Source organism: Remersonia thermophila, chromosome 3, assembly GCF_042764415.1.
Source record: "Remersonia thermophila strain ATCC 22073 chromosome 3, whole genome shotgun sequence".
Taxonomy (NCBI): Eukaryota; Fungi; Ascomycota; class Sordariomycetes; order Sordariales; family Chaetomiaceae; genus Remersonia; species Remersonia thermophila.
The window spans coordinates 1-488,059 of NC_092219.1; the positions used below are offsets into that span (position 1 = coordinate 1).

The 488,059-nt window shown below is 58.6% G+C and overlaps 134 protein-coding genes and 6 non-coding genes across 140 annotated transcripts; 76 read left to right on the forward strand and 64 right to left on the reverse strand.

Annotated features, from left to right (window-relative positions):
* Nucleotides 1–879: 879 nt before the first annotated feature.
* VTJ83DRAFT_2814 (uncharacterized protein) lies at nucleotides 880–2,778 on the reverse strand (the record flags this gene model as incomplete). The annotated part of the gene is made up of 1 exon (XM_071009126.1): nucleotides 880–2,778. The coding sequence occupies one exon, from the start codon at nucleotides 2,776–2,778 to the stop codon at nucleotides 880–882; it is 1,899 nt and encodes a 632-aa protein (XP_070866695.1).
* Nucleotides 2,779–3,892: 1,114 nt separating this feature from the next.
* On the forward strand, nucleotides 3,893–5,827 carry VTJ83DRAFT_2815 (uncharacterized protein; the record flags this gene model as incomplete). Its single annotated transcript, XM_071009127.1, has 1 exon — nucleotides 3,893–5,827. The coding sequence occupies one exon, from the start codon at nucleotides 3,893–3,895 to the stop codon at nucleotides 5,825–5,827; it is 1,935 nt and encodes a 644-aa protein (XP_070866696.1).
* A 469-nt stretch (nucleotides 5,828–6,296) lies between these two features.
* Nucleotides 6,297–7,810, reverse strand: VTJ83DRAFT_2816 (uncharacterized protein; the record flags this gene model as incomplete). Its single annotated transcript, XM_071009128.1, has 2 exons — nucleotides 6,297–6,668; nucleotides 6,731–7,810. The coding sequence occupies 2 exons, from the start codon at nucleotides 7,808–7,810 to the stop codon at nucleotides 6,297–6,299; spliced, it is 1,452 nt and encodes a 483-aa protein (XP_070866697.1).
* A 739-nt stretch (nucleotides 7,811–8,549) lies between these two features.
* On the forward strand, nucleotides 8,550–10,430 carry VTJ83DRAFT_2817 (uncharacterized protein; the record flags this gene model as incomplete). Its single annotated transcript, XM_071009129.1, has 2 exons — nucleotides 8,550–9,041; nucleotides 9,111–10,430. 2 exons carry the CDS (start codon nucleotides 8,550–8,552, stop codon nucleotides 10,428–10,430), a joined length of 1,812 nt encoding a protein of 603 aa, XP_070866698.1.
* A 1,411-nt stretch (nucleotides 10,431–11,841) lies between these two features.
* VTJ83DRAFT_2818 (uncharacterized protein) lies at nucleotides 11,842–14,004 on the forward strand (the record flags this gene model as incomplete). The annotated part of the gene is made up of 3 exons (XM_071009130.1): nucleotides 11,842–11,965; nucleotides 12,140–12,258; nucleotides 12,355–14,004. The coding sequence occupies 3 exons, from the start codon at nucleotides 11,842–11,844 to the stop codon at nucleotides 14,002–14,004; spliced, it is 1,893 nt and encodes a 630-aa protein (XP_070866699.1).
* A 1,044-nt stretch (nucleotides 14,005–15,048) lies between these two features.
* On the reverse strand, nucleotides 15,049–15,934 carry VTJ83DRAFT_2819 (uncharacterized protein; the record flags this gene model as incomplete). Its single annotated transcript, XM_071009131.1, has 5 exons — nucleotides 15,049–15,095; nucleotides 15,172–15,220; nucleotides 15,322–15,402; nucleotides 15,491–15,508; nucleotides 15,704–15,934. The coding sequence occupies 5 exons, from the start codon at nucleotides 15,932–15,934 to the stop codon at nucleotides 15,049–15,051; spliced, it is 426 nt and encodes a 141-aa protein (XP_070866700.1).
* A 487-nt stretch (nucleotides 15,935–16,421) lies between these two features.
* Nucleotides 16,422–17,362, reverse strand: VTJ83DRAFT_2820 (uncharacterized protein; the record flags this gene model as incomplete). The annotated part of the gene is made up of 4 exons (XM_071009133.1): nucleotides 16,422–16,498; nucleotides 16,567–16,858; nucleotides 16,987–17,014; nucleotides 17,085–17,362. 4 exons carry the CDS (start codon nucleotides 17,360–17,362, stop codon nucleotides 16,422–16,424), a joined length of 675 nt encoding a protein of 224 aa, XP_070866701.1.
* Nucleotides 17,363–18,021: 659 nt separating this feature from the next.
* VTJ83DRAFT_2821 (uncharacterized protein) lies at nucleotides 18,022–20,086 on the reverse strand (the record flags this gene model as incomplete). Its single annotated transcript, XM_071009134.1, has 2 exons — nucleotides 18,022–19,877; nucleotides 19,948–20,086. 2 exons carry the CDS (start codon nucleotides 20,084–20,086, stop codon nucleotides 18,022–18,024), a joined length of 1,995 nt encoding a protein of 664 aa, XP_070866702.1.
* Nucleotides 20,087–23,747: 3,661 nt separating this feature from the next.
* VTJ83DRAFT_2822 (uncharacterized protein) lies at nucleotides 23,748–26,887 on the forward strand (the record flags this gene model as incomplete). Its single annotated transcript, XM_071009135.1, has 5 exons — nucleotides 23,748–23,914; nucleotides 23,973–24,027; nucleotides 24,108–24,626; nucleotides 24,687–24,872; nucleotides 24,941–26,887. 5 exons carry the CDS (start codon nucleotides 23,748–23,750, stop codon nucleotides 26,885–26,887), a joined length of 2,874 nt encoding a protein of 957 aa, XP_070866703.1.
* Nucleotides 26,888–28,422: 1,535 nt separating this feature from the next.
* Nucleotides 28,423–29,855, forward strand: VTJ83DRAFT_2823 (uncharacterized protein; the record flags this gene model as incomplete). Its single annotated transcript, XM_071009136.1, has 6 exons — nucleotides 28,423–28,536; nucleotides 28,593–28,688; nucleotides 28,750–28,786; nucleotides 28,838–28,905; nucleotides 28,967–29,382; nucleotides 29,459–29,855. 6 exons carry the CDS (start codon nucleotides 28,423–28,425, stop codon nucleotides 29,853–29,855), a joined length of 1,128 nt encoding a protein of 375 aa, XP_070866704.1.
* A 920-nt stretch (nucleotides 29,856–30,775) lies between these two features.
* VTJ83DRAFT_2824 (uncharacterized protein) lies at nucleotides 30,776–32,229 on the forward strand (the record flags this gene model as incomplete). The annotated part of the gene is made up of 2 exons (XM_071009137.1): nucleotides 30,776–30,884; nucleotides 30,956–32,229. The coding sequence occupies 2 exons, from the start codon at nucleotides 30,776–30,778 to the stop codon at nucleotides 32,227–32,229; spliced, it is 1,383 nt and encodes a 460-aa protein (XP_070866705.1).
* A 4,154-nt stretch (nucleotides 32,230–36,383) lies between these two features.
* On the reverse strand, nucleotides 36,384–36,932 carry VTJ83DRAFT_2825 (uncharacterized protein; the record flags this gene model as incomplete). Its single annotated transcript, XM_071009138.1, has 2 exons — nucleotides 36,384–36,614; nucleotides 36,720–36,932. 2 exons carry the CDS (start codon nucleotides 36,930–36,932, stop codon nucleotides 36,384–36,386), a joined length of 444 nt encoding a protein of 147 aa, XP_070866706.1.
* Nucleotides 36,933–47,051: 10,119 nt separating this feature from the next.
* On the forward strand, nucleotides 47,052–47,972 carry VTJ83DRAFT_2826 (uncharacterized protein; the record flags this gene model as incomplete). The annotated part of the gene is made up of 3 exons (XM_071009139.1): nucleotides 47,052–47,626; nucleotides 47,661–47,745; nucleotides 47,823–47,972. The coding sequence occupies 3 exons, from the start codon at nucleotides 47,052–47,054 to the stop codon at nucleotides 47,970–47,972; spliced, it is 810 nt and encodes a 269-aa protein (XP_070866707.1).
* VTJ83DRAFT_2827 (uncharacterized protein) lies at nucleotides 47,860–49,068 on the reverse strand (the record flags this gene model as incomplete). Its single annotated transcript, XM_071009140.1, has 2 exons — nucleotides 47,860–48,439; nucleotides 48,548–49,068. 2 exons carry the CDS (start codon nucleotides 49,066–49,068, stop codon nucleotides 47,860–47,862), a joined length of 1,101 nt encoding a protein of 366 aa, XP_070866708.1.
* A 1,456-nt stretch (nucleotides 49,069–50,524) lies between these two features.
* VTJ83DRAFT_2828 (uncharacterized protein) lies at nucleotides 50,525–51,998 on the reverse strand (the record flags this gene model as incomplete). Its single annotated transcript, XM_071009141.1, has 5 exons — nucleotides 50,525–50,918; nucleotides 51,014–51,390; nucleotides 51,475–51,544; nucleotides 51,624–51,658; nucleotides 51,813–51,998. 5 exons carry the CDS (start codon nucleotides 51,996–51,998, stop codon nucleotides 50,525–50,527), a joined length of 1,062 nt encoding a protein of 353 aa, XP_070866709.1.
* Nucleotides 51,999–53,860: 1,862 nt separating this feature from the next.
* Nucleotides 53,861–55,559, forward strand: VTJ83DRAFT_2829 (uncharacterized protein; the record flags this gene model as incomplete). Its single annotated transcript, XM_071009142.1, has 4 exons — nucleotides 53,861–53,976; nucleotides 54,040–54,470; nucleotides 54,555–55,143; nucleotides 55,214–55,559. 4 exons carry the CDS (start codon nucleotides 53,861–53,863, stop codon nucleotides 55,557–55,559), a joined length of 1,482 nt encoding a protein of 493 aa, XP_070866710.1.
* Nucleotides 55,560–56,725: 1,166 nt separating this feature from the next.
* Nucleotides 56,726–58,162, forward strand: VTJ83DRAFT_2830 (uncharacterized protein; the record flags this gene model as incomplete). The annotated part of the gene is made up of 3 exons (XM_071009144.1): nucleotides 56,726–57,061; nucleotides 57,137–57,363; nucleotides 57,454–58,162. 3 exons carry the CDS (start codon nucleotides 56,726–56,728, stop codon nucleotides 58,160–58,162), a joined length of 1,272 nt encoding a protein of 423 aa, XP_070866711.1.
* Nucleotides 58,163–59,210: 1,048 nt separating this feature from the next.
* Nucleotides 59,211–60,696, reverse strand: VTJ83DRAFT_2831 (uncharacterized protein; the record flags this gene model as incomplete). The annotated part of the gene is made up of 3 exons (XM_071009145.1): nucleotides 59,211–60,372; nucleotides 60,434–60,458; nucleotides 60,666–60,696. 3 exons carry the CDS (start codon nucleotides 60,694–60,696, stop codon nucleotides 59,211–59,213), a joined length of 1,218 nt encoding a protein of 405 aa, XP_070866712.1.
* A 1,837-nt stretch (nucleotides 60,697–62,533) lies between these two features.
* VTJ83DRAFT_2832 (uncharacterized protein) lies at nucleotides 62,534–64,366 on the forward strand (the record flags this gene model as incomplete). Its single annotated transcript, XM_071009146.1, has 5 exons — nucleotides 62,534–62,755; nucleotides 62,815–62,851; nucleotides 62,906–63,581; nucleotides 63,671–64,076; nucleotides 64,172–64,366. 5 exons carry the CDS (start codon nucleotides 62,534–62,536, stop codon nucleotides 64,364–64,366), a joined length of 1,536 nt encoding a protein of 511 aa, XP_070866713.1.
* Nucleotides 64,367–67,381: 3,015 nt separating this feature from the next.
* VTJ83DRAFT_2833 (uncharacterized protein) lies at nucleotides 67,382–68,504 on the reverse strand (the record flags this gene model as incomplete). Its single annotated transcript, XM_071009147.1, has 3 exons — nucleotides 67,382–67,792; nucleotides 67,863–68,042; nucleotides 68,121–68,504. The coding sequence occupies 3 exons, from the start codon at nucleotides 68,502–68,504 to the stop codon at nucleotides 67,382–67,384; spliced, it is 975 nt and encodes a 324-aa protein (XP_070866714.1).
* Nucleotides 68,505–71,562: 3,058 nt separating this feature from the next.
* VTJ83DRAFT_2834 (uncharacterized protein) lies at nucleotides 71,563–77,079 on the forward strand (the record flags this gene model as incomplete). The annotated part of the gene is made up of 1 exon (XM_071009148.1): nucleotides 71,563–77,079. One exon carries the CDS (start codon nucleotides 71,563–71,565, stop codon nucleotides 77,077–77,079), a length of 5,517 nt encoding a protein of 1,838 aa, XP_070866715.1.
* A 70-nt stretch (nucleotides 77,080–77,149) lies between these two features.
* VTJ83DRAFT_2835 (uncharacterized protein) lies at nucleotides 77,150–78,044 on the reverse strand (the record flags this gene model as incomplete). Its single annotated transcript, XM_071009149.1, has 5 exons — nucleotides 77,150–77,454; nucleotides 77,548–77,602; nucleotides 77,654–77,720; nucleotides 77,813–77,818; nucleotides 77,920–78,044. 5 exons carry the CDS (start codon nucleotides 78,042–78,044, stop codon nucleotides 77,150–77,152), a joined length of 558 nt encoding a protein of 185 aa, XP_070866716.1.
* A 1,863-nt stretch (nucleotides 78,045–79,907) lies between these two features.
* VTJ83DRAFT_2836 (uncharacterized protein) lies at nucleotides 79,908–81,269 on the forward strand (the record flags this gene model as incomplete). The annotated part of the gene is made up of 1 exon (XM_071009150.1): nucleotides 79,908–81,269. One exon carries the CDS (start codon nucleotides 79,908–79,910, stop codon nucleotides 81,267–81,269), a length of 1,362 nt encoding a protein of 453 aa, XP_070866717.1.
* A 191-nt stretch (nucleotides 81,270–81,460) lies between these two features.
* Nucleotides 81,461–83,968, reverse strand: VTJ83DRAFT_2837 (uncharacterized protein; the record flags this gene model as incomplete). The annotated part of the gene is made up of 1 exon (XM_071009151.1): nucleotides 81,461–83,968. The coding sequence occupies one exon, from the start codon at nucleotides 83,966–83,968 to the stop codon at nucleotides 81,461–81,463; it is 2,508 nt and encodes an 835-aa protein (XP_070866718.1).
* Nucleotides 83,969–84,446: 478 nt separating this feature from the next.
* VTJ83DRAFT_2838 (uncharacterized protein) lies at nucleotides 84,447–85,722 on the reverse strand (the record flags this gene model as incomplete). Its single annotated transcript, XM_071009152.1, has 3 exons — nucleotides 84,447–85,316; nucleotides 85,379–85,497; nucleotides 85,560–85,722. The coding sequence occupies 3 exons, from the start codon at nucleotides 85,720–85,722 to the stop codon at nucleotides 84,447–84,449; spliced, it is 1,152 nt and encodes a 383-aa protein (XP_070866719.1).
* Nucleotides 85,723–86,244: 522 nt separating this feature from the next.
* VTJ83DRAFT_2839 (uncharacterized protein) lies at nucleotides 86,245–88,579 on the forward strand (the record flags this gene model as incomplete). The annotated part of the gene is made up of 2 exons (XM_071009153.1): nucleotides 86,245–86,455; nucleotides 86,517–88,579. 2 exons carry the CDS (start codon nucleotides 86,245–86,247, stop codon nucleotides 88,577–88,579), a joined length of 2,274 nt encoding a protein of 757 aa, XP_070866720.1.
* An 872-nt stretch (nucleotides 88,580–89,451) lies between these two features.
* Nucleotides 89,452–91,554, forward strand: VTJ83DRAFT_2840 (uncharacterized protein; the record flags this gene model as incomplete). Its single annotated transcript, XM_071009155.1, has 1 exon — nucleotides 89,452–91,554. The coding sequence occupies one exon, from the start codon at nucleotides 89,452–89,454 to the stop codon at nucleotides 91,552–91,554; it is 2,103 nt and encodes a 700-aa protein (XP_070866721.1).
* Nucleotides 91,555–91,919: 365 nt separating this feature from the next.
* Nucleotides 91,920–92,011, reverse strand: VTJ83DRAFT_t83. Its single transcript has one exon. It is a non-coding gene; the product is annotated as a tRNA-Glu (tRNA).
* Nucleotides 92,012–92,709: 698 nt separating this feature from the next.
* VTJ83DRAFT_2841 (uncharacterized protein) lies at nucleotides 92,710–93,953 on the forward strand (the record flags this gene model as incomplete). Its single annotated transcript, XM_071009156.1, has 2 exons — nucleotides 92,710–92,835; nucleotides 92,925–93,953. The coding sequence occupies 2 exons, from the start codon at nucleotides 92,710–92,712 to the stop codon at nucleotides 93,951–93,953; spliced, it is 1,155 nt and encodes a 384-aa protein (XP_070866722.1).
* Nucleotides 93,954–99,103: 5,150 nt separating this feature from the next.
* VTJ83DRAFT_2842 (uncharacterized protein) lies at nucleotides 99,104–100,360 on the forward strand (the record flags this gene model as incomplete). The annotated part of the gene is made up of 4 exons (XM_071009157.1): nucleotides 99,104–99,502; nucleotides 99,590–99,762; nucleotides 99,860–100,254; nucleotides 100,320–100,360. The coding sequence occupies 4 exons, from the start codon at nucleotides 99,104–99,106 to the stop codon at nucleotides 100,358–100,360; spliced, it is 1,008 nt and encodes a 335-aa protein (XP_070866723.1).
* Nucleotides 100,361–101,402: 1,042 nt separating this feature from the next.
* On the reverse strand, nucleotides 101,403–102,440 carry VTJ83DRAFT_2843 (uncharacterized protein; the record flags this gene model as incomplete). The annotated part of the gene is made up of 2 exons (XM_071009158.1): nucleotides 101,403–102,173; nucleotides 102,387–102,440. The coding sequence occupies 2 exons, from the start codon at nucleotides 102,438–102,440 to the stop codon at nucleotides 101,403–101,405; spliced, it is 825 nt and encodes a 274-aa protein (XP_070866724.1).
* Nucleotides 102,441–103,176: 736 nt separating this feature from the next.
* Nucleotides 103,177–104,745, forward strand: VTJ83DRAFT_2844 (uncharacterized protein; the record flags this gene model as incomplete). Its single annotated transcript, XM_071009159.1, has 1 exon — nucleotides 103,177–104,745. The coding sequence occupies one exon, from the start codon at nucleotides 103,177–103,179 to the stop codon at nucleotides 104,743–104,745; it is 1,569 nt and encodes a 522-aa protein (XP_070866725.1).
* A 2,793-nt stretch (nucleotides 104,746–107,538) lies between these two features.
* VTJ83DRAFT_2845 (uncharacterized protein) lies at nucleotides 107,539–108,456 on the forward strand (the record flags this gene model as incomplete). The annotated part of the gene is made up of 1 exon (XM_071009160.1): nucleotides 107,539–108,456. One exon carries the CDS (start codon nucleotides 107,539–107,541, stop codon nucleotides 108,454–108,456), a length of 918 nt encoding a protein of 305 aa, XP_070866726.1.
* Nucleotides 108,457–108,846: 390 nt separating this feature from the next.
* VTJ83DRAFT_2846 (uncharacterized protein) lies at nucleotides 108,847–109,287 on the reverse strand (the record flags this gene model as incomplete). Its single annotated transcript, XM_071009161.1, has 3 exons — nucleotides 108,847–108,935; nucleotides 108,993–109,105; nucleotides 109,211–109,287. 3 exons carry the CDS (start codon nucleotides 109,285–109,287, stop codon nucleotides 108,847–108,849), a joined length of 279 nt encoding a protein of 92 aa, XP_070866727.1.
* Nucleotides 109,288–111,706: 2,419 nt separating this feature from the next.
* On the forward strand, nucleotides 111,707–113,291 carry VTJ83DRAFT_2847 (uncharacterized protein; the record flags this gene model as incomplete). The annotated part of the gene is made up of 2 exons (XM_071009162.1): nucleotides 111,707–112,173; nucleotides 112,256–113,291. The coding sequence occupies 2 exons, from the start codon at nucleotides 111,707–111,709 to the stop codon at nucleotides 113,289–113,291; spliced, it is 1,503 nt and encodes a 500-aa protein (XP_070866728.1).
* A 391-nt stretch (nucleotides 113,292–113,682) lies between these two features.
* On the reverse strand, nucleotides 113,683–115,305 carry VTJ83DRAFT_2848 (uncharacterized protein; the record flags this gene model as incomplete). The annotated part of the gene is made up of 1 exon (XM_071009163.1): nucleotides 113,683–115,305. The coding sequence occupies one exon, from the start codon at nucleotides 115,303–115,305 to the stop codon at nucleotides 113,683–113,685; it is 1,623 nt and encodes a 540-aa protein (XP_070866729.1).
* Nucleotides 115,306–116,770: 1,465 nt separating this feature from the next.
* Nucleotides 116,771–117,048, reverse strand: VTJ83DRAFT_2849 (uncharacterized protein; the record flags this gene model as incomplete). The annotated part of the gene is made up of 2 exons (XM_071009164.1): nucleotides 116,771–116,869; nucleotides 116,938–117,048. 2 exons carry the CDS (start codon nucleotides 117,046–117,048, stop codon nucleotides 116,771–116,773), a joined length of 210 nt encoding a protein of 69 aa, XP_070866730.1.
* Nucleotides 117,049–120,769: 3,721 nt separating this feature from the next.
* Nucleotides 120,770–124,697, forward strand: VTJ83DRAFT_2850 (uncharacterized protein; the record flags this gene model as incomplete). Its single annotated transcript, XM_071009166.1, has 3 exons — nucleotides 120,770–120,799; nucleotides 120,978–123,653; nucleotides 123,717–124,697. The coding sequence occupies 3 exons, from the start codon at nucleotides 120,770–120,772 to the stop codon at nucleotides 124,695–124,697; spliced, it is 3,687 nt and encodes a 1,228-aa protein (XP_070866731.1).
* Nucleotides 124,698–125,499: 802 nt separating this feature from the next.
* Nucleotides 125,500–128,716, forward strand: VTJ83DRAFT_2851 (uncharacterized protein; the record flags this gene model as incomplete). The annotated part of the gene is made up of 8 exons (XM_071009167.1): nucleotides 125,500–125,677; nucleotides 125,867–125,941; nucleotides 126,014–126,251; nucleotides 126,354–126,506; nucleotides 126,573–126,882; nucleotides 126,961–127,734; nucleotides 127,838–128,609; nucleotides 128,679–128,716. 8 exons carry the CDS (start codon nucleotides 125,500–125,502, stop codon nucleotides 128,714–128,716), a joined length of 2,538 nt encoding a protein of 845 aa, XP_070866732.1.
* Nucleotides 128,717–132,906: 4,190 nt separating this feature from the next.
* VTJ83DRAFT_2852 (uncharacterized protein) lies at nucleotides 132,907–135,002 on the forward strand (the record flags this gene model as incomplete). Its single annotated transcript, XM_071009168.1, has 4 exons — nucleotides 132,907–133,092; nucleotides 133,143–133,611; nucleotides 133,712–133,808; nucleotides 133,901–135,002. The coding sequence occupies 4 exons, from the start codon at nucleotides 132,907–132,909 to the stop codon at nucleotides 135,000–135,002; spliced, it is 1,854 nt and encodes a 617-aa protein (XP_070866733.1).
* An 839-nt stretch (nucleotides 135,003–135,841) lies between these two features.
* On the reverse strand, nucleotides 135,842–137,093 carry VTJ83DRAFT_2853 (uncharacterized protein; the record flags this gene model as incomplete). Its single annotated transcript, XM_071009169.1, has 2 exons — nucleotides 135,842–136,641; nucleotides 136,769–137,093. The coding sequence occupies 2 exons, from the start codon at nucleotides 137,091–137,093 to the stop codon at nucleotides 135,842–135,844; spliced, it is 1,125 nt and encodes a 374-aa protein (XP_070866734.1).
* Nucleotides 137,094–138,957: 1,864 nt separating this feature from the next.
* VTJ83DRAFT_2854 (uncharacterized protein) lies at nucleotides 138,958–140,215 on the forward strand (the record flags this gene model as incomplete). Its single annotated transcript, XM_071009170.1, has 5 exons — nucleotides 138,958–139,040; nucleotides 139,104–139,220; nucleotides 139,277–139,317; nucleotides 139,391–139,688; nucleotides 139,780–140,215. 5 exons carry the CDS (start codon nucleotides 138,958–138,960, stop codon nucleotides 140,213–140,215), a joined length of 975 nt encoding a protein of 324 aa, XP_070866735.1.
* Nucleotides 140,216–140,361: 146 nt separating this feature from the next.
* VTJ83DRAFT_2855 (uncharacterized protein) lies at nucleotides 140,362–140,961 on the reverse strand (the record flags this gene model as incomplete). The annotated part of the gene is made up of 1 exon (XM_071009171.1): nucleotides 140,362–140,961. One exon carries the CDS (start codon nucleotides 140,959–140,961, stop codon nucleotides 140,362–140,364), a length of 600 nt encoding a protein of 199 aa, XP_070866736.1.
* A 1,331-nt stretch (nucleotides 140,962–142,292) lies between these two features.
* VTJ83DRAFT_2856 (uncharacterized protein) lies at nucleotides 142,293–143,951 on the reverse strand (the record flags this gene model as incomplete). The annotated part of the gene is made up of 1 exon (XM_071009172.1): nucleotides 142,293–143,951. The coding sequence occupies one exon, from the start codon at nucleotides 143,949–143,951 to the stop codon at nucleotides 142,293–142,295; it is 1,659 nt and encodes a 552-aa protein (XP_070866737.1).
* Nucleotides 143,952–144,984: 1,033 nt separating this feature from the next.
* Nucleotides 144,985–146,382, forward strand: VTJ83DRAFT_2857 (uncharacterized protein; the record flags this gene model as incomplete). The annotated part of the gene is made up of 1 exon (XM_071009173.1): nucleotides 144,985–146,382. The coding sequence occupies one exon, from the start codon at nucleotides 144,985–144,987 to the stop codon at nucleotides 146,380–146,382; it is 1,398 nt and encodes a 465-aa protein (XP_070866738.1).
* Nucleotides 146,383–147,974: 1,592 nt separating this feature from the next.
* Nucleotides 147,975–148,505, forward strand: VTJ83DRAFT_2858 (uncharacterized protein; the record flags this gene model as incomplete). The annotated part of the gene is made up of 1 exon (XM_071009174.1): nucleotides 147,975–148,505. One exon carries the CDS (start codon nucleotides 147,975–147,977, stop codon nucleotides 148,503–148,505), a length of 531 nt encoding a protein of 176 aa, XP_070866739.1.
* Nucleotides 148,506–149,705: 1,200 nt separating this feature from the next.
* Nucleotides 149,706–151,959, reverse strand: VTJ83DRAFT_2859 (uncharacterized protein; the record flags this gene model as incomplete). Its single annotated transcript, XM_071009175.1, has 2 exons — nucleotides 149,706–151,353; nucleotides 151,436–151,959. The coding sequence occupies 2 exons, from the start codon at nucleotides 151,957–151,959 to the stop codon at nucleotides 149,706–149,708; spliced, it is 2,172 nt and encodes a 723-aa protein (XP_070866740.1).
* A 2,065-nt stretch (nucleotides 151,960–154,024) lies between these two features.
* VTJ83DRAFT_2860 (uncharacterized protein) lies at nucleotides 154,025–154,567 on the forward strand (the record flags this gene model as incomplete). Its single annotated transcript, XM_071009177.1, has 1 exon — nucleotides 154,025–154,567. The coding sequence occupies one exon, from the start codon at nucleotides 154,025–154,027 to the stop codon at nucleotides 154,565–154,567; it is 543 nt and encodes a 180-aa protein (XP_070866741.1).
* Nucleotides 154,568–155,031: 464 nt separating this feature from the next.
* Nucleotides 155,032–155,574, forward strand: VTJ83DRAFT_2861 (uncharacterized protein; the record flags this gene model as incomplete). Its single annotated transcript, XM_071009178.1, has 1 exon — nucleotides 155,032–155,574. The coding sequence occupies one exon, from the start codon at nucleotides 155,032–155,034 to the stop codon at nucleotides 155,572–155,574; it is 543 nt and encodes a 180-aa protein (XP_070866742.1).
* Nucleotides 155,575–157,832: 2,258 nt separating this feature from the next.
* VTJ83DRAFT_2862 (uncharacterized protein) lies at nucleotides 157,833–158,408 on the reverse strand (the record flags this gene model as incomplete). Its single annotated transcript, XM_071009179.1, has 1 exon — nucleotides 157,833–158,408. The coding sequence occupies one exon, from the start codon at nucleotides 158,406–158,408 to the stop codon at nucleotides 157,833–157,835; it is 576 nt and encodes a 191-aa protein (XP_070866743.1).
* Nucleotides 158,409–159,381: 973 nt separating this feature from the next.
* Nucleotides 159,382–159,984, forward strand: VTJ83DRAFT_2863 (uncharacterized protein; the record flags this gene model as incomplete). The annotated part of the gene is made up of 2 exons (XM_071009180.1): nucleotides 159,382–159,819; nucleotides 159,910–159,984. The coding sequence occupies 2 exons, from the start codon at nucleotides 159,382–159,384 to the stop codon at nucleotides 159,982–159,984; spliced, it is 513 nt and encodes a 170-aa protein (XP_070866744.1).
* Nucleotides 159,985–160,793: 809 nt separating this feature from the next.
* On the reverse strand, nucleotides 160,794–161,277 carry VTJ83DRAFT_2864 (uncharacterized protein; the record flags this gene model as incomplete). The annotated part of the gene is made up of 2 exons (XM_071009181.1): nucleotides 160,794–160,861; nucleotides 160,920–161,277. 2 exons carry the CDS (start codon nucleotides 161,275–161,277, stop codon nucleotides 160,794–160,796), a joined length of 426 nt encoding a protein of 141 aa, XP_070866745.1.
* A 3,043-nt stretch (nucleotides 161,278–164,320) lies between these two features.
* VTJ83DRAFT_2865 (uncharacterized protein) lies at nucleotides 164,321–165,247 on the forward strand (the record flags this gene model as incomplete). The annotated part of the gene is made up of 1 exon (XM_071009182.1): nucleotides 164,321–165,247. The coding sequence occupies one exon, from the start codon at nucleotides 164,321–164,323 to the stop codon at nucleotides 165,245–165,247; it is 927 nt and encodes a 308-aa protein (XP_070866746.1).
* An 876-nt stretch (nucleotides 165,248–166,123) lies between these two features.
* On the reverse strand, nucleotides 166,124–169,737 carry VTJ83DRAFT_2866 (uncharacterized protein; the record flags this gene model as incomplete). Its single annotated transcript, XM_071009183.1, has 4 exons — nucleotides 166,124–167,308; nucleotides 167,376–169,092; nucleotides 169,152–169,417; nucleotides 169,480–169,737. 4 exons carry the CDS (start codon nucleotides 169,735–169,737, stop codon nucleotides 166,124–166,126), a joined length of 3,426 nt encoding a protein of 1,141 aa, XP_070866747.1.
* Nucleotides 169,738–172,397: 2,660 nt separating this feature from the next.
* Nucleotides 172,398–174,257, reverse strand: VTJ83DRAFT_2867 (uncharacterized protein; the record flags this gene model as incomplete). Its single annotated transcript, XM_071009184.1, has 3 exons — nucleotides 172,398–172,970; nucleotides 173,039–173,655; nucleotides 173,765–174,257. 3 exons carry the CDS (start codon nucleotides 174,255–174,257, stop codon nucleotides 172,398–172,400), a joined length of 1,683 nt encoding a protein of 560 aa, XP_070866748.1.
* Nucleotides 174,258–175,697: 1,440 nt separating this feature from the next.
* VTJ83DRAFT_2868 (uncharacterized protein) lies at nucleotides 175,698–176,662 on the forward strand (the record flags this gene model as incomplete). The annotated part of the gene is made up of 2 exons (XM_071009185.1): nucleotides 175,698–176,084; nucleotides 176,147–176,662. The coding sequence occupies 2 exons, from the start codon at nucleotides 175,698–175,700 to the stop codon at nucleotides 176,660–176,662; spliced, it is 903 nt and encodes a 300-aa protein (XP_070866749.1).
* Nucleotides 176,663–180,351: 3,689 nt separating this feature from the next.
* On the forward strand, nucleotides 180,352–180,642 carry VTJ83DRAFT_2869 (uncharacterized protein; the record flags this gene model as incomplete). The annotated part of the gene is made up of 2 exons (XM_071009186.1): nucleotides 180,352–180,495; nucleotides 180,547–180,642. 2 exons carry the CDS (start codon nucleotides 180,352–180,354, stop codon nucleotides 180,640–180,642), a joined length of 240 nt encoding a protein of 79 aa, XP_070866750.1.
* A 1,809-nt stretch (nucleotides 180,643–182,451) lies between these two features.
* VTJ83DRAFT_t53 lies at nucleotides 182,452–182,543 on the forward strand. The gene has a single exon. It is a non-coding gene; the product is annotated as a tRNA-Glu (tRNA).
* Nucleotides 182,544–183,927: 1,384 nt separating this feature from the next.
* On the forward strand, nucleotides 183,928–184,676 carry VTJ83DRAFT_2870 (uncharacterized protein; the record flags this gene model as incomplete). The annotated part of the gene is made up of 2 exons (XM_071009188.1): nucleotides 183,928–184,181; nucleotides 184,256–184,676. The coding sequence occupies 2 exons, from the start codon at nucleotides 183,928–183,930 to the stop codon at nucleotides 184,674–184,676; spliced, it is 675 nt and encodes a 224-aa protein (XP_070866751.1).
* Nucleotides 184,677–185,600: 924 nt separating this feature from the next.
* On the forward strand, nucleotides 185,601–187,007 carry VTJ83DRAFT_2871 (uncharacterized protein; the record flags this gene model as incomplete). Its single annotated transcript, XM_071009189.1, has 1 exon — nucleotides 185,601–187,007. The coding sequence occupies one exon, from the start codon at nucleotides 185,601–185,603 to the stop codon at nucleotides 187,005–187,007; it is 1,407 nt and encodes a 468-aa protein (XP_070866752.1).
* A 725-nt stretch (nucleotides 187,008–187,732) lies between these two features.
* VTJ83DRAFT_2872 (uncharacterized protein) lies at nucleotides 187,733–188,261 on the reverse strand (the record flags this gene model as incomplete). Its single annotated transcript, XM_071009190.1, has 2 exons — nucleotides 187,733–187,896; nucleotides 187,985–188,261. The coding sequence occupies 2 exons, from the start codon at nucleotides 188,259–188,261 to the stop codon at nucleotides 187,733–187,735; spliced, it is 441 nt and encodes a 146-aa protein (XP_070866753.1).
* A 1,161-nt stretch (nucleotides 188,262–189,422) lies between these two features.
* Nucleotides 189,423–191,346, reverse strand: VTJ83DRAFT_2873 (uncharacterized protein; the record flags this gene model as incomplete). The annotated part of the gene is made up of 8 exons (XM_071009191.1): nucleotides 189,423–189,599; nucleotides 189,656–189,785; nucleotides 189,844–190,567; nucleotides 190,625–190,664; nucleotides 190,752–190,834; nucleotides 190,898–191,026; nucleotides 191,088–191,197; nucleotides 191,261–191,346. 8 exons carry the CDS (start codon nucleotides 191,344–191,346, stop codon nucleotides 189,423–189,425), a joined length of 1,479 nt encoding a protein of 492 aa, XP_070866754.1.
* A 1,635-nt stretch (nucleotides 191,347–192,981) lies between these two features.
* Nucleotides 192,982–194,234, forward strand: VTJ83DRAFT_2874 (uncharacterized protein; the record flags this gene model as incomplete). Its single annotated transcript, XM_071009192.1, has 4 exons — nucleotides 192,982–193,273; nucleotides 193,344–193,649; nucleotides 193,766–194,066; nucleotides 194,168–194,234. The coding sequence occupies 4 exons, from the start codon at nucleotides 192,982–192,984 to the stop codon at nucleotides 194,232–194,234; spliced, it is 966 nt and encodes a 321-aa protein (XP_070866755.1).
* Nucleotides 194,235–197,774: 3,540 nt separating this feature from the next.
* On the forward strand, nucleotides 197,775–198,095 carry VTJ83DRAFT_2875 (uncharacterized protein; the record flags this gene model as incomplete). Its single annotated transcript, XM_071009193.1, has 2 exons — nucleotides 197,775–197,827; nucleotides 197,900–198,095. The coding sequence occupies 2 exons, from the start codon at nucleotides 197,775–197,777 to the stop codon at nucleotides 198,093–198,095; spliced, it is 249 nt and encodes an 82-aa protein (XP_070866756.1).
* Nucleotides 198,096–198,167: 72 nt separating this feature from the next.
* On the forward strand, nucleotides 198,168–198,944 carry VTJ83DRAFT_2876 (uncharacterized protein; the record flags this gene model as incomplete). Its single annotated transcript, XM_071009194.1, has 1 exon — nucleotides 198,168–198,944. One exon carries the CDS (start codon nucleotides 198,168–198,170, stop codon nucleotides 198,942–198,944), a length of 777 nt encoding a protein of 258 aa, XP_070866757.1.
* A 2,211-nt stretch (nucleotides 198,945–201,155) lies between these two features.
* VTJ83DRAFT_2877 (uncharacterized protein) lies at nucleotides 201,156–204,303 on the forward strand (the record flags this gene model as incomplete). Its single annotated transcript, XM_071009195.1, has 3 exons — nucleotides 201,156–201,614; nucleotides 201,686–203,630; nucleotides 203,789–204,303. The coding sequence occupies 3 exons, from the start codon at nucleotides 201,156–201,158 to the stop codon at nucleotides 204,301–204,303; spliced, it is 2,919 nt and encodes a 972-aa protein (XP_070866758.1).
* A 4,505-nt stretch (nucleotides 204,304–208,808) lies between these two features.
* VTJ83DRAFT_2878 (uncharacterized protein) lies at nucleotides 208,809–209,531 on the reverse strand (the record flags this gene model as incomplete). The annotated part of the gene is made up of 2 exons (XM_071009196.1): nucleotides 208,809–209,183; nucleotides 209,298–209,531. The coding sequence occupies 2 exons, from the start codon at nucleotides 209,529–209,531 to the stop codon at nucleotides 208,809–208,811; spliced, it is 609 nt and encodes a 202-aa protein (XP_070866759.1).
* A 981-nt stretch (nucleotides 209,532–210,512) lies between these two features.
* On the reverse strand, nucleotides 210,513–211,730 carry VTJ83DRAFT_2879 (uncharacterized protein; the record flags this gene model as incomplete). The annotated part of the gene is made up of 3 exons (XM_071009197.1): nucleotides 210,513–211,094; nucleotides 211,180–211,641; nucleotides 211,710–211,730. The coding sequence occupies 3 exons, from the start codon at nucleotides 211,728–211,730 to the stop codon at nucleotides 210,513–210,515; spliced, it is 1,065 nt and encodes a 354-aa protein (XP_070866760.1).
* A 595-nt stretch (nucleotides 211,731–212,325) lies between these two features.
* VTJ83DRAFT_2880 (uncharacterized protein) lies at nucleotides 212,326–212,836 on the forward strand (the record flags this gene model as incomplete). Its single annotated transcript, XM_071009199.1, has 3 exons — nucleotides 212,326–212,343; nucleotides 212,396–212,569; nucleotides 212,693–212,836. The coding sequence occupies 3 exons, from the start codon at nucleotides 212,326–212,328 to the stop codon at nucleotides 212,834–212,836; spliced, it is 336 nt and encodes a 111-aa protein (XP_070866761.1).
* Nucleotides 212,837–212,992: 156 nt separating this feature from the next.
* On the reverse strand, nucleotides 212,993–214,178 carry VTJ83DRAFT_2881 (uncharacterized protein; the record flags this gene model as incomplete). Its single annotated transcript, XM_071009200.1, has 5 exons — nucleotides 212,993–213,494; nucleotides 213,566–213,713; nucleotides 213,771–213,902; nucleotides 213,976–213,996; nucleotides 214,079–214,178. 5 exons carry the CDS (start codon nucleotides 214,176–214,178, stop codon nucleotides 212,993–212,995), a joined length of 903 nt encoding a protein of 300 aa, XP_070866762.1.
* A 778-nt stretch (nucleotides 214,179–214,956) lies between these two features.
* VTJ83DRAFT_2882 (uncharacterized protein) lies at nucleotides 214,957–216,032 on the forward strand (the record flags this gene model as incomplete). Its single annotated transcript, XM_071009201.1, has 2 exons — nucleotides 214,957–215,256; nucleotides 215,421–216,032. 2 exons carry the CDS (start codon nucleotides 214,957–214,959, stop codon nucleotides 216,030–216,032), a joined length of 912 nt encoding a protein of 303 aa, XP_070866763.1.
* A 2,123-nt stretch (nucleotides 216,033–218,155) lies between these two features.
* Nucleotides 218,156–219,023, reverse strand: VTJ83DRAFT_2883 (uncharacterized protein; the record flags this gene model as incomplete). Its single annotated transcript, XM_071009202.1, has 2 exons — nucleotides 218,156–218,201; nucleotides 218,371–219,023. 2 exons carry the CDS (start codon nucleotides 219,021–219,023, stop codon nucleotides 218,156–218,158), a joined length of 699 nt encoding a protein of 232 aa, XP_070866764.1.
* A 4,006-nt stretch (nucleotides 219,024–223,029) lies between these two features.
* On the forward strand, nucleotides 223,030–224,815 carry VTJ83DRAFT_2884 (uncharacterized protein; the record flags this gene model as incomplete). The annotated part of the gene is made up of 3 exons (XM_071009203.1): nucleotides 223,030–223,572; nucleotides 223,626–224,513; nucleotides 224,567–224,815. 3 exons carry the CDS (start codon nucleotides 223,030–223,032, stop codon nucleotides 224,813–224,815), a joined length of 1,680 nt encoding a protein of 559 aa, XP_070866765.1.
* A 120-nt stretch (nucleotides 224,816–224,935) lies between these two features.
* VTJ83DRAFT_2885 (uncharacterized protein) lies at nucleotides 224,936–226,004 on the reverse strand (the record flags this gene model as incomplete). The annotated part of the gene is made up of 3 exons (XM_071009204.1): nucleotides 224,936–225,153; nucleotides 225,269–225,880; nucleotides 225,929–226,004. The coding sequence occupies 3 exons, from the start codon at nucleotides 226,002–226,004 to the stop codon at nucleotides 224,936–224,938; spliced, it is 906 nt and encodes a 301-aa protein (XP_070866766.1).
* An 821-nt stretch (nucleotides 226,005–226,825) lies between these two features.
* On the reverse strand, nucleotides 226,826–228,339 carry VTJ83DRAFT_2886 (uncharacterized protein; the record flags this gene model as incomplete). The annotated part of the gene is made up of 3 exons (XM_071009205.1): nucleotides 226,826–227,623; nucleotides 227,685–227,858; nucleotides 227,911–228,339. The coding sequence occupies 3 exons, from the start codon at nucleotides 228,337–228,339 to the stop codon at nucleotides 226,826–226,828; spliced, it is 1,401 nt and encodes a 466-aa protein (XP_070866767.1).
* A 1,371-nt stretch (nucleotides 228,340–229,710) lies between these two features.
* On the reverse strand, nucleotides 229,711–231,366 carry VTJ83DRAFT_2887 (uncharacterized protein; the record flags this gene model as incomplete). The annotated part of the gene is made up of 2 exons (XM_071009206.1): nucleotides 229,711–230,640; nucleotides 230,692–231,366. The coding sequence occupies 2 exons, from the start codon at nucleotides 231,364–231,366 to the stop codon at nucleotides 229,711–229,713; spliced, it is 1,605 nt and encodes a 534-aa protein (XP_070866768.1).
* A 1,494-nt stretch (nucleotides 231,367–232,860) lies between these two features.
* Nucleotides 232,861–234,371, forward strand: VTJ83DRAFT_2888 (uncharacterized protein; the record flags this gene model as incomplete). The annotated part of the gene is made up of 6 exons (XM_071009207.1): nucleotides 232,861–233,086; nucleotides 233,156–233,274; nucleotides 233,354–233,939; nucleotides 234,019–234,145; nucleotides 234,207–234,263; nucleotides 234,314–234,371. The coding sequence occupies 6 exons, from the start codon at nucleotides 232,861–232,863 to the stop codon at nucleotides 234,369–234,371; spliced, it is 1,173 nt and encodes a 390-aa protein (XP_070866769.1).
* Nucleotides 234,372–234,498: 127 nt separating this feature from the next.
* On the reverse strand, nucleotides 234,499–236,907 carry VTJ83DRAFT_2889 (uncharacterized protein; the record flags this gene model as incomplete). The annotated part of the gene is made up of 3 exons (XM_071009208.1): nucleotides 234,499–236,409; nucleotides 236,457–236,543; nucleotides 236,608–236,907. 3 exons carry the CDS (start codon nucleotides 236,905–236,907, stop codon nucleotides 234,499–234,501), a joined length of 2,298 nt encoding a protein of 765 aa, XP_070866770.1.
* Nucleotides 236,908–239,235: 2,328 nt separating this feature from the next.
* On the reverse strand, nucleotides 239,236–240,234 carry VTJ83DRAFT_2890 (uncharacterized protein; the record flags this gene model as incomplete). The annotated part of the gene is made up of 3 exons (XM_071009210.1): nucleotides 239,236–239,973; nucleotides 240,035–240,102; nucleotides 240,156–240,234. 3 exons carry the CDS (start codon nucleotides 240,232–240,234, stop codon nucleotides 239,236–239,238), a joined length of 885 nt encoding a protein of 294 aa, XP_070866771.1.
* A 5,388-nt stretch (nucleotides 240,235–245,622) lies between these two features.
* On the forward strand, nucleotides 245,623–247,567 carry VTJ83DRAFT_2891 (uncharacterized protein; the record flags this gene model as incomplete). The annotated part of the gene is made up of 6 exons (XM_071009211.1): nucleotides 245,623–246,132; nucleotides 246,198–246,598; nucleotides 246,661–246,935; nucleotides 247,058–247,160; nucleotides 247,231–247,466; nucleotides 247,530–247,567. 6 exons carry the CDS (start codon nucleotides 245,623–245,625, stop codon nucleotides 247,565–247,567), a joined length of 1,563 nt encoding a protein of 520 aa, XP_070866772.1.
* Nucleotides 247,568–250,714: 3,147 nt separating this feature from the next.
* Nucleotides 250,715–251,276, reverse strand: VTJ83DRAFT_2892 (uncharacterized protein; the record flags this gene model as incomplete). Its single annotated transcript, XM_071009212.1, has 2 exons — nucleotides 250,715–250,983; nucleotides 251,069–251,276. 2 exons carry the CDS (start codon nucleotides 251,274–251,276, stop codon nucleotides 250,715–250,717), a joined length of 477 nt encoding a protein of 158 aa, XP_070866773.1.
* A 1,335-nt stretch (nucleotides 251,277–252,611) lies between these two features.
* Nucleotides 252,612–255,215, forward strand: VTJ83DRAFT_2893 (uncharacterized protein; the record flags this gene model as incomplete). Its single annotated transcript, XM_071009213.1, has 2 exons — nucleotides 252,612–253,073; nucleotides 253,131–255,215. 2 exons carry the CDS (start codon nucleotides 252,612–252,614, stop codon nucleotides 255,213–255,215), a joined length of 2,547 nt encoding a protein of 848 aa, XP_070866774.1.
* Nucleotides 255,216–257,416: 2,201 nt separating this feature from the next.
* VTJ83DRAFT_2894 (uncharacterized protein) lies at nucleotides 257,417–258,580 on the forward strand (the record flags this gene model as incomplete). The annotated part of the gene is made up of 2 exons (XM_071009214.1): nucleotides 257,417–258,187; nucleotides 258,296–258,580. 2 exons carry the CDS (start codon nucleotides 257,417–257,419, stop codon nucleotides 258,578–258,580), a joined length of 1,056 nt encoding a protein of 351 aa, XP_070866775.1.
* A 159-nt stretch (nucleotides 258,581–258,739) lies between these two features.
* VTJ83DRAFT_2895 (uncharacterized protein) lies at nucleotides 258,740–262,222 on the reverse strand (the record flags this gene model as incomplete). Its single annotated transcript, XM_071009215.1, has 1 exon — nucleotides 258,740–262,222. The coding sequence occupies one exon, from the start codon at nucleotides 262,220–262,222 to the stop codon at nucleotides 258,740–258,742; it is 3,483 nt and encodes a 1,160-aa protein (XP_070866776.1).
* A 677-nt stretch (nucleotides 262,223–262,899) lies between these two features.
* Nucleotides 262,900–264,264, reverse strand: VTJ83DRAFT_2896 (uncharacterized protein; the record flags this gene model as incomplete). Its single annotated transcript, XM_071009216.1, has 1 exon — nucleotides 262,900–264,264. One exon carries the CDS (start codon nucleotides 264,262–264,264, stop codon nucleotides 262,900–262,902), a length of 1,365 nt encoding a protein of 454 aa, XP_070866777.1.
* Nucleotides 264,265–264,861: 597 nt separating this feature from the next.
* On the forward strand, nucleotides 264,862–266,264 carry VTJ83DRAFT_2897 (uncharacterized protein; the record flags this gene model as incomplete). The annotated part of the gene is made up of 2 exons (XM_071009217.1): nucleotides 264,862–265,759; nucleotides 265,852–266,264. 2 exons carry the CDS (start codon nucleotides 264,862–264,864, stop codon nucleotides 266,262–266,264), a joined length of 1,311 nt encoding a protein of 436 aa, XP_070866778.1.
* A 1,946-nt stretch (nucleotides 266,265–268,210) lies between these two features.
* Nucleotides 268,211–270,140, reverse strand: VTJ83DRAFT_2898 (uncharacterized protein; the record flags this gene model as incomplete). The annotated part of the gene is made up of 5 exons (XM_071009218.1): nucleotides 268,211–268,972; nucleotides 269,054–269,102; nucleotides 269,178–269,853; nucleotides 269,937–270,005; nucleotides 270,092–270,140. The coding sequence occupies 5 exons, from the start codon at nucleotides 270,138–270,140 to the stop codon at nucleotides 268,211–268,213; spliced, it is 1,605 nt and encodes a 534-aa protein (XP_070866779.1).
* Nucleotides 270,141–280,009: 9,869 nt separating this feature from the next.
* VTJ83DRAFT_2899 (uncharacterized protein) lies at nucleotides 280,010–282,701 on the reverse strand (the record flags this gene model as incomplete). Its single annotated transcript, XM_071009219.1, has 2 exons — nucleotides 280,010–282,306; nucleotides 282,419–282,701. The coding sequence occupies 2 exons, from the start codon at nucleotides 282,699–282,701 to the stop codon at nucleotides 280,010–280,012; spliced, it is 2,580 nt and encodes an 859-aa protein (XP_070866780.1).
* Nucleotides 282,702–284,002: 1,301 nt separating this feature from the next.
* Nucleotides 284,003–285,121, reverse strand: VTJ83DRAFT_2900 (uncharacterized protein; the record flags this gene model as incomplete). Its single annotated transcript, XM_071009222.1, has 1 exon — nucleotides 284,003–285,121. The coding sequence occupies one exon, from the start codon at nucleotides 285,119–285,121 to the stop codon at nucleotides 284,003–284,005; it is 1,119 nt and encodes a 372-aa protein (XP_070866781.1).
* Nucleotides 285,122–288,394: 3,273 nt separating this feature from the next.
* VTJ83DRAFT_2901 (uncharacterized protein) lies at nucleotides 288,395–289,499 on the forward strand (the record flags this gene model as incomplete). Its single annotated transcript, XM_071009223.1, has 3 exons — nucleotides 288,395–288,663; nucleotides 288,740–289,205; nucleotides 289,299–289,499. The coding sequence occupies 3 exons, from the start codon at nucleotides 288,395–288,397 to the stop codon at nucleotides 289,497–289,499; spliced, it is 936 nt and encodes a 311-aa protein (XP_070866782.1).
* Nucleotides 289,500–290,110: 611 nt separating this feature from the next.
* Nucleotides 290,111–291,649, forward strand: VTJ83DRAFT_2902 (uncharacterized protein; the record flags this gene model as incomplete). The annotated part of the gene is made up of 1 exon (XM_071009224.1): nucleotides 290,111–291,649. The coding sequence occupies one exon, from the start codon at nucleotides 290,111–290,113 to the stop codon at nucleotides 291,647–291,649; it is 1,539 nt and encodes a 512-aa protein (XP_070866783.1).
* A 98-nt stretch (nucleotides 291,650–291,747) lies between these two features.
* VTJ83DRAFT_2903 (uncharacterized protein) lies at nucleotides 291,748–292,664 on the reverse strand (the record flags this gene model as incomplete). The annotated part of the gene is made up of 3 exons (XM_071009225.1): nucleotides 291,748–292,150; nucleotides 292,293–292,409; nucleotides 292,489–292,664. 3 exons carry the CDS (start codon nucleotides 292,662–292,664, stop codon nucleotides 291,748–291,750), a joined length of 696 nt encoding a protein of 231 aa, XP_070866784.1.
* A 999-nt stretch (nucleotides 292,665–293,663) lies between these two features.
* VTJ83DRAFT_t82 lies at nucleotides 293,664–293,753 on the reverse strand. Its single transcript has one exon. It is a non-coding gene; the product is annotated as a tRNA-Thr (tRNA).
* Nucleotides 293,754–295,103: 1,350 nt separating this feature from the next.
* VTJ83DRAFT_t54 lies at nucleotides 295,104–295,175 on the forward strand. The gene has a single exon. It is a non-coding gene; the product is annotated as a tRNA-Cys (tRNA).
* Nucleotides 295,176–297,066: 1,891 nt separating this feature from the next.
* On the reverse strand, nucleotides 297,067–299,210 carry VTJ83DRAFT_2904 (uncharacterized protein; the record flags this gene model as incomplete). The annotated part of the gene is made up of 3 exons (XM_071009226.1): nucleotides 297,067–298,252; nucleotides 298,337–299,018; nucleotides 299,081–299,210. 3 exons carry the CDS (start codon nucleotides 299,208–299,210, stop codon nucleotides 297,067–297,069), a joined length of 1,998 nt encoding a protein of 665 aa, XP_070866785.1.
* A 1,167-nt stretch (nucleotides 299,211–300,377) lies between these two features.
* On the reverse strand, nucleotides 300,378–300,743 carry VTJ83DRAFT_2905 (uncharacterized protein; the record flags this gene model as incomplete). Its single annotated transcript, XM_071009227.1, has 1 exon — nucleotides 300,378–300,743. One exon carries the CDS (start codon nucleotides 300,741–300,743, stop codon nucleotides 300,378–300,380), a length of 366 nt encoding a protein of 121 aa, XP_070866786.1.
* Nucleotides 300,744–302,496: 1,753 nt separating this feature from the next.
* Nucleotides 302,497–303,888, reverse strand: VTJ83DRAFT_2906 (uncharacterized protein; the record flags this gene model as incomplete). Its single annotated transcript, XM_071009228.1, has 1 exon — nucleotides 302,497–303,888. The coding sequence occupies one exon, from the start codon at nucleotides 303,886–303,888 to the stop codon at nucleotides 302,497–302,499; it is 1,392 nt and encodes a 463-aa protein (XP_070866787.1).
* A 632-nt stretch (nucleotides 303,889–304,520) lies between these two features.
* Nucleotides 304,521–306,190, forward strand: VTJ83DRAFT_2907 (uncharacterized protein; the record flags this gene model as incomplete). The annotated part of the gene is made up of 2 exons (XM_071009229.1): nucleotides 304,521–305,055; nucleotides 305,151–306,190. 2 exons carry the CDS (start codon nucleotides 304,521–304,523, stop codon nucleotides 306,188–306,190), a joined length of 1,575 nt encoding a protein of 524 aa, XP_070866788.1.
* Nucleotides 306,191–307,744: 1,554 nt separating this feature from the next.
* On the forward strand, nucleotides 307,745–312,733 carry VTJ83DRAFT_2908 (uncharacterized protein; the record flags this gene model as incomplete). The annotated part of the gene is made up of 4 exons (XM_071009230.1): nucleotides 307,745–308,758; nucleotides 308,885–309,322; nucleotides 309,385–312,117; nucleotides 312,266–312,733. 4 exons carry the CDS (start codon nucleotides 307,745–307,747, stop codon nucleotides 312,731–312,733), a joined length of 4,653 nt encoding a protein of 1,550 aa, XP_070866789.1.
* A 3,309-nt stretch (nucleotides 312,734–316,042) lies between these two features.
* On the forward strand, nucleotides 316,043–318,829 carry VTJ83DRAFT_2909 (uncharacterized protein; the record flags this gene model as incomplete). Its single annotated transcript, XM_071009231.1, has 1 exon — nucleotides 316,043–318,829. The coding sequence occupies one exon, from the start codon at nucleotides 316,043–316,045 to the stop codon at nucleotides 318,827–318,829; it is 2,787 nt and encodes a 928-aa protein (XP_070866790.1).
* Nucleotides 318,830–319,742: 913 nt separating this feature from the next.
* VTJ83DRAFT_2910 (uncharacterized protein) lies at nucleotides 319,743–320,862 on the forward strand (the record flags this gene model as incomplete). Its single annotated transcript, XM_071009233.1, has 3 exons — nucleotides 319,743–319,793; nucleotides 320,465–320,574; nucleotides 320,658–320,862. The coding sequence occupies 3 exons, from the start codon at nucleotides 319,743–319,745 to the stop codon at nucleotides 320,860–320,862; spliced, it is 366 nt and encodes a 121-aa protein (XP_070866791.1).
* Nucleotides 320,863–321,647: 785 nt separating this feature from the next.
* VTJ83DRAFT_2911 (uncharacterized protein) lies at nucleotides 321,648–325,857 on the reverse strand (the record flags this gene model as incomplete). The annotated part of the gene is made up of 4 exons (XM_071009234.1): nucleotides 321,648–321,818; nucleotides 322,016–324,876; nucleotides 324,957–325,459; nucleotides 325,622–325,857. The coding sequence occupies 4 exons, from the start codon at nucleotides 325,855–325,857 to the stop codon at nucleotides 321,648–321,650; spliced, it is 3,771 nt and encodes a 1,256-aa protein (XP_070866792.1).
* Nucleotides 325,858–327,182: 1,325 nt separating this feature from the next.
* On the forward strand, nucleotides 327,183–328,679 carry VTJ83DRAFT_2912 (uncharacterized protein; the record flags this gene model as incomplete). The annotated part of the gene is made up of 1 exon (XM_071009235.1): nucleotides 327,183–328,679. The coding sequence occupies one exon, from the start codon at nucleotides 327,183–327,185 to the stop codon at nucleotides 328,677–328,679; it is 1,497 nt and encodes a 498-aa protein (XP_070866793.1).
* A 471-nt stretch (nucleotides 328,680–329,150) lies between these two features.
* Nucleotides 329,151–332,339, forward strand: VTJ83DRAFT_2913 (uncharacterized protein; the record flags this gene model as incomplete). Its single annotated transcript, XM_071009236.1, has 4 exons — nucleotides 329,151–329,285; nucleotides 329,415–329,939; nucleotides 330,092–330,802; nucleotides 330,897–332,339. 4 exons carry the CDS (start codon nucleotides 329,151–329,153, stop codon nucleotides 332,337–332,339), a joined length of 2,814 nt encoding a protein of 937 aa, XP_070866794.1.
* Nucleotides 332,340–333,793: 1,454 nt separating this feature from the next.
* On the reverse strand, nucleotides 333,794–334,953 carry VTJ83DRAFT_2914 (uncharacterized protein; the record flags this gene model as incomplete). Its single annotated transcript, XM_071009237.1, has 3 exons — nucleotides 333,794–333,838; nucleotides 333,902–334,732; nucleotides 334,786–334,953. The coding sequence occupies 3 exons, from the start codon at nucleotides 334,951–334,953 to the stop codon at nucleotides 333,794–333,796; spliced, it is 1,044 nt and encodes a 347-aa protein (XP_070866795.1).
* A 543-nt stretch (nucleotides 334,954–335,496) lies between these two features.
* VTJ83DRAFT_t81 lies at nucleotides 335,497–335,581 on the reverse strand. The gene has a single exon. It is a non-coding gene; the product is annotated as a tRNA-Lys (tRNA).
* Nucleotides 335,582–335,942: 361 nt separating this feature from the next.
* On the reverse strand, nucleotides 335,943–337,314 carry VTJ83DRAFT_2915 (uncharacterized protein; the record flags this gene model as incomplete). Its single annotated transcript, XM_071009238.1, has 4 exons — nucleotides 335,943–336,053; nucleotides 336,166–336,420; nucleotides 336,531–336,755; nucleotides 337,003–337,314. 4 exons carry the CDS (start codon nucleotides 337,312–337,314, stop codon nucleotides 335,943–335,945), a joined length of 903 nt encoding a protein of 300 aa, XP_070866796.1.
* A 608-nt stretch (nucleotides 337,315–337,922) lies between these two features.
* Nucleotides 337,923–338,014, reverse strand: VTJ83DRAFT_t80. The gene has a single exon. It is a non-coding gene; the product is annotated as a tRNA-Glu (tRNA).
* A 1,513-nt stretch (nucleotides 338,015–339,527) lies between these two features.
* VTJ83DRAFT_2916 (uncharacterized protein) lies at nucleotides 339,528–340,685 on the forward strand (the record flags this gene model as incomplete). The annotated part of the gene is made up of 2 exons (XM_071009239.1): nucleotides 339,528–339,882; nucleotides 339,943–340,685. The coding sequence occupies 2 exons, from the start codon at nucleotides 339,528–339,530 to the stop codon at nucleotides 340,683–340,685; spliced, it is 1,098 nt and encodes a 365-aa protein (XP_070866797.1).
* A 1,017-nt stretch (nucleotides 340,686–341,702) lies between these two features.
* Nucleotides 341,703–343,795, forward strand: VTJ83DRAFT_2917 (uncharacterized protein; the record flags this gene model as incomplete). The annotated part of the gene is made up of 3 exons (XM_071009240.1): nucleotides 341,703–342,902; nucleotides 343,067–343,305; nucleotides 343,657–343,795. The coding sequence occupies 3 exons, from the start codon at nucleotides 341,703–341,705 to the stop codon at nucleotides 343,793–343,795; spliced, it is 1,578 nt and encodes a 525-aa protein (XP_070866798.1).
* Nucleotides 343,796–346,525: 2,730 nt separating this feature from the next.
* VTJ83DRAFT_2918 (uncharacterized protein) lies at nucleotides 346,526–348,189 on the forward strand (the record flags this gene model as incomplete). Its single annotated transcript, XM_071009241.1, has 8 exons — nucleotides 346,526–346,669; nucleotides 346,749–346,842; nucleotides 346,924–346,946; nucleotides 347,030–347,048; nucleotides 347,120–347,312; nucleotides 347,408–347,545; nucleotides 347,621–348,040; nucleotides 348,123–348,189. The coding sequence occupies 8 exons, from the start codon at nucleotides 346,526–346,528 to the stop codon at nucleotides 348,187–348,189; spliced, it is 1,098 nt and encodes a 365-aa protein (XP_070866799.1).
* A 433-nt stretch (nucleotides 348,190–348,622) lies between these two features.
* On the reverse strand, nucleotides 348,623–350,277 carry VTJ83DRAFT_2919 (uncharacterized protein; the record flags this gene model as incomplete). The annotated part of the gene is made up of 4 exons (XM_071009242.1): nucleotides 348,623–348,935; nucleotides 349,004–349,483; nucleotides 349,531–349,675; nucleotides 349,845–350,277. The coding sequence occupies 4 exons, from the start codon at nucleotides 350,275–350,277 to the stop codon at nucleotides 348,623–348,625; spliced, it is 1,371 nt and encodes a 456-aa protein (XP_070866800.1).
* A 1,600-nt stretch (nucleotides 350,278–351,877) lies between these two features.
* On the forward strand, nucleotides 351,878–352,702 carry VTJ83DRAFT_2920 (uncharacterized protein; the record flags this gene model as incomplete). The annotated part of the gene is made up of 1 exon (XM_071009244.1): nucleotides 351,878–352,702. One exon carries the CDS (start codon nucleotides 351,878–351,880, stop codon nucleotides 352,700–352,702), a length of 825 nt encoding a protein of 274 aa, XP_070866801.1.
* A 683-nt stretch (nucleotides 352,703–353,385) lies between these two features.
* VTJ83DRAFT_2921 (uncharacterized protein) lies at nucleotides 353,386–354,780 on the forward strand (the record flags this gene model as incomplete). The annotated part of the gene is made up of 1 exon (XM_071009245.1): nucleotides 353,386–354,780. The coding sequence occupies one exon, from the start codon at nucleotides 353,386–353,388 to the stop codon at nucleotides 354,778–354,780; it is 1,395 nt and encodes a 464-aa protein (XP_070866802.1).
* A 1,127-nt stretch (nucleotides 354,781–355,907) lies between these two features.
* On the forward strand, nucleotides 355,908–356,776 carry VTJ83DRAFT_2922 (uncharacterized protein; the record flags this gene model as incomplete). The annotated part of the gene is made up of 3 exons (XM_071009246.1): nucleotides 355,908–355,962; nucleotides 356,033–356,392; nucleotides 356,490–356,776. The coding sequence occupies 3 exons, from the start codon at nucleotides 355,908–355,910 to the stop codon at nucleotides 356,774–356,776; spliced, it is 702 nt and encodes a 233-aa protein (XP_070866803.1).
* A 930-nt stretch (nucleotides 356,777–357,706) lies between these two features.
* Nucleotides 357,707–357,990, reverse strand: VTJ83DRAFT_2923 (uncharacterized protein; the record flags this gene model as incomplete). The annotated part of the gene is made up of 2 exons (XM_071009247.1): nucleotides 357,707–357,834; nucleotides 357,900–357,990. 2 exons carry the CDS (start codon nucleotides 357,988–357,990, stop codon nucleotides 357,707–357,709), a joined length of 219 nt encoding a protein of 72 aa, XP_070866804.1.
* Nucleotides 357,991–359,402: 1,412 nt separating this feature from the next.
* VTJ83DRAFT_2924 (uncharacterized protein) lies at nucleotides 359,403–359,903 on the reverse strand (the record flags this gene model as incomplete). The annotated part of the gene is made up of 4 exons (XM_071009248.1): nucleotides 359,403–359,503; nucleotides 359,570–359,681; nucleotides 359,761–359,778; nucleotides 359,859–359,903. 4 exons carry the CDS (start codon nucleotides 359,901–359,903, stop codon nucleotides 359,403–359,405), a joined length of 276 nt encoding a protein of 91 aa, XP_070866805.1.
* Nucleotides 359,904–361,306: 1,403 nt separating this feature from the next.
* Nucleotides 361,307–365,564, forward strand: VTJ83DRAFT_2925 (uncharacterized protein; the record flags this gene model as incomplete). Its single annotated transcript, XM_071009249.1, has 6 exons — nucleotides 361,307–361,389; nucleotides 361,453–362,314; nucleotides 362,421–362,735; nucleotides 362,789–362,950; nucleotides 363,020–363,047; nucleotides 363,115–365,564. The coding sequence occupies 6 exons, from the start codon at nucleotides 361,307–361,309 to the stop codon at nucleotides 365,562–365,564; spliced, it is 3,900 nt and encodes a 1,299-aa protein (XP_070866806.1).
* A 560-nt stretch (nucleotides 365,565–366,124) lies between these two features.
* VTJ83DRAFT_2926 (uncharacterized protein) lies at nucleotides 366,125–367,996 on the forward strand (the record flags this gene model as incomplete). Its single annotated transcript, XM_071009250.1, has 1 exon — nucleotides 366,125–367,996. One exon carries the CDS (start codon nucleotides 366,125–366,127, stop codon nucleotides 367,994–367,996), a length of 1,872 nt encoding a protein of 623 aa, XP_070866807.1.
* A 1,262-nt stretch (nucleotides 367,997–369,258) lies between these two features.
* On the forward strand, nucleotides 369,259–371,261 carry VTJ83DRAFT_2927 (uncharacterized protein; the record flags this gene model as incomplete). Its single annotated transcript, XM_071009251.1, has 2 exons — nucleotides 369,259–369,976; nucleotides 370,144–371,261. 2 exons carry the CDS (start codon nucleotides 369,259–369,261, stop codon nucleotides 371,259–371,261), a joined length of 1,836 nt encoding a protein of 611 aa, XP_070866808.1.
* A 3,120-nt stretch (nucleotides 371,262–374,381) lies between these two features.
* VTJ83DRAFT_2928 (uncharacterized protein) lies at nucleotides 374,382–375,753 on the forward strand (the record flags this gene model as incomplete). The annotated part of the gene is made up of 2 exons (XM_071009252.1): nucleotides 374,382–375,250; nucleotides 375,444–375,753. The coding sequence occupies 2 exons, from the start codon at nucleotides 374,382–374,384 to the stop codon at nucleotides 375,751–375,753; spliced, it is 1,179 nt and encodes a 392-aa protein (XP_070866809.1).
* Nucleotides 375,754–377,941: 2,188 nt separating this feature from the next.
* Nucleotides 377,942–378,606, forward strand: VTJ83DRAFT_2929 (uncharacterized protein; the record flags this gene model as incomplete). The annotated part of the gene is made up of 2 exons (XM_071009253.1): nucleotides 377,942–378,132; nucleotides 378,225–378,606. 2 exons carry the CDS (start codon nucleotides 377,942–377,944, stop codon nucleotides 378,604–378,606), a joined length of 573 nt encoding a protein of 190 aa, XP_070866810.1.
* Nucleotides 378,607–382,457: 3,851 nt separating this feature from the next.
* Nucleotides 382,458–391,065, forward strand: VTJ83DRAFT_2930 (uncharacterized protein; the record flags this gene model as incomplete). The annotated part of the gene is made up of 5 exons (XM_071009255.1): nucleotides 382,458–383,751; nucleotides 383,839–383,951; nucleotides 384,021–384,501; nucleotides 384,575–385,027; nucleotides 385,115–391,065. The coding sequence occupies 5 exons, from the start codon at nucleotides 382,458–382,460 to the stop codon at nucleotides 391,063–391,065; spliced, it is 8,292 nt and encodes a 2,763-aa protein (XP_070866811.1).
* Nucleotides 391,066–394,022: 2,957 nt separating this feature from the next.
* VTJ83DRAFT_2931 (uncharacterized protein) lies at nucleotides 394,023–399,422 on the forward strand (the record flags this gene model as incomplete). Its single annotated transcript, XM_071009256.1, has 3 exons — nucleotides 394,023–395,005; nucleotides 395,098–397,537; nucleotides 397,602–399,422. The coding sequence occupies 3 exons, from the start codon at nucleotides 394,023–394,025 to the stop codon at nucleotides 399,420–399,422; spliced, it is 5,244 nt and encodes a 1,747-aa protein (XP_070866812.1).
* Nucleotides 399,423–408,651: 9,229 nt separating this feature from the next.
* Nucleotides 408,652–414,100, forward strand: VTJ83DRAFT_2932 (uncharacterized protein; the record flags this gene model as incomplete). The annotated part of the gene is made up of 4 exons (XM_071009257.1): nucleotides 408,652–411,700; nucleotides 411,806–412,973; nucleotides 413,027–413,248; nucleotides 413,395–414,100. The coding sequence occupies 4 exons, from the start codon at nucleotides 408,652–408,654 to the stop codon at nucleotides 414,098–414,100; spliced, it is 5,145 nt and encodes a 1,714-aa protein (XP_070866813.1).
* A 3,965-nt stretch (nucleotides 414,101–418,065) lies between these two features.
* VTJ83DRAFT_2933 (uncharacterized protein) lies at nucleotides 418,066–421,078 on the reverse strand (the record flags this gene model as incomplete). Its single annotated transcript, XM_071009258.1, has 5 exons — nucleotides 418,066–418,077; nucleotides 418,149–419,224; nucleotides 419,295–420,613; nucleotides 420,744–420,854; nucleotides 420,999–421,078. The coding sequence occupies 5 exons, from the start codon at nucleotides 421,076–421,078 to the stop codon at nucleotides 418,066–418,068; spliced, it is 2,598 nt and encodes an 865-aa protein (XP_070866814.1).
* A 3,526-nt stretch (nucleotides 421,079–424,604) lies between these two features.
* On the forward strand, nucleotides 424,605–425,601 carry VTJ83DRAFT_2934 (uncharacterized protein; the record flags this gene model as incomplete). The annotated part of the gene is made up of 2 exons (XM_071009259.1): nucleotides 424,605–425,150; nucleotides 425,317–425,601. The coding sequence occupies 2 exons, from the start codon at nucleotides 424,605–424,607 to the stop codon at nucleotides 425,599–425,601; spliced, it is 831 nt and encodes a 276-aa protein (XP_070866815.1).
* A 1,282-nt stretch (nucleotides 425,602–426,883) lies between these two features.
* Nucleotides 426,884–431,198, reverse strand: VTJ83DRAFT_2935 (uncharacterized protein; the record flags this gene model as incomplete). The annotated part of the gene is made up of 8 exons (XM_071009260.1): nucleotides 426,884–427,126; nucleotides 427,187–429,647; nucleotides 429,732–429,949; nucleotides 430,086–430,324; nucleotides 430,389–430,689; nucleotides 430,757–430,883; nucleotides 431,008–431,057; nucleotides 431,169–431,198. 8 exons carry the CDS (start codon nucleotides 431,196–431,198, stop codon nucleotides 426,884–426,886), a joined length of 3,669 nt encoding a protein of 1,222 aa, XP_070866816.1.
* Nucleotides 431,199–432,645: 1,447 nt separating this feature from the next.
* Nucleotides 432,646–437,227, forward strand: VTJ83DRAFT_2936 (uncharacterized protein; the record flags this gene model as incomplete). Its single annotated transcript, XM_071009261.1, has 2 exons — nucleotides 432,646–432,776; nucleotides 432,868–437,227. The coding sequence occupies 2 exons, from the start codon at nucleotides 432,646–432,648 to the stop codon at nucleotides 437,225–437,227; spliced, it is 4,491 nt and encodes a 1,496-aa protein (XP_070866817.1).
* A 950-nt stretch (nucleotides 437,228–438,177) lies between these two features.
* VTJ83DRAFT_2937 (uncharacterized protein) lies at nucleotides 438,178–440,689 on the reverse strand (the record flags this gene model as incomplete). The annotated part of the gene is made up of 2 exons (XM_071009262.1): nucleotides 438,178–440,550; nucleotides 440,621–440,689. 2 exons carry the CDS (start codon nucleotides 440,687–440,689, stop codon nucleotides 438,178–438,180), a joined length of 2,442 nt encoding a protein of 813 aa, XP_070866818.1.
* Nucleotides 440,690–442,095: 1,406 nt separating this feature from the next.
* VTJ83DRAFT_2938 (uncharacterized protein) lies at nucleotides 442,096–443,409 on the forward strand (the record flags this gene model as incomplete). The annotated part of the gene is made up of 1 exon (XM_071009263.1): nucleotides 442,096–443,409. One exon carries the CDS (start codon nucleotides 442,096–442,098, stop codon nucleotides 443,407–443,409), a length of 1,314 nt encoding a protein of 437 aa, XP_070866819.1.
* Nucleotides 443,410–446,216: 2,807 nt separating this feature from the next.
* On the reverse strand, nucleotides 446,217–448,385 carry VTJ83DRAFT_2939 (uncharacterized protein; the record flags this gene model as incomplete). Its single annotated transcript, XM_071009264.1, has 1 exon — nucleotides 446,217–448,385. One exon carries the CDS (start codon nucleotides 448,383–448,385, stop codon nucleotides 446,217–446,219), a length of 2,169 nt encoding a protein of 722 aa, XP_070866820.1.
* A 2,876-nt stretch (nucleotides 448,386–451,261) lies between these two features.
* Nucleotides 451,262–455,118, reverse strand: VTJ83DRAFT_2940 (uncharacterized protein; the record flags this gene model as incomplete). The annotated part of the gene is made up of 4 exons (XM_071009266.1): nucleotides 451,262–452,524; nucleotides 452,984–454,384; nucleotides 454,481–454,583; nucleotides 454,643–455,118. 4 exons carry the CDS (start codon nucleotides 455,116–455,118, stop codon nucleotides 451,262–451,264), a joined length of 3,243 nt encoding a protein of 1,080 aa, XP_070866821.1.
* Nucleotides 455,119–456,265: 1,147 nt separating this feature from the next.
* VTJ83DRAFT_2941 (uncharacterized protein) lies at nucleotides 456,266–457,465 on the forward strand (the record flags this gene model as incomplete). The annotated part of the gene is made up of 4 exons (XM_071009267.1): nucleotides 456,266–456,614; nucleotides 456,674–456,709; nucleotides 456,763–456,992; nucleotides 457,130–457,465. 4 exons carry the CDS (start codon nucleotides 456,266–456,268, stop codon nucleotides 457,463–457,465), a joined length of 951 nt encoding a protein of 316 aa, XP_070866822.1.
* Nucleotides 457,466–457,932: 467 nt separating this feature from the next.
* On the reverse strand, nucleotides 457,933–460,257 carry VTJ83DRAFT_2942 (uncharacterized protein; the record flags this gene model as incomplete). The annotated part of the gene is made up of 9 exons (XM_071009268.1): nucleotides 457,933–458,285; nucleotides 458,498–458,768; nucleotides 458,943–459,075; nucleotides 459,190–459,378; nucleotides 459,454–459,485; nucleotides 459,652–459,850; nucleotides 459,933–459,990; nucleotides 460,082–460,100; nucleotides 460,183–460,257. The coding sequence occupies 9 exons, from the start codon at nucleotides 460,255–460,257 to the stop codon at nucleotides 457,933–457,935; spliced, it is 1,329 nt and encodes a 442-aa protein (XP_070866823.1).
* Nucleotides 460,258–461,470: 1,213 nt separating this feature from the next.
* On the reverse strand, nucleotides 461,471–462,840 carry VTJ83DRAFT_2943 (uncharacterized protein; the record flags this gene model as incomplete). The annotated part of the gene is made up of 3 exons (XM_071009269.1): nucleotides 461,471–461,668; nucleotides 461,795–462,636; nucleotides 462,708–462,840. The coding sequence occupies 3 exons, from the start codon at nucleotides 462,838–462,840 to the stop codon at nucleotides 461,471–461,473; spliced, it is 1,173 nt and encodes a 390-aa protein (XP_070866824.1).
* A 1,310-nt stretch (nucleotides 462,841–464,150) lies between these two features.
* VTJ83DRAFT_2944 (uncharacterized protein) lies at nucleotides 464,151–466,280 on the forward strand (the record flags this gene model as incomplete). Its single annotated transcript, XM_071009270.1, has 2 exons — nucleotides 464,151–464,412; nucleotides 464,515–466,280. The coding sequence occupies 2 exons, from the start codon at nucleotides 464,151–464,153 to the stop codon at nucleotides 466,278–466,280; spliced, it is 2,028 nt and encodes a 675-aa protein (XP_070866825.1).
* A 1,460-nt stretch (nucleotides 466,281–467,740) lies between these two features.
* VTJ83DRAFT_2945 (uncharacterized protein) lies at nucleotides 467,741–469,587 on the reverse strand (the record flags this gene model as incomplete). Its single annotated transcript, XM_071009271.1, has 3 exons — nucleotides 467,741–468,608; nucleotides 468,684–469,153; nucleotides 469,222–469,587. The coding sequence occupies 3 exons, from the start codon at nucleotides 469,585–469,587 to the stop codon at nucleotides 467,741–467,743; spliced, it is 1,704 nt and encodes a 567-aa protein (XP_070866826.1).
* A 2,625-nt stretch (nucleotides 469,588–472,212) lies between these two features.
* VTJ83DRAFT_2946 (uncharacterized protein) lies at nucleotides 472,213–475,877 on the forward strand (the record flags this gene model as incomplete). The annotated part of the gene is made up of 5 exons (XM_071009272.1): nucleotides 472,213–472,395; nucleotides 472,504–472,723; nucleotides 472,791–472,966; nucleotides 473,026–475,529; nucleotides 475,667–475,877. 5 exons carry the CDS (start codon nucleotides 472,213–472,215, stop codon nucleotides 475,875–475,877), a joined length of 3,294 nt encoding a protein of 1,097 aa, XP_070866827.1.
* A 3,396-nt stretch (nucleotides 475,878–479,273) lies between these two features.
* On the forward strand, nucleotides 479,274–483,177 carry VTJ83DRAFT_2947 (uncharacterized protein; the record flags this gene model as incomplete). Its single annotated transcript, XM_071009273.1, has 2 exons — nucleotides 479,274–482,744; nucleotides 482,872–483,177. The coding sequence occupies 2 exons, from the start codon at nucleotides 479,274–479,276 to the stop codon at nucleotides 483,175–483,177; spliced, it is 3,777 nt and encodes a 1,258-aa protein (XP_070866828.1).
* Between the last annotated feature and the right edge of the window lie 4,882 nt (nucleotides 483,178–488,059).

The following is a 488,059-nucleotide window of genomic DNA, read 5'->3' on the forward strand; positions in this document are numbered from 1 at the left end:
CCTAACCCTAACCCTAACCCTAACCCTAACCCTAACCCTAACCCTAACCCTAACCCTAACCCTAACCCTAACCCTAACCCTAACCCTAACCCTAACCCTGCCCAATAATCTAGAAAACAAATGGCTGAATGTATCATGGTTATAGCTATCAAACCGTTCAGCAGCGGTTATCTATACAGTGTACTGCGTAGTAGAAGTATCGAATATACCCTGAACCCATCTGGGTTTTAATCACAGAGCTGTGGTAGGGGAAGCGGCTGATTTAAGCGGCAACGTGACAGATGGCAGGGGCGAGCAGTAGCGACATGAGAGCACGCGCTGATGCTTGATTTTGCCTCCCGTCCCTCTGAGATTTTGATGCTTATAACTTCTCCCCAGGCTTAGATGGCTTTGGTACCACTTCTGCAGAATTCGGTTCACCATCCAGTCGCCTTTCGCGACTCCTTCTCAACGCTCAATCTGACGTGCCCGGAAGAGATACTATGTCATTCATAATTGCGAGGGTGACAGGGAAGGTATTTACGTGTTAGGAGTTTATGTGCACGGATTACGAGGAAGGAAAAGTATGCCAGGAGGGAGGATGAATGTTCCTGGATGGATCAAGCAATATACATGGCAATAAGGTTGAAGACATCAACGGCTTGCCAGGGCATCTAGGCTCTGGTTTTTGGCCTGGTCCACGACACTAACAAATTACTGCGGTGATTGCAACCCAATATCATCCTATCAACCCCTTCTATAGAAACAGAATGAGCACAATGCCAATGCTAAGGAACAGCACCCGTGGCTTTGGCTTCCTGGACACGCAATGAGAACCGTGCACATTATACTTGAAGATGTGTACCTAATAAACCGCCAATGGGTCGAACCTCTCGTGTCTTAGATCAATGCCCACTTCTTCAAGATCTTCTCGCCAAGCTTGATCTCACCAAACTTCAGAGCCCTCAACCGTCCAATGTATGGAGACTGCTTCATCCGGTTGATCAAGTCAACGCGGTTGACGCCCCATGGAAAATACCGCTGAGTTTGCTCGTCGTGCAAGAAGGCATCCCAAATCGCAAGGATGAGATAGCCATGAATCTCAGGGTCGGCTGCAACAATGCCCCACGTGTCGCGGAGTTTGGTGCCTCGAAACAGCAAAGGGCGTCCAAGGAGATCCGTCACCATTCCTCCGCACTGCTCATAAATCCCGGTTGTCCCAATGTGATCCCATGTGTCCCAATGCTGGCTTTTCCGATCCTCTTTTGGCATCCGAATCTGGAAGCAGTTCCGCGGACGGATGGCTGCTTCCAGGTATCGCATCAAAGATGCGTAAATGATGTCCCGTTGCCCATATCCCCCGCGAGCCAACCTGTCAACCCACCCCGAGTCGGTCCTTTTGCTCTGCGGAGAATCGAGGAACACCAGATAGGAAAGGATTGCCGGCAAAATGTTGCTTTGTTGGTGAATCGGCAACCCATCAAACTCACTGCTGAGAGATAGGCGGTAATTGTAGAAGATGCCCTCGTCTATCGGCGGTGGTGAACGCACCGACTTAATATGTATCCCATTCGTCACGCCCTCCTCGGTAACCTGCCACAGCCTTGCTCCATACACGCCGTGGACGGCCGAAACAATGATGCCCAAGTGCTCGGTTCCTCGGGCTGCTCCCCGACTTCGACATCCAGGGCTCGCCTCCTGCACTGCCTGCTCGAAGCTTAAGTTGGGGGCAGCCGTGACAGCCACTACAACCCGCCCCTTGCAAAGGAGTGACAAGGAAATGGCATATTGTCCATTTTCCTCCTTTCGTTTCTTAAATTCCGATGTCCCGTCGATAGGGTCCATGACCCAGTAGCGTTTATTCGGGTCAAACTCAAACTCCTTGTTGGTCTTGTTATCGGATGCCGGAGAGTTCTTGGAGCCGAGATTGATCGTATAATACAATGTCTCGATATCTCGCTTCGTATTTTCCGGGTTTGAATTCCTGCCCATAGCCTTGTTGAAAAAGTGCAGCACAAGCTTTGTAAGTCCGAGACCGCCTTGCTCCTTCAGATCATGCGCACTCTCTTCACCAACGAAATCGTCTGTCGTGAACACTGAGTGGAGGATAGCAATCATGACAGCTTGGACAGTGTAATCTGCGACCGTAACGGGTGACTGATCCGATTTCGTGGCGGAGCCTTGTTGGTCACGAATCCCGTCTCGCCATTTAAGAATTTCCGACGCCGCCAAAACGGCTGTATAAACTGCCAGTTCAGCTATTTCAAGCTCCCTGAGGTAAGGGCTCTTGCTATAAGCTGCGAGAGAGGTTGGGTTCATGGGTGAGCGTTCGATAACCAAGCGATGCTGGCCAGGTTGTTGCTGTGGCCGTGCTTGCTGTGCTGGCGCCTGGGCCGGACCCTGCTCACGAAGTTGGGCTGCGGAGCTCACGCTGATACTGCCTGGTTGGATGGTGCTGGAAGGCACCCGCGTCTTGGGTGGCTCCGGGTGCGCAGGTGTTGGGGTTGCTAGATGGGTGCTGTTACCATGTTGACCTATGGAGAGGCGTTGGGCAATCTCCACGATACACCCTAGGGCAGATTGAGGTGGCAGGGGATGCTGTACGGGCAAAGTAGATTGTGAAGGTAACGCCTGTCGTAGGGGTTGTTGTACAGCCTGCTGAGTACGCTGTTGTCCAGATAGGCGACCTTGATGGGGTTGTCTAGGTTGGACAGCCGGTTGCGTAGGGCCTGGAGCCGCCCGCGAGCGGTTCGGTGGGCCATTGGAATGCTCGATGGGTTTGTTGCTTCCAATTGCCATTATGAGAGTAACAAGCTCGAAGAATGAGAGCCAATCAAGAATAACTTTTCTAGGGTCGGACCGCGGATGTGGAAGATCAATTTGTAATAATACATGGATAGGTAGACAGCCAGGTGTTGGTCCTTCACCAGCCAAGGGCATCTTACTTTATAATACCCAATGACAGGCTGCTCACCCAGTTGCTCCAGATCTCCCTCTTCCCGTGTCTCAACCTCGCCGTAAGACGGACCAACCAAGGCCCCCTTGTCTTCATGGATTAATCGCAGATTTTTACCCCTTAGGCCGAAGCATTCGGTCGGGTTGGCTTGGTGGAAGCCAGCACAGAATTCCGAGCTCTCCGGCTCACAGGTTGGTCCCCATGGTCCGAACGAGCCAGGTGGTCCGGTGCTTAGGGAATCTATGTACATTTTGTAAGTTTCGGCTGGGCTTATTGCCCGTGCCACCCGTCAATCGAATCCCAAGACCGCACACAAGACCTGGTCGGCCAGCGGATACTAATGCATCCTTGGTAGGTCCGGAGGCCATCCTTGGGCCGCCTGAGCGGTGCCGGATAGTCGGGCTGGAGGACAGACTCTAACACAGTAGGTTGGGCCGACCAACAACTTCTTCCGAATCATTGGCAACGTGCCAACGACGCGCATCGGAAGCGGGGTTCAAACGGAATGGAACCCATTTCCGTTGTTCGTGGACCCGACCCATTCTCCCCGCCCTGCGGAGTGGGTTCGAACGGAGGATGTTTCCACACCGGAACCGTGCCACCGGAAGGCTGAGGCGGCCAAGGGTCAGGGCCAGCGACCAACGAACGGAGGGACCGATTTTCCCCACGCCGGGCATGATGGGGACGGACGCCGGAGGGTGATTGGCTGCCCTGAAATCAGCCCCCACGGCTGTGACCGACAAACTCAGGGGTGCGAAGGCCTCCAGGATCCTGTCGCCGACTTGCGAGCAGCTGGCATTTTTTTTCCCGTGTTCTGTAACTATTTCTTGAAGGACAGCGGACACGAGGTTTCGAAACGCCCACCGCTTCTACCCCTTTCCGGCACGATTCTCTTCAGGTCGGTCAACGCAGGCGACCTGGGCTTCGCAGGATGAACACGCGGCGGCGCTGTGGACCATGGGCCGATTCTTGAACCTCTCCCCGGCCCGCGGGGCGCTGGGCACCTTTTCCCTCCCGTTGCGCATTCAGCATCTTCTCGCAACCTTCCTCGGGGCTGTCGCCGTGTTTGGCTTTCTTTACCTTATCGTCGGCGGTCACGACTCCGTCTTTCTGCTACCCGCCCGCCCCGATCGGGTCAGCATACACGATGGGCCCGGGCAGCACTTGGGCTCGGTCCCCAGGCCACCCCGCCGCAGGCCGACCTCGAACCACCCCATAGATCATCTCATCGGCGAAGCGCGCGTCGAATTCAACCAGCTCTTGGGCAAGCGCTCCTTCACGCTGGAACAGGCCGCATCGCGCTACCGCGAACGCCGCGGTCGTCATCCACCCCCGGGTTTCGATCGTTGGTTCGCCGCCGCCACCGAGATGAACGCCGTCATCGTCGAAGACTTTTTCGACCGCATCCACCACGACATCAACCCGTTCTGGGGCCTCGAGCCCCGCGAGGTCCGCGTCCGTGCCCACGACCAGCCATACATCATCCGCGTCCGCAATGGAACTGCCGAGGCCTCGGATCCAGAGCCCGAGCTGCATTTCCGGGTTGCGCAGTGGCTGCGCCTTATCCGCAGGTTTGCCGACAACCTGCCCGATATGGATCTCTACATGAACCACATGGATGAGTCTCGGGTCATGGTCCCCTGGGAGGAGATGGCAAAGCTCGTGGCCGGCGAGCAGAAGACGCGCGCTTTTGTCAGCCCCTACGACGCCATCTCGACCTACGGCGGCGTTGCCGATGTCGAAGGCCGCAACCGCTACGATCCGCACTGGCTAGATCACGACGTACCCAAGTTCTGGGATTTCACGCGCGACGCCTGTCCCCCCGATAGCCCCGGCCGGAACATCTCATCGTTGCCATCCTTCGACAAGGACGCCGAGTACCCCGATGCTCCCATGCCCCAATACACGTACAAGGGTTACATCAAGAACTTCACCGCCGCCATGGATCCGTGCCTGCAGCCGCACCTGCGCGGCATGCATGGGACCTATATCGAGGCCATCAGCATGTCGACCACCCGCGAGCTGGTTCCCATCTTTGGCGAGTGCAAGCTGCCGCCTAACAACGAAATCCTGATCCCGAGCGCCATGTACATCGCCGAGGATATTCGCAAGGAGTACAGCGGTGGCGGCGAGCGCGGCGGGCCGTGGAAGGACAAGAAAGATGCCGTTGTGTGGCGTGGTTCGGCTTCGGGCCTCCGCAACAGGGCCGATAACTGGTGGCACAACCACCGCCATCGCTTCATCCAGATGTTGAACGCCACCACTCTGGCGGCCATCGAGGCGGGCGACAAGGGCGCGGCACGGACATTCCGCCTTTTCTCTCCCGACAAGGACCCCTACAACATCCGGGCCCGGCGGGAAGGCCGCTTGGCCGAATGGGTATCGACATGGTCGGACGTTGCCTTCACCGATTTGCTGTGCTGGCCGCCCGAGGACGGCGAGGATGGGAAGCCCAAGAAGACGTGCAAGCACAACGACGACATCATGTCGGTGGCACCGGGCATCCCCTTCAAGCAGCTGTACGACTACAAGTACCTGCCGGACATTGATGGCAATTCCTTCAGCGGACGCTACCGCGCGTTTCTCATGTCGACAAGCATGCCCCTCAAGTCGACCATTTACGCCGAGTGGCATGACGACCGCCTTAAGCCGTGGGTTCATTTCGTTCCCTTCGACAACTCGTACATGGACATTTATGGCATCATGGACTACTTCCTCAACGGCCACGACGAAGAGGCCAAGACGATCGCCTTGGACGGACAAGCCTGGGCCACCGCTGTTTTGCGAGTTGAGGACATGGCCTTGTATACATGGAGATTGCTGCTGGAGTATGCACGCGTAATGGACGACAACCGCGATAGACTAGCGTTTGTCGACGATTTGTTGAAATGATTGGCGAACTTTCTCTTGGTTGATTTGTTCATAGATATTCCGTGTTTTTTTTTTTCTTGTTTATTACGTGGATGATGTCTCAGATATTAGACCTAATGATGACCAAATATATCTCGTACCTAGGTACTATACCTCGGCCGCCTCTCCAGGTTGGGAGTCCCTGCCTTCTGTCTCTGTTTACTGGGAACTCCTCCTTTAGGATACTGTTTTGCCTTGTCCGGAGCTTCGGTCTGAAGAGCCTCTTGTATTTCTTTCTTTTTTTTTTTTTTTGTTTCATTTCCCGGGACATCTACGGATTGTGAGGTAGCTCGTTGATATGAATTTTTGGACGGGAGCCACATGTTGACAAACAAATCACTTCTGCGACAACACTCATGAGGCTGCCACTTTCCAGACTCCAAACAGATGAAAAGGGTTTATCCAGAGGCAATGCTGTGAAACCAGAAAGATTATATGCATAATTAGAGATCTACTCGCACTTCCAGTTGTCCAGTCTATCGCTGAGCCAACCGCTTGTCCTCATCAGCGCTGTCTTCCGCTCTGGCATCCCCGGCGCATAGCCCTGACCCATCATGAATTTGTCGTCCATGCTGCAAAGGTCCTCGACGTAATTCCACTGAACACATGATTTCCATCCCTTACACGCAACCTCGCAGGCATCCGCAGATATCCACGCTTGCTTCCAGAGCTCAGCATCATATTCCGACTCTGGGGCTGGTGGGGAGTCCTTGTTGCCAGAAGAGATGCTGTAGAGGCTGGAGAGATTGTCCCACCACTCCGCGCGTCTCCGAAGACGAGGGGCGATCATGCCGAGGAAGAAATCTTTGTACAACATAGGTTTCTGGGGGCAGTCAGCATCATGTCCTGTCCTGCATTGAAGAGGAAGTGTGGGTTCCCACTTACCGTGAAGTCCCAAGATCTCTCAAAGGCATGGTACCGCGCAATATCAAGGCTATGAACCTTGTGCCACGACATGAGGGGCCTGCACCAGTTCCACCTGCTGAAGGCAAACCGCCAGTGAATGATGGCGTTGAAGCCCCATGTAAACTTTTCATCACCGCCGTTTTCGCCAAACCGCACGCCATGCTTGTTGAGGGCATGGCCAAGCACCTGGTCGCCGCAGCAGTGCTGCGCTGTGTACTCCTCGTAGTCGTCCGACATGTTCTCGTTCACCCCGAATGACTTTTCCCAGGCGCCACGGGAGAGAGCAAACCCGGCACCGCCGTGGGCAAAGATCACATCTGACTTGCCCGCAAAGTGCCCTAAGTAATGGGGCTCTTGCCAATCGAAGCCGGAAAGGTAGCGAAGAACGCTGGGCAAGAACAGATATGTATCATCCTCCATGTAGATGTACCACTTCGCCTTGGGCCAGTTTCTCCCGGCGTGCTGCATCAAGGGCACGAACTTGTACTTGTCGATGATCCAACCACCCGGCGGGCCATAGTTGTCGCCCTCGACGCCGGCCGCCTCGACGTACACGTTATGCCGAGCGTACTCAGGCTGCTGCTGGTACACCTGGAAGTCCGGGCGCGCCTTGGTGATTTCGGTGATGTTGGCCAAAACGTCAATGATTTGAAAGCTGCCAATTTGGTCGTTGCTGTCCGAGTAGATGACAACGTTCTCAGGTGGGATGCGATCCGGGGAGAGCGAGGTGGTAAGGTAGATGGGCAAGCGCTTCCACATGGACGTGGTGCCCGTTTTCATGATCAATAGGACATCGTTTGTCGTAAGGTTGAGACCGTCTAACCCGGTGTCGACAGCGGGCCGCCGGTCATTGGTTGATGTGCTTGGAGGTGGCCTTGAAGGAGCAGGGTCAGCCGGTGGTGATGGCGGGCTCCTTTCAAGGTTGTCATCTGTCTTGCTGATGTCCCACACTGTAACCCAGTTGTTTACATGTAGGTCAAAGAGGTTGTAGACTAGCCAGAGGCAGAGGGTGATGATGACTATCGGAACAACCCGGTTGTTCCTGTAAGTGACAATCATCTTTGTTGGGCGTGTGGCAACCTCGCACCGGAGCAAACACGGAACACATGTACGAGAGACTGGCGACATTGGGCTGGGTTGCTAGGCTATATGAAGGCCAGGCTAAGAGTCAGACCGTCTGTACTCATGCCGTAATGCTCAGACCGTTTGTAAGGGGCCCAAAATTGCAAACGGCGGCTACGTCCCATGCTCTCTGCAAGGCCGAGTCACTGCCTGGTTGGCTTTTGGCTCTAATGTTGCTGCCTGCATGATTTCTTTTCTTCATCTCGGCTGATGGGGCGTTGTTGTCCATCAGCCTTGGAATACGGGTTGACACAAGTTCCTGAGGGCAGGCTTGGGTCCAATTATTGGCCTGGTCGAATGCAAGATCGTTGCATTGGGGGCCCGTTGTCTCACAAACAGGACGGAGGCGGTGCTTAGGGCGCCCTACACAAATACTCGCCGCCAGGGTTCGCCAAGCAGGGGTCATGACAATGTCGTATTGAAGTCCTCAAAAGACCATCGGCGAACCTAAATGCAGAAAGAAATACGGAGTCTGCCTGAAGCTAATTTGCCGACCGATCCTACGTGGATGGCTGGCGGTACACTAGGATGTGGCGTGTAAGTCACTAGAAGAAAAAGAAAACCAACTTCATGGCGGAAACACATATAACTCCCAGCGCAGGGCGCCTATCCATTCCCTAAGGATCGATGGAGACGCCCGTGGAAGCGCTCATAACGTTCCTCTTTCCCACCCGCCATGTTCGTTAACAGCCGGCCAAGACGGGATGCCCATCCCTCGGCGTTCATGGCCTTTGGCCGCCGGAGCGTTCCTATCCTTCGCCAGTTCCTCAACTTCCTGGGCTGCCTCCTGGCGCTTCCAGTGTGGTTTGCCACTACGGCCCATACCCGTTTCCCGGTAACGCTCGACTTTCTCATCACCATAGCGCTCACGGAACTTAACCGCTTCGTGATCGAGGGATACCGGGCAACCTTCTCTTCCCAAAGTCCCCAGGGCGGCTGGCAGGAGGAGTTGGATGAAAAGGTTGGCCTAGATGCTGGCTATCTGGAAATGCATCCAGAGCCGCCGCAGGTCCAATGCATGGCAGCGATTGTGGGTTGGCGAGAGGATCCTTCTCTGTACGCCCGAGCCCTCGAGAGCTACAAGTCGGCCCGATCATGCGTCTTTGTCCTTTGCGGGATCGACGGTGATGAGCAAGAAGATCAAGATATGGTCGACGTGTTCAACAAGGTGTGTGGGCCTCCTCCACCCCATTGACGAGCTTCCGCGTGAACAAGGGGACTAATAACCCGAGGGCAGATCTACCCGAAATGCTCTGCCGTTATTCACATTCCGGAGCCGCTTGGCGATGTTGCCGAGAGAGTTCGCGCTAGGGCGGCTGCTCAGAACCACCGACTAGACCGTCCCTTAAGCGACGCTGAGCTCGATGCCGTTGCGATGCGGTACTGCCTCGAACTGGCCAGAGGCCTCCTCACCCAACACGCTTTGCGGATCGACGCGCCCGACGGCGTCCGACACTTGTGCCTTCGTCAACGCCACATGCACAAAAAGGGCATCATGTTCACGAGCTACATATTCTCTCTGGTCATTGCCGACATGCTCGGGATCGAGTTCCTATGGTCCTCCGACTCGGATACCATCGTCTTCCCGGATTCTCTCGAGCGTACCATCAATACGTTTGCATCCGACCCGGAAGCTGGAGGGGCCAGCTCTGGCCTCATCGTGCACAACGACCAGGAGACAACCGTGACCAAGCTTGCATCGGCAGTGTACTGGGGCGAGCTTTACCTCACACGTTCAACCCCCGCCGCCGCAGGGACCAGCGACTGCCAGAGCGGCCCGAGCACCGCGTTCCGTCTGGCGGCGTTGCCCGAGATCCTGATTCCCTGGTATCTCCAGCGCGCTCTGGGCAAGCGGATGATCGTCAACGAAGACCGCCACCTCACAACCAACCTGCTCCTCCGCGGGTGGAAGGTCATGTTCGCATCGGACGTGCTCACAGCGACGGACACCCCGACAACCATGTCGCGTTGGCTGAAGCAGCAAGTGCGGTGGGCGAGAGCGACGCACATCGAGTCGCTCTTGCATCCGCGTGTCTACGTGACCAGCCATCCCCTGCTGTTTTACGGCATGATGAAGCGAGAGTTTGGTCCCGTTATCGGCGCCGTCGCCATCATTTGGTTCTTCTTCACCTCGCGTTCGCTGGTCGTCTTTTCGGGTCGGGATATCTTGATTCGCATCGTGATCGGGTTATGCTACAACGTGCTGCGAAATCCCGACCGGTTGACTCGCCGAGGGATGGCTTGGGTAATCCCCAGCGTTTTCTTTTACTACATACCTTTGCCCGGCCTTCATCTCTGGAGCATCTTGACCATGGGGGCGGATGGCTGGGGAACGACCATGCGGGCGAGCAGCGAAAAGGCCCGCAAGGAGACATTGCGCAAGGCATGGTTTGATACGGGATTCTTTGTCGTTTGGATGGGACTGTTGGGCGGTGCTGCTGCAAAACTTGTGGGGATGCAGTTGGATTGGGCATGGCATCAGCGGATAGCGGCCATCGCGCTCAGCTCGGCAGTTGCATCGTATGGAGCATGGCGGATCACGATCGGGGCATCTTAGAGACGTATAAAAGGCCTAGACATTGCTAGACGGCGACTAACGTTATTGGTAATTGACTGATGACGTGCGTTGTAATGATCGCAGGCCTTCAGGGGTCCCTGACACAGTACGGCGTGGAGTAACGTATGTCCCCAATCCTCTGGCTCCCGGGAGCACAGAGAAATGGCCATGTGGCTAGCATGTGCTCATGCCAGGAATCCATCTTCGGCACCTTGCATGGCAACCAGGCCTTGTGGCGGCGCTGCCGGGCATCACGAGGACATATCCGACGGATATCCATCTCACCTGCGTGTGGCCAGTTTCTCGGTGACCCAAGGAAGTAACGTCATTGGGCGTGGGGGTTTCCTTTGGCTCTACACAACGGTCGAGCCTCTCATGCATTGGCGACTACCTAGGTCGTCAGAGTCGCCCTAAAGCATGCAATACGACTGGTAGCCTGGGCGGCGATAAACGTCGCTTTTGCGGGAGGTTGCCAGCTCAAGCAACTCCAGGCCTTCGGGACGGAGAGCCCGGTGGGTATCTAGGTACCTACCTAAGCCGACATTGGATGGAATTCAGGGTCGGCTTTACCCACCAGGAGCGTTCCCTGTTCGGATCATTTTAGAACCGAGCGGTCTGCTGCCAAGACTGAGACACCTGGCTACGGCAGCATACGGTGTATGTACGAGTCCTGGCGGTGATCCATTTCTCGCTCCCGGGCCATCAAGGGGAGGTGGTGCACAGTACGTACTGTATGGTACCATTGTTTCGCGGCCGTAAAGTTACGTGACGTACCGTATCGATACCGGGTTCCGTCGGGGGCATCGCAGTATGCCTCGCTGGCCCCATCGTCGGGCTCGCCGCGATCGTTGTCCTCCCTTGGGAGTAATTCGGTCCAGGCCTTGATTATGTTGTAGCTCACATGAGAGCTTCTGTTTGATTTGTGATGAACCATCGTATCCAGCCGCATGATATATGTATCTTTAGCTACTTTCTGCTTCCTCCGGATTCTCAAGTCGTGCGCAACTTCGACCGGTTGAGGGGGGGAAGGGGGGTCGGAATGCAGTGTATTTTACGCTTTCGTGGAATGGGCCTCGTATCGGAGGGTAACGTTGGTTACATTACCAACGTCACCCCAGTCTAGTGGATCAGTCCCCGCACAGGCTGGGCTTTCTCGTCGCTGCGGCGGGACCCGCTCGTGCTGCCCCGCATCACTCCAGCCTTGCGCTTGCGTGAGTCGGCCCGCCTTGGTCCAGAGGTAGAAACCTCGCACCGGAAGACCCGAACTGGACTTCGGCAAGAAAAGGCCCAAACGTCCATTCCGCCCTCCCTTACTACTGGTGCCTGAGGTTCATTCCCGGTCCTCCACTTATCTTCCTCCCTTAAGAGACATATCACCAAAACCACCCCCCTTCCCCCGCCAGCGACAGCGATGGCTGCCTCTCGTCTGAGCGACCATCGCCACATGCGGAGCGGCAGCCTCAACATCCCGCCGCACCCGGGTCGTGCCGGTGCCATGCCCGGTCCTCGCTTTGATGGTCCCCGAAGCCCTCCGAGTACGTTCTGCCGCCTACCTCCTCGCCCACTCTTCTCATCTCCGTCGCCCACGGGGTTGCCTCCGCGGGGGCGGGGGGGGGGGAAGCTCTCGCTTCTTGTCCCTCTGCCAGGGGAGTGTCCGGCGTCTTCCCCATGCCGGCTGTGCTAATCGCTTCTCGCCTGGTTCGGTACAGACACCTCGCACGTTCCATGCAAGTTCTACCGGCAAGGTGCCTGCCAAGCAGGGAACGCTTGCCCCTTCAGCCATGACCTCACCGCTGCCTCTGAGACAATTTGCAAATACTTTGCCAAGGTGCGTCTCTCTCCGGACATGGCTTACGCCGGGACCCGACGTATCACACGGTCCTTGTCGCAGTCTCGCTGACCGTTGTCGTGTTACCGGCGTCAGGGGAACTGCAAATTTGGGCCGAAGTGTGCAAACATCCATGTGCTACCCGACGGTCGTCGCATCAACTATGGGAAAAACGGCGTTACAATAGGCGCTCCACCGGGCGTACCCCTTGGAGCCCGCGTGAACCCGACGACATACCACCAACCCTCCAACAGCGCTCTCACGAACTCGTTCATGCGGGCTGACCAGCTCTCCGCTTATGCCCCTCCGCCTGCGCCATACGCCCCCCCCGAGGAAAGCTACAGCCAGCCGATAGGACGGCAGACGAGCGTCGAGAACGGCGTGCCCGTTATCGACACCACCTACACTTCAAATCCTACCTCGACGTACGGCTCCCCGCGCGAGGAGGATCCCGGCCGTCTGAGTCTCGGCCTCTCCCCGGCGAACCCCAAGGGTCTGTCCGTGATGGACGCCCCGCTCCCTGCGTCGTTTGACAGCAACGGGATATCGCTAGCTGCCCGGTACGGGCCTTGGCCAGCATCAGTTCCGTCCAAGTTCGGCCTCGAGTCCCCGTCCCCGTCGCTGCCCTCGGCTCGCGATGTCCGCACCTCCGAGACCCTCAAGCTCTTGCACACCTCGGCTTTCGGGAGCAGCGAGCACCTCTCGCCATCTGGGATCGGCGGCGGCGACGGCAGCGGCTTCGGTAGCAGCCCGCCCGTGGGTTCGGCAAACTTGGGTTCGGTGCTGGGGAACGACGAGTATCTCGGCCGACGCTTCATGCACAGCAGCTCACTGCGGTATTCCAAGCCTCGTATGATCAGCAGCAGCATGCCCAAGATTGACAGGGACTGGGAGGCCGAGTTCATGTTCGAAGAGGACTACGTTCCGGGATCCCTAGCAAATGAGGTATTGACGCCCGCGGAGAAGGCACGCCGCGGATCCACGCACAACGCCGCGCGCATGACAGACGCTTTGGACACGGGTGCCGAGTCGCTACCCATCGGTGTTGGCAAGTTCGGCAGCCCGGTGATGGGCGCAAGCCCTAGCCGCTGGGGGCCGTTGTTCCAGCGGCAGAAAGAAGAAGAGGCGGAATTTGGCGCGTCCAGCCGCGCCCTGAAGCACGTCTCCGCGTTCGGTCATGTCGGGAGCCCGTTGCGCAATTCGAGTCTCGCTTCGGCCATCACTGCCGAAGCGAACGGCGACTCGCCGACCTCCGCCCCCGGCAAGGAGAAGGGGAGCGAGTCCGTATCGGCCCTGACACGGCAGCTCCGAGAAACGAGGCTTAGCGAGACGGCGACATCCGACAACTTGGGCTCGAGCCCGCACCTGGGCCCTATTGCGGCGCCGCAAAGTCAAAAGCCAACCGCGGGCATCATCGGGCGAGACCGAGAGAGAGACCGGCCATTTGAACGGCACGTCAGCAGTGGGTCCATGGGGTCGGGCGTTCCCGCGCGGTTCGCAACGCCTATTGACGAGGAGGACTCGTCCTTTGTGTTCCGCATGGAGGAGGAAGATGATGCCCAGACGCGAGCCCGGAAGCGCGCCTCGGGTGGCCCTGCCTCTGGGCCGCTGGGCGTCACCAGTGCGCTCAGCACAGGGTGGAGCTACGCCAACGTTGTCGCTGGCAATAAGGCGTCTTCAGGCCCTGCAGGCAACGCCGCCAAGGAAACGGCCGAGGGAAAGGCCGGCGCGGTCGGCGGGAGATAGATAAAGAATATGCTCTTCGGTCACCTACGGTGACCCCTGTGGAAGATGGGGCTCCGGTACTGGGCAAAGGAGCAAGGCGTTGGCACTTTGAAAGATAACTGGTTCGCATTTTGGATACGGTCGGGACCCCCGCGTCGCGCAATGTGCCTGACGGACTTGGAGACGGGTCGGTTACACTTTCTGCATGTCCTCTGGAGAGACAAGGACGGGCGTTGAGTTAAAATTGGGTTTTGCTTCATCACCTCTCTTGGTGAACCACGGGCTGGATGATATCATATCTCCTTGCTTTCTTACATGTTCATCACTCTCTTATCGTGGCTAGCTAAATACTGTTCTTCAGTTAGTTGTTCATAAAGATTCCGAGAGTGCTGGGAAAATGGTTGGTTCCAAGAGCGGGAGCGCCTGTGGTTGCTGGCTCGACTGTCTTTTATGGGTTGCTTCGTTGTATTCCACTGGTCGACAGCAGCGTGGGGTGCATGGATCATGGAGCGACAACGGGAACGAGAACGCATTTTAGCTCTCACAGCGCTGCCTTGGGCTTGACAGCACTCTGCAACCGACAAGGTGAGGACGTGCAATAATGCCGCTAGCCCAATGGTCATTGCGGGGCTCTCTGACGGGACCCTTGTGGGTTGACTGAAGATTTTCTCACGATAAAAACGGAGCGGTCCGGAGCGGTAGGCTGCAAAACGGTGGGCATGGCAGGCAGCGGGCCCGATGCTGGAGAACTGGACTTGCGGGAGAAAGCATCATGGACCCGAACAAACGGGCCCGGACACGCCGTATTGAACAAAAGAGATCCAGTCCAACGAACAGCGCTGAAGCTTCATCCCGTCCCTTCCAACCCTTTGAATTGGGATGCGTTGCTACTTGGTACAGCACCACGGTTTACCGATGATAACCGGCCTGACTGTGGCTGATTATTGGCCACCCCGCCACGAACAACAACAGAAACCACATCTAGCAAGCAGCGGAGTGGCGGGTGGGATATACCATTGAGATTGGTACGGTCATGATATGGTACAGGCGGGGGGGTGGGCATGTTTAGTTCGCATCGGGTTGCTTGAGGATGTACTCGACAGCCGCCTCGACTGTAGGTTGGGGAGGTGGCATGATTAGCAAGGCGAACAAGGGCGAGGGGGGTGGGGATGAGGAAGCAGGACATACCGCTGTGGATCGCATCGGCGTCCTTGTCGGGGATCTCAATGCTGAACTCCTGTGGTAGGGGGCGTCGGTGTCAGAAGGAACGTAAATGGTCGGCGCGTTGGCCAAGTCAAAACGGCAGGCCGGGCCTCAGAGAATCGGGTGCATGCATACCTCCTCGATTGCCATCACAACCTCGACGGTGTCCAAGCTGTCCAGGCCAAGGTCGTTGGCAAAGTGCGCCGTCGGTGTGATCTGTCAAAATGGAAAAACATGATGTTAGGCCGTGACGAGCAGCGGGGACCTCTGGTGCTTCAACACATTAATAATGGCTGACACTCACGTTGGCCGGATCGTTGACCTGAAAGCATCCATGTTAGCGTCGCCGTTGAACCCGAGGAAGACAAAGGAGAAAATGGGAAACGCTCGGCTCGAGAACAGAGGGGAGGGGGGGGGTTCTAGGCTCTACGCGAGAGAGCTGTCGGCTGCAGCGCTTTCCGCCCAGAGCTTCCCAGAACTCCAAGCATTCACAGACTACAGAAAACTCCAAACCCACCTTGTCAAAGTTGGCCAGAAGCTGCTGGATCCGTTGATAGACCTCGTCCTTATCGAGCCCACCGGCCGAGGCATAACACCGGACAGCCTGGAAGGCAACGGTCTTGGGGGCGAAGGAGGTGAGCCTCGGGGCGGGGGCGACGGCAAATCTCCTGGCGACGGCCGAAGGCGCGGGGCGGATGGCGGCGCGCGAGACGGCGGCGGCGGACCGGAGGACGGCGGAGCGGAACATTTTGGACGTCTGGTTTCGGGGCGTGATTTGGGTTCCGGAATGTGACAGATGGCAATTGAGTCGACCCGGGAGGTTTGGGCGAGAGCAATCGGAAGGGTTCGGGCTGGCAGATGCGGTTGTTGGTGGGTTGCCAGAAGCAGCAGGTTTGATGGTTAAATTTCTCGCCCGAGTCGCAAAGCTCCAGCGGAAGCTTGCGGATGGCCAAGCCGGCCAAGCAGAGGCGGACTGTGCAGTGTCACGTGATTGTACGACTGCCCCACCATAACGGGTCCGGCAAGGGCAACAGTCTACAGCCTGCAGCGTGGTGTGAGGAACATCATGTATCATGATGATCCACGGTAGAGAGCTTCGCTGACACAAAGGAAACCGTCTTAGGCACTGATTTTCCACAGAGTATCTTCTGCACTATATACAGCACTGACATGACCATGCTCACTCCCCAGCCCAGCTTGAATCCACCGTTTTTTCCTCGCCGCACGGGTCTCTGTTACCGGTAAGGGGCATCAGCCCGGATAGCCGCAGCGAGCTCGGGCTCCCACTTGTCGCCATTGGCCAACAATTTCTCTGCAAGAAGAGTTAGCATTGCCGAGCAAATACTCTAGAACGAATGTGCAGGGAGACCTTGGGCATACCCTTGTTGTACAGCAGCTCCTCGCGCGTCTCGGTGGCATACTCGGCGTTGGGGGACTCGACGATGGCGTCAACGGGGCATGACTCCTGGCAGAAACCGCAGTAGATGCACTTGGTCATGTCGATGTCGTAGCGAGTCGTTCTCCTGGAACCATCGGCACGCTCCTCGGCCTCAATGGTGATGGCCTGCGCCGGGCACACGGCCTCGCACAGCTTGCAGGCAATGCACCGCTCTTCGCCAGAGGGATACCGGCGCAGGGCATGCTCGCCGCGGAAGCGGGGGGAGATGGGGCCCTGGAGCCAATGTTAGCGGCACGCCACCGTGACCAGATACGTGAACGGCAAGCAGGTCTCCGGAACCATGTCAACGCTTTGGCCCCTGCGAGGAAGCAGGAGAGAAACCACAAGGGATCTCGACAGACCTTCTCAAAGGGGTAGTAAATCGTATAGCTGTTCCCTCATACGTCAGTTTGCGTCCTAATGCCCGATGACGGGAGAAATACAAGTCCGGGGTACTCACGGAGGTCGGAAGAACTGCTCCAGGAGCACGTACATGCCCCGCAGCATCTCGGTCATCAGGAAGTACTTCCCGACCTTGTCGATGGTGCTCTCCTTCTCCTGATCCCACTCGGTGGGAGGCCTGAGACGGAAGTTCTTCGGCGGCGGGCCGGCGGGCGTCGCATAGCCTCGCCTCGCCACCAACAACTGTGCAGCTGGAGTGGTGCGGATCAGGGCCGAGGGCGCCCGGGTCAGAGCGGTCTGGCGGGCCGCCAGCGCCACAGCCGAACGTGTCATCATCGTTTCGTGGGTTTACAGAGTGTCTCTGCAGCGAGTTATCGGGGTGGTATCGATGGCAATGGGTCGAGGTCGAACGCGACACTTTTCGCGCAGTCCGTTGGGAGGGTCCAAAGTCGACGGGAGCTGTTGCAGAGACAAGGCCGAAGAATGGACCTGGGTTATGATGGGATCAAAAACCGGCCTAAATTCGTCGACTGGAGGTGCAGCAAAGGAGCGGAGAGGCTGGAGGCGATGGCGGCCGGTCCTCAGTGGCGCTGGGCCGTCGTGATCCGGGTGTTGGCGATCGGCAACGGGCAACGAAATGGAGCTGCGAGCTTGCGATGACATTTCCCGGGCATTCATTGGCGGCACTATCGATCAAGTGGGGCAACTTTCGTCGATGTTGTCACGTGACTTGATCAAACCCCGCGACGTCACAAATGAGACCCACTCGTAACACACACACACACACACACACGGGAGGGCCTCATCAGGGTCGGAGGGACTACCTACAGGTGGCCCGTTGACATTGACTCCAGACTCCCACCTTGGATGAAAAGATTGATCGGCTTGGGATCGACCCTCAAACATAACACGTGTGACTACGATGCTGTCTTCTCCGAATGCCTCTACAAATGACAGAGCCGATTGCCCCTGGACACCGACCCCGTCAAACCCCATCAGGCCAACCGTCCCCATGTGGTCCACCAAACACCAATGTTCGCAGCCACGACCAAGTCCAACATCTTGAGCCCCTCGTCATGGATGATCAACTTCCCGAGCTTAGCCCTCCTCCCACGCGACCCGCCGCCTGCAAGTTCCCGTCCAAGGCTGTTGGGGTCCACAGACGCATCCGCGTCTTGATCGTCAAAGTCATCATCGCTCTCATATTCGTCGTCGCTGCTTCTTGAACCATGATGCAGAAGCTTGTTCAATGGTCCTGGCAAAGTCTTGTGATGATGATGACCGGCCTTGGATTTGGAGTCAATCTGCGATCCTTGACGGCGATGACCGCCATGGGGCAGGTTATACCGTAGCTCGCTGACCGGTTTCGCTCCCACCATAGCCGACGCGAGCTCATCGCCCCTAGACCGGCCAACTGCCTGCGCATCGCGGATGCTCTGCGCAACCTCGCGCGGGTCGAACTTAACATTCGCTGGATCTAGGATGTGGCGACACTTGATAGCGCGACCGTTGGCGCTCGTCCGGAACTCGCACCGACCGTTCCACGGACTCAGGAAAGCGTAGCCCTTGGGTTTGAGCCCGGGCCTCGGATAGGTAATAAGAGTCGGCGAGTGCGGGCCCTCCGACGAGTCGACCGAGCCAACTGTTGATGTGCTGCCGTGTCGTGCATGCGAGACCTTACCCGATGCGACGTTGCCCTCGGACGCATTGCTGCTGTCGTATGGAGGACTGCCGGGTCCTCGTCGCCGGTGGAATGTCTTTTTCAGATTTTCTGTCCAGCTAGCGCTGTACGACATGGTCACCTCTCGCTTGAACCCCTCCTTGACCGGCTTCCAGGCGGGCTTCAGCCCCGACGCCTGGACATCCCCAGATGACCCACTCACACCCATCTGGCTGAGCTGTTGTACCAGGGATGCACCAGATGATAATCGTAAACGCCCAACATCCGCTCGGCTGGGTAGGTCGCGGTACTTCGCATACCCAGACGCGTCTAAGTGGATGGTGATGTGCTGAGTGAATGGCAAGAGCTCGCCCATGTTGTCGGGGTCGAGGTTCGGGGTCGCCGCTTCAGGAGGCGGCACGTTGGTTTGGAACGAAAGGACTTTCCCAACGTTGCACTGTGTTGCCGTGGTGGGATCGCGCCGTATGAGGGTGAGTGAGAACGTCACGGAGGATGGGCGAGCCCCGGGTTTCCCTGGCGATGTCGCCCGAGTCGCAAACGGCGGGGAGGTGTGGGAGATGACGGGCATGGGTCGTCCATGATTCGTTGCTAACTTCGGTGGTGTCATTGGGAGTGCAACGATCCTGGAGTCGGACGCTGCAGATGTGCTAAGCTCCGAGCTTGGGTCCGATAACGTTGGCGGCGTCGAGAACAAAGCCTGTCGTTGGATCGGTACAGCCATGGCAACTGGCGACTGCGAAGTGTCTGAGACATCTCCTGGTCCTGCAGATCGTCGCTTTTGAAATACCGGGTTCTGTCGGTATCCTTCGATTGTTTCGCCGTCGGGTACCTTGGGCTCTGCTGTGGGAGACAGAGGACGTAGCGCCGGCTCTGCTAATGCTGGCGAAACACCCAATGAAGCTGTGACTGGCGGGGGGCCTGACAGCGAGTTATTGCTCACGATCCTCTTGTCGAGCCCGGCCGCCACGGCAGAGGCCGGGAGGGGCTTCCTGGGGATGACGCTCCTGGCACTTTCGAGGCTTGACCGGGGAGAGACCGCGTGGGTTGGACCCGGCGGGGCCGCCAACAGTTCGTCCTCGGGAGTATCGAGGTGGACGTAGTAAAGCGAGTTTGCAACGTCCTCTGCCGTGACGTTCTTTTTGAGAGGCCTAAATGTGGATAAAATGACATCTGCACCACCAAGTCAACATCTTCCACGCGGCCATAAATAAGGGTGGGCATCAGACTGGGTTTCGCTTACCATGTGTCCCAGGCACCCTGGAAATATACAAAGTCAACGACTCGCGGAGCTCGGGGTGGTACGGGTATTGTGGAGGGTTCGACGCCAGATAGTTGATCTCAGAGAGCGATCTTGCTTCCTTCTGTGGCCGCGCCGCCATGCTGATCACTGAGCCTGCCCACCCCGGCCGATATACCGTCAATTTGCAAACAGAACGTGAACAGATGGTACGTAATAGCTGTTTTTACCAGCCGTTTCCAGAGGAGAATTGGCTCTGTATGTGTGAGACGAATGCGATAGTTTGGTTGTTGCCAATAAAGTGGGAACGGTTTCCAATCATTATCGCTATTCACCAGTGCTTTTCGGCCTGAGGTAAGATTGATGAGGCGGCATTTGGGGCACTTGTGAATGGCCCTGGCTATTCTCAGCTGGGTGGGTCTCTCAGCTCGGCGCCTGGTGGGGGAGGCCTCACCTCTCGTTGGTGCCCAACACCACGGCTGCCATTCTCAGACCGCATGCTCGAACGCGTACACGCTGCCAGCCTGACTCCCATCGACTCACCAGACCCTCACAACGATATACACAACATCCCTCCCGCTTCATTTCTCTGGCCATCTACGCTTCCATTCATGTTCCTGTTCTCACGACGCTGATTGAACTCTGAATGCACCTCACCGAGTCCCGCCGCTTCATGTTCGTGAACTTATGTCCGGGGTCATTCACATCATTGTGCGAAAGGACCTCAAATCCACAGAGGCTAGCTGTGTACTGTGTACAGCAAGTATCGGCCTGTAGAGCCCACACCAGCTGTGAGTGAGACTTATCGCTTGTGCTTGCGTAAGTCAATTCAAGAACAAAATGAAGGCACTCTGGCAGTGCACATTTTGGTGTCCCGGGAATGCACATAGTCGGCTTCAAAAAAAAAAAAAAAAAACCTAAGAGAAATGAAAAAGAAAATATAAAAAGAAAAAGAAAGAGAAAGAAAAGAAAAACACTGGCTGAGCTCTAGCTATGTATAATCTGTACAAACGATACACCAACTCAGTCTTCCTGCTTTTCTTCCTCGTTGCCTTTTCATGTACTGGATTCCCGCCCATTTGTGTAGGTTGGGATATACATGCATGTGTATGCTCTAGTCGAAATATGTACTGTGCGATGCGATGACCATACCATCAGCCCCACGAATGATTACTGTGAACACTATCTTGGCCCATTACCCCAGCGATTGACAACACAGTGCATCGTCCTTGTCATTGCCCGTTGTATTTTGGGTTCTCGGGTACCTATTTTTAACCCGAACGCGTGTCAAGGAACCACTTGAGATCTTCGTATACTGCGTAATATTTGAGCACCTCCCTACAGCGGTAGTTACCAAGGCAAACAGTAGACACAACAGACATCAACACATGGCGGAAAGCCCGGGTTTGGGTGTTTGCTGCCAACTTCAGGAGACCATTATCCATATAACCGCTACTACCTGTTGCATATGTTGCGCGATTCATACTGAACAAGACGACAGCGCATGGCACTACGTATCAACTCCACCGCATCTCGGTAAATCCATCTGAGGGCCTTCTAGAACAGTTCGTATCTCAAGGCACTCTGAGACGCGTCGTCTTGCACTTCATCCTGATACTTGGCACGCATACCTCAAAGCCCACGTAATCAGGGAGGACGAAACCTGAGCTTCCCAATGGACTGGTAGGGGTCAAAGCGGATTGGCAGCATGCCCATTCGGTTTGATTCCGACGGCCGGGATACCACGGTTTTGTGAGCTGGTACGACCCGAGCGGCGCGGGGGTCCAAGCTGGAAACTTCCCCACATGATGGCTCTTGTGTATTCATGCAACCCATGCTTTCGAGGAACGGATGGATGGTCGTGGTCAACTACTATACTTAGCGCCTATGGATATGCCATGGGGACGAGCAGAGCTGGGGTTGGAAAAAGGAGACAAATACTAGCGGGCGCCGTGCTCGATCCGCACCCGGCAAGTATTCCGTTGCGAGCTTAAGGGCTGAAATTCAGTGGGGGACAGCAGAGGAGAGCCGAGTCTATCATTTTCTCAAGGGCTAGCTGAGAACCGGATGTGGATTGGCCGTCAAGGGCGGCGACCATGGGGCGCCAGGGAACATTGAGCCGCTTGACACTTCACGGCATTGAGTAACAACGGTTTCCAGGCGCATGCCCACCATTACGAGGCTCATTATTGTCATGACAGGTTTCACTTGTCTACGGTGTACCTCCACTGCGAGTGATGTCAACCGACCGCAGCACGGAATGGCGTATCTCGTCGTGACGGATGACTGGGTATGAAGCGTACGTACTGCGTAGTAAGTATAGTACGTAATGGGGACCCTGGATCTTACTCGACCCTTCGCCCCACCGCCCCCGGATGTTCGTCAAGACGCGTCTCGGGGGGAGGTTCTGGCTCCGAAAGTCCTATGATGAAAGATAGCGTCTTTTTAAGCGTTGTCTACACAGCAGCTCACCTTCACGCGGCATTTCTCCGCCGACTTGGTCTCCTCCTAAAAACACCGCCGATGAGTTTCAGATGCGAACACACGGACCACGGGACCACAGACCGCCCCACCGCATCGACTCCAGCCGATGTTGCGCGGAGATGCCTGTGGTCGGCATTTAAGCGTCTTGGCAGATCGGGATCTGCATTTGTCGATCGCCAATACAAAGATGCGGATCATTACTTGATCGATCCACAATCGCCACGTCCTGCCATCGGAGCGCCTGTGCGTTTCGGTGGAACATGGTTCAACCCAGATGGCTTCGGAGAATGGAAGAATTCACCGAAGAAACACGATAGCAACCTAGTCAAACTCTGGGCTGCATGCTGCCAGGACGGAACGCCCTTGCCAACCATTCGCTCGAGATGACACTGAGCCGTGTCAAATGCATGCAGTTCTGGCCAGGGTGCCGTGACTGGTGGAGATTATGCTCGGATTCTTGCAGCCGCAGCAAAAGACACGCTTGGTGGCCGACGCCGCCGAGCCCTTGCTTTCTGTCTCTCTCGTCTTTGTTTCAACCAGCGCCACACCAAATGTCTCTGCGTGCTAGTTGGGCGAGAGCCTCGGCGGGTGTTTTGCCCGAGTGGCCGTGGGATGCAGTGTAACATGCTAGGGTTCAGATGTGCAGCTGAAGAATTAATGGGTGGTTAGCTTCATGGCGCAGACCAGCAGTCCCCCGATTCCCTCGGGCAAGCTTGTGACGCTAAGGTTGGCTCTCCCTTGACGGTCCTGTGTAGTTCTAATGAGGCCCCTGGCCGTCCAGTTCTTCAGAGGAGCCGTTAAGTTTAACGCTATTTGTGTGGGTGCTGGTTTTGTGGATATCGCCCAGAGGCTAACATGGAATCGAGCTGCTGTGCAGTATCTGTGCGCCATGGCGCAGGTTGGAAGGGCGGATACCCAGGACAGATGCGGCTCGGGATGCCCGCCACCTGCATCTTGATTGCCGGGAACCGTGGTGCTTGCGCGCCTCCCTGACATTAAGCCGACCGTGTGACCGAGACGGTTATGTAAGCCAGGTGTTGAATGAACGAGTCTGGCCTCGACGTAGTGATGTTTCGCCCCCTTACTTGGTCGCGGGGATGTGTTATCTTCCCCGGCCGGGCCATCTCCAAGTGTCTCTGTCGACCGCACCTCTTCGTGATCTACCCGTTGCGGAAACATCTTCACCCATCGATCCCCCGATCCCGAAGACGACCCAACGTCGCATCTTCGCCATCCCTCGTGGGATAACAAGCGAAGAGGACCGAATGGCTGTGTAGATTATCGACACATTCCCACCCCGACGCAAGCGGACAAGGGCGATGGCGACGACTGATCAGAGGGACCTGGCCCAGCACCTGGGCCAGGTCATTCCTGTGTCCTTCGAGCCGTGGTTGCTGGTACTGAGTTACGTGGTCAGTCTGGTTGGTGCGGCGTCGACGCTGGAATTGATTCATCGTCGCACGTCAAGAAGAGGTTACTACAACAAGTGAGCGAAGTCTCTTGAGACGGGTGTCTGGTGTTCGACTCGGCTGACCGTTGGACAGTCTTTTACTTGTGGGCGCATCCATCACCATGGGAGGGGTTGCGATCTGGAGCATGGTAGGGAAAGGCCATTCGAACCCACGAAGAATGGTGAGATTCCAGGGTGGTATGCTGACGGCCGGCCTGCGTTTCGACAGCATTACATTGGCAACCGCGCGACGACGCTGCTCAACGGAGAGCCCGAAGTTCAGATCGCCTACAGTCCAGGTGTCACCATCGCCTCCTTCTTCGTCCCTATCTTCGTGTTAATCGTCGCCTTCTTCGTCGTCACGGGAGCCTCCAGCCTTAACAGCCAGGTCAGCTGGTGGCGGGTGAGCGCGTCCGGCGTCCTGTCCGGCGGTGCCATCTGCGGCATGCACTACCTCGGCAACGCATCCATCCGCAACTACCAGTGCATCTATCTCCCTACTTTCGTTGTTGGGTCCGTCATTATTGCCGCGGCGGCCAGCACCGTAGCCCTTTCCCTCTTCTTTGTCTTCAGGAACTCCTGGACAAACTCGTGGTGGAAGCGCCTTGGCTGTTCCTTCGTGCTCGCCGGAGCTGTCTCTGGCATGCATTGGTGCGCCGTAATGGGGACTCGGTATCGTTTGCTGCATATCAACTCGGGTGTTGGCGCTGCCGCCCGCAACACGACCGTCATCGTCACGGCCTGCCTGGTGAGACCCTTTTATTGGCCACCTGACCGAAAGAGGAATTACTGACGAACGTTTGGCTAGTCGTTCTCTGCGTGTGTCATCATGGCCGGCCTGGCGATGTACTCAGCTCAGGTCCGCAAGGGCTACGCCCGGCGGGCCCAGAGGATCACTCTCGCAGCGGCTGTCTTCGACGAGAATGGCAGGATCCTGGTCACTCCGGATGGATTCTTGCCCAGCGAGGTGGTTACAAGCACCTTCTTGCAGAAGGTCAGCACTTTATCCGTTTTTTTTCTGAGTGCCCCCGATGAAGGCCCCTCACTGACGACCGGGATTAGACAAACAACGAGATCTTCTCAACGGCGCATCCTCTGTTCCACTGGATCTTCCAGGCGTCCAGGAGCTGGCCTAGCATCACAACTCTGCTGGACAAGATGAACTGCCATCTCTCGCTTCTTCCGCACAGTGAGCGGAGCATCAGAACCGGAATCGAGCTGGTCGACAAAGACGGCAACGTCGTCGATGACTACGAGACCATCTTCTGCGAGCTGTTCTGCGTGGCCGCCGCGGGCCTGGCTTCTCAGATGAATGTGGACCTCGTCGAAGTCGGCGTCCTTTGGGATGAAATCCTCGCGACAGGCGGGACACACAGGTCCGGTTCCCTTGAAGGGTCTGAATCCGCGGGCTCGCGCGGTTCATTCCTGGGGAAACAGCACACCCTCAGTGACCTCGCAGAAAAGGGCGCCATTCCGAACCGGCGAAATGGCCATGGCCATCTCATGTTTCTGGTCCGCAAGGTGGACAGTGCCCATGTGGACCACCTGGCCGCTGCTGGTTACTGCTTTGCTGAACCGCGTCACGTCTCCAACATTATCCGCTCCAACATGCAGATTCGGGTGGGCAACCTCGATGAAAAGCTGAAGGGAATGGAGCTCTATTCCAGGTGTGTTCTGATGGAACCCGGCGTCCACGTGGGTCTCTTCGCCGTGAGGACCCACGTCCACCAGACGAACTTCAGAGTCCTGGTGAGGAAGCGGGCTCGGAATCTCCTGCCTACCGCAGAGCTGCCCATGGACCGTCTGGAGAATGGTCATCTGGAGTTTCTGCGTCGGCTCGAGGGCATGACGCTTGGCGCTCTTCATAGACAGCTCGCACACGCCGGCGATCTTCCGCCCCGTGACGCCCACTTCGCCGCGCTCCTCCTGGATGGAATCCGCAGCCTGCGTGCTTCGGTGCAAGACCCGGTCTTTGACAACGCAAGGCTTGTGTCCAAGGTCACCCAGGTACCATGCAGGTCGATCAATAACGACGCCCGACCGACCATGTGCACGCTCGTCGCCTTCACTATGATGGTGCCGATCCACATTCGCGTGGACGCTCCCGCGTACGAGTTCATCCCGCTGGAGTTCTTCAAGACACAGCAGCTCGTTTACAAGAACTCGCCTCACAATGCCGCTTTTGGCCGTGCCGTCCACCGCACCATCGCGCCGGTGCTTGATGCGGCATGCTACAAGGCCCATACAACGCCCCCTCCGGCCCGGTACCGCGACTATGTCGCCCGGTTCCTGTTCCCCTGGTGGCAGTCCTCGGGCCGGGTGTCCCATAGCCATCACCTTCATAACCAATCGAGCACCACCGGCCTTCGTCCGAAGCACAGCTCACCGCAGGATGCCGTCAAACTCGTCTCGCCGAGCCGTGAAAACATCACAGATACCGCCTGCAACGACAGCGTCGCGTCATTGCCGCTATACAGCAGTAACGGAAGTGGTCGGAGCGGAAGCCACGGGGCCGACGATTGCGTCGGAGACCCAGGGTTGGCGTCACCCAGCGCGTCACAGGCCAAGTCATCGGGTGAGGTGGTAACCACAGAATTCGCCAGGCCGGCGGGACAGTTGGAGCCATCGCAGCCGTCATTGGTGACAACCCCACTTTCGCCGCCACCGGCGGCCAATTCATTTGGCGGCATCATGATATCTCAAGAGGTGACGGTTGATGTTGAGGAGACCGATGCCGTAGCGCTGGCAGAACCAGACATGCCATCAGCGGCTCATCATCACAGCCACGAGTCATCCGAAGACGCAACACAAGCGGTGGCTCGGCACAAGAGCCTACGGCCCTCACGGGGCCTGCCGGGGTATGATCAAGGGATCGAACTCAAGGAGGTGCCGAACGCGCTCGGCATGGGGACGTCTCGGGTCGAGGTGAAGAAGGAAGGTGATGACGTGGTAACAACGTTTGTGGATGATTTGTTTGCGACCTGCATTGATACCCAAAAACGTGTCTGAGACCACAGAGTCACGCACGATAGCAGGAAACATGTCTTGAATGTATATAATACACGTAATAAATCAACTGAGATCTCGAAATGAGCCGAAGTAGTTGAACTATGGATGCGGCTGTACCTAGCGAGTGCTTCTCAGAATAATGTTGTCTTCAAACACCACCGCCCGGTAATGGCAAAGATCGGTTCTTCTGAAGCCGAAAAACCATCCAGCCTTTTCGTTGTTTGAAAATCTTGAGTCGATGCGCCATCTTAACTGGGACGCTATGGTGGTAGTGGTAATGAACACTACATACGGTGCTACGTAATACCCCTGGCTGCCCCCCACCTTGGGCAAATCTCCTATTGGCATGCAGGCTGTCATTGTGGGCCGCTATCTGTGAGGGCAACTACACAGTAGGTAGAGTGATGCTAAAATAGGCAATCCGCGCTTCCGGGTGATGTTTGTCTAGTGTGTTAGGGAGGCCTGTGCACACATCTCGCTTAGACACAGGTGAAGACCAGACCAGGCCGGGAATGGAAAATCGAAGGCCGGCCATCTCGCACTCCCAGCTCTTGTTCATCAGGTACTGCGTAGTTATGTAGTTACTGGCTCGTTAAACCCCGCGACAACCTGGACCCTCAGTTCGCCAAATCTGGTGGGGCATAGTGGTCTCTTCTGATTCCCAGGGAAGGATCCCATCCTTCATCTGACGAGGAGCACGCCGGCAGAATAACCAAGCATCATTGTTCTTGGGCAGCTCTGAGACGTCATGATTAAACTAATAACTAGTATGCAAGGTGGGGCATCGGAGGAACTGCCCAGGACGGTGCCGCACAGATACATGGGTTTCTTTTCGGATGCACACGTGCAGGAGTTCTCCCGCATGGCACAGACCCGATGAAACATCAGAGCGAACCATGTCACATCTCGTTCTGCGGGAGGTCTGCGGGTTGTACTGCGTAGATGGGAAGTGTTAAGGGCGATAAGACATGAGGGCAAAAGAAAGGCGAAAAGCAAAGAAAGATCCCAATTCGCCGTAGTGCGTATGCACACTTGTCGCATCTCCTTCCGGCAATGACGCGACGTGGTCAGGGGTTCACCGTTGGGGCACTTACGCAGTATGGTGCTCGGCACTAACACTAGTTATATCGTCACCACATTGTTACGCCGCAAGCGCCCGCCGCTAAGCCGGCGGGGGCCAGGATAACGTTATTGTGCTTGAGGCGGGGGATCACCATTGGCGTCTTTGGCCGCTGGCAGCGTGCCAGAAGAGTGGGATATTTTGGACGGATCCCCACGTTGCGCTTCTCTTCGGTTCACCACCACCATCACAAGCCCTCCAGACATCAGCATCCTGCAAACCGACAACCGAATCGAACTTCAGCCTCAGTGGAACCTCTCCCAGCAAGCACGCCATCGCCAAAACCAGCGGAACGCATGTCTGGCCCTCCTTGACCGAGACACATGCGGCCGAGCCTCGACATTCCTGACTGGACATCAGGAAGAGACACTCAAGGCAGTCCCATTCCGACAGCATCGGCCATCTTCAAGACACAATGGCGGGAGACGGAACCCTGATAGGGCTCATAGGGGCCGCAGACAACTTTGCCGAGCCTACTCCATTCATCAACCGACGCGAAACCATTCTGGGATTGTGTATAACGTTCATGGTACGATAGTTGACGCAATCCTCTGTCTCCGTGGGATCTTTGTTGACCCGAGGCAGGTATTGTCATGGATTTTTGTGGGCCTCAGGTTATCAGTGAGGCTCTTCTGGGTCAAGGCTCCGGGTTGGGATGACCTCTTCGTCGTTTTGTCCTTGGTATGTCATCTCCCAGAATCCCGAGATGGTATGGAGATTCTTTGCTGAGCCATACGAACAGTTGACCATGTCGGTCGGGCTGGGAAGCATTTGCGTCGGTATGTTCCAATGAAGGATGGTTGGGCAGGTCGGTCACTGACTGTTGACAGCGACGAAGTACGGCCTGGGACATCACCTGCTGCATCTCGACTTCGACTTGGCCTCGGCGTTCTTACACGTTCGTGTTCCTGATTCAGGTTTTGCGATTGTTCCAGAGGATAACTGACAACGCCATTCAGAGCTTCTACGTCTTCAACGGCTCGTACGCCATGTCCACGGCGCTGATCAAGATCTCTCTCTTGCTGCAATACATGCGCGTCTATGAGCGAGGAACGCGGCTCTACAACTTATGCCGGCGGTTCATCGTCATCATCGCGCTCTGGGGTGCCGCGTACTCCGTGATCGCGTGGGTCCCGTGCGTCCCCGTCTCAGATTATTGGACAGTGCTCTACGGACAGGACATATCTGGGTTGCGATGCTACGGATACGGCTCACAATCGGTGCGTGAGTTCAAGGCCGTCTACGAGAGCCACGCCGCCGTCAACATGGTGCTGGACCTCGTGGTCATGGCGTTGGCGGTCCCGATGTATTTCGAGCCGGGCGCCACGGGTCGCACTCGGCTGGGATTGGTGGGCATCCTCACCATGGGTAGCATGTGAGTGACAATCCGCCGTCCTTGACTCAACGTGAATGAAGCAGTCAAATGGCAACGCAACTGACGCCCACCCCAGCGTAAACATCTTCTCCATTTGGCGGTTCGCGGCAACCGTCAAAACCGGGGCGGCAACCTACCCGACCTTCGACCCAACCTGGTACGGACCCTCCCCGATCGTTATGGCGGGCCTCGAGACAGCGTCGGCATGCATATGTGCCAGCATCCCCGTGTTCTGGGCCCCCCTCCTGGCGTCAGCATCGCACCTGCTGGGTCAGATCTTCGTGACCAAGGAGGTGCACGTTACGACACAGCATTTTGACAGCAGCGAAGCCGTCAATGTTGTGGAGATGCGTGGAGCGCCACGGGGGTATAACGAGGACAACGAAAAGTGCGTGGTGAGGAGCGCTTCGCGGCTCGACTGGGTGAGTACGGAGGACGGGTTGCAGCAGAGTTGCGATCCTTGGTCTAAATGACAAGCCGCAATGATGCTGGCTGCATGAGTGAAATGCCAAGCTGGATCTTGGGCGTTTGATATTATATGTTTTTGGGATCTGGGATTGATACCCCTTACATGTTTGCATCACTAGCAATGATTTGATGACGGTGTTCTTTCTGTTACAAGATGGATCCATTCGCGAGGACGGCATCTCAAGGGTGAAGCACCCAGCGGGGGCTTGAAGGAAACCTGGATTTTCACCTCGAGCCACAGCGGCTTGCCCTTCAGTTGAAATCCCAAAGATGTCGAGAAAAGGCGGCCCCTGTGAGATCTTTGAAGTGCAGCATGTTACGTGATGTGTGCCTCACATTTAAGGTACTCACTTGTACTATGTTATATGGACTCTAGCCGGGACCGGATTGATGCAAGTGCAATGCAGTGCTATGACGCTAAAAGATGAGCAGAGAATGTCAACAAACCAAACAACTTGGCTATGCAAACGTGGTCATCAGCATTGCTTCCGCGGACAGAATGAGGAGAAAGTGTCACGTCACAATCTAAGTTGGTCCTTCATTGGCGATCGCTGGCGGCTCCAGCGGCGTCTTGCTGATCATCTGCCTTTTACGAGAGCGATCGTTGGCTGCGGCTGGCTGCATGACTGCATGTCTCAGGGTTTGAAACCTCAAACACCACTCATGACTCGCGATCGTCCTGGGGGCTGGGGGTCGGTCACGTCCTGGGGTCGGCTGCACGTCCTCCTATTGGAGAGAGCCAGCGCCAAAGGGCGGGAACAGCTCAAATGGTCGTGACCTGTCACACAGGTGTCGGACTGGGCCAGCCACCGGTTTCTTCAGATGAAAAGGCATGGTTGAGGCCTCTGAAGAGACCAAGTTTTTATCAGATCTCAACTTGAGCTCCTTCATTGTCTTCGAATTGTTGCCCCTCAGTTTGGTCATCATGTCAACCCCGATTCCTCGACCCCCTGGCATCCCGCTGCTGGGCAACATTTTTGATATCGACCCCAACAACACATGGTGGTCTCTTAAGACCCTCGCCGAGAAATATGGTGAGTTCTAGACAAGACTCCTCTGAACCAGCAAACTGGTCATGAGACGCCGGCTCACAAAGTGTCTCCAGGCGAGATCTTCCAGATCAGCGTGCTGGGACATCGAATCGTCTTCGTCGCGAGCGCAGCTCTCGCTGAGGAGATCTGCGATGAGAAGCGGTTCCGCAAGTATGTGGGCGGGCCCGTGATCGAGATCCGTGCCGCCGTGCACGACGCGCTCTTCACGGCCTTCCACCACGAGGAGAGCTGGGGCGTGGCTCATCGCATCATCGCTCCTCAGCTCAGCCCGGAGGCGGTCGCCTGTCACTTCGACGCGGTGTCTCAGTGCACCGACGAGCTGATTTCCAAATGGAAGGGTATTGGCTCGCAGAATCAGATCCGCCCGCTTAATGACCTCCAGCGGCTGGCCCTCGAGGTCACGGTGCTGACCTTGTTCGGAAAGAAGCTCAACTGCTTGCACGGACCTGACCATCCCATGCTCTTGGCCATGGAGGAAAGCACCTCGGAGGCCATAAAGCGGCCCACGCGGCCCAAGCTGCTCAATTGGCTGGTCTATGGCGGCAAGCTCAAGCGGGCGACGAAAACGATGCGCAACTTCGCGGCTGAGCTGCTCCAAGAACGAAAGGCCTGCGGGCCGGATGACACCCGGCGCGACCTACTCTGGAGGCTCATGAACGTGAAGGATCCAGAGACTGGGAAGGCGCTGAGCGAGTCTCAGATCATTGACGAAATTGTCACCATGCCCATTGGAAGCAGCACGGCACCGTGCGCAATCTCGGCGGGTATCTTGTTCCTGCTGCAAAACCCGGACGCGTTGGTGCGGGCAAGAGACGAAATCGACGCCGTCGTTGGTGATGGACCCCTGCGCCAGGATCATGTTGCGCAGCTTCCGTACGTCGCCGGCGTTGTGCGCGAGACACTGCGGCTGTCATGTGCGGCGCCGGGCTTCAACATTGAACCTGTACCTCGGCCGGGGGATGAGTCACCCGTGCTTTTGGCAGGTGGCAAGTACCAGGTGGCTCACAATCAAGCCATGATCATCGTGCTGGCCGGCGTCAATCGTGACCCGGCCGTCTTCGAGAAGCCCCTGGAGTTCCGGCCTGAGCGCATGATGGGCGACGCCTTTGAAAAGCTACCGGACGGCGTCAAGAAGTGGTTTGGCAACGGCAAGCGGGAATGCATCGGCAAACACTGGGCCTGGGAGTTCTTGGTGGTGGTTATGGCGAAGTTGATCCGTGAGGTTGATTTCGAGATGGTGAACCCCAATTATGAGTTGAAGCAGGACGGATGGTTCAATATCCGGCCCGTGGATTTTGAAGTGAGAGTCAAGCCAAGGCGTCAGTGAAATGGCTGTCCACGCACCTCATGGGGTAGAGCAGTGGGAGTTCACGTAATCATATAACCTACCTGCAATCCGAATCGCCTGATCCGGTTTCCATGGCTTACTTACGTAGCCATTGAATACTTTGTGGCATGAGGCGGTCTACATTCCCGGTTGGGTCGCAGCCATAGTTGTGATGACAGACAATGTTACAAACCTGTGTCCTAAGGGTTTCATCACAGCGAAGACGCCAGCAAATGAGATAGTCGTCTCTCCTGCTCCGGGTATAACCACGCTCCTGAGCTTACTGAAGCCTGATGAGGCCGTGGAATAATAGATGACTCATGGCGGAATTTTCACCCAGGTTGAGGCAGCCCATGCATCCCCCCAACCAGCCGTCATTATGGTATCACCATCTCATTTTCCCTTTCCTCATCCATCATCAATGATCGGTCGAAATAACATTGGCAAGGCACGAAACCGTTCTATTAGGGAGTAACCTTTCCAGACTTCTTGGATATTTGATTCCACCAGGAGAACGTATGCCTGCTGTAGCACTGGCTAATAATGGCAGCATCGACAGTTCCATTTTGCTGTCAGACCTTGCCTTTCTGGTCGTCAACTCCCCGTCCACTCCAGCAGCCGGACACAGCCTTGTCCAAAAGCTGAATGCGGAAGCAGAACCCCTCAGAATGGAGAAACCTTGGACTTAGTGTCGGAAACCTAATCGTCATGGATTCCAGAGTGCCCAAGGAAGATACCCGATTGATGAAGACACGACGGCTGGAAGAAGGAGCCGGGAGCCTACCTTTCTGCAACGGAAACCTTCCATGCCCAAACAGGTCATCTCCCTCGACCAAGCACGGGTCATTACGACGTAGTGCTTCGTCAACGGGAACTCGCCCTATATCCCGGTGACTTGTAAGGAAGCCGTAGAGGCTCCCTCCCCGCCGACTCTGTGTCTACTTAAGGACACGGAATCTGCCCGCCCTTTCGTCTTCTGCTTTTCTTTGCCATTCCATCACCTCGAGTCCACTCCATCATTCTCACATCTCATCCTGCATACTTTGTCTTCAGCATCATCAAATCATCATACCAGCGATTGCAAGCGAAAACAACTTCCCAGCGAACATCGTCGTATCATTCCAGTCAAGATGATGTGGCACATCCTCATTGCAGCCCTGACTGCTACAGCCGCGGCGCAGACGATCACGCTCTCGTCGGGGCAGTCGTTGCCGTCTGGCGTCACCCTTCCCTCTGGCGTGACTGTCGTCACCGCAAGCGCCACCACAACAGAGGCCGCCGCCCGCCTCGCCCGCATGCGTCGTCAAGCCGGCATCACCAGCGCGTCAAGCGCCTCTATCAACCGTCGCCAGGGTGCAGGGATCTCGATCAACCTCAACCGCCGACAGGGCGCAGGAGCCTCGAGCGCCTCCGTTAACCGACGTCAAGGAGCAGCGATCTCAATCAACCTGCGTCGCCGACAAGGCACTGGCGTCTCAAGCGCGAGTGCCTCCCGGAACAACGGCCGCCGCCAAGCTGCCTCGCGCACGTCATCCTCTCAGCAGACGGCGACGAACACCTAAAGTCACACAGGAAATCCCGCAGGCCCCGGCTGATGGGAGTGATATGACCACCCCAGTACCGTCATTCAGATTGGCATATGTACACTGTGCTAGGAGTGGCTACGTCCAGTGGAAGGGTTGCGGGTGAGTGACTGTGGCGGGCGAGATAGGGCCCCGCTTGGCACATAGTTTGGGTTCATGAGGCTGCCCAAGAGAGAGTAAGGCTAGGTAGTGCACTGGGTTCTGGCTGTTCCTAGATGCTGTAGACTGGAAATCAATCAGCTCAAGACTTGTGCCCAGATGTCGTTCCTTTTTGGTCAAGTGATCAATCCTGGTGCGTCTTTGTACGTGACCTGTCGAAGTGTCGAGCGTTCCCGCGAGCTATGGTTCACTCGGTGTTGATGTTGTCAGGTCAGGCGTTCTGACCTTAGCAGAGGCTCCTCCGGGTTCTTTGATGGCAAGGATAACCTCATGCCGTGTGTTTGTCGTGATGATATATATTATCACGGGACAGGAGACCGCGAGTCCTTGAAGCATTTCGTTCTGCGTTCTATTTTAACCTAATCTGCTAGAACCATGTCCTGCTGATCTGTGGCTGTTATCTCCTTTGCCCGCCCGTCATCGACCTACCAGCGCACTTATGGGTATGACAACCGATCGTCGATGCCATTTTCACTAGCCCCGACATGACGCCCTGTACATTGCGCAGTGTGTTGCTGTGCTTCATTGTGCGCGTTCCTTCGCCGCCTTTACCTACGCCTTCTAGGTGTCCAGAAGCTTTGGTGGCCGAATTCCATCGATGTCATCTTGTGTTAGAATGGCTCTTGTCCAGAGTCTCAGCCCTCCCGTTAAAGTTCACCAGCCGCAAAACTCGTCTGATATAAATTCTGATGACGGCCTGTGTCAGCGGCTTCGACCCGGTCTTGCGCAGGTTGATGCCATGGATGTAGGAGAGTTCTGATCAGCCTAGATAGCCGTTGGCTAAACGCTTTCAATACACGCTTCAGCCACTTTGTTATCATCGGGGTGGTCTTGATGGGCTCAAGCCCTTGGCTTGTATATGATCCATCAGGATGGTCGTGATAATCCCAATTTGTGCTTGCTGTTGTGAAAGATGATGATGTTATCTGAGCGGCCACAGTATATTGGTCCAGTGATCCGGTGCGTTCGTAAATGCGAAGAAAAACACTTCGATTCCAGAGCCTTTGTCCTTCGCTTGTCGTCACCACAGGCACACAGCCATCACCATCCGTCCTCGTTAAGAGGACTGCTACAAACAGGGTCTGTTTGCCCGAGCTCTGGCATCGGCTACCCATCAACACACTTTCTGGCGGCCACTGCAGCCTCAAAACCCAGGTCCTAGAGGGGGCAACGGTGTGCTACAGACACCATACAGGCGGATAATGCTGGCCAGGCAAAGCCCTTCGCGATGGGGAACAAGCTGTGCTATCATCTGAGGCCCGGGATGGGGGGCGGGGGGTGGACTTACCGCTTGGCGGGTGTCGTGCTCAGGATAGCCATTGTGGGCTGCCGGCTGCAGATAGACGTTTCATTAGCAAGGTGGGCCTTGGAATCTGAAAGCAAAAAACTCGCGGCCTAGGCTTTCTAGGTCTCTTGAGCCGCCGCAAGGGTAGTGGGGAGCGGCGGGGTGGAACGGCAGGGACCGACCCATACTGCGCACCTCCACGGGACGCACTCTTTCTGCCCCAATGGCATCGCTGTAATGACCTTCTGGGTATACAGAAAACTTCCGATAACTTTGCGTCTGGAGCTAGCAGGTAGCAGGCGAAGGTATAGGGGGACGCGTCACACATGAAGAGGAAATGAAATTGGGGAAATCAACTTGTGAAGTCGTAATGGAATGAGGAATGAAGAGATGCATGCCAAGGGAGAGGGCTTGAGATGAGTGGAAAGGAACAAGGGCTCAGTAAGTGTTGAAGTCCCGTGAAGGATGTAAGAGAAGAGAAGAACGCAAGACGAACCGGGAGGGGAAGGAGAATTAAATACCATACTCTGAGGTCAATGTACACCGGCAGTCTGTGGGTGGGCTACAGCTTTCTAATGGATTCTATGCAAGTGCGTATACAATACGTATGGATAATCGCAAAACCCAACATCAGGTTTGGGTTTAGAATTTACTTTTACCCAGGCGCGCGGGTGTGACTCAATCTACAGTAATGATCTCAGTTCCTATGATCCGGTTCCAAAACCTCCCATGTCAGAGTGGTTTATCTACGCTGGACAGAACTTTTGCATTGTTGCCCCCAGAAAATTCCGGTTTTCATCCCCGTCAGGGATGGAGAACAAGTTTTGCTCAGGATGTCCCCATGGCGACCGGAACAACAGCTAGGCTTAATAAAGACCGAAGACAACAAGCGGGCTATTTTTGATTGGGAAGCTGGGAGTGGAAGTAGACTGAGTGCGTTATGGAGTGGGTAACCAACATAACCAATTGCCTTGGTAACAAAATAAGGGACATCAAGCATTAAGTCACTCGAAGATACAACTGTATGAAGGAGCTAAATATATATCTTGCGTGTGATGCTATGATGTGTCGATCTTGCAACCAGGAGAATATAGCAGCCCTCTGAAGCTACTCGGAACACACACCGGTCAAGGCCGTGGCCAGCGCATAGCGGCACCGCGCTTTCCGAATGCCAGCGCCAACCAACCACCGATCAAGCATAGACCACCGATCGGCGTGACCGGACCAAGAACACGAAACCGTTCTGTGTCGAGGGTCAAGGCATACAGACTGCCGCTGAACATGGTCATACCCGCGGTGAAGAGTGCGCCGGCGACGGGATTGTTGCTTGCCACAAGCAGGGCAACAGAATGGACAAGCTGGAATTAGGAACAAGCAGCAATGAGTCAGCGGGGATCAAGGGCGTCGTGCACTTTGCGTGGGGGTATTGGAGGCGGGGGGAGGGACATGACCAAACACGGTACCTGATATTGAGCTGCCGTGGACCAGTTGGCAAGTTTCTGAGGATCGGAGATGTGTTTCTTGAGACCATGAGCGCCAAACGCTCCGAGGCCTACGGCAGCAGCACCAAACACGGCGCCGGTTTTCCAAAAAATGGTGCTCATTGTGTTGTCTTCGGGATCGGAGTTGCGGTGCACAGGAGTTGGAAGAAGTGGCAATGTCTCGTCTGACGCCATGCAAATCAAAAGATATTAGAGGGAGGATGTAAGTTCTGCGAGGGTACGGTGGCTAGAAAGTCGACACGGGATTCGATTGTGCTACCATCCGTGACTGGTCAATCGCCAGCGACAGCACGATGTCGACTTGAGCTTTCGGACCATGTCGGACGCTTCCGTGAGGTGGGGCTTGATGTCCAATCAGATTCTGTCATGCCTATGGATCAGAATGGACTCGGCTGGTTTCGGCAAAGGCCCATGACGCATGTCTTGGCATTCCTTCAACCATCAGAAATAAAACAGCAGAAGAAAGCTTCGAAGCGCTTCAACGAGTAGCCAAGACAGCTGGAAACGCTCAGAGACATGATCATCGACACCATGAACAAGTATCTTGAGAGATATCTGCAGTAGCTAGTAGGGTAATGGTAGGAGCATCCTTTTCCCTAGCCAAGATCCTACATTCCGTTCTGAAACCATACAGCTAATTCAACAATGCTGACTTCTTCTACTACCTCTGCTTGACTTGATCAAGATCAATTTGTACTGTTTCTGGGATCTGCATTTTGCCTTGAACTTGGAGGTGGATCCATCACTTCGGACGATTGTATCTTGTGTACGTGCTGGCGTGTAATGAACTGAACCAGACGTTAAGTGACGAGGAGCGGTTTTTAGGTTGTAATTAAAGCTAACACAAAGTCCTCTCATCAAGAAGGGGTTGCCCTCATAGTCGAATATATTCCAAAGCACAGCCCTATGGGATCACACAAGACCGAAATGTTATCGAGGTTTTTGAGGGATAGCTTTTGTCCTATTGTCTAAGAAATTGTAATGGCCCGGACCTGTGAGAGTGTATACGGCGGAAAGGAGTGGTTGGAAGCTGTTGTTCAAAAGAAGAAAACAACTATCTAATATGCCTCTCCTGGAGGCTCCTTATATACACAATGGATGCCCAGAATAGCGGTCTGAGCAGGCAGAATGCCTGCTGGGGTTTAGGACCAGGGTATAAGTCCCTATAAATCCTGTTATACACCTCCCAGTTGTTCGTAATCAGCGAACAACTGCTATAACAGGATCCTGAAAGTTAAAGAAAAGAGAGAAATGCCGTCGTAGCTTTCGCGTCTTTTTTAACAGGGTAGTTAGGAGTTAAATCCTTTTATAGTATACTATAAGCTGTTTTAAACTTTAGGACGGACCGTATCCAGTAATCTAAAGCTTTTGTAATCGGTTGATTTTCTAGGCTTTTAAAAGGTTGACTTAAAGGTTAATAAAGGAAATTATTCTTCTTCCGGAAATATTAATAATAATCCGGTTGACTATAATATTCTAAAACTATAATAATAAAAATAATCTTTCCGATTATTATAACTATAGAAATAGCTTTCCTAGGTACTATATCGATTTCCAGCTCTATTAGTTTTTTTAGTATTAAAAGTATATTGTTAAACAGCTTAATAAACTAGGTCGCTAATTCTCATCGTTTAAAATATATTTTCGATCGTTTAAAACTACTCTTTTTACCCTTTAATTATAAAGGAGTAACCAACTAATTCTCGTTACAATTATTTATAGTTTTCTAATATATTATAATAGTTGTTTAGCTTTTTATATTGCTAAGGACAGTAAAAAACCTATTAATACAAGTAATAATATTAATTTACTTATAAAGTTACTTTCTAATAGTATTATAGTATCCTTTAATAATAATTAGGATATTACAGTTATACTGTATAAAAATAAGGTTAACCCTGCTAAGCTTCCGCTCTTTAAACTTCTATAAAGGTTTAAGGATAGCTGTAGGGTTCTTAGTTAACGGATTAAACCCTATATAGGTTATCTTAAGTCGACTTTAAAGTATAGTAACGGCTTATACTTATTAGTTATAGGTTAAACCTATTACTATCGTTATAAAACGGTAACGTTTTATAGACTCGGGTAAAACTTCCTTTTTATTATTTTAAAGTCTTAGACAGTTATTATAGTAACCAGTATTATATTTTTAGCTAATCCTTTTAATTATATATTAATCCCTTATTACTAGCGTTTACTATTATTTAGTATATATAATATAAATAAACCGGCGCCCTTAAAAATATAAGTTTATTATTTTAGAGACCCGATCTATAGATTCTAATAAATATACAGATTATCGATTGTACCCGTTATATATATAAAGACCTAAAGGCTAGTATCGCTAAGGGTTAATAGCTAGAGTCTCTTCTATCTTTAAAGGAGAGTTTAAAAACTCTACTCCTTTATATTACTAATAGCGTTTTAGCGCTGCCTACTTTAATTTAGTCCGGTCCCTCTACGCTATCCGGTACTCGTAAGCGTTCTTTAACGGTAATTTCCGCTCCTTCCGGCCCGGCTAGTAAAAAGAAGAAGGAAGATAAGTCTCCCCTTGCTAAAAAGACTAAGGATAAGAGTAAAGGCAAGGCAGTAAAGGAGGATAATAATAAAGATAAAGAAGAGGAGCTTTTAAAACGTCCTCTAGCTAATATAAAAGCTAAGGAGGATACTAAGGTGAAGGAAAAGGAGGCGGAGGCTTAGAAGATACGTTTATACGCCGAGTTAAAGAAGCGTAGGTTAGATATTTAGGTTATCGGTTTATTATATTAGTTTCTAACGCTTCGCGCCCTTATTATAAAGTCTCTAGGAATAAATCCTATTAATTAACCCTTTGTTTTAAGTTACCTTTTAAATCCTACGCTATTTTAATAGTATTTTAAAGGTTAAAAAACTTCCGAAAATACTTAAAACACTATTGTAATAAATTCTTCGTTAATCCGTTAGCTAGTATTTATACCGTTTAAAGGTATTCGATACTAAAAGTACCTTTTTTAACCTACTCTTTTACCTATATATTATAGATATCGACGTACTTTAAAAAGGTATTTATCCGTATTTTATCTTTAACTACTAGTCTAATTACATTAGTATTATTACAGTAGATTACTTACGGTTCTCCGAGGTCTAGAGTAATATTTTTAAAAAAGCGTTATAATATTATAATTTCCTTAGTAGTACTTATAAACGCTATTAGTTTAGCTTCTATAGATAAAGTAGTAACTGTTAACTGCTTTATAGCCTTTTATATAATTATACCCTTAAAGAATATTATTACGTAGCTCTAGATAGACCTTTAAGTATTAAAGCAATCGGTAAATAATATATCTTCTACAATAAAGAGTACTTGCGACTTGGTTTCCTTACTAATATATATAATCCCTAAATACTTTATTCTATACAGGTAATAAACTACCTAATACATTATAAAAATATATTAGTATAACGGATTTGTTAAAAAATAAGATAGCTTTAACGTAGTAAAAGCTACGTCTAAGTAAATTATAATAGTTATATAAAGTATCGAACCAATAAACTTTTAGAAAAGTTTAATTTTATTATTTAAAGCGGTCCCTTTATATTTGATAAGATTGCTAAAGGGAAGTGGAATATAAGGCGTATAAACCGTAAGGTTAATGTCGAACTTTTTAGCTACTTTTTCGATGTATTAGTCGTAGACTAAGAATACTTAGCGTTTCGGATAGTTCTTAATAATTCTTACGCTTAGGAACTACTTTACCTCTCCTTTCTTATAAAGCTTATACTTAGCTTTAAAAGCATTTATAATACGGTTTACTTTATCTATATAGTTTTAATAGAAGAAGATAAGATAGTTATCGACGTAGAATACAATAGTAACCTACGTTAGTCGTTATAGAAAAGGCAAGGCTTTTCTTTAAAGGCTTTAAAGCCTAGTTTACGTAAGGTAGAGGAGAACTTTCGGTATTAAAGGAAAGGTAACTCTTAAAGTCTATAAAAGGCCTACAAAAGTTAAATATACTTCTCTAGCTACTTATATCCTTCTAGAAGCTTATAATATACCGGCGTTTCTAGAAGGGTATTTAAAAATACTTATTTAATATCGAACTAGTAGACTTTAAAGTTAAAGTACGTAGCAATCGCTATTATAAAGCGAAATATATAAGCGGCGAGGGTAGCGGTATAAGTTGTTTTAAGGGTATTTTAGCGTTATAGATTACTTTTAATATAAATATATACCTTTACTTTCTTAATATAACTATACTCGTCGAACTTATATATAAACACCTATTTAAAAAGTAAAGGACGTCTTTTAGCCTTTACGCAGCAGATAATACGTTAAGTTTTCCGGTTAACGAGATTCCTAATCTCCTCGTTATAAGCTTCTAAGAATAAGTATTTAAACTTATAATTTTTAATATTTCGAAAGTATTAAAGTGTTTTAGTATTAGCTAGTTCTAAGAAATATATTTTTAGTATTTTAGGAGTAATACCTAAGAGTTTTACAGACCTCTGGTTTACGGCCGCCGTTACTTCGCAATAAATAATATAAGTTTAAAGGCTATTACCTTTATAAATAGGATTATTTAGAAAAAAGGTTATATAGAAGCTCTCCTAGTATCTTTAATTCGGTAAATATATACTATCGTTTCGATATATCCCGAATACCAATCCGATAAATCTATACTTATCGTTATCGTCTTTACTTTTAAGCCCCTAACCTCTTTACTATCTACTCTAACGTACAGTAGGCTTATATACCTTCCTAACGTATTTACGTTTAATATAGGCTAGATTAAAGTCTTATCTTTCTATAGTCTACTATTTTATTATAGTATTTATAATATAATAAGCGTTCTACGATAGTTTATAAATACCGTTTGCCGGCTATAGAAGCTCCTTCTTAACTGTAAAGAGTCCTATAGTATTATTATCGTAGGGGCCTAACAGGAGTATACTAAGCTCTACGGTTTTATTAACAGGATACTAGTCTTTAACTGTTATACTTTTACGATAAGTATCGCTAATATAAGGTTTAATATCTGTAACCCTGCTAAATCCTATATAAAGCAATAAAGGATTAATAAACGGCTTTAGGGTTAGGAGTCTAGTTGTAAACGATCCTACTTTTAATAGTTTAGTAAAGATATTCGTAAAAAGTATACTCTTTACCTATACTTTTACCCTTAAGTCCTAACCCTTTAGTTAGTTAAAACTTATCTTTAGCTTCTTAAAAGATACTAAGTATTCTAGACTTTTAAGGTTAATATCGTCGGGCTTTTTTACTATACTAGCGTCCCAATACCCTGTATTAAACTTAAATAGCTCTATAATATCCTTTATAATTTAGAGCGGTTGTAGAGATCTATATTCCTTACTAGGTTTATAGAAAAGCTTTTTATTAAAGATTACGTTCCGTATAATAATAACCCTTTTAAGCTAAGGAACCTAAATCCGGTAAATATTAGTTGCCTAGTACTTAACTAAATAACCAATATAAGTTCTCTTAGTTATTTTAAATAACTTCCGGTAAGTATTCGCCTCTCGTTGCTTATCGAATAAGTATATTTAGCATCCGTATATATATAGGTTACTAAGGTAAAGCTTTAGATTTCGTATACGATTATCTATAAACTTAGGTTAGTATTAACGGAAGTATTGCCGAAACTATAAATATAGTTTCTCGTTTAATAATTTTTAGTTATTATATTATAAAGGTATAATATTAATTAGCTAGGCAGCCGCTTTCGTAGCTTCTAGCTATAGGTTGTAAAGTAGGCGGGCTCCGAGAAGTATAGTAAGCCTTCTTTTAATAATCTTATATCCTTATAATCCGTATACCCTTTAATACCGATAGTACTAGTATCGTTATCCTGCCGGATCTTATAGACTTTAAAGCTAAACTATATATTAACCTATAATATATTAACCTATAATATAGTATCTTTAATCTATTTAGCTACAGTATATAGCGACTTAGTTATTAGAGTTTTTATAATTACTTTCCTACTCTACTCGTCTTTAATTATAAGTAGCTATTTTAAACCGTTAAACCTAGGATTAAACTCGAAAAGGTCCTAAATAATTCTTTAAAAGAGTCTTATAGTACGGTTCTTAAAGGGTTAGCGTAAAATAACTCAAGTAATATATACCTATATACAACTTTTATACTTCTTTTTTAGGATACTATCTACTTTGTACCGAACTCCTTTAGCTCCAGAGACGAGTTTTTATATTACTTCGGGCCCTGCGTATCCTATACGTAAGTACTATAAACGCTTTATATCCTTTCTTTTAGGAAGTAGCTTTTTTAATCGGGCAGCTAAACGAATCTTAATAGTAATAAAAGATATAGTTACGGTATACTTAGGCGGAGGAACCCTTAAATAAATAAAACGAACGTTATATTCGAGGAATATTAAATTATATTTACGAACTAACTATTTTATTACTAGACTACGCTTTATAGGGCTATAATAAAGGGTTCCGTCCTACTTATAATATTAAAGGCCTGCCCGCTTAAAAGCTACCTCTAATATAATATTAACGTAGAACCTATTAATAAAAACCGTATCTTTTAGAATTAGGTCCTTAGTATTAAAACCTTTATTACCGTTTAATATATTCCTAAACCTTTATCGCCTACAGGCTTATACTTAGAAAAAGGTTATACCTGCCTTTATATAGTCGTCTAGGTTATCGACTTTATATTAGGATCTAGGTTTAAATTATAACTTATCGTTAACGATATAAACTACTTTGCAATTATTTAGAAAGGTAGAATTATAAAGCGGGTAATAGTCGGTAATAAATATAGTATAGATACTAAAAGGAAGCTGAATTCTTACCTATAGGTCGTAAGGGATTACTACTTTAATAAAAAGCCTTAAAAAGTCTTTATTATTATCGAGTTTTAACTTAACTCCGATCGAACTAGGAAAAGATTCTTTATTACCCGGTCCTAATAATAAGTATAATACTTCAGGACCAGAGAATTTTATCCCTTAAACTTATAACTTGTCTTTAAGGTCTATTTATTAAAGTTTTATAAGGTCGTCGAGGATATATTAATATAAGCCCTAGGATATTATACTGCCTTTCTCGCTTTTACTAGTTATAATAGCTTTAAAATTAAAATACTTAATCGGTATCTAATAATATTGTTCGAGGATTCCGTATAGGCAGTTATAATAAACCTTCGATGTTCGGTTTACTTTCCTATTTTAATTATTTGTGACAGCGAAAACGGATCCGCTGATGCTGCCATCAGCTAGTGTACTATATATACCTGCTACTGCAACACACCCCCTAGACCGAGGCAATTAGTCGAGGTCTAAGTTCCCTGGTACACTTATTTATCCTGACTTGGAGTTAAAGGAAATTTCATCTCTATCCTCCATCGTACCCCCGAGGGGTGCCTGGGTGTTTATTTATCAGACGCTACCCTAAAAACGTCCTTTGTGTCAGGTATGCAAATACAGGTTTCGAACTTAGAGCCTTCTCATTGTATATGACTTTTTATAGTGCAGGTAGCACTAGTTATCAACATACCGCTGCGTAAACAGAAGAGGACCGGGCTCATAACTGTGACAGCAAAAACGGATCCGCTGATACTGCCATCAGCTAGTGCACTATATATACCTGCTACTGCAACATTATTAGACTAGTTATAGCCTTAATTACCGTTTTTTCTATTACTATTCTTACCTTTTCTTTATCTATAGCTACCCTTTAACTTAGAAGACTTACCTTTACTATTACCGTTATTTTTCTTATTAAACCCTTATTTTAATAAGTTTTATTAGTCAGATAACTATCTATATCCTTTAAAAATAGCGTAAATATATAGTAAAATATATACCCCGGCTCTATTCTAAAAGAGAAATCGGTATAACTAGTCTATATATACCTCTATAGTTTCCTTAGGGTCGTCTCGGATAACTTTGTCGGCTAGGAATATATACTTAATATAAGCCTATTCTAGGGTAATACGCTTCTAAACAATATTTAAAAAGGCTATAATAGTTAGGAGACCGATTATATTAGTAACTCCGTTTACAAGTATATTATAATACTCGCAGCGGAAGTCTATAAACTATTTAAAAGGGTTTATAGCTATTTTAGCTCTATTAAAGACGTTAAAGAAAGCTTTATAAAATACCTTTATTTTTACCGTTTAAATAGGAATAATTTAGGCTTCTAAAATATATAGGAGGTTACAGCAGATCTATAGCTGTTTTATTAACGTAAAAAGATTAAAGGCGTTTTTAAACAGATTCTTCCGAATAATATTAAAGATAAAATAATATACCGTATTATAAGCCTTCCTTTAATTATTCGAATCGTTTTATAGGATCTTTAGGAAGTACCGGAGAAGGTTCTACTCGTATATATAATCTACGTCGGACTTAAAAGGTTCTCCTAGTTTTTCCGGTTTAGGACCCCTTTCCTCCGGATTAACGTTCTACTAATCTTAAAGCTCTCGCTAGTATTAAATCCTAAGCTGCTGCTAGACCTCTAAGTAGACGTCTATATAAAACAGCTTTTAATTATTATTAAGGATCTTCAAAACCATTTTAACGTTTACTTCTAGTTTACAGATCTGTTATACGCTATAGGTATAAGCTTCGTTTCGGATATAATCGAACTATTGTCCCTAGTCGCGGAAGGTCTTTAGCTATACAACGCTAAGAGTATAATCCTTAAGGATTAAGTCTATCTTACCGAGGAAGGTGCTTTAACAGTTAGCGACAGGTTTTAAGAGAGAGAGGAGAAAATAAACGAGCTAAACGCTTTAAAAATTGATTTAAAGGCTTATAATAAGAAGGGGAGGTTCTCTTTCTACGTAGTAGGAAGGTACCGGGCTTATAACTATAATGGCCCGGACCTGTAAAAGTGTATACGGCGGAAAGGAGTAGTTGGAAGCTGTTATTTAAAAGAAGAAAACAACTATTTAATGTGCCTCTCCTGGAGGCTCCTTATATATACGATGGATGCCCAGAATGGCGGTCTGAGCAGGCAGAATGCCTGCTGGGGTTCAGGACCAGGGTATAAGTCCCCATAGATCCTGTCACAGAAATCAATAACCGTATGTTCTCAATGCATACTCGCAAGCTACAAAAGTGTGCTGGCTGCATCGCTCTCATCTTCTTTTCTCTTACTGGCATTTCCTATATCTCTTAAGATCATTCTTTATTTCTTTTCCCTCTCTCATTTCAGAACGGAACTCAGCCCCTCTGGCTGCGTCTCTGAGAGCTGTTTTGGGCTCGTGGGTCCATGCCAGTCGTTGGCTTGTACGCCGTATAGTCGTCGAGACCAGGGTAGACCCGACGCACTCTGGGTGTATCCCTGCGAGGTTGGTACACTTTAATAGCGGGGTCTAGATGGCTGGGCCTGTAAGTGTTTGCCAGTATGTCTCATGAACGACTTGGTCTAACTATGTTTCACTGGCTTGTGTCCTTGTGCAGATGACGAATGATCATTTTGTCGTCACGTTCAATGACGAGCAATAGTTACCTGGTAAGCTCAGCCCTTCGAACCGGACCTCCGAGTGCACGATCCAGTTCCTAATAGCGAAGTACATTTGCTTAGCTAGCATTTACACCCGCAGATGGATGCAGAACTCCACCGCGCCTCAATAACATTGTTCCCAGATGAACTTCAATGGCGGAATCGCAAATAGGTTAACTTGTAGGACAGGAAATACCAGACTCTTTGTTTTGACGACTAGGTTGTGAGGCAGATTGCAAGCCATCCGACTCCTCATATCATTTACAACCCTAAACCATACTTAACCGTCTAATCAGCAACCACCTGGCATGGTGCGAGGCGGATTCCCAGCGATACAACAGAGTGTGGTTTTCAGACTGATGCTGTATGCAGCAGTCTGCAGGACTATATTCAAAGGGGTAAGGTTGCCGGCTTCACAAAGAACAAGCTCTCAGCGGCCTGCGAGTGCATCCTTACGGGTCTGGGATGATTATTTATTTGTGTGGGACTAGGGATGTGGCTCTGTATTTCTGCATTTCAGTCTCCTCTCCAGAATTCAGTAGGTATTCTATCGAGTGATTGACTTTTGAGCCAAGCTCAGAACTCGACGGCGACTTACCGCGCGATGTCAGAAACCAGGTCTGCCTCCCGCATTATCGGCGCCGCTGCTTGGACTCGCACGTGACATTGCCCCCACTGACATTTCGGTCTCAATTCTACCTTCGGGAGCAAACTCATCACTCACAAGCTCAACACGACAATCATCGTCCACCACTTGCCCCACCAACAAGCGCAACAGCCAGACAAATAGCCAAGGTCGAAAGAAAAATGCCAGTCCCAACAACCCGCCAAGTCATCCCTGGTGCCCTTGTCAACATCGTCCTCAAGGCCGACCAGCCCACGGGTCGCACCGTGCAGGGCGTCGTGGGCCAGCTCCTGACACGGGGCAACCACCCGCGCGGTATCAAGGTGCGTTTGACCGACGGCAGAGTTGGGAGGGTGCAGAGCATGGCCACCGGCCCGACAGGGGCGGGTGCCTGCATGGAGGCTGCCGAGGATGCAGGGCTGTTAGGAGACGATGGTTCGGCGAGGAATGGAGAAGGAAGGGGCAGGAGAGAACCTGGTCGACGGAACGGAGGAGGGTCAATGATGGTAGAGGATACTCGTGGAGAGGAACAGCCTCTGTCGAGCCGGGGGATCGGGCTGGATGCCTACATCAAGCCGACCAAGGCCAAAGGTAAAGGGAAGGGCTCAGGGAATCGATCCCAGGATGCAGGGCCAGTGGCAGAGAGGCCAACCTCAGCAGGATTGGTGGACTCATCACGCCATGGGTCCGCAGACGATATGTGTCCTGTTTGCGGTGATTTTAGAGGAGACGCTGCAGCCTTGATGCATCACGTGCAGTCGCACTTTGACGATTGAGACGACGCAGGCCAGATGCCGAGGATCATTTCCTACCAGAATGAACAAGATCAACAACAGAGCAGGCATTCTGCGACGGTTGGAGTTGAAGATTATACTGGTAGGTATGCGGGGCCATGTATCCAATTCCTCTTCAACTGGTTGTCCAATCACCGCTGACGCTCGCCCTTATCCCAGGACCCATCACAACCAGTGGCTGCCATTCCCATATCACCTACGCTAGCATTAGGAGCATTCCATTACGCAGCATCTCCAGATCCTTCTTCGAAAGAGGATCGCGCCCATTGTGGGAAGCTGCTTTCCTCTCGGCGGAGCTCCACGTCGTGATGTCGCACTTATCACCACCGATCGCCGGCGGCCTACGGCCGTCTGTCTTGCCGTACATCTTCTCATACTCGAGGAAGGCTGAGGCTGTGTTCCACGGGTCCTCTTTCGACGGAACGGGGAGCATCTCAGCAGCCTCCTGGGTGGGTTGCTCTATGTCTGGAAGCCTGATGGAGTGGCGTGCGGCGTAGCCAAGGATATAGTCTTCATAGTCGTCCATGTTGAAGGTGTATTGGACGGAGGAGCCGTCCACGGCAGCCAGCTCGACCGTCTCTTCCTTGCCATTCTCGAAAAGGCCAACTTCTTGCCACGTACGGGCAATCGTGACGTACAGCGACATAATGAGCCCGAGATTCTTGACCTCGGAGTCCAGACCCAGGCGGCTATCGCGTTCGAGACGGGCCAGTATGGCAAGAAAAGTCCGGCCAACGAGGCGCATGAGTTCGTTGAGACCCTCACTATCGTCAACCCTTTGAGAGGGGGAAGAACGCCTGTGTTAGTCTCACATCTCGGCTCGCATGCAAAGAGGGACGCGATGGCCGGGGAGAGGAGGCAAACGGCAAGTGAAGTTTACTCACATGCCCATCTCCAAGGCCAGTTCAGTATGCAAGAAGAACGCCATGGTCTCGCATACGACCCATTGCTCGCGCCAGTTCTTGTCTGCCTCAACGAAGTCGAGCAGCAAATTTTCTACAACCTCCATGATGCCGTACAACGGGGTGTCGTTGTAACAATCCAGGTCAAAATTGTTCGGATCGCGGAATTGTGCCATATCGATCTGGCCGATGAACTTTCGGCGCGAGGCATACGTTGCGATCCACTTGTGGTCGGGGTGGTCGGCAGCCGGCTTGCCGCAGAGGCACGTCTTGCCGCCATCACAGGCTGGCTCGTCGTCCTCTTCCTGCTCGTCATCATCCTCGTCATCCCCAGGCTCTGAAAACGGCGGCCTGCACCAACAAATGAATTGGTATGCCTTCTCAGGCGTATTCCAGAGCTGCCGGTACGCGGTATCAATGTTGCCTGAGACCGAGACGGCGGACCAGCGCTGTCCGCGGGGGACAGGTGGGAGCTGAGACGAGGGTGGTTCTGATGTGGACATGGCGCGTTAGAAATTCTGTCGAGACGCGTCAAAACAGGATTCGTGGCGGTTTCGGGATGTTTTGCTGGTGTTTCAATCGTGATAATCTTCTAGGAACCGCGAAACGATCTACTATAGAGCAGCGTCGCGAAGTCATGGGGATTTGGTCGTAGCGCCGGGAAGCTTTGTAAGGATTGAGTGGATCTAACTAGTGAGTCGGTCGTCGTCGTCAAGCCACCGAAGAAATGGCCCGGGGAGGAATGGACCCGACTGGCACCTGAAATGGCGGGGCCCAGGGGATCAGATTGAGCCCCGGGTCCACCCGACCTCAGCAAGTGGGATGGATCCGTTGACCATGCCACCCCTGATCGTTGGGACTGAGCATCGAACACATCGAACTGGTTCTCTCACGTATTATACCTCCTATGCTACAATACACCCATGGTCAGGGCCACAGTTAGGCACCCCGGTACTTTTCTTTTTATACATCCATTGGTGAAATAGTGTTTTAGGGACAATGGAGAAATGGCGTCAATGAGACCACACTCTACTGGTTTAAGTCTCACGGTTAAGTCTTTGTCTGCAGCTCGCTCCTTACTCGACAATGTTTAATACTGCAGGAGCAAATTTTTGTGCTACCTCATCGTCAACTTCACGGGGATACAGAATAGGATCAAGTGAATAGACTGCACACGCTGGAGATGAGCGTGTGAGTGAGCGATACTAGGCTACACCACACACTGCACAGGTGCATCAGAAGGGATTTCGCAGCAACGACACATTAAACACGCCGCCTTGCTCTAGAACTTAACAATGCTTTCGACAACAAGCATATCTGTATCAGCAGGCCGAAGTGTTGGATCCTTGATTACCTTCTTGTCGTAGTCAACGCTGAGGTGGGCGATGAGGGCCGCGCTGGCGATCCGCTAATAAAGTATGCGAGAAGAATCCAGCCCGCCCACCAGAACCCGTTGTTTTGGCGGTTTTCAAGGTAGACGCTGAGGCAAGGAGCTACTGCGTAGTTCACCGCATTGAGGTGTGATCGATAGCCGGCACCCTGCCTATGTACCTGAAAACCAATGTTCAAGGGCTGCGACGGACTTGCGACCCGCCACTCCTCGTCGTTTTTGTGGAGCGTTTTCGGGCTTCGGCAGAACTGGATCGAGTTGTCTACTATAATAATTACGGGTTGCGCCTTGTTACGCAACCGCAACCCATGGGTATGTGGCGACATGCATGGGGTGATGCACCCAGTCCGGGTAACAGCGCAAACGGCCCCAATTCAGACGCAATTTTGGAGTCGGGGGGCGCGAGCCAGCATAGAGGCGGTGAGACTGTTACAGGGCCCCGTGGCCTCCAAGTAGCGGAACGGTGAGGATCTACACAACGAGGCTTTGGCATGAAATTGGTTTCATTGCCATGGAAGCAGCACCCTGACATTAAGCATTATGACGGTAGAACCTGGGAAGCAAAGTAGTCATATACTTTGGCCTGCATTATCTCGTGGCTTACGCGATCCTAATGATTCCACATCCTGTGACAGAGGTGTTGTACTTGGGATAATCACAATGGGGTCCACAGCACTGACGCCGTCAACACGGCAGGTCACCGTTGATTCTGAAAGCTCCACTCCCTGCAGCCTACCGCGGCTCGGCGACATGAAACCAGCGTGTTCGCTACCTCCATCTCGCCGGCGGTCACAGCCGCATCGTCCCAGGAGCGGACGCAGCGTTGGGATGCAGAGACAGAAAATGGAGCATGATATCTCTGAAACGGACCAAAATACAGTCTTGCAGGATGCGACGGTCATGTCTGGGTTCTTGAGGGAGTCTCGGAGAGTCGATAGACGGATGCCAGAGATGACACAGGTGCTGACGAACCAGGAGAAGCCTCGGTTAGTGGTGACATTGGGTAACCAACGTAAGGTTTCGCGTAGGGGCCGTTGAGGAAGAAATGTCGGACTCACAAAAATCCCAGCGAAAACAGCCCTATCAAGATAATCTTATGCGCCCTCGGCAGCGGCAAGGTCTTGAGAAGCGGCATCGGCATGATGAGAATAAGCACATCCGAGACAACATGGGCGATTCCTTGAGCGGTCCAAAAGGTAAGGCGGCGGTCGCAAGTCCAGTTCAGATTACGAGGATCCCAGTTCCCGGACAACGGGAGGCACACCAACAGGCCACCGACAAGGCCGGCCACGGTCCATACTACCAACAGCGCGAGTCCAATGTCGCAGAGTAGTTGGAATCTGGGAAGGGGGAGCACTCGACGATACTGGAGCAGAAAAGCGGCTCTGAGGAGCATGATAGTGGAGTGGTACCCGAGGGCGGAGAAGAAGACCAGCTGTTGAAACAGGAGATCAGCACCCGCGTGGCGTCAGTGTGGAGTAGGAGATGGTGTTATTGGGGGAGAGCGGGGGCCAACTACCTTTAAGAACAAACATGGACTTCTCTTCGACAGAAAGAGTGTCATAATGAAATCCAAGGCCGTACTTAGTCGCTAATTTTTCTCGCGAGTTAATAAACAGGCCAAGCAAATTGTACGGGACCATAAAAGCAGTCACCAAGCGTACGTACCCACTGCAGCCCCAATGGCACTTCCATACAAAGCCAGCTTCAACGATGATGGATGTCAGTATCTTTTCTTGGGCTCCGCCCTTTAGCTCTGGGCGTTGACAAAACATGACCCCATAGATACACCAATCGGAGAAAAAACAAACTAGGGCGAAAAAAAGAGGGGAGAGGGGGGCTCAGAGGGTTGCTGACCACTGTGAGACCGAGCGCAATGTCGTCAAGGCCAACTTTCCGAATGATTTGGAACCGTATATAGAAACGCAGACACACCAGAACCGTGACGAGGACCAAGGTCGCAGCGCTGCATGCGACAAGCTTGGTTGCTAGGTTGCCTTGAAAGGTGGATAGGGGTTCCCCATTCTCCACGTTGCTAGACATATCGTCGCCCAACTTCGGCTGGCCGTCCCCGGTACCGACCGAGGAAAGCGAACCAGCTGTGGCATGAGCTGGTATGGAAGAGTCAGACTTGAAGGAAGCAACAATGTCTCATCTCAGAGTCCATGGAACTCCGCCGGAGAGTCTTTCCGTTTAAAAGGGAAGCATGGCTTGATGGTTTCTAGGCAGGCCACAACGGAGGCGAACCTGTCTCTCCCCTGGCGTGTTGGTGTTTCTTTTTCCCCGCCGATCGATGCTCTCCCTGGCTTGACCAAGTCTTAGCACGCCAATAAAGTCAGCCTCGTGCTGCCGCCACATGGACTGATGAGCCAGCATCGACGCCGTCGGGGAAGCATCCGGCAACATCTGGCACCGGGAGTCTGGGCAGGACGTTGGTGTGCCCGCAAGCTGACTCGCTAAAGTCCCCTCCCAGATTCTCGGGTCTGCATTGCGGCTGATGTTCCCGGCCGGCTGCTGGGAATGCCGCTTTACCGATGCGGCTTGTGCTTTTTCTTTGTTTCGGGTCGCCATCTGCGCTGGGGCTACACCGATGAGGTGAGGGGCGACCAAGCATCAATACATAACTAGTACATAAGGTAGGCAGTTAATCTATCTTTTGCCCTCTGCGGATTTCAAGGCTATGTGTTCTCGTATGCGTATGTATTTCAAACCCCTTCTAGTCGAACGTTTCCTGAGTGTCAGGGTTACCTACATGGGGCTACCTATACACCATGATGATTCGCGGTGAGCCAAGACGGTCGCCCATCATTCCTGACCCAGCAACAATCATCATGGACGTTTCGTCGCCTTCCCGGCGGTAACATGCACTACTCCAAGCAGGGCATGCGCTATTGCTCTGAAGTGACGGCTGCAGTCAAAGTTTCGATCACCGATGATCATCGCCTTTTTGGGGCTTGATTGATCAACTGCTACAACCTTTACGCAGTAAACATCGCCGAGACCCACCAGTCTGGTCCCTGAAATCATGTAACAGTACACAGTAAGCTGGACTGCGGTACTGCGCCGACCATTTCCACAAAGGCAACATCTCCCCAAGTTTGACGACTTGTCACGTAGGATAATTACGCAGTCTGGGGTTGCTACCGTATACGGGTGCGCGCCAGGCTTGCTCAGTTTTGTGTGGGAATTGCGTCATGGCTGAGACAGTGGGATTGACACGATCGGCATGCCCACGGTGGATGAAATTAGAATCGGCAATTTAACCAACGTTCTTCAGCGGGGAAACGGCTGGCTTTGTCAACGGTCAAATCGGCCCATCAACAAATCCGATTGCTGTCACTGGCGATGCTCGGTGACTGAGTTGAGTCAACATCAGATGAACCTGCCCAAGACCTCGAGATATGCACGGCATGAAGCGACGAAATTCATTAGTGAGGGATTCCCTACCTGACCTACCACATCAGGTTTACCTTGGCCTCCACATGTGCCAGGAACGACGCAGCACGGGATGCGTCTAGTGGCGGGAGCGCATTGTAACTTGCCTGTTTTGACACGACCTTCCATTCGCGGAACCTGCACCGCAGCGACTTGGCACTATGCCATGTTTCTGACTATGAAGGGAAGCTCGGTGTCGGCATGTGCTCGTATGGTGCTCAGCGGGTCGATGATAAGAAGATGGCGGGAATTCAACGAGTTATTGACAGGAGCTTCTTCCTCGCCGGCTTGATCTCGTCGAGTTTTGTCCATCTGAGCGCTTGGTCAAACGGTCTTGCGTTGGAGAACTCCTGTCAAGAGGAGGTCAAAAGAGCCCGAGTTGCACGTTCCAACTCTTGCATTACGAGGATCGACGCCAGTTGATCCTTTACCGCTTCTGTCGGAACGAGAACGCCCAGCTCAGCTTAGCAATGAAGGCCCCCCGCACCAGCGCGGCAGTCGCAGCCTTGTTGCTGTCGTCAACCGCCAGCGCTCACGACAACGTCCTCACCCCTGAGAAGCTCGAGGCCGACATCACGACCCGGGAGTAAGTCAATGCCTGCAAGCAGGGGCGGCGGCATTTTTGCTAACAAAGCTCTTCAATCTCAAGGCTCCAGAATGTCCTCTGGAACCTAAACCACATTGCCAACACGCACGGCGGCAACCGTGCCTTCGGCGAGCCCGGCTACAAGGCGTCGCTCGACTTTGTCCTCGAGCGCGCCAAGACGCGCTTCGGGGACTACTACGACACCTTTGTGCAGCCTTTCAACCACACATACGACAAGACGCTGGCCATTAAGGTGACGGGCCCCGATGGGAAGAACGTCGAGGTTGTCAGCCCCCAATACAACCCGGCCACGCCGCTGCCGGGTGGCGTCACAGCCGAGCTGATCGATGTCCCTGTCGACGACGAGCGCGGCTCCGGCTGCTACGCCGACCAGTGGGAGGGCATTGACGCGACCGGGAAGCTGGCGCTCGTCAAGCGTGGCGCGTGCGCTGTTGCTGACAAGCTGAGGCTTGCGAAGGAGCACGGCGCTCTGGGTAAGTAAAATACCGGTCCACAAAACGGAAAGCGAGCAACAGGCGGATTGGCTTGGGTGTGTGTGCTGACAAGAGGTTATCAAGGCGTCATCCTGTGGAACCAGGAGCCTGGACCCATCGTCGTCCCGACCCTCGGCGCCGACAGCATCGGCCAGACGGTGCCCGTTGGCATCATCCCCTACGAGGTCGGCGCGGAGTGGCAGGCCAAGCTGGACGAGTGCGAGGACGTCACCGTGACCCTGCTGGTCGACTCTATCGCCGAGACGCGCGAGACCTGGAACATCATCTCCGAGACCAAGCAGGGCGACCCGAACAAGGTCATTATGATCGGTGCTCACCTCGACAGCGTGCAAGCCGGCCCCGGCATCAACGACGACGGCAGCGGTACCGCGGCCGTTCTCGAAATCATGACCGCCCTCCGCATGTATGACGGTTACCCGCACAAGATCCGCTTCGCCTGGTGGGGTGCTGAGGAGAGCGGCCTGGTTGGGTCCCTCCACTACACCTCCCAGTTGTCTGAGGAGGAGATCAACAAGATCAAGTTCTACTTCAACTACGATATGATCGGCTCGCCGTTCCCCGAGTTCAGCATCGGCCAGGACGAGCTCAGCGGCACCGGCGCCAAGGTCCTTCAGGAGTACCTGGAGAGCCAGGGGAAGAAGGTGAAGCTCGGGTAGGTTTCCCCTTTCCGCTTTATTTTTTTTGTCCCGAACGTTGGCGGCTGACAAACCCCTCCTTTTCAGCGCCTTCGGCGGCGGCTCTGACCACGTCGGCTTCGTCGAGCTCGGCATCCCGACCGCCACGCTCTTTACGGGCGCCGGCGCGCCTTGGGATCCGTGCTACCACCAGGCGTGCGACACGCTCGACAACATCGACTGGGACGCGCTGACTGTTAACGCCAAGGCGGCGGCGCGCGCCCTCGCCACGCTGGCCAACTCGCTCGAGGGTGTTGGCGAGCGCCGCAAGATCTCGTTCAACCCGCGCAGCCGCCGTGGTGCTCTGCGCGCTTTCCAGCATTGGAAGGCCGTTGCTGAAGAGGCGGAGCATGGGCATAAGTGCTCGCACAGCAGGCAGAAGGTGGTTGTGTAAGTTGCAGAGGGTGTGGAGGGCTGTATAAATCATTCGGGTGTGTACATACCAAGTATTATAATGAAGACTACCTGATTTTGCCCATCCCGTGTCCAGCTGCCAGCCGGTAGAGGCACGTGCGTCGCTCTGTTGATGGGCTGGTTGAATCTTTTGTTCGGTACCCTAGCATGTGTCGCTCTTGACTGTCGGCTCTAGTTACTAAAGCTGGGTGGTGCTGAAGTGCAGGGTTGAAGATGCATTCCGACCGAGAGAATCCAGCTCTCCCTCGCCCCACGACGCGCTCGATCGCACCGCGCTGCCACATACGAGAAGAAAGCCGAGCGAGCGACCCTTTCCAGCAATCCCAGCAACCCCAGCGTGAGCATCGACGGTCCGCGAGCCGCGGTTTCTTGATCACATTCTCCCACTCGCCCTTGGGTGGTGGCTTGCCGCCGTGGCATGCCGAGCGGCACCCGGTCGCCAACTCCGAGGAGCGAAGCGCAAGACGAGACTTCTTCCCTGCAGCAATGTTGTATCCCCGCGTTTTCAGGCTAAAATGCCACGTGGGAAATCCCCGGCGAGGCCGGTATTAAGGGTGAACACTGCCAAGTTGAGGCATGCATCCCCTGAACGACGCTAGGTCCCAAGCCCTGCCACAAGAAACGGCGGCGTCTTGGCTTTCCCGATTTGAGCCATCACGGAAGATGCTCCGAACACAGCCGGGTTGCGCCGCCGTTGAAGCTGCCACCAGTGCATGAATCCCCCCACTCGCCAACGGTCTTGGGTGCATCTTAGGCGATTCTAGCCTGTCAGACTCCACCGGATTTCCGGGTTCGAGAGCCCTCCCATCGGTGGGACGTTGCTTCGAAGGGTCGCCACGACCGGAATAGAAGCATGTCAACCGATGGGAACATCCAGATGCAGGAAGCTGTCGTCATCCATGGCGTGAGAGCCCTGGAGACCCCATGGGTGACGTCGAGCCGGCGAGCCCGTTGCCGAGAAGTCGGATGGAAGGATTCGAAAGCCTGATGGCATGAGGGTGTCTGGGACCCCCTCTCTATAAAGGACTTGTCTCCTGCCATCCCTCTCCTCCAGCTCGCCGCTCCTCACGCTCCTCCTCAGCAGACGGGCCAATCTGAAGTCGAGTCAGGACCCAACCAAGACAGAACAACAGGCTTACGTTTGCCATGCACTCCAAGTCCTTCCTGGCGGCCGCGCTGCTTGCGCCGGCCACGGTGTCTGCCCAGCTCAATGAGCTTGCGGTGCGCGCCGGTCTCAAGTACTTCGGCACGGCGCTCCGCGAGGGCGCCATCAACAACGACCAGCAGTACGCCCGGATCCTGGGTGACACGCGCGAGTTCGGCCAGCTGGTGCCCGAGAACGGTCAGAAGTGGGACGCCACGCAGCCGAACCGCGGCCAGTTCAACTTCCAGTCCGGCGACATCACGGCCAACACGGCCAAGCGCAACGGCCAGGGCCTGCGCTGCCACACGCTCGTGTGGTACAGCCAGCTGCCCGGATGGGTGAGTGGCTGTTCCCTCTCCCGTCGGTTCTGCATTGTTCTGAAGAGATGGGTGTGCTGACTCTCCTGTTTGTAGGTTTCGTCCGGCTCTTGGAACCGTCAGACGCTCGAGAGCGTCATGAAGACGCACATCGACAACGTCATGGGCCACTACAAGGGCCAGTGCTACGCCTGGGACGTGGTCAACGAGGCTGTCGACGACAACGGCAACTGGCGTGACAACGTCTTCCTGCGCGTCTTTAACACCGACTACCTGCCGCTGTCCTTCCGCCTCGCCAAGGCGGCCGACCCCGACACCAAGCTGTAAGCAATCCCTCCCAAGGCCCTTCTCTCCTCTGCCGGGGCTTCCAGGACATTCTTGAGCGCCGTGCTAACTCTGCCCCCCCACCCCAGGTACTACAACGACTACAACCTCGAGTACAACCAGGGCAAGACGGACCGTGCCGTCGAGCTCGTCAAGATTGTCCAGGAGGCCGGCGCGCCCATCGATGGCGTTGGTTTCCAGGGCCATCTCATCGTCGGCAGCACGCCCACGCGCCAGCAGCTCGCCACCGTCCTCCGGCGCTTCACCTCCCTCGGCGTCGAGGTCGCCTACACGGAGCTCGACATCCGCCACTCGCGCCTCCCGGCCTCTTCCCAGGCCTCCATCCAGCAGGGCAACGACTACGCCAACGTCGTCGGCTCCTGCCTCGACGTCCCCGGGTGCGTCGGTGTGACCGTCTGGTCCTTCACCGACAAGTACTCCTGGATTCCCGAGACCTTCCAGGGCGAGGGTGACGCGCTTATCTACGACAGGAACTTCAACAAGAAGCCTGCGTGGTCGTCCATCTCGTCGGTCCTCGCCGCCGCCGCCACCCAGACTGCCTCGTCGGTCCCGACCTCGACCTCTGTGCCGCCCGTCACCACGACCTTCTCCACCGTCGTGACCACCGCTCCGCCCACCTCGGCCTCGACCACCTCGACCACCAGCAGCAGCGCCGTCCCCGTCCCCGAGCAGACCCGCTGGGGCCAGTGCGGTGGCATTGGCTGGAGCGGCCCCACTCGCTGCCAGAGCCCCTGGACCTGCACGAAGCTGAACGACTGGTACCACCAGTGCCTGTAAGCGTGTACCGGGGAAAAGGATGGGTTGGCCGGTGAATGCGCGGATTTGAGCAGGACAAGCTAGAGCAACGTCCACCTTCGATGAGCTGACCAAGGTTGTGAGAGTGGTTGGGAATCCGGGGATCTCTTCCCCCTCAATTCTTCTGTATTTATTCGGGACGCATTTGGCGTCGGTTGTAGATACCATCAATGCATGCATAACAACCTTTTTTTGTCCCAAAAAAGCAAGTGCCTCCGATGTTTTTGCCGTTTGACGCGAGCGGTCCGTCAGCATTATGAATCGCCAGGACCAAACCCCAAGAAAATGTGTCTAAGTTATGCCTCCGTGTTCAATCGCAGATCATCGTCGGCCTTGCTGACACGGAATGCTGGATCCCGGCCACAAGAGCATGACCTGACAAGGTATCCAAAAAGAATTATTCCGATCCAGTTGGCTACAGAACTTCCCCATCCAAGACCGTCGTAGACCGATCAGATATGGCTGACTGGTGATGGATGGGGCGTGGAGTCGCCCCAGCCTTTGGGAGCCACATGATCGAGCAACCCAGCTCCTTTTTCGACAAGGGTTTGTCACCCTTATTAGCGAGGCAGTGCCTGCGGCCTGGGTGAGCCGCCTTTGTACAACCATGAACGCCGCAACCTCGGCAGAAATCAAGGATAGAATCCCGATTTTATCGCTGCGAATCCGCCGTTGCACCGCAGATAGATGTGCCATGAGGGCCCATCGTCTCTGGCTGAGGGAGCCCCCACGCGCTAGCAGACACCGACAACCACATGCCCTATCAAATAGGATGAGCTTCGATCGCCGCATTGTGCGTCAGCTGAATGAGTTAGGTGCGCCGTTCATGGCACGTCGCGTTGGGTGGGTATCCCAACAAAGTCATGCTGCGGGGCAGTGCCGAAGGTGTCGGGATGAATCCTCGTGCGAGCCCTGACGCACTGTTCCAGGCGACATCGGCAGGTTCACGTCGCGGCGGCTCTGCAGCTCTTCGATGGGTGGCGTGGGTTGTAGTTTTTCATCCCGAGTCGACTTCTCGTCAGAACCCCCATCACCCCATGACGGAATGCCCCGTAATCCACCCCTGAGCCCAGGCTGAATGCCGCTTCCACGGCCCCGCGACAGTCTGCGTAATATCCTGGATGACGCCCTCAGACCAACCCTGCATAAACCAGTAGCCCTGCATCTCGGCAGCGTGAAAGACGACACAATAGTAAGACAGCAGAGCTAGAGCAGCGTGATTGCGTTGGCGCAGCAGGGGGATCAGTTCATCCGACATCTGGATGGGCCACGACGCCACAACGCGGTACTCGGGCGTCGCAGCATTAAGGAGGGCATCGCGGATGGCTGACACAAGGCAATAGGCGTCTCCATGGACGATGCTGCGCACACGATCGTCCGGTTCAGTCTCGGCGATCTCTACCAGAAAGTCGGCAATAGCCAGCAGGACGCGGTCCAAGGCCGGGTTGGGGTGATCGGGCCCTTGGTGAGCGGCGAACATCTCGGAAAGCGGGCCAGACCGCAGCACGTCTTGAGACGAGAAGAGGACGCTGCCGATTCCCTTCACCAGGATCATGACATCGACCAAGTCATCAACAATGGGGCCGCCGGGGGGCCGGTGGACGAACGAGGCGGCCAGGGAGCCAATCCAGAGCAGCGAGGATGAGGCGAAAAGGGCGTGGCAGTTGGTCGGGGTGATTTCGGACAGGGCATGGCGCATCTTCCGGATGCCAGCGTTTTGATGGTGCGAAGCGCGCAACGAGTAGGTGGCACGGCTCTCGGGTTTCAGGTAGGCGAGATGGTAAGCAGCGACGGCGAGGATTTGGTGGAGGAGAAAGACATGGACGAAGGCCAGCTTGGGGATCTCGACCCTCCACAGGCGGGCAATGGGTTCGGAATTGGGATCCCTGACGAAGGTATTGTAGGTGAACAAGGTGAAGTGGTGGAGCAGCTCGAGGTCGACGACCCAGTCGGTGGTATCCTCATCAACGGTCCCCGTGACGAACTTGGCCAAGTAGGGAAAAGGGTCAGGTGAGGTGGCCGACGGCGTGAGGGCGGGCGTCAAGGCCGAGGCATCCGGAGAAGGGCCGCGCTCCGAGCGGGCCGAGCCGGCATGGTCGCCGGAGGGTGCCGGAGTGGGGGGCTGTATGGTGGCGGGGGCAGGAGCGGGGGCATTTATCGGACGGCTCCTCCTCACAGGTGACGGCCGTTTGCTAGCCGATGGGGGTGGTGCAGTCGACAAACTACACTCTATTCCATGGCGGACGCACGCACCACAGGCGGGACGGGCCTCGTCGCACTATGGAAGAGGGGGTGGCACAAGTGTCAGCGGAGAGTTGGTCCTGTCTCCTTGTCGCATGGCGGGGATGCTTGGAATGAAAGCGAGATAGCCATCGCGGATGGGTGGATGCAACAATGCCGATGCCCGATGGGTGGATGGAGTCGGGCCAGGGCCGGATAGATACCCTGGGTGGATGGGGAAGAGAAAGAACAGAGACGGACGCACCTTGACGCGGCGTTGTTTGCAGCGCAAACATCCGGTTCGCGATTTGGTGTAGCCCAGACGCAGTCGCGCCATCGCCGCGAAACGTTGGATCGAATCAACCAGTAAGTAGTTACCAGGTATCGTGCTCCTTGACTTGTGCCTTCGGGTTCGCAATCCGGCGCCAACTGCTTCCGTCGAGAGAACGCTTGCTACACTAACGTTAGTGGCAGCGTTGGAAAGCGAAAGCGAGGTGGGCAATTGTCACCAAACGGCCAGCGTCCACTCAGCCCGAGAGCGGCTGGGGTCTTGGAAAGTCTTGGGAGGTGAGTGGGAACCTGCAGCAAGGGGAAGTGGCTCCGGATGCCCAGCTGTGGGGCGTCTAGGGTCAGCCTACTGCCCGAATGGGAAGCCGACACAGTGCTGTGTACGTATGCCCAGGCCGTGGAACTTGGAAGAAAAAAAAAAAAAAAAGTACGGAGTACCTAAACTACCTAACTACCTTAGGTACTGGGCGTCATGAGGTGCAAGGTGCTGGGCACGGCGAAATAAATCATCCCGGTTGCCTGCCGGTTGCCGGGCTGCTTCAGTGCATCTAGGCAGGAACCTTGGCTTGATACCTAGGTACTTTACCTCGCTGTGCCTGCACGATCGAGGACCTCCTACGTAGGTATTTCCACAATAGGTACCTACGTACTGCTCTGCGCTGCAGTACATACACCTCGGTGGCATCTCAAACGTCCAATCTCTCATCTGCACACTTTCTTTTTGTCTCGCCAAGATTGCGTGGGAACAAGATCATTAGGCGGGTTCGTCAACCAATGGTGACGCGAAACGAAAGCGACTGGAACGCAGCAGAGTTGGAACATGTGCCTAGGATCAACCGTCCACTAAACCGCCTTCCGCCTTTCCGCCTTCCTACCTTGCTATACCGTATACCATGCGCTTTCCGTTTCTTTACTTTTCGTTTCCTGTTTCCACTCGACTCTTTCGATGCGACTTGGCAACCTGGGACCTCCAGGCACCCGCTTCCAGGGCAGGTTGGCAAACTGATTGCTTCTTTGAAGAGCCACATCTCCCGGCAGGACGTGATCAGCATCCACAAGTCCCTCTCCCGTCATATCCCACCGCCTGGATAGGTCCTTTTGGGATTTGACATGCAGTCAAATGGAACGTTTTCGCTCCAGCTTCTTTCGAGAGGTTGCCTCGAGACCAACACATAGATTGTACCTGCTTTGCAACGGCCGTTGGCCTTCCAACGTCACCAGCATAGGTGCTTGCTGATGAGTTACATTGCAGTCTCTCCTCATCCTTCCCAGCGTTTCATCCTCGTCGTATCCTGGTCTTCATCTGCTCTCTCACATCTCTCACCCCGCTTGGCAAACTCTCTGCCGCGCCATGAACCATTTGCTCCTTGGCTCTTCAAGGTTGGCAGATCGTGCCGTCTCTTCCTTGCAGCCAGCACGAGCCTCATCGCCTCCCCGGCTTTGCTCGGCCCAAGTCATCAGGAAGCGAACAAGCAGCAACCTAGCGCTCTGGCGGCTCGCGTAGGTTGACTAATGTAACGAGCGGCAAAGTTTCGGCGGCGAAGGAGATGTGCATCCGGATCTCTTGCGCCCGCAGTCGTTTCATCCCCGGTCGAAGACCGACCCACCCGGTTCCCCATGTCTCATTGAACACGGTACGGAATTAGTTATACCGGAACAATGCTTGCATGATGGCACACTGCGAAAGAATCCCGGAGCTTCGGGTTTATATAGAACTCCGGGAACCGTGCCCGTCCAGAGGTTCTGTTCTGATCGTCTGGTTGTTTCCAATCGTTGCCTTCCCTCTCCCACCTTGGACGCTGGCATTGGGAGCACGTACTGTACCACACTCCCAGCGGTTGTACAATGCCTGCTATACTCGATGCCCTCGACGCCCTCCAGGGCCGGCTGCCTCTTGTTGTTTCAACATTGGCCGCCGTCCTGGTGGTTTTTCTAGCCCAGCATGTCTTGAACCGGACATCTCTGGCCGGCATTCCTCTTGTGGGCCAGGAGCTTGGGAGCGATGAGAAGCGCAGGCAAACCTATTTCGTCAACGCCAGCGCCCTCTACCTCGAGGGCTACAAGAAGGTGGGTGCATCATTGTGGTTGCCGGGCTGGGTAGTTCCACAAGATTAACGGTTTCGCAGTTCAAGGACAGCGTCTGGAGAATTGTCACCTCCAACAGTTAGTGGTTCAAAATCCCATGGAAGTTAAGACGATGCGCTGACGTTGCGAAAGAGTTCACCGTCATTGTCGTCCCTGCTAAGTATCTCGAAGAGCTCCGCAAACTGCCCGACGACGTGGTCAGCTTCGACGATGCCATCGCCCAGACCATGCACGCCAAGTACACGGAGCTGCCCACGGGCAACACCCTGATCCCGCACGTTGTCAAGACCAGCCTGACGCCTGCGCTCGTGCGCCTCAATCCCGCCATCTCGGAGGAGGTTGACGATTCCGTCCGCAAGGAGATGCCCCCTTGTGACGACTGGACCTCGATCAACATCAACCAGAAGCTGCTGCGCATCGTCGCCCTCGTGTCCGGTCGTGTCTTCATTGGCACCGAGCTGAGCCGCTCCGAAGAGTACCTGGATGCCGCCATCAACTACACGGTCGAGCTGATGGAGGCCCGCAACGCCGTCGACAAGGTCCGGAGTTGGATGCGCCCATTCGTGGCTCACCGGTTGCCTGAGGTGAAAGCCCTTCAGGAGCGCCTGGTCAAGGCCGATCGCTTCATGCGCCCCGTTGTGGCTGCCCGGCAAAAGATGGGCGACCACGAGAAGCCGAACGACATGCTTCAGTGGCTCATGGATAACCAATCCAAGTTCAAGCAGTACTCGACCGAAGAGCTGGCGAGGCTACAGCTGGCCCTATCGTTTGCGGCCATCCACACCACGACAACAACCGCGACCAATGTGTACGTGTCACGCCGACCCTCGGCCTTGCTTCCGCTCCCTTTTCAACGAACCGCTAGATTCTAACGATTCATCTCAACCCTTTCTATAGCTTCTACTCGCTCGCCGCTTACCCTCAATACACCGCCGAGATCCGCGCCGAAATCAGGACCATCCTTGCGGAACACAATGGCGTCTTCACCACTGCCGCCCTCCAATCCATGAAGAAGCTTGACAGCTTCATCAAGGAAACCATGCGTGCATACCCTCTCGGCGCCGTCAGCTTCCAGCGCAAGGTCAATAAGCCCTTCCAGCTGTCCAACGGCCAGGTCATCCCTGCGGGTGTGCTCATCGAGGTCCCGGCCGCCGCCATCAGCAACGACCCCGAGGTATTTGAGAACCCCGAGGTGTTTGACCCATGGCGGTTTTCGCGCCTGAGGGAGCAGGCGAGGGCCAAGGGGGAGGTGGAGGTGGCGGCGCAGAACCAGTTCGTTTCGGTGAACCCGGGAGTCATGACGGTATGTTTATTTTATCCCTCTTTAGAGGTTCCTGGGACGATCCCCCGGGATACGTCCATGATCGCTGACGATACTGACTCCTCCGCGTTCCACAGTTCGGATGGGGCCGCCATGCTTGTCCCGGCCGCTTCTTTGCCGCCAACGAGATCAAGATGATCGTCGCCAACTTTATCCTGAATTACGATATGCGCCTGTCCGAGGGAGTGACTGAGAGATACCCGAACCTGGTCTTTGGCATTCAAAGCGTTCCCGACCCGACAAAGGAGCTGCTTTTCAAGCGTGCGGAGTAGACTAGGATCGGGCGAGAGTTGGGGCTAGGGAAAGCTGGCTTGTTCGGTCTAGAAGATGAAAGGCGCGATTTGGTTGGTGGTGGAAAGGAAGGGGAGGAGGGATCCCTCCGAATTCTTTCAGTGAGTTTTGGATAAAGTGGACGCATCAGTTTCGGCCGGGACTTTTTGACGTAGGCGTTGTGATCAGCGTTCAAGCTCCATTTAAGCACTGTTGGCCACCAGCGACTCTTTCAACCACAACTGTATTGATATGTAGAGTTGACAATTCAAGAACAAACGTCCTAGAAAACGGTATTATATGGTGATTCAGATTCTCATTATAATGCGACACCGTTCAGCCACGTTTTGCTTTGACACCTTTGTTCTTGTTTCTTTATGGGTTGTAAAACCCCCAACCAACACCAGCAGGATAGTAGTGTGGGTTATTAAGATATTTTGGTCAAGGTCTTCTATGTATCCTCGGCTATAGATCTTCAGGAAGAGCATGCATTCCGGGCTGGGAGTCGGCCAGCATGGCGGTTTGATCACGCTGTTGCTTCTGCTTGCTTACATCGTTCTGGCATATGCTTGATGAATGTAGGAATATACTGAACCCTAGATATGAGATTAAGATTCTCGAACCGTCTTAATCTATAAAGAGGCCAAGTATTGAAGGCACTTTCTTATAGTACTTTCCGCTGGTGTGTGTACCATGTCAAGACCAAACGCCTTTAAGCCTAATATTGTTTCTACAACATTTACGGGTTCCATTATGTTGCCAAAACCCGACAGACCGTCGTGGTTAATAAGATCAGCATTCAGTCAGAGCAATGTGGTGCTTCTTCCTGGTCTAATTAGTTGTATGATGTAGGATGGATTACCGAGGAAACTATGTATACTGGCGCACACGCCCTTTCAGTTGATTGATTCCTCTCTGTAGGGTTGACCATGTGATCCATGGACATATCTGCGACAAGAGTTCGCAGCACAGGTGTCCGAATGGGCGAGTTCAGGATGGCGAGAAAATTCGAGGTGGATTTGAGTTTTCTTTTTGCGATCCAGAATTTCTGTCAGCCAAGTTCCACGAGATCTCAAGGGCAGCGATAAAATCCGACACAGCAACCTCTCTCCCCTTCACCCTCAATCCCACAGATTTTCCCTATCAGCTTTATTGTTGCCATCGAAGCCTCTGCCAGTGTGAGTGCAAGATCCTCTGCCCTTGTCCCTCTATCCTCCTCTTCTTTCTTCCCACCGTCTGCTTCTGTTTCCTCCTTTCACCTACCACTTATTCCTCTCCAATCATTTCTCTCCCTCCTCCTGACCCTCCATGTCCTTTCCTCTACGACGATTGCAAAATTTCCTTCACATCACTCACCAGAGGGGTTGTACTCCAAAGCACTCGGAATCTTCCGGATCTACTCCTTGCGTTGCCTTCAGGTAAGGGGGTTTTTGGCTTCACACAAGCTTGGAGAATCCGACGAGATTCCTCCTCAGCCAGCCTTGAAGCTTGCGTTCTGAACCTCAAGCTCGCAGAAGCGATCGTCTTCACACTCTGCTTTTCTCAATTTCCATTCTTCTTCTTCTTCGCCACACTATCGAAGTCGCGTGGTTTCCAGAATTTAATCCCGCTTACTACCTTTTATCTCTTCCACAATCCTCTCCAGCTTTGATTCCGCTGACACCAGATTCGACGCATCCTTCACTAGACCAACAATCAGCCAACATGCCCCCTCGCAAGAACGCCCAACCGGGCACTCCCGATAAGGTCTCGGACGCCAAGGCCTATGTGGACGCCATCTTCACCCCACGTGAGCAAGTCGTCCTGATCCATTGCCTTCTTACTATCAAGGGCTTTGGCCAGGTGCGTATTCTTCTCGTCCCATTTCATTCCGCTGCCTCGGTTGTCTATTCTGTTGGTCAACAAGACAATATATTCTCATCTGTTCCTACTTTCCTCCGACGGAGCCCCTGCCGATCGCTGACCAGCTCCCTCATGTTCCCAGGACCTTGGTGCTTCCATTGATCTGCAAAAGGTTGCCGAGCGCCTGGAGCTCCAGAACCATCGCTCGGTGAGCAACGCGTGGGGCGCCATCAAGAAGAAGTTTGCCGAGCATGAGGCCAAGATGCGCGCTGAGTCCGGGGAGACCGGCGAGACCGGCGAGCCGGCCACTGCCGCCCATAACAGCCATGGCGGTGAGAATACGGAGCAGCAGGAGGTGGATGACAATCCGTCGCCGACCAAGCGCCCCCGTACCACCAAGAAGGCGGCGGCAACGACCAACAGCAACCCCGCGACTCCCAAGAAGCCCCGGACCCCGCGCGGAAAGAAGGCTGCTGCAGCTCAGGTTTCGGCTCCGGCTACCCCGGCTACGCCGAATGGCGGCGACCAGGTCAAGCATGAGGCCATGGAGAAGTCTGAGGATGACGCCGATGACGTTGAGAAGGAGAAACAGGAGCGGGCTGCCCAGAATCAGGGCGACGCCAACGAGGCTTCCAATGGGGCGGATGCTGGTGATGTTTGAAGGCTGCACCGTCGCTTGAAAGCTCGGCTGCTGGAGAACTCTGGTTTGTGGCTGGGTGAAATGGGCATGACAGCACCTCGAAGCACACTTCCGTCTTCGCCTGCCTGCTGATGCGGGCCTAAACATTGTGCGGGACGTTGAGCAACGGGAAAGGTGATATTCGTTGCAGCACCTAACGGAGACATGGAAATGAGGCTCTCTTGAGATGAATTACCTCTACGCATCGGAATGCGCTTACTACCTTGTGTTCACCGTGATGATATTGCTCTGTGATGTGACTGTATCATCGACAGCGAAGCCGAAGCCTTCTCACATGGCCTCGTATCCAATCCCCCAACACACGCCAAACGCCAAAACACTGATCTAGGCATGACATGACGCATCATTGTTGGGAAATTGTATTCACAGCGATCAAAGCAATGTATGTACATGAAAACCGCGGCTCGTCCCATGCCACGAGACGCGAAACCTCACACTTCTCTTCTTTTCGCTCTCCCATCCTACCCGCCTCTTCTTAGTTCAAGCACTGCGAGTACCACTGGTTCTGCGCCCTGCAGGTGCCCTGGCTGCAGCACGTCGGCCCGTTCCAGCCCTGGCCGCCGCACTGGCCCCAGAGGGGCGAGCAGTTGCCGCCTCCGTTGCCGCCGCCGTTGCCGGGGGGGGTGGTGGGCTGAGTGGGTTGGGTGGGCGGCGGAGTCGGCTGGGTCGGGGGGTTGGTAGGCTGGGTCGGGGTCGTGCCGCCGCCGCTCTCGGTAAGGCGGGCGCGCACGAAGTTGAGCGCCTGCTGGCCGTAGATGGTGCCATACTGCTGGTGATGGTTGCCGTCGTTGCCCGTGCAGCAGTAGGGGTCCTGCCTGTCGCAGTAGTTCTGGATCTTGGAGGCCGAATTGGTGGCGCAGACGTAGCCACGGTTGCGAGCGGCGAACTGGAACAACGAATCAGCATCATTATCGGCGACGGAAGGGACTTGGAATGGCGGTAACGTGGTGACTTACGCCCTGGGCCGTGCAGGTGCCGACATTGTAGGACAGACCCGCGACGTAGCGAGGGGAACCCATCAGGATGACGGCCTTGATCTGATTGTGAGCCGAGGCGTTGATGGGGGAAGCGGTGGTGGTGATGCCCGAGCCGGAGTCGGGACCACCGCACACAGCGTTGTCCATAATTTGACCACCCTAGTAAGACACCCCCCGTTAGCGTCCGATGCCATCGAACATTCCAAAGCAATCCACTCAGGGGCCGGCATAACCCACCTGCGAGTAGCCCACGAGGACGAGCTTGGTGTTGGGACACCTCTGGTGGAAGCTGTTGACGGCCTGGGCCACAGCGCTGGTACCCTGACGGGCCGAGTCGCCATACTGAATGCCGCCGCAGTTGCCTTGGCCGCCGCAGGCCGGGTAGGTGATGGCCTCGGAGGTGGCGCCGGGGAAGGCGGCCTTAATCATGTCAACAACCCTGCCGGCGCTGCCATAGCCGGGGGGCGTGGTCGTCTCGCGGGCGCCGAAGATGTGGATCTCGGGGCAGGACTGGCGGGCGGCCAGGGCGGCGTCGAGGGCCTCAGCGTCAACGGGCGAGCCGCTGACGAGCAGCGAGTGCGCCGCGAGGAGGAGGAAGGCGACCTTGGGAGTGGGCCACATCTTGTTTTGAAGGGGGTATTGTGTCAGGGGGGTGGTGGGATCCTCGGGTATCTGCTGAGCTGATGTTTGACGGCGTGGGCTCACGGCGAGGAAGAGGCAGCAGTAACCGTAGATGGGGGCAGAGAGAGGGCCGTCCTCAAATCTTTATCCTGCTCGGCGCCCATGTCACCGGCCCAACGTCGTATCACCTGATGGTAGCAAAACCGCCATCCCCAGACGCTTCATAATGTGGAGCGCATGAGAGGTGCTACCCCCCGTAGCGCCTGACTGGGGCTCCCGCACCGTTGCATTCCTCTCCTCCGCTGGTTAACCACCACAACAGGCTGGAGTCATCAACCGGCGGGGAGTATGGACGCTAGTGTACTTACGTGTAGGGACTCAGGTACGTACCCTCGTGTACAGGACACAAGTGGACCGCCGCAGGCCTCGGGCCAAGCGGCGTCACTCCCCGGTGAGTTTTCCGAGGCTTCCAGAAGCCCGGAGGAGCCGCCATCCAAGGTGGAGCGGCTCAAGCATCGCAGCGATCCCACTATTTTAGTCCCGAATGAGCGCTGTGGCGCATAGCGATGGGTTGCTGGAATTGGTGGAAATTATCCAGAGTCCAAGGGCGTGGCAGTCCGTCGTCATGCGTTTCTCCCGGACCCGGGCATGGTGCATGGTCGTTGTCCTCCGGCACCTCCGTGCCCCTGGAAGATCTGGGACGTAGGTGGCTCCGGGATGACCGGGGTCCCCTGAATCTAGGGCCACAATGAGATGATGTTATAGTACGTGCATCACAACCAGATGACCCGTACCTTTCAACTTCGCTGGGATTTTGAGCTTGTTGGCGATTGTGCTCATCGATTGCTGAAAGGCAAGTCTTGTCCTTTTTTCTGCGGGTTTGAAGAAGTCAGCTGCAGGTGACATGCCCGAACCGAAACTCTGTTGCCCCCTGGTCCCGGTACCCGGCTCGGCACCAGAATGCGGGGGATGGAGTGTCGCCTGGGGTAGGGAGGCTCAACGGCCGCCGGATATCCGAGACTTGCAATTTAGCCTTTAGCCTGAACTCGGCACCCAACGCCCAATGCTATGGAGCGTGCCATCGGCTGTGCTGTCACGGGCTTCGGCTGAGCCTCCGAGAATTAAAACGGTTTGGTGGAGCGCTAGAAACGCCACCATCACCCGGCGCTTGACCGGGGATTTGCGGCCTGACGCGTACTCTTCATATCCAGCTGGGAGGTTGAACAGTTTGCCAATGAAGAATCACCGGATTGCTGGCGGCCATCGCGCTCAGGCTTCTAGATGGTTGTGGATTTGGGTGGGAAGAGTCCATTGTTGTTCGCGAAGCAAAGGACCCTCATCCTGCTCTCGTCGCTCGGGCAAAAGGAGACAAGGGGAACCAAGGGAGAAGTTGATAAAGGAACCACCATTCAAGACAGACGCGCGAATTGTTCATTGTGAAACTCAACTCTAGGACTCATTCAGACCCATGGAACCATGAGTTATTTGGAGACAATGGCGGCCTGTGTCTTCCCTAGGTTCTCTTCCTGATGTATCAGGTAATACCCTCGCTCCAGGGAAGTGATTAGCAAGCGAGCCACTTAGGAACCCAACTACCTGGTATATTCTAACGGCTACTGTCTAGCAACACCATGTCACCAGTATGCATGCTCTACCGTGATGCTTCAGCCTTTCCAATCCCCTTAAGAAAATGATCTTGCCCCCTCCTATGCGCCCTCGGGCAGCTTCCCCTTCAGGGGTAGTCGTCCACCCTCGAGATTGCTGTATCCAGCTACCTGGAAACAAGCCTCCTTGATTCTCAGCACGCCGTACCGTATGACGAATTCCTCACCCTGGCGAACTGCAAACTGCAGCCGGCGGGTTTCTGTTCTTTCCTCGGGCGTCGGCTCGCCGTTGAGCATCACGTTCATGAGTCGCACTACCGTTCTGGGGTAAAAGTCCGCCATGCCATCAATAACACCTGCCGCGCCGAAGGCAACAACGGGTCCAAGATGGTTGGCGATCCCCCTGTACACGCGGAGCCTGTCGTGATCAATCTCTGGGTCAAGCGAGAGCTGCACATGGAGCGAGACAGTTCTCATGGGACCTAACACCGATCCTGTGTTGGCAGATGATTAGCCCGTTCTCAGACACCCAATACCACCCACATCTTGCGCCTCACAATCCTGGGATGCTTGGCTAGCCTCCGATATGTCTCCGGCAGGATCTCCACGCCGTTGGTGATCCCGAGATAGTTAAACACCAGGCTCGGAATCGGACTGCGGTCCGCAACAGCAGTGAGCCAGGCAGCGAGGCCCTCCGGCTGCGCGGCCGAACCAAAGTATCCCGGGACGAGCACCAACCCCCGCCGGGCTCCAGCACGTGCATAGTGGTCAAGCGAGGTCAGCACCTCAGTTAGGTCGCCGTTGGTCAAGACGCCCGCCATGAGTGAGTAGCCCTTGAAGCCCGCGCCGTCCAGGGCCCCGCGGACACCGGCCACGATGGCTGCGCGACCCGCCCATGACAGGTGCACCGCCTCGCCTGTTGAGCCGAGAAGGGCGATCCCGGCGATGCCTGCGCGAGCGAGGAAAATGCTGTGCTTGATTTGGGTGTTGATGATGTAGCAACGGGGTTGGTGGAGATATACTCTAGGTATCTAGGTAGACAGGCGAAGCAGGGTACAGCTCTTTGCCAGCGCCTTTGTCAACCTGGATTTGCCTTTCTGTGACAGGATCTATGGGGACTTATACCCTGGTCCTGAACCCCAGCAGGCATTCTGCCTGCTCAGACCGCCATTCTGGGCATCCATCGTGTATATAAGGAGCCTCCAGGAGAGGCACATTAGATAGTTGTTTTCTTCTTTTGAATAACAGCTTCCAACCACTCCTTTCCGCCGTATGCACTCTCACAGGTCCGGGCCATCACAGTTATGAGCCCGGTGCCTTCCTGCTACGCAGAAAGAGAACCTCCCCTTCTTGTTATGAGCCCTTAAATCAATCTTCAAGGCGCTCAGCTCGTTCATTTTCTCCTCTCTCTCTCAAAACCCGTCGCCAACTGTCAAAGCACCTTCCTCGGCAAGATGGACTTAGTCCTCAAGGATCACACTCTCGGCGTCGTACGGCTGGAGACCTTCCGCGACTGGGGACGATGGTTCGATTACGTCCGAAACGAAGCTCGCACCCACGGCGTATGGCAGATCTGCAGACCAGAAGCAAACGCTAAGACGGTTCTGAAGATCCTCAACAACAACCAAGAGCCGTCTTACGCAGACGCCTACTCAGAGGTCCAGCAGCAGCTCAGGATTCAATACCAGCGAGAGCTTCGGGACTGGCAGAACGCCAATCCGGAGGAAAGGGGCCCTGAACCGGAAAAACCAGGAGAACCCCTCAAGTCCGACGTGGACTACGTGCACGAGCAGAACCTCCTCCGGCACTTCCTGAAGACCCCGCAAGACGACTCGAACGACTGGAGGAAGGCTCACAACGCGGTGTACCATCTCATCCTTAACACCGTTCGGAAGGATCTGCTCGAAAACGCCCTCAACCTCCTCACGTCGATGAGACAGCCACAGATCTGCTGCAACGTCCTGCGTGTTCTGGAAGCCCAAATTGTTCCCACTCAGGCGGTGAGGATGGAGGCGTCTCGCAAGGCCTTCCTTAACGTCCTCGACAGAGCCGAAACAGCTATGGACCCTCTCGAGTGGATCATGGACTTCCGCCGCGAGTATCACGACGCACTCGCAAACGGAGTCACCGATGCAGTCGGTCTCCCAGCTATTACGGCCTTCCTGAATGCTGTTCAGAAGCGCATCGCCCCAGGATGGGCCTACACCAAGCACATGTTCCTAGCCGACAGAGTCATCCGAGGCGACCCTGAGGAAACTGTGGAGGTGTATGCGGACCAGCTACACCGATTTCTCCTCCAGAACGGAGCCGGGGCACGCATCTCACCGCATGTTCACGCCACTTTCGGAGGACGTGGGCAGTCATCTGACCAGCAAGACCTGTCAAAACAAGGGTCTGACAAGAAAAATGGCGGTGACGGCAAAGGCAAGCCTTCTGGGTCAGGGGGTGGCCATGGACGAGGAAAAGGCGGGAATGGTGGCAGAAAAGGCGGTGACCGAGGCCACAACCAGTCCAACAATCAAAATGGGAAAGCAAACCGAACGCCGAAGGTTCACTATGACTGCCCATGCGGAATCCTCGAACGACACTATTGGACACCGATCAAGTGCCTTAATCTCAAAGCTGCCATAACTGGCAAAAGCGAGAGAGGCGGTGTGATATCCCAGGGCCCACGCCAACGCATCCTCGACGACCTTATGAAGCCTCAATGGGCGGACCTCAGAGACGAGTTGCAAGCTCGAGGGATGAGACTCCCTGGTCCCGGAGCACCGCGCCTACTACTAGGACCGGGCAGCGAAGAACCCTTTCCTGGTTCGGTCGGAGTCAAGTTGAAACTCGATGATGACAAAGACTTTACGGGGCCTCTCGTCAAAGCGGTGATCCCCTACGACCTGTGGGCAAGAATTCAGCTTCCCCCCGGCATCCACACCACATTTGTCACCGACCATCACCCGCTTCACAATTCCATCCTTCTGGATAACTGCGGAGCAGTCCACATCGTCAACGACAAGTCACGATTTGAGCCTGGATCCTGGCACGAAGTCGATGACCCAGACGACTGTGTGGGGGCGGGCACGACCTTTTTCCAAGTACAAGCCCGTGGGCGATGGAGGCTCAGGAATGTGCTGAACGGTAACAGAGGTCCCAACACTGAGGACCTGATTCTGGAAGATGCGGTCTTCATTGACGGGTTCCACGTCAACATTGTGTCAGAGGTGGCTCTTGAGCGGGCAGGCCTCTGGTATTGCGGGTGGGACGGAACCCTTCGTTACGGCCCTATGGAGCGCAGTCTGGTGATGAGACAGTTGGTCCGCAAGCATAATTTGGTATTCCTCGAATACAACGTTCGTTCTGCTTACTCGAGGGTTCCTCCGCCTGAGCACACCGTGACCATGTCTCTCGCCGCTATCAAGACCCGTTTGGCCGCCCGATCGAAAGAGCCACTTCCTGAGAGAGAGGATACGGAGCGCCTGTGGCACCTGCGCGTGGGACACGCAGGGCCCGAAGCAATGCGAAGACTCGTCTCTGCAGCCAGAGGAGTTCGGTACAAAGTGGATGGCATCCCAAGAAAGGAGTGTGAGAGTTGTGCACGGGCACACGCCACTCGAGTCATCTCACGCCGACCCTCTGAGAACCGCGCCATAAGACCCTTCTGGAGGATCACTTGGGACCTCTTCGAGTTTGATCCTGGGTTTGATGGTTCAAAATGGCTGCTTGTGATCAGAGACGAGTGGAGTGGGAGAGTGATCGCAAAAACTCTGACAACCAAGTCGCTGCATGCCGTGGCCAGACAGATCAAAGACACTGTGTCGTGGGTCAACACACAGTTTGGCCTCAAAGTCTGCAAGATCCGGCAGGACAACGACACTGGCACCATCGGCATCAAGGGGTACACGGATTATGAGGTCTGGATTCAGAACCTGGGGATCGATCTTGAACTCACCCCAACCCATACCTCGGAGGCCAACGGAGGATCTGAGCGCGTGGGACGTGAGATCATCGAAAGAGGGCTTGCCATGCTTCTCGGAGCCCGCCTGCCTCGCGACCTGTGGCCAGAAGCTACGAAAGCGGCCGCCTGGCTGATCAACATCACGCCCTCACAGCGCAACGACTGGAAATCACCAAACGAGAAACTGTACTCGTGGTTTCGGCAATACTTCCGTTGGTACCAACCCGAGTTTGTGGATGATCGCACGCGAGATCTGAGGCCTCACCTTGGCAACCTGTACGCATACGGATGCCGGGCATACCCACTCGATAAGCGACGAGAGGCGAACACTCACCGGAAGCTGTTCAAGACAACCGAGAGAGCCCATATCGGTTACCTGGTTGGGTACCAGGCAACCAACATCTACCGGATTTGGGTTCCTCAGCTCAAAAGGGTCATTGTCACGCGGAACGTGATCTTCGATGAGAAGCTCTTCTACGAACCTGGTGAGGAACATGCATCCCCACAACCGCTCCAAATCACAAGGGATGTTGTGGAGCTGCTTGAGTCCGACACGGGGCACCGGGACGCTGGTGTAGTAAGAGAGCCCGACGATGTTGACCCTGAGAGTCCAGAACACTCAGTGTCCTCTGAGAGGCCAGAGACGAGTTCTGACCGGCCAGAGGGTCAGGACTCGGGGGTGGGAGTGCAGGCAGAGAGTGCACCTCCCGCGGATGCCCCTACTGAGCTGTCAAAAGCAGGATCGCCTGCAACTGGACTCCCGACCCCAAGGCCGTCTGTCAGTCCTCCATCGCCTCATGCAGGACTTGGCGGGGTCACAGACATTGAACCTCATACCAGCGATGCCTATCGCGAGGGCATGACAGCTGAAGACCAGCATCCCGCTGACAGGACCGTGGAGCTTGGTACGCCCCTGTTGGGCCCCCACGATGATGATACCGTGGGACTCCTCACAGTTGAGGAGGAGCCTCTGCAGCCGGCAGACGGCATTTATAGACCGTCGCAGAGCGCTCATCACACCGTGGATGCTGCAACAAGACAGCAGACCACAGAAAGACAAGACCCTGATCCAGCCCGTATCAAGCGCAAGTACGTCAGGAAGGTATATGGGCCTGCCGTGCGTCAGAGCAGACGGCAGAGAGGTCAGGGGCCTGAGGGTGAAGACGATGACGATGAGCACAGACTTGTCGGATTCGCACTCGGGATGTATCGAGACGATGGCATATATCTGCCGAATCAGAGACACTGGGAGAGCTTCTACACAACCTTTTTCCCAGACAATCCCATTCATGAGGGTGACAGCCCTCAAACTCGCACCATCCACTGCGTGGTGGCAGCGGCCGTGAACCAGAGGTCCGCAAAACGCTTGGGTGCTGCTCCTGAGATGCCGAGAATACATTTCTCAGAACTGGCCAATGCCAAGGCACCTCAGCGCTTTCGAGATATCGAGAACCACAAGTTCAAATACCTGTTCCTGGAAGCTTGCGACGAGGAGATCAGGAATCTCGTCAACCGGAAGACTTGGCGTATCATCTGCCGCGCAGAGGCCAAAGGACGTCCCTTGCCTCTCAAGTGGGTGTTCACGTACAAGTTCGACGAGCATGGTTATGTCGAGAAAGCAAAGGCACGCATTTGCGTCAGAGGCGATCTACAACGCCAGAGCACCCTTGAGACGACCTACGCCGCCACCCTCGCCGCTCGCACATTTCGCCTCATGATGGCGATCGCTGCGCACTTTGACCTTGAGGTCCACCAGTTCGATGTTAAACAGGCATTCTTGAATGCCCTCCTGGAAGCGCCGGTGTACTGTGAGCTCCCGGAAGGATACAAGCAGCCAGGGAAGTGTGTTCAACTTCTGCGGGCCCTTTATGGACTCCGAGAGTCACCTCTCCTCTGGTACCGAGAGTTCTCCTCCACCTTGCGTAAACTGGGCCTCAAAGCCTCCAAAGAAGAGCCTTGCCTTTTCTACGACGACCAACGCAAGGTTACCATCGTGTTCTACGTCGACGACTATCTTGTCTTCTTCCATCGAGACCATGCGGATGAGGCAAACCGTATCATGAATGCTCTCAAGGCCAAGTACGAGCTTCATGAGAAGGGAGAGGCGAAGTGGTTCCTGGGCGTGAGAATCATCAGGGACCGTCCGAGGCGCCGGGTGTTCTTGGTCCACGACCAATACATCGAGAAGGTAGCCAAGAGGTTCGACATCAACCTCACGGTTCGCGCGCCTTATGTTCCACTTCCCCCCGGCGATCTTGTTAAACATGAGGGGACCGCCTCAAGCGACGAAATCAAGCTTTTCCAAGAGCTTGTTGGTTCGATACTTTACACAGCCATCATGATTCGCCCAGACGTAGCTTTTGCTGCGTCAAAGCTGTCTCATTTCTTGACAAATCCGTCACGCCAGCACATCCTTGCGGCGTATCAGGTGGTCCATTACCTGTACGGAACAAGGCATCTGGGGATCATGTATACTGGCGAGGAAACCGAGTCGCGAGCACTCCTCATCGCAGGGGACGCATCATTTGCCGATTGCCTCGACACTCGAAGGTCCACCCAGGGCTACGTGATGATGCTCTTCGGGGGTGTAATCGTATGGAAGGCCGCAAGGCAGTCGACAGTCACTACTTCATCCACAGAAGCCGAACTGACAGCGCTCACAAGCACTGCCAAGGAAACCATAGCGCTGCAACGCCTCTTTGAGGACATTGCTCTGGACCTCGGAGAGCCGTGGATGATCTACTGTGACAACACCAATGCAATCAGACTGGTGGTTGAAGATGGAACACGGATAAGCACCTCTTTGAGGCACGTCGATATCCACAACATGTGGGCAAGAGAGCAGGTTGAAAAAGGCACTTTTGGTGTCGAGTACCTTCAAACGGCACAGATGCCAGCTGACGGATTGACGAAGAATCTGTCACGACAGCGTTTTGAGCATTTTCGGAAGCTCCTCAACCTTCAAGACACTACCAAGCTGGTGCAGGATCTGGGGGGTGACTCAGAACAAAGGGTCAATTGATGGGACTTGCTCCCAGAGACTCTACAACAAGGGCGCGGAGCGCCAGAAACCAACACAACAAACCGATGACCTAAACATCCAACCCACGCTTCTTCAGCTCGGCGCGCAGACGCGCCTTCCGAGCCTCCGCCTCCTTCTCCTTCGCCTTGGCATCCTCCTTGGCCTTCACGTCAGCCAGAAGACGCTCCAAGAGCTCCTCCTCCTCATCCTTATCATTATCCTCCTCCACCGCCTTGCCCTTACCCTTGTCCTTAGTCTTCTTGGCAAGGGGAGACTCATCCTCCTTCTTCTTCTTGCCAGCCGGGCCGGGAGGAGCGGAAGTCACCGTCAGAGAACGCTTGCGGGTACCGGATGGCGTGGAGGGACCGGACTGAGCTGGGGTAGGCGGCGCCAGAACGCCGTCAGCAACATAGAGGGGTAGAGTCCTCAGACTCTCCCTCAGAGCCGGGAGAGACTCCGGCCACCGACCCTCAGCGATGCCGGCCTCCAGGTCCTTGTACGCGTGACGGGCACGATCGATGATCTGCACACTTGTCAGAACCTGCAGATCGGGTCCCCGAGATGACAAACTCACGTTCTTGGAGGCGCCGGCTTGCTTGCATCGCACGTACCAAGCAGCAGCAAGCGCCAGTGAAGAGGGTCTGATACGCGATCAAGAGGATCAGCTGAGAACGCAACACTGGTTGCCACAACAGCCGTCTGAGACTTCAAAACAACAAGAAGGAAGTCTTACCCGAGTCTACAAGACGTCGCCGTCTTGCAACGATGGCAGTGGGTTTGACCCACGACCGACAAGCACAAGCCGTCGCCATGCTTCAGAGCCGACTTGAGACAACCCACACAGGGCTCGATCCGCCGACCGAGAACCCTGCGGCCGTCCTCAAGCCTCCGCGGGAGCTTGGGGAGCGGAAGCTCAGCGGGGTTGACCTTGCTTTTGCGCGGCGTGACTGCAGCGTCCTGATCATCGCCAGAGGATGCTGCAGCGCCGCCAGAAGGCGACTTCGCGGGCGAACTGGTATTACTGCCCACGTTGGCAGGTTTTCCACCGCCCCCGGCGGCACGGGAAGCTAGACGACTGTTGTGATGCGTCAGAAAACTGCAGACAATCGCGACGAGAACCAGTCGGTCACTCCCTCGCAATTGGGGGGTGAGAAGAGCAGTTTTGAGCGATCGAAAACATACTCTGAACGACGAAAACCAGCGACCTGGTTCGTTGGGCTGCTTGGCGACATGCTCTCAGTGCTGAAAAAACTGACAGAGCTGGAAATCGATATGGCACCTGGGGAGGCCATTTCTGCGGTCATGATGATCGGAAAGATCGCTTTTATTATTGTGGTTTTGGAATGTTGTGGTCGACCGGATTGTTGTTGACATTTCCGGAAGAAGAATGATTTCCTTTGTTGACCTTCAAGTCGACCTTTCGAGGGCCCAGAAAGTCGACCAATCACAGAGACTTTGGATTGCCGGATGCGGCCCGTCCCGAAGTCCAAAACAGCCTATGGCACACCACAAAGGGATTCAACTCCCAACTACCCCGCCAAAAAGGGCGCGAGAGCTACGACGGCATTTCTCTCTTTTCTTTGATTTTCAGGATCCTGTTATGGCAGTTGCTCGCTGATCACGAACAACTGGGGGGTGTGTGACAGGATCTATGGGGACTTATACCCTGGTCCTGAACCCCAGCAGGCATTCTGCCTGCTCAGACCGCCATTCTGGGCATCCATCGTGTATATAAGGAGCCTCCAGGAGAGGCACATTAGATAGTTGTTTTCTTCTTTTGAATAACAGCTTCCAACCACTCCTTTCCGCCGTATGCACTCTCACAGGTCCGGGCCATCACACTTTCATCCTCAAGTAGCTTCCTTGCCTGTTACTTTTCGTTTCACGACTAGATTGAAGCTTGCTCATCTGAGTGTCCCCGAGGCTGTAGTAAGGGTTGCTGAACAAGCTGGGTTTAGATGTACCTATGATTCTTATGGCGAAAGGCAATGAAGGAGGAGGCACTCCCGGTTCCTGAGGAGCTCATTGTTTTGACGCTTCTATCCTCTCGCGTACTCTATCCAACTAGTTCCTAACCACCACACCACGGACCAACTTTTTTACATAGAGGGCTGTTTTTAAATCGGGTTTGCATGCCCCATTTCCGTTCAGTTTGAGCTGTCGATGGTCAAAGAGTTGTAATTACCGGGTCAGTACGCTGGTTGACCTTACTGATGTGTTGTTTTCCGAGCTTAGGGTAAATTTCTAGTTTCTGGATAACACTACCCTGGGTAATCTTCTCAATAGCCCTTGGCGGTAGGCGTCACTCTCCTATGCTTATCTCAGGCGGTTTTTGTCGTCTCTGAAGTTGGGTCGACTGGTGCCCGGCCCGGCTGCGGGTACTGGATTTCGGAGCGCTAAGACGTCGGGCATGGCGGATAAGACCCACACTTTTCGGTCGGAAAAGCGGGTCCTATTCAGCGGACGGCACCCGTGGACGCGATCCGACGCGGATGCGATCAAGATCCAGAGCGGGCAAGCCCCCGAACGACACGCTGCACTTCTTTGGGAGATCCTAGGCCACACTGTGTGTCACGTCATCAAAGATGACCTCAGAAAAGCGCAGATCCAGCACCAGGCCGACAAAACGCCTCAAAACCAGCTCCGGCCCGGCCCTCTCCCGCTCCTCTCCTCCTCCAGGGCCATCAACATCAGCTCCCACGATCTCCACCGTTTCCTTTCCCTCCCGCATCCACCCATCTTCTTACCACGATCCTCTCCTCCTCACCTCCCCACCCTCCCGCGCCGCCCTCCTTCAATGGTTCGCCACCCACTATCACCGCCGGGCCATGCCCTGGCGCAAGCCCTTCGTCCCTCCCGCCTCCTTGCCGCGCAGCGACCTTGCCCGCCGCGCCTACGAGGTCTGGATCTCCGAGGTGATGCTCCAGCAAACCCGCGCTTCACCCGCGCTTGCCGAGCGTTGGACCCGCTGGATGGAGCGCTGGCCTTCGCTAGGCCATCTCGCAAGGGCCAGCGAGAACGAGGTGTTGGCCGAGTGGGCCGGGCTGGGATACTACCAGCGCGCCAAGAGGGTTTGGCTGGCGGCGCGCGAGGTTTGGGAGAAGACGGAGAGGGAGGAGGGGAAAGGCACCGAGCCAGTGTTGCCTGGGAGCGTGGAGGAGCTGATGAAGCTACCGGGCGTGGGGAGGTACACGGCGGGGGCTGTGGCGGCCATCGTGTTCGGCCAGCCGGCACCGATGGTAGACGGGAATGTGTTGAGGGTGATGAGCCGGCAAATGGGGCTGTATGCGGATGTGAATAAGGACGCAAAGAATGGGGCGGTTGTTTGGGCGGCCGCAGAGGAGTTGGTAAAAGCCGTGGCGGCGGATGGGGAAGAGGAGGAGGAGGAGGTTAATGAGCGTCCGGGACTATGGGGGCAGGCGTTGATGGAGTTGGGGAGTACAGTCTGCACGCCAAATCCGAACTGCGGGGAATGTCCCGTCACGGCAACTTGCCGCGTATATCAGGAGGGTTTGGTGCTCGCTGGTAAGGCGGATGGATCTGGGGTTGGCGATATTGAAGATGCGTGCACCATGTGTGTGCCGTTTGAGGCCGAGGACTCGGCAGGCAATGAGGGCCTGCGGTCCCGCTTCTTTACCGCGCCCACAACCGACAGACGCAAATCGTCAGAACCCGGCATCCCTGATCCCCAGGTTTTAGACACCATCATCAAGCACGCCAAACGATTTCCCCGGCGACAACCTGCAAAGACGGTCAGAGAGGAAGAGATGGTGGTTTGCGCCATCCGCTCTTCCGACGGGCGGTTTTTGATCCACCGCAGGCCCGACGAGGGGTTGCTGGCTGGGATGTGGGAGCTTCCTACCCGTATATTGCCCGGGTCTAACAATAGTGCCATGAAGACTAGGAAATCAGCAGCTTCCTCCTTCGTGAAGAGCCTGATCGCGGACGGGACCGGCAAACGCGCTGGGCTGAAGTCTCTCAAGCACCTTGGCGAAATTGCCCAGGTGGTATGGCCCTTTTCCCACCTCAAGCACACAATGCATGTTCAGTTGTTCGAATGGAACGCTCCCGCCTCTTCGCTGAGCCCGGGTCCTTCGTATCGATGGGCGTCTATGGAGGAGGTTGAGAGGGAGACGATGGGATCGGGGATGAAGAAGTGCTGGGAACATGTCAGACGTGTCGAGACTTGAGAGGACTGGTCAGGGTCGTCGGGGCCACAGGCAAACGAATCGAATATTGACACCATTCGTGATGTTTTGGCAATTCTCTGAAGCAAACTTATGAACTGAGCTTAGGAAGGGGGTGAGATCAAACAGAGCCAGGAAATGGGCTACCAATCCGGCCCGCGGCTTTCTTTTCATGAGTCTTAATACGGATGGTCTCATACTATCCGGTACACTCCTGGTAAACTCAGATATCCCCTGGGCGGCGATCCGTCGTGCTCAAGCCGCCCCGGATCTTCTCTGTGAACCACCACCCGGCTCCAACCGCCCACGACCTTCTCAACACCCTCTCTCGATAGGGCATGGGGACAAACCCGGAGGAACTTGAACATCTCTCCATCCCCCTTCTCCCTCCTCAACAGCAACGTCAGTCCCGGATACATCTCGACCAACACCTCATCCCGGCCGAGTTGGCGGACGTTCTCAATGATCACCTTCTCTGCGCCGTCCATGTGGCCTGTCCGAGTGAAGAACCCCCTCACGACCCTGCGCCGCGAAATCACCATGACGGCCGGGCTTCCCTCCTCATCCAGCTCAAAGTCCATCACCTCATCCCGCGCATCTGCCGTTCTGAATCGACAAGCATCTGCTGGCATCCCCGCCAGCGCTCGCTTGTTGGGCCACTGAGCTGTCCAGTCTGCCGCCCACGACGGCAGGCCCTTGATATCGGGTGGTGACTTGACCAAGGAGAGAAAAAGCCCTGGCCCGTGACTCTTGATCAAGTGAGCAGAGAGCGCGGCGTACACCTTGGCCAAGGGAGCTCGGCAGTCGATCTTGCAAGCAGTCCGAGCTGATGCTAACGCGCCGCGGTCCAGGCTCTCGGACAGTCTCAGCGATAAAAACACCGCGTCCCTAGGATCCTCGGTCTGCCAGGTCCGGGTAGCCAGCAAGATATCCAGCAGGCAAGATCCGCTTGGATTCCCTGGTGGGGTCGACCGTCGCAACAGGCGGAATGCCTCGCCAAGCCGGTGCTCTTCGTGGGTCGCTTGCCTGCCGAGTAACGAGGCCAGGTACAGCACCCTCTCCCCAGCAATGTCCTGTCCACGGCAGATGAAGTGCACCCGCGCGAGGTCCGGAAGACCTGCATCCAGCAAGGAGGTGAGTTGTCGGAACCACGGCTGGGAGAAGAACTCCCGGGCTGCAGCGGGGATGTCTTCTGGAGGGGGCGGCGGGGGCGGCGAGACGGCGTTCGGATGTCGGAGACCGAGTAGACAGGAGAGGTAGATCTCCTCGAGGTTGAGCGTCGTGCATGCTTTCCTGGCTTCGCGGAGCCATCTTTGCCAGGATTTGTTCAGAGCGGGTGCCCTCACCAACAGCCCCGGGGTACACCTCTCGGCAAGCTTCCTAGCCACCGCCCGGATTCCTTCGGGAACCATCGAGACCGCCGCTGCATATATTCTCGCGCTGCGATGGACGCCCGCCATCTGCGTGAGCTGCCCGCGCAGCAAACTCCCCGGCTCGAACCCCGTCTCGTCCTCCACATCCTCGCCGTTTACGCCCTTCACCCCCATCTCCTTGCACCACCAGGCCCTCAGCCGGCGACGAACGTCCTCTTCCGGGATCCCCTTCACCCACTCCAACAGCACAGCCAACGCCGCTGCACCGCCCCTCCCATCTCCACACTCGGCCAACCTCTCCTCGGCGTCCGCATCGACCACTGCCACGACGTTTCCCGCGGCGGAGATGATCCGCTCCCTCAAGGCCAAAGAATGGGCGGTTCTCTCTGCGGCATCCGCGCGATTGACGCACGCGTCGGCGACCCACACCGTGAGAAGCGGTGCGGAGGCGGGACTGGAGTGGCCTGCTGCGGGTTTCGGGAAATGCATATGCTGACCGCGCGGTTCGTACTGGCTGTAGTGAAGGTGTCGGAGCCTTCTTAGGGACGAAGCGCAAGAACTTGGGATGGGGAGAGTGCGCCATTGTTGCGAACGTTGGCCCGTGGCTGCGCTGGAGGCGGTGGTGGTCGGGTCGTGTAGGAGGAGAAGCTCTTCGTTGCCCCTCGGGAAGTAAGAGGATGGCGTGGATGGCGATCGAGGAGAAGCAAGAGCGGTGCCAGATGGAAGGCTGGAGGTTGAGTAGGAGAGGTAGATATACGATGAGATGCGCGATGACTTTGGATTCCCCTCGCTGGGGAGTGCGACGGTTGTGAGGGTACCTCGCAAAGGTGAGTCCAACGGACCCGGGTAGAGCGCCAGGAGGCGGATGGTAGCCGGAGATGTGCGCGGCAGAGGCGAGAAGTGGTAAGGTGGCGGAGGGGTGATGTCTTCCCAAGCCGACTGCATGTCATCCTCGTCACTAGGTGCTGATTCATGTTCGGCCTGAGCCGATGATTGAGTCGAAACCCCCAACCATCCCGCCGCCCAGATCACATCATCCACAAGAATTCGTATGTGATGCAAGAGCACAACCGGTGCCAGGAGGATCTGCGCCCCGACCATCACAAGCAGCACGCCTACTGCGGCCCATGGCCAGACGATGCTGAGGCCGATCCAGCGGCCAATGGCAGTCAGGGTGTGAGACAGTTGCTGTTGTTGGCGCACGCCGCGGGCTATTTGCGTGACGGTGATGGCGACCCAGGATATCGGCGTGAGAGGCACAACGGCGATGAGGATCGCGATGATAAGCGGAATGGCGATGGTGATGGGTATGAGCTTAGGCACGGCCATGGTGATACCATTGTGCGTTGGGATGAGCAGAGCTCAGGGAGACGACGGCGGCATCGGGAAGCCAGATGGCCATAGAACTGCGGATTTTCACGTTGAGTCTGATGGCATTGTGTCATGTGCAGCGAACCTCGGCTGGAGGAGCAAGTGTTGAGATTCAGATACCGTTGCAGGAGTGCAACGTCATAATAGCTTAGCCGGCGATGGGGTCTGAGGCTGTGGCTCGACGCCGCGCTAACGAGCCCCTGACGCCCCGGTTCATCGCATTTGTGTTCACACGCCACAGGTTTCAACGCCACGGGGTTCAAGATCGCTAATCGCTTCGACACCCAAGATTGGCGTGCAACCAAGCTAATTGGGCCGAGACGGCGACGGAAGCTTTATCTCGCAGGATCTAGGGACGAGCTGGATGCTGGGCTCCAAGGCCGCCATCTCAGTCTAAAAACGAGCACAGTCCATCGATTGCTAGCGTTGAGGATCCTCACCTCACAAAATCATTCAGAGCCTTGGCATCCTCAAAGGTAACCCTTCCATCCCCCTTCACATCCGCCACATGAATCGTGACCTTTTCCTCAACCTTCTTGACCTCCTTTTCTTTAGGTTCCGTGGCCAGCTTCACCGCAGCGGGCACCACTCCCGCCTCCGTATCCGCAATCTCATTTACGTCTTCTCTGCTCAGCACATCTCTCACCCTCACACCCCTCGTAGACATGAGCACGGTCATTGGCCCTTCGAAGTGCAGGAACAACCTATCGCCCCATATTGTCCTCCTTGCCGCCGTGCGTAGCCCGTAGAGCAAACGTGCGAGCGTCTTGAACGTGCTCGTGTCGCGCATGGCGTTCCAGAAGCGGGCCACCCTCTCAGGCATCAGGCGACCGGCAGCAGCTGTGATGGAGGCGGGCACCCGCGGGACCTGCGGGGTCAGCTTTGTGCTCCGGAAGCGGAACGGCCGCGGCGGGTTGCGCGTGACAGGGTAGGCGACGACGTGAGACGGATGGAGCACGATCTCTTCGCCTTCGGCGAGGTTGAGCTCGTAGACCTGGCCTGGGGCGGCCAGGGCAGCGAGTCCACGGCCGGTGAGGTGGGTGTTACCCCAATAGGCGAGGGGCATTCCGGGTTGGAAACGTGGGGTCGGGGAAAGGGTGTGGCCAGTCCAGGCAAGGAGGGCGTTTCGCTGGGCGACGATCCAGTCGGTGGTGCCGTCAAGGTGGAGGATGGAGAAGGTGGTGTTGGGGGATTTGGTGCCGATCAAAGCAGTTATCGGGGTGGTGGAGGAGATGCGCTGGTAGAGGAAGGGTATGCCGACGGGACCTCGCCGGAGGGGAGACAGGAGGGAAAGGGTGGATTGCGCCTGGGACGGTTCGTTAGCCGGGCGGGGGAGAGGACGGGAGGTTGGGGGTGTAGCGCACGCACATTTTCGACCTGGCCGGCGACCGAAACCAGGGTGCCGCGGCGGGTGTAGAGGCGTTGTGAGGCCGACAGGGTGACGGAGAGGAGGGAGTAGGGCGAGCCGAGGATCTCAAACTGGGCATCTAGACAGCACTCAGGATCAGCTATAAGCCCGGAGCAGGACCGTCTCTTGTGGGTAACATACCTGCGGGATCCCTCTGAGCGCCTGGATATGCCCGGAACGCGTCGACAGCGGGCCTCTCTGTGGTGGTGGGGGATGCCCGGAGCTGGATGAACCGGCATTGACGGCACACGAACCCAGACCGCGCCGGGCGAATTGCCCAGAGCGAGGGGGCTCGTAGTGTCATGGCAAATTGGGGACCACCGGAAACAAAAGGTCACAAGTGACAGGAGGATGGTGGAATGTGGAGGGGTCAGCGGCGCATTCCCGTCTTTGGGTTGGGTAATGCGGGCTTTGATCCGGATGGATCTTGGATCTTGGAGTCGCAAGTTTCCGGAATGGACGCAGATGAGACCCACAAAATTGCAGAAGGACCCGCCCGGAACTTGCCCTGGAGCCGTTGGGAGCCGCACCCCAGCGCCGACCCACTGGAGCTTCAGCGGGTTCAGGGCCCGGACCCACTTTCACTTCGTTAGGCTCAGGGTTGTTGCTGGGGTGATGTTGGATTCGACAGTTCCTGAATTGGCCTTAGCGCGGTGAAGCATGTTCAACCTCACCGCGTCGGGTGAAGCGGTGCAGTTTTGACGCGACCATTGCTTTCCAGAACTGTCCTTTGCACCCAATTGACCCTCCGCCCCCTCCTCCCGTCACCCCTCTCATCTTCGGCTCCTCCTCCTCCTCCTCCTCGTGTCTCATTCCTTGATGCGCCATGTCGGTGCGTGTTGTTGCCCGTATCCGGCCGCTCCTGGAAAAGGAACTCGACCGCGATGTCATTGTACGCGCCGACCGCGTGGCCGAGGGCGCCCCTCTGACCCTCGTCAAGATCCCGAGCCCAAAGAATGAGACCGAGGAGTTCTCCTTCGCCTTCAACCGCGTCTACGACCAGTCTGCCTCTCAGGAGGACATTTTCACGGCAGAAGGCACGTGCTGCTTGTGTCTGTTGTTTTCCTCACCACTCTCGTGATTGCTGACACGCCGCAGTGGCCCCGCACATCAAATCACTGTTCCAAGGCTTGGATGTGACAATCTTTGCCTATGGAGTTACAGGGACCGGCAAGACGCACACCATGCGCGGTGGCCTGAAATTGGCCGACCGCGGCGTCATCCCCCGCCTGCTCAGCAACGTGTTCCGGCGCGCGAAGAAGATCATGAAGGATACAGAAGGTGCCACCTCGGTGACAGTCGCCCTCTCCTACTACGAGATCTACAATGACAAGGTCTACGACCTGCTCGAGCCGCCGGAGAAGCGCACTCCCACGGGGCTGCCGCTGCGCGAGAAAGACGGCAAGACGATCGTCGTGGGCCTGTCGGAGCGGCTGTGCCAGGATCTCAAGGACTTTGAGCGGCTATATATCGAAGCCAACAACAACAGGGTCACGGCGGCGACGAAGCTCAATGCTCACAGCAGTCGCAGCCACGCCATCCTCCGGGTGAAGGTGACGCAGACGACTGGGGATGCGGTCCGGGAGAGCATGGCGTCAGCCATCGACCTGGCGGGATCCGAGGACAACCGGCGGACGGACAACGGCAAGGAGCGGTTGATCGAATCTGCAGCCATCAACAAAAGCCTCTTCGTGCTCAGCCAGTGTATCGACGCCATCTCGCGCGGGGACAAGCGCATCCCTTACCGGGAATCCAAGATGACGCGCATCTTATCGCTTGGCCAGAACAACGGCATCACCATCATGATCCTCAACCTCGCCCCCATGCGCAGCTATCATCTCGACACGCTGAGCAGCCTGAATGTTAGTTCCAGGGCCAAGCGCATCGAGGTGCGCGAGATTGAGAACGAGATCGTGTACAAGCAGCCGCCACGGACGAATTCGGGCTTGGGCGGTGCCGAAATGCAGCGCCAGCCCCTTCGGCCGATCAACAGCGTCCACAACTCGCACGTTGGCACTGCCCTGGCGCTCAAGGCGGCAGAGAAGGCCGCCGCCAAGGACAAGCCTGTCAAGGCGTTTGCCGTGTACGCCGACAAGAAGCCCGCCAGCGTCCCGGCGCCCAACACATCGCAACCGCGGCAGCCGCTGCAACCGAAACGGCCCTCGGAGCCGGTAGAGACGCAGCCGCGCCCATCGAAGCTCGCTCGTCCAACGCAACGATCCCTGCCTCGCCCTGCGCAGCAAGCCCAGCAGCAGCCTCTGAAGCCTCAGCCGCAGCAACCGACCATCACTCTCACCCCCGACCAAATCGAAGCCATGGTCGAGAAGAAGGTTGCCGAGATCCTCGCGTCTCGCGTTGCCGCCACCACAACCGCTCCTGACACCGAGACCACCACCACGAACGCTACGCAGGCAGCCGCCATCAGCGAAGAAGTTCAACGGCGCCTCGAGGCCCTGGAACAGCGCATCGAGCGTGAGGTCCAGGCGCGTGGCGGCAATGATGGCCGGTCGGAGGGCTTGCGGTTGCTGCTGCAGGCGCGACATGCCAAGGAGCGCGGAGATGAGGAAGCTGCGCTGCGGTTTTACGAAAGCGCCCTACCTTTCTTTCCGGGTCAGCCAAAGTTGCTGGGGAAGATTGAGCGGCTGAGGGCAAAGCTGGGGATCAGCGACTCGTGTGCCTTGGCTCCGAGAAGCCCGGCGAAGGAGGCCAAGGCTGCAGCTGCGCGGAGGGCAGCCAAGCGTGGTGAGGAGGAAGGGGATGACAATAACGACCCGGATTACGACGGAACCGAGGCCGACGTCGAAGATGATGCAGACGACGCGATGCTCTCCCCGTCCAAGCGGAAAAAGAAGCTCAATCGAGCTCGCAGCAAGGCTCGTCTCTCGCAAGCCGAGGACGAGGACGAACCCGCCGGCCCTCCATCGCCACGCACCCAAACGCTCCTCGATATCGTCAACTCCCGCGACTTGGCTCGCATCCGCTCCCTGCACGGCTTCGGCGCGAAACGGGCTCAGGATCTGGTGGATATCCTGGCGCTGAGGGCCGAGGGCGGCGATGAGGGAGCAGGGCGGGTCGGGTCGCTCAAGGAATTGAAGGCGCTGCCGGGAATTGGGGGGAGGACTGTGGAGAGGGCGAGGGAGGGGTTGGTTGTGACTTGCTAAAAGTGCAATGAGGGGGGCAAGGGAAGCCTGGAGGGATCCGATATTGGTGTCTGGTTACCCTCCGTTGCTGTGATTGTTGTTTGGTTTGTCTCGTTTCCAGGTTCGCATCGGTTGCGGGCATCGCCTGGACCGCCGACCTTCTCATTTGTGGTCTGCTTCCGGAGCGCGTTTCGCACATTGAATTTGCGCATTTGGCTGGCGTGGCATTACATGGCATTGCATGGAGTCATGGAGATTGGGAGCATGTTGGTTTGGGTTCTCGGACTTCGTACGGTCCCTGCGTTTTCATTTTGGCTTTTCATGGTGTTATCTTCAGGCGGTTCGGTGGGAGTTGGGTGTCCCTGGAAATCCTACTTTGCACACTTTTTTCTTCTCTTAGCCTTCGTGATGTCCTCATCCTTCTCATGGGTGGTGTCGTCGTGGTGTCCACGTGGTGGCCTATCAATCTGAGAGGCTCTGCGTTTTTAGGGGCACATGGCGCTCCGGCGGTTCCGCATTGCATCATTAGGGCCCCACTTCAGCGCAATGGCGGGACAGCGACTCCCGAACAATGTTTGGTCTGAACTCCCGATCATCATTTTGGGCCGGAGCCAACGCAGACCGAACGCCAAACGACATAAAGGCCGGCAAGCCTTCACACCCGCTGCCCGGCCACCCGACGACGACGGCAGCGCAGCGGAAAGGCTATCTGTTCCCCCCACGTCCATTGAGCTTTCGAGCTCCGCGCTTGGCCCCTAACCGGCCCTCGAAACAACGCACAATTCGCGCGGACCTTGAACGGGCTCATATCAAACCTCTCCGGAGCTGTCCTCAATAGCCGGCCCCGCCTTCTTCCCCGGAGAGCCGAAGATGTTGCCTCCCTCCCCGGCGTCATGGCTTCGCATTCACGACTCTTGATGGCGGCACGCGTGCACCGCGCCGCTACGTCTTACCGCCTCTCCGCCGCTCCCTTCCGCCCGCCATGGACGACGCTCCGGCTGGGCCATGATGGGACGTCGCGTCCCTCCACCTCCTTGCATCCGCGCGCCGTGTTCCACACCACTACCCGCCGCCATTATGGACCGGCGACAAAGACGACAGAGCCCCCTGCCCCCCCGGCTAAGAAGGTCGCCCTGCCCGCTGCCGACCCCCTTGCGGCAATAGACAAGACGGCGCAGGAGCAGCGCAAGGCCGACTGGGCCATCATGAAGGAGATGTCGCGCTACCTGTGGCCCAAGGACAGCTGGGGGGACAAGCTCCGCGTAATGCTGGCCGTCGGGCTCCTCGTTGGCGGGAAAGTGCTCAACGTCCATGTGCCCTTCTACTTCCGCGAGATCATCGACTCGCTCAACATCGACGTCGCCGCCGCCGGGGGGACCGTGGCCACCGTGGCCGGCACCATGATCTTTGCCTATGGCGCCTCCCGCATCGGCGCCGTCGTGTCACAGGAGCTGCGCAATGCTGTCTTCTCGTCCGTCGCCCAGAAGGCCATCCGCCGTGTGGCGACAAAGACCTTTGGTCACCTGCTGGACCTTGACCTTAGCTTCCATCTGTCCAAGCAGACGGGCGGCCTTACTCGCGCCATCGACCGCGGCACCAAGGGCATCAGCTTCCTGCTGACGAGCATGGTCTTTCACATCGTGCCCACTGCCCTCGAAATCTCCATGGTCTGCGGCATCCTGACCTACCAGTTCGGCTGGGAGTTCGCCGCCATCACCGCAGCCACCATGACGGCCTACACGGCCTTCACCATCACGACCACCGCCTGGCGGACAAAGTTCCGCCGCCAAGCCAACGCCGCCGACAACAAGGCGTCCACCGTCGCCGTCGACTCGCTCATCAACTACGAGGCCGTCAAGTACTTCAACAACGAAAAGTACGAGATCGGTCGCTACGACAAGGCCTTGCAGCAGTATGAGAAGAGCTCCATCAAGGTGGCCACCTCGCTGGCTTTCCTCAACAGTGGCCAGAACATCATCTTCTCGTCCGCTCTGACTCTGATGATGTGGCTCGGCGCCAAGGGCATCGTCACCGGCTCCCTGACCGTCGGTGACCTGGTGCTGATCAACCAGCTCGTCTTCCAGCTCTCCGTCCCGCTCAACTTCTTGGGCTCTGTCTACCGCGAGCTGCGCCAGTCCCTCCTCGACATGGAGACCCTCTTCAACCTGCAAAAGGTCAACGTCTCCATCACGGAGAAGCCCTCGGCTCCTCCGCTCACCCTCCCCAAGGGCGGCGAAATCCGCTTCGAGAACGTCTCCTTCGGCTACCACCCCGAGCGGCCCATTCTCAACAACCTGACCGTCACCATCCCCGCGGGCAAGAAGGTCGCCGTCGTCGGCCCCTCGGGCTGCGGAAAATCCACCCTCCTCCGTCTCCTCTTCCGCTACTACGACCCGCAGTGCGGCCGCATCCTGATTGATGGCCAAGACATCCGCGAGGTCTCGCTCGAATCTCTCCGCCGCTCCATCGGCGTCGTGCCCCAGGACACGCCCCTCTTCAACGACACGGTGGAGCTCAACATCCGCTACGGCAACCTCGATGCACCGCTCGAGAAGGTGCATGATGCCGCGCGTCGCGCTCACATTCATGACAAGATCGAGTCGTGGCCGGACGGCTACCAGACCAAGGTTGGCGAGCGGGGACTGATGATCTCTGGTGGCGAGAAGCAGCGTCTGGCTGTCTCGCGGCTGGTGCTCAAGGACCCGCCGCTGCTGTTCTTTGACGAGGCGACGAGCGCGCTGGATACGCACACCGAGCAGGCGCTGATGGCCAATATTAACGAGGTACTGCGGGAGAGGAAGCGGACGAGCGTATTTGTGGCGCATCGGTTGCGCACCATTTACGATGCGGATTTGATCATTGTGCTCAAGGAAGGGAGGGTGGTGGAGACGGGCAGCCATCGGGAGTTGATGGAGCTGAATGGGTTGTATGCCGAGCTGTGGGCGGCGCAAGAGATGCTGATGGATAGGGCCGGGGAGAGGGTGAAGGAGGCTTGAAGCCTCATTTTGGGGCATCATGGAAGAGTCGTGAGGATGATCACCCCGAGGTTCATCGTCGGGCATTCGGGGGCATCTTTGACGGGCTTGGTAGCGACATTGGACAAAATCCATGGTTCGCCACCCACTGACCCGCCCACCTAGTTACACGAATTCGAATTTCGATCACAAGTTCTTTACGTTGCCGAGTTGAGGGCGTGGAATTTCCGGTGGTGTGGATCACGAAGCTGCTGGTCAAAGTATCTTGGTCATGGCACACGCAGACAAAAAAGGTTTTTTCCCTCTGCCTGACGGGTTCAAGAACCGCCGAGCACGCGGCAGACCAAGCGGGGGAAAAAATGAGAGAAGAAAAAAGAACATCAGAACTCGGATACCGGGAGTCGAACCCGGGGCTGTTGAGAGAGCAGTCACTCCTGAGAAGTGAGAGTCAACGATGTTACCGCTACACCATACCCGATGAAATCGTGTGTGGTTCCGAATTGTGGAGATTGGAGGGTTTTGGTGGATACTTGAAGGACGGACTGGTGGGGTATTAGGGCTCCGCTCTTCTCTGCAACTTACTGAACTTCCGGTTGCTCTTGGGTAGACCCGGCATTCGTGAGCTGCGGGGGCAAGCAACATTGACTGCCGGAAACTGGAGGTGAATTGGTCTACGATGTAGCGACTCTCGGCAGTTGAATGATGGTCCAGCCAGATCAGTATGACGTCACCATGATCGTGGGCTCAGGGTTCAATGGCAGCATCTCCAACAGCATCGCCAGAAGCTGGGCGATGCAGGCGCAGGTGATGTCATAGGATAGTATTGCATCCATCCTGGCATTCAATCCTTACGATCGTGGGCGAGTCGAAGTAGCAGGCTTTCGGGTGGTTGAGTGACGGCAGGGTCGTCGTGTTCGATGGCGTTGGAGGGCGACCCGGCGATGATGTCCTGGCAACCCTTGAGTAGGTACCTAGCTTGTTGAGTTGTCTTTAAACCTCAGGTAATACGCTTCAACTCACTTCAACAGGTTGCTCGTTTAGAGCTTCGAGAGTGCAGAGCAACCCAAACACACAAGGTTCTATGCAAACCAAAAGTTCAAGTTACGCATATACACTACATAGTAGACAATGTTGCCCTTCCACCGCCAAAACGTGCGTCGAAAACCAGTTCCCGGAATGGCTGAGACCCCAATGCCGATGGGTTCTACCTGGAGACGCTCGGTTCGTTTCGTGATCACCTGGGTCAAACTGTCATGGAAGGACATTCTCACGATTGCCATCATCGGCGCCACTTCGCTTGGTGTAAGTCGATTCAATCAACACCCACCGCCCCCCGGAAATTATCATCACTTCATTCCACCATGACTGGACTGGATCACTGAGCTCTTCAGGTCTACAACGCCCCCGTTCCCTTCACCCGCAACTTCCCCATTACCTTCACCACCTCCGGCGACATCGTCTACCCCGACCTAGCCTACCCAAGCAACCGCGGCTGGGTCATCTCGCCAACCCTATCCGGCGTCCTCTCCAGCGTTATCCCCATCGCCGTCATCGCCCTGGCGCAATTGCGTATCCGCTCCTTCTGGGACTTCAACAACGCCATCCTCGGCGTGCTCTACAGCCTCGCTCTCGGCGCGCTTTTTCAAGCCGTGGTCAAGGTCCTCGTCGGCAGCTACCGTCCCTATTGGCTCGACGTGTGCCAGCCTGACGTCTCAAGGGCCGCGGCGAACAACGACACGGGCCTGAACGGCGTTGGGTTTCGCCAGATCATGTTCACGCCCACGGTGTGCACCAACACAGACACGCGCGCTCTCAGAAACGCCATGACGGGGTTTCCCTCTGGCCATGCGACGGCAGGGTTTGCTGGGTACACTTTTCTGTTTCTGTGGATGAACGCCAAGCTCAAGGTTTGGGCTGATTTTCAGGCCGGCTTTTACTGGTTGGCGCTTCTTCTTGCGCCCGCTCTCGGGGCGGTGTTGATAGCGGGGTCTTTGACGATCGACATGGCGCATCACTGGTATGACATTGTTGGAGGCAGCCTGTTGGGCTTTGCGGTGGCGGTGATGGTGTACCGGTTGTTGTATGCGGCGGTATGGGATTGGAGGTTCAACCATATCCCGCTGAGGAGAGACCGGGTGTTTGACTACGCTGCCGCTGCTGGGCTAATGCCGGAGATAAAGCAAAGGTATGTGTTTACGACTAAGTTGGGTTGGGGGAGGAAACGCAAGTCTGGTTTGCGGAGAGCAAGAGGCAAGGGAGCAGATAACGTGAGGAATGGAGTAAATAGCCGGAAGGACACGGAGCTGCCGGAGCAACCTGAAGAAGTTGAACGGATACCACAAGAGCGGGTGAGTTATCCCAGTCCGGCGGCGGTGAGGGGAGACACAAGCCAATGCGGAGGGAGGGAAGAGATGGTCTAGGGAGGAACTGCTGGATGCTCTTGAGATTTGAACTGAGTTTGCCTACCTAATTAATGCGGGTACATCTTGCGGAAAGTATACGACATGCGCCGGAGGAATGGACAGCGTATACCGGATAGCCTTTTTAGCACGACTGAATGCAATAGTATTTCTCCTGATCTTAAGCTTGTCAACTCAGAGTCGTGAACCGTCGACATAACGACTTGACGGGATAGCTATGGAAGGTTTTGTCCTCTCTGACACAGCGGTCTTGTCTGTCAAGAGCTTCCTCCTGGCTCTCGACCCTAATCTCGCCATCACCATCCCCGCTCCCGACGTTGAAGGCTCCAATACGATCATGCTCAACCAGTTCCACAATGTCACCATCGACCTCATCCGCACCGCCCGCGCTGCCAACCGCACCGGACTCATCATCGACCTCCAAGGCAACGGTGGCGGTCTCATTTCCACACTTGCTAGTCTCTACTTCACGCTGTTCCCCCCGGCATCCGAGGACGGCCCTCTCCAGTTGCCTTTCCTCACCCAACTCCGCGCACACCCCCAATTCGCCTTCCTTGGGGCGTGGGAGTCCTCCCAGCTGTCCAAGACCACCTCCCTCACCACCACCCCCTAGCCCATCCGGGACTTAATCACCCTCAACGGCGCCCCCTGGTCTTCCTTCATCTCCCTTTACGGCCCTATTAGGTCTCACAATAACCCCGGTTGGGGAGCGTACACTTGGCCCAGCCTCACCGGCCCCGCCTCTACCATCCCGCTCATCAACAACGCGCCGTTCCATCCTGCCTTTTCGTCTCCGCCTTTCTCCCCCAAAACACCATCCTCCTCACCAACGGCCAATGCGGCTCCGCCCGCGCGCTCTTTGCCTCCACGCTCCGCCACTACCACTCCGTCCGCAGTGTCGCATTCGGCGGACGGCCGAGCGCCGCATGGTTGCCCATGCAAGCCGTGGGCCCGGCCAAGGACGGACCGGTGCTGAGCTTCATGGGCTTTCCACGTGCGGTACATGATACGATTTCCCAAGGCGAGCTGGATGTTCCTGAGGTGGTGACACTTCCGGCAGATACGCGCAAGGAGGCTTACAAGCCGCCATTGACGGTGTCGAGGTCGATGGAACCGCTTATGATGAGGTGGGTGGAGTTTCGGGTTGGTAGTGGATGCAGGCAATCCTGTGCTGTTGACCGGGAAGGAGGAGAAAGATGCGGAGGCGAGAGAAAAGGGGGTGTTACCAAGACAGTTTGTGTATGAGGAGGCGAACTATAAGTTTTTTTTCCTTTTTTTTTTTTTGTACGTGGAAAACGGCGAGGGATATCAGAGAAGTTTGGAGGGCGGCAGCTGGTGTGGCGTGGCATGGGGGAAGTGCGTGAACGGATCGACGACGGAGAGCGACGGGACTATAGGTGGGTGGTCGGAGTATAGCGAGGGAGTGGAGAATAGGAACCGACTGGGAGATAGACCTGGAGCGCTCATGGGTAGGTAAAAGAGTGAGGAGGGTATGGAATCTGACTTCTGTTACGGTTTTGCTGCTGTAACAACTACCAGACTTCAAACTTGTATTCCCAGGACATTTGACTCACAATGAAAAGCACAACGCAGTTGAATCCTCAACATCTTTGACTGGCTGTCTACTGCGTAGAATGATGAACCAGTTAGTTACTCTCGCTGACCGGGGTCAGCATGAACTCCTGATCCGAGACATTATAATACGGATACCTGCAGCGGGATATCCGGCTGCTAAACCTGTCGCCCAAATGGTTGTTGAACAGACTTTGTTCAACTCTCACAACCACTGTTTCTTTGTGCTTTGTCCCACATGATCATACCAGTACGCCGGATCCAATACTTCGACATCTCTTACGGTGTGGCTTGTACCAGACGTGGGGATTGCGAGACCGGACAAAAGGGCCCATCGTTCTGGGGCCACCCATTATTTGTTGCCTGTTTCCTACATGAGCCATGCTCCTGGGATATGCTGGCTCTCTGCCAGTTCTCAGAAGCTAGACATTGTTCCGAGCTCATTGGAAGCCACTCCGCATACAGCCACCTGCATGGCATCCACTCCCGGTTCGTTCCAGATTTTCCGGTCTTTGTTGATAAGGGTCGACTAGGGACATCTTCACAGGAGGAAGATCATCTTTGGCCAAACATGAAGGTGAAGGGGCCCGGGGAATGTCTCCGTCCGGGGCCATTCAGACCAGCGATCTTGGACTGCGAGGTCTTGAGCGAACCATCTGACTGGCATAAGAACACTACTTCTCCATCATCTCGTTTCTTCGGTTAATCGCTCCACTAGCAGAGCTTCCATGGGGTTGACTTCATCCTGTCTAACTCAGAATCGTAACTTTTTCTTCTGGCTCGTTCCACGCCAGTATCAAAATACGTCCAATCATCGCTGCTATCCCAATCCCCATCGTCGTCAACGTCATCACGGGAAAGCCATGGGCCGGTCACGATCCTCAAGGAGCCCCTCCTCCAGGTCCGACTCCAACAAGAGTTTCAACAGCGACACAACTGCCGTCATTTCCAACAGCGTCATGGAATCTCGGAAGGACATCCCACTAGAGCGTGTACAGGCCCCTTCGACCACAGCGCATCCGCCTTCAATGTGAGATTATCCCTCTGGTTCTGCCTGGTTCCCACTTCTCTGTGCCTCAGCTCATCATTTCTCCTAATACGCCCAGGATTCCCACTCCTCACGGCGCTTGGGTTCTCGAAGACGTCGAATTACGCTGCAAGAAGTGGCACATCGATCCAAACCACAGACTGGCCGAAGCTCTTGTCGTGCACCCATGCCAAGAGGCATCGAAAAGCTCTGCGCCCGTGCCGAGAGAGCCCGCACCTCCCCAAGAAACCTCTGTCAAAGACGCTACATCAGAACTTGAAGAGTATTACTTAGCCGACGTTGCGGAACAGGAGGCCATCCGCATTGCTGTGCACCAATCCCGCCGCGAGTATGAGGACATGAGGCGCCGCCGGCAGCAAGCTCAAGAGGAAGCTCGGCAGGCAGCGCATCTGGCCACTTTAGCAAGCGAGAAACAACGGCTCCATGAAGAGAAACAGAGAAAAGGCTTTCTTCGCAGGCTCGAAAGGCACAAAGGGGAGCCGACTTGTGAGGCTACGGCACCGATGGCTGACTTGCCAACAGTGAAGGTTGCCAAAAGAGAACCAAAGACCTTTCCAGAAAATAAAAATAAGTTGGATACGGCACACGTCCTACGCCAGCAGGCGGAGAGGGAACACGAGCTCAAGCAAGCTGTCCGGTGGGCACAGGAAATGGAAGAGGCGGCCATTGCCCAGGCCGTCAAAGATTCCATCATATCAGAAGAGGCCAGGAAGGCAGCTGCGCGGGAAAAGAGAGAGAAGAGGGTTGTCGAGCTGGAGACAAGGAGACTGGAACTCGAGCAGAAAGTGCAGGCCATGGAAGAGAAAATTCAAAGAAAGGAGGCGGCGAGATTTGGGCATTTTGACCCGCCTCCTTTCTACCCGGCAGTGGTCAATGCGTCCTTTGTTGACAACGGAGGCCATTGGACGTATCATGCCCCTCAATCATGGTCTGCTTGGGCGACCTACGGCAGCGAGAGGAATTTTGACAGGAGGGGGCCCCGGCGTTTCCTCTCTCCAGCACCGAACACACCAAGATTCCCGCGGGCTGTCGGCAGTGAAAACGAAACGTACGCAATGTACCCATCCGATTCAGGGTCGGGAAGAAGCGGCCGGCAGTGGAGCAAGAAGACGATGAAGCATCGGGAGACGGTTGTCCGCTGGGAGGACGAATATGACAGATACGAGGAGCGAACGGCGACCAAGACAACCTCAAAGCACATTGCTTAATGTGCTTTATCGAAGGGAGATGATTCTTTGGATAGACACACTAGAGAGGCTCGTTGATGTTGACTTTGGCGCTATTCTCGGATACGGAGTTTCTTTTTATCGGGAATCTGGATAGACCGGTGTAGAGCAAGAGCTCAGAGGATGTCCTTAGAAAGACCAGACCACTCTGTTTAGGTGGTTATGACAGTTCAGGTGGTTATGACAGTTCAGGTAGTTATGACACTGCGTCGAACCGAGGAGCTTGATCTGTTGAGGATTTCAAGTCATGTTTATGTCAAAGACATTTCCCCGTCAGGGTCCTGTGATGATATCTTGATTTGCTGCCACCACAGGCACAATCACATTCTACCACGACCACCTTGCTCCAAGCGATAAGCTGCTTAAATCCAGTGATTCGACCGTAGCACAATTGAACAGTCAAGAGTAGGTGAATGTGCTTTGGATGTGTCTTGACCTAGACAAGTAGTAACAAAACCACGGTTTCCTCGTCCCAACAAACACTGTCCAGGACAGCATCTGCCCCATCAAAGTGTCGAAAAGCCAAACTTGTGCTTTTTACCAGTGTAGCTACTAATTCATACTCACGTTCCTTATACAAGTCGGCTACATGGCTGGCCGCTAGCCACATCTATCGTCCGTAGAGACTGCCGGTTAAAGGCACCAGCAACCGGAAGGCTGCGGCGTGAGGTGCGATGGCAATCTCGGCAGATCGGTGACCCGGCACATGCGTGCTACTCCAGCAAATCGTAGGGCCTTTCTAGCTGTAAGGTTCTTTGTGTTGGATGACTCCGGTCCGGTCCTCGTCCCCGATTCATGCCGTGCCGCTCCTTGGGGGCGATAAACCATTGACAGGTTCATGGCAAGATGAAAAAGACAAGGACGAGTGACCTTCCCATTCCGCATCGACCTTGACGCGTGGTGCTTCACTGTGCCCGGTTTAGAAACTACGGTAGATTGACGGGAGGTCTTCTGGCCAATACGGGTTCCCAGGACATCACCCTCGGCGGCATCGAGCTAGTTGACATAGAATCCCGTCCCCCCTGGAAAGCGCCGTCCCCCAATCAAACAATGCATCTTCCCCGCATCCAAAGAAGAAGATAGATAAGAGCGTGGATCCTGAGTTGGTTGGCGGCATGCCGTGACGGAGAGGGCTCTGAGAGGGCCTGGGAATAACGGGATTGAAGACGTATATATCGCCGTCGTCAATCCCCAGACGCGCATAAGTTGGCGCATCTCCTCCTTGGCCCCTTTGCCGTCGCCGAACCACTTTCGGGACCCACCCCCTTACCTTTCATTCAGCAACTCGCCCCTTACCAACCACCATGAAGTGGCTTTCTCTCTCCCTTCTCGCTGGTTCGGCCGATGCGGCCCTTCGCTTCGGTTGCTCAACGGTGAGCATCCAACGCCTCGACCCCCTCGTCGAGCCCGGCAAGATCCCGAGCGCGCACGTCCACCAGATCGTGGGCGGCAACGCCTTCAACGCAACTATGGGAACCAACATTGCGGACGAGGCGACGTGTACCACCTGCACGTTCAGCGAAAACCTTTCCAACTACTGGACGGCCGTCATGTTCTTCCGCCACCCCAACGGCACTTACAAGCGTGTGCCCCTCATGCAAAACTCGGCTCTGCCGAACGGCATCAACGGCGGCATGACCATTTACTATACCCAGCAGGATTTTTCCAGCAACGGGAACCAGAAGATCACCGCCTTTAAGCCGGTACGTGTTGTCTTTAGCCAATATGGTGCAGCCCAGGTTACACTGACCTGAACTCCTCGTCGCCCCCGTGGTCCTCCTGCTTTGCAGGGCTTCCGTATGACAGTAGGTAGCCCGATGTACAGCGTCCAACCTGGGGCCCGCGGCAATCCGGGGCTGCGCTTCGTGTGTCTGGAGGACAAGTCGACGCGGTTCCCCGAGTTGCCGACCTTCCCTGATCGGCCGTGTCGGGGCGGCATCATGACGGTGCACCACTTCCCTGCGTAAGTCCTCTCCTCCCCGGGCTTTCTCTGTTCATCCCCTCCTGATCTCCGTCTTTACGACAACGAGCTAACGATCCCAACCCTCCCGCTGTTCCAGCTGCTGGGACGGCAAAAACCTCGACTCGCCTGACCACCAATCTCACATGTACAACACGGTGCGCGAGGCCTTCGCCCCCGCCGGGCCCTGTCCAGCCAGCCACCCGGTCCGCATGCCGCAGCTCGCCTTCGAGACCCTCTGGGACACGACGCAGTTCAACAGCATGTGGCCCGCCGACGGCAAGAATCCGTTCGTGCTGTCTTACGGCGACGAGCTCGGCTACGGCACGCACGCCGACTACGTCTTTGGCTGGAAGGGCGACGCGCTGCAGCGAGCGATGGACTCGCCGTGCATGTTCCAGGCCTGTGAAGATGGACGGCCGCTGAAGACTCAGAGCGTCCAGGCGATGAATGCTTGTCAGGTGAAGAGCCAGGTGGATGAAGATCTGGACGGGTGTAGGTCTCGCTTCTTGTCTTTGTTGATATCGGATGCGAGATGAATGCTGGCTAACATGACAGAGGGCTCAAGCATCTTCCCGGTCAAGGCGAGGTGGATATTTAGGCAGGTAGGTAGGGTGGAAGGGGATCCGGGTCGAGGCTCTGCCGTCCGTGGGTTCGTCGAGCGGATATCCGAGTTCGTGTTTCTTTTTGTGTGCGCCTGCGTCGTGTCTTTGGTGGCGTGTTTCTAGCTCGTACATGTTGTCTGTGAACATGAGAGCCAATTCGCCCTGCTGTGGCATGTGATGTCTTCAGAACTACATGAAAGGTTGGATCATCAGCAAAAGTTTAAGACAGAAGTGCATGGTTTATGGTTTGAACCATGGAGAACGTCGCGATGCGTAGGTGGAACGGTCTCTCATTGCCATACCATGGTGGTGCCCCGATGTATGTACACGCGTGGCAGCAATGGTGTCGTGATCACCCTAGCCATAGCCTCAAGTACATACAAGAATTGGTCGCTCCAAAGACGATTCCCCTCCAATCGTTATTGGCAGATGACCATATTTCGCCGATAGTACTCTTCCAGAATTACAGCCCCAACCCACAAACCCCTCTCCCCCAACCCGGTGCCAAGTGTGCAACAGGATAGAGGCAACGATTCCCCGCCAAGATATTAACAAAAGGAGTGACAAGGTATAATACCGTATGCAAGCCGTCATAAACAGTCGTGAACGCTCCGTAGCCCAAAAATCCTGCTTCACCAGCCGGAGCCGAGCTTTTGGTCGTCATAAAAGAAAAACCAAAAAAATACGTAAGATCGAAAAGAAAATCGGACTCGCCCGAGTCAGCTTCGATGGCGTCGTGGCGGGAAGACCGATCAAGTTCGGACATTCGCCATCCCGCGCCGTCCCGTGGCAAGGCGGAGACATCACCAGATGGCAAATGATGGATATGCATCCGAAACGCCAAAATCCCTGAATCATCGCACGTCCGGGATCGGGGCCTGATCGAGTCCCGGGAGGCACCTCACCGCTGTTTTGCACGAAGCCATGCCAGAGTCGAAAGAAAAAAAAGCAGTAGCTGTCGACAACAACGTACCGCGCCGCCATCGATGAGATCCCAAGAACCTTTCCAAAGTTGGACCACCTAGGACTTCGGAGCCGCTAGTACCGGTCGTGCCTATCGTCCGAAAAGCTCACGCGGTTCCTCCAATCCTGCTCACGGATGGGGGGCATGCCCATGCCATCGGGCTTGGATCCGGAGCCGAAGCCGGGCATGGACGACCAGCGGTTCATCTTCTTCTGCTGCCTGGTGGCAGCGGCGGAGGACACGTCAAAGCCGAGGGAGCTGCCGGAGCGAGAGGTCGACGCAGACGAGCCGGTGGTGTTGGGCGACTGGTAAATGTACTCGCCGTCGACGTAGATGGCGTTGGAGACGAAGGTGGAGCGGCGGTGACGGCTGCGGGTGTAGCGCTTCTCAAGCCGGAGAAGCTCGATCTTGGCCTGGATGCGTTCAATGAAGCCCATGGTGGATGTGTTGCGTGCGTGCGACTGTGCTGGACCGAACTGTATGGAGGTGCTCCGGCCTTGAGGTGCGAGGTTGCGTGTGTGCTCGTGTGTAAAGGAGTGGAGGTGGTGAAGGTGGTGAAAGATGCGAAAGCAATTATGGACTTGGGCCTTGGTGACCAAGTCGAAATATCCCGGGTACCTTGGGTAGGTATAGGTAGGTAGTTGAGGAAGACGTCTCGGAAAGATTTCCCACAACGGGTTTTGCAACGTGCGGGAGGAGTTTCGGCAAAACGTTTCGGAAGCGCGAGCAGTTCGGATGCAAACGTCGTCTGGCTCGGCTGCAACGGGATTTTCGGCGGAAGATTGTGGCTGGGATTTGCTCAAGAGCAATATATCTGGCGTCGGGCCACGAGGGGGATTGCACGTCTTCAACCACCGCGAGATGAAGGTAAGGAGTGGCAACGGACGGTGTCCGAGTTAACGATTGTGGGGGGAACCTGGGAGGAGGTTGAAGGAGGGGAAGGGAGCGACTGAAGGAGGAAGGGAAGAGGAGAAAGATGGGATGAAGGTGACGGTGGGATCAGATGTGGAGAAGAAAAGAGAGCAGAAATGCACCACCCAAGACGCCGACGCAGGCACCTTACACGAGACCTGGGCCCTGTTCTTGTCTTTCGCTGCATCGCTTCGAAGCATCGCAACCCTTCCCTTTCCCCTCCTGCTGCCATGCTTGCTCCAGGTTTGCATCTGGTCCCGAACAAGCATGGTCAAGTGGGGCCGATGCCGGGTTCCTGACTGGTCCCTGCGCTCCCAAGCGTCCCGAGAAACCTCGGCTCCACCAAGCTTTGACCCTGCGTCATTCAAGCTGCATGTTGGCTGCAATGGTGCTGCTGCACCTGGTGACTGCGGCAGTGTGGCAGTCGAGTCGTGTCGCCGCCCTTTTGTTTCATTATCTTCTTTGCATATACATGCCTGGGACACGGCAGATGTACCGGCGAAGGTTTTGCCCAGGCAGATGGCCACTGCGTGCTGAATTGGGGGAAATGAAACGTCTCGTCCTCTCTCATCTCCACGCCAAGGTACCAGGTACCTTGGCCAGCCTAGGTGGAGCACAGACCAATCAATGATGCGTGCCCCGGTGCTTCAAACTGTGGGGGGCACCCACGACGGACCGGCTAGCGTTCCATTGGTGCAAGAGACTACGGCCAAAAAGGGGCAAGACCAGGCACACGGTCAAGTTAACCAGCTCGCCACGCGAGGCTTGATCGGGCTTAGCGCCTAGGGCACATGATTTGCCCCTGTCCGTGGAGCAACTCTCGTCATCATCATGACCTCCACCAAACTTTGTGTTGTCAACACCATCAAGGTGCCTGGTCCGAGTCTTTCAGTCTGCCGGGGTTTCCAGCCCCCGTCCGGGACGTGAACTCGCATCATGGCGTCTCCCAAGATGCGCTCCAGTGGCGACTATGTTCGTCGTGATCATGGCCGTCCCGGCGACGACCACCTTGGCCATGGCCATGACCATGATGAGCCCAAGGATCTTGAGCTGGGGCTGCTCTCATCAGCAGCTCACCAGGACGCCGATGCCACCCGGCCCGGGGCCGTCCTCCGCTCCCGGCTCGGGCGCTCCACTTGCGGGATCCTAACCCTCCTCCTTGCCTTCATCTCGTACCCCAAGCCCGGCTCGCTCCGCCTCCGCAGCACCTCGTGGCTTGATGGCGTTCGTGGCGTCGCCGCCCTTGCCGTCTACGTTTTCCATGCCATGGGCTGCTGGGCCTCCATCGTCCCCGCCTGGCACGCCGACAAGCTTCAGAACAGCCCCCTCCAGCTCCCCTTCATCCGGACCATCTTTGTCGGCGGCGGCGGCGCCGTCGCCGTCTTCTTCGTGCTGTCCGGCTACGTCCTCACCCACCGCTGCCTGCACCACATCCGCTCCCGGGCCCCGGGGGAAGTCTACCATGCCGTCGGATCCTCCCTCTTCCGCCGCGGCTTCCGCCTCTACCTCCCGCCGATCCTGTTAACCTTCTGCGAGATGGTCGCCACCCGCTTCGGCTTCGGCCCGCCGCTCAACTTTCATTTTAAGCCCGAGCCGACCTTCCTCGGCCAGCTGTGGGACTGGCTCGTTGAGACCAACCGCCTAGTCAACCCGCGCCACAACTTCTATCGCGCCATCCGCGGGCTCGTCACCCACCCCAAGTACGACGCCGTCATCTGGACCATCCCTGTCGAGTACTACGGTTCCATCTTTTGCTACCTCCTGTTGCTCGCCCTGGCGCGCGTCGCTTCTCCGCGGCCGCGCATGGCTGTCGTCGGCATTGTCTCCGTCGCCGCCATGGCCGTGGGGTGCTGGAACTTGTCGTGCTTCGCCACGGGCATGCTCATCGCAGATATCAACCTCGGCCAGGACGAGGGGGCGCGGCAACAGCACCAACAGCTGCAAGCGGAGACCCCCCGACCCCGCCGCCGCTGGCTCTGGTGGACCGTCTTCGTCTTTGCCTTCTACGCAGCCGGCTTCCCCACCATGATCTACGCCTCCGCCATCGCCGCCCCGATGCCCGGCTTCGAAACCCTCCGCGGCCTGATTCCCGGCGCCGTGTACGCTTCCATGGAGGACCCGGCGCGCTTGTGGTGGTCCATTGCCGGCGCGGCGCTGCTGCTCTCCATCTCCCAGCTGCCGCGCCTGCGCGCCGTGTTCGAATCCTATCTCTGCCAGTACCTGGCCAAAATCTCGTTTGCCATGTATCTGGTGCACGAATTTTGCTTGGTGCTGTTTGGGTTACAACTGCGTGCAGCATTGATGGCGCTGGCTGGCGTGCCGGACGGGACTACAGGCGGGTTGTTATACTGGACGGCGTGCGTTGCGTGGTTTGCCGTGTTTACCGTGCCGGTGCTGGCGCTGGCAGCGGTCGTGGAGAGATGGGTGGACGTGCCGAGCGTGAGGTTTGCAAAGTGGTTGGAGGAGAGGTGTTCGGGGATTTGGAAGCGGTTAAGGCAGAGGTAATCGGAGCGAATATGGTATTTCTGGTTTGGGAGGTATGTACGGGGAACCGGAGTTGGTCGAGTCAAACACCATGTGTGTGTCTGGGTACACGACGGTCTGGGTCGTACTCCATATATACAGTACTCTATACTTAATCAAGCGTGCAAATAGAATCCACAAAGAACACTTTCTCGGCTACACAATGCCGAGTACCCAGCACACCCCTCCTTATCCTCATTCCTTCGGAGGGAGAGATAGCCGATTGTGGGCGGTTTGCTGGCACGGTCAGGTGGAGCCATTCGGAGTCGACCGTCCGGGCCGGGCGTTCCGCTTCGTACCTGCCAAGACTCCGTGAGCGCCGTCTTGGCGAACGATGCTCCGGGCCCCCGGTACACACTCCGGAGACCGCCATGAAGCATGCGAAAACAAGGTTAGGAGACTCAATTCCGGTACACAATGTCCCTTATAGATCCAGAACGGCCCAATCATGTCTTACATGGAACCCTTCCATGAATATTCGGAGGTGTATCATCAGGGAGCTGACGGAACACTAACTTGGCCTCGCTTCCACGGTTTCAAGGTAAGGGTCCAGTGGCTATACTGCAAGGTACCTAATCCGCCTCTCCCAAAGCTGGTTGCTTCCCATCTATACCTCCCAACGTTGCTAAATGGCCAAGCATCATTGAGGCCCATGGAGATTCGGTGCAGTCACGGCATTGGAAGTCTCGGAAGTCGACTGAGATCCAGTTTTGACACCAAGACTTGTCAACGTCCTCTCGCAAAGTGTTTTCGCGTAGATTCTTTGCGCGGCCTCATGTTTGGAAAGACGGTTCCGCCTGCAATGGTTTGAGATGGCTGAGGCGATCAATCAATCTTGAATATGTCAAAGCTGCAACATCAGCGACGGACCATCTTCTTCGGATTGACGGAAGCTCATGGGAAGCAATTACAATCATACATTTCAGGATACCTAGCTATGGGGTAGGCATGTGGAAGTCTGCACACCCTCGACTTGTCTCAACAACCAAACTCCCGTCTCCCAGGGCCCTTCCCAAACAGCAACCGAAAAAGTAAGGAAGAGCAAAGGAGAAGAAAAGCAAAGAAGAATGAGGTACGAAAAATATGAAAGGCCAATAATGGTGCCCCACAGTCCGTGACCCTCCGTGCCGAGGAGTGTCAGGAATGGATGCTTGGCTTTGTTTCTTCTCTGCTCCGAACTGATCCAACCCCACGGCGAGCCGCCGTCAAGGTCACACCGAGGGCCGGCTGTCGAGATGTTGCCAGCAACTTCTTCTTTAGGACACTGGAAGCCAGGATCTGCTCAGATTGTCCCCCTTCAGAGCTTCACGGACGGCGACGCCTGCGTGGACGGCATGATATGGAATGTCAGCGCGCCTGGTGAAACTTCACTGGGCGCGTCCGCACTAAGCGGGAAGTGAAGATACCAGTACTGAAGGAGAGCCAAGCCGGCGTCGCTTGGACGTTATGTACACGCACTGCGTACTTTGTATATGCTAGATAAAGCACCCAAGAGTGCAGGGGTCCTGGTTGTTTCAAGATTGACCAGTCGATCAGAGCATATCAGGAGAGGTCAGTCGCTTGTGTCGGCGGAACCACCTGAGTGTGCCAGAAAGGGGCAACATTACCGGCGGGTAGATTGTGCGCCGCCTTAGTATCCGAGAGACAGCACAGAATCCGATAATGCCATCTCGTTCATCGTCTTTGACATTTCGCTTCGTTCATCAGGCTCCTCCTGGCCTAACAGGTGCCCAAGGGTTTGGCATTTGGTCTGTGACCGGACCCTGGACAGACGGTCACCTCATGTCTCAGATGCCTTGTGGTCTGCACAGAAGAACTCGCCTCCAGGTAGCATACGGCAATTCTTCCCGAATTTTCCGTGGATGTGCGGTTTTTACGTACGCGAGCCGAGGCTCTGGCGGGGTTCACTGAGATGGTGAAACCGTTGAGCCTCTGATCTTGGCGGATGCGTTGACGAATTGAACTAATTACGGCAGGGCTGGACTACATGCGTCGCAACACCAAGACGGTGGCATTCCTCAACGTCACCCATCCATCCCGATCGCGTGCTTGCGCCACAGTGATCTGCGATCGACAACATCGCCTCGCGCTGTCAAGCAAAAACGTCGTGGTGCGCATCGTGCCATGCCGCACAGCTTCCCATGCGCATTTCAGATGAAGGATGATCTCCGTGGATACTGCCCGTCCCACCATGCATGCGATTGCATCTTAGCGGTTTCAGAACCACCACGCAAACGCCAACTCGTCAAGTCCCCTTTGCAATCACAGCCTTGGTCTCCGGCCCGCATGACAGCCCAAGCGGTGCTCCCGCTGCTGCCCTGGTATCACATCAACCGCCTGGGTGGGACCGTGGGTGGTGCCCGGCGAGCCACCCGCGACAGCGGCCCATGTTGATGCACCACAAGTCCCTGGCCTGCGGGGACCGGGACTCACCAATCTTTGGAGAGAGGGGTGGCTAGCAGGACGCGATGGCGGCGGCCGTTGAGATATAAAAAGCCCTTGCGTCCTCGCGCTTCAAGTTACGCTCCTTTACTCACCAACCCAGCAGGGCGGTTCAGCACTCTTTCATACACTCCTTCACTTCATCTTTAACCCAACACTTCCTTTCTCTTCCGGCCCAGGTAGCCGTTTTAACAGTCTGTGGCATTCTTTTTGATTTGTTCATTCCTTGATTCACTCCCTCCATCTATCCCTCGAGGCACATCCAAATTCCCCGAGCTGGTCTACCCACTTTTGACTTGACAAACATTTCGACCTTTTGCAAAACACACGACCATGTTCTTCAAAGCTGTCACCCTTGCTTTGGCCTATGCCACCGGCGCTACGGCCCACTCTCTTATGCACGGCGTTGCGGTCAACGGCGTTGACCAGGGTGACGGCCGCGGCGTCTACATTCGCACGCCTCCCAACAACAGCCCGGTCAAGGATCTGGCCAGCCCGGACCTTGTCTGCAATGTCAACGGCGGCAGGGCAGTCAGCGGCTTCGTCCAGGCCGCCGCCGGCGATACCCTCACGTTCGAGTGGTTCCATAACACTCGCGGCGACGACATCATCGACCGCTCCCACTCGGGCCCCATCATCACCTACATCGCGCCCTTCACCGAGGGCAACGGCGCCCAGAGCATCTGGACCAAGATCCACGAGGACGGCTTCGACTCCTCCACGCGCAAGTGGGCTGTTGACAAGCTCATCGACAATGGCGGCAAAATTGACTTCGTCCTTCCGGCTGCCCTGGCTCCGGGCAAGTACCTGATCCGCCAGGAGATCATTGCCCACCACGAGTCGAACGCGGCCTTCAACGTTGACCCGGCTCGTGGCGCCCAGTTTTATCCGTCTTGCGTCCAGGTTGAGGTCTCGGGTACCGGCACGGCTGTTCCGGACCAGAACTTCAACTTCAACACCGGCTACACCTACTCTGATCCCGGGATTGTTTTCAACCTGTACACCAGGTTCGACAGCTACCAGATTCCTGGCCCGGAGGTCTGGACTGCTGCCAACTCGGGCAACGGCAACGGCAACGGTAACGGCAACGGTAACGGCAACGGTAACGGCACTCCGGCGCCCCCGACTACCACTGTCACTCCCACGCCCACTGCCACTGCTGCTCCGGTTACGACAACCACCCCGCCCCGCCCACCTCGCCCGACGCGCTGCCCTGGCCGTCGTCTCAAGCGGGAGGAGCCTCGCGCTTAAGTACCGGGGTTTGTTACCTCGGTGAAGCTTGGTGAATGGGGTCTGGAGACAGCCGGCTTGAGCCGCTATCTCATGAGTCGAATATGATGTGAAAAGAGTTCGCTTCTGTATGTAGATAGTTGGTTCACTAGGACGTACATATCAGGATTTCGCCGTGTCGCCGTTGACACATCTCTTTCTGCTCATGCCCTCGATTTCACCATGCTTCTATGAAATGATCAACCCAGGATTCTCCATGAAACCACCGCCCTGAAGTTGAAACTTAACCCTGGCACAAGTTTCCCCTTCAAGAGCCATCGAAAGAATTCTTCTGCCAGGCCACAACCTCGCGACAAGAACACCCTCCAGTTTAGCTCGTTCCCGATGCTAGACATAGCCCAGGACCGACCATCAATCCCACCTAAGAGGCCCCTCCTTCCATGTTTCGGCCTTGCCACCGTTACACTTGAGCATGCCATGCTCATTGCTGATGCCCTCGTCTGCCTCACACGTTAGCCACCAGCAGCGCTGCCTACCATGGACCGACCATGACGTACTCAAATTCAGTCCCACGATGGAGCTTTGGCCTTCGTCCGGGCGGAAGCACTCGCAGTGGAGTATACCGTCGAAAGTTACGGAGCACCGCTTGCAATCCTCTTCAAAGTAGCCACTGCGTGATTGGCAGCGAGAAGTGTGTCAGTGGTCAGCCACGTCCCGATCACAGCGACGATTTTCGGGAGCTTGTAACAGAAACCTGTGCCAATTGGCTACCCACTTTTTCATGAAAATGAGGTCCCCATTCTTGTCCACACCCAGGCACTTGTTCAGATCCAGCTTGTTGTGCATCAACATGCCTGCCTTACAGGGTGGATAGCAACACGACGCCTCGAGCGCGTTCCTTCCGGTAAAGGTGATCCCGAGACAAGAGCGCGAGAATTCCGAATAGTGTTGTTTGGCGGAGGCACTGTACAGCAGGATTGCTGCAGCGGTGGAGATGATAGTTTGAGGACGCATGTTGGAAGGGTTCGTACTGGGACTACCTGGGAGCGCAGCAGCAAGGTTGATACGGAAGCTGAGGTGATCCTGATGGACTGGTGGGTGGTCGCTGAAGACCTTTGACGGGGGGTGACCTCTATATACCACCTTACCTCCCTAAGAGCACGATGACAAAGATCTGTTGTGTTGCCTGTCCGCCTTCCCCAATACCTCTTGAAGGGCCTGTCGATTCTGTGGCCAGAACCAACGGATTAATTCGGTATCCCCGAATACCTATTGTTGAGGAATGCCAGCATTCAAGGAGGACCTATTTCCAAAGGAATCTGGAAGCTCAGAGCTACTTTGAGAACTGTGGTGAAATAAAAGCTGAACTATTTGGATGATGGGGGTGTGTACCCCAGAGGCCTTGTCACGGGCCCGCAGATCAAGAGATGACAACTAGCTCGGAAAGTTCGTACAAGGACGCATGTTAGGAAGGCTACGTTATAACTAGGGGCGGTGTCGACGGAATAAAACACCAGGCTGATGAGCTGGACGGGGACGGAAGATTGTGAAGCATCAGTTGAAAGTCATCAGGAAACTCTCCCTACTATCGGCCAGGCAACCCGCAGATGAAGACATACTCATGTTCCCTATACTTCCTACCCAGAAAGCTGCCAAAGGGTTTGTCGGTGGCTGAGGTATCAGACTAGTGTATATTGCAGCTAGCGTTGTGTCGACGGTTTCCAGAGCATAAAGAACACAACGTGGCGTCAATGAATGTACCTTGATCAAAGAGGCATACCTCGTGGATGAACAACCAAGGCACCTGGGCTTGGAGTGAACTATTAGTCTATGTAAGAATCTAGACAAAAATGACTTAAGCTCCGATATTAGCTGGTCTAAGATATCTAGGACGTTTTTTGTTAGAATGTCGCCTTTGGCAAATGTCTTCTTTCGTCTCTAGCACATCTGTTTGCTGCCTCCCTATTGAACTAGGATGCCTATAACGCATGTAATTCATATAGGTACCTCACATAAAGCAAGCTGCTATCAGCCTATATCCAAGTGTGTTTCACTTGACTCTGTTTTCCATCTCGGGTACGGTTAAACTACGCAGCAGAACAAACAAACAAAGATAGATAAAAAGAAGAAAAAACTGCCCGGCGTAGTATACCTTCGACCCTCTGATAATCGGAACTAATCGGCGGTCAGGCTCACTGGGATAGAAACTCCTGCTCATGGCCATGTCGCACACGCCAAGTCCGTGGTCAACGAGAGTCATGAAGCCTGTTGCCCAAGCGCAGGACATTCCTCCTAAGATATTGCTGTAGCATATCAAGTTTACTGGTGAGACCATCTTCTAGAACGATTGACCCGCCAGGTCATGGCCAAAGGGCTCTACGATCTCGACATATTTCGAGGAGATCTGCTGCCGTCAAATTGCATACCTTACCCCATAGCCCTGATATTGTGGTTTTTTTATCATGCTAGACTCCACTCTCGAAAGCCCCATGGGGTTGAGATATTCTTCCGCATCGCCCCAATCCGGAAGCTCCCGCACCGATCAAACGCCATGGCACGGCATGGAGAGAAAGGACGCATTGCGTAATGCCTGTTACATAGGTGCCAAATCAGGCCATGCAATCACACTTCTCGGCCCGCGGATGCCATCTTGGGTCATCAATCGGATCTTGTCGAATCTCTGCTGTCCAGGATTCAAACCTCACATCATGTCACCATAATATGGAAAACACTCCGCCGTAGGCCTGATCGTTCCAGCGCCGCGGTTTATTAGTAGCCAAGCTTCTGCCCTCATGCGGACATGGTGATACAGGTGACGCATCAAGACCACCACGTACGCGGACAGGTCCCCTGACGTGCCTTTCGTATATTAGCCTGAAGTCAAAATCTATGGGAATCCTACCTTGGCAACCCGGGGGACTGCCGGCGATCCGGGGCCCCAAACGGTTTTGTGGGTCCTTCTGCCGGACCTTGGACCAATCAAGGAGGTAGTTTAGCACGGTGATGCGGTCCAAGCCGCGGCCTCGCCGGGGTTGCACAAATACCGCTATCGCAAGCCGAGCCCGTAGAACGGCCTGGTGACGGAGCAACATCATGCGAACCGATCCACCTACCCTACCAAGACAAGCAACGATGTGGTTGAAAAACCCAAGCCACCGCTGCGATGAGGTCGCTTGGCGTTGCCGAAGAGAGCCCCCATTCTTCACACATTGCCCGGCAAGCACCCCTCCCCGAGGTGAGGTGAGGTGACAGGACAAGACAAACCGCCACGATGCGGCTCATGATTGCTCTCTCGACGGCGGCCACTCTTGCGGCGGCCGCCGTCGTCAACAACAAGCGCGCTGCCATTGACGACTGTCTCCGCGACGCCGGCGTGCCCACGTCCACCCCGGGCACCTCCGACTGGACCATCGATACCCACGCCTTTAACCAACGCCTTAAGTACACCCCCGCGGCGATCGCGGCGCCCACCACCATTGAGCATGTTCGCCGGGCGGTCGAGTGCGCAGCCAGGGTCAGCGACGTGAAAGTGTCTGCCAAGTGCGGCGGCCACAGCTACGCGTCGTTCGGCCTGGGCGGCGAAGATGGGCATCTCGTGGTGCAGCTCGACCGCATGGATGCCGTAGAGCTGGACAAAGCAACGGGCATCGCCACCGTGGAGGCCGGCGCGAGGCTTGGGCACGTTGCCACGGTGTTGGTGAAGGAAGGCAGGGATTTCTCGCACGGCACCTGTCCAGGGTAAGTAAACCCACCGCCCCATCTGTTTTGTTATCCATCTGTCTGTGTCTAGCTTCAAATGCTAACTCGCCCCCGTTCACAGCGTCGGCGTCTCCGGCCACACCCTTCACGGCGGCTTCGGCTTCTCCTCCCACACGCACGGCCTCGCGCTGGACTGGGCGGTGGGAGCCACTGTGGTCCTCGCCAACGGCACCATCGTCGAGGCGTCCGCCACCCAGAACCCCTCCCTCTTCTGGGCCCTGCGCGGCGCCGGCTCCAACTTTGGCATCGTCGTCACCTGGCGCTTCCGCACCTTCCCCGTCCCCGAGACTGTCACCTCCTTCGAGGTCAACCTGCCCGCCTGGCGGACCAACGCGACGGCCCTTGTTAAGGGCTTTTCGGAGTTGCAGGATTGGCTGCTCTCCGGCGGCATGCCGAAGGAGATGAACATGCGTTTGCTGGGCAATGGGTTCCAGATGCAGCTGCAAGGGTTGTATCACGGGAATGCAGCGGGGATGAGGGCGGCGCTAGCACCGCTGTTGCCGCGGCTTGGTACCGGCATCAACGCGACGGGCGTGAGGGAGTACGACTGGATGGGCGGGTTCAAGCACTACTCCTACAGCAACGAGATCGATGTTAGGCGGCCGCACAGGCAAGCTGAGACGTTCTACGCCAAGAGCCTGGTGACGGGAGCCCTGCCGGAGAAGGTGCTCGAGCGCGTGGCCGAGTACTGGGTGACCAAGCCTCGCTCGCTGGGGATGGGCAGGAGCTGGTACATCCTGATCGACATGTACGGCGGGCCGAACTCGGCCATTACGCAGGTTCCCAAGGACGAAACGTCGTACGCGTACAGGGACCCCAAGAAGCACCTGTTCTTGTACCAGTTCAACGATGGCATCTTCTTTGGGCAGTACCCGGCGAACGGGTTTGAGTTTTTGGACGGGTGGGTGAGGACGTTTACGGAGGGTCTGGGCCAGGATTGGGGAATGTACATCAACTACGCGGACCCGAGGCTGGGGCGGTCAGAGGCCCAGGAGGTGTACTATCGGGAGAGCTTGCCCAGGCTGAGGCAGCTCAAGAAGCAGTTCGATCCGAACGAGCTGTTCTACTACCCGCAGGCCATCCAGCCGGCGGCTTGAGTGGTCGGGAGTCAGGTCCAGGCTTTGTATATACCTTCTTTTAAAAAAAGAAAATTGATCCATAGACCCCCCACTTCATCCTGAGCATGTTATTACTTCATATGATGCATGGGTGAATCTCTTGGAGGATGTCACGTAGTCAACCTCTCCGCAATATTAGTCTGGGAGAAGCCTCATGAATGACACCAAAATCCCGCCTCGGGCAGACAAGGACACAAAGTACCTACTCCTGAGTCTGAAATTTTGTGACGAGGACTTGATTCAATGTCTATGTTCTCTCTGTTCTAGAGTCCAAAATCTATTTTGCTGTTCGAATATTTATCATCGAAGGTCCATCCGAAGTCTACCAGAAGTCTAAGCTGACTCATCCAGCGCCGATCTATTCTCCATCTTAAGAGCTTTCGTTTTCCTTGACCAACACCAGGTTGTTCTTGCTCGCAGCATTGTGTTTGCAAACATTCTTTCCCCTGAACGCCAGTTCAAAGAACGAATACAGCTCAACCAGGCTGTAAGCAAGAATGGTTGGCAACATCAACACCCAGTGCATCAGGCCCCTCATGACCCCTCTCAGGCCCTTGTTGTAGCTGTTTCCGCCGTCCCCGGGCACCGGCAGGTTCCAGCGCACCAGGATGGTGGCGATGAGGAAGAAGACGTACTGCGTGCCCAGGAATATGAAGCACATGGCTTGAAAGACGGCATCGCTGACCAACAACCGATCGTGCGCCGGCGCGACAAGGCTGCTGGCGAGCTGAACGAAAATCGGGGAGATGATGGAGAAGAGGGGGCTGGCGCAGAGCACAAGCCCATAATAGGCAAAGAAGCGGGTTGCCCAGGTAATAGACAAGCACGCCGACGGCATGCGGTACGTCTTGACGATGAAGTAATGAAACACTTCGCCGGCGCCAATGGTCCAGCGGCGGACCTGCAAGGCCCACTCGCGGATCTCGTCGGCAAAGTTAGCCCCTGAGGTCGGACCGTTGATGGAGGTGAGGTTGAGCGGTCGGATGCGGATCTCGCGCCGCGTGACAATGGTGTAGCGTATCAGCGCGATGATGTCCTCCATCTGGTAGGCCGGGTGGGTGAAGGCGCCCTCTTCGAGCAGCTTGACGCTCAGGGAGTAGTGCGACATGGGGTTGATGTTCCAGGGGATCAGGACGCCCATGAAGAAGAAGGTGCGTAGTACGCCGGTGATGTCAACGAAAAAGGGCATGGAGGGGCGCTTATAGATGATGATGGACTGCCAGATGGAGGAGTGGCGGTCGTCGTCATCCAGTTTGCAGTACTCTGTCTCGAGCTCTAGCATGTATTCCGGGTCGAAGACGGCGTCACAGTCGCAGTTGGTAAAGATGTGCTCGTACTTTTCGTACCCGTAGTCGGAATCCTGACGCAGAATCTCCAGGCCTCGGCGACAGGCGTAGTTCATGTTGGAACACTTTCCAGGGATCTCTCCAGGGACGCCCGAGGGGTGGAAAGTGACAATGAGACGGAGGAATTTGCCCTTGTACCGTGCGTAGACCTCATCATGCTTGGCTTCCTTTTCGGGCGTGCCGCTTTCCATGCCGATGATGACGGAGATACGAGATGCGGCATCTTTTTGCTGCACTAGGGAGTCCAGGGTGGCCTGCAAGACACTCATGGGTTCCTTGTAAATGGTCATGGCGACGACGTGACGAACCGTGGACGAAGCGCTAGCCTCGGCGTCGGATGATTCCACATCTTGGGCCTTGACGGCCCGGAGCTTGGTTCGGCGGTTGATGACCACCGTTCGACGGATGGCGCAGATCGTGGCTATGAGCCAGATAAGCTGGAAGAGGCCGATGATGATGATGATGACAAGGTTGGTCACCTGGTTGACACCGGGAACAAACGGCATCCATATTGGAAACACAAGAAAGACAAAGATTGCCAGCAGAAAGAGCAAGTTCCAGCGAATGTAGCGGTTGGCGGCTTCGAGCTTCGCAGGATCGGCACCACCGTCCAGGTTGTCAGAAGAAGGAGAGATTGACGAAGTCATTGTGGAGAGGAGTTGGAGATTCGCTGCCACGCGATGTAGTCCATGAACACATAGAGTGTTCTTGATGGTTGATATATAGTTACCTCACGTTGCCAGCCTTTCAAGTCGAAAACGTCATCCTCTCGATCCCCACCACACCTCGGCTCCCATCAGTCAACCAGCTGAGTACACTATCATCGCAGAAACGAGACAGTTAACCTATTCTGGTCACAAAACTCAATATTCTCCTTGCTGTGGGATGCCTAGCCCCACAGGACGGCTGATCGGCCCCCCACCGACGAATCCACCCGGGCCGTTCCCGCAGCCGGTGTTTCTGGATAGAACACCGCCAAGAGCTGTGATTTGTTTCTGACTGCGTCTGATATTCATCCCTTGGAGTTGGGGGAGTTTGTTTTGGCCGGAGCTCCACCCCCTAACGTGAAGGCCGCGCCGCATCCAGGGGCGCGGTCCGACCAGTCAATGAACCACTGCCAGTGGCGTGTGGACAACCCAAAGCTGGACGCTAAATCATTATCAGGCCTCTCAACCGGGCTCGGTACCCGGGGGTGAAGGAGATGTTACCAAAGTGTACCGAGCATTGCCCGCACCCCTCCCCCCCCCATTTTCGCCCTGATGCTTCTGGCTCTTGGCGTCTGATCTAGGCCCCCCATTCGCTATAAATACGCTCGATTGCTCACTCCTGACGGCGAATCAGCGTGGTGATGTTAGGTGGGGTTTGCCGTGCTTTTCTTGATATCTCTGAGCTCCCTGCCACTCTGTCAAACCTCAGGACAAATCGCGGTTTCACTCGACAGGCAGACAAGTGGCGGTATTAATTGGGCTTTTCCCGATCTGAAACGCAGGACCCTATGTACTGTGTAAGCCCGAGCGTGCGGCCACCTCTTAGTGTACCTAACTAGTGCGCAAGCCACGGCCGCATCGAGTTACGGCACATGGCAGGGGATCAGATCCCCTTGAAACCTCGCAGGTCGTTCACCTCCTGGGTCATCACCTCCTGAGAGCCGTGTTTCGTGTTCACCATGCCTCGATATCTGAGGCGAGACGTTGGGTGTTGTAACTGCTGTCAGCTCCGGGCTATTCCAGGCCCGTGTCGCACTTGCAAAGTCCTTGATGGTATGATATGAACACAAGCCTGTCCGGCTGACACGACGTGTCTGGGCCTGATCGAGTTTATACAGCCGGAAAGGGTCATGTGGCGGCACTTGTACACAGTGTGGTACGATCCGGGTCTTGTCACTGTTGATGTCGCCAATCATGAAGGAGTTCAATCCATCTCTGACTCGTCATCGTCTTGGGTTAGGATTGTGACCTGTCCCAGCAGACCCTCCCCCTCTAGGTTGTGTCACATCCCCAACCCCACAACCAGTTCTTGGTAAGTAACGGCCAAAAAACTCGCATCACCCAGCGCCATCGCATATGCTATACCTTTCTCGATATCTCTCAAGCAAAATGTCCCTCGAGGTGGCTAAGGAATGTGCCTGCATATTTGTTGGCACTGGGGGAAGCACTTGGGAAGGTCGACGCCGGGACAGTTTCGCCTCACGCAGTCGTTGACGCAGTTAAGCTGGTTTGTTTATTACATTACATTGTCAGCATAATGACCTCGTCGTGGTCGCCTCGCTTTTGACTCACCCATTTTGGATCAGTCTGCCGCACCTCAAGAATGTTTGCCTTGACCTTAGCAGTGGGCAGGGCGGTGGCGATGGAACTGAAGATGGCGAGGAGGAACACTCGTGGATGCATGTTGTATTGACTTTTGTGCGGTAGAACAATCAACACTTAGTGAGGGACGCTGTTTTGAGGAATCTTGGATAAGGCCTGTGCTGAGGCGTGCGAGGTGTGAAGGTGACTACGGAACGAGGTGTCTTGATCGCCCTATTTTATATTCATCCTCCGTCTCAAGGGACCCACCCCACCTCATATCCTCAGGGTTCGTCTTTTCATTTCTCTGGTGTCGGATTGTGACCGCTACAGTCTTCTGGGAGGAGGAACATCCGCAAGGCTTGTTGATGAGACATCCGTCTTATCTCATCAGATGATCTGATAATCACTGAAGCAAAGATCTCTCGGGGGAGACGTCCCAGTGAAGGTAGTAAGTGAATACGCCGAGGCTTCCATATTGAGTAGGAACTGGAAAGGCCATGACCCCCCTCTTCATAAAGAGTCGGCCGCATATCGGGAAAATGTTCCGATGCCATAGCCCCTCCTTGTAGTGCCTTGAATTTTTGGTTCAAATGTGTTTGCAAGCCGTCAGCCATCTTGCGGTAAATCGTTCTCGTTCTTTTCATCACCCCACGATGAGTCTTTTTCCGACATTTGATAGATCCTTGTCTGTCCGGATGGCACCAGCATGTCGCGAAGGTTACTCGGCTTAAAGGTGAAGAAAGTCATGGTCGCCTTTTCTTAGTATCTATTAATAACCTAATTATTATGGAGGCTAATAAGCCCGGAGTGAACTTTATCCGGGATTCACTACTATTGAGATTTCCACCCTACCTAGATTGTTCTGATTCTCTTGCAGTATAATCCTCCTCAACTTCGTTTTTCGTTCTCGGACTTCGTAGAGAATAACTCCCCACAATCAAGGCACCCCCCGAGTGACAAACTCTTGCCGGTAGGTAGGTAAGGTGCTCACTGCGTTCTACCAGTTGGCTTGGGAGTTGGTCGCCACAGCACCTACGTTTAAGAGCCAGCGGGACATTGAAGGCATTTTCGTATAGACGCCTGGCCATGCAGCTTACAGGTACTTGAAGAGTCTAGATAACTGGCAATGTGGTGGTGTGAGATGGATTCTGTCGTCTGAAGATGGCAATCAACATGACATGAGAACGGCAATGAGGGTGGCTTTCCGGGAACCAGAGAAAGTGGTTATCATGGACCCCGTCCACGTCAGATCCGAGGGTTAATCTGAGACACTTGCAGATACTGCGTACACAAGCAATGCCACCAGATTTCGTCACTCATAAAGGAGCATCCTGCCCAGCACCAACCACTTTCATGGGTGCTGCAACATTGGGCATTAATTTGTGCGAATTTGGCCAAGCTGGGGTGCCAGCACACAATCGTGGGAAACCCCATCGGAGAAGCGCGCCTCAGAACGCCGCCTCACTTGTGTGTTGTGGTGCTCGCCTTTCCCTCCATCCCATGACCTACAGAACCCTCTGGCGTCATCCAGGTGGCTCATTTGCCTGATGATGAATCTGAGAGACCGTCTCATCCGGTTTGCCTTTGGTTGGGCTTTTTCGATGTCTGTGCCACAATGGCCGACGTCACGAATTAAGGGCTTGGAATGTCATATCCGGGCTGTGTGTGTCCTCGGTCCGTCTTTGCCTCCCGAACACCTCCTCCCCGGCTTTCTTGGAGGGGTTTTTGCGTAAGCCTACGGAGCAAATCTGGCAGGAATCAACGCAGTCCAGTGCAAGACATGGATGAGGTAATGGCTTGGTGAGGGTTGCAGGGGTGTGGCTTGTTACGGGTACGGACTCACGGGAGAGTGTTTCTGGGGAAGACCTGGCATGGGACTGTAACGGTGGAATGGTCCAATCCAAGATCTCCACTGGGTCGGCCGGTTCCGAAACCTACAGGCCCCATATGGAACCGTGGCGCTGGGGCGTGGAACCGACGTACCTGATTATACTACTAATCGGGAGGCCTCAATGCCCCAGAGGTCCAAGTATGGACAGCATCTCGACACTATCCCTTCTGCAACCACCCAAAGACCCGCAAAAAAAGAGCTACGGGTACCCTGGGCTGTTGTAGGTACCGAGGTAGGTAGCTGGGTACCAATGGCCTTGGTCATGCTGCAGTACGCCTATTCTCAATTGCGTCTCGAGGCCGCCGGATTAGGCCAGTTGTTTCTGCCTTGCACTTTCATAGACACCGTTCTGTCTGCGCCGCAACGGTACATGGGTCATTCCCGTTTGTTTCATGCCGTGTGTTGGTCCATTTCCGGCATGTCCATGCAGTCCACCGTGCCTCTCGAGCTCTCAGGGGGGTGAGATTCCTTACCGCGTCCTCGCCCTGTAAGTGGTTTGTTGGGCATCACCGGCTCCCTGAGCCGCCAGGCACTGTTATCCGATCGTCCGACTCCCAGGCCAAGCGCCCCTGCACGTGGTTTTTGTCGTTGCATCTCACTGTCCAATCTGGCTCGTGGCTCCGTTAGGTACTTTACCGCCATTCTACGGTGGTAGGGCAATGGTACCAGCGCAACGGCGCTAGACCTCATTGGACTTTGGAACCGGAAGAGCCATGCTGGATGGATTCGTGGCACGATACGAGCAAGCTGGGAGCAGCCATGCCGCACAGTTGGGAAGCTATCAGGGCGCAGGAGACGTGTCACGGCATCGGACATGGCTACAACAGACGTCAACATACGCGTTGGTGGAGAGTGGCACAGAGCGAGAGGTTCTGGTCCTCTCCGGGTGGCTGATCAAGGTACAAAATCCTTGCCATGGCATCCTGTGCCACATACTTGGCGACTGGCCGAGCAAAGGCCCACTTTTGCAAGCGGCCGCCTTATTTTTGCGCTCGGCTCTCCAGCGAAAAAATGAGGGACAATCTGATTTGTATGGGAACTTACATGCAAAACTGTGTGTGCAAACTACTACTTATCTAGATATTTTTGAAAAGATGTAATAACACTCTATTAAGTGCTAGACCTTTGTATCCTTTTGTGACAGGCGTAGTAGCTGTTGCAAGTTTGTCCAAGGCATTCTGTTCGGCGATCATATACTGTAGTACAAAATCGAACTGTCCCTCTGAAGTGGCCTGCCCCTCTTTTTTGCGCCCGCGTCTCCTAACGGAGACACGGCCGCTTGCAAAAGTGGGCCGTTGCCAAGTACCTAGGTACCTACCTGTTAGTTCTAAGACGCACGGCGCTGCATTCTGACGTACGCAGTACACGGCGTGGAATCTTATGTCCCTGCCAAGCGTCGGATTTCAAACGACGGGAGGCGGATGTTCATATCCCGCTTCCTTGATCTTGCCGGAGTCTGACCTCCTTCACTTAACCGTCCATTGCCTGTATTCCATTTCTTCGGTTCAGGGATGCATTCCAAGCTTTTTTCTTGTTCATTGTCTTGCTTCGCCCAAGGTTGCCTCCCATCCACATAATTACATCATCTGTAAGTGCAGAGCTGAACTGCGGAGCAAACACCTACCTCAGGCAGTCCCTGGCCAAAAGCCAGTACACAGGCGCATTACGGTTCTCCACATCGCTGGGCTGAGAGACCCGTAGGCGCCCATGGCACCGCCCTGGCCTGACCCACTCAGTTCTTAGCGGCAGCCCAACCGGTAGGTCTCGACCTCTGGGTAATTTACTGGCCAAGGCAAGGCGCCTTCCAGTTACCTGACTAAACTTAAGTGCCACGAATCTCGACGACCTCCCAACCATCTTCTCTTCGACAAGTATCTTCTCCATTGATCGATCAATTAGGAGTGCTTTTGCATCCCCATTACATTTCCAATGGCGGATCATGCCCTTGGGGCCTCAGAGGTACGTTGCGGCCCAGTGTTTGATTCCACTATGCTCGCGTCGCATCGCATCGCATCGCATCGCATCTCTGGACGCGCGTGGAGCCCTGTATCTCAATCGCGCGGAGAGCACCCTTCGCTTTTGTTGGGACCTGGAACCCAATTCGCACTGACACTAACTTGCTTCACTTCGTCGCCAGCATGAGAGCACAACGCCATCAACAATAAAAACACATTCCGACGATGACGCCTCAACAATACCGCCGGCGGTCGGCTCAGACAAGGCCAATGGATTCCGGTTGAACCTCCGCGATGCCCTCTCTCCCGACCAGACCAACGAAGACATGTACCATGTCGACAATAACAAATTCGCCTTCTCCCCCGGCCAATTATCAAAGCTGCTCAACCCTAAAAGCCTCGATGCTTTTTATGCTCTCGGCGGTCTGGCCGGTCTGGAAAAGGGACTGCGGACGGACCGCCATGCCGGCCTCAGTGTTGATGAGCAGACCCTGGACGGCTCAGTGAGCTTTGAAGATGTCGCGCCGAAAGGCGTGCCGAAACATGGCACCCTCGGCGACGCTCTCCCGACGCCCAAGACCGACGACGGCAAGGGCGCTCCAGGACCTGCCCACCACGTTGATACGAGCGGCCAGTTCGCCGATCGCAAACGCGTTTTCAAGGATAACCGTCTGCCCGAGAAGAAATCAAAATCCCTCTTGGAGCTGGCTTGGATTACTTACAACGACAAGGTCCTCATCCTTCTAACAGCTGCCGCTGTCGTATCCCTCGCCCTCGGCCTGTACCAAACATTTGGTGTCAAGCATGAGGGCGGAGAGGCCAAGATCGAATGGGTCGAGGGCGTCGCCATCATGGTCGCCATCTTCATCGTCGTCGCTGTTGGCACCCTCAACGACTGGCAGATGCAGCGCCAGTTTGATACACTCAACAAGAAGGCTGGCGATCGCACCGTCAAGGTCATCCGCTCCGGAAAGTCGGCCGAAGTTTCCGTCTTCGACATCATGGTGGGCGACGTCATGCACTTGTTCACGGGCGACATGGTCCCGGTCGACGGCATCTTCATCGATGGTCACGGCGTCAAGTGCGACGAGTCGTCGGCCACCGGCGAGTCTGATCTTCTCAAGAAGGTCCCTGCCGACCAGGTGTTCGCCGTTCTCGAGTCCATTGCCCGTGGCGCTCCCGCTCCGCCCGACGTGGACAAGCTCGACCCGTTCATCATCTCTGGCAGCAAGGTCAACGAGGGCACCGGTACTTTCTTGGTCACCGCCGTCGGCGTCAACTCCAGCTACGGCCGCATCATGATGTCGATGCACACGGATCAAGAGGACACGCCCCTGCAGAAGAAGCTCAACGTCCTCGCCGACCACATCGCCAAGTTCGGTGCCGGTGCCGCCCTCCTTCTCTTCATTGTGCTCTTCATCAAGTTCTTGGCCCAGCTGCCCAACAGCACTGCCACTCCGGACCAGAAGGGTCAGAACTTCCTGCGTCTGTTCATCACGTCCGTCACCGTTGTCGTCGTGGCCGTGCCTGAGGGCCTGCCGCTTGCCGTAACTCTGGCCCTCGCATTTGCCACCACCCGCATGATGAAGGACAACAACCTGGTGCGCGTGCTCAAGGCCTGTGAGACCATGGGCAATGCGACTACCGTGTGCTCCGACAAGACCGGCACCTTGACGCAGAACAAGATGACCGTCGTGGCCACCACCCTAGGGAAGAGCCTCAGCTTTGGCGGTACCGATGCCCCGCTCGAGGAGCCCGACGAGAAGGCCGAAAAGCCCGTCGAAATCACAATCCCCAACGTTCCGGTGACCGAGTTCGTCAAGAACCTGGGCGCCGCCATCCGCCATCTTCTCGTGCAGTCGAATGCCGTCAACTCGACCGCTTTTGAGGGCGAGGCTGACGGCGATAAAACCTTCATTGGCTCCAAGACCGAGGCCGCCTTGCTGACCTTCTGCCGCGATCACCTCGCGGCCGGGCCTGTCGACGAGGAGCGTGCCAACGCCAACATCGTCCAGGTTGTGCCCTTTGACTCGGCGGTCAAGTACATGGCCACCGTGGTCAGGTTGCCCGACGGTCGTTTCCGCGCCTACGTCAAGGGTGCTTCCGAGATTCTGCTCGCCCGGTGCTCCCGCGTTGTGTCTGACCCCGAGGGCCAGGATGAGATTGCCACTGCCGACATGACCGACAACGACCGCGCCATCTTCGCTCAAACCATTACGTCCTACGCCGGTCAGACCCTGCGTACCATCGGCTCGTCGTACCGCGACTTTGAGTCGTGGCCGCCCCCGGAGCTGGAGGGCATCCAGGAGCTCACGGCCGCCCAGTTCGACAAGGTGCACAAGGACATGACCCTGGTCGCCATTTTCGGCATCAAAGATCCTCTCCGCCCCAGCGTCATCGACGCCATCAAGGACTGCCGCCGCGCCGGCGTGACGGTGCGCATGGTGACGGGTGACAACATCCTGACCGGCCGCGCCATCGCCAAGGAGTGCGGCATCTACAAGCCCAGCGAGGGCGGTATCGCTATGGAAGGACCTGTTTTCCGCCGAAAGAGTGAGGAGGAGCTCAAGAAGATCGTGCCCCACCTGCAGGTCCTGGCTCGTTCGAGCCCGGAGGACAAGCGTATCCTGGTGCGGACCCTCAAGGAGCTTGGCGAGACGGTCGCTGTTACTGGTGATGGTACCAACGATGCTCCTGCGCTCAAGATGGCTGATATCGGCTTCGCCATGGGCATTGCGGGCACCGAGGTGGCCAAGGAGGCTGCGTCGATCATCCTGCTCGACGACAATTTTGCTTCCATTGTCAAGGGCATCAGCTGGGGCCGTGCCGTCAACGACTCGGTCAAGAAGTTCCTTCAGGTTTGTCCATCCAATGCGCTCTTCTCGTAAGGCGATTTCCGATGTTAACCTTTCGCTTCCCAGTTTCAACTCACCGTCAACGTCACGGCTGTCGTCCTCACGTTCGTTTCTTCAGTCGCCTCGAGCACCGAGGAATCCGTCCTCAACGCCGTGCAGCTCCTCTGGGTCAACCTCATCATGGACACCTTCGCCGCGCTCGCCCTGGCCACCGATCCGCCTGCTCCCTCCATCCTCGACCGCCAGCCCGACAAGAAATCCGCCGGCCTCATCAGCACGCGCATGGGCAAGATGATCATCGGCCAGGCCATCTGCCAGCTCGCCATCACCCTTGTTCTCAACTTCGGCGGCTCCTCGTTACTCAACTACGACATTCACAGCCCGGACCGCCTTATCGCTGAGCATGAGCAAAGACGCCTCAGCACGTTCATCTTCAATACCTTCGTCTGGCTACAGATTTTCAACGAGCTCAACAACCGCCGTCTCGACAACAAACTCAACATCTTTGAGGGCATCACGCGCAACTACTTCTTTATGGTCATCAATCTGATCATGATCGGTGGTCAGGTCTTGATCATCTTCGTCGGTGGCCAGGCCTTCAAGATCACCCCGCTCAACGGCAAAGAGTGGGGCCTGTCCATCGGGTTGGGTGCTATCTCGCTGCCGTGGGGTGCGCTAATCCGTCTCTTCCCCGACGCCTGGGCCGCGGCGCTGGTTCCGCACATCCGCATCCCGAGGCCCAACGTTTGGCCTTTCAACCGCAAGAAGCAGCAGGACGAGGAGAAGCAGCGGCCCGTGTCATCCTCGGAGGGAGAGAAGCAGGAAGAGTTTGCCGCTCCGCCGCTCAGGACGCTGACGAGCATCCGCGGCGCCCGCGCAGCGAAGCACGTCAGAAGGGGACTACACGAGTACGTGCACGATAGCAAGGCGAGGATGATGGGCAGGAGCAAGGTGAGCGTGGCTGCAGCCATGGCGAGGATGGGGGATGCGGCGAGCGGGCCGGGCGGTGGAGGCATCTTCGTTGAAGGGAAAGGGAAGGGGAAGTGACTTTTGGGGTTGGGTTGGAGCGGTTGATTTGCTTCTGCCCCTTCTCCCGGTCAGGGTCTGGTTCGGCCTTGCTTCGCAATGGCTTGGGAGGTCTTGTTTATGTGGCTTAATTAACTAATACCAACGCGCATAGAGAGGGGTCGGGCATACGGGTTGGTGGGAGTGGATGAGAAGAGCCAGGATTTGGGGAGGTGGCAGCGTTTCTTTTGTTTTCCCTTCGCATCTTGTTTGCTAGATACTATGGTGTACGTTGAGCACACTAATACCCGGCGTTGGCTTCGGTTTCCTTTGTAACCGTTTCATCAGTCAGATGTTGGTTTATGTGACCTGTGTGGCCGTGATTGTTGTTCCCCAACATGCATCCTGCCCCCCCTGAATTCAAGAGTACGTAGTGGTTTCGAAAACAGAGTCGGTCGAAACAGGATCGCGCGGATCCGATGGTCGTACCCCATTACATTCAGCATAGCACAGGCTGTGTTCCCGATCGGCAGTTGGAGTGGGTGGGGGGGTAACATGGGAGACTCCCGCTACGTCATTCTGCCGATCAAGATCGGAAATCGGGTAGCGATATCGATCTTGGAACGTCTAGATGCAAGAACACGGATGAGGTGAGAGGTGAGGTCATGAGCAGTAACCAACGACATCATGCAGTCTGAAATCATACATAATGGGTCGATCCCCGTTGAGGGTTAGGACTTATTAGCTAACCTCCATAACGCACACTCTTGGATACGCCCGAGACTCTGCAATCTGATACAGCACACACCGTTCATCGAACAGCATCCTGTTAGTCGATATCAGCATGTCTGACGCACAACAAGACATCCCCGAGGCCAACCCGCCGCCACTCCCATCTCAGCTTCCCGATAGCGTGCTCCAGCTCGGCATAAGAGCGTCGTCCACGCAGGACAAGCCGCTGGATGACCGCGACCGTGAAGCTGTGAAGGAGTTTCAGAGGGCTGCCAACTACATCGCTGCTGGTGAGTGAATTTGGTATTTCATCCACACAATCTAGGTCGCTTCGGCTCCTGCTCCCTTCTGCCTGGTTGTGTCCCCCTGCCTGTCCATTTTTCCAACGCGTCATTATTCACGACAGGAACGGGGGTTATTTGCTGGACTTGGTATCGCATCACACGGACGGGAGGGATGCTGATGGCTGGACCGGACAGCGATGATCTTCCTCCGCGACAATGTGCTGCTCGAACAAGAGTTGACGCACGACCATGTGAAGCCGCGGCTACTGGGTACGTCCGCTTTCCATCCCTTCCACCTCTCACCCCCTCAAGCTAGTAACACAAACAAACCAAAACAAAAAGGCCACTGGGGTACCTGTCCCGGCCTTACTCTCATCTGGTCCCATCTCAACCTGCTTATCCGTGACCATGACTTGGACATGCTCTGCGTCATCGGTCCAGGCCACGGCGCCCCCGCCGCGCTGGCCTCGCTGTGGATAGAGGGGTCGCTGCAGAAGTACTATCCAGGCGAGTATGATTGCAGCAGGGAAGGGTTGAGGAATTTGATTACGAGGTTTTCGGTGCCGGGAGGGTTCCCGAGGTATGGTTTTCTCCCTTTTGTTCAGTGAAGTTGTTCCTCAGGGCGGGGAAAACACCAAAAGGTGTTGTGTGCGTGCGCTGATCAGTTGGCGGTTACTTACAGTCACATCAACGCCGAGACACCCGGAGCAATTCACGAGGGTGGCGAGCTGGGGTATGCGCTTGCAGTGTCGTTTGGGGCGGTAATGGATGACCCGGATTTGATTGTGGCATGTATCGTGGGGGACGGAGAAGCCGAGACTGGCCCGACGGCGACGTGAGTGCAACACCTTTCGAACTTTTTCCATGTGGTGGCCCTATCTGACTGCCCTCCCTCGCCCAGCGCCTGGCACGCGATCAAGTACATTGACCCTGCCGAATCTGGCGCCGTGCTGCCCATCTTGCACGCCAACGGCTTCAAGATCAGCGAGCGTACCATCTTTGGATGCATGGATGACAAGGAGGTGACGTGCTTGTTCAGCGGCTATGGCTACCGGGTGCGCATCGTGGAGGACATGGCGCAGATCCAGGACGACTTGTACGCGGCCCTTGACTGGGCGGTAACGGAGATCCGCGCCATCCAGCAGGCTGCCAGGTCTGGGAAGCCCATAGTGAAGCCGCGCTGGCCTATGATTGTGTTGCGGACACCAAAGGTACCGAGGACCTACCTGCAGCTTGACCTGCCATCACAAAGCCGCCACCTATGCGAGTGCTAACGGTCGTCGCAACAGGGTTGGACTGGACCCAAAGAGGTCGAGGGCAAGATCATCGAAGGCTCGTTCCATTCCCACCAAGTGCCACTCCCGCAGGCAAAGACGGACGAGGAGCAGCTCGCTGCCCTGCGTGACTGGCTCTCGAGCTACCGCATCGACGACCTCCTCCAACCATCCGGCGCGCCAACCGACCAAGTTCTGTCGATCATCCCGCAGCGCAATGACAAAAAGCTGGGTCAGGCGCGCAGGGCACACGCCTCGTGCACCAAGCTCACGCCGATCGATTGGACATCCCTGGCCATCGACCCCCATGCTGATCCCCAGAGCAGCTGCATGCGTGCGGCCGGTGAGCTGCTCGACCATGCATTCCAGGCCAACCCGCGCACCCTCCGCCTCTTCTCGCCCGACGAGCTCGAGAGCAACAAACTGGACGCCGTCTTCCGGCACACGCACCGCAACTTCCAATGGGATCAATTCTCGCGGGCGCGCGGGGGAAGGGTAATCGAGGTGCTGAGTGAGCATACCTGCCAGGGGTTTATGCAAGGGTACACGATGACGGGCCGACACGCCGTGTTTCCGAGCTACGAAAGCTTCCTGGGGATCGTGCACACCATGATGGTGCAGTACGCAAAGTTTGTCAAGATCGCGAGGGGGGTGAGCTGGCGGGGGGATACCCCGAGCCTCAACTACATCGAAACGAGCACGTGGACGAGGCAGGAGCATAATGGGTTTAGCCACCAGAATCCGTCCTTTATTGGGGCCGTGTTGAATCTCAAGCCGGCGGCGGCGAGGGTATGTTGTTGTGTTTAACCTGTGCCCCTTCCTTTTCTTTTCTTTTTCTGTTTTTCTTTCCTCTCTACCTGAGCGGACTGCTCACTACTCTACTGCGACTTAGATCTACCTCCCCCCCGACGCCAACTCCTTGCTCTCCACCCTCCATCACTGCCTCAAATCGGTTAATAAAGTCAACCTCATCATCGGCTCCAAGCACCCCACCCCGGTGTACCTCTCCGCTTCCGAAGCCGCTGCCCACTGCCAGCGGGGCGCCTCGGTCTGGCACTTTGCGTCTTCCCCCGTCCTCCGCCCGAGCGGCTTTGGCCGCATCAGCGCCGGCACCAGCACCGAGGCCACCGAAGGGAGGCCTCTCCCCGACGTCATCCTCGTCGGCATCGGTGTCGAGGTCACCATCGAAGCGGTCCACGCCGCGGCCCTCCTCCGCGATGTCTGCCCGTCTCTGCGCGTGCGCGTGGTCAACGTCACGGACCTGATGATACTCGCTTCTGAGGGCAATCATCCGCACGCGCTCAGCCGGGAGGCGTTTGCGGCGCTGTTTTGCACCGCCTCCACGGCCGTCAGCGGGGGGGATCGGGTCCCGGTGCTGTTCAACTACCACGGGTATCCGGTCGAGTTGAGGGGGTTGCTGTTTGGAAGACCCGGGGCGGGGGATACGAGGTTGTTTCGAGTCATGGGGTACAGGGAGGAAGGGAGCACCACCACGCCGTTTGATATGATGCTGGTGAATAAGGTGAGCAGGTTTGATTTGGCCGAGGAGGCCATCAGGGCGGTCAATGAGGTGGGGAGGGAGGTGGAGCGGGGGAAGGAGGCGTTGGAAGAAGTGAGACAGAGGAGGGAGGAGGTGAAGGAGTACATCGGGAAATACGGGAAAGGTAAGCATCCAATGCCAACTTCGGTTCTATGGCTCTGGTTCATGAGTTGGCTGCTAACATGATGAACAGATCCGGATTGTATCTACGACATGCCAGCGTTTGGCTAGGTCGGCAGGGAAATCAAGTGGAAGGTTATCGTTCATGACATAGGATGATGAAAAGTTATATTCGCTTGCTCAATGGAGAACCTAGCAGAGAGAGTTAGGAGAGGCGAGGAGGGAGGGAGCTGATCAGATAGTCACCCACACACACACACACACACACCTATAGTCAATCCCGAGACGTACCTCCGTGCTTGGGTCATTACCATCGGGCAACTCAACCTAGCTTTACGACAGTAACTGCACCATGGTTCAAAACAATTGTGACAGCAAAAACGGATCCGCTGATGCTGCCATCAGCTAGTGCACCATATATACCTGCTACTGCAACAACAATCCTGCCGGCAAGAGAATAGCGGGACTCGGCTGTGAGTTGCATAGGATGTCGACAACCCAACCGTGAACATTCATATACAGAGCCCCATCTTCACCAGGACACTGCTACCTCACTACGGCATGAACGGCAATGCAGCATGTTTTGACAGCTGAAAGCACAGCCGGTGTGAATGTCAACGTCACTTCGCCTCGTTTCTTCTGCATGTGCTTGGCTCCTGTCATGCCCAGAGCCTACCAAATTGGGCCTCCTGCCTAACGCCATCTGCGGGAGTCAGGCCATAAAGCTCGACAAAGTTTGCCGCCCCGTCTTCTGCACGCGAACCATGCAGGCGAGTGCTGATGCCGGTGCTCTGGGCCCGGGCGCGGATCCAACGTTGATCAGCTGCTGGATGCACGCCTCACAGAAGGGAGAGCATGTAGGTTGGGTTCGGTGCGGCTTCGGGGCAATGACCGTTCCCAGGGGTGGCGTGGGGGCAGGGGGGGGGGGGAGGGGGGTCGAGGAATGCAAGCATGACGCACGGCAGAAGGCCTTGGAAGGATTATGATGCCTCCTCTCGGAACCTTCTGCGGAAACACGAATGCTTGGGGAAGTCTTTTGCGACGGGTGGAACGTTCCACCCTGGGTCGATCCGACATGGCCATGGTCGACGCATGTATATACATACGAGAGGGTCAGCCTCACCATCCATTGCACCCTCCCTCTTCCGCTCGCTGCTGGCCGGAAAGACTGTCGGCAGTGCCATCGGTGCAACGGAACCCGGATACTATGTTCCACCCGGGTGGTGACAGACGTCGGCGGGGGGAAATCCGAGAGGGCAAAGGAATCGTCCGGCAACCGCCAACGTCACACCAACCGGGTGCACCTGTACACATCTGTTGCTGCTGTGACACATTTTCTGCACGCCGCGGCGTCTTAGGCTGCACTTCCAAATCGCCACTGGGCTGCGTGGAGGGGCCTGTTTCTCCGCAGCATCGCGCTTGTGCCTACGCGCAGGGAATGCGGAGGTACAGTATCCAAGACGGCTGCGGATACACGGCGCCGCCTGCAGACTTTAGAAGTCCGTGCCATTCGTAGTGCGTTTGTTGGGTTCGGATGCTGCCGCTTGGCTACCCACGTTTCTCGTTTCCGATACGACAAACACGGCGGCGTATCGTGACGATTTCCCGATGGTCACAGCCCCAAGAGAAGGCGGTCAGAGGGGTGAGCGATGAGACACACAAGATTTAAGCAAAACGGGAAGAAAGCCGGTGGAAACAACACTTCAACCTCCAACACCTACCGCTCCCTGCCCTGCGTGCCTCGTCATGCAAACAAGCCCGGCCCAAGACCAAGGGGTAAATTCACGCAAACAGGAGGGCCGGGCATTGGGCAAATCTGAAGAAGCTGACGGCTCCCAGTCTCACCGGTCGGCGGCAGAGGGTCAAATACTTATCCTGAAAAACCAAGACGAAATGCGCTCCTGAATGCCCGAATGCCGATCGGCCTTGCCTTGCTCAAACAGCTTCAGACAGCAACAAAGTGAAACACAGCGAAGCCTGACAGGACTACATACATACGAGTATGCTTAGCGTTGCGTGGGGGTGAAACTTGGCCGGGTTAATTACCTCATCACCCATTTCCAGGCCGTTTACTATAGCTTCTACTCCATAGAGGAGCACGCAATCAGCTGCGTACTGTATTGGGTTCGCTCCCCTCGCATTTTCTCCGTCCCCTTGCCTGCGTGCTGCAGCCTTGTGTTGTTGGTTTGTTTCGTTGGTTCTTTATAGCGATGGTAGAAGAAGGAAAAAAAAATCCCACCCAGCAACTCAGTCCAACGTTGGTACTTAGTACCAGTATCAGGTACATGAGGTGGCGTGGGCTGCTGGGACCCCCGGGCTGTGCGACTCACTAATCGGAACCGAAGCTCTTCTTCAACCAGAACCCCCTGGCACTGGCTCCCGCACGGCCAGGGCCTGTTTTTCAATTTGGCTCCCCGGCAGCGGTGCTAGCGCTGGAAATGTGTAGGGTGGCTCCTCCGCGGAAGCCACCCGGGCCGTCTCTGCCCCATCCGCGGAATCACACCCCGAACCCGCTGGACAGATGAAGAAAATATGAAAACGAACCGCCGTGCTTGGCGTGGGTGTGCACCTGGACCTGAAAGTCCGGGGAACTCAGCCGGCTCCCTCCTTTGCGCCAGTACACGAATGAAGTCGAGAGCCTTGCCGTTCGAGGTGGACCCGGGAGCTGGCATGGCGAGTAGTGGTATATAGTAGTGGTGGTGGTGGTGATGGTGGTGGTGGTGATGGCGGTTGAGAAGGGTGCCTCATCATTGCAGGCCGTCCGTCGACTACAAACTCCCAACGTCAAAACTTCATGATGCCGACGCTGGTGTTTGTTGGCGTCATGTTTCTCTGCTGGGTTCGTCATCCCCCCGTCGCATGCACCAGGGGCCGAGTGGTGGGTGGGGGGGGGGGGGGGGCGGCGCAAAGGGGAGACCGGGGACCAGGGGACGAGGGGACCGGGGGACCGGGGGGGAACCTCCCGCGTCGCCGCAACCCCGTCGTTCGTCGTCGACAAGTCACAACTCGGCCATGGTTCATCAGTTCCAGCCGCAGGGTTCCCACACCCCAGCAGGGGACCCCTCAGCCTGCAGGCAGCTAATTCCGGAAGAGGACAAAGAGCCAAGCGGGCGCTGGCCCGGGGGATTGTCACACACACCCACACCCACAGCGACGACACGGGCCGATGATTTGCGTGCAGCTTGCAGCGTTTTCACGTTGTTTTCTTCGTCGAGGACAAGGGAAAATGCCATGCGACGGGGAGTATGGCCGGGGACACACGTCACATGCCTGACCCAACCACCCCCCTGGCGCGCCGCCGCCCCCATGGGCATTTGCGATGGGAATGGAAAAAACCAGGGGTCGATCTCGCAGCCGCTTATGCCGAGATCCTTCTCTCCTCCCCGGGGCAAACCTGCTGCCGCACCCATCGAAAGGGCCCGACACAATGCTGGTCTGGTGGTGGTGGTGTCATCTTGAGGCGTGTACTTGCACGCGCGTGTCATCGGCCGTCCCAGCGTAGCAGCACTGCAGCAGCACCTCACCGCAGGCCCATCGGGGAGGGGGGTTGCGGGAGTGGCGGAGAGCCCCGAGCGTGTTTGTTACCGCGGCGGTAACCAGGCGTAAGACCGTCCATCACCCGGGCAAAAGCAGGGAGGCCAAGGAGACAAGGTGGCAGCTGAGCTCACAGAGTACGTACGGGAGAAGGGCTGCTGGGTGCATACATGATCTTCCATGCGTTTGTGGCACCTCAACTGACGGACATATACCCCCAGCTCATCCGGCAACCTTTTTAAGCTCGGCCCCTGTCGCCTGGCTGTTGAGGTCATCGTCAGGACGGATATGAAGAGCGCTCTGGCCCACACAAACTCTCGTCGCGACCGATAAAGGCAGTTTCCGCGAACGAGGAACCCCCCGGTGTCGTCGCCGCTCCGGTGACCTTGGTTATTCTTCCCTTCGATTTGCTGCGCGCAACCATTCTCCTCCCACCTTGGCAGCCCGCCGGGTGAGGCTGCTCATCATCAGCTAGTCAGCCACCCGGGCGACTCCGAGCGCCTTTTTGTCCATCCTCCAAACGCCTCGAAGCCACGGCCGGGCAGATCTGACGTGCCAACAGACATCTTGGCTGCCAGAGAAACCAACGCCTTGTGCAGGGTTGCGGATGAACACAGGAGCCGCCATTGCCCTTCGGCCAAACCAGCTACGTTCTATATCTACATAGACCCCTTGCCAACCCGCCCATCTCTTCAGCCTTCGACCCTGTCCATCTCCTCCCTACACGACCTTGATCCTCCACCATTGTCACTGCCGCCGCCGCCGTCATGAGTAGTAGCGAGTCGACAATCATCACCAACATGTCGCCCGAGCCCGAGCTCGAGCCTGAGCATCCTCGGCACTACCGTGAGGTCATCTTCCCCGCCGGGAACCCAGACTTCCGTGCCGTGCGGAACCGCTGCGCCCAGGCCTGTCGCGAGTTCAACAAGACCCCAGACGACGCCGACCCGGAGGTGCGGAGCCAGAGGTGGTTGGAGTAAGTCTAAGCCGAACAAGTACCAAGCACGGCCTGGTGGGGCCGGTTCCGTCCCGTCCCGTCCGTCCCGTCACATTCTCCGAAGCGAATCTCTCTCCCTTCCTAAGGATCCCGGACCACCGCTACCATTACCACCACCACCACCACCACCACTACCATCACCACCACTGCCGCCTTCCACCTTCTCCTGCCCGTCACGACGCACCCAGGCCCCAGCTAACATTGAATCCGCTTAGCATCGTCCGCCCTGACCGAGACCGCACCGAAGACAGCGCCCTCGCCATCACCCACGACCAAACCTTTACCAACCCGACCCTCAAGGCAAGGACCCCCTTTGTCAAGCCGCCCGTCTACGTCGACTATGGCGTCCGTCTTCACGTCGGCGGGTCGACCTTCATCAACCGCAACTGCACCATTATGGACACGCCGGTCGCCGACGTTGTCATTGGGGAGAGGTGCAATATCGGACCGAACTGTGTCATTGTCGGGGTAACGCGTGAGTCTACCTGTTTTCTGTCTTGATAAAAGAAAGGAGAAAGAGAGAGTATGGGTATGAGAACAAAGAGCTTACAGTGGATTTGAACCTTTTGTTACAGATCCGGTCAGGTTGGATGAAAGGTTACAACGGAATAGCGTCGGCCAGCCGGTGACGATTGGAGATGACGTTTGGATCGGGGCAAACGTGACCATCTTGTGAGTTGTTCCATCCCTTTTTCTTCTGGTTGGCTTTCTGTCTTGCCTCGCTTCCCTCGTCAAACTATCTAATTAACCATCCACCGCTCCAGAGGCAACGTCACCATAGGGTCCGGCTCGGTTATTGGTGCCGGCTCCCTCGTCAAGCGCAATATCCCGCCCATGTCGGTGGCCTTCGGCGTCCCTGCGCGAGTTGTAGCCTACCTCCGGGATGTCAAACCCACCCCGCCCGGCTCTGCTCCCATCGTTCCAACCCTGGAGGAGGCACTTGCGCTCCAAAATCGGCTGGATATCGTTCACGCGGACGAACAAGATATGGATGGGGCGCGGGTCGATAACATAACCGTCGTTGAGGGCCAGGTCGGGCCAGCAAAGCGACGAGGAATGATCAAAGGGCTAATCGAAGACGTGGCGGACGTCCCATCGGCAGCACTGGAGCTGCTCGACTCGGGGTTGCTTGCAGACGACGTCCCCGTCGCGGCCGAGGCGCAAGCTAGCAGGTTGCTCCCCCGGAGGGCGTTTGGGCTTGTCTCGCCCGCGCCGGCGGTACAGCCGCTCTCACCATCGCCGTCACCATCCCTTCCCCCGGCGGGGGCGCAGTCTCGGTTCGCCGCGCGGTGTGTTCCGGGTGGGGATGCCGCGAGGGACAGGAGCGGCGATGATCTTGTCGGGGTGGCAGCGCAGCAGCGACAAGCTGAGTGGGAAGAGGAAAGGCCGATATCGTGCCGATGCGCGCATAGCGGCGTGAATCATAGCAACAACATCAACAACAACCACAGAAGCAGCGTCGTCAACGGCGACGACAAGTTCCGAAACCTCCTCCGCTTGCGCTCCCCGCGCTGCCGACGTCTGGGGGCCTCCCCCCTCGGATCCGACGACCCTTCGCCGCACGAGAGCGACGACGACGACGACGACGACGACAGCAGTGACGAGGTCAGCCCAGGCGACTCCCTATTACACCGTCGCCGCAGGTCCCACCGCCAGCGCCAGCGCCGCCGCCGCCATTGCTTCGGCCGCTTCGACGTCCAAGCAATAGCCGTCGTGACAGTCATCGTGATAATGAGTGCGGCGGTGGGTTTTGCGGTAGCGTACCTCTGGGCATCGGCGTCCGCGGCGGGGGGCGGGAATCATCATAATCGGATCTCCAATGTGTCTCGGCCGGGACTTCGGGTGGGTGCCGATGCAGATATGTGATCCAATCTGAGGGGTTATTGTCGGAACGCTCACGGCGCTACCTCTGGCTCCTGCTGGGCGCCTGTCCCCGACATTATCTACGCCGCATGCGAAGTTGGAGATGTTGACCAGGCTCAGAGAGAGATGAGGAAGAGGATGGGGAGAGTGGATCGTGGTCAGCGACATTGACTTGTTAATCTGGGCCTTTCTTTTTCTTTTTTTTTCTGTTTTCTTTTTTATCTTTTCCATGGGTTTCCTTCTGCATCCTGTTACCACCTTTTATGTCTTTCTTGCCCCTGGAACCTGGAGGATGAGGCGAACTGGAAAACAATAGAGTGTATCGGCTTGGGACTGGAAAATACCTGGCATGGGTTGTGTTGGGCATTGGTAGTGGATCGCGGCGTTCAAAGGGGGAGCACCAAGTTCCTCCGAAATGACTGAGGCTGGTTTTGCATTGCCTTATAATAACTCCAGCGGAAGTTTCGGTTTATTCCAAGCACCCTCCTCTCTTCGTTACCGTGATGCATATGGAACCTGGGACAGTGTTCATGGCTGTCTTGTCGTCGCCAGATGGCGACATATTGCCCGCTCAGGGGTTCAGGTAATTAACGACACAGTTATTTTGTAGACAACATCAACCAGCTTCAGACAAAGGCATTCTCTATAATATCTATATACGGCCTTCAGCTTGAGATCTGTTCAAGTATTGTTCATGCTTCTGTGGACCTGAAAATAACAGATCTTCAGCTGGCCACCTAAAGGGGTATACAGTGCTACATTTTAAGGTATTGATACACAACGCGGATTGCGAGAGAGAAAGAGATAAGCACCCATCTCTCTCCATTTGACTCTCTTTAGGCTTAATTTAACATGCCTTCCACCCTACAACCAACCATCCCCCTGTCTGCCGCCCTCTCCATCACCTCCATTGTCCTCACAGGCCACTCAATCCACTCCTTATACTCCCCCACCAGCACCTCGCTCGCCCGCCTCAGCATCGCCTCCCCCCATCCTCTCAACCACCAGGCGCTCCGTTCATGACGTCGCAGCAGCACGCTGAAATGCGCCAATATCGCCACCGCCTCCTGCGCGGGACCCGCCTCGGTGCGGAGGAGGGGGATCAACGTGTCCGAGACCCGCCAGAGCCAGACCATGGCATCGAGGACGTCGCGCGGCGCGTTGTCGTCGCTGTGGCGATCGTTGTCGGAGGCGGCGGGCGAAGGAGGGGAGGTGTTCCCGTCGGGAAAGGCGAGCGCCAAAGCCATCTCGAGCTCATCGACAGCGAAGGAGTAGGTGGCCAGGAGGGACGGATCCGTGACCGTGTTGACGATGCGGGTGTGGAGCGGGGCGAGGATCGGTTGTGCCCGTAGTGGCGGCGATGGCAATGGCGGTTGGCTGTGCGTCTCATCGGCACGAGGGCTGGAGCAGTGCGTTTGCGACGGGAGCGGAACGCCTTTCTTCTGGAGCAGGGCGCGCTGTGCCCGCCAGCGCTCTTTCCCGTAGCGAAGAAAGGGCGCGACGACGGTGTGCAGGCCGCGCTCATCGCCGAGGACCTGTTGGATGGACTTTGTGCCGGGGAGGAGAAAGGCCCAGTCGGGGAAGCCTGAGTCGCCGATGAAGAAGGTTCCATCGGGGTTGGAGCGGCGCGGAGAGCCGAGGGCTGCGGGGGGGGTATGTGTGAGTTGGGTTCGGGGGTTGGGCCTCTCTGGTTTCGGGGAGGGAGGATATGATAGATATACCATGGGCGAGGGCGGTAACAAAAAAACCGAAAACAGAGAGAAACATACCAAAGAACATGGTCAACATGCTAAACGCAAACACGCTCGCCGCTTGGTCCGCATCGACGAGTCCATCGCCCGCCGCCATAACCTTCATGGCCGACCTGGACGCGCGTTGGTGCAGCATGATCCCCTCGGTGATGTACTCGTCCCTCCGGTCGGGTCGAAGGAACGCCAAGTGGAGGGCGCTAACGGCCAACACGGTTTGCATGACGTACTCGCAGCGCAGGCCGAGACGCACCACGTCGTCGCGCCAAAAGTCCCAGATGGGGTCCGCCGTCAAGGTCCGGTAGGTCTGCGTCGTGTAGTTGTGGAGAAGCTCGAGCTCAAGCATGGGCAGACCGCCGCTCGGGCTAGGAGCGGACGGTTCCCCCGGCCTCAGGGAGCATGGCGATGCTCTGAGAGGAGCAGGGGACGGGGCCGGGGGGCTGTCATGAGGGACCGGCGATGGGGAGGTGGAGGTACCCGGCGGGAGGGACGCAGGTGTCGGGACGGTGTCAAGGGAGACCGGCGAGGGCTGAGAGTTGGGCGATGCTGTAGACGGAGGGGAAATATGTTGTTTCGTCGACGGCGGTGGCGGTCCGCGGAGAAAGGGACACTCGACACCGTGGGAGATGCAGTTGATGCACGCAGGGTGGCGCTCATCGCATTTTATCTTTCGGGCCTTGCAAGTGGCACATCCGGTACGGCTCTTTTTGTGGGTGCGGCGCTTGAGGGGGGTGAATGCTGGGGGTTTGCGTAGGAGCGGTCTCGGGTGGACGCCGGGAGGTGCCGAACCAGGCAGCAGCGGGAGACCCGTGGTGGCCGACGAGAGGCCGGCCATGGCACCGAGCGAACCCGATTGGTGATCAGGGGGATGGAGCAAATGGGTTGGTGGCGGGATACGATGGATAGACTCGGGCGGAGATGGGGTCATCTGCTACACAAGGCAGGAGAGGCAGGGCACAAGGCGGCTGTAACGTGGAGGTGTCAGCTCAGCGCGTTCCAAGCCTTTGGGATGACGCCAGTTAATATCGAGTCAACACGGCATCAGCGGGCAGAGCGACGTGCCTTCACCCCATGCACCGGCAGATGTGGCTACACGTTGGTCTTATAGATATTGTCCCTTACCTTCGACTGACGAAGCTTAAACACTTCTCGAACCGATAACCCGCTGCTATGGCGTTGACGTTAGTTTTCATATCTCGGTCTTTTCCGGTGCGTTGAGTTCGAGGACATGGACAATCGAGAGCGCAGGATGGTTCCCCCTATCCTCGATTCCATGTCGCCGTTGATGCCCGCTGCCTGGTGCACCATCTATCGGCGGTCCAAGCGGATCTGCCGTGGAACCGGGGATTTGGACCCAATCTTTAATCCTGGTTACCCCTGGCGTGGAGATAGTCGGACAAGGCGGCTCTTGTCATGCGGTGACCAATGGTCAACCGGACTAGTGCGGATAACCAAACCCCCTGGGGTTAGTCTACTCGTATCTGACTAAAGAAATCCGAGAGACCTTGGGAGATTTCGTGACCAAGCTTCTTGGCAACGAAAGGCCTGAGAAGATGAGAGATTGTTTGTTATGGTTGTTGTCGTCGTCTTCTTTTCTTTCTGCCCTGTTGCTCTGCTTACCGGGAACATATAGTATGGAGAGGTGGACAGCATGACGCCTTGTTTCAACAAGGAACTCCGTCAACGGTGAAGGTATGCATCCTTGCGTTGACTTGCCTCAGCGCCATACATACTGCGTACTGCGTAAGAGCAAACGGCGTCAAGCCATCAGACGCAGCACAATCGCGTCGCGCTATGGTCGATGAAGAAACTACCGCAGCGGAACGGACGCTAGCGCACGTATGTAAGCTGTTCCAAGGAATAAAGTTCCCGATCCAACGGATCTCGGGTCTCGTTCATGGCGCTCCCGAAGGACATGGGTCTCGGCTTGATTGGTGGTGTCCAGATGCAAATCCCCTTTTGGAGGCCGAGCCTTGGTGTTCCTGGCCACTTACACATCCGCGTTCTTCACAGGACGCTTCCGTGCCCCACCGGTATACACTCTGCCATGCTGCCGACGTTTCCTCGAGGCCCTTTCTCGAGATCGAGACCCGCCGAGAGTGCGTCCTTAAACACCTGCCTCTGCCGCCTACAAATCGGTGGCTTCTCCCTATCATCCTGAGCCTCCTCCGCTTCCCGAGCTAGAGTTCGTCTGTGTATCGTTCTCGGCCATGACGTCCCCGACTACGTTCCCATCGAACTGGATTCCAACCTATGATACCTGCGACGAGGTATCGGTGTATTGTCCAGTCAAGTACGTGAATGATTGAACGCTTGCAACCTGCGAATCAAAGACAACGGCTGACACGCCTGTCAGGTACACGACGCTGGGGTACTACCCCAATTTGGGCGTCAATATCTTTCTTGCCATCGGCTTCGGGCTCGCCGCCCTCTTGACCGTGGCCATCGGCATCTGGAAACGAACATGGGGATTGTAGGTGCCCGCCTTCACCCTGTTGAGCATGAACGTAGATCTAACAGCCTCGGTAGCTCTATTGCTGTCGCCTCTGGTTGCTTTCTTGAATGTGCCGGTAATTAAGCATTCCCAATGCACCATCCTCGCCTTCATGAGCCGCTGTCCATCCCGCTAACCTCGCTATACAGGTTACATCGGCCGGTGCTTCGTCTCCCACAACCCCTGGAACGGCGATGCCTTCAAGCTTCAGATCGTCTCCATCGTCCTCGCTCCAACCCTCGTGTGTGCGGGCATTTATCTGACCCTCAAGCACATCGTCGAAGCCATCGACCGGACCCTGAGCCGCGTTTCCCCGCGCTTGTACCCCATCGTCTTTATCCCTGCCGACGTCTCGTGCCTTGCCATCCAGGCGATCGGAGGCGGCATCGCGGCGGCGGCCGGGGTGTTTAACTACGAGCTGCTAAAGCATGGGAACAGGGTCATCATGTAAGTAGAAATCGAGGGATCGAGGGTGCGACGACTTGGAACATGGAAAGGGGCTCGAGAGAGTATCACGACTAACGGTCTCGGCGGCCAGGGCTGGTGTCTCGCTGCAGGTTGTCGTCCTCGTCGCCTTCGGCCTGCTCGGCGGAGATTACCTCTGGCGTGCGCGCCGTCACTTCAAAAACGGCGGCCACGACAGCTCCCCCGACGGCGCGAGCCTGTTCACGGACAAAAAGTTCCGCCTTTTCCTCATCGCCGTGGCCGGTGCGTACGCCGCCATTCTTATCCGCTGCATCTACCGCATCGCCGAGATGGCCGGCGGCTGGGCAAACCCCATCATGCAGCACGAGTCGTCGTTTGTGGTGCTCGAATCGTTCATGCTGTTGATTGCGTGCTGGCTGCTTTCGGGGTTCGCTCCGGGGTTGTTCTTCCCGCAGATGACAAGCTCGTCGTCGAAGAGGGCAGAGGGAGCGGAGACGGAGAAGCGAGGAGGAGTGGAGAGTGATTCGCCAGGGATGGAAACGGCATGAAGAAGAGCTCTCTCTCTCTCTCTGTGAGAGTGTGCGTTAAAGAGATTGGATTTGTACCCCATAGCTTCGTTGGAGACTATCCTCCCCGGTTGCCCTTTTTGTTCATCATATAGACGGCGCGTTTCTCCATAGACACAACGCAACCCTCAGTCATAGACCACCCGATACCTCGTCATGAGAATTCCCGTCTCCTTCTTCTCGACCCCTTCCAGCACCAGCCTCCAAAATTGACCGTCGCCTTCCTCGCCGTTCACCTGCTCCTCACCCGCCTTCCAGGCCGCCTCCTCCCCAAACATCCCCACCCCTCGCCCGACGATCACCGGCATGATCGCCGCCTCGACAACATCCACCAGCCCCGCCCGCAGCAGCTCCCTCGCCAACCCACCCCCGCCCATCAACCAGATGTCCTTCTTCCCTTCCTCCTGCTTCAGCCGGCGCACGTACTCGGCCGCATCCCCGCCCACGACCGTGACCTGCCCCCACCCCCCCGTTCCTTCTTTGGCCTCGGCAGATTTCGAGAACACTGCAACGTTCTCCCGCGGACGCCCGGCCAGGGGGTTGTCGGCGCCCATGGCGAGGAACCCCTCGTATGTCCTCCGGCCCATGATGAACGTGTCGAACTGGGAGTAGAGGGCCGGGAAGTCGACGGTGGGGTCGTCGACGATCCACGGGACGTCGTAGCGGGGCAGAGAGGCTATGAGGCCGTTGAGGGAGGGGGCGAAGTTGTAGCGGAGAAGACGGGGCATTTTGGTTTGGGAGTTAGAGAGGGAGAGGACCGGAGATACGGGTATTTTCTTATAAGTTAGGCTGCGAGGGACTGGAGGACAGGATACTTGCCGGCGTCCTGGCTGGTGGTTTCTGGCTCTTGGAATAATATCCCAAGGGAGGCTTATGTTTAATTATCAAGGAATTGGAGGCTCGCACGGACTTGCGACCCCTGAAGCACCTTCATAGTTATGGGATACCTGTGCGAGCCCATGTTCGGCCATACGATGCAAGCCAAGATCCCGTTTGCGCCGATCCAACAAGGTCAACAACAACAACAGAGAAAAGGACAAGTTAGAAGCTGTTCACCCCCGCCCTGACCCAACTCTACATCATATGCAGGCACTTGGGAAAAGAAAGTTGGGAATTCAGACATCCTTGCCATTGGTGAGAACCAACAGCGGACCCAGGGGTTGCGTTCTTTAGTCATTCGGGTATTGGGAACTCCAAAGTAACGTCAATAATTACAGTCGATACGGTAATTCATTACCTACATGTTGCGAATACAAGGTTCGTTCCTTTGACTGCATGCTCTCTCGTCCGTTGCCGGCTGGGCCCTGGTAGCCTTACCGGAAAGGAACCTTGAGCTTCATGGATCATTTGCTCCTGATACAAACGCTCCTGTGATCTCCCGATCCATGAAGAGGATTACCAAGAGCAGACAGACACTCGAGCGCATGAGCAAGCTCTCGGCGGAGCCGTTGAGATTGCAACCCCAGCTCCGTTCTGATCTGGAACTTGTGTCCGCCACGACTGGCTGGGTTCATGCGAAGCCCGCTGCCCCCCTCCGTTTAGGTGAAGACCAAACACCTCAGCTTCCACGTCGACGTCGGCTTCGACCTTTTCCCGCCACAACTCTGTGGTGAAGAGGGAGGAAATCATCCCCCAGACGAAGGGGTCTCTCGAGAGGCCGCACTTTGGAAAGGCTAGTGTCTCTCTCGTTTGATGGAGCATGTGCTAGCTGGGTGCTTCTGTGCACCCGCCTTTGTGTGTGTGTCCGGCTGTGGCAGCGTCTCGTGGCGTTTCGTGGGTAATAATGGTCAGCATTGCGTAACGGAAAGAGAGCGCCGCGTTCGTCGTTCAGCGGATGGAGTTCTCTCGGCGACATGCAACTCGATAGCTGCCAGCCAAGAAGAAAGGATCAGGAGGGATGCCGACTGAGTGCGGGGAAACCCCACCACCACCGCCAGCACTGAGCCGGCGGATGGCTGTTCAGAAACGCATCCTCTAACGGCAAAGCTCCGGCTCAGTACCTCAGTAGCTTCTCCTGTCCGTTGTTCTATCTCACTCGTCGAGATGGAAAGCCACCCGATCACACATCCAACATACTCCTCACTTGTGTCTGAGGCTGGTCTGTGGACCTCCCACCCTCCGACTGCTCGCTCCTTGTCCTGGTCGCATCACCCTGCCTTGTGCCCACCGCCTCCGAGTAGGCCGGTGGGGGCAGATCAAGACCATCCTGCATCAACTCGTGGTGGCGCCTTGCTCTCTCCGCAGCCGCCTCGCGGGCCGCCACCGCCTCAGAGGAAGCCAGGCTGGCGGCCATGGCGACCGCACGATCCTCATGCAGCGTCTCCGAGCGGCCTGTGTAAGGGCGCGACACGGCCGGTGGGGGCGGAGGGGGGACGGGAGTCATCTCGACCGGCCCTGCGGCATCGCTGGGCACCTCGGGGCCGTAACCGCCGTCGGCGGGTGTGGGTTTAGCGCCGGAAAGTTCACGAGCGTTGGCTGCCAGACGCTCGCGCATGCTCGCGTTGGGGTCCAACACCTCGCCGTTGACGCGACGCCACCAGGAGGGCTTGTGCACGATGCCCATCTGGCGGTCGAACTCCTGGTTGCGGACGCGGCGCTGGCGTTTGAGCTCGAGATCCTCGTTGGGGTTGAGGAAACCGAAGGCGATCTGAACGTAGAGGATGAGCAGCGACGGGAGGTAACCGCCGGCAAAGATGGCGGCGAGGTTGCCGTCGACGCAGAGCGGGCTGTAGTCAAAGCGGAAGGCGACGAGGGCCTGGAACGCGACGACCGCAGCGGCGAGAGGAATGAGAAGCTTGAAGCGGAGTGGGGTGAAGCGGACAAGGCCGGTGGCGCGGTTGATAAAGCCGCGGTTGCGTGGGCAGTAGTGCTTGATGGAGTGACGGAGGGACACGAGAATGACGACCCAGGAGACAAGGAGGAGAAAGGCTCCGGCCTTGAAACGTGCGTCGGTGGCCGTGGGGGCGGCCTCAAGAAGCGTCTGCTCCGGGTAGCGCTGGTGTTGGATGGGGGTCCAGTTGCGGGGGATGATCATGAAAAAGTTGAGCCAAAGGAAGAGGTAAAAGAAGAGCGGTATGACGAGCTCGAAGAGGGCACGGCGGTCGTCCTGTCGCAGGGCAAAGGGATCCGGATCGACGAGCTGGCGCTCCATCCAGCTACCCCAGTGGCGGACGGCCTCCCAGACGACAGCCATGGCACCCCATTGCATCAAGTACCAAAAGAAGCTGGTCAAGATGACGGGCAGCTCAGGCAGGTAGTAACGGTCGACGTCGATGCTCGTGAGCAAGCTGACGATGGCGGTGGCGCAGACCCAGAAGCCCCAGTACCACTGCCAGCGGCGGCCGATGGGATAGAAGCGCTTTGTGGCGGGGAGGTGCAGACTGCCGTGCTTGTTGAGGGTGACGAGGCTCAGGACGATGGCGAGGCCGAAGAGTACGGCGAAGGCGATGGCGACGATGCCGCGGGTGCCTATGGGATCGACGGGGGACCAGCACCAGGTGGTGTTGAGAAAGGTGCCGTTGGGGAAGAGATACGTTGGCGCCCAGGGCTCAAACGTCAAGAGACACCATGAGCCGTTGGAGAGGGTGCCATTGGAGTAGAGCGTGTAGTTCCATTCGCCGAGGGCCGTCAGGTTGAGGTGGTAGCCGCTGATGATGGTGTCGGTGCCATTGCTGCCGGGGGGGAAGGGGAGGACGTTGCGGGGGTGTAGGAGCGTCATGTTGGCGAGACTGAATACCGATGAGCCTGTGCTAGTCAATGTCCAGTGGTATCATGCCGTCGTTCGCGAAGAGACGCGAGACGGATGTACGAAGGACGGCGGCCGGAGGGATTCAATTGGATTGGATGAATTGCGGGTGGCCGGGCCGTCTAGCCAGTTTTACCAACGGTTCATTAAGACGTTTGGCATGAGCATTTTGAGGGCCCAATGGCCAAGCGATGGGAAAGAGTAGAAAAGATGTAGTAAGAAGATAAAAGTAGTTCGGATCCAGTGGAGAGCGTAGCTGTTGATGAAGAAAGTGGGAAAAGAGAAGTCAGTTCCGCTATTCCGGGGCTGGCATAATCGCTCAGAAGGGGACACTGTGTGGGGACATGAGGAATCAAGCGTGGTGAACCTTGACGGCTCCAAAGCCAACAAAGGTCCTTGGGCAGGGCAGCATCGGCAAGAAGAAAAGGAAAACGAAAGAAAACAAAGCCCCACACCACGGAGGGTTCTCGATGTGCAACCGTATGTCGACGTACTGTACCATCCAGGCAAGATGTTGAGGGTGTAGTGGAGAGGTTGTCTGCTTACAGATGCCAGCCGCTGCGAAGAATGCAACCCAGATAACGTTCGTTATCGAGTTCCTCACCTTGGAAGTACAGTGAGAGGCTTGCGGTGGAAAACTGTGTGATCTCACTGGGTGGGTCCTGCCGCACCCCACGTGGGGCCCACGGCCCCGCCACGCAATTCCACGGGACCCACTTTGAGAGAGCTCCCCCAGTGAATGTCTTGGCATGGCCAAACCTCCGAACATCCAACATCAAGACATTGGCAAAAGTCAACAAATAAGTGAGGTGCCCCCGTCAACGCTTGACCACCGCCAACCTCCCCCCCTCCCCCCCCCCCCCCCTCCACCACCACCACCACCACCACCCCTTCCTCCTTCTCCTACACCACCACTACATCACCACGACGAGAGAAATCCAAGGAGCAGCAGAACACCCATACAACCCATCCAACCAAGGACAGAAGAACAAAGACAACAGGCATCATGGCCTACCCCTCCCTTCACAACGGGGACAGGGACAACACCCAGCCCGACGGCGACGACCCTTCCTACATCGACTACGAATCCTTCCTCTCCCCCTCCTTCCACGCCCCCTCGTTCGCCAACACCCTCGTCCTCGCCACCAACAACCCCTCCGACACCCCCCTCGACCTCTCCACCCCGCTCTCGCGCGTGCTCTTCGACGCCCAGGAAGTTGACGCTCACATCGACCGCCTTGCCACGCGCCACGCCCTGCCCCTGCTGCAGCACACCCAAGACCAGGTCGCCGCCGGCGAACGCATCGTCCAGGCCCTCGAGGCCCAGCTCAAGGCCGTCAACGACAGCTACGCCCAGCTCGAGCGCGAGGTCTCGGGGCGGTACGACGAGGCGGCCGAGGTCCGTCGCGTTGCCGCGCGCGTGTGGGAGGCGGCGAGGCTCGGCCGGGCCGTGAGCAGGACGCTGCAGCTGGGGAGGACGCTCGAGGTGCAGTTCGCCGAGGTCGGCGGGGTCAAGAACAAGGAAGACCACCGCGCCCTGGGCCGGTGCGTGTACACGTTGCTGTCGCTCAGGGAGCTGTTCGACGGGCACTCGGCCGAGGGAGAGGGGCTGGAGCGGGTGGTGGTAGTTCGGCAGCTGCGCGACGGTGTGGTGAAGCCGATCGAGACGGCCGTGCGGGAGGCGGCGGAGAGGATGGTGAGGGAGTTCACCGTGGGCGGGACGGGGGCTGCGGCGAGCACCTACGCCCAGTCCGAGGAGGCACGGGCAAGAACGACGTCGGCGGTCACGGCGCTGTACCTTTTGTCGCCGGTCGACGCGTCCGCGTCGGGGTCGGCGCGCTGGACACCAACGCTCATGCTCCAGGCCCTGGAAACCTACCTCCGCTCGGCGCTGCAGAGCAGCATCGCCGGGCTTTCGCGGGCGCTATCCTCCCTCCCGAGCCTGGACAAGACGCTGGCCGAGGTGAGCGCGCGATGCCAGAACGTGGTGGCGCTCGAAGCGGTCCTCGATGGCATCCGCGCGCCTCAACACCCGCTCCTCTCTGCCGCCCGCCAACCCGCCCTGGGGACCACCATGCTCCAACCCCTGCTGGCGCACCTCGAGACGGGCTCGTTGGCAAGTTACTTTTGGCGGACCATGGCGAGCAGCATGGCGGCCCGCGTGCAGGATATCGTGGCGAGGGGGGGAACTGCTGCGAGAACGTTGAAAGCCAACCGGCAGGGCGTGGGCGAGGCGATACGGGAGTGCGTTGCCAGGGGCAGTCAGCTACCAAGCGCTATGGCGGCGGCTGCTGGTAAGGGGAAAGGCAAGGGCGGTTTCGCTGAGACGGAGCAGGGGAGGAAGAGCTGGGAAAGGGAGGTCGCGGTGATGGTCGGGAGCGTGGTCAACAACCTTGGGAGGTGATGTGTGTGATGCCAGGCGCCTCGATGCGCCGCACGTTGCCTTGGCCGTTGTCCCTGCTTAAAACAACAAGAGAACAAGAGCAAACAACGACGCCTCTACAGGCCCTCTTTGACCCTGGAGCAAAAGGTACCTAGAATACGGGTCATGGGGCCGTCTGCAGCCATGTGCAAGCCTTCAAGTCCATGCCATGCCCTCGGTACCTGCTGTCGTCGTCTGATGATGTTTGTTTGACAGCGCCAGGAACATCAGGAAGGATAAAGTAGAGACAGATTTGCAAATCCGGTGTCCGACCAGGGAAGCCGACAAACGAGGTGCGGCATCTCGAGTCGCGAGCAGTTTGCACCAAGGATTGATCGACCACGGCAGCAGGCAAAGGTAGCCCCAACCTCTCGCCGACCGCCGTCCATATAGAAGGTCGACAGAAGGCCCCCGTCGATGGTGTTCTTGTATATCGTTCTTCACGATCCGTCCATCCCTCGCCCCCTTCAGTTCTGTTACACGACCTGGCGTCGTTGCTGTAGATCAGCCTTTCGCAACAAAGAAGCCGTGCTTCTATCACGCTAATACCGTCTCCGCTATCTGAAGTCCAGAGGTCTCTCAACATGGTGCGCCTCACCATCGCCGCGCTCCTCGCGTGTATGCAAGGCACACACGGACTCCTCCTGCCCTCACATTCCGCCCGCCTAGCATCCTGACCCAGCGCCAGTCCACCCTCGCCATCACAGCGCGGGTCATTTCCAACAACGCCGGCGCGCGCAACGTTGGCAAAGGCAACGTCCAGCAGTTCATCACGGGCGGCTGCGTGAACAACGCCGACTGTGCCTCAGGCTGCTGCGCGGGGAACGGCCAGGGGCTCGGTGTGTGTGCTCTGCACCGCCCGCGCAGTTCCAGAACGGAAAGGCAGGGGGCGGGTGTGTCGACCCGAACGCTGCGAGGACGATTGAGGCGGCCGAGGCCCAGGTTGCCAGACAGGGCTTTTCGAGGAGAACGCCTTTTTAGCTGACGAGCGGATGGGTCGGAGATGGTTACGTAAGGGATCCAACAAGACAGGAGGCAAACCTATTGGGGAGCATCTTGGAATCTTCGACTCCGGTCATGACCACGCTACCTGGCTGCCGATGATCCCGTCAACACAAACTGCCACGACTGCTACCACCCCCCGCAGCACCGGGCTGACTCTCTGCGGGGTTGACAGCGACAAGCTCAGCCCTCGCGACGATCATGGCCGTTCTGGCGTCCCTGCAGAGTTCCCAGCGCGCGGGCGCTGAAACAAAACCCACCACCCAGCTCCACCAGGCGCGCTATCCACAATTCGTCATGACGGAGGAAAATGGCGAGCGCGGCACTCGGGAAGCATGTGGGATGCCGTCATCCAAGCCACGTGAAGTGTACTAGCTTATATAGCATCAACCTGAGCACGTCGTCGAATCTGGTATCCAACGTTGTGAACCCGAGCATATCCCCTTTCACGCCTCTACTCGCTCTTCCTCGCCGGCCGTCGGTAGTCTCCTGGAGAGCCCTCACCCACCTACACAGACTCTCGTCATCTCCCATTATTGCTATCGTACCAACCAACCAAGCTACGAACCAAGATGTCTGCGCCGCGCTTCCTCCTGCGCTCCCTTGCCCGGCGGCAGCCCTCCGCTCGCCTCTTCACCACCACCCACCGCCGCCTCTCGGCCCTCCCCGTCAGCATCACCGGCACCGGCACCGGCACCCTCCAGCGCGTCGCCGTGCCGGGCAAGCCCTACGCCTTCACCGCGGACACGTACCCCGTGCTGGGCGGCGCCGACTCGGCCCCGTCCCCCGTCGTCTACTCGCTCGCGGCGCTGTCGGCGTGCAACCAGGTGACGGGCCACGTGGTGGCGCGGGACCTCGGGATCCGGCTCGGCGAGTGGGAGGTGCAGGTGGAGGGCCTGCTGCCCACCAAGACGCTCGTCAAGGGCGAGGAAGGGGACCCCAACTGGGAAAAGGTGACCATCAAGCTCAAGGTGCAGACCGACGTCGGGGAGGAAGAGTTTGCGAGGTTCGTCGGGGAGGTGGAGAGGAGGTGTCCCATCACGGCGCTGTTCAGGAAGAGCGGGGTTGTGTACGACAGCGTGTGGGTGAATGAGAAGCTTTGAGCTCCAGGGGGAAGTGTTGGGATGGAGGGTGGCAGGGTGGGAGTGTGCGAAGAAGGCTGGCGCTTCATGGCCTAGAGGAGGCCATTTTGCCAGCGTTACGTCGGGACGTGTTCATGTTTGCTACCGCGGCGCAGCGGCTTTATTAGACGATAGGAATCTTCTTGTTGGAGGTCAATATAATACCCAGAATTCGCTCACGCAATCGCGTTTGTTGAACCTAGTTTTCGCCACTGTTCCCTCGGCCGTACCGCTACGTCGGCTCTTGCCCCGTGTGCCCGTGCTGTCCTGATCAGAGCATACCCAAGACGGTTCAGAAACCAAACAAACCAGAGGAGCCATGTTTCCAAACGCAACATGTTGCTGCAGACTATCTGATGAACTAAGCAAGGTAGCTAATGGGGAAACAACAAAACCAAAGAACAAAACAGCAGAAATCATCATAGCCGCCCCGAGTCGCCCCCGAGCCAAACTGAGAGTGGGTATCCCAAGGCCTGCCTTGCCTCCTTATCTGACCAAACCAACATATCCAGAGCCCAGAGCCAAAACCCATGCCAAGCAAACAAGATCAAAACAGAAACACCAACCAGACCATTCCCCCGCCAAGCCGATTCCATCAGCCCATAGTCGTCGTCATCATTGTCGTCATCGTGTCGTGTCATGATTGTAACGAAAGAAGAGAGAGACGAAGCGAAGGTAGGTGTGCGTGACAGAGCCGGATGGGCCTGTATCCTTCTGACGAACGTGCCCAGATGCGTCTCTCGATATCAACATCCCCCGAGCAGAAGGAAAGTCAGGCCTGGGTGTGGAGACACATCAATACGAAACAACAGATAGCCACCCAAAGAAAAAAAAAAAAAAAAACTCCGTCTAACATAACTCCAAACCAGAAAACGCGGTTATGTAATGAAACCATGATTATCCAAAACGATGGTATGGGCATGGTATGATGGCATGAAGGGTATCTATCGCGGAGAACCATGACCCCAAAAAGAAAGAAACGAGTGATCGTGTCGGTGTATGTGAATAGCGGATGTGTTCCTCCCCGCCCAGAATGTATCAAAGCCGTGACGTGATCCGGCCCAGTCTGATTCGATGCAATGAACGGTGGTGGTGGTTGTAAGAGATCAGTGTGAAATGGTGATAAGCGCGAGCCCAAAATCAAGGCGCAAAGCCCAGAGGCTGTAAGGACCAACGGATGGATTAAGACGCCGTAGCCACCGGTCCTTGTCCCGTCGCCACGGCCACGAGCGCCTCAAGCCGACGCAAAGACTCGGGGCTTCCAGGGTGTTGGCTGGTGGGACGCTCAGGAATACGTTCCATGGGCGGGGGACCCTGGGACACGTAGACGGGTTGCTGATGCTGATGCGGCTGGGGCGGCTGCTGCAGTTGCTGTTCTTGACGCGCCGGGAAGCCTCGCCACGAGCTCACGTTCGGGTGCACGATGCGGTCAACGTGCGGGGCGCGGGGCTGCTCAGGGATGGTCTCGCTCGTCCGTGGTGGGTGGACCGTGACGGGACCGTTATACCATCCGTGGCGTCGCGACTCGCGGGGTGTGCTGAACGCCGGCGCCGACAGCGTGTGATGATGACGCGAACCCATCATACCTGTCGGGGCGGCGCCGGGCTGCATCGGAGCCGGGGCCGGGGCCGGGGCCGGCGGCATGGTACGAACCTCAGGTTCGAACCTCACGCGGGCCTGCTCTGCACGTGCGAGAAGGGCCTGGTTCGCCTCGTTCGCCCAAGAACCCGCGGTCTCCCGCGGCGGCGTGTTGATGTCCAGCCTGTTCAGACCGTGATGGAGACCGGCATCCCAGTGGGGGCCGGAGCTCGGCCTCTCATCTCGACCGAACTCCGGGCGCGGCACGTACGACGGCGGGGTCTCTGAATCGATCAACATGGGGGAAGGCTTGCGTGGGGGCGGCGGGATACGATCGAAGCTCTCGATCGGCGGGAGGACAATGTCTTGCTTGGGCGGCAAGTTGGTAGGGTTCAGAGGCGGCAGGGTGATCTTGTCCGAGGGCATCTCGGGTGGTGGGGCGACCTGACTCAGCCTGTTGGGGCCGGCGTAGTCGCGAGTGTCGGGATGCCAGGTCCGCCTGCGCCAACCCTCATCGACGGCCGAGGACGTAGAATCCCTCCTTGACCAGGCGGAGGCGGTAGGCGACGAGAGCAAGCTGCTCTGGGCCGGCGAGAAGGCACCCGAGTTGGACGAGTTGACGCCAGGCGGACCAAAGACCGGACCTCTAGCGCCGACGTTGTGCGGCGCATGGAACGGGTTGCCGGCAGACGGGACGCTCAGGCGGCGTCCCGGGGTCCTCGAACCCGGGGCGGCGTACATGCTGTGAGAGCGCGAGTGGCTCGAGCCGGGAGACATGACGGGACCCCAGCGAGGGCTGCCCTGGCCCGTGGAAAAGGTGGCCGAGGTGGGCGTGCTGAAGTCACCAGGCGAGGGTGGTCGGTAGAACTGGCCGTCGGGCCCGCGGAATGACTCGAGCGATGAGGTTTGGGGACGGTTGTCTGCCATGACGAGAGGGGCCGGTCTGCGGCGGGCATCGAGGCTGTAGGCCGAGGCGAGGGGGCTCAAGCTAGGAATGTTGGAGGTCGAGAGGGACTTGGAATGCCCGCGGCCGCCGGGTCCGACGCTGCCTGCGGTCGAGGCGCGGGCCCGGCCGGTCTGGCGAACTCTATCGGTCCTGATCTGCCGCTGGAACCGCGTCCCGCTGGCGGCCAGCGAGTCGATGGGGATATCTTCGTTGACGTGTACCGTCTGGGCGTGCTGTCGCAGGTTGTCCAGGCGCGAGAATCGACGGGAACAGTGACACTGGAACGGGCGCTCGCCCGTATGTTTTCTGCAAGGGAAGCATCATCGTCAGCGCACGCCGCGGTAGCGGTGGCGGTAGCGGTAGCTCGATGGCGGAACCGGGGACCTACCTGATGTGGCGAGCCAAGTGCTCGCTGCGGGTGAAGCTGAGGTTGCATGGCGGATAGTCGGTACAGTAAAACCGCTGCGACTTTTTCTTCTTGGACTTGGCGTCGTCAGCGTTGGCGCTGTCGTCGTCCGAAGCAGCAACGTGATCGTCGTTGGCATGAGGCTCGGCGTCCGAGTCATCCATGTCGACGTCGGGCGATTCCTTGGACCGTCGAGAATGCTGCGAGTGCTCCCTCTTGCGACCGGCAGATGCGGCGGCAGCGGCGGCGGTAGGCACCTGGACCGACTCGGGAAACGGCGTGTTCGGGAGAGGTTTCTGGGAGGCGAGGGTGCCGGCGGCAGCAGCGAAGGTGGCTCGGGTCGGGGTGGGACCGTCATCGAGGGGCTGGGTGGATGGCGCGGGCGCTGTGGTCGGGCGAAGGGCCACGGTTGTCGTCATGGCTGCCATGGCGGTGGCATGCGAGTCCTCTCTTGGGGGGTCTGCCGCTGAGAGTGGGCTGTTGACGGGACGAAATGTCGCCGCCATTCTCTTGTCTTTTTGCTCAACGGGGTGTGCGAGAGGGTCTTGCAGGTGAGGAGGGAGAGCAGATCAGGGATGCGAGGCCCGGTGGTAGATATGGGGAGAGCCAGGTGAGGCTGAGCGACCGGAGCGGCGGCTGCAGGGGTAAATGCGGGGGAGGGCGTCAGGGAAGGATTGCGACGGTGTTGCGACACACGAGCAGGGACGTCGTCCGAAAAAAGGCATCAACTACGGCTGGCGTAATCCGAGGAAGCCGAGCGGGGAGTTCGTAAGATCCAGGCTCATCCGCGACAACGGTAAAGACAAGGGTAGGCAGCGATGCCTTTTTTTATGGCCGATATTGAGAGGGACGGGATAGAGATCCCTGTTTCGTCATAAGAAAAAAGTTGGGCTCCTGACGGAAGAAAAACAGAAGGCGAGGAACGGACTGGAAGAAAAGGGGAGGGGGGGGGGGGGGGGGTGCCTCGAAAAAAAGGGTTTCCTCCAGGGTCCGTGTGTGAGAGAGAGTGAGAGAGACAGAGCCGGCGTGGATCCCCCCTTGGCGCGGCACCAGGCACAGGAGGAATGCCGAAAACAGCTTGAGCGGTACAGAATAATTTGGGAGCACCGGAAGCGATACGGCGATATGGCGATATGGCGATATGGCGATATGGCCACCGTCAAAAGGCTGTCTGTCTCTCCAAAATACCTAAGTAGGGTTCGTTGCCGTTTAAAAAAAGAAAAAAAAAACGAGCCAGGCAGAATAGAGAAGTAGACCCCGGGCTTACAGGAGCAGGTGTACGTGGTGGTCGTAGGTTGACAGGTTTCGGTGATGCTCCTGTCGCTCACCTGTGAGGGAGGCCCTGGGTTAAGGTCAGGTAGGTCTGCGGGTTCCCATGAATGGAGGGAAACGCCGGAAGAGGGGGGCGTAGTGGCGAGGATTCAAAAGCAAGGGGGATCGATGTCGGCTGCGGCGGGCTGCAGTGGGCTCCCGTCCGCTTGGGGCGGCCTAAGATCTTGGCCAACCAGACGTTGTTCGTTGCGATCAGTGCGGCTTTTGCTGTAACGCATCGTAGCGCTTGGTGGTCGGTGATGCCTCGTTGGTTCTGGGTTGGCTCGTGGCCGGCCTGCTTTTCAGGCTGAGGGGACAGACGCACGCATGCACACAGACACATACACACACGCATACACACAGACACGCGCGCTCCTCACCCGCACACTCGCAGAGAGCGAGGCAAGACCTAGAGAGCAAGCTTCCGGATGGGATCGAATGCAGGCTCGGCGTCATAGGCACACAGTTCCAGGTTGATAAAAGAAGCCGAAGCCGAAAGTCCCCGGTCCATACCTGGGCTGCTCAGTATGCGCCCAAGACGGCGCATGATCAGAAGGGGTACAAAAAAAGATGAGACACCGGGCGGAACGAACTTTGGGAGTTGAAGACCCATTCATACCAACCAACAACCCAAGCAGCCTTGGAAAGCTCCAGCTCGGGCCGGGGCCGAGCCCGTGGGACAACGTTATGTGGATCTTTTTGTCTGCTAGGTGCAAGTCGAATCCAGGTGGACCTGGTTTTTTTGAGTTGCGGTCAGCAAAAACGAAGGCCGGGCTGGAGCTCGAGGAAGCAAACGGAACAAAAAATGCAGCTCAGCTGACGAACCCCCGAGGAGCGGTCACCGCCTTCCGAGGACGACGATGACGCTGCACCGGCAAGCGCACCAGCAGCGGGCTGCCTATCTCTCTGCCTTGTGCCTTCTCTTGGTGCACGATGAAGGTGGCAGGTCGGGTCGGGTGCTAGGCCGTGGAGATTGTGGATCATGGAAGGAGGGGCACCTCAGCATGGAAGACCGAAAGCTGGACTCGAAAACAGGTTAGCGTCAGATTTCCGTTTTCCTCTATTTTTGGAATTTTTTGGAGGGGCTCCAGGCCGCCTACATAGGTTGGACCTCCCCCCACCCCTGGGCATCCTCAATGAAGTCTCTCGGGTCCCCTTGCCCCTCCTCTTCTCTCCTGACTCCCCTCTTCTCCCCTTCCAGGTTCCGTTGTGCGAGCCCTGACATGTGCGGGGTGTTTCCCAAAGCCAACGTTGGGTGACATGGCGAGGCGCTGGCCTTTCCTCCCCCGCCGTCCCAATGTCTGCACCCTTTGGCCGAGTCAGCCGGAGCGAGCTTCGGATGAATTATGGCAACTTTCTCGGCGCCACGTACAACTTGTGACGCGATGCATTGCACGCCAACAACAAAAAGGATCTTTTGACAGCAGACCAGCTCGACTTGGCTGGGTGTCTCGATGCCGATCTCCCCGTGGCATGGTTTCTGGTTTGCCTCCTCCAACCCTCGAACCTCGCTGGGACAGAGCGCTTGTGCGACTCGCCTCCGCTGCAAATGTGGGTCTGAGTCATCACAAAGAACCAGCGAAATGGCGCATCTGGATCTCTTTGTGGCTTCGCTCCCTTTTTGTTCCTTGGGCACGGCACCTTCGTAAGGTACTCGGACCGGACCAACAGCGGCTGCTTGGGTCCTCGGGTCCTCGGGTACCTTGCTGCAGGTGCATCAGTCGGGTACCTGACCGTCGCCCCTCTCGAAAGCGGGGAAACAAGGTTACGGAGCAACGGGCTTCGGTTCCAGCCCCAACCTGACGCAAAGGGGCAAAAAAAAAAAAAAAAAAAAAAAAGGCAAGAAAAGGTGCGCCCGGCTTCCCGTCGGTGACGTCCGGTCTCCTCTATGGACCGTGTCAAATGCAACGCATGAAAGACGACTCTGTCCTGACCGGGTTTGAGCCCCGTGCGACTGACCTTGTCGTCCGTTCCACTGAACCGTCGTGGCGGTTAAAAACGTCTACTAGTACTGCGTACAAGCATTGCAAAAACGCCCAAGCGTTCACGACTCATGCGACACAAGTGGAACGCAAGGATGACTGGCGGCAAGCAACCCAACATCGCCGGACGGGGACCATGTCAGCAAAAGGTAGGGGTGGGGGGGCGGCGAACGCCACCAGACGCGGGCAGGCCAGGCTTTCAGGAACCGGGAACGGCATTTCCGTCAGTGTCATCGGCCAGTGGTGGTGATCAGAAAGCGATCATGGGAAACCCAGGTCGCCGGCATGTCGGGACGTTGCGCAACGGACACCCAAGCCGGAGGCATTGCGTCATTGCACCAAGGCTTCCAGGGGATCCACGAGAACGGACTGCCTGGGTGCCCTGGCCACGACCTAGTTACCGCCCAGAAGACAGCAGGCAAGGACCACATCAACCTTCGAAGGCTTTGGAGCCACCTCATGAATGCCCAAACAGGAAAAACAACAGGCACGACTTTTACTACTACACCGTATATTTTTAGGTCCCAGTCTGCCTCATGTCCTTCCCGGCGCTCGCTGCAAGGGATGAAGCAGGTGACACCTTTCGTGACACCCAGCCCTCCGACAGGGGCTGCCGAGCTGCACCCTGCATGGCCTGCCCTATGGCTCCAAAGACACACCGAAACACAACAACATACCACGTTTCAACGTGGCCAAACCAAGCCAGGCCAGCTGTCCCGCGAAGCGTCCATTCGGCACTCAGTCTGTCTGGCATCACATGTGTATGCATTGCTCACTAGCCAGCCCTATCCGGCCAGGATAGCGCCATTGTTTTTACAAAAGATATGAGCACCGACCGCCCCTGGTTCTTTGAAACCTGTACACAGTACGTACAATGCAAAGTATGCCCGCATTGGGTGACGCTTGTTGGGTGGGGCTCGATCCCAGCAGCGTCCGTCCACGTCCATTCACTGCTGGTAGGATCGAGGCGGGCGGACGGCCAAGACAGGGGCCAGGGTGGGAAACACAAACGCATCTGACTGAGAGCGACGCCACTACCACGTACACTTTGCCATCCATTGTCTAGATTGGACCAGGCCAGGCCAGGAACAAGCACTCAATCCGCTGACTTCCAACAAGACCGTCCTTTCATCTCGCCACATATGCCTACCCGCTTGTCTTACGACAGCATTTATCATCATCATCGTCGTCGTCATGCACGATCGGACAAACGACATGGAAAAAAAGGGTCGAAATCTCATCGACGCTCGCCTTCCGTTGCAAGTTGGGCAGGTTGTCGTCAACCTAGAGGTGGTGTGTGGGATAAATGAAGTGCCTTGCTCTATGTCCCTGAATCGTTAGGCTCTCCATATCAAACCGTCTGTCTGACGGTTGCGTTTGCCTTTGCGTGATACTGAAAGTGGAAAGTCGTTGGGCTTGCTTCCCGTCGCTGTGACGTAGGCAGGTACCTGTCTGCATATAGGTGGGTTAATTTATCTCGCTCTCTTGTGCGCGGCGAGCCTGGTTCTCCTCTTCAAGCCCCCGCTCCTAGTTTCTCTCCAGTTCGAGAACATCGGCTCTCTCCGCATGGCAGGATCCATCGACAGCAACCTCAACCCCAACCCGCCATCCATACCTCCGCTCGCGTGCAAGTGATGATTAAACGAATGAAGAAAGTGTGTGGTTGCATTTCAAACCGCACGTGCCCCTCCCTCGCGAAACGGGATGCAGAGAGGCGAGCGTCACCGGGCTGGGAGGGTACTGAGGGGCACTGATGCATCTGCATGTCGTCGGGCGTTGGCCGTTGGTTTGCTATCCACAAGCGTGCCCAACCAGAATGGCTTGTGTCTATCTGCGCGGCAACTGTCCAGCCGCTGGAAGGTCCAGGGTTTCGGACGTCGGGAGAATAAGTCTTGCCTGGACAGGCCGATCTTACGAGGACTCATAGAGGCCCGCTCCGTGATTTGCCTGACCTAGATGTTGAAAACACTGCAGTACTCGGCTGGTGATTGGTTGCCCGGACGTGGGTCGAGGCTGTCGAAAGAGCCTTGTTGGAAGGAACCTGAGTCTCGTAGCTAACAAAGGCCAACACAACTATGACAGGCTTGATTAGGCTTGATAGGAGACTCAGAGGACGGGACACAGGCAAGAAACAAAACGAGCAAAAAGGAGTTGAGTACCTAGCTGTGAAACAGCGTTGAGGAAAAACGTACCGCCATGGATACCGCATACGTTGATTCAACCCACAACACAAACCAGCAGTCATTATCAGACAAGAAGAAAGGATAGGTACCATGGTTATTGTCCGAAAGCCCCGCAAGAATAGCCTCAAAGTGTCACAGATTCCCTGTAACCTTCGGGTGGTGTATAAACGTGACAGAAACAGCGGGACTTACGCAGTGCCCTCGAGCTCAATCTCAACGCAGCGAGCCAGCCGTATCCAGTCACTAATCCACGGAGACTTGGCAAGCCATCGTGGAATGCCGCATTCGCAAGGAGACCTTTTTCGATACAGGTTCTAAAACGGCTGCTTCAACGTGTTACGGTTTCTCTTACAATAAGGCCCGATTCAGAGCAACCTGCTCCTGTGGGCTTCTTTTGCGTTTTCGTTCACGATGCATGGAATAAACACCATAATTAATGCTTTGTCGGACACCGTAAGGTTGCCTTTTTGCCTTTGGCTTCAGGGCAATGTGGATGAATCTGGTAAAGGTAAACCCGGAAACCATATGAAGCCACACGGGAATATATGCACGGATGTATTTACCTCAGAAACTCAGAGGACCAAGTATTGGTTCCAGCCTAATCGTGCCAGGAAGTTGGTGTCTCCTGGTGTACCACCTCTCTGCTCCCTATGATCCCGTTCCGTTCAATACCATGATGGTAACGAATAAGTATCATGAAATCAATCCCTAGCCTCCCAGCTCCCTGTCCCGCTCCCTACTTCTCCACCGCATTCCCCAGAGCTCCCTTCACTCCCAGTTGGCTCCGTTTGTTCATCTCCGCTTGATATCTATCAGACAAGCAGAAGTCCCTCACCTTCTATCCAGCCTGCACAACCCTGTCAGGCACAGGTGATGTGCGCTCTTGGTCCTTCCTCTGCGCCATCAATCCTTACGTGCAGCGCGGTCTACATACGGGCTACCAGGCGCAGGATGCGGGCTAGTCATGACACAGCCTGTGTTGGTGATTGACCTCGTGCTCTGAGGTGTCGGCAGGCCCGTGGTCGAGGTCGTGGCCGAGGCGGCCATGCTTCCCTCGCCGGTGCCGGTTCCGGTGCCGGTGCTGCTGCGCGCCATGGTCTGCCTGCCCGGTGTGGTCGGGGGCTCAGACGCCGGGCCGGAAGTTGTAGCGCCGGTGGAGCTGGGGATGGTGTCGGTGGCCTCGGCAGCAACAGGTCTCCCAACGGCTACCTCAGCCGTCTTGTCTTTCTTCTTCTTCTTCTTGGGCAGATGCCGCGTCACCCTGCCGTCGGGATGGACCTTGTAAAACCAGCGCACCCACTTCTTGCGCTTTGGGTAGCCGCCGGGGGGGATGTGCATGGGGCAAGCCACGTTGGTGCGGATCTTCTCAAGGAGGTGGCGGCGCTTGCACGCTGGCGTGCCCTTGTGCTCGCAGGGACCAGCCGGTGCGACGCCAAGTGGGCAGCCGCAGTCCCAGAAGGCACGTTTGAAGTAGCACATTGAGTGCTGCGACAAAGAGTTTGGGGTCAGCTGGACATTGACCGGATATGGAGCTCCTTGAGGGAGTCCAGGGCCGGACAAGGGGGAGAAGGGGGGGAAGGTGTATACCGGTCGGCTGGCTGGTGCTTGACGGTGCTTTCAGTCTGGTGGTAGTGTTCCTGGATCCTCGGGTGTCAGTCTTTGCGTCATCTACACAGACCGGCTGTGTAGATGAAGTGAAGCTGACAATGAGAGTGAGACAGAGGAGACAGAAACGGAGCTGAGAGGCAGGCTTTTATAAATGGCCGATCCATGATGTGCAAATTGGGGCGATTTTCGCCGGTATTGTACCCCTATTCGCACATCCATCGCCGGCATGCTGGGGTAGCTAAGCTCTCCTCTCCGGTGGACGTAAATAGGAGGGGGATTGGGAGCAGCAGGGTGTCATAATTGTCTCTATTGTCGTCCTTAAGAATACAATGGGCCCGCTTTTTGGCCTCGACCTTGTCCAGGCTACTTCATCGCTCCGCGCAGCAAAACCCCATTTGCACCACGTCACGTCAAGAAAAAACATCGTTAAATAAAAAGAAAAAAAAAAGCTGAATAATAACCTTGAAGGGAGCTGGCTCTGTTTCTATGGATCAAGTCGTGGCGCCGGAACAAGCGCCAGGAGTAATTACGAGGTTTCATCAAAACATAGCTCTTTCTGTGGGCACGGTTCATCTGCAGTCCCTTCGACACCAAACTTGCCTTGGTGCTAGCTGTTGCTCCTTCATAGGGAGATCTCTGTGTGCATAACGTCGTGTAACATGGAAGTCACAGGTCCCATGACCCATTTACCTGAGTCAGGTAGCAATTGAACATGCTCTATGGGCTGTGCTTTCATCACTCATCAACCTAGCATTGTAGCTCGTGCCCCCCACAAAGGTCCAACATCAACAAAGAGACTCCAACCAGCCAACCCGGCCCACCCCAGAGAGCTTCGTCTTTCGACATGGTGACCATCAACCTCGCCTACACCGCTCCCATCAACCCTCCTTCCGCCTCCCCGGCCCTCACCCTCGCCCAGGTCTGGGAGGGCCTGGTCCACAAAGTCCGACGCGCAGATCTCTTCGTCCCCGTCATCACCTCCTGCCAAGTCCTCAAGGAAGAGACCAACAACTCCAACCGGCAAGAGGTAGACGTCATTACCCGCCGCGTCACGTTCCGAGCATCCACCGCCCTTACCGCAAGCGAGACTGTCGTCGAGGTCTGCCACCTCTACCCCCCCTGCCGGGTGGACTTTAAGCAGGAAGATGGAACGCTCATCGGGAACTATGTGAGCGAGGGCCCCGATGGGGAGTTGTACATGACGTATATGTTTGAGTGGCGTATACCGGGGGTGATGGCAGGGAGCGAGGAGGCGAAGGCCTTGGAGGACAAATATCGCAAGGTTTGTACCACTGATTTCCTCCCGAACGTTGACATCAGGATGGCGGACGTGTTTCTGGTGGAGGACTATGGCTGACAGGGGAGGATACAGGTTGCGAGAATGGCAGTGGAGGGGAGCATTAATACCATCAGGGCCATTGCAAGAGGGGAGATCACGATTCACTGAGGGCGCATGACCTGGTACGGGGGGTGGGAATTAGCGTATAAGGGGGTGTTCTCTTAGCTGCACAACATTGAGCCTTAGACCCGGATATAAGGGCTCAGTCCACAGCACACAAGCTTGTTCTTCATTCTCTGTGGTTATCATGTCAAAAGCAACGCAAAGTAGAAATCATTATCTTGCCATCACGATGATTCCAGTTCTGCTCATCCGCTGACCCCTGCCACCAAACCCCTGACCCATTACGCAGGCGCATCGAAGAGCATCCAGTCTTTGGGTGTGTGCATGATCATCATTCCGCTGTCCACGAATCCGCTCGTTGTGCACACTGGCTTGTCGTTTCCCATTTTGGTGCGCCGCATCAAACTCCAGTACCGAGCAAAGGGGCTGAACATCAAGTCTCCAGGCAACGTCTTGTTACCCTCTGTTTCCAAGCGGTGGTCCGCCACCAGCACGGGCGAGAACGGCGACCTTAACTCGGGTCCGCCTGACATTAGCGGGACATCCTTGTCAGCGATGTACCACCAGGCAGAGTCCCCGCAGAACTTTGGTTCATTCACCCCCATGTACTCCCGAGCTTCGACCCTGCTGTGATGGTCTTGTAAGTTGTTGGTGCGGAATACAAGGTGGAGGATGGGGCTGTGGCCCGCGCGGCGCTCGAGGCTGAGGCGCACGGTTAGTGTTCGAGGTGCGATGTGTCGATCGAACTTTGTGAACCGTCTGTAGGAACAAGAATGCGATGTCAGAATTCCATCGCCAGGTAGTCCGGGAGCGTTCATGTGGAATATTGAGATATCTGCTCAGCTCGAGAAAACCTACAGTTCGGCTGTATCTTTCGACTGGACCGCGACGCGGAACTTGACGATATCGCCCGGCGAGATATCTTGATCAAGAGTAAGCAAGCGGACCCGGGTTTACGAGGCTAAATGCAAAAGACCTACCGATGTCGTGCTTTCTGGGGACGATAATTGGGAGAAAGTTGGGGGTGACCTCGATCTCGAGACCGGTCTTCTTATGCACCCCTCCCGCCACCGTCACGATCGCTGTCAAACGCATCAAGCAATCGTCGCCGCAGCAGAGCGCAACCCCCGTCTTGAAAAAGTTCCTCCATGAGGGGTCAAAGAACGCGGGGACCGCCCATGTGCCCTCGGCAGCGGAGAAGCTGTCAACGCCGTGAATGTCAGCCGCACGGATGTTCATGCCGCACATCTTATTGTTCTCCGTAATGCCAGAGATATGATGAGGGCTGAGAGTAAGAAGCAGGATAAAGGAGAAGAGGTAGTGGGCGGCTCGAAGCATGGTAATCATAGTGATATGACAAATCTGTGACCTGCTAGCAGCAATAGGTGTGATATCGGGAGATCAGCAGGACAACCAGCGACACAACGCCTGCACTCCGGGTTTATAACTACCATCGCGGCCATCATCGCCACGACCATGGGACCTCAGATGACGTGGTGTCCATTTGTGACTTCAACTGTTACAAAAGGAATATATGGTAATTATCAAAATTCATGATGAGCTGGCAGCGTGTGTGGCAGCCCCAAGTGCTCGGAACGATTTGCGTCCTTGTTGATGTCCTGGACAAGCCCTAGCCGGTTCAGAGAAAGTTGTCGAGCGACAAAGCCTGAATCCATTGAAAGAGCCATGGTATCGGTCCTCCTAGCAACAAGCACACGTTCCTGGCCCCGCCAAGCTTAACACAGTACCTAGCCAACTCAGTTGCCTTCCGAGTTCCCGTATAATTATGCCTAGGGGTGTCATCCCTAGCTGGTCTCCGGATCTTGATGACCAAGCTCGAGCAGGCGGTTATGTCTACATTTCCAAGGAGGACAAAGACGTAACGTGCCAACAGGTCAACGGCTTGAGGATTTGAATGAGCTTCCACCGTGGCAAACAGGGAAATGGGCAGGATCAGATTGGGTTGGCCTTGGGAGAGCTGGCTCGATGATGTGCGTGCTGTCTTGAATCGAAGCCCAGTTTGCAACGTGTTGCAGGGACTGCTTGTTGGTAAATTCACTTGCTGTTTGCCTTTGTGGATGCAGACAGCAGAGTCATGGTAATTATTAGTTGGACTCAGATGCTCCCCTCTTCTGAGGAGGTTATTGCGTGGTTCTTTGTGAGAAATCCGGGAGGTTCTGTCACCTCGAGGTTGTTCTTGAATGGGGACGCCAAACAGCAACGCAGATATCTCGTTCGCAGAACCGAGCCCCTGAACTTGCATAGAATCCGGCCATGGGCGCGCCGCGGGGAGGGGGGGGGGGGGGGGGTTGCTGGGCTATGGTCTAAAAACAATGGCATTGTTTTGCATTGTGTGTCTCGACGAGCCCCTTTTCTGGGACAAAATACAAGCAACTTGGAGCCATCGAGTCTGTTTTCCAGGCCCCTGTCTGGATATACAAAGACGACTCTAGAGGGTAATTCACGGATCACACACCTCATCCTACAGACATCCATACTGGTATTCTAACAACCTCATTATCCATATCCTAATCTCAAACCGATTCCTGTTCATTGTCCCGACCATATGAGGAAGCCATCCATCTCGAAGTTACGTCCATCCTCCCCCAGCCTTAACCCTCACAACAGCACACAAGGAGAACCATGAAAGCACACTCAGCAGGTGGGCTATCATGGCTCTCCGCTTCTATCCTAACCTTAATGGTTCGCAGCCCTTTAGGCGCATGCCAAATGAGGTCGTCATGCTGATTGGCAAGTACTGTTCTGACAATCGTACATTGTCATGTATATCGCGGGCCAACAGAAGGTTACACACCCTCCTCTTCTCTGAGCTGTGGCTTACAGGTGCTAACGACCGCCCAGGAAAGCCGGCGCTCTACTGGGCCATCGAGATGAACGATCTCTTCCTTGCCCACCGTGCCCTCAAATACTACGAGCAGCTAGGCGAGCGAGCCAAAGGCATCCTCGACGGAACCACGGTGCTCTTCGACACCTTCAACTGGCTGCCCGGTGGTCTCGATACTTATGCCTACATGCTGCCCGCCTCTGTCATGCCCCTTTCCCCGCTCATGCGTGCGGTCCGGGCTGGCTGGGGCGTGGAAGAGCTCCGGGTTTTGTACTACGGTGGCTGCTCCGTCGACGTGCGACGTCGGGTGAACTTCCCCAACTACCGGGAGAAAGGCGGCGGGCTTCATACGACGTGCACCAAGACCATCTGTCAAGACTGGGACAAGCCTGCCGGGACGGAGGATCTTTTGCAGGGCGACGACCAGTGGACTGGTCCGACGTGCGAGGATGTGCTGCATGATGCCATCTCGACGGGGCGTCCAGAGATCTTGCAGTTCTTGCTGGGTGAGCTCAATGCTCAGCCAGGCAGGCTGGGGAGGCCGGATGAGCCGTTGGAGACTCCTGGAGACTCCAGGGTACCCCTAGGCCAGTACCTCTTTGACACATATCTTGCGGTATCTGGCCCTCTGATTCTCGGAATGCCGCCGCCCCCAATTCTTGAGGTTCATGACACGATGATTACCATCCTACAGCAGCGTGGCTTCAACATGACGCTGTACTTCCCCAACCGCTGAGTATTAGTCCATGCTCTTAGAGAATCATGTGCTGTTCGTGGACGAATAAAATTGCGTTATCCTAGCTGTCTGATCTCGATGATCACTGTCAACGTACTTATTATGAACGGAGCTTGAAAGGAATGGCTCCATTGAACTGACGTTAACTGCGTAAGCTTATCATCAGACACGTCTGTAGTACACCTTTGATCCATGGCATACGGCGAGAGAGAGCCATTGGGTGTGACCAGCTGGATGTGTTTGGAACTTCCATGCATACCTTCAAGACAAATGATCTTGGCTATAGTACCAAAACCCTTAGCCTTGATACCATGGCTTAACGTTTAAGCGATATAATAGTTCAAATACCCCAGAATGTGAGAAAAACTCTCTATGTACATATGAAGTCACCCCTGAGCCCTGGACGTCACCTCCGAGGCCAAGCCTCGCGAACTGTTCACATACATGAAAAAAAGGAAAAATCCATGGTATTTTTGTGACAGCAAAAACGGATCCGCTGATGCTGCCATCAGCTAGTGCACCATATATACCTGCTACTGCAACAATTTTTTCAATCATGATCATGAAGTCCAGACGCTTATAAACGAGGACCATGCCGACGAACAGCCTCCAGACATTAACATTGAGCGGGAAACAACCTCCCTGTTCACGCTCAGGTCTCAACCGTGTCCTGTTTTGCATTCTAGAATATAAGTCAGGAAACCTACCTGATTCAAAGGTCTCTTCATCTAAACGGCCACAAAGAAGAGAATTACAGCAGCGGGAATACCACATGCCTCGCACCGGCAAGGTAAGCAAACATGGTTCACCAACACCCTCGCTTCCGCACGCCCAACATGCATGTCCCCTTTCGGGACCTCCCTACCGAGATCATCCTCATCATCGGGCGTCACTGTGACACGCGCTCCCTGTCTCGCCTCTCCAGGTGCAACACCAGGCTCCACGCCGTTCTCTTCTCCGAGCTATGGCTGACAGGCACCATCGCTGACAACCCATCAGGCCACTTCCGCCCGGGCAAGCCCCCGCTGTACTACGCCATCGAGAAGCGCAACGTCTGGCTTGCCCACCGCTGCCTCAAGAACTACGAGAACCTCGGCGCCGAAAACGTCCAGGGCATCCTCGACGGCACCGCGGTCCTCTTCGAGACCTTCCGCTGGCTGCCCCCGGGCATCCCCGCCAGCGTCCTCCACCAGCCCGCCTCAGCCATGCCCCTCTCGCCCATCATGAGGGCCGTCCGGGCCGGCTGGGACGCGGAGAGCCTGCGGATCCTCCACTACGGCGGCTGCAGCGTGGACGTGCGCCGACGAATCAACCTCCCGCGCTATGGCGCCCTGGGCGGCGAGCTCCACTCGTACTGCGTGCCCGAGATCTGCCAGGAGGTGCCTACCCCGGCTCCCGGGCTCGCCGTGCCGGCAAACGCTCCGCCGGGCGGGCCCACGTGCCGGTCGGCGCTCCACGACGCCATCGAGATGCAGCTGCTGGAGGTTCTGGACTTTTTGCTCGGCGAGTGCTGGGCGGAGTCCGGGTTCAAGGGGGGGCACCATGAAGAATGGAATCCGTGGAACTCTATGCTTCCTCTGGGTGAGTGGTTGTGTCGCCGCGCTGTTACCGGGCCCGTCGCTAGGTTTCCGGTAGATCTCGAGCTCGACCCAAACCAGGAGATGATTGTTAACATCCTGGAGCACCATGGTCACAACGTGAGTAGGTGGATCAGACGTAGTTGGTAATGAGCCAAGTCCTTCTCCCTGGATCTTCTACTTACTGACGGAGTAAACAAACAAAGGTATCTACCTACGTGTTTTCCCAACTACACGGGATCCTGGAGTCCTTCCCAACTGACCTTGAACGTACACTGCAAACGGCGTTTTCCTGCACCAGATAAAGCATACATTACAGTCATATCAAGTCATGACAACTTCGATCAGCGGCCCTGGCAGGATATGGCAAGCCGACTTCACATGTAATTATGAACTCTGCTGTGAGGTCTTCCAGCCACAGGAACAGACAGGTCCGTTGAGCGCCATGGCCTCATAAAGAAGCAACACATATGTATTGCCAAACATTCTACGACAGACACAACACACGCAATCACAATGGATCATGTCATGTGTGACAGCAAAAACGGATCCGCTGATGCTGCCATCAGCTAGTGCACCATATATACCTGCTACTGCAACATCATGCCATATGAACCAATTTCTTTTCCGAAACTGTCCTAATGCTATGCTATGTTCCCACCGCAGCAGCAAGTGGATTGCGGCCGCTCTTCCATCCCGCTTCAGTTCCCTTGTTGAAAAGGGATAACCTAAGTCAAACTTCAGACCAAACGGACAAACCTTAATGCCAGTACTATCCTTTTCTTCTCCAACCTGGGTCACCTCCTCCATCCGCTTCCCACCATCATTCGCCGCTTCCACCACCTCAAATTCGCCAGCACAAAGCTGGTGGCCCCTAATACCTCCTCCATCCCTCCTTACATCCACTACATCTCCCCCTTTCCCAGACCAAGACCAAAAAGGATGATCCAAAAAGCTAGCGCCGTAAGAGACCAACACATCAAATATCGAGGTCATCGTCACCCGGGGCTTCCCGCCCCTTCTTAGTCAATCACGCGGGCTAGCACCGGCCTGGTTGCTCGCTTCCTTTTCCGTCTCCGTGAGGGTACGGGTCTGGGTGGCCATGACACTCTGCGTCACCGCCTGCGAGATGGTTCTCGTCGACGCCGGGGTCAGGGGTCGGGTTTGGCCCTCGTTATCGCTGGCCGTGTTGCTACCGCTGCTGTTGTCGTTGCTGCTGCTGCTGCTGCTGCTGCCTGCAAAGTAGTCGCCAAACACGCGCTCTTCGAGGTCCATATCCTTCCAGTTCCGGAGGCCCGACTTCTTGCGAGCCTGGCGACGGAAGTAGATACGCTTGGCCCACTTCCAGGCCTCGACGCCCGCGAAGAAAAGGCCGGCAGCGATAAAGACGATGCCCCACTCCCAGGTGATGCCCGTGTGCTTGAACACGGCATGGTTGATGACGGGGATGTAGAGGGTCGGGAACAGCGTGAAGAACCCGCCAATAATGGCCCAGAAGAGGAACTGGTTGCGCCAGACATCGTAGAACCACTGCGTAAAGTACTTCTTGCTGCCGGGCTGCATGCGGAAGAAGGAGCGGCGCATGTCGACGAGCTCCCAAGCCAAGAAAAGGGCGAACCACGTCAGGCAAGCAAAGGTGGTAGCTCGGGCGCGGAAGACGGTCTCGCAGGACTCGCTGAAGGTCTCGTTGCAGCGCTCGCCGAGCTCGCCTCCACCCCAGGCGTAGACACGCAGGACGAAGGCAGCGAGGCAGAGGACAGAGATCCAGATGCCGTAGACGACCATATCAACGAGGAACTCGGCGGTGAAGACACCCGTCTTGAGCGACTGTGGGGGGCGACGCATGATGTCGGGCACGGCGCGTTCGAAACCCAGACCCATGTCAGGCATGCCGGAGGTGACCATGATGATCCAGACGATTTCGACAGGGGCGAGCGGGAAGACGGACAGCGACGACGAATCCTTGAAGGCGAGACCTACGAGGAGGACGCAGGCCTGAGCGATGTTCTCGGCAAGGACGTGCAGGATGAACTTTTGGATGTTGTCAAAAATGCGGCGGCCCTCCTCGATGGCGGCGACGATGGAGGCGAAGTTGTCGTCCGCGAGCACGATGTCGGAAGCATCCTTGGCGACGTCGGAACCGGCCTGGCCCATGGCAATACCAACGTCGGCGCGACGGAGCGAGGGAGAGTCGTTGACGCCGTCGCCAGTCTGCAAAGGAGAGACGCCTAGTTAGCCGGGATGATCAACAAAAGAACGCGACGAGGATAACTCTTACCATCGCACAGAACTTGCCACGGCGGTGCAGCGCGTCAATCATGCGCACCTTGGTGCTTGGCGCGCAGCGGGCAATCACGAGGGGCAGGACGGGAAGCTGGTCGATCTGCTCGTCGCTCAAGGCATCGAATTCGGTGGCGGTCATGACGATCGAGGAAGCCACGTCGGCGCTGACGCGGTCCATTTGCTTCGGCAGGATGCCGACCTCGATGGCGATGGCCTTGGCCGTCTCGGGGTGGTCGCCCGTAAGCATATGCACGGCGATACCGGCCTCGTGGCATTCACGCACGGCCGGGGCCGACTCGGGGCGGGGCGGGTCGTAGAGACCGATGAGGCCCAGGAAGGTCAGGTCCCGCTCCACCTCATTGCGATCCGTGTCTTCGCTGATGTCGACGGTGTCGACCATCTTGCGGCTGGCGAGGGCCAGCACGCGCAAGCCCAACCCGGCGAAGGTCTCCATGTTGGTAATGATTTGCATCCGGCGGTCCTCAGTCATGGGGATGACTGACGGGCTAGCTGATGAGGACGAGGAAGTGCCATCCGCGGCGCAGAAGTGGGTGCAGACCTTGAGGACGCGCTCGACGGCGCCCTTGGTGAAGGCGAAATGGTCGCCGGAAGCGTTGTGCTTTACGATGACGCTCATGCGCTTGATGTCGCTGTCGAACGGGAACTCGGCCACCTCTTCCCACTGGACGTTGCCCTCCTTCATCAGATCCAGCCTGTTGTTCCCAAAGCGGCTGGCAAAGACCTGGATGGCGATTTCGGTGGGGTCTCCGCGGGCGTGCCACTGGCCCTCCTTTTGGAAGACGGTGGAAACGTTGGCGAGTGCAGCGACGTTGAGGAAGTTCTGCAGGGACGACTGGCTGGCCTTGAGCAGGTCGGCGGCCGGAGTGATGAGGCCCGCGGCATCCTTCTCGCTGACGGCGCGGCGGAAATCGATCTCGCAAGGCTGGCGAGTGTCGTAGCGAATCTCGCCCTTGGTGGGGTTGAAGGGCTCGTTGGAGGTCAGGTCGACGGTGTAGGTACCAAGGCCCGGGATCCAAGCGCCACGGGCGACCATCTTGCCCTGGGTCAGGGTGCCCGTCTTGTCGGAGCAGATGTCGGTGACGGCGCCGAGAGCCTCGAGGCTCTTGAGGTTGCGGACGATGACGTGACGTTCCACCATGCGCTTGGTGCCGGCGGCCATGGTGATGGTCAGGACAACAACGAGCGAGGCTGGGATCATGGAAAGACCGGTGGCAACGGCGTAGATGATGACTTCCTGGCGGGTGTTCCAGCGGTTGGCGCTGAGGACGATGATGGCGCAGACGACGGCAACGCCAAAGAGCAGCATAGCCAGCTTGCTAAGCTTGCGTTGTAGCGGAGTGCCGACGTTGACGCCGAGGAAGCGGCCGATAGCATCGCCGAGGGTAAGGGTGTAGGCCTCAAGGTAACGGTGGGGACCTGCCTTGCCGCGCTGGTTGCGCTTGACGGGGCGGACGCGGCTCTCCTTTTGGCGAAGGGCCGCGGCGATGGCGCCGATCTCGGTGAAGGTGCCGGTGGCGAAGGCGATACCGCGGGCGCGGCCCTTGGTGACGGTCGAGCTGCTGTAGGCGACGTTGAGGCGATCGCCGGGGCCCGTGTTGTCGTCGAAGAGGGAGTGCTCGCGCTTGCGGACGGGGAGAGACTCGCCGGTGAGGAGGGCCTCGTCGGTCTCGAAGTTCTTGGCCTCGATGATCCTGAGAAGTCAGCGGGTGCATTGGTTCATTTGGCCCGGGGGAAGTGTGGGCTGCCTCACCTGATATCGGCGGGGATCGTATCGCCCATCTTGACCTCAATCAGGTCGCCGGGAACGACCTCGCCTGAGGGCACAACGATAGCCTCGCCATCGCGGACGACGCAGGCGGTGGGCGAGCTGAGGGAGCGGAGCGAGTCCATGGTCTTCTCGGCCGAATACTCCTGGAAGAAACCGACGATGACGTTGAGCAGGATCACGGCAGCGACGACGCCGCCCTCGATCCAAGACTTGATACCGAAGCTGACCGCCATGGCCAGGATAAGCACCTGCGTGCGCGGGTCAGCATCGGGGAGCACGAACAAGGGCCGAAGATAGTGGGCCATCCTACCATGGTCATGGCATTGGCGACCTGGGCGAGGAGGACGCGGAGGGGCTTGACGCCCTCATCCTCGCCGAGGGTGTTGGGGCCGAACTTTTCGAGGCGGGCCTTGACTTCGGCGGCGGACAGGCCCGAGAGGACGTCGGTTTGGAGCTCTGCAGCAACTTGCTCGTACGTGAGAGCGTGGGCGGGGCGGCTCATGGGCTGGTTGGACTGCCCAGAGACATGGGCAGCCTGAGCGGCGTCCTTGGCCTTGGATTTGGCCATGACGGCGGTGAAGTTCGGACGAGAACTCGCGAGGAGGCGGATGCAGGAGTCGTCTTGGGATATCTGAGCAAGATACTTGTGAGGAGCAGGGGCGTGCGACGTGTGACGACGACACCCGACCTTGACGCTTGACCACGACGCAGATGTCACGCAAACCTTGTGCTGCACACGCAGAGAGCGGTGCTGGCCGAAGAGGTGAGGTGAAGGGAGGCAAGATCAAGGTCAGAGATGAGGATGATGGGGTGTCTTCCGCAAGTATATGGATAAGGTACGCCAGGCAAGTCCGCACGGGTACCGATACCTTCCGTATTGGCCACACCATCACCCCTGGAAGAAGGAACATCCACGCCAGTGGGATCCGCTGAAAGTCTCTCTCTGTCCACCATCGCGACTGCTTGGCTTGCATGTGCCAGCATTGCCGTTGCCCAATGGAGGAGGTCCAGCGGCCAAAGGTGGGTCAGCCTAGGAATTGGCATGCGGCATACATACTCACATCGGATTCCCTGCGGCCCGCCATCTCCACCCGACCCCAAACCCCCCGGCCTTGTGAACCTTTTTTTTTTTCATTGCCTTGCAACCTCAGCCTCGTGGGAGAAACCTGTCGTTTGCGTGGTTTTTTCCCGCAGGCCAAGCGCCTATGCCGATGTGCTCCTGGCTGCCGTTGTCCCAGTTTCGCTCGGTAGGTCGACGGTTTCACGGCGTGCTGCACTCGGTCTCTGGTTCCATGGAGAGAAACCACCTCAAGATGTCGTCACGGATTTGCTTTCTGTGTACCTATGTACGTGTACACGACACCAAGGCTGCACTTTTTCGTGTTCTTGCTGGGGCCCCCGAGGGAGGTCGTGGGGTTCCATTGCCCCGCATCCCAACCGCCCCAGTGCGATTTTGGCTGCGTCTGGGGTTTCATCCATGGATTCCTCAGCTCGCCCCTCGGGGTCGCTCGGCGCAGCGTTGTTCCCGGTCAAAAAAAAAGGGCGTCGGTGAAGCCAGGAGGAGCACATATGTCGCACGTGAGAAAGACAACGACCCTGATTTGCGGCAAGTGTTCCTGATTGTCTGGTTGCTGGGGTGTACGGCAGTGGGCCGTCATCATCTGTCTGATATCAATTGATCATTAGTGATCGCCGTGGGGCTCGTCATAGATGGCCACCGAGGCAAATATTTTCCATCCGCTTCCCTCTCTGAACGCTTGCATGCCGAAAACCAAAGTTCCTGGTTGGCGCTTTGATGCCATGATGTGTCCTGCTACGCTCCTTAGCGTCCTGCACAAAACCAGCCCGCCGTCAAGGCCATTGGATCTCCCAACCACTCGCATCGGTTCGCACGGTTGAGATGAAACATCACCGCCTGTTCAGAGCCCAGCAGCGGCGGTTCCCCACGTGTCCGGCCCGACGCATTCATTGGCTCGTGCAGCCTCCGGTTCCCGCCATGCCAAGCCCCGCCCTCTCAGGGAGTCGTGTTGCCGGCGCCTCCCGATCAAGTGGACCTCCGAGTGGGGACGATGGGGCCTTCTCTCTTGGGTGATCGGTTCCGCCACATAGACCCGGCTCGATAAGCACAGTAGCAGCAGCAGCCGCCGGCATGGTTGTGTTCCGGCGGTCCACCTACACGGGGTCCCTAGCGGTATCGGGACCCAGTGTCGTTAGGTGCTGACAATCATGAACTGGCTCTCGGTAGCGTTGCATCCGCCTTGCATCCCATCATTAGCCGCTCAAGCGCAACTCGTGACGTGTTGCCGTTCTGAGTCTTGCCCGCGAGGAATGAAACGGACATCGTTTGGCATGTAGGACGCGGCATGCGAAACGATGATGTTACTGTACCATCTACGCTCTCGTTCTTCTGTCCGGCCGCCTGGACAAGCTTTGCCTATGTAACCCATCTGATTAGTCTGCGTCTTCCTTATCGCTTTTGTTGAGAGACTTGGCTGAGACTTGTATAAGGATGATGGCCTTACAAGCAGTTCAGGATCGGGGCAAGAACCCTACTATGAAGAATCGGTTTCACTGTTTTCGTGCCAGATCAGTCAGGGGTGGGGGTGTTGGTTTACACCTCTTGCTTCTCTGCCTGGGCAGCCCATGCACCCCGGCTGGCATCCAATGGGACAACACTGGAAGTCCTTGACACATTGCGCCTACAAACAGTTAAAGATACAACACTAGCCTCCAACGCCAACTCTCTCACTCCCACCCTAGTTACCAGTACGGTACGAGGCTAGGGAGGTATGCAGCCGAGCTTGCCCAGGCAATTGGCCCACTCCCGTCGCCGGTAATTACACTCCCGGGTCCTCGTCTCCAGTATCAGATCACAACAGGCCGGCAACAGGGCGAGATATCTTGTGAGCTGTGGCATGCTAGATACATACCTAGGTACCTAGGTAGGTGCCTAGTAGGAGCTAAATACGTAGTCCGCTGCAAGCAATGCTACGCATCAGGTGACGTTTCCGCACAAGAGACGTCTCGCACAGGGCGTAGCATGTCCCGGCTACGCAGTAGAGCGAGTAGCAGACATGAAAATACACAGTAGAGCCTGTACTCCGTACAACCAGGTAGACATATGCAAAACACAAAGCAGGTTGCTGTTATATTCAGGTAACTGTGGCGTTTTGATGCCCACCCCCTGACCCACGTGGTTCTTTGGTTGGACCACAGCACTAGGTCAGTTTACACTTTCACCTTCCACCCCCTCCCACCTATACCCGTTTCTCGGACAATCCTCCTCGCCTTGGCCATCCTTGCCGCAGCCATCAAACCTGTGCTCAAGAGCAGACACGCTCCCGCGAACCCTTCTGCGCCGTGATAGTTTCCTCCCTGTGCCGAAATTATCGCACCCGCGATGGGCGGTCCCGCGAGTGTCGCGAAGCTAACAATCGTAAACGCCATACCCATCCTGACACCCGCCTTCCTCGGGTCTGCCGTTAAGCTGCTCAGTCCGGCAGGGAACAAGCTCTGGACACCGCCTGCAAAGAGCCCATAAAAGACACACCACACGTACATCCCCGCGGTTGATGTGACTGCCATCCAGACGAAAAGGCACACGCCAGCCATCCCTAAAACGGGCACGAGCATGGTCAGCGGCCCCGCCTTGTCTGCGAGGTGATTTGGCACCAGCCGGCCGGGGTAGCCAACACCATTGAGCACAAGCAGCAAATTCAGGCTCTCCGTGTAGCTGATCCCAATTACGTCGCGACTAAAGGACGCAATGTAATAGAAGGCAAAGTACAGCCCCGTGAACAGCTGACAAACAAGGTTAGCCGCCAATCATCCCATGCTGATACATTCACGACACCCAACGGCAAACGTACCGAAAACCCTGCCGCCACGAACAGCGCATATTCAGCCTCCGTAAACGCCGTCCACTCCACCCACGGCCCGCTCCTCCTCGGCGGCACCCTCCTCTTCAACCCGAGCAGCGCCACCACAAACGCCGCCAGCTGTACGTATCCCAGCGCCCTCATCGCCGCAGGCATTCCCTGCCTCGGCAGCAACTGCCGCACGATGCTGGGAAACACCAACCCGCCCGTCGCGCCGCCACACGCCGCCATTCCTATCGCCAGCGAGCGGCGGCGGTCGAAGTAGGTCGTCAGCGTGGCCATGCAGGGGCAAAAGAGCAGACCGTTGGCCAGTCCAAGCGCGATGCCCTGCGAGAGAAGCACGTGCCAGTACCGGGTGGCGGCGGAAGCGGCGAAGGTGGCACCGATCTGGAGCGCCGCGCCGAGGAGGAAGACCGGGCGGAAATAGCCTGCGTCGGTGAGGCGGCCGGCGAGGGCGCCGACAAAGAAGAGGAGGAAGATTTGGACCGAGCCGATCCAGGAGATGTCGGACGGGGGGCGGGAAAGGGAGACGGTGTAGTGAGCCTGAAAAACGCCGAAGGAGCTGACCATGCCCCATGTATTCATGACGATGAGGTGAGTGGACGCGACTGGTGGTTTTTTGTTAACACTGGGCAGGCTTGGCATGGCCCAACAACAAAGTTGAGTGCGGCCAAAAACGGCAAAAACAAATCAAGTCATAAAAGGAGAGGGGCCTACCAGCAACCCAAGCCCTCCATCCCCCATCAGGCGGCGGTTCGATCTCGACGGCACTCTCCTCTGTCCCGATCCCCTTGGAACACCGCCCAGTGTGATTCTCTCCCATGATCACGCGCCTCAACGTTTGGGCAAAGCCTCGTCTTTTCTGGCCACGAGCCTCCCCCTGCCCTGAACCTTCCTGCGGCCGCCGGCAATCGTCATCATCGCCGCTGGTATCCATGCCGTCCTTTTCAGCGTCCGCCTCCTCCACCTCTGTCTCGTTCCCCTTCTCAGTGTCCGATTTTGTCTCTCTCTCCCCGTCACTCCCTTCAACCCTCTTTGTCCCTTCGCCCTGCTCACCTGCTCCCATTCTTGCCATCACCGCCCCAATCTCTGGGTCGTGATCATGACCAGTGTCTGATAACCGAGTAAAGGACATCGGGAGGTCTGTGTGGTGGTCGCTCGCGGCTCTGTGTTGTTGAGGTTGGCTCATGTGCCTGTGCCCTTTCCCCATGGGCAAGGTATCTGGTCCAAATTAGGTCCCGTTGCCGATTCGGTCGGGTTGTGGACGGCAAGGTGATTGGTCTGCTTCTGCTCCCCAAGAACAAGTCGTTGTGATAGTTGGATGGCTAGCCGCTGCTCTGTTCCAGAGAGCTGGTCGGCGTGGTGGATGAGCTGGATGAGATATCAGCCTACCGTGTACTGCACCTTGAGTGGGGGATTCTGGGGCGGCCGCGTCAAACACTACAGACAGCCCAGCCTCCCCAAAAGCGGGAAATATACCAATTTAGAAAAAATCCTCAAAGTTGAGTCATTATGTATTTTCCAGGGCCAGAACACAAACTAACAAACTATATGTGGGAATCCGCGGAGTTAACGGATTCTTCTCCTTCTCCGGATCCACACCCCACCGGTGACATTGCCGTGGTTCTGGCGGTGGACCTCGGGATCCTTAACAGCTATTACTAATGCAGCCATGGCCATGTCACTCTGCGCCCTTCCGCTGGCCCTAGGCAGCGAAACCTATTGGCAAAGGGTGCCCGGCGGTGACCTTCCGGCCCCGAGCCCGACAAATGCACGGGGCCACACCCGCCCCGAGCCGGGCCAGGGAATCGGTTGCAACGGAGAATCCCGATGTCGTATCGATCTCAGCCGCCTACATCCGCATCATGCTGTCGATAGGATCTCATCATTGCTTTGCTCGCCTTCTCCATCGGTCTGTGACGACAAGGGCTCTTTTGACTGGCGCACGACAACACCGCTTCGAGTGGACAACGAGGCACGGCGAACGGCCAGTAGGATATTATGCGACAGGCAGATGGCCTGCATTGCCCGATGACCGTCGGGTACGGTGCACAGGGTCGATTTCCGCGACTGGAACCGCTCGAAGGAGGGTGTGTCTATTGTGAGAACAGCCCGGAAAGCGAAAGCCGGTCCGGTCCGACTTTGAAGCGATTACAGGATTCAGCGATAACTAGTAATTGCCCTACCACACATCGTCTTTGGGGATCCCCCTGGGCCTTCCGATTCTAGCGTTTTACAACCTCGACGACGGCCAGCTATGAGCCCCAATGCCAAATAGTCTTTGGTTCGCAACGCTGAGGAACGGTGTTTGCTACAACAGCGATTCAAAGTGACTGCCTGGCTACAGATAATTACTCCAAAAAATTCAGATAAACCCGGCAGATGAAGCGGCGACTCTGCAAGAGAGCCAGCATGCTCGTCGTGTCTCATGCCGGCCTTCCCTTGCTTTCAAGGCAGAACACCCTAACCCTAGTAGCTTACCCCACCACCCCACCAACCACCTCGGGCCTGCGCTGTTCGGGATGTGGAGCCACCGGGGAACCTATTGCGCGTCCCAGACGGAACGGTTCAACGTCAACACAACCAAGAAGTTCATATCACCATCACCGGCGCCGGAGCCTGTCCACAGCTTGGTAAGGTGAAGTCCACCATGCCACAGCAACATCTTCCCCCAGATGGCCGGCCATCTCGTCTGGCCTCTCTCCTCGTCCCCTTCCGAACTGCTGAGTGGTACGCCAGACGCGCCGTGAGAGCGGCTGCATATCCGATCCGCGGCATCTGGTACTTCTTGCGACATCCTGAGTTCTACCCGCTCTTCGTAGGACGGCTGCTGCCTTTGTCCATCATTTCGTTCCTGGTCTACTTCCTTTTGTTTGCCTTCACGTTTGTTCCCCAGCTCCTCTTCCTCCTCATCTTCCAGGGCCGCGCCGGTGCGTTGATCAATACGACCGTGCTGGTCCTCGGCGAAGGCCTGGTCATCATCCAGGGGTTGTTTGAAGGGTTCTTTGTCGACGAGTGCCGCGTGGATATCTTTGATGTGAGCTTGCTTCAAAATCCGGTATGCCCCGTGGCTCTGCCGCTCACCTTCTCGCTCTCCAGGCCACCCTGATCAATCATGACTACACCGACCTCGTCGCTCCCCAGCGCATCCTCTTTGTCGATGCCCCCAACTCGGTGCGCATGCTCGGCAAGCCCACGCAGCGCGCCGAGTACCAGCCGTGGAGCTTCAAGCAGATCGTCGAGCTCATCGTCTTTCTGCCCCTCAATCTCGTGCCCTACGTGGGCACTCCCATCTTCATCATGATCACGGGCTCGCGGCTTGGCAAGCTATCTCACCATCGCTGGTTCAAGCTCCGCGGGTTGAACAAAAAGGAGATCAAGAACGAACTGAGGCTGCGGAGGTGGGAGTATCTGTGGTTTGGGACCGTGGCGATGATCTTGGAGCTGATCCCCGTCTTGAGCTTATTTTTCTTACTGACCACTACCGCGGGAGCGGCGATGTGGGTGGCAAAGATGGAAGAGAGGGCGAGGACAAGGGCTGGGCAGCCGATAGCGAACCCGCATGATGCACATGCCGAGGATGAGGGGCCGGTGTACCACGACGATCCAGTTTGAGCGGGCGAGATGTTGTTACGGATAATGAAAGGTCCGGGAGGTTGGCCTGTCCCATCCCTGTCTTGTTGGGAGTTTCATTCGCGTGCTAGATGACCTCTCATTGTCTTACCAAGATTCCCGCGTGTCCTCGGGCTGGTGTCGTCAGCGAACCGTTTCATGTTGTTGCAAGTTAAAGGGCTTTCCGACCGAGTCTTTCCTCACAATGCTGTGTACCTAGTTGTGCCAAAGTCTTGCGACTTCCGTCAGGTAGCCCGTTTGGTCGGGTTCAGGTCCTCTCGGTGACCTGCCTCCCATTGTTTCTGCCAGTCCGGCCAAATGAACCTGGAAGCCATCAAGGCAAAGAGACGTTAGATAGATACAAGCTCGTTGTCATACCCACGAGGTGGAAGGAGAGTCCTCGGTCTATGCTCTCACTGGGACATCCTAAAGCTTCCAGAAACTCCGTCCTTTCGGTGTTTCAGCAGAGAGTATCCTTACACATCTTGATGTCTCGTGGTGTGATGGGAGCTGCTATGGTCTTTCCTGGCATAGCAGTTTCGAAGTCTTTCAATCCCTCCTCCCCCACGATGACCAAGGATGGATGGAACACTTAACACTTCTCTGGTTCATTTACTGACAGTCTTGCTTTCCCATCTACTCTCTCCATGTTCCGGTCTGCTTCACTGTCTTCATAGATGTCACTCAGTGTTTGTCTCCGCCTCTCAACCTGGAATAGGTCCGGTTTTCACGGCACTTGTCCTTCGCTTCCCATCGATTCTGGTTTGTCCTTTGTTTCGGCCTTGTTCTCGTCAAGAACCTCTGTTCTTCGACGATGCAACTGGGGGCACCCCTCGCTGCCTTGGCCAGCATTCTGTGGCTGGCCGCTACAGCCGTCGTCCCTCGTTTGTGAGTGTTCCTCGCCACACTTTCCATGCTCGTCTCTGACACTGTGATCAGCGAAGATGCTCTTGAGGCAGCCGGTAGCGACCTGCACTCTCCCTACCTCTCGACGTACACTGCGGCTCCCGCCGCAGAGTCCGCAATGTCAGTTGTGGGAGCCATCACAGTCACTACCAAGTCGCCGGCAAAGGTGATCTTGGTCACATACACGAATCTGGGACCGGATGGAACGGGCGAGGCTACATATACTGTCCCGTACGCTCTTCAAACGTTGAGCTCTGCGGATCCCGTTCATATCTTGGCCTCAGACTTGCAGTCAATAGCGGTCAGCATCAACCCTGGTTCCGGCGCCACCTCTATCGAGACAATCACAGTGACGTTGACGTCAACCAATACTGTCACCGTCGTCTATGCGGATTGGACTTCGGGATGCTCCAATTCCAATGACGCAGCAAGCACCACGTTGACCACGAAAGCCCACGATTCCGCCTCTGAAACTCGACAGGACCCAAAATCCGGCACAACATCCAGCTCATCAGCAGCCAGCCTTGTTACCTCCCCAATCGCCGAGACCGCGAGCTCAACTGACACCTGTTCCAAAGAAGAAACTCCAGCGGTTCTAGTCACGACTGCAGCAATCACTCAAACCATCCCTTTCGGCGATAAGGCTTCTACCATTGTGGAATTCACGACAGAACTCACTCTTGGGCTTGCTAGCTCATCCAGCATCAACACCTCGACATCTCCGTTCAGCGGCGCGGACTTAGGGTATGACTGGGGAACCTTCCAGTCGTCATCGAACCAGCTTCATAGCGCATACACACCTGATCAGCTCGAGCTGAGCATCACTGTCTCGACTGCCTCGACCACCCTGTCGAACTAGGAGTCGTTGACTGTATCAGACACGCTCCGCCCATACAACTCTACCGTCTCAACATCTCCTTTAATCACCAAGAGCACGTCGAACAATACCTATGGCCAATCGACTGCAACCACATCCACCAAGATCAACTCGTCATGCACCAAACTCTCGACGAACCTGCCATACAGACCGCCGACTTCAACAGCCACCTCGACGGGTTCCACATTGGACTCATCCGGCATCTCCATGTCAACTCCCAACACCCCGTATGGAGCGCCCACTCCAACTACCGAAACGACCGCAGATACGCCATCAGCTCGTCCGTCAAGTTCTGTATCTAACATCACGCCTAATGCCGAGCCTGGCGCGTCGCCTTCGACCTCTATCTCAGCGCCGGCGGTTGCGAGCCTTGAACCCCCGCACAGCGAGACAACCTCAAATCAAGAGTACTTGATTACTTCGAGTGAGGCGGCCGGGCTCTCCACAGTGACAACGACTGTTTGTGACTCGCAAACTAGCCCGTCTGTGCCTCGAAAGTCCACGCCTCTGACTTCCACTAACACGACGGCAATTCCCTCCTTGAGTTCGGCGGACCATTCGCTGAGCGAGTCGCTGACAAGGTTGTCATCGACACAAGTGGATTCGACCATCATGACGACAATCGTCGTCCCAACAACGACTATAGTTGTGATCCCAAGCCGCTCGTTGGTGAGTGAGGCACTAACATCATCGAAGTCAACATTTGTGTCTCTGGGGAGTCTAGCCTCACCCATTCCCACGATCTCTGTGTCGCCCAGCGCGAGCATGAAGTCAACCGCGGAAAGTGCCCAGGCAAGCAATTCAACATCAATACTCACGTTGACTCTCACTGTGACGACCGTTGTGTCACACAGTTCGGGCATTGTTCCCCCAGTGACATATATTTCAAGCTTCGGTAACAGCACTTCGGTTTCGTCAAGCAGCTCGGCTCCAAATTCTGGCCCCGGTCCCTCAAGGCCAACAGAGTCTACCACCACGGTCTCCTCCGCCCTGAGTTCCCACATTGCGGATAGCATCATCATCTTAACCTCTACGCCTCAGACAACATTCTGGCTCGGATTTCCCAACACAACGTCCCTACCGTCCAACACGAGCGGTGACGTGTCTTTGACACCTGGGGTCTTAAACTCAACTGTCCCGGCCAACAACTCCAGCTTGTCTGCGCCGTCGTCGACACCTTTCATCACAAATGCCACATCGTTATGGCAAAATTCTACGTGGTTCTCGTCTGTGACCCCAGCGCCTAGGTATTCCAACTTGACCACATCACTCAGCGTGACCCTCTCGACAATCTCATTGATAACGTTCCCAAGTACAACGTCGATATTGGCTTATCCGACGTCGTCTGCCAGCCCTTCCGGCCTCGTCCCCACCGCCATCCCAACGCCATCTTTCCCCACCACCACAGCGCTGGGCAACACAACTCTGGTTTCTGCTACAACCTTGACGGTGAGCTGGGTCACCGCTACGTCCGCGGAACATTCGACTGTCGTTCCCGTGACCACGTTGGTGCCCCCCATGGCCAACACCACATCAGCAACAGACTCAAGTGGTGCGCCCACCACAACTGCATCACCCCAGTCCGGCAATACCACAGGCGTCGCCAACACAGCATCCGTTGTATGCGCCGCGCAGTATCCTTTTTTTTACCAACGCTACCACAACATACCTCGCTACGCAAGTTCCTAGTTTGGTAAACTCTACGTCATTCGTAGCCAGTACCGGTTTGATCTCTCCCACCACTGTGCCGGAACCTGCAGGCACGTCTTCTACGCTTTCATTTACCCCACAGCCGACGAACGGTGAGTCGGAAACGCTGCCTGCATCCTCCAGCTTGACGGACAATGACGAACACACCATCACTGAGCATTCGGTCATCATTACAATCACGCAAACCACGATTATCACGATGGGCCCTCGGACATACACGATTCCAGAATCATGGAGTACCAGCAGCTTCAATACATCTGAGACTACACAGGCATCGTTGAGATCCCCGACTCTCCCTACATCGCTCGGATCTCTGGAAAGTCGTGGGCCGGTTATTCTTGAGGTACGTTCATTTGTCACATCAATTGTGCCAAGTATTCTGACCAGGCTGTAGTTCGAAGATGCCCTTCCGTCGCTTGGCCGATCCAGCGACCCGCCGTATCATCGCCTGCGGTTTCCGAGAAGTTTCAGGTGGTACCGCACCATTTGAAGCCACAAAAGGCTTGTTCTGGCTCGCAGATGCTGGAGCACAGCGCTTCTTCACCGGCACAAATTGGCGTCGGTCATCTCCATGAGGATCCGTGCTTCCGCTTTGACTTTCATAGCATCAGCCTTGGTTGCGATTCAACCGGAGAGTGATCTGCATTTGAAGTCACCGGGTTGGAACGGGATGGTGCCAAGAATGTGGTTCGCAGCCAGATCATTCTCGAGGTCGTGGCTTGTCCCGGGTTTTCGCGGTGGCCCCTGGCCATCACACGATGAATGCGTGCGTCTTGCATCAGTTCACCAATTTGACGGCCCTCATTATCACACTTATGGCACCTGATACTTCGATCTGGTGGGCCGACGACCTACGGATTTCCTGGACGAACGATGGCTGCGCCGCTGCAGCAGGTTGTGCAACGGTGCCCAGACCGCAGAATTCTTGGTCGTTTGCATCTCTTGTCGGAGAGGCCATGGAGTTCCTTCGTTGGGCGTTGCGAGGATAGTTGTCGATTTTATTCTATGCTGTGCAAGGGAATTTTTCTTTGAACGCATGAAGGGAAAGGGTTTGTTCAGAAAATGGGGGTTTCATGTTTTTCCATCGGGCGAGGGCGACAAGGCATGAGTGAGGAGTTACTATTTTCCAGGCGATTAGTCTCTAGATCACTTCCCATGTTTTACATGTCATGATAACCACGTTCGGAAGTGATAGATTAACTGTGCCAGTGTTTGCCGCAAGAAGAGCAATGGATGGATAATAATACTGTATTCAGAGGTCTGAAGAATCTGCGGCGGGGGGCTCTGTGTTACGATGTTGATATTATGTCGTGAAGTAGACGGGTCAAACCAAGACCTCGGCTCACCAACAGCCACGTACCACAGGCTTTCTCTGAATTAACCTTCATCGTCTGTCTCTGTAAGCCAGGCGCTTTGTTTCCTACAGCAGACAGCAGCAAGAGAGAGGTGAGTGGTTGGGTGTCAGGCTGCTCGGTTGATGCGGCAATTTAGACAAAGTAGGCCGAGTATAGTTTCATGCGTATCACATCTAATAATGGCACGGGAAACCAAATACCGCACCAATAAATATAGCAAGATGGCGCATGGTGGATTTGCCAGGTTGCATACTACCGAGGCGTGCCAAGTCATGGTTGCGGCCATGGCGGAAAGCTTGTCATGACTATTTCTGAATATCCCTGAACGAACCCCAAGTATTTCGAGAGAAAGAGAGCTTAGGAGTACAGAGAGCAAAATACTCTAAAGTCGTCTGGATGGCACCTGGTGAAGTTGCGAGCAAGGATCACAGAGCCGATAGTAGATGGGAATGTGTAAGTTGTAATAAGAGACGAATGAGGGCGTTGCCTCATGAAACGAAAAACGCTGACTTCAAGGCACAGTATTTCGATGCGATAAGCCTTTCTGAGAACTAATGTCTCACAGGACTTTGATATCGTGATGGTTTAAGGGAACTAGATCGAGAGGGCCAAATATGATGATGATGCCAAACAGCCAACACAGTGAGGGACGTTCGTTTTGCCTCTTCTAGAAAAGTAGCTTGATGCTGCACAACATTCTTGACAACAGGCAACTCGCGACCGGCATCAAATTGATATCCTGGCAACATTGTGCAAGAGAAAAGGAACATCAACTAATGATGGCTGTCCCCATTCCTCCGTGTCTGACGATGGCAAGTCGGAGGAGCAAGGCGACGTGATCCCTGAAGCGAGACCCACAACGCCGACCCATCCCGACTCCATTGTCAGAAAAACTCTGCTACCGGCATCGTTCAGCAAGCAATCGGGAACCACACACGATTCCATCGGGTATGGTGTAGCGGTAACATCGTTGACTCTCACTCCACAGGAGTGACTGCTCTCTCAACAGCCCCGGGTTCGACTCCCGGTATCCGAGTCTCCTTCTTTTTTGGCAATTTTTTATAAACCCGGATTGGAAGGCTTCTTGATTTGTTCGGTATGAGCCGGCTTTTTCGTCCTCCGTAAGCAAGGAAGGAATCGGTGGTGTGAAACAACGAAGTGCTGGTGATGGGGTTGGCTATAATGGTCAGTCATGCATCTTGTCTCGGGCATCCATCTCAGTGCGTGACTAACTGCGTTCACCGTGGAGAATTGCGACCCCCATTGACCAGAATCTCTTGTCTCAATGCAAGATTATGGATCGCATGCCTCCTTGTAGCGGATTCAAATGGACGGCGAGGGAAGGTCCATCAAGCCAACCGGGCTCCTGGCGCCTCATCAGAACGCCCACCCCCTTTCACAGCAGCCGCTCGCGGCGTGCAATGCCCCCGGAGGTAGAAACAATAAGGATCTATTCGCGATCAATCTGGTTGGCGCGCATGGAAGACTTCTGGATGGTGCAACAGACAGAAATATATCATGTCATGTGGGCGTATAATAACATCAGCAACTCTGGAGCGTCACTGCAATCACCGGCTAATGTTCAAGTCCGAACGCATCCTCATATCATCTAGATGTCGATCTTCTGCAAGACCACCAACTGCCGGTGTTGAATGTACTCTACCTAGCTTTTTAGTAGAGATGTGGAATGATGATGCGATTGTCCAAAGCATGCTGTTGGGAGCCGTGGTCGACTGCTAATTTATCACTGCATATCTCCTGCGTTTGTCGCCTAGCTCTTATGATCCCGAGCCCTCCGGACAACCTGCTGGCATTAGTTATGTCAAGATCAAAACAGACTGCTGGGCACAGCCTGTGACGACAGTGGCGGCCACAGTCGAGCTTATGCATGCAGTTCCCTAGAATCCTACGCTTCTCCAGCCGAGACATGCCGGCAGTGGGTGAAGCTAATTTATCCCCGCAAAATCGGAGATGCATTAATATGGACATCACCAGGATCTATCGCAATCCTCATAGAAGAACGCCTCGGGCGATGGGAAGGTCTGTCTAAACACCATAGGGTCGGTTCAAGGGGTCAACTCGGAGGTAGAGTAACACGTTCAGGCTAAATGTCAAAGGTTCGAACGTTGGTGGTGACGCCTCATCGGGGGTTACCATCTTGAACTAATAATACGCAAGCATCACAGCCATGCAACTCTGGAAATGATGAACCTGAGCAACAGCGTAATGCTAACACAGGTTGCCCGAATACAACCAAGGGATACGGGGTGAACGGGTGGAAGAAAGGACGCATACCAGAACAAGATATAAGAATGTCTCCGACACTCTCGCCTTCCCCCCATCCGCACCTATATCTGTCGCAAGCCACTTGACCAAAGCCACTCCACTCCAGCAAGTCCCCCACATTGCCATTAACAGTCATGGTCAAGCCCGCTGCTCTCCTCACCGGCCTCATCGCCGCCGCCCCGGGGGCACTCGCTGCCCCCATGCCCGGCCCCCAGACCCTGACCGAGCACACTCTCGCTCCGCGCCAGGGCGGCTACTACTTCCAAAACTGGTCCGAAGGCGGCAGCAACATTCGCTGCATCAACGGTCCCGGCGGCTCCTACACTGCCAACTGGAACAGCCGCGGCGGGTTCGTGTGCGGCAAGGGCTGGAGCTACGGCGGCAACCGGTCTGTCTCTCCTTGTTGTCCTCTTGTCCACACACACAACATCCGAACAAACTAACCGTCGTTGTCCTATGCAGCGTCATCCGCTACTCGGGCAGCTACAACGCCACCGGCCCCGGCTATCTCGCCGTCTACGGCTGGACGCGCAACCCGCTGATCGAGTACTATGTGATCGAAGCGCACGCCGACCTGGCCCCCAACGAGCCGTGGACCCGCAAGGGCGAGTTCACCATCGACGGCGAGGGCACCTACGAGGTCTTCACCAGCACGCGCGTCAACAAGCCCTCGATCGAAGGCACCCGCACCTTCCAGCAGTATTGGTCCGTCCGCAAGGAGCAGCGCGTGGGCGGCGCCGTCACGACGCAGAGGCATTTTGAGGCGTGGCAGAGGTTCGGCATGAACCTGGGCTGGCACGACTATGTGATTATGGCCACCGAAGGGTATACGGCTACGGGCGGACCAGGAAGCGCCGGGTCCGCGAGTATCACGGTTCAGTAAAGGAGGCTTTTACTGGAGACGAGGAGACGAAGACGCGCAGCTTGTTCGTAGATACTACGTCTCCGTTCCTACCAGGAGGCGGTACCCATCGTGGGCACGCTGGAAAACACTGGCTTAAGTCGGCAGATTCATTTTTTCCCGGACTGGTCCTGTTCACGGGCGAGATCTAAGTCCAGCGTCCTGGTTGGACAATGTCACGCTCCAAGTGTACCATGGCCAGAATAGATTGTGCGACCCTCCAGGCAGCAAGGCTCTGAGCCTTGCGTTGCACATAATCCTGCGTTGATCTACGTCAGCATGCGCCAGAGACATGGCCCGGCGCGTAATCAACCTATTTGAGTGGAAGTGCTTGGAAGGCTGGCGGCTTTCAGCGGCGGTGGACCTGATGCGACCCGTAGCCTTGGGCACGGCTGCATAAATGCCCAGCCCTGAACGTTGTAACTGCCTCTCCTCTCCCCGATCAGAGACAAGAATATCACATCTGAGAGGCTGAAGATGGAAACTTGCATATGCGCTGAGGCTGAGCACCTACAGGAGGAATCCTCCTCCAATCCCACCCCCTGGCGTGCTTCGCGCCTGGAGCTGGCGTGGCCAAAAAAAGCAACAGCTGCAAACGTAGAAAGTGCAAAAAGTGAAGCGGAACCGCAGTTCAGACACCGTCTTACTGGCACAATGCTGTCAATCTCGTCAGCCCAAAACATAGGCCTATGAACAGGCGCAGACTTTGGGAGATCATTATAAGTAGACATCCCTCCCTCCGTCACGAACCAAGGCTCTCGTATCTGGCGCGTTCTCTCTACTCTCTAGTCTTCCGTTGTCTATCTTGGCATTCCGTTGTCTATCTTGACCTTCAGTTGTCTGTCTTGGCGAAATCCTCTCTCACCGCCGCAGTCAAGGATCTCCCCCTCATTGCAAATCCAAAACATGGCGACCAAAGGTCCTGTTCCAACCAAAGAAATCAAGGCCTACGTCTACATCGACAACTCCAACATATGGATCGAAGGCCAGAGGGTATACGCCCAGAAGGAACGCTACAAGCGGAGCCGGCATGGCGATGTCACAATCTATGATATTGAGATGGACCCCCGATGGAGAGTCCAGATTGGCCGATTCAGGGAGCTCATCGAAAGAACAACGGTCAAGTGGCATAAATATGGTTATGGCCCTTCGGTAGAGGTGGAGCACGAGTTCTACCTGTACGGATCCGAACCCCCGCCAGTCGACTCGATCTGGAGGGCCATCGAGGAGCGCAAGATAAGGGTCCATACGCTGAAGCGGAGCACCTACACCGGAAAGGAGAAGGGTGTCGACCACCTATTGAGCTGCGACATATCCATGAAAGCGGCTCAAGACAAGGCTCGTGGCCTCGACTCCAATCTGTACATTCTGGCTTCGGGAGACGGTGATCTTGCACATGTGATGAAGAGGATCGTCGAGTTGGGGTTCAGCAAAGATCAACTCCATGTCTGGTCATGGAGGGACTCTATCTCGAAAATGTACGAGAAGGACGAAACTCTCAAGGCAAACGTCACGATCCACTATCTCGATGAGCACATCGATAATATTGGATTCTGCGAGAAGGAATATGACATCAAACATGCCCGGGTCAAAGCGGACAGCCTGGTCATACTTTACCCCTTGCGCCAATCGAATGCTGTAATGAACTTCCACCAGAAACTTACCATTCCCTACTGGACACACGAGCATCTCCCGAAGAGACCCGAAGCCGAGAGCGCCGACATCGTTACGATCCCGGCGGTAGACTTGACACACGACCAGTTCGTGGAGTTGTTCGAGCAAGCAAAGAAGGACCTCCGACCGTATGAACTCGAGGTGTTAACCTGGCTCGAGTACAGCCAGAGGTACAGAACCAACAGGAAGGTCAAGCTCACCGCGTCAACTCGATACGACTTGCTCCCGCGGGATTACTCAGGACCCGAGGAAGACAGCCCATCAGGCCGATCCGGAAACGACAAAGACGACAGAGAAAGCAACGAGGGCGACTTCACCAAAGTGACATCCGAACAGGACGCGTACAAAAAGTGGGCAGCCAAGAAGGAACAGAAAAGCAATATCGCCTGTTTCTTTGGCTATTACTGCCGTGAGATGCTGAAGTGCAGTTATGGGCACACCCAGGCAGAGAGACAGTACTTCGAGGTGCACTCAGCGCCCAAGAAGCCGATCAAAACCAAGCTTTGCAGCAAGGGCAGCATGTGCCTGCTGGACCCCAAGAAATGCCCGTATGCCCACGGCGAAGACGACTTGCGTTGTACCAAATGTGACGGGAAAGGTCATGACTGGAAGAAATGTCCTCCAAACGCTCGTCAATAATTATAAAATTGAACTTCCAGAAAATCGAAGCGAAGCGTATGCTTCGCTTCGATTATGGAGATGAACACATGTGTCACGTTTGAGGGCAGCTTTTCAGAACCATGACTACCAATGAACAGTCCCTCGTGACGATTTCTGTCATGACAGCTGCGGACTACGCCTCCCAGCAATCATGGATGGCCGGCCAGCAGCTGAGCGACAATGCAGAAGATCGTGTGATCAAGCCAAATGTTAGCGGAGGAACGGGCGCGGACCGGGAGGGTGGCGGCGGCTGAGCCGGTATGGGAGTTCAGTTGTGGTGAGGTTCCAGATATGTAACGTTACCTGGCCTGCATCAACCTTTCTGTGGCCGAAGGGGGGAGAGACTTGGAACATCTTGATCGAGGTTTGAGGCGATGAGGAGTGGGAATCAAAGGGTTTCGACCTTCACTTGCAAATGCTAGGTATATATACCGAGCAGATATGGCCCCGTCTAGGACTGGAGGATGCACTGGTTTTTATGCAAGATCGAAACTTCAGCGCTCATGCCACAACCAGTCAGACGTTGCGTGACGGCTCTGTGCTGGAGAAGGAAGGGAAGAAAGCACAAAAAAACAAAATATGACGCGCTATGTTGGTGGGATAAGAAAACAGAGTTTGAGAACCCGAAGGTACATACGTCTCCGTACCACCACCTTCTGGCAATCCACGGGTCGGCTCCCCAGCCCGAGAACCTAATATCCCTTTTATTCCTTGGCAAAGCAAACCGCCTCGATGTTGTTTCCCGCCGGATCCAGGACAAACGCCGCGTAATACGACGGGCCGTACTTCTCCCGGAGTCCTGGAGGGCCGTTGCACTTCCCGCCAGCCTGGATGGCCGCCTTGTGGAACGCGGCGACAGCAGCACGATCTGATGTTTAATTACAACTGATTAGCTACATATACTTCTCTCATATCCTTCCGCCCTCGACGCACTCAGTGGGGGTAATCAGACAGACCTTTCGCAACAAACGCCGTGTGCGTCTTCAAAATCCGTGCAACCGTCGTTTCCTCCTCCCCCTCGGATGAAGGTTGTGATCCGGGTGCGGAGGCGTCCGCACTGCTTACCCACCAATCAGCTTCGCCAGACTCACTGTCGGCGAAGCCCACCACCAAGCCGTCCAGGAAGGACGCAGCACGCTTGTAGCCCAGGGGTGCCAGTGCAGCTTCGTACCACTGCACCACGACGTTGTGCAAGGCGGGAGGGGTGCGGAGGCAGGTGTGGGAGATGGTCATGGTTGTGGGTGTGTAGGGTGATTGGTGCTTGATAGAAGTCGAGGTGGGAGTTACGCGGGCTGAGGGGAAGACTTTCGTGAACAGTTTGGTGAGCGAGGAGGAGATGATGCTGGGTTCGTGACAGACTAGGACAGATTCATGAGAAGCCCGTAGCCTCTTTATTATGTTCGGCCTACCTTGTCCGATGCTTCTGGAGTCCCCTTGGCGTTTGTTGCCTGACCATCCGAAACGCTGCTGTCGTTGGTGCTGCACGACAGGGAACCGCATCACCATCCCTACCATGCATGTCTGTGGCATGGGTCCAAATATGGCACTTTTCTCTATCTTCAGGCCGTTACACCGGCCGAGAACCGGCCATTATGCTACAGGGCGCGTCGCGTTTCATGGATGCATGATTGGATGTTGTGAGAAGTGTGAGGGGTAGGGCTGACGCGTGAAAGACGCCTGCCCTCGTGCCGTGCTGACACGATTGACGTTAATTATCGCTCGACGGCAACGGTCAAGCCAACTCACCGGTTGTTCAAGTCAACCGCCGAGCGGAGCCGAGCGGACTTGGAGTTCCAAGCCCGATCCGGCTCCGTTGCGGCGCACCGACGAAGACCGAGCACCTCCGATACGGGGACGGGGTGCCGGAAGCAAGAGACAGAATGCTGACAAAAAGCATCGTTAGGTGCGTTGAAAACGGTTCAATACTGGTATGTATAGCAAGGATGGCTCCGTGGAGTGTATCTCGAGGACGACTGCGGGTGCATTTTGTCGTTGATCGGTTGGGAAAAGACGACCGAGCTGTGCTATTGCTCTCCGATGTATGATCTTAGCACGACAACACCACATACACTATAATACCAAGTCTAAACCTGGACTATTTTTATCCAGTGCCAACCAAAGAGTTGTATCCTCTATAATTGGCTTCATAAATGTCATTTCTCATAGGACCATCCAAGCAGAAAAACGAGTGTTCCATACGCCGACAACTACCTAGGTACCAGGTATCTTGCTTCAGTCGAAACCAACTGATGAACCGCACAACCCCATCATCACTCATTATCCGCAGGTAGCGCGGGCATTGTTATTTCGTAATCTTTGTATCTTCCTCATCGTCTCGAGATCAAAGCATTACTTCTCAGGTATCACGCAGAGTGTGAGATAGCCGTTCGGCCTTCAGCCAGCCCTCTCGAGAGCAGGCTTCTCGCCCGAGCCCGAGCTACGATTTTCAACGTCGCGGCGGTCGATATCACCAAATATCTCGTCAATCTCCTCAAGGGACTTGCCCTTGGTCTCGGGATAGGCGACGGCAAATACGAGCGCGCAGAGGGCGTTGGTAAGGATGAAGAGGATCTACGGGAAGGTCAGCATGAGACGGGTTGTCCAGGGGACGGGCGAGAGTTGCTCACATAGTACTTCCACCCAACACGCTCCAGCGCGATGGGCGAGCACTGCGTGATGATCAAGCTGATCGAGTAGTGGACGACCTGGACAACGGCGTTGGCCTTGGCGCGGAGCTCGGTAGTGAAGACCTCGGGTCTTTCATCTCGTTAACCTTGTGCAGTTATTAGACTCTGGACAAGGGATGGCAACTCACGGGATAATCCAGGTCATCGGCCCCAGCAGCGCCGAGTAATTGGCCGAAACCATAAAGATGCACGCAATAATGGCGCGCTGCGCATCCTCGTTGGTCGGCAGGCCCGGGCGTGCCGGATACTTGGCCGCGAGGATGGTGATGATCATGTACAGCACGGACAGCAACGCCGAGCTGGAGATGACAATCGGCCTGCGCCCGATCTTGTCGACGAAGAGCAGCGAGATGATGCAGGCGATGGGAGCCACGCATCCATACAGACCGCTCACGAGCAGCTGCTGATCCTCATTGTACCTCAGCGTCGCGTAGATGGCCGTTTGGAAGTATTGCACGAAGCTGATGCCCGACAGCATCGCCGCCGCCCACACAAAAACGCCGACAAACAACCTCTTCCTGAAAGGAGGCGTCCGCAGCAGGTCTCCCCAGCCCAGGCTCCCCTGGGCGTTCATCTCCTCGCGGATGCTTCGCCGGATCGTAGCGAACTCGTCGCGGCAGTGCTCGTCGTTGGTCCCGTCAAAGTGCCAGCTGCGGAACGCCTGCTCAGCCTCGTCATCGCGGCCCTTGATGATCAGCCACCGAGGGGACTCGCTCATGAAGAGCACGCCCACGCCGAGAATGAGGGCGGGGATGGCTTGGATGGCGAACCCGAGACGCCACTGGTTGGCGTTGCGCCACTTGCCTTCGCCGACGCCGGTCCAGAGGGCGACGAAGAAGCCCCAAGCGACCACTGCAAGACAGGGGTCAGTAGGATGTTGTGGCGGTTAATAGTGGTAAGAGGACGAACTCATTTGCGTCGTAGCTGTGGTACGGGCGCGTTCGCGGGTCTGGGTGACGTGTGATTTTGAGTCAGTGATTGTCAGGCTTGGGCGGGGGGAAGATCAGCAGATGGAGGCTGCTGGCTGGGGACTGACCTTGGAAATCTCAGCGCTGTAGACGGGGGCGACGCCGGTGATGGTGCCAACGGCGTAGCCGATGAGGAGGCGACCTAGAATTACTGCGAGATGGTGATATGGTGAGCAGGGAGTTGGTTTGGCCAGGCACAGAGGGGAGACCTTACGCATCGAGACATGAGCAGCTCCAGCCATCAACGCGCCGCCGAGCACACCCCACACGCATCCAAACGCTATGGCCTTGCGCCGACCGAGGCGGTCACTGGTGATACCAACGGAGGCGCTACCCAGCCATGCTGTCCGCTGTCAGCTATCATAGAGCAACAAACCGCTGAGGGATCCAAGATGCATACTCACCGCCGGCCTGGTAAATAGAGACAATGGCGCCCCTCATCGGGGCATCAGGATTGTCGAAGTACGTCCTGAACGAGCTCAGGGCAAGGCTGGGTGTGATGATGCCGGAGTCACTGGGGAGAGCAAAGCGTCAGTTGTCAACGTTGCCGACAACGCCGTGTCCTATCCAGACGTACTATCCGTAGAGGAAACCTCCGATGCCGAGAAAGATGGACGCGGCGAACGTCTTGGTCAGCCATTTTTCCTTCGGAGCGGCAGCCATGGCTGCGGTTTGGACCGAGACAACAGTTCAGCGGTGTGCGGGAACGCGGGACGCAAACGGTGACGAGGAATGGCACAACCTGGGATGTGCGTGCGCCTATTGACAAAGCACCTTCAACGCTGTCGCTTCACACCGCGAACTGTGCCCACCACGGCCGACTTATACGCGCCGCATTCTTCAACCCCATGTTGCCGTGCACCGAACGCCGCCGAACTGCCGATGCCGCGTGGTCGGGGGGGTTTTCCAGCCGGCGCTAACTAGTGTGCGGAGAAGGAGCGTTATGGACTGATCGAAAGGCCGTTGAGAAATGGCTGAGGACGGTGAAGGATGGCCCCGGGATCGGGAGTTGGGGTAGTGCTACTCCCCACCTACTGCTCGGGCCAAGGAGGCGCGGGAACCGTTACCCAAGAGCCGGACTCTGGGCTGGGGAAACCTAGATGCATATAAGACGGCCGAGGCATCGTGACTGGGTGTTGGTTTGCGGGGCAGTCATGAAGGGAGGTCATACGCTAAGGCTGGTCGTAGCGCGGGCGTGGAAGGTTGGTTCTGGGAGTTATGACGCTTTCACCTTGATTCTTCAGTTCCTTTGGCCACGGTCGTGGGCCTTGATTTGATGTGCCCATGATGCCAAGAAGCATTGCCGACCCGACCGCATGGCACCGAAGACGGCGGACGCTCCCAGATCTGGGGTCAGAAAGCTGGCTGGCACCCATCAGCATCATTCGTCAACGAGCAGCGATGGGGGGTTGTCAGCTTTTGGCGGCTTGATCGTCCTCCTCCCTCCACTTCCCTTCCCGCCTTGACATGATCGTCAACAAGAATCCTGGCTCGGGCAACCCATCTCCCGGGTCCGGACCCACGCCTCTCTGAAACGACATGTCAAACCGGGCGCATGCCATTTGTCATTTGACAATGTGTTGACGCCGCGGTTGGGTCTCTCGGTCCACCCTCTTTTCCCTCTTTTCTTTCTCTCCTTTCGTTTTGATTGTATTTCGTATTTCAATTTCATTCTTTGAGGAGAGTTGGACGTCGTTGTCATATAATATTGTAAGGGGCACGTCCAGCCCCACGGGACTCCCAGTGTCTGCTGATGTTGCAGTAGCAGGTATATATGGTGCACTAGCTGATGGCAGCATCAGCGGATCCGTTTTTGCTGTCACAGCTGACCACACCAAAGCACCGCCGGGCCCGAGCGCCTGCAGCGTGCTCAAGCCAAGCAAGCCCTGTCACGTCTAACCGTGTAATGTGGCTTCGGCTCCTCGGTAACCTTGACGATGAGACAGCGTCTCAGGCCTTCCATTCCCAAAGAGGCAACGCTGGGCTAACAGTGCCGTGGTTTCGCTTTGCGGAGACGGCTTGGCGCGCACCACCCCAAGCTTTCTTTCACGTCGCTTCTGCAGGTTCATGATCCGTGCTCCCACTAGCCGGAACGGCAGGGTTTCTCGGGCGGCATGCTCGTCATCATCATGGAGGACGGCCACGTCCCATGGGGCCATTGCCGGCGTCCTGGGACATCACACCAAATCCCCCTCAAGGCAGCGACAATCACCTTCAACGCCAACGCACATATCACCAGACGTCTGAACGCGTTCTCCTCCACCTGCGGGCAGCGAACCACGCCGTTCTGAGATTGACATGAGAATCAGACCACCTTCCGCGCTGCCGTTGCTGTTGGCGGTGGCGGCGGCACCCAGCGCCCGTGGCGCGATACGGTGCTTCTTCCCCAACGGCGATGTCAACCCGGAAGATGTCCCATGCGACCCCGGCGCCCCCGTCAGCATGTGCTGTGGTAGCCGCGATGCCTGCCTTTCGTCCGGGTTGTGTCTTAACCCGGGGACAGGCCCGACGCGCGGCATCAGCTTCGCCCGCGGCACCTGCACCGACCAGACGTGGAAGAGTCCCATCTGCCCGCAGAAATGCCGGATAAGTACGCGCGGGACCTTTGTGATTCTTGGAGGAAGAAACTGGATGCAGAGCTTGCTGATACGGAATCGCAGACCAAGATTCGGCCACCAACTCATCCGCATACAACTTCGGCGCAGGCGGCGTGCAGGTATGGGAATGCATCGGGCAGGGGTACGAAGACCCGGGGGCCTACTGCTGCGAGTCGGCGCGCGAAAAGACGCGGTGTTGCGAAACACACACGGCCGTGTTCACCCTGCCCGGCGCGAGCATCGGAAACGCTCTGCCTGTTCAAACCTTCCCGGCACCGGGCGGCATGTCCAGCAGCAGGCAGACATCCAACGCGCACATACCAGCGCCAACTTCCAGGACGACCTCCCTGCACGCCGCTCCGGGTGCGAGTCCGTCGGAGGGTGGGGAGACAACACAAACAGGTACGCTTGCTGTGCGAAAGCTGACAATCTCTCCGTCCTGCTTCGCCCGGCGGGCCGGTCCTCGCTAACATTCATCCGCTTAGATGCCGACGGCAACCAACCAACCGACATCGGAGACGGCGACGGCGATGACGACGACGATGAAGACTTGCTCCCCACGACCAGCCTTGGAACTGCAACCGCCGTGCTAGGGGCCTCCCCCAGCAGCAGCAGCAGCAGCGGCGGCGGCGGGATGAACGACGCTGCCAAGATCGGCCTCGGCGTCGGTGCCGGCGTGGGGGTGACCCTCCTCATCGCCGTGGCAGTCGTGGTTGGCTACCAGCGAGCCAAGAAAGCCGTCGCTGCCCAGGCAACGGCACAGGGAGGAGGGTTTTACACTGGCGGGTACGGCGGCGGGACCCCTTCGAATGGGGAGAAAGCCGAGCTGCCGGGAAGCGAGGCTCACGGTGTCAGCGTCAGGGAGCTGCACGGGGATAGGGGCCCAGTGGGACAGCAGCAGCAGCAGCGACAGAGTCCGGGAGGGTATGCGTCCAGCAATACGACCGGGAATAGTTTGAGTCCAGGGCCGTGGGGCAAGAGTGAGTTGGCCGGGCTGGGGGAGAATATGCCAGTTGAGCTGGTAGGGGAGGGGCGGGGCAGGTGGTGATGGGCTGGATGAGAAAATGTGTGTTTTGGAGTTGGGTTTGGTTGGACGGTCTCGGGGAGTTATGGTGTTGCGTGTATCCCTCTGATTGGAACGAGGCGGACATATTTTGCATATTGGGATATATTCCCCCTCGCCTGCATCTCGTGAAGCCAGGGTAAAACCTGAAGATACCAAGTGTCGTGCTTCGTTCACTTCCTCATCGATCTGGCAGATGGCTTTGGAGTCGTTGCCAGTGTTGCCAGAACGCCACGAGACGTTTGCAACGCCCGCAATGGGAACTTGTAACTTGTCCGGTTTGTTTATTACTCCTTGAGCATGGCGTAACCCTTGGGCACCTGAGGAGAATGGGCTCGCGAACTTTTGGTCTGAAGCTCTGAACCGCAGCTGCAAGCCGTAATTAGATCCTGCACGCTTCTTAATGGCTGCCTCTGGGGAGCTTCCTTCTCTTCTCCGGTCTGCGTCTTAATATCTGCAAACCTCTGCAGGCTTGCAAAACGTGGACCTCTGAGCGCAAAGCACCTCTTGAAGCCCCTCCAGAACCGCGAAACATCAGGTGACATAGAGCGGGATGTCAGTAACAGTTGACGTCAACTCCAGTGAATATAGCCAATCTCCTCGTTCTCCCACACTGAGATCCAGGCTTCCCTTTTTTCCTCCACCAAAAGGCAAACCTTCCAGCAATATCATTGAGATCTCGACATCCTCAGGCCTTCGCAAAGACCATGGACAAGGAAGCCTCCCTAGACAATCGCTTCATGGAGGCGGATGAGAAGTACAACTGAGAAATCTAGCCTATATGATCTTTTAACCTGCCAGCTGACTCATAATAACCACTCATACCAGTTTGCTCTTGACCGGCGAGTTCTCCGATGCTACCATAAAATGCGGAAACCGGACCTGGAAACTTCACAAGAATATCCTCTGCTCCAGGAGCCTGTGGTTCAAGAAAGCCTTGGCGGGCAAGTTCGTCGAGGCGTCGACTGGCGTCGTGGAGATTCACGAGCTTGAGCCGCATGTGATTGACTTTGTCATACGCTTCCTTTACACGGGCGGTATGTGAAGCTTCCAACATTCCCGCCATTCTTGCCGCAAGGCACCAGTATCCCACAGCTACCGAGCCTACAATGCACCAGATGGTTGACACAATAGCCGGTCTGGTGTTGCCGCTCTAATCATCTCTTCCCACTCATAACTCTCTTATTGACCAGTTTCATTAGTCTGCGACCCTGTGACACTGCGGCCTTCCTGGGCACTGGGAACAGACTTCGCCAGCTCCTGCGAGATGTACGCCATCGCCGACTACTTCTCCATGGCCTCGCTAGCGAAAGTCGCGCTCGACATTCTCCAGGATGAGTTTAACACCAAACTCCCTTCGATTCAGCTGGAGTTCCACGCGACCACCGACTGGATGCCCGAGTTCATCGAGGCAGCCTTCCGCATCTGGGATGACAACTCCGGATGGAAATTCCAGGAAATCCGCTCTGCATTCCTGACATTCATTCACACCGCACGCTTTTTCTTTCTTCGGAATCAAGACTTCAACAAATTCCTCGACACACGCGCCCCGCCAACCCTCGTGCTCGACATGTTTCGCGCTATGCGTGCCGCCCGGGACTTTGTTGCCCAAAACCCTGACCGGGATTTCGATATGCGCTACTCCTATCCACGCGAATCCTGGAGCACCTGCTCGTCTTGTTCACAAATCCCAAAGTGCCCGGACCAATCGGTTGTCCGTAGAATGAACAACAGAGACGTTGCCACCAAGGCCAAGTGGTACTTTCCGGTATTACAGGTCGAGGCGTTCAACGTCAAAAGGTATTGCCCAGAATGTGTGAAGAGGATGAAAGACGAAGATTGGCTTTCGGAAGACATGTAGCTAGGGGAGGATTATGACATCCTCACAATTCCGCAAAGACAAGGTAGAAACTGAGATCGTGCTGATAATTACCTTGTTGAGTGATGCTCGGCGAGGCAACCCTGACGCCTCCCATCCTCCTAGGTAGGGTGACGCGGGCAGAGTAGGGTTGGGAGCGACGGAGGTGGCTTGAACAGCGACTCAACCATGACACAGCAAGCTTCAGAGAAGTTCAACGATTAGACAGTGATTTTTGCGTGTGGAGCAAGCAAAAACAAAGGACCATCAACCCTTCGAGTTGGCCCGGCCAGCATCCTCCAAGCCTCATCAGCTTCCTCGTGGGCGATTTGACTTGTACAAGTACGGCGTAGAATGCTTGCACAGATGGCCTGGCAACCTTCATAATGCCATGTCGACGAGCCCTGTGTTGTCGTTGGGACATCAGGCCAGGAATTTTGGGTTTGTAGCTGAGCCTTCTAGACGTTCAACATTGGCCCAACCGCCAGGCATGGTATATTTTTACATGCAGCCTGCTAATCTTCATCGTTCTGACATCTCTTCCATCGATTTCTGCCACTTGTGGCTCCGGTTTAGGAGGTTATGATCATAATCTTAGGGTCATACAATACAATTGTCGACCGCCTGAGGACAAGTCGTATCGACTGTAAACCCACTCCGGAATGTGACGCAACGTGAAGGGAACCCTCGGAGTGGCTTTGGCATCTCAATTACCAAACCGAGTTCCCAATGGAAGTTTGGTTTCGGACGAGGCAGGACACGGATTTCTCTTTTCCTCGCCTGGCGCTAACTAGTAGTTTGATTCCTCGCATCAACTGAAGCCTGATCCATCCTATTCTGTTGCCCAACTCCTCTCTCAACCTTTCCAATTGCTCAACCCGAAGTGCAGGTGGCCCCTTATTGCTGGGATTGCGCAGAGCAACTGGGGAAGAAACCTCCGGCAGGATGGGTTCTGAGCCCAAGTACGGAACCAGCCGAGGGTATACATGGATCCCGTCTTAGATCTTCCTCAGGCCAAGGTGGCTCCAGCTCTAGAAAAGGCCGTTCTCGGGGGGCGCTCCGACAGCGTTCAGATACCCTGGAGGATGGTCCGATACTTCGAGCTATGCTGTCAGGCTTTTGTGGCGGACTTGGCCAGAAACCGCCACGTTCCTTTTGGGACACCGAATTCCACCGTGAACCTTTACTCTTTTCCGGTTCTCATGGCGAGGTCGTGCCCGCATGTGTCCATAATACTGTTCTCAAGGAGTGTTTTTTTGCGGAGCGTGATTGTTGATCAAGCTCATGACTGATGGGTGTGTTGGGGTTGCCAAGAAGGAGCAAAATACCCTCAGGAAGCTAGGTAGCTAGCTATCTGTGGGTGGTTGCTAAGAAGCCGAGATGCTAATGGGTATTATGCAGCACAAAGGGCAAATCCAAGACTCCATCGGTTCGGGATGAGAGACCTGATCCAATGGATCGGGCCGGGCGAGAGCTTTCACACGCAGCCTTGCGGGAGCGGGGTAGATGCCATCTCCTCCCTTGCCCCTCGCTTTTTGAAAGACCAGACAGACCAGCGCCGTCAAGAACCATCATGGCACATAACACCTATTTTAGCCGCAGCTTCGCGATAGACGCCGATAGCAAGTAAGTTTGTGTTGGCAGCGTACGTTAGCGCATCAGGCCCCTATGCGACGTGGCTGACGACCCGACTTTCAGGCTCCTTCGACGCGGGGCCTTCTCTGATGTTACCGTTAAATGCGGTGCAAAGACCTGGAAGTTGCACAGAAACATCTTGTGCACACGTAGCGTATGGTTTGAAAAGGCTCTGACGGGCCCGTTCAAAGAGGCATCGACCGGCGTCGTCGAAATACAAGATACGGATCGGATCCCGACAGCGTCGACGCTCTGTTGAACTTTGTGTATACGGGTGGTGCGTTCATACATGAGGGCTTTGGCTTGATCCCGTTCACGGCATGCCGCCAACATGTCCTCATGTCGTGTAGCCTTCAACATTACTGATTTCCGTCGCCCTGGGGACCGCGATAACTTTGTCGCCTGCTACAATGCCTATACGGTGGCCGACTATTTTGGTTTATCTCCATTGACCGAGCTGGCCCTCGACGCTCTGGGGTCCGAGTTCGATGAGATACTTCGCCACAGCCAACTCCGGTTCAAGAACGCATCCGACTGGATGCCTGGGTTTCTCAGCGCTGTCTGTCTTGTGTGGGAGGACGTGCCCATCCAGCGCTGCCATGCCGACGCTGGCCGGAACAATGGCGCCAGCTCTGACACATCCACAACCACCGACAACGGCAGCATGAAGCAGGCCGGGGAAACGCAGGAGAACAGCAATGCGAAGGAAGCGCCCTCCAATCCACTAGAGGAATTGGGCCTCGGCCGTGTCCGCGCTCTCTTCATCACCTTCGTCTACGCCGCCCGAGTCCCCCTCCTCAAAAACCCCACCTTCACCGACTTCCTGGACGCCAACACTTGCCCAGCCTTTGCGCTCGACATGTTCCAAGTGATGCGCTGGACCAAAAATTTTGAGGTGCTCGAGACCACGAGCATTTTGGACGATTCAAAGAGCATGAGAAGCGCTGTTCGCTCGCGCCATGAGAACACTCAAGTCACAACCCCGAGCTTCAATTGGCAATTGATTATGAAGGTCGTGGGACTATTCTTCTTCGTTGTTGCCTGTTATTATTGCCTTTTTTGGCCGGGTATCTTGATTTTAATTTGTCTGATTGTTTGGTGTTGGTAATTCCCACTTGATATCATGTACGGCATGACAAGACATGATTCTGCCCAAACCTCGTGTCAGAGAGCCAGTATGGGGACAAGAGCGCTAGATGGCTGCACCAACTCGCCAAGCAAATGACGAACCGGGAAGAAGGGGTCCAACGGGCGACCTCGCGGCGCGGCGTGACGACATTAGCGGTAGTTAGCAGGGCAACAGAGCAAAGCGACGGCCACAGCGTGCGGCACAGGGTCGCATAGCGTCAACAGCCAGTTGGGAAGCGTGGCGTTGCCATGTGAAAGATTTCGTGCATGCCAGGAGCCGGGCACACACGCCATTTCGCGGCCACGGTGTGATGCAAGCGGCCGCGGCGGGCTCTGGGCCGGGTGTCGCTCGCTGCAGCGTGGCCGAGACGAGACGAGACGCCCGTATCGACGGGGAAATGCGGCCAAATTCACCGGCTCAACTGCGGCAACACGGAATCATGGAGCGAAACGAGCGGCAAGCGAAGAGGGAAAATGGCCGACGAAAATGGCGCAGTTTACAGAGCTTGCTGGGAAGAAAAACCGAGACACCAGAGACGCTCGAGATGGCGTCGACGACCCCTGGTTGAACACTTGACAAGTTGTGACAAGAGTCGGGTAGGCTGGACCATCGAACTAATAGTCCAATGGCCTGAACGGACGGCGCTCCGCGTTGGAAGATGTTAGTCACAAGAGATCCATCTGTGAGAAGGACCTACAACGACGGGTTTTTTTTTTTTTTTTTTTTTTTTTTTGGGCGGCCACCCCAGGCTAACGTTAACTGTTTGGCGGGGCGTCGTCGCCGGACCTGGCCAACGTCTTGCAGGCCCGTCATCCCGGATCCACTTTTGTGCCAGGCACGGATTCGACCGAGATCCCTGTTCTTCCGCCTCAGGCCTGATCGACCCGATAAAGTTTGATGCAGACCACACGCAACAAACAAAAAGGCGCGGTCGGGTGTGGTCAAAGCTTTGCAGACGAAAACAACAACAAATCCAGGCATCCAGGGCTGCGATGGACGGGGAGCATTGGCGTTGGCATGTTTTGATTTACACAAGGGACTCTAGTCTCCTGTTGGCCAGGAGCACCGTTCCGCCTCAGCAGCAGCAGCAGCAGCAGCAGTAGCAGCAGCAGCGGCGCAGCGGTGTGAATGCGCCCGACATGTGAAGTGGGCCGTTGCCATCGGAGCCCCACCATGGCCAACCCCACCTTGGTCGGAGCAGCGACGTAATACCCCGCCATTGCGTGGTGTTTCTTGCCCGGGCGATTCGAGGAGCAAACCAATTCGCCGAATTGGGGGGGCGTTGGCGCTTTTAGCTCGACAGCGGGAGCAAAATGTTGATCCAGCACCGGGAAGAAAGATCAGCGTGCCTGCCGGGGGGGGGGGGGGGTGCTTTGCAGAAAACCCGCAAAGATGCCGCCTCCATGACTCGAATGTCTCATCTTGAGTAACCGTCTCCTTGACGAGGGAGCCAGCGAAAGAGCGAAAGGGATCCACCGAGCCGAACAACACACCCGCGGACTGGAACTGCAGGTCGGAGCAAGGGCCCACCTCAGGCTTCCGGACCGAGTTCGCAGACCACCTAGAGCAGATCCGGGACGGGACCTGTCTCTTTCGGCCGGGTTGGATTCGAGTCTGTCGTGTTTGTTGCTCGTCAAAAGCCCGCTTTCTCTGTTCCAGGTTCCAGTTGTTCACCACTTCCATCCCAAGCCGTCCATCTTACCGTGCCGACCGCCCTGCCTAGGTACCTAGGTGCCTGCCTGCCTGCCTGCACGGAACCTCGAATCGCCTTCCAGGTTGTCAGGTTCCAGGTTGGCCCGCAAGCCCAAGTGTCACCAGGGTGCCACTGAGCGTGTGGCCCCGCTGACGCCGTGTTGTGTGTGTGCCGCTGCCTTGTCCTCCGCTCCCCGACCATTTTCCGCTTTCCTGGCAATCTATCTATAATCCAAACCAACAAACGAACGAAGGGCGCTTGCCGTTGCCGGACCCGTTATCTACCTGCCTCCTACCTACCGTGCCGTGCCTCGACCTTCTCTTTTCCCAGCACCACCTCGCACACCCCGTTTTCTTTCCATTCCGTTCCAGGCGCATCCCTGTCCTTCCCTCGGCGCGGCCCTCCCCCATCGCCGGATCTTGGACACGCCTGACCTCGTGTCCAGCACCAAAGGTTGGCTCGAAGTCGACCTCTACAACACCGCTGCTGACTCGGCCATGGATCCCACTGCTGCTGGGTCCGACAACGCCCGCGGCGAGCTTCCCAATGGCCTCGCCAGCTTGGACCTCACCCAGCCCGCAAGCGCGATTCCCGCCGACGAAGTCCCCGTAACCCCAGGCATCACCAAAGAGGCGTACGAGTCGGAAGCCGCCGAACAAAACGGCGACGCGCTGCGCACCGATTATTTCTCGCGCCACCAAGCCGACCACGCCATGGCCCCCTCGCCCGCCCTGAACCCTTCGGCGTTCGAGGGCCAGCCCTTCGAGAAGCAGCTCGAGACGGGTGTCCGCGAGGGCGTCGACTACCTGCGCCGCGTCAGCGAGGCCGCTCTGCATCCCTCCGAATCCCTCTCGGACATCCGCGCCATTTGCCCGGACCTGTCTCTGACGGGCAACATCATTTCGGCCACGTTCAACATTCCTCACACCGTCAAGTACCGGAAGGGTGCGGATTGGGTGAGTTATGCTCTCGCCGGCGCTGGCTACGCAGGGCGCCATCTGCTGACGTCGCCGATTTCCCTCTCCAGGAACTGTCTCCCCGACGCGGCCAATCCGCCCTCTTTGACGCCTTCTCGTACCTCTCGTCGGACGAATCGCCATGGAACCACACCGTGGTGGCTTGGACCGGCGAGATCGAAGAGCCCGAGGAGCTCTCGCCGCCCACCACCCCGCCGGCCACCACCGTCCACCTCGCCGCCCTCAATGCCCTCTCCAAGCCCATCCCGCTCAGCAGCCAAGACCGGCCGATCACCCCGCCGACGTCGGACGGTCTGTGGATTCCCAAGGAGGACATGCTCCGCCTCGAGAACCAGCTCCTGCACAACAACAGGATCAAGACGGTGCCCGTATGGCTGGCCGACGACGCCGACTTGAGCGACGAAGGCATCCGTCTCAAGGACCAGGCGAGATGGCGCCGCTACGCCGAGCACGAGCTCTACACCCTCTTCCACTACAAGCAGCACGAGCCCACCAACGGCCGGGCTGAGCGCGCCCAATGGGCCGACTACTTCCGCATGAACCAAAAGTTTGCCAACAAGATCCTCGAGGTCTACAAGCCCGGCGACATTGTCGTCATCCACGACTACAACCTGATCTTGCTCCCGGGCATGCTGCGCCAGCGTGCCCCGCACATGTACATCTCCTTCTTCCTGCACTCCCCCTTCCCGAGCAGCGAGTTCCTGCGCTGCCTGCCGCGTCGCAAGGAGGTCCTCGAGGGCGTGCTCGGCGCCAACCTGGTCGGCTTCCAAAGCTTCAGCTTCTCGCGCCACTTTACAAGCTGCTGCGGCCGGGTCCTCAAGTTCCCCTCCGACAGCTCGGGCGTCGACGCCTACGGCTCGCGCGTCGAGGTTGGCGTCTTCCCCATCGGCATCGACGCCGCCAAGGTGGCCAAGCTCGCCTACACGGACTCCGTCACCGAAAAGTACAAGACCCTCAAGGCGATGTACGCCGGCAAGAAGATCATTGTCGGCCGCGATCGTCTCGACACTGTTCGTGGCGTCGCCCAGAAGCTGATGGCGTTTGAGCGCTTCCTCGAGCTGTACCCGGAGTGGCGCGACAAGGTGGTTCTCATCCAGGTCACGTCGCCGACCAACATCGAGGAGGAGAAGGACGAACCCGAGGATAAGATCTCGAGTCGCGTCAATGAGCTGGTCATGAAGATCAACGGCACCTACGGTTCCATTGGCTTCTCTCCCGTCCTCCACTATCCGCAGTACGTCAGCCAGGATGAGTACTTTGCGCTCCTCCGGGCCGCAGACATCGGCCTCATCACCTCGGTCCGCGACGGCATGAACACCACCGCCCTCGAATACGTCATCTGCCAGCGCCAGACCGCCGGCCCTCTGATCCTGTCCGAGTTCAGCGGCACCGCCGGTACCCTCAGGGATGCCATCCACATCAACCCGTGGGACCTTACCGGGGTCGCCATGCAGATCAACAACGCCCTGGTCATGCCCCAGGACAAGCGTCAGGCCATGGAGCAGAGCCTTCTGGCGCACGTGACGGCCAAGAACGTCCAGTACTGGATCGCGGGTTTCCTGCGCCGTCTGGTGACCGTCCTGGGCAGCCGCAAGAGCCTGACCGCGACCCCGCTGCTCGATAGGTCCGCCTTGCTGCGCCAGTACCGCGCCGCGGCGGCCGGCGGGAAGCGCCTGTTCATGTTTGACTACGACGGCACGCTGACGCCCATCGTGCGCGAGCCGAGCGCGGCGGTGCCCTCGGAGCGCGTCATCGCAAGCCTGAAGGCTCTGGCGGCGGATCCGAGCAATGCCGTGTGGATCATCTCGGGTCGCGACCAAGACTTCTTGACCCACCATCTGGGCCACATCACGCAGTTGGGATTTAGCGCGGAGCACGGCAGCTTCATGCGGAATCCCGGAGAGACCGAGTGGGTCAACCTGGCCGAGAAGTTCGATATGGGCTGGCAAAAGGAGGTGCTGGAGGTGTTCCAGAAGTATACCGACCGGGTGCCGGGTGAGTCCTGCTTCCCCCCCTCCCCTCAAGCCTTTGCTCCGTTTGCCATTCTTTTCTTTTCTGGGTGTCATTGCCTTCTCTCTCTCTCTCTCCCTCTCTTGCTGTCTCATGACTCTTCTTTTCTGAAGCAAACTGCTGACCGTCGACTTGCTGCGCAGGATCCTTCATCGAACAAAAGCGCTGCGCCCTGACCTGGCACTACCGCCTCGCCGACCCCGAACAAGGCGTCCACATGGCCCACGAATGCCATAAGGAACTTGAGACCACCGTCGGCCGCAGGTGGGAAGTCGAGGTTATGGCTGGTAAGGCCAACCTCGAAGTCCGCCCGACGTTCATCAACAAGGGCGAGATTGCCAAGCGCCTTGTTACCACCTACAACAGCAACGGAGCTGAGAAGGTGGAATTCGTCCTCTGCTTGGGCGACGACTTCACGGATGAGGACATGTTCCGCGCTCTGAACTCCCTTTCGAGCCCGCCTCCCACCGCTGCTGCAGCTTCGGATAGCAGCAAGGAGGCCACCCTGGCAGCGAGTGCAGGTGAGCTGACCACAGACCAGTGTTTCACCGTGACTGTGGGTCCTTCCACGAAGGCCACCCTTGCCCGCTGGCACCTGCTCGAGCCCGAGGACGTCATTGAGTGCGTGGCGCTCCTGGCTGGGATCGGGGACAGCTGAACGGGGACTTCGGGCGGTGGGGCGTCGAGCATCGGAGAGGTCAGCTCGGCCGCCGTGGCGGCCGTGGAGGGGGGGAGGGGGGGACCCCTTCCTAGCTTTGAGCCTCGAACGCTTTGCGCTGGAGATGGTGATTGGGGGGTGATGGGACAAGTGGTATACCTATGCTGAGCTGTTCCCTCGCGCCCGTGCCCAGCTAGAGCCAACCAAGCATGGATCGGCTAGCAGGAGTGGGCTATTGTTCTGTTTTTCTTTCTTGCATCCCTTTGTTTTGCTGGCGGCTTCACGAATACACTCCACATAAACTGAGACATTCTGCATCACGTGGCATGGCGGGGTGCGGCGGCGGCGGGGGAGTCTGGGACATGCAGACAAGATGTGGCAGCGCGAGGATGGACAGAGGTGCATGGACCTTGCATGTATAAGGTGGTTAGCGGAGAGAGCCTGCAGACCCCCTGACCCAGGAAGCATAGATTTTACGGGAGGTACATTTGTTTGGTTTTCGTTTGTCGTGTATTGCGTAGATATGATTGTACGTGATGCCATGTTTGGGTACATTGTTTGGTGTTCTTGCGGGCAGGACACGCCATGAGCCCCGAGGCCACAACGACCCCAGCAACGTACTCAGCAGTCCAGCCCACAGAGGATACAGCGGCATGGTCTTTTAGCGACCATCCCTTGGCCTTTGGAGAGCGGCGACCATGGCTGCGGCGGGTATGGCCGTCACCCTTTTTAGATGCTTTTTTTCTCTGGCTTTGTCGCTGATGTCTGTCTCATCTTACTGGTAAGGCGTTGCGCAACGTCTGTGGGTCAACGTTGAATTGAGCTGATGGCGGGTGTGAAGGGACATGGAACGTGGAGCTTCCTGAGTCAAGACCTGAGACCTGGGGAACAGAGTGGAGCGGAAGTGTAACTATTTGGGTGTAGTATGCAGATGACAAAACAACGACTTTGCTTCTTGCTGGATCAACCGCTTTTTCCGTTTCTGTCTTCCTTGGCTTCACAGTCCCCTCCGCCTTGCCTTTTGAAACTTGGGGGTTTGGAGATGCTTTGTTCTCTTGCTTCATCTGCGTAACCTTCCTTATTTTGTCCTTTTCTTGGTCATCCTTTTGTTGCTCTCTGGTTTGTTTTCTTGGCGGTTTTGTTTGTCTTGAGAACTTGGAGGGTTATGTGAAGAGCTTTGTTTTCGCTCGGTGCTTCTTGAATTTGAACCTCCTTCCCAAGTTTTTTCTTTTTTTTTCTTTTTTTAGTCGGAGTTTCACAATATGCAAACAATACCAATTGGACCAGAAAAATAACCGGTCAAACTGGGCGATGCCATATCTCTTCCATTCCATTGTGCATTCCATGGGCAGTCTCCTTGCATTGACCTCCAAGCTCGACGAGTACCTTTCAGAATGCAAGACCCTGGGACCATGGAGAGTTACCGTCAATGGTGTTTTTGGTGGACAGAAGTTCCAAGCATACGTTTCTCGGAGAGGCATCGTCCTGTGTCGCACGCTGCCCCTGTCTGCCGTGGAACAAGGGGTAACTATGGAAGGTCGGGCCGGCCAAGTGTACGCCGTAGTTCGCGCCAAGAAGCCCGGAACTTGCCGCGTTTCGCGAACGTCATCCAAGGCGTTGCTTTGACAACCACCTTTGTTGACTTGCTCAGGGGCAAGACGTTCCACCATTCATAGCTTGTCTCATTCACCCTGCATCGATGCTGTCCAAGGCTTTTTGGATGCCACCGGTCTAAATATGTCTTCGTCACGAGCGGATCGGTCCCCCTGGGCGGGTCATGTAAACCAAGCCATGTCGGGTTGAAAGACTAGTAAAGGCATCATAGCAATGATGTTTTGTCTTGATGTTATCAAGGAACACTGTCTCATTTGGAGTACGAAAAAGGACGCCAGCCTGCAAGGCCTGCGTGAAAAATAGCCCAAGTAACGCATGTAAGATTTTGTCATGCGGTTCGAGAGTAGTTTGGCTTTCCCCATGCTTTCCAAAAAAGACCACCGCGTAAAGCGAGCGGAAGTTGTCAAACGGACGCAAACAAAGAGAGGCGTTTCCGTGTCATGGCAAACAAAGCAGAGAGACAATACCTCCATCGCCGACAGTGAAACCCTTTTCATTACAAATAGATCCTATGCTGGTGGTCTAGAAAGTGCCAGGCCTTCCTCTGTACCTTTCCCCTTCAATCCCGGCGGCTTCAAGCACTCAAATCTGGAATGGCTCATTGGTTTTGCGTTCTGCATGGACTTGCTGGGCTGGGAGCCAAAGGATTGCGCCCCAGAGGTCAAAGCTCAGAATCTCACCCCTCTTTCCTCTCTGACAAGACGCCTTCTTTGGCGTCTCACCACGCTTTCGTGCTGAGGCTACCATCTTCTGCCACGACAACGACGCTCAAGAGTTCAAAGATTGTATTCTCTATATATCTTCCGTTGTCCCACTTCTATCTCCCATTCCCGCTTTACCCCGTCAGGGCATTCAACTTGGGAACCCCCCACGCCTCGACTTTCTGAAGCGACGCCGGACATAGTACATCATTGTGGCGAAAATCAGTATTTAAAATTATCATGACCATTTCCCACGGGGATCCCTCCTTTCCTTCCCGCAGCTTGACACGGAGAAGCCTGTCGCCGGCAGTCCAACCCCTCTGATGACCGGCCCCAGCTGTTCTCTCAACTATGCGGCTTCTATCCACCACGCCAACTGGTAGCTCCTTCGCTACTCGTTTCATTATTTCCCCAGGGCATCGCGGAAGGCAATTTTCTCCAGCGAGGGCGCACAACCAACCAAGTGTGGCACCGGCGACCGCGACACAATCCGCGAGTCCGTTTCTCTGGCTGTTATTCCATAGCTTTATTTTCCCGCATGGTCGACTGACCATGACGACAACCACCGACAACCTGAGTGATGCGGTGAGAGCCCCCCGGAGCTGTTCTGGGCGATACGGCCCGGACGGCTTCGTCAGCAACCATCTTATGTCAGCATAAGGTCCAGATCTTTAAGGTCCAGGACTTAAAGTCCGGGACTAATAGGCTGATAAGGACTGGACCTCTCTTATAAATAGTCTGCCCCGCGGATCTGGAAGGACTTCTTCCTTCTTGATCCGCAACACATAGCACAACTTACTGAATTGACTTCCTACTGCCATTTGCAGCCTTCGCTACTATTGCGAGCCATGTAGCCACTTGTGCGCCATCCGATACGCCTACCGTATCAGGTTCGCATAGGGGGTGATACGGTAGGCGTATCGGGTGGCGTACGAATGGCAATATGGATCGCGATGGAGGTAAAGGCTGTAAAGGGCAGTAGGAAGTCAATTCAGTCAGTAAGTTGTTGTGTGTGTTGCGGATCAAGAAGGAAGAAGTCCTTCCAGATCTGCGGGGCGGACTACTTACAAAAGAGGTTCCGTCCTTTATCAGTCTATCAGTCCCGGACCTTAGGTCCTGGACCTTAAAGCCCTGAACCTTATGCTGACATCACATTGTTGCTGACAAAGCCTTCCGGACCTTATCGCCCAGAACAGCTCGGCGCATCAGAACCGCACGGAGTTTGGCAGACTCGTACGCGCTTGAGCGTGGTGGTGGTGGTTAGGGTGGCGTTGATGGCGCTCAGAGTGGTCGGGGCCGTGGTGACCACAGGAGGGGGGGCATCGACAGCAGCGGTCTGCTGTTCATGGCCCCTCCCCTGTGGCTGAGCAGGAAGGTAATGAGAAGAATGTAGTGGTGGGGAATCAACAAGCGAGGAGGTCCAAGCCGGGCCGGTAATTATTGGATGTTTGTTCATGTGTGGGCTGTCACAGGAGGGATTGACAGCCCCGGATGTGTTTTTCTTTTCTTTTCCTTTCTTTTTTTGTGCTGACGACAAACCCAAGAGATTGGTAATATCGCTGTTCCTCTCCAGGGTTCACATGTCAACAGTTATCAACTTCTCGTGCAAATATCCGCTGTGGTTATGGTTATTAACGTGACGTTTGTTTTGAAGGTGTTTGGCCTGTGTAATTAAACCTTTCACCGCACGAAGGCCGGACATCGTTTTGCCTCGACGACATCGCCAAGCGTTTCAAATCACCACGTCTAATTTCCTGCCCAAAGCCGTAGCTGTCTCAGTCCAAAAAGGAATAGAGTTGGAGCGCCCTCGATTGCGCTCTCTCTCAGCTAGGCGGCGGTCATGACTCCCGCGTCAAGGGGGCTTGCCCTGCGTCACCCGGTCGAGAGAAAGCTTGGTTTGCGTGCGATGATTCATCAAAAGGGGCTCTCCCTTCGATCAGCTACCCTACTGTAATACTATTGGACCAACCGTTGCATTGGTTTTACCTTTTTTACTCTTCAAAAATCAAAAAGAATTCCAATTCCAGATGGTACCATCCCTTATTGCCTGGCTAGAGGATGGAAAGGATAGGCTACGGTTCACAATCTTCCAAGCTCCGCTCCAGATGACGTTCGTCTACCAAAAAGAAAAAGCAGTTTCCCACGTTCTCTCCTTTTTCCTCTCCTCTCGCCATCGCCCCCCCTTGTCAATCATTTCGGCCCTGCAGAAGCCGAAGCCGGCTGCTCCGGGAACTTTCGAAAGATATCCATCAGCCGATCCACCGGCGCCGCCAGCAATCCCATGGCGCTCTCAAAGTACGGGTTCTCCCCCGCGCTCGGGTGGCTGCGCGTCGGCACGAACATCTTGGTCCTCTCAAAGGTCCTGGCCACGGCCGCCGAGTCCTCCGCCCCCGCGCCGCTGCCGATGCCCTGGCCCTGGCTCAGCGCCGCCTCGAGCGCGGGCAGGTCCGAGCGCTCCTCCTCCTCGATGTGCGCCGATAGCGCCCCCCACAGCTCGCGCAGCTTGGGCATGTACTCGGGCGAGCTGGCGCGGAGGGGCTGGAACTCCTTGAGGAGCTCCTTGACCTGCTCGCATCGTCAGCCGGGCCGCTCAAGACACGCCAAAAGGGAAACGACGCCAGCGAGGGTGGAGGGGGGGGGGCGTAGGTAAGGATCAAGAGATGATGTGCATGTGCGTACCCTGTGATGCTCCTTGCGATCGTCCTCCGCCATCTTGTGGCCCCGGTCGCCCAGGAGCTTCTCCATGGCAGGGTACACGATCAGCTCCTCGGCGACGCTGTGGCGGGCCAGCTCCCAGGTAAACTGGTTGCCGAACCGCTCCTGGTGGTCCGGGTCGTTGGAGTTGATGATTTCGTTGTAGTAGGACTCGAGCTCGCGGTGGTCCTTGGTGACAACGTCGGAAATGGTAGACATGGCGGCGGCGAGGGGGCGGATGTGACGGGCGTGGACTGGACGGTGGAGGGCGGTACGAAGCGGTGTGGTGAGGATGCGTGTCCGGATCATGGGGTGTGAGTGAAACGCTGGGGGGTTGGGGTGGGTTGGGTGAGGTGAGTTGAGACGTTCCGAGAGCGATAAATCGGATCGGGTGTTTCTTGCAATCCATCCTATCGCCCACGTACGCCCGCATAAACCTGCCTTTTTATGTGATGGCCGGCCGTGCTAGACACGCATCGATGATGTCGCTCACAGGGTGCCGGTAGGTACTGTCATGATCATGACATCACCACTTCGACATCCGGGGACAAGATCTTCGATCGACCAAGAGCAACCGCCCTCGGTCTTGACCAACCATGTTGTGAGCAATGTCATCTTGAAGACGCTCTTGCAGATCTCCGCAACTGGCTGCACGCCATAAAGGATAGATTGCTGACGTCGTTGGTTGTCATTCTCCATTTGCCTGGGATAGTTTGCAAGAGTTGGTCTCCAATGACATCCCGGTCCTGCAATCATTACATCACTTGGACTGTCACTCAATCCCATACGACTTCTCAACGATCCGGAATGAGACCACCACACGGTAGAAGAACAAATCAAAGAGGGTTCGGGAGCAGGGACAATGGCAACGCAGAGTCGTGCAGCAAAGAAGCCAAGCTTTCAGACAACGCGGGTCGTCTCAGAGAACCCTTGTGACAAGTAATCAGGGCTGGCTATCAGGTCTCTCTCCATCGCCACCACGAAACCGATGCAGAGAAGAACCACCAAAAGAGGACCAAAATAAATTCCATGGTTTCCATGAGATGCATTGTCCTACAGCCATCCAGGTAGAGAGGTAGTACACAACGGAAGAGAACCAAAACACCAGCCCGCCACCCGCCCAAAAAACGATCCACTCGGCAACAAAGAAAAATGCGCACTCCTATGATCTCCGCAGTTCTGTTTTCCCTCTCACGGAGTTTACACCACCCTCCCGGGCTCCTCCCCCACCGCAATCACCGGCACGCCCAACCCCCGATCCGGACTCTGCAGCACCAGATCCCGATGCTGCCTCGCCTTCAAGTAATCGCTCACCGCCCTGATCAGAACAAACCAGCCAACAATCATCAACGCCCACGCGGCCCAGTCGCTCCCGTCCACCCCGCTCCCGCCTTCCTGCGCGTTGACGTCATCCGGGTTGAAGTCGTGCGCGTTCGGATCCGCCGGCCTCGCGTACCCATCGCTATCCACCTGACCATGCATCCCGCCTCCGCCAGACGACGGCGGGGGCGCGCTCTTCATGTAGAAGCCGTACTGGATGAGGGTGATGCCCAGGCCGGCGCGCGAGCCCTGCTTGGCCGCGTGGGTGGAGTGCAGGAGGTAGGTGAGGAGGAAGCCGACGAACTGGAACGCCATTGACACCATGCCGTTCCAGACGAAGCTGAAGAGGTTGCCGACGGGGAGGCCGTCGATGTAGACGTCGTCGGGGCCGGCGAGGCCCGGGGCGAGGATGGTGGTTTCCCAGTAGGGAGGGGCTTGGTCGGCCGCGGCTTGTTCGTAGGACTGCAGGGAGAGCGGGTCAGCAAACGGGTGGGCAAGACGTTGGACGAGACGCCGCTGGTGCGGCAGGAAAGGTGGGGAAACGTACTGGAGGCGCCTCCTCTTTCTCGTTGTCTCCCGTGTCCGGCTTGGCCGACAGGTTCGAGAACACGCCGTCGGACTGGATGCCGCTGCCGTAGACTCTCCTCGTCGTGGGCGCGCTGCCTACGGGCCTTGGTGGTTGCGCGGATTGGCTCGCGCTCCGGGTAGATGATGAGGATGAAGACGCCGAGGCGGTCGTGGTACCGCTGGCCTGCGCCGCGGATCCCGTTGGCGTCGGGGTGGTGTTGCTCCGGACTAACCGCTGCCTGTCGTCGGCCTCGTCGTCGCTGTCCGAGTCGTCATCGTCGAACGCATCGGCAAGGTCGGGATTGACGGCGTTGTTGGCGCGGTCCCGCGACGAGGCGCGCGAGCGGTAGGAGGGGGGAGGGGAGCTGGGGGCGGCAAGGTTCGATCGTGCGTTGGCGCGCGCCGGGGACGACTCGGGCTCGTCTTGGTCGTGGGTGTTGACCTGGAGGGGTGTCTTGTCAGTCCAACCTGCGGTGGTGCGAACGCGCGGCTGGCGGGACAAGTACGTACCCGCTCGTACCGACCGGACATGACGACGGTGGAGATGCAGGCGTCCCGTGGAGACCGTGGGAAGGTTGCGTCGTTTGGCCGCCTGGGCCGCTGTGCGATAGGGGTCCTGAGAATAGGGGCGTGGGCTGCAGGTAGCGAGCTGCGCACAAAGAAAACAAACAATAACGAGAGAACCGAAGGGAATGACGTTGTCTGCGTGACGACCGTAAGGGAGATAAGAAGGATGAGGCGACTTGTCAAGCAGAGGGGAGGGAGATGGAAAATGGATGCCGAGGGAAGCGAATCGCCAGAAGACTCTGGCATGACGAAGCAGTCAAGCCGGCCAACAGGGGCTTCTTGGCGGGTCCTGGCAGGTGACAAAGCGGCCAAGACCAGAAGGGCGGCCTCAGATCGGGGGGAGGCACCAATGGCAGCCCGCCGCTCGGACGGACGAGACCCACCCGCCGGCGAGTGGGTCCCAGAGATGTGGAACCTCCGCTCCGGCCAAGAGAGGTGGAATTGCATGCGATTCTGCCATGCCATGCGGATTGCGACCGGACCTACCGACGGATTTTGAGGCTCACCCAGTCGGCGATTCCACCCCGAACCACAGGATACAATCACCCACCAGCCCACAATGTCGGCAACACGAAGTGTAAGTCACCCAGTCATGGCATCGGCTCTCATCATGCATTAACACGGCTCAGGCGGCCGCCGCTTCCCATCTAAAAACCGCCCTGGCGCGCTGGCCGCAGGCCATCCTCCGCCCGGACTGCCAGTTGCGGGACGTCCTGTTCAAGCGTCTTGAGCAGCAAGGCAAGGCTGAGCTCAAGGAGGTCAACGCTCTGTATTCTCTGCTTGAGGATCGGTACAAGAACAAGGTAGGGTTGGGCCTCCTGTTTTTGCCCCATGGCGAGGCAGCATGGACTCAAAGACTTGGTCCGGAGAGACGGCGGGTGAGACAGCATGCCTGGTTCATCGCGGCGCTGACGCCATGTTTTCAGTACAAACCACCTGCCAAATTTTTGGAACCCAAGAGCAACCCGACGTACTACAAGGACCTGCTGCGCGAGTTGGAGGAAGCACCGAAGCGGTCCTGGTTGGGGAGGATAGCCAAGCGGTTGAGCGGTATGATCAGGCTGACGTGACGCGGGAGGCAAGGATATTCCATTTTATTTATTTATTCGCAGATCCCTAGTTCATTTTGTTGTTTTGTTCTTTTGCGTCTTCATCATCGGGGGTATAGATTCGTCGTCCCCAACCGGAAAAAAAAAAGCCTACCCCTAACCCCTTGTCCCGCGTCTTTAAATGTACTTTCTCTCCGGATCCACCCTATCAAACAACTCCATGCTCTTCTCATACATGGTGAACACGATACCGCCGCTCATGATCAACCGCGCCAACCTCGGCAACGCTCCGCTCCAGAACGTCAACAGGCCCTCCTGCTTGAAGATGATGGTCGCGCACCGGAACGAGTTCCCGTACTGCTGCTTGGCCTCGATGCTCTGCATCCTCGTCTTGATGGTGTCGAGCGGCTGCGTGACGTAGACAGTCACCAGGCCCGCGATGCCGCCCATGGCGAAGGTCGCGGCGCCGCCCAGCTTCTCGCCGGGGGCCGTGTAGCCCTCGGCCAGCTGCTTGAGGGCCGTGTAGGTGCCGAAGCGGGTGGCGCTGTTGGCGGCTTGGCGGGCCGTGGTGGGCACGAAGCCCTGGAAGAAGCCGCGGATGCCGCGCTCGCGGTAGATGATGGGCACGGCGTGGAGGAAGCCGCGCAGGCGGGGGTTGGCGGATTTGCGGTCGTCGATGCTAGCAAACAAGACAAAATCGGTCAGGAGGCGGATGGGAACGCCGCGGAAAGCGGGGAGAAAAGAGCGTACAGCGTCGTCTTGATGCTCTCTGTGGGCGTCACGGCGAGCAGCGACTCGGTGACGCCGGCGCCGAAACCAGCCAGCACGTTGCGCGGGCCCGACATCTTGCCGTTCTCGTCGGCGAGCAGCCTCTTGTACTGGTCAAAGGCGACGAATCCTGGCTATTTCGTCAGCCCACGCGTGTCCAATTCTCTTGCCGGCCCGGGCCGCGTACGAATTCCCGCCTTGGCCGAGTTGCCAATGATCAGGGTGGTGCACCCGGCGTACCACTGCCGGCCGAATGGCGGCCACGGCAGCTTCTGGCCATCGGGGAGCCGGCGGTTGAGCTGCGTCCTTGTTTTGGCGACTGTCGGAAGTCAGCGGAAGAGCGCGCAACCATCGCACCAGGCAAACTTCGGAGGGGGGGGTGGGTGGCATACACTCGGCCGGGTACGTGATGGCTGCAACAGGATCTCGTTAGCGATGGTCGGAGGAACTGGGGCGGCGGCAGATGGGCGGCGGCGGCGGCGCAACGAAACTCACCAATCTCGACGGCACCGGCCAAAGAGCCGGCCAGGATGGACCGCAGGGCGCTGGGCCCCTTGACGGCAGGATGTTCTTGCTTGGCTGACGCCGACGACATGGCGACGGGGAATACGGGCTTCGAGGGTGGCTGTCGCACAAACACAAAAGTTGAATCGGACTCAAGTCGGCGCCGTCCTGAGACTTTTGCGGTTCCCGACCGGAGCGCCAAGACCGCCAAGACCGACGCCGATGGCGGGGCCGCGGGCCGGGGGGAGACAGGGGTGCCCGATGATGCAATCGCCTTCCACAGTCACTAACTAACTAGCTAGTTAACCAACTACACAGTAGCTACCAACAGTTCCAACTCGAACGCTAACGAACTCCGTAGGGGGACCAACCATTCCATTGACGGACACAGCAGCTGGGACTCGATCGGGTTGTACTCGGGCTACCTACCGGGTATATTGGTTGTATTTTTGGTTTGTTTTTTTCCCTTGATCTTTTTTTTCTTCTATTTATCTTTGTTTCTGTTGGTTTTATTTTCCCTATTGCAAAATTCTTGTCTGGTAATTATACCTCTCCTCTTCCAGGTAGCTTCGCCATGTTCATGTTTTGTCTGTCTCATTTGCATGCAGTCCATCCATATCACCGTTCCGTCGGACTTGTAAGAGGGGTGCGTGGTGCGGGGCAATGCCGGTCAGCTGCCCATGCGTGGCATGTTATTACATCGCCTCCAACGTCAGTCGGCTTTTGTCTGAAGATTCTCCACCCCTTCACCAACGGATTGTCCTTGTGATAGCAACCTGACTTGATCGTTATCTCTTGCTGGTTCGTTGAGTGAACTGTCCGCGTAACAAAGCCGTGATTTGATCCGTTGAAATCGCCGATTGCACTGCATGCCGCCACACCCTCGGGCCTCCTGCACAGGCCTCAACTCCGTCCTGGGCTCAAACACCCACTCAGCCCAGGGTGTTTGCCCTGCCTTTTCAGGTCAGGTGCCGCTGCATCGCGTAAATCACCAACATCCCCGCTGTTACGGCAGGTTGTCAAGGTCCAGGGCCACTTCCAGCCCGTCCTACCTCGAAATCGTCAAGATGGCTTGGCGCAGCTCGGGCACCTCGAATGCAGAGCTGGTTGAGAATATGTGGAGGAATGGGTTGCTGAAGAATGCCGAAGTGAAGGAAGCTTTCCTCAAGGTATGTGGGATCCTAGGATCGATCTTGTCCGGCAATTATGGCTTGGCTTGTTTCCACCATCCTTATCCCCCCTATTTTCTCTATAATACCTAGGAAAATCTCATGCTGCTCTCACTTCCTCTCAACAGCTCCTCCGTCACACCCGCCGCTTACGCATCTCTCAGGTTGACCGCGCCCACTACGCCCCCTCCTTCCCTTACGACGACTCCCCGCAGCCCATCGGCCACGCCGCCACCATCTCGGCCCCGCACATGCACGCCAGCGCCGTCGAGCACCTGCTCCCCTACGTCCGGCCCACCGACGAGTCCGGCCCGCGCCCGGCCCCGCGCGTGCTCGACATCGGCTCCGGCTCCGGCTACCTGACGCACGTCCTGGCCGAGCTCGTCGGCCCGCGGGGGCTCGTCGTCGGCGTCGAGCACATCGTCGAGCTGCGGGACCTCGGCGAGAAGAACGTGGGCAAGAGCGAGCGCGGCAGGGAGCTGCTGCGCGGGGGCAGGGTGAGGTTCCGCGTCGGCGACGGTCGCAAAGGGTGGGTCGAGCCGGGCGAGGAGGGCAGCAAGTGGGATGCGATCCACGTCGGCGCCGCGGCGGCCGAGGTGCATCCGCCGCTGCTCGAGCAGCTGAATAGCCCCGGGAGGATGTTCATTCCGGTGGATGACGAGGGCGGGTGGAGCCAGCATGTGTGGTGCATCGACAAGGATGCCGAGGGAAAGGTGACCCAGAAGAAGCTGTTTGGGGTTCGGTATGTGCCGTTGACGGACGCGCCGCGGCATTGAAAGACTGCGGGAGAAGGGAGAGCTGTTGGGGCCAATTGGATCGATGAGATGCGTTCCAAGCTGGTTTACTTTAGTCCTCTATGTCGCTGCGTCCTATTCCGTCTCAATGTTGGCCAAACTGGTATCCGGTAATTTGTTTCACGGGATATCAACGACTAGGTTGACTGTGTGATACACGTTATGATAGCAGACGCTCTGGACTTATCGCATCGTGAATTGGGTCTTTTGGCACCATGTGGCTGAGGAAAATGGTTCTCACCTTTTACGAATGAGGAAGAGGAGGAAAATGATGAAATTTGCACCGATGGTATGTGAGCTGGAGCCTAGAGTAACCGCATATCTACGGATCCGATGATGATGAGGAGGAAGCCTCAGAAATGTTGTCACAAGCCAATCCTCTTCCAATGACGCCAGCCAGCATTTCCGATCCTTTGACGTTCAGTTCCTCCTTTCTTCGATATGTCCATCTTTTTGTGCTTGTGAACCTTGTCCGGTACCGATTGCATCCTCGCCCTGCTTGGCATCTTCCTTGACGCCGTCCATATCCACCCCAGCCTGAACCTCCGGCAGCTGTCTTGCTTGATGTCCGACTCGAGCGCCATTCGGTTCATCCTCACTGCCCTCCCCGCTACGCATGCTTTGGCTTATCCCAGGACCAAGACAAAGCCCTTCGCTGCTCTCAGCCACCCACTCTGGCACCGGAGGGAACGGACGGACGGGCGTGGGCGCCTGCAGCACCTCGGCCATACCATGCGTCAAATGAAGCGGGATGAGCAAGCTGGAAGGCGTACGACCGTCCACGCTCTCACCCTCTTCTTTATTTGCGGCATCCACATCGGCAGGCCGGGCGTTCGTGCTTGCGTTGGTGCTCTTGGTGTTGGCGGGCTCCGGCAGTTTGGGTGAAGGTGTAGGGGACAGGACGATCACCACACGCTCTGTCTCTGGGGTACGCCGCGCCGCATGGCTGTGTGATTGCCAAGATTGGGTGGAGGGCTCGCGCTTGATGACCCCAACAGCGGGAGCTGGAGTCTGCTGCAACGGGAGTTGGGCACAGGCTTGCGTCATTGTTGCGGCCGCAGGGGACGTGGCGGTTGTCATCTCGGGATGAACGTTCGCCGTCGGGGCAGGGCCTGGTAACTTCTGCAATTCCCCATCGTCAACAGTTCCGCTTCTCTCCGCTGCTCTGTGTCGTTTCGCCTCGAACGGGCTCCCCTGACTCCCACGTCCATCGCCCTTCCCATGCCTGCCGTTCTTTCGCCCCTTGCCTCTCCCGCTGTTGCCGCCATCCCCAGGCCTTTCCGCTGCGACAGCAGCCATCAGATCCTCCACGTCTTGGAGTGCATGCGAAAGCGTGTCCGAGTGGCGCTTGATAGCCTCAATTTGCGATTGGCGCTGGCCGCGTTGGTTCGCTGCCGTATGGGCGAGCGCGGCCTGGCGAGAGGTCAAGCCTGGGACGGTGGTGGCGAGGAGAATGGCTGCGTTTCCTCTGGGGGCCCTACCATGTCCGGGGGTGTAGCTAGGGTCTAAGTAACGGCCGGTGGCGTGGTTGCTGTTCGCGTCGTGGAAGACCGGCGCGGCCGGGGCGGGATGCAAGTTGGTGAGCTGCTTGGTGCTCTGGCCTGGAAGACCCCGAAAGGGGACAGACGGGATGAACGGTGCGGTGAGCTGAGATTGCGTAGGAGTGTGAGGGTGCCTGGTCAATGACACGCCTGACGATGATGAAGGCACCCTCGGGTTGCTGGTGGGAGCCATACCGGCGTCATCCACAACAGCCGTCCACCCCTCGCGGCGAGCGACTCGTGTCAACTCCTCCGCCAGCGCCCGAATCTTCTCCTCCCGCCCTCGCGCCTCTTCTTCCCATCGCTCCTCCCCGCTCTTCAAGTGGTCCAATTGTTCGGCAAGCTGAAGCAACTCCTCACGCTGTGTAGCAAGGTCCTCCGCGATTTTCGCCCTGTCTGCCTTGGCCCGGGTACCAACGCGCGATCCAAGCTTCGGCACCTCTTCTTGTAATTGGTGAATCTGTGCCTGTTTTGCTGATGTGTACTGTTTGTTCTCTGACAGGCTCAGAGCCCGACGTTGAAGCTTCGTATCCTGCGTCCGTAGGTCCGACTCAACGGATGCGATCAAATCCTCGATCGCCCGAAGTACGTCTTCAAGGCGATGAGGTTCCTGCGAGATCGTGTCGCCATTTTCTGTCGTGTGTTGTGGAATGCAAGACATTGACTTGGTTGACAAAGGTGGCTCAGGCTTGACGTCAAACGCGCGAAGGGATTCGTAACGTTGCTGCCGTCTCGTCGACCGTGGAGTTTCGTCGAGCTTGATGCGTCTGGGGACGTACTTCTCCATGAAGAGCTCCTTCGCCATCTTGGCTACCTTGCGCTTCAACCTGCTAATCTCAATAGCCTTTTCCGACCCGCGGTCTATGGCCGCCTGCAGGCGTCGAAGGATGCGTTCTTTTTCGACCTCGAGCGTGGCTCTAGCTGCCTTGTGCTTGACCAGTTGCTCCTCCAAACCCTCCCTCTGACGTGCCGTGGTGGAGAGGCGTTTGTTTGCCATCTCGAGAGCCGTTACGGCCATCCGGAGCTCCCTGACCTCGGCGTTCAGCTGCTCGATGTCCTTTTCAAGTCCTTGTTTCTCACCAAGCAACGTGGTGTGCTGAGACCGGAGGTCGGCGATGGTAGCTTGGGCAGACGGCAGGATTGAATTTTCGGTTTCAGCTAGCCGAGCCTTCGTGGTTGATAGGATTTTCTTGAGATCGATGAGCGTTTCTTCGGTCCGTTCGAGCTGGCGTTCCTTCTCTTTGAGCTTCTCGGAGACGGATGTGAATTGGGCTTCGGTGTTGAGCAGGCGCTTTTCAGCCACAGCGCGAGCGTCCTTCGCCTCGATAACTTGGTCTTTCTCACAGCCGAGCTTTAGCTTGACCATGTCATACTCGCGGGTGACTTTACTGAGGCGTTGCTTAGTCTCTGTGAGCTCCTGCTCAAGCTCCATCTTGATCTTGTCGTACTCAAGCGTGAGTTGCCGAAGGCGCTCTTGGGTCTCTCGAAGCTCCCTGTGTAGCTCACAAGTGGCATCCTATGTCTCTGTAGGAGCTAGGCGGCTGTCGGTATTAGCTTGTGCGATCCTATCGGCGCCAGCTTCGCTCTTCCGCCGGCTAAGTTCATCCTTAAGACGGTCGTTTTCGCTGGCAAGCTTGGTAAGGCGCTCCTTGGTGTTCTCCAGCTCCTTTGTTGCCTCATCCCTGCAAGCAACAGTACCGTGGACAGTGGGCTGTACGTTCGCCAGGTCTCGATTTGTGACCTCAGGAGCTGCTTCGTTCACTGGGTTGTCTACCGGAACATCTTCGCCTGTTGCGAATTGCCTGAGCATCCGGGTGAGATGTGTGATCCTTTGCTTCGCCTCTGCGAGCTCTTTGCTGATTGCGGTTTCGGATCCTTTGGGTTCCTTGATAGTTGTCGCCTGACGAGCAGCCTGCATATCCGCGGCATGACTGCTCGCAAGATGCGTCTCTGAACCCTGACTGCTAGGCTTGTCGTGGTTGTTCCCAGAGTCCGGGTCGCCGTCTCGGCTTCCTTCATTGTGCCTTGCCTCCTCAAGGGGCCTTGGACTGTGACGAGCCTGAATCTTTCCCTCTAGGTTCGCACATGTGGCCTTCAAGTTGGCGTTCTCTTGGGTGAGTCTCTGGATCTCCGAATAGAGTGGAGTCGTTCGAGCGACGAGCTCGGCATTCCACACCGCTTCCTTTTCCTCAAGAAGGTTTCCAAGTTCCGAGGCACGAGCTTCGGCTGCATCACGGTAGTCCCGCTCTGCGTTAAGCTGCTGTTGCAGGCGTTCTAACTCGGCTTGGAGGCGCTCCAGCTCGGCGTGGATGGGTAGGCCCTCAATGGGCGGAAACGTAGGCTCAATGCCTGGGGGTGGAGGCCGAGGCGGAGGAAATCCAAAAGAAGGAGAAGGGTGATACCCAGCCACTGGCGGGTACTGGAGAACAGAAGAGTAATGAGAATCCGGATGGTAACCAGGGCCGGGAGGGTGAGCGAGAGGAGAATGAAAGCCCATGGCAGGTGAGAATGAAGGAAGCGGAGAACGATCGTAGATGGGTGCGTGAGGAGCTGGAGTGAGACGAGGCATGGGAGGAGGAACAGGAGTGCTAGGAAACCCGGATGGAGCCCGGCGCTTGGGAGCTGGAGCCGGTACCAGGTTCTCCATTCTGCTTAGAGAACGCTTTCGAGCAGTAGCTGCTGGAACCGGGGCTGGTTGATTCTCGTCGTCGTCTTCGTCGGTGTCTAGTACGATGGCCGTTTCGGCTGTGTTGTTTTTAAGCTTTCGAGGGCGTCCTCGAGGTCGCTTAACAACAGGCTTCTTCCCCTCGCTGGTCTTCTGTTCGGCCTGGATCGATGCCAACGTGGGAAGTCAGTGAGTTGCCTAGAAAAGAATTATTCATGAGTCCGTTTGACAACCTTACCTGCCGAGGTGAAGCCTTGCGACCGCCGACGACTACGCAGTCCTTACTCTCATCGCCTTGTTCAGTTGCCATGGCAAATGAAATGAATTGTTGCAAGCAGTAAAAGGTTGCTTGAAGAAGTTAATGTTTGAAAGGTGGGAGAAGTTCTCAGGTGCCAGAAAGGTTTATGAGTGGGACAAAGTCTGAAAACCGGGTAACTAGGAAGAGTAGTGATAGATAAGATAGAAGGACAATAGGTAATTGAATAAAGGTGGTTGGAGAGGACCAGGAGAGGATGAAGACAATAAGACGAGGAAACGAAGAAATGTGAGAATACCAGGTCTAAGACAAAAGAAAAAAAAGTGCATGAACACATTTTGGAGCCAGCTGCCTTTGGGTATTATGGATACTCGAGGCATTCTGGGAGAAGCCAAAATGGTTGTTATGTTTAGGTTTGTTGCTCGGAGGCTTGACCTCAGCTTTGGTGATCAAAGAGGATGACGTTGCTGAAGTTGGAAAGAAATAGTGAGCATAGGCTTAGGCTCAGATACATCAGGGCCGAGGCACCTGAAGCTCGGTCCTCTCCTCCAACGATAAGCGAAAAGAGAATTGAGAAGAAAAGACAAGGGTAATGATGGAAAAAAGGAAGAGAGAAAAATGACGGAAAAGACGACAGTCATGTCGTTGAATCAAAAAAGCCAAACCCTTGTATGGTTGATAATGGACGACCATGATCTAGATGGCAACTATCCACGACGGGTATGGTGTCAAAACCATAATTAACGTCAATATTGTACTATCTCTACAAGAGACAGTACAAAGGACCAGAGAATGGCGACTGATTTAGGGCCAACAGACCTTGTGTTTCAGATGCTTTGGACAGGATAAGACCAGACTGTTTACTATCAGATAGCTAAGGAGAGTCTATAAGACATAGTAAATGTCTTGGAATTATACGGGTAAAGTTTCCATCTCTACTTCTCGGACCGGCTGCACAAGGTATTGGCACAAACTGCCGCCCTCACAATGCGTTCCTGCTAATAAACTGTGCAGTTCATGAAGAGCAATGATGCAGCAGGAGCCCCAGAAAGCTGTTTTGGGCGATAAGGCCCGGAAGGCTTTATCAGCAACAACGTTAGGTCAACATAAGGTCCAGGGCTTTAAGGTCCAGGACATAAGGTCCGGGACTGATAAGCTGATAAGGACTGGACCTTTTTTGTAAATGGTGTGGTAGGAGCGCTGGGAAGATGGTATGGCAGGAGCATCAGGGAGATGGCAGGAACACCAGGAAGCATTCGCATAGTCATACAGCGGGACCCCTGTATTTATACGTCCTTAGCCACACGTTCTTTTCGAGGACCCTTTCTCGTAGAGAATTAATTTGTCAAAGATTTGTTGTTGCGTCGTTACGCCAAGAATCAGTTGATGCCCGGGGACCACAATCTGTAAATAGTCTGCCCCGCGGATCTGGAAGGACTTCTTCCTTCTTCATCCGCAACACAACACTATAAATTTGTTACTGAATTGACTTCATACTGCCATTTGCAGCCTTCGGCCCCATTGGGAGCCATATAGCCACTTGCGCGCCATCCGATACGCCTACCGTATCAGGCAACGACCTGTGTACTTCACAAATCCTGCGTTGCGTTGAAACTCGCCTGGCTTTGTTGGTATTCTGGGCCCTCAAGCCTAGGTGTGCTTGTTTCAGCACGAGAACATCTATTCCGATCATAGTAGGGAACCTCCCCATGATTCTCGAAAATACACAGCTCGAGACAGAGGCGATATGCGGTCTGTGATATACCTTTACAATCCCATCTTTTGTTGTATACCTATGGACTGCTGGAGCCTCACCTCGGTTATATATCAGTCCCTCCAACTGGAGGTCATCTCGCCATCAGTATTGGACTGGTCTCATATCATCATCCAAGTCGGTCACCTGACATAGCTGACGTGACCAGGTAGAGGACAGCCCAGGGGGTATACACCGCTCCGACGCAGCCTGCTGACGTATATGCCCGCAGGTTCAATGATGTAAAGGGTATGTCGTCATCAGCTTGGCTTCGCCAGCTTCCCTCTGAGAACACTGCCCGACCGTACGTTACCATATCGGATCACAGACCAAGGCTGTTTCCAGGTGACAGCAACGACTAGTTGAGTCTAAGACGATTGTTTTCCAGCATCCAATCCAGGCCATGAGGAACACCCCTCTGACGTTTTAACCATCCTCATATTTCCATCCTAATTCATGGTGATGTTTTCTCTGACTGTTGTGAAGCACGCCGCACGGGATCGGTGGTGCGAGATCATCGTCTCTGACGTCACCCGCACACGGCCACATCTTCCAAGATATTGCTTGATTAATGGAGCACAAACCATCAGATGCGCTTCAGTGTTCAGCCAGACATGCAACCGTCGGCTACGACAATATCCTTTCTCTCACACCCAAGTGAACTTGTTCCATCACAAGTTATCCCTGCGGTATGACCTCCGAGTCAACTCAACCTCTGAGACACTCTAGTAACCAGCCTCAGTGTCTTCTCCTCAACCAGCACCATGGCCACTACCAAAGCCCCCTCCCAACCAGACCCCCAGAAGTTCATGCACACGTCCGGCACCACGGATCCCGTCTGGGTCCACAAAGTTCCCTTCTCCTCTCTCCCAACCTTTCCCTCCCTGGACTGTGACCTTCACACCGACATCGCCATCATCGGTAGCGGTATTGCCGGCACGCACATAGCCTATGAACTGGTCAAGCGCGGCCACAACGTGGTCCTCCTTGAGGCGCGCGACGTTCTCTCCGGCGAGACGGGTAGAACCAGTGGGCACTTGACGAGCGACCTGGATGATGGATACATCGAGATTGCAAAGAAGCATGGAAAGGAGGGAGCTACGAAGGCAGCGGAGGCGCATAGCTGGGCGGTGAGCAGGGTGGGTGAGATCGCAAAGGACTTGGGGGTGGAGTGTGAGTATAGGAGGGTGAAGGCCTACACGGTTAGTCAGTATCCAGCGGGTACCGAGGAGCACGATCAAGAGGTGAAGGAGCTGAAGGAGGAGGCAGAGATGCAGAAGACGCTGGGACTGCAGAGTCGGTTTGATGTCAGTGAACGTCTTCATCCTCCCATTCTTATCAGAGGCTCATCTCCACACAGGACAACCTCACCGTTCGCGGCTGGACCGGCAAACCCGATCAACGCGGCGGTCTAGTGGTCGCCAACCAGGCCACCTTTCATCCCACGCAGTACATGGCCGGCCTCCTGTCCTGGCTTAAACAGCAGCCCAACTTTCAAGCCTTCTCCCGGACGCGCGTGAGCGGCATTCGCGAGCAAGGCGTCGAGCTGCTCGGAAAGGGCCACAAACGCGTCAAGATCGACACCGAGGAGGGCCACACCGTCCACGCCGAGCACGCCGTCGAAGCAACCTGCGTGCCGCTCCAAAAGCTCTCCATCATCGCTGAGCTGGAGTTCTACCGGAGCTACTGCATCGCGGTGCGCGTGCCAAAGGGCAGCATCGAGGATTGCCTTCTCTACGACGCCGCAGACCAGTACAAGTACGCCCGCCTGACCGCCTGCGATGGGAACCACGAATATCTTGTCGTCGGTGGGTGTGATCACAAGGTAGGCCAGGAGCAGCCCTCTGAGGCGCGCTTTGCAGAGCTGGAGAAGTGGACACGCGAGCGATTTCCCCAGGCAGGGGAGGTGGACTACCGCTGGAGCGGGCAGATTGTTGAGCCGGTGGATCACGTGGCGTTTATTGGCAAGAACCAGGGATGTGAGCGCGTTTATGTGGTTACCGGTGATTCGGGGGATGGGTTGACGCACGGAGTCATCGCTGGGACGCTTGTTGCCGATGAGATTGAAGGTCGGGAGAACGAATGGGCCGGCCTATACAACCCGAAGAGGCTGGGGAGTACTCTCAAGTCGCTGCCGCACCTGGTGATGCATGACGTGCAGATCAACCTGCAGTACAAGCGGTTTTTGCAGTCGGATATCAAGGACATAGAGGATCTGGAACTGGGATGCGGAGGGGTGCTGAACCCGGTAAGTGTGCCCATCAGGACGTCCTTGAATGCAAAGCTGATCAACATCAACAGGCGACAAGCAAGCCGCTCGCCGTGTACAAGGACCCTGAGGGCAAGGTTCACAAGTACAGCGCCATCTGCCCGCACATGCAAGGTGTCGTATGCTGGAACCACGTCGAGAAGAGTTTTGATTGTCCCGTGCATGGCAGCCGCTTCTCCAAGGACGGCGTGTGCGTCAACGGTCCGGCCAAAAGGAACCTTTCGCCGGCGGACAAGCAGGGCGAGGGAGACCAGCAGTATGCTGAAGGATCGGCCATGTAAGCGAACTGTAACTAAGCCCCTTGCGTCATGGACGGTTGGTCCGAAACAAATCTAAGAGCTTGTGTTTGTCCCTACCAACGTTTCGGTAATAATGAATCATCACTCAACAGCAGACTATTATTAATACGATGAGGGCATGACGCCCAAGCGCCCGCCATCCACGACCATCACCGAACCGTTGCAGTAGGCACCAGACCGGCTGGCAAGGTACAAGATTGTGCCTGCCATCTCCTCACCGCCGCCAAAGCGGCGGGATGGCTGGAACCGCGGGTCATCGTACTCCTCTTTGCTGGGGTCGCGGTCTCCGATCATGCGATTGGCAAGGTCAGAAGGAAACACTGTCTGCAGTTAGCATCTTGCTCTCGTGACATACCATCCGGAGGGAACCAAAACATGACGTACATCCCGGAGCCATCACATTCACGCGAATCCCGTACTTCGCCATGGACGAACATGCCTGCTTCGCGATGTGCAGGACCCCAGCCTTGCTCGCAGCGTACGCTGGATCTGACACCGAGCTGCGACTGAACGCGGCGATGCTGCTCATGACGATGATCTGGCTTTGGACCGCTGGGACAGCGCTACCCGGCTCCACCGGCGCACCAAACACCTTCTCCCCATCCACTTCCGGCGCACCCATCTCGACGGCCCTCTTGTTGCCCTTCTCCAACAACTCGAGGAACGCCACCATCGTGAAGAAGGCGCCCGTCGTGTTCACCTTCAACGTCTCGTTCATCATCTCCATTGCCCGCTGGCCTTGTTCTGCATCATCCTTCGGGAAAAACCACTGCCGCACCGTCTCCACGGGATAGTCTGGGTTCCATCCAAAGTGGAAGCCGCCGATACCACTGTTGGCCACGAGGAGGTTGATAAAGCCGGACTCGGCGGTAACAATTTCGACTGCGTCGCGCAAGGAGGTGTGGGAGGTCACGTCGCATTGGATGGCGCGAAAGATGGTCGGGTGGAGGGCGACAGCCTCGTCGAGGACGTTGAGACGCCGGCTTAGTAGGTAGACGCGGGTGGCACCATTGGCGGCAAGAGTGCGGGCCATGGTCAGGCCGATGCCTGATTATGTTAGGACATTGTGGTGAGAGGGGTGATGGCGAGACTTACCCGAGCTGCCACCGGTGATCACAGCGACCATTCCGTCCACGCGGAATAGGGTCGAGGCATCAAGGTTGGAAGACATGTTGGGTTGGTTGTTTAGTGAGGCTCGATATAAAGAATGTTTACCTGATTTCGTTCTCGTCTTTTGTCACTTTGAAGATGCCCCAAGGAACAAGAGAACAAACTCGAATTCGAAAAGAAGAAAAGATAGAAGAGGGTGGTGGAATGACGTGGGAGTTCCTCCTCTTGCTTCTCAGCTTTCTGCCAAGCATCCCGGCTGAAGGAGGACCTCGACTCTCTTGTCTCACAGACTCGACCACCACTTGCCACAATATTAGAGATACCATCCTTCCTAGAAGAGGGATTCGGATGCAGCACGGCAACTTCAAGGTTCGGATTACCTATCCCAGGTGGAATTGTTGCACACAGCGTACCTTACCCAGGTATCGATGCCAGGAGCCCTTGCGCCCGGATGACTCTAAGGCCTAAGGTCGGGTGAAGTCGCGCAGTCGCCTTCAAAGGCCTCCCAGTGTCCTTGACAGTCCAGTCCGTCTGGCATGAGCCCGGCCGTCCAACCGGTGGCCCGGGAGAAAGGCGAGTCAAAATACCTTACCGGCAGAAACAAGAACGTCTGGCAGACCGTGGGAAAGGCTCGCTCTAGGTGGTGCACCGTACAGCCGCATGATTCTTCGGTACCTGCCTGCCCGAGTAACCATAAATAACAATAGAACATGACGGCTGACTGATGATCCCATACATGATAGCAGCAAACGATGGCGGCGATATTATCACAAGCAGTCACATGAAGGCTCTCTGCAGAATGCGAGTAACGAAATGCAAGATCCAAACTTCTATCATCGCCTCTAACCCCATGATGCAACCCACAAACTCCTTCAGACGTACTTACCACACACACAGAATCCCAAACAACAAAGCAGCCAGTAGGCACCACGTAGGTCTAGATCCCCCAGCCCCATTGGTGTCCGGCGGCGTCTGGCCTTGCCCATCCTCAGTCTTCCCTTTACCCCCTTGAACTGCCTCCAACGTCTCCCTGATCATCTTCTTCAATCCGTTCTCCACAAACTCCGGCGACCGCCAGTTTTCCCACGTGGAATCCAACAAGCCCCAGGACTCATCAAACTCCTGTGTCCCATCACGAATGTAATAGCTACCGGCAATCACCCAAATAAACCACCCCACGCGCTGCTTGGGTAGGAACGAGGTGATGCAGGTCGCGTACACGTCGGTCCGCCACGTCTCATCATCCTGCGCGAAGCCAAACTCAGTCATGAGCAGCGGGTACTGCGCCTCAGCCGGCTGAGTGAGCGTTGAGAATCCCTGATTCTGCAGCTTCTCTTCAAACTTGGAACAGTCCGTCACTTTTTCGATGATGCTGTAGGCGTGCATTTCAAGGGCGAGGCGGTCCGAGAATCCCGGAGCAAAGGCCGAGCGGTTGAAGGGCTCGGTTCCCGGGGACAGGGGTTTTCCGTCTACGAGAACGTCGAACTGGGTCGACGAGTCCATGCCCGAGAGGAGGATGAGGGGGGTTGGGTTGGCCGAGTGGATGGCGGAGGCGCCAAGCTTGCTATGGTTGTACCAGTTCTGCCAGTTGTAGGCTTCTTGGGCAAAGGTGAAGTTGGTGTAGGGTTGGCGCAGTTCGTTACGGAGGGACATGGCCGTCAGGGCGGGCCAAGACTTTGCCTGGTGGGCGTTAGCGACAGAGGGTTTAATTACATCGTCTTCGAGAGAAGAGGCAACTTACATGCTCAGCCATGAACGTCAATCCGCGCATCCAGTTGGCAACGGAGAAGTGTACATCTCCCCACCACGCGTTGCCGTCGAACGGAGTGCAGCACCACCCGGCTTTGCTGACGTGGTTATCCAACAAGATGTAGATCTCCTGCTTTGCGCATTCGGCGGCGACGGCGTCAAAGACCTGCGGTTATCAGCCAGAGCTCATTTCTCATAAATCAGGGCTGGCAACCCACCTGCAGCCTCGTCGTCGAAGCCTGAAACTCGGGGTTGTTCTTCAGAATCTGCCCCAGCACCTTTGTGCCATTCTCCTTTCCGAGCGCCGTCACCAGCGCGGTCTCGATCGAGACATCCTTCTCCCCATTATCAAAGTACTCATCCACCATCTGGGTCGCGTACGTCAGGCGTACGGCGTTCATCCCGAGACCCTTGAGCTTGGACACGATGGCCTCCACGGAAGTGTGTTGCAGCCCCTCAGGGATCATCACGTCACCGTGGCCGGGCCAGTTGACGCCCACGTAGGTGACATTGGCGCCGGACGCGTCCACAATCCATCTCCCATCGGCCCGGAAGGGTATGTTGGGCCATGCAGAGGTAAGGTGCGCGGCGGCGATGAGAAAGGTGTAGAGCGCTGATAACAGCCCCGTCCAGGTTGGGGCGCGCATGTCGAAGTTGCCCAGCTAGATGCTGAGGGACTAACCGTGTAGAGGACGGTTTGCGCAGGCAGCGTACATATGCCCCGGTCTTCTTCCTGGGGCGCACGGTGACGAAATAACAAAGAACCCAATGGGTGGGATATCCCCGTGATGGTCTGTCTCACAACGCCACAAAACGGGCCTCGCCGAGAAAATTAACAATTAAAGTAAGTTGAGCTGGGAGACACCAACTGGGGCAGGCCAAGTCATGCTCGGTATTTGACTTAAACCGCCACCAGATCCAGCCTGCGGCGTCGTCATGCTCAGCGCCCCCTGCATGCTCAGCGCCCCCTGGGCCGCCAACAGGGGCTCACTCTGCCTCACTCGCCCCATGTTTGAGGGATTCGCCGCACTTCGCTGGGCATGTAGTATGGATACTCAATTCCTGCGGTGGGCACCTCGCAAGTTTCGGTGAATTGTCCAGGTCACCTATCCCCAGAAACGGTTGGTGCTTACTGAGCGCCGCTGAGCGATTGTGATGCCCATTGGCGATGACATCGCGCAGCTGGCCGCACATCAATCCTTAATTAGCGCCAAGCGCGGAAATCGAAGCAGGGATTGTCGGGTCGCGGGCTGAACGAGTATTGACTATTAACAGTCGTACAGCTGCTATTCCCCGGGAACAAGGCGCCAGGGAGACCCCAGCTGGAGACAGCATGTCCTGAGTGTACCTGACCAACCATGGCTATCCTTCATGACTAATTACAGGTTTGACTGTGCTGCTAGCACCCTACAGCGGTGTAGTAGCTGATAGTAAAAAACTTGAGCACAACCACTGTTACGTCGAAGTAGCAGCCGCTGTGCCGATTTATCTACAGACATTGAAAGTCGCACTACTACTATGGCCTGGTCATCCGGATGGGGATACACGGCTCATGTAACTTTGACGGTGCTACTTGCCTGGCGCGCATCAGATCAGTCCAACGGGGGACCTAAGGTGAATGCCCCTCTCCAATCCCATCATGCCTGCGGGGCCAAATCGATGGTCCAGTTGTCAAGGGCCAACATCAGTGACGTTGGTTCATAACTCGTCAAAACCCCAAGGAATCAAGGTATGAACGCCTCCACAGACGTCTTCCCCGGTGCTCGACATCACCATGTCAGATATGCCATGTCGCTCATGCGGCATCGGCCGAATTCTAGATATTTACCTCAGAAGCTAGGATGGAGAGAACAGAGAAACCTGTTCCAAGCATGGGACTTAAGAATGGGGTAAGATAATTAGTACGACAGGGAGGCATTGGATACCCATCTACCATGAGCCTCGTACCAGGCCAATCCTGACACCGAATCCCACTCCCCTCCTCATACATATCCATGGGAATTCAAGGCCGGCTATTCTCAGATCAAGGATTGTGATGCTTCGGTAGTAGGTACCGGGGGGTATGGCGTGAGGTTTGAAGCTGCGGTGGGCAAGCTTGCTGACGTAGTTGTCAAAGTTGACGAAGTTTGATGAGCGTCCGGGAACAGGGCATTGAGGATGAGCTGAAGGTCAGGCTGCGTGCCGATGCGGTCATATACAAAGTTGGCGCTGGAGGTGCCGTAGGCTGGGTTCGACAGGATGCTACGCATCTCAAGCGGGCCATAGCGAGTTCCACGCAGGGCGATGGAGATGCCCTGGATGATGCCCGCGGCACCGACGATAACGGGGGAGGCGGCGGAAGTGCCAGGGAACGAGGAGGTGTACAGGGTGTTGTCGGTGCCACTGCTATTGGTCGCGGTCGTCACGACGCCCTCGGCCCAGGAGTACACGTCGATGCGTGAGCCGTGATTGCTTGAGGGCCAGCGCCCGTGGGGGGCCTGGTAGCTGGCACCGCCAACCATTATGGCACCAGAGTCCCGGAAGTCGGGAGTGTTGCGGTTAAAGATCTTCTTGCCGGCGAGGTTTGTGTACCTGTCGAGGTCGTAGGCGCCGTTGCATGCGGGTTGAACGACGATGATGCCTTGGGAGGTGGCAGACAGGATGGCGTCGAAGTTGGCGTCGGTGATCTCGACCGGCCAGTAGTACCCACCATCCTTGGGGTCGAACTCCTGGGCCTCTATGAGAATGATGTCACCCGCGCTCAGGTGTGCGGCAGCTTCCAGGATGGCATCGGCTGTGTTGTACGTCAGGTCAGGCCGATGCTGGGAGACAGCATAGCCCTTGGCCCCTGGAATGATGCCGATCCCGCCGAGCTGGTTGTCGACCATGAACATCTCTCCAAGCACGGCGGTTCCGTGGTCAAAGTAAGCCTTGTTGCGACCCGAAATCAAGGTTATGTTGGCCGCAGCCTGTTCCGTCAGCGGGTGCTCTTCTCGCCGGAGGTGAGTTCACAGTCTTACCAGATCTTCGTGGTCAAAGTTCCAACCCCGCTCGATATCAACGACCTTAACGCCAGAGCCATCACCGCCCGGAAACTGCCAACCGTATGGGGCGTTGATTCCCTCGGGTGCGGCATAGAGGTAGCTTTGGTTCGCACTAAGCGGGTCGTCCTGATAGTGGACAGCAGGCGGCGGACCGGGGCGCAGCGCATGGGCACTCTGGATACCCTCCACCCTGTGCAGCGCATGGATGAGGTTGAGAGTCTCAGTCGGGAGGATGAGCAGAGGGCTCTCAGCGTCTGTGGAGTTTTGTTCTGCACTGTTCCGCGCAGAAACACCATGTGTGTCGACTTGGATCTGGTACCAGAGATCAAAGTTCGGTCCAGCGGCGGCTCGCCGGCGCACCGGCACCGACCTGGCAGCGCGACGGGCGAACCGGACCGAGGTCGGGGACTGGATGAGTGGGCGTACAGAGACACCCGGCACGTCGCGCCTGTCCTTGATGCCTAAGGCCTCAACGGAGTATGTAGCTCGAGCTTTCTGGACCAAACTGGCGATGTAGTTGGGATCGTTTTGCTGCCTCTCATGTGCCTCCGGGGTCAGCTTCAAGGCAATCCGGGGCAGGTCCCGGGCGCCAACTGACGCCCAGAGTGAGATGGCACCGCACACGACAGCGTGCAGCAAGGAGATCCTCATGGTAGCTTGCTGAGTTGAACAACGGGCTTCGAGTGACGGGAGGCGCGACACCTTGAAGAGGGCCAGAGGGCCATCCTTATCGGTGAACAACTTCAGCAACCCACTGACGGGCACTCCTCTCCTGAACCGTCATCATCATGTCGCTAGCCATCCGGAATATGAAGGCATGCGGTACAAACCGTCGGATAAATCCTCAGACCCGAGACACACAGCATCGCCACCCACGCCTCAGACCCATGGGGGCGTCAAAATGATCCACGTGTGACTGGGGCTGTGGTTCCTGACCCGTTTGCGACGGGTGACGGACATCACGGGAGAGGCTTGCAGGCGGAACACTGGGACCTGAGCTAACGCCAATGCCAGCTGCAGGCCTGCGGTATGTATGTAGCCTCTCCCCGGGGATTAGGTTGCACGCCTGTTCAGGATGACAGGACCAGGTGCCAGGTATTGGTTGCACCTTTGATTGCGGGACCGGCCACTACCAGGTTGCGGGAGGCCATGTCGCAACGCAGGACCCGGAACCCGGGGTTCGAAGCTGGCCGCGAGAGTGTTGCAAGGGTCTGGATCGGGTACGTCAAATAAGATCGATCTCGTGGTGGTGACTTTGATCTGCACAAAGCGGGAGAAGCGGGAGGGGGTGACAGTGACATTGTCAACACAGTCTTGGGTGTGATAACCGATGCTGTCGGATAGATTACCTTGCCCACCTATGTTGGCTAATTATAGGAACACTGGGATTTCGGGGCAAACGCCAACGTTGTCACCTACACTGGGTTGTTGAGACTAGTCTTTGTCGCGTTCAGTCTTGCTCACCCGCATGTCTCACTGTGTATGCATGCGATCACACCGCCGATCCCTTACGGGACTGTTTCTTGCTTGGTGGCCAACTCCGCGTGGTCGATGCTAATTCCGTGTGGCTCGAAATCGTCGAGCGCCCTGCAGGGGTCCGGTGACTCTGTGGAAGGCATAGGATCGTTCATTGGCTGGTTTCGCACAGCAGGCCCGAGCTCGAGTAGCATGCCATGCTGAAATGACGCCTTGCGTATCATGGAGGTCATGTTCCTGCAGGAGTTGTGCTCTTCATCGGGTTGATGGCCAACAACGAACGAATCCCCGCGGAAGAGGAGGAAGAAGAGGAGCAAGGGTCAACAAAAAGCGGAACAAATAGGCCCTCGCTTGGGTCGTTGAGGATAATGCCGGGTTCACTTTGGGGAGGGTCACACGTTTACAGCAAGGGCAGACGCCATGGGAGCCTGCGAGTTGTTTCAAGAGGAACACTGAAGCTGAGGACAGGATATGGTCACTTGAGCAGTCTCATGATTGACAACAAAAACATCCCCACGTTGGTAGCGTTTCCAACGAGATGTGTCGCAGCTTACCTGTGCCGTTGCGGCGTCTCTATTCCGCAGAGGCACAGCACAGGAACGTCTTCTCGAGCCAACGGTCGCCAAACTAGAGGGGTGCTGGTTGGATCTGCTATAATGCGACAGTTAGATGCAAACCGGACGGAACAGTTTCGCTCCGTGGGTTCATCGTGAGAAAAAGAGCTTGGTTGCCGTCTTGCACCCTCTAATGATATCATCACTTGCGCTGGATTCAGGGTTCGCTAGCTACGTCGAAACCGTCAAGGGCCAGAGCCCGCGGTTTAGCTCAAACATGGTGACCTCCCCGAGTCCGCCACCGACCGGTTTACTGAAGATCGACCCTGCTATCCTCTTTGGTAAGCAGACCACACACGTGTTCCAGATCTCCTGACGTCAGCCATCAATTAACACTTCACCTATCTCAGATCTACCTCCCATCCAAGACATCCTCAACGTGACAGAGCTCCCTGGATCCCGTTGGGCGCGCCTCACCCGCATTCACGTCCTCCACGCCGACGGCACCGAACAGCGCTACTTTCTCAAGGCATGAATCCCGTGGCCCCTTCTCATGAGAACCCCAGGCTCGTCGATAGTGAGTCCACATTAATGCTATTTTCTACCAGATCTCACACGGTTCTCACGGCCTAGCGGCCCTGCAAGGCGAACACGCCGCCACCCTTGCGATCCATCACCTCGCGCCATCTTTCTGCCCCCGTCCCATAGCAGTGGGCACCCTCCGCTTTTCCCCAACCTCACACTTCTACCTGTGCCAATGGCACGACTTCCTTCCCCCTGGCGGGCCTCTGCCACCGCCTGCCATCTTCTGCGCCCAACTCGCGCGCATGCACCATGGGGCGACCTCGCCAAACGGCAAGTTTGGCTTCCACTGCACGACATACAACGGCGATCTCCCGCAGGACAATCGGTGGTGTGACACGTGGGAAGAATTGTTTGTGCAGCAGCTACGGGGCGTGCTAGCAATAAGAGAGGAGAGGGCGGGTGGGAAGGATGAAGAGCTGGAAGCGTTGATGCCGGGCTTGTTTGGGACTGTGATTCCGCGGTTGTTGAGGCCGTTGGAGACACGGGGCAGAAGACTGAGGCCAGCGCTGGTGCATGGCGATTTGTGGTGCGGAAATGTCGGCGTGGTGGACGGGGGCGATGCGGCAGGAATGGTCTTTGATCCGGCGGCGTTTTGGGGTCATCATGAGTGTAAGTCGGGTCTTGTGTGTCCTTTGGCGTGTTGGGCTCTTGGAGAAGGGTGATGCGAGTGCTAACGACAGTTGGCTAGATGAGTTCGGGAACTGGCGACCCCATCGGAACCGGTTCGATGGCCGATACTTTGAGGCTTACCATGCGCTGGTCGAAAGGTCGGAGCCAAAGGAGGATTATGACGATAGAAATATGCTCTACGGAGTGTAAGCCAGCCGTTGTCATCTGCTGCCGCCGGGATCCTCCAAGCCTAACGTAGCATCACAGGAGGTTCAACCTAAACGCATCCGCGTTGTTCCCAGACAACGCAGAGTTCCTCGAGATGTAAGCCCAGTAACACTTCGAAGCATGCGTTGGTCTGCTGACCGATTTAGGGCCATCAAAGACATCCGGTATCTGGTGAACAAGTTCCCCTACGCTTACGCTGAGTAAGGGTCAAGTCTTGACACTTCCTTGGTTCATCGCACGCCGCAAGCCGTTGGGTCAATACGTGCAATATGAGGTGATTTATTACGTTGAGCTAGAGGTGGGAGCTGTCCGTGAGGCAAAGCCAGCGATGTTACGTCGTATACCGCCCGATATCTCCGCCGCCACCTGGCCACGACCCAGTGAAACCCTCCGCCGTCACAATCTCCGTCCCGTCCGCCAGTCTTAATATCGCATGCGCATCCTTGCTACACAGCCCGAACGCCTCCAAGCCTTTCGGCGCCTCCTTGACAAAATGCATATGCGTCTGACACTGATACTCCCCAGCACATGATTGATACCCGGGCCCGGAAAAGAACGCCCAGCTCGCCGAGGCATACGACCTTATCCCCTTGCCTCCATTGAAGTAGTTCGCATACCCCATCCTGCACCTCCTATCTTCCTCGCTGCAATGTTCAAACGTCGGATCCCCCCACCTGATCTCATCGGCTTCCCACGGCGCAGGCACGAGCATGGGGTTGTTATCCCCCTGGTCGTAGTTTGTCTCGCTCTGAAGCATCGTGATGACAACATTCTCCGCCCGTCGAAAGTTCAGCTGGTACAGCCACCAGTGCTCCGACCCGAGCCCGTGAAGCCACGTGCCGCGCGTGGCTTCCACCAGCGCTCCCCGGCCCGCGGCGATGCTGCTCCCGCCGTCGAAATCCTCCGTGATGTGATCCGCCACCCAGTTCCAGACGTTCTCGAGGTATACGCTCGACGTCTCTGCGAAGTGTAAGCCCAGGAATGCCGCGCGGCACTGGTTGGCGGGATCGCGACAAGCGTTCGTAAGCGATGGGGCCCCGCGCGTTCCGCCGACGGTGGTCAGGGTGTTCCACATCGCCACGTCTCCGGGCCGCTCTCCGGCCATGTGGAACTGCACGAGAATTGCACCCGGCAGGACCTCACCGACGGTAACGCGCATGTCGCTGATGTGCGCGACGCCGACGTCACCTGGGTTGCCGACTTGGACGACGGGCTTCGGGTCGGACACGTTCTTGAAGAAGTCGCCCTGCGCGACGATGGTTGACCAGGCTTCGCCGATGATGCGGCTACCGGGAGGAACGTGGACGGTTGAGCTCACGCGGTACTTTCCGAACGGGAAATAAGCGGTTTTGTTTTGCTGAGCGGCGAGTTGGAGGATGGCGTTGAGGGCAGGGCCATCATCGCCCGTGCCGTCACCTCGCACGACCCGTCCGCCGTTTTGGGCCGGGTCTTTGACGTTGAGAAAGGTGGATATCGGATCAGCCGCATAGTTGGGCGCCGGCAGGGTGAGGTAGCTGCCGGTTGGTACTAGGGCGCTTGGGCGGGATAGTGAGGATAGGACGGGCCCATAGATGGGGTTGGCCCCAACTGTGTTACCGTAGGTTAGAGACGGCACGTAAGTCTGTGCAGGGAACAGGAAGTCGCCTGGTCCTTGGGCAATATCCCCGGTGCTGTTGTCGCGGCGAAGATTCTCGATGTGATAATTAGGCCAAGTCGTGGTGCGGAGGAAGACGCCTGAGCCCTTGGACGTGGCATCGATGACGCCGATGAAGGGGTACCCGGCCGTGTTGAGGACGCAGGTTTCCACCCTCTCGAACGTTGGGTTTACTAGGCTGATGGTGCTACCGCCGTCGATAAGAATGCCAACTTTGTTCTCAAAGAAGTACATGCTTTTCAACACAGCCTGCTGATGGCCGTTGAACCAGATTCCATTCTGGCCGCCTTCTAGGCGCACGTCCGAGACTGCCAACGTTGATCCGCGCCTCATCCGAATGCCGGAATGGCCTGTGCCATGGTTACCAGGCGGCGGCATGCGGATGCGGACGTTTTGGAGGTGGGATCCCTGGGCAACGCTCCAGTCGAGTGCCACAAACGGTGTATCACTGCGGATATTGGTCGTGTCAAGGATGACATTTTTGATGGCAACGGTGAATGAGAGTTCACCGCGGTTGTCCGTCGTTGGATCGCCCCCGGAGACGAGGACACCGCTCTGCATGCTGGCCGCAGCTTTGAGAACAGGAGGCTACCGCTGTGAGCCCAAGACCCCAATTCCTGATAGGAGAAACCTACATTTGTAGCATCGCCCATGATAACCGTGTCCGTGTTCATGTGGATGGTTTCGGAAATTGTGTATTCGCCAGGGGGGAGATAAACCACCTGTAGGCGTCAATACTGCTTTGCATAATCATCCGCTTGTAATTAAGCCCTCCTTTGGTCTTACTCTTGGCTGAGAGGCGAACCACATGCCGTGACGCCGTTCACCATTGGTTCCATTCAAGATCGCAGCTTGAATGGCAGCTCCATCTCCCGATGGTACGGCAGTAAACACGTTGTACGCCTGATCGCCGTCGAGGTCAGGTGCGTACCCCCTGATCCCAGTCGTCGTGTGATCGATGTTGGCATACCAAAAGCTGGAGGGTGATTGTGTTAGGGTGAAGGGAGAAGCGGCTAAGGAGGCGACTGTATGTGCTAGGCATGTGAATACCCAGAATGCAAAGCTCGCTGGAGCTATTGGCGCCATCTTGGTCGATTTCTTTGACTTGATCCTGAACGACAAACGAGATTTTGACCGGTGTGCAGCGGACCGCAACTTATATACTACCCCATACCACAACCCACGTCGCTACTTCGGGCTCGGACTGAGGTGGTTCGTATCCGCCTCCGTTTCAATGCGCCAGTCAAACTCTGGACGTCAGGTTCTCGTATCATCGAAGCAGCCTGATTCTCCCACCTTGGGCTTACATGGTGGTGAACCAGCCGCCTTGATGGGCTTAAACCCCTGAGTTATCCGATGTAACACCAGGAACGACATACGAGCGGTCCAATAGTAAACAAAGCCCCACACCAGGCACCAGCATTTACATTCCTTCGTACATCCGAGACATGGAGAAGGGTGGTTTCTTCCGTGGCAATCGGAGACGCAAAGGGAAAAGACCGGAAGAGAGGAAACAGAAATCAACAGGGAAAAAAAAAAGGAAAGGCAAGAGAGGAACAAGAACCGTTTTACTTGAAGCGGTAATCGTACAACCAACAAGCACGTCGAAACAGACTGTGTGTTGGATAACATAGGTCTTCCTTGCCTCAAACACTCCAGCAACTGAATACCCAGAAGTCTAGTTGGATGCGGGTCTGTAAGTGAGCGATTTAGAAGTGTAGTTTGGCTTTCCTGGTTTGTATCTTCTGTGCCAGGCGACCTGGAGCGAGGGATCGACTCTCTGAAGAGAGTGAACAGAGGGGTCGTGTCCCAATCTCCAACCCCGGAGCATGTCGCCAGCCCCCCTACACCTCCACTTCGCTCTCCTCCCCTCATCATATACGCCTGATTCAGATCTGTAGCTAGGACCTGATGCGTGACCCGACGGATCTGCGGTTCTGCAAAGATGTGCTCGGCTCGATGAGCAACCCCCTACGAAGGACCGGGATTGGAGAGCGCCATGGGTTGATTACTGTGCCTTCTACCGTACCAGACGATACTTTCAGCGCGCGTGGATTGTTCGCTACGAACTAGTGGCGTATAAGAGCCTGTTCAGAGAGTTGCAGGTCTGGGGTTGAGATGTGGTTGCTTGAAAGCGGGACGGTGCCTGTGTCGTCAGACGAGAAGGATGAGAAGACGGCGGCGCTAAAGCTAGAGGCGACGAGGAGGATGAACTGGCAAAGATATCGGTTTTGGGGGGAGTGCTATGCTCATGGGGTGGTGGAAGAGGGCGGCCCATCCTCCTTCATTGCCAACAACACCCCCCTCCAGATCACGATATTCGTGTTGCTTGCCGTGCGGATCACCCCGCGCATGTTCTCATCATCCGTCCAGGGGTTGCGGTACCGCCCAGACAAGCTCCGCCGGGCCCGCGTTTTGACTTTGAAGCGGTCCGTGTGCACGTACCGCTGCCGGAGGTCTGCGTTGCCGTTGGCGATGCGGATGGCGGTAACGGAACCATCGCCATTGAAGTGGATGTCGTCTTCGAAGAGCGGCGGGGAACGGCGGTCGGGTTGGACGCGGAAGAAGCTGCCATTGATATCAGGGGGAATGGTACCTGTCACTTCAAGGGAAAGGATGTCTCCTTCAAACCGGGAGGGCTTGTTCATGGAGGCAAAGACGGGGGTGCGTAGGAATTGGACGGGAGCGGGAGATGTGAGGCGGCTGTTGGTGTAGGGGTAGCCTGAAGGGGCCAGCTCATGGATGTGAGCCATGTTGCTGTTCGATAGGGACCCTGCTCGGTGAAGAACGTATTGGATCTTGGGTCACTGACCACTTGGGCAGGGATAGTACAGCGATGTGGTCGATCGTGCGTTGGAGTCCATCTGTTTTGCAGGGATGTCAGAGTAGTTAACTCCAGCAACCCCCTCCCATCATACGTGCTTCTGATCCCGGATTAATCTTGTCCCAAAGACATGGCCTATTGTGGAGAGACATCCGCTGATGAACCCCAACTCGCCGCACATCTTCCGCTTCCAGGGGGTGCAGATCATAACCCCTGACGATCGGTATACCGGTACTCGCCATAGCGGGACCGAGTGGGTGGAGGTCTAATTCGGGACGAAATGAGGGACCGGATAAGTGAGTGCGGGGCCGGCACTTTGACGTCGTTTCCACAGCATTTGCCACTACACTCCAACCCGGGCGGGGGGTGATTCCGTGGAGGTCTTGGGTCTCTGAATAAACTCAAACCCGGTGAAACATGGGAGGATGTGGAGGCGTTATTTGCACGGAGGATTAGATGAGTTTCCTAGTCATGCCCAGCGACCCAATGTGAACATCTAACAAAGGGGTTTAGGCGAACTAATATCCCCCTGTTGCCTTTGTAACAGTGTCTCCGGAGTAATTAAGGCGTAGGCAATCTGTCCATGAGTCCTAACCATTCCCATTCTGCTTCGATGCCACATCGTTCTGAACCAGCTCCGGCAATACCTTGTCATCCTGCCTGGGCTCTCGCGCTGAGGCACCTGGCCTGGTCTGCCCCTCTGGCAGGGCTAACGAGAGGGGAGGATCCGAGCTGTTGATATCCCCCCCATAGACCGGCGCGCGCAGGTCGTCCGGAGCGGTGGCCTTGCCCGTCACCGGATGCGGATAGTGGAATGGCACCACTCGCGTGTCAGGCCAAAGCATTCTCTGGTCAACAAGTTCGTCTGGTCCGAGTGGATCCTCCGGATACGGGACCGTAGCGAAAGGGACGTAGTTCTTCTTCGTATGACTCCATCCCCGCTCAAACTCGGCGTGCCAACAGGGAAGGTACCGGTACCGGAACAGCTTCCAAACGCCATCCTCCTTGATGTACTCGTTCTCGTACAACCCGCCTTCCCACCACTGCCGGTGGCCGCGCGGATAGTATTGCTCGATGGAGTGGTGCGTGCCGGCCTGCATGAGCGTGCGCGTCCGGCACCACGCGTGCGTGCCTGTTTGATCGACATCAACAATATCTTGCATCATGATATGGTCGAGGAGCCAGCCGTGGACGGGGCCGTTGCGGTCTTTGACAAACATCTGTTGGAAGTGGCCTTGATAGAGGCGCTTGATGCCGGCCTTGCCACGGTAACGAGAGCCGAGAAACTCTACATAGGCGTCGGGATGGTCGGCGAACATATCCACCACCTGCACAAGCAATGAGACTCGGTGCCCCAGGGTCGGAGGCGCGGGAGGCATTGGTGCGTACCTCTTTGTACAGGCATTTATCTAGGTAATAGCCATACTTGTGATGCAGCTTGCGGATTTCGGCCTCATCTGCAACGCCTGTCGTTAACCACGTTGTTTCATCGCAAGGGCAGAACACGTACCTGATACCCGAGACAACTCCTTTTGCAGGGCCTGGATCTGTTTCCTTAGGTCCGCAACTTCTTGCTCAATATGCACCATTGTGTCGTCGAGATGCCTTGAAAATCTTGAGCAAAGTTTCAAAACTTCTCGTTTCAGGAAGCATTCACTTCACGCTAGGATCTGCGAGGGGGGTAATCACCACAAATAAGTCGAAATATAACTTATCCGATATAGTCGCACAGCGTGATCCTTCATGCAAGGTTCCAGCCGGTAGATTCTGAACCCTGTTCCTCCGGGTGAGTTTGCCCGATCCTCGGGAGATTTGTGCGGTCTCATGTGATGTAATCGATCAGAAGAGTAACCACGGAAAAGTCCATTGAGCGACTTGGATATTGTTCCAACTACATCATGTTTCCGGATTTTTCTCTTCATCTAGAGTCTTAGGAACGCTGATGCCCCAGCTACTGTACATCTCCCAGTGGACAATTATGGTTCATCTTCATTGGACAATCACCAGGCTTCTGCGATCATGTCTTTGGAAATCTATGGCTGGAATCTCATCAACCACTGGTAAACGTTGGCACTCGGATTATTACACTCCATCTTCGTGACGCCCATGTCTTCCAACCTCGTTCTCTGCCGTGACTCGAGCCTTCGAGCTCGTACGGCCAGGCTTGGCACAACGTCCCAGGAATCCAACGCTAATACATAATACACGACGACCGCTTACTGTGTACACGTATTTACGATCTGGATCGTCTGTCTGTTTTAACCCCACCGACATGCAACGGACCGCGGATCCTGGGGAATTGGATTGTCGGGCTCCAGGTCATGAATACTTCACAGTTCAGACCCACGGCCCACTTTTCGAGGTGACCAAAGTCACTGGCGTTGAGATACCTGGCAGTACCTGGTAATTACTCAGACAGTGGCGGAGCATATTGTGCACACACAAGTTGACAGTCAACAAAAATATTGTTCTGATGGATTCGCGATCAATCGGCTCGTCCTCACTACAATGAAGTACGACTAATGTCACAGACATCTCATACACAGAGCCGGTAATGATGAGGTTTCCATACTATCTGAGCGGAGAAGTCAACTACGTGCGTGCCACCAGTTCGTATCTTGATGAAATCACAATGTATTACAACGATGGGAGTGGCTGCTTCACGAGTGCCTCTCCAGGGTGTAGAGCTTGTATCGTGTGAATGAATTCTGGAAACGTCCGAGCATCTCTACGGCCCTCTCCAATGCCATTCACCGGTAGCTGACATACTGACATACAATACTATTACATCTTGTCACCAACAAAGCTTGGAGAGCGGTATGATGGTGAGGGACCAGGTCGATACGATATGACAGAGGTTTGGGAATGTCACGCCGAGCGCTGAACGACCTACTTGCCTTGTCTCGGAAAAGGAAAAAAAAAAAAAAAAAAAAAAAAAAAAAACGAACGGTATGAGGTATCGGGGGAAAGGAGAGTCCCGGTAGTCATTTTGGTCCATGCTTCCCCTGAATCCTGTCAAGAAGGACCATGGACGGTAGAATTTACATTAATAATTCTTTCACCTCGCTATTTGGCGTAGGCGTCTTTCGTGTTGTCAAGACCCTTTCATCGATATCAGCCCTCGTCTCCCGATCTTCATCCCTCAGCGCGAGGTCCTTGGTGCCGAATGATTTTAACGCAGCGGGTCTAAGAAGACATTTAATAGCTGCGACATCATGGGCCGTAAAGAGCTGTTAGGCATTTATCGAAGTACTTCTCGTACCACAAGCCTCCTCTGGCCTTGTCCCGCCGGTCATACTTCTAGCTCCCGGCCCCTCCCATGCCCTCCCGTTGGGCAGGTGAAGATGAAGCAAACCGGCTTGGTTGAACAGACATACTGCATCGCCCTGCTGGCGATATTGATGCTCTGGAAACCCAAGCAATCGAGACATTTGGGTGAAACAGGGTGCCGAGTCAGACTCTCACGTTGTCCATCTCGTTCACTAATTACTCGGTACTCTTGCGGTCCGGCGGAAGGTTTGAATAAGCGGACATGACAAAATGCCTTTCAGGTTCATGCTTTAGCCAAAGACAGTCGCCGATCGCGTTCTCTGCGGCCCATGTCAAGGGTGAGAGCAGTGCATTCCTACATCTTTTACCTTCTCCATCCAGGACAGTGAGATATCAAAGCAATCTTGACCTGCATCCCGCATTCTCTCGAACTGAGGGGGCCTCATAATATTCATGCCGAGCGTCGTGGGTTCCTACCTCGCGATCAAACACCAACGATAGGTTCGCAGGAAAACTGTGTATTTAACCCGACTTGGCCCGAATGAAGGTCCATCGTCTGCGCCACAAGGGGTTTAATACAGCCCTTGTATTATTGATCGTATATGATTCGCGGCAACTGGGCAAGTGCTTCATCCCTCACGCGGTGACCTTGCGCTTTGGGAACACTGAATCCTTTGACGTTTCTACCCCGTTTTGGAAGACCTTCTCGATAGGCTGAACCCTCTCTTCACCATACTGCTGGCACAACAACACTCATTGTAGGAGCTCATGAGATCTTTCCTTTAGAAGTCCCCTCATGGTCTGCATGTGCTCAAACGTGCTTCTGCACGTGGGCGAGAGTAAGATGTACTATAAGCGTTCACCCAAAGATCCTAGGCAAACTCGAATCTTCCATGCATTTGACAACGTCAGAACGACCATCCCAAGGCTGACACAACTTCTCGCCGTCTTAGGACGCCAACGCGGCTGGCATCCAGAGTGGATCGCCGAGGGTTGCAACGGCCAGGCGAACGAAGAGCCGGTTCGCCGGGCCGAAGTGTCCCAAAGCAGGCTAGTCCCGTGGACAGGACAAGATTTCGCCACGCTCGGCGTTGGTTTCCTTCCATGATCCCTTCCCGTCCCTGTCTGCGGTCTTCTTCCCCGCGTCGTCTCGTCCCCGGACCAAGCCCTCCACGCCCTGCTGCTGCTGCTGCTGCGGCGGCGGCGGCGGCATTTCACCGCCAACACCATCTGGGGTGCATGCTAAGCGAACGAAGCGCGCGACCGTTGCGTGAGCGGTTGCGAGCGCAACAACCGCGCCGCACACCCGGCCAGGATTGTCAGCCTGAGTCGTAGGTGGGCGAGCACGTCACCTCCGTCGCCGATCGCTATGGAGCCAGACCGCGGAGGACCCGGCCCTCCTTTCCCAACTCTCCGTGAACGGTCAGTCGGAGCCGGCTTCACCGTCCTGTCGAAAAGTGTGGCATGATGGTCGTGCCATGTCGGAGCCTTCGCGGAGCATCCCGAGATTATATCCCTCCGAGATCTGAGATCGCTAGGGACCACCAACGTGCGGGCTGGGTGCACGCGACGCAATGAGGGTAATTTTGTTGATGAAGCGGTGGCCTTTTTTGCCGGCGGACTAGGTCGCGCTAGCAGAGAGTCAGGAACAGGTTCTCAGTCTCTCATGCCCAACCAGGCAGCGTGGGGTCGCAACGGGGGGCCCATGCTAAAACCCCCTGTTTTGGGCAGCTTTCTAGACGTGCAAGCGAAGAATCAGTGAGCCCGGGACGTCGGAAAGAATGCCTGTCAAACGACGCCGTCGCCTGCGCTAGGCGGGACCGAAAGAAGGGAACAAAAGCTTGGCCTCAACGGCTCTGACGCCCCGCCTCAACGCTCCCCCGCCGGGTTCCCCCCGGCTTCTTTCGTCATGCTGTCGCATTTCTGCCCGTCCAGACCTCTCTCGGCTTGAGCCGACCGGCCTCGCTGAGCCCAAAGAGGCTTGCCAACTGCCGTTCTGAGCACTGCGGACTTGGATCTGGGGAAAGGAGGAAGCTATTCGCCGTCAACCTGCCGGGGGGAGCGATGGGCAAAACACCCGTGGGATGCATGTCGCCCGAGCTTCAAAGGGATGGGGATGGATGCAAGATGCGAAGCCCGAACAGGCTGCGTGCTTTTTCCCGCATCACCCAGGGATCGGCAGCGTTGGTTGGGCGGGATGTCCCGACTGGGCAATCTTGTGCTTCATGGTTGTCTTTGGTGTGGTTGATTGGTGGTCATGTCATCGGGGCGATCGTCTCAACTTCTTCGATTTCTTCGTCGGTCGGCCCGGCTCGAGGCGTCGCGTTTCCGACTGGCGCGGGCTCGACAACCATAGGGTGGGAGCATGGTTCCCGACAACCCGTCCGCATCCAACGCTAGCTCCGCTCCCAGGTTTACCTGGCCCGATAAGCTTTTTGGTGAGGGTGGGATGGCGGAATGCCTGGTGACAGCGACACCACTTCACCCCAACGGGATGCCACCGGAGCTTGCTCCAAGCCTTGGAAGACGCTAAAATTAGGAGCAGCTGTGATGCTGAAGCATTGAGGTCAATGTTGGTGTGTGTGGTGTGTGTGTGTGTGTGTGGATGGTGTCGCAGATCACAACCGCCAGAAGCTCATGACGTCTCCCATCTCTCCCGATGACATCGTCACCCATGATGCTCTTCTCCAGCACCGACGGCTAGATGTTCCTCTCGACCGACCGTCGTTAATTATCGTGAGCAAACCTGGCTTGTCAGCCAGCCGCAGCGTCCGCTAAAAAATCTGTCTCCGACCTCTTGCACGTGTTGGCGTGCGGATGTGCACAGTCCGGCCACGAAGGCCAGGGTTAATCTGGGTAATCGGGGCTTAATGCGGCATTAACCCGAGGACGTTTGGCCGTTGACCACCCCCCCTTGTTTGTCTGCTTTCCTTTTGCTCTCTAGCACGTGTGATATCAGCGAGGCCTGATTCCCCTAGCGCGGCATGAGAGAGAAACAATTTCGGCTGAAATATCTTCCTGGTGTCCTAATTGGGACAGCTGCCATGTCGTACACTGGCCCGCAGAGGCGGCAATTGCCTTGCAGTCTTGACTAGCAGCTTGTCTGGGGGGGGTTTCCCCACGAACGGGGCGCGGCACATCTCGACCGGGGCAAGACTCGGAATGCTGGGGAAGAGTCTGGGGTGGAATCGTACGTTTGGCCCGGTCCGCCTGGGGCATCCGGAGGGGCGTGTTCGCTCACCCCCTTGGCGATCATTGGTACATGACATCGTCAACCGCTATTCCGTCGGGCCCGCCGTTGGATCCCCACAACGGGGACGGCCAACCTTGGTGTTGTGTTTTAAACCTTGGGGAATCCTCTCCTTGGACCGCGTTCCTGGATTACTACTTAGGTAGCATCAGATCCCAGATCCGGGCCTTCAACGCTCTTGCTCTATACCTCTTGGCCACTCGTTGTTGTCGGGACGCTAGGACGACGTTGCGGCTCCGGGCAAGGGAACGCTGTGCGAGCTCCAGGTGAAAGCACGTCAGGACTAATATCTTCCTCTTCCTCCTCCTCCTCCTCCTCCTCCGTGACCTCATCGTCACCTGTTCCCCTTACCTCCGACTTCATCTTCCACCCATCACCCGGCCCGTCACGCCGTCCCATCAACCGCCCCGTCACCTCCAACCTCTCCTAGTCGTCCTCTCAGACCACAGCCTCGAAAATGTCAGCCCCCCAGTGGTCACATCACGAGGTGGCTCCCCCGCAGGGGGCTACCTTTTCGTCATCCGCCATGGATGACGCCGAGAAGGGCATCTACGACAACTCTGCCAGCCTGCCGGTCGTGTCGACGCCAGCAGCTGCTCACCTCGCCGACGAGAAGGGAATCGTCGAGACGTACTCAACAGCCGCGGGTGAGGTGAGCCCGCCTAGCTCACCGATCGAGAAGAAGCCTCAGGAGCAGCAGCCCCCGGCAAAGAAGCCTGCGCCGCCGCGCCGGAAAGTCAGCAAGTGGATTCGCTTCCAGCTGTGGTTCAACACATACCGCAAGTTCTTCACGTTTGTCACGCTGTTCAACCTGGTTGGCATCATCATGGCCGCCATCGGCCGCTTCCCTTATGCGGAGAACCACCTTGGTGCCATCGTTCTCGGCAACCTCCTTATGGCCGTCCTCATGCGCAATGAGCTCTTCCTCCGGTTCTTGTACCTGATTTCCATCTATGGGCTGCGGAGCGTACGTTCTCCCCTTTGTTTACTACCCCTTACCTGGGGGCCGGAGCTGACCTGTGTGGCAAACAGTGGGCACCCTTGTGGCTCAAGTATGCGGTTACCTCCATCCTGCAGCATGTGGGCGGCATCCACTCGGGCTGTGCGCTCTCTGGCGCTGCTTGGCTTGTGTACAAGATTGTCGACATCATCAAGTACCGCGCCATCCAGCACCCGTCCGTCATTGCCACAGGCATCATCACCAACGTGGCCGTCATCATCTCGGTCCTGAGCGCCTTCCCGTGGATTCGGAACAACTACCACAACACGTTCGAGCGGCATCATCGCTTCATTGGCTGGCTCGGCATTGCGGCCACCTGGGTCTTCGTCATCACCGGCAACACGTACGACATTAAGACGGGCGAATGGAGGAGCGATGCCAACTCCCTGATCAGCACCCAAGAGCTGTGGTTTGCTGTTTTCCTGACCATCCTGTATGTGGCTCCACCTATCCTCCTCCCATCCCTCGGAATCACATGCTAATCGTATCCCTCAGCGTTCTCATCCCCTGGGTCACCCTCCGCGAAGTCCCTGTCGAGGTCGAGATCCCCTCTCCCAAGGTCGCCATCCTCAAGTTCCAGCGCGGCATGCAGCAGGGTCTCCTCGGCCGCATCAGCCGCACCTCCATCATGGAGTATCACGCCTTCGGCCTCATCAGCGAAGGCCGCAAGTCGGGCGTCCACTACATGATCTGCGGCGTGCAGGGCGACTTCACGCGGGACCTGGTTCAGAACCCACCCAAGACGCTGTGGACCCGCGAGCTCAAGTTTGGTGAGTCTCCCCCCCCCCCCTGGTCTGTGGAGCGGAGGAAGCCGTCCGTTCGGCTTGTTTCCCGAACCGGATATTCAACAACCCTGAAAGCGAAATGGTGGCTGACGGTTCGGAATCATCAGCCGGTGTTGGACACGCCTCGGCCATGTTTAAGCGAGGCATTCGCATTTGCACGGGCACAGGCATCGGCGCTGCGCTGTCGACTTGCATCCAGAGCCCGAACTGGTAAGCCGACGACAAAAGTCACCCTCGAGCGGGGGAAAAACGCATCGCTAACGGGGGAAACCCGATGAAGGTTCCTCATTTGGATCGGTTCCGACCAAGAAAAGACCTTCGGCCCAACCATCACAAATCTCATTTACAAGAACATCCCTCCGGAGCGCATGATCCTTTGGGACTCCAAGAAGCGCGGTGGCCGCCCGGACTCGGTCAAGCTTCTCAAGGAGGTGTGGCATAGCTTCGGCGCCGAGGTCATTTTCATCACCTCGAATAAGCAGGGCAACGATGAGATGATGCAGGGTTGCCTTGAGGGTAGGTCTCAATCCGTCATCTTTTCATGCAAGAATGCACCACTGACATGTTTTTGTTGTTTAGCTGGCCTGCATGCATTCGGTACCCTCTGGGACTTCTAAGCGTCCGAGCCACATTTGAGTCTTCGACTGTGACGGGAGCACGAAAGCTCTTCAGTTGGATCGGACTCTTTTTTTTCTTCTTTTTTTCTTCTTTTTTGTTTTTGATGTTATTTACAGCCATTTACGTTACACAACGACACATTTTACTACTTTGCATGAAGGAGTTGGCATAGCATTGGGTGGGGTAGACGATTGACTTTTGCTGGGACGATTCCTCATGGAATGAACAAAGACGAAGTGCATGAAGCATCTGGAGCATGTGGTGTATGGTGGTTGAGCGTTTGGAATTCTGAAACGCACTACGATACGGCTAGGACACGTCCAGAGCGGCGCAGAAGGAGTTATTTTTCCCTGACGGGATTGCATCTGACTATTCAAATCAAACCACATTTAATCGCGCCCAAAATATCCATGCGTCAGGCTCCTCCTCGCCCTTCAGGTGCTATTCGTCCCGGACAACTCGTGTCTGTAACACCCGATGTCGAGCACAACAACCACACGTCAACCTGGAAAGAAACAACCATTTCTGTCAACAGCTTGCAACCAAGGGAGGCACAACCACACCGCCACCGCGCGAACTGCAGGATCTCGTCATACCTTTACGCGAGATCTTGCGTGGGGGGGATACCCCCGGGCAGACGTTGAATCAAGGCCGGGAGCCAAGCGCGGCGATTCCGTGCCAAGACCCTTCAGCACCGTCGTCTGACGGGAGCCTCCGTCGCGCGACAGACGCCGCGCGACCGTTTAGCAGCCCCAGGGGCACGGGATCCGGAGGCGGATTCCGAGCAAGACGCAAGATCCAGAGATCTTTGTTCTGCTGTGGAGGGGAGGGTGAGACCCTTCCCGTCTGGGCGGCCCTGCGAGGCTTGGCCCGCCAAACGGGGAAGACACCTCCGCCTGCCGCATCGTCGGGATCCTGGCCCGACGTTCCAGGCCGCGGGGATGGGCTCAGCCTCCCCTCCATTTTGGTCTTCTCCGCAAAAGTGAAAAAAGTTTGTTTCAACGGACGTGTGTGGATGATACACCGCCTTCGGGGAGCCCAACCGGGTTCTGACGAGCTTGGCGCGGTTAGGGGGTGTATCGGTAATGGTGAAAACGCATGTCTCGTTTTGGTTTGCACCGCGGGGGAGGTGAGCGGTGTTGTGGCGATTCGGCAAGGCTACGAGCTTCGCCGCCATGTGATGGTTATCCCCAGCTGGGCAGAGGGAGCGGTGACTGGGGTTTCTGCATATGAGCGTCTTGTGGACTGCTTCCATTGTAGCACGGGGACTCTCTAAAACCGCCACAAGATGGAGGACCTTGGATCATCATCGTGGTCGTCACGAGGACGGCTCTGCAGGTAAGCGACTACGCCACGCTTCTCGCAGTTCACACCCCCGGGAGTTTGCATGTAATAGATGGTGTGCTTTGCAATGAGGACATCGGAGCACATGCCCCTCTCCATCACGGCTTACAAGCGAAGAGGCTACCGCCTAACGTCATAACATGAACAACGATCGCGACTACTCATTTCTGGCAGAGGCCATTCTCGCCATTAATCCCTCACCGGAGCTGCGATCGAGCCAAGGCCATAGCTTCCTGCTCAACACCGGCCGAGAGTCCGAGGGGGGTGAAGATACCACCGGGAGAACGCCCGCTCAGTTCCGTGGAAGGGCCGGGCATCTCGCCGAAACAGGGTCGTGGCATCGCCAAGGAAAGGCCATTTCCAGATGTTGCAGTAGCAGGTATATATGGTGCACTAGCTGATGGCAGCATCAGCGGATCCGTTTTTGCTGTCACACCAGAAGAAAGGCAAAGGTCATCCGGAACGGTCGGTCTCGAACTCGGAGACGGGGGATGTCGCCTTGCATTGACATAGATGCCGGTTCATGTTATCAAGAAGCATCGCTAGGTAGTACTTTGCGGAGTCTAAGGCCAGGACGCCACAGAAGCGACTTGAACCACATGTTGCTGTTTGACCTGGATCCTTGATTAAGGACTCTGGTGGGCTGCCGAGATGATTCGGGATAGAAGGAGGGGAATCCTGTTCAGGAACCTGTTTCATCACAATGGGGAACCTGATTAGGAGCTACCTTAGGTACCTTACATACAAGGCACTTGAGCTTTCTACGTTAAGGTATCGATTTTCTTCAGCTTCTTGAAAGGCAAATCATGTGAGAGCCAAGAAATTGAGTAACTACTACGCTCCATGATAATACAACCGGCTCCATGGTTTGGCTCAGATAGGTTGCTCGTCCAATCTTAGATCCTGTCCCATTCTTTGACAATGACGACAAGCGTTTGGACCACGTCTTCAGCTGTGACAGTCAACAGGACGTTAAGAAATGAGTATTTAATGGCTGGGCTGGAAACAGACGGACCTATGCTGTGCCGAGCATCTTTGCTGATTCGATGCATGTCATACTCAGGTCCACCTCCTGGTATGATTAGCTTACATCATCTGGCCTACCTTGTACGTCAGCACGGCGCGAAAAGGCATATACTGTAAAAAGAAAACAAGAAAACAGAAAGTAACAGATTTGTGGCATTCCACCAGAGCTGGTCTGTGTATGTGTATTAGCGCAGGCTGGGAAACAAAGAATACAGGCAAAGTTCAAGTTCTCCGTCGGGATTCATCCCGTTGTTCACTGGGGATAAGGTCATGGTAGCTGCGTTGTTCTCAAAGGTAAAGAGGGCGTCGAGAAGAATGCATGGGAGCCCGAAGCAATGGCCGCCATAGAGGTACGTTGGCCTTTGAAAGATATCTCAGAGGACGAAAGCTACATGGCGAGTAGGTAGGGAGCTTTGCCATAGGAACGCAACTAGGTGGCAATATAGGCGCGGCTCAATCTGGTGAATTGGGGACTGGGGTCAGAAGAGCCTTGCAAACATACAAGGGAGTCTACCCCAAAGGAGCTGTATGAAGTGCTGATATATCGCTGCAACGCCATGGCTTGAACACAAAAATGCTTCCTAAACAAGTGCCGATTGGTCTGTTGCTTTGATGGCTACTCTTCTCTCTGCGTCATATGCCATGGGAGGCGTTTCCTCCGCAGCGAAGAGATCGAGATATCCTTTTCCAGACCATATTCGTCATCCCATTCTCGATGAGCCGACGAACATATCTGGTCGTTTCCACACATCAGCCCCGTGCGGCACGCCCTCGAACTACGACAGCTGCCACGCGTCAATCGAGACTCCGCCAAAGCCCGTCTTCAGCACGCCAACGGCCACAATGTTGTTGAGCCAGTAGTACTTCTGGCTACCCGTCTCGAAGAGGATCCGCAGGTGGATGCGTCCGTCCGGCTGCGTGGGGCCGCTCGTGCGGATGAAAATGTGCGCGCCGTCGTCGGTCTGCAGGTGATAGCGCGTGTCGGCCGAGAAGAGGCCGTCCTTGTCAATCAGGCCCCAGTCGGCGCCGAGGTTGAGGATTTTGCCTGGAAAAGAAGGCCAAAGGTCAGCTTAGGTTCTTTCACACCTCGCCGTGGTGCCGACGGAAGCGCAATGGAAGAAAGTCCTTACCAGACAGCCTCGGCCCCTTGAACGTGCCGCCCGTGATGGGAATAACAACGCGGTTGCCGTGCGGACCACTGCCGACCGAGTAGGCCGCGCCCAACGTGCAGTTGAGCGAGTAGAGGAAGGTGAGGCCGGGGGGCGTCGGCGTGTTTTGCGCGAGGGCCGTGACGGCCAGCAGCACGAGGTGCAGAAGGGAGGCGAAGATGGACTTCATGGTGTTGGCTGTGCTACCGATCTTGGGCTTCTACAAAGGGGCTCGTTGCTCGGTGTACGCACGGAAGGCGACTCTCAGGAATGAAAGTACGCGGCCGGAGCCTAGGCTTGCAAACCATGCCTTTATAGACAACTCATGGGGCCTTGTTTACCCGTGGGCATCATCAGCTTAAATGCCGCGGTTGATTCCCGACACGCAGGAACTGCCGTGCAAATGCAACGTCAGTTGCGATTCCTGTTCCCGAAAAGGAGGGTGAGTGGCTGGTCCCCCGGATTTCTCCCCAGATTTACGCGGCATTCCGATCGCTTGGGCCAGTCAGTGGTTAGTGGCACCGGCTGGGTAAATATGTAGTGTAGCCTCTAGCCGCCACGATTCCCTTCCACGCTGCTGTTCGGGATTCACCTCGGCTCTGTTTACGCTCTCCCATCCAGGTGAAGGGCGCACGCTGGTGCGGAGGGGTTCGTCCAACGCTTGATGACAGGACGGAAAAACTATGCCCGCCGTTGATCACGTCGTCGTGTCTTTTATGAGCTACCAGGTTTTCTATCAGGTCTCAAGTTTTCGGAGCAGCTATCGGGAATCTGGGCAACGTGATGTCCGTCCCTCCTTGGTAGAGCCGACTCCGCCGAGTTCATTCAAAGCTACAAGATCTCGATAGGATGCTGCACGACCTATTAGATCGCGATATGTGTATGCATCCAACTGTGGAGTTCAATGGCACGCTTGAAGTCCACCACGATCCGATGACCGGCTGTCAAATCGCGGTCTGTGGGTTGATCTGTAATTCTTTACGTCATGACATCTATACTACAGGGGCTAAAGTCCAGGTGAGGTGAAGAAATGAAGATCGGTTTATTGTATTGAAGCACAATGCAACTTTGTGTGGATGAGGATGGATCGGTCTTTGACGTGGACTGTTCTGTTGTCAGTTCGACAGGCGCTAAACCGTCTAGCCCAATAATAATCATGCATTGTAGGGCGAACGGTCTTGCCAATGACCACACGATTCCTAGGTTTTGTTGTCGAGACCGGGTGGAGACCGGATAGGGTGTGCAAAAAAAGTAACAAGAAGAAATGCAAGAAAGGAGGGAAAATAGAGAAACAAAGAAGATAGTTACCGACAACATGAGGAGAAAAAACAAAAGTTACACAGCAAACCAAATACAACGGAGCCTAGTTACACTACTGTGCCACTAATGTTTCGGAACGCCTCGATTCCCGAGTCACGTGACACAAGGCTCGTGACCCTTGAACCGCCTCTCAATGGTCCCAATGGTCCGCGATTCTGCCGGATCTTCTCCGAGAAATCGCCAGCGCCACACAAAAGCAATCACCATGTCGATGTCGAGCTACCCACCGCCACCGGCGAGTGATAGCAACACAGCTCCCACTGGACCGACATCTACAGGGAACACAGGTCCCGGCAGCCACAACAATGCTACACAGCACGTCACCGACGCGGCCAATGCCAATGTCAATGTGATCGAAGCTGCTGTCCAGGCCCAGAGCCAATTTGCAATTGATGCTGCTGCGGCAGCTGCTGCTGCTGTCGCCGCCGCTCACCATGGCCTCCAGGCGCTCCAGGCTGCTACGACGGGTACTGCATCCGGCACATCGGTCGCCCCCGCGAATGCTGGCCCGCCGCCGCCGCAGCAGCATGCCGCCCTCGCCGATGCCTCGTACTTGACCACGCCTCAAGGCGTGCAGTCGCCTGTCGCCGGCCGTGACCCGACTGTCAACCCCAAGCTCACGCGCCTGCGCCGGGCCTGCGACATGTGCAGTCAGCGGAAAGTCAAGGTAAATCGGTTATGAACCCTCAGGAGCCGGCGCATTTTTCCGCTAACCCTCTTGCAGTGCGACGAGCAGCAGCCCTGTCGCCCCTGTCGCGAGCTTGACGTGGACTGCACCTTCAACCGCCAGATGAAGCGTCGCGGTCCGCCTAACAAGCACGCCGAAGCCGCGAGGGCTGCCAAACAGGCGCGGCTGGAACCCAACATCAGCCCTGGCCCGCACAACGCTGCCGAGACTCTGGTCTCGATTTCCGGCGCCGCCCAGGACGCTCAGCGCCCTTTGGACGCGGAGGCCATCGCCCCGTGGCCGGTGCTGACCCTCCTCATCGACGACTTTTTCACCTACATTCACCCGCTCTGCCCGTTTCCCCATGAGCCAACCTTTCGCATGTCCTTCACGGCCCGCCAGGACCGCACCAACCGCGGGTTTCTGGCCCTCCTCGCCAGCATGATCGGCTGCTTGGTGGCCTCCTTCCCGCGCACCGCCCGCCTGCACCTCAAGACGCAGCCGCACGGTATGCAGACCTATCCCAAGGCCATCACCCTGATTGAGCGCTGCCGCTCCATCGCCCTCGAGGCCCGCGGGCCGGCCTTCTACAGCCGTGATGACATCTCGGTCTACGATGCTGCCACAAGCTACTTCCTTGGCCTCGCTGCCGCCTACACCATGCAGTGGAAGGTGTGCCGTCGTTTCATGGCCGAAGCCATGGCCTTCATCCGCGAGCTGGGCTACCACAAGCCTCGCGACCTGGGCTCCTCCATGTTCGGCGTCACCTACCGCGGGCCTTCCTTCAATCACGTCGAAGACCAGCTGGGCAAGCGCATCTTCTGGTCCATATTTGTCGGTCTTCGATCCATGTACCAGCTAGGTACTCACCACAGCGACATTGTGTTGCCCCCCCCTACCGCAGCGGAGCCGTACCCGGAGTTCCCAGTCGAGGTGGACGACCAATACATCTTGCCGCACCAGATCCTGGGTCAGCCCGAAGGTGTTGTTTCCCTGCTCACTGGCTTCAACCAGGCCATCAAAATCTACACGACCATGAACGGCCTGGTCAGCGTGGAACTATCGTACGGAATGTCGACGCTTGCCTTCCAGGACCAGAAGGTTCTCCTGGATGGGTCTCTTCAGGCGGTGAAGCAGACCCTAGAGGGCTTACCGCGGGAGCTGACGATCGACCTGAACTCTGGGAGCAACACCTCCAACCATCCGCTGTCCAGCCTTCTGCCCACTGCAAAGCCGGTCTTCGATGAGCGCAGCGGGAGCCTGCATTTCTGCCCCATGCCGTTCACGGGGCTGGCGCAGAATCCCAACCCAGACTTTCGACCTCCCCCCACCACTCAGCCCGATCGCCGCCGCCTGCTGCAGTATGAGATCCAAAAGGCCAACATTTACACCTCCCAACTCTCCACCCGCTCCTACTACGTCGAGCGCTACCTCAACCTGCGCGACGCCCACCGCGCGCATGCCCAAGCCAGCCATCACGCCCACCCTCACCTTTCGTTGCATCCGCTGTTCCAACAACAACAACAGCAGCAGCAGCAGCAGCAGCAAGCCACCCAGACTGCTGGCGGCGGCGCATCCAACCCTACCACAAACCCCCCGGATCCTACCGGCTCAGCCAACCGTGCTGCTGCTGCGACGGACGACCAAGTCGATCTCGTCATGGCCACCGAGCGGGATGTCATCGTCCAAAACCTCCTTACGGTCCTGGCCTCCATCTCCCAGCGAAGCATGGAGCCCAACGGCGCAAGCCTCATCAACAAGATCCGGCAGGTCGCCAGCACGCTCGTCAGCTCCGACGGCTCGTCGCCGCACGAGAGGAAGGGCCCCGCCGCGGCCAAGGCACGGCAGGAGAGCCTGGGCAGGTTCGTCGAGGTGCTGATGCGTCTCGAGAGGATTCCTCCCGGCGGCACGTCCTCTTCGGGCGCGATGGGTGGCCACGGGGTGGCGGTGGGTGGCGTTGGAGGGGTGGGGGCGATGGATGCCGCGACGGCCGCTGCGGCGGCGAGCGTGTCGGCGACGGGAGTGGTGGGGATGGGCGGCGGGGCGGGGGACGATGAAGAGCACGAGCTGAGGCGGTGGGCGGATTTGCGGGAGCATCAGGCCAGGTTTTTTCAGGGGGGTGGGTTCATGGGGTTGCCTTGACCTGAGATGGTCACGGGGCGTTCGCGGATCATTGGAGCAGGGCATGGTGTTGAGCAGAGGGAAGTGCGACTTGGCTGTAAATGAATGTACATAGCAGGAGTTGGGTTGTGCATGGCGGTGCTGGAATCTGGGCTGGTGGGGCGGCTTGTATGCTTTCTGTGAGTTTGGCGTTGGCGGCGCTGGTTAGGACTTGAACGATAGTTAATCAGGCGTGGTTAGCGCGGAGGATTGTTGCTTGTCAGGTATCTTGTAATGATTATTCTAGTCAATCTTCCTCCGCAAAAGGCACCGAGAAGGAGATGCGGAGCCACATCTCTGCTGATCTTCCTTCCTCTCCGTTGTGCATGTGTGGAATTAATCATCGTGTCATTTCCTCGTGTGCCGGAGACGCCATTGTTTGTTCCCCAACACGCCCTTCAGGTCTGCGAGCGCCTGGCTGGGAAGCATGGCACCAGCTATTGTGAGCATCTTTCTAAAATTGAAGGCAGGAATTAGAGGCGAAAGAATCCACTACTACACGGGTTGGGTGCAAACAGAGCATAGGTACAATTGCCAGCCAAGGCGATGGATGTAGAGGTATGTGCTCTGAAGTCTGTCGAAGATACAGCCCAAAGCTATGGTAATTAATGATCTGGATGATTTGCAACCCAGCACGTGGAAAGGCATGGTGTAACAGCAAAAACGGATCCGCTGATGCTGCCATCAGCTAGTGCACCATATATACCTGCTACTGCAACACACCCCCCAGACCGAGGCGATTAGTCGAGGTCTGAGTTCCCTGGTGCACTTATTTATCCTGACTTGGAGTTAGAGGAAATTTCATCTCTATCCTCCATCGCACCCCCGAGGGGTGCCCGGGTGTTTATTTATCAGACGCCACCCTAAAAACGTCCTTTGTGTCAGGTGTGCAAACACAGGTTTCGAACTCAGAGCCTTCTCATTGTATGTGACTTTTACAGTGCAGGTAGCACTATCAACATACCGCTGCGTAAACAGAAGAGGACCGGGCTCATAACTAGAAGGGGAGGTTCTCTTTCTGCGTAGCAGGAAGGCACCGGGCTCATAACTGTGACAGCAAAAACGGATCCGCTGATGCTGCCATCAGCTAGTGCACCATATATACCTGCTACTGCAACAACACCGTAAACGATCCGGGAATCATGAACATGGACCAGAAGCGGGATATTATACGAGCATGTGCAATCTGCCATGGTACACGGGTTGGAGGACGAGAAAATCGACAACAGATGCGCATATTCTGAGGAGTTCCCTCCCTTACCTAGGGATAACCCGGCGGGTCCTGCGATCCACAAGTGTTGAAAGGAGGAGCTTGAAACGGCCGACCAGGTTGTCCATGAGTTGATAAGGCAGTCTTGAAACGTAAGACGCCTTCATGAGTGAGACGAGGTAAAGCTGTGAGCTGGGGATTCCGAAGATGTCGGCCTAAGCATGAGCTATAACAATCTGGAAACAGCTCGCTTGCTGCGTGTAGGGTACGTTCTTGTTCTTTCGTGTAAGTGGCAGCGCCGGAGCACCCTTGGAAGCGAGGGACCACCATCCTCAACGCTTGGCGGCCATAACGTTAACTACCCCTGTTGCGACGCGGTTGCAACGTCATTTTTCTCCCGACTCGACGGATCAATTGTAGGTACTCTTCATGTCTGTCGCGGCTGCTGCTCCTCAACCATCGCTTTTTTACCCCAAAGAGACGAGACGTTCCAGGCGGGGGAACCAGCCAGCGAAAGCCTTGCCTCGGTTGTTGCGGCTTAATAATGCAGACGTCGGAAAGTCTCCGAATTAAGTGGGGATGTTCGGCAATGGGGGAGTTCCAGGCTGTGAACTCAGGGGGGCTACCCACTCAAAGCAGAGCTCCCTACCTAGTCGTTGAATGGAGACGATAACGTCATTCTTCTTTGCGATTCCCTTGGAATGTCTGTATCTCCCCGCAATTGAGCCGTCCATCTGGCCCGCGGGGTCGATCTCCGCACGTAGTCATGGCTCCAGGGTCGATTACCAAGCGGGTGGGCTGCTCTGGCATCGATGATTGTTTCCTTGGCGGCAGCATAAATACGACACCTCCTCACCTAACGTCCTGAAGAACCGCCGAGTTCTTAGAAGCGTGCCTTCAAACCGCCTTTTCCCTTCCCCCCTTACAGATTTCCCCTCCTGTCGCATCCTTTTTTCCCAAGCCGTCAGTCACCATGGTCGTCAACAAGACCCTCATCTTCAAGAAAGTCCCGACCGCCCTGCCGGTCCCGGGCGAGCACCTCGTCATCGAGGACCGCGGCTTCGACCCCGAGGCCCCTCCCCCGCCGGGTGGCATCACCGTCTCCATCCTGTGGGCCTCTTTTGACCCCTACCAGCGCGGCCGCATGCGCGCCGCCGACGTCAAGTCGTACAGCCCTCCCTTTGAGCTCAACGGGCCCATCACCAACGACACGGTCTCGCGCGTCCTCAAGTCGGATTCCCCCGACTACAAGCCCGGCGACCTCGTCCTCGGCCGCCTGCCGACCGCCGAGTACGCGGCCGTCACCAAGGAGCAGCTGGCCACGCTGCGCGGGAAGCTGCAGAACCCGCACAACCTCGAGCCCCTGGGGCTGTTCATCGGCCCGCTCGGCATGCCGGGGTTGACGGCGTGGAGCTCGCTGTACGAGATCGGCCAGCCCAAGAAGGGGGAGACCATTTTTATCAGCAGCGCGGCCGGCGCGGTGGGGCAGGTGGTGGGACAGGTGGCGAAGCGGGAGGGGTTGAAGGTGATTGGGAGCGTGGGCAGCGATGACAAGCTGGACTTCATCATCAACGAGCTCGGGTTCGACGGCGGGTTCAACTACAAGAAGGAGAGCGCGGCCGATGCGCTGAAGAGGCTGGCCCCGGAGGGCATCGATATCTACTACGAGAACGTCGGCGGCGAGCAGCTGGAGGCGGCGCTGGACGCGATGAACGACTTTGGGCGCGTTGTGTGCTGCGGCATGGTAAGCCTTTTTCTTTTCTTTTCTTTTTTTTCTTTTCTTTTCCGGCAATGACGAGGGCATGATGCACATATTCTGCCTGGGACTCGATGGGCTGACCGACGGCGCCAGATCTCGCAATACAACCTTCCCCCTGCGCAGCGCTACGGCGTCAAGAACATCTTCCTGGTGGTGAGCAAGCGCCTGACCATGCGCGGCTTCATCGTCAGCGATCCTGGCTTCTGGGACAAGTACGCCAAGGACCACCAGCAGAAGTTCGGCCAGTGGCTGGCCGAGGGGAGCGTCAAGGCCAAGCTGCACATTGTCGACGGCATCGACAACGCGGCGGAGGGGCTGGTGGGCATCTTTGAGGGCAAGAATTTTGGAAAGGCCGTGCTGAAGATCAAGGATGAGTAAACGGGTTTTGGGTCGGTCAACGGCGCATTGCGGGTATCGAAGCATTGCGACGATGGTTAATGTTCAACAATAGTTTTTGTTTGGTAAAAGGCGCGGCCCGTGGAATGGAACGGCATTTCAAGACATAATATAACCAACACTCTACTGATTGCTGCAAACCTACGCATCCCATTCGCTCTCCTCCGTCGTCGTCCCGGAATAGCTCTCTTCCCAATTCTCCTCCTCCTCTCCCTTGCGTACCACAAACCCATCCAAATCGCTTCCTGCTTCCTCCTCACTTGACCTCTTCTCCAGCGTCGAGCCGGTGCTCTTCAGCCAATCATCCGACCCGCTGCTGTCGTCCTCTTTTGACAAGTCAAGCTCGAGGGTAGGCTTGGGCGGCAGACCTCTCCTTGCGCGCAGCGTTCGCGGCCCTGCTACCTGCGATGACAGATGTGCAAATGGGTCGGGAGGGTTGGATCGCAGCGGGAGCGGTCTAGCAGAGACCGCGGGTCCAGCCACGGGGGTCTCGTCGTTGTCGGCCTCAAGGACGCGTTTGGTACGCCGTCGGGTGACGGCGTTTGTCGGCCTGGGAGGTTTCGGACTTGGGGCGCGGGCCTGTTTGGCCCGTTTCCGTAGACGGGCGAGGTAGGCTTGCGTGACCCTCGGCGGGTTGGTGCGGGCTCGGGACAATCGAGGCGCGGCGCGGCGGGGGATGCTCTCATTGCTGCTGCTGCTACTGCTGGTGGTGGTGGTTGCGGCGACGCTGGCGCTGGATAAGGAGTCAGAAGACGAGGACTCGGTGTACTCCTGGCCGGACCAGTCTTCGGAGTTGTCATCAGAGATCCAGTTGGAACTAGGGCTGCTGTACGAGCGTCGGCGTCGCTTGGTGCTGGGGATATCGGGCTTGGAAGACGCCCTCTTGGGAACGCGCGCGGGCGGTATGGCGTGCCCCTTGCCCGATTCATCTCGTGCCCGTTTCGCCTTGGAACCTTCAGAGATGAGCCTGTTGCGTTTTCCGGACGCGTTGGCTTCTATAACAGGAGGCTCGGGCGAGAGGACAGCTCGAGTGTGTTTGGTGCGACTTTGCGCCGGCTCCCTTAAGGAGGTTTCCATGACTGGCCTCGTGCGTTTTCCCAAAGTCTGGCTTCGTAAGACGGCCATTTTTGCCGTCGTCTCGCTGTCCTGCTTCGTCTGTTGGTTGCCGCGGTTGAGTCTCTGGGACCTCCTTGTTCCTTGCTGCGGTACCTGAGTCTTCGGATCCTTCTTTGGTGGTTTCTTCTTCGGTTTTGGCTGCACAGCCTTGTCGGTTCCCTTGGTCTCTTCCGCGCCGTCTCCCCCATCACCCTTCTTCTTCGCGTCTTGCTTCTTTGTCGGCTTGCGCTTCTTGGGAGAGGCATAAGCGTAACGCCTCCTCTTTCTACGTTTTTTCTGCTGCTGCTCTTCACCTGCATTTTGGTTCTCCTCATCTCCCACATCTTCTTTCTGCTTGTCATCGTCGTTCTGCTTGTCGCCATCGTTCTGCTTGTCGCCATCGTTCTGCTTATCGTCGTCATCCTTCTCCTTGTCGTCGTCCTTCTCCTTGTCGTCGTCCTTCTCCTTGTCGTCGTCCTTCTCCTTGTCGTCGTCCTTCTCCTTGTCGTCGTCCTTCTCCTTGTCGTCGTCCTTCTCCTTGTCGTCGTCCTTCTCCTTGTCGTCGTCCTTCTCCTTGTCGTCGTCCTTCTCCTTGTCGTCGTCCTTCTCCTTGTCGTCGTCCTTCTCCTTGTCGTCGTCCCGCTGTTGGTTGTCGTCCTGCTTCTGATCGTCTTGTTGCTGACGGTTGCCTTGCGGCTGCTCCTTCGCCTTCGTCTTCTTTCCAATCTTCTTCTGCTCCTCTTGGACCCTCTTCCGCTCCTCATCGATCTTCTCCCGTTCCTCTTCAAGCCTCTTCCTCTCCTCCTCGAGCCTCTTCTTCTCCTCTGCAAGTCGTCTCTTCTCCTCGGTCTCCTGACTTTTGTCCTGGCCCACACCCCAACCTCCGCCGTCACCATCATGATCATCACCATCCTGCCCCCCTCGCCCACCCCATGGCCCATTCCCATCCACCTCCATCCGCTCCAGAAAGTCACCCTTTTCATAAAACATCTGCGTATCCACATCCGTCACCACAAACCCTTCCACGTCTCCATACTCGTACCACACCGCCCGCCAAGGTCCCATCAAAAACTCCAGCGTGTCCCTCTTCCGCACCACCTCTTCCTCGTCCTCCGTTGTGGGCCTCAGCGTCCCGGCAAGCTCTTGCATCGCCCTCTCCAGCCGCGTCTCGACGGGCGCGTAGGGCATGCGCTCGAACTGCGGGTCGGGGCGAACCCAGGAGACGTCGCCGTGGCAGGCGTCCTGTTTGAGTGCGTTAGCCCCCTTTTGGCGGTATTCTCTGACTTTGGACCAGGCGAGCGGGAGGACATGGTGTAGGAGGAAGTTGTGAGGCGGGATGGAGATGTGGGCTTGCGGTGTGGCGGGGTGGGACAGCGGGGACGTGCCGACGGCTTCCCACTGCCGGAGGAGGTTGATGAGAGCGGATGAGTAGGCTGGTCTGGCGCCCGGCGGGAGGTTGACTTTGTCCGGGCGGTATCTTTCTACGGAGCCCTCCAGAACGGGGAGTTGACCGTCCGGTCCGGGATTGCCGAATTTAGGGTAGTCGTAGTTGATCGCGAGCTGACGCAGGATTTGGCCTATGGCTTGTCCGTCCGTCCACGCAATGGGCGGCACGTCTTGGTCGGCAGTGATGGTGAGCCAGGAGGTCCTGGAATCCAGCAGATCGGGAATCCAGTCGGCGTTCTCCAGACCCTCAAGTCCGATCTGCGGGAAGAAGTCGCTCATAGGGTCCTGAGCACGTCCGTGGAAGTGTAAGAGGATGTTTTTGGGTTCTATGGCTTTGTGAAGAATGGGATCCCACGACTCTGGAGCCGCCGGCACAGACACACGCTGCTCTAGCCAATCGTCGAGATCTCTCGGGGTGTATCCTCGCTGCAGGAACAGGACCGCACGAGTAAGTTGCTCGGCGACGTGCCAGATGAAGGACTCGGGAACGGGCCCTCCGATCTCAGGGTCTCCGTACATCTCGAGCAGGTTGTCCAACGTCCCGCCGTTGTACCATTTGAAGTACAAAGACCACACATCGGTCAACCTAGGGTCAGCAGGGTCCGGTATGGTGCCCAACCGCCTGCTTGGATCCAGGGGATGCGGCTGGTCGATCAGAGGCAAGCCATAGGCATAGAGCTTTACAAAGTGTTCCTCGGGTAGCTCGACGCCGCCAAGCATGTGGGAGAGCCTGTCGAGGGTCGAGAAAGTGAGCTCTCGGGGTCGGCTCCCCAGGACCTCCGTCCTGCCTTGGCGGATCCGGGTGTAGCGCTTCTCCACAAGCAGCTCGCCTGTGTCGAGGGACTTGACAAGCATTGTCCTTCCCATCTTGGCCCAGTGGTGGAGGTTGCGCATCAACAGGAAACCGTTGGGGTGCTCGGAATTGAGCCAGGTCCAGCTCTTCGAAGTCACCTCTGAATTCGGAGTGTCGGTTTGTGGGGTGGGCAGCTCGACATGGAGCTGACCGAACTTGGCTGGCGTGCCTGTGAGCCGGAAGTCCGGCCACGGCCAAGCGTTGTTGGTGGATTGAGATGTCGCCGCCATCTTTGGGCTTGTGTGTCAAGATACGGCGTGGAGAGTGATGAGGGTTGACTCGAGGACGAAGCTGGCGAGACAATAGATGCTGTGTCCCTACTTGAAGTTTCTCAATCTCAAACAATTTCAGGAGCTCGAAGTATCTTTGTTACGCCATTGTTTGTCCGGTTCCGGATGCGAGGACAGGATTGACCGTTCATTGTCTTTGATCGCAGCCCTGATGTGCCTGTGGAGACAAAGCCATCATAAGCTCCATCTTGTCCTGCAAGAAGGCAAGGCATTTTTGACTTTTTCGACTTGGTAAAAAGATGAAGATCCACGTTTATCAAAGCGAAATAACTATATGGCGGATGAACTAGGCGGTTTGGACGATCAAAGCGAGAAGATACGTGAAATCATGACCTGTGGCACCCGAGGAGGTTAGGTATATCGATCGCAAACAGACCTCTCTCACAACCCAGCCTCCCGTTGGGCGGATATACCCGAAAAGATGCGGCATTATGAACAGTTTGGGTGCCATTTTCAACTTGTGTTTGCAGTCATCGACACAAGAACGATATGAACGCAGCAACTGTTCTGATGGTATAATATCCCAAAATCCACCTGCGCCAAAGGATGCAAACTCCCAACCCCTGACCGGCAGACACGCTCTTTTTAATTCCGTTGTAGCCCGACCCCGTTGCCCTCTAGTTGGCCTTGATCCATCCCTTCGGTCCACCCCACGTTCCCTTGACCATCGACTTGTAGTACACCCAGGGGAAGAAGTCCTTCTTGAGGTGATAAAAGGCCCTGCGCGGCGTCGCCTGATCCAGCCCGAGCATGGCGAACGTCTCCTTGGGCACGCCACCGTACTTGAACTCGGCCAGCATCACCTTTCCGTACTCCGTCACCAGCGGGCACGACGTGTAGCCGTCATAGAGCGGCTCGGGGGTGCTCTTGCCACCGCTCTCGAGCGCCTTGACCAGGTTGCTCACGAGCACGGGCGCCTGCGCCGTGATGGCGGCGGCCGTCTTGGAGGTCGGCAGGCTGGAGGCGTCGCCAGCGGACCAGACGTTGGCGAACTTCTTGTGCTGCAGGGTGGCGTTGTCCACCTCGACGAACCCGGCGGCGTCGGCGAGCGGGCTGTTTTTGACAAAGTCGTGCGGCCCCATCTTGGGAACGACGTGCATCAGATCGAACCGGCGGCGCACGGGCTCCTTGCCGTCGGGCAGAGCGAAGACGGCCGTGTTGCCATCCACGATCTCCACCAGGTCGTGCTGGAACAGCCCCTCGACGCCGCGCTCCTGGCGAAGCACCTCGAGCGCGGCGCTGTACTTGGGCACGCCGAACATGCCGGGCAGGGCGGTGGCGAAGGCGATCTTGATCGGGCTGTTGGCATCGTTGGCCTTGTACAGGCCGGCGCGCTTCCAGTGGTTCAGGGCCAGCCACATGACCTTCTGGGGAGCGCCGGCGCACTTGACAACGCCGGCGGGCTGGGTGAAGATGGCCTGCCCGGACTTGAGGCGTTCGAACGTGCCGAAGACCTTGTCGACCGTCTCAAAGGTGTAGATGCTGGAGACGTTGGACTTGGGGTCGGCGACGGCCTCGGGCAGGCCCTTGATCTTGCCCATGTCGATCTTGATGCCGGGGGCGACGACCAGCTGGTCGTAGGTGAGCTTGTCTCCGCGGCCGAGGGTGACGGTGTTGCTTTCCGGGGAGAAGGTGGCGAGAGAGTCCTGATAGAGCCGGAGCTTGGGGTCAACCAGGGACGCCAGCGGACGGCGCAGGTCGTTCTTGTTCTTGAGCCCGCCGCCAACCAGGGTCCAGCCGGGCTGGTAGTGGTGCCATTCGGCGGGGTCGACAATGGCAATGTCGTCCTGGGCGAACTTGCCGGTCCGCAAAAGCTGATGGCTGATGGTGAGACCGGCCGAGCCGCCGCCAACCACCACGACCTTGTGGTTCCGCGCCGCATTGGCGGGCGAGGTGACCGAAGCGAAGCTCCGGTGCGACGCCGGAGCTTGCCTTGCCAGCAGCGCGGCCGTGTGCCTGGGAAGAAGTCGGCTGGGGACCATGGCGGCAGCGTGTGTGAAGAGGAGGGCGGGAGGGGTGGTGTGAGATGTGACACCGTCGTCAGATGAGGGCCTGATGGAGGTATGTATGTTGATGAGAAGATCCCGCGGCGTGTGGGGAATGAGACTTCACAGGGGCCCCCAAAGAACCGGCCGCGTTCAGCGTCCAGCACGACATGCGCGAATTAGTGGGGCCGAGGGCAGATCGCCGAAGGCCTTGAAGGGAGCGCCGAGACCCGGAACCGGAACAACCCCCAAGGAATCCAGTGGCGCCACCATGATATGACGTCGGCTATCGGAGATTGCTCCGAGGGTTGGAGGAATCTGCCATTTCCCTTTGCATCGGGGGCCATCCGGGCTTCGGTCCGGGATACAACGGTTCTACCGGCGACTGCTCGCCGGCTCGCCCTACCCCATCCTCGCCTCCCTAGACCCGGATCTCGGAGCGGTTGTCGGGCGGATCTCGGCTAGCGCCCGAAAGAGCCCGACCGCTCGTGCTCCAGGAGTCCGGACGGCCGGTCTCTCGCCCCAGGGGTGGGTCTCCGTGATGCCGCCGCGGTGGCGGATGACGATAAAAACACGGCACCAGGCTGGCCGCGTATGTGTGAAGAAAAGGGGCCGACAATCATCGCCGCGGATCTCATTCTTTGTCTCGTTTCGCTCCCAGACAAGGACAAGAATTTCATCATGCCCAAGCTGCCTATTCCTGCTGGCATCGGGGCGACCCTGCGGGCCGGTACCCGCCTTCGGGGATCACTCACAGGCGCCGGGTCAGCTCCCCGGGTCCTGCTTGGCGGAGGTCATCACCAAGCTCGGGATATTCATCATGCATGCAGGCCCTCCGCTCCTGGGGGTCCCGGATCTCAGCAATGTATAAAAGCTCTGCGTCGGCAGCCCATTCTTGTTCAAACCCACCACCCATCACCATCGACGCTTTCTGCCAGACAACCCGCCACCATGCATCAACCATATAGCACCAACTCCTCCTCTTCCTCCCCCTTGCCACCAGGCCCGGAAGGCCCCGAGCCCACCATCCACGCCATTTTTGAACCCGAGACCTTCACCTACCAATACGTCGTCGTGGACCCAACGACGCGTACGGCCGCCATCATCGACCCAGTCCTCGACTACGATAACAAGACCCGCACCGTCTCCACCGTAGCCGCCGATGGTCTCCTCTCCTTGGTGCGCGAGAAGGGGTATACCGTCTCGCACATCCTCGAAACGCACGCCCATGCGGACCATTTGACCTCCTCCTTCTACCTGCAGAGGAAATTGGCCGAGAGCCAAGGGACAAAGCCGCCTGTGTGCATCGGGAAGAGGATCGGCCAGGTGCAAGTGTTGTTTGGGAAGCGGTATGGGATCGACAGCGACGAGTACGATGGCGTGTTTGATACCCTGTGGGAGGATGACGCCGAGATTCAGGTGGGGACGATGAAGGGCCGGGTGGTGCATCTGCCGGGGCACACGCCGGACCATGTCGGGTACTGGATCGGAGGTGAGCTTTTTCCTGTCGAGGCCTTCTCTCCTCTTTGCCCCCCCCCCCCCCCCCCCCCTGTGAGCCAGAAGCGAGCTAACCCATCCCACCAGACAACGTCTTCTGCGGCGACTCTCTCTTCCACCCGGCCATCGGCACCGCCCGCTGCGATTTCCCCGGCGGCAGCGCCCAGGCCATGTACGCCTCGGCGCAGAAGCTGCTGACGCTGCCGGACCATGTGCGCATCTGGGTCGGGCACGACTATCCGGGGCAGCATCCGGAGAGCCCCGAGCCCGAGGCGATGGCCACGATTGGCGAGCACCGCGCACGGAACAAGCACGTACGCGAGGGCGTTAGCGAGCAGGAGTTCGTGGCCATGCGGAGCGAGCGGGACAACAAGCTGGCAGCGCCCAGGCTGCTGCATGAGAGCCTGCAGGTCAACATTCGCGCCGGCAAGCTTCCTAAGCCGAGCGAAGGCGGACTGAGGTTGTTTAACCTGCCTGTCAAGATTCCCGAGGGGCTGTAGGGGTTACACGATGGATGTTATTCCCGGTTTTGTTTCGGTCGCATGTGTATCATCTAAGTGGCGTTTCGAAGGGTAATTGGGTACCTATGTGAGGATCTTCGCATGTTATAACGCATAATAATTGAAGGATCATGACTCCATCTTATTGCCCTTGTCTGCGTGTGTTGGCAGCCTAGGCCGTGTTGGCAAGATGTCATCGGCCCCCGCTGGGTATCAAAGCATACTATGCAGTAGCTTCGGGCGATCTCATGACGTCTGGTTATGCGTCCCTGAGTCGAGATCGACTGCCTCGCTGTACCCGGTATCCTCTCCTGTGCGAGGGAGGCGGAGAACTCCCTCTGCTATTAGAGATGTGTCCAACATATCCTTTTGAGGTGGTGCTGTCACGGCTTGATTCAGGGAACTCGCCCTCACACTTGGTAGTCTGGGGGATCTCATTTCCCTTGGTGAGCTGACGCTTGATCTGTTGCGAGCGCCTGGGCTCTGCGACCGGGCCGTGGGTGGCGAGAACTCGCAAGAGCACCAGGAATTTGGAAACGAACTCGATCAATTTAGTCGGATCCTGCTCCGGATGGGTTCAAACGGTCCTTCTGGCCTGTTCCGTGGCAATAGGTAGGGCAATACCACACCTCTCACTAGCTAAACCCCAGGCAGATCCAACGAGGTACCTTTCACTGTCTTGCCCTTTCACCGCATCACTCCCGTCCGGTAGCCCTGTAGCTCTTCACACCCCCAACCCCATCCCACTCCCGTTCATCATCCCCTCCACCGCCTCTGTCCACGCCTGCGCCCGTGAACACTCAACACCATCGTCGCAAGCTCCTCCTCGGCGCCGTGGAGGAGGTCTTCTTCTCTAACCATCATCGGACGGGTGCCCACGCACCATCACCCACCGCGTCGGAATCCGGCCGATGAGCTCCACAGCAGTTGACCTTACGCGGTATATCCGCATGGATGGCCATTACGGAGTCTGCGACGTACATGATTTGAAGCGCTTGTTGCAGCACCCGCATTTCAGCTCGTCCATTGTTGCCACTGGGATGACAATGAACCATAAACATTGTTACGAGGTAACAATACGGGTAAGTCCGAGACAAACAGACCAAAAGAGTTTACTCGGATTAGGTGTGCGGAACGGGTGTGGGTGGGTTTGCGACCACGATGGACGGACCTGCGCGGGTGAAGCTGTCGAGAAGACAACATCTCAGTGTCAGATTTCCGACACTATTATGGGTCACATTTGCTTGGCTTCCTGTTGTGGAAGAGGTGTGGAAGGACACAGAGTGGTGTTGGCGCTTGATTGCTGACGTGCATGATTTCAGCCTCAAGAGGGTGAGATAGGAGACAAAAGGACGCCACAGAAAAGCTGCCTTGGGTCTAGTGAGGTACCGCCGTGGCTGACCGCGTACAGAACCGCGAAGTCAACGACTGTATTCTTGAGCCAGTGAAGTATCGATGGATCTGTACATACCCCCCTCCCCCGCCCGCGTTATGCATCTCGTTCATCCCTTTCAAGTCATTAACATCGGCAAGCTCCTGTTCTTTCTCATGCCTTTGCTTTACCTCCCTTAGTTCCACCAAGAGCATCGTGAAACTAACGGATTTCCCCCGCCCCGTAGTCTCATACGGTTCGCAATCAAGCAGGCGGGACGTCCATTCTACGGACATGTCACAGTTGAGGTGCATGATGCAAAGAGAATACAGAAGCTAGTATCTGAGGAACGTGACCATAAAATGACGAGGGCAAACTACCAGAGTCTGTCATGTGGATACAAATGGAACTACGAACCCAAATGCAAAGGCCAACGGGTATACAAATAGTAGACAAATCCCAAGACCAGCAACGTTGGACTACCATAAACATGTGCTCCAGGAGAACTTACAAGCGGGCCTGCCATGGTCCCACCGCCAAGCCATCCTATCACCCTCACGCCACCAGGATATGGTCATATGCTCATGTGCGAATACCGCCTTTCCTTGGGTGGCATCACGCCGGTTACGACCGGCAGCTGGGCCTCGTCGAACTGCGGCCTTGAGAAGCGGTTGTAGGCGATAAAGGTATCCGAGTCCCCGACGGCCGCGTTGACAGGTGTGGGCACGCGTTCCGAGAGACGACGGACCTCGACGCCGTCGTCGCGGACGGGCTGGACGCCGAGGGCGCGGTAGATGAGGTGGAGGGCGGGTATGGACAGGCCGTGCACCACGATCGAGAACAGCACCAGCCAGTACACGGCCGGTATAAGCGTGCGTCCAAGGAGGTCCAGCTCTGCGTCGGAGTCGGGTGAACCGGGTGCCGGGATTAGCTTGCGCGCATGTTCGAGGTAGAAGACAGCGCCGATCCCGATGGGGCCGAAGTAACCCATAAAAAATGCCTCCTTGTAGTTGCGGCAGGACCGGGGCATAAGTTTGTAAGTGATAAGAATAGCGGGAATGCGGCGGAAGAGGAGGATAAGAAATCCAAGGGCGAAGAGGCGGCCGTACGTCAGTCCTGTTACCTCGGGCTGATGAAACTCGCTCCAGGGGACAACAGTACCAAGGTATATAAAGCCGCCAAGGTTGAGAAGCATATCAACCGACGAATTGACCTCGTCGTGCCGCTCCAATGCCTCGCGGAGGTATTCGCCATCCCAGTTCATAGCAGTGCCAGCTACGAAGCATGCTAGCAGATCGTCGGTACCAAGCATGCCACAGATGCCTGTGAGAAATAGCTAGTCGGCAGCCCTAGTCAGCACAGCACATGTGAAAAGACAAGAAGCGTTGTTGGTTTAAGAGGTGGTGGAACTGCTTACGCCAATAGCTGTTGGGAACAGCAGGTAGCTTTCGCAGTCGACCCATTTCCTATAATAGGACCTTGGTTAGCTAACGTCCAAAGGCGAAGAGGAACATCAACACGCTGCAGGGGGTCAACGTTACCTCCGAACGGCAAACTTCAGGGCCTTGCCGCTAGTGAACCCCACAAATGCCCCGATAGGGATCGACATGATGACAAAGTACAGCCACGTCTCGAGGAACCAGTTCTTGATCGCTATGCCGACGCCGCCGCCAAGCCGGCCCACCGCACCTCCTGCGCGAGCCAGCAGCAATCCTCTCTCACGAAGCTCCCCGTCGGCGCCATGAGCATGCCGAAGCAGGTACGTCGCGAGCATCAAGAATGGGAAGCCAAACCCATCATTCGCCCCCGCCTCAGATGAGATGATTTCTCTTAGCGGTCTCGCCACGAAGGTGTCCGCAAATGGCCCTTTGGCGACGGCTTGCGAGAGGACCGGGTCGGTGGAAGTAACGCACGCCGCGATAAACATGGCCGAGAGCAAAGACAAACCGGGCGCGACGGCAAGCAAACACAGGCTCGTACTCAGCCACATGATAGTCATGACGGGGATCATGCACACGGCCATTTCGCGCCAGTGATGGCGTTGGTATTTGGCCGGCAGCTGGTAGCCGGCGAGGACAAGCTGCACGCAGATGACAATACGGGTCACGCCCAGTGTGATGGCCGGCGTTTGTCCCTCGATTGCCGAGCCCCAACGCGTGCTGTCAAGACACTTGGCCGCGATGGGGCCTAGGGCGATGCCGAAGACAACGGCGGGGACTAATAACGGAAGGTTTCGTGTTAGTCAGCCCCGACACTCGGCATGTCTGCTGTGCGATCTCTTGGAGGTCATGGCGTCGTACGAGCTTCCCCGAGAAACCATCGATTCTTGATCAAAACCGAGATCGTGCCATAGAGAATCATGAAGCCGCCTTGGGTGGTACACCAATGTCAGCATCCTAGGGTTCAGGTCCCCATCAGGTGACCAGTCCTGACCAATGAACAGCGGTTCGCATACCAAAAACGGCCACCACGACGTTTAGTTCGCTGACATCGAGCAACGGCATGGCGAGAAAGGCCAAGAGGCCAAGAAGCTGAGCACAGGCGGGTGGTATGAAGGTTCAGTCTGTGCTATTGCGGGCAAACCATAGGACTACCTTGTGATAGAGAACGAGGAGGAATCCAGAGACCGCGACTTCGCGAGGGATGGGGTATAAAACCACGAGCAGAGAACAGAGAATCAGAAACCAAAAAAGCCCGCACGGCACACCGCCGACCTCAGAACCGGGTGCTCAATGGGGGGCGGGGGCTGCCAGCGCCTCCACGACCTGGAAAGAAAGTAAGATCGTCACTAGGCCTTTCGAAGTGGGGGATGGGCATTGTGTCGGGAGATCAGCATAGCCAGATGGTCAGCATCGTCGTTCAAATTATCCCTCACTGCCAATTTCAGATTGCCTATTCCCGCCCGAACGTCAGAATGGCGGCGGAACATGGGCATCTCGCACCCAGCTCAGGAAGTCAAGACATTCCCAGGATCGAAGAAGGTGGTTCAGATGTCAGGAGATCCCCATTTACGAGGCCTTGGCTGTTTTCTTGGTATGCTTGGCCTCACCAGAGTTGTACCCGAGATAGGAAACTAAGAACTCCGCCAAGGCGTCCCTGCACTTGGCAGGAAGCTCGGCGCAACGACATCAGCGAGACGCCAGCGATCACCGGACGCCAAGGACTTGGCGTAGCATAATAGAGGAGAGTCTCTCCTTGCAAAGCATGTTCCGTCGTTGGGCGACCAAACCGCCCGACAGGAACATGCCCGAATCACGGCGGCTGGCATACCAAGCTATACAGATCTACCCGATTCGATATCCTCTGCTTGGGCACAACGTGATCCAGAAAGGAGTGGTTCGACGCCGTCTATCCATCGGCTCGATGGCCTCCAATATCGCACCATTTGCAATACTAACTCGGGACCGACGTTGGGTGTCCCTTTTGTCATTAGGTGCTTCGTCATGCGCCATGTCTTCCCCTCTCCTCCTCGTCAGACCCCCCGTCTTCTCTTTCTTCCTCCTCTCCAGCCCTCGTGGATCTCCTTCTTTTCCTCGGCCACCCCTCATATTACCCATTCACGTCATAAACCCCACAGACCGAGGGCCAGCTCCGGGGGATCTGTCTGAGATGAGTCGTTTCCCTCATTAGGGACAATGTCTTTGATCGTCAAGCCCAATATCGGCCTTCCTCTCCTGAGACAATATCTGACAAGGGGTCCCGATCCTACTCTCGGGACGCGCATTCAATAGCATGCCGGTAGGAAGAGCGGCAGAGAATAGGTTGCGACAAGGCGGCTCAATCCCCGGCATTGCCCACGTGGCTGCGTGGATTGGTCCTTGCGGACGAGAGGTTTCTGCCTCCCTTCTGCTGACGGAGCGGAGGGGCTGATCCGTCTGTGTATTCCTGCACGGGGTTGTGACTTATTAATAGCGTTGAATAGTTATGGCGGTTCCAGCACAATCGACCCACTCCCTACGGATATTGTTACATCCAGAATATTCCGGTCCCCCCTCATTTCGGGCTCCTTCGTGGCATTCTCCATGATCTGGAGCAGGGCACTGCGATGTTGAAGATGATCAAGGTAGACGGCGTGCTCGTCATTCATGCTCTTGAACTATTGAGCTTTTCACCACCAGCAGCAACTACAAAGACCTCCACAATCTCGATGTCATACCGAACTCCAGCTGGGGAGATGGTAGCCAGCAGTCAATACAGAATGAAGCAGGTAGCCTTGAACAAGCAGACGTCTCTAGCAAGCTCCGGCTTGGCTAGGCGTATTGACGAGACTTCAGTCTTGTGTAACTACCTAGGTACCTAGGTAGGCGTAAGTACGGAAATGGTGTCTCCAGCAAGGCTTCGCAAAATACGTGTTCCCATCCCCAGGACATGTCACGTTCCCCTGGGACAGCGTGCCGTGAGGAACATACTACCTCGCATGCCGCGCAATACATGTCGATGGCATCAGCAGCGAGCAATGACACAAAATCAAGCGCAAAGACGGCATCAAGGGCAGCATCGAGAATGATCAAAGACTCTTCGAAGAAGGCATGGATTAAGCATTACGCTGCAATCGCAGGCGTTTGCTAGACCTTGGTTGATATTTTGCTGTCTCTCAACATGTGTGAATGCATCATACTTGTTCAAGTCACACCTCAGCATAGTTGGGTCATGCCTCTGATGTGTAGATCGAGCAACAAATTGCAGCTGGCTACTCCCAACAAAACCTCTTGGGCGGTTGGTGTGGACCTCAGTGAACAAACCCCCCAAGCCCTGTCATCCATTTCACCCACTTTCAAGCATCCCTCTCAAACCTCATGCGCCATCCCCTTCTTTTCACTCCTACGCTCTCCGGCAGCCCTTCCTCACATCCAAAACGCCCTAAGCCAAGTGAACCACCCCCGTTTCTCCTTCTTCTTCCCGCCTCTACCCGCACCACGACCGCCACCCTGCGCGCCCTCCATCATTGCCCCCAACCCCCGATTCGATGTCGCGATCCCCCCAAAATGCAACTTATCAGCTGGCTTGGGTCCCTTCCCCTTCCCCTTGCCCTTGCTACGATCACTACTGCCTTTATTCTTGTCCTTGCTCTTGTTTGTGCCCTTTCCATGTTTGGTCATGAACGGAAAATGATCTTTCCACTCCGTTTCGAGGCGGGCGTGGGCGTAAATGCCGCGGGAGTGATGTTTGGCGCCGTGGTGGCCGTGGGGGTGGCTAGCTCCTCTGTTGCCGGCGACAGAGGCAGCGTGGCCACCGCCGTGCCCGCCGTGCCCGCCGTGCCCGTCATGGCGCGTGCTTCTGCCGTGTTGGTTGGACATGTTGCCCATCTCGATGTCATGGTGGGGCTGGGACTTGGCGCCGTTCTTCTTGCCAACCCCGAATAGGCGAGCGAGGAAGCCTGGTTTCTTGTGGCCTGCAGTGTCGTTGTTGCCGTTGCGGCGGAGATGCGCCGCGGTATGCGTCTCCTGGACTTGGGAGAAGGTTTGGGCCCGGGCGAAGATACCGGTGCCGTGTCGTGGGAGGTGGCTAGCGCTGTTATGAACGGGGAGGTGATCCTGTCTGCTCCTCCTACCGCTGAACAAAAAAGAGAACAAGCTTTTCTTGACAGGCTTTTTCTTGTTGTTTGGGTCAACATCGTGGCTATCCCCTTGGGGATACATGGCATGCTGACCGTGAAGATGACTTGGGTCGTGGCTAGAGAGGTTGTGCACCGGCGTCCCTTTGGTGTCGGCGTTCTTTGACTTCGACTTGCCGCCAAACCACCAAGTTACGATGCCAAGAAGCCCCTTTTTCTTTGGAGAATTGTTGAAGGAGTCATTGGGGTTCCCTATCGGCTCGTGAGATCTAGGACCGGTGTCTTGTCGAAGGGGAGAGGCCGACGCGTGGGCGAACAAACCGCCTTTCCCCTTCTCGTGGTGGCCATCTGCGTCCTTGGGCTTTTCCGACCCTTCCATCTGACCTGGCTCCCCACGAGTATTCATGCCTTTCATATGCGGATCTGACTGATGATGGCCAGGCTCGTCGTGGTGGTGTCGAGAATGAGCAAATATTCCGCCTTTGCTTTGTTTTCCAGGTTCTTCGAGGGGATCAACTGAAGTCTGGCTGTTGATCTTCCCATGCTTGGAATCATGGGGCTCCGGCTGGTCGTGGGGAAAACGCATTTTCCCTTTGCCTTTCTTGTCATGTTCTTGACGCGGATCGCGTGAATTCATACCATCGAGGTCGTTGTTGGACTGATGACGAGCCGGGCCATCCTCGTGATGACGAGCATGCGCGAACAATCCACCCATGCCGTTCTTGTCGGGATGTTTTCCATGATGCAGAGGATCTGCATCAATCCCATCAGGGGGCACGCCAAAATCTACATGATGACCATTATCGTCGTGCCTTATCCTCGGCTGTAAAGGACCTTCCAGCTCGGTTGGATCATGCTTATTGAGACCAAACATCTTGTCAAAGCGCCCTCCCTTGCCATCATGTTCTTCGTGTCGACCAGGAGGTAGATATCCATGTTCCCCCGGAGCATTCATCTCGTTGGCCCGCATTGGATCCATTGGACTGCCTGGTGCCATGTGCCCTTCGTCTGGACCGAACGGCGGATGTTGCTGTCCCTGTGCATCGAGGCCGTTGTCCTGGTGTTTCCCGGACATCGCAAAGAGGCCAGCTTTTCCATGGGACCCGTCAGGGTGCTCCGGGCGGGATTTGTCGTGGCTGTGGTTGGGGCCATGGGATTCACCATGCTTGTCGTCAGACCGATGATGATCATTATGACGGCCATGAGAGTCAGGCCCATGACGCTCATGCGAACCATGATGGGGCCCATTGATTCCTTGTGCATGACCGTCATGTCCTGGTGTGTGGCCGTTCGGATCACTAGCAGCCTTGTGTTCACCACGGCCAAGGACTGCCATGGAAGGAGCCTCATTCTGGGGCTCTTCTCTGACTTTGGCGTGGAAGTATTGCTTTTCAATTTCATCGAACGAGTAGCCAAGCGTCGATACAGCAAGGATGGGGAGGAGCCATTTGTATTTCTGGTTTGAAGGAACCCGGCGCCCTTTTCGTTTGTGATGGGCTGTAGCGTTGGCAGCTGTGGCAGAGGCTACCGTGGTTGTCTCGCCATGATTTGGAGCGTGCATCTGACCTTGCAGTCGATGGGGCATGCCCGTGGGTCGAATGCCTGCTCGCGGCGCCGCTGGCCTGGGCTCATCCGGGTCGTAGTACACCCCCTGCGCCGGCTGAACACCAGGGGGAAAGCTGTCAAATCTGCGGTCGTCTGGGCCGTAGTGGTCGGGAGGTCCCGGAAACTGCGGAAGCCTATCGTCGTTACCGGGTTCCATGGGGCCCATTGTGTCACCCATTCGCATGCCTTGGTGGTAGTTATCCGTAGGCATGCCACCCATCCATGTATCATTTTCTGCCGCCATATTGGTCGCTCCAATGCGGTTGTCCAGCGGACCACCCATACCGAGGTTCCCTGGAGGCATGCCGGCGCCTCCCATTCCCGTTCCAGAGTCCATACCTCCGCCCATGCCTATGCCAGCATCCATCGGACCTGCACCCTGTGAAGATGGCGGGAAACCCATGTTGGGTACACTTGGATCCATTGGAATCCCAGGAGCAGGTGCTGCTGCATAACCCATATCCCATGGCCCTTCCATCGGCGGCCCTGGTGGAGGAGGTGGTGGTGGTGGTGGTGGCGGTGCAAAGCCCATATCCATGTCTGGCGGTGGAGGAGCAGGTGGTTCAAAGCCCATAGCCCCTTGGGCTTCCATCAACGGCCCCGGTGGAGGAGGAGGAGGTTGTCCGCCGAGGTCCATTGGCATTTGGGGAGGGGCAGGCTCAAAGCCCATGTCCCCTGTTGGTTGCATTGGCGGCATATCTGGTGGTGGCGGAAAGGGGAGCGGTTCAAGGCCCATGGCCCCTGGAGCTTCCATCGACGGTCCTGGTGGCGGAGGAGGGAGGGGTTGGCCGAAGTCCATTGGCATAGGAGGAGGGGCAGGTTCGAAGCCCATAGCCCCCGGCGCATCAGGTGGTGGTGCAAAACCCATATCCCCTGGAGTTTCCATTGGCATCGCTGGAGGAGGAGGCGGTGGTGGCTGAAAGCCCATGTCTCCTGGTGGTCCCATTAACGGTGGTGGCGGCTCCATTGGCGGTGGTGCAGGTGGTGGTGGAGGTGGTGGCTCAAAACCCATATCCCCTGGGGCTCCCATTGGCATCTCCGGAGGAGGAGGTGGTGGAGCGAAACCCATATCCCCTGGGGCTCCCATTGGCATCTCCGGAGGAGGAGGTGGCGGAGCGAAACCCATATCCCCTGGAACTCCCATTGGCATCTCCGGAGGAGGAGGTGGTGGAGCGAAACCCATATCCCCTGGGGCTCCCATTGGCATCTCCGGAGGAGGAGGTGGTGGAGCGAAGCCCATATCCCCTGGGGCTTCCATTAACGGCCCTGGAGGAAAAGGGGCTGGTTCGAGTCCCATATCCCCTGGCATTCCAGGTGGTGCGCAGCCCATGCCCCCTGGCGGTTCCATTAAGGGTGGTGGCGGCTCCATTGGTGGTGGTGCAGGTGGTGGTGGAGGTGGTGGCTCGAAACCCATATCCCCTGGGACTCCCATTGGCATCTCCGGAGGAGGAGGTGGTGGAGCGAAGCCCATATCTCCTGGAACTCCCATTGGCATCTCTGGAGGAGGTGGTGGTGGAGCGAAGCCCATATCCCCGGGCGGTCCCATTGATGGTGGTGGGGGTTCCATGGGTGGCGGTTCTGATGACAGTGGTGCAGGTGGTGGTGGGAAGCCCATGTCTCCTATGTTTCGTGGTGATGGGCCACTGTCCATTGGTGGTTGTGGTGGTATTCCATCCGCCGGGCCCATGCTTCGGTCACCGTCCGCGGGGGCTATACCAGCAGCCTCAACGGGGGGCAAGCTCTCCGGAGGTGGCATCCCATCGGGTGGCATCCCCTCGAGTGGCATCCCCTCGGGTGGCATCCCCTCGGGTGGTATTCCCTCGGGTGGCATCCCATCGGGTGGTGGTAACTGTTCTTCCAGTCCGCGCTCACCATCCGGTGGACAAACGTTCCCGGCCACCAAAGCGTCCTCAGACTCTGGAAGAAATTCTTCATCAGGCGGTGGCATGTCGCCCTCTTGGAAAGCCCGTTCTTCTTGGATTGCGGGCTGACCGTCCAGGAACGGCTGCTCGTCGTCAAGGAGCGCGCGATCCCCGTCAGGGACATCCAGCAGACAATCTCCATCATCACCCTCTGGTAAAGGCCCTTCTCCCGGCGGTACCTCACCCTCCGGCAGGAACTCGTCTTCGCCCTCCGGGAAACCTCTCTCTCCGTCGACAGGGTCAAGCGGCTCATCTTGCACCAGGAAGAACTCCCCGATCTCCATCCCAGGGTACTCGCTTTCCCCGGCGGGCAAAAACCAGCCCTCCAGGTCCTCCACCTCAAAGAATTCAATATCGCAGGGTGAGATGAACCATCCGTCCATGACCGGAGAGAACATGGGATCCACCTCGGTTTCTAGTTCCTCTTGGGTGTCCAACAAGGGCGGTTCTTCGCTCTCCAAGAGAAACTCGCCCTCTTCCTCGGGAACGTCGAGGGGTTCATCAGGATACCGCTCAGCGCCGCCTAGCGGTGGCGCAAATCCAGGAGCATCTCCAAAGGTGGCAAGGCCATCTTCGCCTGAAGGGAAGAACCAGCCGGAGCCATCAGCAATGTTGGGCTGTTCGTTTTGGTCAGGTTGGACTTCGCCATCCGGGAGGAGCTCGTCTTCCACTCCGCGCTGGCTGCCCTCGGGTTGCTCGTCTTGTCCCAATTCATCGCTGCCCTCAGGTAAGAACTCGTCCCCGGGGTTAGGCTGGCTGTTGGCAGGCTGAGGGCTGGACTCGCCGTTTTCGTCGTCGTCTTCAAGGTTGCGATCCCCTCGCTCATTCGCAAGGCTTTTCTCAAGCAACGGTACAATGCCAGCGTTTTCACCGTCCAGATTGTGCTCACCGACGGGTGAGGTACTGCTGGGCGGAGGGATCGCCGACAAACGTTGCGTGCACAAGGACAACTTATGCGGCATGCCATCGGGGTTCAATGCTTCCGGCTTGGCTAGGACAGCAAATCGATTATAAGGGACGGCGTAATTACTGTCCCCTGGGATGGCAGTGAAGCCTCGGGCACCAGGGCCGTCCATTTCGCTCCGACTATCAGGGTCGACACCTTGCAAGGAACCTACCCGACGTCAGTGAATGTTTCAAACTAGTACTCCATCTTTGAAAATCTGAGCTCACCATTCTGGCTGGTAGCTGGAGGATTATAGTAAGATGCGAGGTCATCCGACGGAGGCGCCATCTGGGAGACGTAATCCCCAATAGTAAACACCCCGGTCCCGACCGTCTGGTTATCCGGGTGCAGACGAGTGTAGTCAGGACCCTCTTGAACAGGTGTGAGCCCGGCAGACGACGGCGGCATGGACCGGCCGGCGTCTTCCACAACCAGGAGAGGCGGCACCTCAAGATGCCGTTTCGTAGAGGTTGTAGGCTCGCTGCATGTTGGACTTGCTTCGATACAGGGGTTCTGACGCCTTCTCCGGCCGTTCTTCCTCGTGGCGTAGCAGTCGTTTTTGGAATGGCCTTCGCCAGCAAAGGCCCGATGCCACTGGATATTCCAATGCCAGGGCCCTCCTTCGGCCACCACCTTTCCGTTCCAGGTGCCGAGGTACACCCAATGGGGGTTGGCGACCCAGCTCTCAGGCGAGAAGGGGGCAGCGCACTGCCTGCACTCGATGCCGTCGGATTGACCGGCAAGCCTGGGAGCAAGAAACCCTGTGAGGGGGCTCTCCGCGTCGAACGGATTGACGTGCTCACACTGATCGCACCTCCAGTACCGTGGCGTTTGATCAAACTCCCCCAGAGGGCGCAGGTCAGCGGTAGCGATTTCGCGCGATCCAGCCGAGTCAAGAATCACGCAACTTGGGCAGCCAGCGAAGGGGTGGTCGCATCCATCGCAGGCATCAAGCTGTCTGGAGAGGCTGTGAGGCGTCCAACAGTTGCAGCATCGGCATTGGGCTGGCACGCCGGAGCGGTCCTCCTCCGTGAAGTCGTCGGGAGATTTCGCGACGTGCAGAGAAAAGGGCCCGCGGACCACAGGGAATCCCGGAGCCGGGCGGACTTCGACGTCATCGTAATGGCCGCATGGCCAGACGTACTCGATAAGGTTCATAGGGAGTTGGTTGATTGCTGGACCCATGGTTGTAGGTGCTACATCCGCAATCGTGTCTGCCGGGAGCGACGGCGACGACTGCAAGGATGGCTCCTCCGCGACTGCGTGGTTGAGAGGTTTGATATGACAGCAATTTGGCCTTTTTATTGAGAGAAAGGCGACTGAATGGTCTCGGCGAGGAAGAATTGGGTATTAAAAACGAGCGGACACATGTTGGTGTGGCCGCGAGGCGGTTTTGATGGGCTGGAATGCCGGGCGGCCGGGCGTGAACCATGGTCGAAACGTTGTCATACCTCAATAGCGGTCTGTGTTTCGAAACCAAAAGACCAAATACAGCTCAAAAAACCCTGTCAAGACCCAGGCAAGGCCATGCCTGGCAAGTTGAAGAAAGGCTCATGTTGGCCCGAAGACACGGCCAGATACATAGTATCACGGACCCTAACCCTGGAGTGACGGTATGTGAGGTACGCCGGTTGGCCAGGAAGTGCGCTCCCCATCATCAGGCCTTGAACGAATAATTATTGAGTGGTATCCATCTAGGCACAAATTCCCGGTTGGTTGCATGTACGAAGTGGGTTTCCATTCCGTGGACAGTCAAGCCACGGTTGACGTGGTCTTGTTGGCGATGCACGTTTCTGTGTCAGGAACCGTGCTACCAAGAGACGAAGCCCACGATGTGGGAAGCCGGGCAAGAAGCAAATAACATGGATATGACCTGGATGGAAACAGCAGTGACGCTTGTCTTGTGACTTGGAGAAACAGAAGCGGTATTGTGCCATGGCAGGCATGTCCAGGAACGCAAAAACATGCATGGTCGAAGCATAGGGTGAAGGAGGGCCGCAGAAGGCCAAGGGCCAAGTCGAGAGAGGTCGACAGCGACCAAACAGGGACCTCAGGTCAATAGAAACACGGTGATTGGACAATTAGGTCTCTCCAACACACCGGGCCCCAACCACCACGCAGCATCCATTCAGTCCTGGCCTGGCATTTAGTCCTGGCCTGGCCTGGCCCGAGCGACCTAGTTGGTGGTTGATATCGACATCCACACAACCTGGCTGTAATTGTGGTCAGAAAAGCGGATGTTCACAGGGACTATAGTACCATTTTTTTATTTTTTTTTTGTTTTGTTTTTCAAATGAGAAATCATCGTATCTTGCGGTGATCTGACGCTACGTCCCGTCCTTTTCATCACTGCAGTTCCACCCTCCGCGCAGCCACATTCTTCCCCTGAACCACCAAGCCTGCCGGCTTCCAGTGCTCTTCGTCCACGCGCTTCGCCGTGAGCACGTACTTTTCTTGGGGCCAAAGACTTACGTAGTTGTCATCCCATGTTACCGGCAACAGCTCGTTCCCATCCGCATCCACCAGCGTCACCCTGACAAAGAAAGCCGGGATCGCGGCCGTGTTTTCCACCGTCACCTGGACAGCGTCCCCGGATCCCTTCACCCCGCTGACCTTGATCGATGCCGGCGCGAGCTGGTTGAGAGAGGTGTAGTCGGCATACCGGCTGACCGGCGTGACGAACCACTCTGACCGCTTCCAATCCGGCACGTCTCTCGTCTTGGAGACCCAATACACGTTTCTGCTAAGTATCACGTCGCCGCCCGAGAGCACCAGACGAAGAAAGACGGCGTCCTGGTGCTTGGTCGCACTCTCCAACACGGCCGTGAGCGAGCCAATCTTCTTGGTTGCGTCGGGCGCCGTGTCAACCGTGAGCACGCTCCGGTGGTGCGTCCTCCCGTGCACGTCCATGACGTCCACCTCCACGCGGCGCTGGCCTGCCCGGTCCGGCGTCCGGTTGATCAGCCAGACATCGCTTCTCACGTAGTCAAACACGACATGCTCCATCCTTGCGGCGGTCTGCACCCCGAAAAACGCCCCCGCCGGGCGCATGTAGTAATCCCACAGCTGCCAGTGCAACGAGGGCCACGCGGCGTTGAGCATCCAGTACACCAGCCCCGTGGCCGGCCTGTCCTCGTTGCTCCACATCGCCACGTACGCTTCAAACTGCGCTCTGGTCGCCTCGTAGTCCATCAGCTGCGCCTTGACGAGGTAGTCCTCCCTGCTCGTCGGCGCGCCCCACCGCTTCCAGAGCGCCGCGTTGTAGATCTGCCTCGTCGTGAACTCGCTTCCCTCGCGCGACATGTGGAATAGCGTCTTGTTTGGCCTTTTCCACAGGTCCTCAATCTCGCTGTCGCTCAGGAACCGCCGCAGCGAGGCCAGCTCCGGCGTGCCCACGCCCGCGCCGAGCTCCGAGCCGAACCCAAACGCCGCCCCCAGTTTTCCTTTCCCGTCGTTATCCCACCAGTACGTAGGCGGAACCCACTCGTACGGCCCCTCCATCTTCATCCCCGCCGGCCCCGTCAGCGAGTCGCTCACGAACCCCCTCCCCGCCGCCGAGGGGATCAGCGGCACCTGCCACCCCGCCTCCCGCGCCGCCTCGACGTACCCCCTCGTCGCCCTCTCGTCCGGCGCGAAGTCGCTCCCGATCAGGAACCCGAGCACGCTCGGGTGGTTGCGCATCATCTCGGCCTCGTGCCGCAGGCTCTCCCGGGCGATCCGGTAATCGGCGTCGGCCCACCGGCCCATCCGCAGCACGTCGGCCGGCAGGTGGTTGTTGTAGGGAAAGGCCTCCCATTTGTCGCAGCACTCCCACCCGGGCAGGAGCATGATCCCGGCCCTGTCGGCGAGGTCGTAGAGGCCCGGGTGCTCGAGCTTGCCTTCGAGGCGGAGCGTGTTGAGGCCCATGGCGGCCGCGTACGCCAGCGTCTGGGCCCAGTGCCGTCGAGCCGAGCGGAGGAACATGTTGGGGGTGTAACCCGCGGCGAGCACTTGGAAGGGCCGGTGGTTGACGTGGAAGATGGTGGAGTTGTCGCGCGTGAAGGAGCGGCTGACGCTGCGGAGGGCGAAGGTGGTGTGGGCGACGTCCGAAGGGGAGGTGGAAGAAGCGGGGATGGCGGAGACGGTCGCGTTGTAAAGGTGCTGCGCGCCCCAGCGGCGTGGCCACCAGATTTGCGGGTTTTTGATGGTCGTGGTGAGGATGAGGTCGGCGGAGGAACGCGGGGCCAGAGCGAGCGTTTGTGTCCACTGGATGGGCTGGCCGCCTGCTTCAGGGACGATGGATGCCATCGCTGTGACGGTGAGGGGCACGTCCTCGAGGTTGTGAGCGCGTGCCTTGAGCGTGGCAACCACGGGTTGGGCGTCAAGGTGGCGGCTGAGCTGGGTCTCGACGCGAAGGGGCTCCAGGCGGACGGCCCCTGTCTGTCGGACCTCGATGTCGCGCCAGATGCCCGTGCCATTGTCGGCAGGCCACGGGTTCCAGTCGATCCAGCCGATGGCCAGATCGCGGTAATAGTTGGTAGGATGGACCTGGATGACGAGCGCGTTGCGATCGCGGACGAGGCGGGTGATGTCGTAGGCTTTCCCGACGTACGACCCGGCCTGGTCGGCGGAGGAGGCGACACGCTCGCCGTTGAAAAAGATATCTGCCCGCGAAGAGATGCCGTGGGTCTGCAGAAAGAAGTGGCTCCCCCCGCGAGGCTGAAGCTCAAACTCGCGACGGTAGATCCAGGGGACGGAGAATTGCGCTGCGTCGACCTTTCGAAGGGCATCCATCCGAGTAGAAGAGCTCGTCCTCCTTGTAGACGCCGGCCTCGATGAGGCAGCCGATCAGGGTGCAGCGGGACGTTCCAACGTGGTGCCACGATGATGTGTCGAGCCCGGGCTTCGAGAGCGCGCTGAGGTCGCTGCCGACTTTTGCCGACGACGCAAGGTCCCATGAGGGTATCACAGCCGTGTCTCCTGGCAATGACACCAAAGGAGCCGCTTGGCTGGCGACCGTTGCCAGTCCAAGAGCAACGGCCAGGCCCTTGACACCCATGTTGACAGCACGATGCAGAGTGGGCGTGGTGTTTACCTATGCCGCAATTATTAGCATCGAGGATCATCCAAAGAGTGGGCGCCGTTTCGACAAGAACCCACGGATGTGCCTGTTCAAACCGGCGCACGAAGCTCACGGAAGCTCCTCATGACCTTTCCTTTCGCGGGTGCATGGTATCATTGACTTACGTATGCCCTAATCTGGCAGGTTACTACTGTTTCACTGCATCGGGGACGATGGCACACAGCAGGCAGCACGTTGTCAGGGACGATACCTCATCATGTATTAGGCACTCCATAATTTAATCAAAATTGGACGTTGCAGCAGCAATGTCACCCTGTAGTTGTTTTCGCCCTTTGTAAACCGCCTCCCCAAGCCCTACCTGCGGCACACCTTTATTATACCTCCGATACAACCGCGGCCGAGACTACGTTACTACATCGTCCTGGGCGTCAGGGGCTGCGCCACCCTCAAGGACATCAACGGCACCTCATTGTCCCAGCTAAGACCATGATTGGCTTCAAAACTCTGTCGCAGCCTCTCAGCACCAGAGAGCATTGGGGAAACGTGGCAGGATGCCTCATTCAAGGCTTTGCCTTTCTGATCCTATGTGGGTGTATGGGTACCCAGCAACGACTCCGGCTGGCACCGTCGAAAACCCCTCGTTATTTTCACATTCTATTCTTCTCTTGATAGCCACCCTCCATCAGGCATAGAGTTTGGCGGCCAGGTAGTGTTGTAGGGATGGGTGAAGAATCGAGGGGTTACTCTCATGGACAGGACTCACAGGTGAGATGATTGTTTGTGTTGAGCGGTAAGGTATGATTTAGAGGACTCGTAGCAAAGGGGCGCTTTCATGCAAAATGTCGTGGCCGTGCTGTGCTGTACGTAGTCATATCGACGAGCTATGAGATAGATACGCTATCTGCCGCTTGGAAGCATGGCACGGCCATGGGACAATCTCGCCTTGCATCATGATTCCTGTTTTCCGGATGAAATACCACGGCGTCGACCCAAAGAACACCCGCCAACGCAGGACCCTTGACAAAAAGACACAAGAAAGGAAAACGCTCGTAACGGCATTGTACAGAAAACTCAGTCATACACGCAAGAAGAAGCCAGAAACAAAAAGGATGAACCCAACCGTAACCAACAGGTCCAACCGGAGAGACAGACGACTCCTTTCGCGGTGGTATCAAACTCCCGAACGTCCCTCCACCCCAGGCCCGATACGACAAACCAGAAACTTAAGGAAACCCAAGGGAGACAAGGAAACGCAAGCCCTACCGATCAGGGGATGCTCAGCTCTGATCCATCGCCATGGGTGGCGACTCTCCCGACTCTTCTCCCTGGCTATCCACGCCGGCCATGCTTGCAACCGCCGCAGGACCGCCGGCAGCACCGCCGGCAGCTCCCGTTCCCGCTCCCGTTCCCGCTGCGGCGCCAGCGCCAGCGCCAGCGCCGGCCCCGCCGAGCCCCGCCGGCCCCCTCTTCCCGCCGCCGCCCAGCCCCAGTCCCAACCCGCCTACCCTGGCCCCCTTGGATCCCAGCCCCGCCGCGGCGGCGGCCGCCGCCTGCGCCGCCGCCAGCCTCGCCTCGTTCCGCTCCCGCCGCAGCCGCTGCTCCGTCACCTTGAGCTTGGCCCGCTCTTGGCCCAGGAACTCGGCCTGCGAGCGCGCCTCGTCGCGCTCCACGCGCAGGCGCTTCTCGATCTGCCGCGCCGCGTACAGCTCGTTGCGCACGGTGGAGAGCTGGAGGCGGGTCTCGGAGAGCTCGTTGCGCAGGGTGGTGACGAGCTTGGCGAGGTCGTCGGGGTTGTCGGGGATCGGGCCGGACGTGCCGGGGTTGGTCGTCGTGGTCGTGGCGGCGGCGGCGGCGGCGGCGGCGGCGGCGGACAGGAGAGGGTTGGCAGGGGCGGCGGCGGTGGTGGCTGCTGTGGCGGTGAGGCTGCTTGTTGTGGCGGGGATGCTGAAGGCGGCGGTGGGGTAGAGAGGGTGGGAGGAGGGACGCGTGGTGGGGATGATGGCGGTCGGGGAGGTGATGATCGGGGAGGCCACGTTGGTGGTGGAGATGGCCGCGGCGTTCCAGCCGAGGTTGGCCGTGTCGATGGTCAGGCCCCGCGGTCCTGGTCCATGCTGGAAGCCGGAAGGGACGGAGCGCGGCAGGTGAGCGGCCGCGCGAAGCGAGGCATCGTCGAAGGGGGCGCTTGGGCCGAGGGGGTCGGTGGGAGAGAGATAGCCCGGATGATGAAGGGGGTTCTTCAGGGCGTGGTGGATGGCGGCGGGAAAGCTGGATTCGGTGGCGGAGGTGACGGCGTGGAAGTCCTCCGGGGACGGCGGAGAGGCGAACTGCTCGTGGCCCAGGAACGGGTTGAAGTCGGAGCCGTCGTAGGCGAAGGGGTCCTCGAAGATGTTGACCATGGCGGGCAACTGCCGATATCAGGGACCGCACGGCAGCAGTCCGCAGGCCGCGGCCGAGATGGTCCAGGCACGATGCCGCGTAGTCGTACTACGGGTACCGTTCTCACGGATGTGGAGCGGGTTGAATTTAGGCTGTGGTCGCCGAAGGGCAAACCACGCTGCTGGGCCTCACTCCGAGGGGCTGGAAGAGCCAAGTGAATGCCGTCGAGCTCCACTCTTGACGTCGGTTAATAATAGATGCCGTTGACGAGAAGGGGAGGGAGTGGGATGCGCCAGGTCGACGGAGCGCACGGCGTGCACGAGTTCAAGTACGGCCGCAACGTGGTGGGCAGAGTCGGATTTGGCCGGCTAAAGGCTAAATTTCATGATGAAAGGGAGCTGCAGCACAGACAAATCTTGCTTTGGGTCTGCTCCGCTCTCCTGGTCAGGGGGGCTGGCCGGTCGAGCCCTCGCCGTCGACGAGGAATGGCGACGTCCAAGACTGGAGAAAGCGTCCGGTTACCACCAGCACGCGCGGCAGACGGCAGACGGGCCTCGATGCGGCTCCTATCAGAAAGAGAAGAGGCCCGTCGTCGATGAGGGGCTCGGCCCTGGGGGGGAGGGCTCCAGAGAGAGGGAGGGCAAGCAAATTTGCTCATGTGATCTCGGAGGTCGTCTCCGCAGAGCTAGACTGGTCCTGTCTCGTCGACTCCGTCGCCAAGCGGTCTTCCCCGGGATTCCTGCGCTGCGACATCTTGGCGTCGGTTGTTTGGCGGTACCGCCCCGGCCGGGCGTGTGGAGGCGAGAGATGGTCGGCGAGGGCCCCGAGGGGCCAGATCCATGCGGAGAGGGCCGGTGAAACACGGTGTCAACGGGGTTCGTTAGGGTGGCATTGGCATCGGGCACCACTGAAACCCGCACAAAGCCGACGGCGAAACGCACCGAGGGGGAGCAAATGATAGTTAAACGATGAGCGCGCGGGAGAGACAACCGAGACAAGCCCCGACGTCCGCCCTCGCCGCGCAGGCCCTTGGCCTGGATCTTGACGGCTTCTCGGAAGTTTCCGTGCAGCTTCTGGAACTTGCTTCCATGCTGGCTTATGCAGCCACTAAGGTAATGTGCGTTAGATGGCCCCCAAGGGCGTCCGGCTTCCGTGATCCTAAAGCGGGATGGCTCGGCGAGTCAGGCCAGGGTGAGCCGTCAGGGGTTCCCCTTGGGGTCCATGAAATCCGCTAGTTAACCATAACTACCTACGGTAATACCTCGTGCAGGACGACGTTGGAAGACCGTTACAGCAGCCCTCCCTTCTTCACATCATGTCTGAGCCATTCAACGCCTTCCACATCTGGTGGTGACATCGCCGGCGCATTCGAGCTTCGGGGTCGCGGGTGGTACAGCATCGTCTATCTGCCACCTTGGGCGCCTTGCTAAGACGTAAATGTCCGAGATCTGGCCGGCCCACCACAACGCCAATATCCCCCGTGGCCAACAAAGCCATCCGAGAAGGAAACCGTTAAGTAACGATGTCCGGTACTTCTGCATGTGGGACATGGGCGTGCTATGCAAACAAGGCCGCCCTCGCCGCCGCGGCACCGTTGCCACCATGGCGAAATCAATCTGCCTTCCTCTTCATCCTCCATGTACCTCCCTTGTCACTCCCGGTCTAGGTACCTAGCCAGCACCATCCGGCTCTGCAGCAACCCAGCGACTACCCCTCACGCTATCCAGCTCCCCCTCAACCTTGCCATCGTGCTCCGGAAGCCTCCGCAGCTCCGCGACAAGGGGCATCAAGTCGCTCCCCTCCCGCAGGCCCCTGCCATGCCCAGCAACCCCTCTGGCGCCTTCGTCAAGATGGATGGCGTCTGCCATCAACGTATCTCGCCACCCACCCCGTCAGCACCAACGCGATCGATACCAGCGCCAGCACCCCGTACGCCGCCCACTCCACGACAAACAAGCGCGTCTCGGGGATTCGCACCACGACATCGGCGATGCTCTCGGGCCGAGCTAGCGGAACAAACGAAACCGTGGCGGTCGCGACCGGATACGCCGTGATGCCAACAAACACAGTCGAATCGCTCGGGTCAGCACTTCCGGGCTCAGCTCTGTCTCGCTCCCGTCCTGCCCTGTATGAGCCAGCACAATCTCCCCAAACTCCGATGCCTCCCGCGGCATCACCCCCCTCCCCAGGGGCCGGGGCGGGGGCGCTCAGACCGACACGTCCAGCCGGCCGGCGACGGCGTGATAGCAGGTGGCACACGAGATGATGTTGACTTCTTGGAGCAGGGCCGGGCCGTCGCCGCCGTGGTAGCGTCCCGCCGTGAAAGATCAGGCGGCTGTAGAGGGCCGCGTCCGAACAGTCCGGCTTGGACGAGATGTGGAGATGCGGGGCCGAGTCGTAGAGCGCGCCACCACCGCCAGAGCGGAGGTGTGCAGCGATGGTCGAGGAGCATGGAGCGTTTGGCTGAAGAGCCGCCGCTAGGGCGGCCGTGATCGTTGCTGGGCATTCGTAGATCGACGAACGGTTGACGCTCGGCAAGGGCGCCGGCGAATGGCTGCCCACCATGCAGCGAGCCCCTGTAGGACGGCGGCCGGGAGGGAGGTCCACAGGATGCCGAAACGGAGAAGGACGGCCTGGAAGAAAAAGGACGTATTCCCCCTGCTGTCGGTGGGAAGGGTAGCAAAGCCGTTGTTTCGGAAGGAGAGAGGACGGTGAAGGCGATGATGACGTCCATGACGGACATGAGAAAGGATGCAAAGCGCATCAGAAACGGGTAGTGGAGGGGCCCAGGGGCGCCATTCCTTGGCCATGCTGAGGCGAACCTGGTTGGGACGCGAGTGCCAGCTGATGTTGATACCTAGCTATCTACGGTAGCGACCCAAGCATCGCTAAGGGGGCGGTGGCCTGCTCTTTGGTCTTGTAGTCTGATTATTGCCTTGGAAAACGATGGGAGAGCGGACGGCTCTCATTACAGCTCTCAAGTTGAGAAAGGACACTGAAACAAAGTCCCCTGCCCGAGTTCAACCTGTCATGTATTCCACCGAGTCGCACCACCTTGACGCTAGACATCTTCAGCGGGCCATTCCCACCAGGTAACCATCGGTATTCCGTGGATGCTCATGTGCGCCGAGTGAAAGCTGATCCGACCTCCCGGTTTATTTCCGCCACGTAGCATCCGCGCTTCAGCCTCAACTTCAGCCGGCGCAGACTCCGAGCGCACATCTTGCAGTCCGTCCTTTCGGCGTACCCCGCCGGACAACGACAACACACACATCGCCAGTGTGACTTTGACAATGACGCGCCTTGGTGTCGGACATTGGGCTACGAAGGTCACGGTCAAGATGGGACCGGCGTGGCTCCTGCTCGGGTGTCTTGCGACGGTCGGTGCTCAGTCCACGGCCACCCTCACCTTCTCCTCAACGTCAGGACAATGCAACGGCGTCGGCTTCTCAAGCTGCCACCGCCTCACCCAGCTGCTCGCGGAATGCGCCAAAAAGCACGCCAAGGCCGAGGATAACGTCGCCTGCTTTTGCACACAGGACATGCTGGATGCCATGGTCTAGTACGCTCCCGGTGCCTTAGCCGGCCCCCCGCCGGGACCGGCCAACGAGCGCTCCCATCTAACGCCCCTTTTCCAGCTGCAAAGGCGAGGTCCGCTCGTGCCTCAGCACCTACCATGCCGATGCCCCCTACGACGGCATGATGTCGGTCTGGGAGGAAAGGTGCCAGCCACACCTGACCACGCTCTACCCCTCGAGCACCCTCACCACGCCGACCCTCGCGTCGCCCACCGCCACGGCCGACCCGGACGGATGCAAAGCGGCGTGGAAGGCGTGCCAGTCGCGCGATGATCACCTGCGCTCGTGCATGAGGTCCTTGACGACGGACGTCACGCACACGATCACGGGACCCCCGGCGTGGACGAAGACGGTGACGCTCGTCACGGCGGCCCCGAACCACGAGGAGATCCTCTCGGGCTGCCTGTGCCAGGAGCATCACCTCGCGCTGGCCTCGGCGTGCTACGTCGACCGGTCGCACTGCCATCCCGGGTTCACGCATGCTCTCTCGGGGGCCATCGAGTCAAGGTTTTGCGGAACAGGCTGGGTGAGTTTCGTCTCGGCATCTTCAAGACCCCGGTCTCTGGTGATGCCTATGCGAGTCAAAGAATCCCTAATTCACAAACTCACCACTCTGCAGGCGACGAGAGCGAGCATCACGGCAACAAGCACGGCCCCGTCGCCGACCCAGACGCAGACGGCCACGAACGGGGAATCGGACGGCGCCACCGAGCCAATCCCTGTGAGTACCGCAACCCAGTCGGCGGCCGGGAACGGCGGTCCTCGTCCGTGGCAGGGCGGTGCGGTGTTTCTCTTTCCTGCGGCGGCGCTGGGATTCTAGGATCCGTGAGAAAGGGGAGCCAGCGGGACGTGATGAGCGTTGCCATGCCCAAGCAGAACGAAGTCAGAAGGATGGGGTCTGAAACGACAACAAAGCTCTGCGAGAAGAAGAACTTCTCCTTCTCCCCTCCTCCTCCTCCTCACGTTCTAGTATATTATCACGATACCATGAGATTCCCGGCTTGATTGCAGGGCAATAGCCCATCTTTTGTGCATACCTTCCTCGGAAAGATATTTCTCACCACGTCCGCGTCATAAAACTATTGAAGAATTCAAATTAGCATTGGTGTTCATTATTCTGTGATGGATCGTGGCACTCGCGGCTGTTGTTCTCATCCATGTGGCGGAGCGACAGCAATAATATGGTGGCGCGAAAAGGGGGGGCTTTCAGCTGAGACCTTGGACCTCAGCTCCCTCGCTCAGCTTCTTATTTCACGCCCTGTCATCTTCTCCCTTGCATCATCATCATCATCATCATCACCATCTGCACTCGCATGCATGCATACTGTGTACAGCATTAGCAGCCGTTGAATATTACCTAGTGCCTGAAACTTCATCACCAAGAAGGGACAGCAGGTAATTATATTTTGTAGTTTCCATCAGCTCGTCACGATGGACGCACCCGCCCGCCATCTCCTCCACCGCGCCCTCCAAGACCGCATCGCCGGCTCCCTCGTCGGCTCCGCCCTAGGCGACGCCATCGGGCTCTACACCGAGTTCCTGTCCGCCGCCCAGGCCGCCGAGGCCTATCCCTCGCGCCGCTTCACCCTTGCCGGGCCCGACGGCCGCCCGACGCCGTTCCACCCGGATTACCACCGCCTGCCCAAGGAGCCGGGACACTGGACCGACGACACGGACCACGCGCTGCTCATCTTGCTGGCCTTTTTGCACGGGGCGGATGGCACCGCGGCCGCTGCCTCCACGAACCCCTCCTCCCCCGGTCTCCAAGGAGACCATCCGCCCCCGCTCCCGACGCAGCGCGACCTCGCGGAGCGCCTGCGCGTCTGGACGCGCCAGGGCTTCCCGCCCCTGCAGACCATGCCGCTCGGCCTGGGGAGGCTGGTCGGGAGCGTCGTCTCGAGCAGCCGCTTCGCGACCGACCCGGAAGCGATGGCGCGGGAGGCGTGGGAGCGGGCCGGGCGGCAGGCGGCGCCGAACGGGAGCTTGATGAGGACGCATGCCGTGGGGCTGATTTGCGCGGTGCGCGGTGGAGGAGGTGCCGGCGTGGATGGAGCGGGCGGCGGCGGGGATGCAGACGGGATCCTCCGGCCTCGGACGGCAGCAGCAGAAGCAGCAGCAACAGCAGCAGTAGAGCCTCAAGACGAGACGGAGCGCGAGGTCTTCGCGGCCGCCGCCCGCCTCTCGCGGGTCACGCACGTCGACCCGCGCTGCGTTGTCTCGTGCGTGGTCGGCACGGCGCTCGTGCGCGGGGTGGTGCGCGGCGAGGTGCGGAGCGGGAGCGACATCGACGCCGTCGTCGCGCGCTGCCTGGCGTGGTTTCGGGCCGAAGGCCGGGTGGCGTCGGACGGGGACGTGGACGAGGCCGAGCTCTGGCGGCACGTCAAGCCCGACGAGACGGACGGGCTCGAGGCGTTGAGGCTGGACGACGAGAAGGCGATCGGGTACGTGTACAAGGCGCTCGGGGCCGGGGTCGTGGTTTTGAGGACGGCGATGCGGAGGGAGGAGGAGGCCGAGGGGAGGGGGTTCTTGGTGCGGACGAGGGTATTTGAGGAGCTGATTACGGACCTGGTCCTGCGAGGCGGCGATGCGGACACGAACGCGTGCTTTGCCGGCGCGCTGCTGGGCGGGTATCTCGGGTATGGCGCGCTGCCGGACCATTGGAAGCACGGGCTTAAGCACGAGGGATGGCTGCTCGGCAAGGCCGAGGCGCTGTGCCGGGTGCTTGGGGTCGTGGAGGGCGGGGGGGATTACGTGGGGAAGGACGACAAGGATGCGGAGGTGTATGGAGGACGAGAGCCGGTGACCGAGGCCGAGATGGAGCGCCGGTGGATGGTGCTTCAGGGGGAGGTGGCCTCCAAGATGCAAGAAGCTGCCAAGGGAGAGGCGCCTAAGGGGAGGGAGCCCAAGGCGGGACCCTCATGGTCTTTGCCGTGGACGTCCCGGGGGACCTCGAAACGGGATGCCAAATGAACAATGCAGCTTCGCTTGCTTTTGCGAGGATACCAAGACGGCAGCCAACCTAGCCACGACGTGCGTCTAGAAGCTCACATTTCAACCTCTGAAAACTCCTACTCCTCTGCCAACTCCTTTCCCTCTTGCGCCTCGACCTGCCGCTTCTCCGGGGGATCCAGCGTGTTTTCCAGCCGCTTGATCACCCTCGCCGGGTTCCCCGCGACAACCACAAAATCCTCGACATCCTTGGTCACCACGCTCCCCGCGCCCACCGTGACGCCGCGGCCGATGGTGATGCCGGGGAGGACGACCACGTTCCCGCCAAACCAGCAGTCCTCGCCGACCGTGATGGGCTTGCCGTACTCGGGCCCGAGCACGCCGTTTCGGACGGCCGGGTCCACCGGGTGCGTGGCGGCGTAGAAGCTGCAGTTGGGCCCGATGAGCGTGCGGGCGCCGATGGTGATGACGCAGGTGTCGAGGAAGGTGCAGTTGGAGTTGATGTAGACGCCGGCGCCAAACCTGGGGAGGGGGAAAGTTGTCAGAGCGTCCTCCTTCGTGCCGAGGCCGACGGTGAGGGGGGTGAAGAGTAGGGGATGGGTTGGGGAGCGGAGCGTGACCTAAGCAGTCTACTATAAGCGGTCACGCACGAGGGGATACCCACTTGCAGTTGTAGCCGTAGTCAAACTTGACAGGACCGTCGTTCCACGGGTACGCTCTCAACGCCTCGATCTCTTGGGCGCTACCTTCCGGCGGGAGCGGCGTCTTGTCTCCAACAATCCTGGGGGTCGGTCAGTCAAGTCAGCGCCGAATCGGGGTATCTGACATGGCGTGGCCAAGGGCTCCCGTTGGTTCCGTACTCCTTCCACAGCTCGACCAGTTTCCTACGCGGGGCGCCGTTCGCGTTGGCCGTGTTGTAGGCATGGCAGGCCACCTTGCAGCGCCGCCGATCTTCGGTGAGGTCGGGAGCAAAGGCGTAGTACAGCTCGCCGGCGAGCATGCGGCGCCGGCTCTCGCCCGGAGTCAGCAGGTCCATGATGCTTCCTTGTCACGGGGTTCTGTTGTGTTGGTTGGTCGACGAGGACCGTTTGCGTTCTTGGTGTTGATAAAGGTGGTCCGGAGCGGGGCATTCCTCGCGCATACGCTACCGTCCCCTCCGTCGCAATTCGGCGTGTCTGGAAAGGTTGCGGATTGCCGAGGTGTCCCCGCGACCTGAGCCCCTAATTAAGTGTAGTGTGGGTCGGGGCGAGTCGCGCGGGTTGCGTCTCATCCGCGACAAGACTTGTTGGAGATCGATCCTCATGCACCCGCTGGCTCTTGAATTCCCGAGAAGGATACAGTTGTGTGCTTGAAATAGTACATGGTGAAGAGCCTCAGCGTTTGCGCTTCATCGCTTCATGGAAGCATGTACATACACATACCGTCGCTACCTGACTCGGGGGAGGGGAGGGGGTTCCGCTCACTACCATAATAATACCTAGCCGACCATTCAGAGCCCCCCCCCCCCTCCCGCCGGCCTGTTGTGTACCTTACTTACAGAGTAACGTACCTAGGTAGGTAGTTAGTTAGCAGCCAGGTCATAATAAAGCCCAGCATCCGAGTCCCAAAGGTGTCACCGTCAAAACCATGATGCATTGCGACAATGGTGCATGCTTATCTTTGTCACTCACTGTAAGCAGCGGCCTCAGCTGGAACAGCGACATTCAGGGGGTGGACGCAACCGAAGGCATCAAGCCGTCTCCATGCCCCCCGAAAGCAGGCAGGAAGCTCGCAATCCAGTCAACATTGGGTCTAGAGCCCGACAACAAGGAGGCGTTGACGAACTATTGAACATGATGCACCTCCATGCACCAAATTCCCCGAGGCCAACCCAACCCGTGCCCCTGAGCATGACCGATCACGTTGCGATTGGAAATCTCTCAATGTAGGTATGTAATCTAAACATGAAAAAGAAAAGAAAAGAAAGAAAGAAAGCCAGTCCAACCAAACACAACCAAGATCGGTGATCGAAAGAAAAAAAAAGGCAAAAACGATGTGCCCCCACGCGGGATTGAACCGCGGACCTCATCATGTCGCAAAGCTTGACCTATACGAGTGATGCGCTCTACCACTGAGCTATACGGGCTCGTTCGTTGATGGCTGCATGTTTTGCTGTCCTCATTAGGGGACGACCGCGGGGGCTGCGTTGCAGATGGGGCAGAGGTTGTGGAGCATGTGGTGGAGCGAAGGGCCAGGGCTGGGGAAGGCTCCAGGGTATGGAGAATCTGGGTGGACCCGACCAGGGTTGCTGCTAGGGTTAGGGTCCGTAGGCCTACTCGACACCCCTGAGCGGCGCAACCTGAGCGGGCATTCAACGAGCTATGATGTCCGTTCTTATATGGAGCTCGCTCGATGGTCAATCATCGATGGGGATTGATCAAGAGCGCTTGGAGAGGATAGCACTCAGGTCATCAAGCTACATATGCATTTACATACCCATGTTGGCAGATACGGCAAGCTGGGTTGGAAGGTACGGTAGTGTTACCACAACTTGTTCTCATCCCGTCCGGGTTCATCCGGGCGGTGGCTTGTTCTCGACCATGCCATGTCCTCCGACCGAGGTCGAGACTGGCTTCCTCAGCTCCGTGTAACTAACCCAACGGCGGAGCTTCGCGTCATCGTCTACACACAACCGTGTGACCACACTCTCCGGGAACCCGCAATAGCGCGGAACTCTCTCGTCGCCTCGATGCGCGCTTGCATGATGTGATGCCAGGCGTCTGGTAATCAACCTGTCAACAAATCCCAATGAGTGGCATCTCCCACGACCTCCCACGGGAGGATTCTGTTTCTCCCATCGCCGGCGTCGGCTCCCCCTCCACGCCTGGAAGTTCCTACCCAACATCGGCAAGGTATGTCGCTCAGGACGTCGAGGGCACGCTGGACCCGACCGGCGCGCAAGCGGGTCTGGGACCGCGCGAACGAGGGTGCGGCGTGTGAAATTTCCATCTCTAATGCCATTTCCCTGAAGGATATCTGTCCTGGTAAAGGGTGGTCCAAGACAGAAGGTGTTGGTGGTTATGAAAACGCAAAGTCAAGGGTGGCGTGCGAGGGCGCGAGCTTGTCTGTTGGGGTGTTGACACATTACGGGGGGGCGACGGTTCGACGCTCTTCAAGCAAGCTCCGAAGATTGTGCTAGACGGGCTGCTCGGGAAAGACTCAATTGACAGCAATGACGGGCACTCGATCTGCGGATTGTACAACCAAGCTGCCCTCACGGTGATGGTGCGTGGGCACGTTGGGCCTGTACCCGGTCTTGGCTAAACATTGACCTTGCTGCGTAGTAGCAGAACTCCACTGTGGGACGGGACGCCTGAGGTGGACGTCTTGGCATCAGCAATCAACAACCTCCATACCGGATCAAGTGGAGATGCGTTCCAGTTCGGAGCCTCTTGGTCCGCCATGGAGTCAACAAACACCGCGAATTCTCGTCCAAGGACGGATAGCTCAGTGGTAGAGCAACCGGCTGCAGTCCGGTAGGTCCCGCGTTCAAATCGCGGTTCGTCCTTTCGTCTCTCTTTTGCTGCCATCTCTCTTTTGCGTCTGGACGCTAGAGTGTTGGGAAGTGTGTTTTTTGTTGTTGCGGATGAATCCCAATGCAAGTTTTTGCGGCGATGTCCATCGAGATTCGCAAAAGGGAGGACTGAAAATAAAAGCACAAAATTGCACTTCGCTGTCTATTCCATAATCATACTCGAATTACAAACTGTACAAGGAGGAAACCCCAGCCAGGTGCCTGTCCAGGAAGACCTGCTCGCCGCCGCGCCGCTCTCCTCCTTAATATCAAATTCACTTATGCATCACCCATCACTTCATGCCCGTTCGTACCCTCGAGGACGCAATGCTTGAACAGACCCACCAGCCGGTCCATCTCCTCCTGATCCTTCGTCAGACGCTCCCACCCATCTTCACCCACAATCCCTTGGATGAGCATTTCCAGTCCCTGATCCTCCATCGCCTGCCGCCGGAGCTGCGGCTCAATCTCCGCCCACGGGCAAGGGAGACGGGCAAGCCAGTCCTGCAGGCGCTGCTCGAAGCCCTGGAGGGCGGCAGCAGCAGCAGCAGCAGCAGCAGCCTCCTCCTGGCTCCTCGTCGGAGCGGGCCGGGCCGCCCCCGCCACGGCTTGTTCCGGCTTGGACGCTTGGAACGCTGGGAACGCCAGTAGTACCTTTTGCATCCGCTGTCTCACCCCCGCGAACCCCGCCGGCCTCGCAGGCTGCCGCGCGTCGTGCGTCGTCCGGGGCGCCTGACCGCTCCTCGGGCAAGCCGGCTCGGCCGCGCTCGCCTGCTCCCCGCTTTGCGGCCGGGGCTGCAGAACGGCGTCCCATCGCGCGATGGTCCGCTGGATCCGCCGCTGGAGGACCATGCTCCATGGGCTCGGGTGCTGGAGAGGAGGCATGGCGGGGCAAAGAGCGGGCATCGGGGGGTGAAGGAGCCGCTCGTCAGCGTCTGGCGGCGGGATAGCTTGCTTCTTCTGCTTCTCTTTGTGCTGCTGCTGCTGCTGCTGTTCTTGCTTCTGTCCCCGCTCCTTCTCCGCCCGCCACCGGGCGTGCAAAGAGACCACCCGCTCTTCGAGGAGCTTGCCCCGGCTTTTCAGAGGCAGGGCGTGCTGGGGCTCGTGCACGAGACGCTCGCGGTGCTTGCCAACAGCGCGGCGGGGGTCCGCGGCGTCGCGGACCAGCCTGCGGCGGAGGCAAGGCTTGGCCGGGCAGGCGGCGCGGCGGGCGGCGGCGGCAGACGGGACGGCAGGGGAAGAGGCGGGGCCCCAGACAACGACCTCCTCTGCGAACCGGACGCGCTTGCGTTGGCGGCCGCTGGGCTCGCCCTCGTCGGCGGCGGCCCCGCGCTTGCGCTTGTCGGGCCGGGGGGCTGGGGCTACGGCCGCGAGAGGAGACGCCGCGGAGGGCTGGGTGGGCTGGCTATGTGTACAAGACATGATGGAATTGAGCGTCTGTTGGAATCAGGCTTAGGCACCTGTGGTTGAATACTATTCTTTTTGACTGAATGTTCCTGGTCGAACCTACGGGGGAGACGGGTGGGAGGAACAGAGCATATAATAGCACGGGGGGAACGGTTGGATGTTTATATCAGCCAACCTTGGGCCGACCGCGTCATCCCTTACTGGAGTCATGGGGGCATGATAAAGTCATTCAGGTTGCTGACCCCTCCGTCAACCATCACGCCGTGACTGCTGCGTCAAGAGGGCCGCGTCGTTACCGGCCACGTCATCGATATTCGTACTCTGAGGGATTCCGCGGTCATGCTTGCAGCCATGAGTAATTGACGAGGTGATCCGCGTCTCTAGGCGGGAAGCAATTCGGAAAATACAAGATCTCTAACTATGCCATCGCCCAGAAGCAGGAAACAGGCCGCAATAACCTATCCTTTGTACCCTACCCTTAGCACATGATGACGGTCTGAGGAATGCCGCGAACATACTGAGCAACATTCGTCATCCACTTTGTCTGAATCCAGAAGGAAACAATCATCAGCTCTGTGAACGCTGTCAAGAGCTCCCAGCCCGTATATTTACCCTCCGCGCAGAGCGGAGTCGCGTACGTGTGGGCCGTCCTGCTGGCATCGTCGCCACCTCGTGGAGAAAGATGGCCCCTCAAAAGCTCCGTGCAGTCCAGGACTTCTCCCTGGCATTGGACCGTTTCATCCAACTCGTGGGCGCTGATGTGCTTCTCAAAAAGCTCCTCCATGTCGGTGAAGAGCTCGGGGCTTATCAGCATGGCCCAGGAGAGCTCGGTCGCCTTATTATTGTTGCGAATCTCGTGCGACGCCTTGGCCATGACCACCATGTCGTTGATGGGGAATTCATTCGTCGCCCATTTCGCTAGGATGTCGTGAACCTCGTTGCAAAGCAGCATGGCGTGGTAGAGACGAGCCCGCTCGGGGCGCTCTTCCAGCTGGCGGAGCACCAGGGGTCGAAAGATGTGTTGTTTGTGTTTTCTTTGATAAGCCGCGTTGAAAATGTATCTGAGAGATCGAGTCAAGATCCCAGACGGCGTCAAATAGTATCCATCGGGCTTGAGAAGCTCGACCGCTCCCTTGACCTTTCTCAGGAGCTCCTTGTCCATGCGAAGACGGCCAAGAGCGTACGGAAAGTTGCGCAGGTCTTCGTCCGACGTCGTGTCTGTGTTTCTGCAGTTGTACTGGTAGCATGTCCCGAAATCAAAGCCTCTGGTCTTGGCTACGTAGCCGGTAAAAACGTTGGTCAGCAGCCCGGGGGACAACACTGGTATAAGCCAGTTGACGGTCCCTTTTGGATTGCTCAGGTTGCAGTTCTGGTAATCGATATACAGGGTGTGGCCATCCTTCAGCGCCAACCCGTCAATCGGCCACCAAAGCCTGGCCGTTAGCGAATGGGCATCGGAAGGCTTTGGTTTGTTCTTATAGTAATTATAAAGAACCGGAGGGAGCTGATGATTATATTGAGGGTTTGGGGTAAAGTCTACAACGCAGCCCTCGTCGCTTAACCGGAATTGAAGCCTGCCTATGGGAGAGTACCATTGTGTCGGCAACGGGAGGGGTTCCCTGTAACGAGGTTCACTCTCACAGGATTGAAAGCCGAGGATGCTTCTATCATGAAAATTCGATCAGCCTTGTCGTTGTATCGTACCCCCCCCCCCCCCCCCCCCCCAGCCACAGCCGTTAGAAACTTACGCGACGCTGCAAAGGTCGAACCCTGTCCAGGTTACCGGGATAGTTCCGTTCACCAGGGTTGACTGTTCGCGCATGCGGTAGAAGCGATTGTGCTCCGGATTGTCGGGTCGGATGTTCAGAGCCTGAAAAAAGTTGACCCATGTAGCTCGAACGGGGGCCTGTTCCATCTCGATGGGAGAATATGAGCCACGATGATTCCCTGCTCTTTTGCCTTGTATCGCGTGTAGAATCCTTTTCCAGCGGGATTGCAAGGTAATATCGTTGCTGGGATCCTCTTGAGGCTTCGAGAAGCCTGTCGGGAACACGAACTCGGGCTGCCAGTTGCTTTTCACCACATGAGGGACCGAGATTAAGGGCGTGGCAATCGTTTGCTGGAGTCCCAAGAGCTGCTTCGTCTTTACCTTTATATGCCAGGGACCCAGGGCTTCTCGGGACAGGCCCGTCGAGTAGGCCTTGTGCTCTGTCAAGACCTGCCTCGCCGCCACATAGACGGTGATGAGCGTGATGAGAGCGACGCCGGCTGCAATTACAGAGCAGATGGCGGAAATCCAATCCGTGATGGATATGGTCTCGGCGGGCGCGGTCGGCTCCTGCCGGTCTTCCATTGCATGTGAGGATAATGCCGGAACGAGGAGAAGAGGATTTGTTGGCTGGTAAACCGACGGGTGGGGGGTTGTTGAGAAGCTATTATTTATTCAACGGTCAGAGAGAAGAGGAACGAAGGGGTTTAAGCAACGACCTGACCTGAAGCAGACATAAAGACCCAACCCGACCACTCTTCTAGGAACAGCCTCCTCCAGCCGCGCTGGAGGGAGAGCCTTGTCCTACCTACCACCCTCGGAAATGCACCTCGAAGACAAGCTGAAAGCTCCATTACCTGCCTTGCCTCCGACCCCCGACGCCAAGAACTCGATCTTGGACGTTGACGAACCAGCCGTCTCGAGACCAGGGGTCTCGAGTGGTATTCCTCACGTTGGACAAGCGCTCAACGAAGCGCCATCAGAGCATGCCATTGGACATTGTTGGAGGGGGGCGGAGGCTGAGCCGCTCGTCATCTCTGCTGGCGGCTGTTGTTCTCTTCACCATCCCCAAGCCAGCGCCAGCATGAGCTGTTTTGTCCATGGGGTTCTCAAAGGGAAGGCTCTTCAGCAGGCCAAGGGCGCTCGGCCGCTACCTCCGGAGTGGCTTGTCCTCGTGATCTTTCGGTTTTTTATTGGCACCGTTGGAGGCTACGGGGGTGCGGTGCGAGGTTATTGACACAGGAAGGACAAGCTGTAGTACGTCGTGCGCGCAACGGGACGCCAACATACTAATATAGGTGGAGGCTTAGGAGTCTTGCCCTCCCCGTGGAGGTCAGATCGTGTCGAGTGCTGACCTCGTGGCGACTGTAGACGAGCGCACTGAATAGTATTGAACTTCCAGAGGGGGAGAGGAGAGAGAGTATCCTATCTACAGGGCGGCAGCAAGCCTTACTATTCCCGTTGATGCCCAATCCTGGCCCCACTTCCGGCACTTTGCCGGGACTTCTCCGGGGTTTGGCCGGGCCGGTGCCGGTCCGGGTCCCGCGTTGCAGTTCTCGGGGCCCAGGCCCCTCGAGGCCCAGTTCTGGGCAGAGCCCAGCTTCTGACAGATCGACCCTCTCGATAAGGAGTGTTCCAAGACGCACACGTCACGAAAGTTCATCTGTTGTCAGAGGGGTGACGACTGCATAATTCCATGTCAAGATATGATGACACCGCAGCAATTGTCACAATCATTACCGTTTTTCGGCTTGTTTTCCCCCAGGTGCATGCATGCGCTGCGACGCATCCAATCCATCGCAGACAAGGAGCATGGACATTTAACACATGTACGAAGAGGACTTGGAGGCTCCATTGCGTGTGATTCTCCGGATGCGATCCCGGCAGCAATTCAATTTCTCAGCGCTCAACTTGCGTGATACCTCATGCTATCGTATCAAAAAACATGCGCCAGCCCTCCAAAGCACCGCAGCCGGAGAGGTTCCTCCCCGCATTTTCCATTCCCGTTCCCGCTCCGTTCCCTATGCGCTGGTGCTCACATCCGACGCCGCCGACGACGTCGTCGTCTCGCTCCCCTCCTTCCCGCTCTTGTTTTTCACGCTCTCCCTGCGCGACAGGTGGTGCCTCGACAGCGGTAACCTCCCGCGCTCGGCGCCTCCGGAGCTGCGGCCGGGCGCGGCGGGGGCTCCCATGGGCGTTGTGGCGGTGGAAGACATGGTGTCGTAGGTCGGCGGCGGGAGGGGCGGGAGAGGGGACATGTCCTCGGACGGGGTGTCAAGGGGTTGTGAGGCGTAGTGGCTTGGCTCGAGGTGGGCGTTGGCGGAGGTGGCGTCGATGATGAGGGTGGGGGAGTTGGAGCGGCGGAGGTGCAGCGCGCGGCGGACCATGTTGGTGCGTGTTGTGAGAAAGAGAGAGAGAAGCTGGATGATGCGTGATGGTGCTGATAGTATGTTGATGGCAGGTCGTTGGGTGCTGCCCCTGATGCTAAGCAGGCACAGGTTGGTCCTGTGTTGGATGCTGGAAATCAGGGAGGGTGCGCTGTCGTGTTGTATGGAATTATAGGTAGCAGTAGGTAGGTAGGTGATGTATAATAGGAGTTCGACCGGATGGTGTGTGATTCGCTCAGTGGTAACGGTGATGCGATTCTTCTTGATAGTCTATCTTTTCTCAAAGATCACACAACAAAAACAAAGCAAGCGTGTAACTCCCGACGAGAACGTCTATCCACGGATTGACCGAGCAAGACAGAAGCAAACGAGAAACGGCGACGTGGTGCTGCGACCGAACGGGAAGAGACTTAAAACCGTCAAACTTGCCAATTCACCCGGGCTTGGATTTCACAAACGATGGCATCTGCTGCCGTGCCGGGCCTGGGATTCAAGTACTCCAGATCCTCGGCCCCATGAAGCGTCTTCCCCACGGCCAGACCAACCCACCTGACCTCTCCACCTGACCGGCCTTTCCGGGGGTGGACCCGCGTTATCGTCGTTGTTTCTTTCTTTTTTTCTTTTTTTCCTGTTTTCTTTTTCCCCTTTTCCTTGCTTTCCCGTTGCGTGCACGCCCCCTCGTTGTCTGTTTCGTCCGGCTAGTCACCACGTCACCCCGGGCCGGCCAGGCTCCTCCTCAAAGCGAGGCGGAAAAAGCAAAGTCCCCTTCCGGTTCACCACCCACCTGGCGGCGCGTCGTGTTGGGGTTTGGGCGTTGGGTCTAACCATTGGGGGAAGCTGGGCTACCCGGCTCGGAAGGTGGGCCCTGGACGGCCCGTCAGGGTCGGGGGGGGGTCTGGCGTGCCCCGGGGCGAGACAGGGGTCGCCCGGGCCCGGAGGTTGGGCGATGGTGGGGCGGACGCCGATGTGAGACGGGGGATCCACCCGCCGGCCCCACTTGACGGATCCGAGGCATGGAGCCGCGGTGGGCACATGACAGAAGGATGTGCGGTCTCAGGCTAGGCGGTGAAGGGCCGTGGGAAGCGATGGATGTTCTGGCAGAACCACGTCAGGGCGTGGCGCATGGATGGTGCGAAGCATGTCTCGCGCTGAAACGGGGTAGGCTTCCATGCCTTCAACGGCCGCCGGGGCCAATGGGGGGCGGGGGGGGGGGGACTTGCGCCCCGTCGCTCGCCAGGCGGTCGCCCACCCTGGCCCAGACCGCGCCTCAGACACGCAAACGTCGTCGTCTGAAACCCGTCGGGGGACCGGCAAACGGCGAAATTGTTGAGGCTGCTGTGTACTGTGTACGCAGTACGCAGCACGCGGCACGTCAGAGTAGCAGAGAGGGGACCTGAGGTGGGAAAAGGCCGCAGGAAGGGAAGGATGGTGGCTCTCGGGCTGCGAGATAACTACCCACGTGTACTAACTATAGCAGTGCGCAGCATGTGAGGTCACGAAACAAACACAAGACGGCCTCTCGAGAACCGGTCAGGCTTTCTACACTACTATAGGCAAAGCCTCATCCATTCACCACCCGAGAGGGAGAGAGATGCGAGCATGGCCCATTCATCATACACTGTTGTACATAGTATACATGGTCATTATACATGGTCATTGAGCGCACAACCAATCCCCCATTCCCGATCCGTCCGATCCCCGGCCGTGGCGGCCATCACGGGAATGGATTACCCCCCCCCCCCTCCACCCTGTCTCAAACAATCAAGCCCTTCTTCCTCTCATAAATGTGCACATTGGCCGTCGTGAGCCAATGCTTCACCCTGGGCATCAGCTTGAACTCAAACTCGGGAAAACTCGCCACCTCCTTCAAGAAGGGCCCCCAATGGCCCTGGCCGACCCCCTGGAAAAACTGCTGGATGGACAGGACCAGCTTCCGCGTGGTCTCGTCGCAGTACAGCCCCGCCGCGCGCATCTCCTCGAGCAGGTCAAACACGGCGGCCGGGTCGCCGTAGCGGTTCCACATGATGTGCGCCAGCTGGTTGTAGAAGGGGGTGGTGACGCCGAGGACGTAGCTCGCGGCGCCGAGCTGCTTGACGCGCGGCAGGATCTGCAGGGCCAGCGGGGACGTGCGAGCAAAGTGGGTGTCGAGCAGGCGCAGCGCGGTCAGCAGGTAGGCCGGGTAGAGCGGGCCGTAGGCGTCCAGGGGGAGCTTCTTCTTCTTGTCGGCGCCGTCGGCCGCCGTTCCCGGCACCGCGTCGATGCCGAGCTTGTGCACCAGGGAGAACACCTCCTCCTCGAGCACGTCCCAGAGCTCAAAGTCGGAGCGGGCGGCCTCCATCTTGGCCTCGACGCGGATGCGCTCCTCGCGGCGGATCGCCTCGTTGAGGACCGCGGTGGTCGACGGCTTCTCGTTTTTGCGCAGGAGCTCGTCCGAGTCCTTGGGGCCGCGGCGGATGCGCTTGACGGTGGTGATGGCGTCGGCGATGGCCTGCCGCTGCGCGGGCCTGTCCTCGTGGATGGTGCTCAGGGCGAGCTTGGCGGCGCGGCGCAGGCTCGGGGGGAACCGCTGCAGGGCGTGCTCCCAGTCGGGGCTGACCGCCGGCTCGTCCTTGGGCTCCGGCGCCCGCCCGGCCCTCCTGGCGCGGCGCGGCTCCGTGATGTCCTGGATGATGAAGTTGAAGGTGTTTTGGACCAGCTCGTGCTGGGGCTCTTCGGTCCGGACGCCAAACACCTCGGCGTTGTCCAGGTTGGGAGGCAAGGGGGGTTCGGCGGGGCCCTCGTCGGGCGCGGCCTCGGAGAGCTCGGGAGGAGGCGGCCAGACGGCCGTCTTGACGCCGCGGCGCTCGGCGATCTCTTCAAAGATGCGGTTGAAGACGTCCTTCTCGGCGGGCGTCAGGGTCGAGCTGGACTGGGCATCATCTTCGGCAGCATCGCCATGGACGTAGCCGTCGGGCAGGTCGAAGGGGATGTACGAGTTGTCTTCGCGCCTCGTCTTGAGCGGCTTGACGTGCGGCCGATCTCCAACATGGTGGGGGGTGGGGGTCGTATGCAGGAGGGCGCGCCAGGCACGAGGAGCACCGCTCCGGGCCAGCCGTTGCAGCGTTCGGGTCTGGTAGAGGAAGGGAAGGAGGGTGGAGGTTGACATGGCAGGCTGGAGCCGGAGACGGCACGATCTCGGGCTATGACCACCGCCGAGTCTTTTTTTTTTTTTTTGAGGGCCTTGGTGGTTTGGTACGAGGTGGTTGAACCTTGGGATCCGAAAATTTCAAGAAACCCTTCCCAGGTTCTGCGGAACATGGAAAAGTTGCAGGTTGCCAAGACCGGAGCCCCCGGACCGTCAGGTCCCCACTTTCACATCTTGGTCGGGTGACGTGAGGTGCCAGGCGGTCGGGCCGCCGAGGTGTCAAGCTGTGGACCTGTCGGCCGTTGCCTCCCCTGTGGTACGCAGTACATAGTTACGCAGTACCTGTGACGGACGGCGTATTGTGTTACGTTACCACCGCTCCCCGTGATTTCGCGTTCCCGCCATTACCGAACGCGCTTGGATGGAATTGATTCCACACATGGCGTTTTCTAGCGTGTCGGGGTCGTGATGGACGCCCTCGGTTGGTCTTTTTGCCTGGCCTAGCTCTCCGGAGGAACAAGATAACTAATTTTCTCAAGATTCTCTCTTCCGCCCTCTCTCCCTCTCTCTCTCTCCCTGTCTCTCTCTCTCTCTCTTTTTTTTTCTCGTAATCATTTTCCCTATCTATCTTCTTACCTTGGTCATCACCCGCCATGCCGCCCAAAAAAGAACCCGTGATGAGCGCCTTTGAGCGCAAGCGCCTCGAGAACATTGCCGCCAACAATGCGCTCCTGAGCGAGATCAGCACCACCGCCGCAAAGATCATCCCCAAGCCGGCTCCTCCCAAACCTCCCAAGCGCACCTCGACGCGCGCAAAACGCGAGCCCGTCAAGCGCGAGCCCGTCCGGCCGACGCGCCAGAGCAGCCGCCTCGCGGGGCTCAGCGCCGACCCCGAGCTCATCAAGCGCAAGGCCGAGGTCGAGGCCGAGGCCGAGGCCGAGAAGGCCAAGGCGAAGCGGATGCGCGTCAACGACGACCTCAACCTGGGGGATATCCAGGTCGAGGGACGCAAGTGGGAGAACGGGCTGGACGGCCTTGCCGGGCTCAAGGGCTTGTCCGTCAGGGGCGCGCAGCCTGGCGTCCGGACGTTTACCGACGAGGATGTCAACGAGACAAAGGACGAGGGCCTCAAGGGCTTGAGGTTGCGCATGAGCGGGCTCAAGCTCTACGAGAAATGGCCGGTTCAAGGTATGACGTGACGCCGACTACCGCCCCCCCCGCCCGCCGCCGGAACCTCCCGCAAACCCCCCCCCCCCACCCCCGGCTCGCTAACCGTTGCCCAGCCATCAAGATCGTCCCTCAGCGCATCTACTCGATGGGCTTTCACCCCACCGAGTCCAAGCCCATCGTCTTTGCCGGCGACAAGGAGGGCGCCATGGGCGTCTTTGACGCCTCCCAAGAGCCCGTCAAGCCCGAGAATGACGACGACGACGACGACGAGGAAGCCGAGATTCCCGATCCCGTGATTTCCGCCTTCAAAACGCACTCCCGCACCATCTCCGCCCTCCACTTCTCCCCGGCCGATGAAAACGCCGTCTTCTCCGCCTCGTACGACTCGTCCATCCGCAAGCTGGACCTCGACAAGGGGCTCTCGACGCAGGTCTGGGCCCCGGCCGACCCCAGCGAAGACCTCCCCATCAGCGCCCTCGACATGCCCGCGCTGGACCCGAACCTGCTGCTCTTCTCGACCATGCACGGCACGCTGGGGAGGCACGACCTGCGCACCAAGCCGGCCGAGGCCGACATGTGGGCTCTGACGGACCACAAGATTGGCGGCTTCTCGCTGCACCCGACGCTCCCGCACCTGGTGGCCACGGCGTCGCTGGACCGCACCCTGCGCATCTGGGACCTGCGCAAGATTTCGGGCAAGGCCGCCGAGCGCGCCCCGGCCCTGCTGGGCACGCACGAGTCTCGGCTGTCCGTGTCGCACGCGAGCTGGAGCGGCGCGGGCCACGTCGCCACGTCGAGCTACGACGACACCATCAAGATCTACGCGTTCCCCGACGCCGGCGAGTGGAAGCCCGGCCTGGAGCTGACCGAGGCCCAGATGGCCCCCGTCAAGAAGATCCCGCACAACAACCAGACGGGCCGGTGGGTGACGATCCTCAAGCCGCAGTGGCAAAAGAGCCCGCGGGACGGGCTGCACAAGTTTGCCATTGGCAACATGAACCGGTTCGTCGACGTGTTCTCGGCCGACGGCGAGCAGCTGGCGCAGCTGGACGGCGACGGCATCACGGCGGTCCCGGCCGTGGCGCACTTTCATCCCACCATGGACTGGGTGGCCGGGGGGAACGCCAGCGGCAAGCTGTGCTTGTGGATGTGAACCGAGGCATGATGGGTCGGGCATGTGGAAACGCACCCCGGGCCTCTGGTCTGGGTCTTGAGGGTACAACCCCCAGCCTCACCCTCTGTCGGCGGGGCATTGTATGTGTGTTGTGTACCTATGCATGCTTGCTATGCTTGCTGTGATGCTTGGCGAGGGTTGGCACCGTGCTTTTTTTTTTTTTTTTTGGTGTATTATTTTTTATTGGGCGTTGGGTTCTTGGTTTGGATATATCCCCAGCGTGGTGCTTGTCTAGGGCCTTTTTTTGAGTGGCCTGGGTGGGAGGGGTGGGAGCATATTCTACGGGGAAATGGACATACACAGTACGACAGTAGAATCATTTTTGGCGGTGGTTGCCAAAGGCAGCGAATTTCGTACATTTGCACAGTAGTTATTTATTTTTTTAGTTTGCATTTTCCTTTCTCTCTTCTCTCTTTCTCTCTCTTTTTTTTTTCTTGTTTTATTTCTTCCTGTTTGTCGAATCTTGACCACACCGAGCGCCCAGGTCATGCACTCATTCCTTCATTCATTCATTGCTCCAGGCCGCGGCACGAGCCGATCCAGGTCAGCGGGTCATAATGGCGCAACTGCCGGCACGTTGCGTCATGGCATCTGATGATAACACTGTCCGATAACGATAAGACGAGGGGCCCAGGCACATGTGTCGACGAGGGCTGGGCCTGAACACTGGCCATGCTTCCGTCCCGGTCACCAACGGGCTGAAACTCACCAGACCAAGATTCCCACGAGATTCCAGCTGAGCTGCATTTCTTTTCTTTTTTTCTTTTTTTTTTTGATCTAGTAGCATTTCTTTTGGAGCCCATCGTCGGCAGCTCTTGACGCAGGCATCCATCCCTCCGTCTGCCAAGGCGGGACGGCATCTTGTGTGGATCATCATTTGAACAAGGTTACCGACGGACTACCTAGTTACCTACCTATAGGAACTAGTTATCACCCCTGTCACGCCTTGTGACGGGACTGGGCATCCATCCGCTCCCCCCCGACCAACCCGCCGTCCTGTCGGTCCAGCAGCCCAGCCCAGCCCAGGCACCGTCCAACCTGGTCAGCCATCCGGCGTTCGCCTCAAGCCCTCTTGATACCTGGTGATGCTGACCGCTGTGGCTCAGCTCGGACCACCCACCCGCTGCAGACGGCCACACGCTTCGACCGACCCGCTGACCTTGTTCCCTGCATGACAGACGCCGGCACGGCCATCGTGACTGGCCAACGGCTCCTTGTCCAACACCCATTTTTGGTACATCGTTTTTCTCAACGCCATCGGCTCGCATGTCCCTTATCGTCTGCTGAGTGATGGAACAGCCGTCGCCGGACACCAAATCGAGGCCCACGTCAGGTTTGCTGGGGACGTCCCGTCGTGGCTGTTGATCCCACCCGCCGACGAGACCCCCTGTCTCTCCGTCTCCTTGCCTTCCGGGTCGTCCTGCAACCTCTACACAGCAGGCACCCGGCACGCTCGTCTCCCGCCTCGCAAAGCAGGACAGCGCCCCTTCTGTCCGTCCGCCATACCGTTTCCTTGAACCACCGCCGCCCGCCATGGATCCCGCACCAAGCCCCGCGCCGCCGGCGACACCTCCGACGCTCCAGCCGACCGCGAACCCCGCTCCGCCCGCTGCGAGCCCGTCCTCACCGCTACCCTCCGCCCTCCCCGCGAGCCCCGACGGCCGCGGGCGCCGCGCATCCCGGAAGCTGCACAAACGCCGCCCCGAGAGCGAGTACGCCGAGAACATGGAGTTCCCCGAGCGGCTAAAAGAGGCCGCCGGCAAGGCCGACAAGGAAGAAGAAGTGCTGCGCCCGGGCGGCTACGGCCGCGGCGTGCTCCTCAACATGAACCAGAGCATCTTCGGCCTGATCGCCGCCGCAGGGAGCCAGGCCGACTTTGCCGGTCGCTTCGAGAGCCAGAGCTCCGAGGACGAGGGCGACGACGACGGCAGGGCCGACGATGCCCTGTCCAAGACCGTCGCCGGCCCCAAGCCCCGGCGGTCGATGCTGCCGGGCGCCCACGGCCTTGCCCAGACGACCGTCTTCCAAAAAAAGGCGGCGCGCTCCAAGGCCGATGCGGGCGGCCACCGCAGAAAGATCTCCGAAAGCCGCCTCTACCGCTCCGTTTCGGGCTTTGCCGAGAAGCTCAAGCCCCCGAGGTCCTCCAAACCGACATCGGACGAATCGTCCCCGCAGCCGCCGGGTGACGAGGCCGCCCCCGCGTCAGATGCCATACCGGGCATCGAGATCACGCGCACCGAAAGCAGGACGGCGCCCGTCATGAGCAGGATGCTGGAGGCCCGCGCCGAGATGGAGGCGCGGCCCAGCTTCGACGGCGGCGACCGGTCCGCCCGCCAGGACAAGGGCTCCGAGGCGGCGGCCGATGCCGCGGACAACGGCGGCCCCACCGAGCTCGCAAAGAAGCTCGCCGACATCTTTCGCTTCGACCAGCCCGAGGAGGTCATCGAGGAGTACCCTTGCTGGCTCCTCCAGCATGTCCTCCTGCAAGGCTACATGTACATCACGGCCCGCCACATCGCCTTTTACGCCTACCTCCCCAAAAAGGCAGTACGTTGTTGTCCCCCCCCCCCCCTCCCCCCCGGCTCCTCCCCCTCGTCCGGACACGCATCCCCTCGATGGCCGTCGTGTCCGCTCTGTGATGTGTCCTGCTGACCCCGCCACCTCTCCCGACAGCACGAGGTTGCAAAGTCGGGCTACCTCTCCAAGTGCGGCAAGCGTAACCCCAAGTACAACCGCTACTGGTTCCGCCTCAAGGGCGACGTGCTCTCGTACTACCGCGATCCCAAGGACCTCTACTTTCCGCACGGCCAGATCGACCTGCGCTACGGCATCTCGGCGACCATCACCGATAAGGACAAGGAAGGCGTCAACTTTGCCGTCGCCACCAGCCACCGGACCTACTACTTCCGGGCCGACAGCCCCCAGAGCGCCAAGGAGTGGGTGAAGAGCCTGCAGCGCGTCATCTTCCGCTCCCACAACGACGGCGACAGCGTCAAGATCTCGCTGCCCATCGAGAACGTCATCGACATCGAGGAGACCAACATGCTCGACTTTGCCGAGACGTGCAAGATCCGCGTCATCGACAACGACGAAACCTACGCCATCGACGAGGTGAGCCGACGCGCGTTGATGTGCGCGTTTCCCTTCATCGGCTAACGTTCCTCCCCCTTTAGTACTTCTTCTCCTTCTTTAGCTACGGCAAGGAGGCCATCAACGTGCTCAAGATCCTGGTCGAAGACGCGTCGTCCAAAGCCCCGGCGTCGAGCGAGCCGTCCTCGAAGCGGACGAGCTTGAGCGGCGACCGCAGCAGCCAGCTTCTGGCCGGCGCCCGCGTCGGCAAGATCAACGAAGGCGTCAGGGCCACGCTCTCTCCCATGACGCAGACCCGCGGCTCGTCGCCCGGTCCGCGGGTCAGCCCCCGGCCCAGCGCCGACCGCCTGCGCAGCAGCTTCGACGCGCCCCGCCCGTTGTCCCGCCACGGCGCCGAGCCGAGCGCTCCGCAGGCCGAATCCCCCCGTCGCGGCTTTCACGGCCGCCGGCGGTCGGCCAGCAGGCCGCGACCCGAGGGGCACGAGAGGCACGAGAGCAGCGACTCGTACGTCCAGAGCGTCGGCGACCCCAGCCAGGCGAGCATGTCGGCCATGGTGGTCTCGGCGAGCAGCGACGAGCCGTCGGCAAGCCAGATCCTCAGGAACAGCGACGTCTTTCACAACCCGTCCCTCGTGCGGACGCCCAAGGTCCCGGACGACAACGAGCCTGCCGAGGCGAGCAGGCCGCCTCCGGCCGCCCTGGCGTCGCTCCCGGCCCCGCCGCGCAACGAGAACGAGGCCGAGGCGGGCCCGGCGACGCCCACGCTGCAGAGCATCGCCAGCATGGGCGGCTACCCGTTCCGCAAGGCCAACGCGCTCATCGGCTACCTGGGCGACCACTCGCGGCGCATGAGCAACCTCCTGGCCGCCGAGTCCATGGGCTACGTGGAAAAGGTGTCGGGCATGTGGAAGGGCGGCGGAAAGCACTACGACGGCCCGCCCGAGCTTCGCACCGACGACGACGACGCCGCTCCCGGGGACGGCCCCGAAGACCGGGCCAGCTCCGAGGCCCGGTTCCGCGCGCACTTTGCCCTGCCCGAGGGCGAGAAGCTGCAGGCGGCCTACTTTGGGCACCTGATGCGCCTGCTGCCGCTGTACGGCAAGATCTACATCAGCGATCGCCACTTTTGCTTCCGCAGCCTGCTCCCGGGCACCCGCACCAAGCTGATCCTCCCGCTGCGCGACATCGAGAACGCGCACAAGGAGAAGGGCTTCCGGTTCGGGTACGCGGGCCTCGTCGTGGTGATCCGCGGCCACGAGGAGCTCTTTTTTGAGTTCCACCGCGCCGAGGTGCGCGACGACTGCGCCATCACGCTGCTCCAGATCCTCGAGGCGTCGCGCTACCTGCGCGACGCGAGCCTGCCGGACGGCGCCGAGTCGGAGGACGCCCAGGCCGCCGCCACCGAGCACAGCGCCCTCCAAAAGGTGCGCGCCGAGGAGTTTGGCGGCCAGGCGGTCCCGCTGCCGCCGCGCGAGCCGTCGGACGCGCCGACCATCATCTTTGACGACCCCAAGGCGTCCTTTCTCAACTTCAAGCCCGCCAGGTCGCTCAGGATCACGTGCCTGACCATCGGCTCCCGCGGCGACGTGCAGCCGTACATCGCGCTCTGCAAGAAGCTGCTCGACGAGGGCCACCGCCCGCGCATCGCGACCCACGCCGAGTTCCGGCCGTGGATCGAGTCGCACGGCATCGAGTACGCCTACGTCGGCGGCGACCCGGCCGAGCTCATGCACCTGTGCATCCAGAACGGCACCTTCACCTGGGCCTTCCTCAAGGAGGCCAACGCCAAGATGCGCGGCTGGCTCGACGACCTGCTGGCCACGGCCTGGGCCGCCTGCCAGGGCAGCGACCTGCTCATCGAGTCGCCCAGCGCCATGGCCGGCATCCACATCGCTGAGGCGCTCGAGATCCCCTACTTTCGCGCCTTCACCATGCCGTGGACGCGCACCCGCACCTACCCGCACGCCTTCGTCATGCCCAGCAACAAGCTCGGCGGCGCCTACAACTACGTGACGTACGTCATGTTTGACAATGTGTTTTGGAAGACGACGGCGCACCAGATCAACCGCTGGCGGAACAACACGCTCGGGCTGCCCAACACGAACCTCGAGAAGCTGCAGGTCAACAAGGTGCCGTTCCTGTATAACTTTAGCCCCTACGTGGTCCCGCCGCCGCTCGACTACAGCGACTGGATCCGGGTCACGGGGTACTGGTTCCTCGACGAGGGCCGGGGCTGGACGCCCCCCAAGGAGCTGACCGACTTCATCGCCAAGGCGAGGCAGGACGGCAAGAAGCTGGTCTACGTCGGGTTCGGGTCCATCCTGGTGCCCGACCCGGCCAAGATGACGCAGGACGTCATCGACGCCGTGCTGGCGGCGGACGTGCGGTGCATCCTGAGCAAGGGGTGGAGCGACCGCCTGCCCGGCAAGCACGCCAAGGACGACGAGCTCCAGGCCGAGGCCGCCGCCGCCGCCGCCGCCGGGCCCGGCAGGGACAAGAAGCCCGAGCCCGAGCTCCCGCCAGAGATCTTCCAGATCCAGTCGGCGCCGCACGACTGGCTGTTCCGGCAGGTGGACGCGGCGGCGCACCACGGCGGCAGCGGCACCACGGGCGCCAGCCTGCGGGCGGGCATCCCGACCATCATCCGGCCCTTCTTTGGCGATCAGTACTTTTTCGGCTCGCGCGTCGAGGACCTGGGGGTGGGCATCTGCCTGGATAGCTGGGGGCCCGTGTCGTTTGGGAGGGCGCTGTGGATGGCGACGACGTGCGAGAGGTTGATTGCGAAAGCTCGGGTGCTGGGCGAGCAGATTCGGAAAGTGAGTCTTTTTTTTTCCCTATTTTCATTTCTTTCCCTGCGGGCAAGAAATCCCCCCTCCCTCTTCACAAAAAAAAAAAAAAAGAAAAGAAAAAAGAAAAAGAAAAAATAAAAAAAGAAGAGAAAAAAAGCTGACAGAGGTGGTGCAGGAAAACGGCGTCGAAACGGCCGTCCAGTGCCTCTACCGCGACCTCGAGTACGCGACGAACCTGATCAAGGCCAAGGCAAGCCGGAACAAGAACCGGAGGGCGGCGGCCGACGACGCGGCCGCCCGCGCGGCGCCCGGCTCGTCATCGTCGACGACGACGACCGTTGGCGGCGGCAGCAGCGGTCTTCGCGGCGGGGACGGCACGGGGCCGGACGGGTCGCGCGACCTGCTGGACGACAACGACGACGACGAGGATGACGAGAGCTGGACGTTTGTGGTGGGCGGGGACGGCGGAGACGTGGTGGACGAGGCGGTGCTCAGGAGGACCGCGGCCGCGACGCCGCTGCCGGCGGGCTTGGGGGGGAAGAGGAAGGCTCCGGTCGGGCCTGGGGAGGAGAAGGGTGCCGCTTCGGGGGGAGAACAACAGGAGTCGGCGACGGGATTGGGGATCGAGAGGGGAATGAGTTGAGGTTGGAGGTTGGAGGTTTGGTTCCCTCGGCTTGTTGCATTGGGATTTTGTGGGTTTTTCTTTTTGTTTGTTTGTTTGCCTTTTTATCACGTTGGCTTCCCTGTTCGTTTTGTTCTTTTTATACTTAGAGGAAAGGGGACCAGGAGTGGCTGGGTTGTTGGGGTCGGTAATGATACAGCGTATAGCGGCGCCATACTCTTTACGCGACGCGGCATGATAGGACGGCAGCCGAGAGTCATCCGAGGCAGAGGGGATGAAGCGCGCGCGGCAGCATCTTTCTCCCGCGTCGTCGGTTGGCATTGCAGAAGAGGGAGAGGGCCACGGGAGATGGAGGGATAGGAGGTTGCGGAGGAGGGGGTTCTCGTTGCGTTTGTCTGTTTTGTTGGTTTTGTCTTGTTTGTTCTGTTTCCAGTGTGTTTGGCGTTGAGATGTCGTCGGCTCTGGTGGACATCCCAGCGGTGCCTACGCTACCTAGCGTTTCGGCGTTGGCCCTGGGACGGCATGTCGTCATGAAGTGGGGGGGACACGGGTTAATACAGTAGGGTACCTAGGTAGGCAGGCAGGTAGGTAGGTAGTAGGTAGGTAGGTAGGTAGTGGAATAGGGGGATACGCCTAATTTATCTGCTTGGACTGGATTCGATGGACATCCAACGGTTTTCCTTTTTCTGTGAGAATGCAGAATCGAGATGGCGATGACGGGTGGGTATTGAAACCACGTAAAGCCAGGTGGGTAGGTAGGTAGGTAGGTAGGTACCTGGGCACCTTGAGGGCGGTGCCATGTAATGCAACTGGGTAATTATACCTAGGTCGTCCCAGTGTCGTTGCTCGATGGTTCAATGCCTTTGTCGGTCCTCCAAACCTCCCCTGGAAATACCGAGTACCCGGATGGGTAGGTGGGCAAAGAGGGGGGACCGGCTCTATCAATGGGGAGGGTACAGTCAATAAGTAGAGTATATTTAGAATGGCGAATCCAGGTGGACGGAATGCGCCGCTTGATCTACCTAGGTACGTATTGCTGCAGGGTATTTCACCTGCCTACCGAATCGAGGCAATACCTGATGTGTGCCTTGTATCTGTCGCGCTCAGTGTTGCTGCGAGGGTGCATGGAAAACCGTGTTGTTCGGAGCTTGGACTGAACGATGCGATATGTGCCTACCTATGATACTGCGTCTATGAAGTATTGCCGTGTAAGAGCAAACAGTAAACCTGTCTGTGTACTCGTGATACTTCGTTCGCAGGTTCTCTTCCTCTTTTTTTCATTCTTTTTTTTTTTTTTTCAATCTCTCTTCTGTCTTGCTCTTCTTTTGATCTCGTTTCTTTTCTCTTTGGTAAGTACTTTCCAAAGACCTGTTTTTTTTCCTACGGGTTGTATTATTATTGTGTGTTCTGTCGAGAGACACGAAGAGAGAGACCTGCCGAATCCAGCACAGACGGAACTACGTGATAAGCCTGTACCTCTAATGAACTGTCGTCTACTTGTATACCAGGGGACGATAGTTACCGCCGGGAAATCTGATTTCCCGGGGTACTATATTCCTGCTAAAACCTGGGCAGCGTAAGAGAAATAATCATAGTAATATTCCTGCTGAAACCTGAGCAGCGTCAGAGAAATAATCATAGTAATATTCTTGCTGATGCCGGCATGCTGAGGATTTCATCCATGTCTTTCCATGGCTAGGTACGTCTGAGATTTTCTTTCTTTTATTTTTTCTTTCTTTCTTTCTTTCTTTCTTTCTTTTTTTAATTTTTTTTTTTCGCTTTTTTCCGTTCCGTTGGGTACGAGGTTGGCAAGAACTCTACCTTATTACCTAATGTTGGTGTAAATGCGCCCCAAATGGCATTCATCACCTGAGGTTTTGTCTCATGTGCACAATCCAAGGGACCAAGGGAGGCTAACGAACTCTACGACTTCTGCTTTGCTTTTATTTTCCTTGTCTTCTTGTTTACAGAAAAGCACATCTAGACACTGGCTGGCTCTTTGATCAAGCTGCCCGTCGTCGCAAGACAGGTCAAGGGGGGGGCTCCCTCAGGTGATGACGAGGATGATGACGACAAGATCCCGAGCCCCCCCCCCTTGCCAACGTTGCAAGCAGCCACATCCGCCGCATCCGCCACCTCGGACCCCGCAGAGACCTACCCGACGGCTCTGAGGCAGGTCATGCGTCTTGGCAGCTTGGCGTGGTGGTACGCAAGGGAAGCCAAGGAGACTTGGGATGGGCTGGGACGGGCAGCGGACGAGCAATCTGGAAGGCAGCTCCATCCGTCGCCAAGGTACAAAAGGCCAGACCCGACCCAGCCCCCCCCCCCCCCCCCCCTTTAAAAGCCGGGCCTGCTGGATACCCCAAAGCCGGGCCCGCTGGATCTGGATACCTACCGACCGGATCTGAGAGCTTGACCGTCCCTCCCCACCCCCTACCACCCCTACCCCCCCCTACCTACTCCCAATGGACGTGGTAACCAATCCATCTCTTTTGTCCCGCAAGCCATCCCGTCATAGGTCGTCATCCTCGGCATCCTCTTGTTTTGGCCCATCCGCCATTCGTTTCACCACCAACACCGCCGCCACCACCACTACCACCACCACCACTACCACTACTACTACCACCACCACACCGGGTTCTTGCCGCAGCCACCACCAGCCAGCGGAAGTCCTTGTGCACCCCGGACTCGGCTGGTTCCGCGGGTGAAACGGGAGCGTCTCTGTCCCACGTTGCTTGGTTGGGTTCTCTTTGACAGAAACAGACCCACCCGAGCTAAAGAGAAGCTCGGACCAGCTCGGCAGTCCGCGTGGCGCTAGTCTATTTCGGGTAACCATCGGGCCCCACTTACCGCTCGCGGCCTGGAGCTCGGGCCGTTTTTTGTGCTGGAGCTTTCTTCTTCTTGGACCATTCATACAACGCGACCGACGCTGGACGGTTCGACGACGGGCGCATCCAACGACACGAACCCCCATCTCCTGCAAAAGGGGCATCTCGGGACGCGCAGAGAAATGCGCGTGCCAATTGACTCCCATCTCGCATCATCGTCTGGAGGCGTAGCAGCAGCAACAGCAGCAGCAACAGCAGCAGCAGCAGTGTACGTCGGCCAAGCTCCCACCCAGCACCACCGCACCGCACCGCACCGCACCGCACCATCGACCGCTGGAACCCCGGATCCAAACTGACATGACAGGCGCATCCAGGTATCGCAAATCCCTCCAGGCCTGAACAACCTCTTGCGATCCAGCATCGTTTCTTCCTCCCTCCCAACCCCCCCTCCAAACCTCCCTCCGACCCCCCTCCGACGACCCCCCTCCGACCCCCCCTCGCCATGACCAAGACCGTCCGTTTGGGGAGCCGGCTACGGTACCCCATCACGGTCGTCAAGCTCCTCAAATCCCCCGGCGACCGCATCAAAAAGACGGAACCGCTCCTCGAGTACTCGTTCAAGTGGATGCGCGAGGTGGGCGACAAGATCCGCGGCGACACATGGCTCGAGGAACAAACCACCCTGGTGACGTGGGACTCGCCCGTCGACGGCGAGGTGGCGCGCTGGCTCCTTCGCGAGGGCGAGCGCGTCACCTCGGACCGCCCCGTCATCGAGGTGCGCGAGGACTGCTCCCACGACATACAGTTCCAGGGCCTCTGCGCCATGTGCGGCCAGGACATGACCCGCGTCACCTGGGCCGCCGAGACGCGCGACACGGCCCGCGCCCCGATCAGCATGGTCCACGACCACACCAACCTGACCGTCAGCGCCACCCAGGCCCAGCGCACCGAGCAGGAGCTGCAGCGCCGCCTGCTGCGGAGCCGCAAGCTGTCCCTCGTCGTCGACCTCGACCAGACCATCATCCAGGCCTGCATCGACCCCACCGTGGGAGAGTGGCAGCGCGATCCCACCAACCCCAACCACGACGCCGTCAAGGACGTCCAGAGCTTCCAGCTCGACGACGGGCCCGGCGACCTCGCCCGCCGCTGCACCTACTACATCAAGATGCGCCCCGGCCTGCCGGGGTTCCTCAAGCGCATCTCGGCCATGTACGAGATGCACGTCTACACCATGGGCACGCGCGCCTACGCCCAACACGTGGCGCGCGTCGTCGACCCGGACAAGAAGCTGTTTGGCACCCGCGTCATCAGCCGCGACGAGAACGGCAACATCTTTGCCAAGAGCCTGCAGCGCCTGTTCCCCGTGAGCACCCACATGGTGGCCATCATCGACGACCGGTCCGACGTTTGGCCCCGCAACCGCCCCAACCTCCTCAAGGTCTCCCCGTACGAGTTCTTCAAGGGCATCGGCGATATCAACTCGAGCTTCTTGCCCAAGCGCCAGGACCTGCTGAGCTCGGCCGCCAACGGCGCGGCGGCCAAGCAGGAGGAGGAGAAGAAAAAGAAGAAGATCTCTGTTGCCGCCGCCGTCGCTCCCACGGCCGAGGCCCTGGCTGCGGCGGGGGATGACCCGGCTCTCACCAAGAAGCAGGAGGAAGAGCAGGAGCGGCAGTTTGAGAAGCAGATCCACGACCGGCCGCTGCAGGCGTTGCAGGAGCAGCTGGATCGGGAGGACGAGGAGGCCGAAAAGGCCACCATCCTCTCGGACGACAGCTCGGAATCCCGCTCCTCGTCCCCGCCTTCGCAGCGGCATCGCGTGCTGCAAGACGACGACGAGGAGCTCGTCTTCCTCGAGCAGCACCTCGCCACCCTTCACCGCGAGTTCTACGCCCAGTACGACGCCGCCCGCGGCTCCGCCGAGGTCAACTTCGACGCCATCCCCGACGCCGGAGAGATCCTCGACGACCTCAAATCCACCGTCCTCGCCGGCAAGAAGATCGTCCTGTCGGGCGTCCTCCCCCGCGGCATCGACATCTACACCTCGGAGATCGGCCTCCAGATCTTGTCCTTTGGCGCCCGCCTGCTGCCCAAGGTGTCGCGTCACACGACCCATCTCGTCGTCAACGCCGCGCAGCCCGGCCGCGAGAAGCTGCTGGCGGCGCGGCGGCGGCCGCACATCAAGATCGTCAGCCAGGAGTGGCTGGCGGCGTGCTTTAGCCGGTGGGAGGCGGTGGACGAGGGGCCGTACCTGTTTACGGCGCGGCTGGTCGGCGAGGAGGAGAACCCCCAGCCCGTGGTCAGCGACGACGACGACGACGGCGGCGGCGACGAGAACGAGGCAACGAGGTCGCCCAGCGGGAAGAGGCCGGTGCTCAAGCTGATCGGCGCGAACGGGCAGGTGGCGGAGCTGCCGGCGGACGAGGAGGACCCGTCGGAAGGGGAGGGGGAGGACGACGACGACGACGATGACGACGACGACATCGACCCGGGGGTCTTGCCGGACGGGTCGTTTTCGATCGAGTCGCTCAAGAACCTTAATTGGGAATCCGTGGACCAGGAGCTCGCCGAGTTCCTGGCGGACGTGTCGAGCGACTCGGAAGAGGACGACGGAGACGACGACGACGGCGACGACGACGACGACGACGAGGATGAAGACGATGCCAGGGATGCGGGCGACGGCGAAGAGCCTTCCGAGTCGGAGACCGCCCGGAGGCGGAGCCGAAGCAAGACCCCGTCCCTGGCGGCCGCGGCACAGGCGCCGCTGAAGCGGAAACGTAACGGCGGCCCGAGCAGAGGCGAGGGGGACGACGACAACACCGACGAGTCCGACAGGGACGATGTCGCCGCCGCCGACGGCAAGGACGCGCCGGACCGCGGCGGCAACAACGAGGACGACGACGACGAGGATGACAGGGCCGAGGGAACGCCGGCCAAGCGGCTCCGCCGCACCACGTCCCAGCGCGGGCCGTCGTCGCTGCGGAGCCAGTACCTGGCCGGCGCCGAGGAGCCGGACAAGGGCGGCGGCACCAACGGCCTGCCGACGCCCGGCGGGTCGGACCAGACGGAGGGGCAGCCGTCCGGGAAGGACGAGGAGATGGCGGACGAACAAGAAGATGTCGGGGACGCGGCGGAGGAGGACGAGGACGAGGACGAGGAGTTTGATTTGGCGGAGCTGGAGGCGGAGTTTGAGGCGGAGCTGGACAAGGATTTTGCAGCGGCCTCGGCGGCGGCGGCCGGGGAGGAGGGCAAGGCGAGGGTGGTGGGAGAGGAGGTGGCGGAGAAGGGGTAGGGTTCATTTCTCGCGGCCCAGGCGGAGGTTGGGGTGGTAGAGTGATGGAAACCTGGGTGGAAGGGGACAAGATGTTTTTTTGTTTGTTTGTGTGTGTGTGTGTATAGCAGAGAGTATGTGTAGCTTGCCAGCGTGAACGTGCATGATACTATTCTTGCCTTGGAGAGACATGTGAGTTGGGTGGTGGTTGGGGGGCCATGGCGCGTAAGCACAACGCCTTCGAGCTTTTCCGTGTATTCATACTCGTACCCTCGGACTTTTGGTTGAATGAAATAGCATTCTAGCATTTTTTTTTTTTTTTTTTCTTTTCGAGTTTTGGGTCTTGGGGATATTTGGCAGTCGTCTTGAATCTCTTGTGCAGAAGGATGATGAAGCTCTCTATCGGTCACGCCGGCGTAACGTAACGTAATCATAGAGCATGACATACTGCGTACTGAGTACGGTAGTTACCTGACGTACCCCACCCAACAGAACCCGCTTTTACGGTTTGCTTAGGTAATCCAAGCCAAAGCTCCAAACCTCGAAACCACGCAACCAAGGCCCATCCCCATCCCCATCCCCCATCCCCATCACCCCGCCAGCGACTTCACCCCTCCTCCCCGCCGGCCGACACCCGACGACCGACGAACAACAACGCCCGCCGCCGTCGCCGGAGCCATCGCACCGATCCGAACCCCCGCCCGAGCGAATTGACAGGCGGGATCGACCCAGAGATCGACCACCCGACCCAACGACCCCCTCCGGCGCACTTTCGAGGTAACCGGGGGCCCTGCCGACGGACTCGGGCCTGAGCGTCGGTTCTTGTCGCTGCTCAGACGAAAAGCAAGAGAGAAGGAAAAAAAAGGGAAGGGAACCTAGGCGCCCAAGACGCAACGCAGGTCGGATCCGACCCCACACGCATCGCCCGCCCACCATGCCGCAGGACATGCCGCCCGCGGGCGGCTACGAGGCCGTCCAGTATAAGGTGGGTTATTTGCCCCCTGTTTTTTTTTTTTCTTTGTTTCGCCTTGGTTCCTTGCTTCCTGGGTAGTTGGGACGGGTCTGCCCCGCGCTGTTTGGCGGGGGGTTGCCACGTCTTGGTCTGGGATGGACGGGGTTCGAGAAGCCGGGACGTGGGAGACGTTGCGTGTTGGATGGGTTGCGGATGGGCAAGGAGGCCGGATCGGCGGGCTGTGGATTGCTTTTGCGGCCGCCGGGCGCGGGGCGGCGTGGACGGCGCCGGCTCTGCTGCAGAGGAAAGGTTTTGAGGAGGGCCAAGCAACGGGAAAGGGGGGAGAGGGTGCTGGGATCGGACGGGATGGGACTTGACGGGGCGGCACAGCCAGTCGCTTTTGCCATCCGGGGGATGCGCAGCGGGCTGGCGGCGCGGTGGCGCGTGGTCGGCGTTGTGTTTGGCTGTGACGACGACGACGACGACGACCCGCGTGTCGCTCGTCCAAGAGCCCGGCATGGGTGGAATGGGCCGTGGCAGCGAACGAGATGATGTTGTTGCACAGGGAGGGGGAACCGGTGCAGGCTGGCTGGCCGGCTCGAGCGAGCTTGACGCACAAGAGAAGCGACCCCCGGCTTGGAGCCGAGCAAGAGAAGCGACCTAGCGAGAAACCCCCCCCCGAAGCTAACATCTCCTTCTCCCAGCGCAACCTCCCTTCGCGCGGCCTCTTCCGCCCCCGCCCTCTGCTCGCCGGCGCCTCCCTCTTGATGCTCTTTGGCTGGTACAAGCTGATCTACGGCATCCGCGAGCAAAAGTACGTCCCCTCCTTTTTCTTGTTTCCCACCGTCATTTTCCAGCCTAGAGGGTTGCTAACCTTTTCTTTTCTCCCCTCTCCAGCGAGCTCGCCCGCGAAAAGATGTGGGCCCGCATCCACCTCATCCCCCTTCTCCAGGCCGAGGAGGACCGCGACCAGCTCCGCCGCCACCTGGCCGACCAGGCGCGCGAGAAGGAGCTTCTGGGCGGCAACCTCAAGGTCTACCACTCGGACCGCTTCGTGCGGCCCACGTTTGCCGTGACGCCGGCCAACGTGACCAAGGACTAAGGCAACATGGATGCTGGATGCGAAGGAGCCGGGCGACGAGGGAGCGCCATCGTGTACATACATGCAACAAAAAATTTCAACGTGGTTCGTCTTGCTTGGGCACGAGATGGGAGAGAGAGACGGCGACGTGTGCAGCGCGGGGGCGCGGCGACGGCGAGCGCGAGCCCCATGTGTCGAGTGTACCCGGCGCGTGCGAGGCTGGCCCGAGCAAAACACGCAGAGGTTGGCTTCGTGCGTCCATCACGCCGTCCGTTTCGGCAGGTGAGGCTATGCCGGGCGGCTTCATGGTTCCGGCCAGCATGCTTGACGTGCCGCCTGTCCTCCCTCCCCTCATGGGACAAAAGACGTTGAGAATATCCCACGCCCTCCGCCGGCGCGGAGGCCGGTGCATTCATGAGACCGTAGATCAGACACGACGGCGTACCTAGAGCAGGGCGGCACTACCGGGCGATACGGTGCCCGACGCCGGCAAAGACACATGCACGCACAGCATGGCAACAACAACAACAACCACAGGAACAAGAAGCCGACAGAGCCCATGTATCTGACAAGAACAGAAAAAGGAATCATTCCGCTTCCCTTACACCCAACCCTCAGAATACAGGTATCAATCATCGCATCACACATCGCATCACATCGCATCGCATCACACACACGCTAGCGGGCCCAGACGCCAAGAAATCGGACCTCGACGATGCTCTCAAGCGTAGGTAGGTCCATCCGCCCCGACGCCAACGCGCATTGTGCTGCATTTTTTCCCTCCCGACGGCAGGAATGAGAAGAGACTAGGCGGGCGCCTGCACGACCTTGAACCCTTCCGACACGAGCTTGGTGATGTCGTCGTTCTTGTGCTGCAGCAGCCCCAGCGCGAAGGCGACGTCGTTCCACTGGCGCTCCGTCTCGCAGCGGGCAAGACGGGCGGCGAGCTTCTCGGCGAGCTGCTTGGCGTGTTTGTCCTGTGGTGGGGGGTTCCCGGATGTTAGCATCACCGGCCAGCTGCTTGTTTCGAGCCCGAGGGGGCGTCGTCGTCGTCCTCGGGGGACGGTTGGGGGTTCGGTTGGAAGGAGAGGGAGGAGAGAATGGGAATAAAAGAAGAGAGACCAAAAACAAAGAAACAAAAAAAAAAAAAAAGAAAAAAAAAAAAAAGACTCACCTTTTCGACAAACCCCAGCAGGAACCGAACGATCCTCCGAAACGCCTCCTCGCCGACGCGCTCGTCGGCCGACAAGAGGCTAAACATGTCGACAAAGTGGTTGTAGACGGCGTTGTCCTTGGTGCTCAGCTCGGTAAAGAACATCCTGGCCAGGTCGGCGATGCGCTTGTCCTCGTCCTCGAGGCACTTTGCCATCTCGCCGAGCTGGCCCTTGACCTTGACCTGGCCCGCCAGGATCAAAAACGTCAGCGTCATAAGGCAGGTGCGCTTGACCATGGGCTCCGGGTCGGCGAGGCGGCGGTAGAGGAAGTCGGTGTTTTCGTCGATGAGGTGGTTGAAGCACACGGCCATGTCGCCGAGGGCGATGACGGCGTTGGAGCGCACCGTCGCGTCCGGGGAGCGCTCCATGATGGTGATGAGCAGGGGCAGGTTGGCCTCGCAGTACTCGGACGAGACGCACATGAGCTTGGCCAGGCACAGGGTGGCGGCCTGCTGGAGGTTGCGGTCGCGGTAGGCCGTGTTGTTGGCGCAGATCTCGGACACGAGGGGGCCAAAGTGCGCCAGCAGCGAGGTGGGGCCGTAGAGGAGCTCGCGCTCGCGGATGTGCGCCATGGCCTCGGTGAAGTCGTCCTCGGTGGTGCCGCCGATGAGGTCGAGCTCGTCGGCCGGGTCCTCGTCGAGCTTGGACTTGTCCTTGGCGTGAGCGGCCGACGCGGACCGCCGTGAGGACGTGCTCGCCCCCAAGGACGAGCGCCCCCCCGGCGGCGGCGGCGGCGGCGCCTTGTCCTTGTCCTTGTCTTGCTTCTCCTGCTTGCGGCGCTTGAAGTCGAGCTCGCAGAGCTCGAGGTGGACGATCTGCTTGATGGCGACATGGCCGACGATGAAGAGGAGCTGCGACAGGGCGACGGTGCTCTCCTTGTTGGCCTGCTTCCTCCTGGCCGGGCCGGGCTCGGGCTGCGAGGCGGGGGGCGGGGCCGCCGGGTCGCCGCCGGACGGCTCGTCGGCGGGGCCGCCGGGGCTGGTGGCCGCGGCGACGGGGGCCGCCTCGTCGCGGGACGCGGGCCGGGAGCCCGCCGGGGAGGCGGGGGACGAGGACGAGGAGGAGGGCCGCCGCCCAAAGACGGCGCGCGTCTTGCGGCGGATGATGTCGGAGCACAGGACGTCGGGATGCCTCGACAGGGAGTAGATGGCGTTGATGGCCTGCTCGGCGACGCCGTACCAGTCCTTGCTGTCGGTGGGCACCTCGGTGATGGCGGCGAGCCGGACGAGGACGGCGTGGTCGTTGGGCAGGCGCGAGAACTTGGCGGCGGCGGCGGGCTTGTCGGCCTGGCGGCCGGTGGGGTTGATGCGGCGCAGGGCGACGCACGTGTACTTTGCGAGCTGCAGGTCGGCGCGGCCGTGGGCGCCGAGCCCCGTGCGCAGCATGGTCTCCATCTCGCCGACGACGATCTCGGGGCTGGCGGTGGCGAGCATGCCGAGGACGATGATGGCGCCGCGGCGCTGCTTGCGCGAGATGTCGCGCTTCTGGACGCCGTAGACCTGCCACAGCTTGGTGACGACGAGGTCGGGGATCATGCCCTGCTTCATCATGGTGCTGAGCAGCTGCTCGAGCGAGGTGAGCTCGGCCGGGGTGGCGCCAAAGGTCAGGCTGATCATGTTGCGGGCGACGTAGTTGGCGGCGTCGTTGGGGCTGAAGCTGTCGGGGGCCTCGAAGAAGAGGCGCCTGTAGCACTCGATGAGGTGCGTCTGGACGCCCTTGCCCTCGTCGCTGTTGCCCTTGGTCCAGATGAGGCGCAGCATGCGGCGGATGCCCACCTTGTTCTGCTCGATGTTGTAGGCGTCGCCGATCTCAAAGTAGTCCATGGCCTCGATGACCTCGCTCTTGTTGCGCGAGCCCAGCAGCTGGCAGATGGTGCCCGTGGCGTCGTGCAGCACGTCGATGAACTTGAGCGCCTCGGTGTAGTAGCGCCGGGTCAGGGTCAGCTTCTCGATGGCCTCGGACGTGGCCGCCTCCTCGCGGGCCTTTTGGATGGCCGCGAGCTTCTCCTCGTCGGTCATCTCGGCGGGCTGCGACGGCTCGCGCTGCCGGCGGGGCGACTCGAGCTGGGTGGCGTCGTCGAGCAGCTCCTGGTCGACCGTGGCGTTGGCCGGGTCGGCGTCGAGGCCGGGGGCGTCGACGGGCGGCTTGAGGGCGTTGAGCTCGGCGTCGACGCGGTCGAGGCGCTCCTGCCAGTCCTTGCGGGCGAGCTGGGCGCCGTGGAGGGCGGTGAAGGGGTGGGTGCGGATGAGGGTGGCGAGCAGCCGGATGGCGTTCCTGCGGACGTGGCTGCTCCGGTCCTCGAGGCTCCGGCAGGCCAGCTCGGCGGCGCGCTGGCGGCGCTTGGGGAACTTGTACGTCTCGAGCTCGCACAGCTTGACGTAGACCTGGATGGTGCGGCAGCGGCAGTAGGGGTTGATGTCGAGGAAGCGCTCCTCGAGCACGTCGAAGAAGGCGTTCATCTGCGTCTTGTGGTTCTCGCCGCGGTCGTCCGACTTGCTGAGGTAGGCGAGCATGTTGCCAAACACCTCGATCAGGGCGCAGCGCAGCGTGTACGACTCGCTGTCGAGCTGCTTGGCCAGCAGCGTCACCTGCTTGATGACGAGGCGCGGCGCCAGCTCCGACAGCCGGACCATGAAGCTCGACACCGACTTGGGGCCCTTGGTGTCGTTGCTGTTGAACTCCTTGTTGCTGAGCTCGCGCAGTATCTCGTCGGCGAGCTGCGGGTAGTCGTACTGCTCGGCGAGGATGTGCAGGAACTCGGCCATGGGCTCCGACAGGTGCTCAAAGTAGGTGAGGTTCTGGACGATGGAGATCTGGGCGGCTGCGGCGGGGTCAGCGGGGTCAGCGGCGCGCGTCTCGGGCGGCGTTGCAGCGTTTGGGGTCCTGGCCGGCGCCACCCACCGTATCCGTGGCCGTGGTGCTTGACGGCGATGCAGAGCACCTTGAAGGCGTGCATGCGGATGCTCGTGCTCTTGCAGCGCTGCTCGCTCTCGAGGATCATGTAGACGGGCCGGGTCAGCAGGCCGACAAAGGTGTCGCGCTCCGAGGTGGTCAGGAAGATCCTGGCCAGCTTGAGGCGCAGGACCTTGCACATGGTGGCGAGGGCCGTCTCGAGCTGGGCCGACGAGTCCCAGTGGCCGTCGCCGGCGGGGGCGCGCTTGGGCTTGCCGCGGCCGCGGACGGGGGCCGCGGCCGACGACTTCTCGGCGGCCTTGGTCTCGACGGCGGCCATGGTCCACTGCAGCAGGAAGCCGTACATTTCGAGCAGCTGCTTGTGGTGGGGGATGAGCTCCTGCTCGTCCGAGTCGAGATCGTGGTGGGCGACGTCGGCCTCGGCGGCCAGCCCGGACGTGATGAGGTCGAACATCTTGCTCAGGGCGTGCGCCGACAGCGAGGACGTGTACCTGGAAGGGCGGGAAGCGCTTAGCATCGGAGCTTGGTCCCCGACGACAAGGCATCATCTCGGACCCCTCGCGGCGATGCGCCTCGGGCGCCGGGCCGCGGGGGGGCAGAGAGGCGGAGCAGGATCCGGAGGAGGAGGAGGGGCAGAGGAGACGGGAGCGCACTTGAGCAGGAACTGCAGCGAGTCAAAGATGGAGCTGCGCGTGATGGCATCGGGGTTCTCGGCGACGGCGTCGACGATGGGGTTGAGGATGGAGTTGACGAGGGCGTTGTCGCTGAGGGCGTCGGGGTCGTTTTCGCAGTCGACAAGGGCGCCCTCGGCCTCGGGGGTGGGGATCCCCGCGGGATCGCTCATGTAATGCTTGAGCGCATCGTTGATGTCGAACTGGACGGTGTCCATGGCGGACGCCGGCCCGGGTGGAGGAACGAATGCGGACCGTGTGGCTGGTAGGGAGGTAGGTACCCGGGTATGGATGAACGTTGGGATCCAGTCGTCGCGTCGGTCGGGGGTTGGACGGTACTGGTTGTAGGGGAGGCGGGGTGTGATGGTGGCGATAGTGGTGGTGGTGGTGGTGGTGGTGACTGAATTGTTGATTTGTGTGTGTATTATTATTGCAGGTTCAAGTTGGAGTTGAGAGCGAGGAGGGGGGGGGGGGGGGGCAAGTTTGTTGTTGTTGATGCCAATTCCAGGTTTGGAACCAACCTTGCCCGCCTATCGTTGCCACTTGTGCCCCGCCTCCCGGGTCCAGGGTTGGCAGTGGAGCGCCGGCCGGTTACGGATAAACGGACAGTCTTCGACCATCTCGGTGAAATGAAACAAGGGTCTTGGCATGGAGGGTCTGTACCCGCAGTACCTAGTCGTCCGTCTGTATTTTCTTCCCCTCGTTTTCCTTTCTTTTCCTTTCATGTACTCGTACTATCCTTCTTGTTTCTTTCCTGTTTGTTTTGAAGCTTCCCTGCTTGTGATTTTTTTTTCTCTTCTCTTCTTGTTGCAATAGGTTTGCTCTCGACAGGGACTCGCTTCCACACGGTGCATGTGCCGTACCTATGGAGGTATCATGTACTGTACTGTTAGTCATCGGCATCGCTGTGGTCGGGCCAGGGTTAGGGGACGAGTGGGGTGGAGTGGGGAACCTGGCAACGGCTTTTTGTGTTTGTTGACTTCCCAAGTTGGCGCTGCAGCCAGTCCCGTCGCGTCCAAGGCGCGTCAAAAGTCGGTGGGCCCCACTGGGTCCTCGCCCGGCGCCGTTTCTTTGCCCATCGACACAGCGAACCCTACCCCTCCACGGCACGGCACGGCACGGGACCGACAGCTTACCTGTCGCTAGCAACAACAATAACACAACAACACCAACACCAACACCAACACCGACACCTCTCAGCTTCCAGCTTTCACCAATGCACATGGCCTTTTCCTATCCCTGAAATACCCCCCGTCCTTTGCTTGCCCCGTTGATCTCCGGGCCTCGTCTACCTCAAGCATCCAGCCCCGTCCTTCTTCCTCAGGGTGTCCTTCTCTCCCACCAACAACACCTTGGCCTCGCCGGTTCGATTGTCCTGCCCATTTGGCCTCCTCTCGGACGCCTCTTGCTGGAAGCCTCTTGGGTGCTCACGGAGTGCTCAGCGGCCCCCGGGCACACTACAAGCCCGGCTCGCTCTGGATGCGGACAGACAAGCTCTAGGGTTCCGTTCCGCTCGCTCCAACCAAGACAGGACGCCGCCTCCATGGCGGCCCGCATGTCGTCGCACTGCCGTGCGGCCGACGCCTTCAACACCACCTCGTTCCGCATCCACCAAGATGCTCCCTCCACCGAAGACACAGAAATGAACGAGAGCGCTCTGAACGACGACCCGGACGCTGACCCCGACGCCGACCCCGACGCCGACCCGGATGCCGACCCGGATGCCGAGCCAGACGTCCAAGACTCGGACTACTCCGACTCGGACGACGACGCCAACGCGAGCAGCCACGTTCTCCACGACATGGAGCGGCTGCAAAACTGCCTGCCCGAGTTCCGGTCCAAGTACCGCCTCATCAAGCGCATCGGCGAGGGCACCTTTTCGACCGTGTACAAGGCCGAGGACCTCCAGTACGACCGCTACGACAACTCGTGGGACCTGGACCGCGACGCCGACAGGTGGGCTCCGCCCCCGATCAAAACCAGCGACGGCGACGGTCCTCCTCCTCCTCCTCCTCCTCCGCCGCCGCCCGCGCGCCGCCGCCGCCCCAAGTACGTGGCCGTCAAAAAGATCTACGTCACGTCGTCGCCCAGCCGCATCCACAACGAGCTCGAGCTGCTCCACGTCCTGCGCGGCTGCCAGTCCGTGTGCCCCCTCATCACGGCGTTCCGCTGGACCGACCAGGTCGTCGCCGTCCTCCCCTACTTCCGCCACGCCGACTTCCGCGACTACTTTCGCAACCTGACGGTGCCGCAGATGGCCGCCTACTTCCGGTCCCTCTTCACCGCCCTCGCCAGCGTGCACAAGCACAAGATCCTCCACCGCGACATCAAGCCCACCAACTTCCTGTACGACCCCGTCGCCTGCCGCGGCGTCCTCGTCGACTTTGGCCTGGCCGAGCGCGAGGGCTACGACGGCAAGCCCTGCGTCTGCCACGACGACCCGGCCGCCCGCATGGCCAAGCTCCGCCCGCTCCTCTCGAGCACCGCCAAGGGCGGCTACCCGCGCGAGGACACGCGCCCGTCGCGCCGCGCCAACCGCGCCGGCACGCGCGGCTTCCGGGCCCCCGAGGTGCTCTTCAAGTGCACCGAGCAGACGCCCAAGATCGACGTCTGGAGCGCCGGCGTCATCCTGCTGACCATCCTGTCGCGCCGCTTCCCCTTTTTCAACTCGGTCGACGACGTCGAGGCCATGATCGAGATCGCCACCATCTTTGGCCAGAGGCGCATGCACTCGACCGCCCTGCTGCACGGCTGCATGTTCGAGACCAACATCCCCACCGTCGGCCGCTCCGGCTTCAGCTTCGAGGCCATCATCCAGTGGAGCCGCGACCAGCCCAAGGCCAAGCTGCCCGACGAGGAAAAGGTGGCCGTCGACTTCCTGTCGAGGTGCATGGAGCTGGACCCGGCCAGGAGGATCAGCGCCGAGGAGGCGCTGCACCACGACTTTTTGAAGATTGGCCTCGACGACCCGGGCTCCCCGGGCGGCGCCGCCGGGTGTCCCAACGACGACGACGACGAAATGGATATTCTCAAGGTGTAATGCGGATTTCGGCGGTACGGCGAACCCAGGTACGCGGGAGGAGGAGAAGGGGAGGAGAGGAGGAAGCATCAAGGAAAGGCATCGGACTGAAGGCGTTTGGCACGGTCGTATCATGGTACTAGCAATTAGACAAGGCGTTGTTGGGGGGGTGGTTGTCGGGATGACCCTACTAGGTAATTACATGCTACTAATGAAGAGATACAAGGCATTCGATGTGATTATGTAAGCCGGTTCTTCCATGGGAAAGCGAATAACAAGACTGCGTAGTCGTCGATGTGTTTTCAGCGCCGTGTGAAACTTGGGCATGATCAATCCTTACGCCACCAACCTCTTCTTACTCATTCACTCCCTCCCGCATTCCGACGTCCGCCTTCGCAAGACAAACCATCCATCGTAATTCTCGAGTCCTGCTGGATGGGCTGATACCGCCCTACCGCCCATGAACACCACAGACGATTGAACGCAAGCACCATGGACGACATCCCGCCCAACTTTCACCATCCCTACCAGCCCTACGACGTCCAGCTCGACTTCATGAGGACCGTCTATGACATCCTCGAGAAGGGCAGCGGCCAGGTCGGCATCCTCGAAAGCCCGACGGGCACGGTGCGTCATCCTCTCCGCCACGCCTCCGTGCCGGCGGCCTCTAGCTAGCCCCCCTGCCTCCTCCCGCCTTTTTCCCTCAACCCAACCCGACCGGACAAGCACCCCGGCTGCTAACGGACAACCCACCAGGGCAAATCCCTCTCCCTCCTCTGCGCCTCGCTCACCTGGCTCCGCTCCCACGCCCGCCGGCGCTTCGGCGCCGCCCACGGCACCCTCGCCGCGCAGATGGCCGCCGCCGGCGAGCCGGCGTGGATGGTCGACGCCGCGCTGCGGAAGCACCGCGAGGAGCTCGCGCGGAGGTGGGAGGAGCGCGAGCGGGCGCTGGAGCGGGCGCGGCGCAGGGAAAAGGAGATGGAGGCGCGGGCCGCGCGGGAGGCGGCGAGGCGGCGCGGCAAGAGGGTCAAGGGCGATCAGGAGGGGGAGGAGGAGGAGCAGGGTGGAGGGAAGGGGAAGGGGAAGCATGCGTTGGGGGAGAGGGAGGAGGAGAGGGAGTTTCTGGTCCGGGACTGGGAGGAGCAAGAGGAGGAGGACAAGGGGGACGGGTTGGCGGGGTTGAGCAGGGAGACGAGGGAGCTGATGAGGAGGGTGGGCATGGGGGGCGGGAAGAGGGAGGATGGAGAGGGAGAAGGGGAGGAGGGGGAGGAGAAGGTCAAGGTGAGCGAATGCCGGGTTGTTTGTTGGGTGTCGCCATGCCTGATGATGCCGTCTCGGCGGAGGGCCCTCCTCGTCAACGTCCGGGTCGAAATATTCCACCCTCCGTCCGAGCACCCCCCCTGGCCATGCTAACGAACCATTGTCGTTCCCAGATTTACTACACCTCGCGAACCCACTCCCAAATCACCCAGTTCATCTCGGAGCTGCGGCGGCCGGCCTTCCCGCCCTCGGTGCCTCCCGAGCTCCTCGCCAACCCCGACGACCAACCCGCTTCCGAACCCGTCAAGGAGCTCCCCCTCTCCTCCCGCCAGAAGCTGTGCATCCACCCCTCCGTGTCCCGCCTCGGCTCCGTCGCGGCCATCAACGACCGCTGCGCCGAGCTGCAGCAGCCCCGGTCCAAGGACCGCTGCCCCTACGCGCCCAGCGCCGAGAACCTCGGGCGGACGCACGAGTTCCGCGACGCCGCTCTCGCCACCATCCCGGACATCGAGGACCTCCACCGCATCGGCAAGGATCTGCAGGTGTGCCCCTACTACGCCTCACGGACGGCCATCGCCGCCGCCGAGATCGTGACCCTTCCGTACCCGCTGCTGCTGCAAAAGTCGGCGAGGGACGCCCTCGGCATCAAGCTCGAGGGCAACGTGGTCATCATCGACGAGGCGCACAACATCATGGACGCCATCGCCAACGTCCACGCCGCCGAGATCCGCCTGGCCGACCTGCGAAAGGCCCGGCAGATGCTCGGGGCCTACGTGAAGCGCTTCGGGAAAAAGCTCACCGGGGCGAACCGGGTCATGGTGGCGCAGGTCGGCCGGGTCGTCGAGTCGCTGAGCGAGTGTTTGACGGGGTTGCTGGGGGGACAGGTGAGGGCTTTGCCCGTTTTTTTTTTTTTTTCCCTCTTCTCTCTCTCTCTCTCTCTCTCTCTTCGATCGGAGCAGAGAAGGCTGATGGTGGCAGACCGACCAAGGGATCCTCGAGTCCAGCGCCCTCCTCAAAGCCCGCGGCGCCGACCAGATCAACCTCTACCAGCTCATCAGCTACATCCAAGAGTCCAAGCTCGCCTACAAGGTCGAGTCCTACGCCGCCCACGTGGAAGAGCAGCAGCAGCAGCAGCAGCAGCAGCAGCAAGATGGTTCTGTCGTGCGATCATCCTCCTCGCCCGTCCTCCACACCCTCGTCGCGTTCCTCACCGCCCTCACCAACCTCACCGCCGAGGGCCGCATCTTTTACGAGAAGCTCCCCTCCTCCTCCTCTACTCCTAACGCCCCGCCGGATATCAAAGCGTCTTACCTGCTCTTGTCCCCGACCCACGCCTTCTCCTCCATCGCCGCCTCCGCCCGCGCCATCATCCTCGCCGGCGGGACCATGTCGCCCTTTGAGGACTACAAGACGCACCTCTTCCCGACGCACCCGCCCGAAAGGATCACGACGCTGAGCTGCGGCCACGTCATCCCCCGCGAGAACCTGTTCGGATGGGTGCTGGCCGGGGTGAAGCCCACGCCTCCGGCGGGGCAGCCGCCAGGCGCGGCGGCGCACGAGGGCGCGTTCGAGTTCAGCTTCCAGAAGCGCAACGACGCGGGCATGATGCGCCAGCTGGGCCTGGCGCTGCTGAACCTCTGCGCCGCGGTCCCGGACGGCGTCGTCGTCTTCTTCCCCAGCTACAAGTACCTGGAGGACGTGGTCCGGGCGTGGCGGGGCCAGGACGCCGCCGACCCGCACCAGGCGCAGCCCCTCTGGGAGCGGCTGGCGGCCCGGAAGGCCGTGTTTTGCGAGGAGCGCGGCGGCGACACGGACGAGCTCCTGCGGGCCTACGGCGAGGCCATCCTCCTGCCGCCCGCGGGGACCCCCGCGGGGACCCCCGCGAGGAAGCCCGGCGGCGCGCTCCTGCTCAGCGTCGTCGGCGGCAAGCTCTCCGAGGGCATCAACTTTGCGGACCGCCTCGGCCGGTGCGTCGTCGTCGTCGGCCTGCCGTACCCCAACGCGCACTCGCCCGAGTGGAAGGCGAGGCTCGAGTACGTCGAGACGGCGGCGCTCGAGGGCCCGGAGCGGGAGCAGCAGCAAACGACCAACGACCCCCCGGCGACGGCGCCCGATGCGCAGGCCCGACAGGCCGCCAAGAAGGCGCCGCCGAGCGCCCAGGACCGCGCCCGCGCCCGCCAGGCGGCCCAGTCCTTTTACGAAAACGCCTGCATGCGCGCCGTCAACCAGTCCATCGGCCGCGCGATCCGGCACCGCGGCGACTACGCGGCCGTGGTGCTCGTCGACCGGCGCTATGCCCTCCCGCGCGTGCGCGAGAAGCTGCCGGGGTGGATCCGGGCCGGGATGGTGGACGGGAGCGAGCACAAAGGCCTGCCGGGGCTGATGGCCGGGTTGAGGGGGTTTTTCAAGGAGAAGGAGTAGGGAATAAGGAGCTGGGGAGATGGGAGACCCATGATGAATAAGGGGGGGGGGGGGGGCTCTGGGCTGTGTGAGGCTTTCCGTCCTGCTTTTTCGAGGTGTGTTATGCCGGGCTGGGAGACGACGATGCTTGGACGGTCATTTCGACGCTGCGTGGGAGCTCGTGCAGAGTACCTGCCATTGCCATCCTCCTCCCTCGAGCACGGCCGTCGTCGAGAAGGCAGTGAACATGCATGGTTCGACGCAGTCTGTCCATCCGTCCCGTGTTCCCAACCACCTAACAATGGCATTGGAAACATCCCAGCCCTCCGGCCTGGGCCTGTAATATTGCTTGAACCATTTCGGTTCCTACCAGACGATGCAGGAGTGCCACTCTCCATCCCGCCGATATAAATACATGCTTCGACGTGAAATCCCGCCCAAACACGGCCATCTCGGCCTGTCCGCAGGCCAGAGCCAAAGCACCGCGGGCCGTGTTGATTGGTGGGACATGCTATGGCGCAGGCGACCCTCCTCATGTTATTATTTACTTACAGTATTATTTCCAAATCTCCAGCAGACCCCTGGCCCCTGACCAGAATCGTACAACGCTCCAATCTCGAAGCACCCTTGGCGCTGAATGTCGCTGGTGTCCAAGACAAAAGACGCCATGGCGCGACAAAGCCATCGGTAAGTAATCCTGCTCTTAGCCCTCTTCCCAATCGTATGTCTGCGCAAGGCCCGCAAGCCATGCCGAGCGAAACCAAGACTCCGCTGCGATATTATCGAGGGGCCTCTCTCCGCCGCGTTCCTCGTGGATTGGACTTTGATTTTCTTCCTCCTCCTCGTCGTTGTGGACCGGCTGACAATTCCTCGGGAGGAGCCGGCGGGCGGTTAGGATGACATCACGCACCTTGGTCGCCACCGGAGCCAAACATACCCATACCCGCCAGGATGGCTGACGAGATATCGAGCAGAAGCGTGACGGTGAATGAGTCGAAGGGCTTGATGAAGTCGGCTTACGAAACCATCCAAGCGTCTTCTTCTTCAACGCTACACGCGGTGTGGCCATCACGCATCTCGTCCTTCTGCTGGATGTGCATCGTCGCGAGAAAGACCGGCGACGAAGGAACCCATCACCTGGTACACCGGACTGCAGTACAGGACGCAGCCAACCGACCACCGATCCAAAACGGGAGCATCTTTGCAGCAGATGGTTGCAAGCTACGAAAGCAAAAGCCGTCCGGGTGAGGAAAGCGGGCGTGTATGGATAAAGGGTCCCCGGGCCGAACCCGACGACCACGGCCCTCCAGCGACCCAAGTGCATGCCAAACCCAATCCTAGTATTTGCCATGGAGGGGGTGGTATTCATACTACCTTTTGCCCCTGCGTACGGAGTACCTGTTCGTCAGTGCCTTGAGCCGTAGGTACATACATGGCGCATTCTGCAAGCCGCCGAGACCGTTTCTCCCAGCTCCTCAGTCGATCTTGATCCCGATCTTGCCAAAGTGCTTGGCCGCCCACTGTCTCTCGTGGTCAGCATGGCCGCTCTCAAGCCGCGGCGGCGGCAGGGGCGTCGGACTCACCATGTACTCGTACGCCTCCTTGGTCTCCTCGAGCGTAAACACCCTCTCGTCCACGACGGGGCGGATCTCGTGCTCCTCCATGAACGCCACCATCTCCTCGAGCTGCTCGCGCGACCCGACGTAGACGCCCCGCACCGTGCATACCCGCGCGAGCGTCTCCATGAAGCTGTCCTTGGGGTTCGCGCCCGTGAGCAGGCCGATGATGGAGATGACGCCCTCCATGCGCACGGCCGCCAGGCTCTGCGTCAGCGTCCCCTCGCCGCCGACCTCGATCACGTGGTGCACGCCCTCGCCGTCGGGCGTCAGCGCGCGCGCCGTCTCGCCCCACTTGGGGTCCGTCTTGTAGTTGATGACGTGGTCGGCGCCGAGCTTGCGGAGGACCTCGGCCTTGGCCGGCGAGGACGTGGTGGCGATGACGGCGGCGCCGGCGGCCTTGGCGAACTGCAGCGCGAACAGGCTGACGCCGCCCGTGCCCTGCACCAGCACGCTCTCCCCCTTGCGCACCGGCCGCAGCCCAAACAGCGCGTTCCAGCTCGTCAGCGCCGCGCAGCTGAGCGTCGCCGCCTCGACGAAGCCGAGGTGCTTGGGCGCGCGCGCCAGGCCGTCCTGGCTCAGCGCGCCGTACTGCCGCAGCGTGCCGTCGATGCACCCGCCCAGGCCGGTCTGGGCCGCCGCCGGGGTCACGGGCCCGCGCTGGTGGCCCTGGTTGAAGAGCGTCACGACGCGGTCGCCGGCCTTCCACCGGGTCACGTTGCGGCCGACGGCGACGATCTCGCCCGCGCCGTCGGAGCCCGCGACCACGGGGAGCCGGAGCGGGAAGGGGTATTTGCCCTGGACCGAGTTAACGGGGCTGCTGGGCCGTCAAGAGCAACGGACGAACGAACCTTGGCGATGAGGAGGTCGCGGAAGTTGAGCGAGGCGCCGCGGAAGCGCACGAGGACCTGGTCGTCGCCGACCTGGGGCACGGGGGCGGATTCCTGGAAGACGAGCGTCTCAAACTCCTTGCCCGAGGCCTCGATGACCCATTGCTTCTGGGTGGCGGGGACAGACATGGTGAGCGAAGCTGGGCAAAGGAACACAGAACAACGAGTCCGAGCGGGAGAATTGCAAGAGGAACGAAGCAAGGCGTGGTGTAGCAAGACAGCGTTCTAACTACGCGCTTCTTTACATCGGCCTCAACGGAGCAGTGGGAACACTTCTTTCAGGTCCGCTCAGAATATATCCACTCCCATCGCTCCAGCATCCCTGAAGATGAGACGTCATACCACCTACCCAGTCTCCGGTACCATGTGGGTCTTACAAACCAGCGGGACTACGTTCTCAAGCCTTGCTTGCAAGCGACCAGGTTGTAGCAGGAGAGCCGGAATATCGTTTCGCGGCCGCTGGCACAAGATCAGCGGCTGCTCCACAGGGAGCATTACTAATGATGGTGATCCGGTGGAGAAAAGCTGATGCGGATGGTGGGATTTTGCAAGCGTTGAAACCATTACTAGAAGCCAAAGGAACAAGGTCGAAGAAAAGAAAAATCATATCAAAGACACAAAAAAAAAGGAAAAGGGGGGGAAAAAATTGAAGCCATCGTTGGCCGGGAATTGAGCCCGACGTGGGGGTCGAACCCACAACCTTGAGATGGTGACCTCTTTTAAGAGTCTCACGCTCTACCGATTGAGCTAGCCGGGCGGCTAGTGATTGTTGCTGCTGCGGGGCCAAGTCGGAGCTCTTGTGGTGGCCGGTTGCAGGGAACGCCCAACCTTGGACGACCCAGCAGCGCAGAGAAAAACAACGCTTTCAGAGACAAAAGGGCACTGAAGACATGTTGCGTCTTATATTCATCAAACAGGTAGTAAAGAACTCTACAGTCTTGAATCTCCGGTTGCCCTCTCCTCTCCCCAACACGATGTTTGCTTCTCTCGATGATCATGTTCTTGAACAGCAATGCGACCCAGCAGCCTCGAGCTGCCTGTTAGCCCAGGTACCACGTTGACGATCTCTCTCGGCAAAGCCCAAGCAAAGTCATCACGAAAAGCCCTTGCCCTTATTTTCACCATATCTTGATCTTCCTCTTGACGGAAGCTACCAGGTCCCGGAAGCCGTACCCCTTATGCCACTCGCCTCGCTCCCTGGCCTCCTTGATCTTCCAGAAGATGGTTCCCTTGCGGATGTCAGCACGGCTTCTTGAAAGACGACACGACATGGACGCGAGGCAGCCTAACGTAAACCACCAAGGGGGAGGGGGTTTTGTTCGTTAGGTCGAATGAACCTACATCGTATGTGCGACGCAGATCCTCCTTCGACACGCTCCCGTTCTCCTGCACCAGCAGCCAGGTGGTCCCGAACTCAAACATGGCAGCAGACCACCCGAACGGATCGACCGCAAGACGGTGCCCGGCGAGCATGTCCCACAGCTCGCGGGCCGACAGGGACCCCGTGTCGTCCTTGTCCCACTTGGAGAACATGTCCTCGAACTTTTGCGGCACGAACCGGCCCTCGAGGTCGTACGTGCCACTGTCGGAGCCGTGCTGTAACAACGCAGGGGGGTGGCCCGCGACCGGCCAGTCTGTCAACTTGCCAGCCAGCCGACCAGCCCACCAACCAACCGAAATAGATACGCAAGAGGGGAGCTTCTCACCTTGGCCTTGTGAATGCCTCCCACAAACACCCGAAACAGCGGATCCGGAATCACCGTAAAGACGAGCCGCGTCGGGTACGAAAAGCTGACGTTGATGATGATCGCGGAAAGCAGAGAGAACAAGACGCTGAAGCCCAGGTCGCGAAACCCCCTGTATGTGTCCCACGGGGAGATGTGGCCGTCGCGGTCGCGATCCCAGAAGAGGACGTGCTGCTGAAGAACGGTCTTGTGCGTCGTGTTAGTCAACGGATATGAGCATGCATGTCCATGCATGTTCAATCTTTGCGAGCGGCGTTGATGTGACGCATGACAACGTCACCCACGGGAATCAACAATGTACGTGAAGCAACACATCGTGCAACGGCAGCAACCACCATAACCCATGGGGACCAAGACACGCATAATGAATAGCTATCAACAAGAAACAAAAAAAATAAAACCATACGCCGTGGGCAAGCGCACAAAAACTTACAAGATCCTTCCGCCCCTCCTCTCTGCTCTCCGCGCTCCCTTCAGGCACCTCCGTCGACACGGCCACGTTCGCGCGCGCGATGGCCGGCTTCGGGATCCTCGCCTCGGCGTGCACCGCCTGAAGCCGTTCCGAAGTGGCAGAGCAGCCGGGGACGGCGATGGCGAAGCCGACGTCGGGGCCGTAACCCCTGGGGTCGCGAGCAGACTCCGAGGCGGGAGGCGACGGCGGCAGGCCGTAGGATTTGTCGCTGCCGCCATTGCCGCCGCCGCTGCTTCTGCGCCGGCGGGCCGTGGACTTGGCTTGGTTGCCCATGGCGGTTTGGTTGGCGATCAAGGTCTCTTTTTCTGGACTTGGACACGGAACACGGCACGAAGACACACGGCCAGGGCGAGGTTGGATGAGCGGGCAGGTTGGTGGTGGGAAGAACAGAGACCCTCGGAAGATGGTGCAAGGGGTCTGGCTTTTTCACCTCGAGAGATGTCCACGATCACATGCCGTCGTCGGGTACGGTAGGTAAGCTTACCTAGTCTTTACTCATCTACACAGGATGTGATGAGCACCTCGTGCCCTGAGGGGTTCCGTGTGAGCAGGCAGTCTGACGTCATGGCCGGGGCCTAGATGCTCGACGGGACAACGGAGATGCCCAATCTTCCAGGATCACGGAGGTAGTCAGTGATTTGTTCCTCTCCCCTGCCGGATCACCTCGTAAAGACTCAAGTGGGAAGCTTACATACGCTGTCGAATGGTTGGGGTCATAAAAGCAAGAAGCGAAGAAAGAAAAAAAGAAGGAAAGAAAGAAAAAAAGATAAATAAAAAAAGAAAGAAAAGAAAAGAAAAAAAAGAAAAAAATATGACCCCAACGTGGTGGCACGGTTGGGCTTTCACACGGACTCGACATGATGTGATCGTGCAAAAAGTGACTCGGATACCGGGAGTCGAACCCGGGGCTGTTGAGAGAGCAGTCACTCCTGAGGAGTGAGAGTCAACGATGTTACCGCTACACCATACCCGACGAATCAGATGTGGTTTCCGATCTGTGGTGGTAGGCGGCCGGACTCCACCTTTTCACAATGGCGTTCTCGGGCAACGGTGCTCCTTTTTCGTAGGCCGTGTCGCTTATCATGGTTCTGAAGGTAAACACATCACACCGAGGGGCCGAGGGGAATGCAGTACTACCCGTTCAAAACATTGGTTACGTGTAGGCAGGTGCTAGTGTCGACGAGATAGATACCCTATGCTGAGTTCTACCGTGTCGAACTACGTGCCTTGCATCAGCAACAAGCTGCCGGATCGAATTGATTGTTACGATCGGGGCATCTGGACGCCTAGATCTGGCCGAGGAACGACTCGAATTACGCAATGTTACGGGTAGAGAGCGACAGAGCGTAAGGCTGTCTGGAGCATGTTCGGCTGTCAGGCTGATGTAACAGTGCCCGGAAGGTCGCATCTGGTAGTCATACCAAGTATTGAACGTAGTAGTTCAAGGACCACACAAGACAGCGGTCGGTAATAGTTAGGGCAGAAGTACGGATCTCTCTGTAGTTCCCAGCCCTGCCATGTAATCTCAGATGCCGTCTTGATCCCGTGGCGTCTGGGTCCCATGAAAGTATCTCTGTTGTTGTCAGTTGTTGGTACTTCTCTCCCGTGGAGGGAGCATGCCGCGTCCCTGCGGCAGAATGCAAAAAGCAGAAGCGAACCATCACGCATACTGCGTACAATGCCGTGCCACCCTGGTTTGTTGTCGGCTGCGCCGCAATGCAGCGGTAGCGCTTCTTAGGCCTTGTTAGCCCAATCTTAGGTGGTTGTCGGCCAACATGCCCCGTGTGGCTTGGGATGCTCCTTTGGGCTGAACTATGGTTGAGGCATTCGCCCGAGGCTTTCTGGACGAGACGTCGCGCTCTGGCGCAAAAGAGATGCTTTTCTTTTCGCTCGGTATCATTTCGCAGCCGGGTGACGTCTCGTAGATCGATCTGACCCGCCTGCCGGACCCCTGAGATGTATTATTATTGTATAGTATGTACCTTGCAGGACTCGCGCACCAATGACGCCGACTCTGGTTTGGCGTGGGATAATCACACCCCGAGCAGTTGAGCATGCGCCTCTGTCGCCGGCATGGGGTCCGACCGAGTCTTACAGCCCTGCCGCTCCGTTCCCTTGTGGCGGTGGCCCTCCATCGCTGGTTGCAACGGTTGCAAGGGTTGTCAATACACCTCAGGACATGAGCGTACTGCGTAAAACAAGGCCGCTTGCTCGTTACCATCTGAGCGGTCGCTGTCAGCCTGTCAACCGAAGCCGGACAATCTCAAAGTTCGCCAAGATGGGCCCCAGAGATGGGCCGATGTAACTCGTTCCGCGAACCATGTCCTACTTGTGCATGCGGATGTCTTCCGACCAGACTCTCAAGCACGCTCAAGGCATGAAGAAAAAAGCCTAGGGCAGCCTCCTTCGATCGAGGCGCGCCTTTGGGGGTTTCTACTGCAGACCACCCTCTCGCTTTGCTGCCGTTCAAGAGACAAGACAACACCATGAGGATAGGCACCCGACCTTCCATGGCGCGCGTCGCCATCTTCGTGGCGACGCTGCAGCCCGCGCTCGCCGAAATGTTCTACACGGTCACAAGCTACTACGTCTACACCTTGGTCCCGCAGGTGTACCCGTCAACCTGCTCTGACAACTGCAACACCTACACGTACACCAGCACCCTGACAGTCAACCCTACCGTGACGCCCACTGCCAAGCCCGTCTCCACGAGGACACTGGGCTTTTCGTACCTGGACCTGGAAGTCGTGAGCGTTTTCCTGCCCCCTGGCGCCGTTCCCTCGTCCGACCTGTTCACGGCGGAGACGAGCACGCGCAACACCAACGTCTTTACGTACTACGGTATGTCTCGGCAGAAACGCCTTTCCCCGGCCATGTCGTTGTGCTGACCATGCGCCCCAGCCGTCTCCTACACCATGACGGCCCCGACCAGCTGCCCAACGCCCTTCGTCGTCGCAACGTACGGGCGCGTCCACGTGCCGGACGACGTCACACGTTACATCTCGGTCTTGAGCACCGCCACGACCGCCAGATCCTACCGCGGCGAGACGCACACGTACTTTACCTACATCATCGATCGCACAAACGTCCCATCTTCCCGACTTCCCCACCCCAAAAGCGGGTGGGATTACACGTACGACGTCAAGAACTGCCGCAACCCTACCGCCACAGGCGCCGAGCGCTGGGGTCCCAGCACCACCGGCCACGGCGGTGGGCCCTACACTGGCGACGACGACTACGACTTGACCATGTGCACCGTCCGCACGGGCTGCGTCGAGCTTGCGACGTGGCTCATCGTCATCGCCGCGGTCATCCCGTCGCTGTTTCTGCTGGGCTTCATCGAGTCGTATCTCTGGTTCCGCCGGCTCATGCTGGGCAAGCCCGCCCTCCGCCTCGGCACCATCTCCTGGTGCCTGCTCAGCCTGTGGTTCATCTTGCTCACCCGCAAGGCCGACGCCCGCAGGCCGGGGGACCAGGCGCTCATGCGCAACTACTGGAAGAGCCTCAGCGCCGGCACACGCGTCAGGCTCTGGCTCAAGCACGGCTTCCGCTGGCGCTACCCCGTCGAGCTCCTCGGCACTCCGGACGGCACCGCCATGACGACGGTCCCTCCCTCTGCCGCCAATGGCATGGCCCCTGCGTGACAGCACCCACCCACCGCAAGAACATGACTGGCTGTCGCCCGCTCCCTCCCGCAAGACGCCGAAGCCGCAGCAGGGAAGTACGGTGGGTGGTCGTTGTGACCGAAGGAGCTGGGAAGGGTTGGGTTGGCGTTGGGATTTAGGCGTTTTGCATGGAGATTGTTTGGATTCAATACGGGAAATTCATCGCATGGAAGATACCCACAGAGCGGATTCATCAAGGGAAGAGTGGATGGGAATACAGCACTGACTAATACACACAAATGAGTGACATTAGAACTGGGAGGGTATTGGGTTGGTCGCGATAGCTGGTCTGCTGTTAGCCATTTCATAGAAGTTTGTTTAGAACATTAATACCACAGGCGTTTACAGCTTTTCATATTCGCGGCACCACATAGCAGCACCTCTCTCTCGCATGCAGTAAGAAAAGAAAAAAGGCTACTGTCCGCATATATGTTTCGCGGCGAGGGCCAGCTGTCCTGTACTTCCACAGTATATCGCCTCTTTGTTGTTTGGAATGTGAAACGCACCGAGCTACTGAGGATACAGTTCACCATGGAAGTAACTAGTCTTTATCACCTCTACACGTTCGGGTAGTGCGATGGTATTGATCATGACCGTTGAAGCATATGCAGGCTCGGTCTCTGGGCAGCCTGGGATGACCTCTGGACTATGGTAGCTAATTACCACAGTCCAGATTGCTGCATGTCCCTATGAGGATGGCCTTGGCGTAGGAAAGACCCTGCGACCGCTCAGTACATGCCAACAACAGACGTGGCACAAAGAATCTTTCGCCGTGTTTTACGACGCCGTTTTCATCGCATACAGCCGCCTCCCTTGACGATCCCATACACCGTGTGTACGGATCCGGCTCCCGGTCAGCGTGTCGAGTCTTTGTGTCTCGCCCCCCCCTGAAGACCGTGGCATACCCTCCGTTGAATTCACAGCATCTCACGGTTCCTTGGACAAGATGCTGTGCAAGCAAGCTCCTGAAATGCCCCTACGACCAAAATTTACATCATGGGTTCGAAACCATCTCCTGCCGGGTCCGCGGGGGTCGACGCCTGGTTCGACAACCGCCTGAGCTCTGGGCACAAGGAGTGGCTCATTAGCAAATTTTACCAGCTCGAGCTCAACACCATCCGCCGGCCCAAGGCTCTACTGGATCCAGGCGAGCATGCCTATTCGATCCATACGGTAGGCCTGTACGACCGCCGCCAGGTAAAACGCTCATCTCAGATTGCCCCCCAAGTCGGGGGCGGTTGGGAACCGGCCACCGACCTGGACCTCCGCGGCGGCAACGGGGGCTCTCCCGGTGTCACCCAGTCGTTGCTCAAGCGGCTCCGCGATCACCGGGATGAAAAGAGGAGCATCGACCCCTTGGGCCCGGCTTTCGCTAAGCTAGCGACTGCCGGACCGGCTACCAAGGAGGTCACCAGCAACAAGGATGCAGGCGATAAGACAGACGTGATCGATCTCATCGACGATGACGACAACGACGGCGGCGATGGCGGCCGTGGTCAGATGGTGGCTGGGCCCAACACGCCGCTGAGGCTGGAGCTTCGGAGTGTTCGGCAAAAGCTGGGGTATCAAGAGTGGGTGGGTCGGTATTTTGGAGAAGAGATGCAAGAGGCCCAGAACAAGGAGTACAGAGACCTGGAGCAGATGCTCCACGGGCCCGCGTGGACGGGCTATGTCCGAAGCAAGCATGGCGGCGACTCAACCACCTTGGTCAAAGGGTTCCCCATGGTGGAGGAGGTGGTGTTCCTCAAGCATCGAAACCAATGGAGCAACGCCACGGGCGGCATCGACATTGAGGGGGGTCAGTGTTATTGGGTGTCCATCGCCCTTCTCCTCTACGGCACGCCCCGCGCCTGGCTCCGTGTGAAGGCCGAACATCTCAGCTATCTCGAGCGCGCCGTCCTCGATAAGGACCACCCACGGCACGAGTTCTACACGCGTGAACTCCAGAGCCAACAGATGACCAGGGCGACCAGCAAAGGCGGCAGCTGGCAGGGACCTGTGAACCTGTGGGAGATGCTACAGCTCCCTGGGTGTTGGGTGAGCCAAGATGTCGGGTTCCTGACAGCCGACGTCTATGGCGTCTTTCTGGTTGTATACAAGTACGGCTCGTCGAAGAAGCGGGAGCGGGCCGATAAGGTGTACGACATGAAAACCTTTGGGCCGTTCAATGCTCGCCATATCTTCCTCTGCTACATTGTACGTCGTTGTCTCCTTACTGCCCAGGAGCCAGGCAGTGCCGCGAATACGATTGCTATGATGACATTTTGGCCCGTGCTGCCCCTGTGCCCCTGGGTCGCAGTGGTGGCTGCGGTCATCTGAAGCCCGAGACTCTGTGCTAATCAACAGTTTGCGGCGGCCAGAACGAAAATCACTACCAACCGATGGTACCCAACGACTACTACGCCTACGAGTTTAGACTACCGCGCCTGACGCTGCAGGCCACCAGGAAGTATCACCTCGAGACATGCGAGCGGACAGGCCGCTTCGCGGGCGACGGGCCCAAGCACCATTACCGCTCCAACCCAAAGTCGATCCCCGGCGTTACCGTGCAGCCGTGGTTCACACGCGAGCATCTTACCATGGCCGTCGGGTACGGACCGTACGGGCCACGAACGCTGCAGACGCCATGGGCTGGCCAACCGGTCGCGACGCCCACCGCTGCATCGCGACCGCCGAGGACGCCGCCGCGCCCGGGATTTCCCCCTGGCGTGCCCGGAGCCTTTGGGAAACGATCGTTGCCGACTCCCAGCGGGCGCCCCGGAAAACGCCTACACATCGACACGCCGCGAGCGCGCCCGCCTGCGGCAGGCCGCCCTTCGAATCTGTCTGGTCAGGCATCGACCACGGCCCCGGGTCAACCCGGCACGCCAGCCTAACCCGGCGCATGACCGAACCCCATCGACTTGACCCTGTCACGGCAGAGCGGGACCCCCGCCGGCGGCCAACCCAGAGGCGCCGGCGCGCAGACAAGCCCCATCGACCTGGAAGAAGACGGAGAAGATAAGAAAGACAACGCCGGGCACGAAAATGACGAAGCTGAAGACCACGAAGCCGACCTGCCAGGGGTCGTCCAACGCCTCCAGGGCTGAACGAGCCCGCGCGGAAAAACGGCTCAGATCCCGCTGGCCCCGGCCCTCCGCCTCCCGGCCGGTGCCGAGGACAGACCCGTCACCAAAACCCTGCTGAAGGGCGTCAAGCGCCAAGGGGGATTGCGCGCTGGGCGTTCGAGACGAAGAGCTGCACTTTCTGGTCGGAGGCGCAAGGGACCGCCGGTGGGAGGGGGGCTGAAGAAAGAGGAGGTTCTGGATAGGTGGGTTCAGAAGAAGGGGCAGGTGCTGACGGTGCTGAAGATGCTGGGCAGGGTGCGTCGAAGCTTCAAGGGAGCGGCCTTTGTGACGTTCTTGGAGGGCGAGACGGGGTGGTTGGCAAGAGGAAACCAAGGGAGCGAGTCGCATTTCCCGGGGTGTTTGGAGGACTATAAACGGCCAAGGAGGATGAAGTGTGTCGTCTGTCTCGGGGTGTATAGAGAAGGTAGAAAGAAGAGTATGCAAGACGCTGATCAACCGTTGAAGGTCCAGCTTCACATCTCCAACACAACCTAGCAGCCTACTATTGTTTATCATCAGCGTACCTAACACCTCCCTGAGTCAAGGACTATTACGATTCCTTCCACCCATTCAAACCCTCCAAAATGAAGGCTATTCTTATCCTCCTCGAATCTCTGCTGAGCACTTTCACCTCCGCCTGGCGTCTCGAGCTCTTCTCGTCACACAAAGGAACGGCTATCGATCCAGCCAAGAAAAACGGTTCCGGTTCCCAGCAGAATCAAAGAGAAGAAATGATTCCTAATTTCAGAGGTGTTGCCAACAGCAACAACGATCCTTGAGTGAAAGAAACCCCGACCCTTTGTCTTCTGGCTGGCCCGGGGGAGCTTTATCTTCCAGAATCGGTTCGCAGAGTCCTCGCCTGGGACTGGGCCCCATGATATTGTGCTGTGTTCGGTCATGGCGGGTTCAGCCAATGACAGTGACAGAGTAATTACTATGAATGCACGAAAAGCAAGGAATCAAGACAACGAGGCGGGATGGGGGAATAGGTAGGTTTCTTCAAGACATTCTGAAACGATATGAAAAGGGGCAACGACTCGAGGGTGGTTGGGGAAGAGGAGGGGAGAGAGAAGGGCGTGGAGGTGGTTCGGGTGGATGCCGATGCCGATGCCGATGCGGCTGCTGATGCAGATGCGCAGGGGCGGGGACAGAGGAGACAGGCAACGAGGGCGAATGTGGCGACCAAGACCACGAGAAGGAAGAAGGGTTTTGGGGGGGGGGGGGGGGGGTTGGAGGAAGCTTGAGAGGGATGAAGCTAGGAGTTGTGGAAGGGGTCGAGGAGGCTGGATATTCTCTTCACGTTCATTCTTTTTTTTTCTCTTCTGTGCTTAACGAGGGCGTTTCGGTTGGTATATTGGTCGTAAGGTATCTCATTCCACTAGATACCCCACGGAAGACAAACAACACCTTGTCATGTGGAGGCTGGGTGCTGAACCATCCTACCGAGTGGATAGCTATCTAGATAGGCGATGGCGGCGTGGTTTTAGCGAATGCAACGGATGCATCTTGAGGGAATGAAGCGTGCCTGGTAATTAATAACTAGCTCTAGGGTGGGATCGTTACACGGGCCTGGCACCCCGTTCTTTTTCTGCGCATGGGCTGGTGTGTTGTGTTGTGGCCCTGGTGACGACACGCGTTGGGGGGTGGAACAGCAGAGGCCGGTGACTAACATTAGCTCCCAAGTAACTACACCGTACTCACAGCATAGGTACGGTAGGATGGATGGATAGGTAGATACCTAGCATGAGGAATGCATTCAGAATTCTTCAGCCCTGCGTCTCCACAGACAACAGCCTCTCTGGCCTCACATGTGCAGCTCGGCCGCTTCAAAGTTCCCACTCGTCTTCCTGGGCAGTTCGTCGTCGGACCCCTGCGTTGACGCTTTTTGGTGACAAACTTCACCCGATTTGGGAAACCCCACGGATTCCACCCACCAACCAACGCCATGCGCATGATCCGATTCCAGGCTCTCGGTTCAGCGCCCAGCCTGGCTGATATGCATTGATATGCATCTGCCCCCCTCCCCCCCGGCGCACCGGCCACTGCCGGCGTTCTGGCGTCGCATCAGGACACACGCCAGGCCCTTGGCGGTTCCAACACTGCGCAAACCATCGATTGTCCCGTTCTTCAGTGACGACGGCCATTGGTGGCACCACAACCCCGGAACATGCAGTTTCCAATCAACCAGGCCCTCGGAAGCGCTGCCGCTGTTGAGCATGCATGCGGCGAACCCCATCAGGCAGAGGGTCTCGTTAGCTCGTTGGCTTGCGGTGGGAGGCGTGTCACTTCACTCCCCCCCCCCCCCGAAGATGCCGACGAGCGGGGTCAGCCTGACCCAGACCAGCCCAGACCCCTGAGCGGCGCGTTGCAGCAAACAGGTGATTTAAAAGCGAGGACAGCACACCCAACCCCCGACGTACATAACTAATCCCGTTGCCTTGTCCCGTCCGCCTGGAACGGGTTACACCAGGCTGTCTTTGTGTCACCGCACCGTAACGCAGGGACCTGCGCCCCCCCCCCCCCCCCCCCCTCCCCACCGCTTCTCCATCCAAGACCAGGGAGAGAGAGAGAGAGAGAGGACGACATCTTGCGACTTACTTGGTTTGGGTTTTGTTGCTTTTGCGGGTGTTTTTCTTTGGACGTCTCACATCGACTGCATACCACCCAAGGACTGCTCAACACGATCCCCCTCCCATCCTATAGTATCCCACCATGGCTTCCCCGCAAGACCCTGCCCCCAGCGCGACCACGCCGGCGGCCCCGGACAGCCCTGTTCCCGCTTCCGGTCCCGAGATGACCACCATCCTGGTGGCGGATGACAACATTGAGGAGAACGATGGAGACTCGACGTATGGGGTAAGAGATGGACAAAGGGAAACCATCAGCCGTCGCCATGGCTGATCGTCGGTGCGCGGATTCTGACTTTGGCCCATAGTCCGTCGCGAGCTCGTCGACGTCCCTCGCGTCGAGCATTCTGAGGCTGCGCCAGGAAAACGGCCGCAAGTACCACTCGTACAAGGCCGAAAAGGGTGAGTTGGTCCCCTTGAGGATTGCCATCAGGGGGGGGGGGGGGGGCGTGCATGAGGGAGGTGCTGACAGGAGATGCTTAGAATACATCCTGCCCAGTGATGAGGTGCGTCTTCGCACGGCGGAATCCTCCGTGCTGAATCCTGCGTTGCGCGCCGCTGATGACTTACCGAATTGTGATGCGTGCAGCAAGAGACCGACCGCCTCGGTAAGTCGCTGCGAGCTCGCCTTTCGTGACGGGGGGACCTCGGCTGATGATCAACCGCACGCCTTCCGCAGACCTGCAGCACTACATCTTCTGCCTCACCTTTGATAACCAGCTCTACACTTGCCCTGCCGGCCGAGACGGCAAGCCGCTGAACCGCGTCTTCGACGCCGGCACGGGCACGGGCATCTGGGCGATGGACTTCGCGGACGAGCACCCCGAGGCGCACGTCATCGGCGTCGACCTGAGCCCCATCCAGCCCAGCTTGTGAGTTTCCTTGGTCTCGCTCTCGCCCCGCCATCTGCCGGGAGGGAAGATCGGTTTCCGCCCAACGGTCCGTCCATCGGGGCTAACCGAACCAGCGTCCCTCCCAACGTGAACTTTTACGTCGACGATCTCGAGGACGAGTGGACCTACAGCGAGCCCTTCGACTTCATCTACGCTCGCATGCTCACCGGCGGCATCGCCGACTTTCCCAAGTTCATGGAGAGGTCCTTTGAGTAAGCACCTTGAATCATCCCGCATCCCTTTACCCCCCGTTACCAAAGGCCCGCCCAGCTCACCCTCGCCGCCAGGAACCTCCGCCCCGGCGGCTGGCTGGAATTCGCCGACATCACGTTCCCCGCCGGGTGCGACGACGGCACCCTGCCCGCCGACTCGGCCATCCTGAAGTGGAACACGCTCGCCCTCCAGGCCGCCGACACCATCGGCCGCTCGATCGAGTCGGGCAAGAAGTACAAGGAGCAGATGGAGGAGGCCGGCTTCGTCAACGTCGTCGAGAAGGTGTACAAGTGGCCCATCAACCCGTGGCCCAAGGACGCCAGGTACAAGGAGATCGGCGCGTACACCGAGATCAACATCGGCAGCGGCCTCTACGGCCTGAGCGTGGCCCTGTTCACGCGCGTGCTGGGCTGGTCCATCGAGGAGCTGGAGGTGCTTTTGGCGGGCGTGAGGAAGGAGTTGAGCAATCGGCATATCCATGCTTACTGGCCCATGTGAGTTGTTTTTTTTCGGTGGTTGCAGGAGCCGTGGTGCTGGTTGATGGCGGTGCTAACCCATGTGTTCCCCTCCCTGCAGCTGGGTCGTGTACGGCCAAAAGCCGGAGGATGGAAAGAAGCCCGTGCCCGTTCCGGCCGAGGCGTGATGAGCAGGCAGTGATGGACGAAAGCAGAGCGCAAAGAGGAGGAAGAGGGGGGGGAAGGAGGATGACGAGGATGACGAGGATGGGAAGTGAGGGAGACTGTTCATGTTTGATTTAGCGATGCCCATGATTTACGTACCTGTCTGTTTCGATCCGTTTCTGATGTTGTTATCTGAATCCGAGGTAGTAACCAAAGCAAGAATGCCTACGATGTAGGGAACCCGTCGATATGAAGAAAGGCGAGAGAGAGCCCCTGCAGGGTCTACACGGTAATGCAGCAGCAAACAAAACTCTGCGATGTAATTCCATGACCACCTCCCTTGCCCTTGTCGGATCCTCGAACCCAACCGACACCACCAAGCCTTGCCCCAACGCCGGTGCCAAATGACGGCCCACCCAGGTCTAGTTGTGTCGCTGGACATTGCTGCCGCCGCGTCTAATACAAGAGAATGTCATAGCCATCCCTGTTGATCCTCACCTCGTCCCCGACCCCGTACTTCCTCCGGAACAGCTCAAACATGATCAGCCCCGCGCTCGTGCTGGGCACCTGGCGGATCGTGTTCCACCAGAACCCTCGGTACAGCCACTGCCGCATCGTCAGCCCCGCGGCCTTGGCCTCGGCACGGCACTCGGACCACGTGGTGCGGTACGCGGCCCGGTAGGCCCGGAACATGGCGCGGTGCGCGCGGCCGTGGAACAGCGAGGACCGCCGGCCTCCCCTCGCCGCGCCCGACGCGTCCCCGCGCCGCCTCGCAGCCGCCGAGCCTCGGCGTCCAGCCCTTCCAGCCGCTCCCAGTGCTCCGCCTGGACGTGAGACAGCGGGTGCAGGACGGCCTGCTGCGCGATCGAGGCGCTCATGCCGGCCAGGAGCAAAAACGCCGGCTCGATGGCGTAGTGCGGGCGAATGACGGGCGGCATGGCCGCCGCGGGCTCGTTGTCGTCGTCTGCGGCGGCGGCGGCGGCGACGTCCCCATCCGGCCGGGGTTCTCCCTTGTGCTGCTGCTGCTGCTGCGGACGCGGCTTCGGCGGGCGCTTGTTGGCCAGCACGATGACGGCGTCGTCGTTGAGCGCCCCGTAATACCACCGCACGAACCCGTAAAACCCCTGCGCCTTGACAAACTCAAACACGCTGAAAAACACGGCGCTCCCGAACCCGTCCTTGAGCAGCGAAAGCGACCAGCCCGCGAAGCAGCCCCTGACCCCGATCTCCCTCAGCTTGGCGGCGCTAAACGCCCACATGCTCGCCGGCCTCTCCGCCCGCGCCGCCGCGACGGCGGCCACCTTGCCGTTCTTCAGGCTGCCCCGCTGCCCGTCATGCCCGCCGCCGCGACGGCGCCGTCCCACCGCGCCTGGACGGCGTCGAGCGGGGCCGCGACGACGCTCTGCACCGCGCCGGCCAGCAGGCCCGCGGCGAAGGTGTCGCCCGGGTGCGGCGGGGGTACACGCGGCGCGAGTTGCGGGCGCAGTCCGGGTGCAGCCGGCCCAGGATCTGGAGGTAGCTCGTGTAGAGCACGGCGCCGACCGACACGTTGGCGAGGAGCGGCGGGAGGACCTGGTCCGGCACGACGCGCCAGCCCGAGTGGCGGACGGCGGAGGCGAGGAGGGCCGGGGTCGTGCCGCGGAGGCGGGTGAGGAGCCAGCGGGAGACGCCGGCGGACGATGAAGAGGCCGCGCTGGCGCTCGCGCCGGCCGTTGCCGCTGCTGATCCGGCTGCTGATGGTGCGGCAGCGGCGGCGGCGGCGCGGCGAGCGAGGAGAGCGGGCGGGCCGAAGCGGCGAGGGCCTGCTGCTCGTGCAGAGCGCGGGCGTAGACGAGGTAATCGACGCGGGTGCGGAAAAAGGCCTTGACGGGGGCGCGAAAGTAGAAGGCGACGGCTTGAGAAGTGAGGGCGCGAACGCCGGCGGCCGAGGCGCCGGTGGCGGCGTGGGTGCCCGCGGGGGGTTTCTCGGGGAGAGAAGTGCCGTCGGGGAGAGCAGGGAGGATCCCGGGGTAGAGGTTCCCGATGCCCTGGTCGAAGGGATAGGAGGAGGAGGAAGCGGTGGTGGAGGGACTGTTCTTGTCACCTCGGTTTGGGTTGTGAGAGGGCGCCATGCTGTGAGAACATGGTGTTTCGTCCTCCTACGTGCCCCCCCCCCCCTGTTTCTTCTAGGCTGTGTAGAGAGTTGGTCTCAGACACCTCAAGCCTCTTCTCGAAAGGCTTGGGCCTTGTTTGCTCAAGCTTCCCTGTATGCACAACCCCTGGTAGCTCAGCGTGAGGTTGAGAAACAGAGGCCTTGTGCTCTCAGCTCGGGTGTTGTTCTAAGACGAGAGCACCGCCCACCGGAACTCTCCGACCTGAGGCGCCCGAAAGTGGGGTCTTGGGCCCTTCTGAGGGACTACCAGGGTTAGGGTTCAGCCTCACAGCACAACTTATCGCGGGGTTCGGCGAGGATGTCAGGGGGTGGCGACGACAAGGACGAAAGCTCAACCTGGCAACCAGTAATTACTGCGTAGAGGAGGATGACAAGATAGGTAGAACAACAAACCCACCGAAATACCGTGGTCCAAACTGCTTCGCTGACGCCCTCTCACCTCGACTCTCCCAAGTGTCCATGAAAGGGGCACAGGGTCGGAGGTTGACCCTAATCACCTACAGAACACGTGCTTTGACGCAACCCCTCCGTGAGCCACCCTCACTTGCAATGTCACAGAGGATGCCATCAACGAGGCTTAAGAGGCTAGTTATGCGTGCTGGGAACATTGCTGGTTTTTGGCAGCCGTCTGATGCCCAAGGGGGTAGATGAAGCGGCGGCGGCCTCGACCACCGCCGAGGGACAACCCGGCTTTGTAGGACTTGGATGCAAGCTGAGTTTGCGCAGTGTGTTCCTGGTAACTAGTTATCGTTGAGGAGGGATTTCTACGCCAAGAAGTTCCTCGAGTCCCGTTGCAGCGGGCATGCAAACGTGCTTGGCGCACGTTTCTGATGGGCTGGCGGAGGTGGTAATGAGCGTGTAGCGTTGTAGCGTTACATGGGCTAATTCCAGGGGGCGGCGGCGTGGATCAATCAATCCCATGGGCCAACGGCGGCATGACGGCTTCGGGGCTTCAACGTTCCAGCGATGCCCGCTCTCATAGGCCAGGCTGCTCCCTGGCTGATTTCGGGTACAGGACGGACGGGGCTGGAATGCCCAGGGGTTGCTTACCATGTTCTCGAGATGAGCAAAACCACAGGACCACCTCTTCCTGGCGAATACCACGGCGCATCATCATCGCCAATCTAGGATACGAAACGGAACTTTCGACGGTGACATACTATAGAAGCCAGCCCCGTGGGGTTGGCCATGCCTGGATATCGAATCATTAGGGGTCAAGCCATCGAACCAGGGGACTGCGGAATTTCGCCTAGGCCGGATGGAGCAGGTGCTGTGGTTGTAGTGAAGCATTCTCGAAGGCCAACGGAGGGGGTTCCTAGATCATGCGGGCATGAGGGGCAGGTTCAGGGTGAACCACCGATTTACAAAGCTAAAATGTACTTCTTTCCCCATGCCGGCCCCTCCCAAGCCATGGCAGCGAATGTCCACACCGTGAGATGCTGTATCGCATTCTGTCGTCGTGCTGGTAACGGTCGTGCAAGGAACAACGGTCGTCTACGATCCAACGGCTGCCGGCATCGCGTTGCAGGCTCACCCTCCTCGCTACCCTCCCTTGTACCATGACGACCCATCTCCTCCTCGCCGCCCTGGCGGTGCCCGCTGCCATGGCCGGGGTTGTCCCCGCGCCTCTCCTCCCGCGGGCGCCCAGTCCGCCCCAAGCCCTTCCCCAGAACGCCACGGCCAGAGACCTGATGTGGCAGCCGTCTCTCGACTTCGACACGGACGGCTGCTACAACGTGCCGGCCATCGACGCCCAGGGCAACGTCGTTCAGGGGCTGCCAAACTCCTTCACCGGCCTCGCCACCGACTGCCGCGACGCCTCCGACCTCGACAACAACAACGTCTACGCCCGCCAGCGCTGCAACAACAACTGGTGCGCCTACCTGTACGGCTACTACTTTGAGAAGGACGTCGCGCTGCCGTACGTCGTCGACACGGGCCACCGGCACGACTGGGAGCACATTGTTGTGTGGACCGAGGTGCTGGACGGCGGCAAGAACGAGGTCGCCCGCTGGGTCGCCGTCTCGCAGCACGGCGACTACGAGATCAAGAAGGCCTCGGACGTCCGCTGGGACGGCTCCCACCCCAAGATCGTCTATCACAAGGACGGCTGGCTGACGCACTGCTTCCGCTTCGCCAACTCGGCCGACGACAAGATCGAGAACCACAAGGGCGTGTGGTTCCGCGGCGCGCTCGTCTCGTACAACGGCTTCCCGTCGACCGCGATCCGGGACAGGCTGACGTCGCACGACTTTGGCAAGGCTACCATCGCGTTCAAGGACGCGACGTTTGCGGGGAACCTGGGCAGGGCCATGCCCAAGGAGATCAAGAACTTCAATACCGGCTGGGACGATCCCAGCATGGGTTCGCCGGGGTGGCCTTGATGAGAAGGGGTTTCGCAGTTTTGGATATCGCATTTTGAATTTGGCAGCCTAGGACTTTTTTTTCTAGAGACTTGACTTACGAAGGGTCATTTGGGCATGGCATGTCAATTGGGTCATGGCGGCTGATTCTGTTGTTCGTTTGTTAGGTTACCCTTTCATGTTTGTATATATATCATTTCCCCGTGATTTTTCTTTTTCTTTTTGGCATTCGCAACTGTTTCTTTCCCTCTTGCTCCTGGCCACGACACGACTGTAGGCATAAGCATAGTCTTCTATCAAGGCAGAAGATACAAGCTCATTATGTGTTCGCGGATGAAATCGAATCTCTTGTTTGCCAGGTTCACCAAGGATAACGGCGTTATCACCGACCAGGCTCGTTCCTGAGGGGATGACTCTTACCAAGGGATTTTTTCTTTCGTAATTTTCTAGCACTGATATACCCATTATTCTATTTTGCCTTGCCCTCGCAGACCATCAGAAACACGATGTTGCACATGACGGTGGTATAGAAGAGAGGGTTAGGGTTCTTTGCGGGAACATAGTATGGACCGACATATAAGTGCGGTGCTATAATTAGCTTTCAATACCGCGAACAGCGAGGATCTGAAGCCATCCTCTCAACACTTCCATGCTCAACACCTTCGTTTCCAATATTCAGAGCGCCTCTTCAACGCGCCGCCGCCATGACAACCCTCGACAGCCTCCCCACCGAGGTTGTAAACCTTGTTGCTTCCGCCATTTGCCGTGATCGCTCAACCGCTCATTGCCTGGCAAAATGCCAGCACGACGAATTTCCGGTTCCCAATTTTCCTTCCTCCAACGAGACCCCAACGCGTTCCCATGCCGAGCGCTTCAGGGCCTTGAACGCCCTCTGCTTGACCTCGCGGCGTCTCCATGCCGTGGCCCTCCTACACCTGTACCACCACGTCGAGACCCCGTTCAGATGGTGGCACCTCGGAAACACCCTCGTCGCGCGTCCAGACCTGGCTGCTCATGTTCGATCCTTCTACTACACGTACCTTGACGACCTGAAATATGACTATCATGATTGCGGCAACGAGGCGACGCGCGACCGGCGCCTGCACGCCGCGTTCCTCCGACGTCGGCGCGCGTACCTCGACACGCTCCCGTATTCTCCTCGTCCGTGGACCTTGGTCTCCAGCCAAACGCTCCGCGACGGCACCCTGCACATGCCTATGGACCTGCTGATCAGCCTTCTCCCGAACCTCGAGGTGGTGAGCATCCACATGACCTGGGGACCAGCGTTCCGTTTCTGCCTCCCAGACTCGCTGCCTCGGCTGCGCCACGTCGACGTGTCCTTTAGGGAGCCGGACTACGATCCATCTAACTTGGGCATGGCACACACGGCGCCTCTCTTCCGTGCAGCACGTACCAGCCTCAAGAGCGTGGTCTTGAGACGCTGCGCCTACTACCCGCCGCTCCGGACCAGAGATCGCGTGAGCGAGCAGCAGAAACGACGGCTGGAGGAGCTTGAGAGGGATGGCGTGTTTGATGACGTGGACGAGGACTACCGTTCTCTTGAAGACGATTGGTATCTCTACGGGGTCAAGCGACCGCCCAGCCACACGCCCGGGGCCCTCGAGGATGGTGATCGAGGAGAGGACCGTGACGAGGAGAGTGACGCCTACGTACCTTACGACTATTCGAATGTAGGACACAGGGAAGAAGACTCGGAACTCGATGGCCAACCGACCCTCCCCAACGCCACTCATCTCGCGCTCTGTTCCTCCTTTCCCCGGGACGGCCAGCTGCGGAACCTCCTCATGGCCTTTCCGAACCTCGCTCACCTCTGCATCCTTTCCGAGGAGATACGGAACAAGGGCGAGATCGAGGCGATGGATCCGCTGCTGCGTGAGCTCACGCCCCGGCTCGAGTCCTTTGTCCTGTATCGGCCTGAATCGGAGAAGAACAACGAGGCGGCGAAAAGGCTGCTGCAGGGCCTAGAGGCGCGCGGTGTTCAATGCACCGTCAAGCCGGCACACGGGTCGCACCTCGAAAGGATAGAGGCGGAGGATGAAAACAAGGTGGTGGCGTCTTGGGTCCTTTCCATACCTTAGTACCTATGCTGTAGGTGCTGCACAAGCACGCAGGCATCCTCGGATCCCTCGGACGAGGGCGTGGCGTGGGCACCGAGCGTTGGTGTGCTCATCGCGCACGGAAGAATCTGGAATGGCTGCTCCTCCCAACGACCATTCTTTTGTGCCTTGTTGCGTAATTCACGCACCTACACGGCACCGGCGCGACGTCGTCCCGCCTGAGCATTGGATCACCGATGTGGTGTTTTTCCTGGACGTCCGGCGAACCTCCCCAGCCAACCCGGCCCACGGTGCCGTGTTGCGGCCGGGGCAAAGCTTGGGCGATCCGCGGGAGAGCGGCCGTTTACCCGGAATGGGAACCATGGAGGAGCTGGTACCGAGCTAGTTAGACCCATCCCCCGGGTCACAACGCGGTCTTGCCGACCGTCGATTTCGATTCGCCGCTAGCGTCAATTCATGCCCGAAGCTGGCCAAAAGGAGCAAGTCGCCGGCCGTGGAGCCGCATGTAACGCTCGCCATCCCCGGACTTTTCTCCCCAACCCTCCCGCTCAACGGTCGTCCGCAATGGCGTTTGGGGTGCGCTGGCATGGTGCCATTCTTGTTGACCTTTGGCCTTGGGCTTGGCTGCGAGGCAAAATCAAACAGGCCCGGGTGGTTGCGCGCAAGGAATTCCCTTCTCTTGCTCCTTGTCTACACGGGCATGGAGAGAGACATCCCGACCACCTGCTTGCAGCGCGGGCCCACGGTCGCTTTCGCAGACGCTTCCTCCGGCGTCATTGATCATTTTTCCGGCAGTCTGCTGTACTTGTACACAGTACATGCCTGGCCGGACCAAGAAATAGGATCCCCCCCAAAGTTCCATCCACACATGGCGATCTTCCAGCTGTCGCGCTACCCACATTACGACATAGCGTAGCACCGACGCCGGGGATGCGACCCTCGAAGATTGCCCGGCGGGGCGGTGAAGGCACGGCATGGAAGACAAGCGAAGTTGGATGCCATCCTCATGATCAATGAACACGTCGCGGGGCCAGGACCGGGTAGAATGCGCTACTATAAATCCAAGATGTTTGCATCCCCGATCTCTCTCTCCTACCTCTCTCCACCGCTGGCCATCCGCCACCCCACGAACTACCGCATCGCCCAACATGAAGCTCTCCACCTCCGTTGCGCTGCTGGCCGCCGCCAGCGCGCAGGCTCACTGTGCGTAGCCTCCATCCTCCCCGTAACGGCCTCAAGCAGCCTGCCTAACGCGCTCCCCCCTCCTTCACAGACACCTTCCCCCGCACCAAGGTCGATGGCGTCACCTCGGCCGAGTGGGAGACGATCCGCATCACCGAGAACCACTGGTCGCACGGCCCCGTGACGGACGTCTCGTCGCCGGCCATGACCTGCTACGAGAAGAACCCCGGCCAGGGCGCCCCCAAGACGGTCAACGTCCGCGCCGGCGGCACCGTCACCTTCACCGTCGACACCGACGTCGGCCACCCGGGCCCTCTGCACTTCTACCTGGCCAAGGTCCCCGCCGGCAAGACCGCCGCCACCTTTGACGGCAAGGGCCCCGTCTGGTTCAAGATCTTCCAGGACGGCCCCGGCGGCCTCGGCACGAGCTCCCTGACCTGGCCCAGCTTTGGTACGTTGTTGCTACTTTTCTCCCCCTTCTCTCCCCTCGGCCTCCGACCGCAAAAGAAAGAAGGAAAAAAGCTCGGTGACTAATGCCTCTGCTACAGGCAAGAAGGAGGTCTCGGTGCAGATCCCCAGCTGCGTCGCCGACGGCGAGTACCTGCTCCGCGTCGAGCACATCGCGCTGCACAGCGCCGCCAGCGTCGGCGGCGCCCAGCTCTACATCTCGTGCGCCCAGATCAACGTCACGGGCGGCACGGGCACGCTCAACCCGGGCCAGCTCGTCTCGTTCCCCGGCGCCTACAAGGCCACCGACCCGGGCATCCTGTTCCAGCTGTACTGGCCGCCGCCGCAGCAGTACATCAACCCCGGCCCGGCGCCCGTCAAGTGCTAAGCGGGGCACGAGGAGGAGGGGGGGGAGGATGGAAGAGACGACGGCGAAAGGAGTAGCGGTGTAATGTGATGATGGTGAAGGAGGGGGTGATGATGGTGGTGGTGGTGATGATGGGAGCGGCGTAGGGGAAAAAGAGCATGATGTGGCTAGGAAGTGAGACCACACCCCCTTATAAGAATGGGGGCAGGGAGGACAGCAAGCGGGGATGGATGAGAAGAAGAAGAAGAAGTGTTTGTACATACGTCCTTCTCGGTACATATTGCGCATTGCGCACCTAGCCAGCTGGACCCCACCAGACATTATGGGATTTCCTTTGTCATGGGCCTGTGGTCGTCCACATCGTTCCCCTACATTGTTGCATGCTGAAGAGTGCAATGCTGTATGAGGATGTATCTGCAGGTATGTATATACTTAGGTTTCCATACTCTAACTGCTATGAACCGCAGTCGGTTGTTCAGTGGATGGAAAAGGTACATGCAGACGTGTTCTGGCCAAGGATTGCGTGTGCTGTCCTGGATTGCGCAGCGACTTCATCACGGGTCGTGTTCGAGGCGGCAGATGCCGCCACATACCGATTCAACTGCCGTACAGGCTGGCGGATAGACGGTTGTATCCCGAGCGCTTGCATCGACAAGCCCCTGAGGTCCCTCGATCGATTGCGCACCGATTTTTCACTGTTGGTATTTTGTATTGCATGACCAAAGACTCTCTCAAGGTACTCCTATTATGTACCTATGCATGCTGATATGCAACATGTGCTTCTAACCGAATACCGGACCCATGAACTCAAGAGCCAGGCGCAACGCTTTCCGTCAAGAAAGATATCGTCATCCCATGTCCCATCATGTGCCATCTTGCAAGCGAAAGCCCCTTCGTCTCAACAAAAGACTGCTACCCCAATTTTCCAGGGACGCCGGATGGTTCCCCTTTTCAAGTGCAATAAGGAATGCCATTGATGTACTCGCAATTCCTCACGCAGGTGGCCGTAAGGACCAGGTAGCTGGCGTTGCAGACGTAGATGGCATGGCTTCCGTTGTGGCTTCCGCAGTAGTACCGGCCTGTTTTTCCACGGTGATCCGAATTAGCATGACGAAGCGTTTGAGAATGATGCGATTTGACGTACCATTCACGCAGCCGGTCGGGAGAGGGCTAGGAGGCGTGGCGGCAGCGAAGGCCGCGAGGGAGAAGAGAGTGGCGAGAGTGGTGAACTGCATCTTGACGGCGATAGACGGCTCGGGGGGGGGTGGTAGAGTCTTGCGTGGGCGGAAAGGTTGCGAGGGCTGGCCTGTGTTGATTGCTGGGTGGTTTTGGTTTGAGTGAAGGACCGGAAGAGGAGATGTGTAGACTTTGTTGGACTATTTATGTCCTGTTCCTTGACCATCTCTCAGAGTTGAACACTCCTATGCGAGTCCAGGGATGTGAGATGGCCGACAAGGCTGAGAATAGCTGGACTCCATGGCTGCTGGGATCGGGGATTGCTGGATGCAACTCCTACAGGCATTGTTTTCCCGGCGCCGTTGCGCTAGGATCATCAAGACGATGCGCCGCGCTCTTGAGCCGTGCTCTCATGCATGTCCCATCTCTCAGTTCCCCCTTGATGACCCGCCAAATGAGCACTGCCCTGTCTCTTTTGATCCTGGCGATTGGAGGCGGAGCAGACTCAAAACGATGTCTCACCCGGGGTCCACCTCTGCTACCACGCTGGTGTCTAAAGCGACGCAAAAGCTACCGGGGCCCCGGACAAACGTGCGGCACAGACCGATCGGGTGAGATCTAGCTATGTATGTACAGGCCGCCATTCCATATACTTTTCTAGGGAGTTAAGCGCTGACCGTTGTTCAGGGGTGACATGGGCACATACATTAGCGTCCAGGTAGCAGCATAACGATGACAATCAGAGCAGGGCGACGATCGACGGTGACCAAGCAGAAGGCAACGAGGAATTAGGCATGCCTAGGTTAGCAAAGCATGCCAATGACATGTTCTTGAATGATGGGTGTATGTAGAGGACAGAAATCGTATCCAGTTTGGAATCTTGGAAGCGTCTTTGTTCGTGGGAGCTACGGTTGGGTCAACGGGATTTGATCTCAGGCCACAACGGGCACGGTGTTTTGTGTACTTGTCCAACTCCTGTCTTCAACCCGTAACTAGGTAGATGTTCTGCTCATCCTGCAGCGGGAGCAGGACCGTGGTTTCCATGACGCAGCAACCCAATGCCATCATCCATCCATCCATCAGGCCCAGAGCTAGACCGCCACCCAACACCGAGGTACCCGCTGTTTGTGCGGATTGTATCCATCTCGAAGAAGGTCTGGGAGCACTCGAGTCTATCTGTGCGCCACCAACACGACACGTGCCAGAGGGATGCTTAGCCGCCTGGCCACGTGGAGAGACAAACAACCTCTATTCCGCTGTCTCATGGATACCCTACACCTCCTCGAACCCCCCACCGTCGTGCCCAGGCTCATGGGGAAGGGTTGCCCCGACAGGGAAGCCCGCAGCGTCTCGAACGGGCGGACGCTCCGAAGCGTGTGCACCGTTCGTCGTCACGGCTTGTCACCGCAGGAAGGATCATCACGAGTTGCCTTCATCCACGAAGACAAATGTCTCGACGGCGCTTTTCTCCTCACCGGGGCGGCGGTGGAGGATCCGTGGGCTTCCCGCGGGCTTGGTTCTTGAGTTCCTCAATAAAGTGCTTGAAGAAGCCGCCAGCACGGTTGGGCTCGGCTGCGATGATGTGTCAGCACCACTTGCACCCGATGCTGTAGCGCAGCTGCTCCTCGTGGCTCGTACCCGTTGCCTCTCCCTGACGCAGCGGCTCGCGTGGATCGCGGCCGTGGCGGAGGTCTTCGACGGTCCGGTGGATGCGGCGCACGCCTCGATGGAAACTCGGGCTGCGGAGGATCTGTTCGGGACCGAGTTAGCGAGTGGGCAGCTCGACGACCCGTGAAGGTCAAGGACGGGTGTGCATGGTTTGTAACTACCTGAGCCACGATCAGGTCCTGCAAAGCGCCGGGTCGGTAGGTCAGCCTCATGTTCAAGCTTGCCACATAAAGACCAAGGGTAGGTGGCTCTTGCGCACCTCACACCTCAAGTACACAGCCCAGAATAGTCGGCCCCATGCCATGTTGGACTGGTGGGCTCACGCGGAGTCAATGCATTGCGGGGATGTGGTGATGCTTGGATGTTGACAGCTGCTGCGAGAGACCTGGAGAAGATGGAAATGCGACGGAACCGCCGGCGCCAAGAAAGGTACGTGGGGCGGAGTGGAGCCAGACAGTCAATCCTCAACTTGGCCTGGCAGCTGTCAACAGACTGGAGAGGGAATGTGGGGCCAACAACCACCTGCCAAAGTCCATCCAATGGACGGACGTCAACCAACACGCAAGGCTGAGCTCCATTTCTATTTCAATCTTTCCATCTTCTTCAACCAACAAACCATCTCGGGCTTAGGCCCCGCAGTCCTTGCGGTTCTCACAGTCTGTATTTACAACTCACCATCTGCTGTCTTGGGATCCCGGTTGACCCGTGCCGCGGATGACAAGCCCATTTCATCTCAAACAAATAATTATAGTAGATCCCCGGCACATGGAGTGTAGCCGCTCGCTGGAGACGGACGTACTTTGTCATTCGGTTCTTCCCGCGTCTGTGCACCTCATCCAAAATGCCCGGTCAGCCACCGTCGTCACTCGTCATGCCTCGACACGGCCCGGCACCCCGAGGGCACGCTTCTCTGCTTCTCCGTGCGAAGGCGGCTGAGGCTGCAGCTGCGGGCCAGCATGGACCGTGGGATCCGGGTCGTTCGGGAGTTGGCCGCCCCATGGCCTCGCTCGCTTCGCCTCTGGTAGATCAGCTGCGGACCCTACGTGCCCCAGTGACTTGCAGTGCGGCGCCGCCAGGCTTCTACGTTTCGGATCGCCATGCCATGGGACCATCGCGCCGATCAGCTCACATGCGTTGCCCACGCGACGACATCACGAGGCCTGCTGCCAAAGGATGCTTTTGTGCTGCCGCGTTTGCCACCCCAATGCCGTGACCTTTCTGTCCGTCTGGCGCGTCCTCGGTCCAACCGCCACAACCCCGAGAACAGCCGAGTCGGTTATAACCCCCCGGTTCCGACTTTGACATGCTCGGATGGGATCAACGAGGCGACAGACGGCACGGTCCAACGGTTGGCCCCGTGCCAGCCTTGTTTCCCTAGCCCCAACCCCCCTTGGCAACAGCCGGATCAAGGAGATCGGTCTGGCCCAGAAGAGCCTTAAGCTAGCGAATAACACCCATACCAGCCCCAACCTTACGGTTCATGGCTCGAAGGCCATCTTCAAGGCCGGCCCAACACCCGGCCGTTCTTGTTTCCAAGATCTGGTGCGATGCGATTGCCATCCTGCAGGCGTGTCCGTGGGTCTAAATGTGTCTTGGTTTCATCGTCCATGCTCTTACCTGCGAATGATGCTGTGCTACTGCTTCAACACCAAACTTTATGCCTCCCCCTACTTGCTGTAATGCAAAGCCTTCCTGCTAGCCAACACGATGAAGGTCTGCGAAGACGCCATCAGACCAACTGGTCTCACGCTCCTCTATGAGCCAGACTGGCCGGTCGATCCTGTCGTCGAGTGAGCCCGGGCATCTTCCTCTCCAGCGTACACAACCGTCTAGCCGCTGACCACTCACCGCAGCATCGTCCTCGTCCACGGCGTCGGCGGCCATCCCGTTCGCTCCTGGAAATACGTCGGCCGCGATAGCACCACCTCCACCACCCCCAAGCTCACCTCTGCGGCCACCATGGGCCTACCCGGCCAAGGGATCAAGCGCCGTCTGACCAAGCTTCCTCGGGAGGCCGCCGCGGCGGCTGGCTTGCGCAGGTCCAACTCCGAACCCCTCCTGCGCAAAGACCAGCGCTCCCCGAGCCGCGGAAGGACAAGCCTCTGGAAGAACGCGACGAGGTCCTCGCCCCGGCTCAACGTCAAAGCGGGCAGCGGCAGCAACGGCGGAGGAGGTTGCGGCGGCGGTTGTGGCAGTGGCTGCGGCGAGAGAGGCCATTCGCACACGGCACATCCTCCTCCTCCTCCTCCTCCTCCTCCTCCTCCCCGGCTCGGCAGGTCGAAATCCGTCAAATCCCACCTGCGAAACCTCTCCTCCGCAAAGTCCACCCCGCCCCTACCGCCCAAGCCGCCGAACGCAATCTCCCAGCCGCTACCTGCGTCTGTTGTCTCCTCCTCCTCCCTCTCCTCCTCGGACTCGTCCTCTTCTCCGGCGAACCCGTCGCAGTCCCGCTCACCCTCGCAGCCGCCGTCGAGCTCGCACGACGCGTACTGGCCCCTTGACTTCCTCCCTCGCTCTTGTCCTCGGGCCCGCATCTTCACGTGGGGCTACCAAGCTCTCGTCTCGGACCGCGGACCCCGCCGGCCGCAGGGGGACATTTTTGCCCACGCGGGGGAGCTGCTCGTCGAGCTGGCGAGCTTCCGGGCCAGCATGGCGGGGAGGGGCAGGCAGATTGTGTGGGTGGCGCATTCCACCGGCGGGGTGGTCGTCAAGGAGGTGAGCGATCAGCGCGCGGTGTTTGGAGGCGACGGTGGCATCGGAGATGGCGATGATGGCGTGAACGGTGCTGACGCTGTGCTGGTCAACCTAGGTTCTACGACAGGCGGAAGCCGAGCGGGACGGGCCGCTGAAGGAGGTGCTGCTGAGCACGGCCGCGGCGGTGTTTCTGGCGAGCCCGCACCGAGGGACGGAGCTGTGTAGCTTTGGCGATGCGATCAGGAGCATGGCGTGCGCGACGATGCTGGCGGTGGACCCGGAGGATCCGGCGTTGGTTGAGCTGTGCGGTGCGGCGAGCGTGGATGCGGTGCTGGGCAGGCAGGCGTTTGTGAGGCTTTGGAACGACTACAACTTTCGGGTCAAGACGTTTCAGGAGAGCGTCATTCCGAGCTATCATCATCCGGAGCTGAGAGCCGAGACGGTGAGTGCAGACCTAAGGGGGTTGTGGAGAGGCAGTGCTGACGAGACGCTCAGATGGTTCGGCGCATGGCAAGCTTCTTGGGCGACCCGCGGGAGGGCGCAGAGACCCTCTATGCGTTGCATGACGACATCGGCCGGTTTGCGTCCTCGGAGGATCGAGGATACCAGGCGCTGGTCAAGGCGCTGACCTCGTTTGTTGCGAACGAAGAGGCCCGCGTAAGTGTCCAGCTGCCACGCTGCCGTCCGCACGACGTGTTCGCGTCAAAAGCTGACTTGTCCTTCCAGCACTACATCCTGAGCCCCAAAGAGCAAGGTAAGGATCCCTTTCCCTGTCCGGCCTCTCAACGGCTTCCTGCATATACCTGACCTCACTTCCATAGAATGCCTCGCCGCACTCCGCGCCCCTCTCCCTCCCCTTCTCCCCTTCGCCACCTCCTCGACGGCCACGCCTTACCCGGGCACCCATCTCTGGTTCTACTCCCTCCCCGACTTCCAAGCGTGGCACCACCGCACCGGCGCCGCCGCGCACAAGGTCCTCTGGATTCGCGGCGAGCCGGGGTGCGGCAAGTCTCTCCTCCTGCGCTCCCTCAAGAGACGTCTCGAGCGGCAATGGGCCCCCGCCGGCGCCGTGTTCCTCTCCGCCGCGGCCGACGGGCCAAGCGTGTACGTGCCTAGCCACGAAGGCGACCCAGCTGGGGTGTACCGCAGCCTGTTGGCGCAGCTGTTTCCGCTGGATCCGCGGCTGCGGGAGAGGCTCCTCGCGCTGCACGAGCGGCTGCGCAGCGAGGGGGAGACGCTGAACGACGAGCGGGTGACGTCGTTCTTTGCGGACGAATACCTCCGCCGCGCGCCGGGACAGCGCATCGCCACCCCCGCAAGAAGGACGTTTGTGTTTGTCCAGATCGCCGACGATGCCTGTCCGGGGTACGTCCACGAGGTCGTTCACCGCCTCGCGCAGCTGGCAGCCCGCTCCGACCTGAGCGTCTGCGTCGTCTCCGGGTACAACCCGCAGCTCCTGAGCGAGGAGGAAAACGCGATCAGCGTGCCGGTGCACCTCCGCAACGGGGAGGACGTGATGCGGTACGTGGACCTGAACCTCATCGCGGCGTGGGAGGAGCGGGACAAGACGGTGCGGCGCGTGGCCGGCAAGGCGGGGGGCGTTTTTCTGTGGGCCGAGATCATGGTCAACATCCTCAACGCGGCCATCATGGAGGGCGCGACGCGGGAGATGGTGGACTACACGCTCGACGAGGTCCCGAGCGGGGATCTGCACGGCCTGTACGAGTGGATGCTGTCCACGCTCCTCGAGCGCGAGAAGGCCGAGGCGCTGGTCCTGTTCCAGTGGGCGATGTTTGCGGCGGAACCGATGAGGCTGAACGACTTGTCCATGGCCGTGAGGCTGACGGAGCCGGACGCGTTTGGCATGTACAGGCGGCTGGGGCCGAGGATGGCGTTGGAGGTCGGGCCGCCGACGTCACTGCGCGAGCTGCGGAGGCTGAGGAACTCGGAGATCCGTTCCGATACGCCGGGGCAGTTCCACGCCTGGCTGAGGACGAGGAGCATCGGGCTGCTTGAGCTGAGGCCAGAGAGCCCGCCCACGGGGAGGTCAACGAAGCACCACGAGCCGCTGGGGCTGCAGCGTGTCTGGCCCATCCACGCGAGCGTGCGGACGTTTTTCTTGTCGGGGCGTGGGTTTGCCTGCCTCACCCAGGGGAACCGCAACATCCCATCCTCGCTGGCGCCGGCCGAGCTGGCGGATATCACGCACTACGCCCTGCTGCGCGCGTGCCTGACGTACCTGACCATGCGCGACTTTGAGGCGATCGGCCACGGGGTGAGAAGGAGGAGGAAGACAGCGACGACGGCCTTTTCTCCCGCGGACGAGGCCGGGGGCTCTCAGGGACCTGCCTCCCCGACCAAGCCGCAGCACCGCCCCCGCTCCCCGATCCGGAGCAACGACCAGAAGGCGACGGACCTCCCTGCCACGCAAAGAGACCTCCTCATGACCAGCTACCCTTTCTTGCGGTACGCGGTCAACCGCTTTCTCTACCACCTGCTCTCGCCGACGCCCTTTCGGTACTTTCTCCCGCAGGAGCAGCTGTTCGCGGCGCTGGCGGCGGAGCGGTTCCGGCTGTGGAAGCGCTGGACGGCGCTGCTGGGCACGGAGGAGGCGGACGGCATCTTGGCGAGGTTTGCTGGCGAGGGCAGAGAATACGTCCCGGAACGGCAGCAACAGGAGCATCGCCGTCATCCTTCCCAAGCCACACCCGCCACCGGACCCGTCGCCGCAGCGGGCCCCGACGTAGCTACAGGTAGGGGAGCCGTGGAGAGCATGAGCCAGAGCGCCTGCCCGACCAACCCGCCCCATGGCACCCGGGCCACGACAGCGACCGAAACCGAAGCCGAAACCGACCTCGCCACCGCCCGGCTCCTCAGCCCCGTCTACGGCGCGCGGTTCCGTCTCGAGCGCGTCCTCAGGAAGGTCGCGCGGCTTGCCGCTACCGAGAGCTATTCGGAGAAACGGTGGGGAACCATTCTGGAGGAGGAGGAGGAGGAGGAGGAGGAGCCGGGTCTTCCGCGGGAGAAACAGCGCGAGGGACCTCGAGGAGGAGGAGTACGCGGTGGGAAAGGGAAGAGCCGCGCCGCTACTACGGACGGTGTGCTAACGCCAACCGAAGGCGGCGACGGTCGGGGGCGGACGGTGCCGCGAAGGAGGACCACGGCGCCGGGGCCGAGGCGTCCTCGGGAGCTGATGCTGCCTGTTCGGCAGATGGGTGGGGGGTTGTCGAGCCCGATGAGGAGGGAGGAAGGGACCGGGGTGGCTGTGTAGGATCTAAGCTGTGATGTATCTGATCGGGTCGGATCCAGAAGAGACACAGCTGATTTTTGGGTGTACGATAGGTACATTGGTACTATAGTGTGTCTTGCTCGGTTGTTTTCCATGCCTGGGCTGATGTTGGAGATGTGGTAATGGATCGGTGGATAGAAATTTTTTGTAACAGGCCCATGGACACGGTGGTATCGCCATAGGACTTTTCTGAAGCACCCGGGAGAAGTTGTGACGGTTTACCAGACAACCCAAGGCACCTGGGGCAAGCTGGCTCTCTTGTTGGGGATGATGTGTGTGTTGATGGTGTTGATGATGGTGTAAGCATGTCAAACCCTAACCCTCGTTGAAGTCACTAATACCCCTCCCCCCACCCCACTCACTGCCATGCTTATCGATTAGAGGAAAAATAAGCGGTCAAGGGCGGCAGAATACCGACTTGGTCGCATCTCACTCTCAGTCGCGCGCTCTTACAAACCATGGCCATCTCCTAAACACTTCCCGCCGCCACACGGGGCCGTTTCTTTTTTTTTTTTTTTTTTCCCCTCCCAACTTCTTCGCTCATGTTTGCTATCTGCAGCCATGCGCGCACAAGGCTGGGCTCGCGAGCGCTCCGGGCCGTCGCCCAGGGTCCACGGGCGCCGCTCGCCTCGGCGGCCAAGCTCCCCAACGTCCGGCCCGAGGGCAACGAGATAGCCCAGCTTCTCTACGACACGGGCACCTGGGCCGGGCTGGCCAGGAAGGGCAAGGGCTCCCGCAAGGCCAAGAGCTCCAACCAGGACCGGCACCGCGTCAACATTGTCAGCCAGGAGCTCTGCGACGACGTCGTCCGGTACATCGGCAAGACGCTCGAGCGCCACCGCGGCTGCGACCTCATCGACGTGTTCCCCGGCGCCGGCATCTGGAGCAAGACGCTCAGCGACGTGCTCAGCCCCCGGTCTCACCTGCTCCTGGAGCCCGACATCGACTACTACCGGCCGTACCTCGGACCGCTGCTCGAGCGGCCCGGCACCAAGCTGCTCCCGGAGTCGGGCATCGTCTGGGAGCAGCTCAGCCAGGTGCTCAACCCGACCCACCTGCCGCACCAGGTCGAGCGCCGCTACGCCCCGCACGAGACGCCGGAGCGCAACGACACGCTGCTGGTCACCATCAACCTGGGCATGTTCCCGCAGCGGCGGTTCCGGGCGTTTGAGAGCCTCGCCTCGCTCGTCATCTACCAGCTCATGTCGTCGATCCGGCCGGGCGCGCTGTTTCAAAAGTACGGGCTCGTGCGCATGCTCATCTGGGCCGAGAACGGCGAGAAGGACCCGCTGCTGCCGCGCACGGCCCAGCGGCGCCGCAAGCTCGCCTTCGAGGCCGAGATCGCGACCGACCACGTGTGCGAGATCGCCGGCTGGGGCATCGAAAAGACGGGCTGGTCGCGCGGCAGCTCGTGGTTCCGCCGCGAGCAGTCGCTCGACCACGAGAGCGTGCGGCTGGCCCTGGAGCGCATGCGCGCGGCCGGGCTCGCGCTGCCGCCGGGCCGCGAGCCCGAGCACGTCGTCGACTACCTCGCGCGCCGCAAGGCGGGCACGCTGTCGGCCGACCCGATCGGCACGACGTACGTGTCGCAGCGGACGTACCTCGCCGACATTGAAAAGATGGAGGCCGCGTTCGAGCGCGGCGAGTTCACCAAGAAGGACCCCGAGTACAAGAAGCTGCTGCAGCGCAGGGTGCTGCAGCGCGGGGCGCACCGGCGGTCGGCCCGCGTGCACGACGCCGTGCAGATCTACATGGCGGCCATGGACAAGTGGCGCGAGGCGGGGCGGACGGGGGACGCGGCGCTGCGGGCCGAGGCCGAGGACCTGTTTCGCGAGTGGAGCGAGCGCGTGCCGTCGTTCGACCAGAGCCTGTCGTCGGAGCTGAGCGTGTACCGCGACAACCTGCACGTGCTGCGGCAGGACCCGCCCGTCATGAACTGGGACCGGCGGTACGTCGAGCCCATGACGGTGCGGCCCGACGAGTTCTTCCCGCAGGTGCCCCTGTGCCTGCTCGACATCCAGCCCAAGGCCGCGGCGCCCGTGCTGCGCGACATGGGCCCCGGGTCGACGCGCGGCGGCGACATTTTCGACCTCGTCCTCCGCAGCCTCATCGGGCGCCACGCCGACGGCGTGCAGCGGTCGCTGAACCTGATGCTGCCGGGCGCCGCCGAAGGCGTGCTCCCGCACTGCCCCAGCCTGACGGACCCGCTGTGCTGGGGGATCCCGGTGACGGGCCCCGGCGCCATCAGCACGCGGTGCCTGAACGAGCAGCAGCTGGTGGAGCTCGCCGAGGGGTGGCTCAAGTGGCCGTTCCGGCCCGACTACGCGCAGCTCGTGTCGCGGAGCACCATCGAAGACACGACGGAGGAATCGGAGGAGATTATGGGCAACTTTGGAGGGTCGGGGATCGACTAAAAGGTGAATTTTCTCATCATTAGGAGGAGGAGGAGGAGGAAGAAGAAGAAGAAGAGCGTTCGAGGTTGCTGCATACGCGCTTCAGCACAAAGATGCGGACGGGAATCGGTTGGGAAAAGTACAGCGATACCAAAGGGGGGGGGATCAACGGCGTTGAAGATCAAAAACCAAAGAAAAGCGCGGGCTGTACCACACGGGATGAAGCATGTACTGTATTGTACTTTACTGTATATTGAGATACTTTGGGATAACCATGGAAGCCGGAAGCGTTTGATGGTACGACGGCAACTGGTTTATATGAGCGAGGTCATTGACCGGAGGCATCCATGGTGGCGGCGAGGAATTCCCATCTTCTGGACTTGATCCATCTTGTCTACTAGTAGCCTTGTTCCATGCCCTGGTACGGAGTAGTTACCTAGGTACATAAGCTAGTTACCGGTATGGCCCAAACGTCAAAGCAGATTCAGGGCTCATGGCTTGATCGTGGTTTGCAAACGACCTGATGCAAAGATGGCTGGGACGATCGGCTGCATGGCAGGACGATCGCTCCCTCTGCAGGATAACTAAGCAGTTAGTTAGTTACCTCAGCCTGCGGGTGGCCTGCAGGGGGATCGAGCCATCTAGAGTACACAGTACCGTACTTGAGGCAGCATGGGATCCGGAGCAGGAACATCATGGCGGTGGCATCACATCAGACAACAGGTACTTGACGAACTGACGACAAGGGTAGTTACACGTCCCGTTTTGCTTGTGGCATCTTGCCCTGTTGAACTCGTGTCCGTGTTGTTGTGTGTTGTTTCGTTCGTATCGTATCGTATCGTTTGTGTTTGCTGACGGACTTGTAAGTTGCCGTTTGAACGTCGGTTTCACACAACTCTCCTCCGTTTTTCTTTCTTTTGTTCGAGCATCCGAGAATCCTGCGGGCGACTTTTCTTCCATTGTCATTCTCTCCTCTGAATTCCCGTTGGTGCAACTGTTTTCTCTCTCTCTCAATTTTCTTCCCTCGCGGCATCCATCGAGAAGGACGCCAACAAGACCGGCGGCATCCTCTCGACTGCAAGCCATTCGCCATCGCAGGGCATCTCAGCCACCCGAACAAGCCGAAACAACCTCTGGCCAACGACCTCATCATCCAACCAAACGACCTACCGCATACCGATCTACCTAGGGTTCTCTAGGTCTCGGTCGTTGTCCATCCCTCGGCCCACCCCCGAGATGCCATTCTCTTCCTCCTCCTCCTCCTCCTCCTCCTCTTCCTCGTCATGGCTCCTCTGCGCCGGCTCACCCGCATCCTCCTCCCCGCGGTTGTCTTGATCTTCACCCTCTACGCCCTCGCCCGCTTACGCTCCCCCGACCCTTTCTTCTCCCTCCTCCTCCCCTCGGTGACCGGCACCGGCACCGGCACCACCCGCTCCCAACACCCCATCGACGAGCTCATGCGCGCCGCCGACGCCGAGTTCGCCGCCCTGCTGGCCAAGCAAACCACCACCCTCGCCGGGGCCGCGGCCGCGTACCGCCGGCGCCGGGGCCGCCACCCCCCTCCGGGCTTCGACGCGTGGCACGCGTTCGCGGCCGAGCGGGGCGCCGTCGTGGTCGAGGACTTTTGGGACCCCATCTACGCCGACCTCGAGCCGCTCTGGGGCGAGGACCCGGCGACGCTGCGCGCGCGGGCGCGGGACGTGGACATGCGCATCGCGGTGCGCGGCGGCAGGGCCGAGGCGGGCAGCGATTGGTTCTGGACGCGCATCTGGCTCGACATGCTGCGCGGCGTGGAAGGGCTGCTGCCGGACATGGAGATTGCGCTCAACGCCATGGACGAGCCGAGGGTGGTGGTGCCGTGGGAGGAGGTGGATCGGCTGGTCAAGAAGGCGGGGGAGCGGCGGAAGATGGTGGAGAGGGAGAAGGTGGTCGAGGAGTTTGCGAGGAGGGAGGCGTGGACGGATCGGCCGGAGGGGACGGGGGCGGTGTGGGAGCATGAGAGTATGTTTTTCTTTTCTTTTCTTCCTTTTCTTTTCCTTTTTTCTTTTCTTTTCTTTTTTTTTTTTTTTTTTTGTGTTTTCGTGCCCCAAATCATTGCTTGAGAGAGCAGAAGCAGCAGCAGCAGCAGCAGCAGAGCTGACATGGATCACGTACGGCGCGTGCACCAGAGCATTACTGGCTCATCGCCCGGCGCGGGTGCCCCCCGGAGAGCGCGGCCCGTACGGCGCCCGTGGTCACAAGCTTCAACCGGACCCCCTTGATCGCCAGCAGCTTCGACCTCGCCCACATGCGCCGGGGCTACGTGGCCAACCACACCCTCAGCACCTCCTTCTGCCACCAGCCGGACCTGCAGGCGCTCGAGGGCATCTTTGTCGAGCCGCTGAGCGTGTCGGCCACGGCGTCGCTGGTGCCCGTGTTTGGCGGCTCCAAGCTCGCCGTCAACAACGACATCCTCCTGCCGGCGCCCATGTACTGGAACGAGGAGGAGCGGTTCACGGGCGCTCAGGGAGCGAACCTCCCGTGGCGCGACAAGACGCGGTCCCCCGCGGCGGTCTGGCGCGGCGTCGCCACGGGAGGCCGCCACCGCGACGACAACTGGCGGTCGTTTCAGCGCCACCGCTTCGTGGCCATGAACAACGCCTCGCAGGTCGCCGCCGCCGCCGCCGCCGCCGCCGCCTCTTCAGAGCAGGGCGAGCCGCCGGAAAACCTTGCGCTGCCCGACCCGCGGTACCGCCTCGCCGCCGGTTCGGAACCGGAACCGCTTGCTCGTTGGCTGGCGGCGGCGGCCGACGTGGCCTTTACGGACCTCATGTGCGCCGACCCGGGGTCCAGCGCGTCGTGCAGCTACGCCTCGCGCTTTTTCGCTCCGGCCGAGCCCGTCCCCATGGCGCGGCAGTTCCGCCACCGCATCCTGCCCGACGTTGACGGCAACTCCTTTTCCGGGCGGTACCTGGGGTTCCTGCGGTCCACGTCGCTGCCCGTCAAGGCCACGCTGTGGCGCGAGTGGCACGACGCGCGGCTCGTGGCGTGGCGGCACTTTGTGCCCATGGACAGCCGGTTCGGCGACTGGTACGGGATCCTCGAGTACTTTGCGGGCAACGAGGCGCTCGGGGTGGCGGGGCACGAGACGGAGGCGGAGAGGATCGCGATGCAGGGGCGCGAGTGGGCGGGGAGGGTGCTCCGGCGGGAGGACATGCAGGTGTACGTGCTGAGGTTGCTGCTCGAGTACGCGAGGGTGGTGGATCCGGAGAGGGAGGTGATGGGGTGGGTGGGAGATTTGGCGTGAGCGAGAGAGATGCCGAGCTTTTTCATGGAGGGATGGACGAAGAGACAAGAGAAGGCATCCCCAATGTCCCTCGCTCAGCGCTACACCTGGACGGAGTACCCTATGCTAGGTCGTGGGTTCATGAGCGGTGCTCGGGAGCACGGGACTTATACAGCCCTGGCTTTCAAAGGGCCGGGAAATGCTTGCCATGCAAAGACGATAGGTACCGCAACGCCTAACGATAGTTACCTATTTTCTCGGGCTGCGTTCTGCAACGTCTCAGGGGGGCCCCGGTGTTCTTGGGTTCGGTACGGGATGGGCGTTGCAGCGAGTGAGCGGTAACCTACTATACAATACCTTACAGCTCACAGGGCCGTCCTGAATCGCAGATGACGGCTCACCGCGTCAAACCCTGGCGTTTTCACGACAGCCCCGGCGGCGGAAGATGCCGCTTGGGATGGACGGACGGACGGACATGTCACGGCCTCCAGGGCGTCCGCCCTGTCATCTTGTCATTTCTGTCAGCTGGACGCTAACCAACTCGATGTGTAGTTAGTAGTAGTAACTAGGCATACGCTGCACGTGACGAAGCGCATCCCCGAGGTTCCTGGCCTGGCTTCTCGTTCAATCTCTTAGGTAACACTGCGTCCCGTGACCGCGTCTGTGTGTCCCTTGTGCGTGTTGATGATGACTCTTTCTGCATTGTTCCATGTCGTCGGCGCCCGGCGGCCTCGGGATCGGGATCGGTAGGGGTAGGGGTAGGGGTGGGTCTTTTTTGTGAAGGGGGGGGGGGGGGGGAGGCTGTGGGCTTGGGTCGGCGGTGAACGGGGACGCACGACAGGGACGCACGACAGGGACGCAGGACAGGGACAAGAGGAGGAACAGGAGGAGCTGGAGGAGCTGGAGCTTACCGACCGACGTCATGCAGCAGCTTCAGCGATGAGACCGACCCCCCCCCCCCCCCCCAGGCCGCGAATGCCCGTTGATACCCGCCCCTCTTTTTTTTTGGTTGCTGTCGTGTTTAGCCGTTTTTAGCACCGCCGCTGGCCGGGCCAGGGGGGACCCGCCGCTACTGGGTGCTGGGTGGTAGCTAACGTTAACTACCTACCTAACTAGTGTACATTGGCATTTCTCGGATCTTTACCACTTAACGGCAGGTCGACAAACATCCGGCCACCACGAGGTTTTTTTTTTTTTTTTCACAGACGAAATGCCACCGGGAAAAATGGCATGCCGAAGAAATTTGATTTGATCGGCGTGCGAGAGAAGAGCACGCCTGGGAAGTGAGGGATTTGTTGAGACCTGGTCGGAGGAGGGGAAGGGGGGGGGGGGGGGGGTCTGCAAACCATTACGTAGGTCCCCTACCTAGGTACCTACGGTACGGCGGTAAAGAAAGTAGTCTAGACTGAGCGAGCGAGAGAAATGATCTTTAAGAGCATGTGTGTCTGCATATATATATATATATAGTTATATGTGTGTGTGTGTGTGTGTGTGTCTGTGTGTGTATGTGTGTGTATGTGTGTGTATGGGTATTGGTGTATGTGTGTCTGCTCCCCTGTCTCCTCCGGGGATGGGACGGTATGCAAGGTTGCTGCACGGTACATGAGGTAGATGGACGGGCCGCAGCCACGAGACTCTCATAGGTACGACTTGGAGGAGGGCCCGAAAAGATAAACCATGCCGTGTTGTGCACACAGTCAATCGTCTTGTTGGAAGGTGGCAAGGCAATGAATGGTGATTGAGCTGGGGGAGCGGCAGCTCAGCAATAGGAGGTGTGTCCACACGAAGGTAGCCTATAAGTCGAAAGGCATTGTCTTGCGTCCGAGCCAGGCGCTCTGGATGCACCAAAAGACAACCCCAGGGCGCGATTCCAGTGTCTTTTTGTCCTGGATTGCATTTCGGGTTCCCTGCTGAACTGATAAGCCGGCATGGATGGAGGGTGTTGCTTGGCGATAACCAAACAGCTCCGGCGGCCTTGCACGGCTCGTTCCGGGGGTTCCTGGTCTCGGCCGGAACGGATCCGCTCCGTTACGAACAGCACGGTCTGGGGAAGATCCCTCGATAGCCATCGAGAACACTTTATCTCTGCTCGACTTGATCCACGGGTTCTTGCTCGATCCATTGTCGAGTCGTGGTGAAGTCTGAGCATGCTTCAATCGGTGGGTTCGGAGCGTGGTACGCAGCATGTTACCTATATGTAAACCCCGGCATGAAGCCTTCCCCCCTGTCCGGAGGACGCTCGTTCTTCTTTCATGGCAACTCCCAGGTTCCAACGCTTGACTTTTCAACCCTGGGTATTTTACCTTGACGTACGTCAACGTCACGCTGCATCCCACCGAGACTCACCTTTCCGGAACGCCCGTTGTGGAAGCAAGAAGACACCTTGACCCCTGCGTCTACGGTAGTTATAGTAGACTGCCGCTCTCGGGGTCCAGTTGGTACGTGAGGCCTTGTCTTCTTTCTCCAACGAATCCCCCAAGCCGTCCACCCACCCACCTGCCTCACAGAGTCAGGGCCTCTTCGTTTCACGTGGATGGATGACGGCGAGCACACCCACCACAACACGCCCACCCCCCTCCCCTGGTGTCCCCCCCCCCTGGCGCAGCGCAGCTCCAACAAAAAGCCCCGCTCGCTGCTGCACCACCCCCTGCCAGCGGCTCCGCCGCCGTTGCGCCAGGGTCAGCTCGCCCGTTTGGCGCAATGGGATTGTCTTGGCATCGAGCTTGCGCCGACGTCCGAGTCCCGCTCCGAAGGGGACTTCCTTGTTTTGTGCCACCCGGCAGGCGTCCATGTACGCAGTACCATGTGGCCCGCGGTGGAGAGAGAGGGCGAGAGAGAGAGAGACAAGGGAGGCGGCGCTCCTCGGTGGAATCGGAATCTCTCTTTGTTGCGGTTGCTGTTTCGGAGATAGCGTCCGAAAGGCCGTCGTTGTTATCGGGGAGGGCAGAGGAGGAGATAAAATGTCGAGGCGCCCCAGGGCAGCGCATGGCTGACTCTTTTGCAGCTCTCGGCGAACCGCGATACAACAAGGTAGGAAAGCCCACCTGGAATAGAACCGTCCTCCCCCCGCGTCTCTGCCGTAGCGTCGATCGATACCCATTCGAGCCCGCCCCCGGGTCGCGCAGATACATAGATCCCCACATGTCCCCGTCCCTCATCGACAGCGCTCCCAACGGCGGGGCGGCATCTTCTTCTTCCACCACCTCTTCTTCTGCCTCCTCCTCCTCCTCCTCCTCCTCCTCCTCCTCCTCCTCCGCAGCCAAGGAGATCCGTCCGTCCATCGCCGACCAGATCATCCCGACCCTCCGCGCCGGCCCGCCGCGCTACTTTGGCAACATGAACACGTCCCTCGTCGAGTCCAAATTCCTCAGCCACCCCGGCGACCTGGGCGTCGTCGCCGTGGGGTTCTCGGGCGGCCAGGGCAAGGCCGGCGTCGACGCGGGCCCCGAGGCGCTCATCGAGTCCGGGCTGCTGGACCAGCTCCGCGACGACCTCGGCTACAACCTGCACGGCCACGACGCGGTGCACCAGTACGCCGACCTGGTGCCGCGGCACGACCCGCCGCACCGGGGCATGAAGAACCCGCGCGCCGTGTCGGCCGTGACGCGGCGCATCGCCGAGCAGGTCTACTCGCACGCCCGCGAGGGGCGGCTGGTGCTGACCCTCGGCGGCGACCACAGCATCGCCATCGGCACCATCGCCGGCACGGCCAAGGCGGTGCGCGAGCGGTTCGCCGGCCGCAAGGAGGTGGCCGTCATCTGGGTCGACGCCCACGCCGACATCAACACGCCCGAGACGAGCGGCAGCGGCAACATCCACGGCATGCCCGTCAGCTTCCTGACGGGCCTGGCCCGGGACAGCGACGACGGCTTCTTTGGGTGGATCGCCGACGAGCACCGCATCAGCATCCACAAGATTGTCTACATTGGCCTGCGCGACGTCGACGCGGGCGAGAAGCGCATCCTCCGGGAGAACGGCATCAAGGCGTTTAGCATGTTTGATATCGATCGGTGCGTTTTTTTCTTTTGGCTCATTTCCATCCCTTTGACACTCGATCCACATGTGCATACACAGACGCATACATGCATACGCACGCATCTCCTCTCACATACACACGCATCCCCCTCGGCCCACCACGGACCCAACCCACCCACAAAGAAACACAAAGTATCCAACGGCTAACCATGGCCTTGCGGTCAACAGCTACGGCATCGGGCGCGTCATGGACCTCGCCCTCGCGCACATCGGCGCCGACACGCCGATCCACCTGTCCTTTGACGTGGACGCGCTGGACCCCATGTGGGCGCCGTCGACGGGCACCCCCGTCCGCGGCGGCCTGACCCTCCGCGAGGGCGACTTCATCTGCGAGATGGTCCACCAGACGGGCAGCCTCGTCGCCGTCGACCTCGTCGAGGTCAACCCGCGCCTGGGCCCCGCCGTCGACGCGGCCCACGACACGGTGCGCGCGGGATGCTCGCTGGTCCGGTGCGCGCTGGGGGAGACGCTGCTGTGAGGGGTTGTCGAGGGCCTTGTCGTTGGTTATGATGGGCGTGTCTTTGTTTGTCGGGTGCGGCATGGGTTCGTGGCTGGTTTTTGTTGTTGGGACGGGAGCCGTTTTCTAGGGACTTGCATCATGGCGTAGGGCGGGAGGGGGTTCGGGATGGCGACAAGGAGAGGGAACGTGTGGGTGGTCTCATGAGCCTTACATCTCTTTTTTTTTTTTTTTTTCCTTCTCTCGGATCAATGCAGATACCAATCTCGATAGACATAGTATTACGTTTTTTCTTTCTCTCGTCTTTTGCATACTCTCATTGCTCTTGTCCTCTTTGCTTCTTTTCCCTGGCAAGTTCCCGGGAGCCACCTGCAGCATGTCTGATGCCATTCCAAGGGGGTTGTTTACATGCCAACGGCAGAGAAGCCATGGAGAAACCCGCACCACCGTCTTGCCCCGGACCCCCTCTCGGACCGGAACGGGGCCAGATGCCCGACCCGCCCTGCCAGAGACAAGAAGCAGAAAGGGTGGAAGCTGGCATGCATGCATCGGTTTGTTGGACACAGCCTTGCGGGCGGATGCCGTGACGATGACTTGTCCCTCCGTGCCTTTGCCGTCCTGGCGCGCCAAGAGCGGTGTGTTGGCTGCTTCGGTCGTGTGCCCGATCCCGAGGGCTGGCGTTCCGTTCGTCTTGCCGCTTCTCGGGAGCGTCTCCTGAGCGCACCAGACAGCGTGCCTTTTTTTTTTTTTTTTTTTCTTCATGTTTATGGCTGGTTGGGCGGGACCCGGCCGGCTCACTGCTGAGGTGGTTCGTGTACGAGGTACGGTAGTTACGGTATTAGTGAATAGTGCCTTGGACGCTTTTTATTGATGAATTACCATTTGTTGATGTTCACTTCCCTCCTTTCCCGAAACATCTCCGGCGTCCCTCAGGAACCCGAGCAAGCGTCATGGCCATCGTCGCCTTCAGCGAAGAGAAGCTCCCTGGCCGTCAGGCACCGACAAGCCCTCCCGCCAAGCCCTTTGGTTCCGACGGCGTCAACGTTCGCTCCCACCATGTGAGGCTGGCGCATGCGCGGCACGGGCAGCGTGGGATGCGTTCCCCCGTCTTCCAACGCCTTGAGCACCTTGGAAGATGCACGGAAAATCCAGGAGTTGGAACCAACTTTCTCCGTCTTGCACCTGGCACCTAGCATCTGGCATCCAGCGCCTCTTCCTGCATGAGCTGTGCCTGTTTCTACCTTTTTTTTTTCCTGTCTCGTTGTCTTGTTGCCCGGGGCTGCCCCTCATTCTTAAGGTACGGGGCCGTCTTAGACACAAACGACACCATCCGGTTCCCCAGCCTCCCAAGTTTCGCGCCGAGCGCGCAACGCAACGTCAACGCCCAGCCCAGCCATTCTTACAGAAAAGACCCCACACTTCGTCAACTCAACGCAGCTCAACGCCCGGTTGAAGAACAAAACCGACGGCGTCCCGATTCCAGCCTCCCGCAAATCTCCACCCGACCGGAGCGCGCACCGTTGCGAACGGGGCCGCCATCTGACCTTGTCGCTGCGATTGCCCTTGGTCGGAGGAAGAGCCGTCAGGGGTTTTGAGACATTTTTTGTTTTTTGCTGGTTTGGTTCCAAGCGGTTTGTTTTGGTTTGTTGTTGTTCTTTTGCGGGGGGGATCGCCGTGCTGAGAGACGGGACGGACCTTTTCGGGCGCAATCACGACGCGCGCGCCCCCTTGGGACGTTGGTGTTGGTTAGGAAACAAATCGCATGGTTGTGCGTTGGCACAACGAGCTCCCTACGCTAACGAGCGCCCAAGGCGGGCGCTTCGGACCACCCGGCGGCCTTTGCCACGGCGCAAACCGGACCACCGCGAGCACCGAGTCGACGGAGCTTGGACGACGTTGGACGACCCCATCACCACACACCAGCCCAACAACCCTGCGGCAGCACCTCGCCTCAGCGCCGACCCTCTCGTATCCTCGTCGGGGCTGCGCATGACCGAACACCGGCGCCGGAATCACCGCCGCCGCCACCACCCCGGAACCGCACCCCGAAGCCGAACCTGAGGCGCAAAGCCGGCCTCCGTGAACCTCCCCATCGCCAAAGACTGCCGCCCCCCTCCATAACACCCCCGCCGCTGCCGCCGCCACCACCACCGCCGCCACAGCAGCCCTAACCAGTCGCCGTCGGGTCCCAACGCCCGCTGCCGCCGCCATGGCTTCGACGGTCGGCAGCGGCTCGCTCGTCTACGAGCGCCGCGTCGTCGAGCGCATCCACAAGTACCACTGGCCCGCCATCCAGCTGAACCTCTGGATGCTCGTCATGCTGATCGCGAGCTGCCTCATCATCGGCGTGTTTGCCACCTTTGTGCAAATACAAGAAGTCTTTGGGTTGCCTATCCCCTGGTGAGCTTTCCCTCTTTTTTTTCTTGTCGGTGCTCCTCCTAAAGAGCAAGGACCAGCGCTAACCAAGGACCTCGTCGGGGGGGGAGCGGCAGGTATTTCCCCTACTACATCACCGTCGCCTCGCTCTGCGTCTTCTTCGTGCTGCTCCTGCTGTGGCTCATCTTCCAGCGGCGGCTGCTGCCGTCCATCGTCATGATCGGCGGCTTCATCCTGTTCGTGCTGTGGCTCGTCGGGCTCATCGTCGTCTCGATCCAGCTCTGGGGGCCCGCCGGCTCGGTCGGGTCCAACTGCGACCGCCTCGTCTTCAACAGGACCCCCAAGCCCACCGGCCCGACCCTCGAGACCCTGGCCTGGCTGCAGCAAAAGTCGGTCTGCCAGAGCTGGCAGGCCGTGTTTGCGTTTGGCCTGATCGGCGCCATCTTTTTGTTTTGGGTCATGGTCATGAGCTATCAGGTGTTTGTCGATGATCGCTGAGGAAAGAAAAAAAAAAAAAACGAGCGAAGAGGGTAGGAAGAATGGATGGGTCGGGCCGGCTTTGTGCTTTGGTGGTTGGGATATCTCGTCTCGTGCTTGTTGTCCTGTTGTTTGAGCCATCTTCCTTTTTTTTGTATCTGCATTTCTTCTTCCTGTTGCCATGTTCAAGGGGGGGATCGTACCCAGTTGCATAGGGGTGGGTGGACGGCGTTCAGCGGGAGTTGGGGAGGGAGGTGGGAAAGATGATGCAAAGGCGCAATACCTCTGTATGAAACGGAGCATGATCATAGGCATCGGCGATGCGTGGCAAGAGATGGGAGGCTGCTTTTGATAAGGTATGCTGGCTAGCCGTCGGTTCGAGAAACCACAACAGCTTTTACGCACGGAGGAAATCTCTCGCAATGTTTCTCGGGACCCAATTCCTGGAATTTACAAAGATGGTCTTTCTCGCCATACCCAACCGTCCCTTTCCGGGACCCCCGTTCCTCCGCCGCCCGCCTCTTCCCACGCCAACCGCACGCAGCCAGACAACGCCGGGAGGCATCACGCATCCGTCTCACGGCGGGGCCAAGCGAGGATCTCCGACCATCGGCCGCCGCGCGTCGGCGTTTTGCCTCACTCGCTCGGCCATGCCCCCCCACGCTGACCCGCCCGTTGCCGTCGTCGACGGCTTCTGCTGCCCGGGCAGGGATCCTGGCTGGACGTCGCTGGGCCTCTGGGGAGGAGGAAGAGGCCGCGCCGGGGGTGGTGCCTGTCGATTCCCTGCTGCTCCTGGGGCGAGCGAGAAAACGCGGCTTGTTAGCTAGCGTTCTCTTGGGACCCTTCGACCCGGAACAGCCCGGTTGGTAGAGGGCTGGTGGGGGGGGGGGGGGGGGGGGGGGGCAAAGTGATACATCGGGACCAGGATGACAAGGCTCAAGGAAACAGATGCCGTGAGAGAGAGGGGATCGTGGGTTATGTCTTGTACTCACCGTTGGCCCAATCCTGCTGCTGCTGCTGCTGCTGTTGGTGTTGCTGCTGTTGCTGCTGGTGCGGTTGATACTGCTGCTGCTGGTAGTAGTGGTTGTTGGACCCCCCCTGAGAAGACCCCGACAACAGCTGCGTCTCGTTTCCGCCCTGCATCCCCGGGCCTCGACCGTGCCGCGGCTGCTGCACGGACCCGTTCGCAATCCCCGCCGGCTGCTCCTTGCGCGGAACGTACGGATCGCCCCCCTGCTCGAGGTACCCAAAGCCCATGACGGCTCCCGCAAACTTTGTCGCCTCGGGCCCCAGAGGGGCGGGAGACCACGACGGCCGGCGGTGGACAGGTCCGCCGCCGCCGGGGGCCGGCGCTTGCGAGCGGGGCTGCTTCGCTCGGCTGGGACCCCGGGAGGAGGAGGAGGAGGAGGATGCCGCATCGTAGGCGTAGGCGTCTCTGGGGTCTCTGGGGAACGACGGCTGCTGATACGCACGACTCGCGAACCCCGCCGCCGTCGACCTCGTTGCCGGCGGCCGGATGGACTCGACGGCGCGCGGGGGCTCGTGATGCTCCTTGGAAGCACCGCTTCTTCCTAGACACATGCCTGACGCTCTTTTCTCGCCTAGAAAACGTGAGGTGGGTTAGGATTTCAATGCACCTTGGCTGCTCAATACGCTGGCCTGCTGAGTGTAGGGAGAAAGGCTCGAGGCGGAAATAGGAGCGGACGGTTGGTGCAAGTCAAGGGAGCAAGCACCACCGGCGGTAACATGCTCTCGCAGCGTGAAATTATAGTCGTTTTGAAAACGGTTGCACCCATCGGGTCCTCTTGGGCCCAGCTCGCCCGCCTGTCGGATGGCTAGGTCGGCTGTGTTTCGAGTCGTTGGCCACGCGTGTGTCGGCCTGGGCCGACCTCGGGGCCCCGGATCCCAGGGGATCCCGTCCTTGTCTTCAAAGGGAGGCGTCCGAAACTTTGGAGTTCGTGGTGTCCCTTTCTTCGCCGTCATGCTTCGTCCTCCCAGTGTCCAAGGTGGTGCGCTCTCGGCGGGCAGAGGACCCAAGAGGGCTGAATGTTGGCATTTCCATGGGGAATACGATCGCTGATTACGCATGCATGCTCTCCAAGCCCGCCACGGCCTGACGCGGGCTTCCCTCTTTGGTCGGCCGGCCTCAGACCCGCGTCCGACCGTAGCCGGTCGCGAGATCGGCCGGGTGGGACCGGTCCGGGTGGGGCCGGTCCGGGTGGGGCAAACGGGGCTCTCGCACTTCTGAATGGGGCAACTGAGGGCCGGAGGCGGCGAAGGCCATGCCATGGACCATGGACGGAACCCGATCCGCAGGGAGCATGGCAGCGAGGAATCGGTAGCCGGAAAAGCCCTTTCGTGCTGCCTTGGACAGGAACCCGCGGTGCCACGCCCTGCTCCCCCTTCCGCTCGCTCGCCTGACAGGCCCGGCACCGAGGTGCCTCGCCCAAGACGAGGGAGCGGACTTGGGCCGTACAACCCCATCAAGGGCGGCCAAGGCGCTGCTGTGCACCACAATGACGTGCGGTGCCGCCGCAGGCACCGTGGCCGATGCACCCATCTTGCGCACGAGGATCTCCGGCGAACTGGAGGGCCAAATGTTCCACCTGCGCAAGCACACGTGTGCGTCGTGATCCCTCGGGCCGACGCCCGGGTTTTGCTCGCAGCTCCTCACCGGTCGTGCTCCCTTGGATTCCATCCATCTGCTTTTCGATTTCCATGCATAAGCGCATGCGAACTGTGGATCCCTCCGCACCTTGGAACCGCCCAACGAGGCGGTGTCTGAAAACCACGAAGGGTGTAGACGGCATACCGGTCAGGGACCAACCCGCGGAACTATGCCCTGGTTGGGCAAGGCAAGCAGGCGGTTGCGAGTTCCAAGGCACGTACATATGTGGTCATGATTTCATGCATAAGCTGGGGTCGACGGCTTTGGGGCGGGTCGTTGCTGTTAGCCCGTTGGGGCAATCCTGCTAGCAGCCCCAGGTAATAATTTATGAGTGAAGAGCGAGCGGTTAACGATTACGGAAAGGCTTCGTCACCCACGGGTCACGGCCGTCACAAAGGCGGAACCGGAACCGGGGCCGCGGAAATGGGGGCTTTCTCAAGCACGAATGCCGCGTTTGGCGCACACCGACCAACGGTTTGATGTTTTGTGCGGAGGACGCTTGGCCGGGCGGGCAGATGAGAGTGGGGGTACGTCGACTCAACCCCCACTCTCCCCCCCCCCCCCGGTCTCCCGCCGCCGCCACGGCCCGAAGAGGATCGGTGCCGGGTAGGAATGCCATCATGATCATGGCTTCGGGCCTCCAGCAGGCTCCCGACCGCTCCCTCGGCCCTCCTTTCCCTGCAGCTGGTTCCCCGGGCGGCCAATGACAAGGTCGAGGACCAGCCGGTGTTCGGCGAACTCAAGCGGCTAGGTCGTTGAGGCTTGCCATAGTCCCCTTCTTCAGCGGAGCTCAACCGACGCCATGGCGGATCCGCATTCGGCAGAGGGCGGACCGGTGTGAATGCAGAACGCTCCCGAGAGATTGGGTGAGAGGGTCGGATGTGGGATCACCATGCAATGCGAGGTAGCCCGTTGCGGAGCACGTTTGCTAACGCCGTGTGGCTGGACATTTCTTCAACGCCATCTGCCCTGTTGGGAGGTGCTCCCGCGGGGGATTTTGAGAAGGGGAAAAGACGACGCACACCACCACGCCCATTGCTTCCAGGCATTGGCTGATGGCCCGTGGTGATAGGGGTGACGAGACGGCGTGGTATCACGTCTTGGGGACAAACTTGATGTCCTCAGCCTTGGAAGCTTCCCAGGCCGTCAAAGCTACGATGCCCAAGTGAGCAAGATATAAGGGCCCCTGTCGGGGCCCGTCCCCATGCACAATCCCAAACATAGCGGCCATATCGGTCTGGAAGAAAGCCATCGCCCTGCTTGGCCGAATCATCATCCTACCTACCTACCTTTACGTGAAACTACTCGGGTTCACAAGATGGCCTTCTCCCCGGAGCGCACGATGAGCAACGGCCTATCCAGGCCCAGGGACGTCGAGCCCATCGCCGTCTGCGGGATCGGCCTCCGTCTCCCCGGAGGAGTCCGCAGCGGCGATGATTTCTGGCGGCTCTTGGTAGAAGGCCGAGATGCGCGAGACGAGATACCGGCCGCTCGCTTCTCCGCGGATGGCTTTGCCGCGTCGCTGGGGGCGAAACAAGCCATGCCCACGCGCCACGGATATTTTCTTCAGGACGACCTTTCCCGCTTGGACACGTCCTTCTTCTCCATGTCCAAGAAGGAGGCGGAGCGGTGCGACCCCCAGCAGCGTCTTCTTCTCGAGGTCGTCCGGGAATGCCTCGAGGACGCCGGCGAGACCGACTACCGGGGACGGCCCATCGGGTGCTACGTCGGAACCTTTGCCCACGACTGGTACGAAATGACCACCAAGGACATGCTCGGCGCGGGCTCCTACTCCCTGCTGGGCGCCAGCGACCTCCTCCTGGCCAACCGCGTGTCGTACGAGTTTGACCTTCACGGCCCCAGCGCCGTCGTCAAGACGGGCTGTTCGGCCTCGCTCGTGGCGCTCCACGACGCCTGCCGCGCCCTGCAGTCCCGAGACGCCTCGGGGGCCGTCGTGTGCGGCACCAGCCTCCTCCTGACCCCCACCACGTCCGTCGTCTTCTTCAGCGAGGGGATCCTGTCCCCGGACGCGTCCTGCAAGACGTTCGACGCCGCCGCCAACGGCTACGCGCGGGCCGAGGGCATCACGGCCGTCTACGTCAAGCGGCTCTCCGACGCCCTCCGAGACGGGAATCCCATCCGGGCCGTGATCCGGAACACCGGGTCCAACTGCGACGGCCGCAGCCAGGGCCTCACGTGCCCCAGCGGCGAGGCCCAGGAGGCCCTGATGCGCCAGGTCTACGGCCAGGCCGGCCTGGATCCCGCCGAGACGGCCTTTGTCGAGTGCCACGGCACCGGCACGGCGACGGGCGACCCGATCGAGACGCGCGCCGTCGGCAACGTGTTTGGCGACAAGGGCGTCTACATCGGCTCCGTCAAGCCCAACGTCGGCCACAGCGAAGGGTGCTCCGGGCTGACCGGCCTCATCAAGGCGGTTCTCGCCCTCGAAAAGGGGGTCATCCCGCCCAACATCAAGTTCCGGAACCCCAATCCCAAGAGTACGGCGGTCCCCCTCTCGGGCCCTTGGATTCGCCTCCTTTTTTTTTTCTTTTTCTTTTTTCTTTTAGCTGACCAACATCGTGTAGTTCCGTTCAAGGAAAAGAAGCTCACGGTGCCGCTCCAACCCACCCCGTTTCCCCAAGACCGAGCCGAGCGGGTCAGCGTCAACTCGTTTGGCATCGGAGGCTCCAACGCCCACGTAGGTGCTCCGGTCCGTCCCAGAGGACGATGAATCGCGCGCATGCGTGCTGACCCGGGTCGTTTCCAGGCCGTCCTCGAGTCCACCTCGCACTACTTCCAGGCCGCTCCTTCGACGATCGAGAGCTTCGGCGTCGAGAACGCGGCGGCGCATCGCCATGGAGCATCGACGATCCCCCGGCCGGAGCTCTTCCTCTTCTCGGCCAACACCCCCGGGTCCCTGGATCGGCGAATCGCCGCCTTCCTGGAGCCCACCGCCCGGTATCCCGACCTCGCCAGGGACATCGGCTACACGCTAGCGGTGCATAGGGAGGCGCTGCCGCACAGGGCGTTCGCCATCGTCCAGGACGGCGCCATGGTCCAGGTCTCGCCGCCGGCCAAGGCACCCCATGCCGCTCCGGCCATCGCCATGGTGTTCGGCGGCCAGGGCGCCCAGTGGCCTCAGATGGGCCGGGAGCTGGTCCTGGCCGACCCGGCCTTCCGGCAGGACATGACGCGCATGGACGAGGTCCTTCAGGGGTTGCGCATCCCGCCCCGGTGGTCCATCCTAGGTACGTCGAACCCGACCTCTCTCCCGTCGGCCGGGACCGAACCGACCGGCTGACCGGCTGATTCCCGACGCAGAGGAGCTCCTCAAGCCCGCCGAGACGAGCCGGATCCATCGCGCCGAGCTTTCCCAGCCGCTGACGACGGCGCTGCAGCTCGCCCTCGTGCGCTACTTCCGGCGGCTGGGCATCACGCCGGCGGCCGTCGTCGGCCACTCGAGCGGCGAGATCGCGGCGGCGTACGCGGCAGGCCACATCTCGCTCGAGTTCGCCATCGCCGCGGCGTACTACCGCGGCTACGTCGCTTCGCGGGCCCCGGCAGGGATCGGCGCCATGGCCGCCGTCGGCCTCGGGGCCGCCGAGGTCGCGCGCTTCTTGCACCCCGGCGCCTGCGTCGCCTGCGAGAACAGCCCGACGAGCACCACCATCTCCGGGGACGCCGAGGCCGTGCACAAGACGCTGGCCTCGATCCTCGCGGAGCACCCCGACGTGCTGGCGCGGCCGTTGAATGTGGACACGGCGTACCACTCTCGTTCGTTCCTCGTCTCGCCTCCCTTCTTCCCCCCCCCCCCCCCCCCCCCCCTCCTCGCAGGACCCAGGCTAACGAGCCAGCCGGCAGACCACATGGCGGAGCTCAGCGCCGAGTACCTCGACCTGCTCCAGGAAGAAGAGACCCTCAAGCTGTGCTACCTCCCCCCCGACGGGCCCCGCGGCGCCGCCTTCTACTCCAGCGTGACCACCAGGGCGGTGGGCCTCGAGGGAAGCCCCCTGGCGTCCCCGTGCTACTGGGTCGTCAACCTCGTCTCCCCGGTGCGGTTCCGCGACGCCGTGCGCAACCTTCTCCGCGACCAAGCCTCGGCCGACGCGCTGCTGCTCGAGGTCGGCCCGCACTCGGCCCTCGCCGGGCCGCTGCGCCAGATCTGCGAGGCCGCCGGCCGGCCGTGCAACTACGCGTCCGCCCAGGCCCGGGGCAAGGACTGCCTGGCGAGCGTCCTCTGCGCCCTGGGCCGCCTGTACCAGCAGGCCGTCCCCGTCGACTGGAAGCCGCTGTTCGGCGGCGGCGGGAGCAACCGGGCGCTCGCCGGCCTGCCCGCCTACCCGTGGGACCACAGCGCGGGGCCGCTCTGGCACGAGACGCGCCTCTCCCGCGACTGGAGGATGCGGCGCTTCCCGGACCACTGCCTGCTGGGCGGCCGCGTCGTCGAGTCGCCCGACACGGCGCCGCTGTGGCGCAACGTGCTGAGCCTCGACAACGTCCCCTGGCTGGCCGACCACAAGGTCCGGAGCGACATCGTGTTCCCCCTCGCGGGCTACGCGGCCATGGCGGGCGAGGCCGTCCGCCAGATCCAACCCGCGGCGGGTGGCATGGGGAGCGGCGGCGGCGGCAGCGAGGAGAGCGGGGACGCGGGATACCGCTTGCGCCACGTCGTCGCCCGCGCGGCGCTGGTCCTGGCGGAGGCCGAGGCGGTAGAGATGGTGACCTCGCTGCGCCCCCACCGGCTGACCGACGCCGAAGACTCCGCCGAGTGGTACGAGTTCGCCATTGCGTCCTACAACGGGTCGGCCTGGGTCAAGCACTGCGAGGGACAGGTTGCGTTGCTAGACCCCCGCGAAAGACCGCCGCGGCGGAGCGCCGTGATGGAGGCGGCGGCGGCGGCGGCGGCGGCGGCGGCGGCGGAGCCCGACTCGCTCCCGCGGCTGGTCAAGACCAACCGGCTCTACGACGCCGTGGGCCGCATGGGTCTGGTGTTCGGACCCGAGTTCCGGCGCCTCGCGGACATCCGCACGTCGGCGACGGGCGACGGGATCGCTCGCGCGAAGCTGGCCGTGCCGGAGCCCGAGGAGGCGAATCCGTACCCGGGGCCGGTGCACCCGGCGTCGCTCGATGCCTGCATCCAGATGCTCCTCGTTGCCAGCGTGCGGGGTCTGTGCCGGGACCTGCGCCGTCTCGTGGTCCCGACGGTCATCGAGAGCATAGAAGTTTCCGGCGCGGCCAGGGGCAAGACGAGCGTGCGGCTCGAGGCGTTCTGCCCGACCCAGGGGGGGCTCAGCTCCGCGGAGGTTGTGGGCTTCCTGGCGGACGGAGCAGACGACGCCGACGACGAAGACGACGACCGTGGGGTCTGCCTCCGCATGGCCGGCCTTCAGCTGGCCGTCCTGGACGGCGACGGCGGCGACGAGGAGAAGGCGGCGAGCCCCGACAGCGGGCCCGTCGACATCCACGCGGCCGCTCAGCTCCACTGGCTGCCCGACTTCGACCTCACGCCGCTCGACAAGAGCCTGGTCAGGCCGGCCGTCGCCAACCTCGACGATCGCGCGCTCACGGAGAGGCTCGCGCTCCTCTGCATCCTCGACTCGGCCGACCGGCTGGCCGGCCTCGCCCCGTCGCAGCCGCACTTTCTCAAGTACCGCGCCTGGCTCGACCGCGAAGCGGCGCGGGCGAGGTCCGGCGACTACCCGCTCGTGCCCGACGCCACGGCCCTCGCCGCGCTCGACCCGCCGGCCCGCCGGGAGCTGATGGAGGCCGTCTATGACCAGCTCGTCGGCCCCCGGCCCGAAGCGGCGGAGGGAACCCCCGGCGGCACCGGCGGCGAGACCGGCGGAAAGGGAACCAGGTCGCAAACGGCGGCGGTGGCGCAGGCGATCAAGCGCATCTGCGACCACGCCGAGGCCGTCTTTACGGCTCCGGCAACATCGGCCGCCGCCGCCGCTGCCGCCGCCGACGCCTCGTCGGATCCGGAAGCCCCGTGCGCGGCAGGCATCGACGGGGCGGACGAGCGACAAGGCGGAGGCGGAGGCGCCGCGAGCGGCGACGTGCTGAACCTGCTGCTCGGCGACGGCCTGCTGACGGCCATCTACGGCGACGACGACGTCGGCCTGTTCGACTTTGGCCCGCTCCTGCGGCGGCTGACCCATTCCCGGGCCGGCCGGCTCAACATCCTCGAGGTCGGCGCCGGCACGGGCGGGACCACGGCGTGCCTGCTGCCGCACCTGTTCGTCACGGGCGACGGGGACGAGGCCGCCGCCGGGCCCCGGTCGGAGGGCCTCCTGCCCGCGTACTCGTCGTACGTCTTCACCGACATCTCGGCCGGCTTCTTCCCGGCGGCGCGCGAGCGGTTCGGGTGGGCGCCCAACATGCGCTACGCCGCGCTCGACATCTCGCGGGACCCGGCGGCGCAGGGGTTCGCGCCCGGGTCGTTCGACGTGGTGGTGGCGCCCAACGTGGTGCACGCCACGCCGCGGCTGCGCGAGACGCTGGCCCACCTGAGGACGCTGCTCCGCGACGACGGCGTGCTGATGCTGACCGAGCTGTGGACCGAGGCCCGGTCGTTCGGGTTCGTGTTTGGCAACTTTGCCGGGTGGTGGCTCGGCGAGGACGACGGGAGGGAGTGGGAGCCGTGGGCGGCCCCCGGGCGGTGGGACCAAGATCTCCGGGCCGCCGGGTTTCGGGGGGCCGAGGTCGTCGTCGAGGACGCCGAGCAGCCGTGGCAGGCGGCGTTTGTGCTGCTGGCCCGCGCGGCGCCCGGCCGACGCGCCGGGGAGGAGAGCAAGAGGAGCGTCACGCTGCTCTGCCAGGATCCGGCCGGCGGCCCGGCGGCCTCCCTCCGCGCCGGCCTCGCGAGCGAGGGCTGGGACGTCGCGCCCTACCGCCTGGGCCACGACGGCCCCTTGCCGAGCGGGCAGGACATCATCTCGTGCCTCGACCTCGAGTCGCGCTTCTTCGACCACGACACGCTCACCAGCGAGGCCTTCTCGGCCTTCCAGGCCGCGATCCGGCAGCTCCGGCAGCGCAGCGAGCGCATCCTCTGGCTCTCGCCGCCCTACCAGGTCCGGTGCCGCGACCCGCGCGGAGCCCAGGCGCTCGGCGTCCTGCGCACCCTCCGGAGCGAGCTCAACCTGCCCCTCTTCAGCCTCGAGCTCGAGTACGACGGCGAGGCCAAGACGGCGCGGCTCATCTCGGACGTGTTCCTGAACAAGGTGCAGCGGGCGCGCGACCAAGACCTCCTCAACGCGGACCGCGAGTTCGCCGTCGACGGCGACGGCGCCGTCCTCGTCGGCCGCTACAGGCCCTTCAGCCTCGCCCGCGCCCAGGAGGCCCGCCTCCTCCTCTCGGCGGGCAAGACGGCCGCCGTCTCTTCGGCCCCCGATGCCACCTTCAAGACGGTCCAGCTCCGCCGGGTGGGCGATCTCTCCAGCCTCGCCTGGGTCGACGCGCCCCTGCCGGCCGACGTGCCGCCCGGCCACGTCGAGGTGCGCGTCCTCGCCTCGGGCCTCAACTTCCGCGACGTCCTCCTCGCCACCGGCGTCCTCCGCGAGCCTGGCTCGTCGCCGGCATCTAACCTCAGCCTGGGCTTCGAAGCCGCCGGCGTCATCACCCGCGTTGGCGGCGGGGGCGCCGCCGAGAACGCCAACCACCTCCGGCCGGGCGACCACGTGGTGCTTCTCACCTTGGCCTGCACGCTGGCCACGCGGGTGGTGGTGCCGGCGGCTCTGGTGGCGCCTCTAGGCCGGCACGCCGGAGGATCGACGACGACGACGCCGGTGCCGGAGCGGCCGCTGCTCAACGCGCTGGCCGGCACCCCCGGATGCTACGTGACGGCCCTCTGGGCGCTCCTGGACGCGGGCCGCCTGCGGCCCGGCATGTCGGTGCTCATCCACTCGGCGGCCGGCGGCGTGGGGCTGGCGGCGCTCGAGGTGTGCCGGTGGGTCGGCGGCGTGGACGTCTACGCGACGGTGGGCAACCGGGACAAGGCCGAGCTCCTCGCGGCGCGGTACCCGGGGCTGGTCCGCCGGGAGCGCGTGTTCAGCTCGCGCGACCCGGGCGGCTTCCGCGACGGCGTGCTCCGCCAGACGCGCGGCCGCGGGGTGGATCTGGTGCTCAACTCGCTCGCGGGCGAGGGGCTGCACGCGAGCTGGGACTGCGTGGCCAGGCACGGGACGCTGCTGGAGCTCGGGAAGCGCGACGCCCTCGGGTCGGGCCGCCTGGACATGGCCCCGTTCCACGGGAGCCGGTCGTACGTGAGCCTCGACCTGTTCCAGCACATGCGCGACCGGCCCGGCAAGACGGGCGAGTGGCTCCGGAGGTACGTCGACATGTTCGAGCGGGGCCTGCTGCCGGTCCTGGACCCCGTCGCGTACTTTGACGCCGGCCGCGGGGTCGAGCGGGCGTTCCGCCACCTGCAGAACGGCGCCCACGTCGGCAAGGTGGTCGTCGTCATGCCGGACGACCCCGGCAGCATCCCCTCGCGCCCGGCGAGCGACGGGCCGCCGGCCCTGCTCGATCCGGAGGCCGCCTACCTGCTCGTCGGCGGCGCCGGCGGGCTGGGCGGCTCCGTGGCGAGCTGGCTGGCCGAGCAAGGGGCCCGGCACCTGACGATCCTGTCGAGGAGCGCCGGCCTGAGCGCCGAGAGCCGGGCGCTGCGCCGGGAGCTCGAGGCCATGGGCTGCTCGGTCGCGGCGGTCGCCGGCAGCGTCGAGAGCGACAAGGACGTGGCCGACGCCGTGTCCCGGTCCGGCAGGCCCGTCAAGGGGGTGTTCCACCTGGCCATGACCCTCGCCGACGCGCCGTTTGCGGACCTGACGTGGGCCGAGTGGGAGTCGGCCGTCGGCCCCAAGGCGCGCGGGGCGTGGGCCCTGCACCGCGCGCTGGCCGGCCAGCCGCTCGACTTCTTCTGGCTGGCCAGCTCCATCGTCACCGTCGTCGACGAGCCGGGGCAGGCCAACTACTCGGCCGGCTGCCTGTTCCTCGAAGCCTTTTGCCAGTACCGCCGCTCGCTCGGCCTCCCCGCGACCGTGCTCAACATCTGCCCCATCAGCGGCGTCGGCTACGTGGCCGAGAACCCGCACGCCCGGAGGAGCGCCAAGGCCCAGGGCATCTGCATGCTGTCCGAGTCCGAGTTCCTCGACTTTGTCCGGTTTAGCTTGTCGTCGCCGGCCCAGGCCGGACGGGAGCCAGCGGCCGACGGGGGCCGCCCGGACGGCGTTCGCGGCTGGAAGAACCCCGACCAGGTCGTCATGGGCCTGCGCTCCGCCTCCGACGTGCCTCTCTCGCACCCCGACAACCGCACCAACTGGCGGCGCGACCGGCGCATGGGCCTGTACCACAACCTGGGACCGGCGGCGGGCGACGACGCCGCGTCCTCGGGCCGGCCGTCCAAGGCCAACGGCCTCGGCTCCTTCCTCGGCGCCCTCCTCAGCGCCGACGCCGCCACGGCCGCCGGCCTGCTTCGCGACCCGGACAAGATCGCCTTCCTCGCGCGCGAGACGGGTCGCAGGATTTACGAGCTCATGATGCGCCCCGCGAGCGCCGCCGCCGCCGCCGACGACCACGACCACAACCGCGACGGCCACGACGACGGCGACGACGACGACGACGGAAGCGTTGACATCCGCCTGACCCTCGCCCAGATCGGGCTGGACTCGCTCATGGCGATCGAGCTGCGCCGGTGGCTCCGGGGGACGTTTGGGATTTCCATCACGGTTCTGGAGATTGTCGGGTCGGGGACGCTGCGCCAGCTGGGAGAGACGATTGCGGGCAAGCTGGCGGAGAGGTTGGCCAAGGAGCCGTAGTTCAGCAAGCCATGGGAGTCCCCATGCAGCTGCGTGGCTTTTAGGGGCTGGCTGCCATGGCAGGGCGCAGGTCAGGGGATTTTTCTGTTTTCCAAAGGGAAAGGAATAATACATGTCTGTTGATTAGCTGTTATAATCTTCATCAGGTAGTGTTTGTTTTTCTCATCAACATTGACGTGTGTTATCAGCCTCCTTATGTTCCCTCGTGGCATGATGCTCACAAGTCATCTATTTTGACCTCGGGTTCAGGAAGAGGCTTATTCTCTACCCCCGCGAAGGCTGGTTTATGTGCCTCGGAGGAGGGCCATGGTTTTCTGCTTTCGAGATCCTTGGAAAACGTCAGCGTATTCTCAAGCCATGTGCTGTTTGATCTGTTCATCCTGGGAACTCTTTGGCTGCTGCTGATGACGCCTGCTGTCTTGTAGATGTTGTAGGACGCCCCCTTGCGGTAACGTGCTACTGAGCCCCTAGGGGGTCGACCTATTCATTGTCCTTCAGAATGACACCCTATACTAGATGTACATACTCCATCCTCTTCCTCCTGATCACTCCTGTGGCACCCCACCCCTACGAGCAGCTCCGTGAGAGCGACCAGGAATGAATCTTTGGAGCACGTTTGCCATGATTGATTATTCACACCAGCGTTCGCAGTCACGTCACCGATTCCGCCACCGCCATGGCACCCGAGCCCGACCCTTTCAGGAGCATCACGGGCGACTGCCTCTGCTCGCATTCTGGCTTGAGTCCTGTCCTTGCGTGGCATGTGGGCCACCCGCCGATGACATCGTAATGAAGAGATGGCTGTGAGCCGTAGATGACGATTTATACCGGGGGAATCATGGTGGAAGGGTTGAATCATTCATCGGCTTTATGAGGAGCAGCTCTGGGACCGCATCAGGGATCTTGGATATGTAATTTCACGACATGGGATGGTGGATGGAGGAGGGAGGATGGAGGATGGAGGATGGAGGATGGGGATGCGCACAACCACAGCTGTTCGTTGGCTCGTGATGGCCGGAGCCAAAGGCTTGCAACAGACAAGGCTATAAGAATTGCATTTGCGTTGCTATTTTCATAGGCCGAGACAAAGCACCCTCCGCAGCATGACCCGAAGACGGTTCTATCAACAACCTTCGCTGTCTTCGAGGTCCGCTCATCAAGCTGATTCTTCCCACCAGCATCTGGTACCCGATGTGTCATGCAACAGTAGACATCCCTCTCTGGCAGCTACAGCCGTATCGAGCCAAGCCCTGCAACGCCGCTGACGGCGTCCTAAGCGGCGGGGTCTCCAATGCTGGCAACAGGGTGGCTGCACAGCATGGTGGCCTCCAGCTCGCAGCCGCAGCGGAGGCTCGCTAGGGACCCGAGGATGTCTTGCCGAGGGCTCTCGCTGTCAAGGCAAGCTTCTTTCCCGCTCGGTCCAGAAGGCTCGTGCGCGTAGAATCCAACAAGGACGTGTTTTTGGCTCCTGGTCGCCGACATTGCTCCCCCAGCCTGCTCGCCTTGCGAAGGGCAGAGGAGCTGCCACGCATGCCGCGGGCGTAAAAGGTCTATGCGGTCCAAGACGTGTCGAGCGTGCCGGGGGAAAGGAAAAGGTGTAATTCTCGGTCCGGCGGTTGAGGAATAAGGACGGAGACGGTGGAGCGCAAGTGTCAGGAGTATTGGTGAAGGGAGGGATTTCTTGCCGATGCATGGTAGAGGTACTAGGGGAAGGGGAAGGACGAGCCAGGGGGCAGAGCACACCGACGATAAAAAGGGGCGGTGAAGGAGGTGAGGGCGTTCTTGGGGGGAGGACAAGGAATTACTGTCTATCTACCAGGTGTTGGATGTCTGAGCTACCAGACCTGAGCCAGGAGTGTGAAGCCAGGCCCAGCACCCTCCTGACGCAGACTGCTCGGCTCAAGACCAGCACGGCCGGTGCAGACTACAAGGAACCGTGTGAGGTGTCTGTCGGCGAGCAGAGCCACCATCAGCGCTGTAACGTCCCTAGGATAGTTTGTGAAACGGTTCTTACAACACGGTATGCATACCTTCCATCCGCTAGTCACAGGTACCTAGATAGGCCCCTTCGCCTTCGCAATTAGCTTTTCTAAATTCCTGTCCCGGCTGAGTGATGTTCTCCTTCAATTCATTTTTCATCATTATTGTTTTCCTTTTGTCAAATCATGCCTATCCTGCGGCAATGAATTCAGCAATGAATTCAAGAGCACCTCTATTTTCCCCCATCTCCTGGTCGCCCCGGTGACCCCTTAGAGATACAAAACAAAGGAAACCAAGTGTGGGTCTCAAGCCTCTGCTCTCTACCTCTTCTCAGCAAACCAGAAAAATAAATCCCGAGGATATGTACCGTATAGGAGAGTCCAGCCAGCTTGTCTTTGGTGATCCCATGACCCTTTCAACGGAGGAGCATCCGTGGTCCTGGCGGCGTCGCGAGTGCTGTGAGCTACCGGCCATGATGCCGTCATGATCTACGATCGGCCCGATCAGGAAGACGGAACGAGACGTGATTGGCTGTCACGCCCAGGAGCGGGGCCGCCGTGAGACCCACAGTGGCTCCGGGGTTGGGGTTGGCAGGCGGGAAACAAGCAACAAACGAGCATTTCCGCTTTCGACTTTCCCACGCGACGAAGCTGAAAGTATCCACACACTTTCACCAACACCAGTCGGAACGACGACGACGACCACGACCACGACGACGACGACGACGACGACGACGACGACGACGACGACGACGATAATAATAACAACAGCCACGGCCATGTGTTGACCCGGGACATACATGGCTGCACCAGGTACCTAATACAGATATTATATGGTCGACCTCCCCCCCGGATCTCCCCATCCCGCCGCCGCTTGTTTGTCGTCCCCGTCTTGGTCCCGTCGCAACCCGACCAGCACAAACAACCCCCCCGCGATCCCTCCCAAACAGCAACACCCGCCCGTCGCAAGACGCCAACATGGACGACGACCTTGACGGGGGTCACCGGCCCCCCTCCCGACCCTCCCCGGCCCACCGCCCTCTCGACGCCGAGCCCGACCTCGACTCCCCCGCCAAGCCCTCCGTCACCGACAACATCCCCTCCTTGCGACCCCCGAACCACCTGGCCGTCCCCGAGAGCAGCTACCTCGAGAGCCCCAGCCTCCAAAGGCACTCCGACTCCCAGGCTGAAATCATCGTCCGCCAGCACCTGCAGGACATCGAGTCCAGCTTCAACGCCCCGATCTCCCCCCTCCCCACCCTCACCACCACCGGCGTCGACGACACCTTCGTCTTCGACTCGCCCTCCAAGAAGCCCCCGCCGCCGCGATCCGCCCCCCAGCCTGCGCCCGTCGATGACCCGGCCGACGCGTCCCAACTGCTGCCCACGCGGAGCCCCCAGGAGCCGCCGAGGCAAGACCCAAGAGACTCCAGCCTGCTGTCGCCCACCCAGCAGCGGGCCGCCGCCGACGACTCCGAGAACGTGACGGCGTCGCTCGAGGCCTTTTCGTCGTCGCCCCCCGCCGCCGCCGCCGCCGCCGCCGCCGCCGCCGCCGCTGCCGCTGCTGCTGCTGCCGCCGCCACCAGATCCTTCTCCCGCTCCGCGTCCCAGGCGCCCGCCGTACGCCGCAGCGATGCCCGCGACGACGAGGGCGCCGTACCGGTCGCCACCACCGCTGCCGCCGCCGCCGCCGCCGCGGACCTCGAGACTCCCGACAGCTCGCTGCTGCACGCCGACCCCCACGGCGCGCATCTCCCCGAGGACGACCGCACCCACGAGGTGGTCGAGGAGCCGCCGGCCGACGCGGGACACACGCCGGGCCACGCCCTCAAGTCGGCCAGCCGGTCCAAGTACCTGCGAAGCCGCACGGCCCCCCAGCCCTCCTCCGCGTCCTCGCCCACCGACTCGGGGAGCGATGGCACCGTCAGCGGCGGCGGCGGCGGCGCCGACTACGCCCTGCAGTCGGGAGGCTCGGCCCCGCCGCGGGCGCGTCGCGCTCCTCCTTCAACAACAAGCCGCTGTCCCGCACCATCAGCATGGGCAGCATGGCCAGCGGCATCGACGATCACGACGCCTCCGGGCACGTCTTCAACCCGCTCGAAACCCTCGACGAGGTGGACAGCAGCATGTCCCCGCAGTCCCAACATCACCACCACGACCGTCATCCTCCGCTCCCCATCCGCCGCAACCCGCTGGAGACGCCCAAGCCGACCAAGACGCTCGCGCCGCCCACCGACACCGTCATCGCGCGCCACGTGCGGGACGTGCAGGTGCCCGAGTCGCTCGCCCGGGAGTACAAGAGCCGCAGCGGGCTCGTGACGCCCGGGCGGCCCGGCACGTCGTCGGACAACCCGCTCGGGTTCGGCACGTCGACGGCCAGCCGGCACGGCCGCAGCCTGACGCTCAAGGAGCAGAGCAGCACCATCGAGCGCCTCAGCAAGGAAAACTTTGACCTCAAGCTCAAGGTCATGTTCCTCAGCGACCGCCTCGACAAGCTCTCGGAGGAAGGGATCAAGGAGATGATCTCGGAGAACGTCGAGCTCAAGACGGGCCTCGCCGTGCTGCAGCGCGACAACAAGGTCCTGCGGCGCCGCGTCAAGGAGCTCGAGAAGCAGCTCAAGGACGAGCAGCAGGAGCGGCCCGGCACCGCCAAGAGCGGCCACTCGGACGACGAGCCGAGCGCCGCCTACGACGCCGAGGCGGCCCAGGAGCGCGAGGAGGAGATCCTGTACCTGCGGGAGCAGCTCGAGGAGTACGCGGCCGAGATCGAGCGCCTGCGCAACGAGAGCCTGGCCAAGGAGGCCGAGAAGCGCCGCATGGCCGAGGTGGTGCGGACGCTGGGCGAGCGCACGGGCGAGCGTCTCGGCGCCGACCTGGAGCGCCAGGAGGAGGCCGACGTGTGGAAGGACCTGTTCGAGCAGGAAACGGCCCGCCGCGAGCAGTGCGACGAGGACAACCGCCGCCTGCGCGACGAGCTGTTCCGCCTCAAGCAGGAGCTCGCCCAAGCCCAACAGCAGGCCGCTCCCGGCGGCGGCGGCGGCGGCCCCATGCACCACACGACCAACATTTACAACATCACGCGCAAGGGCGGCGTCGGCGGCCTCGGCGGCGTCCGGGACCTTCACGGCCTGTCCCCGCGCCTTGGAGGAGGAGGAGGAGGAGGAGGGGGCGGGACCTCGGTGCTGTCGTCGGGCGGCATCGGCGTCGGCGTCGGCTACGGCGGCGACCTCGACGCCAACGCGGCCCTGAGCGTGACCAGCACGCTCGTCGAGGAGCTCCGGCGCGAGAGCGAGCAGCTGCGGCACGAAAACGCCGAGCTGCGCCGCGAGGTGGGCGCCCAGACGTCGATGCTCACGTCGCGCAACCGCGAGAAGGAGCGGCTGTACCAGGAGATCGAGGACCTCAAGATGGCCCAGCGGCGCGGCGGGCCGGCGCCGTCGACGGTGGACAGCGTGCTGGAGCGGTCGGCGTCGCGGGCCGGGGTGCACGAGCGGTCGGCGTCGCGGGCGAGCCGGGTGGCGACGTCGGTGGTGGACGAGGCCGAGCTCGAGGAGATGGAGAACCGCATGGCGGAGCTCCGCGACAAGAACAACACGCTCAAGCTGCAGAACCAGGACCTGCAGCGGGAGCTGGACGCGTGCATGGAGGACTTTGAGGCGGCCGTCGCGGCGCGCAAGCAGGCCGACGAGCTGGTGGCGACGCTGCAGGAGGACCTGGACGCGGCCATGAACGACCTGATGGCGCTGCAGGCGGAGCGCGACGAGGCGCTGCAGGAGCACGCCAACCTCGAGGCCGAGTTCGAGGCGCTGCGCAAGGAGGCCCAGGAGGAGATCGACGCGCTCGAGGGCGAGGCCGACCAGCGCGCCGCCGAGATGGAGCGGCTGCAGATGGACCTCAACGACCGCACCGAGAACTTTGACGCGCTGCAGGCCGAGATGCGCAGGATGAGCGAGGCCCTGGTGCGGCTCGAGGACGAGCAGGAGGCCAAGCTGCGCCGCATCGGCGACCTCGAGCGCGACCTCTCCGACGCCAACCGGGACCTCGAGGAGCTCGAGGCCAAGCTGCTCGAGGCCAACGACAAGGCCAACCGCCTGCTGGTGCAGCAGGAGTCGAGCCAGGGCGAGATCGCCTTCCTGCGCGAGGAGCAGGAGGGCGACAAGATGCGCATCGGCGACCTCGAGGCGGCCCTGGCCAACGCCGAGCAGAGCCTGCGCGACGAAAAGGACCGCGCCCGCGAGCTGGAGCAGCGCCTGGCCAGCGAGCGCCGCCAGCGCGACATGGTGGCCAACAAGGAGAAGGAGGAGGTCCAGCAGCTCCTCAACGAGCTCAACAAGGAGGCGTCCCAGGCCAAGGACGAGGCGAGGCGCCTGCGCAAGAGCCTGAGCAGCCGCGAGGTCGAGGCGGCCGAGTGGAAGGAGAGGCTGCTGGAGCTCGAGAGCAACCTCCGGGAGGCCCTGGGCGATCTCAACGGGACGCGCTCGAGCTTCCTCAAGGTACGCTTCGCGATGTGTTCCCGGGTCCCCTCGTCCTTTTCGTTGCAGCTAACGGTTGTTCCAGTCCATCGCCAAGCTTCAGGGCGACCTCGAAAACACGATGCGCGACCTGGACAAGACCAAGTCGTCGCTCGCCGACAAGGACCGCATCATCAAGCAGCGCGACGCCCTCCTCGAGACGCAGGCGCTGGAGCTCCGCAAGATGGGCGAGCTGCTGGACAAGGAACGCCAAAACCACCGCAACGTCAAGAACCAGCTCGAGACGTTCCAAAAGACGCACCAGCACGTGACGCGCACCGTCAGCTCGCAGGACCAGCGCATCGTGGAGCTCGAGCAGGCCAAGGCCCAGGACAAGAAGCGCATCGCGCAGCTCGAGGGCCAGCTCAAGGAGCAGCTCACGGAGCGCAACAACCTGCTCCTCACCCTCTGGACGCGCCTGTCGGCGCTCTGCGGCTCCGACTGGGCCCACGACAACAGCCTCATCAACGGCCGCGCCCTCCCGAGCCTCGAGTCCGTCGCCACCATGCTCCCCGGGTTCAGCAAGAACCTCCTGGCGGCCGTCAAGACCATCGAGGCCATGATGGGCAACTTCCAGGGCAAGGTCAAGTCGGTGGAGCGCGACCTCTGGCGCGAGTACCAGACGCTCGAGAACCTGCTGGACCAGCGCCTCAAGAAGCTCGACCGCCTCGAGGCCGTGGTGCGCAACGGCATCGCCACGGGCCAGATCAACCCCGGCTCGCAGGCCCTGCTCGACGCCCAGGCCCGGCTCGCCCGCCTCGAGGACGCGTACCGCCAGCTCAAGGTGGAGAACCACACCCTGCGCGCGGCCGCCGAGGCCAGGAAGGCCCGCGACGAGCGCCACGACGCCCTGGACGGCAACGGCCTGGCCTCGCCGCCGCTCGTGCCCACGGGGCCGAAAGCCAAGGACCGGAGCGTCAGCACCAGCCGGATCCCCAAGTCCAACAGCCGGGGCGCGCTCAACAGCAGCGGCAGCGGCAGCAACAACAACGGCAATCACCGGGCCTCGGGCGGGGTGGCGGCGACGCCGGTCAAGAGCTCGAGCTCGTCGGCCCTGCACTACTTTCACGAGCCGTACTCGCCGCACCATCAGCAGCAGCAGCAGCACTACGGAAGGCATTCCGGGCAGAACCTGGCGGCCGGGGGGTCCGGGTCGCACGAGGACGTGGCGCGCACGGGGAGGGCGCGGGGCAGCCCCACGTCGAGGCACCGCGGGAGGGAGAGGGAGAGGGAGAGGGAGAGGGAGAGGGAGAGCGGCGCGGGGGAGGGCGACGACGACACGGTTACGCTCTCCGCCGCCGCAGCTCCCGCCGGGAACGGCAGCGGGCAGGGGAACCCGAGGGCGTCGACGAACGCCATCGGAACCATCTCTTCCACCTCTGCCGCCGCCACGGCCGCAACCACGACGCAAGCGAGGTCGTCCACCTCGTCTCCCAACCCGCCCGGCCACGGCCACGGCCACGGCCACGGCCACGCCCCAGCGGCCTCGCAGCAGACCTCGTCCTCGCAGGACAGGGAGCGAGACCGAGAATACCAAAGGCCGAGGGAGAGCGGGACGTCGCTCCTCCCCAAGTCGGCGTCGACGGGCCTGGTCCTGGGGCTCTCGGGCGCGGGCGGCGGCGGCGTCGGCGGAGGAGGCTCGTCGTCGTCATCGTCGTCGGATAACAAGTGGCTGCTTCGGCTCAAGGACCTGGAGAACAAGCTGAAGGCGGAGCGGGAGGCAAGGATGCTGGATCGCGGGGAGGCGATGAAGAGGATCAACGCGAGCGAGAGCGAGAACCGCGAGCTCAGGGAGGGGTTGGAGCGGGAGAGGAGGAGGAGGGAAGGGGGTGGTGGTGGAGGAGGGAGCGGAGCAGCGGGGAGGTGATTCCTTTTTTTTTTTATAACTCTTTCGGTTGGGTTCGGTTTCTTGGGTGCCTTGATACCTACATGTTTTCTACCTGGCATGTTCTCTTCCTTTTTTTCTCTCTCTCTCTTGTGGTTGGAAAAAGGAGAGGAGAAGGATGGAGAAGGAAGAATGGGTAATTGGTGTTTGTTTCGGCGGGTGTTACGGAGGGGGGGTTTCGAAAGTGCGTGTGTGTATGTGCGTATGCATGGTATGCGACTCTATTATGTGTGTGTGTGTGTGGGTGGGTGGGTGTGTTTGGGTGAGTGTGTGTGTGTGTATGTCTACTGAAAGGGGAGGGGGGGTGTTGGGGGCCGTGGGATGTTGTTGAACCTCGGGATGGTGAGAAGCAGAAGGGGGAATGGGATAGCCGTGCGGAAGGGGGGAGGTTCTTGGGTATGATACGAAGGGTACGGCGCGGTCTGGCTACGGGTACGGGTAGTTATCTTGCTCACGGTTCCCCGTCTAAGGCTGTAGTGTGTGGCATGCACCGTCAACCTACAAAGGAGTATAGTATGATGCTATGAGATGACGGATGGTTCCCTTTCTCTGTCCGACTGTGAGTCTGTATAAGTATACATACATACATACATACATACATATATATATATATATATGTGTGTGTGTGTGTGTGTGTGTGTGTCTGTCTAGATGTCGGTGTCTGGGCATTTACTATAGGTGTCTCGGTGTCTAGGTCTCTAGGTGTCTAGGTGTCCAACGGATGCTAACTCGAGTGGAATGATCCTGGATTCCTGCAGATCTGCCAGAGCACCTACCCACCTGGCGATCTCCTTGCCTGGTACAAGAGGATCGGAACCAACTATGGCACAAGAGGTACTAGTAGATTGCATATGTGTCTGTGACAAAACCACCCTCTGACGGCTTCGTGGAGGCGAGCCAGGAGATTTCTTGGCTCGCATGGGAAAGCAGTCGCCGACCTGGACGCTGTGACGCTGGTGCGAGAAATGCCGACGCGAAACAAAACGCCCAACGCCCAACGTCCCCGAGGCGGGCCGGAGACAAGCCCGAATAAAGAGCTTCTTTCCGCCTCGGTTATCACGCGTGGCAAGGCCGCTGTGTCATGCCGTTGCTACTGCGTAAGCCTGGAGGGTCTGAAACGAGACGGTCGTTTCTGGAGCTGCAGGGCTGGCGATGCCGGTGATGCCGGTGATGCCGGCGAGATGGTTGCCTTTTTGTGTACGCAGTATGTATCGCATCGAACGTTCACTAGCCACTCGCTACAATAGCCATGGTACTACACAGTATAGTACATGCTTTACCCGAAGCCAAGACAAGACACGAACAAGACCTGACCTGACCAGAACGGACAGATGAAAAAACAACCCGTGACATGACACAAAACAAACGGCGGCCCTTGCTCCCCCCCCTCTCCCCTCCCCCTCCCCCGATCGACAAAGATCAAGATGCGTTTCCCGGGTTGTGACGCTTGACACATCCAGCGGCCCTGGGCGATGATGATGACGATGCATGCATGCATGCATGCATGTCTTGTCGCATTAGAGGTTGGAAGAGGGGGGTGAGGGGGTGGCAGCCGTGCTCGCAATCCTTCTCGCCCTCTTTTTTTTTTCTCCCTCTCATGCGGTCCCAGTTTCGGCCGCTCAGCAAATCCAGCAGCCCTCTCTCGATGGTGCGTCCGGGAATGGCATGGGTGAAGCGAAAGCCCAAAGGCTCGGGACGCTATACTTGTACAAGTACTATTATAGTTACTGCGTACGCGGTACACCGTCCAAATTTGGGGTTGGTCAGGGGGTGTCAGGGCGGGCAGCGGACATGCAGGGGATAGGGGGCCTGGGGGGCCCCCATGCACGACGGACGCAGGAACGGACAGGCGCTAGCGGTGGGCGATGGCCAGTAGTGAGTTAGCGTACGCTAGTTCGTTGGACAAGATGGAGAGCAGGCCAGCTCCAGGAGGTCGGTCGGGCCTGGGGCTGGAGCTTGGAGATGGAGCTTGAAGATGGGAGCTCGGAGAGGAGAGCGGGGGCTGAGGAGACTCGCGAGCTTTTTCGCTTGTCGAACCGGAAGCTGAACAAGATGAGAGAGCCACGGTGGAACTACCTTGGCTCGTCCAAGAAGAGGTACCTATGTACTATAGGTACTAGTAGCTAAGATGGATGGGCTGGGAAATTGGGGGTTCTTGGGACGGGCGGGATTCCTTCTAGAAACGGCATTGCGGTCCCTGAACCTTGGACCGCCTGCGATGCTACCGTGCTCTAGTACCAGTATGTACATACTGCGTACGCCGCGGACAAAAACGACGGGAAAGCCTGGAAGCGACGCGGTCCGCGACGTGGGGAGCGAGTCTTGGCTGGCTTTCCGTCTGGTTCGCTCAGGGTTCCAGGTTGGATGTGTGGAAGATGGGAAGATGGGAAGATGTAAGTGCTTCCGCAGGGCAGAGTGTAGCAACAAGTCCATTACCACATAACGAACGTTACTGCGTACACTGTACTACCTGATAGCTAGCGTAAGGTAAGGCATAGTAAGATACGGTATCTACAGCGCAGGGGCGGGATTCATACTGCGTACGCAGTAAAAGAAGGAGGCTACACATAATGCGATCCCCCCCCCCCTGACCTCAGGCGACCCCCTCCAAGGGGGTAAGTAAATGCCAAGGCCAAAACTAAGGTAACCCAAAATCGATTCAGAATTAATACGAACCCTAACCTTTAGAAATATAGAGCGCCCAGCTTTTAAGTTTTATACCCCAGTCTTCAATTCTCTTTCATTTCTCTTTCAACACTACCACCCACTATACAATTAATTCAGAATCAATTCTAGATTAATTAAACAGCCTCAAAATATCGTACCGCCTTAAAGAAGACTATACTGAATAGTATATTAAAGGCGACTCTAATAATAGCCTACGTCACTTCTAGCCTACCTTCTTTTACTTGCAATAAAGTATATAAACCTTAATTAATTCTGAATCGATTCAGAACTAACTTAGTTTATAGTAGAGTAAATTCCAAATCGGTCCCGGCGAAGTATTCCATCGTATACCAAGCTACAGCATTTAGGTATATACAAGACTCTAATTCAAAATCGATTTAGAATTAATTTCTAACTTATTCTATAAACCAAGTTCTCTACAGAGTCTAACCTTTGCGTCTATAGAAGGAAGTATAACTATTAAAGTCAGCCGGTCGTTGTTAAGGCTAAGAAGTCCGACGCCTACTCTATTAGCTATAACAATACTGTAATTAATAAGTTATTTTAAATTAATTCTAAATCGATTCCTAATTAATTTAAAATTCTATAAGAATCTCCAGGCTAAATAAAAAGGGTTAGCAGAGTAATAAGCTCCCTAATAAAGTATATATACCGAGTAAACTTCCTGCTCAAACCCTACCTCCTATAACCTCTAAACATCAACGCTAAAGCAAGCTCAAGCCTAAAGCAGAGGCCTCTACTATAAAGCTTACTCTAGAGTAGCCTCAGCTTAAGCTAAAGATTTCTACAACGCTGACCCTAATAGCCCCGGCTACTACTACCTTACTATCGGTCCTTTAAACTAAGAACAACCCCTTAAAGGTAAATAATTTACAATTAATTTCAAATCGATTCGAAACTAATTAAATATCTTAGCTTTACATCACCGAAATATATAGAATAACTAGTAATACCAAAAAGTATACTAGCTATATTGCAGCAAAGCGTCAGCAGTATAAGTATTATCCTAGTTTAAATTAATTTTAAATTAATTAAGCCCTACATATATCCGGCCTAAGAGTAGTAATCGCTACAAGGTCTAGGACCGGTTCTTTCCCTACCAGAACGAAACGTTCCTAGTTACTAGCCAGGCTAATACTATAAAAAATACTATAGAGGAAAGTTAGGAGTAAATAGCTTTAAAATTAGTTCCGAATAAATTCTAAATTAATTTACAATCTATATTTATAGCAAAATATCTACCTATTTATCTTACCTACCCTGCCTCTGCAAACGTATAAGGTTCAACTACAGCTCAAGATTATATTGCCTTACTCGCTCCAGCTTAATTTCCCTTTCTAGAAGCCGGATCCGAAGATTTTTATCCTAACTATTTACAAGATTCTAGATAGCCCTCTCTCGTAATAGAGTTCTTTCTAGGCTACAGCTATAAATAATTTAGAATCGATTCTAAATAAACTTTTAATAATTTATTATTACTTACCAACGCCTTAGAACTCCAGCTAATAATACATTCGAGAGGTCAGAAACTACAGATATATCGTCGCAATCTGATAGGTCTTTGCAGGGGCTTAAGCTTAGAAAGAGTATTTATAGGTCATCTAAAGGACCATTCTGTTGCCGATTCTACTATTCTTTACGTATACAATACCGGCGTTTACGCCGTTAGCCTATAGAATTGATTTATAATAAGTTTTAAAATAATTCTAAATTAATATAACTATTTACTTACGGACTCGATTAAATACTCTTTAAGCACGGGCTACAATATTATTACTACGGTAACTTATATAAATCGCGTAACGATTAAGAACTCCAGCTTCTGATAGAATAGTCTTATCTAAACGCTAGTTTTTAAAAGAAATTAGCAAATTAATCAAAATCGATGTCAAATTAATTATAATAACTTACTATCGAATACAAGTCACCAGGTTTACGTAGCGACCGCTCTATATATACGATAACTAGTAAAGAGACTTAATATAGTTTATATAGCTAGCCATTTTATCCTAGTCTACCCTTAGGATATTATTAACTCCTTAACAAAGGCCAGCAGCAATAACTGGATTAACTTTATCCTTCGCCTAATCACTAATACGAAGCTCATTATAATCTTAAATTAGTTAGAAATTAATTTATAATTAGTTTAGAATTACAGATTACTTACTCTTAAATGTATAGCAAATAGAAAGATACGACTCAGAGTCAGAGTAACAGAGAAAATCCATTATTAACCTCTACATCGAATTCCTACTACTGCTGTTATTGTAGTCTATACCACCTACAATCTTTTCAATACTATGCTAAAAGTAAATATAATAAAGTCGGATAGATCTTTTAGTATACTAAATCCAGCCGTTAAAGCCTTCGTATAGCTAGTTCTCTTATAGAAAGCCTGTAAAACCTATAAATAAATTAATAAATATTTTTAAATTAATTTGGAATCGATTCTAAATTAATTTTAAATTAATATACTTACCACAGATTGCCTTCCAATCCTGGTCCAAAGTAATACCAAGAAGCCCCTTACCGTAGATATACTTCAACTGAACTTCAAAGTTATATTCCTCTTTAAAGATTTTAAACACAGTGTTAAATAAATACTAGTAGAGTCCTGTATTATCCTTATTTATAAGAATCCTAATAAACGGTATAGCTAAATTAATACTAAATTAGTTAAAAATCAATTTCAAATTAATTTAAAATACTTACTATTCCTAGTAACAGGGTCCAAATACCCCTAGATAATTTTACAGTCCTCAAAGCCTTCTAAATACTTATAGTTTATATCGACTTCAAAGGACTTAAAAGCCTTTCGTCAAAATAACTCAACTTATTCCTTAAAGAAACAGATAATTATAAACTTCCCATTATTATCTTCAAAGTATTAAATATACGAATTAATTAGTAATTAATTTGAAATCGATTCGGATTAAGTTAAAAAATACTTACCCGATCTAGTTTACCCTAGTACCGAAGTTGCTATTTATAAAAGGCTATAAGTCGAAAAGACCTAATAGGGTAGTAAATAGCCCAGTATTTATCGATAAAAAGGCGGATATAGCTACGGTTAACAAGGCTTATATACACTTGACTTAGCGAAACGTAGTTATACTCTTTAAGAAAGTTAGTAAATACTAGGCTTTATAGAAAACCAACTATTATATAAGTTAAATTTAAATTTCTAATCGATTACGAATTAATCTAAAAGGTAAACAAACCAATTCCAATGTTAAGGTTATTAATCTGCTTTAACAATCCTGTAATTTATTCGACAATACTAATAGGCGGCTTCTAAAGGTCTAGTAGTAGGTATATATATTAACCGTAGGAGGTAAATATATAGTAGGGGGTTATTTCTAAGTTATATAGTATTATTAAAGCCGGAGGGCCGAAAAGTGGGTCCCGGACCAGGAAAGTAGGCCCGGACTCAAAGAAGTAGGCCTAGGTTTAAAGAAGTAGGCCGGGAAGCAATAAAGGATAAAGGTAGGTCCTTAATCGATAAGAAAGGCTAATCGATAAGGGAACCCTTATACCGATAAACGGGTCTAGGCTTAATAGACCGTACTTTTTAGGAAGGAGCAGTAGGGGAGCTAAGCCTACTAAGATATTAGAACCGGGAAAGAAAGGAGATAAAGGGCGTAATGGAGGCGTAGAGGAGGCGCTTCCCCTTTAGATAACACTATAAGTATAGGATTTAGCTAATGGGCTAAGAACGGTATAATAGGATGTAGAGGTATACGGGGATTAAACAGGGAAAGTATAGGAAGGATAAGGCTAAGAGGACTATAGGTAAAGGATAAAAGGAAAGGAGTTGTATACTATATTAAAGGAGGTCAGAGTTTAAAATACTATTTAACCTCCCCGTAACTATCTACCCGTAATCCTTACGTAACGGCTACGCGTACCTTACTCTTATTCTCCTTCACTTCGGCTAGTATACCCCCTAAGAGCCTCGGCTCTGACAAGTATAAATATTCCACCGAACACCGTAAGAAATATACTCCATTCGACCTGGGCCTTGTAGGTATATATAATCTAGAAATAAATTGTTAATTGATTTAGAATCGATTTCAAGTTAATTAGAAATTAATTTAAAATTCTTACTATAATGTTTCTTTCTTCTAAGAGTCTAATCAACAGTCTAATAAATCTCTGGCTCCTCTAAAACCCTATCTGTCTCGAGAAGGTTACGAATAACTTCGGAAAATCCTAAATGCTTTATTGGCAACGATATAAAGAAATAATTTCCTTGTACGTTAGGAATAAAGTTGCTATACTTTATATAGTACTAAGGAGTCCTAAATACCATCTTATATTAATTAGTAAATAATTTAGAATCGATTCTAAATAAATTCATAGTTACTTACATTATATTAGTTACTAGTAAATCCGAGCTAGCAAGTAGTACTCTAGGGATAACAAGCTTTCTTATTACGCTAGAGACGGAGACAAGCCTATACCCAACTAAAAACAAATTAGTATATATATATATATTTAATTCTATATTAATCTAAAAGCAATCTTTTATTACTTACACTATTACTTATCTCCTTACATCACTACTTCGCTCGTAAGCATTACGGATAGCCACTCTTTGTTAAAATATTGCTTCAGTTACTAAATTATAAAGAGGAAGGTCTTTAATCTCTAGCTTAAAGAACTCGCAGACCTTTACACTAATACACTTATAAACCCAACGGTAGCAAAGTATATTATCGAGGTAGCTTAACGTTATAGTTTTCTTTAGGAATATTACTTTGTTACAGAATTAGATCTAAATAAATTTAAAATTAATTCAGAATCAATTTAAAATTAATTTAATTATACTTACTGAATCCGCAATAAAAGCTCGTACAACCTCTGGGTTATACTTACTAGTTAGAATAATATAATAATATAAGCAACGCTACTAATACTTAACTCTAGATATTCAGGATCCTGCCCAGTAAAAATTAACTAGGAAACTATTAAAAAAGGGTCGTTGTTGTAAACAATACTAAACGAAATCTAAATATCTTTAAAAGGCTATAAAAATTAATATATAAATTAATTCTAAAATAAATCTAGATTACTTACCTAGTCAGGAGCAACTACTACTTCCTCTTCAAAAGGCTCTACACCAAGCAAAGCACCATTATCAATAGGCTCAAGGTATTAACGTAGAACATTAAAGAATTCCCTACGTAACTACGCTGGGATAATATCATTGAAGCTACCACTTGGGACTACAATATAGTTATCCCAAATAGGGTCCTTATCCATTATAAATCAATCCAGAATCAATTTGGAATCGATTCCGAATTAATTTACAATAAAGATATAGTAAGAAGATAAAGAATAGAAGAAGTGTTAAAAATGGATTAGTAGTATAAAACTTTTTACAAGTGGGTCCATATTTATAGGGAAGTGGACCCAGGGGAGGTCGGCCGAGCTTTTTCTTAGCATCCTTAAAGTAAGGAGGGGGTCGCCCGAGGTCAGGGGGGGGGGGATCGCATCATCTGACCACTGGTAAAAGAAGCCACCGAAAAGCTACGGCGGCTCCACACTCTACACAGTACTAGTAGTATAGTATATACTCTCCACGCCCCCCCCCCCAAGCCACGCTACGCCACGCCACACCACGAGGAATCCATCCAATCCCCGCATCCGCCTCCCGCCCGAACCACCCCCTGGACCCACTCCTTTGGCCCACTCAGCCAAGGGGTCGAGAGAGGGACCTACTCGGAGGCGAGACCCACTTGAGCGATGAGACGGGACGGCATTGCATTCAATTCGATTCAATTCAATTCAATTCAATTCAATTCAATCCAATCCAATCCAATTCCATTCCATCCAATTCAATCCAGATTCACCTTTGGCAGCGCAGCACATTTCCCCGAAACGATCAACAAAAAAAAAAAAAAAAAGAGAGAAACCTACGGACGGGGTCGATCGATCGATCCCTCCCAGCACACACAACGTCCGTGTGTCGAGAGCTGTGGGAAAGCCTCTGTGTGTGTGTCTGTGTGTGTACTGCGTATGTGTGTGTGTATGTGTGTGTGAGTGTTACACTCCACACCAAGAGGAGAGAGAGAGTGCATGCTGTACGGGAGTTGGTTGTAACCTCACCACACCCGGACGCTTCCATCTCCCTTCTCTCGCTCCTCTCACACAATACGCAATACTACTACACACCCCCGACGAGACGAGACAAGACAAGACGCATACTATACTCCCGACTACCTACACTACCTACTACTGCATACTTGCGCCCTACAAACGCAGTACATACCTTGCTACGACGACGACACGCAACGCGCCGCGCTTCTTTTCTCTCTCTTTCTCTCTACTCTTTCTGTCTCTCTTACCATACTGCGTACAGTACATATAGTACGCGGAGCACAGTTCCATTTTCGGGTTCCGTCCCCAGCTTCACGTCACACACGCCCACACCCACAGACGCTCACACGGAACGCCACGCCGGCCTCACCCAGGGGGTGGGGGAAAGGGAGAGAAACCAAAAAACAACAAGCTGCCGTGCATGGATGATGCCGATCGCATGGCGCGGGCCACGCTGTTGTCCCTCTTTCCAGCGCCGACCCAGCACACCGACCGGGACCGGGACCGGGACCGGGACCGCTACGCCCGAAGATCCTCCTCGTCGCGTCACGCCTCGTCTCAGCCTCTTTCTTGTCCTCCCACCGCCATGCTCTCCGCCTCCGCCTCCGCCTCCGCCTCCTCCTCCTCCTCCTCCCGCCGACGCTCCAAGCCCGACCTCAACATCGACACCACCACCTCGTCGCCTCCTCCCATTCCCCGAACCCGAGACCGAGATCGAGACCGAGATCGTGACCGAGATCGTGACCGAGATCGTGACCGAGACTTGGTAGATGGCGCCGGCGGCATCATCGACCTCGACCTCCCCGTCCCCGTCTCCGTCCCCGCCTCCGTCCCCCGAACCCCAACCCGCGACTCCCCCGCCGTGACCGGCCGCCGCACCTTGCAGCTGCCACCGGACCCGGACGAGCGCGACACGAGCCGCATCGAAACCTTCCTCGAGAGCCTGACCCCCGTGGACGGGCCCATCGACATGCCCAGCCCCGACCGCGAGCCCTCGGAACCCTCCATCCCCCCGTCCAACCGCGACTCGCACGACCTGTCCCTCTCGCCGCGCCAGGTCACCCGCGACTCCCTCGTCGCCAACATGCTCCTCTCCCTCGACAAGCTGTCCTCCTTCGGCGCCGACCCTGGCGGCGGCCTCTTCGACGAGCCCGCCGCCGTCTACCGCCCCTTCGACGACACCCCGCGCGCCATGACCTTCACCTCGTCGTCTCGCCCGCCCCGGAGCCATGGCCATGGCCACGGCCAAGCTCATGTTCACGGCCACGGCCACGCCTACTCGTACAGCTCCGACATCGAGGGCGCCGACGACGCCAGCCGCATCTCGTCGCGCGGCCGCCGCAGCAACAGCAGCTCCGGGTACCCCCCGTCCGCCAGCCTCAACCGCCTCCACAGCATGCGCGAGACGGGCTCGGGCCGGCCCGCCGCCATGCACTCGCGCGGCGGCAAGGGCAGCAAGAGCAGCAGCCTGACCAGCGTCGACGCCGGCTACTCCCAGGTCGTCTCCAACCAGCGTTGGGCCCGCGGCTACGGCCCTCCCGCTCGCTCCTCCAGCTTCGACGGCGAGCCTCGCCCCGTCATCCCTCCGACCGCCGCCGCCGCCGCCGCCGCCGCCGCCGCCGCTCCCTCCTGGCAGCTCGACTTCGCCCCGGACTCCTCCTCCTCCTTCTTCAACGACGTCTACGACGCCGCCCCGACCCCGGCCATCCCGGGTGGTCCCCGAAAGCTCGCGAGCACCCCGTCCATGCCCTCCATGACGACCGTTCCCCCGCCGCCGCCGCCGCCGCCGCATCCCAACCCGACCACCGGCTCCAAGCCGTCGCCGGCCTCTTCGTCCGCCAAGGCGGGATCCGCCGCCGCCGCCGCCGCCGCCGCCGGTCCCGAGCGCCGCCGCAGCACCCGGTCCTCGAGGAGCGCCACCGTCGGCCGCACCAAGCCCGAGTCCAAGGCGTTTGGCGACACGGGCCCCTTCTCAGACTTCGACGCGGCCCCGGCCCCGCACGTCGGCTACGAAAAGAGCAAAGACCCCATCTCCGGGTCCGGCTCGGGCGGCGCCGCCGCCCAGCCCAAGGAGAAGCAGAGCTTCTTCCGCCGCATGTTCGGCTCCTCCAAGTCGACCCTCTCCAGCTCGCCGTCCACCCCCAACGTGGCTTCCACCTTTCCTCTCTCTCAGAAGCAATCTGCTGCCGCTGCCGCTGCCGCTGCCGCCGCCGCCGCCTCGGCGCCGCCCTCGCGCGACTCGACCGCCCACACCTTGCAGAAAAAGACGTCGGCCTTCTTCCGGCGCCGCAAGTACTCCCTCTCGGAGCCCGATTTCTCCGCCCCGCTTCCTCCTCCCGTGCCCGCCGTCCCCGCCGTCTCGGCGCCTTTCCCTCCCCTCGACAAGCTCGACGTCAAGGCCGAGCCCGGCCCCATCACCAGCCTGCGCCGGGCCATGGACCCGTTCCTGCAAGGGGCCTCCTCCCCCGGCTCGGACACGCCGTTGCGCTCCATCGAAGGTGCTGCCGCCGCCGACGAGGGCCCGATCCGATCCGCTCGATCTCCTCCGTCCGCCCAGGGCGGAGACGATCCAACGCGCGCCCGCGGCTTCTCGCCCGACTACGAACCGAGCCCCAAAGCCGTCATCCGCAAGGTCGACTCCGAGACGCCCCTGGGCGGCGGCTCCCAGCACCAGCACCCGCAACAACGCTTCTCCGCCACGCCGAGCCGGCGTCCGGGTCCTGCCGTCGAATCCCCGCCCAAGTCGTTTCTCCAAGACAGCAGCGACAGCGAAGAGAGCCCCGTTCGTCAGAGGCAGCCGTCGCTGCCGCCGCCGTCGTCGTCCCGGCCCCGGGACCACCCATCCCTCAAGCCCGCAGGTCCCGCCTCCGCCGCCGGCCAACCCGACGGCCGCACGCGCTCGCCCTCGCCCGTCGTGTCCAAGTCCAAGAGCGTGCCCAACCTCAACGAGGCTCGGTTCTCGGCCCGCATCGACCCGAAGCGGTCGGCGGCGGCACGCAACGAGCCGCCCTCGCCCGCCGACGGGAGCACCGAGGCCCTGTACCGCCGCGCCGTGCCCAGCCTGCGCATCGACAGCGCCGAGCCGAGCCCCGGCGCCGCGGGCACCCTCGGCTCGGCCGCCGCGCCCTCGCACTCGTCCAAGTCCATCGACGAGCCCGACATCCCCACCGTCGGCGACCCCACCGAGGACGACCGCCAAAGAGCCCAAAAGATCTTTGACGGCAACGAGGACTTCATCGCCAAGGACAAGGCGGCCGCCTGGATCGGCGAGCAGGGCAACGTCCGCCAGCGGACCCTGCGCGCCTACATGGACCTGTACGATTTCGAGGGCCTGAGCATCGTCCAGAGCCTGCGCCAGCTCTGCCAGCGCCTGCTGCTCCGCGCCGAGACGCAGCAGCTGGACCGCATCCTCGTGGCGTTTGCGAGGCGCTGGTCCGAGTGCAATGCCAATCACGGCTTCAAGTCTTCCAGTAAGCTCTTTTTGCTTTTTCTGTTCCTCTTGTCCCTCTCGCTCCCCCGCTCTCTCTCTCTTTCTTTTCTCCCTCGGCCGATCCGCTAACGGCTCGCCCGCCCAGACGTCATCCATACCATCTGCTACTCCATCATCCTGCTCAACACCGACCTCCACATGGCCGACATCGAGCACAAGATGACCCGGAGCCAGTTCATCAAAAACACCATGACCACCATCCGCCAGGACCTGCACGACTCGGTCCCCGAGGCCTTTGATCGCCCCGGCAAGGGCGGCCCCGCCGAGGAAGCCGGCGGACGCACCTCGGAGGACCTCAAGTTCAACAGCTTCCGCGCCTCGTTCAAGCCGCCGCCGCGGCCCGGATCCGCCCTCGGCAGCTTCGTCGACGGGCCCGCCCTCGCCGGCGGCGCCGGCGGCGCCGCCACCGCCGTCGACGCGTGCGGCCCCTTGGTCAAGGCCCCCTTCGAAGGGTCGCTCAAGGCCTGGGAGGCCCAGGTCGAGATCGTCCTCAAGGACATCTACGCCTCCATCAGGGACGACCGCCTGCCCCTCTTCGGCGCCGACCCGTCGTCGGCCTCGGGCCCCCCGACCCCGGGCGGCCTCTCCGTCATGAGCATGCTCAAGCGCAGCCCCAGCGTGCTGAGCAAGGCGCCCTCGGAAGGCGTCGCCTCCACCCGCGGCCGCGTCGCCGAGGCGGCCAAGCCGGGCGGCTCGTCCCGCTGGAACTCCAAGAGCCGCTCGCGCCCCCGCGTCGGCCCGGGCGGCTTCCACGCCGGCTTCTCGTCGAGCCGCACCAGCTTCGAGGACGGCGGCTCCGTCTGGACCCCGACCGAGAACTCGTCGGCCACCTGGAGCAAGCTCTCGCTCGGCCGCACCCACACGTCCATGTCCATGGACTCGTTCGGCTCCGCCTACCCCCGCGGGGACTACTACCACCAGTCCATCGGCTTCGCCAACGCCCTCAGCCAGGCCATCATCCGCGAGGACAGCGCCATGGAGTCCAAGGACGACGTCAGCGCCGGCGCCGGCGCCGCCGCCGCCCTCCGCAGCGAGCACCTGCTCGACGACGAGTCCCTCGAGCTCGCCGGGCCCCCCTGGATCAAGGAGGGCATCGTCACCCACAAGCACCACCTCGACGGCACCGACAAGCGCGCCCGCGACCGCAACTGGACCGAGGTCTTCGCCGTCATCCAAAAGGGCCAGCTCAGCCTCTTCTCCTTCACCCCGAACAAGTCCCTCCGCCACCGCTCCCGCCGCGGCCCCGCCGCCGCGTCCCCCAAGGCGCCGTCGTCGGCGGCGGCAACTGGCAGGACAACGCCACCAGCCTCGGCACCTTTTCCCTGCGCCAGACCCTCGCCTCGGCCCTCCCGCCCCCGGGCTACTCGCGCGCCCGCCCCCACGTCTGGGCCCTCTCCCTGCCCACCGGCGCCGTCCACCTGTTCCAGGTCGGCACCCCCGACATCCTCAAGGAGTTTGTGAGCACCGCCAACTACTGGAGCGCCCGCCTGAGCACCCACCCCATGGTCGGCGGCGTCTCCAACATCGAGTACGGCTGGAGCGACGCCATCATCCACGGGGCCGCCGCCGCCGCCGCCGCTGCCGCCGCCGCCAACGCGGGCGACGGCGCGACCACGACCGGCACCGGCGGCGGCCGGCCCATGAGCACCGCCCGACCCCCTCGCGGCCGGGCAGCGCCACCAACGGCCCGCCGCCCAACACGGCCGCCGGCCGCGCGTCGATGCAATCCGCCCGCTCGATGCGCTCGGCGTCGTTCGACCTGCCCGCCCGCCCCGGCTCCAACTCGTCGGGCATCCTGACCCACACCCTGTCGCGCCACCAGCACATGTCGTCGGGCTCGTTCGCTCATCACCACGGCCACGGCCCCAACACGCTGACCAAGCACCAGCCCCTGCCCGGAGACCGCGCGCACATCACGGACTGGACGCCGCCGACGCAGTCGATGCGGCCCAGCCCGCTGTCGGAGCGGGACCAGCTCGAGTCGCTCGAGGCGTACGTGCGCAGCGTCGAGGCCGAGCTGCAGGCCCACAACGCCCTGCGCAGCCCCATGCTCGGCGCCTTCTCGCCGCGGAGCACCAACGCGGCCAGGGCCATGGCCAACTGGGAGCGCAAGAGCGAGTACCTCTTGAGGGAGATTGTGCGGTACCGCACCTACGTCGAGAGCCTGAGGCATGCCGAGGCGCGGCGGGCCGAGGTGTACGCCGAGAAGAAGGGCAAGGCCGCGGCTTCTTCTGCTGACGCTGCTGCTGCTGCCGCCGCCGCCGCCGCCGGCAATACGGCTGGTGAGGGTGATACAGCGGCCGTGTCGGTGCCTACGTTGGAGGTGGAAGGGGTGGCGGTGAATGATGGGGAGGAAGGAAGGGAAAAGGCAAGCAACTAGGCGGAGACGAGGGCGTGAGGTGGGGAGGAGTAAGGAATGAGTAAGGAGGAAAGGGGGGAGGAGAGGAGGAGGAGGAGATTTGATGGCGATGCCTATGGCTAATGGCGAAGTATATGGCTATGGCTATGGCGATGGCGATGGCGATGATTCGGCGGGGTTGGTTCTCGAGGCGGGTTGGGTTGGGTTGTGTGGTTTTGTCGGTATGCTGAACCAGGAGGAGGTGAGGGATGGGGTAACACTACCTACCTAGGGAAGGGAAGGGGGATGGCATGGTTATCGCACGGATGGACGGACGCATGGGACGCATGGATGATGTGGGCAGACGAGAACGACGATGCATAAGGCTGGTTGGCCATGGACCGGATGGAACAGGTGCAGATGGGGATGGTGTTTTTTTTTTTTTTTTGCCTTTTCTCTTTCTTTTTTTTTTTTTCTCTCTCTCTCTCTTGGACTTTTTGTGGACATTCTTTTTGGCCTTTTTTTTATTACTATTATTATTATTATGCTCTCTTTTTCTACACTTGCTAACGACTCTTGTTTGTTTTTTCTTCGTACCATTCATTCATTCATGGCATAGTATTAGAGAAGGTAGAAGGGAACGAACGAACCAAGGGAAGACGCAGGAGGTTTGTTTGTAACAGGAGATGAAGGAGGGAGGAGGTTGTTGCTGTAATAGCTACTCTGTTTATATAATACACATACACATACACTCATACACACAGAGAGAGAGAGACAGGCAGACAGACAGACGTACCCTGCAACCATTCTGTATCACCATCAGCGCTTCGGCTTCCTTCGTTGTCTGATGGAAAGAATGGGTACTACCCGATGCTTTGCTTGGTGATCCGCGTCCCTAGCATCACTCGCTCATGGTAGGATGCATCCGCTACCTTGTTGCTTGGTTGGCGGGAGTGGTCAATCTGTTGTCGTTACCTGCATCGTACCCGAGGTAACTATATAGGTATAAATTCATCATGGCTCCATCACAAGTCAGCGAGTTAGCTCACTTCCCCCTTCAAACCCCTGAACACCTCTCTTTCAACTCCTGTCGTCTTGAACCCCTTCACCTAGCCGCCGTCAAGCATCGTCGGCATCTCACCCATCCCTCCGCTTGTTATAGCAAAGCACTCTTCTACACGGCATTCCCTCCTTGGTGGAGCAGGTAAGATATCTAGCTACCCAGGTCCCTTTCCAAAGAGCAAAAGCCCTCCTCTCCCAGAAAGAAACCTCGCTCTCACTCCATGCTCAACCACTTCCACCTCTCCCTCTTCTTCTCCTCATCCTCCTCCTCCTCCTCCTCCCCTGTCCAACCCCCTTTCCTCCCCTCCCTACCATCACCATTCTCACCCTTGCGCAAAACCACCACCCTCCCCGCGCCACCCCGCTCCCACATCCTCCTCGCCTCCTCCGCCGCCGCCCTCGCCCGCCCGGCCCGCCCGGCCCGCCCGGCCGCGACCACGCCGCCGCCCTCGCGCGGTGCAGGGCGTCGCCGTCGAGCTGGTACGCGCCGGCGTGGTAGCCGCGGTGCGTCGGGCCGTCGTAGGCGACGACGCCTCCTTGTCCTGCTCCCGCTTCTGCTCCTGTTCCTGCTCCTGCTTCTGCTCCCGGTTCCGTTCCTGTCTGCTGCGCTTGTAGCGGTGGCGGTGGCGGTAGCAGTTGTTGTTGTTGTTGGGGATCGGCGCCGGGGGGTTCGTACAGGGCAAAGATGCGGCGGAGGCGGGCAAAGGGGTCGTCGGCAGGCGGGGGCGGCAGGGGGGGGCGGCGGTAGGCGTCGAGGCGCCAGAGGTCGGAGGCGTGCTCTTCGAGGAGCCAGGCGAGGGTGGAGTAGTGCTTGGAGGGGGAGGCGGAGGGGGAGGCGGGGTCGTGGCGGTTGGGTTTGCGTGGTGCCTTGACGGTCGAGGAGGGAGACGAGGAAGAGGGAGAGGGAAAGAAGGTGGTAGAGTCAAGGTCGGAAATGTCGGAGAAGCGGGCGGTTTTCAAAGGGGAAGGATGTGTTGGCTCAGCGGCGGAGGCTGGTTTCAAGATGGGGCGAGGGACAGCGGGGAAGGGAGGCGGATCGCCATGGGTGACCACGATCGGAGGAGAATCGGCGGCGGTGGTGATGGTGGTGGCGGCGGCGGTGAGAGCCTGTTGTTTCCATGGCTCCGATTCCACCCTCTCTACCCCGTCCTCAAGCGCGCCGGCTTGGACCGTTCGAGATGCCCGCTCTGATGGGGGTGCCTTGACCACCCGGCCCGGGAGGACCCTCCTCCTCCGCGGAGGAGGTTGCGAGGCATCATCATCATCATCATCACCCCGGCCCCTTTTCTTCTTCTTCTCCTTCTCCAACCCATCCCTCATCCCCTTCAAAACCTCCCAGCTCCGCCCCTCCTCCAGGAACCGCCTCATCTCGACCGCGTTCGCGTTGTGCCGCGCCGCGCTCAGCGGGTTCGCCCTGGGATCCATCAGCCGGCGCCTCCGGGCCGCGAGGGCCTCGGGGGGCAGCAACACGCGGCACTCCATCAGGTGCCGGAAGCAAGGGAAGGGCAGGACGCTGGCCTCGTCGGTGCGCAGGGGCGGGTCCGGGCGGTGCCGGAACCCCTGCGCCCAGAGCCGCAGCCGCGCGAGCAAGGGCTGGTGCCAGAGGTCGCAGCGCTTGAGCGTCGGCACGTGGACGTCGGCGGCCCTGCCGGGCCGGGTCTGGTCCGGGCAGCCGCAGAGGTAGTATTGGTAGTAGTAGTGACAGGTGCAGGCGGGTATCTCCCACAGCCAGGGTCGGGGGTTGGGTGTCCCAAAGGCACCCGCCATGATGGTTCAGGTGGGTTATATGTCGGTGTTTCGTCAAAGGGTTCGGAGCGTAGGGTTCGTATCCAAGACTTCACTTACCTTGGGGAGGGTGTCGGCGTTTCTCGGGCGTGTCGTGCGGCAGAGTCGACATCCAGGAACCTCGTGGGCGCGAGGAGAGGGAGCGCCGACCCGGTCTTGATCAAATCCCTCAACACAAGAGAACCTGTTTGATTTTGTGACGCGAGACACCGAGAGAGCTCCTTGGGAAAAAAACAAGGCCATTGTGCTGAGGGAGTGCCGTTCCAGGACAAAGCATCAGGGGCATTGTTCTCCGGATGACGGGTGCTGGTTCTTCTGGTCGTTGAGAACAGGGTCGGGACAAAGAAGACGTGCCCGGTACGTCTTGTATTGCTCTGCCGAACGAGTACGATACCCTCCTGGGCCCCGTTTTCTACCCGGTTGGCATCTTGTCAGGGTGAATACCTAGGTGCTCGAGCATTCAGCTCAAGGTAGGTTCATCGCAAATGAGAAGAAACAAGGGCGTTGATAACTAACATATAGTATCTCCGGTAATCATCTAGCAAGCAGGAGAAACTGCCAGCTGCGAGTCGCTAGAGGGACAAAGGGGAGACGAAACAAGTGTCTTCTTGTTCAAAGCCATCTATCTATCTACGTATGAATGTATGTATATGTATGCATGTGTATGTAGAACCCGGAGTCTTGCACAAAGCCACCATGTGACTTACGCCGCTCGGGTCGCGAGGAACATGACCTCGAACGATGGGGGGTTTGTTGTATCTCGGTCATGGTCAACAAGACAGATGCCATGCCTACCCTACACCCAAAAAGCTCTAATCTTACCATAACCATCTAAATAATACGATCAAAAAAAAAAAAAACATATCTGTGATGCACGCTCCTTGCGATGCCGAGTAAAGCGCAAAAGGCTAAAAAAAAACAATCCATTCAGACAATCCGCCCCCAAGGGTTGTTATTCTCTCTTCTTTCCTTTCCAACATGATGCCCGCGCATACGTATTGCGCACATTCCACGCCCTCACCAGCCCATGATCGCTTGGTCCACAGATTGCCTCTACGTCGCTCCGGCAGGAGGGAAGCGCTAGAAAACAAACACAGACTCGATCGGTTGGGTGGGCCGGCCCGTCGGCCAGTCGCTTGGCTAGGTCGGCTTGGTTCGGTTTACATGACCACCTGTATCACGCACGTGCGCGCATGTCCGTTAGTCAACTATCGCAACCAGACACAAGAGAGAAGAAACTCACGCAATCATTTTCGTTCTTGCCCTGCGGAATCCCCATCTCCTCGAACGTCGCAGGCCCCTGACCCATCGTCTTTCCGTCCGGATGAGCGAGGTTCGCCGGCTGCGGCGGACGGTTGGCCGACCCCGGCCCTCCGGCGCTGCCAGGCGGCTTGCCCGCAGGCCCGGGTCCTGGGCTCGGCCTCTGCTGCGGCTGCTGCGGCGGTTGCGCCGATGCCGGCCTTCCCGGCGGCCCTCCGGGTCCTCCGGGTCCTCCGGGTCCTCCCGGGCCGCCTGGGCCTCCCGGTCCTCCTCCCGGCCTCGGCTGCTGACCCGGTTGCGGCGATGGCCTCACGTTCATGTTGGGCGACGAAGGCAGGCCGGGACCGGGACCGCCGTACGGGTTGGCAGGATACCCGCCGGGACCGCCGGGTCCGCCGGGACCGCCGCGGCCGTACCCAGGTCCGGGCTGCGGAGTGCCAGGCGACGGGAACGGCGGGCTGTGCGGCTGCGGCGGCAGGTTCGGGTTCTGCTTCTGCAGCTTGTTGCGGCCATCGGGCGACATGGGACCGCCAGGGCCGCCAGGACCGCCGGGACCACCCGGACCACCCGGACCACCCGGACCGCCCGGACCGCCAGGGCCGTAGCGAGGCCCGGGGCCTTGCTGGGATTGCCATTGTCCGCCCGATCCAGGACCGGGGCTCGGCTGGCGATAGCCAGGTCCCGGCATGCCGGGCTGGCTGGACACGGGACGGCCGCGGCCATCGCCGGGAGGCGGTCCGCCCGACGAAAGCGGGCGGATGCCAAAGGCCGAGCCGGGACGGTCCGAGACGGGACCAGGACCGAGGCGAGGGCCGGGATTGAGATAGGGACCGCCGCCGCGACCGGCGGGGCCAGGGCCGGGGCCGGGGCGCACGTCGTTTTCGGGGTACGGGGCGGCGGAGCGGGGACGGACGTTGAGCGGAGGCGGCTGGGCTTGGTCCTCGACGGGATACGGGGCGGCGGAGTGGGGGCGTGCTGCGGGCGGGAGGTTGGCGCCGTCGAGGTTGACGGTGAAGGCGGGCGGGCGGGGGGTGGGGTCGGGGAACTGGACCGCGGGGACTTTTCCTGGGAGCGTTAGCTGGCGTGGACCACGTTGGAAGAGAGACCCCCCCCCCAAAAAAAAACGTACCGTTAGGATCCGTCTCGGTCACCGTCGGCATGACGCCGGCCGGCTTGTTGAACCGATCTGGCCTCTTGCCCCGCATCGACCCGTGCTGGCTCTTAATCCTCGTCAAGGTGGTCGTTTCGTGATCGGCCTTGGTCAGCGTCTTGGACTGGCTGAGCGACTCGAGGCGGTCCCTCGCGTCGTTGTTCCCGTGTTCGGCGGCGAGCTCGTACCAGCGCCTCGCCTCGTGGACGTCCTTGGCGACGTGGATGCCGATCTCGTGGTAGTAGCCCATGGCAAACTCTCCGGTGGCCAGCCCCGCCACGGCCGCCTCCATGGCGTACTTGAAGGCCAGCTGCTCGTTCTTGGGGAACAGGTCGTCGTAGCCAAACAGGAACCAGCGGCTCACGCCGAGCGAGGCCTCGGGCTGGCCCTGGCGGGCGGCGAGGCCGTAGTAGTGCAGCGAGTAGGCCGGGTTGAAGTCGCAGCCGAGCTGGCTGAGCTCGTAGGCCTGGCCCATCTTGAGCTGGGCCTTGGCGAAGCTCAGGTAGGCCGCCTTTTCGATGTACTGGCGGGCGACGGGCAGGTCGTAGGGCAGGATGTGCTCGGGCACCGTGATGTCGGGGAGCTCGCGGGCGATGAGCATGCCGTAGACGTAGGCGCCCTGCGGGGCGTCCTCGTCGGCCGTGTCGGCGGCGTGCTGGATCAGCTGCAGGGCCTGCAGGAAGTCGCGCTGGTGGCCGTGCTGGCCCATGAGGTGCATCATGCCGAGGCGGTAGCTCGAGGCCGAGTCGCCCGTGTCGGCGCCCTTGGTGTAGTGCTTGACGGCGTTGGCGATGTCGTTGGAGTTTTCGTAGAGCATGCCCAAGCGGTACTCGGCGCGGCCGTAGCCCATGTCGGCGGCCTTCTTGTAGAGGGAGTAGGCCTCGCGCTTGTTCTCGCGGAAGCCGAACTTGCCGAACTCGAGCCACTTGCCCTTCATAAAGGTGGCCTCGGGGTGGTCCTGCTGGGCGAGGTAGTCGATGATGTTGACGGCGTCGGTGCGCAGCTCGTGCTCCGTCTTGGGGGTGGGGGGTCGGTCCTTGAGGTCCTTGCCCTCGCGCTTCCATTCCCGGGCCTGGGCGTCCTGCGAGATCTCGACCCAGATGAGCACGTCGCGGGCCCAGGTCACCTGCATCGACACATTGTTGGAGTGGAGCACGAGGTTGCGCGCCTGCCAGAGGATCTGCTCCTTTTCTTCGTCGCTCGGCGGTATGTTTTCCCCTTTTACCTTGGGGAAGGGCGAAAACGAAGGGACGTCCATGGCGTTGGACTCGGCGCCGCGGGTCTGGAAGGCTTGGAAGCTGTCGGCAGAGAAGGAAGAGAGAGAGAGAGAAAAAAACGACGTCAGCTCGGGGGGGGAGGGGGGAATGCGTCGCGCGTAGGACGGGGAAAGGGGAGGGTCCCAATCACGGGGAATGCAATCCGACTTACGACCGGTCGTCTTTCTCAGCAGCAGGCCTGCCGTTGGGATCGGTGTTGCGAGCTTGCGTCTCGAGGCGCTGAATGTCTTCTTGCATGTTCTGGGGCACCTCGGGCATTACCCTGCAGGCAGACCCAACGGGGCCCGGCGCGTCAGCCCTCTACGCTCCACCAGGGGTGCGGCGCCAGCCGACCAGCGTAGCCAGCTAGCCAGCCTCGTTTGCCGTCTCCAGGCGGACCCTCGTTTCGGCAGGCCGTCTCACTCACCTCTGAGGAGCCGGGGCGATGACCTCGGGCATGTAGTAGTCATCCTGACCACCGGGGATGAAAGTGGCGCCAAACGACATGATGGGTGAATCGTCGTCGGGGTGCAGACGCGGGCCTGCATGGAATTAAGCGGCCAACGAGCAGCGGGCGGTCAGTCAGCAAGCTTAGCACCGCGGTTGAGCAGCCAGGGGAAGGGGGAAAAATGGAGCCGAGGGGGACCAAGAAAAAAGGAAAGTAATAAAAAAAAAAAAACAACCACCAAAAATATGATGGCTAATGCAGTGCAGGCAAAGAAAGCCCCGCAGCGGGAGAGAGAGAGAGAGAGAGTGTGTGTGTGTGTGTGTATGTCTGTGTGCCTGTCTGTCGTTTTCTGCCTCGTTCCTTTTTCCTTCGATTTCCCCAATCCCCCCGCTTCCCGCCGGTTGGCGCGTCTCGCCGAGGGGTCGCCGAGGGGAAATGCAGCAGCAGCGGCAGCAGGCAGATGGCGAGGGGGCCAGAGCCAAGCCCAGGATTCGAGAGGGAGACGGGACGCAGGGAGAGAGATGGAATGAGGGGCGCGGCGCCAAGAACGGGAGACGAGGCCGTGTCTTTCTTGTGGCTATCCACCAAACCGCCCCCCGTCCGGTCCAGGCCGCCGGTGGAGCCGGTATGATTTGACGGTTTGCAGCGTAAGATGAGAAGTCGCTGAGCCGAATTGCCAACGGCAGGGCAGATGGCGGCGCGTTGTGCTGACGACAGACGGAGGCAATGTGCACGCACGGCAGGGCGAAGCAGGGAATAGGTCTTGTACGCCGAGCTGGCCAAAGTCAGGTTGTGCAGGCGTGGTGAGGTGTGGTGTGGTGTGGTGTGGTGTGGTGGGGCGTGAGTTGGAGTTGAGATGACGGGGACCGGGAGTTGCAGTTGAAGAGTGGAGAGTAGATGAGGAGGACAGAGAATCACTATAGTAACTAACGTAGTGGAGAGCGGCAAGTGGAGAGAGGGGACTCAATGAAAGGGAACAGAGAGAGCCGAGAGATGAAAGGAGACGAGAGAGAGCGTTGTTTGGTTCTTGTTGTTGTTGGTTGGAGGCGGATCCGATGACCTCGGGAAAACAACGGATTTTCTGTCCAGGTTCCAATGGTTGGGGCTGCTTCCTGCCTTTCCTGTCCTTGATTGCCGTGGCTCTGAGGGAAAGACCCAGAGACGGGAGAGCCAACAGGTCCTGGTGGAAGCAGCGAAAAAAAATAAAAATAAAAAACCCTTATTACTGTGTACGGCCACGGCTCTGCTTCTTGAGAAGCTCTGAGCTGCTCCCACTGTACATAGTACGCTAACTACCCGCCGCACTGCACACTGGAACTGCACTGCACAACTGGACCGCACCGCCCGGTGTGCCCCTCCTTGGCGCCATGCATCCATGCATCTCGTCCTGTCGAACTGCTCCCCCGCTCTGGTCTGCTGGTCGGGTCCGGTCTGCCTCGTCTCCAGGACATGGTCCAGGTTTCCAGTGCTTGACGCTGTTCCATTCTCTCCCCTGAACCCCAGCGACGCGACCACCTGGGCACCCGAGGTTGCTGCCAGCGTCTGTAATGTGCGAGGCTGCATTCCCGAAATAGAACCACACATCATCCATGAATGTTCCAATCTCCAACAGGCAAGCATCCAAACCAACAGAATCCCAAAAGAACAAACCACGGAAAACGAAATGAAACTGCTTCCAGACGTACCTATCCAGGCATCCTCCCCGGAAGGATCCGACACGACAAGCGAGGGACCTTGTGTCTTGCCGTTGCGCAGCCCGGCCGACCGAGGCGGCTGCTGCTGCTGCAGCGGATCAAAGGGACGATAAGCGTTGATGGATGTCATCGTTGACGCGGCACGGGGCGACGATGGGTGGATTAGGGTGGCATCGAGCGCAATGCAGCCTATGCGGCAGTAGCAGTGTTTGGGTTCCTCAGGGGGTTCGCAGGACGCATCCTGTTTCAAGTCGTTCCGCTGATTAAGTTGCAGCCGGATACAATCCTAAAGGGAATTTTGGAGAGAGGGAGGCTAGAGAGAAAGTTGAAGAGAAAGTCAAGGAGAGGCCTCGAATGACCGGACATGGGCTGAAAGCCATCTTGTTATTTTTTTTGTTCTTTCTAAAAGAAGTCGGTTTCCATGGGGCACAGAGGTGATACCTAGATAAGTACCAACATAGGCTGTGCTGTGTGTGCGTGTATGTTGCTTTAGAGGAGGGGACAATGAGGCCCCAAGAGAGATGGATTCGAGAGGGCGGCTTGAGAATGGCATCCTGATGGATTGGGAAACGGGACACCAACCGCTGGCCGTCGATACCCAACCTCCTCTCAGCCTCATCCGATGACCCGGCTCGGATGGCTTGTAGGGGCAGCCCACGCCAACGTTCCGTGGACATGGATGCCCCTCGTCTCGCCGGGCACGACGCATCGCCTGCTCAACTCGGCCCATGGAACCAGAGCGGCGGGCTGTTGCTACGTAGACCGTGGAGCTCCGAGCTCCATGTCGACAAGAGAAGCCGGACCGTCGTCGCGGGACAGGAACACAAGGGAACAAACAGGTGGGCGCAGCAGGTTGTAGGAGGGGGTAGACCTGGTCTGGCAACAAGCCTCTCCGCGCAGCATGCCGATCCTGTCATCGCAGCTGGTCGTTCCTGGGAGAGCATGGCGGCGGGGCGCCCCAAAAGATGCAGACGCGGGAGCGTGGAACGTACGTAGTAAGGGATGAGGCGGTGGCTGAGGTTGCGGAAGTCGACGGACCACCCACCAGGGAAACCGGGGGGAGCTCTGGATCCGGGCTGTGCCCCGCTGGCGTGAACGCAGGCCGATGCCATGGACGTACTGCGTACGAAAGCGGAGCAGCACTGCGTGTGTTCACTACTGCGTACTGCGTATGTACACAGGGGAAACTCTGCCCGTGCCGTGGCGCTGCAAACCCCAAGAGGAGACACGAGGTGGTTGGACTTGGAAGATGCAAATTGCCTGTTTGGGCATATCCGGTGGTGGTGTATACTCTAGCAGGTACAATAGTTACACAGTACATGGTTGGAGCTCATCCAACGGCCTGGTCCCTCAGACCAAAGAGAGAGATGGAGCACGATGGCCCGTTCCAAGGAGACAGGACAGGACCCGCCGCCAAGGCCTCACGGCGTTATACTGTGTACTGTGTACACAGTACTATACACAGTAAGGATTGCATGTTCGCTCTTGGCCAAGACCCCGCTGTCAACCCCCACCGCAACCCCAACCCTGGAACCCGGGAAGACGTCAGCCTTTCAGCCTGGTTGCATGTCGGCCGCAACCCGGGGCCCTGGGCTGTCATGCTTCTACGCCAACGTCAACAACAACAACAGCATCATCCATCCATCCGCCCTTCCGAACCACAACCACAAGAACAACAACAACGACAAAAAAAACCCCCAATTAGGTCCTCCTCCACCATCGAGGTCTGCATCGTCTCGTCTCCCGGCCGAACCATTCACCCAACCAACCCAACCAACCAAGCCAAACCAAACCAACCGGTTCATTCGCCCACTTGCTCGGCCCAGCCCGACGACCATCCATTCTTCTTCCTCCCATCCGCCCGCGGATTCCTGACAAGCCCCCCCTCAACATGGCCGACCGCGAGCTCGCCACCCTCCTGGCCCGCCTCAAATCCTCCTCCGCCGCCCTGCCCTACCCAGAAACCACCGCCCTCCTCTCGCGCGCCAAGCTCCTCCTCCTCCAGCTCAACGCCCTGACCCCGTCCCCGACCTCCCCGCCGGCCCTTCTCGCCCTCGCCCGCGACATCTACGAGCAGGGCGCCCTCGCCTCCATCCGCAACCGCGACGCCCCCGGCTTCACCCGCTACGTCGCCCAGCTGCGCCCCTTTTACGAGCTGCAGCGGCACGGAGGCGGCGGCGGCCGGGACGACGGCGAGAGGAACAAGATCACGGGCCTGTACCTGCTCCTGCTGCTCACGCAGGGCCTGTACGGCGAGTTCCACAGCGAGCTCGAGGCGCTGGCCGGCGAGGGCGGGCTCGACGAGGTCGAGGGGGATCGGTACCTGGGGTACCCCATCCGGCTGGAGCGGTGGCTGATGGAGGGGAGCTACGATCGCGTGTGGAAGGCCATGAAGCGCGGCGAGGTGCCGTGCGAGGAGTTTGGCGTCTTTTCCGAGGTGAGCTCTTTTTTTTTTTTTTCTTGGTCTTGCTCTTGCTTTCCTGCCGCTCTCCCATTTCCTTTTTTTTTCTTTTTTTTTTTTTTTTTTGTATGGATGGATGGATAGATGAATGGATGGATAGATGAATGGATGAACGGCTGACTTGACACAAAACGACACGCAGATCCTCACCTCCCAGATCCGCTCCGAGATCGCCTCGTCGTCGGAGCGCGCCTACCCGTCCCTCCCGCTCGCTTCCACAAAGTCGCTCCTCTTCCTCGACTCCGAGGGCGCCGTCGTCGAGTTCGCCCGCACCCGCGGCTGGGCCGTCCGCGACGGCACCATCTACTTCCCCGACGCCGCGGGGGCCTCGGCCGCCGGCGAGACGGCCGACAAGGAGAAGGAGCTGAGCCTCATGGTGGTTGAGAACACGCTGGGGTACGCGAGGCAGCTCGAGACCATTGTCTAAGGAGGGAGAAGACGAAGGAGAAGACGAAGGAGAAGGAGGAGGAGGAGGAGGAGGAAAAGAAGAAGAAGAATGGGCCTTCGCGAGGTGGTACGCAGCTAGCTAGCGGTTCCCTTTGACCTACCCTATCTCCAGAGGAAGAAGAAGACGACGAAGAAGAAGAAGACGAACAAGATGCCCCCTCGCCAAACATTCTCCCTCCTTGCTTTGTCAAGGACGAAGGCGTGAAGCGAGGCGAGATGGCGTTGCCATGGGCTCGCTTGGGTCTTGGGAAAAGCCGCCCACGTGCCGGATCGAGGGATCGGCCGCGTGGTCTGGCCGGGGTGATTCGACACATACGGAACGCAGACGGAACGCAGAGGGGCGGGCGAGCGAGAGTGCGAGCGAGAGAGCGAGCGAGCGGTCACCGTCCTGCAGGGATGGAGAGATTCATGATCGTGAGGAGATGATCAGCATCATCATGATCATGATGTTTGTACGAACCGGGCCCCGGGCATCATGCCGTCGGGCGTCGGGCGTCGGGCGTCGTCGCCCTGAAATAGACTTGATCATAATCCTCCTGGCCGAGCGCGCGGAGCTTCCATCGCAAGAGACCGGCCATCCTTGGCCCGAGGAAGCCAAGCCGTACTATACGTGATGGGGATGGGGGATGGGGGATGGGGAGGGGGAATGGAACGCGACGCACGACACGACAGACAACCCTGCCAACAAAAACGCTGTACATGTGAGCGATGCCGTTTGGTGTATTTTCCTCCCTGTTTTTCCCTCTCCTTTTTTTTTTTTTTTTTTTTTTTTTTTTTTTTGGTCATCACGACATCAACTCATGGGCCTTTTTTCCCATCATCCATCCATCCCACCCCATAGAGCCACTCATACCCATTGCGCCCCTTATGTACACAACAACAATGACAAATGCTAAACAGCAACGCCCGCCGCATTCCCACTATGTCATGAGCGAGGTGGCCAGCCTACCCTGGAAAGAAGCCTGCGTAGAAGAAACCGATAAGGTGCCGGGAGAAGAAGAACCATGATGGAATTCAGTCAACTGTTACCTCGCCTCGCTCCAAACGTCTTTTACTACAGCCTCGAATTCATCACCCCCTTCTCCCTTGTCCCACCACCACTACCACCACGCTCCATCATCCCTCCTCATCCCCCATCCACCTTCTCCCCTACAACTACAGCACAGCCACAACCATGACACTACGTGCTACTAACCATCTCTCCCCTCCCTTCCTCCCAAGCCTCAAGCCCACTCTCTCCCTCCCCGCTGGACAAAACCCGCTCATGCAAAGAGCTTCAACCCGCTGCCGTGCTTGCCCACCTCGCACACCTCGCACACGACGCACACGGTGCCCTTGTACTTGGTGTGGTACTTTGCGCCGTCAAAGGCGCACTCCTCGTACGCGGTGCCGCTGTAGATGGGCGTGTGGCTGGCCGCGCACACCTCAAACTCGGCGAACTGGTCAAACTCGATCTCGACCGCGTCGTTGGGGTTGCGCTCGCACTGCGCCTTGGTCTTGCGGGCCTGTTGGGTTGGTTAGTCTTGTTTCCCATCTTGCAAAGGAAAAAAAAAAAAAACACGTACAGTCTCTAGGATCTTGCTCGCTCCGCCGTTGGCCAATATCCTGTTGGCGAAGCTGAGGGCCGAGTTGTAGTTTTTGGCACGCATGGCCAGGTTCATGGCGTTGAGCAGGGCCAGCTGGCGGTGGGGCACCTCGATCTTGGGGATGGTAAAGTAGGCCGACAGCTCGAGGCTGCGCTTGAGCAGCTTGGGATCGCGGTTGACGGCGTCGGGGGCGCCGAGGGCCCGGCGCGCCAGCTCGATCGACATGGCGACGGCGTACTCGCTGGCCGAGGCGATGAGCTTCTTGGCCTCGGCGACCTCGGCCTCGCTGCCGACGGCGTTGACGAGCACGGCGTGCAGGATGCCCTTGAACACCTTGAGGCCGTCCTCGAGCTTGTTGGCCTTCATGCAGTCGTAGCCGCGCTGCAGGTCGTGGCCGGCCAGGTGCTCGAGGTCGCGGGGGATGATGGGGAGCACCTTGCGCGGGTCCGACTCCTCGACGGTGCGGCGGACGTAGTTGAGGAGGGGCGGCAGGCCGGCCGACGCGGGCAGGTACGTCTTGCTGGCCTGGTAGACCTCGAGGAAGCGCGGCTTGAGCGGGGCAAAGCTGACGGCGCCGACCTGGCGGTTGAGCAGCTGCATGGCCGTCTCGAAGGAGCCGCCGGCGACGTGGTCGACGGCGAGCGGCGAGTTGCGCGCCCACAGGTCCGCCTCGCTGATGGCGGCGCCGCCCTCGGCGCTCTCGACGTTGACAAAGTCCTCCTCGACCTCGGCGACGATGTCCTCGCCCATGTCCCAGCCGGCGGCGTCTTCCTCCTCGGAGGCCTCGCCGAGGGCGTCGCGCTTGGCGGCAGCGCCGGCGCCATCCTGGTCGGCCTCGCCGTTGGCGGCGGCGGCGGCGGCTGCGGGGTCGTCTTCTAATGACAGGCCCTCCATCTGGCCGAGAAGGACCTTCTCGAAGACGGACTGCGAGGTGGCCTTGGTCGGCCAGTTGGCCTGGAAGGTGGGCACCACGGGCTTGGGGGGCGCGAGGGGCTCGCCGAAGGAGGGGAGGTTGAGCTGGTCTTCTTGGAGGCCGGCGGCCTCGAGGATGGCCTGGCACTCGTCGTCGAGGCCGTGGGCCTTGGCGGTCATGTAGGCCAGGGGGTACAGGTCGATCTCCTTGAACATTTGGATCCTGTCCTCGACGTCGCCCAGGTACAGGGCGTTTTGGAAGCGCGAGGTGAAGTCGCCGCGGTGCTCGGCGATCTTGGCCATCCTCGACAGCTTGGTGCCGTCGCCCGTGGTGAGGTAGAGGAACGAGAGCTTGTCAAAGTGCTTGAGCTTCTGGTAGCACATCTCGACGATGGCGTGGTTGCCGTGGGCGAGGGCCTCGGCGCTCAGGCGGGTCCAGAGCTTGGGGCGGTCGAGCTGCTTGGCCACCTCGAGGGCCACGTCGAGGTTGCCGCACTCGATGGCCAGCTCGAAGCGGGTCGCCGGGTCCTGGACGAACTGCAGGGCGATCTCGGGGTAGCCCTTCTTTTGCAGGTAGGCGATGATGGACTGGCCGACCAGGCTCGACGTCTGGATGATGTGCAGCATCTCCTCGTAGTTGCGCTTGACGAGGGCCAGCTTGAAGCGGTACTCGGTGGGGTCGATCTGGAGGATGCGCGGCTTGGCGGCGCGGTCCAGGCAGTAGACGTTGCGGCCCTTGACGCGGACCAGGTAGACGGTCTGGTCGAGGGTGCGGACGATGCCGTTGTCGCCGTTGAGCAGCGTGTACTTGACGTGGTTCAGGGTCGAGTAGAGCAGCACGCCGGCGTCGTCCCAGGTGGCGCTCTTGATGCGGATGGTCTCGTGCAGGGTGCTGACCTGCTCGAGCGCCTTGGTGACGATGGTGACGTTGTGCTTGCTGAGCAGCGCCGCGTAGAGGCCGTCGTTGGACCAGACCACGTACTTGACGCCGTTGACGGCCAGCTCGGCCGTCGTCTTCTTTTGCTGGATGTCGTAGAGGTGGACGGCGGTCGGCGTGATGATGAGCAGGTTGCCGGTGCCGCCAAAGTAGATGTCGGTGGTGCCGTGGGGCGGCTTGAACGACCGCGTCGTGTTGTTGCTCAGGTCCTTGATGTCGACCGTCTGGGCGGACGTGTTGAGGACGGCGAAGCGGTTGCGGGCGACGAAGATGGCCGAGTTGCCCTGGCCGCGCTTCGACTCGGACGGCTCGACGGCGCCCGCGCCGTCGCGCGGCAGGCTGACCAGCTCGTAGGTGCCGCCGTCGGCGGGGGACGTGACCAGGACGGAGCGCTCGGCGGGGTTGTACGAGAGGGTGCGCGGGGGCACCCAGGGGCTGCCGAGCTTCTTGAGGGACAGGAGCGTGGGCGACTCGACGTTCTTTTGGAAGTCGTACGACTTGACGCACTTGTCCTTGGTGATGTAGAAGAGGTTGTTCTGGTACGCGGCGGCGGCGGGTCTCTCACGCTCCAGCTTGAACACCATGACGCCGCTGTTCACGAGGGTCGGTCGGTTAGTAGGGGTTTTGCACATGCATCGATCTCGCCGACGGGGCGGGTGGGTGTGGGCTGCTCACTTGTCGTGGCCGGCGGCGAAGAGGTTGATCTCGGGGTGGGCCGCGATGACCCAGAAGCGGTCGTTCTCGCGCTTGAAGGTGTGGACGGCGGTGCGCTTGTTCAGGTCCCAGACGCGAATGGTCTTGTCCTCGCCGGCCGACAGGATCAGGTCCTGATGGGGGTGGAACAAGCAGCCGCTCGCGTTCTGGAAATGCCCGCGGCAGGTATCAACCTCCCACTGGAGACGGTTGTTAGCAACCCGAATGCAGCAGCAGAGCAGAGCAGAGCAGAAGCAAAGGGATGGATGGCGTAGGGGTGGGGGGGGGGGGGAGACGCCGGCCCCCTCCAAAAAGAAAGAGAAAAAAAAAACGTACGGCCTTGGTCTCGCTCATGCGCCACAGCTTGATCAGGCGGTCGTCGCCGGCCGAGACGATGAGCGGCATGGTGGGGTGGAAGGCGACCCAGTTGACGCCGCGATCGTGGCCCTCGAGGACGAACTTGACAACGGCGTCGGTGTTGCCAAACATGTCGGTCTGGTTGGCGTCGCGGCGGGACATTTGGTCCTCGAAGGACATGGAGGTCGGGGCCGAGTGCTTCTTGCGCAGGCCGGAAACTGGAGAGCAGCAGCCAGTCAGCAGGATGCGAGGAAACAAGACAGGATGATGGGGCCGACGTACTGTCCCACACGCGCACCGTCTGGTCGAGCGAGGCCGAAACGACCAGGTCCTCCTTGGGGTGGAACTGGGCGCACATGGCGTAGTGGTTGTGGCCCGTCATGGTGCACAGCAGGGAGCGGTTCTGCCAGTTCCATATCCGGATGGTCTGGTCGTCGCTGGCGCTGACGATCCACGGCAGCTCGTGGTGGAAGAAGACGGTGCGAACGTAGTCCAGGTGGCCGTTGAGCGTAAAGAGGCAGCGGCGGGTCTGGTAGGACCAGACCTTGATCTTGTAGTCGTCACCGCCCGACACGAACAGAGGCTGGGAGCGGAGACGTCAGCAAGGGGTTTCCTCCTCTTGTCGGCGAGGGTGCGTTGCCCAAGCTCACCTGGGTCTTGTGGAAGTCGATACCGCGGACGGGGCCGTCGTGCTCCTCGAAGCGATCAATGAGGGTGCCCATGCGGTAGTCCCAGAGCTGGATGGTGGACGAGTGGAGGGAGACGAGGATCCATGGTCTGGAAAGCTCGTCAGTTCGGAACAAACGAACAGCGCGGCGACGCGGGGGTCGCGAGGTCGGGAGAGAGATTGCGAGAGAGGTCGCGAGAGAGATCGGGAGGAAGATCGGGAGGGTGAACGAACCGTTTCGGGTGGAAGGCGATGCCCTTTGCGCGCGACGACTTGGACTCGAACTGCACGAGAACCAAGGGTCAGCCAGGAGGTTCCAGGGTCAGGTATTGGGCAGGATCATTGCCAGGAGCACGACACGAAAGCGGTGGACGACAAGGCGACGCGGTCGGTACCTTTGTGAGCATTCCCGAAGAGGAATTCATCTTGGCTGAAGGGACCCGAGCCGTCGTCGGCTCCGGGAGAGGTGTTCAACCGTGGGATGGGGAGGAGGAAGATCGGGGTCGGGGTCGTCAGGAGGAGGGTTGGCGGCCCGCCAGGAGTCGGTGGTGGTGATAGGTGGCAGCAGCCCGGGGGGGGGGGGGGGATTAGGTGGTTAGGCCGGAAGCGTGGTGGAGGAGACAATAGGTCCGACAAAGACAGGTCGGGAAGTGGTTTGGCAGCCGGCCGTGGGTTTGTTGGTGGATGGTTGTGGAACTCGGGACGAAACAACAACCTGGCCTGCCTGCCTGCGATCCAACGTCGTCAGTTCAGAGCATCGGGATCATAGGGAAGCGTGGCATCTCAATCCGAGATGTGGAGGGGACCCCCGGTGGATCCAAGCCTCGGAGCTGTGTGGCTTGGGAACACGCACATTCAATTTTCCGGGCCCACATCTGGGGAGGCTATCCAATGGTAGCTCGCCGTTCCAGCCTCCTCCGGACCCACATGGCCCCTCTGGACGTTGAGCTGTTTTGGGGGGGAGGGAAGGGGAAGGGACCCGCCCCTGGAATGGAACACTGGCTGGAAGAGGTGCTGAAACAGCGTAACAGGGGCTCCGATGGGGGGGGGGGGGGGGGGAGACCAGAACTGAAAGCTGGCTCTTTGGCTTTGCATGGTTCCATGGTAAGTTATCTGGTACCTAGGTACCGTACCTTGAAGGTACAGGTACCTTAAGGTATGGAGGTACGTACCTACTAACTCGATTAGTTGTAGGTACGACTAGGACCAGTCCGGTACCTACCTACCTAGAAGGTACCTATCTAGGTACCTAGGTACCTTAGGTACCCACTTGCCCTGGGAGAAAGCTCCCCCCGGCGTCCAGGGATTGGGACGAAACGGGGATTCAGGCGGGGACTTCCTAAACAGCAGCGACACCAAGCTACACAGTACCTAGTTACACGGTACATACCGTTACTTGGACATCCTCCACCACATTTCTACACTTCCCTAACCTCCATTCCGGGGAGGACGTCTATGCTCCCTCTACTCACTCGGCTTCCCGAATTGCTGCGCCGGCGCACAACGACCGCTCTCCCCTCCGAGAGCCCGGGTGCCTTTGTTTTTTCTCCTAGCTCAGGTTGGCCGGCGATTGCACGTCGGCTGCTGCACCGACACCTCCGGCGCCGACATCCTCCCAAACTGCCAGCGTGGCCATAGCCTGGCTACCTCCCGCCGCCACGCCCGTCTTCGAAGCGGTGCCCTACCCGTTTGCAAGATTGGGTCCATGAGGCGGCTCCTCGACGAACCCTAGGTCTTCCCTCGTCTCTCTAACCCAACGATCCGCTCCTTAGCTTGCGCCCTTCAAGTCGGTAGCTAGCTGGGCAAGACTCGGATCCGAGCTCCGTACCTCACGCCCTCGCCTGGACCGCCCTCGGGGCAGCTGAGCAAGCCATGGTCCGAATCTCGCGGCTCCCCTGGGGCCTCGCCCTCCTCGCCCTGACGGGGCCCGTGGCTGCGTCGCCGTCGGTCAACGTGGCTCTCAAGGCCGCCTTCCCGTCCCCTCCGTACCTCGTTGAGCTCCTGTAGGTGGCGTCGTGTTTTCCTCGTCTCCGTCTCCGTCTCCGTCTCCGTCTCCGTCTCCGTCTCGGTACCTCGAGCTCACGCCGGACGCAGAGAAACCGCTTCCGCCGACAATGCCACCATCTACTTCTCCCTCCTCGACCGCATCGCCAAGGGCGACTTCGCCGAGGCCAAGACGGACAAGGCCCTCTACGAAAGGTTCTTGCAGGTCCTGGCCGACGACGGCCACATGGGCCCCGAGGCCCTGTCCGTGTTCAAGCTGGCCCTCTCCCTGCGAACCGCCGCCCCCCGCATCGAGGCGCACTACCAGTACTACGCCACGGCCGTCGAGCCGCTGCTCTCGGGCGTCGACCAGGACGGGTGCGCCCACTGGCTGTTCGCCGACGGCAAGCAGCACTGCACGCCCGGGCTCGACGCGCCGCATGCCGACCTCAAGGGGACGGCCCAGGCCCGCACCCTGCCCTTCGACCGCAAGCTTGGCGCCGGTCCCCGCGACATCATCCTCTACGCCGACGTGACCTCGCCGAGCTTCGGCGCCTACCACGACGCCGCCGTCAAGCTGGCCCGCGACAACAAGGCCTCGTACCGCCTCCGCTACAAGCGCAGCCCGGCCCATCCCTCGGAGCCGCTCTCGGTCAGCGGCTACGGCGTCGAGCTTACGCTCAAGAAAACCGACTACATCGTTATCGACGATCGGGATACGGGCGCCGCCAAGCCCGCCGCCAAGCCCGCCGACGACGACGACAACGAGGACATTACCGACATCAAGCCCCTCGAAAAGTCGGAGCTCGCCCCGCTGGGTCTCAAGGCCGCCTCGTACATCATGCAGAGCGCGTCGCCTTTCGACGCCCTGCTCAAGCTGACCCAGGACTTCCCCAAGCATTCCACCGCGCTCGGCGCGCACAACGTCTCGGCCGACTTCCAGGCCGAGCACGAGGCCAACCGCCGCGTGCTGGTCCCGGACGGCATGAACGTCTTGTGGATGAACGGCGTCCAGCTCATCGACCGCCAGATCCAGCCCTACGGCCTGATCCAGCTGCTCAAGCAGGAGCGGAAGCTCATGCAGGGCGCCGCCGACCTGGGCCTCACGGGCGAGCAGGCCGTCGCCCTCATGGGCCACCCCGACGTGGCCCGCGCCCAGTCCGGCGACGAGGCGTCGCGCCGCTTCGACTGGCGCGACGAGATCGAGGAGGGCCGCGTCATCATCTGGCTCAACGACATCGAAAAGGACAGCCGCTACCAGGAGTGGCCCGACACCATCTTCGCCCTGGTCGAGCAGTTCGGCATGGGCCTGCCCCAGGTCCGCAAGGAAATGTTCCACGCCGTCGTGCCGCTCGACTTTACCCGCCTCGAGGACCTCGAGGTGGTCACCCAGCTCCTGGCCTTCATCAAGCGCCTCGTCCCCGTCCGCTTCGGCCTCGTGCCCCTCACCCCGACGGGCGAGGCCGTCGAGCAGGCCAAGCTGGTGTACCACCTGCTCGAGAACTACGGCCTGGCCGCCATGACGAGCTACCTGGAGCAGGCGTTCCAGACCCGCCAGGCGAACGGGCCCGACGAGGCCCTCTTCAACGCGGCCGTCCAGGACCGCCCCCTGCGCCCCGAGTCCGAGGCGTTGGCCTTCCGGGACATCTTCGCCTCGGAGAAGCACGAGCGGCAGATCCACCTGGCCAAGCGCTGGGTCGAGCGCCTGCGCGCCGGCGGCGAGACCCCCTCCGTCTTTTTCGACGGCTTCGTCATCCCGCGCGACGCCAACTGGCTGCGGGCCATGAACGGCAAGCTCATGACGGACCTGCAGTCGCTCCAGCGCGCCGCCTACTTTGGCCAGGTCAACGACAACGTCTGGATCCCCGGGCGGTTCCTCGAGAACGCCATCAAGCGCCGCAACACGCTCATCTTCCCCGAGGACGGCAAGGACCCCGCCTTCCTCAACGTGAACAAGCTGTACGCCGAGCACCCGGGCGTGCTGGGCAAGGCGCCCGTCCTCGAGGCCGACGAGGGCACCGGCAAGGAGGACTGGGCCGCCCTGACCCTCGTCGCCGATCTCGAGACGCCCGACGGCCAGAAGCTGCTTCTCTTCGCGCTCCGGTTCCGCGCCGCCAACCCCGGCGTTCGCCTGGACGTCGTCCACAACCCCAAGGACGCGTCGGCCCGCGCCCCCTCGACGCGCCTCCTGCGCCTCAAGGTCCGCGAGGCCGACCTGCGCACGCTCGACCGCCTCTCGCGGCTCGAGTCCATCCTCGAGACCCCGACCGCGGGCACCGACGCCGCCTACGACGCCGGCCTCGCCGCCTTCCTCGCCGACGCCAAGCTCCAGGCCGGCGACAACGCCGTCCTCCTCAACGGCCGCCTGATCGGGCCCATCCCCGCCGCCGAGGACTTTGTGGTCGAGGACTTCCAGGCGCTGCTCGACGCGGAAAAGGAGACGCGCATCGTCCCCGTGTACAAGGCGCTGACGGAGCTCGGGCTCATCGACAAGGTCACGGGCCCGCTGGCCGCCGCCAAGCTGACCTCCATCACGGCGCTCTCGAGCATCTCGGACCTCCCCCAGGGCATCTTCGACTCGGCCCAGTCCATCCGCACCACCGCCTTTGGCGGCTGGAACTCGACGCACACGTCCTTCGCCGCCGGCGCCGACCCGGCCAAGGCCACCGTCTTCCTGGTGGCCGCCCTCAACCCGGCCAGCGAGGTCGGCCAGAAGTGGGCGCCCGTGCTCAAGGTGCTGTCGGAGCTCGAGGGCGTGCACCTGCGCGTCTTCCTCAACCCGGCCGACGAGGTCCAGGAGCTGCCCGTCAAGCGCTTCTACCGCTACGTCCTCGGGTCGCAGCCGAGCTTCGACGCCGACGGCAAGGTGCGCGCGCCGTCGGCCGAGTTCGCGGGCGTGCCGCGGGACACGCTCCTCGTCGCCGGCATGGACGTGCCGCCCGCCTGGCTCGTCACGTCCAAGGCGTCGGTCGACGACCTCGACAACCTGCGCATCAAGGACATCAAGGCCAAGCGCGGCACCGACCGCGTCGAGGCCGTCTACGAGCTCGAGCACATCCTCATCGAGGGCCACTCGCGCGAGATGCCGTCGGGGACGCCGCCCCGCGGCGTGCAGCTGGTCCTGGGCACCGAGACCGACGCCCACTTTGCCGACACCATCATCATGGCCAACCTGGGCTACTTTCAGTTCAAGGCCAACCCGGGCGTCTACAGCATCCGGCTCAAGGAGGGCCGGAGCTCCGACATCTTTGCCATCGAGAGCTTGGGCTCCCAGGGCTGGGCCCCCGTGCCGGGCGACGAGACGGCCGAGGTGGCGCTCATGGACTTTCAGGGCACGACGCTCTACCCCCGTCTGCAGCGCAAGCCGGGCATGGAGGAGGAGGACGTGCTCGAGGAGGGCCGGGACGGTGCCGGTGCCGGCGCTGGCGCTGCTGCGGGCAGCGCCGGCGGGGCCGCGGCCATCGTGTCCAAGGGCCTCAGCTTCGCCAAGGGCCTCCTGAACCGCGGCAAGCCCGACGACGCCGCCGCCGCCGCCTCGGCGTCCCTCTCGGAAACCAAGCACGCCGAGATCAACATCTTCTCGGTCGCCAGCGGCCACCTGTACGAGCGCATGCTCAACATCATGATGGTGTCGGTCATGAAGCACACCAACCGCACGGTCAAGTTTTGGTTCATCGAGCAGTTCCTGTCGCCCTCCTTCAAGGACTTCATCCCGCACCTGGCCAAGGAGTACAACTTCACCTACGAAATGGTGACGTACAAGTGGCCGCACTGGCTGCGCCAGCAAAAGGAAAAGCAGCGCGAAATCTGGGGGTACAAGATCCTCTTCCTCGACGTGCTTTTCCCCTTGTCGCTCGACAAGGTCATCTTTGTCGACGCCGACCAGATCGTGCGCACCGACATGCACGACCTCGTCGCCCTCGACCTCGAGGGGGCGCCCTACGGCTTCACGCCCATGTGCGACTCGCGCACCGAGATGGAAGGGTTCCGCTTCTGGAAGACGGGGTACTGGGCCAACTACCTCAAGGGCCTGCCCTACCACATCAGCGCGCTCTACGTGGTGGACCTGCGGCGGTTCCGCGAGCTCGCGGCCGGCGACCGCCTGCGGCAGACGTACCACGCCCTCTCGGCCGACCCGCACAGCCTCGCCAACCTCGACCAGGACCTGCCCAACCACATGCAGTTCCAGATCCCCATCCGCTCGCTGCCGCAGGAGTGGCTGTGGTGCGAGACGTGGTGCAGCGACGAGACCCTCGCCGACGCCCGCACCATCGACCTGTGCAACAACCCGCAGACCAAGGAGCCCAAGCTCGACCGCGCGAGGAGGCAGGTGCCCGAGTGGACCGCCTACGACGACGAGATCGCGGCGCTGGCGAGGCGCGTGAGGGACGGGCCCGGCGAGGCCGTCGAGAACACCAAGAGCAGGACGTGGGAGGAGAAGGAAACGGCGAGCGTCAAGGACGAGCTGTAAGCGTTGTGGGGGGGGGGGGGGGGGGGGGGCCGCGGCATGGTTTGTACCTAGCGTCAAAGGACCTACTGTGTACCTGACCTGGCAAGCCCGGAGGACAAGAAGGAGGAGGAGGAGGAACCGGGAGAAGAAGAAACCCCCGGCGCCGGTGCCGTATCGATCGCGTTACTAGGGTGCCTTTTTCTGTACCTTGACAACCGTGGGAAATGTAGCCAGCCAGCCAGCCAGCGAGCAAGCAAGCAAGCAGCCTACTTGGATGGTTTTCCGGCGTCCTTGTCGTTCCCGGCATCTTTTTTTTTCCTCCTTCGTGCGCCGCATCACATCCGACCAGTTTTACACTGACTGCCTCGACCAACCCATCGCCGACACGGCACAGCAGCTCCCCTCCGCTCCTCGTCCTCCCACGTAAGATCAAATCATGCCATGAGAACACCAACACCGTAGCGTACCGCCAAGCCATGTTCAGCATCGTTGGGTTTCTTTCTTTCTTTCTTTCTTTCTTTTTTTTCCCTTTTTCTTGTTACAGCTTTATTCCCTCGGCAGCCCAAGCATTTCCTTCAAGCTCGGCCAGGCCATGTTGCAACGTGCTACCCAACGTCATGTCGCTCGGTGCAAGGCAGACAGGGGAACCGAACCCACCAGCCATAGCAAGCATCGCTTCGGGGAGCAACCAAGCTCCTCTCGTTTCATCTCATCTCATCCGTACCCCGCGAAAAGCCATGCCAATGGCCATCAACCCTTCCTCGACCCCCCCTCGTCCCTCCATGATCCATCGTCATCATCATCATCGTCATCCATTACCATGCCCGTCAAGGAAGGAAAAAAAAAAAAAAAAAAGACGCAAAACCTGCGAGCCCCAAACTCCAAAACACCACCCACCACCCATGGCTTTTGACCAGCTCAAAATATGCGATACCAACCAATAGGCACCGCACCGCTCCCGCGCCGCCGGCTCAGTGCGAAATGTACTGAAACACGGCGCTCACCTCGCGCTCCCCGTGCTCCTGCTTGAGCAGGTGATCCTGGATGCCCTGCAGGCCCTCGTTGACAAAGTGGTTCCACGTGCTCGTGTCGCCGTAGAGCATGGCCTGCGCCTTGACGTGCTGCTTCCCGTCGGGCCGGCAGCGCTTGCACTTGAAGGTGTCGTGCGTGTCGGACCGGGTGTCGGGCCGGTACTGGAACAGCTCGCGGAGCGAGTCGAGGCTGAAGTGGCGCTCGACGTCCTCGGCCGAGTCGACGACGCACGAGCTGAGGCTCTGCTTGTGGGACTGGCGCTGAAAAATCTTTTCCTCGATGGTGCCCGTGGCGATGAAGCGGTAGACGAAGCAGTCCTTCTTTTGGCCGTCGCGCCAGACGCGGGCGAGGGCCTGCTGGTCGGCGGCCGGGTTCCAGTCCGGGTCGAAGAGCACGAGGCGGTTGGCGCCGATGAGGTTGAGGCCGCAGCCGCCGGCCTTGGACGACAGCAAAAAGACAAACTCGGGCCCCTCGGGGTCGTTGAACTTGTCGACGAGCTTCTGGCGCTTGTTGACGTTCATGCTGCCGTCGAGGCGCAGGCAGCCGTAGCCGCGGCAGCGGCAGAGGCGCTCAAACAGGTCGAGGGTCTGGGTGTAGTTGCTGATGAGCACGATCTTGTCGTTGGTCTCGGCGCGGATGCGGGCGAGCATGCGGTCGAGGACCATCATCTTGCCCGAGTACCACGTCTTGACGTCGCGGTCGCGGCCGCGGGCGTCCTTGGGGACGTAGTCGTCGGGCCAGAAGCGCTCGCAGCCCGGCAGGTCGGCGGCGAGGTCGAGCAGGTCCGGGTGGTTGCAGAGCTTCTTGAGGATGCCGATGGCCTTGAGGGGCTGGGAGCCCTTGCCGCGGAGCAGGGCCTGGATGTCGGGGGACGTGAGGAAGTAGTTGTAGAGGTCGAGCTGGAACGGGGCCAGGTTGCAAAAGACGACGTGCTCGTACTTGACGGGGAGGTACTTGGACAGGATGTCGTTGGTGCGGCGGATGATGAAGCGGTTGACGATGCCGGCCAGCTCGGCCAGGCACTCGTCGCCGCGCTGCCGCTCGGCCTCGGTGGCGTCGGCGTCGCGGCCGCGCAGGATGGGTATCTCGAAGCGCCTGCGGAACTCGAGGCGGCTGCCCAGCAGGTCCGGGTTGGCGAAGCTGATGAGCGAAAAGTACTCGGACAGGTCGTTTTGGATGGGCGTGCCCGAGAGGATGACGCGGCGCGACACGTTGAGGCTGTTGAGGGCGTTGAAGGTCTGGCTGTCGCCGTTCTTGAGGCGGTGGCCCTCGTCGCACAGCATGAGGCCGATGGGGGTGCCCTTGAGCTCGTCGACGTTGAGGCGCAGCGTCTCGTACGAGACGATGATGACGGGCCGGGTCACGGCGCGGCCCGTGGCCATGGCCCACTGGCGGAGCTGGCGCGTCAGCTCCTCCTTGGAGGCCTTGCCGTCGATGGCGAAGGGCGTGATGGCGTCGGCGCCCAGCCACTTGACGAGCTCGTTGGCCCAGTTGCGCACCAGGCTCGAGGGGCAGGCGACGATGGCCTTTTGGATGGTGGACTTGCCGGCCTCGGGGGACTGCCTGAGCAGGGTCCAGAGGAGCGTGATGCACTGGAGCGTCTTGCCGAGGCCCATCTCGTCGGCCATGATGCAGCCGTTGGCTTTTTCGTCGATCATGCCCGTGACGCAGCGGTACATGAACTTGACGCCCTCGATCTGGTGGGGGCGGAGCACCTTGGCGAGCCTGGGGTCGATGACGACGGGGACGCGCGGGCGGTCGCCCTCGACCTTTTTTTTGATGCCGAGTATCTCGGCCAGGCTCTTGTGGACGAGGGGCGCGTCCATCTTGGGCTTGGCGGGCTCGGGCGGCTTGTCGGCGGCGCCGGCGGCGGCAGCGGCGGCGTCGTCGCCGCCGTCGGGCTTGGGGGCGTCTTTGGGCTTGTCGTCGACGGTCGGGTCGTAGAGCACGATGGCGAACTCGCCGCAGGGGTCGTGCAGGGGCTTGGCGATGACCACGGTGCCGCGGCGCATGCCGAGGATGGGCGGGGGCCGGTTCGGGTTGTAGGCGTTGGCGTCCTTGTTGGCAAAGGGCACGGAGAAGGCCTTGCGGAAGACGTGGTCCTTGTCCTTGGCCTTGAAGACGGGGAAGCGGTTGGCGTCGCGGGTGGCGAGGGCGAGGCGGTCGGCGTTGGTGTAGGGCTTGTCGGCGTCGTTGTCTCCGTCGGCGCCCGCGTAGTCGACCTTTCTGCGCTTGCGGGCGGGCCGGTCGGTGGCGACGGTGCGGGCGGCGGGCTGGGGGCACCTGAAGGGCTTGTGCAGGCGTTCGAGGGCCTGAGGGGCCGGGAAGCGGCTGCGAGGCAGGGCGTTCTCCTTGGTGGCCGTGGTGGCCGCGGGAGCAGACGCGGCCCTGGTTCTTCCAGTCAGCACCTTTGGTCGGCAGGATGCATGCAACAAAGGCAACAACGTACATGACGGACGCGCGTGTGGGATCGCGGGGACGGCTCCGAGGGTGCTTGGCTCCGAGGGTGCTTTCGGTGGGTGGATCGGTATCCGGCTGCCCAACTCCAAGCAACAAACAAATCCGGCGAGGGGCTTCGGCCGGTCAGAGGAAATGATGCAACGATGCGACGACAAGATGCACGGTAGGCGTGGGGGCCCTGGGAGGGCTTGGATCGCTGTCGTGCAGAGCGGGATGAATTGCTGTTGCCCCAGCGTCAAAAGCGTGCGGATGAGGAAAAAGTGCGAGAGCGTGGGATGTTGACAGGTCGAGACGCGTCGGATTTGCCAGGCAGCCTTGCTCCGAGACGCGCCGGCCCCACGATGTCATGTGACCCCGGCGCCATGTGCCGACCCACCCTCGTTCGAGATGGGAATGGGCGCACTACTGCGTACAGTACAGTAGCTCCCTAGCACTGTACCCTCCAACGCCGAACGGGCGGGCCGTCATCGTTCAGAGGCTACGTAACACAGCGTCTTGGTCATGCACCATGCACCATGCACCATGCACCATGCACAAGCACCGACCCCGGCATTTCCCAACATCCCAGCAATGGGATGCATGGGCTCTGAGGACGTGCTGTGTACACAGTATTTGCGTAGAGGGACGTAGATGGACTTCTCTTTTTTATTTTTTACGCAAGTTGCTTACACAGTACCACTGTACCTAGGATCTAGGATGCATTGGCCATGGAAACGGATGATGTAATTACACTCCACACACGTTTCTCGAGTCCCGTCTTGGTGCGTTCCCCAATTCTCCACCATGCATTGAACCCCCCCCCCTTCTCTCTTCAGATCTTGGGCTTCCCAGGGCTGGATGTCTCTAGATGACTTCAGTAGGCCGATACCTAGGAGATACCTAGGGACCTAGGGACCTAGGGAACTGGTGCAAGGTGCTCTCATGGAGTCTCTAACCATTCTCCTTCACATGCCTCGGACCTTTGCGCAACCGTCCCCGGTCATGTCATGGCGTCATGCATGTTGAGATCCCTCGGCCCCATGAACCCTCTCACGAACGACTAACGAACCCCCCCCCCCCTCCCCCCACCATCCATGTTCCCCCCGGGCCCATGTCCATGCGGGTCGGTTTTCTCGGGCTCGGGTCGTCCTTCTACAACCGCTCGTACCGTCGTAGATGGGCGTTGTTGAGGATGTTGGATTCGCTTCTTTTGAACCATGCCTCACTTCCTGCTCGGGGTCTCTTTTCCTCGTCGTCGCCAGTAGGAACCGTAAGCCACCAAGACTACCCCGTACCCTCGGATAGAAGTACCTTGGACAAAGACGCGGGTCTGGGGAATCCCCCGCCTTGACCTCCCCGCCCCGACCTCCGGCGTGCGAGCTTCTGCAACCCCGAGCTCCTCCGCCCGCAACACCACCATGTCGGCCGACTTTTGGGCCGGGTACATCTCCGGCGCCGCCTCCATCGTTCTCGGAAACCCCCTCGACGTGCTCAAGGTTCGGCTCCAGGCCGGCGTTTCCCGCCCTTCTTCCTCGCCGGCATCGCCGGCCCTCTCCGCCGCCCAACCCCCTCCCGCCTCCGCCACCGCCTCCTTCGCCAGCGCCTACATCCGCCCGTTCCTCCTCGGCACCGCCGCCCCCGTGCTCGGCTACGGCGCCCTCAACGCCCTGCTCTTCGTGTCGTACAACCGCGCCGAGGCCTTTCTGAACCGCTACCTCACCGGCCCCGACAGCGCCGCCGCCGCCGCCCACGGCGTCGTCCTCGCGCAGGACGACGATGGCTTCCCAACCCGCGGCGCCAACCTCCTCGCGACCTGGCTCGCCGGCGCCGCGGGAGGCCTGGCCACCTGGGTCGTGTCCGCCCCGACCGAGCTGATCAAGTGCCGCGCCCAGCTCGAGATTCCCGCGCGGATAACAGCACCCTCGGCACCATCACCGTCAACCTCGGCATCCCTCCTTCCACGTTCCACCCCCGCCTTACAACAACAACAACAACAACTACCACAACAACAGCATCGACAAAAACCACCCTCCTCCTCCTCCTCCTCCTCCTCCTCTTCGGCATCCTCCCTCTCCATCGCCCGCTCCATCCTCCGCACGCACGGGATTCGGGGCCTCTACTTTGGCGGCGGCGTCACCGCCGTCCGCGACAGCGTCGGCTACGGCTTCTACTTTTGGGGCTACGAGCTCTGCTCGCGGTGGATGGCCCGGCTCGCGCCCCCCGGCTCCGGCGGCGTCTGGAGCACCGACGCCGCCCGCGTCCTCCTCTGCGGCGGCCTCGCCGGCATCATCACCTGGGCGAGCATCTTCCCGCTCGACGTGATCAAGACGCGGATGCAGGCCCAGCCCGACGTCTTTTCCTCCCGTCCGCCAAGGACGACGAGGACGGCGGCGGTGGCGGCGGCGGCGGCGGGAGCAGCGGGGGAGACGACGCCGCCGCTCGGGGGCGCAAGAGGCGAACGAAGCGAGGCCCCGCGCACCACCGCCTGGGCCGTGGCCAAGGATACCTACCGCGAGGGCGGCGCGCGGGCCTTCTTCCGCGGCCTCGGCGTGTGCAGCGCCCGCGCCTTTGTGGTCAACGCGGCGCAGTGGGCCGTGTACGAGTGGATCATGGCCGAGCTGGGGCAGGGGAGGCGGGGGGAGCCGCAGGAGCAGCAGCAGCAGCAGCAGCAGCAGCAGCGGGGGGGGCGACAACCGCCCATGGGCGGGGAGGAGGCGGCGTTGGCGTTTTGATGCGTGTCTGCCTGCTACTACCTTGGCTACCTGGAGACGGCGGAAAGGAGGGTGGTTGGAGGATCCCCTCTGTTGGAAATACATGGTTCAAAGACGTATATATATATAGAGAGAGAGAGAGAGCTAGAGAGAGAGAGAGCTAGAGAGAGAGCGAGAGAGAGAGAGAGAAAGAGAGCTAGAGAGAGAGAGAGAGAGAGAGAGAGAGAGAGAGAGAGAGAGATACACACACACATGGCGATGTCCGATAAGAGAGGGAGGAGCTGGCTTTTTTTTCCCTGCCAGAGTTGAACCTTGGCAACGAGGATGAGACCGGGACTGGGACCGGAGCAGGACAAGGAGTTGTGTTGTGCTGCTAGGAAAGTTGATGAGGGTCGAAGGAGGGAGGAGAGATTTGGATACCCGCATCGAGCGATAGCAATCAACCAGGTGTCTGCAACATGACAATTCTCTTGCACCAAAAAAAAAAAAAAAGAAAAAAAAAAAGGGCTATGGACCTCCCATCCATAGACTTCACCCACCAGACATTCTCACCCTGTTCGTCCCAAAGGAATACCTCTCGGGGTCGGAACGAGCCCATGAGAGTTGCAACGGCCTTGGGACCGCCAGCAACCCCCCCTTCGGAATGAATCCGAAGCGGGAAAACAGAGACAAGAGACCAAGCTGCACAGCCGACAAACAACCCACCGCGCAACACCGCAAAATATCTTGCCCAAAGAGGACGAGAGAGAATGTATGAATTTATATATACGTTGTCTGTGTGTGTATCCCCATTGGACCGACCAAAGAAGCAGTTGTTAGGAGGGAGCATGACCCGACCATGAATGACCGCGACCGCCAGATGGTTTCCCAACCCCGAGAAACCCACGGAGAAAAAAAAAAAAAAAAAAAACAAATGCACCCATGGTATCATGCCCGTTCCCGTTCCCAGTAAAATGCCATGCCCTAGACTCCGATCTCCGAGCGCCTATATATATATCCCCATGGACCCCATGTGCCCGCCCCCTCTCACCCATGTATCCCCGACCGGACTTCATCCCAGGCCGAAGCCGAACCAGAAACCGTGTGTATATACGCCAGGCCAACCCAGCCCCGCTGTTGTTCTTGTTGCTGTTGCTGTTGCTGTTGCTGTTGCTATTGCTTCCCCTCCCCCTGGAATGGATGGATGTCCTTCTGGATGCGCCTCCTCGGATGTCCCCATGTCCGATATCGCACGTATGCAGGGCATGCTTGCATGCATGCTGGATGCGAAAGGGGGGACAAAGGACGAAAAGAAAAGAACCATGATGAACCGACTCGGGAAAAAACAAACGAGATGGCCGCCAATGAACCAACGGGACCGAGGACCTGCCAGGAAGCCCATGAAGAAACCCGGCCGAGGAAAAAAAAAAAAAAAGAGCTTCTCGTCACTCTTCCATCTCGTCGTCCGGATTCTGAATGGTTGGCAGGTTGGGCAGGGAGGACGGACGGTGAGGATATCACAAGAGTCCAGGATCTGTGAATCCAGGTCATCCATCCAGACGCCCCCCCGTTCATCCAGGGCGGAAAAGAAAGCCACAGGAAACCCCACTCCCCCAACCATCCATCCCGTCGAATCAATGGACCCGTGTATCGATTCCGAACCTATTGTTTTCCCTGGAGGACGTTGCCCAAAGACAGAAAAATGTAGATCGTCATGAACCACAAGTCGTAAGCCGTCGTAAATTTCGTTGTTTGGTTGTTTGCCAAGTCCCGCTGCGCCCGCTGCATCCGCTATGCCGTACCGTTGTCCCTAGGCTGCTGGCCGGTTGGCTCGAAGGAGCTCACTCGACGAAACTTTGTACGTGATGAGCGGATGCCGGGTGTGGGAGGGACGTCCATGTCGAGTCATCCCTTCCGGTTCGCTTCATGACGTGCGTGCGTGGGGGGAGGGGGATTGTTGTTGTTGTTGGTAGGTCGCACAGGAGCTTCCGGTGTTTCCGCAGGTTGGCCGAGAGCTTTGGTTGCTGTTGGCCGTGTTGGCTCCGCCGAAGCCAACGGCAAAACGAAACAAAAAAAAAATGTAATGACGGGGGAAAGTCAAAGAGAAAGATGCTCGCTCCAATGCCGTGTTTGCTTGAGCGGTGCTGTGGTGTGGGCGTGGCGCTGTTTCGAAGGGATCTCGAGAAGCCAGGACGGCTGACAGGTCGCATCCTAGGGTGGGCGGGGCTGCGATGGTTGGCCGTTTGATGTCTGTGTGTCCGTCTGGCGATGTCGGCGTCGAAGAAAACCTGATTGTCCCAGAAGAAGCGAGCGTATGGCTGGCGGCATGTACTCCACCAAAACGATGATGCCGATGATGCTGGCTGCCGGTGTGTTGGCGCTGGGCATGCGAAAGCATGCGGTGGTAGGATGAGAAAAAAAAAGAAAAAAAAAAAGGTGGATGATCGGGTGGGATGTTTCAGTGGAAAAAAAAAAAAAAATCCATCCGGCGGTCGTCGGTCGTACGGAGAGGGCTGCTACCAGAAACAGCAAAAAAGGACAAACGAGCGTAATCCCCGACCCTACCGGAGAACAAGAAGAGGAAGAAGCTGCTTTCGCTCGGCGCGAGCACCGTCCTACCCGCTGGGGATTTCCCCCCAGCTCCGAAGGACCCGTGCCGGACCGCCCATCAGGACATCGCCATGGCGAAGCCATGACGGATTCCCAGGCGCGCGCCGAAGCGAAGGAAAAGCGCAGGATCCTCAACCGTTCGCCAGCAGGGGGTTCCCGGGAGAAACGCTCGTCCTGCCTTTGAGCTGCTGCTGCTGCTGCCGCCGCTGCCGCCGCCGCTCGGGGACGACGGACGCCCGTCAAGGCGCGACGGCCTCGACGTACATGTCGTACAGCTCTTCGCAAAAGGCGTCGAGCTCAAAGATCTTGAACTGGCTGTGCCACTTTTTGAGAAAGTCGGGCTCGCGCCAGGCGGCCGAGATGTTGCGGCTCCAGCCGTACAGCTCAATGTTCCAGCCGCGAGACAGCACGCGCTCGATGTTCTTCTTAAAGCCATCCGAGTACTGCGCCGACGCGGCGTCGCCGGTGGCCAGGACCATGGTGGCGGGCTCGCGAGCGTCCATAGCGCTCTGCAGGATCTTGAGGTGCAGCAGCTCGTCGACGCCCTGCTCGCCCTGCTTCATGACGACGTTCCGGCCCCCGTTGTCCTCGCCCGAGGTGTCGGTCCCGGAGGCGTCGGAAGCGGCCGCTTTGCCGCGGCGCTTGCGCGCCGGGGAGCCGGCGGCGGGCTTGGGGACGCGCTCGAGGATGTTCATCTCGTACTCGAGCTCCTCGGCCTGGAGCATGTAGCTCGGCCAGCGCTTGTTGTACGAGCTCGACAGGGAGCCGGCGACGACCCTCTTGGCGACATTTCGGTCGCGCGTGAGGATGGTGTCGAAGTTTTTGAAGGAGAAGGGCGGGGCGAGAACCCGCTTGGTGACGGGAATGCCGCGGCTCTCCTTCATGCTGTCGTAGAAGCCAATGATGATGTTGGACAGGTCGACAAAGATGTGGACCGGGTTGCGCGCGATGAAGCCCAGGTGGCGATCGGAGCGCACCTTGGCGTCGTCGAGCTTGAGGTCGCCCACCTTGTGGCGGAGGTAGCGCTCCTTTCCGGCCTTGGTCGTCCAGTACTTGGGGACCAGCTGGTCGGGGCCCAGCGCGTGGCGCGGGACGTCGTAGCACGTGAAGCCCATCCAGGGCTTGTGCGTCGTCTCGCGGAAGGGCACCTTCTTTTCGGGCGTGGCCGAGAAGGGGCCGGGCGACGGCTTCGCCGCGGCCTGGCCCTTGGCGGCCGACGAGCCGGGCGTCGCCGGCCTGCTGCAAGGCACGACGGCGGGGGCGGGAGAGGGGGGCTGGGAGATGGCCGCGGGAAACACGCCGGCCGGGTCCGCCGGGTCGGCCGGGTGGTGCGCGAGGTGGATATGGGGGTCGTCCAGGATGCTGTCGACCTTGGCGCGCATGGCCGAAATGGCCGCCAGCAGGCCGTTCCCGAGGTGCGCTGCAGGCCCGGGCCCGGCTCCAGCTCCGGCTCCAGCTCCGACCCCCCACGCGCCAAAAGCGCTCGGGGTGGAGGGCGTCGGGGTCGGGGCGTTGGAGGGCGGCCTGAAGCCGAGGGTCTCGGCCAGGTCCGCGGGGAGGAGAGAGACGCCGCCTTCGGCGTCGCCAAAGCCCCCGCCGTCGGACTCGGCATCCGAGACGCTCTCGGAGGAGAAGGTGGGGTGGCTCCACTTCCCGGACGCGACCGAGGTCTCGCTGCCGTGCGGCGAGGGGGTCTTTGAGAGCCGGTGCGAGGCCATCTTGTGGGTGTGGCAGCCCGGCGTGTCGTAGCCGCACACGGTCCTGGCGTCGTCAAAGGGCGTGTCGATGGTGGACGCGGCGTGCCAGTAGGACGTGTAGATGGGAGCCTCGGGCATCAGAGGGCCGACGGGGAAGGAATCGTGGGGGTCCGCGTACGGCTCGGTCGGGCACGACCAGCAAGCGCGCAGGCGGTCGTCCTGCTCGGCCTTCCAGCGCTCGCGAACGGCGGCGGCGATTTCGTCAAACTGCGCCTTGGCCACCTCCATCGAGTACCTGTCGGCGGCCGTGGGGTCGGCGCCGTTCTGGAGGGCCTCGTCAAACGCCCTGTGGGCGGCCGTCTCGACATGGTGGTGGGAGCCCGTGAGGACGCCGAGCAGCTCGCGGTGGCGGGCGGTGGATCGCGCGTAGCCGGGCGACAGGAGCAGGCCGACGAGATCCGGGTCGATGTGTTGGACAAAGGTCTGGAGCGGCTCGAGCTCGACGGTGTGGTCGGGGTTCTCGACGAGGCGGAACTCGGTGGGAGGCCCGCAAAAGAGCTTCTGGAGGTCTTGGGGAGAGAGCTGGGTGAGGTGGTATGAGGGGCCGTCGGAGGCGCAGAGGAACTTGCGAGCCCACTTGGCCAGAAGGTCCAAGTCATCGCCTAGGCGGCGGTCGCCGCGCTGAGCACGGCCGAAGTAGGTGGAAGCCATCGCTTTGTTGGCATCAGTCGTGTCGAGGAGATGCGACGGGAAGAGGCGGATGGGTGGTGGGAGGGGCGAAGGTGTGTCGAGTGCGGCTTTTGCGGTGGAGGTTCAGAGACGATGCCCAAAGGGAGAGAGGGCGATGATGGTTCCGAGAAAATGAGGAAGTGAGGAAATGGTGTGCGAAAAAAGAAGAACAATCGAAATGTTGTGTGTGTTTTGGCGGATCCTTGATGGCAGGACCCTTTTTGTGAAACTTGGCCCAGGTTTCGTCGCGAGATGAGAATAGGTAAGGCTGCGTGAGGAATGTTGAGGTGTCGGCGGGATGGTGGCAGGGTGGCAGGGTGGCACGGGATCACTTCAGATGACGCCGAAAGATGGAGATGTTCAAGCGCCAAGGAAGCCGGAAGGTTGGACTAGGTAGGTAGGTATAGAGGTATGGAGGAACGTAGTAAAAAAAAAAAACCCAAAACCAACAACGGCGAGCCAAAGGGAAGGCTGTAAGAGGGCGTCAAGAGGGAGCCCGTGGGTTGTGATGCGTGGCGATGATGGTGGTTGAGAGAGGGGGGGGGGGGGAGGGAGGGAGGGAGGAGACGTGAGTTGGGTTCAGACAGACGGACAGACGACAGGCGTCGCCAGAAGCTGGGCGAGGTTGATGACTTGGCCAAGTGGGGCGGTTCATGCCGACAGCCCACTGAGCCCACTGAGTTTCTGGGGAAAAGGCTTGGCAAGGCCTCGAAGAAAAGGGAAGCCTGGCCCTTCCAGTTGTTTGGTTCGGTTGCTCGCTTGCTTCAGCCTTCGATTCCCCTCCCTTCCCTCTCTGGAGCTGGGGGGGCTTGGAGGGCATGGACGGGAACTCACTCTCCAACAGCGGCTCGGGGGCTCGGGCATTACCTACATTAGGTACCTGGTAGGTAGGTACCTAGGTAGGGCACTCAGGGGCATCAACACAACGGTTAGGCAGAGCTGAGTCTCAACCCATTGCATTGCCTGGTTATTGCCTCAGGTACCCGCTAAGGTATCTACCCGATCCTCTAGCATCATCCAGGTGAACTCTTTCTTCAGACAACTATAGATTCATTTCTTTTTCTTTTTCTTTTCCTTTTCCTCAGAACAAAAATAGCCTTTGATAGTCCCATCCCATCCATCGTTTTTGAGTTTTTGTTTTTTTTTCCTCTTTCCAGCCATCCACTGAGGTTCCTTTCTCCTCAACTCTGTAATTAGTGATCCCATCCCCCTCTCTCCCCCTCTCTTTTGTCCCCATTTTGGATCTAAGTGGTGGAGGTTGTAAGGTGATGAGGTGACCCAAATGAGAACTGACTCCCGTCCCTTCAGCCAGTTGTCCGAGCCCCCCTCCCTCCCTTCTCCTCCCCCCCTTGCCCCGTGAACGCTGAAAATGGAAGAACAAAAAAACATGAGCAAAGTCAGGTGGCCCGGCCCCTCTTCTCTTCACTTGGGTTCCAGGTTCCCAAGATGGGGACGCGCCCAAGCCACCCACTCAACATCTGCAGCAGCGTATGCAGGCCTCGTCCTTTTTTACCGCATCCTTCCAAGGCGAATTGAATGGAGACAACGCATCTCGCATGCCGCAAGACCCAGGTTGCACCCCTTCCCCCCTCCCCCCCGGCCTGCATGCTCTTACAGCACAGGGCCGTTGAACCATAGCGACCCGGCCAGCTGGCTCCAATCCCGCCCGCTTCACGCCTCTCTGATCCTTCTTTGGAGCACCATGGACCCTGTCTGGTATTCTCCATCCGGAACCGAAAACCTATCGAGGTTATCAGAGGGGGAAAAAGAAAAAGAAAGGCTTGGCTGACGATGCCGACGCCGGGGGCCGGGCCTGACGTAAAACACCTATCCAATCCATCTGCCCCCTCCCCCCCCCCCCCCCCTCCTCTCCGGGACGACCAAAGCGCACCTCTCTTATCTTTTCCCCTCCCCCGTCGCCTTTTATTTTTCTAAAACAAAAAGGCGTGGGGTTCCAGGTTGGCCGACGAGGCTGGCTGTTCTTTTTTGCCACCCTCTCCTCACGGCTTCTCTCTCTCACGCGTAGTGCACAGAAACACCCCCATCCACGTGCATCCACGTGCACCCGCATTCACGAGTCGTGATGTGAGAGCCCGAGCGCTGCCGGGCCGTGGCGGTGCTTCGGAGGGTCCGTCCGGCAGCCGTGAGGAGGGCGGTTCGGATCGGAGCACAAACTACCGCCAGAAGGGGAGGCCGAAAAGAAGCGCACCAAGGGTTGTAACGCCGAGGAGAGGAACGCTTATTATTAATACACAAGACCCGGGGCCGTCCATGGAAAGTTCTGGCCGCCTTCAACGCTGCCCGACGCGACGCCCGTTCCTCAAACAACGGCCAATCGCCCCCGCCCGGACGGCCTAGGGACGTGGCATCGCGGGGAATCTGTCCAGGACGACGAAAGAGAGGGGGGCGTTTGAATGCTGCGTTCCATGTTCCGCCGATGGTGGAAGCGCTGGGCCTGGCGGGTTCCATGTCGAAGCCTCATCATCATCATCATCGAAGCATCATCATCATCGAGAATAAGAAAGACTGGACAGGAGGTGTTGTAGTCATTCCTGCATTGTTGGCAAGCCCTCTGAGAATCCCAGTGTAAAAAACCCCTTGCGCCGCCCCCCCATCCGTACCTCTCTGATGACAAAATGACCCCCTCTCGACAGGACAGGACAGGGCAGGGCAGGGCAGCAGTAGCAAGTCCATAGAAATGCGGTTCGTCCAGAGGTCCTCCCCTCCGTCAAACACAGAGACGGAGACGGTACCGGAACCTAGGTAAGCACCCCATGAAAACCCCCCAAGTACCCTATCTATACCCTATTATGCATCCTAGCCCATCGCAAAAGTCCAACGCTCTCCATCGAGCCCCATCAAGCCGCCACCTCCTTCCTCCCCTTCCTCACAAACGCCTCCTCAAACTCCCTCTTCTGCTCCGCCGTAAACTCCCCCTTCTGCAGCATGTATTCGGCGTACCACTCCAGGTTCGCCCTGCGCCTCTCCTCCTCGCTCGGGCCCTTGTTGCCTCGTTCCCTCTCCTTCATCTCTTCCCCGCCTCCTCCGAGCTGCTGCTTCAGCGCCTCGGTGCCGCGGTGCATCTCCTCCGCCCACGCCACCAGGAACCTCCGGACCTCCTCGGCCTGCGCCTCCAGCGCCTCCCGGTCGACCACCACCTCCTGCTCCTCCTGCTCCTCCTCCTGCTTCGCATCCCGCTCGGCCGCCGCCTTCCTCCTCGCCGCCTGCTCCCGCGCGAGCGCCGCGTCCCGCTCCTCGCGCTTGCGCTTCCGCTCCTCCCGCAGCGCCCGGATGCTCGCCAGGTGGCGCACGCTGTGGCCGAGCCCCGCGTACTGCTCCGACACGCGGCTCTCGGGCCGCGGCGCCGGCGGCGACGTGAAGAAGAGGACCCGCCCTTGCTCGTCGCGCTGGAACTGCTCGCGCAGCTCGGCCGGGATCGCCGCGTCGACGTGATCCGGCAGCGTGTACACCTCCGGGGCGCGCGGGACGTTGTAGACGTGCGGCGGCGGGGGTCCCGCGTTGGGGGCCATGGCCGGGTGGTGCACGGGCGCGACGCTCGGCGGCGGCGGCGGCGGCTGATGCTGCGGCGGCGGCTGCGGCGGGGCGGCGGCGACGACGGGCGGGCGCGAGGGGGTCATGGGCGGCTGATGCTGCGGAGGGGCCACGGGGTGCACGGCGCGGGGGTGCTGGTCGAAAGCGGCCGGCGGCATGTGGCCGGAGGCTTGGTAGGGCATGACGGGCTGCGGCGGCATCGGGGGTTGCATGGCGTACTGCTGCGGCGGGTAAGGGCCCGGAGGGGGAGCAAAGTGCGCGCCGGGCTGCATCGGCTGCATTCCCGGGTGCGGCGGCGGGGCCATCTGCATCGGCATCGGCTGCGGTTGCAGGTGAACAGGCGCGGCCGGGTGAGGAGCCGGCTGCGGCACGGGTCGCGGCTGGAAATGCTGCATCTGGAAGTGCTGCGGCGCCGGCGTCGGGCCGGGAGCCACGACGGTCGGGTGCATAAAGTGCGGACCTCCAGGCATGGCAACGTTGGTCTTGATGGGGACCTGCTGCGGCGCAATGGCCATGGGCACGGACGCGACCGCCGCGGGCATGGGATGCGGCTCGGGCGGAGGCGAATCCTGGGGTTGGGTCAGCGCATGCATTCTTGCTCCAAACCCGAGTCGCAAAGAAAAGAAGCGATATGTCATCGAGGCGATGGATGGAGGGATGGGGGGGGGGGGGGGGGGAACCCCGAGGTGAGGTGAGGTGCAAAGTCAAAGTTGGATGGGATGGCGATCCCTATCACCGAGGGCACGAATCAAGCAAAGGCGTCGGGGGGGGGAGAGATTTCCCAAGGCAGCAGCGGCAGCACCAGCACCAGCGCCAGCGCAGCGCCAGTAGCACCAGCAGCGGGAGCTGAAGCAGCAGCGGGAGCTGAAGCAAGGCTAAAATGAAATCCTTGGGCCGCACGCGAGCGTGAGGCGTAACCTCCACAACCGCCAGTCTTACCCTTACACAGCCGCCGCGGCTCGGGGTGCCCGCTCCAAAGGGAATAAAACAGAGGAAAAGAAAAAAAAAAAGAAAAAAAAAAAACTCACGTTCGGCTCTCTCGGCCGGCGGTGCACGGCTCCGATCAAGGGCGGCGCGTTGGGGCTCCGCCAGGTGGGCTTGGGCAGGTCGTCGGTCTCTTTGGCGTCGGCCTGCAGCAGGTGCTTGATGGGGCTGGGCACCTTGCGCATGTTCCGGGGCACGTCAAACAGGTCCATCTCGTAGTCCCTGTCGCGCACCTCGTCCGGCAGGCAGCTCGCCCACGTCTTGATCTTGTTGAAGCGGAACCGCTCCTCGTTGTAGCGCGACTCGCACACGTAGATGGCCTTGTTGGGCGGGAACCCGCGGGGCCGGCCGCGCGGGTACCGCGTGATGAACATGACAAAGCAGCGGTCCTCGACGTCCTCGATGCGGTGGTCGCGGTACTGGCCCGTCTTGACCACCTCGTTCTCGTAAAAGTGCTTGTCGAACCGATGCACCGTCTGCTCGGGCCGGTAGTACCAGCACGCGTTGATCCACTTCTGGCCCGTCGTGTCGGACCAGGCGCGGTAGATGTGCGCCACGATGGGCTTGGACAGGTCGTTGGGGTTGCGGATGTGCACCCAGTCGCCCACGCGCCACGTCTCGCCGCGGTGCTCGATGCCGTCCAGCGGCAGCCTGCCGTCCTCGTCGCGAAAGTCGTCGTCGGGCTTGGCCTTTTCCTGCTCCGCCAGGATCCGGGCCTGCGCGGCCAGCTCCGCCGCGTCCTGGTAGATCTCGCTGCCCTCCTCGTTGAACGTCTTGGCGTTGTTGAACATGAGCTCCAGGTCCTGCATGGCCTGGTCGACCGACGCGTACTTTTTGCGCTTGTGCTTCCTCTTGATGACGTCGAGCGCGATCGGGTTGCGGATGATGGCGTAGTACTCTGGCAGCTCCGACTTGTCCGGGAGGCGCTCAAAGTGCGCGACGCGAAGGCGGCCGTGCTCGTTCCTGAAGCGGCGCAGGCCCTTGAGGATCGCCTGGATGCGGGCCTCGGTGGGGGTGAGCACCTTGGGCGGCCGGCCGCGCCTCTTTTTGGCGTCGTCCGAGTCGTCGTCATCCCACCTCCGGGCGCGCCCGCGACGCCGGCGCCTTCCTCCGCGCCGGCGCCCCTCGTCGTCCGAGTCGTCGTCGTCGTCGTCGTCTTCCTCCTCTTCTTCGTCCTCGTCGTCCTCGTCCTCGTCGTCCTCGGGCGGCGGCGACTCTTCAAACTCGGGAAGCGGGCCCAGGTCGGGGATCTTGGCTTCCTCGGCCGTGATCTGGCCCTCCTTGACCAGCTCGTCCAGCTTCTCCTTGAACACCTCGAGCAAGCGGCCGGCGTCGGAGAAGACGGGCGCCGAGGGGCGGTTGTAGACCTGGGCGTTGTGGCAGATGCGCGTCACGTCGTACACGAACTCGCCGAAGGCCTTGTACGTCTTTTTGCCGAGCTTGGCCTGCACAGCAGCGGTAAGCAGCGTGCGCAAGCGGGAGCAGGAGGAAGGGCGGGGGAGATGGCATGGGAAAATGGAAAATGGGCCGGAGCGGCTTACCCGGATGGTGCTAAACGCCATGGGCTCTTTGATGACCTCAAAGTAGTCGGGCAGGCTGCGCTTGTTGACCAGGCGCTGGAAGCTGGCCGCGATTTCGTGATCCCTGGCGATGTGCATCAGCATCTCGTCGCACGGGAGGAGCCGTTGCAAGCGGCCGCATACTCTCCGTCCACCTTGATGGTGTAGCGACACAGGTACTCGGACGTGTCCCGGATGAGGTTCAGCGTTTTGCGCCATTGCGCTTCCTGGCGCGCCTCCTCGTCCATGTCGTCGGGTTCGCCGTCGGCGTCGGCATCGGCGTTGGCGTTGGCGTTGGCGTTGGCGCTGGCGGCGGGCGCAGGATCCAGCTCTCCGTCCGCATCGGCATCGGCATCGGCATCGGCGTCGGCGTCGGCGTCGGCGTCGGCATCCACGTCAATGTCCATCTTGTCGAGCTGCTTTGCCGGGGTGCCGGCATCCGCCATCTCGACGTCGTTGTCGGCATCGCCCTTGGCCTCGATGGACTCGCGCACCTCGATCGCGTCGTTGGCCATGCTGGATCTGCGTTTCCGGGGAGACGATCGCGCGGGAGAAATCTGGGATGCTTTCTTTGCGGGCGAGATGTCGCCTCGGCTGGGTCGCTCACGCAAAGTGGGCATGGCAGGGCCAGCGCAAAAGTTCGGACGAGGATTCTTCACCTTAAAAGGGCGTGGTGGATGGGTACGTCAACCGAAAGGGCGAGTCCCGTCGGTTTGCGACTCGAACAAAACTCCACCGCGCGCGGCCGAAGGTTTGTCGAAACGCAGCTTTGGCGTCGCCTTGGAATTGGGTCGCGCCTCGATAACACGCTAAGGCCCCGATACGTGATTGGCTCGGCCGGCTTGCATGCCGTGGGTCCTGGGCGGGACCGTGTGAGACCACCGTGCGGATAGCCGGCTTGGTTGGGCCAAATAGCCGACGCCGCAAGAGGGGACGACGAGCCGAAATGGCGACCGGCTTGTAAGACAGACAGTAACTAACGGGGCGTCCCGGGTGTAAGTCAACCTCAAACACCTCATCGGGAAGCTTGAGCCTTTTACACAGCCAAACAGGAGGGAGGGTCTTTAGCATAGCTAGATATAAAAAAAAAAAAAAAAAAAAAAAAAAAAACCCTGCCACCAAGCAAGAAGAAAGAAACATAGAGCCACCGCTTCAAGGTTTGCTGGGTGAACATGCATCATCTGGGGCTCCAGCAAAACCACCTCAACGTTATTACCCCACCTCCCTTCTCCGTCTGCTAAATCAACCATGTCGCCTTCGGGGACAGCCTCGCCCAGGCGTGCTAGTTATTACAGACATCACCATCAGGTTGGGCACGAAATGGTCGCAACCCGTGGAAGCTAGCTGGCCACGGGGTTTCGGTTTTGGATCTCCCTGCTTTTTTTTTTGGCCTTTTCTCGTTGAGCACCTCCAAGCGGACTGCGTCTCGCCATGTAAGTGGCTTCAGGGGGCAAGTGGACCTCTTTTATCGCGGGGCGTGGCATGGCGGTCGTGTCATCTGGTCTCATCCAGAAACATCCGTGACAATGCATACTCTATTACAACAAGCAAAAAGACAAGAAAGGCGCTTATTGACCTTTGGCTCCAGTGATTCTTGTTTGCCTTGGCTGCCTGGCCGTCGCCGTTGATAAACGAGGGGCATACAAGCTCCAGCACCGTTCCCCAACGGAGGCGATTTCGGACATCACCCTTCTCATCCAAGCGTCAACTTGATCCCGCCGGCGCGCCTCGACGAGAGGGTAGGTATTTAAAAAGAGTCCTGCTACAATGCTCATTCGAATAAGCCTCCGGTCCCCCAGCGGACAGTCCCGTCTTGAAATCGACGACGAGGCTCCCCTCCGGGACCTTGTTTCGCTCATCCGGGAAAAGTCCGGGCTCGACAAGTTCTCCCTCAAGACCGGGTACCCGCCCAAGAGTCTCGACATCAGCGAGCCCGCTCAGAACGTTCCCATCCGAGAGCTGAGCCTCAAAGGGGAGACCATCGTGGTGGCTCCCACCGACACGCAGCCTGCCCCGCCGCCCGCGGAGAGCCAGCCCGCCCCCAAGCCGTTCGCGCCCAAGGCGGTCGAGCCCGATGAGACGGCGATCTCGTGGCCGGAACGCGGGGGGTACCTCGGTATGCCATCCGCGGCTCGCACGCTTGCCCCAGCCGGCCTGCTGATCGGGAACCTCTAGTGCTCCGCGTCATGCCGGACGACAACAGCTGCATGTGTAAGTACGCCCTGCACGGCTCCAAAGAGCGTGCTGACAGCCCTCCCCCCAAGTCACCGCCTTTGGCGGCGCGATCGGCCTGGAGAACCCGTCAAGGAAGCTTCGTGACCAGGTCGCCGACTACATCCTGAGCCACCCGGACCAGTACAACGCGGCCATCCTCGGGGAGCCGCCGCTGCGGTACACCAACCGGATGCGCCAGATGGACACGTGGGGCGGCGCCATCGAGCTCTCCATCCTCTCGGACATTTACAACCTCGAGATCAGCTCCATCGACGTCAAGGTACGTCCGTCCGTCCGTCAGCGGTCCCCCACGCCGGTCGGCCCTTTTCCCCCCTTTTTCTCCTCCAAAAAAAAAGGGAAAAAAAGAAAAGAAAGAAACGAAAAGAAAAAAACAAGGCTCACTCCTCCCTCTCGTAGACCCTCCGCATCGACCGGTTCGGCGAAAACAAGACCAACCGCGTCATCATCGTCTACTCGGGCATCCACTACGACCGCATCGCCTTCACCATGGACCCGAGCCACCCGGTCGAGGTGGACGAGACGCGCTGGCCGGTGGAGGACGCCGAGGTGCTGGAAAGGGCCTGCGAGCTCGCCAGGCGCCTCCAGCAGATGCACTACTACACCGACACGACCGATTTTGTCTTGAAGTGCGAGAAGCCCGGGTGCAACTGGATCGGCCAGGGCGCGAAGGAGGCGTCCAAGCACGAGAAGGAGACGGGCCATACGCAGTTTGGAGAGCTGCAGATCACCTGAGCTTTTGTCAGGAGGGAGGTTTCGGTGTGGGGTGCTTGAGGAGGCGTGATGATCTTTTCTGCATGGGGGACCATGCGTTACAAAACGACGAGGGGGGAGCGGGTTTTGTATTTCTTCCAAAGAGCGAGCGAGCAAGCAAGCAAGCAAGCATGGCGTCTGAAGCACTCGGCGTAGAGACCATGGGGCCGCGAAGGACGGCCGCAGCATCGGTATATCACCTACTAGTTATCACATGTTACGCATTCCATCCGCCTACCTAGCGTTCTTTTTTGCGCTCGTCACCGCCCGCTGGGTGCGGCCCTTCAACCTTGACGCCTTGACGGCACACCATAATTCACCCACCCCCCACGCCTTTCTCTCTCTCTCTCTCTCTCTCTCTCGGATCGCAACCCTGACGGCGACGTGCATCCATAGCTTCCCACCCCGCCCTCAGGCCACTCGCTCTCTCTCTCTCTCTCTCTCTCTCTCTACTTCTTCAGGTACGTCAGCCCCCCGCCAAAGCTCGTCTCGGCGTACCGCCCGGCCACGTTCCGGACGTCCCCCTCCGTCTTGCCCGTCTCGAACGCGCACCGGCCCATGTCGCGCCTCCGCACGCCCGCCGCCTCGGCCGCCGCGGGGGAAATGTCAAAGTCGAAAATGTCCATCGGCAGCCCGAGCGTCGTGCACGCGTTGGGTATGTCCACGATGCCCGCCACGTGGCCCTGCACGGGCGCGCACGACAGGAGCAGGTAGGACTGGTAGTCGGAGTAGCCGAACCGCCGGAGGTACTCGATCGCGCGCAGCGTGGTTTGGCGGTAGGCGACGGTGACGTCCATGTAGTCTGTTTTTTTTTTTTTTTTTTTGTTGGTTGGTTGGTGACATGCATCCTAGATGATAAAAAGAAGGGGGAAAAGGGAGGGGGGAAAGAAGAAAGAAAAAGAAAGAAAGGAAGAAAAAAGAAAAGAAAACAAAAAGAAAAAAAACGAAAAGAAAAGAAAAAAGAAAAAGAAAAAAACCGAAAAGAAAAAAAAGAAAAAAAAAAAAAAAACATACGCTGCTTGCCCTCCTCATCCACGCTGAACCCCTCAAAGTAAATGTACCGCCCCGGGCCAAACTGCGGCTCGACAGGGCCGGGGATGTAGATGGGGCTCTTGAGGCCGAGGTTGGCCACGCCGTTCTTGACGACGCGGAAGTTGACGGTGATGACGCCCGCCATCTCGATGGCGCCGCAGAACGAGATCTCGCCGTCGCCTTGCGAGAAGTGCAGGTCGCCCACCGAGAACTTGGCGCCGGGGACGTGCACGGGGAGGTAGACCTTGGAGCCCTGCGCGCGCGCGAGAGAGGGAAACAGAGGTTAGCCGAGCGTGCTGGTACGCGACCCCCCCCCCCCCCCCTTTCCCTTTGCCTGTCAGAACAAAAAGCCCGCGGCGGCTTCTTGCGCCTCTAGGCGGTGATCGGACGAGTGGATGGGTGCATGGGGTGGAGATCAGTGACGTACGCGAGAGAGGTTCTTGATGTCGCAGTTACCGCCGTGCTCCGGGCGGCCGGGGATCGTCCTGGCGCCCTCGCGGCCGATCCTGTCCTTGAGCCGGGCGTCGGCGCTACCGGCGTGGACGCTCATGGGCTCCGGGCTGTCGGGGGAGGGGTGGGCGCCGTGTCAGCCTCTAGGCAATTCGGGGTTCCGGCGGGGGAGCCCTAGGAGATAGGAGATCGTGGCCAAAGAAAGAGAAAAGAAAAAGACTCACGGCATGGCAACGTCGCGATCGAGCTTGTTCTGGGCGATCAGCTCGCCCTCGCGCTTGTTCCAGCGCTCGAGCACCTCGGCGGACGGCGCGCAGCCGAGGATGCCCGGGTGGATGAGGCCGGCGAACTTGACGCCCGGGATGTGCCGGCTGGTGCAATAGATGCCTTCAAAGTCCCAGATGGCCTTGGCGCTGTAGAGGCACGGGGTGCGTCAGCCGGAATGCCTGATGGAGCACGAGTCTAGGAGGGCCAAAAGGGGCACGTACGCCGAGGGGTAGATCTCGTCCAAGAAGCCGCCCTGGAGGGTGTTGTCCCGGTTAGCATGAATCCGTTCCTATGGCCAGGATTCCACGTCGTCCATGAGAAAAGGGGGGGTCAAGCAGCAGCAGCAACCGCAGCAGCAGCAGCAGAGAACCCCTCAGGTCCCCATGGACGCTTGGCTTGCTCCAAAGAAGAGAACGCACCCCATTGCGACGATCGAAAATACCCGTAAAGCCCCATGGCCTCTCTTCGAGCGGCTGGACATCCACAATCTCGACAAGGAGCAGGTCACCCGGCTGGGCGCCCTCGATCTCGAACGGCCCGGAAAGGTAGTGGACCTTGGTGAGATCGACGAAGCGAACATCATCGGCGCAGTCGTCGTTCTTGATCTGCCCGCCGGTCCTGAAACGATGGGAAGCGGTGTCAGCCAGGAGGAAGATGCGAAAACGTGGGCCGTGGCTGGGGAGCTGAGAGGAGAACTTACCAGTCCATGCACTCAATCTTGACCGTCTCGCCGTCCTTGATGGTCCCGGCAACGGGAACTTGATGGGAGAGCGGGGTTAGTTGGGGATACGCATCGCGGCAGACCTCCCCCATGAGATCCTGAAGAACCGGGGGAGAGAGCATTCTCACTGTCGGGGTGCCATCTGTTCTTACGGGGTGTTAGCATCCGGCATCCCTACGAACGGTCGCCACGGGGGCTACGGGGCTCTCCACCGGGCTGCTCTACATACATGAAGGTACGGCTGTTCCTCGGCCGGGCGGTCCAGATCGACCTTGCAGACGGTTCGGATGGGAGCCTTGGTCATGGTGAGCGACGGCGGCGGCGGCGGCGCTGGGCGGTTCGGCGAGGACGGTATGCTGTACGAAGAGGAAGGGACCCAAGTCAACGATGGGCTTGGGAACAACAGGAGCGGTCTGGACAGCCATTTCATCCCTCCGCGGGGCGAGGGGGACATCTACGAGGTCTTCTTATACGCCCACCATCCTCTGCGCATCTCCGTGTCGTTTCCATCCCCTAAACCTCCCGATGGTTCGGGCCAGTGCGCTCCTCCACTCCCCGCCGGACCGGTCACGTTCGGAAGAGCGGGAGGAGGGGGGAAGGGCTAACGATCAGATAATAGGGCCAGAGTCATAACGGGCGTATCGCACACGTCCCTCCCCCCCCAAAAAGCCATCCGGCGAAGCACGTCAATCGCAGCGCCAGTTCCCGGCGATGCTCCGCGGAAGTTGGATGGCGGTGGACCCGAATGCCAAGGGCCGCCAAGGAATGACAACCCGCCGTCCGACGGCGGAAGCTAACGGCTGAGTGGACGATCCAGACCCTTATCGCCGGAACGTTCCAGCAGGGTACCACGCAGCAGAATGCGACCGAGGGGAGGGTTCCAGGTTGGGAGGCTTCAAGGGGGGGATGCATGGCTTTGCCCCACCTCCCGCAGCTGCATCTCCGGAGGAACGAGCTACCTCCCTGAACTACAGCACGGCCATGGCAAGTTGCGGCGGCCGAAGGCAAAACCCCATGGACGTGGGCTCGCCCACCAGGGCGCGGGACCCGCTAACGCCGCGGAGTGGGTGGCCTTGGGGGTTTGGTTGGTGAGCCAACATGGACGCGGAGCGGAGGAGCGGGTGGGCTTCTGCGAGATAAGATATCAGAGCATCCGTACATATCACCCGTACGCTGCTGATTCATCCATCACTCTGGCGGCGGGCCTCCTGGGTTCCCGAGAGATATCGTGAACATTTTGTTTTGTCTATTCGTCTAGGTAATGTAGCGTGATATCAATGGCATCCGGCATCTATATTTCACAACGTGGTGACGTGATCTCGGGGGTTGGGGGATGCCACAGGGCCCGCTTTCGGAGAAGATCGGTGTTTGTCGTTCGGCACTGATCTTCGGGGAGGGGCCCTTGATTCAGGACAGATAGCGCTGTCGCCTACATGACAAACAAGCATCCAACATGACCCCATCGTTCTCTTCTCCGAGCCCAGAAAGATGCACGGCCGAACTTTGGTTACGATGCGCTATTCCTGCCTCGTCACGGGATACGGATCCGCCTCGGAATACGGCGGCGGTTTGTCGTGGAGCGTGTCGAGGTTGCCGAGAGACAGGCTGAGGAATTTCTGCTTGTTCCTCCACTCGGTCTGGGTCGCGGCGAACCCTTCGCTCTCGGCAGGCGGCGGCGGCGGGTCGGAAACCTTGGTGATGAGGTACGCCGTGCTCTGTGCGGACCCCCCCGCGAAATCGTTAGCCATAGGACCATGACGCTCTCCATCGGGGAAAACCCAACGGCCACGAAACGAACACCGGGGCGCGCGCGCGAGAACGAAAGAGACGAAAAGGCTTACCGCTTCGGCAATCCCGTACATCAGCACCCCCACCAACGGCAGCTTCAAGAGCACGTAAAAGCCAAGCCCGAAGCCGAACAGCAGCCCCTCCCTCGCGCGAAACCACCGCCTCTTCTCGTCGGGGGTGAACCGGACGCGGGCAAAGTACGGCTCGAGCAGCTCGCGCACGAGGGAGCGCGAGGAAAAGTAGGCCTGCAGGAACACGACGAGGAGCCGGCGCGTGAGGAGGGTGCCGACGCCGAAGATGACGGTCGCCGGGCCGATGCCCGCCGCCTCCTTGAACGTCCAGAAGCTCGCGGCCGGGAGGACCAGGCGGCCGAGGTAGGGCACGTACGACGCGGCAAAGACGGCGAGGGAGAGGGCGGCGCGGCGGAGGACGCGGCGCAAAAAGGCGGCGAGGGGCTGGACGGGCCGGCCGGATGGGGCGCCGGCGGCGCGCGAGTCGCCGCGCCGGTACAGGCTCAGCGCCGGGTAGTACAGGGGCCTCAGCCGGGTCGGGTCGGCGTCGCGGCGGTGCTTGGCGACGTACGTCTCGTCGACCCACCGGAGGGAGGCCATGAAGAGGTCGTCCAGGGCGGGGGTGAGGTAGCGCATCAGGCTCATGAAGAAGAGGGGCGCCTGGAGGACGTGGTTCTCGATGAAGGTGAGGCCGCCGACGAGGGAGTCGTCCCAGGAGACGCGGTCGAGCGAGAAGAAGAGGGAGAGGAGGAAGAGGAGCAGCTTGACGGCGAGGATGGGGAGGGCGATGAGCAGGCGGATGGCGACGCCGGCCGCGACGGCCACGGCGGCCTGCTTGTAGTGCTCCGACGTGAACAGATTGGGGTTCTGGAGAGCGCGGTGGGCTGCAACACCAAGCCAAAGGCCACACGTGAGCGAGGGTCAGCATCCAGGCGAGGGTTCCAGGTCCCCTTACCGCCGACCAGCGTGAGCTGGATGCCACGGATCACGGCATTGAGGTCGAAGTGGGACAGGTCCGTCAGCTTCTTTTTGAATTTTTCCTTGTCCATGGGACGAGGTCGACGACTTCGGGCCGCATCGGGGGACATGTTGCACGGGAGGTAGAAGCCGCCGTGGCGAGGATGCAGACGGGAACGTAGGTTTCCAGGCTCGAAGGCAGGTTGGGTGGGTGGGTTGGTGTGTTGGTCTTTTGATGCCCAGGACGGTAAGCCTGTACTGCGTAATGCTGCGTACCACCATAGGCTGTGTGGGCCTTGGCCGCTTGGGTTCCTGGTGCCATGCGGGATCGATGATGTCAGCGTCCGCTGCCACGCGGGACGCCAGGGCCAGGGGCATGTCAGAGTGGGCCCGGCGTCGGGTGGCGAATCAGAGACGCGCTAGCGGGCTACTTTGAGCACCACGCCCTTTTGCGCCCAGCATCCAAGTCTTGCACTATCTAGCCGCCCGAGGTGGCTCTGTGCGTCACATACTAACTATACTATAATTACTGCGCACTAACTACAGGTAGGTAGTTACTGCTTGTAGGGTAAGGTAACTGGTTACTACTACTGTGCGTCCGTACTGTGCAACAACATGGAACACAGAATCGCGCCATGTCGACGTGAATCAAGCTTCTCTTGGAGGGTGTCAGATCCGTGGCAACAGCATTGGCTCATGGTTCCCCTATCCCCTGGGCAAGCCATGGCTGATGTTGCTCAGGTACCTAGGTAGGTCCCTATGTTGGCTTGGACCGTGTCAGCGGACATGGCGAATGCGCCGTGTTGCTGCCATGGCCATGCCATGCGCCAGCAGCAATAGCGGGCGCGCTTGGCAAAAAAGGGCAAGTGGGGTCATGCTCTGGCCCCGATCTGGCGCTCGAGCTCTTGAGGAATTCCATCTTTTCCCAAGACCGAGGCGTGGGCGACACGAGGACAGAGCGCTTGCAAGCCCTCCTCCTCATCCTTTTCACTTCCAACTCGGCCATCTTCCGGGGAACCCAGCTCAGCATTGCCGACATTCCCCAGTCTGTGGTCCCTTGCAACCCTTCTGCGACGGGATAAAAGACCATCATCAGGGAAGTAGGGCTCTTGGCCGGCGTCAAAGGCGTCGCTTATTCGCCGATCCGATCTGACATCGTGCCACCCTGAGACGGACGTCGTCCCTCAGAGTGCTGGTCTCCCTTTTTTCCCCCGCGGGATCCTCGCATCCATCCCGCGTCTCGATCGCCAGACACACGCTTTGCATCCAAAGTACTCCTTCGTACATACGCTGGCAACCTGCTCAAGATCTTTTTTTTTTTTTTTTTTTCACATTCCCCAAAGCTACCTGACTCTTCTTTCTCCCTTGTTTCTTCCTTCTTCTTTCCATCCATCACCGACATGCTTCCCACCACCAGCATCCTCACGCCCTGATTCCCACCATGGATTCTCCGAGGCCGCACACTGCCACCCCGGCCGGCCCGCGCCGCGCCTTCACAGCTCCGATACCTCCCTCGGCCTCGCAGCACGCCGCATCGCCCCAGTCCGCCGACGGCTTGGTCGATACCCTCTATGATCATCCCAGCGTCAAGATCGTCGCCTTCACGGCCGGCGCCCGTCCTTTCACCCTCGACCCCCGCGCGGCAGATGTTGAGCCGGGGTCCCTCCCTTGGTCGTCGCCGCTCGAGCGAACGATCGCGGTCGGTGCGTGTCTCCCCGCATGTTGCAATGTTGCATGCGCTGCCATGCTAGACAAACCAAAAAAAAAAAAAAAAAAAAAAAAATCACTAACAGCTTCCATGACAGGCCCGTTCCGAATCTACCGCGCCCCCGGCTCCGTCGCCTTCCTCAGCTGCGGCTCCGCCCTCCAGCCCATCCTGCCCAAGAGCCAGGTGTGGTGCGTCGACGAGGAGTCGAGCAAGTTCATCCTGCAAATCCGACGGCCCCAATTCTGGCGCATCGAGCTCCCGGTCGCCGAGGAGAGCGAGGTGCGCCTCGCGCGGCATCTCCGCGAGGTCTTTGATGCCATCCTGCTCTTCGAAAAGACCGAGTGCCCCTTCCAGCGCCCGTTTACCGTCGAGCTCCCAGAACGCCCGCAGACCCCGGTCAAGAAACGGCCATGGACGCCGGCCCGGAGATCGAGCGCGTCTTTACCCCTGACGCCGGCGGCGGGCGTCGAGATCGCTCGCCTGCATGAAGGAACGCCCAGGGGCTCGATCTGCATGGGAGACCTGCGGTCCGCCCGGGATGCGAGGAGGGCCTTGATGGAGCACGGCAAGAGCCTGGAGCCGCCGGCCGAGGAGCCGACACCCGCTCGACCCGCACCCGCTCCGAACCCGAGCATGTCCCGCGTGGAACGAGCCAAGCGCGCCTTTGGTGCTCAGCCAACCATCTCTCCGGCCATCGTCTCGCGGCGAAGGAGCGCGTTCGAGCTTAGGAAGCCCCCCGGGGCCGCAAGCACGACGAGCGTGGCATCTCCGGCCGAGTCCCTCGAGTCCCTCCAGGGCCGAGAGTCGTGGCTCGCCGTGCCTCTCCCGCCATCGCCTCCCTTGTCCAGCCCCGGTTCCCCCGTGATCTGGTCTCCGGGGCCGCAAACCAAGGCCCCTCAAGCATCCACCGCCTTCCCGGCCGCGTTCGGCCCCGCCGTCACAGCCAAGCCGTCCCAGACATGGAGCGTCGCCAGCGACTCGGCTGTCGAGCTGGACTGCCATGACCCTACGGCGCCATCCGTGTCGGAGCCAAGCCCCACCGCGCGCCAGCTCCCTGCCAAGGAGAAGACCCCCGAGCCGGAGCCCAACGCACCGGCAGAAGCCGCCCCGTCCGCATCCCAGGCTTCTTCCTCGTCCGCCTCCAACCCCCCTCCCGCCGGACCTCCCGCCGACAGCCCCCAGCGCACCAACGCCACCGCCCCTTCCCGAGGCCGCTCCCAGACCCCTCACCGCCACCGCCGCCGCGCCACATCCGTCACCATCCCGCGCGGAGGCACCGCCGCGGGCCCGAACCCGCTGGCGGCTGCCGTCCGCCACCTGCCGCTCACGGTGTTTGTCAAGACGTGCGAGATTTTCCTCTCGCCGCCGGCCCACCTGATCAGCTTGATGCTGAACGTCGCCGCGAGGATCGCGGCGGGCGAGTGGAGCGGGCTGGCGTTTGGGATGGGCGAAGGGGGCGAGAGGGTGAGCGTAAGCTGGGATTGGAGCGAGGAGGAGGAGGAGGGAGAGGGAGCTGGATCGGAGGCGAGGAGGCGGCCTCGCCGGAACGGCTGGCGAGATGATGACATTTGGCTCAAGGGACGGAACGGAGGGGTCAAGATGGCGGGGGCGTATCCTGAGAGCAGCGACGACGACGACGAGGAGGAAGAGGAAGAGGTGTATGACTGCTCGGGATGCCCAGAGGAACCTATCTCTCCGAGCCGCGGGGGACGAGGCACGGACCGCGACTCGAAGACGACCCCGGAGACGACGTCGCGGGCGGAAGCATCGGCGACGGGAGCGACAGCCGCCGAAGCGGGGGGGCCGGCGGTGGCTCGCCGGCGGACAAGGGCAGCGACGGAACCGGAGTGGGGCATCGACTAGGCGTTGATGATGGCCGGCCTTGGTCGCTCCCCTTCGGTAACTCGTCCTCGGGGGATCGCGAGCATACCTGGGAAACGCAAAGCAACAAGGAAAGGGGAGGGCGATGAGAGAGTTGCCTGGAGAGATATCGAGGAGGGTGGAGAGGGGGGGAGAGAACGGAGGGGGGAAAGGGAGACGAATGCTTCCCCGCCGGTCCGGAGCTGGATCTCGTTGTGGCATGGCCTGGAGCGTCTGGGCTTCGTCATGCTGGTGCAACTGTTACCAGCAGTGCTGGTCATGGCCTGGGCAAGGACATGGGAGGTGGACCGTGAGCGTAAGCGGGAGAGTGAGGCCTTTGGTTTTCTTGCGACATGAGCTGTATTTCTTGCTGTACTACGTCTGAGTTTTTTTTTTTTTTTTTTTGTCGGTGCCCTCGATTGGCTGGGTTGGTTCTGTGATATATATATATATACCCCGGAGGACGGTCAGGTAGTCGGGAGGTTTGAAGGTGGTCAGGGACTTTTGCACCAGTGTTGGTTGGTGCTGGTGGGTGGTGGGTAGGTCTGTCTGGTAACTAGGCCACAAGGACCTAGAGATAGGGATCTTTAGTAGGCGTGTGGCAACGGCAATAAGAGACTCGATTCCTCTATTTTTTGACCCGTCTCCCTTCCATTGGATGTGTGAAATGTCTGCATGCTCTAGACTTTTTCTTTTCTTTTTTTTCTTACCAGGCTCTGACCTGCGGTCATGATAGCCGCCTACAGCACCTCGCCTATGATACATGAAATGAATGGACCTGTCAACCTCAAAGATGGTATTCTCGAAAACATGATACATACACATACCATGTAACTACTAGACAGGCACCGAGGTAGATAAGGGGGAGCTTTGGAAAAGAGAACGAGGGCCATGGATGGGCCACCCTTTGAGGCCGATTTGTTATGTAATATATACATTCTCATCACCACCTCACGCTTGACGTTTGCTGTTCAGCCCCGTTCCCAACCTCCGTTCCATGTCTTTTTTTTTTGTCCACGCCTAACCCATGGAAAAAATCCTTCCTTATTTTTTTTGTTTGGTTGGGTCTTTGTGTCTTTGTGTTTCTCTTCTCGAACCGCAAAAGGAAAAAAAAAAAGTATACTATACGTGCGACATGCCTGGCTGACAAGGTCCTAAGCTAAAACAACAACACGACGTACAATGTAATGCATCTCCATGGCGCCATGGTCCTCTCCGACAAAAAGAAAATCACCCTTGTGCTCGGTTTTTCTTTCTTTTGGTGTTCCCTGTTTTTTCCTTTTTCCCCGGGACTCTCAATTCTCTGATTCCTACCTAGGTAAAAACCTTTCCACCTTTCACTTCACTTCCAGGGACCTGGATGATGATGATGATGACGATGACCAATGATACCCGTTTTTTTTTTCTTTCCTTCTTTCTTTCCTCGCTCCCTCGTTTCACCTTCCAAACCAACAGAAAAAAAATTACCGTCGGCTGTTGGTATAGTCGACGCTCGGCCTGCCCCCGTCCAAGCTCGGCCTCACGCTCGCGCTCGAGCTCCGCCTCCGGCGCGCCGCCCGCTGCTCCGCCGGGTCCAGCGGCCGCAGCCCGCTCGACTTGGCGAACAGGTTGAGGATGTCGGTCAGCGAGACGACGCCCGTCAGGCGGCCCGAGAGGCGGGCCCCGGGGAAGCCCGAGGGGATGATGGTGGGTGCCGCTACCGTCGCCGCCGTCGCCGCCGCCGGGGAGGAGGGTAGCGCCGAGGAGGGGGAGATGGACGACGACGACGCCGCCGCCGCCGACGACGACGCGGGCGGCGGCGGGGGCGGTGGGGTGGGGGAGTGAGGCGGGAGGAGGACCGTGCTGCCCTGGGACTGGGAGAGCTGCTGCTGCTGCTGCTGCTGCTGCTGCTGTTGCGAGGGGGTCTGCTGCGGGTGCGAGGCGGCGCCGGGGATGGGGACGGGCGCGACGACCGGGAGGGGGCCGGCGGCGGCCTGCAGCAGCGGCGTGGCCGGGGCGCTGGGCGAGGGGGAGGCCGACTCGACGACCCACATGCGGTGGGAGCGGGTGGCGACGAGCTTGGCGACGGTGTGGGCGAGGGTCGAGTAGGGGTTGACGTGGAAGACGGGGAACGAGTCGCGGCCGTGCTCCATGCCGCGCTCCGAGAGGATGACGCTGATAAAGTTCATGCAGGAGCTCTTGAGGAGCGGGAGGCTGGCGGCGTTGGTGAGGTGGCGGACGTCGGCGGTCGAGATGTTGCCGACGACGTTGAGGCCGTGGTCGACGACCGCGACCGAGGTCAGGCCTTCGTTGTGCATGAGGAGGAGCGCGTCGGTGAGGGGGGCGTCGAGGCTACAAGGGTGCGTGCGCGTACGTGGTGAGCGGGCGATCTGGATGGCTAGAGCAGAAACAACAAAAAACACTCACTTGACGGCGTAGATCTGGAGCGTGCCAATCTGCAGATCCCGCAGGAGGCATCCGTACAAACGCTCGATCGAGGGGAAGCTGACGGCCTCGTTCCAAAAGAACTCGATGAGGCGCAGCTGGCTAAACACGCCGACGGCCTCTCCGGCGGGGTTGGCGACGACGATGCGGTGGATGCCGCTCCCAAAGGCCTCCATGGCGCGGTCGAGGGTGGCATCGGCGGGGAGGGTGCAGAGGTCGCCCTTGCGGAACAGAGGCCGGGCTTCGCGCAGCGAGATGGCCTCCTGCAGCTGGGCCTTTCGCGAGATGCCGGCGTACAGCGCGGCCTGGCCCTCCTGGTCGGGCTTCGCGCGGCCGACCACCACCAGGAGGTACGTGTTCAGGTCGTCGTAGTCGAAGGTGGAGACGGCCTGCTTGGACGACGGCGTCTCGCGGACGAGCACGACATTGTTGGGGTTGTTCTTGAGGAGCAGCTGCGGCGCGGCGGGAGGCGACGGTCAGCGGCGGTGGAACGGACGGGCAAAAGGGTAAAAAAACGAACCTTGGTTGCGTCCTGGACGCTCTGGTCGAGGTCCGCCCACCGGACCTCTTCGGGCACGACGAGCTCGCCGATGGCGATGTCGCGCCAGTCGCGGCCGGCATAGCGGGGATTGGGCGGCTTGGTGGAGGGCGGGTGGTTCATGAGGTCGAGGACGGCCTGCTGGGTCAAGGAAGGGTGGCGACGGTCTCTTGGGGACGGGGGCGGGAAACGCTGGTTGTCGGCGAAGCTCTGGCGGTGGGTGGTGAGATGGCCGAGCTTATGAATGCTCGAAGAGGAGCTCTTGCGCTCCATGGGCGCCGACGCGACGGCGGCCAGCGAGCCCGACGAGCTGCTAGCGGCCTTGGAGACCGAGTCAGAGGGCTCCATGGCTGAGGGGGGGGCGGCGAGGGTGGGGTGAGGGGAGGGTGAGGTGAGATGAGGTGAGGGTCGGTCGTGACCTGATGGGGATCACTGGCTGTGTTGTGCCGACGGGGCAGAGCGCATGGATTGGGTCGGGTTGGTGGAATCCGCGCCTGGCTCCTTTCGAAATGCGTCTACCGTGTAGGGAGAGAGGAGAGGGAGGAAGAAGGTCTACGCAAGTCGGTCGTGGGCATGAACGGCATGAACCGTGACGATGGCGGGACTGGACCGAAGCTCCAGGCAAAGCGGGGTCACAACACGGACAGCTCGGGACGGGAGCTTGATCCAACGCTGGGAGCGCGACGGGAGAGGGGGGTTGCAGGCGACCTGAGAGAGCTCGCTTCTGGTGTACCTGGGCACCCAGGTACCTAGGTACGGTAGGTTGCTTGGAGAGAAGCCGGGAATGGCACTCGATGGGAGCCGTGCATGGTAGCCGTGCATGGTACCTAGCCGGGAGCTCAACCATCCGCCATTGGCACTTCAAGAGAGCCCCCGGAGGGGCAGCGTTGGTGAAGCGGGTCGGGTGACCTAGCCAACGTACGATAGGAGCAGCTGGCGATCTCGGGTCGGGTTCCGGTCCTTCATTTCCATCGTTTTCCCCTGGGCCTGGGCCTGTCCCCGACGGGATGAATGGATGCATTGGCCATCAAGGCCGCTGCGGCACATGACGGCTCTCTGCCCAGGTGGTGGTACCTGATCCCCTTGACACGAACGCAGCCTGAAGCTCCGCGGAGCCCACGGGCCACGGCAAGTCGGCGGCGATGCATAGGCGCCTGGCCCGGGAATGGATTGGATGGCTGGTAGGTCCCGTCTCTAGGTCCATCGGCTGTTGCAGCGTGTGAGGTCACCCGACAGAAAGGCAAAGACACGAGTGGAGCAGAGCCGACAGGGCCCGGGGCTACCTACGGTACTAGGTAGCTACTGTGTGGGTAGTATGTAGTTACACAGTACATACGCGGTAAAGCTGAGGTGCGCTGCGCTGGGCTAAGCTGAGCTGGGCGGGTCCCGTCCAGCGGCCGACAGGGGTCCGAGGTGCAGCCAAGTGGCCCCACTCTCCCACTTGGGGAATCTTTTTTTTTTTTTCCAATCGTCAGGGCATCCACGCAGCGCCGCGTCTTGCGTCTTTCGCGTGCTGTTAGCACATGCGTCTCGTATGCTTTGGTTCCAGTGTTTTGTTTACCTACCACGGGCAGCCTTGAACCTGAAGCCCATCCTTCCAGGTTGCATAACACGTTGCACCACTGTGCATGTCCATGGATACCTAGGTAGGTACATACCGTCCCCCTCAGGACTTGCCCATCAGCTCCAGCTAGGTACTCAGTAGGTCTACTGTGGTAGGTGTCCTGTCTTGGGCGTCTTTCTGGTGTGGGGTTTGGCCGTGTATCATTCCCGGCAGAGATCAACAACTCGCACCTCAGCTCTGCACACAACATTTCGGAGCTACTGCGTACGCAGCAAGGTAGGTAGTGGACTCCATTGTACTGTACCTACTGTGTCGGCATGCCACCAATCCCCGTCCATCCCTGTGTCCTGCAACACCTACCTAGGTGCAGGTGGTTGTAGCACGTATAGTAGGATCCTCCCCTGGAACCCAAACAAACAACCCGTTCAGCCACCTTTTGTTTTCTTTCCATGGATTGATTCCATCCCGCCTCCTTCTTATTGTTTTTGTTTCTTGAGGAAACAAACACGCAGGTGCCCTGGCAGCCACCTCGCCACCCCAGGGAGTTTCGGTGTTTGCACCCGTGCCCCCTGTGCCTATGGGGTGAGGAGGGTGTGGCTCCCGTTCTCCCTTGTCTTGATGCACTTCGACCCTCACTCTCTCTCTACACATGGAACTGCGTACATGGCAAAGTCAAAGGCCCGGCCCTTGGAGGTCTTCCGATGCTTCTGAACGGAGAAGATGGTAGAATTCTCTCTTATTGTTTTTCCTCTGCTCTCTAGGCCCGATGCGTTTTCCCGGTCTGCTTCATGGCTTCCAGCTTGTAAGTCGTTCGGTGCCCTGGTCTTGGGCCATCGCACCGTGCCAGAAGACGTTCATCCCCAAGCCCACACTGTCCACTAGCGCCAAGGCCGCAACCTGCCCCTCCCCCACCTTGATCGTCAAGCCAATCAAAAATTATTTGGGCCATTTTTGCTCTCCTCCTTCCACACGCCCACCCACCAACGGCGCCGGGTCCCCCCCCTCCCTCCCCTCCAAAGGTTTCCAAGACCTCGTTCAACACGCTGCCCGTTGGGGTTATTTTTTTATTGTAGTTTTTTTTCCCTTCCTCCCACCCCACCTTTCTTTCGGCACCAACAAACACCCCCCCCCCGACGCGTCTTCCTTACTCAAGCCTCACCTCGGAGCTCACACCGCGCCGAACGGAACCCTGCGGTCTTCGCCTGTACGGGCTTCTCGTGGCCCCTCGTCCGTTCTCCGCTGCCTGACAAGCCTAGGGCAACGCTCGGATAGCCGCCTGGTCCAGCCATCCACCACCACCTCCTCCAAAGGCAGTGCGAGGCCCAGCTAGACGGCGACTTCGAGTCGGAAACCCCGGAACATCACGTCCTCTCGAAACCAAGACCCTCCCCCTCCCCCCGCCCGCCGCCATGTCGCTCCTCCCGCCCGAGGTCAGCGCCCAGCTGGCCCAGCTGCTCCAGCAGCTCCAGTCGTCCGACAACAACGCCCGTGCCCAGGCCGAGGACCTTCTCCAGAACCAGTGGACAAGCCAACAACCCGAGGTCCTCCTCATGGGCCTCGTCGAGCAGATAGCGACCTCGACGAACCTGGTCGTAAGTCGCGCGCGTTCGTGCCTGTGAAACAGAAAGAAAAAAAAAAGCCCGGAGCAGCCGCGCCCCTCCCCCGGATGGCTGACGCGCTTTGGTCTTTGCTGCCTCTAGTCTCGGTCCTTCGCCGCCGTCATCTTCCGCCGGATAGCCTCCAAGACCCGCAAGGTCGGCGCTTCAGAAAACCTGGACATGTTCATCTCGCTCGACAAGGAGCACGCCCGCGTCATCCGCGGCAAGCTGGTCGAGACGCTCATGGCCGAGACCGATAGGACAATCCGCAACAAGATCAGCGACGCCGTGGCCGAGCTCGCCCGGCAGTACTCCGATAGCAGTGCGTTGGGTCTTGTCCACGAATTCCCTCGGCCGCCCGAGGCTGACGTTTTGCTTGTTTCCTACAGACGACTCGTGGCCGGAGCTGCTCCAGGTCCTCTTCACCCTCAGCCAGTCGCCCGACCCCGGCACCCGCGAGACGGCCTTCCGCGTCTTCTCCGCGACCCCGGGCATCATCGAGAAGCAGCACGAGGAGGCCGTGGCCCAGGCCTTTGCCCAGGCCTTCAAGGACGATTCCGTTGCGGTAGGAACCCAGGGACGCTTGGAGGGCCGCCGGCGGTTGTGCGCTAATCGACCGTCCAGGTTCGCCTCGCCGCCATGGAGGCCTTCGCCGCCTTCTTCGGCAGCATCGGCAAGCAGAGCAAGAACAAGTACCAGGTCCTGCTGCCCGAGCTCCTCAACATCCTGCCGCCGATCAAGGATTCGCAGGACTCGGAGGACCTGAGCAAGGCCCTCGTCGCCCTCATCGACCTCGCCGAGGGCTCGCCCCGCATGTTCAAGCCCGTCTTCAACGTCCTGGTGCAGTTTTGCATCTCGGTCATCCAGGACAAGGAGCTCAGCGACGTGTGCCGGCAGAACGCCCTCGAGCTCATGGCCACCTTTGCCGACTACGCGCCCTCAATGTGCCGCAAGGACCCCAACTACACCAACGACATGATCACGCAGTGCCTCAGCCTCATGACGGACCTGGGCGAGGACGACGACGACGCCGCCGAGTGGCTCGCCGCCGACGACCTCGACGACCCCGAGAGCGACCAGAACCACGTCGCCGGCGAGCACTGCATGGACCGCCTCGCCAACAAGCTGGGCGGCGTCGTGGTGCTGCCGCCGACCTTCAGCTGGCTTCCGCGCATGCTCAACTCGCCGGCCTGGCGCGACCGCCACGCCGCCCTCATGGCCATCTCGGCCATCTCGGAGGGCTGCCGCGAGCAGATGATCGGCGAGCTGAAGCAGGTGCTCGAGCTGGTCGTGCCCGCCCTCAAGGACCCCCACCCGCGCGTGCGCTGGGCCGGCTGCAACGCCCTGGGCCAGATGAGCACCGACTTTGCCCCGACCATGCAGAAGCAGTACTACGACACGGTCCTCTCGGCCATCGTGCCCGTCCTCGACTCGCCCGAGGCCCGCGTCAAGTCCCACGCCGCCGCCGCCCTCGTCAACTTTTGCGAGGAGGCCGACAAGGCCGTGCTCGAGCCCTACCTCGACGGCCTCCTGACGGCCCTGTTCCAGCTGCTGCAGAACGAGAAGCGCTACGTCCAGGAGCAGGCCCTGTCCACCATCGCCACCATCGCCGACGCCGCCGAGCAGGCCTTTGCCCGCTACTACGACACCCTGATGCCCATGCTCGTCAGCGTCCTGAGCCGCGAGAACGACAAGGAGTACCGCCTGCTGCGCGCCAAGGCCATGGAGTGCGCCACCCTCATCGCCCTCGCCGTCGGCGCCGAGCGCCTCGGCAACGACGCGGCCAACCTGGTCCAGCTGCTCGCCAGCATCCAGGACTCGGTCCAGGACCCGGACGACCCCCAGGCCCAGTACCTGATGCACTGCTGGGGCCGCATGTGCCGCGTCATGGGCCGCGCCTTTCTCCCCTACCTGCCCAAGGTGCTCCCGCCGCTGCTCGAGCTGGCCAGCGCCAAGGCCGACATCCAGCTGCTCGACGACGAGGAGCAGATCGAAAAGTTCCAGCAGGAGGACGGCTGGGAGCTGGTGCCCCTGCGCGGCAAGACCATCGGCATCAAGACGAGCACCATGGACGACAAGCACATGGCCATCGAGCTGCTCGTCGTCTACGCCCAGGTCCTCGAGCAGGACTTTGCCCCGCACGCCGACGACATCATGGAGCGCATCGCCCTGCCGGGCCTCGCCTTCTTCTTCCACGACCCCGTCCGCTACGTGTCGGCCAAGCTCGTGCCCCAGCTGCTCAGCTGCGTCAAGAAGGCCTACGGCCCCCAGTCGGATCGGCTCGCCTCGCTGTGGGGCAAGACGGTCGACAAGCTGCTCGAGGTGCTCGCCGCCGAGCCCGCCGTCGACACCCTCGCCGAGATGTACCAGTGCTTTTACGAGGCCGTCGAGGTCATCGGCCGCGCCTGCCTCAACGACGCCCACATGGCCCGCTTCATGGAGGGCGTCAACTCGACCCTCGAGGACTACAAGGACCGCGTCAAGCAGCGCGAGGAGGAGCGCCAGGGCACCACGGCCGACGACGCCGAGGACGAGGCCGAGGAGCTGCTCATGGCCATCGAGGACGACCAGACCCTGCTGTCCGACATGAACAAGGCCTACCACTGCGTCTTCAAGTACCACGGCCCGGCCTTCCTGCGCCACTGGGAGCAGCTGCTGCCCACCTACCAGGGCTTCCTCAAGTCGGACGACCCCACCCAGCGCCAGTGGGGGCTGTGCATCATGGACGACGTGCTCGAGTACTGCGGCCCCCAGAGCAGCCAGTACGCCAACTACATCACCCAGCCGCTTCTCCAGGGCTGCCAAGACCCGTCCCCGGCCATCCGGCAGGCCGCCGCCTACGGCATCGGCGTCGCGGCGAGGCACGGCGGCGAGGCCTGGACCGCCTTCCTGGGCGGCGCCATGCCGTTCCTGTTCCAGGTCCTGCAGGTGCCGGATCCGCGCAGCGAGGACAACGTGTACGCGACCGAGAACGCCTGCGCCGCCATCGCCAAGATTCTGCACTTTAACCCGGCGGCCGTTGGCAACCCGGACCAGATCATCGAGCAGTGGATCCAGACGCTGCCGATTACCAACGACGAGGAGGCGGCCCCCTACGCCTACCTCTACCTGGCGGAGCTGATCAGCAAGTACGTTTTGCCCCCCCCCTTGTTTTTTTTTCCTTTTTCTTCTTTGTCTCCCATCTCCCCCTTTCCAACAAACCCCCCTTTCTCCTCCGTCTTCCCTGTCGTTTGTGAGCAACAAGAACTAAACAAGGTTTCAACAGACGCCACCCCTCGGTCCTCTCCCTTGCCGCCCCCATCTTCATCTGGGTCGCCCAAGCCCTCGAGACGGAAGCCCTCACGGGTCAGAACGCGGCCCGCGTCGTGGCGGCGACCAAGCTCCTGCTCGAGACCACCCAGACCGACCCCTCGCCGCTGCTCGTCAGCCAGTTTGGACCGGAAGCGCAGCAGATCATTCGCGCGCACTTTTCTTAACGGGGCCGGGGCGGAGAAGGTGGGAACGAGGAGCAGCAACGTGACCGCGCGGCGGTGGACCTGAAAGAAGCACGGGAGAAGGGGAGGGGTTGTGACCGTCCCTCTCCGATTGGACGGGCCGGGTGGGAGAGATGATGAGCGAGGTCAGGACTGGGGAGGATGAGAGAACAGGACGGAGGGATATGGCCGAAAAGGCGAGGGGGGGGGGATCGAAAAGAAAGAATCAAGGCTGGATATTGGGCACGTCCAGAGGAGGCACGCTAAGTCATGTGGGTGGAAGGGAGCGAGGGGGATGATACCATGTATGAGCTGTGTGGCTTTGGCTTCCTTGGGTTTGGGTTGCGAACGAGCAGACAGATGGATGGGGCTTGCCCGAGAGCGCCAAGCTGGCGGCACACGGCTGCGCAGCCAGGGAAAGGATGCAAGGAATAGCGCAACGTAGGTACAGGCAGGACAGGACGGGATAGTCGGTGCATTGCGTTCACTCACCACCCCGCGAACAAAGGTAACAACACAAATGAATGGTTAGGAGGTTGGTCTGTCGGTTTTTTTTTTTGTGTGTGTGTTTCGTGTTTCTTTTTCTTCAGGTAGTTACACTCAGTCCACCGTCCGCTCTGGAGAAGGGAAATGCTTCCCAAGGTATCAAGTACTGAGCTAGCCACCTAGCTGCCTGCCTGGCTACCTAGTCAGCTGATCCAGGTGCCTGCTGTGTAGTGTATGACAGGTGATGGGTGTTGCTTATTTTCCTCTCTGTTTACTTGCTTATTCCTGCGCCCCCCCCCCCCCCTTCCTTGTTCCCCCTTCTGTCTGTGTCTCTAGATCAGATCTGCTGGTCCGCTTGGTTGCTTTTGTCCCGTCAGGCCGTCAGGTTAGGGCATGCGGGTATCAGATATAACTACTGTGTAGCAGTATGTACATATGTACCGCAGTACTACGGCATACATAGTATGCGGGTGAAGGGGGGGAGGCTCCGCCCTTGGGGGTTTGGGTTGGGATGCATGTACTGTGTATCCCCTCCATCCTTCCCCACACTACCTAGGTGGCGCCAGGGATCTGCTGGGGATCGACATGCAACCTTTCTCTCTCTCTCTCTCTCTCTCTCTCGCAGAGAGAGAGAAAGTGTGTGTGTGTGTGTGTGGGTGGGTGGGTGTGTCGTGTCTGAAGACTTGCTGACGTCCGGCGTAACGTGTGATTGGATGTGTGATGATGACGATGGTGGTCGGGAGAGGCTGAAAGGGTGGCCGGAGGGTGATGTTATCGAAGCGAAGCGTATGCTTCTTCGCTTCGATTTTGTAGGAGTGGGTGCTAACTAGAGAAGGCCGGGGGGGGGAGGGGGAGAAGGGAAGGGGAAAAAAAAGGGGGGATGAGGGTACCGTAACCGTGTTCGCTGGGCCAGTCGGCGAGGCTACCGGTTCGGGTTCAGTGTATTATAGTATGATACTAACTCTGTACACTACGCTACGCTATAGTACACTAACGGTACCGAGCTTGGGTACGAGATGAATCATGAGCTGGGCGCAGCAGGGCTGAAACACCCTTTTTCTTTGTTTCTCTCTCTCTCTCTCTCTCTCTCTCTATGGGGTTTCCTGAAGCATCTCCACATGAAGGACCAAAAGACCGAACTCGTGAGCTCCATGAGGGATATACATTACGGAGTATAAAGTATAGCTCGTTTGGAGCGAATCGTGTCGTTTCGGGTGGGATTGGCCGGCTTTCTCTCCCTTTTCGGACCGGAACTAGACCGCTCGGGACGGGGAGGAGGATCCTGATCATGGTAATAATAAGATCACCAGACGTCAGAACGAAAGGAGGGGGGAGGGGTGGGTGCGGAGAAGGGGAATGATGTACTGTGTATGCTGTCGGGTGATGTTAGGATCATGGTCTGAGCGTAAGAATGTCATCTGAGGAGAGGAAAAGATGTGGAATCTCGAAAGCCCAAGAAGATGCCGTTCGTCCGGGGAAGCCTGGCCGGTGGACTTGGTCACCCCCTTGGGGGGGGGGGGTCGTCCTCTTGGGCGTGTCGACGACGCCCACGGCAGAAGAGCGAGCGGCCTGCAAATCAATCCCCGACATGTCATGACAAGCACAGCCAACCTTCGCTTTCGCCTGAATGAAGCGCGAGGCTGAAAAGGAAGAACGGCGACCCACTCCCTGCTTGATCGTCCAAGCCTTCCGTCAGCCGCCATGGGGAGACGTGATATCATGACCGGGGAGCGGTGAGGTGTGTTGTCTCCTGATGCGGCCAAGGCGCCAACAAGCCCATCCACGTCATCCTGTGTGCGACGCTCAAAACCATGGGGCCGTAGGTGCTCGAGCGAGTGCTAACTACTACTGCGTGGGTGCTGCGTACACAGCAACCAACACGTGCAGCCAGGAAGAACGCAATGCAAGGCTAATTGCCTTGGTCGGCAGCGCTGCTGCGCTTCGGCTGCCCGGCCCAGCCCCGCTCCAAGGGCCGAGCTACAGCACGTTCAGCAGGGGGGGCCGGGAGATCTTCGCCGCCTTGAGACATCGACCAGGATGCATTCGGCGGGTGGTGGGGGATTGATCATCATGACAGATAGCGTTGGGTGGGTGGGACTTTGGTCGAGAGATTGCGGTCCAACGGCCAGAAAAAGGGTCGTCGTCCATGCCCTGCGCGTCTGGCTTCCTGTCGTCGTCGTCCTTGTCGTCCTTGTCGTCCTTGTCGCCGTCGTCTTCTTCTTCTTCTTCTTGGACTGCTGGCCATGTCAGGTCGGGACGGTCTAGAACAAACGTTAGGCTTGGTGGGCACAAGGTCACATAGGGCATGGGAGATTTCGTATAACTGGTGCGAAACAAGTCGTCTTCTGGGGGAACATCCAGGTCCCCCCCTGCTGGTGATTGCTTGTTTGGTCCGGCGGTCCGCCACGGCTTGGGAACTGCACACGCACGCACGCACTTCTGTCTGTGGCGACACTGGTCGGTTCCAATCAACGTCCCATGTTCACTAGAGAAAAGCGAGAGGGGAGGGGAGGGGAGGGGAGCACCCATTCCTACAGACCCGCATTTGTATACCTGGTAGTACTACTATAGGTAGTTACGCAGCATGGGGAAAACAGCGAGCAAGCACCCAACGCTCGTCATGCCTGTCATTCACTAGTTACCCATCCATCCGTCCGTATCCCATTTCAAACATTCCCCCCTTCTTCCCCCCTCCCCCTACCCCCGGCAACCGTGCTCCATCCGCGCCGCCCGCCCCCCCTTCTTTTCTTCAACAAGAACATACAGAACACACTTCCCATACATGACTCCCCCGAGCTGAAGAGTTTGGGGAATTGAGCACAGGCGCACCTCTTCAGCGTCTGCTCACGGCGACCCGACAGACCGACACAAAGACCCCCGGCGCGCTCGGCTGGCTTCTCCATCCATATCCCTATGAACGAGCCCTTGTACACGGATGCCCTCGGTCCAGAGACGTACCAGCAGCACAAGCCGGTTGCGATGCAGGCACAACACGGCGCCGGCATGGCTTCGGATCTCGTGGGGGGCGGCGGCCCGCTGGCAGGCCAGAAGCGCCACGACGGCGACGACAACAACAACGGCGACAACGACAATAACACCACCCCCCGCTTCGCCAGCTCGATCCCTCCGGAGCCTTTCCCGGACTCCCTCGACGCTCCCTTGTCCATGATGGACTACGACGCGCCGGCTCCGGGGGACGGCCTCTTCCAGGGCTTCACCTTTTCGTTCCCGGCCCCGGGCAACAACCCGGCCTCCTTCGAGCACCCCCAGCACCCCCAGCACCCTCAGCAGCCGTCCGTCCTCATGCCCGTGCCGGCCGGCCAGGCCGACTTCAGCGGCAACCTGATGGTCTCCACGCACGGCATGCCTTCGGGCGCCTTTGCCGGCTTGTACGAAGGCGGAATGCTCGGTCCTGACCCTACAACATCAGCAGCAGCAGCAACAGCCGCCGCCGCCGCCGCCGTCAGCGTTCCCATGGGATTCTTTGCCGACCCTCGACCGATCCCGTCGTCCGAGTTCGCCGTGGACCCGCTGGACCTGGCCAGCGTGGACGCCAGCCCGCTGGGCGCCTCGCCGTCGATGCTAGGCCCCGGGATGCCCGGGTTTGCCATGGTGGGCAGCGGTCCCGGCAGCGATCTCCTAAGCGGTCCCATGGGCGTCTTTGGCAGCCCCATGGCCATGGGACACGACCCGCCCGGCTTGCTCCGCGGCCCGGCGGCCGGCAGCGACCGCCAGTCGAGCATAGCCTCCTCGTCGGCGGCGCCGTCTCCCATGCCTCCTCCGCCCCTGCCGCGGTCAGCCGTCGGCGGCCCTCAGCCTCTTCCTCCTCCTCCCCCTCCTTCTCTGCGGCCGGGAAAGAAGGGCATCTACTCCAAGAGCGGCTTCGACATGATCCGGGCGCTCACCTACGTGGCGACCCGCGAGAACCCAACCATCGATATCGGCGCCGTCGACCTGTCGTGCTCGTTTCTCGTCTGCGACCTCACCCTCAACGACTGCCCGATCGTCTACGTGTCCGACAACTTCCAAAACCTCACGGGGTACAACCGCTACGAGATCATGGGCCAGAACTGCCGCTTCCTGCAAAGCCCCGAAGGCCACGTCGAGGCCGGCTCGCGCCGCGAGTTCGTCGCCAACGACGCCGTCTACGACATCAAAAAGGCCGTCGCCGAAGGCCGCGAGATCCAGCGCAGCCTCATCAACTACCGCAAGGGCGGCAAGCCCTTCCTCAACCTGCTCACCCTGATCCCCATCCCCTGGGACGACAGCAACGGCGAGTTCCGCTACTGCGTCGGCTTCCAGATCGACCTGGTCGAGTGCCCCGAGGCCCTCCACCCGGCCCTGTACGACCCGGCCTCCTCGGCCGTCTCGACCGCGCCGTCCCCCGCCTCCACCTCGGCCGCGAGCTGCAGCAGCCGAGCCACCGGCCCCGGCGCCGGCCCCATGCGCGTCGACTACCGCCACGGCGACGCCATCCCCGCCTCGGTCACCTTCACCCCGCCGCCCTCGACCCGCTGGGACCGCGACCTGGCCGGCACGGGCGGCAAGACGCTCTCCACGGCCGAGGTCTCGTCGCTGCTTCAGCACCAGTGCAGCGCTACCGTGCAGCAGCACGCCGCCGGCGCCGCCGCTGCCGGAGCCACGCCGCTGCCGGCGGGCGGCGGCAGCGGCGGCGGCATCGTCTCGGCGTCCTCCGAGTGGCACCGCCAAAACTGGGACAAGATGCTGCTCGAGAACGCCGACGACGTGGTGCACGTGCTCTCGCTCAAGGGCCTCTTCATGTACCTGTCGCCGGCGTGCAAACGCGTGCTCGAATACGACCCGGCCGAGCTCGTCGGGAACCCGCTCGCGTCGGTGTGCCACCCCTCGGACATCGTGCCCGTCACGCGCGAGCTCAGGGACGCGGCGGGCGCCGGCGCCGGCGGGACCGTGAACGTGGCGTTCCGCGTGAGGAGGAAGAACTCCGGGTACACGTGGTTCGAGAGCTACGGCGTTTTGGTATGCGAGGGCGCGGCGAAGGCGGGAGGTTCGAAGGAGGGCGGGAATGGCGGCGGCGGCGGTGCTGGTGCTGGTTCTGGAACAGCAGCAGCAGCAGCAGCAGCAGGAGGAGGAGGAGGAGGAGGAGGCGGGAGCGGCGGTGGCGCGACAGGGAGAAAGTACCTTGTTCTCGTCGGGCGGCAGAGGCCGGTCCTCTCCCTTCGACGGTCGCTTGTCGATGCCTGCTCCAACGGCAGCAGCAGCATCATCATCAACGCTACCAGCCCGACCCGCTCCGGCAGCTCCCCGACGATGACGACGACGACGACCCACCCCCTCGCCACCGCAACGGCTCCCCCGACGATCACGACGACGACCCTCTGGACCAAGCTCTCCACCTCGGGCCTCATCCTCTTCGCCTCCCCCTCGGGCACCCGCGCCCTCCTCGACCTCGCAGCGCGCGACATCGAGGGCACCAGCATCCAGGCGCTCCTCCCGCCCAGCCGGCGCGAGATGCGCGCCGAGTTCGGGCGGGCGGTGGAGAAGGCGCGGTACGGCAAGGTGGCCGGCGTGCGGCACGAGATCGTGACGAGGGCAGGCAAGCCGGTGGCGGTGGAAACGGTGTTTTATCCGGGCGATGGCGAGGTGCTGGCTGAGCAGCAGCAGCAGCAGCAGCAGGACGGGGAGGAGGAGGAGGAGGAGGAGCAGCAGCAAGAGGCGACAGCCGGCGGCGCGAGCGGCGTTGGCGGCAGCGGTAGCGATGCCGGGCCGGAGGACGGGCGGTCGTCGCGGGCGGCGACCGCGAGGGCGAGGAGGATGAAGCCCAGCTTCCTCATCGCGCAGACAAGGTTGGTAGGGAGCGGCGGCGGCGGCGGCGGCGGGAGAGCGGGCGGCCAGGACCACGCGCCCGAGCCGGACCACGCCCTCGTCCGACGAGGGTCCGGGGCTGACGACCACGATGATCTCTTTGCCGAGCTCAAGACGACGCGCTGCACCTCGTGGCAGTACGAGCTTCGCCAGATGGAAAAGGACAACCGCCGCCTGGCCGACGAGCTCGCGCAGCTGGTGATCGGGAAGAAGCGGAAGCGCAGGAAGGGGAGCGGCGCGAGCGGCGCGAGCGGGGCCGGCGGGGCCAGCGGGAGCGGCAGCTTGGCCGGTTCAACGACGCGGAGAGGCTCCGTGGGCGGCGGGAGCGTTGCTGGTGGCGGTGGTGGCGGCGGCGGCAGTGGTAGTAGTGGTGGTGGGACGGCCGGAGCGAACGCGCCACCGCCACCTCCTCCTCCTCTTCCTCCTGCTTCCGTCAAAGGCTGCGCCAGCTGCCACAAGACGGAAACGCCGGAATGGCGCAGGGGACCGAGCGGGAATCGGGACTTGTGTAATAGCTGCGGCTTGCGGTGGGCGAAGCAGGTATGTGCCTCCCTTTCTCTTTCTGTTCCTCTCTCCCTCTCTCCCTCTCTCCCCCTTTCTTCTCTCATCTCTTCCATCGAACCATCATCACCCGCCCGATACGATGCTGACCCGGCAGAAATAACAGGTGGGCAAGCTCTCCTCCCGCAACACCTCCCGCGCCAACAGCAGCGGCAGCAGCACCAGCCTCGCCAGCGACGCCGGCACGGCCACCAAGCGCGCCGCCTCGGTCAGCACGGCCAGCACGGCCAGCAGCAGCAGCAGCGCGCACTCGCCGGCCGAGTCGTCGCCGCTAAGGCGCGAGCTGCCGGGGTCGGCGTTGGACGTGGTAGGGGCCGGAGGCGTTGGGGGGGGAAGCATCATCGTCGTTGGGTCGCAGGATGGGGGAGGGATGGCGCCGGGGATGCGCCCGATACGCGAGGAGGAGCTCTGAGAAGTTGTTTCTTTTTTGTTTTTCTTTTTTCCGAGTTACAAAGTTTGACGATATCAGGGTTTTGAGCTGAGTTGTGGGCGGAAGCGTGTCCGCTCTCCTTTTTTTTTTCCCCTTTTCTTTTCTCCTCAACGTGCTCCGCGATCTCCAACCTCCCCCCCTCCCTTTTCTCAGTGCTCGCTTGTCCTATCATCTTCTCTCATCTTTGGACCCTTCAGGTTCCTTTTTTGCGTATGGCTGGTTCGACTCGGTTTGCCTGCCTTGGTCCCCCCACCTTCGTGTCGCGGTTTGATATGGAGCCGTCACCACTCTAGTACGGTCCAGGTCGAGTCGGAACGAAGGGCGCGTGTTGACGTTGCATGGTGCTTGCTCGGTCTCCCAAGGTTCTCAGCCCGGATGGGGTGCCAGGCTTTGGGGAGCTTTTCGCTTTCCCTTTTTTTTATTGGTCTTCTACTACAGCGCATCGCTTTCTACCACGTTCTCCCTACGGTCGGGTTGGGTGGGCAAGAGGGTCAGGTGAGAGGCAGCGATTCTTTCATGGTTATCGTGCACAAGTCAGCGGCGCGTCGGCGTGATAGTAATATCCATGGATCCGCGGAGAAGATGGCCATGGCGAACGGGGAAGCGGGGAAGGCGTTGTATCACCAGGCTCGAGTTTTAGAGGTACCATCAAGGGTACGGATGTCCCAGAGACGGCTGTGTTTTTCCACCGCCATCGTTCCCCCTCTCAGACCAAGTCCATGTTTTGTCGAGGTTGAATACCTCAGGGGGGAGAAGGCGGGGGGGGACTCATCAGGCGAACAAGCATAATTGGGTACACATGTGTTTGAGTGCCGGTGATGACCGGCTATGAAGAAAGATGAAGAAAAGAACTAAAGCCTACGTGGATTTGCTGTACGGTGGTTCATAGCGTGGCTGGATAAGATTGGGTAATACAAGGCAATCCCGCGGGGTGATCTGAGATGGTGTATGATTTCTCGGTCTCCCTTCCATCTTGGACAGCCACCACTCGTCTTCCGTTCCGTGATGGTGATGGCTCTGAGCGTAGAGAAGCTACCTCCCAAAAGTTTCCTACCGGGGTATTTTTAACGCTTCTCTCCGGCGACCCGATGCCGTGGATGACATTGAATTATAATAACTAACGTTAGTAGAAACGGCCCCCAAATCTACCAACGGCCGGGGGGGGGGGGGGGGGGGGCTGCAGGGGTCGGAGAGTTCGGCCTCTTGTCAACGGGCAGCCAGGGGAACTTGACGTCCTTCGGCAGTCCGCAAGCGATGTGACGCCATGGGAACTTTTACAATAGGCAAAGTCCCCCCCCCACCCCCCCCCCCCCCCCCGACGTTTATGCGCACGACGCTGTAGGAGAAACAGGCCAAGGCTAGGGGGGTGTTCTTGGACATGATATCCATCGCGTGATCGCCAACTCATTCGATAGTTACCTAGGTGGTCGTGGTCCGGAACTTTGACGCTCGAGGGCTTTCGTCCTGGAAAGATGTATGTCGCCCTACGAAGCCAGCAAGTCGACGAGAAGAGAGAGAGGAAAGGGGGAGGAGGGTTACCGGAGAACACCAGACCACCGCCCTCATCACGGCTCAACCGCCGAACCGCCGTGAATTCCGATGCAGCAAGACGCAGTCTCCTTGCGGCCCAGAGGAGGCAACGGTGGTTCTCTTGAGGATAATTCCGCCGTGGGCCAGACCCCTCCGGGGCGGGCGGCTCAGCCGCCGGTACATGCCAGCACAAGCACATCGGCGAGGATCCGAATCCTTCGCCCGGTGGCTCCTCCAATGTATCCTCTAACTATTTAGCGATTGGACAATTCGCGCTGGAATTGCAGCTAGGCAGCAGCTTTTTTTTTTTCTTTCTTTCTTTTTCGGTAGATTCTGTTCGCCCCCAACTCCCCCCAACTCCCCCCCCCCCCTGAGGCTCTGGCCGGGACCTGGGTCGGGTCGGGACATATCACGCTAGTTATTCTTAACTTTAACCGTCTGACCTCGGACGGCATCTCCGGGGCCAGAGGATGGCTTGGGTTTGGCACCATGCACGTCAGAGATGCGGATCGCCTGTCAAAGCCACGGCCATGCTCGACAGCATGATGTCACCTGCTCGCCAAAAGGACGAGACGGAGCATACACAGTAGGCGGTAATGATTCCCCCGTGCCGCGAGCCTTGTTCGCGAGGGCTTTTCGGTGACCTTTCCTACCGAGGGAACGGCCTGGCAGCTGAGCGGAGGCTTTGGCAATTTCATCCTGGCGGGCTTGGGCTTGGGCTTGGACGGTAAGGAGTTACGGCGGCGGCGGCGGCGGCATTGGTGGTGGCCCTGGCCCATGACGGAAAGACGCCCAGGCCGACTAGGGACTCTGGCTTGAACTTCACATGTCTCGATCGTCATCGGTTGCGTTTGCCATGGACCAACGTTGGTTTCTTGAGCTCGTAGCGAGTCAATCCCCCGCCGTCGGAGAGCACGCAAGGCCTGCTTCCCTTGTCTCGGCCTCACATGTCGGCCTCTTTTACGACCATGGCGAGCCCATCTTGTCTCTGAAATCCCCAGCCATCCGATCTTCGGGCTAGCTCTCCTGGTTCTGATCCCAGAGTTGTTTTTTTTTCTGGGCGTGCCGCGAACGTTGGGCCTCCTCTACGCAACGAAACCTTGCATCGCCCGAACTCGCGGGTCGGAGGCAGACATCTCCAAAGAAAAGAGAGAAAAGAAAAAGGGGGGGTGAGGCTGACGGAAGCTGAGCCTGCTACCTAGACCTCCTGTAGAAAGGGGTCTACCCAGCAGCAAGCTGCCTGCCGTAACACGCGGTCCAAAAGCATGGGTCTTCTCCTGAAGAAGACGACAACGCCGACCCGCCATCCTCCCGCGAGAGGAAATCGTACGCCCATCCCCATCCTGTATAGTAAACACATGCACAGGTGTGCCTATGTACCACCTGTATCACCACCATCACCACCCACGGGACGCGCGCCAACAAGCAGGCAGACGTGTTCCGCTCGCCGAGATCTGCGGCAAAAGCCGCAGTTTCCGCCGCTTTGTCTGTCCCCATCCATCTGTCTGGCGGGCCGATCAAAGACAGATCTCTCCCATCCTTCGTTGCGACCCTTCGGAGCTTGGCTCGCCTGTGAGAGCGGGCCGAAGGGCGCCGAGGGAGGGAGGAAGCAAGGGAGGCGGAGAAGCGTGGAGAAGGGGGGGGTGAGAGATCGCCAGACCGCTCGTCTCTGCTCCAAGATTCGGCGGTATACGTGACGAGGAGCGGGGGAAAAGGGGGTGGGTTCGCGAGCCGCTGCCTTGGCCGCGGTGGCCAAATCCTACCGACCACCACCGGCCACCACCGGCCACCACCGGCCACCACCGGCCATTCTCGCTGCCCTCCATCTCCATCCCCGTTCTGCCCCCGGCGTCACGCTCTCCTGTGGAGAACCCCCCTGCCCCCCCTCCCTCCCTCCCTCTGGCACCTTGCTCCTAGGCTTCTCACCTGCTCCCTCTGCGGCACCTCAGGGTCGCTGTCACCCCGCCTTTTTCATCCTGAAGCGGTGCTATCAAGCGAGCAAGCCCACATGGAACTTGGGAGCGACGGCCTAGCCGGACACCGGGTTGGGTCCCTGAGCCATGGTATCCCCGGATCGAAGGCCCTAGATTCCGACCTGATGCCATTCTTCACCGAGAAGGATCCCTTTTATTATTTTTTGTTCCTGTCCTTTTTTCTCTTTCTCGATCCTCGTCTCGCTTATGGATGGCGTAGAGCGAGCCTGTGATGTTGACCGAATCCTCCAAAGTCAAGCTTGGTCAGGCCACGCAGCATCGGCCTTCCGCGGGCCTATGCCGCGCGCTCCGAAGGCCGCAGAGATGAACGGATTCTGCTGTAAGCACGCCCCCCCCCCCCCGTTCATCAGTGATGATTTGCCGGGCATCCTGCGAGGGAGAGAGCTCCGCGTTCTTTCATCAGAAGGCGGATTCGGCCCGCAGGAGCTAGCCATGCTGCTCCAGAGCCTCTCAAGCCTCTCAGAGGCGCCGTCTCCGGTGGATGGTGTGTCCAAATGTACCTACATTCCGTCTGTGCTTCGTGGGCGTGGAAGCAAGGCGGAACAGAGCCGGACCCGATTTGCTTTCTCGCTGCCTGGAGCGAGCTGTCCCTGTTCGGGGAGAAAAGGGGGCCGAGGGGATGGGCTCCTTGCGGCCGTGGGTACATGGAGTCTCATCCTTGAACGGACACAAACACGGACGCGCTTCCCCCCCCCCCCCCCCCCCCCCCTTTTTTTTCGCATCTGTCCCTCGGTTGTACATTGTGCAAACTACCGTGCTGCCGGTCCGAGAAGAGGCTTGACAGCTTCGATGGACGGGCGTGGGTCTCTGCTCTACGTGGCGTGAAGAGCCGGCCTAGGAAGCACGCAAGGGAACTCGGAAGGCCGACTGCTGCTTGGGTAGGGCTCCGGCTGCTGACAAGACGGGACGCTATAACAGCCACTTGACCAGAGTTGACGCCCCGCCTACCCTGGGAGGAGGGGTCTGTACCGCGTTGCTGCTCATGGATGGACGAGCAAGACCCGAGTACTGTCCGCGTAGACGCGTTTGTAGCAACAAACTACTTACGTACAGTCTCTCCGGGGGCCGGCCGGTCAACCTCGAGAGGACAAACTCGCTCCTAGCAGGCAGGCGGCTGGAGAACTCGCTCAGCGGGCTCGGCAAGCAGACAGTCAACGCACGTAGAGATTCAAACAACAGGGCATCAGAAACGAAGGGGAAAATGCGGCAGCTTCAGGAGCTGGACAAGGTCAACGGCGTGGGACGAAACGAAAAGCAGAGGGGGGTGTTGCAACATGACGTGCGCCTCTCTCTCTCTCTCTCTGCATGCAACTCCGACATGCGCGTTTCAGGGCTCAAGG